At 41.2% G+C, this 470,295-nt stretch overlaps 10 protein-coding genes, 2 long non-coding RNA genes, 8 other non-coding genes and 1 pseudogene across 26 annotated transcripts; 10 read left to right on the top strand and 11 right to left on the bottom strand.

Annotated features, from left to right (window-relative positions):
* Positions 1-1,368: 1,368 nt before the first annotated feature.
* plcb3 (phospholipase C, beta 3 (phosphatidylinositol-specific)) lies at positions 1,369-58,416 on the bottom strand. 3 transcript variants are annotated; one of them, XM_040012217.1, is made up of 34 exons: positions 57,711-58,416; positions 40,639-40,725; positions 24,104-24,172; positions 22,878-23,015; positions 22,476-22,555; positions 22,332-22,385; positions 22,042-22,114; positions 20,660-20,760; positions 20,395-20,561; positions 19,823-19,969; positions 19,574-19,731; positions 19,285-19,367; positions 18,930-19,014; positions 16,251-16,398; positions 15,999-16,097; positions 15,843-15,916; positions 15,661-15,757; positions 15,369-15,453; positions 14,687-14,811; positions 12,278-12,432; positions 12,031-12,192; positions 11,842-11,941; positions 11,596-11,700; positions 10,639-10,733; positions 10,397-10,532; positions 9,916-9,957; positions 9,659-9,768; positions 9,453-9,553; positions 9,128-9,284; positions 8,326-8,402; positions 7,649-7,738; positions 7,492-7,549; positions 7,227-7,313; positions 1,369-6,775 (listed from the first exon to the last, which is right to left on the bottom strand). In XM_040012217.1, the coding sequence occupies exons 1-34, from the start codon at positions 57,807-57,809 to the stop codon at positions 6,464-6,466; spliced, it is 3,756 nt and encodes a 1,251-aa protein (XP_039868151.1). In that variant the 5' UTR covers positions 57,810-58,416; the 3' UTR covers positions 1,369-6,463. The 3 variants fall into 3 exon arrangements, with proteins under 3 accessions (XP_039868151.1, XP_039868150.1, XP_039868152.1); XM_040012216.1 differs by having other exon boundaries at positions 10,630-10,733; positions 57,711-58,415; XM_040012218.1 differs by lacking the exon at positions 57,711-58,416 and adding an exon at positions 43,481-43,793 and having other exon boundaries at positions 10,630-10,733.
* An 8,067-nt stretch (positions 58,417-66,483) lies between these two features.
* ppp1r14bb (protein phosphatase 1, regulatory (inhibitor) subunit 14Bb) lies at positions 66,484-89,344 on the top strand. The gene is made up of 4 exons (XM_040012301.1): positions 66,484-67,164; positions 86,095-86,178; positions 86,267-86,299; positions 86,429-89,344. Exons 1-4 carry the CDS (start codon positions 66,964-66,966, stop codon positions 86,495-86,497), a joined length of 387 nt encoding a protein of 128 aa, XP_039868235.1. The 5' UTR covers positions 66,484-66,963; the 3' UTR covers positions 86,498-89,344.
* Positions 89,345-90,546: 1,202 nt separating this feature from the next.
* On the top strand, positions 90,547-96,631 carry brms1 (BRMS1 transcriptional repressor and anoikis regulator). Its single transcript, XM_040012303.1, has 11 exons — positions 90,547-90,681; positions 91,425-91,513; positions 93,132-93,366; positions 93,490-93,580; positions 93,688-93,815; positions 94,803-94,882; positions 94,992-95,088; positions 95,219-95,308; positions 96,050-96,114; positions 96,244-96,283; positions 96,365-96,631. The coding sequence occupies exons 3-11, from the start codon at positions 93,144-93,146 to the stop codon at positions 96,370-96,372; spliced, it is 822 nt and encodes a 273-aa protein (XP_039868237.1). The 5' UTR covers positions 90,547-90,681; positions 91,425-91,513; positions 93,132-93,143; the 3' UTR covers positions 96,373-96,631.
* A 4,679-nt stretch (positions 96,632-101,310) lies between these two features.
* Positions 101,311-105,628, bottom strand: tmem179ba (transmembrane protein 179Ba). The gene is made up of 6 exons (XM_040012304.1): positions 105,353-105,628; positions 104,874-105,009; positions 103,933-104,129; positions 103,177-103,314; positions 102,494-102,572; positions 101,311-102,264 (listed from the first exon to the last, which is right to left on the bottom strand). The coding sequence occupies exons 2-6, from the start codon at positions 104,970-104,972 to the stop codon at positions 102,082-102,084; spliced, it is 696 nt and encodes a 231-aa protein (XP_039868238.1). The 5' UTR covers positions 104,973-105,009; positions 105,353-105,628; the 3' UTR covers positions 101,311-102,081.
* Positions 101,808-101,889, top strand: trnas-gcu. Its single transcript has one exon. It is a non-coding gene; the product is annotated as a tRNA-Ser (tRNA).
* Positions 105,629-106,609: 981 nt separating the features above from the next.
* prox3 (prospero homeobox 3) lies at positions 106,610-119,750 on the bottom strand. Its single transcript, XM_040012302.1, has 6 exons — positions 119,393-119,750; positions 113,632-115,508; positions 113,391-113,498; positions 111,073-111,185; positions 110,392-110,497; positions 106,610-108,826 (listed from the first exon to the last, which is right to left on the bottom strand). Exons 1-6 carry the CDS (start codon positions 119,508-119,510, stop codon positions 108,653-108,655), a joined length of 2,496 nt encoding a protein of 831 aa, XP_039868236.1. The 5' UTR covers positions 119,511-119,750; the 3' UTR covers positions 106,610-108,652.
* trnai-aau lies at positions 111,636-111,709 on the top strand. The gene has a single exon. It is a non-coding gene; the product is annotated as a tRNA-Ile (tRNA).
* Positions 111,927-112,000, top strand: trnai-aau. The gene has a single exon. It is a non-coding gene; the product is annotated as a tRNA-Ile (tRNA).
* Positions 119,751-125,799: 6,049 nt separating the features above from the next.
* snx15 (sorting nexin 15) lies at positions 125,800-132,169 on the bottom strand. The gene is made up of 7 exons (XM_040012493.1): positions 132,043-132,169; positions 131,326-131,482; positions 129,613-129,728; positions 129,163-129,442; positions 128,906-129,064; positions 128,371-128,568; positions 125,800-126,674 (listed from the first exon to the last, which is right to left on the bottom strand). The coding sequence occupies exons 1-7, from the start codon at positions 132,139-132,141 to the stop codon at positions 126,541-126,543; spliced, it is 1,143 nt and encodes a 380-aa protein (XP_039868427.1). The 5' UTR covers positions 132,142-132,169; the 3' UTR covers positions 125,800-126,540.
* Positions 127,189-127,270, bottom strand: trnal-aag. The gene has a single exon. It is a non-coding gene; the product is annotated as a tRNA-Leu (tRNA).
* trnal-aag lies at positions 127,533-127,614 on the bottom strand. Its single transcript has one exon. It is a non-coding gene; the product is annotated as a tRNA-Leu (tRNA).
* Positions 130,270-130,351, bottom strand: trnal-aag. Its single transcript has one exon. It is a non-coding gene; the product is annotated as a tRNA-Leu (tRNA).
* Positions 130,982-131,063, bottom strand: trnal-aag. Its single transcript has one exon. It is a non-coding gene; the product is annotated as a tRNA-Leu (tRNA).
* A 2,566-nt stretch (positions 132,170-134,735) lies between the features above and the next one.
* On the bottom strand, positions 134,736-134,807 carry trnam-cau. Its single transcript has one exon. It is a non-coding gene; the product is annotated as a tRNA-Met (tRNA).
* Positions 134,808-139,300: 4,493 nt separating this feature from the next.
* slc3a2a (solute carrier family 3 member 2a) lies at positions 139,301-144,338 on the top strand. Its single transcript, XM_040012492.1, has 10 exons — positions 139,301-139,429; positions 140,528-140,731; positions 140,814-140,998; positions 141,784-141,957; positions 142,115-142,209; positions 142,410-142,546; positions 142,850-142,959; positions 143,085-143,368; positions 143,456-143,675; positions 143,773-144,338. The coding sequence occupies exons 2-10, from the start codon at positions 140,535-140,537 to the stop codon at positions 143,910-143,912; spliced, it is 1,542 nt and encodes a 513-aa protein (XP_039868426.1). The 5' UTR covers positions 139,301-139,429; positions 140,528-140,534; the 3' UTR covers positions 143,913-144,338.
* Positions 144,339-159,190: 14,852 nt separating this feature from the next.
* Positions 159,191-169,026, top strand: LOC120721736 (transcriptional-regulating factor 1-like). Its single transcript, XM_040012243.1, has 12 exons — positions 159,191-159,420; positions 160,741-161,103; positions 161,533-162,191; positions 163,522-163,769; positions 164,768-164,976; positions 165,207-165,367; positions 165,577-165,680; positions 165,801-165,861; positions 166,865-166,953; positions 167,562-167,687; positions 167,974-168,074; positions 168,215-169,026. Exons 1-12 carry the CDS (start codon positions 159,191-159,193, stop codon positions 168,741-168,743), a joined length of 2,880 nt encoding a protein of 959 aa, XP_039868177.1. The 3' UTR covers positions 168,744-169,026.
* Positions 163,568-457,922, top strand: pcxb (pyruvate carboxylase b). 5 transcript variants are annotated; one of them, XM_040012478.1, is made up of 28 exons: positions 163,568-163,578; positions 175,178-175,580; positions 187,941-188,077; positions 190,038-190,131; positions 190,751-190,841; positions 192,717-192,882; positions 193,856-194,001; positions 197,684-197,801; positions 200,398-200,465; positions 202,833-202,916; positions 237,197-237,315; positions 270,691-270,853; positions 319,091-319,273; positions 403,016-403,160; positions 403,714-403,803; positions 408,889-409,110; positions 414,143-414,299; positions 417,507-417,747; positions 418,796-418,963; positions 420,588-420,669; positions 429,132-429,289; positions 429,903-429,989; positions 437,073-437,252; positions 441,398-441,572; positions 443,281-443,354; positions 453,773-453,913; positions 454,397-454,498; positions 454,969-457,922. In XM_040012478.1, coding segments are annotated over exons 2-28 (3,543 nt in total). In that variant the 5' UTR covers positions 163,568-163,578; positions 175,178-175,578; the 3' UTR covers positions 455,119-457,922. The 5 variants fall into 5 exon arrangements, with proteins under 5 accessions (XP_039868412.1, XP_039868413.1, XP_039868411.1 ...); XM_040012479.1 differs by lacking the exons at positions 163,568-163,578; positions 175,178-175,580 and adding an exon at positions 173,203-173,262; XM_040012477.1 differs by lacking the exon at positions 163,568-163,578 and having other exon boundaries at positions 175,125-175,580.
* Positions 293,666-293,784, top strand: LOC120721850 (annotated as a pseudogene).
* Positions 325,426-343,675, top strand: LOC120721840. Its single transcript, XR_005693269.1, has 2 exons — positions 325,426-342,402; positions 342,466-343,675. It is a non-coding gene; the product is annotated as an uncharacterized LOC120721840 (long non-coding RNA).
* On the bottom strand, positions 345,865-364,054 carry LOC120721823 (leucine-rich repeat and fibronectin type-III domain-containing protein 4; the record flags this gene model as incomplete). Its single annotated transcript, XM_040012455.1, has 7 exons — positions 345,865-348,658; positions 358,368-358,510; positions 358,607-359,099; positions 359,728-359,889; positions 361,531-361,701; positions 363,504-363,666; positions 363,754-364,054. Coding segments are annotated over 7 exons (2,751 nt in total), but the record flags the coding sequence as incomplete, so codon positions are not given.
* LOC120721841 lies at positions 364,092-381,973 on the bottom strand. Its single transcript, XR_005693270.1, has 3 exons — positions 381,846-381,973; positions 380,085-380,893; positions 364,092-364,362 (listed from the first exon to the last, which is right to left on the bottom strand). It is a non-coding gene; the product is annotated as an uncharacterized LOC120721841 (long non-coding RNA).
* Positions 457,923-470,295: the final 12,373 nt, after the last annotated feature.

Below are 470,295 nucleotides of genomic sequence, written 5' to 3'. Positions count from 1 at the left end.
ATGACTGACATTTTTGTTACTTCAAGACCACAAGGTTAGTCGCATTAATCTTGAGCCATTTCTAAGGCAAGACAGGCCACCTCCCCCACATGAGATGTGTTTTTACTTTTCATTCAAGCACTCGGTGACTTTAGGATAGACTCTTGCTCCTGTCTGCTCTGATCATGTCTTTATGATGTTAATATTGTTATTGATGTCCTTGGGCAGATTGTTTCCTAAAGAGAGGTCAGAGGTGAGGCACTGCTGTGGAACGGCACCGATTATGATGAAGATTAAGGAAATGACGTTGTCCGTTTCAATCATTCTTTTCCTGTTTAGATTCACCTAATTAGATGATACCATTCTTGGGTATTTCCAATTTACAGTATCCTATACTTTGACTTTTCTACTATTCAGAGGCAAATACAGTAAATTCACCAAGTTTAGTGTTCTTTCACTTCGTGTAGTGTCTTATGGATTTACTCAAACCCAAGTACAGACTGAACAACAGCTGTTCCTCTGTTGTCTGTTCTTATCAGATCATTGCCATCGTTGCTTTGACATTTCCTACCCTAATAAACACTGCTGTAGACTAAGTACCAACTTGGGGAGGCAACAGCACTCCTCAGCAGCAGCAATCTCTCTCAGCAGGTCAATGCACCCTGCCAGAGTTCAAAACTGATCAGAAAAGACTTGAGAAAGTGGCTCGAATATCAGCAACAAAGCCCATGTACAGCGGCCCACCTTACAACCCACTGGATCCAAAAGACACCAAAGGATACCCACAGATTTACAAAGTGTACCTGCACTATAGCAGTTAGACTGGCAGAATATTTTAATCCACAATGAACAAAAACATATTAGTGTATTAGTAAAGTGAAAACTGTTGGACCCGTGATGGAGTGTCATCCTTTCCAGGTTACGTTGCCTTACTTTCTAATGTTAGCAAGGCTAAGTTCCAGCCACACTGTGATCCTGGTTGGATAGGTGGTTAAAAAGACTTGAATAGATGGATAGATTATATTAAAATCAAGCACAACAGTTTGTTTAGTACTACAGCACTTGAGGAAGTTTCTCTTGGCAATTCAGTATCTCTACTTGCTGTAAATAGTCTGAATTCAAGAGGGTGTGAAGGCAATGCTCTGCCTCAGTCATATTCAATTAACTCAAAACCCATTACACAAGTAAAGGTGTTAAATAATAGACACTTTTCATTACAAATGAATGGAAGGTACTGTATGTGCCTCAAAATCCTGGGGGAAAAAACTACATTAATGTCAAATTAACCAACAGCAGAAAGGAAGATGTTGCAGACTTGTTGGTGATGGTGAACAATTACCATCCATCGCAAAAACCAACTAAATGAATCAGGAAAGGTTACAGCCCATCAATGGAGGTTAGACATTTATTATTCAATGCTCAGTCTTATATCAGTTATGAACGAACAATATAGCATTACATCCAGATCATTGTATAGTATTCCCTTTATATCTCACAGTCATACACTACATACACAGTGTGAACAAGACTGGCTACACATCTTGTCTAATATATCACATGCTGTCTGTCACTAACTGATGTGTACAAACACAGCTGCAGTTTTTGATTAAACTGGTTCAAAAGTAAAAGATGGTCTCATTACTGGGTGAAACTGGAGGCAAGGAAATGGGGCACTGAGGCAAAAGGAATTGAAGAGGGAGGGAGGACAGAACAGCCAAAAGCTGTAGGGCCGGCCTGAGGGAGCAGAGTCACACCAACTGTCTGCTAAGAACAAAGTTGAGCAGTGTTTGTGCATGATGCTAAAGTGAACAGTGTCCAGCGTTATGCTAATGTGTTTGTGTCAGAACACAGTAGTGTGCAGGTCTGTTTGAACAAAAACAAAAGGTTACAGCTCAAAGCTGACATGAAAAGAAAAAAAAAAAACCAAAAAAAAAAAAACCCAGGGGCTCTATGCCTTTGGGAAGGAAACTAGCTAACGGCATTAGCACACAGACTGGCCTGACTGACTGTGTGCCAAAGCAGCATAATGATGCACTCGACTAAAACAGTGTCACAGTAAAGAATTAAAGATCCTGATTGAGGAAATAGTTATAATTTAAAAGACTTCTTTAGAGTTTTAACAACCGTGTAAAAAATCTGACCACCGTATTAACTCTAGTAGCCCGTTGACTAGCAAAGATGCTAATTCTTTAGCATTCAAATTTAGTATTAAACCAATATAATTTAAAGTCGGATCAAAATAAAATGTCAAATCTAGATGTCAGACTGTAATCAGCAGAGCAATACTTTGGACTAAATGCAAATATTAGCATGCTAACAGCGGATTTCATCATAGAAATTCTATATGATCGTCAACATTTGTGAACCTGCTATAAACACAAGGTTCAACTGGGCCATATACTGCGTCATATATTCCCATTTAGGCATCTACTCAAACTTGAAGAACTGGAAAAATGTTAGCTGTTGGACCTAGACACCGTTAAGAAAATTATAAAATTAACACAGATTTTTATAATTTCTTGATTGACTATTGTACGGATCTGATTTTTTATTTATTTTTTTAAATAGACTATGCAAATACATTTATTTTTCACTTGCTACCCTTTACATGCCAAACTATCAAAATATAATTATTTCACTGCCTTACTGGTGGTTGTTGCCAGGCCGGTGGTGTTTTTTCAAATTCTTCATTCCATCTTTAGGGGTGAATCAAATTTCACGAACGATACAAATTTTTCAAAGTTACATATGGGCGACATATGTTGACACCTAAACACACACATGGACAATTTAACATTGCACTTGCAGGGGATGAAAAATACGGAAATCAAAAGAATTGGGATTTATAATAAAATGTTAATAATCTCAGTGTGTGACGATGCTCGTGCAAAGACTGGCCCACTCATGAAGGAAGAGATACATCCTATAATCGTTATATTAAGAAGACTGGACTCCTCCTCTTTTCCCCCTAGCCTCAGAAGGTGATCCCACCCATATACTTAAAATAAATTAATATTAAGCTGACATCTGTAAACGGTTTTAAAATTTTTGTCTTAGCTCATCTATAAAGACACTGTACATCATCTGTAAAGCCATTGACAACATGAATTTCTACAGTAGAGTAAGAGTCCACATATCAAAAGCTTTGCACAAAAAGAAAAAACGAATTTGAAATACTGTAGCCTACTTATTCACTTGCATACACAGATACATTTCCTGCGAACAGCAGAGAAAAGAGTTGCATTATTAAATTGGAGTTCCACATGGAAATCTCAGATCTGCTTAGAAATGTCACTTCTGGCAAGCGGTGCATGACTTGTGTTTGATTTCTCACTAAAATTTTAAAATCTAAAAACTCATTTAGGATGCGATGACATTTTCCATCCAAAACCCAAAAGAACAGTACAAAATAAATCCAAGCTCAAAGTGCAGAGGAAAACCTTTCTTGTACACAAAATAAACAACAGCTGATACGTTACACAAAAAGTAAAATCCTTAGAAAGTAGTTGCATTGATGTCGGCGTCACAGGAACTAAAGGTTTTTATATACACGTAAAATAGAGTAAAAGTGCATTTAAACATAAAGAGATGAAAAATGGGATGTACGTTTCTCCTCAAAAACAGGAATGGAAAAACCTCGAGTACCCAATAGTCATGACTTTACGATGTTCAAGGACATTAGATAGTGTTAACTGGATATGGAATGTGTTTGACTTTTGTTTCTCAGTGCTTTTTTCCTCTTTGCTCCTCCCTCAGCCCCAATAAGCTGAGGCAGATGGCTAGCCTCAGTGGGCGTAGTCAAGCCAGAGGTCATTTCCTGTTAAAAGGGGGTTTTTCCTTGCCACTGTTGCCAAGTGCTTAACTTTGTTTTTTTTCCCCTTTAAAATATTATAGAGTTTCGATCTTACTATGTAAAGTGCCCTGAGATGACTTGTGCTGTGATTTGGCACTATAAAAAGTATTGAATTAAATCGCTTGGACTAAGCTGACCTTTAAAACAGACGACCTGCGAGGAGTATGTTGATATTTTTGGCAAGTAAAATTATTTGAGACTGGTGAGTTTCACCTCTGAGACCAACGTTGGAAATAAAGGCTCAAATCTATAACACACTACACAAATAAGCATGCACATGTAGGTCTACTCTGTGGAGCATGGCACAGAAAATCATCAGAGCCTGTCGCGGCTATCCTACTGTTGACCTATATGAAAAACCAACCAAACAAAACTGTTATTAGTTTCAGAGATTTCCTTTTTGAGAACAAAGAACAGCGCCATTAAATCGTCAGGTATATTAAAATGCCAAAAAAAAATAACACACATACTGAGTCTGTGATGGGGGACTTGATATGAAGGGTTTCATTTTTCAGCAGCCTGAATAGACACAGTCTTTCATCAATAAAGACTTGAATCACAATAAAAGACAAAAAGTTGTATAAAATTCAGTTTCAAAAGATGACAGTTTACATGATGTGTGTGAAGGGGGCAATCAGACAGACAATACAGGCAGCCAGTGCTCATCGAAGGATGGACGCAGGAGAGGACAAGACAGGACTCCCAAAACGTCATCCAATAGTTATTTTCTTTGAGAAAACATTTAAATGAAACCCACGTTTCTCTTCTCAGCCGTCTTTGACCTCTCTCACCTCCATCTTTCATCAGCACTTGTGGTCAGTAGTAAAATTCACATACAGCTAAATACCTACACAGTACACACAAACAAAGTACCATCGTTTCCCCCTTCGATGAGGACGAGAAAAGAAAACAAAGACCGCTGCTGTTAAACTGACAAAAAAGTAAAGAGGAAAAAAATCAAAAGCAAAAAACAAAATATATACAGCCAAACAGGGAGCTCTGCTAGAGACAGAAACTGATATTTAACTTAAATGTACCATTCAGTTTGTACATCACAATGCCACACACCATTTTTGGCTATCCAATACAGTGAACGAACTGTGTGGGAAGGGCATATTTAAGCTAACATAAAATTTACATGTACCTTATGTCCATTTAAAAAAAAAAAAAAATGGAAACATGCAAGTGGTATTTTTGAGGCTTTAGTGAAGTTCAAGCAGCATTAAATAATTAATACCACGCTAATAGAAAGCCTTAATTTAAAAAAAGAAGAAAAATGAGTGCATTTTTACATTAAGACGTCATAGTGCCGCTCTGTGTCATCATCAGACTGTCGTCTACAGTAGTGACACTACTTTAGCTTTTGATGTCTTTCTCCAGTCAAACTAACTGCACCAACAGAAGTGCATACACACCAACTCTCCCCATTTAGTAGGAAGTATTACTGTCCCCACAAGCAGATGCCTCATCAACAGATTAAGTTCTGGCCACACACACATACACACTCGAATTCCCTTGAGTGTCGTAATCTCTGATATTTGGAAAAAATTATTTTGATTTGTCCCTATTGTGCGTTAAATACGCATCTATGTGGAGCAGATTGGATGGGATGAGGATTTTAGAGACTTTGGGTTTCTGAACCAATAAACTGTGTATGTGTGTCGAGAGAAATGCCCACATGTTTTAGAAAGCGAGTGTTGCGTCACCAAAACCCCTCATAATTTGTAGCCAGATGGATGTGCGCTCATGCCCCCTTCCTCCTCTGCCCCTTCCTCATTGGCTGCAATTTCATGGAGGGTTAAAGGGCAGAGGCTTCATCCCCACCGATGACGCGGCAAATCCAGGTGTGCATGTGCAGGCGTGTGTGTTGGGGTACAGTCTAATAGGATTATCAGGCTGCATGCACAGACAGCTCAAATCACCAATTTAAAAAAAATAAAATGGATATGGCTGTAGCACCACCTGCTGGTCAGCTGCTGTCATTACAGCTAAAAGTTCAGCTGTAATGGAATTTTAAAATCACCCTTTTCCCGTTTTATGTGTCCTGATACTCACATGCTCACATCTGGGATGCATTTTTCTAACCTCATAACAACTGGGAAAAATAAAAATCTCCTTTGGCTGTTTCCTTTCCCTGTCTTTCTCAAGGAGATAAAGCTGTGACGAAATAAAGCTGATCAAATTTGTAGTGAGAAGTACCCCTTTACCATTACTCTCAGCAGCTGGGAGCTACTTATGTGGTTTATAATTATGCTCCCCCCTCTGCACAGGTTAAAGCTTTCCAGAAACGTCCACAAAAGAGGTTAAAGCCATTATAAGCCTGGAGAAAAGATGACTGACCACACAAAACAATAGGAATGACGGGGGGGCGACATTAAAAGCAAGACAAGAAAAGAACAATGAAACAAAACAGCTCTGGTTACGATTCTTATGAATTATTCCAACATAATCCACAATGAGTTTTCTGACAAAAACGGCCAAAATAAAAAATAATATAGCTCTGTAGACAAGACCAAAAAAGGTCGGGATTAAAAAGAAAGAATAAAATTAGTAAATATTCTACATCATTACTATCCCACATTACAATCACTATAGACCCCTGTTGTATATTCCTTTGAACGAGTAAAAGTTTTAATTGAACGACATTTCTGCGTCTGACAAGACGGGCGTGGTGGACGAGGAAGTGGAATCGGCCAGAGAGACGGTGCTATTGTCCCGGCTCCTGTGCAAAGTGCTCCGACTGGGCGTTGACGAGTTAGAGGGCGTGGAGCAGTTGGAGGGCGGGCCCGAGCCTGTACTGGGACTGCTATGATTGGACAAGGCGGAGAACAGCGCGTTCTTTTGGAGATTTTTGTTTTGCAGCTCGAGCTGTAGGTGCTGGCAGATCTCCTCGGGAAGGCGGTGATACTCCTCTTCCAGTTTCCGATCCAACTGAGACTTAAGCTGCAGACGACACAGAGGCAAAAATATTAACACATTTTCATTTCAGCTACAACAGGAAATGACTGGAATAAAGAAACTGACTGTATATAAAAGATAGCTGTAAACATCGTATCTATTTGAAATCAGACATTAAAAAAAAAGTATTCGCTGAAGGTGGAAGCAGCCTCATTATTCACATTGACTTCTAAACAGCTGATCTCCTATTTGCAACCAGTGGTGCCGCCCCCTACTGGTCATTAGAAACAATGCAGGCTTAAAGAGCTTCCGCACTGGTTTCATTTTTGTGATCCTAAAGTGAGAGTTTAAAAATAAACCCCTGGGCTTATCTTTGTCATTTTTTTTATTTCTATTTATAGAGATGCCAGCATTGTTGCTACATGTATTTCTAACTTTGGACAAGTTGGTGATTTTTGGCAGATCAAACTTTTTTAGTCTCGCTTCTTTTGCTCACCTGTGGAAGCTCCTCATCTATGCGTTGTAGGACGTCCCGATGCCTCTGCAGCAGCTTGTCGTCTCTCCTGGTCTGCGCTTCCTCCAGCTGGGATACAGAAAGGAAAAAGAAAAGGGGGAAAATGTTGAATTAAAAAACAAAACAAAAACAAAGACAGAGGAAGTGCTTTGAAGTTGATATCAATAATAGAAATATGAGCTATAAACAAGAAAAATGGACTGCTGGTGATAAAAGATGAAGTGTGTGTGCTAGGGCGAGTACTTACCCCACGGATTAAAGAGACAGAATCTTGAATGTGTTTCCTGTTGATCTCATTCAGTTCCCTAAAGAGAAAAATATAAGGATGAAAAGAAGAGTGAGGAATTCAATTCTTTAAGATAAGGCTGACTTTTTCTTTACTAATGCTTAAAAAAAATTATTACGATTCAGCCTTGTCTTTTTCACGGTTCTTGGCTTCACTGATGCTGTTTAGTCGTTTCCTGTCCAGGATCTTCTGGAGTTCTTTCTTCTCCCTGCAGACACAGTGACACACAGATAGTAGGTCCAGACAAGGACTATCAAATCAATCTTGCAGATAAAAATGAAATATACCATAGTAGCTAAAAGGAGATTGTCATCCCCCAAACATCTAATACAAATTCTTTCTGACTCAGCTTTTTCCATTTGATCATTCATGTTAAATTATAATAACATAATAAAAACAAAACAAAAACTAGAAATAAATCTAAAAAAGGAGTGTTCTCTTTTTTTGGTTTCAGTAAGATGTCTGGCTGCTGCATTTTACACTTTGTTGACTCAAACAAGTGTATTATAAAAAATTGGTGCAGAGGTTTTTACAATATTGGTGCTCAGCTGTGGTGTTTTCAGTTCGATAGACACATATGACCCATAAGTCATATTTAGCTGCTGTGGCATCCAGCATTTAATATCCATTTAATAGTCCTTTAATGTACTGATTTCAGGAACGTTGGTGGGATTTTAAAACATTTAAAAAGACATACATCTTCGTCTGTAAAGCAGTGAACATTCACACTATGCCTGCATGATTGACACGTGCAACATCCCCCCCCCCCCCAGTGGTAGAAATGGACTGACTTACTTCTCGCATAGTTCCTTGACCTTTTTCACCTGAGCTGCTTGGCATTCGCTGGCAATCTCCTTCAACTTCTGGTGGGCCTAGAAACACAGCCCAGAAAAGACGACCTGTTAGCAAATCACTGCACTTTTTACAACATTGCTTCAAATCACTGACATTTGTTTATGCACAGCTCTATTAAGGTAACACCACAACATTTCAACCAGGTTGAGGTCTGGACTTTGATTGGAGCATTGTGACACAACTACTCAGGCACTCTGTTGTAGGTTGTCTGCTGTGCTTGAGCTCAATGACCCTGTTTCGTGACCCAGTTTCAGCTAAGCTTTAGCTTTTGGACAGATGTCCTCACTTTTGTCTCTAGAATACTTTGGTGTACAAAGGAGTTCATGGTTAGCTCAGTGACTGCAAGGTACCCAGGTCCTATTGCTGCAAAGCAAACCCAAATCATCACACCTCCACCACCATGCTGGGTGTGAGTCATAAACTTTAACATTTAACACGCTAACTGAGGTCTGCAGAGCCTGAGATGAAGTTTTGGCAGTTTCTCTGAGCATTCCACGGTTTGAAGATCGTGGCATTGTGTTAACACACACGAGAATGCTCCAGCACAGAAAACTGACAAAACATTCGCTTTTCTGGAGGTTTTCACAATACCTGATGATAAATAATCAAGTGCGCTTGATTAGCAGCCTGGCATGTGCTTACCAATTACAATTACCCTTTTAAATCTTATGGAAGTACTAGTAGTTCACAGCACTGTACATGCAAGAGCTGTGTGTGTGTGCGTTTATGAGAGAGAGATTACCTCTTGCAGGTGTGTTTTTTGCTTCTCTCTTTCGATTGCAAAAAGCTCTTCACGTAGTTTTAGGAGTTGCTGCATGTGAATCTCTTTCAGCTGATTCTTCTGCTTCTCCAGATCATCCAAGGCAGCCAACTCGCTCTGCACCAGTTCCTGGGACTCACTGAGGTACAATTTCAGGTAAGCAATTTCAGTATCTCCTTAACACATTTCATTAGCATTCTTTTGAAAAACTATTCTCCATCACTGGTTCCTTTTTTCATATTTTAGGATTTTTCCCCCCCAACATCAGGGAAAAAACTGCCCAGTTACCCCCCATGTCCATCCTTACCTTTTCTTGAAACTGCGTTTGAGTTGTTTCTCAATCTGGCTGCGTTTCCTTTGGGTGTCAGACTGAAGCTGGGTTTTCTGGTCCTTACTTAGATTAGACACCTACACAAACCACAAAAACCAATTTATTTTTGCAGCACAAAGGCAACAAGCAACAAACTGATACTTCAATTACTAGTTTCGATAATTAAATCCGTCTGTGCGTACCTTCTTCAGATGTTTCTTGCGCAGCTCTTTGAGTTCTTTTCTTTGTTTTTTAAGGAGCTTTTCATAATGTTTATTCTGCTGCAGCTCCTCTACAGACTGAACCTTGACATCTGACAAACACACAAACCAGCGTAAATATTGCTGTAAACTTGTCATTTCCATCTTGGCCAGCCTGACCACAAAATAATTTTTGCACACTTAGCTGTGTGTGAGATTTCTGTGAAATGAGTGAAATGAATAAGCTGGGATGACCTTACCTGTTAGGACAGTACCTATGAGGTCCTCCTTCTGAGATTGTACTACGCACAAAGAGAAATAAACACAAGAGGAGACACACACACAGGGCGCATGAAATGGATGATGGACGAATGACTCAGAATGCAAATAAACAGAACTTGATGCCACTGCTAGAAAAAAAGGACTGTAAAAGTCTTATTTTGAAAAGCCCGACGCTTTAACTTGTGAAAAACTGACATAGCGGACGTGGATGAATTACACACACAGTGAAAGTAGGTCATTTCACAGCTTTATCAAAGACACATATGTGAACATATTTCGTTAGGTAATTTCAACATATAATAGAGTCTTGGACCAAGACTGCACAGTGCTAATACACAGCAATACAGTTTCAAGATATCACAATTTCTATTACGCTATAGATGCAACTATAACAAGCAAACACATGTGCAGGCCTGTAGAATCTATACACTTAATCATTTAGACAAGGTTTGTGGCTACCTGGTGCAGGTAACTTGATGACATCAGGGGGATCTTCCTTTGGGGGGGGATGGGGTGTTGGGGAAGGGGAGGGGATTCCAAATCCTGGACTGACTTCTCTCTTGTTCTCTCCTTCTTTGGGCTGGTTGGTGAGAGGCTGGGTGAAAATGACATGTAATGAATTAAAACCTACAATAAAAGTGTACAGGCGAAAGCAAAAGTAGAGTGTGGGGGAACTAATGTGATCAACATACCTGTCTCACCTCACTGTTGTCTTCTAAGAGACTAGCTAGCTGTGTCTCTCTCTTGTGCTTCTCACTGATATGCTTAATAGGGTTGGTGAGAGCTTCTGCATACTCTGAAGACACACACAGATATCCATGAAACAATATACAGGTTAGTGTAACTTATAGTGCTGTAAACATGGCTGACAAAATAATAATATGAGAATAGTTTTCATTTTTAGGGTAGATTCATTTTTTAAAGTCTGTTTGTGGGAGTCATGCTAGCCTTTGCCCTCCATTTTGCCATGCTAAGCTAGGCTAGCTGGTTGCTAACTTTGATACCGCTCATGTCTGTAGAGTAAACAGTTTAATTTCAGGAAAACAGTAAATAAGTGAATTTCAAAACTAACCTTAAACCATTAAAATTGTTCCTTTAAAACATGTTGCTATGTATATCATATCATAACAACTAGCCAACAAACAGAGAAGACAAACATGTTAGCTAAAAGTTAGCTAAAGGTAACAATTTCAATTTCTACTTTGTTTTTTTTAGCTAAAAAGGTATGAGACTTAGATAAGTAAGTATTTCCACAAAAAGTTATTGCTCAACAGATACAATACATATAAAGAAAATGAAAGTAATTAAAAAATAATAATTTAAAAAATCCAGATCTAAACACTGAAGCATGGCTTGACCAAATAATAAAACACCTTCATATGCAAGTGGGCTAGAGACAAAACTATACACAAACATGTGCTGGCTAGTGTCATCTTCAGGGTGGTCAGGTGACCACACAGCTAAATCTGCTACTAATTATTGTTTAAAAGTTGCTTCTTTAAAAGTGTTATCTATAAGCTAGGTCGAGGATATATTGGGCAAACGTTGCTGAATGCAAGAAGAAAAGAGAAATGCCTCAAAGGTTTGTGGATGTAGTTTATTTTTAGCCTGTTTGTGTGACATATTAATCCAGAGTGATGCTTGCATGGTGTCATTACCCTGGTGTTCATTAGGGATGTAGTCCTGAGCTTCAGTATAAACCAGAAGTGACGGCAGCATAAGCGGCTGGTTTAGCTCATTCTTCAGGTTGATGTAATGGTAGCCTAGAAGGAGGAAGAAATAAATAACTGACGTTAGTACAGATGGTAAAAGACCATGTACGATGTTCCCACTGAGTGCAAATAAAGTATCAGTGATGGCCTCTGATAGTGACTGTTTGATGCCAAGAGTGTTTATTTCCTTACCCGGCCTAATAGCCGAAACAGGGAGAATCCGGTGTCCAATGAACTTGCCGTTTTCCTCAAACACAGCTATTCTCAGAGAGGCCAGTGTAGGGAGGACCACCTGGAGAGTGTTGACACCACGAGAGAAGTTTAGAGAGCAAGAGATAAAGGTTTAAAAGATATGCGAACCCTGCTCTGTTCGTCTGTTACCTTGTTAAAGACAAACATTTCATCATCCCACACAGGGTCCAGCGAGTTCCCATTAGATGTTTTGGTTCTGTACTTCCTTTTTGTGTCAGCTGGAAGTCCAAAAATGTCCACTTCCACATACACACCAACCTTCTTATCTGTCAGGAACTGGCCTGAGATCACCTGGTAGATGTTGGGTTACAAATTTGTCATTTTTTCACTCACGGGAGCAACGAAATTGCAAATACTGAACTCAGATATGTCTTACTTTAATTTTGACCGTGTTAGCGACTATGCCGTCTACTATGTTTTCTGTGAAAGGGTCAAAGTGTTTGTCTGTCCTTCTCATGAACTCTGGCTTCAACAGGTAACCGCTCAGGCCATTATACTCAAACACACCCATGTTCAGCTGCATAGGAAGGTCTAAGAGTAAGGAAGAACAAAACAGAGCAGATATTGGTATCAACCAGCATCAGAATTCCAACCTTTAATTGACTAAAGACTTTGAAAGACAACCAAATTAAAACAACTTTACAAATACATAAACCACAGTAATGATAAATGCATATTATTCATAGCTATTAATAATTGTTAGAGCGTTTAGATGGTGCCACCAGGTGTTTGCAGAGTTTATTTAGCATCTTTTCACTCAAAGCTTAATTTTAGGCCGGTTGAATTTGTCACCATTAAGGCCAGCAAAAAATAGGTTGCCCATACTCAGGTGCCAGTTCAATCCAAGCAAACACTACGATGGAGTGGCTTCAGCCTGTGCTGGGGGACAATGTTTGTATGGCATGAAGATTTGTTGTCCACTCTGAGTCCCATTGCATGTAAAGCATGTACAGGGTGGACCATTTATATGGATACACCGTAATAACATGGGAATGGTTGGTGATGTTAAAGTCCTGTTTGTGGCACATTAGTATATGTGAGGGGGCAAACTCCTCAAGATGGTTGGTGACCATGGTGGCCATCTTGGATACAACTTTTGTTTTTTCAATAGGAAGAGGGCCATGTGACACATCAAACTTATTGGTCACAAGAAAAACAATGGTGTTCTTGGTTTCAACGTAACTTTATTCTTTCATGAGTTATTTACAAGTTTCTCTTAGTTCACAGCCATTGACATGTTGAAGAGGTTAACATGTGAGGAGCGGATCAAAATTGTGCCGATATCTGGTGAACGCAGTAACCGGGTCATTGCAGCAGATTTCAATGCAAGACACCCTACGACACCACCCATCTCCCACGCTACAGTCAGCAAACTGCTTGCTAAGTTTCGTGAAACTGGTTCAGTGTTGGATTTGCCAAAATGTGGACGCAAGAAAACTGTCACTAATGAAGAAACATCAGTGGCTGTCCTACCTTCATTCAGCAAGAGCCCACTGGAGAGTAGCATTAGTCGAACATCCCTTCGGCAGATATTAGCTACTCACAAATGGCACCCTTACAAACTCCAGCTACTGCAGCATCTCAACGAGGATGACCCAGATCGGTGCACAGAATTTGCAGAATGGGCAAAACAAAGATTGGAACAGGACCCTCAGTTCACGCAGAAGATTTTGTTCAGTGATGAGGCAAACTTTTATGTGAATGGTGAAGTTAACAAACAAAACCACCGCTATTGGTCTGACACTAACTCACATTGGATGGACCCCTCCAAGACTGTTGGAACAACAAAAGTGATGGTTTGGTGTGGTATATGGGGTACAACGATAGTGGGTCCATTCTTCATCAATGGAAACCTCAAGGCCACTGGATATTTGAAATTGCTACATGATGATGTGTTTCCCTCTTTATGCACTGAAGCTGGCACGTTCCCTGAGTTTTTCCAGCAAGATGGTGCACTACCACATTATGGGTGCCAGGTCCGAGCATTCCTAGATGAACAGTTTCCTGGAAAGTGGATTGGTCGTCATGGGCCAGTTGAACGGCCCCCAAGGTCTCCCGATCTGACCCCCTTAGACTTTTATCTTTGGGGTCATCTGAAGGCAATTGTCTATGGTGTGAAGATACGAGATGTGCAGCACCTGAAACTACGGATACTGGATGCCTGTGCTGGCATTTCTCCTGCAGTGTTGCTATCAGTGTGTGAAGAGTGGGAGAAGAGGGTTGCATTGACAATCCAACACAATGGGCAGCACATTGAACACATTTTATAAGTGGTCAGAAACTTGTAAATAACTCATGAAAGAATAAAGTTACGTTGAAACCAAGCACACCATTGTTTTTCTTGTGACATTACCAATAAGTGTGATGTGTCACATGGCCCTCTTCCTATTGAAAAAAAACAAAAGTTGTATCCAAGATGGCCGACTTCTAAATGGCCACCATGGTCACCAACCATCTTGAGGAGTTTGCCCCCTCACATATACTAATGTGCCACAAACAGGACTTTAATATCACCAACCATTCCCATTTTATTACGGTGTATCCATATAAATGGCCCACCCTGTATAAAAGTAGCTCCATGTAGAATGAGGATAGTTTGAAGTTATAGGACATCATCAATATTTTTTGGGTTAGGGTTTGAATACTTGAGTCTTTTTGGTGTTCCAAGTTAGTCCCAATTTGTTCCATGATGTGAATGCAAAGGGTTTGCCGTCTTACAGTTTAGGCTTAACTTTTAAACACATTCAGTTTCTTTATATCCAAGACTAAAAGTAGCACAACTTACCAAGTGTCTGGAAGTTTAGCGCCACCATCTGGCATCCGACGTTCCAGAAAAGCTGAGGCATGTAGTTGGAGCTGTCTACTCTCGTTCCTTTAGGATAGATTCGGCTCAGCTGGTTCTTATTGTACCTGGAGGAGTCCTGCTAAGGATTAACACTGTATACAGAGGTAGAGTGTTGCACATGTGCAGAAACTATTTATTTATTACACACTGTAAACTGCACCAGAAAAAAAGAGTCACTGGTGTTTGGTCTAAGGTCGAGATCAAAACCAGATGAGACATTTTCCTCCATCAATAATGTCAAAAACTGTTGAGAAGGACTGACAGCACAGCTGATATTTAGAGAAACACAGTTGTTTGGTTGATTTTCTACAGTCAGATGAGAAAACTGATACTACTTTCAATGTCCGCTAAAACTGAGGCTACAGTCTGATGGGCGGTTAACTTGAAGCACGAAGATTAGAAATGAGGGAGAAAAGTTAGCCCGCCTAACTACACAGACAGGAAAGTATGCCTACCAGTGGTTTTTGTGCGTTTAATCTTTATTCCTAAGATTTGAGAAAGTCAGTACACCCAGTAAATAATAATTCAGCAAGTAAATTCTCATGAAACCATAAATTGTACTTTTTAAACCTTGCCCAAATACTCCTTTTTACCACTTTTAAACTTAAGCTTGCAAGGATACTCAACAAACTCTATAGGGAAGCTCTTCAGGGCATCCATGCCTTTGGTTTCAACAAACGATGACATCTCAAAGAACCTCTTCCTCTCTGTTGAAAGAAATGAGAAGCAAAGGGGGAAAAAAAACAAGTCAGAATAACCTGTGACAAGATGATGCTACCTGTGAGTGAGTCTGTTTGGCTAATGAGCTACACCATAAACACGGCTGCTCCTCTCACTCGCAGTTTTTGCCTGATAAAGTGAATGCATCCTTCCTTTTCCGTTAAGCACGCACACGCACTCACACACACACTTACTAGCTGCCCATTCGAAGGTCTTAAATTTGACGGGTTCAATGTAGTTGACGAGATTTGACATCTCCTCCGTGGCGTTCGCCTCGCTGCTGGCGGTACCCTGCGGGAGGCAGATACCACTAATCCATAAAGCAGCCTAATACCAGCCAGTCAAACAATCCATCAGTCCTCTTGCTGGCACCTACCTCGTCGGAGTTTGGCTTTTTCAGCTCTGCCACCGACTCGTCCTCCTCCTCCTCCTCGCTTTCTCCTTCACCTCCTGGTAGGGTGTGATTAGAAAAAGTAACTTTACATAAGACAACTTCTACAATGTGCTGGGATCCTTTGTTTCTTCAACCCACCAATGGACTTCCGAGGCTCGGAGTCTTTCACCATCCTTTCAGCCAGCTTTTCCTCTCCATTGGACAGGAGTTGGCTTCCCTCTTCTGTCAGAGGGCAGTCTACACACGCAACAGCAAACTATCAGCTTAACAGGAATTCTTTTGATCGTCTACATCAACTTCGTTTTCAGTTACAATCATTTACCACATTACAAAGGCTAAGTTGATGTTATTATCCCAGCAGGGGAGAACGGGTGGTTGCCTGCACTTTACCGTTGTGAGGCGAAGACTGCTCCCCTGGCTCTTTGCGCCTTATGCTGCCACTCTCAGAGGGTCGGTGATGGTGATGTTTCTTCTTGTTTTTGATAAGAATCTTCCCCATCAATTCCTGCGGCGAAGGCAGCAGCTGACCTTCGCTCAGCTAAAATCACAAGGATAACACCATGCTGTCAGAGGGAGGAGAATAATGTAGTCGCATTGACGACCTTCTTGATATTTAAATATAACGAGAAGAGGTATTTTAGAACTACACATATTTGACCAGAAAATACGATTTTTGTGCTCCTTTTCTGCAAGTTTTGCCCTTTTTCTTTATCTTATTATATCGTTTTGGTTTTTGCTTTTCTTGCAAGCTATTCTACTTTACTTCGAGCTGTTCTACGGTTAACGTTATAGGTGATGTAACACAGTAATTTTCTAGCTTTGGGGATAAATAAAGCATCTTTTCTTATCTTTACTTAACTGAATGAGCTGAGCAATAAAAAGAAGCACATGTGCCTTTATCTGAGATGAATAATGAGTCTGCGCTAAAAGAAGCAAAGCAAACAAGGTCACAGTTTTCAACAGTTTGGTAATGTTAAACTGGCCTCTATGACTCTTGAAACTAGAAATGCAGAAGCTAAAATAAGTGTTGAAACTCCTCCAATTTTCTAAGTAAATATATCTCTAAAGGTGCTATTGACGTGAAATTCTCACCAGATGTCAGCAAGTGATCCAAGTGTTGAACGCGCTTACTGAAATGTATTTAATACTGAGCAAAAGCCTCCTGTATGGAGAAACTAGTCGCATGCTTTGCTAAGGTGTGATTTTGGCCCATTCATCCACACAAACACTCTTCAAATCCTGATTTTTTAAATTTGATCCGGGTCAGGTGATTGGCCGGGCCGTTCTAGCAGCTTTATTTTCTTTCTCTGAAACAAATTAAGTTTCTTTGGTTGTGTGTTTGGGATCATTGTCTTGCCGCAACATCAATCCTCATTTCATCATCATCATCATCATCCTAGCAGATGGCAGCAGATTCTTAATCAAGAATGTCTTGGTACATTTTCCATTCACCCATCCTTCCTTGTTAGCTTCCTTTTATCTGAAGCTTGCCAGTGCTGCTTGCTAGAACAGCCACACCACACCGTGATGTTCACATCTCCAAACTTCACTCTTAGTGTGGTGTTTACGGGGTGAAATGCAGTCCCTTTGACCTCCAGACATGGTGTGACTTATTGCATCCAAACGGTTCAATTTTGGTCTCATCTGACAAGACTATAGACTCCCAGTATTTCACAGGCTTGTCTAAATGTTGTTCAGCAAACTTTAAACATGCTTCTTCAGCCTTGTATGATGAGCGTGCATACAGGGCATGGCGGTTGACTGCATTATTTATGGTTTTCTTTGAAACAATGGTGCCTGCTGACTGCAGGTCTTTCTGTAGATCTTGTGGGGACCACCTGGTCGTTGCTGGTTTATGGTGAAATGATGTCATTTCCACTTCTGGATTATGGCCTCAACAGTGCTCGCTTGAACCTTCAATAGTTCAATAGTTCAACTTCAAATTGTTCTGTAACCAGAGCCATTAGTATGTTTTGCAACAATAAGGGTTGTGAGAGAGCTCATTGGCTTTACCCATGATGAGATGTTTCTACCTTGGCAATTACATTTTTTTATAGGCCGTCGGTTGGGACTGAACCAGCTGATACTTCTTGTTCGTTTGTTTGTGCGTTGTGAAACCAAAAGCCAAGCATGACGGGTCAGGTCACAAGCTGATCGGCATAAGGAGTGCAATCGTGTTTGATGGTTTGTAAGTTGAGTAACACCGTGACAGACGAGTAAAAAGATATTAGTGTCTTAATAACTTGCCTTGAGGAACAGCAAATGTAATCATTAAAACTAAAAAAAAAACAAAACTTCAAAGTTGTTATATAAATAAAAAGGGACAAATTGTATATTTTTAGAGAAACAGAGAAACTCAGAAAGAGAGAGGAAGAGTGATCATCCAAAACTAGACTGAAAAAACCAAACACATGACCTAAACCCCCCACGCATTCACACTACTGAATGTGGAACTACATGAGGGTGCTGCTAATTATCATTTAAAAACTCATTGTAGCTGTGGAAAAACATCAAAAGCCAACTTCTAGCCTATAGCACCATCAAGTGCAGTATATACCAAGATGATGCTCTATCCTTTTTGCTGATTTGCTTTTATCTGAACCCCCTCGCTGAGCTGATTATAAAACAAGTACATGGCTAAAGATTCAAATCTAGGCTGATCATTGGCTACCTGGTATAAATGGAGGTCTTCAAGTCATACACTAGAGCTATGTTCAGGTTCGTGGGATGTTACCTTTCATTATAAACCCCATTAAAAAGGCTGAGTACACATGAAACAGCTAGAAGCCTGTTATCTGTCTTTGCTAATACACTGTTCACTGAGTGCAGGGTTTAGAAACTTTGGGTTCTATCTGGGTGAACGGGGGGGGAAAAAGCTTCAAGTTTTTCAGCCCAGCAGTGACCCGATCTGTTCAGACATCTGGAGTCATTTGGACTTTTACACTTTTAAGATAAGATAAAACTTTATTAATCCCTCGGGTGGGTTCCTCTGGGAAATTCGGTACTTTTACAAGTGTGGCAGCAGCAAATTGAGGGAAAAGCTCAGCATCCACATCAGAGATGACTTACTGGATATTTCTCCAATGGCTCGATGAGCAGCGCATCTCCAAAGATTGTCCTGCAGTACTCTGCCATCTTAGCCTGCTGCTTTGCTCTGAAAGGACAGAGGAAATGGTTGGTTGGTTGGTTTAGTGTCCTAAAAATCATTAACCCAATAAACCCTTCATTGGTTTAGGAATGTTTTGCACTCTGAACACTGCACATGTTACAGAGCGAGCATTTCCTTCAAAGGATTGGATTTGCATCTGGTCTGGTATTAAATAACCTGAACTCAAGCGTGCTGTGCTTATCCCTAATGCAAAGAGTCTGCAGAAGACCAAATCATCTGAATACTCCTGACAAAACACACAGACGTGCAACTTACGAATCTACGTGGTTTTCAAAGGACAGGATGACGGGGTATGGCGAGGTCTTGAAAGCACTCTCTGCTATGGCTTCAATCACTTCCTGCAGTCAAGACAAGAATGATAAAAACTCAAAACTGGACACAATCCCTCAGCACAGGTTTTGTTTGTTGAAAATTACTCCACATTAAATTTTTTACAAGAGTAAAAAATGACACAAAACTGCAACTGATCAAGCTGATCAAGAGGAAAACAAAAACTTCAAAGAGAGCAGAATTGTGCCTGTGACATTTCTGCAGCAGCTCCCACCTTAAAGGGGATCTCAGTGGTCATGGTGAACCCGTGGGTGATGTAGGGTTCTTCATCTTGTGGTCGGCCCTTCCAGCAGTCCAGCTCAATACAGCGACAACCGGTGAGCAGCACCTGCCTATACATCTCCACCGAAGAATTCCCGGTCAGCTGGCCCACTAAGATACGAGAAGAGCTATGGGTTCAGAACCAAAAAGCGCCCAGCAAATGAACAATCATGCTTGCATGCATGCCGTTTACATGTCACACCTGTGAGGTACGTGTTGTGTGACGAGTTGATAAAGTAGTGAGAGAGCGGTTGGTTCATGTCGTCGATGATGTCCAGCCTCTCTGGAGGTACGATGGTGTTTTCCTCTCCCCCCAGATACCGACTGAATGCCTGCAAACTGATTTGGTCTGCAAGAAAGAACGCGATGACAGTGTTTCAAAACAGCCGGAAACATCCCAACAGATCAAAGACTGCTGTTCTTAGGAGAGGCATCAACAGGCGCAGAGGGCAGCCAGATGTGATCGCTGCAGCAGGACAGCCAATCATCTCGCAGATCGCGGACTAACATAGTTATGGCTGTGCCGCTAATTTGTTCACAGGTTTATTAATATAATAACACAGATAAAGAACAGCCTTAGTACTTGAACAAAGTTTTTTGGCCTGCTATTGCTTCATCAGGGTCATCAAGAACTATAGTGCATACAGCACTTTAAATAACATGCGTGTTTGAGGAGAAAGACATGAAATTGTAATAGGTCAGTTTTAAAAACAACCAATCACATCCACCGATTCAGCTCTGAATGAAAGCCTGATGCCACAGAGAGTTACAGACCTCTCTCCAGCTGACTGGTGTTGGTCTCGTATTTCTCCATGATCTGTCGGACTTGGTCTCTTTTCAGTGGGGGGTAGAGCACCTCGTTTAGTCTGGAGTCTCTCTGCCTGCGGTTGATGAAGTCCATTAGCTGGTCCAAAGAGATGAACGGCTTCCTCTTGGAGCCACTGGAGCAGAGACAAAATAAGAGTCCGAGTGTATAACATGTACGCAAGAGTTTTACTAGAAATCCTAAGACTATAGCTAGAGCATCCTTAAAGCGCACCTTTCCTCAAAGATGCTCTGGATCTCAGGTCGAAGACATAAGTTGTCGAGAAGCTTCTGGAAGGCGTCCCAGGTGATATCATCTGGCTTTATTCCCTCTGACTGAAGCAAAAAGACAGATTTGATTTTATAAACAGGCTCTGCCTGAAGCACACACATTGATAAGTTAATAAACAACAGACAGCATCACATTACACTGCTATGTGCTGTTGTCTAGAGAGAATATTAACAGGCTTTTATAAGCTGCATTGCTCTGAGTACCCAGCAGGAGGCTCCAGAGTACAGCAATCTACAGAGAAATGCTGACAGCACATTTTGCACAATCTGGTATCTCTTCAAGAAAAAAAAAAAGTCTTGTGACTTCAAACTGATTTTAGGAAACATTGCACTGACTCATCAAAAAAAATTTTTAAAAAATAAATAAATAAAAAACTAATTTTACCTCAAACCCACAGGGCTGAGGTACTGTACACAGCAGATACAAGCAAAGATTAGCAGAAAGTTGTTTTAGAAAGAGTCTTAGTAGAAAGCATGTTACCATGATTAACATTTTAACCGCAGGCACACTGTCGAGAAAACAAGATTCATGGCAATCTTTAGTTTGCTGTGTAAATTGGTTTATTTCCATTGTTGCTAAAATGAACTTCAAGAGGTTTTTATTGGGTGTGAAAGAAAGTACTGTAAGAGAAAGAGTTGCACTTTGTGTAATAATTAAAAAGTTTAGCAAAACACTACGAGCAAGTTGCAGTAATCAAAGCTAGTCAGTTAGCTAGCTATACCATGTTTAGCTAGCTATATGTAGTAGCTGAAGCAGCCAGTTTACCTGTTCATTTATTAGTTCACCTGTATTTTCAGTGCTTTCACCACATTATTAAACCGTTTCATCAATTTGTATTTTAGTATGCAGTTATTTTATGTACAACAAAGGATTTACATTTGTATGTTAGCTTGCTAGGTGGTTTTTAAACTCAGGGTAACATGTGGCTACAGATAAAAGCTAGAAATGTTAGAAGCTGTGTTTAAAAACTGTGAGGCCAATATTATTTGAATACAAACATGCCTCTAAGAGCAGCATGTTAACTGTTGTGTAAGAGTACAGGCAGCAGCTAGCCTCTCTCTGTAACAAAATCCACAAACAAGCATTTCACGTGTTATGTCTTGTCCTGCAACCCACTGAAATCTTACTATTTTCTGTTATTGCTACTCTTCCACGGGCCTGCCAACTTTTGTTGCCTTCCTTGCACTGCAAAGACACACCAAGAACACAACTATATGCAACGCCTCCGCAGTTCAGTTCATTTCAGCCATTCTCGATGCATACACCAGTTCACCAAACCCATATGTCGACTATCCATGTGATCAGTGATTTTATTGAGTGATTACCTTGTTATTAATGAGGCCACACTGCTCCAGAGCTGTCTCCACTCTCTTTTTATCAGAAAACATCTTGATGACACTAAAAGACAAAGTACAAAATCACATTCAGATCAAATGTTTACAGTGACGCGTACAAGCAAAAAAGAGTTAGAAACCTAAGAAGTGATTGTAAACATAAAAAAAAATCAGAGTCACTATAAAAGAGCCGAGAGAGAAAGTGGAAGAGAGACAAAGAAGAGGAAAAGAAAGAAGAAGTGAGGAGCAGTTTAAAAGTGGTTGGCGAGGGTGGTACTCACTTCTTCACTGGAATCTTCCCTTCCTGGTTCACTTGAAGCTTTAACTTCGTGTACCTGACAAAGACAAAGAACAGTCAAGTATGAGTATTTTTTAATCATCGAAAATTCGCAGCATTGTAGGACGACACGCACACAAACTCTTACGCTTTGTAAAGAAAGGTGTTCCGCGATACATTCTGGGAAAGTATGTTTGTGGACAAAGCGAACAGCTCATCTGTCCAAATCTGGAAACACACACACAGACATGAAAGGATAAAAGACGGTTGTTTGACTGTTCACCTCATGTTAAACCTTGGTGAAACAGTTACTATATACAGTGTAGCAGACACACACAGGAATTAATCTCTGTTTTTAGCTATTTAACATACGCACACCTTTATGTCAAAGTAAAGTAAGCAATAAGCTCAAGGCTTGAGGGAATAAAGTCAGCTGCACAGGTAGGAGTGCAGTGGGGGACATGAGGATGGAGAAGAGGAAAAGAAAAGGAGGAAATACATTAAACTATAAATTATTTGGACAGTTAAGCTAGTTAAGAATCGTGGTTACCTTCGCTACATCCTCTTGCATGGCCTGGAAGTTGAGGAAAGAAACGTTGACCAGGTCATTGCCATAGACGACGGTTAACAGCTTCCCTTCTCCGTTCACCTCCTTAGTAAGGCCCAGCACTTCTTTCACCTTTGCGTCCTGGCACACAAAGATATTTATGCTTTTTCAGGATGTTTCATTACACGGACACGATCTAGCAAATTCAACAACGATCTGAACACTGAGCAGACAGATAAAACTCGTCCGTGTCTCCATCTCCTGAGGATATTAAATGTGATGCATGCGGTGTAGCGCCCTGATCTAATTAACCAAACGACTCTTTCCTCCTTTTTAGCCCACCCCTGTGTTCCCTCCACCAACTCTCTCTAACACTCAATGGCTTTCTGTCAATTATAGATCACTCTTGTGACATCATGTCTCTCTTTCATTCAGTTAAATACATTAGCCAGGAGCACTCTTTATAGACTGTTTATAGGGAATATAGTGCTAAAGAAACACGCAAAATGCTCAAAGACGGCGTCCATACTACCAATGTTCACATATCAACATGTGAAAATACAGAATCTGTAGGTAAGGGGCACAAATTCGAGCAGGATTTGGTTGGAAGCAGGTAAATACTTCACATGGAGACCAAATCAGGAAGTCTCACCCCAGATTGTAAATCTCAAAGGTGTCGTACAGTCGCTGACGGTTTCCTAGATTCACAGATGCTAACATGAGAGAGGAAGTGCAACCATGAATTATGAGAAGGCTCTTTAATAACAGAGATATCATCCACTGATTATAGCAGGTTTAGTCAATATTTTTAATGCACTTTTCATACTATAACCACGGTATGACATAAAAAATAAGACTTTATCTTACCATTTCAAGAACTATTTGTAATAAACACTTTAACGTGCAGAATGAACTCGCCACACATCTGTGTTTGAATTGTTTACCACTAATACGCGCCCATATTTCACACTCTGCCTTGGTCAGATCTAGGCTCTTACACAGTGACTTCCTCACTAACAGTCGCTGGTTATATCACTTCCTGTCTGATAGTCCATCTGTCATCAGCCTCATTAGCACTCCGTCACCTTTGCACCATCAGCTGAGAGAGGAAACGCACATGAATCGTTTGGCGACAGTCACATTTGAGCATCACGTTTGTAGTCAGGGGACAAAGTAACAGCTTCTCCCCCCTCTTTTCTCCCACACAGGCATAAACAAATATTACCAACCTTTGGCTGTTTGGCATACTTTCCCGTTCTGGTGTCCCTGATGTAACTGATGTCCAAAATCTCGACATCCTACAGGAGAGAGGAATATCAAAAGATTTGTGTTATCACACACACTCAGTGAAAGCGTGTGAGAGCAGGACAACTAATCTTTATCGGTCAGCCTATTAAACGGGTGGGGAAAGAGGAAATTGTGAGATGTAAGTTCATCTGTTTCTACACAGTGTCATGCACACATATCATATTGTTTCCCTGACTCTGAGGGCTTCTGATGTGATACATGATTATAAATCAGGAAATACTTGATGGACTCATAGAAATAAATAGAGGAAAAACAGATCTAATACACAGGATCCATGCAGCAGAAATAAAAGCCCTTACACTCTCTGTGCAGAGAGCTGGACTGATTAAAATAAAGTGCATCCATTTATCAAAGAGAAATTTGGGTGAAATGATCACATGTGTTTCTGGTGGTTCTGAATCTATTTTTATTAGTTATTAGGAGGTTTTGGGTTTTTTTGGATTATCAAAATCTCGATTGGAAAACGTGCTTTAACCAATAACGGTGGCCGAGCCTCCTTACGCACCACCGCTCTCGTGTCACATACGGGTTTTAAACATATTATTTACTGCTGTTAGCAGTTTATGTAAGACGCACAGCGAACAGAAATGCTGATAGAGCAAAAGTCTGCTGCTCTTGCATGGAGCAGTGTGGGAGAAAGAGAAAAAACTTGAATAAAAGCCTGTGCAAGAAATTAATTCCTCAGGCAAAAAGCTCATGCGCCGTCTACCTCGTTCCATTAAAACCTCTTTTATTTATCTTTCATCAGACTCCACCGCTTCTCTAGACACAAGCAGTGACATATGAATTGTGCGGGTGACGGAAGACAGAAAATGGCAAGGGACTCTGCACACACACAGGGAGGACAGATCTTTGGAGAACATTTGCATGTTTGATGCTGCGGCACAAATATATACACACATGAACGCATGCACGCACATGCAAACGAGTGAAAAACAGAGACAGAAACGAGTGAAAAAGAGGTACTCTGTAATAGCGACTGGCAACAATTACACCCTTAACTTAGCCTCGAGGTGATGAGGGGAGACAAAAATGGAAGGGTCTGACAGGAGGAGGGGAGCGTGGTCGTAAATCCAGCCATAAACACACGTGAGGATGCATGCATCGCCTTGTGTAAATATTTGTTTAGTCCAACACTCGTTCCCCAAAGCTGTTTTTACTTCATCCATGTCACCAAGTCTCTTCTTTTTATCCTCGCTTGCCCTTCTGGGTCTGAGCGGCTTTGCTTTAAAAACCTTATGACTCTGCTTTATGATTTCATCAGTGAAAAATATAAAGCATTTGTGTTTTTTTGCACGAGTCTGCACTCGTTTATGTTGTCAAACATGTCATTTTCATTCCTTTTCCGTGTTCTGCTCACACTGTATGCTCTGTCCAACATAACAGCAAAAACATTTCACAGTATTTAAACTCGTCCCTTCCTGATTCCTATGTCATTATTACACTCGGGTTGTGATTTTACCGCCCTGCAGACTGTCTCCTCCCCCGGGATTGGTTGCGAGTATTAAAGGTCAGAAGTGTTGGACCAATTGGATTAAACTCTGTCTCAAACCTTGTCCTCTGATTGGCCTGTGGAGAATAACTTGCTTCCTGGGGGAATAAACCACTTCTGGGTCTGTAGGACACACATTTATGTGCGCACGCACATGTCTTCTCTCCCACAGGCCATGGTTTCATTCTGCCTTTGCCATGGTGACTCCTTGGAGACCACAGAAATGAGTCTACAAGTTGGTCTGCGGACTGTGTGTGCGCTCGTGTCCTTAACAGTTAACATTTTTGCACTCTAACACACACACACACACACACACACACACACACACACTCAACACCAGTGATAATGCACGCAGACATATCCTTGATGTGCAGGTCGCAACTTGTGAAACATCCTGACCTGTTGAGCAAGACGGGGTGTGTATGTGTGAGTGTGCAAGCGCATGTGTGTCTGTGTGTGGAAGAGCCTTGCAAGTCAGTGCACATTGGATACACAGAACGCGAGAAAACCTTCACGCAGGATGAGTACGAATGTGTCAGCATGTGATCGGCAGAATGTGCCAAATGAAATCTGTGTTTTGCCACTAGGTCGTGTTTCCAAGTGCATGACGTGGTGTGTGAGTCTGTGTGAAGGTCGATCTTCTCTGAAAGCACATTCCTGACATATTCCATCCTTCTGCCCATTTGGCGCGTGTGTGCATCCGTGTGTAATATTTAAGCTAGTAACGGCAGCTGTAGCGCTCCATTCATCTTTTCTGTGCAAAGACCAAACACAGCCACTCTATTTATCACTTCAGACTCAGCTGCGGGCTCATTACTGCTCTGAATGACTCGGGTTATGAGTTTTCCAGGAGCCATGTTGTGATAAAGTGCTATAAATTACTTTAATTTACTGTTTTTGCTGGACCCAAGAAATTTTCCTCAGCCTGCCGTGTGCACTTCTGCTTCAGTTAGCGATTTCCTACATTTCCCAGAATGCACACCCGCTCCTTTTACAGCGATTACTGTGAACTTGTTGCACTCTGCTGTGGATTACACAGGCAGGTGGCTGACAGAGCGTTCCCACCAAAGAAAAGCCGAGGCGCACCCTTCAGAACAATTCATGTTTTATGTATGTTTCCGCGCTGACGCCAAGGAAGTGATACTAAACTGTCTCTTTCGATAAGTGAATTATTTTAATAAACCACAAAAGCACTAATGTAACATACTGCTGCGTAATAGTGGGCTAATATCCGCATTTGTTGCGAGCCATTATGTAAACTAGTGTAAAGACTGCACTAAACATGCAGTACCTTAATGTGACACCGCTTCCTCCGCTGTGTGGGTTTGTTTTTGTTTTGTTTTTACAAGCTCAACAATGAACTGTGAAGTTCAAATTTCAGGCCAACATCAACAACACATCATAAACTTAAAGAAATGACAGCTTAGAAATCTACAGGCACCTGCAAATAAGAATCAAGCGATATGATCCAGATCTCAATGTTAAATATTAAACGGACCATTATTACGCCAGTTGTTGTTTAAATAATAAACTTTTAGATAATGTTCAGTGCGCCAGGGAAGCAAGAAGAAGGCTTACCCGGCATCTTAAATCTCACACTCCAGCCTAGGGCTGGCTAGAGTCCCGCTCACAGCCACACAACTGATGTTTGAAATGATTCATTACATCACAGGAATACAGTCTGATTTTCGCATCTGGGCCCTCCAGAGCTGCGGAGCTGACATGCCAGAGGGTGAGATGGGAAGCTCTGCAGCTTAAATAGATCAACAAAACTGGGAGGCTGTGTTTGGTGTATGACATGATGACAGCGAGGCATGTTAAAAGTGTATAAAGTAGCGTCGCCGAAAGGATTAAATACAAAACTGTGCAAAGCGACCACCCTCCTGATGCAACGCTCCCCATTTATCCGGACAGTTGGAGTACACCGACTTGTGACAGCTTCCCCCCTCTCCCCAGCACATTTCTTTCCCCTCATAATCCAAACCATAGTGCCACTCCAGTTCAACAATAAAAGACTTATTATATGGCAACAAGAACAACAATATACTACAAACAAAAAGTGGGCAAGAAAGAAGAATCACACAAGCTGAACTCAGTCCATCCAGTGTCTGGGATCTTGCAGGTAGAGTCAGGCCTGTTTTTGGAAGAACAGCTCTTCCCATTCTTACCTACAGTAAGAGGATATGAGTAGTTGTCTGTTTTGTCCACGCAATACAATACAAGCAACGCCCAGGAGCCAATCTGACTGGCACAAACACGGGGAGCAACATAACCTGTCTCGTTTAATCAACAGAAAACATGTAAATCTAAAAGCTGATGTTTCTTTCTTTACTAAAAATTAACCAAAAACTCTTAGGCTTCTCACTTTTTTATGTGGATATCGGTATGCGAAATATAACTTTAAAAGGTGGACGTCGGTTGACTTTCCACACAGAGCTGGGTTAATCATCATTCATAGCTATGGGGGGTGGGGGTTGTAGCTCAGGCTATGTCTTAATGTTTTATTGTTTGCGTGCAGAGGTGAGTTTGATCCAGCAATAACTAGTAGGTCAGTTTATATTTAGTCACTGAAGTGAGTACAGTAAAACGCTGCCACGTTGCGATTAGGGCCTTGTTCACTTTCACTCCTTTCCTTCATTTCTTTGATTGACTTCCCGCTTCCCCTCGTCTCTCCTGCCTCGCCGCCGTCCCCCATTCATTTTCTCAAGATTAGAATAATATGAAAGGGCAACTAAACAATCAGGGGAGCGCCACTCCTTTCCTGTGACGCGCCCAAGTGTGTTTTTGAAAGATCACCGCTGCTAAATACGTCTCAAATGACCAATCACAGCTCCTATCAAATGGCACACAATGACGGCATAAAAGGAAACTGATATCTCCTGAGCGCTCATACATGCACACTAGCAGGGACAGTTAGGCCAGGACGGCGTGCGTATCCACCCTAGACTTTTCTGGCTGGGACCCAACGGGCCAATCAGTGCACAGCAGTGGAGAGGTAACGGACAGAAGAGGACTTTAAAGGACACAGAAACAGCAGAGACGTAAAACAAAGAGAGCTTTAAACTATTTTATGGCTCTGATGGGAGACTTGGCAAGGTGTTTATAGAAGGAGGAGGGGGGAACACTTAATACCCCTGTGAAGCATGGGACAGCTCTATAACTCTGTCATTTTGTTATATTTTTTCTGTCTATACCAGTTTGATCCCACTCTTCCACTCTGCCCGTAATCCTCTATTAACTTGCTTTCTTCCTCACTCAGCTGTTTCATATTTCTGTCGTCTTCAGAGTGAAAATGAAAAGCCGGCAAACATTAGAGCGAGAACGCGAACGTTCACATTTCAGCCACTTAGCAGGAGATCTGATCCAGAGTGATTTATAATGCGTGTTACTGTAAAATCACCAGAGACGGAGAAAAGATGCTGAATAAATGGAAAAATTAAGACTGAGACAAACAATAAAACATGAAAGAGAGCCGAGGTCCGTCCAAATGGAAAACATCATCGTTTATGGAGACGAAAAACAAGACTGAGAGGGGACTTGAACAAAATGAGCACCGCACAGTGTCTCAAAGTGCAAATAAAAACAGGGTGAACTGGGCTGAACACGCACACGAAAACTCGTAAAACACAAGAACAGTTGGACTAATCATGATTGGTCATGAAACACAAACACGCATGGATCAGTGCCGGGTTGAACAAGGCCCTCGTGTGCAGCCACCCGCAGCCCACGACACACACAAACACACACAAACTTAAAACTGAGTTTGATACTGAAACTGACATTACAGTCACACTCGTATCCTCAGCTAAACCTGAAACTGTAATCAGCATAAATCATTTTCCTGGGTTTGTCTACTTCACAAAATTTATTGTTTGCGTTGTTTCACAATGAAACCAGAACATCAGTGACATAGAAGTGCGTGCAGTTCACGACCCATCACACTTCACAGGCCTGTAAAACAAGAAATTTGAACTGGACGTTTAGCTCAGTTTGGGTGAAGTGACCATCGTGTGCAACTTTGCAACTAAATTCTCAATGCTGTAAAATCTCAAATAAAAATCTCAAGTAGCCTATAAGCGAGACGGCCGGGTTTAACACTGTTAAGCATTGTTCAGGTGTGTGCTGTGACCAATGTCTGAGATATTTTATATTGCAATTTGAAAGTTCTGTATATTAGCTGCCAGGCATGACTACTGAACAAGAAATTGAGGAAGAGGAACTGCTTTCACTTTGGTCCCTTTCATCATTATAATCCTAGCCAAACCGGTTGTTGGCATGCCATCACATTCAGGCAGATACCTTGGTTTCTAAGTAACTGGTTGGGGAGAAATAGGTCTGAGTAGGGGCAATGACAGACTACGATAGAAACGAAGTCAGGCAAGAACTTTGTCGGGCTAAAGTAGCTTAGCTTAGCCTAACTTAAAGCAGCAACTGTTGAATATATATTTAATGTGTTGATTAATAACCTTGCAGGTATATTCAGACAACAAGATTAAGTATAAACATGCAGGCAAGTAGACACAAACACCTGTATGTCTTCTACCAACTTCGAGCCGGTGGTCTGTATGTCGACAAAAGAAGCAAGTCTTTACAGATACTATGCTAATCAAAATGCATATTTGAGTGGTGTCTCTAAAGAAAAAGAAAATTAAGTACATCTTACAGGCTGTAAATGAGCCAGCAGTTTAACCACATTACCAAATCTGTACCTGCAAGTAAAACAGTGACAGATATACCCTGAGTACCCACAACTACAATTAACAAAGAATTGTTTGGGTTGTGAGTCGTGTTTCTATTTGCATGTGTTTAATGTGACATAAATGATTTTTTTGTGCCATTTTGGCACATATTTTTCCTCAAAATTGACATTTTCTTAGTTTTTATTGTTATTAGAACAGTTTTAATAAAAGTTTGAGCTTGTTTTAAAAAAAAAAAAAAGAAATTGTACTTGGACAGAGTTAAAGGGTAGGTAGTGGTAGGCTGCTGGGGAAAAAAATAGCAGACGTATATATAGAAGACGGGTTGTTTCAGCTTTCATGAAGCAATGGGTGTTAATTTGGCCTTGAAGGTTTATGCAATAAAATTCTGCAGGTGTGCAAACATTTGATTACTTACAAATCCCATTTCTGTACAAAGGCTGTGTTGAAGCAATCTGGGTTACTATACCCTCTAAATCTTTACTGGGAAAATGCTGTAGTGCAGAAAAAAAGTGCTGTGTTTCACTATCAAATGGTGAGAAAGGAGGAGAGATTGGTCGGTTGGCGGTTCATTTTACAGCAAGATAATGATCCAAAACTTCAGAATAAAAGAACCCGACAGTCGGCATCAAATGACCTCGAAACCCCACTAAAGAGTTTTAGGAGGAACTGGACAGAAGAGTGAAAGCTAAGTACAAGTGAAACACATTTATACAAATGTGTTTGCTCAGCTGTTGAGCGACTCAAAAGTTTATTTTCTATTTAATATTCAGAGATCTATTTTTTTAAAAGGGCCTTTTCATTTTCACTTCAGAGTCTGAAACATTACGCTGCACAATTCAGGAAACTGCAAAAGACTTGAGCAGTAAAGCCACACATACTGATAGACGCAAACACACAGAGACAGGGTGGCAGTCTCATTAGCTACGCCGAGAGAACGACACGTCTGTCAAACAGAAACGCACACATGCACAAGCATCTGCTCACACAATGGATTCGATACCGTGCAGCGTCTCAGTTCTTCTCGCAGAGAAGAACTGAATTTTGACACTGTGCGTGATTTTTGTTTGTGCGTGCGTGTCTGTGTGTGTGCGTTAGTGTCACTATGTTTCCGTCTATACAGGAGTTAATGGGAAGACTCGGTCTGCCATGTGCTCGAGCAGATAATGTCAACAGAAAATAAAACATGGGGAGGAAGCTGTCAAAGTATCGGCCGACACGCTCAACTTCCCCTGTGAACCACTGTGTGTGCACATATGTGTGTGTAAAGATGATCAAGAGTGTGTTATGCAAGCCCCCCGCTCCAAGTTAATTCCTCTGGGGATGTCCGACTTGAGCAAGGGAGATAATCTCTATTAGATCTCTACTTATACCTGCCAACAGTCATTTTACTGACAATTCAGTTGGTTCATTTACAGACACACACAGAGCTGTGTAGCTGCAAGAGGCTGTTACTATACTTCCTAGCCTGGCATATCCACACGCATGCATGCACTCACTATTACCCGTTCAGTATACGGTTCTGGTTCATTAACGGCAACGTTATTACCAAATGACCTCTTTAAAGAGATACGCACTTATTTAAAATCCCATCTCAGCCTCATCCACTGCCTAATGCCTTTTGTCATGTTGGATTTGCATGGTTCGTATCACTTTCACGCCTCCTGGGTGTTTTTTAAAAGTCACACCACACACACACACACACACACACAATACCTGACATGTCGGTGCAGGTTTTTGTTTGTGGTTTGTGTCCTACACGTCAGTCTGGTGAAGGTGTGCAAAATCACCGACCAAACCGGAAGTCTGAGACACAGGTTACATCCCTCAGGGGGCAAATGTTTATAAGCCCAGGTGGTATCGATATGACACCTTAAAGGAAAGAAGGAAGAAATGACAAGTGGAAGGAGGAAGGACAGAACAAGGGGAATTCAAGAAGTGTAGAAGAAGGGAGGAGGGATGAGGGAAGAGGGGGCAAAAAAAATTCCCCAGAACCCCCATGCCGCGTCTGAGCTACTTCCTGCCCACTTTCCCACGCCAAGAGAGAGAGAGAGTGAGAGATTAGAAGTGCTGTTCCCCCCAAAAAACAAAACAAAAGACCAAAAACTGGTGAGAAAATGTATTCATTGATTAAAATCTAGAGGAAGAACAAGGACAGAAAACCTAGACAGCGAGGTGGAATGCTAAAAGAAATGGAGATCAGAGAGGGAGGAAATGTCATCCTTCAGTTTATATTAGAGGAACATCTTTTGCCTTATCCCTCTGATAGCTACCAGCTGCCCCAAGAGGGAGAGCAACATGGGGAAGGGAAACGGCAGGGAGAGAAGGACAAATTGAAGAAGGATTAGAAGTGTAGACAGAGCTGAAGCCAAACGTGTGAAAGAAAGGACAGGCAGTGTAAAACCGAGCAAACGGGAAGATTAGTCATTGGGCGAGGTGCATTTCACCTCAAGCCAGGTGACAGCTGAGGCTGCTCTCCACCAGGATCGAAAGTACAGAACTGAATTGAGGTCAGTTTTATTCATTGGAAATGATCATCCGTGCTAGCACTGTCAGGACTGTTACCAAACGAAAAACACTAAAGATGTGCGTTGCTGGCGTTGGTCTTTAAAACCATATGACTCATCACATCCCGCCACATTCGTTTCCCGTTTCTATTCTGTTTAACCCAGACATTTACTCTGCAGTGAAACAAATGGTAGATGGAAGTTGGATTGACAAGAAGAAATGGGAAAAATCTCAGCCACGCTCAGTGAAAATATCACAGCTAGCCAAGTTCAAACAACTGGAAGGTAAACCAAAGACTGGAAGTGAAATATCTCAAATTGGGTGAACTTTATTTGCTTTGGAGTACTGAAGGGCTTCAAAACAAGTGCTGATTTATTAGCAGGCTAATCCATCACAGCATTTAAATAACCACTGGACATGCAAGGTGCACAGGGTCACAAGCAACATATCAGCGGTATCGGTACATCAGCGCTGGCATCTATAGCAGCCTTTATCAGCTGGGCGCTCGTCCCGAGTTAAACTTTTCTCAGCTTTGCAGAAAGAGATGAATGCAAATACCAGCCAAGGACACCGCTGATAGAATATGGAAGGATGGTAAATACATTACAGTGACTGGAACCTTGAATGTCCACTAGTGACTAGCCAGTGGTCACAAAGCGATGTGCAGTGGTTGAATATACTGGCAGATTTACACAGATTTTGGCTGTCAGTTTAGTATAAAAATAGCAATAGAGGGTGACTATAAGAAAAAGGCGAAAACAGGAGTTTAAGAGGAAACTGGCACCCAGCTTCAATAGGCCTCAGTAGGACTGCAATATAAGATCGCAGGTTCAATGTTTTTTTGTCAGCCGTGTGAGTCGGGCTATAAATGTCCCTTGCTCCCTCTCATAGGATGGTTTCTTACAGCAAAAAATAAAAAATGCATAGAAACTAAAATGGCAAACAAACTTTTGACATTTTTATGTACTTATGGCTGTAGTTTAACATCCATCCAAATATGCTCCATTCGCCTCAACCTTACTGTTCTTTTAACCCCAGTAGCATCTGCATGATACCTAATTTAACCTCCTAAGACCCGAACTCTTTCATGGCATGCATTTTCAATTTCTCTTTGCTATTTGGGCTGATTGGGACCTGATGAATGTAAAAACAAAGAATTACCCGATTTTCTTTTCTTTTTTTTTACTGATTTTTGCTTCTGAGAAAAATGAGATCCACATATGAGGACATTCGTTTTAAATTTCGATAGAACAGCGGCAGCATAATGTCCTCGTAAGTGGATATCAGGCCCTTTTAGAGCAAAATTTTGTATTTTGGTCTTGACACCTCAAAATGTGATGTCCGCACATGTGGACGACAGGTCCTAGGAGGTTAAGACACAAATATAAAGAGGAGGAAAGTTTGGCCAGAGGACAGCAGAAGGACACGCTGCAGAATTAGCAGGAAGTTGCAAGCATATGTTGTAACAGATGTGTGGGTATGGGATGTGCATGTGGATCTTGTGTAACCCGCGACCACTGGCATGCACTCTGCGTTCAGCATTTAGCCACAGCTATTTACTCAAGTGGGGTCTTTGGGAGTTAAGAATTATGGCAAGTCACAAGCCTTTACTGTTACAGATCTGAAGACGAAACGATGACCGAAAGGGTTTTTTTTTTTTTTTTTCCTCGACAGTGCCAAAGTGCTAAGTTTTTGCTTAAGGGTTGGAGGGCTGCAATTCCTCCTAGAAAGCGCCTCCATACTGGGTTCCTATTGGACCATAGCGGTCTGCTACAACATGCCTTAGGTTAGTTAAGTAAGGTCAAAGAAAACTTGTATTTAGGACAGTTACATTTGCAGTGTGTGCTGAGGCATCTCATCCAACAACATGTTACTCATCATAATGTCATGGGAAAACATTTAATGCCTCCATAAATCCCCAGAAATGACAGGCTGATTACCAAAAAAAAAAGAGCTTATTTGAACCCAAGCCAGGTTTTTTTTAAATAACCATAAAAAAATAAACAAATTTAAAGTTTAAATTAGAAACTTTGCTGAGCTGTTATTTGCTCAAAGCAAATCAAGTAATTTGTTTTGAGGCCAAAATAACAAATGAACATGCAAATGATGTATAAATGCAATACCAAAAGAGTGTAAATAGCGGTTGAAGTGAAGTTGTTCTTTGACTAGACAGAGAAAACTCTTGTTACTGGTCATGTTCCTTTATCTCAGAGGCAAAGAAAGGAGCACAGTGAAGTGAAAGACAGGGGGAAAAACAGTGCAGACCAGTGCACGGTGGGGTGTGTCTGCCCACAACCACTGTGTACAGCGCGTGTGTGTTTGTGTTTCTGTCAGTAACAGTTGGTCGTTATCGGCACTAGCAGAGTTGAGAATGGATAAACCCGCACACCAAACACCTCTCGCAGAAGGATTTATTTAATGTGTGACGTTTCCCAGGACAAAGCTCTTCCACAGAACAACGGAAGACTTATGGGACGTTCTGGGCTCTGAGTATACACTCATACGTCAGAGGTCTCATAAGCCGAACCTCTGGACGTTACACAAAGATGGAGAGAGGGCGATAACAAAGAGAAGGAAGGGGGAGGTGCAGAGGAAGAGATGTGAAAGATTGCTGTAGAAGGATGGAGAAAGAAATTATCAGCAGGAAGAAAATCGCCGTGAAGAAAAAGTGTCAGCAAAGAGATGGAGATAAATGAGACCCTGGAAAAAAAGAAGAGAAAAGTAGAGATATATTTAAAGGGAAATGTTAAACAAAGCGAAGATTGAGACAAAGGTGACACAACGCAGATGGAGATAAGACAGGATGAGGAGAGAATTACCTGGGGAAAAAGGTGAAAAGGCTCAAAGCGACTGAGATAAACCAGATTTCATGAGGAAAAGTTATGTGAAAAGGTGAGAAAAAGGAGGCAGGTAATCCAAATAAAGTCAGCGCGGAATAAAAGGAGGGTAATAGAAGGGTGATGGATGAAGGAAGAGGAAAAGGGATGGAAACATGCTTCCCCTGGGCTGCACGTAGGCCAATATTTAAGTGGTTTGTCAGGGATGCTCTTCTCAACACAAGTTTACTTCTTTTTTTTTCTCTCTTTTTTCAAATCAATGGCCCCACTGCATCCTGGGTGGTCAGCTCCTCTTCGAGTTATTCACAACAACATCTTTTCATCCACAGAGTAAATTTATTTCATGTTATGACATTACTGTTGAGCTGCAGCGATTAGAAGAACTATATGCTGGGCGGGAAACGGAAGAGAAACTCCGCTCAAAATGAAATCCACAGGAGGGGTCGAGCTTTCATGCTTGCGTGCCTGTCCTAAATAAAATGCAATGTCACCTTTGTGGTACAACACATCCTCTTAAGTTGTTAGAAAAGTGCTTTTGACATTTTTGGGTTGCGGACTTTTTCGATGTCCTTCCAGGCCTTTGCTGAGATTCTAAAAATGACTCTAGTGAGTGATCCAGTTCCACTCAGTGACCACGGGCACCCTGAATTAAATGAATCAGGTTGATGCAATAGATCTTGATCAAGTCAACTGGGAAGAATCCTCAAATTAAATCCTCATAGATGACTTTGGTGTAAATCTCTGCTCTTTATCATTTAAATGTCAGAGTGGCAAAAATATAAAATGCACTGGAGAGCCAATATTTTGGGTGGCTCTATTCAGAGAAATGGGTTTCTTCCAGAATACCCTTGTCATCTGTGTAAAAGCGTATTAACTGTTCTCATTAATGATCGCTGGATATCTGTGTTGCAGTGTCCTCTTTCTTTTCAGCTCTGCTTGGAAATCTCCTGGGGAGTCGCAACGCTGAATTGAAGCTTCACTCTGGTATCGTTGAAATGACTACAGCCACTTTAAATTAGGACTTCTGTAAAGCCCGAGTGCATTTTTATACATTCAGGTGCGCCTATTTTCAACAACACGAGCAACAGGACGTTTGCAAGGAAGATTTCCCCGAGCCCGATTCTCATTTGCTGTTCATTCTGAGAAAAGCTGAAGAAACAAATATAACAGCACTGGCCAGTCATTTTCAACATAACATCCAACATAATGAGCAAACACTATTAGTCACTGCCAGTCTGACCCTATCCATGTCAAGGACACCAGCGTTTCCCTGTAATTAGCCTTGGTGGCCTGAAGGTTTTTAAGGATTTTTCGTGGCCATGGTCATCAGAGAGCTGGATTCCCGCTACTGAAGTAAGAATGGGGACCACAATCGGCCTTAGTCATGCCAACACTAACAAAGACGAAAGGCAGCAATGAAAGAAAAGTCAAACACTGTGGCACACGAGGCAAATGAGGCGGCACTACCAGCGCTTGCTGCTTGCATTTCCAGTAAGGCAGAGGGGAATCTTCCTCGACTTAGGCATTGGTGTAGTGGAAAGATAAAATCTGATATTATGAAAATCCATCGTTTGCATAACTGGGTTCACGCAAGCAAATGGACTGGAGTCGGCTTGACAGACAGTCCACCTAGATTTCTTTCATCACACTCACAGGGATTAAATCTAATCTGGCATTTAGTGCAACTTTATTTCAAAGGAGGCATTAAACTAATGTTCTTCTTATTTCAAAAAATAAATAAATAAAGAAACACCACAACGCAAATGATGTAACAACTAATCAGCCTTTTTCCACACATGGCTGGAGTTTCTCTGCTGTAGATCCTCACGATTAGAAACACCCTGTTGGGTTTGGGTGAGGGCGCTGCCTTGATAGAGCAAGCAGGAGGGAGGGCACATCTACCCAATTACTGCCCGCTCTATTCTTAAATGGGTATAAAACAAGCACAACACCAGCTTGGCACTAGAGAATTGGCCAGTAAAAGACTGGAACTGTCCCACCCACTAAACAATCTCACGTGCAGCTGCATGGTGGTGAAGTCTAGAAAAGTTTCAGGACTACGGAGCATGTGTAGAAGTGTTTAGAGTCAAGCAAATAAGGAATCAGCATGTGTGTAACAGACGGCTGTTTATCATGGAAATGTTGTTTAACTCTGTAAAGCCTGGACCACAAAATAACTGCTGGAAAATCTAATTTTCCAGCAGTTTTTTCAGTTTTTTGTTTAAAAAAACAAAACAAAAAACTGAAGTGTTTTTATTGAACCTTTTGGCAACTTAGGAAGAACAAAAAGAAATGAAATATAAATTAGCCTATATGAGTTTTTATTTGTACATTTCTGGTACTTCTGGCATTTTTATGCAACTTAATGTTTAAAAATTTACTCAACTTATTCAGGTTTTAAATCACACTGATGATGTAAAGGTCTCAAAAACTCTTCTAAATGAAGCTCAAGCTCGCATTAATTCAATTGATTAGTAATGTGAAACCGGTCTATTTCACTTTGTGACAGAACAACATGGACTCAATACAATCCGGTCTTCAAGCGATGACGTATGAACCTTGCTTCCAGGTCCAAACTACTCTGCAATTATTAAGGCTGTTTTTTTAATGGTTTTAATGCTTTGTATCTTGTTATTTAATCTAAACAAACCCCTAAAAAAGTCAGTGGATGGATTATATCAGTGGTTCTGACTGAAGTTTGGTCCGTTTACAGGATCCTGCCATACAATTGCATTTCTCCAAAACCATCGGGGAACCCTCACGTTAACTTTTATTGAGTGTAAAAAGGTTAACGTTCATCCTCCAGCGTCACTGTGCTAATGTGTTTATGTCATGCTAACCATAGCTGTGTAGCTAGCCACCACGTTGCATCATATGCCAGCTAGCCAAACGTCAGTAACCCTACAAACGTGACTGCTGTTTAGTTTTCTGTCTGTCAGTTATATATTAAGTTATAGCAGAGCTGTGCATTTTATTTTTTTCAGAAATCTCTCATCAGAACATGGTATATTATGTTTAGGTTGAAACTAGCGAGCTAACTTCCTGCTAACTTCTAACTCCGTTAAATTTCATAAATCCTGTTTTCACAGACGCCTGTATTTTAAACTTAATTGTTACACCTGGCAGAGCAGCCAAACTGATCATTTTATTAAAGATCGAACAATTTAGACAGTTTAACTCTCAGTGATGCCGCAGTGTTCGTTTGACTTTGGGACCTGAAGCGGAGTTTGGACCCAGAAACGGCCAATGGCGTCAGACTTAAAGACTGGATGACGTTCTTTCAAAGCGCAACATGTGATAAATCTGTGGGTAGGGAAAGAGTGTCCGGTCCACCTCTCACCTCTGCTTCAGTCTACACGGATCTCTGTCCAAACTACTGGTACAATTGTGTTGTGGGTAATTTAGGCATCAAGCTTGCAAAAAGAAAGTGCATAGAGTGTATCTATTTTGATTTTTTTTCTCTAATGACTCCGAGAAAACTAAAGATGTACACTGTTTAATCAGTGACATTGGAAACAATGTGTTGTCCCTTTTCTCTCTTTCCTCAAATGCTGTCTCAAGTCATCTTTTTGTGAAACTATCTTCAGTCACAGTGAGCAGCTTTACCACCTTGTTGAAAACATTCAATGACTGACAATCTGACTCTTTGCTAAACAGTGTCACAGTTGCACCTCAGGCGACAAATGGCCTATTATCCTAATACCACACACACACACACACATATATATATAAGTAAGACGTCAGGATAGAATGAGTATTTAAAGCTTGTGTCTGTTATGTGAATGCACAAACACATGCTGACACATGTGCAGGCCGACAGCGTGACGTGTGCTCTGGCCCAGTTATGCGCACACATGCAGTGCGTACACATACTGCAAAACACGCAGACAGAACCCAGTGATAATATTGCCTATCAACAGGTCATTCCTTACATGCCTTTTGGATAAACAGACAGCCAGAAATAAAGAGGGAGAAGGTTTGTGCATGCAGAAGAAAGGGAAGGAGAAAAACAAAGTCACTGGGAAAGACTTTTGTTTGTGTGTAAGCGCGTGTGGGAGGGAGTTAATTGAGCTGCCCCTGTAATGTCATTTGATCCAGAAAGCCTTATAAAATGGACAGACCAGACCACCATAACCGAGATATACCGGTTATGTGAAGAGATGAGTAAAAGGATAACAGTGAGATATTGCCTATATCTCACTATATAACAGAAGGGCAGCTTTGTTCACAGGATTTGTTTATGGAAATGTTTATCCATGACAGCAGATTACCATATCCATACTCCAATATCAAAGGAATAACTCATTATGATCCCATACATCTACATACATAACCACAGTCAGAATCACCATCATGCTGCCAATTCCCAGTTTATTGCTGAATGCCTAAAATGCAAAATCCAATATTACTAAACTAATGGCTTAAACGTAACCTCTTAAGTCAAGGAGAGGAAGGACGGATGTTGGAAAGCAATAACACATGAATGGGGGGGGAAAGAGATGGAGGATTGCTGATAACCACAAAGACTACAGGGATCAGAGTGAACAGGAGAAAACAGGAGACAAACAAGGCCAGGACAAATTGATGAAACCCATTTTGGTTGAACTAATGGGCCGGTAAAACCACAATAAGTGACACAAAGAGCTGAGGAAGAAACAGCAATTTAGAAAGACAGATGAAATATGTAGGAGAAGTGGGACCGTAGCTATGTAGTGGTGTTAAAGTAGACAAATAACAAGTGTAATATCCATATTAGCACTCATGATGGTACATTAAAAACCCATTATGGTTAGAGTGGCTCATTTGTATTTGATCGTGTCCGAGTACTTCGGAGATGTGCGACAGTCTATTTGGCCGACTTTGAAGGTAATCAGTTTGTATGTGTGTAACTCTGTGTGTGTAAGACATCGAGTACGTCTCACCTGGCCAGCACCTATGGTCCAGTAGAGGAAGAATCCTTCCGGATCAACTTTCAGGTTTATCAGTATCGGCTGTGTACTGTTAGGCTCCTAGACGACAACAGAAATGCAGATGTTAAAAAATTGCAAACACAAAATAAAGGTCCAAGAAGAGAAAAAACACAATGTGCAACTCAAAACAGGAGCCAGTGTTTATTACAATGTGGGTCTTACTTTTTATAGATTTGGCCTTGAATTTGATGGGGTATTATGTTGGAACATTATCACAACACACAGTGAATTAAGGTCTCAAACACTCGCTCTCCGTCATTGTTTGCTAGTAAAAAAGTTTAAATCCTTCAAAAAGCTGAACTATCCACAGGGTAAAGACCTCTAAAGTACATTTCTGAAATGAAAAAGTGAGCCACGCCAGCGATGAAAGAGGATACTGGTATTACATCATGAGGCGTCAGCAGGAAGACTGGGAAACAACTATATTCTGTAATCTAAGATAAGCATGTAGCTTGTACTATAGCAGAATATAGATAATTTCAAAAGCTATGATTAATATTAATACGCTTGCAAGTACCTTGCTAACTAACTAGACATAAGCTGATAAAATAAATAACTCAACAGCATTGTGAAATTTGGTATTTTTGGCCAACTACAGCCAGTTTGTTGGAGTTTCAGCCAGCTGTTCCATAACATAAGGCAATCAGGCCCCACCGATATAGGATTTTAATATTGATACCAATACTGATATTTGGCGATTTCTTAATCTGATACATAAGCTGAATTATTTTTGTCTATGATAGAAAAAAAAAAAAAACTGATTTGACTAACATTTGTTAAGTCTAGTTATTTATGTTAAACCTTAAACCATCGCAGCCAAATGACTATTTTTAAATGACTTTACTTAAAAATATAAATGTAAGTGAGTGTAAAATCTGTACTTGCATAGCAGAGTGTAGTATTTAGGTCAGTCTCAAATTGCTCTGTAGTATTTTTCATTAGTTTGTTTTTGAATTTTAATTTTACTTTAGCTTTTATTAGCCTCCGTGCTATTTATAGTTGTTGTTTTTGTCATAATATGGGTGCCGTTTGTCAGTGGCACATTAAAGACGTTCTAAACGGGGATTGGAATGCGAACGCTTGAGTCAAACAGAGTCCCAGTATCAAACATGTCCACTGATGCATCCTCAGATTGACTAATCAGACTATATTGAAAAGACTGTAGTCTAAACTTAAAGGCATGTTATATATATTTAATTTTAGTTTGTTTTTTTTGTTTAACAGTTTTAATATAGTTGTAGTTAATTATAAAAAAAAAAAACAAAAAAAAAAACACGTAATGTGTGAAAATAGTGAGAGGTATTTATCATTGATAATTTAAAAAAAAAAAAAAAAAAAAAAACAGTGATTAGGTAAAACACCTGAACTTGGGACTGCTTTCACACTTTAATCATTTACATATTTATTTACGAGGAAAATGCTGTAGAAAAGAAAGTCATCGCACATTTCATGGACTACATAACTCATTTGCTTATTGTTGAACCGGGACAGATACACTTTGCTAACACTTTTCAAGGAAAATCACGACCCATCTGTATAGTAGCAGAAGAAGCACGGACTCAACAGATGGGAAAATCCTAAATGCTCGCTACTGACTGAAAGTTTGTTGTTACCATCAAAATTATGGCCAACCTACAAAAATAATAAGACCCAGTTAGTATAAAACTCTACTTTGTTTAACTTTATGACATTGTAGATGGACAGAAAGACAAAGGAAAGGACACCGTGTGTTTATGTCACATGTTGCTCAACAGCTGTTTTCAAGCTGGAAACCACAAGCTTTAACCAGCATGAAGATCTCATTCATGTGCAGCATAATGATGGCACAGAAGCCTGAATCAACATATCATTTGCATCATCATTATTGAGTCGTACGCAAGATACGATGACCACATGCACAAACACAGGCACACAAATACACACACAGAGCTTCTGGCTGCGTAATTACAGTCACACTCTGGTCCAACAGACAAACACATTGCCAAGACCGCCCGGGAAACAGGGATGTTGATTCAAATTGCTATTAAAGTGACAGACTCACAACACCAAAGCATCAACTTAACAATATACTTCTCATAATTGGATTATAAAGAGAGAGAAGGACCTCCTGGTAACCACATAAAACTTTCTCACTATCAACTTAACAAAGGAAAGAAGCTTTATAATTTCATTAATGTGTGGTGAAAAACATATGCAGCTATCATGTGAGTTCAACAAAGCTGAAATATTAATGACTGCAATTTTAACTCAAACACAAAAATGAAGCGAACAGGAAAAAAGCACTAGAAGGCTTCCACACAAAAACAGAGTGGGTTGATAAAATAAGTGATGGAGGCAACTGGCAAAGACAGGAAAACTTTATGGGACTCCATAAAGGACTGTAGTCCTTAAGTATACTCTTGTATACTTAAAGTACACAATTTTTCTTTACATCTATAAAACAGCTATAAAACGGCTAACAATGCTAACAGTTTTCATTTATACTTTATATCCAAAAAAGGGAATAAATATGCACCATATTAGTTTAGTGTTTTCATTTAAACCCATGAGCTATCCAAACAACACATATCTTGTGATATATTGTTATCTTTCACCATCTGTTACCTTTGGACAGAGCCTGGCTAGTCGTATTTCCTGTTTTAGCTTTTATGCTAAGCAACAAATTTAGCGTCTAATGCTGGGCTTCTTGTGTTACCAACCCTAAGCAAAAATATTCCCAGTGTTTCCCAAACTCTTAAAATGTTCCCTTACAGACTCCTTGCAAAACATACATTACATTTTAAGCTGAACCTACCTTCATTTTAGGCTCCAAGGTTGGCTAACAGAGAGCGCAGGTTAGCAAGAGAGGTAAATAAAGGAGAAAGACAAAGGTTTAAGAACAGGATAGAAGTAGGTGGATGGGAGCAAGAAAAAAATGTTATAATAGAAAATAAAACAAAATGTCAGGAGAGGTAGCTGAAGTTAAATCTAATGCTGTATCTTAAATCAGCCTCATTTTTCTAACTTGACCATGCATAATGTCAGCCATTTTATTGTTGCTATAGTGACTAGCAATGACTGAGTAGACAAGGGGGCGATTTTAGACCCATCATCAGGCCTTAATAAGCAGCAATATGTTCTTTTAAAAGTGAGCTGCGTTAGCTTAGTTAGCAAGAAGCAGCTATAACACAAAAACACAGTCTGAAGCTCCAGCCAGCTCTAGAGATACCAGGAGTTACTGCTTTGCTCTGAACAGAAACTCACTGACAGAATAATTTGAATGCAACTTCAATCGTGAAGTCAAACGTGCGCTTAATCACTGAACTCGTGACCTCTGCTTACTCACTGGTGCAAATGGAATGCTATACATCCCCAATTTCACGCTGTGATTACCATCTTAAGGCTGTGACCTGATGTCATGGCCTCTTATCAGCCGGTGATTGGTCAGAGCAAATGTCTTGCAGTGAAGCTTGCAAATCTCCAGCCTAGCTTTTGTTTGTGTATCTTATGTCTGCAAGACAACAGAACTGAAAACACAAACTAAAACTTCCATTTGGAAAGTCAGATGTTCCTAGTGCTAAATGACAAACAAATATAACAAAAACCCAAAAACATTCAAACAAAAAAGCCAGTTTTAAAAGATTATACCAATTGTTGCCTTTAAATTAAAGATTTTGCTAAACTAAGGATCTATTCAACCTCACCAGCTAAAAATGATGACGGCAATAAGTGGAACAATATGACAGACCTGACAATGTTACCTCAGCTTCATGCTCTACTGTCCCTGCAAAGCAAGACTGGATATACAGCTAATCATTGCTAGCCTATGTTGTAATAAAACTGCACACATATTGTTAGTTGAAGACAATCCGGTCGTTAAGTCTGACGTCACTAGCCGTGTCTGGGCCTAAACTCCGCTGCAGGTCCATGTATCAAACGATCACTATGGCATTACTGAGAGTTGAAAAACTGTCTAAAGTCTTTTATCTTTAATAAAATGATCAGCGGTCTGCTCTACCAGGTGTAACAATTGAGTTTAACATCCAGGCATCCATGAAAACGGAATTTATGTAATTTAACGGAGTTAGAAGTTAACAGGAAGTTAGCTCGCTAGCTTCTATCTAAATACAATATAGCATGTCCTGACTGCGGGGTTTTGGAAACAAATTAAAACGTACAGCTCTGTTATCACTTCCAACATAAATGAAGACAGAAAACTAAACAGCAGTGACGTTTGTAGGGTTACTGAAGTTTGGCTAGCTGCTATATAATGATGTGCTACGTGACCGCTAGCGACACAGCTATGTTAGCATAATATAAACAAGCTAACTTTTTTTCCACTCGATAAAAGTTAACGTGAGTGTTCTCGGTGGTCAGGAACAAATGTAATCGCATGGCAGGATGCTGTAAAAGGACCAAACTTCAGCCAGGAGAACAACGGAGATAATCCATCCACAATACGAGGTTAGTCATTCATATACTGCTGCATGGGCTGGGCTGTAGTTACATCCTAAGGTTTTAAAAACTGAGCTTAAATAAATGATTAGCGGTAATAAAAGCCGAGGGAGGTCAACAGTGATCACTGACTGTTTTAGGAGCTTTGAGATTAAATAGAAGAAAATACAAAACATTAAACATGTTAACAACACAAAAGCCATATTAAACGCAGACTACTTTAGGCCCGGAAGTAGGATTCGTCACATCATCACTTAACGACCGGATAGAAAGGTTACTACTTAGTACACTGAAGTGACCCTGTTCTCAATGTATACAACTTAGTATTAACAAACTCTATAGCATGACTACTGTGCACCATGAATATAATGAGCTGAGAAAACACATAACCAATATTAAATAACAGGCAATAATCCATGAATATGGTCAGGTCAGGTCATGTTTAGCAGAGACAAACAGAGACAGAATAATCAGGTTCACACATACACTGCATCTCAACTGCAAGCACACATTTTGTCATTGTGACTACAGTCATTATCAAGTCCGTATGTTTGAGATTGATGAGTCATCTTCGAAGTCAGCAAAAGCTGCAATGTTATTATTCCTCTAATTGTTAAAAACAGTAATAAAGTAGTAATATAATAGTAGTAAAGTAGCAGTAATAAAGATATTTTTAAGCCATGTAGGGGCTTATGTGGTTTAGTTCACTGCCTGCTATCTGCAAACTATTCTATGCATTATATTATAAATGTCATATGTTAGTACCTTCTGTGCAACATTCAGGAACAACTTGAGAATTTTTTCTGGAATTGAATGAAAGACCTGCAGCTGAAAAATAAGCAGCAGCCTGAAAATTAATGCACAATCGTTTCTAGGAAAACTTGATGCTGTATGCAATTCTGACAGGATTTTCTGATTAGGCAGACCCACCCCTTTTGCACCGAGATCCAGAGAGGGTGGGGAATATTTTAAACCATGCTGGAGACACCAGTACAACAGGATGATGGAAAGCGGATTTCTTTGTTCACACAAAGAAAAGTACAGGTGCTGCTAATTTACATGCATAAGTGAGAGATGTATAAAGAGACCATCTTTGGTTTAAGCTTGGTTCAGACTGTACTGAAATGGGACTAAATATGAGATTAACTCTAAATCTTACTCGGGTTTTCTTGTTGACACTTGCCTATCTACTGACTAATATATGCGCGGTATCTGTGTAATCTAGTGGGGGCAGACACGCAAGCACATACACATGATCTTTAGATTCAGATGACCAGAATTATAACAACATCACTATCAAGCCTACATGCAATACTACAAGTACTGGCTGGAGGATGAACCCAAACACACCCACACACACACACACACCAGTATTGGTCAAATATATTTGCATTTTAACGCCTGCTGGATTTTACATACCTGTTAGTTGCCTTTACAACTTGAAATACACACAGTTTCTTGTTTCTTTCACGGTTCATCCACTCTGACTCCACGTGAAGTCTGAAATACTTTCACTTAATTCTTTTGTTTAGTTGTTTTTTTCCTCCCTATCACTTAAATCAAGCCTGCGTGCCAAACATTCTTTGGCCATAGCTTCAAAAATGTTCGGATTTGACGCTTGGCTTGATATTTTTTAATCAGCGTACACTGAACGTCTTTGCTTTTGGGATTGTTGGATAGATAAAGTCAGTTATTTGCAGGCTGCAGTTAGGAATTTGTAGACCAAAAGATTAATGGTAGTGACAACAATTTGTCATTTATGCCTTTATTCTTTATCTGAAGGTGTTTTTTTATTTTTACAACACAAAGGCAAAGGTATTTTCCACCTGACATTAAGTGTAAAGGTTACAAAACTAACCAGGAAATCATTAGCCGGACACACGGGCGTGAATACACAGACACCATGTTTACTGTAAACACCCTATGATGTGTTGGTGTAAGAGGGGGATGGTGGGTCTATAATTGGACCTCACCCACTCCCTAATTAACCGCCATATGTAGGATCCCTCTGAAGTCTTATTTCCCTCTTTGCATTTTCATCGTCTCCGTGTCAATCGCTGCCTCGCTTTACTCGCTAAGCAACGTTTAAAAACATCTCTTCCTCCTTAATTGATTAAAGACCGTGTCTCCTTCTCCAGACTGCCTCCATATGCCCTGACCCAGTGACAAACACAGTCATTACCTGACCATATAATGTCAAACACACACAGAGTGGAGGGACCACCCCTGGAGCCGATGTCTTACACGGACAAACTAATGAACACCTCTTGAAAAATCACAATGTGTAACAGCTCAGATGTAGAAAGCCAAACACACGTTATACTGCCTTCACCACAAATTATTGTGTGTGTGTGTAATGCCAGTCAGGAGAAAGCCATTAGTTGGAAACTGATAAAAGTGGCTTCTCCGGCTGCACCTTTGGTCACTGCAACTCTGTGTGTGTGTGTGTGTGTGTGTGTGTGTGTGTGTGTGTGTGTGTGTGTGTGTGTGTGTGTGTGTGTGTGTGTGTGTGTGTGTGTGTGTGTGTGTGTTTTGTAATAGCTTACGGGAGTGGTGTGTGAAAGAGGGCCAGCGTGCACTTAGTGCGAGTGTGTTTCAGCAGCTGCTTTGGCAACATGGTAGAAGTTGATGACAGTAGGTAACCTTTGGACTCAAGACATAGGAGAGCGAGGAGGGAGAAGTGAAGCCAGAGATGTGAAAGTATGCCATAGGATTAAATATGGAAGGAATGAAATAAGCGGGTCTGTGAAGATTTATTTAGTGTAGGTGTAGATGGCATCTGATGGGCATACACACATACTAGATCTAAACACTAGATCTTCTCTTGAAGTCTTTTTAATATTTTGGTTAGTGCTACCTTCTTGCACATGCTCAGTACTTTTACGAGCACCGTTTTTCCTGTTTGCAGGTGCTGCACCATTTCATTTCCACGGGGTTCATTTAACTCATCTGATTGGGCTGTATAGGCAGCAAATGAACCACTAACCCTTCCGACGACAGAGGCACATTCTGCATACTGAACAATACCCAAGTGTGCACAGGTTTCACTCAGCTAAATAAAGTGCCAAGATCCATTTTTGTGATTTCCCCCCTTACTGGCACACACACACAGGACTGGCACTCTGTAGCAGATTAATGTTCACTAAAAGAGAAAATTGTTGTTTGAAAGGCACTTGTCTGATCAAAGTGCCCTTTGAGAGTAAAGACAAAAGTGTTTGTCGTCGTCAGGAACGACTACAGTCCAGTCTGTGGCACAAAAAAAATTCTTGTTTCTCCTGCAAATGCTCTCCGCTCGACTCGACGGACCTACCGAGCTGAACTGTTTCTCTGCAGAGAACTTGCTTTTAACGCAAGCGCAAAGAATTAAGAGCAACACAAGAAAGCCAACTCCTGCGCTGAACAGATGACAGGCGTCTACATTCAGGGAGCTGATCGGACATGTGCCACAAATACAAAAGCGGCTGAATAATCTGAATGTGGAACAATCACCAGATTTGCACGTCACACTATTCAGATTAATGTGCATCAGAGCATAAACAGTTACACCCTCGGCAGTCTTCAATCAGCCAATGTCCATCTCTTTGAATCATCCCTATAACCTGATCCAATTTCAACAGTCTGCTTGTCACAGTGATTTCTAACAGCGCTACGCGGGCCAAGTGTATTTCTATTCCTCGATGAAAACAGCCAAGAAACCTTGCTGCGCAGTAAAACGGTATCACATAGTGATGCTCAACTTTCCTGAAGACTAACATTGATTGGTCAGTTCATCTACAGGAAAGATCCATAGTGGTGATACAAAGTTTTCACATTACAGTGGTTCTAGTACTTTATGTGCTTTATGAGATAAAGGCCATCTAGGACCAAAAACGAATGGTGGACGATTGGATACGGCATGACATCTGACCAGACTCAAAACTCACAAGACACAAGACAGAAAGAGGGAAATACAAGAGGAGGGCAAAGGGGAGACTCGTCTGAAAATTAAGGAAGAGCTTAAGCAAAAGACAGGAAGGAGATAGATGAATAGGAGGAGGAAGAAAGATGGCAATGACAAATGGCCAAGAGATTACATACAAGATAAGAGACGGCAGAAAATGAAGGTAAAATTCGTAACAGAGTCAAAGAGGAGAAGGAGACAAGATGCAGAGTTCAGATGGCGGTCCCAACACTTCACATGTGGCTGTGGTTGACCTTCCACCTTTCTCTCTCCCTCTCCATCCGGCCCTTGTTTCTCACCACTCTGTCAGGATGTCAGCAGCGTTTGTCGACACGGTGTCGGGCCCTTCCCGCGATTCTGCGCATCCGTTCCTCCACTTCTACTCCTTCGCTCCTGCCTTCACTCTAATCTCCCAAACATCTGTCTCATAACGGCAATTTGTGGCGCGCCGCTTCCGCGCATCAATCGAGAGCCAAACCAAGATATCCACTTTGTGAAAATACTGGCACACAGGAGCAATTGGCACAATAGTGAAGCTCATTGTGCTCTCCTATAAAAGGACAGGACGACTCTGCTCGTGAGAGAGATCGGTTTCTCTGGTCTGAAATGTGTTCATTTTAAACACGGCCTTTCACAAACATGCCATTGTGAAACCCTGGTTTGCATCTCCAGCATCGTTAGAATTCAGCGTTGAGACATGAACAGCAAAGGGTCTATTTGAAAACGGAAAGGAAGCGTGGCTCGACAATATCTGATCTTGTTTTCAGAAAGCAAAGATCACCCTAGAATGCTGTGGCTATATTTCCTATCAGAGCTGCAGCGTGCGACTGGATACGGTCAGGCTGAAAAGCAAACCTTTACAAGAAGGTTCAGCTGATAACAGTTTTACTTTCATTTAACATGCTAATAGATTTCTTGCTTAATAGATTATGAGTAATGAGCAATTCGGGATACATTAAAAACTAAACTATAAAAACTTCTCTTATCCAATGCAATGGATGCACACTGATTGGGACATTGCACAAGTACAATTATTTAGGAAAATGATGGTTGTGTGTTGAAAAAGGTTGACTTTCATTGGCTATAAGGTGAAATTCAAATAAGCCAAAGTGCAGACTATGTGCATTTCTCTTCATTTTTTAAGCTGAAAATACAACTCAGTACTACAAATAGACATCCCATCCCCCCAGTAAGCAACTGAATATCGTCTTGGAGGCAATACCCCCCCCTCAGTCACTTCCAATATTGTCTCCATTTGGCACGATCAGCCGTACTGGCATTAGCATATAAGAACTTCGCAAAAAAACTCAAACTGTTAGAGCAATTTTTCAGACATTTTTGAAAACGCTTTCATTCCTGATGTTTTGATACAACAGGTTCCAAGTGTTTAAAAACTACTCATGTGACATTTCTCACAATATTGTTTTACATGGGAGTTCCGCAAGGAAACGTTTTCAGTCAACTGCCTTTTTTTTTTTCTTTCTAAAGTTTTTGAGTACTTAAAACCTGAGTAAGTAATTGTTTTATATGTTTTTGATGCAGTGACTTTTTTCTTCTAAAACACACCCTGTTCTTTAGACCTTTAGCAACACAAGTGTTAGAACTCTAATCCCTTGAAAATTATGAACAAAATTTTAAAAAAGGAACTCAAAAAACATCTATAACAACATGTCACAACATCTCACCCAGCCTCTGTTAGTTATATAGATGCAACAAATTCCTACTGCCTCCCATTTTGGTGTCTGACCTCAAAGGAACTCACTAAACCACTACAGGAGTGTGATTACACCGAGCTCACCTTCCTTCCTCCTCTCTGCCTTTGCTGACTTCCTGTAACATGTCTTGGCATGCTACCACCACCTGCACTACAGCGAAATAGTTTGATGTAATAACCAAAATATGAATCAATCATGCCTGAATCAGTTTTCAGGCATGAACTCCAGGGGAGGGGTGAGACTCAGGTTTGGATGGTGTCCATAGCTGCCCATTTTTCACATGTAGAGCACAACAGAAGACATTCTCACTCCTGGAAATGATATGTAGGGTAGGGCATGCCGGGGGGCAGGACACATGATACTGTCTTGGTTGCTGTGAAATCTCTGGATGATTAGCTGCTCTATCCTCACACGTGCAACTGGACATCATCCAGACTATAGGTAGCTGGCAGCTTGAAGATCAGTCCTTCAGAATGCATCAAAAGTGTTTATTTAGACATGCAATCTCTGTTGGGCAAGCTCTAAAAAAAAAAAAAAAAAAAAAACCTCAGGAGGGCCACAGTGCATGGATGATTGCAGCTATATAAAAACAGCTCGATAGAGTTAATGGAGGCCAAAAACTTTAAAGTGGTTCTGTTATATATATATATATATATATTTTTTTTGTCATGTATAGACTAATGTGTAATTAAAAAAAGACTAATGACTATGTCTTTTTTTTAATCCATTTCTTTGTACATAATTTTAATCTCTTGGAAAATCCAGTTGATTGATTGGTTGGTTGATTGGTCTTAGTCAGTGGTAAGATTCATGATTTGATTATCAAATAAAAATGCACTCGACTGCACTCTCAAGCCAGTGGTGTCAGAGCACAAAAAACAGTGCGAGTGCAACATTGGCATGAGTGCCACCGTGCGTCATCCTGGATGCTGCCGCGCATGTTTGAGCTGTTGATGTTGTCTTGGACATCCATGAGCGCATCATGTCTGGTCTGATAGGCTTCTGTGAATATCTGACTGGACAGAGGCAATGAGGTGATGAGGTGCTCCAGCATGTACACCCCACACTATGCCCGTTTCACCAGCACAATGGCCAACGATCAGGAGTTTATCCAGATGATTGCTTGGCCAGCATTTAGTCTCAGTAGGTTTTCTGTTGAACACGCCAGAACATGCTGGGTCATAACCAAGTTTTAGGCTGCACTTATCCAGGAATGGAGAGCAATGCTTCAACAACAGATCCAGACAGTTTTGCAGTCCACGTGCTATCGTCACATGCATAAGAGCCCATGCCTCACATTAAACTTATAGTGTTGGTCTATAAAATCTATTTAAAACACAAACTACAGTTTTCTTTTGTCTAGCACATACTGTTGCCATGGTGGGTGCTTATATTAAGCACTTATAGGGGGAGGAAGCTACAATGGCTTGTTTCAGACAAAGGACGAGGGGGCTGCACCAAGGTTGCATAGTTTTGCACTTTTTGCACGAGTAGAAAAACTTTTATTTCGTCAACAAATAAAAATGAGATGAAAACATTCCAGAGAGACGAGATCCAATCTCTCACCAGTAAACCTTTACACTTTATATTTTAGTCAGATGAATCGACTTTAGATCAAGTCTACTATAATTTTATGATATTTAGTTGAGTAAAAATGTAAAATTTAAACAGTTAGATTATGACTTAAACACAATAACATTATAGTCGGAATTAACACAGATAAGCATTATTTTAAACAACGAATCATGCAAAGCTACTCTGAGAGGTTATTATAATCAGACCAACGCCATTTTTCAGTTGATTTTCTAAACTAAGCACTAAACAGCCTGCAGATATGATGGAGGTATTGAGCTCTTGGCAAGTAAGCAAATAAGAATATTTCCAGAATTCAAACTATTGCTTTAACAACCTGAACGGGAATGGGGTATTATAACTGAGCAGACCACGGAGTCATTAAAATTAAACAGACTCACAATCATCCAAATATCATATTTGGCTTTTGATATGATGTTTAACTTTCATGACTTTATCCAAAGCACACAGAAGTGTACTTCAAACTAGATTAGAGTAATGGCAACCGCAGAAAGAAACGCCTAGATGGAATTTCTGAATTGTGAACAAGTGCTGGCTGTCAGTTTGGTTTGCCAGCACGGTCCTGATAAACACAGAGGACAACAGCAGCTTTAAGTTTCTTCAGCTGTCACCAAGATTATAGTTCTGCGACCCTATAAGTGAACTGCTGTGCAGTATTTCAAGTCTGACAAAATAATCCCAACCAGATTGTGGGAAATGAGCCCAAAAAGCAAGCATTTTATGGTCCAGCGTGCTTCACTCAACTTACAGGGTTTTGAAATGGAGCCAAAACCTGTAATCCCAAAATGATGCCAGGTTCCCAAACCTCTGTACAATTAATGAGCAACTTGTGATTCCATGGGACTTTGTTTACAAGCCCAAGTCTGCTTGTAATTATGCAACGTGAATATAAACAAGTCCACAAATTTCGGAAAAAGTCTACTTGGCCTATTCATTTTGGTAATGACCAAAGCGAACATGGAAGCGTGTGCTCTAAAAACAAGACAGAAAAAAAAGAAAAAAATCGATTGAATGAAACGTGCAAACACTCTGCATAAGAGGCAAATGTTAATGCTGTTAAAGTTTTTTCTTTTTTTAAATCGACTCTTAAGATTCATATCAGCACACTGACAGCGATCCAAGCAACTCTGTGGACAAACTGTCTGTCTCTGTTTGTTTAATTGGCTGTTTAGGAGGAATTTTAACCAAATTCCAGTTGGAATTTGTCTAAATTGAATTGTGGCCAAGCTGCAGAGGGCAGAGCAGCTGCAATGGTACAGTCAACAGACGGACCAAGGGAGAGTGAAGGAAAATGGTTTGGCTCTGGAGCCTTTACAACAAGCTCAAACAGGAAGTCATTCAACACAAAACGCACACCCATGACAAAACAACCACGCGTGCACACAGAGCACGTGCGCTTGTGTGTGTGCGGACGAGCCCGATCACAGACGAAAGAGGGTCAGTTTGGAACACATTCCTTCCTCCCCCGAGCATGAGTCAGTATTTGTGTGTGTGTGTGTGTGTGTGTGTGTGTGTGTGTGTGTGTGTGTGTGTGTGTGTGTGTCTCTCATTTGATGTGCCTACAGCAGACTTCCTAAAGGCCATTCAGAAACAGAGCTAAAGAAATCTAAAAACAATAAAAGTGGAAGAGAATACAGCAGCTGAATGAGTGACGTGTGTGAAACACAAGAGAGATGAATTAACGGAGGAAAGAAAGAGAGAGAGGCTGAAGCTTGAAGGGATGGTGAGGGAAGAACAGGATAAAAATCAGAGACATGTTGGGGAGGGACAAAGTAATGAGGAAGAGAGGAAAAGAGGGGGGTCGAATGAGGGTTTTTCATATAAACAAACTGTACCGCCCTCAGGCACTTTCTGTATATGTGTGTGTTTCCTAATGCTTATCTCAGTTTGCTAAGTACTTAAAGGAATACACCAAGTCTGTGACACAGCTGGCTTAAAACTTTGGCGAACATCACTCTGAGAAGAGAAAAATCACATTCAATATTCTTAAATATCGCAGTTAATAAATGACAAGCAACCACCAATAGTTACAAAACTACTGGCTCGCTATTATTTTGGATTCACGCTCAATTTAAAGCAGATGACGTCCAGTTTAAACACACCTCTGAGGCTTTAAATCTGGAAAGCTGCATCGTTCTGTTTCTGTGTCGGAAAAGCAAAAAAAACAACAAACTTTTAAATCGAACACAATCAAATCAAAGCCGCACGCCTACATTTTCTTGTTTCCATTCCTAAACTTTGAAATATATTAATTATCTGACTGAAATGATTTTTATATTAGTACAATCAGGATGACTCTGTGTGTTGGGTGGGTCATTTTTGCCTGATTAAATGTTCAAAGACGCTGTGACAAAAGACTTTAAAGCCTTTTTGTTATTTCCCCAGTAAAGATGAGGGCGGCTCTTTGTGCGAAAACAAAACATAACAAAAGAAAAAAAGAAGGGAAAATAATTCAACAAAAATACTGATATTTCAAACATTAATTGAAATATCAGTGTTGACTCATAACCGGTGCATTTCTTCATTTTTTAAAAAAAAAAGTGTAACCACAGGAAAACTTTGGGGCAACTGCGCCCCGAAGACCTTACTAATCGGAAGGTCGGTGGTTCATTTCCCGGCTCCTCCGGCGTCTGCATGTTGAAGTGTCCCAGGGCAAGTTAATGAACCTCAAATTGCCCCATTGAATCCTTCACAGTGTGTGTGTTAGGAAGTACTTAAAGGCATAGAGTACAGCGCAGTGGGAATGGGCTTTGAGCGGTCGGTCAGTGCAGGATTCTGCAGACCTCAGCTGGGCTGCCATGTTCTTTTTAGAGAGAATAAGCTTTCTCCTGGCAACCCTTCCAAACAAAACACACTTCTTCAGTCTTTTTCTAATTGTACTGTAGTGAGCTTTGAACATTTGTAATGCTAACTGAGGCCTGTAGACTCTGAGATGTAACAGAGTTTCTGCATTGCACTGCACAGTCTGACCTTGGGGTGAATTTGCTGGGATGTAGTTTCCTGTGAAGACTGTGTTACCCTTAACGCACACCTAAATGCTCCAGATCACTAAACTGCCAAAGCATCTGCTTTTATTCAAATGAAAATACCACTCCACTAACCATTTTGTCATTTACTAGTCCAAATATGCAAAATGTGCTTCTTCTTGAAGAGTTTCTTGCGATGGATAAATAAAACTCATCTTATCTTACGTCTGAGACAAGGCATCAATTTGGAGACAACTGAAAGAAAATGAATGCTGACTAACGGCTTTAAAACTGGTAACCTTCGTTTTTCCAGCTGTTTATTCTCTAAAACATTAGCGAACGGGCGTGTGTGTTATCTGTCCACTCAAGATGCCCATTTTGGCCCACTCGTACGGCAACGATGCCCAATGTACAATAACAGGCAGCTTCAAATCCTGCCATCGTAAAGCTGACACCAGATAATGTTTATATGTTGATTTTGGTGAAATAACTTGCTATAAAACGGCTGTTTGCTTTAGCCCTATATTAAAACGAGAGGAAGGTGCAGCAGCGCAAAACACACACTAACTCTTCGTGTTTTGTTAGAGAACGAACGGAAATCAAAGGGAGTAAGTTCAACAGCAGTTTGTCAGCCTTGAAGTTATTGCTGAAAGAATGCGGAGCTGAAAATATGCACAAAAAATACCAAACTTTTACTTGCTTTAACGCAGCATTTATCGTGCTGTGTGGAAAGGGAGGAAACTGAGATGCTCGTTGACTCTCTGCTGGCTAATTAGAAGCATCTTTTTCACTCACAGTCTGACTGTGTGAAAGAAGCCGACCCGTGCTCCTGAATAAAAGCACCGAGTCTCTCGCTTTCTTTAAATATTAATTCAGTCTGTTTCATGTCTAAGAACCTTTCTGGACACCGACTAGCCGGAGGCTTTAATCTCCAAACTCTCAACCACAGTCTCACTTCGCGATGCCGATTTTAATCCTCAGAGCAAACGTGCAGAGCGTTCCTCTGCACGTTTTAGTAGCAACAGGCCCTCTTGCGTCGCCGTAACTCACTTGTTGACAGCGGAGGGGGGAAAAAACAGCAAACAGAGAGGAGCGAGAGACAGACAAGGGCACGCACATATTTTTAAGTGTTCACACACTTAATAAGCGGCATAACCATTTCCTGGGAATTCCCTTTGAGAGACAGAGAAACAGAAAGCTAGTGTGTGAGAGAAGGGAAGGAAATCAAAGGGAGTTCAATGTGTTGCGTGACGAGACACTTTCCATGAAGGCCTGAAACATACACACACCATTTTATTGTGATGACATGTCGGGCTGTGTTGCTTATAAGTTGTCTTACTTTCAAACACTCTTGTGGTTCTTTTTCTTTTTTTTTCGCCCTGTTAAATTGCACTTGGCTGAAAGTTTCTCTGCGTCTTGTGTGTCAACACAACTGCACCATGTCTGCAAAGTGCTGCTATGATAACGGCTTTATTGGAGCTACACACCTGCCCGGCAGCGAGATTGTTGATGACCTGCACCGCACATGGATAAACACACTGTGGTGTACACAGTGCGAGCAGCTGTAATATAAATCCAACACACAGGGCCTGCAGACTGAGCCCTTCAGTCAGCCACTCCGTTAATCATTGATGGACGCCCAGACACATGGACACCCCCCCCACACACACACACACACACACACACACACACAGGTCAGTGACACAGGCTGGTGTGTGTTTAGGTTTCCCCGTACACACTTCAGAAACAAGCAGAAACCAGAGGGGAGAATTAATCACAGAAAGAAAGAAACAAAAACAACATTGATTCCAAATAGATGTAAGTCCTGCAGAGACAGGTGCCTTCTTCCTTAATCCCCTGGGAAAAGGAGGGAAGGTGGTGCAGAGGTGGGAAGGAAGAAGAGGGAGGGGAGTGTGTGTGTGTGTGAGAGAGAGAGAAAAGTCTGAGCTGAACCGGAGCCCAGGGGGAAACCGGCTTGACAAGAATTCAGCACAACACTCACATTCAAGCACAGATGCCTGCTGGCGACTACATGGGGAACTTTTTTTTGGCTGGAGTATCTGATTAACGCACACATTTGCAAATAAAGTGCGCTGCTGTGTTGAGCACAGACTGTGCACACACACCTGTAAATACATTATTACATCTGTGTCTACATCTCAGCCACACACGCGCGCACGCACAGGCACGCGCGACAGTGGGCCTACTGTCAAAACTGTCATGTTGTCCCTTGTCGTGTCTTTTTAGTCAAAGCGTGCCGCATCAGGACGGCCGATCGCACTCGTGTCGCTTCGAGGTCTTTTGCGACACGCAAACATAAATGGCACACTATTATGCGTTTGCTCTGAAGGAAACTTTCAGACATTTCATTCTCACCTCGTCCCACTTGACGAATTTGCCGCCGTTCTTCAGCGCTTCGTGGACGGCCACGGGTTTCAGCTGCAGCGCGTGGACTCCCGGCTTGGCCCCGGCCATGACAAGGGACTCCCAGCCCGGGTGCCAACGCCTAAACCCCGGCTACGGCGACTTGGAACTCCTCGGAAGGAACAGAAGGCTCTTCCTTCCTGCACTTCCAGCCCCAGAGCTTCTTTTACTGTTCTTCTTCTTCTTCTTCTTTTTCCGGGGAGAGGGTTAATTGAAACACCGAGCGAGGAAGGGAGGGAGGGAGGTTCTTAAAAGTCAGGCACTGTCCTTAAAAGTTAGCGAGCCTCCCCGAGAGTTTGAAGAACATGAGTAAAATCCAGACTAAAGACAGGACTCGGGTTGTTTCAGTGCGCACCGCCGCCGCTGTGTCTTGTCCGAGTCCACGCAAAGCGGTGACGCGCCTATAATTCCACTTTTTTAAAATTATAAGCTTTGATTCATATATTTGTTTATTTGTGCAGAATCCTTTAATCACGCACTTGAGCCCTTGGAGAGATCCTTTCCTTCCTTCCTTCCTTCCATCTGGTCGACCCCTCTCTCCTCTCCCTCTCGTTCCACTACCAACTTTCTCTGCTTCCTCTCTCTCTCCCTTGTCGCCTCCGACGCGTTTTTTTTTCTTCTTCTCTCCTCCTCCTCTCCTCCCTGCATGTTTTCTGTAGGGAAAAAAAGAGAGGATTTTTGAGAGGAGAGAGGGACGGCGTCAGATAGCGCTGAGTGAATGAGAATGAGAATGGGGTGGAGGGAGGGGGGGTGTAGTAAAATGGGTGTGTTTTAATTCAGTTCCTCTGCCTGCTTCTCTGTCTCCTCTGTACAGCATGCATGCAACAAAAGCTCAGAGAACACGGTCCAGCATATCACATATATGCACGATTGTTCCTGTTCCATGATTCGGCATCTCCAAATCTCCCCAACTCCATTCAGACAGCTCCGATCAATCCTAACTCTGCTTCCATTACACTGGGAGACCTGGAAGTGTCATATTTAAAAGATAATGACCCTTTTTTAGACAGTTTGGTCCCTTATTTGAAGTCAATCTACAAACTTCCCATTGTGCAAATTCAGACTGTCTTCCATTAACGTTATGCTTTCCCCTACATTTACCTCTAAGTTCATATAAAACATGGCCAAGGTCACGGTAAGGTCATCTCAGGCTCTTCTTGCTTTGAGCAAAGAAGCTCCGCCCAGCTAATGTTCCAAGTTTCTTTTTGCTAGGCTAGGGTAAACCAATCAGAACCCCCAAACCAACCACAGGCAGATGGCCGCCCCTCCCTGAGTCTGGTTTTGCCAGAGGTTTCTCCTTGTTAAAAGGAAGTTTTTCCTTCCCACTGTTGCCAAGTACTTGTTCATAGGGGGTCATTTGGGAGTTTCTCTGTATTACTGTAGGGAACGTCTGTTTAGCACTTTGGCTGGCACCCTATGTCTTTTAAATGTGCTATACAATTAAAGTTGACTTGATTTGACACTGTATTGTTAGTGTTTAATGCCGAGCGGAAGACCACACCTATGGCCAATTTAGAATCACCAATTAAAATAGCATGCATGCCTTCAGAGTGTGAGACCGGAGTGATTCGGAAACTTCCCACACAGAAACACGCTAGCCAACCAGCAGCCCAGAATCTTCACCATACGTCACGCCATTCTGCTAATCTTTAAATCCTCCAAATAAAACAACATAAAGGGAAAAGAAATCCCTCTTCTTTTCTCCGTGCGTACAGAGAGGACACAAACATTTTCTCTTTTGAGCAAAGACAGAAGAGTGACACAAACTATTGCTCTGAGGCACGAGGCAAGGAAAGCTGGGTACTGACGTAAGAGGAATAAAATATTGTGTAAGGCCGTTTTTCATTAAATATCACAGGCGCACGTAGGTCCCCCATGAAAATATTAGAGACATTTCCTGTAGTTCACTGCAGGGTGCAAAAGCAATCACCAAGTTCTTTTCATTCTGAATTACTCTCGCCTTCGAGTGCTTTAAGTCTGCTTCTTTGTTGACACTGATAGATTGCCTGCACAGTCAGCAGTGTTATTAAAAGACAGTATCACTGTTATTGGAAATGCATAGTAATCAGCTTAAGAGGTGATTTTGGAGCAATGAGTGGTTCTGTAACTCAGGAAGTTGGAATGCGCCATTAAGGACGGGCTCAAGATAACAAATCTGCGTTACAGAAACAGGAAATAAATCCGAGGACTGGCAGGTGAGGTAACTGAAGATCTTTTCCCCCCTCCCCTCCTCCAGATCAGTGGCAGCGTATCATGTTTAAAGAAGCATGAGAGCAACGGAGGTGGCACAGTTAGAGCACGGGCCTGTCCAAATCCTGCTGCCAAGCAACGTTTCAAGTTGGACTCCTCATAAAAAAGTGCTCCAAAGCAACTGATATTTTTTTAAATTGTTTCTTTTTTTTGGCAACTATTGACATTTTCAACTCCTCTAACTACGCTGGGCAAGAATGTGAGATATGCTGCAGCTTGCTGACTGACAGCAATTGAGTCTTGTGTGTGCGTTTCCTTGAAATCAAAAATCCTGACCCTGAATGAGGCAAACTTTCTGTACAGCATCTTGCATGACACCACACAAACACAGGGAGGATTGATGCATGTGCATTCTTTCTGCAGTGCAGCACGCATGCATGAGCACGGGGCCGTGTCTCTGTGCTGTATGGCAAGAATGTATGCACATCTTCTGTGGGTTCACGCAAACAATGTTGGGTTGAGTCCTGCATTTGAAGCGTGGGCACCTGTGCTGTCAATAGGCCTCTCTCCACCTCCCACTCTCTGTTTCACCCAGTTCTCTTCCTCTGGCTGCCCTATCTTCTCCCTGCTAAACAAACTCCCTCTCTCCTCCTCACTATCTCATCTCTCATTCCAACAGGTGTCGCGCTCCCATTGGCTGCTGAGGCTTATCTGCAAAGAAAAAAAAATTAGGTAATGGGATTAGGTAACAAAACATGATAAAAGAGTGAATGCAGACGATTACTTACATGCTTACATTGCATGTTTTCAAACTGTACCTGGAGTAAGATCAAGATCCTGGAGGGTGCTTCAGCCCTCAGGTCTCTGAAACAAAATCTCTCATGACCTAAAAACCACAAATAATGTGTGTATTGTGTATGAAGTGTGTGTGCGTGTGTCTAAGGTGAGACTAAACCTTAAACCTTTTCCTGTTAAAAGGGTGTTTTTCCTTCCCACTGTCACCATCTGCTTGCACATAGGGGTCACTGTTGGTCTTTATCTTGAGGCAACTGCCGTTGTGATTTGGCGTTATATAAATAAAACTGAAATTAAATTAAATTGCCCATCAACTACTTTAGTGGAAGAATAAAGGAAATTATGCAAAGGAGGACAGGCAAAGCACAAGGAAGTATCATTTGCTAAGAAGCGTGAAAAGGAAGGCGCAGAAATAGTGCGCATTGACTGGAAACGTAACTGCAGTGAGTCCGAGATCTAATCACGCTCAGGCATTTAGTTTTCATGCAACAAGGAAGTCGAAATCTTTATTCTTCCTTACTGTTTGGTTTACCCTCAGTTAAACAAAAGAAAGCAAAGCAAGTTGGATATTTAGAGAGAAGGAGAATAAAGAAAGTGAAAGATGATCAAAATAGCTTCCTGATAAAGAGGGTTAAGAAAAGAGACCCAAAAAAAAGGCAACAAAGGATAAAAATGGAACAAAATAAGGGACGCATAGAAGAGATGTGGAGAACGGGAAGACCCCACCACCACCACCCAGATCTTTTTCCCTCTCAGTCTAGTAACAGCCAGATCTTTCTCTCCAACGCAAAGCAAAGAACTCACAAAGACACATTGTGCAAAGACACACAGGCATATTCACTGTCTCTCCGCACACTGGCCTCGCTCTGCGCACAGAAGCATATACAGTGCACAGACTAGCTTTAATGGGAAAGGCCTGACTCAGTCAACGGTAGCAGAGAAAACTTGATCAGATTACTGTTAACAGTGTTGCAGGGATTTTGGCCTGAAGATGCTGACGGTTCACTGGAGGCCGGACCCATCTGTCTCCACCACACCGCGGGGTTATTGTCAATGTGTTCTCGAGAAAAGCTATCATGTGGGCGTGTAGGCGATGTGCTGATTACAGTCCCGCCCCCCAACACCCCAAGAGGCATTCAGACACAATGCAGATTCACATTACAAGAACTTTGATTTACTTGTGGTGCAGCTCCATTCATTTGAGTCTACTCTTTCCAAATGAGATGAGAGCTCCCCAATGCCCCCAAGAGCTCCCTATGGGGGAATCCACTCATTTATTATAGATTACTGATCGCGAAGCCCATTTACAACTGCGATCTGATCTTATGATGCCATCTAGTGGCTGCACAGCAACACTACTGTCTCTTTTTGTTCATTGCAAGATTGATTGTGCAATAATTAGGAATGTGGACGTACTAGATCCAGCTATGCCTCACTTGTTAAGAGGATACAGGGCTGATACCTACCTGTGCACACCTCAATCACAGTAGCCTGTGTTAAGCACAGGTGTATTTGTGCACAGGTGAGTCAACACTGTGTACACAGCATACAGTACAGGTTGCAAGGTTCTGCTTTGATTTATTACTTTGGCGGAGAGAGAAAAGGGAAAAGAGAGCAAGACTGCTCCACAAAATTGCGGCAGTTATTGAAATAAATAGAAAAGCACCTTTTTTGTCGAATATTTATTTATTCAGGCAGTTAGTAAACCCAAAGGAGCTGGTCTGGGACATGTGCATTAAAACAAATAAGTCTTCTTAACCAGAGAGTTTCTCCCATGTGTCTGTCTCTGTGTTGCATCACAAAGCTGACCACACAGGAAAGAGCACGTCAACAGCTCCCCCACGTGGATGTCCTCTTTCAGAATCAGAATCAGAATCAGAAAGGGTTTTATTGCCAAATGTTGAGCAGGTTTACAACATTAGGAAATTGCTGCGGTGCTTAGTGCAAACATACTGTCATAAATAACGCTTAAATAGACATGAGAAAAAAAATAAGAATAAGAATTAAAAGTGCTAAGTAGATAGATATATACATGAGTGCAGGTGGTGATCAGTGCCAAACATGGAATGATGCAGTGAACACAGCGTAGGGTCATGTGTTAGTGGTGGGAACAGTCACCCCCGTTATTGTTCATGAGTCCAACAGCAGAGGGGAAGAAACTGTTCTTATGGCGAGAGGTTCTGGTGCGAATGGACCGGAGCCTCCTGCCTGAGGGGAGCAGGTCAAACAGGCTGTGTCCAGGGTGAGAAGGGTCAGCTGAGATCCGAGCTGCACGCCGCAATGTCCTGGAGGTGTACAGGTCCTGCAGAGATGGGAGTCTGCAGCCAATCACCTTCTCAGCAGAGCGCACAACACGCTGCAGTCTCTGTTTGTCCCTGGTGGTGGCTCCAGCGTACCACACGGTGATGGAGGAGGTGAGGATGGACTCGATGATTGCAGTGTAGAATTGCATCATCGTCCGTGTTGGCAGGTTGAATTTCTTCAGCTGCCTCAGGAAGTACATCCTCTGCTGGGCTTTCTTAATGACGGAGGTGATGGTGGTACCCAGGAAGCGGAATGAGTCCACAGAGGTGATGAGGGTGTCAGTCAGGATGATGGGGGGGAGTGGAGCTGTGTGCTTCCTGAAGTCCACAATAATCTCCACTGTCTTCTGGGCATTCAGCACCAGGTTGTTGTGGCTGCACCAGGACACCAGACGTCCAACCTCCCTCCTGTAGGCAGACTCATCCCCGTCCGAGATGAGTCCAATAACGGTGGTGTCATCTGCAAACTTGATTAGCTTGACAGACTGGTGGGTGGAGGTGCAGCAGTTGGTGTACAGGGAGAAGAGCAGAGGAGAAAGAACACAGCCCTGAGGGGAGCCGGTGCTGATGGTCCGGGAGTCCGAGACATTCTTTCCCAGCCTCACATGCTGCTTCCTGTCCGTCAGGAAGTCAGTGATCCACCGGCAGATGGGATCAGGCACATTCATCTGGGAAAGCTTGCCATGGAGATGGTCTGGAAGGATGGTGTTGAAGGCAGAGCTGAAGTCCACAAACAGGATCCTGGCGTAGGTTCCTGGGGAGTCCAGATGCTGCAGGATGAAGTGTAGAGCCATGTTGATGGCGTCATCTACAGACCTGTTGGCTCTGTATGCAAACTGCAGGGGGTTCAGGAGGGGGGCCGTGAGCGTCTTGAGGTAGGAGAGAACCAGGCGCTCAAATGACTTCATGACAACAGATATCAGAGCCACAGGTTAGTCCAGTGATACTAGGTTTCTTGGGGACAGGGATTATGGTAGAGGACTTGAAGCAGGCAGGCACATGACATGCCTGCAGTGAGGAGTTGAAAATGCCAGAAAACACTGGGGCCAGCTCGTTTGCACAGTGTCTGAGGGTGGCAGGAGACACACCGTCTGGGCCGGGAGCTTTTCGAGCATTCAGATTCTTAAACTGCTTCCTCACATCTGCTTCATGAATATGAAGAGTTGTGGTGGGAGGAGGTGGTGTGAAATCCTCCTTTGTGTGGGGTGAGGAGTGGAGTGTTGTAGGTGAAGTGTTTGATGGTGGTGATGGCTCTATGGAGGGGGGAGAGGTGGGGGAATGAGTGTCCAAAGTGTGTTGGGGCCGTTGGAGGTGTGAAGGCTGCCTGATGGCTCGTCAAAACATCAATAAACAAAGAAACAAAGAAACAAAGCAGATGGCACTGCCTTTCTGGGTGAATTTCTGACTAAATAAGTATAGTTTCAGCTAAAACGTTGCAGCATGTCATTAATTTGTAGTCCTGCATGGAAACATACAGTGGATTTATCTATGTACTTATTTTTTATCACCAGAGTATATGCATATATTCTCTGAGTTGTATCAGATATTGACCTTATGAGACTTTTAATACAGAGCATCAGTATCGGGAACTGTGAAGGTAGGAAAATGTAAAGACATCAGCCTTTAATCTTTCAGCTGCAAACTAATGAACAACCAGGTCAAATTCAGGATGCAAACCAAGTTTAAACCCACCAGTTTGGTTTGTATGCTTGTTATTAGTTCCTGTCATGTTTTTGATGTAAAACAGAAAAGTAACTAAAGGAGACAAAACTGCAATAAAGTGAAAAATTACATTTCATTTACTGAATTATAATAGAATTAGTATAAAGTTAAGGAAAAACTAAAATACTCAAGTAGCACGTGTACTTCAGGTTTGGAGGTTGTGGAGCCATGGACTGGACATGACAAAATAATAATAAATAGTGTTGGACAACAAATCTGGGATCCACTGTGAAACACACACACATCCACAGGCCATCATTTTCCACACTTTCGTCTCATTTCAGAAGCTCCTGATCTTTGCAAGTTTGAGATTTGTAGGCCGAATATATAAGGTTTTAACATATTTGTCACACTTTTCACTCTCACCAGTACAGGCAGAGCTGTAACATTACATACTACCGTCATGCTGACCTCCCTCTCCACTGGTCTGTTTAACTGGAAGTCATAAAAAGCCATATTTCCCAGCCAGCTTCTACAACTCCAGTTAGCTGGTGTACTGGCGCTCACGCACACAGATAGTTTGGAAATGGATTTTGCTCTTTGACCTGTTGTAGCTCTATTGTTTCCTTCTATAAAAGTGACTGGTGTTTTTCACATGTAAGCGCACATGGATGTTTATGTTAGTGTGTGTACCGTACATGAGCGTGTACGGGCCTGCCTGTGCTTACTCAACTGTAAGTTTCAGACATGCTCGCTGAATAATTCAGGTTTTTCTACGTCTCGTTGCCATGGCTGTCTGTAAAATAGCTGCACACACACGCACGCATGCACGCACATAAACACACTGATGTGAACATGTTGACAGATGTGAACACCCCCATAGTCACACCAACAGAGCAAGCCGGAGACATTATGAATTCGCTCTCCCTCTCCTTACCTCCCCCTTTCACTTCGCGCTCCTGTTATTATTAAAACTCTTGTTATTAAGCAGCCTAGCCAGGGTGTAGGGTTCCCTGCTGTTACGGCACAATGGGCACACTGTGAAGAAATCTGACTGCACTGCGTTCCTATTCGTGGATCACATTCACCAAGTCGATCAGAGATGAAGTTAAATTGCAAAAGCAAACAAGAAGATCCAGCTGCGTTTTGCCCGTGGCACTGATTGCACTCTTGCAAGGGGGAGAAAGTGCATTTTGCAAACATGGGATACAATTATAATTCGCGTGTTGTGAAATGAAAGCTTCTTATTTTCACAAAGAGTGAGGTGTAGGCGTGAAAATGTACCCATATAGCCTAGATTTCACAGATTCTAGAGGAGATATTCTAACAGTTGTGAAGAAACTGAAAAAGGAAGTGTTTGAAGGGGAAAAAAATACATTTGTGTGAATGTTTTTTGTATTGGTTCAACACAATGCATGTGTCCCTACCCTACTGAGAATGCACACAACGATGGAGAACAGGCGATTTAAAAAAGGGCAAACAGGTTGTCAAAAGTTGGGCTGTGGGAGAAATCTTAACAGATCACGTGGGTAAATAACATAAGTCTTTGAAGTTGTGAGGAGCACTTATGCGGGCATTTTGAAGCGATTTAATAAAAGGAATGTGGACTCCGGGGGATGGGTGGTCACGTGGTAAAGTTGGGAAATACGTTTTAAAAGGAAAAGAAATAAAGTTTAAAAAGTTGGCTGCTTTTGAAAGCGGATGGTAATTAACGTCTCTTTTCTTTATCCGCTTTTTTTTTTTGTTTTTTTCCCCTGGTACGTCGGATGCGCTCGAGTCCGGTCAGAGAGCGCGCACGCACTCCTCGTGGGGACAGAGAGAAAGAGAGATAGAGGGGGAGAGAGAGAGAGACGTGTGATTTCTCTTTGTACTGAATGAAGAGTTGAGGCCGGCTCTGCTTCTTCTGCCGTCTCTTTTTATATAAGCGGAGTTTGCATGCTGTAAATAGCCCAGTAAGCCGGTTAGCCTTTACGTTTCTCCGTGGCCGTCGGTCCCCTTTGTGTGGTGGAAGCGAGCAGCCGCTGCGAATGTCCCTTTGAGCGATTTTTGACAACAAAAGCATCAGGTCCATCGTCCGTCCTTCTTCTTCTTCGGGGGATTTTTTTCCAAGTCACAAATTCACCAGCCGGGATTTTTCGTTGCGGAAAAGCGACGAGCCGCACGTCCACAGACCGTTTTCTGCCTTCTTTCTGTCGCTCACTTCACACTTCTGTAGCTCCGGGGGCATTTTTTTCTCTTTCCCAAACCAAGCGACAATGGCAGCTGTAACAAGCCCGGAGACGAGCCCTCAACCCCGGGTATATTTCCAGACGCCGGCCGGTACCACGGAGGAGCCGGAGACACCAGTTCGGAAGCAGGGACGCGTTACCGTCAAATATGACCGCAAAGAGCTGAGGAAGAGACTGAACCTGGAGGAGTGGATTATCGACCAGCTAACGGACCTCTACGACTGTGAGGTAAAGACCCCAAACAATAACCGGCCTCCAAACCGATCGAAGGTATCGATTAGGCGGCTCTGTTAAGTAATAGGGCTCCGCGGTGTAGCGTAACGGGGGAAAGTCTGTGTGTCTGTCTAATCCAAAGGCAAACTGTTGATAAAGAAACATTAACGGGCCCTTTGTCGGTGCTTTTGGCCTAGCTCCGCTTGTTCTATAGCCCAGAGTATCACGGACACATGTGGATCAGTATGTAAAATAAGGAAGAGCCTCACAGATTAATGTCATACATTTATTAAATCATCCACGCGAGCAGCCATGTGGGCAAACTTCATGTTCTCACCCACATGTAGGGCTATAAGTAGCACATGCACTTTTATAGCCTCGTCGCGAAATCGACGGTCGCTGCTCTTTGTTCTGATTGGCTGGAGCGGATTTAAAGCACACCTGTGAATTAATTTAATCCGCTATTAATGTCCGACCGGAAGTAGCGCCAATTCTCCTATTTCATGCCTTTGGTGTGAAATAAACCGTGTAGCTGCTTTTTGGGGACAGTTTTACTTTGAATAAATAAAAGCCACCAGTTTATAAGAATAAAACAGAGGGAAAACTTATTTTTGACCAGCAGTCTCTGGTTTTTATCCACCCAATTTTATTGTCATTCAGACAATAAAGTTTATTTTGTCCTACAACTTTTTAAGTGAGGCAAAACGAGTTTGATCAGGCACAAATAGTGATGGTAAACCAGAGACAGATGAGATGAAAATGTCTGGTTGGTCAAATATCCCATCGTGGAAGACCATTTTAATGATTTCCCTGGCCTTAGCGATGCTTGAGTGTAACCATGTATATATCAAGCCTGCGGTCATGGTGTCACATGGAGAGTTATAATGTAACTTGGCGGCAGCTGTGGTGTAGCTCTTGGCGGCAGTAGTTGGTAAGCTCATGTCAACTCACTGAGCTGGCATTGACCCACATTCTATTCCTGGCGTGAGGAATACAGGGACTTAACAGGTTTGCAGAATTCCTAGTAGTAGCTAGCAAGAGGATGGGTAAGAGGTGTAGTAGGCGGATTCAGAAGTTCCCTTCCAGACTTTTTTAAACCAGGAAAACTGGTTCTTTTTATAGTTTGTATTACTGAAGCTTCTCCACCATTGCATAATGTCGCTGTAATGGTTGTTTAGCCATTAAGACTCAAGTGAGTGAAAGGCGTCTGGCTGTTTACAACTGGAAGCCAAAAATCCATTCTTCTGGGAATTCATGACTCTAAATAGATATTATACTAAGCCCCAGTTAACCATGAAGATAAATGCACTCAGGGAAAGCCATAAATAGACGAGTCTGTTATTCATTTGATGTCAGAAAACCAGATAGTCCAGCACACCTTTGTTTCCACTACATTATCTCATCCTGTTAACAGAGGATCTCTCATGATGCACACTGTGGCCGGGATATCCTGACACTACAAAGTTACCAAAGCCCGCTGAGGTGATTAACGGACCTAGACGGGATTTTAAAATCAATTTGCTTTGATTGTCTGCCAATAACGGATTAATATGTTATGTGTAGTCATCGCAGAGTCCAAAAAGTCTGAACAAATGAGCTCAGGGGTAAAGCTTTTCAGCACTTTGGTCTAGTGTTACTTTTAAAATTAAAACAAAGTGGTTTTTGTGGCTTAGAATCGCCTTAATTTTTAATCCATTATTTGGCCACTATTACATGGATCACTGCGACCGATACCCAGACAGTCTGTTCAAAGTTAGTAACACCTATTTGTCTTTCTGTGATTCACTCCTTCATTCGCTTATCCCAGTCCATCTTTCATCCCCTAATCCGCTCAGTCATGCATGTTTTAATGCCCTGATGATTCACAGTTAGTCTGCTTTTCAGCTGTAAATGGGGTCCAAAAAAATACACAAATGGATGCACACTGACTTTATCTGTTGTTGTTCATAGTAAAAACCTGAGGCCGGTGGAGATTGATTACGCTCAGGTCACAGGGCAGATCGTGTTACAGTCACGTAAATGGGACATAAATGATTTAGTTCACATTTCTGGACGCACATCCATCGTTCGTCTCTAATGACGATGCTTATTTTTGGCTTTCGTCCACTGAATTCCTCTCTTTTCATTGTCCTAATCGAGTCCCTGTCTAGGCTGTTAGACAACAAAGAGATTAATTTACAGTTGGTTCACTGATGGAAACACATTGGGCTCATTTAGATGGGGAGATGTGAAGCACGTGCTGCTAAGCAGTGTAACTGGAGAGGCAGCTTTAGCCGGTCAGGGAGCAGAGCGGACACGGGGAGAACCCTCTTCACTGACAAAGGCAGAGAGCATGCTTGGGATTTTCTCCTTTTACCCTAACCTCGCTGTGCCTCCTATTTCCTATAATCCGCATTTTGCCTTTCACCCATCATTATGTCCTATCAATCAACCTCCCCTCTCCTCCTCCTCCTTTTTATTTATGCCCATTTTGACTTTTAATAAAACAGCGTGGAGTTTGTTCAGCAGGGAATTCATTATGAGCTATTTTCCCATTAACATAATCCCTTTAAACATGCTACAAGCAATCAGCCAGTCATTGCTGCCAGCCAGTCTGTCAGATATTCATCCAGCCGCTTAGTCAGCCTATCAGTTAAAGTTGCTATGGGTAATAGAGAGGAGCTGAGCCTTAGTATGATTCCATGGCAACAAGCCTTGTTAAATGTTTATGTTGGTTAACCACACTGTGGAAAAAGGGGCGCCCGTTTAGTCAAATTAAATCCTGTATGAAGAAAAGTCTGTGTTTTTCATTCTTGCATGATATTCACAGGGCTTTGGTGAATACCTGCAGCCGATGTTAATGTGGCATTTGCTTTGCCCAAGAAGCACTCCCTGGTTTTGTTACCCAATAGCGCAGTCCCTCCCAAACATGGCTACTAATACACATTTTTGCATTTGCAAGCGGCTACAGGAAAAGACTGTGACGTCATCTGTTTTACTCAGACTGAAGCTATAAGGACAGCAGTCACACATCTTTACTTTCTTTAATTGAAAATGAAATAATGAAACAAGTGACTATTTCCCCCCCAGTGGGGTTATAAATTAACCACATGATTCTGTGTTTGGGGATTTTTGCTTGACAAAACTTTGACTGTTTGCTGCTGATTACTAGACTAGGAAGAGACGCCAGTATGTGGCCAACGTCTCTGGGAGGTGTGGCATATGCTAATGTTACGCTGCTCAGCTGCTGCTTTAAGACGCTTGTATTTTATAGGCACGCGCAGCCTTCCAAAGGCAGGACCATCTATTTGATACTAGTTTGATTTGCAGCTGTTTTTGACGTTGATCTTTTATTACGCATGTTCTGGATGTTGTGTTCGCTTAGTTGTAATGAGCCCCAGTTGAATTTTGTGTGCTTATCTTCAATTATCTCCTGCCTTCTTCTCCAGGTCGCTTTTAGAAAAGACATTTTTAATCTCAAGGAGATTCCCAAGATAAATAAATGATGATATAGAAAAATAGTTACATTATCAGCTTTTACATGTGCTACTTTGACAGCAGTCACCTGTTTTTACTGTAACTGCCGAGCTATAAATATGTGTTGCTAAGAAATTTGCTCAGTAATATTTAAACCTTCATACATGCTTACCAATGGAGCAGTTAACATTTGCTAATATTGCCTGGTCACCTAGAAAAGCAGATTAATAAAATGTCGAAGGGGTTAGGGTTACTTTGTAAACATTTCAGCTTTATTGTTACTTTTTCTGTAACAATAAACTGGGAAAAAATGGAGCTAATTGGTCCGCCAATGATTGATAGCACACGCCGGTGGTGATGCTATGGTCTGCCAGTAAAAGACACCAATTGCAGCTTCTTTAATGATGATGATAATAATAAATAAAATTCACATCTGGTTTATTTGTAGTCGATTTAAATTTAACCAGCTAGTTTCATGGTTGATTAGCAGATGTTTGAAGAGGAAACACGGCTGTCTTTTCCACTTGTGCTTTACTGCAAAATTTTCATCTAATTCCTAATAAAATAAAAATATTATGGACGAACGTGTGCACGTCCTTAACACTTATTAGAGAGCAGTGGACTATATTAATGTCAGTGACAGTGGTTGATCGTTGTAGCATCAATATATGCCTCAACCCACCTAAAACAACTATGGAGTAATGTGTGTTGGTGCGTGGAGTACTGAAAAAAGCTACCTAGGCCCAAAACAAGACAGAACTTGAAATAATTCAGTGTTTTGTAATCAGACAAACGTAGAACAGAGCACTGAAAGTGCATTAAAGTTAGAAGAGAAATATAAACAGCTGGGTAAGACTAATGGTTAAAGAAGTTTGGCTAACATTAACTGAAACACAACAATTTAAAGCATCATGCAGGTTAAAGTCAGTTAAACTTCTCTGGATAATATCAGATTCAGTTGATAAAGTGGACCTAGAGGCCATGTGGTAAGGGCTATGATGGTATGTCCAAAGCGGGGGAAAGGGTGGGAACAGCTGCAACAGTGCCTCCAAATCCCATAACACCCCCGTCACACAGTTTATATTTTAAACTGTGGCAGTCTGAAAGTACAAACCCTTCACTGGGAGTAAAAGTTAGGGTGTTACGGGGCACACGATACAGTCGAGGAGTGTTTCTTCAAACGTTGGTGGTTTTAAACATGGTCTACACTTTCTCAGTTGTTACCGAGTCTTCACTCTATTAATGGCTTTGTGTATATAGTGCTAAGTGAGTTTGAGCGTATTCCGGGGAAAAGAAAAGAGTGGGAACACCAAGAAGGTCCACAGCCCCGCTTTTAGTAAAATAATCAAATTTCACTCCAGCTTTGCTATCATTTCCATGGTAACTGGCCTGTTAACATTTTATTTGTCAATAAAGACTCATTTTCTCTCCTTTTGCGGCGTTATCCCTTTAAATCACAGCGTGGCTGACCAGTCGTTACATGGTTAACACTGGAGCGAGTGGGCGGACCAACCCCCAAACTGCAGGGTCCTACGTGGCTGGCCACACAGATACAAACACACACTCACACACACACAAATACAGATGGGAATACTAGCGGGAACAGAGGCAGGATTGGTGAGCAGGAATGCAATAAACGGGGGAAGAGAAGGGGAAAAAAAGTAGAGGGGATGGCAAACGGAGAAGGAAAATGTAGTAGGAGTGGGCAGGGAATCTGGAGAATGAGAAAGTGCTTTTGGAACATGTATCCACTGCTACTGCATGATGTATACACTGACAAAAAGCAATGGTTTGTAGTCTCACTGCAGTTTAGATGGGTTTGTCAGGCACTAAAACAGCAGTGCCTGCAGTCACTCCAAATTAAAAGTGCTGGGAAGCAGGAAATGAGTTTATGTAAGTCCTAAGGTAATGCTTATGAATCAGAGAGGAGGGTTCTGAGTTTTTATATTCTGCTTTTATGTTTATTATTGCTTATACTGCACAGCCCAGGGCCACATTTATCACTTCTATCAAGTGATGCGAGTGAGTGGAGCATACACACCCTTTAAAAGCATCTGGTTTTAGTTTGTCGCTTGTAAGCCTATTAGCTGACTACCAGTCAACCTGCTCAGTCCTTAAATCTGACTATATCAGATGAAAATAATTTTGAAGTCATGCTCGAGCATGCAGTTTTTCTAGCTCAGTCTGATGAAATGTAACATTAGGCAATTTTAGGCAGATTTGCCTCTGCTTGCAAACAACATGTAGATTATGTGTTGTGGTGCTAGCTAGAAAAAGAGCGCATCCCTTTAATTAAAAGGGATGCATGCAAAAAATATTAAAGTGTTCCAGTTCCATGCGTTCAAGGTAATGACTCTGTGTAAACTGTAAAGCGAAAATACTCGGAAATAAACAAGTCACATGTGACTCTCTTCACATAAAAGTGAACAACAAAAGAGGAAATGCTACCAGCTGACACTTAACTCACCACAATAGTTTCAGTTCTTCCTGTTTCCCTTTTTCTTTAAATAGGCAAAGTCAAAGTTGAAATGCATTTACATGAAAAGAAATCACACTTTCTGAAATACAGGAAACACTGGTGTTTGTGTGCCCTTCAAAATAAAAGTACCTCTAAAATTTTAATATAGATGTACAGACATTTAAATAACCTCGTGCTTTATTGAGAACAGAAATTGTATATATTGTAACACAAATACATATTATTAGCTATATTTTCTTTGTTTATTATTTCCTTATTTTGTTAGCTAATTTTCACTTTGAGCGTGTTGTGGTCTCGAAAGTGGAAAAAAAAGTGAGAAGTGAAGGTTGGAGTTAGTTCCAGAAATACACAAAAAAGTGTGTGCATGCCCGTGCGTGCGCCTGTGTGTGTGTGTCTGCAGGAGAACACTTGTCAGGGAAAGCCAACCTCTTTTATAGCTTTTCCAGTCACGGATTAATTCGGCCTCTTTGACTGACTTCCGACTGTAAAAGGAAACGCACACGTGCACACAAACACACCCAAAGAGTAGCATCAAACATTTTCTTACACTGTTAACTTGTAAGGTTTGAATACCAATCAGCATTACCCTGTTTCACTCTGTGCAAGAGAGTGACTACAAAGAGTGGTTGTTACACAGCATGAATGAAAGACTCCACTGTGTCTTTGTGCCCACTCTCCCACACCAGTGCTCACGTGCACACACATCTGCACAGAGACGGACATACACACATCTACTTACACGTCACACCTGGTTCTACATGTTGAGGAGACTCTGCTTTTCCTAGCGGATATGAGGTGAGTCAGCGTGTGCCGTAGCCTGACCCACTGACTGACTGTGTGGATGTTTTTAAAACGGCAAAGGAACAAATCAGCAGAGTTGGAGAGGTGGAAGAATGCAAAGAATATTGTGAGTGAGGGAGATTAAACGTGTGTTTTGGTTAGTGGGTGAGTAAGGTCGGAAGGAAGTTGAGAAAACCGAACGAGGCGTGGATGAAGGAGGAGAGGAATGGAGGGAAAAGAACAAGGGATGTGAGTCATTTAGAGGAATGTTTATATGTTGTCACAGGAAGTGTGAGACAAACAGTGTGTGGAAAAATTAACCAGATTACTTACCACTTTCCCTTTAAAGAAAAAAAAAAACCCTGTTTATCTCAGTTTCTCAACAAATTGGGTCTTATAAGAATTGTGTGTGTGTGTGTGTGTGTGTGTGTGTGTGTGTGTGTGTGTAATACTCTGACTGTATTTGTGTAACAGATGTAAAGTATAGTTTTTGTTATCAAGAATGTCCTTTGAATGTTATCTGCTTGTCTTCTCAGTGTCTCTGAGGTTCAGGTGAGAGTTGAGTTATCACAGTTAACTCAGACAGGACTGTAACAACAGTGTGACTAAGAAATCTAAATACTGTTGAAGTTACAGCGACTTTAGTGCCCACGCTTCTAAGCGACATCTTTTTTTCTTCAGCGCTCACTTAGCCATCGTTGTTCCCCCAACTAAGAGAACTATTATGTGTGTTTCCAGTTCGGTATTTTTGTTCTTGTGGGATTTTACAGTTCAAAATCATCTTGAATTATCTCATACTGAGCCTTGATGCAGTTCCTGCGTTCAGCCACTGTGTGAAACGAGCTGTTTCGGCTCCCTTCCCCCTCCCTCTGAACTTTCTTATGATTTGTGACACTTGCCAACAGAAGGTTTGAACAGCATGTAGGTGGAGCACTTGGGATGACCATATTAGATATGTATGCTCTTACTGACATCATCCAGAGAAACGAGGAGAAAAAACTGTCTAAAATGCAGTGATTAGAGTAGCCTAAACTTTTGGATCGCAGGGATTATTTGCACATGCCTCATTTCTTAAAACTTTGGCCATGTTTAAACTGTATTAGGGTAAATACGAAGGACGACGGGGAAGCACAGTAGCTCCCTTTTAGATACAAACTTCAAAGAATATCTTTACCATGTAATTTAATCAGTATGCCAAAGATTTCTAAGCATCTTGTTAGCACGTGTCAGCTAGAGTAGCCTCTGCATACTGACTAACACCTCTTCAACATTTAAACCCTTAAGCATAGGTAATATAGGTTGGATTTTACCAACCAGTTGCTTGTTTATTGTCGTGAAACAACATAAAAAGATGTAAGATCGTTTTCCATGAACGTCTTTGTGCTATACAAGTGATTGTGTTTCAGATTGTATTTAATAGGCATATCTAAATAGGCTACTCAAGCAGTTAACGTCTTAATAATGAAGCACACGTTGACTTTCCTGCACTTTATTTTAAATGATCTCCAGTGTGCAGTATCAGACACTTTGCTCCTATTGGTCCTTACTAAACTGCTGCTTGCACTTATAGCCTCTTAAGTCTGTAGCTGTTTTGTGAAAGCTCTTGCACCCTTGAGGAGGCTTTTTTTTTTTTAAAGTGAGCATAATGGTGATGGTGCACAGACCTCTGTTATTGCTGTATGTGGCTCCAGAGTGTTGTTTTTACAATAGTGCCTTTTTATTTTTTTGCGGGGGTGATGTGCGTTTATTGGCCTCCGCGCTGAAACTGTATTAAAACAATGGCACAACCAAGACACTGCTCTAACATTTAACAGCAGGGGCTGGGCCTGGCATTGGATGATTTGTTTGGAGCCAGAATCCTCATGAGGTTTCTCCGTGCACAGGTTGAGTGAGGTAACGCAGATCCACTCAGGAGGGTTTTTTAATCCCGGGAGGTGCGTTAGAGCAGACGCCTTTTGAGCTGTTGTTCGGCAGCGCAGAAGAAGCTTTATTATTCACCGTCGCTGACTGTGTATGTGCATAATGTGCATGCACGTGCCTGTTTCATGCCAGCATCCGACTGTGCAGGAGCGCTTCATGTGTGAGGCTTGGGCTTGTGGTTGCACCGTGTCGACATTACCTGACACCTCCTGACCTGTTGTCAGTCTCAGGCAGGCGGCTAGTGATTTCTGCCAAGGTCAGACCGCAGGTGTCGTCCTGACTTCCTCTGTGATGTCACCGCTGTGAAACTCGAACACTTGCGATAATCTGGAGGACAGGTCTGTGATGAGATGGGCTCTGGTTCGGATGTCTTTGGGAACGAATGAAGGAAAGATGTGCGCTCGGATGGACAGACAGGGAAAACAGAGAGATGGTGTTATCAGTCATTTCTGTTACATTATTATTACATAATGGCAAAATTCAGATGCACATATTGGTGTTTCTATAGTATATTACCTTAGTGTGTGCTTTTTGTTGGAGTTTGCTTCAGCAGGAAGGAATAACAGACCATATTTGGTCAGTGTGTTTACAAGTTGCTTATTAACCAGGAAGGGAGACGGCCATATTTGGTTGGATTCCTTTGATGCTCATAGATCATTATTCAGTGCTCACCTGTTTAGGTTACTCATTCTAACACCTGACATGCAACAACAGTTAAAAGTAGTAGAAGAACAAATACACGTAGTGACTTATAGTCGCGGTTATGGGCACCTGTCTGTGACATTATTAAACCCAGAATAGAAACAAACCCCTTTTGAGGCGACAGAGTAAAAGTTTGCTTGGTTGACGTTGCTTTCTGTACATTCTGAAACTGATATGGTCAGAGTAACACAATCTTGACATGACAATCTGGAGACAAACATTGTGTGTTTCACTCGGTAAGCAAAAGCGTCTTTCAAGCTGCTGACTAAAGGGCATCAGGCTGTGCAGCGGACAGTCAGAGCGACAGCTTTGGCGTCTGCCTCTTACTCATTCTTTCCTCTAATGTTTCATCTTAGTGCGTCTCTGGTTATTACAGTCACTCAGGATGCAGCGAGAGGTCACAGAGTTGTACAGTAAGACGTCCTTGTTAAGTAAGACAAAAGTGGAGATACAGCGATACAGCTCCTAGTTTTTGCAGTTTCAGTCTGTTTGTTTTTGGTTCTGCTGCGATAATCTGTTGGAATCGCCTGCGTTGTGAGTTTTTCTCCTGTATCTGATTGAATATGGAAATGAACCAAAGCATTAGCTGATTAGATTACCCACTCTGTTGGCAGCGTTTGAGAGGTCAGAGACTCTGATGACTGATCTGCATAAAAGAATAATAATGTTCCGCAGCTCACTTTGATATCCATATGGATTATATCTCAATATTGGGGCAATGAATCGAGAGGCTTTGCAGATAAACACAGCAGCTCGTGAGCAAAAGTGAATTAAAACTGCAGAAGAGGGGCGGGTATTTAAACTGGACCTCCGTGACTTTGAAGTGTACTCATTGTGTTACAAACTAAAACAAAAAAAAAGAACAAGTTACTCAGTGAATGACATGGAAAATGAGCAAGTAAATTCAAAGCCCTTTAGTTTTGTTAGTAGTACTTGCCAACAGTGACATAATGATAATCTGCTGTAATCCTTGTTTGTATGCATTCTTATTTTAATCTGCGCATAATCTCCTCTTTTAGTCCCGTCGTTGTGGTAGTGACTCTTTCGCCTGGTTGAAGAGTTGTGTGTATTTTTGTTTGACGCTTGTACGCACACACAGAGCAGGGACTCTCCTAGTATCCATGGGTTTATAGGGGACCGTGCTCGGTGCAGCAGAGAGGTGGGCACTTGAGAGTTTTCGGTTCCCTTACTTCTGATGAGGATTTAGTAATTAGTCAAAGCTGAAGAGGAGAGATGGATGATCTTTGTGTGTTGTGACAGAGAGAAGCTGCGTGAAAATTGCATTTGAAAGTTGAAAGGTTATTTATGAACTTCCTGTCATTCCCAAACTGTCAGCTTTCTCATATTTTCTTTTTTTTTTACTTCTACCTAGCTGACAGATGAAGCTTAAATTTGCATAATTTTTTAACACCGCAAGTAACACTTCCCTCTTGATAGTAATGCTGATTTGACAGTTGGTCAATCAGCCTCTTTTGCATGCTATCGTTAACATTATACTGCCTAACCAGAGTCCGTGCACTGCACTTACTGTGATGTTTTCTATTTTTAGGCAACGTTAATGTTTCTGTAGCTTTAGATATAACGACGGTAACACAAAGCAATCACGGGCAACCTACTGTGACAGCATTGAGTCATGTGTTACTCTGCGATTCCTACTCCTATATCGAAAAGGCACTTAAACACTTGATGTATTAGTGTGAGCAGATTCATGAATCCACAGGTTAAATCACTCCTGATGCACTGCGTTAAGCAGATGAGCATTGATGTAATTATTTGGGTGGTTTTTTTTATGTTATTATAAAAGAGGTTTGATTTGTAAGGCAGTAGATCTAAACAGCAGTGACAAACTGTGCCCTCGTGTAGTCGTTAGAAAGGGTTACACGGCAGCATAGCTACCAATACAAGTCTACCCGGGGCTGGTTGTGACCCCGAGGGTCCAGCAGACTGTCTCCCTGGAAAAACCGCAACACAGACGTGTTCAGTCAACACACAGAAACCACTGAACCGTTTCAGTCAGGCCAAACAAGCTGACGGGGGAAATCATTCAACCGAACAGCGATCAGACATGACTATGGGCAGCTTTTGGGGGGTCAGGTTTGGATGACCTTCTGCACATTCACTGTACAAATAGATTTTTTTTGTGTGTGTGTGCGTGGGTGTTTAGTCTAAAATGAGAGCTTTACAGTTGAACCAAAGGTTGGCTGGGTGTTAGTTTTGACACGCTATCACATCCGCTAGTCAAATTATGATACTGGACAAAAATACAGATTAGTTTGCAGGCATGTTACAAGCGACGATATACAGGAAAATATTCCTTATGTGAAAGCTAAATGGTACGATCCACGTTTTATAGCCATTCCCTTCCCGCTCTTTATTCCATACTACAGTATCTGTCTGTCTTTCTGTTAATGCGACCTCTGTTACCTAATTGCAGTTACAGTGAATACTGCTGTGCCGAAGTCCTAATTATAGCGATGAACGTTTCTTGGCTTCATGTGAAGATTTGTTCTGTGCACTCGGAGCCCGTTTGGTTTGGCTTCCTCCTGCAAAAAAAATCTGAAACAACCCACACAGCACCGGGACTCACATTAGCATGCCCACATCTCTACCACCAGACTCTGGAGGCTCTGCTTCTTTTTACTTTGCATGACAGATCCGTTTGCATTTTATCTGTAGTGAGATAGGAGGAAAAGGCTGACAGGGCTGCAGAGTTAAAGCAGATGGAGGCGCTGGTAGTGCGTGCTAAATGAGGGCTGCGTGTTGTTTTTAGAGTTTTTATAGAACAGTATCATTAAGAAGCTACATGTGTCCTTGCTTCCTAGAGATGCATGCAGCGAAGCGTTAAAGTTTTGTTTTTTTGTTTTTTTTACATTTATTCTCTTTGTGATACTGTCCTTTATCGGGAGGAGGAAACTGCACTTCCCTGTTTGCAAACTTCTACACGGGGCGAGGAAGAGCAAAGCAAACCCGACTGATGAAATAATATAATCTAGTCTGTGTCCTGGCAGGCTGGGTTATAAACAGGCTTCAGTTGATCTGTGCTGCCTGCAGCTCTTTCTTTCTGCTTTTCATATGATTCAAAACAGGACATCATTTTCTTCCTGGGAGGAAGTACATCCAACTGATTAGACCCGCAATAGAGATGAAAATCAGGCACGCACGGGGAAGTGCACAATAACACACACTTTCGAGATCTTAGGCTGGGTTAAGTATTTTGCATCGATTAGGGACTGCTGTGGTTTATAGTTCAGCAGTCATGTGTGAGGCCACACATTCATTACAACAGCCACTCAGTACTTAAATTGAGTGGACAGACACAAACAGACTTGTGTTTGTGAGTTTGCCCTCTTTAAAGTCTAAGGGATACCCAGCATAGAAACTTCCAACAGATATCTCTACGCCTTCCCTTCCCCCAATATCTCCCAAGGTCACATGCTCAAACAGGAAGTGGTTGGACTGCCTTTGTGGTAAAGAAGAGACCCTCAGATGGAAAGCTTTGTGTGTGTTTTTTTTTTTGGTTTTTTTGGTTTTTTTGGTGCAAGAGCGGCGATCCTAAAAAGGAAGTTGACTATAGTACTGTTCTTGTTATTGTTAGACCTGGAGATTCCTGATAAGCAACCATAAGGGTGACACAGACTCAGATAGTAGGGAGATGGAAAGCAGCAGGCGATGACTGACACAATGCATCCCTAACCACCCCACCCACCCCTCAGTACACCCTCGCTGACCTCTTGTTGACTCCCTCCTCTCTCTTTCTCTCATAAGTGGTTTTAATGCCCACAGCAAGATGGCCCGAATGCTACGAACTGGCCAATTACAAACGCGCCATGGGTGACTCTCTCTGTGTGAGAGCAGGGCAGAGCGGTGATACCAACTCGAGGGGAAGGGCATCAAAGGAGACGTAAAGATAAACGGACGGCGGGAGAGAGTAAGGCAGGAAGCAGGTTGAAGCCCTGTGTTTTTCCGCTCTTCAGATCCTGGCCTCATCCTGTCTGCGTGCGTCTGTTTGTAGTAATCAGATGACCCTAGACAAAATTACCAGATCGGTCACAAGGGTGTCATGAATTACCACCTCAAGACAGCTTCCAGGCAACTTTTTAGCTTGCTTGTTTTCTCTTCTTTTGTAAGTAAGGCTGTACTAACGCCGGTTGCGGCCTTGTTTCTGAATAGGCCAGTTAGTCATGTTGCAATGGCCAGATAGACACACTGGAATTGTCCGCATTTACTTCCCCATTATCTGCCAGGATAACCTTAAATTCTCCACTTGACGATTTGTCATTTCCCAGGAAACTAATGTTATGCTCTGGGAGCAAAGAGTGTTTTTATCCCTAGTTTCTGTGTTATACTTTCTGTGTTTGATATTCGTTAGACCCCAGTTCTATTGCATATCCTTCCTTGCTTAATCCTGCAGTGTTTGTTTTACACACACGCCCGCACATGCATACAATATGAGAGTTTGAAGTTGTACTCACCGGTGCATGTGTGGTGCTCTGTGAGCTGTGGTTGCCTGGCAAACCCCCTTCCGTAGATCCACAGTTAAATATAATTTAGTAATTAAGCTTCAGTCATTATCCATAACAATGATGGTGTCGAACAATACCGGGTTTCAGCCATTTTACTCCTAGCGCTTCACAATAGACTAAAAGACAAAAGATGACATCACCCATTGTTTTGTGAACTTGCATTTTAAGGCCTGAAGTTTAGCATTGTGGCTGCCACCATTTATTTTTATTGAAGCTAAAAGTGGATCAGCTAATGCTTAAAAGAGTGGCTAGAAAAGGGCATCCATATAATCGACAGTCTTCTATTAACATATAGATACAGTAACCAGAACTAGACCTTCAACTACCTGCCATTTAAAGCGACCGCACCCCCAATAATGCAGAACTCGAAGCCTTAATGTGTAATAAACTGGTGAATCATAAAAGCATTCACCTCCTGTGGTTTTATTGTTAGAGGTGGGAAGCATCAGACACCACATGATACAATATTATCACAAAACTTCAATCACAATCCAATATTATTGTGACTTTTAGTATTTTGCATATGCTGAGTATTACAAAAACTTATTACAATTTAGCACAGTTGGTATCTGTTTTCTCCAATGAGATAAAGTTATCTCACTTTTTTTAGTGCATAATGAGATTGTCAAACATACCAACAAACCTGCCACGAATTTTCCCGTAAGACAGTCACGCTATCAGAGAGCAGCTGAATGGGATCAAGTTGACAATTAAACACAGTCTGTTTCTGATAATAGAGCAATTACTGTGATAAATATTTTTATATTTAACAGAAATTCAGGTTTAGCCATTACTTGTATGCTCAGCAATCTTCCTGTTCTGTAGGAATATAACAGTAATAATGCTCCTGGCTGTAAAACATTTGCACGTCGGATTCAGTAAAAGCACCTTGCACATCATATCCCACCTATATTTTGCATTTTTTGGCTTTTCAAGCCCAGAGTTTCTGCTTCATCTTGCCCAGTTGATCCTTATTAACTAAAGCTGCTCCGTTAGCAGTGCAGATCTGAGGGTATGGATACCATCTCCTCTCATCTGTGACAACCAAAACACACAGTAGCAGTGAAAGCATTTCAGCGGCCGTGCTCTCATCGCCAACACGAGTGCCTGGAACTCATCGCTGTCAGCATTCACACACACGTTTTATACCTGTGTCACCATGCCAAGTCAGGGTAATAGTTTTAATGGAGTGCCACTCTCTTAATGCAAATATACAGTGCGATTTAGTCTGATTTATTACCTTGTGATGGATGCATAAAGTGTGCGTTTGCCAGACAAGTCGCAAAGAAACTGCAGCGGGTGTCATTGTTTACTGCCACGCGGCCTACTTTTCCTACTTCCTCCATCCCAGCCTCTGTTTTCAACTTCCTTTTTCCGCCTGTCTCTCTTTCCCGTATCATACGCGGCCAAAAACATTGTTTGTGTGTTTTGTAGCAGAATGGGCTGTTGGCCATCCCCGGTTATTTTTATCCTGGTTTGTTACTGAGGCACTAGAAGAGCAAAAGTGGCTGTCTGTTCTGCCTACGTCTTTACATTTTCAGTGATACATAATCACTCTGTCTTCTTTGTTGTTGTTTCTTTCCGCTCTCAGTTTGCCCACATCCTATCAAAGGAATCAGTTACTTTATGCATGAAGTTGTCAAACAAGCCCGTGATAAACATCTACACCGACGTGAAGCTTTCCACGTCGATAAGACATTGACTAGCATCTGCCTTTGCTGCCGTGTCATTATTTCACCAGCTGTATTTCCAGTAGCAATGACGGGCCTTTTTGTTGTTATAATACAAGGACACTGACCCACTTGTAGGTCGTGTTTATGCGAGTGTGCGTGGTACGTTTTTTTTCCAGTGAGGTAGCCTCATACTGTCACATCTCATTGCGTTGTGAAGGAAGCCTCCAGACGATCTGCGTCTCTCTCGTTTCACCGCGCGCGACTCATATTCGCGAGCTTGTCAGGAAGAGTGTAATTAAGTTTCAAGAACCACGTGCTTGCGGTGTTTTCCCCAGTGATGCTGGTGATATGGGTGGCAAGTAGGGGTGTGGCTAAAGGGAGGTCTAGGGTAGCACAGCCCTACTACAGTATATGATGTTAAAGGATATAAATTGAAAGCTATTTTTACGTTTTGAAAACTGGACCCCCCTCATTTGCCTCAAAGTGGTCCAAGCCTGCCGTTTCCTAACTCCATTACCTCCAGTTGCCCACTATAGTGTTATGGGGCAGTACCTGTCTATGTTTAGGCAGGAGGTCTGACCAAAATGAAATCATGGTAACTTAATTTATCAGGTGGATTTTTATTCTGAAATATTTTTTGACTTCCTCTTTAAAAATATCCTGGAAACATCGCTTGTTGAGTTATGTTGCTGTTGCGTGTTAGTTGTCATCGTATCAGAGTGCATGAACCTGTAGGAGACTTTGGAACAACATGTTAGAGCTGCAGGTACCCACGAGTATTGATGCTCTTCTGAAGGCTCGTCAGAATAAAGCAGGCCCTCCTTCCTTTACCTGCACTCTTCTCTGCTCTGCTTTGTTTATAAACCTTCAGTGCTTGTCAATATCTTGTAATCAGCTTTTATTCCACTCCGCATCTTCTGCAGCCAGCAGTAAAAAAAAAAAAAAAAAAACCTCCAGACTAGTTCAGCAAGTCAGTCTGGAGGATTGTTTTGGAAATCCTCCCTCGTGATTCCCCGCTTTCTTTGTGTCTCCTCTCAGAAGCCTGTCTTCCGGCGTTTTTCAACATCTCCCTCACTCCTTCTCTCTCCCTCCTCGGCTTCTCTCTTTCAGTCTGCTCCACTCAGCTGCTCCCTCGTCTCGATGTGCTCCTTAACCTCTTACCTTCCTTCCTCTCGGCGTTCCCTCCCCCCCTCCCCTCTCAGATTTAACAGCGTCTGTTAAATCTTTTTCCATTAAGCCGTATGAAACATTTATGCTTTTCTCCACCTCGTCCTTTACGCTCACCTCACGAGTGTCTCACACAGATACAGAGTTAACAAAAAGGGAGGAAAAGAAAAGACTCATTTAGAAGCACATGGGGCGCCACATGTTGTGCAGATCAGTCTTTGTGTCAGACCTTTGTGTGTGTGTGTGTGTCTGTCTGCACTGGTGCTTACAGGATATCTGCATGCTGGTCTGTGTGTCAGTGTGTGTGCGGTTGTGTTGCTCTGCTGACAGTAAGTCTAGCTGTCACCTACAGTCTCTATCTCACACACACAGACTGCCCCAAATTAAATCCTTATACAGCCCCTTTTTACACACACACACACACACACACACACACACACACACGCACACACACACGCACGCACTTCAGCTCAGACTTATTAATGCCCTTCCTATAATTCTTTAATCCGTGTGTGCAAGGTGTGTGTGCGGGACGTTGAGCCATTTTCACTGCCAAAAGAAAACCTACCGCTTTGTTAATGTGCCCACACAGCATGTTTTGCCTGTCCATGTGTGGTTGTGAGTCTGACTGACTTGTGTGTGTGTTTTGTGTGACGGGATAAGGGGCAGTCAGGCAGGTGCAGAGACAGCTGGTGTGGGCAACTCTAACCGAGGGGGAGGACGAGAGCGAGGGAGAGATTCCTAGAGAACGACATGAATATAGGGGCAGCAATTGAGCTGCAAAAGAGCTCGGGGGGGCACAGAGTGTTTGTACGAGTGTGCGTGCCTGTGTTCTTGTCGCCAGCGGTGAAGAGCTTGGCTGGAGCACACTGAGCCAGTGTGTGCGAGCGAGGCAGATGGAGAGACGGGGACTAATAAAGCTTTTTAATAGTGCGACAGATTAATCGGAAGAAAGAATTGATTGGATAAGGAGAAACTGAGACGAAGATGAACTCGCCGCGAACTGCTTTCTTTATCCTGAAGACTAATTCGACGTTAGGTGTGAGCCTGATGAAGCTGGGCGATGACTGATTGGCTTATATCAGGTGTATAAATGTGTATTTTAATTTATGTGTTACTTTACTTTAAAGTACAAGTGTTCTAAATGTGAATGCAGCTGTAAAAATTCCCGATTCAAAGGAGCAGATTTCTCACTTTCAACTGGTTTTTACATGAATACAACATGGGTGGCCATCAGCAGTTAGCACCCTAGCTTTCAGTAATGAGCTGTCTGTAAATAGTAATTATTCTAAAATAAATGTTTCCAGTTTTGCACAACAGATTTGAAGGAGGACTCTTTAAAGACCTGTTAGAAACAGGAACTCGTCTGGATCCTAACTGTGTCTGTAGATGTCTTTCTTCTCAGGTGTTAGCTTTAGGACATGCACCTGTTCTTACTCGATCTCAAACATCCAAGCTATAGATGGATGGATGGCTTTGTTTTGCACACGTAAACCTGAGAAATGATGGGAGATGAGCTAGCTCGGCCCTCTCCACAGACAATAAAACACTGCAGCGCCTCGCCTTTGTGAATCTTGACACAGTGGGCACATGAGATGCCACCTCCTCCTCGCTGTGTTTTTGCTAAACTGAGCTAAATAGCTGGCAGACGAGCACCCCTGTCTCCTCGTGTAACTCGTGGGATGAAAGCCAACTACAAACGTCAGTCCATTCATTTTAATAATTTTGTGTGGCAAAAAGTAAAATGCCTTCGCACTGGTGTTTCTAGCCCCCAAACAGTATCATTGCTCTCTGTGTAACAGCAAATAAGCACAGCTTTTAACCAGATTAATAATTCTTTTAATTTTTTAGTTTTCCAACCTTGAAAATAAACTATTTTTTCATTCAAGAAGATTTTTTTTTAAGAATGAAACCTGTCTGTGCTGTTTTTCTTCTCTCTTTGTCTCCTCATGTCTCTCTGCCATGTGCTTTGGGCTGATGGAAGCACGCCGCCCTCTAGTGTCCACAGCCGGACACTCATCAATAACTGTACCACGTCATACAGAGAGAGAAATGCTTACGCTTGCTGGTCTATTTGCAGACAACCACATAATATAAACACAGGCACTAAGAATAGACAGGATGAGGACTTCTTTCCATGTGTTCGTGGAAAGAGGTTCTCTAGCATTTTTATAAGGAAGCCTGGTGGATGTTTGGTCTCTGATGGTGCTCTGCTTCTCTCCTTCTTTTGTTACATGTGCTATAGGAAGAGGCCATCCCTGAGCTGGAGATAGATGTGGATGAACTGCTCGACATGCCCAGTGATGTTGAACGGGCAGCCAGGGTCAAGGTAGGACACACGTGCGCACCTGTTTCAGAGCATGAAAGATGGCTGCAAACAGCAGAGTTATTTCATCCTGTTTTTCCCTGTTTTGTAGGATTTGCTGGTTGACTGTTTTAAACCTACTGAGGTAAAACACAGTTCTTCTTCACTCCCCTGCTCATAAACTCCCTCTGCCTCTTCAAGTGAACATTTCTGATGTGCATATTTGTCATTCTGAGTCCCCGCATGTGTTTCTGTCCTTGCCCTCTCCCCGTAGGACTTCGTCTCAGAGCTGCTCGACAAGATCCGAGGGATGCAGAAGCTCTCCACGCCTCAGAAGAAATGATGGCATCCTTCCTCCCTCCATCCTACATATTCCCCTCCACCTCAGCCCTCACCTCTCGTCTTCCTACCACAGCTCACGCTATTTTTTTTTAAAATCTTTTTTGTCTGTTTTCTTCCATTAAAGTTCATGAAATGTTGCAACTTGTTTCTGCTTCTAGTTAGACCCTCTCTTGTTGTTGCCTGGATCCAGCCCCATATGTCGCTTTTCTCTTTTGTTGTCATGTTGTTGGACTTTCTTCATAAAAACCATCAGCCAAGACGGGGAGAAAAAAGACAAATTAAAGAGTGAATTAATTCAAAAGCGACTCATTGGTCTTAATCCAGGCATTCTCCTTCCTCCTCTTTTCCTACTCCTACCCCTCTCTCCACCTTTTTTTTTTTTTTTTTTTTTGGCTCTGCTACCCGTTCCCATCCAGCTCTACTTCCTCCCCACCCACCCCTACACCATCTTCCATCTGTCTGAGGAGGAAGAGGAGACGAGTCCCCTAATTACTGCGAGCAGAGTGACCGAGATCGAGAAGAAGAACGAGAGAGCGCAGATGCCAAAAAAGACAGCGGAAGGGTGAACGAGGAGGAGGGTTAGAGGAAGGAAGAAGCCAATCAACTCGCTTCTGTCTCACCGATCTTTACGTTGCTGTTTTTGAGGGTTTTAAAGTTGACCCAGCCGCCCATTATAATTCTTTCCATAATTCCCGGTTCAATTTGAGGGCTTCACTTTAGTTTTTTTAATTAACTCTTTCGGGGATCAGTACAGTCTTTTGCTAGTTATCCCCCTCAATCAGAGGCATTGCTGCAGTGGTGCATTTAGAGACTGTCTTTTTTTTTGTGCGTGTGTGCGCATGTGTGTTTGTGTGTTTGAGAAGTCTGCACTATGTCATTTTGAGGGGAAGAAAAATCGGAACCACAAAGAATAATTTATAGTGTATCTTTAGCACGGCAAAGAGGGGAAATTTTGAAGCCTGGAAAGGGTCACCGGCTTGTTTTTGGTGGTCACGGGCTTAAAAACACTGATCTCCTTTGGAAGCAAGTTCTCTTTAGGCTGGATGTCAAAGTAGAAAGTTTCTTTTTCCTCAAATGCGTAGAACAGTCACGAGAGGCTCCTCAGAAGCCGCTGCACATACAAACGTATGTCTGTGTCGCTAAATGCTACGTGTGTGTTGCTACATAATGTACAGCAACATTTGTCATAGGAGTGTTTTTGGGCCTGTATATTCTGCTGTTCTGTATGACAGATTAGATTTTTAGCATAGGACTGGTTCCTGTTTCGTTTGGGGGTGGGGGGGTTCTGTTTTTGTTTCCTGGATGCATTTTTTGTCACACGGACACACACTGACAGTCCAACAAGGGGTCCCAAAACAAAGCTGCCTTTTTTTAAATCACTGCCCCTAACCCTTCCATCTCATTCTCACAATTTCTTCCTTTTTTCTAAAACATTATTAGACTAAACCATTATACTTTTTTGAGGGGGGGCGTTCAGAGCAGCCACATCTCTGACATTTGTCCTCTGCCTGACATGCCAGTGGAATCACCGCTAACATTGCTCAAATCAAAGCATGCATTTTTCTTTCTCTGTCACACACACGCACACAGCTTCTCGGGGCGGAGGAAGCGGAAACGCATCGGCAAACACAGCTGCCTCTAGCACAGATGTGCGCACACACAAACACCAGGCACAGTCAGAGAGAGAGGGAGACGAGGCCATAGTCCACCGCTGCCCCCCCTCCATCCTCCCGGTGCAGCTACCAATCCTCTCAGAGAATAAGCCATCTGTTTCTGATCCTGGGCCAATCAGATCAGAGACCGAAGCCCATTGGTTAACAAGAGAAGCAGCGAGATTTCGCTGTGGTTCCTGTGACCGATTGCTAACACCTGCAGTGACAGCAGACCTTCGCTGTCTGCCTCTTTCTCTGGTAGAGCCAAAAGGCACATGTGTACACACACACACACATCCCCCACTTTTCTCTTTTGCCTTCCCTCATCCCATCATCCCACAGTCACCCTTCTCTCCTCCCTCCCTTTTTCCTTTCTTTTTCATTTTTTGTTTTTTTATAAAGAGATGTTGCCTTAGGTATTATTTATGTTACACAAACCAAATAAACAGGAGACATTTTTCTTTTAAAGGGTAATGCAAGCTGCTGCCATGTGTGAGCAGACCTGCAGCGTGTGGGGAAAAATCTTGAATCTTCTGTTGGTCCTTATATACTCTTTCTTCTTTTTCTGGAAAACAAACTGAGATTCTGTTTTTTGATTTGTTGTTTTTTTTTAAAGAAGTGAGTGTTTAATACTTAGGCCTTGATACAGTGATTTTTGTTTAGGTAAAAGATGTTCTTTGCATTTACCATTTGAATACTGCTCTGTTTCTATCGTGATCATGACACTTCTTGACACCCGGCCTTGGATTAACACGTAGTTGAACAAAAAGAAAAAATCCACTCAGATGCATTTTGGTGCGATTGCTTTTGCCTTCCCTGCTGGGACATTTTTGATCGGTCAGATTTTACCAGGCAAGTCCAATCAGTAGCTGAAATTTGAGTGGATTTTCATTGCTAAATCCAGGTTTGGATTATTATACCTTCGTAGACTGTTATTGACAAGTCTGTTTTGTTTTTTTTTACTGTTGGGGAAAATTGCAAAAAAACAGTATATATACTGATTATTTTCATTGAGGCTAAATACAAGAGCTAAACCATGCCATTTGGAGGAGTGGTGTTCTTTAGATTTTTTTTTTTTTTAAGACTGATTAGACCAACAAACCAACCAACAAATGTAGCAATATCAACAACAGGTCTTGTTTTTGCCCAATTTTGTTACACTTTTATGCAACTTTAATAAAAACATGTAAAATGGACATTTTTCTCTGTGTGGTGTTTTATTATAGTACTTGGTACTGTTTGTTAATCCTTCTTCTGGAGCCCTTCTGCCTCACTTTGATGCCATCTTGTGGTTACTTGGTATAACAGCTACATCGTCCACCTGCTGAGAAGGTGAGAATGTCTGGGGATTCCCTGCAGGAATACCATCATACTTGGAGGATGGTTAATATAAGTTAAGTGAACGAGTGCATCATGCCATTCATAACTTTTCACCAAAGGTTCAGGGAACAACGAGAGCAATGAACAGAACAGGATAAAAATTTGATGTTTTAAACATTGCAAGGACGTTATACGTTTAGTTCACGGCTCCAACATTACCCCACCAGCAAAAAAAGGAGAACTTTGGGGGAGAAATTGGGATCCTTCTCCTATGTATGGGGTTTAATTACACCATCACACCCCTGAATTACAGCGTCTTACAAATGCAAACCCAGCCTATTTGACCACACTACCATAATTAAGTATAGGGGTGCCAGAGCAGCTGCACAGTGCTGGCAGTGGAAGAGCAATTGAAAAAGAATAACAAATGGATCGTACAGTACTGCGCCCTGTACACACTATGCTAAGCTACATGTCTATAAGTATTTTATAATTAAATATTTGTCTTAGATCTCGGACTTTAAATTGTATTCTCAGATTTGCGCCTCGTGAATGAAAATAAGTTCAATTATAAACCGCATTTTTAGAATCATATATGTAAAATTTTGATTATTTTTTATTTTGTTTTATATTTTAAAAAGCAATTTCCTCCAGTTATAGCATTAGGTTTTTATATTATATTATATTATATTATATATATTAAAGCAAAGTCTTAGGTCAAACAGCTCCAAATCCTTGTTGCAAACAACAGGTATACTGAATTCTATAGTATTTATGAAGAAATATGTTTGTCTTCCTTAAGTGTCCTCTTTAAATAATTACATCTATCTTCATGAAGTTGTACCAAAACACCTTATATCACCGAGACAATGTGTTTCTCACTATTATACGCACTCGCAGTGGGTTATAAGCCATCTTTCTCGCCCAAAGATAAACATTTCTTCATTTTGTGAATAATAAGGAAGACAAACTGGATTATAATTGGCTTACTGGATTCTGGTTGCGTATTTCTGATTGGACAAGAGACCTTCGGGTTGATCGCTGCTATTGGACAGTTTAGTGCTCGGTCTCCGCGCTCATTGGCTGAACTTCCGGGCTTCAGAGTCCGGCAAAGTGTGGAACTAAAGAAGACTGGGACGAAGAGGAAGTACTTTTTAAAATGGAAATACAGTAAATCATACTTGAACTTTTCGCAGCGGAACAACAGGACGCGGTGAGCGAGCTTTTCTCTTGACTGTCACATTTATGGAAAGAAGGGTTATTTGTTTACAAACAGCATCGCCTGCATCTGTGGACGGATAACGTTATTTGTTAATCCGTACGCTGTAGGAAGGTAGGGTCAGTATGGAAGCCCCTCCGGCGATGCTTCACTGAGTTTGATGGTTGTTTTTCTTCTACGAACCGGCACACACTCTAAGAGAAAACACTTGGCCATTAAATAAGATGAGTATTCGGACAATGTGATGAACAGGCAGTCATTCCGTCGCTGCGGGGTTTCAATTGTTAGCTAGTGTTGCACTTGACTTGTCCGTGGTGTAGTTCCCGCTAATTTTAAAAGAAAATGCAACAAAGGCGTCTCTGTTATTTTGAGGGGAATTACAATTAATTTCGCGTTCAATACAATAGGTTTCAGGCTAATTTGGGCATTTTATTTTACTCTATGCACCGCCGTATCTGTTATAACGTACACGGTTTTACTTTGACATCCCGGAAGCTAAAAGATAAAGTTAGACCGATTGAGATGGGACTTCCGGTAAGGTAACAAATAAGACCCCCATTAATTGTTGAAGCCAAATTGTGGAGCAACTTTAAAGTGATATTTCAGTTATAGTTTTCAGTTTTCTGAAGGTGTGTTTTATGGGGGATAAGCAAGACTGCGTTATTTTAGCTTGTTGTTGCCTGTATGTCTGTGAGGCCGGTCATGTCATTTCCGGTGTTGTGTTGTGTTTTTTGCAGTTCACTTGCAGGTTATGGAGGCCATACAGTAGCTCGGGGGTCCCACGTCCTCAGTCTGCTGTTAAACCTTATTCCACTCCGTCTACTGAGTAAGCAAAATTTCACTGTCATTAATCCACGGGCAGGTCTTAGTTTTAACAGCATAATGTTTTATGTGTTTTATTTTTTACAGACTGTAAAATATAAAATTTGACCCCTGACAATTTATGTTATTTTCAGATGTATTCGTTGTTGTAAACATCCCAGTCAGTGTTTTATATTTTTGAGTTTAATGTTGTTGGGACATTAATTGTGTGCTTATGCAGCTTTTTACATATAATTTATAATATAATTGAATTGTCCAACATATTTTCTGGACAAAAATATGTTTTTGAAGTGTGATTCTTTATAAAGTCTATATTTAGGATGTGCCCTTTGGAGTTGTGTGTAGCGTAAGTCAAGAATAATTCAAACACTGATGTCAGTGAAATAAAGTTTAACAGACACTTTGGTAATATATCATTATTACTATTTTCATTATTATTATTTACTTATTTATACAACTTTTTTAGAAAAATTATATATGCACCCAACAAGTAAGACTTAGCTTACATGAAGCATAATTTTCTGGGTTAAATTGCAGTACTTGTAAACGAGCTGGTATTTATAGTGGCTTTCAGCTCAATTAATTTTCTACTGCAAGTCTCATTCATCCAATCACACACACACATTCATACAGTACTTTTCTCTAGCGACTTTCCAATTGGTAGACAACCCGCTCTGCCACCTGAGCCACAGCTGCCCCCATCTACCTGAATGTTTGTTTGTTATGCCGCTTAACACTGACCTATGAATTATTCAAGAAAATTAACCTAACTCAGTTGATGAACCAGTGGTGTGTCTACACATAACAGGAAGCAGGCAAATTTGAATTTTGTTTTGGTTCAAACTGCCTTTATGTTCGAGAGGATGTCAGGAGAGAGGTACAACACCGAGTATGCAGCTGTCTATAAAGCACAGTGGAAATGCAAACACAAAAAGTAGCTTCAGATTTTCAACATTATACCAATTTTAAAAAATGTAGCTAAAAGACCTCCAACAAAGCACAATATGCAAGAAAACTGTTCCAGCTAAATGTAGAAATAACAGACTTGTTTCATCACTTGAGGCAAAAACACATCATCGAGTACACCCAGGCTACAAAGGAGGAGATACTAGCAGCTGGTGACCCAAATGTAAGCAAATGACTCCACCGAGCGCAGCTGGAGCACTCACTGGTCGCACTCCACATGACAGGAAGAGCAAACTGTGGATGGAAATTACAGATGCAGCTACATGTGGCAGAGAAGGGTTTTAAGCAACAGGTTAAAAACTTTGGCCCAACGTACAACATCGCAGGCTGAAAGTATTCTTTCATTTTATTATGTGACAATACTGTGCTATATTTTTTTAGGCCATATTGCCCACCTCTTCTGCTAATGCAGTACAAACATATCTGGATAGAATTGGCTGTGTTGAGGAATAAATGTGGTCACACCAAATATTTACTTTCAAACTTGTTAGAATTGTATAAACTCGATTTTTGCACATTTTTTTTAAATAAATCGTTGCATCTATGGGCTCTGGGCTCAAGTTAAACTGCTCTGATGCCAAACTGCATTGCACCTGAATGCTTTAACGCAAACAGTCTTTAGTTTTATGTGATATTTTTATTAATGCCGAACATAGTTTCCAGCTTCCATGCCCGCCCAACCCCCTGTGAAGGAGCCGGAGGAGGAGATGGAGGCAGAGGGTGAGTCGCAGCTCCCCGAGGCCAACGGAGAGGTGGAAGAACCCAGAGAGAATGAAGGAACAAGAGGGGGAGGAGCCGAGGAGACCATGGAGGAAAGTACGGAGGAGAGGGAGACCGACTTGGAAGATAGTGACGAGGAGGAAGAGGAGGAAGAGGAAGAAGAGAGCTCAGGTAAAAAAAATAAAATAAACTCAAAATGCTCCACTAACGTTTATACTGCTTATATAAAAAGAGAGACGCAATGTAATCGACGCCACCTTAAACTGTTTTCTTTTTTCTCTTTGTCCTATGAAGAGATGGATGATGAAGACTGCGAGAGGAGAAGAGGAGAATGTCTGGATGAGATGATGGATCTGGAGAAACAATTCCAGGAGCTGAAAGAGAAGTAATTTTTGAAGCAGGGGGGAAAAAGGGATTCAACACTTTATCCTTCTCTTTTTTTCGATGTCTGAGCCGCCTGTTGTTGAGGCTGATTTCACCGTGTGATTGCAGGTTGTTTCGGGAACGGCTAAACCAGGTGAAAGTCAAGCTGGACGAGGTGCTGACGGGAAAGGCCGGCGAATACAGAGAACCGCTGGCTGCACTACAGAACAGCATGCAGATACGGACACAAGTGGCTGGTACAGAAAAATAAATAAATAAAATCCTAATCAAGTCCAATAGCCTAGCTGCCACTGTAGTGCAAACAACCTTGGCTGCCATTTGTCTGTAGTGAGTGTAGGCTGTCAGGATGCTGTTTACCTAACAACATAACTGACGATATAATTGTGGAAATTGGCCGACATATCCTCAGCATAACCATGTATACTATCCACAAAACTTAAAAAGAGGTTAAAACACACACACACACACAATACGGTAATATTATGTTGAAGCACAGTACGTATCACTCCGCGAGGCTAGCAGTAGTGATACGGCCCAGCCCTAAGTAGAGCTAACATTTGTGGACTCGGACACTTGGCGAATAAACTTTCATACAGTGTGATTTTTATAGCAGACTCGAGCCTAACCTTAGATGGCATGATGTTAGTGTCTAATGTCTAATCTGCTGATAATAAGGAATTGCGCCAACATCGGGAATAATCAAGAGTGTTTATGCTAGTTTTCATGTGTTTGTGAGTCCTGACTTCCTTTGTGTTCTCGCTTTTTTGGTGAAGGCGACACCTGCTCAGATGAAAAAACAGACATTATTCTTGAGTCTGAAGCCATGAATGACACAAAGCTCGTTCCTGTGGATTTTTAGTGGATTTTCATTTTTTTAAGTTTTGGATCAGTTCCAGCATCAATGTGTTGGAAGACTTAATTTCACACAAATCAGTGTATATTTATGAGTAATTATTTTTCCTATTAAACAACCTAAAAAAACAATAACTGACTGTACCTTTAAATCAATAAGGAAAAAGTGTGATGCCTCAAGGTAGTTGTTTACCCAGAATGCATTTCTGGTTCAGGGTCCTATTAAATATTTAGATTGTTTTGGACCCTCCAAATGCAGCACTTACTTATAGAGCATTGCTAATGTGTGTTTAACCAAACAGTAATGGAGTAGCAGTGCACATAATGCCAGTATGACCTCCTCAGACACCTTTGGCTGTCTCTTTGTGCAGGAGTGTACAGGGAGCTGTGTCTGCAGGTCATCAAACACAAGCATGAATGTGAAGTGCAAGGAGCGAGGCAGCACCTGGAGGTAGCGCGCACGTGCACTCTCAACCGCATTCTGCTTTCCTACTGGAGACTTAATATTCTCAACTAAAAGAGAACTAACGCGCTTGTTTGTATCTACGCGTGTTTTACAGAGTGAGCGAACGCTGCTGTTTGACGCCATGAAGGGCGAGCTACTGGAAAAGATAAGGAGGCTGGAGGAGGACAGGCAGAATATAGACCTCACCTCAGGTACGTGTCAATCGCAAAGCTGTTACGTACACATAAAGTACGCAAAGGTTATAAAGCTGAAGTACTGAGTGAAAGTGTTCAAAACAATTCATTTTAGTGGAGTTGTATAAGGTGGATTCTGTCTGTCCAGAGTGGAGCGATGAGCTGAGGGGCAAGAAGTGCAAAAGAAAGAACCTGCTGGGTCGATCTGAGAAGAAAAAGAAAGTAGCTTTGGTTTCAGGTAAGCACCACGTGTGAGGAGCCTCACCCGGGCTGATGTGTACATATACAGATGAGGAGATGAGCTCCCGTCTTATTGTTTAAGTGCTGCTAAACAGAGCGATTTTTTTTTTTTTTTAACAGTTTTCCATAGCTAGTTTTTACCCAGATTTACTTTTCACATAGAAATTTCACGAGAACTATTATTACTTTATTATTATCTGTTTGTTGTTGTGCTGGAAGCCAAAGCAAAGACTCAGTTTTGCTGCGGACTGCTTGAGGTTTTGCTTTCTTCGTGATTCCTTCCACTTTGATGAGATTCCCAGTTCCAGACACAGAAGCATCCCCACAGCATGATACTTCCACCACCATGCTTCACTGTGGGGACGGGGTTCTTTGGGTTGTACTTCCTGTTTCCGCCAAAGTGCAGACATTTTTATATGGTGTGTAAATTGGAAGTTAACCCTTTATTATACAATTAAAACATATCGTCGCAGAGCAGTGGTCTGTGCTATAGCTTGATGAAAAGGTCATTTACTTGCAAGCCATTTTTGTCAGATATTTCCATTGGAAATCCTACAGAAGGCAAGAACACAACAACTACGATCAAAAGGCAGAATCATAGTTGTTATTATTGGTTGTATATCATTTTATATATTGTTTTTAAATTAAGCTTAGATTCAATTAGTTTCCAGAGTGTGTTTTCTTGTTTCTGTGTAGTTTTCAGTCTCAGTCTCTCAATATGACTGCCTCTGTCTCACAGGGCCTTTCATCGTCTACATGCTGAGAGACATCGACATCCTTGAAGACTGGACTGCTATCAAGAAGGTCAGAAATCACTTGTAAAAGTTCCCTTTGACTTCCCAGATTCTTCAGCTGTCAGTCGATAAAGATGCAGCTTCAGGGTGTGTACACCAGCCTGCGTCCGATCGTGTAAACAGCGTCTCTGTTTTTCAGGCGAAAGCAGCTCTGTCGCCACTAAAAAAGAAAGTTGAAAGTAAGTCTGCTCCAATCGTCTTTTATTAACGCAGCAAACTGAAAAGGTTTGGTCTCTAAACGATCCTGTTTTGTCTTTCAGAGCGGTGATGAAAGGCGGATCTCTGCAACAGCGACACCAAACTTAACACACACTCACGTTCCCAGCTATTTCCAGTTCAGGTTTTGTCTCGTTGAAGCCCAGCAGACTGTTGAGTTGTTTTTCTGCGCTTTTGATCCCACCTGCCTACCACCCTACTGCTTGTTTGTTATCTATTGCTATTTAAAAGAAGTTCTTAACGATATGACAACCATGTATTTATAGAATGATTTATAATGCTGATTGAAAATCTAATCTTTTAGCACACAACCTTTTTGTCTGTCTTTTTTTTTTTGTGTCTGTCTGTGTGAGTCAGAATCACTGAGACATACTCGGCTGTCTTGGATTTGTTTGATCATATTGTGTTGTTGCAGCTGTGCGTTGTCTTGCACAAAAGTTTCTGACTGCCTGGAAGCTGGTGGGAGAGGAAGGAAAAGAAGCTTCTGATAAGCAATGTTCACATAGGACACCCAGCGACTGTGCAGAAAACACGCGTATCTGATCAAATGACATGAAACTCACTATCATCACGTGTTAATTACACCAATTAACAAATTCTAAGAGTTCATGAGCAGGACCGAATACACAGGCTGAACCATGTTTTCAGCCATCCTGACCACCGCCACATCTTTACACCACGGAAAAGATGGCTAAGCAAACTTAAAAACGTCCAGCAGGTGGCAGAATTTATCTTTATTTTTAAAAATCTGATCAGGATCGTGACTGATTGTGAAATAAATAAATAAACTGGTTTTTATGCAGGTGGAAAATCAACATGTTTGAATGTTTCTGCTGAGCATCACCACAGGTGAGCAATTTATGTGAATGAATGCTGGGCAGCCCAGTGTGCATGAGGTTGGATTAATGCAGCTTTAAAATGTCCTCAGTTTGTTTTTGGGGGGGTTTGGAGGAGAAGCAGCAGGAACAGTGGAGAGTCAGCTACAGGTCACTGAAATGGCAGCTCCTGTGGAGGGAGACAGAAGGTTAACTAGCCACAAAACGCACTCAAAGACCAACAGCCTCCTCTCAGACCGCTACTTGCTCCTGCGTGTTCTGGGTTCAGTCTCTCTGGAAATAAAGGATCTTTTGATCTGTAATTACAAGAAGTGCAACTAAAAATAATGTTCAGATTAGTTTCAGCGGATCTTTAGGGCACCAGAGGAAATAAAAGGTGGTGACAGTGAGAAAGCTCATGATGGTGTGGTTGGGGGCAGCAGCCTACGCAAAAAAAGCCCAGAGCTCCCTCTCTGCCTCCAGGTCAGCTGAGACATCTCTCTGGGGTGTCCTGGGTCTATGACCCGACCTGAAGCACCTCAACTCAACTAGTGAATTTTAAAGCGAATACACAAGAAAATCATAAGTTACTAATCATAAATAGCTGGCACATGTAAATGTGCATCGCTTTGAGAAGTCAGTAAGGTGATAGTGATCTAAAGCATGAGAGAGGTGGCAGGAACCCCCGGCTGACCAGGTAAATATGTCCACATTTGAAACAAATACCCAAAACCCTGTTATAAAACGAAACATCTACCAACAAAGAAGAATCAGAGGAGTCAAATATTCACATCCTGGTCTGTGTACAGATCTTTAAAACTAAGTCAAAAACATTTCACCTATAAAGAAAATTTATCTTTCCTCGGTTTTCTGTCGATTCAATACAGACAAAATAATGTTACATAAACTTTCTGAGAAATCGAACTAACATACTCGTCCATACGTTGTTCCTACTCGTGTCCCTTTGCCTGATCGCAGTCTCTAGATCGAGGGTGTCACAGTGTACTGATGTGAAGTACAACTGGTGCCGGGCTTCATATTCACCTCTGCCCACTGAAATAGGACCATTTCAAGTGATCTTTGCTGAAGGTGTGCCGTTCTTTGTCTTCACTCTCAGTCTAATTAACCTAACCTGCACATTTATATGCAGGTTAGTAGATCAAAGAGTTTGCATGAAGCTGAAAAAACGCTCTAAAGGAGACATGTGGAGACCAGTGTGTGTGGGAATCATTTATTTGATGTGAGAGGAGTGAAGTTCAATTATGTGTTTACAAGGTAAAGACAGAGCTGTAGATAATGACAAAGTGCTTTCCCCCTCTTTCACTAAACTCCAGGTTAAAATCTTTCTTTGTCCTCTGGATTACATTTTTCAGGGTAGCTGTCATAAACATGGGTCTGCTTGAAGTTATACTCTCGGGTTTGTGGGAGATGGATTCAAGTTCCATCTCATTCCTTCATTTTTCCCTTCATTGTCTTGCTGATCCTTTTATCTCTCTCCTTCCTTCTTTCTTTTTTCAGACCTTCCTCCCTTTATCTAAGCTGCTGATCGGTTACTTTAAATGGGATGTTGCATCACAGTTCATGACTTCAGCATCTTCCACCTTCCCTCGTTTTTCTCACAGCTGCTTGCTGAGTTTACGCGCCTGCCTCTCCCTGGCTTCAAAGGCAGCCTTGGTGTCTTTCAGCTCTTCCAGCTGCCGGCGGATTAGAGCCATGTCGAGCTGGGTGGCCTCGCACTGCTCCCTCAGGGCGGCCGACTCCGTCCTCAGCTGCGCGGCGGCGACGGAGAGCTGCTCGCTGCGTTCACGGCACTGCAACTGCATCCTCTTGGCGTCAGTGAGGAGGGACTCCACGCTCACCGCCACCGAATCGCACTGGTCGCGAGACATGTCCTGAGCGGGGATAGAGGGATGGATGGAGGTCAGGGGTCAAACCTGAATGGATGTGAGTGACGGTAAAGCTGGCGGTTGAAGGGCTCGCTCCTATTTAAATCTGAGATTTAAGGACTCAGCTCTGTTTTACAGATTTTGTGCCGTCTGATTTGGCAGGGGGCTGGAGCTTTCCTGCCAAAAACACAGATAAAGTGAATCAATAGCTGGCTGTTAAAAGTCCAGCACAGATCAACAGGTTTAAAACAGAACATTTGATCTGTGGAAAGTGAAGTAGCTTAAAGAGGCTTATCATGGCTTAGCCTGCAGTGTCCACTGCTCCTCTCTATGTTTCTCTTTTATCCTTATCCATCTCCAAAACTCGTGCCACTTTTTTGCTCTTTACAAAAACACTGATTTCTAAAATCACAGGTTGTTTTTTCTAATTAGCAGCCAAAGAGTAACAGCAAAGCAACATGTGACGATGTCTTACCACAGACTCCAAAATCAGCTTTATCTCGACCCTTGTGGTTTTCTTCCTGAGACTCAGTTTGCAGGCAGGGCTCGCCGTCCTCCAGGGTGCTCTATCCTTCGCTCTTTTTTTGCTGTCAATTACAGATACTTTAAAGAAACCTCCAGCAGACCCTGCTATAGGTGCGGATGGTGCGAAGTGGCTGTAGAAGCTCGTTTAACAGGACCACTGGTGATTCTTTTTCCCCTTTGAAATGCCAGTACGCTCTTCACGTCCTTCAGTTTCTGACCTGTGTCCGTCTCTCCAGTGTCTTCCTCCTCTCTTCAGTGAGGATTAGCTGTTACCTCAGGCTCAAGTAAGGTCAGGCAATCCAGAGATTAGATAGTTCAGGGTGACGTGTTGTAAGAGCAGCTCATTGGGTCTATTTTGATCAGGGAAGGGGAAAGTAGCTCATTTAGACGCTCAGCCTGGAATATCAGTTCAAGTTATGCTTTAGTCGGCTGTTGCAAGTCACCAGGAATGATTAGTTTGAGCAGTATTGATAGAATAATGCACTTTTTTAAGGTTTGTATAAAACTAGCTTTTTCAGACAATAAATATCCCCCACAGTGGTCTTAAATGTATGTTTCAGGTCTCTTCTGGATGACTGCCCTGTTTTGTTTTGACACTGATCGAACACAGCCGAGACTTTTCACTGGACCGCTGCTTTACAGAGCCGCTAGCTAGAAATCTTGGAAATGGTTTTGTAGACTTTTAAAATCTGACAGCCGGCTTATGAATCTGCGGGTAGCAACAACCAGGCTGTAGGTTGTACACAGAAACACAAAAACACTATAAACATATCCCTGATAGTGAGAACAGGCGAGAAGATCATTCCCTCCATCACAGACACCGATCACACCGGCTGCATCTGGAAAGCCACCAGCGTCGTAGAGGACCCCACACACCCCTCACACACACTCTTCACCCTGCTGCCAAGAGATACTGGAGCATCCGGGCCCGACTGTGAAAGTTTGTTTCCCCCAAGCCGTCAAACTCCTGAACACTCAGTTCCTGGACTGACACACACACACACACGTCACTACCAAGCACTTATCTGCACAATCTCAAACACACACTTTCATCCATTAAGCTACTTTTTGCACAATGCTCAGTCTTTTGCACTGCCATTGTTGCACTTTTCTATTGCACTGTTGCGTCTGCATCGCTATGTCTGGTGTTGCACTTTGTTTTTTTTGCAGTTTTTGCGCACTTGCACTTTACGTAGTCTTGTGTTGATTTTCTGTGACATGTAGCACCATGATCTTGGAGGAGCGCTGTCTCGCTTCACTGTGTACTGTACCACTGCACACGGTTGACAATAAAGCCACATGACTTGGTGCAAGCGAATCTTTATTTATTATTAGCCACTAGAGGGAGACATTATTCAACGTTTCCATATGCCTGTTCCCCATGACAAACATGAGCATGTCCAGAAATGTCACAAATAAAGCGCAGCATGGCAAACACACAGTCAGATGTAAGAAGCACACCTGACTGAACGTCAGGCCCGAGCTTAGAAAAGGTTAGAATTTCAATTTTTTAACGTCTAAACGTTATTTCCAGTGTTCAGCTGCAGCGTGTTTCATCAGACGGTGGCACTGTAAGCTAACTACCTGTGGTCATCAACAAATGTTTCAAGTCAAATCAAAATAATTCATCAAAAAGAAGCATACTGAATCAGTGTGGATGAACCCAGCAGCAGATTTCAGCAGAACAGCCTCAGACGCTTCTTTGGTTAAAGGTTGTAAAAGTCAGAGTCAAACAATAATCGAAAAACAAACAAACAGTGAAACTTCTTCCTGTTTTTCTTTTTATTTAGTTTCTAATGACATAATCACCACACAGATCAATACTAAGCGATCTTTAAAGCCACGTGTCGACACCTTAAACTTGAAGACAATGCAGTGTTTTAGGATTTTACAGTCAACAAAAATAAAATGTGTTAAAGTCTATGGCAGATTCCGGTTTTGTGAAATCAGTAAAAAGAAAAGTGTTTTATGTAGAAAATTCTTAGTCTTACTCGTCAAAAGTACATCTGAGCACAGTTAAATTATAAAATCAAACCTTGTGATAAACAACCTCCCGTTCGTCGGCTGTGTAAACAAACCCAACACAAGCTCGCTCTGAATAAAAAACAGAGAAGTTTCTGTGGAGTCCACAGACGTAGATATGACGCGGCGGGCGAGATGTGGGAAATGGGTAAATTCAGTACCAGCGCCTGACAGCGCTTCAGTGTTTCCAGTGTGTCCTGACACAGACAGACAGGCTCTGCATGCTTGTGCATTCAGGTGACGAGGTGGCCGAGTGGTTAAGGCGATGGACTGCTAATCCATTGTGCTCTGCACGCATGGGTTCAAATCCCATCCTCGTCGAGCGGAGTTTTGGTTTTGTGGTGCTTTATACATACTGTTAAACCCAAAATCTAATATCTGTAAAACCTTCCACGTGCATTCTCAAAATGTTGTTCACTGAAATCCTTAAAACACTTCATTTAACCTTTTTCCACACCCGCTCCCACTATTTGGTCTTATGTGCTTTTATAACCCCCTCGCTCACACCCGTTCTCACTGGGGCCTTCCGGGACGGTTGAAAAACGGCTCAGTCTCTTCGGGCGTCACACCCGTCTCCCCGAAAAGGCTTCCAGTTGGTGCGGCTCCAATCAGCTTGGACGCTGAGCCCCGACGCCTCTGGATGATCACCAAAACCCCGATGATGAGCCAGAAGAAGAAGTTGATCCACACTGCCGTCTGAGAAGAAAACAACATGACACGCAAGATGTACTGGAGGCCCTTTTACCTAAATCTGAACACATATGATATGCTAACTTTGACTACATCTCTTTATTCGTGGGTTTTTGTAGTGTTGCAGGACTCCAGTTCATACCAATGCTTCTTTATGTTAAGCATTACAGTAGCTAGTATGTGTGGACCATGTGACTCCAGCCAAAAGCATAAAATAAGTGAATGAAGTACCGACCTCAGCTTTATGTAGACTGCTGTAGAACCTCTCTCCATCAAGTGGGCTGGCCCATTTTTCAGACTGGGCTTTTTCACAACTTTGCACACAGAAAAACATTGAGCATTAGACAGTTTAAAAGAAATCCGGGGTTATGATTTAATTCATTTTGGATTTGTCTTATATGAATTTAGTCTTGATTATTGGTCACTGATTCTATGAACAAATAGAAAAACTGCAGGCAGTTTTGTCAGAGGAAGCAGTGGAAAGCTGCAGTTACATAACATGAAAGTAAGTGGAGCTCAAAACAAGCAATTAAAAACTAACAACACCATGCACGTCTTTGCTTCTCTTTTAAGTGCTCGCCCTTTCAGAGGATTACAGTGTAGCCAAGGATGAAAAACTGTGTGCTGATGACATTTTTAAAAGGAAAAAGGGCATCCTGAAAGACAGACAAAGGCCAAGAGTAAAACAACTAGATGGTTATAACTAAATCTACCTTCATATGGCTTCATATAGAGCTCTAAGAGAACGTGGGCGGGTGGTAAAGTGAAGCTTTGGAAAGGAGAAAAAGGGGAAAAAACAGAAAGCACGCAAACACAAAGTGACGCTCCCTAGCTTTCAAATGTTATTTTCATTTTCATATGAGAGTGTTGACGAAAGCGTTTGGTCCTGTGCCAGGTGTGGATGAGTGCAGGTGTCACCTGGTAGTGTTGGGGACGTTTTTCGTGACAGACGAGCAGAGCGTGTCGCGCCCGATCTTCAACATGCAGCCCGTGACGAGCAGGAAGAACAGGAAAACGCCGGAGACGGCAATAAGCACGTTCATCCACACATTCTCCCTGTGAAGGAGGAGAAAAAACAAACAGATAAGAGCGGGAGAACAGCACTGTGCTCTTTAAAGTGAGGCAAAACAGAAGAAGGATGTCAAACTACAAAATGCAAGCTAATGTGTGATTGTGTCGCCATGCCGTGGTATGACACATGCGTTTCTGCTTCTCTGTATCAGCTCTGCAGCTTATTCTGTGCTACATCGCTGTGGCGACACACGATTTCACTTTAAGTTCAGCTTCAGGAGCTACTTAAATGATGCCAGTTTTAAACCTCTGACAAAAATTCAACTTTTTCTAAATGTATTTGTAGCTTCTTTTGCTTATGTTGGCTACAGAGAACAATGTTTACATGCACACTTATTTTCCTGGGTAATCAATCAGTTTAAACTAAAGAAATCAGCCTAAAAGTGCACGCAGACATCTGTTAAATTCTGTCTACAAGATGCTTAAAATATCCTTTCTTGCGGCTGGCAAATCAAGCTCAAAAGAACGACACAATGACAGAGCAGGCCAGCATTTATGCAATATTTGAAGGAAAACACTGACGATTAAAATTGTTTTTAAACCCACACAAACACTGCAACTCTGTACTTTGTCATGAAAAACACACACACAGCATGTGGTCACCTTTTGAGTTCCCCTTCGCTGCAGAAAGTGTACACCCAGTACACAGACAGAGAGAAACACACCACTGCCACCATGATTGATATGGCCGACACAAAGTAACACAAAGAGGAGGATGTGGACGACTGGACTCCGATGAGCTTGGACGTGGCATTATAGCTGACCGCTCCGTACAGCATACAGTGACCCCCGAAATTACCCTGAGTAAAAAAGAGAGACAGAGGTTTGGGGGTGTCACTAAAAGGCTTGAGTTCCGCTTCACCGTTTCAAGCGCTTTGCTGGATGCTACAATAAGCGCATCAACGGTTGCATCTGACGTCTATAAATGAGCAGCAGGGAGCCAAATTGGGCACGAGAGGCGTCTAGGGTCACATGATGAGCAAAGCATCCGAACTAGAGGTACAGTTAAAAACCTGCGCGCGCACACGCACGTTCACAATTTCACGTGCATATCACGTCTGTTAAGCTAACACAACGAACAGTTGTTGACACACAACAATGCTCGTGTGACACTTCGCTAAAAGTTTGTGGTACATTTTTCGAGAAGTAACTTCTCCGATGTCTACAGTCCAAAAACATTAAAAATATGGAGAAATTAGAGTTGAAATGCCGAAGGTAATGACAGAGTGGGCAGAACTGGACTGAAAGTGGAAGCGCGTGTCAGTTTTTTAATCCCTCGCGCTGCTTTTAATTACCGTGTAACACCCAGAAAACTGCGCAGCTGTACGAAAACAATTATAGTAGCTTGAAAATATAAATCTGTAACACACTGTACGCTGAATTATGGTTAAAGGACTTTTCTTCAAAAAATAAAATAAGAAGTTTGTTTCTTTTTTGCTAAACTTTCTGGGATAGACAAACGCACTACAAAGTAAGTCCACCCGGAAGAGGACGCGTACAACATGTAATATATGGAGCAGGTTAGTAAAACTTAGAAAAGTCACCTGGACGATGGTGACAGACGCTGCGGTAACAATCCCGCAGACAAAACAGCTGATGTAGAGACCCCACTCCAGCACCAGTAGCACCGCTAACGCCATCATCCAGCAGCAGCTAAGTCCGCGTCTGCAGAGAAAAGAGCTGCCGTGAAGGTAGCAATAAAAAGGCAAACAACTTCCGGTTAGTTCCTTCACAATAAAATACCAAGCCTCCAGCAACCACGATTCGCAAATATTAAGAAGACAGTGAGTTGATTAAAAACATGGCAAGGCAAAGTAGTAAACGTGTCCGGGTTAATCAATAAAAAATACATGAAAATGTATCAGTTGTTTGTTTAAATAGACTGTACTCTTATTTAACCGCAGACTGCCAGAACATTGTGTGAATGAATCAAGAAATAAAGAAAGGTCTCATATATTTGTCACGACCTTGCCACACGTCTCAAAAACATGATTTAAAATGTTTTAAGCCTGACTTAACTTACCCGTGTGTTCTTCAGCTGGATTATATTCTGGAGGTCAAACAGTTTGATTTCCGGTGATATTGTATCTTTTTTATTACCTTCACCCGCAGTCAAACAGTCCAAAGTGAAAATCGTACGTCCAAACTCTCTTCTCGATATTAGTTCGAGCAGCAATAGAAGCTTCCTCGGAGTTTCACCGCAGCGCGTGAATGCGTAAAAAACAGCTTACTTGTCACACGTGGACACTGCTTGTCATACAGGCCCTAGATCGTTTCTCTTCGCTCAATCAGTTGGTTTCATCTGATGACCCAGAAAGATAAACTGAAAGTCTGCAGCTAGATATGTGTTAATTCACTCATGTTAACGCCTATATTTACGCAATAATTATTTTTATTATGCGGAAGCAAATACTGCATGTTTGCATTGTCTCAAATATGTAGATGGTTCAAGTTAGTCAAAGTCTGAGCTTCTCGAGGGTTATGAGGTATGAAATGCTAGAGTTAGACACAGTGTGTGTGTGTGTGTGTGTTGCTTCCTTCCCAGAATGCTTAATGAAACCTTGTGACTTTGTGTCCTGTGACCATGTCATTTTTATAGGGTATATGTCAAACATTTTAAGCCTGTCAGATTCACCTCTGCACTAATAATAAGCTTACTAATTCCTGACACATAGCCAGTGTTACATCATTCAAGGCTGACTAGAAATAACTAACTGTTTTCTGTAATAACATGCCACACAATTTCTAATGATATGTCATTAGAAAGGAGCTTCAAAATTATGAATCAGCGCTGTTAGCTTTCATAGGAATTGCTTATGTGATTTACACCACTGGGTTACAAAAGTAAGTAGAAAAACAAATGGTATGTTGCAGAAGGTAATACAAGACAGAAGGTAATAAACTGATGAATGGATTGATAAATAGAAAGAAGCGAGGATTTTTCACAAATAATTCTTAAATGTGGACAAAGAAAGTGTTGCAAAAATACCAAAATAATACTACTATGTTGAGAATGTAACTTCACTTAACTAGGTGACTGGACTCATTGTTGGGGGAAAAAAAGTAGACATGCCAGTGTGAGTTTGTGTGTGTGTGCTGCTGTCTCAGGAGGCGAGACTAAGTGGTGGGCAGAGCCATCATAAAGTATTAGTGTCAGTGAGCATGTGAAGGTGTTTTTAGATTGAAGCCTTAATGCATGCTGGCACAAATGTTGGACCCCAAGACCCAAACACTAGAAAGCTTCCGTTTGTCTATGTGTGTATCCACAAATCATCACACAAGCCTTGTATCTCTTTAATTCATGATAAGTTTAAACATCAAAATTCACCAAAGTCTGAACGAGGCACAGATCTACAGTAAAGAATACACTATGTACAATATAAAATAGAGGGACATAAAAGATTACAACGCAAAACGGAAATGTAGGAAACATGCACTTGATAACACGTCACGGATAGGTCGAGGCTGTCGGTTGACATTTTCTTGAAGAGAAACCCATCTTTCCTCGAGATAAAAGTCATGATATAGAGCGGAGAGAGTGAAAGTTTCCCCCTTTTGGAAAACAAATGTTGATATATACTGTATATAATTATATATACTTATTGTGCAAGTGAACTATTTAGATTAGCAACACTTTAAAAAGAATTCAAAAACATACGTAAATATATCAGCAATAAGAGCACATCAAGGAAAGAACAAAACATTAATTATACTGTTTTAAATTCAATATAATGTCCCTCTTGAAAGAACAGCTGTTTTGATTTGACTGCATGTACAAAAGCTTGATAATAATTTAATACTGAACAGAGAGATGAGAGGCATACACAAGCAGCAAAAACAAAAAAAACAAAACAAAACCCACCGACCAGATTGTGCCGTGAAACAAGATCAACTTCATTTTGAAAATCTTAATCTTTTGAACTTCGGATGAAACGTGACGGTACGATGTTGTTGGAGAGAAAATAAAAATAAAAGATAAAATCCTGATGGAGAAGCCCACACACAAGGCAGCGTTAAAAGGTCATTTCATGATGAACGCCCCCTGAGGGAGGGCAGCCCTGAAATGTTTGAGTGTGATTGTTAAGTACTGTTTGTGCGAGATTGTTAATCATCGCACAGCAAAATCACTGCTTTATATTTAAAATGTTTAGCAGCGATTTTCCGAGTAGGAACACCGCTCATTAGTGATGAAGCCAGAGGAGCCGGTTACCTAATCGTCAAAGGTGATGCGCGTTCGGACTGTGTGTCAGAGCGAATCTGAAGCTTTGACTTTTCTGGTTTCCAGCTGTAAGAACAGCATTCTTGCTCAAATTTGGATGTAAAGGTTGTCATTTTTTTTAATGAGACTTTAAAACGTTGTTTTAAACGTAAATATTATTTATGGCAGCATCCTAGAAAGTGGTTCTGGCCCTTAAACCAAACCAACCGGAGATAATTTATCTGAGCGTAACCGCACCTCCAGTTCTCTGTCTATATGTGACCCCCCCCCCATTGCAACTACAAGCTGTTTGTTCTTGTTTTCTTCACTTCTCATTAGTACAGCGGGATTTGCCCGGCCCACGGGTCACCGTCAGTCCCCTCTGAGGCCTTCTCCAAACCACAGCCTCAATTCATCCTCAAGCCATGTTCCATTATCTACCAGAAATGGTGTCAAACCTAAAATGAGGATGTGGTCCAAGCTAATGAAACAGCAACTGAAAGATGAGCGGGGAAAGCAGTGCTGAATTTGAACCCTAACCCTCTTCAGTGAAACTGAAGCTTACGCCACCGACAGACCTGAAGCGTCTTATCATGTACGTTGGTGCTCCTGGAAACTGGAAGCTTTGCTATGTGACTGACTTTTGCGTCAATGTCCACACTAAAAAAAAAAAGAGTCAATTTGTTTCCATGAACGTGAAGTTCAAAAATTGTATTTTGTGTCTATTTCACAAAACTACTGTGAGAGTGTGCTTTTAATAATAGCTTTAGATTTCATGCAAGCAGCTGGCTGCTGAAGAATGTTTGGAGAAGGAATTCCTGCTTTGTCCATTTTAATTCAATGGTATGGTCACGTTCCTTGATAAGTGCGGTCACAAGACTGCAGTACTGAGGGTTTGCTGTTGAGCCTGTATACCAAACCTGCCTGTCAGTATGAGAAAGTGTATGTATTCCTCTGCAAGTCAGTCGAAATTCTGTAATAGTTCTAAATGATCTTTTGGATGGTTACATATCAGTTTGCGATGTCTGAAATGTACCAGTTTCTGAATGATTTATGCCTTGTTTTAGTCAAATTATGTCTGAGCATGCATTTGTGCACACGGACCAGATAAAAGCTGTGCAATCATTAGCCAACTGGACAACCTGGCAGCCTGAATGCATCTGGTAGAGGACTGTCAAGTTTACAGATAATTTTGTATATTCCTTTCTTCCAGCAGGGGTCGCTGTCTCTCCCCGTCCAAATGGCTGAGTAAAACTCTCTCAGAGCCACTTCAGACACCTCGATGAACCTCTCTGGAACCTGCACACAAAAATATGATGTCAAGGAGGAAATGTTTATTAGGAAGTCTTCTGGAAGAGAAAAATCCATTTTCACTTTAGTTTAGTATCTGAATCTGTCAGTCACATATCCATCTACCTTATCTAAAGGGATTTAAAACTGAGAAACTTGTGTTTTTCAGAGAATGTGAGGTTTTGATTGTCTCTGTACTTTCTAAAAATCTCATAAGCGTTGTTGAGCAGTGAATAGTTTCACAGGAAGAACATTAGAATACCTGTTATTATAATGTGCATTCAGTGCACCCTCACAGGTGTTTTCACCCACTTTGGTAAAATACAGACTGTGACTTTGATTGTCTCTGTTTGTCTGAACGCGTCTGTCAAAGCAGACAGCTTTATCACAGCACGTAGAGACTTCTCATTGATTATTGTTAATAAGTGGACCTATTCTTTCGCCGCTATGACGGAAAACACGTTAGAAGCGAACACGATCTATTCACAGCTGAACCGCACAAAGCTTTAAGCTTTGTGTAGGCGAGAGTGACTTTTCAAACTCGAGCAACCTTGTGACTTTGTTTTTACGATCACAGAGGCGATTCGGTTTTTCAGCGCTGCCTGAACGTTTCCCGGGATACATTGTAGCCATAGTAGTTTTTGCGTTCTCAATACCTTTTTAAATCCAATGACGTCTGACAAATAACAGATCACCTTGGGTGATAAAATTAATCATCATCTGTAGAATTGGAAACTAATGTGCGATGATTGTTTTATGATAGTGTGTGTCCTTCAGCAGGTCAGTGAGATATAACAGTGCTTCATTTTCTGTTTCCTTTTCATGCACAAACTCATACAAGTAAAATAATTTCTCTGCTCACTAAAGGTAATAGCACATTACACGAAATAATAACCCCAAGCTCCAGTGCTTTTCATTTCAACGGTGTAGTATCTTTTTATTGTATATCTTCATCTTTATGCTATACATGATTTATTGAGGTTTATTTCCTCCTTAGACTTATCCTCTGCTCTGAGTTTACCAATTAATATCAGATCAGGACCTCATTCAGAGTCCAAGCAGCAGCCATATCTGGCACTTTATTGACCTCTGAAGGACAAAACAGCTTGAGTCTTGCCATCCTCACCTGGTTTGCACAAAGTGGGACTTTTATTTGATTTTCAATAAGAATGGCTCAGTACACACATTAAATGTTTTTAAGAACTGTTTGCTCAAGAAGGTCAAACAGCTCAGATCAAATGATCTTAACTCAAAGGACCGCTGAGCTTAAGAAAATCAGCAACGGCTTGCGTTAGGCATGTATGTGAACCTTGAAAAGCATTCCAGAAGACAATCTATAAAAGACATCAAAAACAGAGTGCAAGTTATCCTTCAATACATGACCCAAGACCGTGACACTGTAGACAGCACTTTAACTTGATTGGTATTTTCTTTTAAACACAGGAGCACTGCATAAAGATCCATAATCCATTAGCGCTGTACTTAGGGTTGAGGAGTATTCACATCCCCAGGCAAGGACTGAGTCCAGTCGTACAACCGGTAGGCTGAAAGCTGCAACTAGAGCGTCTCCTCACCTGGTAGATGTTGCTTTTATTGTAGTGCATGTTCAGTATGCGGTAAAGCTCCGTATCACGTCCCACTCGCAGCTGACTCTCTCGGCTAATACGAGGCGCACCATCCCTGTGTTACAGAGACAAACAAACTCATTTAAATACACTCACAATAAAAAACCAGATAAGAGAACCATGTATAATTTACATAAATGATATTCAGCTTCAGTTTGTTTCTGACTTTTTGCAGTCATGTTTTATGCCCATTGCTATTTGTTTTACTCGCTACCATCATGAGTTCACATCAACATGGCCACAGTGTCTAAACACCTGAGCACTCACAGACAATAGCTGGTTATAAAAAAAATCTATATTTTTATCAATAAGCCTTTCCGACCTCTTAAATCAAGCGATATAAAAAATGCAGACATCTATTTCTCAGCTGCAATGGTTCGTTTGATTATAGCAGAAGTGAATATCTGTCATGGAGGAAACCATGATGCTTCATGCGGTTCCAAAGTCAATCATGCGATGTGTGATTCTCTATTTCTAAAAAAGTTATATATGATGTCTGATGTATAAATCAGACTTTACTTCAGCTCGTCTAACAGGGGCAACATGTTCACACTCATAAGGCTCACTGAAACAATGAAAGTATTGCAAATAAAATGAGTTTAACATGAACCAGTGCCAACCCAAACCGACCGGGTGAGAGCCTCGCGGACAGCCTGGCGTGCAAAGCGCTCCATCTGGATGTAGAAGAACTCTCTGAAGTTACTGAACCATTTAATCATCTGGGAGGTCACACAGCGATTAAACTAGACCATGGATGACAGGAGAGGAAGTGAGCAGGTGAGGACAGCAAGAGAACAGTGCTTTTTTTAAACACTTACAATGATATGCTAAATTAACCTGACTTGAGCTAACTTAATTGCACTTTGTTTGTTATGTCAAATTACATTCAAAAGACATTGTATGCCCCCCCCCCCTTTTTTTCCCCCCTTAGTGGTCATTAAAGTAAATGACCTAATCTAAGGTTTTCTGTTGACACAGACTCCAAGAGGAGAAATAATCTCTGCAACTCCACACTGTTTATGCTTCTAAATCACTGTAAGCTTGCAGATTGTATCAGATAATACCACCTTATTAAGAGATACCCTGTAATAATAATTTATCGCAGCATATGCATTTATAAGTGCAATGAAATATGGAAACAAAAACGTCTGGGATGCAGTCTCCAATATGTGACAGTTTTGGTGTTTGCGCATGGCCGGTTAGCTCAGTTGGTTAGAGCGTGGTGCTAATAACGCCAAGGTCGCGGGTTCGATCCCCGTACGGGCCATATATGTTTTCAAGCAGTTGAGCACCTTTAAACAAATGCTTTTCGCTTTATTTGCAGAAGAAAATCTTATTTAAAATGAAATGGAAAAACACCTCGAGCTTTGAGACCCGACATGTCCAAATGTGACATCAGCTTTTTAACTTATCCACAAAATTTCCTAAAATAACTCGTGAGCTGTGCAGCTCTGGCCGTGCTCCACTAACACCCACTGCGACATGGCCGGTTAGCTCAGTTGGTTAGAGCGTGGTGCTAATAACGCCAAGGTCGCGGGTTCGATCCCCGTACGGGGCAGTTCCGGATTTTGTGAAGCACCAACCACTACATACATATAACACACATGTTAGCGCTAGGGCATTTTTTCAGAGTAAATATTATATGGGCTCCTCTGTATCTATACTGATATAATACATCAAATCAAACCACAGTAATATGGGTACATTGGCTACAAGATTCAAGCACTTTTATATACATGTTACATCATCAGTAGTGAGCAGTTTTTTTAACTTTGTGTCTCTGTATTATCACTGAAGATTTTATTATATCTGAATACTTGGAGTGCACAAATGTCCTGGTTTCCCCCAGTATATCACTGGTTAATTAGGTGATTTAAGTGATGGCCTTACAATAATTGCAGTCTTACAGTCAATTTAAAATTTTTTAGAAGATTGTTCAAACTGTATTTGTTTAGGCTACAGTATGTCTCAAAAGTCATTCAAGGACTACTCGTTTCCTTGAAACTCCTAAAAGACCTCCCAACTATAACACAACTGAACTTATGTAGTAATGAAAGATTTGAATAAATTCAAGATTCTTAAAAGCAGCAGCATTTGCATACTTTTGGGGGATTCGTGTTATCTGAAGCAGCGCTGCATCATTTCAAATCAAGACCTTAAAGATGTGCCTCATTGTCTTGTTAAAAGAAAACAATGTAGCTACGAAGTGCAAAACAAACACTCGTTAAGTGCTGTCTTCAATTATGAATGAATTGCTAACAGCGTAATCTGAAAACCCCACGTGGTAGCAACCCCACGCACACATCATCTATTCATCTTAGACAAAGGAATTGAGGTTGGAACCCACCACTATCAAATTTGGACTCACCAGACCACAGCCCAGATATCCACTAGTCTAATGCTCATCCTTTGTTATGCTTACTTAATACTAAATTGTAAAAAAAAATTAAGAAGTACAAAATTCTTTCAGCAATTTGAACCCAAACGCCTGATAATTTCCTCAAAACAGCTAATCTTAAGATTCTAGGAAGCAGTGTGGTGGGCACTAATTTTAGGGCTGTTAACTGGAGATTTCAGAAGCTTTTAAGTCTCTGCAGCAGTAATAACTTCTGGTCCTTCTTCCCTCACTTGTAAACACCACGCCTGTTTGAAGAAACCTTTAAAGTCTTTGTAATATATGGACTCACATTCATGTCTTAAAGAAATGCTGGACAGTCAATTCTCCTTCCTTAGTCATAATATCCAATACTACAGCAGCCAAACTGGCCTAACTGGCATTTCATAGCTGCGACGTCGTCCGTATTGTTTTAACAATGTAGAAAAACCTTCAGTGAGCAGGCGTGTAAAACGCAGTGGCTGATATACTGCCGTGTGACTTTGAGGCGTGTTAAAAAATAATCACTTTAAAGTGAAATTGTCATTCCAGCACTGAGCTGGTGTACACACACCTTGACATCAGGGAAATACGTCTTGAGCGTGTTGGAGCTGGGATAGCGAGTGTAGAAGAACATGAGCTTGGCTTTCTTCAGATGGCAGGGTGACAAGCCCTCCTGGGTGTACATATGAGGTGAGTTAAGGAGATACATGTTTAAACACACACACACACACACACACACACACACACACACACACACACACACCAACACAGCTCTCATCCTCATTCTTTCAAGCACACTGACAAAAGGATATCCCCCCAGCAGTCAGGTAGAGCTCTCCTCCATCCATCCCTCCTCCTCGCATGCCCCCATCTCCCCTCATCACTCGCTCCCTCTCTCTCCCCCCGTGCGCGTGGCGTGCAAGCGACGGGTCCAGGTGGCCGAGCAAGGGGAGCGGGGGGAAGGAGGGGTGAGACGATGGGTGGGAAGAGAACTCCAAGAAAGGGTCAGAGTTCAGGTAGTCTTTGCGGGATGACGGGAGGTGGGGGAGCTGAGGGTGGTGGAGTGAGCGGGAGAAAAGCTGCTGCATTGAGTAGTGGAGCAAGGGGAGAGGGAGAGGAGGGGGCGGAGGCGGGGGAGGAGGGGGAGGCGCAGGGAAAGAAGAGGAGGAAGAAGAGGAGGAGGTTGAAGACGGGTGGAAAGAGGAGGAGGAGGAGGGATCCTTGGGCTGAGAGGCTGGAGGCAAGAGGGGAGGGTGAGAAAGGGGAGGAGGACGAGGCAAAGAAGGGTGGTGCAGGGAGAGGTTTGGGTGAGAGGGATTGAGGTGAGTGGGGAGAGGTGGGCCAAGGAGTGGGTAGGCCTTTCGCGTGTCAGGTGACCTTTGAAGAGTCAGTGGCATCGCTAAATCGGACGGTTCAGTCCGACGGGGTGGTCGCGGGGGCAGGGCGCTCCCGTTGCTCATCTTGTGGAGCTGCTTCTCTCTTTCTCCGTCCTGCCCTCTTGTTTTGTCCTCCTTATCGCTCATTGTTTCTTCTCTTCTTCCTCTCGTTAACAGCCCCATCCACACTGCCTTCTCCTTCCCTCCGTCGCTTCCCGGATCAGATGGGAGAAAAGAGATGGCAGCGGGAGGAGAGGAAGGAGCGAAATCGGTCATCTCGGTGTAAAGGCGGAGAACTCGGTCGATGACCCGGGCCACAGCGCTGCCCAACTCCAGCTTCAGCGCCGCGGCAAACTTCTGCCCTCCCTCCTCACTCTCGTCATCTATCCCGACATCCCAGTCTCCTCTGACCAAACCTCCGCAGTCCAGCCACAACCCCGATCCCTCCATCACACCCTCCAAGTGCAACCCTCCTCCTCCTCTTCCTCTCTCCATCCTTCTTTCTCGGTCTTTTTGCAGCTCCTCTTTCCGTTTGTGGAAGCTGTCGAAAGGGGACTCGGAAAGCAGGGAAAATGATTCCTTTTCCATCTCTCCGCCATCAGTGTCTTCCTCATCGTACATCCCTTCTGTCATGTCCTCCTCCTCTATTAGCCCTACATCCTCTTCTCTCCCATCAACTCCACCGCTGCTTCCGTTTCTGCGCTTCCTTTTCTTCTCATCCTCGGCCATGTGCTTTTCCCCAAAAGCTCTCCACACTTTCTCCTGCAAAGCCTGCAGTCTCTCCCTTGCCTCCTCCAGCTGTTCTTTCAGCTCTTCCCTTTCCCTTCTCCTCTCTTCCCTCCCTCCTTGTTTGCCTCCCTCATCGGCCTCTCCATCCCTCTGTCGGTTCTCCAGCTTCATCCTCTTCACTTTCAGGATGTCTTGATTCCATTCGACTGCGAGAGCCGCGTCATTGTGCCTCTTCTTAACCCCGAGCAAGTCGTCCTTTCCCTCTATCGCCCCCTCATCTCCCCCTTCCATTCTTTGCTCCACGTGTCCATCCCTCTCTCCTTCATCTTCCTCCACATTTCTGTCCTCCAGGTGTCTGTGTGTGCTCAGGCTTGTGTTCAGCAGCCCTCCGATCCTCCTGGGGCCTCCACCCGGCTGGAGGAGATGGTGGATCAGTGGAAAGCCGGGGGGTCTAAAGGCAGGAGTAAGACGGCCAGCATTAGCCTGAGGATGGATTCCAGTAAGATCTGTGGAGTTGAGAGTTGGAGCAAATGTGTGTATCTGGGGAGCAGAATCATCAAAAAGATCTGTGGGTGAATCCATGGCTGTAGAGAGGCAGAAGGGACACAAAGAGACACAATAAGGATTATAATTGCTGCATTTGTGATATTTTGAGTAGTAGCAAGTGTTTTGCAGCCAAATGAAGTTACATACATGAGGTTAAATTTCATTAAAATATATCAATGATTAAGATGACCATAGTTTTGTGTGTAGTGCTCAAAGTGCTAAATGATTTAGTATTTAATTTAATATTTAAAGCTCAAAACAGAAAAGAAACTGTTTTTAATCAGAGTATAGCATTAAACCTTGTTGGATAATGATATTGATTATAGTGGAAATAATAAGATAACCACCAAAACAGAAATGGTTTTACAGGTAGAAGTCACTGACATGTTTCCCTTCTCATCTTTTCTGATTGTTTTTTCCACTATTTTTGCATTTGGCTAGTGTCAGTGTGACTGCTGGTTGCACGGGCAGTCCAACTCCTCCAGAATGGCGTATCAATACCTCCCATTGCCAGGAGATTTGCTGTGTCTCCCAGCACCATATCAAGAGTATTTAGGAAATTCCAGGAGACAGGTAGTTACTCTAGAAGAGGTGGAAAGTGCCCTAGAAGGTCTTTAACCCATCTGCAGGACCGGTATCTGGTCCTTTTGTGCAAGGAGGAAAAAGATGAGGACTATGAGTACTGCAAGAACTACAAAATGACCTCCAGCAGGCCACTGGTGTGAATCTCTCTGACCACACAATCAGAAACAGACATCACGAGGGTGACCTGAGGGCCTGACATCCTGTAGTGGGCCCTGTGCTCGCTGCCTGGCAGCTTGGAGCTCAATCGTCATTTCCTATAGAATACCAGAATTAGCAGGGCACCCTGTGGTTTTCACAGATGAGAGCAGATTCACCCTGAGTGTAGGTGATAGATGTGAAAGGGTCTGAAAAGCCGTGGGGAACATTATGCTGCCTGTAACATCATTCAGCATGACGAGTTTGGTGGTGGGTCAGCGATGATCTGGGGAGGCATATCAATGGAGGGATGCAAAGACCTCTGCAGGCTAGGCAACAGCACCCTGACTGCCATTGGGCATGGGGATAAATCCCACAAGCACATGGGGGCCATACAAATGAATTCAGTACTCCGTAGGTTGATCATTTTCACTTACGTCAAACATGGCATCATTCATTTCTAACACATTACCCAGTCGATAACAGTATAGGTATACAGCATGATTGTTTTTGAGCAGTGTACAATTGTGCTGGCGGGGTGTGGTTTCTGGGCTCAGTCACAAGAGGGAGAGTTGAAGCAGTGTGTTTGGGGGAGTAGTGTCTGATGAAGAGAGCAGCAAACCTGTTGGGCATGTCTAATTAACCTCTCCTCTGACAGTAATTGTGGGGCCGGAGACGAGAAAACACAAAACTGTTAGCAGTGAGCCCGAGAGGCACACAGAGAGCCAAAGATCAAGTATAAAAAGTGTGTGAATAAAACCGGGTATAAAACACACCTTTCTCGCCCGTCCTTACTGGGGACCCTGTCACCAAAATTTTTACTGTATAAAGAAGAAACAGGTCTTACTAAAAAGGTTTGTAGGGCTTTTTTATGTGGATTATCTGCTCTGGTTGCTTTTCATTTTTTTCCAATGTCATTTTTAGTTCCATTCAATTGTAGCGCACTGCAGTAAGGGCAAAAATCTCAGAGGCTGTTTTGGTTGCATAAATATCTGCTAGATAGCAAATGTTTCTGTTTATCTGTGACTGCACTTGGTTGACAGTGAATGAGTGCCCATCGCAACGATATGGCTGGAACGTTACCTGGACAGCAAAACAGGTCACTGGTCTATTGCAGGACACAATCACTTTCACTTTAATAGCAAAAAGAAACAACTCCAATGTATTTGTATAGAGCTAAACGTTCATTGTGGCAGTGTTAAAGAGAGTACATTTAGCTAGAAAGCACAGAAAAGATCAGTTTCATCAGTGAGGGAAGCGACATCCTGTGGCACCAACTAAGACCTAATGGAAGGGTTAACATCTGGCTCATGATCTTTGTCACATATCGCCCTCCTCTCTTCAGGCTGTCCTTCCTGTTGTGCTTGAACGTGTGTTGTCTTAGACAGTGCAAGTATCAAAGAAAAATATATGTGAGAAAACTGAGGAAGATAAATGCACATAGATGTGGATCACGCACAATAACAGAAGTTTGGAAAAAAAATACAAAACACTGCATGGTGGAAAATTTAGGTGCTTATTACACTCCCAGGCTAATGCTATATGGCTTGCCTACAATTCCTGGAAAAGGTTGTAAAGCAGAGACCAGTGAATGCCAGGCTTATAAACGACAGTACATCTCACTGTTTAATCAAGATCAAAAACACACATCCCAGTTCCTATTTTATATCACTGTGTAACCTCATTTCTGCCCCGATACCCCTTTTCCTTCCTCTCCATTCCTCTCTCATCCTCTCTTCCTCCTCTCTCTGTTATCAGTTCAGGCAGCTTGTTAAGCACTGTTTGATCAGAGTGTTTACCGTCAAACACACACATGAACACACAGACACACACACACACACACTTTTGCACAAAAGCAAAAGAGGCTTGAGAGAGGGCTAACAATGGTCAATGGTCCTTGTGGAGTGAAATAGAGTGAGAGCAGCATGTACGTAGTGTGTGTGCATATGCAAGTGTGTGTGTGTGTGTGCATGTGTGTGTCTGTGTGCCTACGTGTGCATGAGCAGTAGTCCTACTTAGCTTTGATAACACCGCTAATCCACTTCAGATGGATACACTACAGCTCACTGAACAGATGTAAGGACAGGACAGATGTAAGGACTGACAGAGGTACAGGAAAATACAGAAAATATGAACACACACACAAGGATGCACAAACACAAACACACACATCACAAAAAACAATAGCTAGACAAAACAGATAGATAGATAGATAGATAGATAGATAGATAGATAGATAGATAGATAGATAGATAGATAGATAGATAGATAGATAGATAGATAGATAGATGGTGAAACATGAAGAGAATAATCCTCCTATAAATAGCTAAATATCAATTATTCAAATGCCCTCTCCTCTCTACTATAATACAGCCCAGATGGCAAGCCAACCAATGGGCTTATAACAGGGACAGATTAGCTTTTCAAAGCCAGTGCAAGCTGCACAAAACATGAGCAATGACTATGAAAGCCATTAACCACTAGATTAGGCTTAAGAATGGTGCTCTTGGACTGCCGGAGCTGTCACTGGGTAGACTGACAAGAGCGAAAACACGCATGAAACAAAGCACAGATAACGCACTGGTATTATATGATCCACTTAAGTATGTTATATTGGAAAATTACATTCAAAAAGTTCATTTTCTAACATTGGAAAATAATAACACATTGGTTACTAAAATGTTCCTAATACTGGGTTGCAACCATACTTGTCGAATGAAATTTCTTTTAATTGGCGTATTTTTAAGCAGAGCTGGATAAATGTAACTCATAACTATGGATTTATAACATACACAATCAAAAATATTAGCTAAGGACTTTTTTTATGTTATAAATTATTTGGGTCAGTCATTTTTCGGGGCCATTTCTTTCCCCCCCTTCACATAGGTTATATTCTATCTATCTATTTGCGGCGTAATTATATCACTTTGAATAATTAATAGAGTGTTTAAAGCCTCCGCGTGGCAACATCTGCTTTGGCGATTCTGACGCACGAGCGGTCAGTTTGTGCGGGTGCGCGCGCGCGCGTTGTGCGTCCTGTGACTAATTGGCAGCGGCGGACTAATGTCGCAGTATGAAAGAAAATATAAACAGAGCGAGATAGAGGCGAGCAGCTCGAGCAGACGCTGACCTTCGTAGCTCTTTAAACGCCGTAAAATGTCAAATATGTAAGGCAGAGGTTTGAAGTTTAAAATGAACTTACTCTCAGTCACAGAGAAGAGCTCCAGCGGTTCCCCGAAGCCTTCCAACCCCAACGGCCGTTTCTGTGCGCTCTGTCTCGGTTGGTTGTCTCCTGCTCTCACCGGACGGGCCTTGGACATCGGTGCGGGCAGACAGGAACCAGTCAGCAGGAGGATTCCTGCTTTTTCCCGCTTCCCTCTTCTCTGGATTTGTTCCGTAACTCTCTCAGTTTTCCCTCACTCGTCAAACGCCTCCTCTTTACTCTAGTTGTGTCACTGTGCAGGTTTTTCCTCCCTCGCCAATCCATCTATCTCTGGCTGGCATCAACCTCACGCGCTGCACCCGGTGTGGAGTGGCGCGCGGTGGGCGGGCGAGCGGGCTCGAGAGCTGTCCACTTGACAGTCCGGTCCCTCCCATGTTGGCAAGACCCCCAGTATGCACACACATACACACACACATACACGCACTCTGCTGTATTAAATCGTCGCTTCATTTGAAATTAATTGGCTTTTATATAATTCACGTAGCAGTTTGTGACAGAAGGCTACTTACCCACAGACGAGCCCATAAACATGTTAAGGGGAAATTACTCTGACCAAAAACCGAGAAGCATTTTTTCAGTTTGTGTTACAGTAGTGATGCCACAGACCTTCAGCAGCACATTCTCTGCACTGCGAAGGTTTTATTTACCGCCGACTGTCACCCGGTCAGTCATTAACAGTTTTATCTGACCACAGGAATCTGTCTGTGAGATCCAGCACCCCTGAGCATAAAGACAAACACAGCAGAGTATCTAAAGACTCTCTGTCTAAATGCATTCATTTTTAACATGTGGCAGCTTTAATCCGATTTTACACAAATTATGTGAATTTAACAGTGTAAATGTGGATTTATAGGATGCCTTTAAAATGCATAGGTATAATATTTGGAAGCAGCAGTGCAAAGGTACCCATGTTCAGTGGACCATAATGGTCTTTTTTTTTTTTTTACAGATGTCCTTGCTCTACTTCAGCTTGCCTGCTTTAATTACACAGACACCCTGATAGCAGGGAAACATTTTGCTTTAACTTCAGCAGCACTTAGTAACCTGTTGCTGGGAATGTCACCCACCCAAACCCACCACTAAACTGTTCGCAGGCTCTCCCAATGAGACCAGGGGCCGCTTTCAGACTGCAATTTTTTTGTGTTAATTTTGTATTTTTTCTTTTCACGTATCACCTAAATCACGCCCCCCCCCCCTTCCCCCAACACCTCTGCCTCATCCCATCTCTTCCTTTCTCTACTTCTGATTAAAACTGGTTATGCACTGAGTGAAAGGTCGCAGTTGTTATGGAAACAAGGCTTGTAACAAAAGCTGGACACATGGGTGCAGAGGGAGAGAAAGAGGGGAGAAAGATGGAGAGAAAAAGAGGGAGACGTATCTGAATAAACATAAACGCGCGGAGAGGAGGAGAGGGCAGGAAAGAGAGGTAGGGAGAGGTCTGAATAAATAAAAACATATGCAGAGGGAGGAGGAACGAGAGATGGCGAGGTCATGAAATAATGGCTCCATCTGCAATAATAAATAACAAAAGATAATGCTGGGTTTTTGTCATTCTAGGAAGGCGTTTGAGGAACAAAGGTGTGTGTGTGTGTGTGTGCTGTGAATGTGCGACCGTGTGTGTTTGGACAGAGTGGGAGAATGCAATTGATAGATAATACATGGATCTGGTGCACAAGCTGGAGAATACTAAAAAGCACAAATTGTTCACAGAAAAGCGTACCAAAAAGCCTAAAATTGTGTGTCTGTCTGTGTGTGAGTGCCTGAACGTCATCTCTCTGAGGGCTCATATTATGTTAACCACTTAGACTAACATCAAACACTCTCTCTCACTCTCTCTTACACACACACACACACACACACACACACACTGGTAGGAGCGTGAAGGTGCCAGCCATATAAATAGGATATCCCAGAGCGAGAGATAAAAAGGAGAAGAGATTGACAGAGAGAGAGGGATAGAGATTATATATTCAAAGGGGAGAAAGAAAGTGGTGAAAAAAAGGATGGTGGGGGGGAAAGAGTGAGAGAAACGGAGAGGGCAAGAGCAGGAGGGGGTGAGGATAGATAGATACGAAAAGATCAATAAATGGCATAAAGTGTATGTTCATTGATTTAGTCGGAGTGAAAGAGTGATGGCGGGGAGAGACGAAATTAGAGGACAGAAAATGCTGGGAGCAGAGAGGAGGGCAGCGAGTGGGTGGTGAAGGGAGAAATAGATATAAAAATCTAATTAAAGTTGCATTAATCGATACTTTCATGTCAACAGTGGGTCAGATGAGTATTTTCAGCGCAAGAGAAAACCAATCACAGTGACAAAGTAGCAGAAAATGATCACCCAACGCTGCGGCTGCCCTCAGCTCTGCTCTAAAAGCGTTATGATAAATCACCTGCTCATCATCTCCCCAACTTAGCAACTATAGGTTGAGAACACCCTGGAGGATTATGCAGGCACAAGTCAAAATATTTTTTGAACTAGTCCAAAAAGAGAAAAAGCAGCTTACTTAAATCAGATAGCCAAAGTCAAAAAGGCCAAATTAGTGCGAGAAAAAAATCAGTGAATGCAGGGTTGCATTACTGCATTGTACAGTACCAATCAAAAGTTTGAACACATCCATTCATTCAAGGGTTTCTATTTACTGTCTTTTTTCTGCTTTTTGGATCAAAATGTCATCAGAACAATGAAACAACACACAGGAAACTATGATGACCCCCCAAAAACTGTGTAAAGCAAAGCAACATATGTTTGACATTTTTGATTTTTCAAAAAGTGTTCACCCTTTGCTTTGATATAAACTTTTCAAAGTCTTCGCTTCCTCTAAATCTGCTTCATAGGATGTCACTTGGAAGCCTTTTAAAAGAGTCCCCACATATGTTATCTATCTATCTATCTATCTATCTATCTATCTATCTATCTATCTATCTATCTATCTATCTATCTATCTTGGCAACAGTAGGAAAGAAAAACTCCCTTTTAACAGGTGGGTCAGCAGATATTGCAGAACTCAATATCGCTCCTTCTTCACCTTTAAAAAGCCTCAAGGTGCAAATTGGATCATTCTCCTGTTAATAACATCAGACAATGTTCCAGCTAACTGGCTGGTAACTCCACTGAATGCACTGACAGCAAAGGTAACACTGGGACTTTGTTTCCTGCAGGGCTGTCCTCATGAGAGACGTTTCATTGTAGCGTTTGATGGTTTTCGGTGCTGCGGTGTGTGTGCGACATGCTTTAAAGTCTGATCGTTTCACTGGGTTGCTTGGTTTTCATAGATTACACCTATTTCTGAAGTAAGCACACATACTAGACTGAATCCTACATTTCCCATAATGCAACTCAATGACATATTTCAATTAAACCCTTCCTGGACGTCCATGCCTTCTTTGCAGTCTGAAGGCAGGCTTTTGGCTCCACTGATGACCATGTCAGTGAAAAGTGATCAAGTACGTTCATTTTTAGACATTGTTTTCCTTCTTGGAAACAGAAACAGTTATCACCGGGTGTTATGAGATTCATCAGGATGAAGAAAACTGAATTTTCTGTCTAAAATTGGTGGAGTTTTGCTCAAATGTTGAAACTCTTCCTGCATGCTTTTAGTGATACGCTTTGTCTGACGTTCAGGCTCTGGGTCAAATTGAAAGAGACACAGAGAGGCTGTTAACATATGTCAAGACAGGCAGAAACAGAGAGACAGGCAGGCTGGAAAGGGTGAGAGTGAAGCAGACAGACAGAAAGAGAACAAATGGTTGTGCGTGCATGTGTGTGTGTGAGAGAGAGGGAGACAGAGAGAGGAGAGGGAGAACGAGAGGCAGAAGTGTACTCAAATAGCTTAGGGCAAGGTGACAGAGAGAAACGAATGGACAGAGGAATAACAAGCTCACAGAGGGGGGTTAGTGTGTATGTGTGCGTTAGGGAACAAGAGAGAAAAAGGAAGACACACAGGGCGGAAGGGAAGCGCAATAGAGGAAGTTGAGAGAGCAAAATTAAAAACAGTCAGAGAAAGTGTGTGTGTGTCGTGTGTGTGTGTGTATAGACACCCAAAGGTGTCACAGTGTGCAGTTTGGCTTGATGATGACCCACTGGGCATGTAGGTCATAACGGTTTGTCTCTCAGAGGCATGACTGTATGCCTGCATGCATCCATTAGTGTGAGCCAGTGCGAGAGAGTGTGTGTAAATAGAAACTCGGCAGACGCGCACACACATGCAAAGTGGGTCTCTTAGAGTGCGCTTAAGAGTGTGTTTGGTCAGGGGTTGGAGAAGCAGTTTTTCTAGTCGCCAGGACTCAAAAAGATACTTAAACATACACACTCATGTCACCCACACATGCTGCAAATCCAGAATGGGTACACACACGCATAGCTGCCCTTTATGTCATACATGCACACGTAATGTACCATGCATGGCACTAAATTATGCACAAATACACACAGGCGCACACCGACACACACATCTCTTTCTTTTGATCTCTCGTGATAACGCACACACACGCACAGGGGGAAGCTATTATGCTCTCAGGCTGGAGTGTTTTGATGGTATAATTGCAGTGACCAGTGAGGAGAAAGAGACGGAGTGAGGGATGGGGATGGAGGGAGAGAGAGAGAGAAAAAAGAGGAGAGTGCTGACACTCTCAGCATGCTAATGTTGTGAGGCTCTACCCCCCCTGTGATTTCAAACCTCCCACCCTCCCTCCATCTCTTTGTCTCTCCATCTTCCTATCTCACATCCTCTACATTTCACAGGTGGAGCACTAGAACGAGGGGGAGATGGAGAGAAAGGTAGAGAGGTGGAGAGATGAGAGGAAAAGAGGGATGTATAACAGGATGGAGCAATGTTATCTCTTGCTTTCTCTCGCCATCCCTCCATCCACTTCAAGCTCACTACAATGGTCAAAACAAAGCATGCAAAAAGAAAAAAGAGGAGGTATGGTGGAGGGGAGGAAAATAGAGGAAGAGGGAGGGTCCTTTTTTCCCATCCCTTTAACAATGGAGGGATGATCTCTGCTTATCCTCTAATCTCATCCCGTCTTTTTCCCCCTCTCCTCCGTCCTTTCTGTCATGTCTCACACTCTGCAACCCCTCGATGTGGTGGGAGAAAGGGTAGCCTTTTCCTCTCGTTGGCCTCCCTTTTTTTTGTCACCTCTCCATCTGTTTGTCCTTCCAGCGCTCACTCAATCCCTCTCTCCTCTCCAGAGAAGGGATTCTGGTGCTGGCTGTGATCTTTTTTTCTCTTTTCCATCTTTTTTTTTTTGGCATTTCATCTCTTTTCTCTTAGTCAAACATCCAAAATATCCCCTAACAAAAAGGTAGTCGGTGCGTATCGTGGTTTAGCTTCATTTACATACTTGGTCACAAAAATGCATGAAAAATTGATTTGACTGATGAAGTATATGCAGATATAGTCACCGTCACTAAACGTTATTTTTTGGACCATCTTGCCGTTTTTTTAACATCCAACTCGGCATGCAAAAAAGCAAAACCTGTAGCATCAATTTTTCATTAAGTAGTATAGCTGAAGGCAGAAGAGTTCGGCTACAAGTAGGTTTCAGTTTCCTCCCCAGTTCACTGCTTTGTGCTCAAAATTGTTCATCTGGGAAAAACAAATATGACATTTACCTTGATTTTAACATGAACAGGGAGCATGAGTTTCTGCACTACAGCGTTTGTTAGTGGTTATAATCCAATAAGTCAACAGTGCCTCTCAGAGGTAATGCCTTGCTACTGCAGACCCACATGCAACGCGATTGTGAGGGGCACTGGGAATAGTCTCATTCCTCCAAATAGAAACAGGATGAAGTGAATGCCCTCATAGTCCAAATGCTCAGTATGACCCACCCCCTATGCAGTGCGACAGATAAAACCTTCAGTATCTATGCCTGCAACAGGGAGACACCTGTTTTACAGGTATGATCAGTACTTTTTGTCACACTGGTCTTAATCATCCAAGCTTACTTAGTTTGAATCAGTGTTTTCAAGGTGGCATAGTTAGCATGACTCCTGGTCAGGCTCCTGCTCCAGCTAGCACATGACGTTACACAGCAGTGGTTGGAACAGTTCCTGAGCCAAACAGTGAAATCAAAGCAGACCACGCAAAACTATTATTCAGCATTTGTAGTTCAAAATGGGCACACTTTTATCTATCTGCTGCTTATATTGAACTGAAAAGGCAAATATAAGACCACGAAAGGCCTAAAGACAACATAATCCCCTTAATAATTTATTTGTATGCCCTTATTAGATTAGATAATAAAAGACAGTTGGATCTGTTAAGGGGCAAAATGATTATTTGCATCTTTACTGAGGAAAACAACCATTCTTTAGTGACATTTAATGTACTTTTTATATGTTGCCATCGTTTTCAAAATCAGATTTATTCATGTGACTACTGCAATTATGTCACGTGTACTCATTTCAAACAGGTAATTAGAAGATAGATCTCAGTTTAATTTATTAAAAAATGAGTGATTTATTCCAAATAGCACGAAGGTGTTGACACTGTTTGCACTTTTACTACTTACCTGTAGTAAAACCACATTTATTTTGAATTGATTGACTGATTGTGGACAGCTGTAGTTACAGACTTGGTAACACTTTTGGCTGAAGCAGTGAAGCCAGTGTTTCAAAATGTAGCGAAGAAGCGAAGGAATCTTACTCACTTAAATTAAAATCATATTTATTAACAAAAGATTGTGCAAAAATGTGAATCACTGATACACTTATACATTATTGTGCTCAAGAAGAGGACAATGTAAAGGAAAGACAAAAAGAAGAAGAGATGCATTAATCCAATAAGTTAACAGCTACGTTCAGTTTCTGTATATGTAGGTTTTGTGAGTCACAAGTTTTTCAAAACAAAGGCAACTAAAGATCCAGTTTGTACTGTAGTGTGTACCTCAGACGTGTGGGTCTGTATGTTTGTGCCATGTTGTTTCATTTCCACGTGGATGCGGTTGTATTTGGGAATGCCACGGTCCAAATGTCCGTGTGTGCACGTATCCGTGAAACTGTTTATCTCTACTTTTCGTCAGTATGCCTTTGCGTGACATGCCCGTGTATGCCACGACCCTGAGCTCCATTGTGTTCCAGCTTCTCTCATATATTGTACATTGTGCGTCAATACACGAACGTGCATCTAGTGGTCCTCTGCATGTGCAGGTGTGTGAGTGTGAGAGGGTGAGGAGTGCCTTTCGACCAACATCTCAGCGTGCTTCAGGTACTGCGCCGTCCTTCGCATCACAGACTCCCTGCGTACTGGATCAGTGTCTCCTGCATAGACACAGTGATAAAAATGATTAGTGTATAATATTGTACATGTGGAGGGTTTATCTGAAAAGTGTAACAGAACAGAGGAGACTGACAAAGACAACAAAAGGGACACGTTATGCTCATTCTTAACTTCGCATTCTTGGACTCAACTAGAATATATGAAAATAATCCTTATTTATTTGTTTGAGACAAGCTATTACAGCTTCCCAACCTCTCCTTACAGCTTTCTTCTGATTGGCTCCCCCCTCGTAAACAAAAGGCAGAACTCTGTGTCTGAGGTGTCCATAACAGGCACATCCAACCTGATGGACATCATACAGAGCTAAGTGTCGGAAACATAGTGTTTGCAGCAGTCTGAGTCCATGAGTCTAAACATGCACTGACCTCATTATCATTTAATATGACCATCTACCATTATATTGCTGTTTGTATGAGAGATAGCATAAAAAAGCATAATACAAATCATTATCAGTGCTTTACAATATACAGATGATTAGGAAAAGGAAAACAAGCCTGGCAGCAGTGGGATTCGAACCCACACCCCCGAAGAGACTGGAGCCTTAATCCAGCGCCTTAGACCACTCGGCCACGCTACCTTGCAAAAAAAAACACTAGCCCACTGTCAGAAGGTTAATGGGTTAGCAGAGTTTACCCTCCTGACCACTCGACCACACTGCCACAAACCTCCCTTTCAGACATGAAAAAAATACAGTACAGCATCTTTGCATTTAAAGAGGTAAGAGCCACAATGGGCACAAATCAGTTCTCACACACTAACCAAAGCTTTGCAAAAAAGAGCAACTCAGTTCTTCTTATGAAGCTACTGAACTGTACTTTCCACACCTGAAAAGGTTAAAGTGGCAGTGGTGGGATTTGAACCCACGCCTCCGAAGAGACTGGAGCCTTAATCCAGCGCCTTAGACCGCTCGGCCACACTACCTGTACATCAGGACACATGGTGCGTGTCGACATGCTGAAAGTTGATTCTGGTCCTCTAGACATTGGGGAGCGTCCCCCAGGAGGGTCATAGACCCCCTAATGATCCTCTACACAAGGTGTGAAAATGGGTGTAGGTCACAATCCAAGCTCCTTAGACGAAGAGTAGAACTGTTGCAACATTTCCCTTTGGCCATAAAGAAACGCACAATTCACCATAGACAACTGATGTCAGAACTTACTTGTCAGTAACACAACAGCTTATAGCAAAATAACAGCTAACGCAGGAGAGCAAAGTTGTTAACGGCGCATTTATCGGCGTGGTAGCAGCACATCGGACAAAGTGCTTGAATATGGTCGGTGAGGCGTCACAGCTGTAAAGCTAACCGCACAATTTATTTTTCATTTGGACACGGTGCACCGTCTGGCATTCTGCAGGTTCTGCAGTTGACAAACTGATTTCATGGTCTATTGCCATAGCAACAAAGCTGCTTTAATAATTGACGCAGAAATAGACATGACAGAGAGCATTCGAGTAAAATGCTCCATGTGAAAAAAACATAAAAGGTTTTTGTTGAACTCAGAATGCTCACAGCAGATTAGTCATTCTAATTTTCCACCACTGCGACAACCACCTAGTAGTAGTAGTAAGTAGTAGTAACCACCTCCTCAGCTCCTTCATCAGTATTTTTACCTCTTACAGGAGTATCTCTCTCTTTCTCCACCCACCCACTGATACTTTTGTACACTGAGGGCTCACCTTGTACTCCAGTGATCAGAATATCCACTGCCATCCTGTATCCACAAATGGCAGAACTAATTTCTCCCTCCTTCTCCCTCTCCATGGCAGCTGTCAGCTCCTTGGCAGCTTGGTTTAAGTAACCCCCGTCCTCTCCGTCCACACTGTTTGATGGTAGTGAGAATAACTCTGAGTGGTCGGCGGAAGAATTGGATCTATCTGTAAATCAAAGAAAAAGAGATATTGTAGTAGTAGTGATATTGTCTTTAGTAAACTATGTTTTATTTGTTAGGTTTTAAAAAGTCACTATCTAAACTTAATCACTGATTGTGATGCTTTTAACCAGAAACAGCAGTTAAGTCCTAATAGAGCTCCAGCATAAATGTATAAAGACATTTACACTAGTATATGTTATCAGGAAGCCTCAAAAAACACTGATCACAGACATCTTCTTATCCACTGACACAGTAAGTAAAAGCGTTAATGGATAAGACACATATTCGGGAAGACTAAAATCAGCTTTATATGATTACATTCACATTTATTTTGGCATCACCTTGTTTATAGCAGGGATCAAAAACAGCCAAGTCATTATCAGATAGTGGAGGAGGAACTTCTTCCTTTGGGGATGGGAGTCCTTCAGCCACAGAGTCAAACAGTGAGTCGAATTCTTCCTGGGTCTCTTTTGATTCGGGGTCCGTGAATGGAGATGGGACTGGAGGGAAAACACGGATCAAAAAAGTGAGAACAACGGTAAGAATATAAGAATTAAATGAGGACATAACAGACCATCACACATTGTGAGATTTCTACCTCGGTCATCCAGCTCTGTGTCGCTAAGCTCCTCTTGCTCTTCTTCTGTTGGAGATCCTCCGATCTCACTGTAGGCTTCAGCTGCCACTTCTGGTTCTCCCACTTCTAAGCTCAGGTTATTGCCCAGATCCTGGGGCAAGGTGGGAGCCTCCCTGCCCTCCTCTTCCTCAGCAGGCTCACAGTCTGATGCCCTACGGTTGGGGAGGGGGATGAGAGGAGGAGGCAGAGGCCCCGCAGAGGAGAGAGGTGTGGCATCCAGAGGCCTTGTTACCTCACCACCCTGAGTAAGGGAAGGGATAGAGTGGCAGCATTAGAGAAAAGAGGTCTGGTAATATAACGAATGTTAACCTGGCACACGTTTCGTTTTTCTGTTCCGTCTTTTAATGTTTGTTGAAATTTGAGTAATGGTTGATTTTGATTGTAAGAGTGCCTCTCTTGAGTGTGTCTTACTCTGAAGAACTCCTTCAGCTGTGGGCTGTTATACAGAGCAGGAATGCTGGTAGTAAACTGAAGCATGGCCTCTGCTGCTTTTCTCCTTTCCTCTATCACAGCCCCATCAAACCTTCCTAAAGTTACAAGAGACAAAAGGGAAGTGTTACAATTTCTTTTTCACTTCTGAAGCTGCCGTTAGCGTTAGTGTTAAGTAATCGCCATTTGTCGAGGTTAAAACTGCTGCCATCATATTAAGCAGGGCATGAAAAGTTGAATGAACTCATGAATCATCACTGTTTATAGGTATGGCTCAACTGATTTGCTGCGTTTGCAGTTTGATTTTAGTAACCACTGAAAAATGAAGCCAGTTCAGCTCTTTGTGTACTATAACTTTGCTCTTCTCTTCAGCTGGCTGACGGACCAACATGAGAATGAGGAACAGCGGACCACAGACTGAGTTACCTGACACTGTCTCCATCGACAACAAAACTCTCTGCAGGGAGTCGCACCATTCCCGGAATATGCTGCTCCTGCTGAACCATATTTACACTTGAGTTTTTACACACAATGTTTCGCAAGGAGGCCAACCCTAAACATGATGCTTCTAATGAAGACAAATAGAGGTGTGTCTTAAACTTACTTTTTTCTCTCCACTGCCAAATGAAAATGTTTACATGGCAGTGGTGGGATTCGAACCCACGCCCCCGAAGAGACTGGAGCCTTAATCCAGCGCCTTAGACCGCTCGGCCACACTACCTGCTGAAAAGCTGCGACTCACTATCCTACCTCATTTTACGTTTCTCAGAATACATTTGAAGGGAGGACTGTACTCCACAGTTCTGACATGCTAACTGTGAAATTAACTTTGATTGGTCGATGTTGCTGTACACATCACAACAAAGTCCAAAGAGAGTTCAGGTTTGCATAACTGCCACACTACCACAAAACTGCCCACCTCCCATTCAGACTTTTCTCATCAGCATGATCTGATAAAAAATACAGCACAGCTGCTTTTCATTTTCAACACTCATGCAAATAGACTGCAGGAGGAAGGCAAAGCATCTCTAGAGAACACATACACATGCTCCCCTGGAATGCTTTCAGGAAGGGTCACATTAAAACAAATGGAGCTACCTGCTATAAATAATGAAATTTTAAAAGAGCATATCCAATGCATCTCATTATAACAAATTTAGCACATATAGCACATTTTTGGAAAGGTCTGATCCAACATTTTGAACAGTTCTCAGATAATTAGTTTCATGAGTCACTTCAAGATATTTAAATAGAGACACAAATCCCTCTGGGGTTCTGTCAGGAAGAGTCAGATTAAAACAAATGGCGCTACCTGCTGTAAATAATGAAATTTTAAAAGAGCACCTCATGCTGGCAGTGGTGGGATTTGAACCCACGCCTCCGAAGAGACTGGAGCCTTAATCCAGCGCCTTAGACCGCTCGGCCACACTACCACAAGACACCCCTCAGTTCATCAGCAAAAACAAACAACACAGCTGTTTTTCCTTTACTTTAAACAACAGTCAAAACTCACAAACCAAAGCAAAAAGACCGACCCTAAACATGTCACTTCTCATAAAGACAAGGAAATCTGACAGGAAATGTCACAAGAATTGTGACGAAAGTCTCAAAACAGGAATGAAAGACATTAAGCACAACAATTGCATGAAAGGCTCCGCGGGAATCTAAAGCATAACACAATCTTTACTCATGTACCAAAAAGTTGTGCTCGGGGAAAAGGTGGAAACTCCTCCTCTCTTCTGAAAAGGTTCCTGTGTGTGTAGGCCAACTCCCCATGGAGCTTCTTCAGCTCTGAGAACCTCCTCCACACAACCACCTCCTTCACATCTTCTGGGTGACGCTTGGACACAAACTGCAGATGACAGAATATAAAGTAAAGGTCGCTTAACTGGCTGCATGTTTAACAATGAGACACAGCAGATTTGCTTTTTGGCAACACTGCAGAGGCCACGATTTAAATGATAAATTTAAGGGAGAGCCATGAGTGGTTGATCCTCTTTGACTTTATACGCATGCCTCTGTAGTCATGCGGGTGCTCATGAACTGGATCACAAGTTCTCTCTGTTTCATTGGGCTGCTCATTGTGCACCACTGCCTCAAATAAAAGGCCCGTTGTATAGTTATTTGTTTATTTATATGAGAAAGCTGCGGGGCGCCTGTCACTCTACTTCGTTATAAATGAACACTACTTATAATAATACCAAGTCACTTACTTTTAACTGATGTAAAAGACCAAAGAGAACAGCGCTAAGCTAACACCTTTGTGCTACGCATTTCAAGTTAAAATACGTTTTGTCAAGTAATAAGCAAAACAGCTAACCACGTAGTCATTAAGCATGATTACACCCGACTCTACGATAGGTTTCAATTAATGACGCTGTAGCTAAGGAGAGATAAACAGTGTAAACTCACCCTCGCCGTCACTTTGTACTCGGTGTGGCCCTTCTCGTGTGTGCGTGGGTCGGCAACGGAGAAGAACCGATAATAGTCTTCTTTGAGTTTTCGTGACATATTTGCTCTCGTCAATAAAAGAAAAACGGCGCTGTGGTTTTAGCGGCACAAAACGCGAACGGTCAAAGGCTCTGTTGTGATTCTTTCGCCCCTCCTCTCCGTGGATGTACTCATTTCCTGGTTGGTGACGTGTACGAATGCGTGATTACGTAGGAGAGACGAGACGTCAAACTATTCAGTTTAATGTTAAACAATTTATTTCCTCCAGTAGGTACATGAAAATAAAATTAAACATTAAAAAATACTTTTTAAAAATGAGTCCATGGTTTTTACGTACTTTTTTCTTTATTTCTTTGTTATATAAATTAAATCTAAGAAGCTATAATGGATCCAGTCCCAGGGATAACACATACAGACAACCATTCACACTCGCATTCACACCTATAGGCAATTTAGAGTTACCAACTAACTTAACCCCACTAACTGCATGTCTTTGGACTGTGGGAGGAAGCCGGAGCACCCAGAGAGACCCCACGCAAACACGGGGCGAACATGCAAACTACACAAAGAAAGGCTCTGGCCATTCAATGTGTGGTAGTTTTTTCAAATGTTGTTAAAACTGGAATAGTAAGATGAAATAATATATTAAAAGTATATATAGATATATAAATTTATGTAGCAATAATTTTATGAATATATGAAGATAACAGTCAGGACTGGGCCAACCGTATCCATATCCACTGTAACCACAATGTTACTCACTTTACCTTTCTCTGATTTTAATATTGTTGTTGATCAGTCACCGTTGATTAGTCACATTGTCACAGTCATAAAAATGCCCTCCAACTTGTATTAAACATGTAATTATCAGGGAAATACTCCAGGGGGTGCTCTAATGTTTCGTAGTTTTCAACACAGCATAGACACTTAATTTAAACATTTTAAATTAAGATATTCATTTTTATTTGTATGACTTGTTGTGTTTTTCCTCATATAAACCCCCCAAAACTGTGTTTGTGATGCTAAAAGGAAACATATTCTCCATCAAAGATGACGCTAAAAGAAAAAAAAGGCACATAAAAGTGTTGGACATACCCTTTTTGAGACAATAGAACAAAGTGAACAACAACAGACGGTACTGAGGAAGCTCCAGCTGTGCATATTGTCTAACATCCCCTACCACTGTATTCCTAAGCTTTTATCTGTTTCCCATAGGATATAAATGTAATGATCAGAGGCATGTTTAGTTGCTATATCTGATTCACCTATTTACAGCAACACAAAGGCTTTGAAATTGTCAAAATATCCTGAAGATCCTCATATTCAATGGTCCAAAGCCTTCCTCTCAAAGCTTTGAACAATATTCTGAGTTTAGGCTGACGCTCACAGGTCCGTTGTCATCTTTATTGGTTCTGCTTGTCTCTCTGGCAAATTACCAGCTAAACTATAAGAAAAATGTTTAGCATACCAAATGACAGACTAAGAAACTCAGCTCAGCAGGCTGTAGTCATGCTGCAATGTCATATTCAGGTCCATATAGATCACCTGCATGTCCATTCCGGACGATCTGATATCCTCGTGTTGGCGTTGTTCCCACATCATCATAATTAATGTTTTTCCAGGGTCCACATTACAAGTGACCAATCACCTTCTTGTGACGTCATACTTTTGCGACTTCGAAAAATACCCGCCTTCAAAAACAAATGTTGTTCGAGAAACCGCCTTTTGTCCGCCGATCCAGCAATTTGAATTCCACCCAAGATACTTTTCTTTAATAAACAGTAAGCATTATACACATATTTCCCTTGAAATGGCTGAAATGGATAGCTGTTTGTTTGCTAGCGATAGGCTACTTGCGAACCAGTGTTCTCCAGAGAATTGCGTGTCAATGTATTATAATATATAATAAATGTACAGGTGAATATAGATGTCATAAAAATGTTGTCAGGCAAAATTGCAGTAGCTTCCCTGATCATTTTACAAACATAAGTGAATAGAATTTGAACTAAAAGGCCTGGACTAATGGTTCTGTGGATCAAAATATCACCTGGAAACATAATTAACTGGTCCATAACTGTGAAACTGGACATGAGTTCTTGATTCCATGGAGATTAACAGTAATCCAGAAATTTACAAATTTGTCCTGGGCCATCGTGTTAATGTTTTAATTACACAGTCTCCCAGGGACAACAATTACACGGTGTCCCTGCAATTTTGCCTGACCCAACCCCCGGGCCACGAAACACCAAAAAAGTTGGGGAACGCTGGTCTAGAGAACACTGGTTAGCTAATGCTGTCGTCAAGTAGCCTATCACTAGCAAACAAACAGCAAGCCAAGTGAGGAACATATGTATAATGCTTACCGTTTAAAACGTATCCTAAAAGGACTACAAATGCGGCGGTTTCTCGCAAGTGAAGCAGAGCGCTGGATTGACAGACAGAGGCGGGCACAAGTGAAGAAAATTTGTTTTAAGGTGGGTATTTCGAAGTCGCAGAAGTATGACGTCACAAGAAGGTGATTGGTCACTTGCAATGTTGAACTTGGAACAACATTTATTATGATGATGTGGGAACAACGCCAACACGAGGATATCAGATCGTCCGTGCGGGGAGTGCAGGATGTCTAATCTCTGTTTGGGTGGAACGAGTAAAAATAGCAGAGGATGGTTTCGATCCATCGACCTCTGGGTTATGGGCCCAGCACGCTTCCGCTGCGCCACTCTGCTCACACAGCACAAGCTGTCGCAAAGCTCTTCACATGGCTCAGCTGTTTTGCATTCTTATCACAGAAAGGGGGCCTTCTTACATAATTTGCAACCACTGTTTCCTGCTGACAAGAGGAGGTGGTTAGTTATATAGAGAGGGGCTCAACAGAGGGGAGAAGGTTTAGAGAACCGGGCAGGAAAATGCTGTAATGGTAGAGAAGGTGATGGGAATACAAAGGAAGGAATTCTTTTAAATATGTCAAGTATATTTTTCACAGAGCTTAAAAGCAGAAGTCGTGTGTATGTTACAGTATTGTGTGCTCTGTGATTTCAGCAGTGTGTCCCGCATCTGTGTGAGGTGTATTATATTCGATCGTTTATATTTTTTTTTTTTCTTAATGGTGCATTTTTAAGGAGAACTGACTAATTAGCTCCATTCATGCAAAATTAAAGAGAGGGAGGCTTTCCAAACCGAACAGGCTCCTCTTTGTCTGTGAGAGGAAACTAGGTCATTCGTTCTCATTGTCAGAGGAAGAAGCAGGAGGCGCTGCTTAATGGGCAGAAAAACAATCAGAAGAAGAGAGAGCGTACAAGCAGAAAAGTTACGAAATGTACAGTCGGCAAGACAACGGCACACGTGTGGGATCAGATATCCCCGCTGAGGGACAATATATTAGTTGCATAACTGAGAGCGCTAACGTTAAACAATATGGCTCAAAGTCCACGTGCAGTCTGATTAATTGTATGTTTCGCTCTGTAAGTCATTCTCTGTATCACCAGTGCAGCACAGTCATTGGTGGATTCTTCCTTTCCCCTCTATCCAGGACACAAAATGTAGCCGCGCATGTTCTGTTGGCTGTAGATCCAAAAGACAAACATGCTCATGTTTGTTGAAGAGGTGAACAAATCAATCTGTGAATACACCTTTGCACTTTTTAGATGAGATTAAAGCAGCATTTCCCCGAACTTCATTCGTTCGGTGTGAACTTTGAATGCGAGAGCTCATTGCAGGGAACTTGAAACAATGAGATGAAAGCGCGGCCAGACTGGTCTGAACTGGTCTGAACTGCTGATTATTTTCCTTTTTTTCCCTCTCCTACCAAGCACATGCTGTCTTACTAAATAAACTCTCTCATGGGGATCAGACGATTCTTGGTGTAGCCATATATATGTGTGTGCATGAATGACTGCATTCAGTGAGATGGTCACTCGAGCCCTGACTGACTGACACTAATCTAAACTTTAAAAATCTAAGCAAGAAGTTTTCACATAGTGCTTCTAATCAGCTCCTAATTTGCCCTACTTTGATCTTGTTACACAATCAGTTACTATGGTAATGTGAACTGTAACCTTGAACCACAGGTACTGTACAGTAATCCCTGTGTTCTTCCCCCCTCCACTGAAAAAACAAACTATGCAGCAACTTTGGCCCTCTTTCCTCTCTGTTATTATGCTGTGGGGGTCTGTGTGCTGGCTTATAGACTCCAGCAGAACATCCCCTCCTCCTCTGCCAAAGGCATAAACAAAGAAGACAAGTCTAGGAGTGAATTAGTCCCTCCGCGTCCTCTGTGAACTTGTTGTGATGATGGCTAATGTTCTTTCGTTCTTGTTTTATTGCCAAGTTGGGATTGATTCGGTTTTCCGAGGATTCAGATGCTGCTTAGGTTTTGACCAATTTATCCTGTAAACTCTGTTTAAGCAGAACTGAAAACCTCACAGGGCTGAGACAACATGTGTGAAAAGGACACTAACGGTCTCTCCGTCGCTCTAGGCTTTGCTTCCATTAATACCCCGAGCTGTGCTCCGCTCCAAATTTTTGTTCCAATATATTCCTCACCCTCAGCTCAAAAACATGTTTACACATCCCTCCCCTCTCTCTGCTTGTCTGCTCTTTCCCCTCATTCCTAGTTCTCCTCCCTCCTCCAGTCTCCTGTTTCCTGATCTACTCACTCCTCCTCCCAGTTTTCCCCACATGTTCTGCTGATTTTACAGAAAAACAGAGCATATTCCGCAACTTTTCCTTATTTCCTCAATACTTCCCAGCTGGAAAGCACAGTGTGTCCACATCAGCCAATGCTCAGCAGCTCTGTTACAACCTGACTCTGCCACTTACGCACACATGATCAACAGGCAGAGATAAAAACAGAAACAGCTGGCGTGTGTTTGACTTAGATGAAATAGGAGAAGTGAGCATGAGTGCATCATGTAGATATGCAGCTGCCAAACACTGGTTATAAAGTTAGATTTTATTCTTGGGCATATTTAAATAGTCAGCAGAAGACATTTAGAAAGGTTTTAAAATTAGCGACATCAGGTAGCAAAAGCCTGGCACAATGACTAAGCTGAATAACAGCAGAGTATAAATAGATTTAATGTCACACATCCTAAATTAGACACCCCTCCCTACCACTGGTTAAGGTTTGACCGAGACATAGCCACATGGAGAAGAACATGTACCAGTGGTGAAGTCTGAAAATGAAATAAACAGGCACCACACTGTTTCTGGAAGACATAAAATAGTCCCTGAAGACAAATATGGCATATAAGAAGATCATGGCCTGATCTATAACACAAAAATCTTCTGTGGGACTTTGGTGAAGTATATCTTTCTTTATGTTTGCACTCATATTCGATCTACTTTTTAATGCCGATCATAAAGGCTTTCCGCTTGCCAACAGATAGTCACCACTCTAGTTTATCTTTTGTCTGACTGTACATATTCCAAAGTGGCCTCTTGAACAGGATACAGAGTTCACTGAACTCAAATGATCTCCACAGTCACCAAATCTAAATCCAACAGAGCTCCTTTTGGATGTGGTGGAAAGAGAAACGTATCATGCACGTGCAGCTGACAAATCTGCAGCAACTGAGTGATGCTATCATGTCAATATTGAGCAAAATCTCTGAGGAAAGTTTGTAGCGCCTTGCTGAATCTATGTTGCATAGAATTAATGCAGCTCTGAACCCAAAAGGGGGTCCCAACCCAAAACTAGCCAGGTGTACATAAATACTAGTAAGGGTTGCAGTAACGTCACAGGACTCTGAAAGCCCGAGCTGTTGGAGTCAGTGGACTATACTGGACGTATCACTACAAAATAAACTGATTAAGTAGTCAGATAAAAAAAAGTTTGAAATTAAGTGCCGTAACATGTCACATCTGTGAAGGCAACAAGCACGGAACAAGCATACACATCCAGGGGTTCAGTTACATGAAAATGTTACATAACTGTTTCTGCAGTTACCTGTCACTGCAAGTTGTTTACTTGAACCTGCTTAGCAGAGACAGAAAGAAACAGCACCAGGGTCGTGTAAAGGGCAAAAACACTGTGCAGACATGGAGGAGTAGAGAGCAACAAGCAGCCTGAGAAGACACAGATAACACATCTATCTCACAGACAGCCAGCAAGGTTCTTTGTTATAGTTACACTGTAAGAGCAGAGGGAGAATTGCAAAGTGTAAAATCAAAGTTTGCACCATTGCACTACATGAAACACACACGAGTATGATTCATTTATGCAAACATTTACGGCAACTATAAATCCAAGCATTCTGCCTTCATTCTGTCTAACTTGTATGTCATAATAAATCACATCAGTGTACAGCAAACTGGACAATTAGGGTGAAAAACATGCCCCCACACACATACTCTCTTCCTAGAAGTCTACTGTTACTTCTAGGCAGTAAATTCTGTAGGGTTTGTTTGTAACTTCTCTTACTGTAACTCGATGAAGGTCAACAACAGCTGGAGAAAGATTTAGAGCTCCATCTGGGACAGGAGGATGTTAGTTTTTAGATTGGCTGCGCCCAAATATTGTCTCCAACAGAGATATACATTGTTAGACCTGGCATGAAATAATCTGTCATCGGCATGAGTGTGATCAGCTTTAACCCGGAATCGACACAGAAAATAAAGTCACGGCAGCACGAACCTGACATTTTCAACCAGGCTCCAACAACATATTTTATACCTTTACAGAGAAAAGATGCTCAGTTTTAATCTGTTGCTCAGCTCCCAGGAGAAGCATTGCAAGTACAATTCAACTCAAATGGGATTTTGCTGATTTTGTTGTTTTGGTACTGTAGAGTCAGCGTGATCACAGGAGACTAAGTGGTCAGCTGTTTACACTTAAACACTGCAAACAAGGTCTATATGGTAAAACAAAAACAAGAAGGCGACAGAAAGGCCCTCAGGCGTGAAATTAGATCAGTGAAACACAGAGTGGCAATCTCCACTGATCAGAAGAAGACAGCTGGATAATCACATTACCAATCATCTTGCCTGTGAAGCAAACTGGATTATCTTCAGTTTGTATAATAACTGATAAGTGAACTTGTGAACAGCATTTTGTAGAGCGTTTCATTTACACCATTATGAAGGAACAGAACAAAGTTTTCTTAGTTTGGAGCATGGAGTTCAGTTTGTTTATTAGTTTGTTTCTCAGGTTTTCTCTTGGAAGAAAGAGAGACAGCAAGCGAAGGAGGGGGAGGGAGAGAGAGGGAGGGATTACCGGCTCCCCCAGTAGGCGGAGAAACCGGGCGGGTACAAATACGCGCTCTGATCCTCTCTACGCGCTTAGTAGAGAACAAGGGATAACCGGCTGTAAACTAAAAGCCAAACCGGGACTATACATTGTATTTGACAGGTAATTTTGATTTACTTCATCAACTTTTCTGCCACTCCGTAACTTCAGACCTGCCGTGTTATCGGCGGGAGTAGTGTTCAGCTCACAGCCGGAGAGACTGCCTCGTGTAGGAGCACATGACGCTAGGGATGGGTTTGATTTCATCATCTTAAAGGAAGATGGAATTATACGATATCACACAGCTTTTGGAGTTGTTATTGCTACCGGGTCGATTTTAGCTTGTGTTCGGTGAAAGTTTCAGACATTTACGGTGTACTTGTTTGAAGAGGTTTTATTTAATGACTGTTGAAGCGAACTGGAACAAACCGGTCAACTACTAAATTTCCGCTTTACACCCCTTTAATCTTAAAGCCATGTGTGTATTATGTTATATTAGACTGTCAGAGAGCTACTTGTTGGGGTTTTTGTTTTTGTTTGTTTTTTAACTAACAAATTTTCACTGTCGTTTACTCGTGACATTTGTTTAAATCGTTTTCTTAATAAGTCTATGCTTGCTATTGTTATGCTCTTATTATGAAGGGTAGCTGCAGTATTTCCGTAACTCGAGGCTGACCGCTTAACGTAAGAAGTAGTAATTGTTTCGTCAGACACCGGTGGAACATATGAGCATCTCAGGAATGGGTCTTCCGTTTATTTGAAAGTTGTTGGGGTTTTTTTTTTTTTTAATTTACAGCTGATATTTTTGTTGCTAGCGTTTTGAGCGGGTTTTGAAGTGTGACTGACATGAACTAGTTTGTTTGTTTGTTTGTTTTTAGTTTTTAATGAGCGCTTTGTAAGGAAAAACAAACAAGAGCTTGTGTCTATTTAAGTAGGGAACCGCACCGCCACTCCTGTTTAATTCCTACATAAAAACTGGGTTACCTTAATGAATCTAGTCGTTGCCTGTATGTCCTGTGTAGGGGGGGATGTGTTACATAATGGTGGACAAAAGGCGAGGGGATGAGACTTGGCCGGTGCTGCCTTAAAAAAAAAAAACTCTACTCCTTTTGGTGGTCTTGTTTTTATTTAGCTCTTGGGTGTTAGCCAATGAGAGTGCTTTTGCAGATACAGTTATTAATTCATAATTTTCCTTTGTGCTCCACCTCCAGAGAAATCCAGTTAAACCATGAATAAAGACACAGAGATCGACATGAAAGAAGTGGAGCTCAACGAGCTCGACCCAGAGAAGCAGCCCATGACGGGGGACGGTCAGGCTCCAGGCGGGGAGAAAAACGGCAGCGTCAAGCTGAAAGTTCCCGATGATGAGGTTACCTTCACCGGGCTGTCCAAAGAGGAGCTGATGAAGGTTGCTGGCACTCCAGGGTAAGAGCTGCAGCTAAGAGCTGTTTTCCTCTGTGGGCGTTAAAATAAGTGGACATTTTTACATTATTATTTTCTTCCACAGATGGGTGAGGACCCGCTGGGTTCTTCTTGTCCTCTTTTGGTTGGGCTGGATTGGTATGCTTGCTGGAGCCATTGTAATCATAGTCCAGGCTCCTCGCTGCAAGGCTACTCCTGAGATGAACTGGTGGAATGAAGGGCCTCTCTACCAGATCACTGACCTTGAAGCGTTCTCTAGAGGATTGAAAGGTAGACTATTTGTGGAGAGCTTATGAAGCTGATCAAGTGGTTTTATTCTTGCAAGTTTAAAAAAACTGCCATGTTTATTCCCAAAATGAGAGTTGGAGGTTGCACTTAAAGTGCCCCAGTCTTGAGTTGGGTAACATGCTCTGACTTGCATGGATAACATCTTGTGACAGTCTCTTGGCTTTCATTAGTTCTCTGTGGCCTGTGTCAGCTGTCTAGATATCAAATTGCTGACTAGACTGCCAAAGTCTGACTAAAGGTCTTAAGACAATTTAAAAGAAGAAGAAAAAAATGAACACGTCATCTGTTTCATATCTCTATTCAGATATGGCCAAGTTGAGCAACTCTGGAATATATCAAGATGTCGTGATCTGTACATACCAAAAAAAATGTTTACTGCAGGCTTTTAAAATCGGGAAGGAAGAACAGTGCTTACTACTGTTCATAAAGTGAACTGGTGGGGAGCACTTGGGTTTTAACAGGCTTTGGGTGGAATTCCAAAAACTCCATGTGACTCAGTTTTGTTCTCTTTATCAAAGCCACCCTTGTGCTCAGGCTTCACATGGGCAGCAGAGGGAGTGGCTGGGATCCTTCACATAGTCTTGCAAGCACTGCGGTGCTACAGTCTGAACTATCAACATGTGTCTAAAGCTGTCTGTCCTTTGTCCCTAACCTGCTCACACCCTGCTGCTTCTCACACCCTCGTTTTTCTGCCTTATGTGAAATTTACACTGACCCAGCATTTTATTTACTACCTTTGTTTTTTTCTTCTTATTTTTTTCTTTCAGGTGTTGAAGAAAAGTTGGATGACATTAACCAGCTAAAGGTGAAAAGCCTGGTAATCGGACCTCTTCATACTGTCCAGGCCAACCAGATGACTGGTCTGAACCTTCAAGAAATTAGTGCAGAGCTTGGAAAAGCTGAAGATCTCGACAGCTTGTTGAAGGCGGCCCACAAAAAGGGTACGTAATTGTCTGATTTCAGATCAGTTACTTGCTAAATCGTTCACACTAAAAGAGTAACTGGTGCTCTGTTCTTTCATTAAGAGTGGTTTCTATTTATTGCTGGATTCTGTACTCTTGAGGGCCAGATGTGAGCAAACATTGCTGTTTCTTTCAGGCATTTCTGTGGTGCTTGACCTGACTCCAAACTACAAAGGAAATCCTGTGTGGTTTGATAAAACAGACCTTACAGAAATAATGGAAAAAGTCAAGGTAAGCACACAGATTTAATATTTAATTATTTGCAGTAAGAAGGCATATTAAGCAACATCACTATCTTTACATGTGATAAACAAATGGCACATTTTTGACTTTTTGCCCCATGGACAGATGATTAAATTGGACATTATATACTGTGGTGTAGATTCGGGTCTTGCTGTCACTGTAGTTAATTTGAATCTGTTCTCTTCCAGACTGCAGCCAAGTTCTGGCTGGATAAGGGTGTTGATGGCATCAAGATATCTGACCTTGGCATTGCCTCCGCCAGTCCTGAATGGGCCAAACTGCGGATGGCGGTCCAGGGAAATGGCACTGATGACACCAAGAAGAGGTTTGTGTGGCTGCTATGTTCTGACCTTTGATTCAGCACAAGTAAACAATGTTGACCACTAAACGGGCTATTTTATTTTAGATTCTTAACTTTAGCTATTATCCACACACATAACAAAGTTGTAGGGCTTATCTGTCCTGGAAAAGTCATTTTAAAAGCATCAGTAAAATATCAGGTACAGGATACTTTGTTCTGAGAGAACATGGACATGAAAAATAGTCCCATCAACATTCAAGGAAGTGTTTCAAGATGTATAACAAGTACAAGTTCTAGACTGACCTGATCCTGTTCTCTTTTCTTTAGGGCTCTGATGGGTGTGGTCGACAATATTTCAGCTAATGAGGTGTCTCAGCTAGTCAATGTCTCTGGTGTCGATCTAATCTTGTCTGACCTGCTCAGTAGAAACACGGAAGGTAGGCTGCTACTGTTTGCATAGTAGTGATTATGATTATTATTATTATTATTATTAGTGACAATAATCCTAAGTAAATGTCAAAAAGGTGCATTGTAGATGATTATGGTACCTGAATATCCACAGGTAAAGAGCGCATTGAGGTCCTGAAGACCCTCCACTCTGAGCAGAGAAAAATAGGCTGGGGTCTCGGTGCTGCTCAGAAGGACCATCTGTCTAAACAGGCAACGACTTGGGGCCTAATTCGTCTCTACCAGCTTCTGCTCTTCACCTTGCCTGGAACCCCTGTGTTTACCTACGGAGATGAAATTGGCCTTCAGGCAAATCAGATGAGCAACAAAGCAAACCAGACCAAAGAAGCTCCGAATATGGTTTGGAATGTAGAGAAGGAAGAAACTGACGGTGCTAAGGTAAGTGTGGGTGTGTTCAGTCTGTCACTGATAAAGCGTTCGTTTGCTTTAAGTGCAGTAAACCATTTTCTTGAATTTCATTTACAGTCTAACCATACTGAATACGCTGAAATAAGGAAGTGGTTCAGATCCCTCAGTGACCTGCGAGGCAAAGAGCGCTCCCTCCTGCACGGCGACTACTATAGTCTCTACAGCTCTGCCACGTCTCTCTCTTTCCTTCGTGTGTGGGATCAGAGCGAGAGATACATAACAGCTGTAAACTGGGGAGATGGTCTCGAGGAGCTGAAATTAAATCTGGAACCCACAGGCAAGTTACAGTTCAATGGACATGTCTACTGACGATATCTAGCAATATCTATTAACTCTGCTATTTATTTTAAACTTGACGACCTTTGTTTGTGCAGAGGGGGTAGAGCTACCAGAAACGGCCAAGGTGAAGCTGTCAACTGACCAAGACTTTGAGGTGGACTCGACTGTAAACCTGAAAGACCTCAAGCTCAAAGGCGGACAAGCACTGCTTCTGCAGTTCCCCTACACGGGCTAAAGATGGCGCCAAAGGATAGGAAAGCTGCATACTAATTAGTGTTGCTCTTATTAAAATCTACCAAATGCAGTTTCTGAATACATTCTTATGGATTAAAACTGCATTAAGTAGATTTCAGTCTGACAGAACATAAATTTAGTGGGTTAAATGAAACATGCAGTTTAAAAATGTTTAAAACATTAGCTAGTGCAATAACACTACATTGTTCAAATGTGTGAAAGACATTCCATTCCTGGTTCTTTGAGCATTTTTTCTTAAGTTGTGCTGTTTATGGTTTTTAGAAATCTTACATTTTTCCTTTTTAGTAACTTTATGAATTTTTGGGGAGAGTTTTCGTAACTCGCACAGGAAAAAGAAGTAAAGTTTGGATGCATGATGTTCGAGTCTGTCAAGTGAAAAGAATAAACGGCGTTCTGCTCAACCGCATATTCGTGTTTTTGTGTTTGTGTGCAAGGCGCCTTTAAGAGTTGTGTTTACGCTGATAATATCACATAAAATGTTGACTGTGTTTATGCAGGAGATAATATCAAATGAGACGTTCATTGTTTTCACTGCATTACAGGTGTGTATGTGTGAAAGTGTGTCACAGATGTGAGCGGAGGAAGTGTTTATTTTATCAACGCCTTGAGATGGGTTTTTATAGACGCAGCAGACACACCTATGAGTCTCACTAAAGGGGTCACACACCTGTCCATGGCTCTCTTAAAGTAACTCTATGGACAAAATCCTCTACATTACAGTACACACAGCTTCACATGTGGCAGGCAGATGAAATAACTGGCAGAAATTCAGCAACAAAGAGTTCCTAGTACAGCATGTTTCACGATGGGCTTTGAAATTAATCTTCTAAATAAAGTGGCTTTATGAGCCATTATCTTCCTGATAAATGAATCAGCGATGATAAAATCAGCTAGACAAATGAGTAGTTGGTTACAAATGTCTACTGTCTGTACGTGCCCCACAGTTGTAAACTTATGAAGTCTCATGTAAGTTTAGAGGGGAAAAAAGTTATAAGTGACTTTTTTTTTTAAAGGAACATTTAAGTTATTTCGCTAGAGACTGTAATTCCAAATTCACGAGGCTCATGTTTAGACGGCTATAATGGGATGAACTTTTTCTTTCTTTCTTTTTTTTGCCCGACCAAATATCAAGTTTAAGCATTGACCTGTCTGATTAGGAAGAATATGTAATATTTATATATTTGTTACCCATTTAAGTTATTGATCTTCAACAACAGTCTGTGGTTTCGCCATTTACACTGACATTCATTGTTTGCCTTTTTTTAAAAACCACGTTTTCTTGTTACTTGTATATAAAAATATATAACAGTTATAATTAATCCCTTAACTCTGCAGTGTACGATCTGATGTCAGTCCTGAAACCTCCCAAATAGAAAATGTAGGTTTTTTAAAAATTGAAATACAAGAATTAATTATAAAGAGGATTTCATCAGCCAACACAATAGCACATAAAAACAGCTACTATTACTACTAAGCGCTGTACTCATGTACACTTATATATATGCACATCTGTGAATATGTTGCTGATAAATGGCAGCGATGCAGCTCAGAGCTTTTATACCAATGATACCAATTTATACCCTGACATGTAGTTAATGTATGAGTACAATGATGTTCTACAATTTCATACATTATATTACTATCTTATTAATACAAACATCTTTTTGTTTGAATATATATTTTACTCTAGTTAACATTTAATTGAATTAATACTATACAATACATATTCATGTCTGTTTCATTTTGTTGCATTAACATATTTTGTTGAATAACCAGTAACTGTGACTGTATGATATGTGAGGTGGGTAAAGACTGCAACATTTGTCTCCACAATGGAGTAAATTAAAACTTTAAATTAGTACAAATGAATCAAAATGACCTTAAAGTGGTGGCGCTTTTAGTCCGGCACTTAAATGAATGCATAGCTCTATATTGCCGATTATACCTCCGTGCTATAGCTTGAGCAGCAAACTTGAGCCTTTGACATTTGCTTCTACTCGAATATTTCTCCATAAGGGGGTTTTGCTCGTAACTAATTTTACACCAAAACAATGTTGATTCTGTAATGATCCATCTGAAAAACAACAATCACTTTCATATTCTTAAAATCGTCCTATAAATATCACTTTTATCTTAGTTAGAATCATCATAATCCATTGTATGTACGTAATTTTGATCCTTCAGATAGTTACTGAAGCTATTTTAAGATTCAGAGGGGAAAAAAAAGTCTAGTTTTTGATGTTCAATCATGTTTTGCATTTATCTTTGGGACTGTCAAAATGCTGTGCTTGGTACAAAATCCACATTTGAAAAGCTCAAAAAGATGCAGGCTAACTGCACACACTGGCAGTCTGGCTTTCTTTTATATACTGAAAAGCATGAAAAGTGTGCTTTATGAATGGAGAAGCCTTGCTTTGTAATACAATGCCATAAAACGTGTCAATTTCTCATTTAAAAACACTGCTTTAAGCCCACTCTTTTGATAAAAATGTCAAACAATTCCTCTGACACGTGAAACTAAACTCAGTAGAGTTTCGGGGTCTTGATACAATACAGGGCCGCCGTGCTGTGGTATCACAGGGGAGGTTTGAAGATGATGATACCGGGAATCAGAGCCCGTGTCGCACCTATGCTTGCACCCCACGCCGCTGCGAAACCAAACCACCGCCATGCACACTCATGACTGACTCTCAGTCTGAGTCTGACAGATACAGATGCACCTTTTACATCACAGTGTCATGAAGATACATGACCTTTCTTCAGCTTTCATGGAACACTGCAGCTAGTGAAATACAGTACTGTAATTTAGTTAGAGTGGAAAGCCAGAAAGCAAAGTGAGTACAAGATATTCTCGTTTCACACAGCAATTACAAAGCCAGTCGCTAATTTATACTAATGAACAATTTAATACACCTCTTGTTTTGGTAATATTCATTCGTATATACAAGAGGATTTATTGCCTAGATATACACACGTTTTAAACTTGTTCCCAGTAAAGACTTTGTGTAAAACAAAGGTGTAAAACTCCTTTTAGTTCATGGGAAACATACAGCCCCATTTCACCTGTAAAATCAAGAAAGGTGTAAAGACGTAGATTCTTTAACTCCGACCTGTCCATCCCAAAGATTTTAAAAAGGTATTAAATAATTTTTCTCATTTAATGACCATTTATTAAATGATCCACTGCCTCTCATTTAATGATCACTGAAGATATCTTCAGGGTTTTAAACTGATTTTCAACACACTGATTCTACCATCAACACATACGCATCACAGGTCACAGTGGAAAGATGCAGAACCGTCACACCTATAGATTTTGTAGATAAAGAATACTGGTATTTCACACCTTTATGATTCATCTTATTCTGACCTAAAAATAGTTGTAATTTTCCAAAGGTTTTAACTGGTATTAATGAGCCTGGACAGCATTTTTTTAAAGCCATCCAGTGAGCTGAATATGATCTTTTGGCAGGTAGTTCTGGCCCTCTGGCCACAAGTTTCACACTGCTGTTGTAATCACTTTCACTCCATACTTACAGTGAGCCAGGTCACCATATCACCATATATTAGTATAGGAGCAAGAATTTTATTAGAATACAGTAAACTTGTTACATAGTTTAATGCATTTGTTAACACTTTCTAAATATTTGGTACTATTCACCCTGGAGAAGTGAAGTCTTAATTTATTTATGGTAGCTATAGATACAGTGTGTGAAAAATAACGCTTAGTAAAGTACAAAAACATCCACTCACCAGCCATTTGATTAGTTAGTAGAGTTCGGTAGGAGGGGTTGGACGCCTATTTACCTTCAGACTTGTTTTAATTCTTCATGTCACAGATTAAAAAGGGTGCTGCAAAATTCCCTCTGAGATTTGGGGCGATAATAACACACAGTTGCTGCAGATTTGTCTGTTGTACATCCATGATACTCAACTCCCGTTCCACCAAAAGATGCTCTACTGGATCCAGTTGCAGGAGTGTCACGTGGTGTGGTCTTCCGCTGCTGTAGCCCGTTTGCTTTATGCGCTGCTTGACCAGAGATGCCCTTCTGTAAGGATTGTTGCCTTCATGTCACCTCAAAGCAATTTGGCTATTCTCCTCTGACCTCTGACATCAACCAGATAGTCTCACCCAGAGAACTGCCGCTCATTGATATTTTCTCTTTTTTTTTAGCGCATCCTCTGTAAACCCTAGAGATTGTTGTGTGGGAAAATCCCAGTACATCAGCAGTTTCTGAAATACTCAGATCAACCTGTCTTGCACCAATAACTACATCACGTTTAAAGTCATTAAATCACTTTTCTCAGCTTGAACGTGTCTTGAACGTGTCTGCGGGCATAACTGCACTTGGTGTGAGTGGCTGATAAGATTTATTTTTTTAAGGAGGAATTGTACATAACGAAGTGGCCGGTGAGTGTGTTGTGCATTGTCTTTATTTAGATAAACAGATAAAAATACTGACACCAAACCTATTTCTAAAGCAAAGCCAGAAGCTAAATAACTTCAAGTTAACTTAAGTTTAAAACAAAAGTTAAAAATCTCTGTTAAGCTAACAAAGCTCACACAGAACATTTTTTCTTTTTGCCATTAATAAATACTCTGAGTTTCTCTCCTATTCACTGTTTTCTATCCTTTCCCTTTCTTGTCTTTTTTCTTCTCTGAGTCAGATTTTATGCCAGCCCTACCTCTCCTGCTAACACCGTTCCCCACTGTGCGGCCTTGAAGCCCGAACAAGGTACGTTCAAGTCAAAAAATATCTAAATATACATTTCTCTTGGAATTGGTAAAAACTTCTTAAAGAAATGTGTGTTCACCCTTTTTTGTTGTGAGACAGATAACTTTAATAAAAACAACAAATAGGTCCGAAAAAATAAATAAATAAAATGCTAGCTTGACTTAATGCCGAGGTAACAAACTAGCTTGCAGCACCTTAGCTAATTAAAATGCTGCATCATCACGGTCTAATTTATCTTATGGCGATATGAACATATTTAGGAGGGTTTTGAATGTCAATCCAAGCTTTATTAGTTTTTTTTAGCTGATATTTTATCCTATAAATGACAGAAAGATGATTCGCCTTTTTCAAAATGCTTGTAATAAGGCAAAATTACATAATAAGTTCATAATTAAATTGCCATTTATGAGCAACATTACTGATTCCAGGCTTCAATTGTTTCAAATCAGTTTCACAGAAGTAAAGTTTATTAGCCAGGCTATAATTACACTACTAGGTTCACCTGCAAATCAATTTTGTGTATTTATTAAAGCACTTTTATTTACGTTGTTAGCTTTAGAGGCGCCAATAAGTAGAATTTAGTTCCCTAAGATCTAGCTGCTGCTCCGTGTTCCCGTACTCACTCACTGCTGGCTGCAGACGGCCCATTCATCATAAATGTATGAGAGTTGTTGTGATCTTCTCAGTTAACTGATGGCAAGAGAACAAACAAGCATGTTTCCTCTAATGTATTTAACTTTCCCTTTCGCTTAAACTGAACCCTACACCAACATTGATTTTACCTTCCTTGTCTGAGAAAACAAGAGAAACACTATATATTCTGTTGTAATGGCAAATACTTTGACCATACACAGATCGGACCTGGACTCTCTACCAGACTGCAGTATTTAAAAGCTGATTATTCAGTGCATTTGGGTTTCTCTGGGGTCCTGCTTGTGTATTAGGGTGTGTGTGTTTGGGTGTGTGGCCCTTTAAAAACAAACAGACCAAAAGAAGACCATAAGAAAAAATGAGGGATGAGAGAGGAGAAAAAACACCCACTCAAACTGAAAGTGTGCATATGTATGCATGTATATGTATGTGTGTGTGTGTGAGGTTAAAGCCACACGCCGGGGTGTTTTTTCTTCTCTTTCCAGCATCACTATGACACAGCTCGTAATACACACACACACAGAAATGCATGCACACATACACACACACACATACACGCACAGTGGCGTTATGACAAGGTTGATCAAAGACTGAAAGAGCGACAGGCCGATCATCTTTGGTGAAACTACGTCTCTCTCGCTCACCGTGTCACTCTCCACCCCTTTTCTCACACACATGTCTACCTACCAGCAGACCATACACACATGCATTTCACTGCCACTGGGACAGCTCTCCTCGTGATGACAACTTAACAGGTAAAAAGACGGTTTTTGTTGTAATTTCAGTGTTTTTGTTTCTTTAAACAAAGCACTGTGGGGCAGGACTGTTTTTCAGAATACATTTAGAGAAGATTTAACGGTAAAACCCTGGGTCCCAGCATTAGCACAGTTAGCATACTCACACAGAAATGAAACACACCTGTCCTGTCCAGTCTTAGCTATCATCATTTACCAGTTAATTTAAATTCAGCAAAATTTAAATTCAAGGTGGACTTTTTTTTCTTTTTTTTTTAAACGATTAGATATTTGTAGATTATGTCTAATCTAGTTCAGTCTAAATTCAAACATACAACATTTATCCATGAAGAATAGGATATATATTCGCAGGAATATGCATTTTATACATTATAAAAGCTGCAAGTCAGTATTAGAAGTGATTCATAATGTGTTTGTACAGCTCTTAAACTTTGAGTAATGACCTAAATATGCAGGCGCGTCTCCTCCTTTCGCATTACTTGGACTGTTTTAATAAAAGCATCACTTTTTTGCTTCCACTTAACCTCCTGAAAGTCTGACTGGTAGGGTTCTGCGTGCATTAAATGTTTTGAGCAGCTGAAAAAGTAACTAGAAAATTATTTTCTTCTTTTCTTTTTTTTCTTTTTATATTTTTCAAGTGACAAACTGCACACTGCTAAGTCTCAACATTACTTGTAGCATTTCAGTGTTGTTAGCCACAACATGTTGGTGTTTACACCAAACATGCTCTTATAGAGAGAGGCTTAAAACCACAAGCTCGACTTTGTTCATTGTGAACATTGTTAAGATGAAATCTGGGCCTCTGCTTACCGCTGACCAGTTACATATAAAGTTGTTGTAGTGTAGGTATTAGCCAGACAAACAGCTGCGTGTATTATGAAGTATTTATTGAATGTGGCATTGTGGGGTAACGGTGTGAAACGGCTCTTAGTCAGCTTTTAATGTTTCGACGATATTTGTTGAAGCCGTTAACATCGAGGTGTTGGAAGTTTTGGATTCTGTACTTTTCTGTTTTAAGAATATTTCGGCGATGTTAATCGTTTCCCAGTTGATTTAAATGAGGTGGACCAAACTTTAGATGAAGAGTTTTCCTTGTTGTTGCTATTTTTGTCTTCCTCCGCTTTTGTGACCTTCTTTGACATCTGCAGACAGAACGGGGGCAACAACTGCCTCTTGTGTTGTTTTTTTTAAAGTTAGGAAGTAAGGCTTCAGCGCCTGTGGCAATGATTAAAAAACATATATACAGAACTTTTTTAAATGCTCGGCTTTAAAACCCGTAGTTGAGAAACCACAATTAAGTAAAGTTATTATCTTTAGATGACTTAATTAACATTACTCTGGCCTTTTACACTCTTTCTAGAAGAGGAGGTGAAATAAGGAAGCCAAAGAAGCTGCAGTACATGCTACTTTCACCCACAGACATAAGGTGTAAAAGGCAAGGACGATTTCCAGAATAATTCTATCATTTGTTCATATAAGTTCAGGCCACGGTAGGTATTCAAAGCTACCAAGTGAAGTAAAAGACAAGACGAAATTATTGCGCAAGAATACACCGCCGCCGCGTTTAAATGCAGTAAAGTCGCAGACTTTAAAGTCTTATCGTACTCTGTCAACTTTAAGCATTTCGATGCATTCTTACCCCAGTCGGCTTTGCAAAAAGAGCTCATGTCGGGCCTGTGAGTGAACACTGACATTCAATCTTGCAGCACATTTTAGATATGCTCAGTCTTGGCCTCTGCCCTCCACTTACTCTTGACACTGACTTTTTAAATCAGGGAGCGTAGGGTTTTTTTGCTTTGTCGATTTCCCCTTCAAGTATCAAACGCTTTCCAATACTTGCTGCAGAGTCACCTTCCTGAAGCACCACGCTGCTGCTGCACAACTCCGGGTAGGAGCGTGTTGCGTGTTTTTAGTGCGTCTGCCGTAGATTTTAGTCGAACAACCAAAAAGCCCAAATTTGGTTCAGTGACTGAATTTTCTTTCACTTTATTTCCCACACGTGTTCTTACCTGCCATGTGATGTTTTTTTCGACAGCGGTTTTCACTTTGCCATAAAGCTGTGGCAGGTGAAGCATCCGGAAGGCAGTTTTTGTAAGTACAGTGTCTCCCTTCTCAACCATGGAAACCTGTATCTCCCTCTCAGTTGTTGCGGTGGCCTCTCTTACAGTCTGCCTCGCAGGATAACTTGGCCTACGGAAGATTTACACTTCGCCCTAAGAGTTGATTTTACGGAGTCTGATAATCATCACCCATTTTCACATTTCCATATCCTGATTGGTCCTTTGTTCAAAGTAACGTATTTGTAAATTGCTGTGACTCAGGGTGGGCTTGGATCATCTGCTGATCAGAAGCTTTGTGGGTCAATCGCTGACTTCTCCAGTTCAAACCCTGAAATTTGCAAGATATAGAACCCTAAACTGCGATTGCGAGTGCTCATAGTTAAAAAGCGCTTAAAGGCACAGATTAATGTGATATGTGAATTTATATGGGTGAAAACACGATACGTTTGTATCAGTCCAGCTACCAGATTCATTCTTCTTTAGCTGCAAACCTGCTGCAGGAATTACGATAAAGGTGGCGAATACTACAATTCATTATTTTGTTGTATACTAGAAAATAATGTGAATGTGGCCCATTTGGAGAGACTTGTTTTCACCTTGAGTATTTTCTTACAATTTGTCGCGAAAAATTCTAAATTTTTTGCATTAATTTCGTAAAAAAACAAAAGAATAAGACGTGAAAGATTCTGGGCGCCCAAATATTTCTCTCTCATTTAGAGCTGTGTTTTTTGCTCTGCTGCTGTTTCTTGGGTGTTATTGTATTCATACAGACATCAAAGTCACTGTGTAGCGTAAAACAGGTGTTATGAATGCTAAAGAGGTGCACAATGAGGATAACAAGCAAATAAATTCATCATTTAAGAACAAAGAAACACATCAATACAATTAGCAGCAGAGAGAACATAGGTAGATGCAAGCACAAGGTGCTTTTACTCTCTCATAGTTGATGCTATCTAATATGAATGCACCAGTTACTGCCTAACCACTCCTTGTGACCAGTTTCCAGTGGCCTAGCTGATAATCATCTACAGTTCTTCTCATCGGAGGTACTGTGTGGTTGCACTCATATCCTTTAGTACATAAGGGCACCTTTTTAAGTAGTGGATGACATGATACTCTTAACACCTTTTAAAAATCCTTATGAGCTGTAATTTGTTTCCTCTTAACTGTGTCACAGAAAAGTTTTAAAATTCTTTGTCCACTAGGTTATAGTGTAAAATATTATATAGAAAACTGATGATAATGTCAGTGTAATTTGTTTTATTGTGATTGTTTAAAAAAAAAAATCTTTTAATATTGTTACATAGTACCACTTTCTTTAATGAAAGCTTAGTTATACTAGGTTATCTTAATGATAATAGTATATTTAGCACGGGTAAATTAAGGACATTTTATTAAGCATTTCTAGAACTGCAAATCAAAGCCCATTATGAGTTTGATATCTTCAGAGCTCTGTGACAGCTTTCCGCCCTATCCTGAAGGGTAGGTTATAGGAACTGGGCTATACTGGATATTAAAATGCAACCTACACCCATTTCTCCGAGGTATATATTTCAGTCGCATCAGATTTGGTAAAGTTGCAATTTTGTTTGTGGGGGTTCAGTAAGATTAATGTTGAGTCACTGGTAATGTACGAGTTCGGTTAGCCGATGTAAAAGTGTCAGTTTTGTCTTTCTTTTTGGTGTAGTGTTTCAGCTCTCGCTATTACCTGCGATTAGGAAACTGAAGCCGTTTTCACACACAAACTTTTCTAGAGAATTGCAAAATGTTCCGCCTGCGTTGAACGATCGGACATTCAGCTGCAAAACCCGTGCGGTATCTAATGGCTCCGATTTGAGAATAGCTCTGGTGAATTTACAGCTGTTGATGGGTGGTCCCGTGTCCTGCAGTCCGCACGGTCAACAGCAATGTTCGGCTGGGGGCTACATTTGAGAAGAAAGAAGAAAAAAATAATAATAATTTGGACAGCGTCCCTACTTGACCTTCACATTTTCAGCGGTTGTTGTGCGACTTCAGCGTTACTGGTTTTCCAGATTTTCCCGAGAATCGACTATCCACAGATTCCAGCTTTTATAAAATTGACAGTACATTTGTAAAGCTGTACATATAAAAATAAAAAAATTAAATAAAAAAAACACATTTTTTTAAATGTGCATATGTGAAGACTATGGCTTCCGGTCTAGATCTGGCCTATTGCAAATTTTGATTTGGTCCACATTTGAATTTATGCTTTTTGGCCTGCCTACCTATAGCTGTAACAAATCGGTCTCTACTGCACCTGAAAGCTTACAAACCGGCTGACAAGTTCATGTTAAAGGGCGACAACATTAAGAGAGGTTAGAAATTGAATACTTACCTACGGAGCATCCATTGGCAGATGACGCGTCGATCTCTCTGACCCAAATCTTGATGGAGCTGTAGAGGCTTCATCGATCAAAGATCTTTGACTTTTAATGAAATTTCCCACACAGCTGTGGAGTTGTCACGGTTAGGCTTGTGAAACCAGCAGTGTGAGACTCGAATATCCAAGAACAAAACTAAAGATTCCTTATTTCACTTTAAGTATTTGATTTTAAATGCCATGTACTTAGCAGGAATAACAAGGCTTGTGAAACAGGTCGCTTCCTTGCACAACTGTATTCAGACTTTATTATTTTGATTGACTATGATAGGTAAGCAGGTTATTTGATGATGTAAGATGGCCATGATGAGACATGCAATCCACAGTTAATCCAAGCCTGTCAAGAAACACTGTCTGCGACTGTGAAACCGTTTGCTTTCACTACTTAAGTTAGAAGTTAAGGGGATAAATTCTTGTATGTTCTGCATTACGTCGATTCTTCTGCTACAGCATCAGTTGACCCCTGTGACCTTCATGCAAATGGATGTAATTTAAAACGGAGAGCTTTGCAGCTGTGTGCTAAATAGGTTTGAGTCATGATTGTTACTAGCTATGATAGTGTAGCTGGTCTCATTTTTTTACCCGGTGACTCGTGTGTGTGTGTGTCATGTAGTCCCGGAGACATCGTCTGTAACAGGAACTACCACAAAGCCGCTTGTGAGTACTTTCGCAGGTGTCTGTGCATCTTGATATTGATATTTTGTCAACGATATAGTGTCACAGCAGTGCAAAATGAAGTTACTAAACTTTACAGGTATGCAGCTGAGCTCCTTGCTGAAGCTGGATGTAGTTCAACTCGAGAATACTGAGGACTTGTGTAGCAAAAGTAGTAAATACCACTGATTACTGGCCCAGAAAGCCAAGGTGTTAACAGAAGTTGCAGCTTGTGTTACTAAATGGCTTCTTATTGGAGATTTTATCCAATATCCATGCGTGGGGATAAGACTTTAAATGATTATATTATTTGGATCATATTAAAGCTCCACATTTAAATATCTATTCACCAGCTCGGCCTTCAGCGAGCGTGACCGTAACGTTGTCGTCTGCCTGCACCTATGTACATAAAACATCATGCAGCAGAAAACTCAACGTTTTGAAAAATCTTTCATCATATTCAAACAGGTTTCATGACTTCTGCAGCTTCTGAAAGGCCGAAACAAAATAATGGGAGATTTCTCAACAGTTTTAGGCAGTGTTAGTTTATTATAGCTCTCCATTTATAAAAAATATTTTCATTTAAACGTTTTTAAATGAAAATAACTTGTCACTTTTATACCAGGCTAAAACCTTTTGCGCTTTCTTTTAAGTCGTTAACTTGTGAAGAAGACGAAGAATCACAAATTTTACATGAAAGAGGTCTGTAGCACCTCGAGTACATTTGCACGCAGCGGGGTCTCTGAACATTTTCTCTTCTGCCCTGTGATCTTGTTTTTAAGTAATAAGCTTCTTTTTTTCCCCTAGTTTGGGGAATGACTAACACACGAAGAGGAAAATATGCCATATTTCCAGCCTTAGAGGTTTTTGCATGAAATACATCAGTTTTCAGTGTAGTGGTTTTAGAACTTTCCTTCCACTCGCTTTACATTTCAACCAAAGCTGTAGACGTCTGGTGTTTCTGCATTCGTATTGTGAGAATAAACATAGTTGCACATATAAATCAATGGTTAGGACCCCAAAGCTAGAGCGTCACTGCGCTGGTTCTTAAGTGTGCAACTAATACTTTAAAAATAACAACTTTGTGTCAACACGTCAGCTTTTTGTTATAAGAGTCTAATGTAGGTTTGACATTGTTGTAGATGCGGTGTGTTTCTAAATTGTTAATGAAAGGGAAGCTCTCGACTTACACTTTCTGTAGAGAAAATATCTTCTGGTTATTCCGAGACGCTCTCTGCGCATCTTATTATATACTTTAATAAAGGAACGCGTTCCTGTTTTGAAAAACAATCTGTCTCACCTGCTAGTTGTATGCTGAGCAGTTTGGTAGCAGTTTCATTATATACACTGTATGACTTTTTAGGCGATGTTAGATTTTGTCGTAGTAGCACAGAAGATCGACAAGGTTAGTGAGAGGCGCTGTTCAAACGGCATTTTTTTTTTAGTGAAATTGTCTGCTTCGTGTTTGTTTCAAGTTCTCTAATCCATTACGTTCCTCTCTTCCCGCTAGTCATCGCTCTTTTTTTTTTTTTATAAGTGACGGAAGACAGACAGAGATACGACTCGGAGAGAAAACACGAGAAAAAAAAAAGTCCAGAAGTGCTCGACTCTTTCCCCCTCCTCTGCTCCCGCAGGTTTTCAGGGTGAATTCAAGAGAAAACTAGAGAAACGTCTCCCCCGTACATCCTCCCCCGCACATCCTCCTCCGCACTCCCCTTTTATCCTTTCACATTCTTTCATTCACACTTTTTTTTTAAAATCCGGCTGTTTTCTCAAGGTGAATTTATTTATGCAAACACTCGTTTGCATCAGATTCAGACACAACATAAGAAATCTCTGTAATTAAAGGGTCTTTAGAGCAGTTGAGGTTTCTAAGCCCTGAACGTAATACGTTAGTGAGGTGAAGAACAATTTTAAATTGTAATAATAACAGTAATAATAAAGCTTTTAGTTTACTGCCCTTTTTAATATTGAAATACATGATTCCATACAACTATAATTTTATGTTGGCATGATCATCAAAGTAGTAATGTTAGGTTAGAGATAAAGAGCCTGAGAAACCCACTGTGGTGATTCAAGTTCATCTTTACAAGTAAACTCTGGAGGAGAAGACGCTCCGTGCCACTTACCAGTTCACTGTACTGCATTTGGTCTTTTGGTATTTGAAAGGCGTCAAAGACAAACATTAAAAAAGATAAAAGATTAAAAAAAAAATAGGGACAGCAATCTCTCAGCACTGTTAGAGAACAGACAGCGTGTGTCGTATTTAAAATCGAGTGTTTAAAATCTGATGAAATGTTTCACTCTGGCCACCACGAAGCCTTGAAAGAACACCTTGTAATTTATAGAAATAAAATATGGGTATTTAACATATATGCTAATGTTGAGGTTGATCTGTCAGACAGTTGAGTAGTTACTGCATTATCTATTATGCATGTTAATACTGAGGTTTCCAGTGTGTAATCTCACTGTACAAGTGACCTCAGCATTAACATGACCACCTACACACTCAGATACTGATTATGATTGTTGCTGGATTATTGGATCATGCAGTACTTATAACAATTCTTCATTTATTACAAAGTCACCCACCTCTCTAAGGACTGGACTTGAAATATTTCCAAATGTGAGCAGTTGGACAGTAAATGTCCCCGGCTAGTGTGGCTATTAATCAAACAGGCATCCCAATTTAACTGTCTAGGATACTTTGATAATGCTCAGTTTGTTCAACTTCGTTTTTGTTGATTTAATATGTAGAAAGAAACTCATGCACCTGAAAAATATGCATGAGTTTAATGTTTATGTTTATGTCTTTGATTTTAAAAAAAGTCTTCAAGTAAAATAATAGGACAAATACCGATTTTTACACCCTCATGCTGTGCAGCTTCCAGCTGTTGACCTCCGTTACTGGATATTTAAAGTAAGAGAGCACATTGGCACAGGTTATATGTGTACAGCTGGTTCCAGTTTTATGAGCTGTATATAATTGTATATACATGTGACTGCTGACTGTATACACTGTACAGATCTTATATACTTATACTACATGTGTAAATATATATTAGTTCACTACTTTTTTGTCTTGTTGTTTTTAACTGCTCATACTTCCAACCCTTATGTTTTTATACCAACCACAAAGTATTTTATACCTTAGCACTGCCAGTCAGTTAACCACATAGTATATTTAGATCCTTGGCGGTGACGCAGAAGGCTCATTTTAAATTAACTGTAATATATTTAAGGACTCGAGTCCCTCATGGTCTCGTGTGTTAATATGACCCTGTGTGTGTGCGTCTTTGTGGCAAACGTTGCAGCTCACAGAATTGTGGACCTGTCGGTGGTTGTGTCTGAGGTCGTGAGTTGGTGTTTTAAGGTGACTACATGACATAACAAAGGCAGAAAATGACAGATTAGCAGTTAAAGGTGCATACTATGTGTGTGTGTGTGTGTGTGTGTGTGGCTGGTGAGTGGGTGGGTAAGTGGGTGGGGCTGCAGTGTTTAGAGGGTTCCCTGAACCTCATCGTTTGTCGCCGTCTTCCTTCCTGTTTCATTCTTTCTCACTTCCTGTCAGCTGACTCAGCCGGAGAATCTTGATCTGGTAAACATGTATGCTACCGCCTCTGCACACGCACTCCTTCTATATCACACGCACACACACACACACATAAAGTGTGCTGTAGCTAGACAATGCATGTACATCCATATATACTGAACCACACCATGTGTACCGGAAAGAAACACACAAGTACTTTTAGCACTTGTTACATGGTCAGAGTTGGTTACTGAGCCGTAGAAATGCAGCCCATGTAGCAAACCTATAGCTATATGTATATAACATTAAAAACTGTTATTACTCCAGAGTCTGTGATGAACTGCTTTTGAACACACCTCCCCCCTCAAAAAACCCCCAGCATAAACTAAAAAGCTGACAACAAATGAAGGGATAGAAAGAAAAGAAGAGGCAGAGATTTAAAAAAAGGTGGCGAAAGAAGAAAGACGGCATGAGAGACAACAAAGTTGGGCGCTCAGTGAGAAAAGAGAAACAAAGAGATAAGGCCAGGCGAAGAGGCGGAAAGAGACACAGAGAGATGGAGGAGGGGGGCAGAGAGATAAAGATAGCTGAAAGGAGGGAGATCCGTCAGCGTTTGTTTCCTCAGGATGTGGTTACCACGACGACGAAAAGGCAGCGAGGCAACATCACTACCCCGCTGGTCCTCTTTGACACCTGCAAGTGTGTGTGAGTGTGAAAGGCAGAGTGTGTGCGCGAGTGCGTGTGTGTACATCTGTTTTCAGTGAGTAAGTAAGTCGGTAAATGAGTGTATCGCTGTGAAAAAGACAGACTATAAGAGCTGTCCATTTTGCTTCAAGTGTGACAGACAGTGTGTGCGTGCGTGCGTTAATGTATGTGTGTACTGTCAAAGGATGCACAGTAAGGGGAGAGAGAGAGAGAGGTAGTAGGAAGGACTGTGTGAGAGGTCGAAAATCTGAAAGGGGAAATAATTAGACGAGCAGTCGAGACGGTGGAGAGGCAGGACGAATGATGACAGCAGTAAGAAGAACAATAAGAATCCGAAAAAATGAACAACAGAAGACAAACTTCTGTGAAAAGGAAATTAAGCGCCAAAGACTGGTAAAAAAAAAAAGAAAAGAAAAAAAACCTCAATACGTATACAGTGTATTTGTCGCTTCATCTCATCTTACTTGGTTCTTTCTCTGTCTGACTCACTCAGTGTCCTATTTAGAGCAGAGTGTGGTTTCAAGAAAGAAAGAAGAAAAACCAATGAAGACTTAAAGATTTAATGCAATGTAAATATCTGTACTTGAACAGTATAATGTCAATCACAGTATCAGAAAGAAAAGTGACTGTCATGAAACTGAAGGAGCGTATTAATTTTTCTTTTCAACAGAGCACCGACTGGTAGGAAAATGCCTTTCTCTTCAGTCACTTCTCTGGTTTTCGTGCAGCGTTCGCGCATTTTTCTTTAGACTATGTTGCGGACATTTACTATCTCATTGATGATCTGATTAAAAAAGGTGCAAAACTGTGTAGGTGTAAATGCTCAACAGGAACGTGAATGATTAGAAAAATGAAAATGGACATTTAAAAGACGTCTCTAATAGTTAAGAACTGCAGCAGTTTGTGTCACGGCGTGAGACTACCGTTGGCTGATTCATGATGCTTTGTTTTAGAAACAGTAGAGTAAGAAATCATCAGGCCATTTAAAAATAAAGTTAAATAACATGTTGCTAGCTTGATGCTGTGGTTACTAAGTTGATGCATGTGTGAGTCTGTAGGCCTGTTTGAATGACCCTGCTATGTTAGTGCTGCTTGCTTGGTTGTTTTGATTGTAACAAGAACACATGTGGTTTTTAGCTAGCTCAGATTTTGATGTCGGCAAAGATAGAAAGCATAACAATACATGGCACAACTGATCTTTCCTATAGGTTAGTTATCACCACACAAGTCATCTACTTTGCACAGACGGCTAATTGGATACTTGTTTATCAAATTTATGTTTTCATACTTAAGCTCTGTTTTTGTTACCTTCAGGCACTCTAGCAAAATCCAGAGGCCCATTATGGAGGATCGTTCATCGTCCACCCAGTCTTTCTCCAACCTCAACCACCACCGCCATCGTCCATCGTTTTCTCTCACCTTTGCCAACTGCCAAGGCTCTGAAGCGGGATATCTGTCATCTCAGCCTGGCCAGGATCCTCTGGAGCAGTACGAGTGTAGAGGGGAAGAATCCACTGCTTCGTTCCTGACATCAAACGCCTCCTCTGTGACGAGGAAGACGAGTACTGGGGGGGACAGAGTGTTCCTAAGCACGAGTGCCAGCAGTTTGGATGGAGATGCTAGTTTTGGCCACCTTGATGGAGACGGTGCCTTAGGCAGCCATTTTGACGACTCTTGGTATGGCAAAAAGGAAGCTTGGGAGGATAAGGATAGTTGTGAAAGCACCACAGATGGGAAAGGTGATTGTTACAGTAACACAAATGATGTTTTTTACACGATAAACTGTCCGAGTGAGGAAGGGGCGAGGCGTAGAGTCAGAGCACCCTATAATAATTATGCTCACGTAAAGAGTGAGCCTAAAAGTGACACTGTGGTTTACAACAGGGAGGGTAACGTTAGCCACTTTCCTAAACAAACTCCGTCTTGCAACAGAACTGGTACAGTCAGCTTTAATGACAGCAGCGTAGATTATTGTATGATGGACGCAAGAACAAGTGATAATTATTTAGGGAGAGACGACAATTATGGGCCCAATTGTGGCTCAGGTGAGGTTCAGTTTCAGCCAGCAGAGGCTGAGGGACATTGGCTTAATGTCTCTCCCTCAAGTCAGGGAGAGGCGAGGTGGAGAGCATCAGCGGTCAACCACGCGCTGGCCTCAGGGGCCCTCCCGCAGAGATCGCTTATCGGCATCAACAGCAGGACATACACTCAGAAACTGGATTCCTTCTCTGAGGCCTTTCTCTCCCAGCGAAAGAGAAGATTTCCTGTGATACCCGGTGGAGATCCCTCTGGACAAATCTGGGAATTTGGAGTAGGGAGAGGCGAAACCCCAGGACTGGTCAAGTCAAGGCAAAGCTGTGCTTTTGACTCAGACTCCTATCTGCCTCCCTCTTCCTCTTCTTCTTCTTCCCCTGCTCACCCCTCCTCTCTTCCATCTTTCCCCTCTCCTCCCACATCCTCTCACTTCATGCCTTCTGTTCTTAGCCCTCCTCCCACACCTTTACCTCCTCCACCCCACTCGCCCTCCAAAATGGACTCGCCCAGTGGATACGGGGGCACCGGACATTCAGTCTCTCAGGGAGAATCACTTGGTATGCTCCAGTTTTTTGCCTCCCGCATCTCATCCGCACCTTCTGTCCACTCTTCTGGGATGATATGGAAGCTTCCACTGCTGTCGCACAGCTTTCCACAGTCATCTGGTGACCCCGGCAACATTGAATGCAACGTAAGAGCCTCCCATGGTGACGACTATGGCAACATGACAGGTATCGTATAGCTTTTTTTTTTTTTTTTTTTAATGAAATAATGAAGTAAGAATCCAGAAGAATATATTTCAAGCTTGAAGGATAAAGACCGCCCGCAGGGTAAGAGGGGGATTTTTATTATAGTTTATTTGACTGTTTGAGAAAAAAGAATCAGGTTTTTTCCCCTGTAGAGGTCAATTTTTAAGATTTTGTTTTATTTCACTTCTTTAACTTTCAGACTAAAATAAAATATCAAATACACATTTAGTTATTCATTTTTTAACATTTGTGCTTTTGGATATTTATGCAAATTAATGCATATTAAATAAGATAGTGTCTAATTTGCATATATAAACATACAGTTTTAGGAAAAAAACTACTCTTAGCTTTGACTTTAAATACTAGTTTTAAACTAATATGAAATTTTACAGCACATATATTTAAAAGAAGCTTTTTTAAATTACATTTTTCAGTAGAACTGACTGAATTTTTAGGAGAATTTACTTTAAATTAATTTTCCACTTGTATTCAAGTCTGTAAGGTTTCTATTTAAAATAAACTGTACACATTCACAGCCTGTTTTATAAAGCATCCTTTTCCCAAGAACTGGCAGGCTGCTGACAGTATTACTGTAGTACTGATTTACTAATCGATAAATGATAAACAAAATCCCCTTAGTCAATACGTTTGAGTCTAATATGACAATGAAATGAACAAACAAAGACCAACTTTTAATCTGGCTTCATATTATGTTCAGACTTGTGTTGTGGAAGGTGGTGTATTTTTAGAAACACAAAGAAAAATTGCCTGAGTCTAAGTAAACAGCGATTTTGTTTTTTTTTTACCTTCTTCCCATGTTGTGTCCCCTTTAATTACCTTTATTTTCCCCACTTATCAAAAACCACAGGTTAATGCCCACATGTAAATTTACGGGACATGTGGGTTTTTGTAGGTGTGCGTGTTAAGTTTCCCATTTCCCTTATGCAAATCAGGGTTTCACTTTTCACATTTTCACAACCAGAACCATTCGTAATAGATGCATTTCATACATACATTTGAAAACATGCTCGTCAAAAATGAGCAGAGCGAAAATGCGGGTTTTTCTTGAAACTCGATCGTTGTTTTTCTGCGTAACAGAGAGACTTTAGTGTGACTTTCTCGCTTTTTTCTCGCTTTTGTTGGTGCACAGATATTAATGACTTTTTGATGATTTTGTTTGTGTGTCTGCTTGCCTTGGAATTACACAGTCAGACAAATCAGTAAATAATAAAGCCCTGGCAGCCTCATTATTTGCGTGCACACTCACTGCACTCCCTTTACTAATTTCTTCCTCCCGATTATGTTTTTCTAGCCGCACGCGACATTCTTCAGTCTCCTGAATCAACCCTGCTTACGCCCTCTTCCCATCGTTTATCCCTTCACCAATCCAGAGCCCTATGCTCCTCCAGTGGTCCATCCCCCAATTCCCCTTTCCATCTTCCCTCTCATCCCCATCATCCGTCTGGGGAACATCACGAGACATCAGAAAAGACGTCTCCTCATGTTCTCACCCAGAAAGTAAGGAATGGACCCGCCAGTCTAAACCAGTCAAATCTGCAGGTATAGCACACTTACCAGTACGTGAAATAATTAGAGACGTTTTAAACTTATGCATTGATACTCAGGGAAATTGTTTCGTTCAGTTTGCTGGGTTTCAGACAACAAAAGCAATATCAGCTTTGTCTTCACATATCCAGGACTGTGAGGTCCAGCGTTGGTCTGCATTAAGACTAATCAGGTTCTCAGGTTGTATGATTGCATAAAAGATAAAACCTCAGATGATGGATAACCTACATTAGAATATATAATTTTATATATGTTGCTAAATTATACTTGAGAACATCTTTGCATGCAAGATTTTACAAGATCAATTTTGAGCCTTGTTATTGTTCTCTATGTTAGAGAGGCACAAAATTACCTATCCACTACAGAAGTAGTGCAGACGCAAACTTCATGTCTCATTGAAGATGTGAAACTAAAAGAAAACATATGTAATAAAAATATAAGCCGTGGCATGCTGCTCTGTTTTAATTGACACATTTTCTCACCGTTACTCTTCCATGGCCCAAACTCAGGAGATCAGTTAGCGAGGAGGCAGGCGAGACTCGCTACAGCTGGAGAGGCGTCGCAGTCAAAGTGGGCGGATGCCTAAATGCTTCTTTGTCAAGAAATTACGTTAGCTCCAACTGCATTACTGCTTCTAAAACCACAGCTTTTTATTTTTAGACATGTTGAGTAGATAAACTGTGTAAATGAGACAGACATGGAAATGGTGATAGGCCTGTTGTTCGCTTTAAGTTAGAGTAGGCTGTTGCTCGGGCACCCTTCATATTTGTCTCGGCGTACATGAGAACACACGTGATCATTCAGCATGCATGTTATAAATTTGATGTTGGCCTTTTCTCTGTATTTGTAGCACAGAAGTATCTCTGATCCCGTCAGCTCTTACACTTAGACCACTGTGCAGATGTTTCTAAAGTCTCGCCCCAAAATGTTAGATTATCGTGCCTTAGATCATCAAGGATATCAGTCTCATTTTTTTCCTTTTGTTCTCAAAGCAACAAGACAAGCCAGTCTACACTGGAAAGCCTTTCCCCAGCCTGCTTCGCTCCTGCAGAGGACTGAAGAGGATTTGTTACACTCCTTATCCGCTCCTCAATCCTGCCCGCAGAGGAACTGGGCTCTTCTCCTCCATTTCAGGTCTCCATCACAGAGAGGAAGGAACAGCGTGTGAAGAAGAGGGCGAAGAGGAGTGCAGCGTGTTTCGGTAAGTGCTAAATATCAGAAGACTAGTGGCAGCAATACAACAGTTGTTACTGTACTGCTGGCTAGGATAATAGTTATAGAGAATCAGAGCTACAGATGTTTTGTTAATGAGAAAGCATTAACACATCAACGGATATATATTTAGGTACTTTAAAGTTTATATTGTTGTCTTTTATGTCTGTTTTCATATTTGCGCTCCGTTTGTTTCTCTGTTTGTTCCCCTGCTTCCAGATTTGTCAATGTGGGTCCAGATTTCCAGGCTAATCTTCCTCCATGCTTAGCCGATGGCAAACAGTCAGCGCTGCGGTCACCAGACGAAGAGTCCCTTAAGGAACAGTTACTCTGGAAACCATTGGACAAGAAAGAAGAAACTGGTGACTTACCAGGTCAAGGTAAGCAGCACACAAAAATACAGTCCAGCTCAGGACAGTGACTGCACTTTTAAATTTTGTGGAATTCAAGGACTTTCAACATTTTAGGGAAGCTAAAATGTCAGGGCTGAACTCAAAACAAGTTGATATAAGTGAGCAAAATAATAAAGTGTCTCTAAAATGAACTGGTACTGAACTGATTAAAATTTACTGGGTTTATCTGTGCTCAGTAGAGAAGCTGCTGTCCATGTGCAGTTCCAGCTGCCTACCAGGGGGAGGCAGTAACTCCGAGCTGGCTCTGCACTGTCTGCACTCTTGCCAGGGAGACACAATGGTAGGAAGTCTTTCTTCTTTTTCTTTATCCTTTTCTTTTTTCTTTCTTTCTTTCTTTCTTGGCAATGTTGCATCCCTCATTTTCTGTTCTCTCCATCTTCCGCTACTCCCTCCTATGCAGGCAACACTGGAGATGCTGTTGTTCTCACAGCCGTCACCAGCAGGAGACTACCACTACTCTGGTAACCTTTGACCTCAGTTTAACTCACCTGCTTAGATGACTCTTTGGATTGACAGTGTCTAGTTACCCAGAAAACAGTCATACCTACTTGTAACATTAAAAACAATAGTTTTTTGTTTTATGAAAATGATATGTTAGTATCATGTTGGCATAAAACTATGGACATTTTAATTGGATCTCCATAAAGTCATGTTGCATGACTTTTTATTCTGTCCACCACTACTCCAACCCAACTTTTTACTTGGTGATGATGACGATGATTATTACTATTATTATTATTAATATTATTGTTTTGCTGTTATGCATATAAAAAAGGTTCTTGTTGGTGAATGCTTGCCTCTGAGGAAAACAAAAATTGTCTTTGCAACAGCAAAGTCCAATAGTGGTATTACTTGTAGGGGTTTGATTGGAGGGGTTAATGTGTCTATAGCCATCTATATCAGAAGATTAAAAGAAGTCACATGATCTGGACATGGGTCTGTGTTCAGATGGGATACAGTTTTTCTAACTAACTATCTAAATAACAAGGTAACAGCAAAAAGCGGTGAAGCAAAATTAGCTAAAACATGTTGTGATCGTAGGCATTTACCTCTTGTGTTTCTCTGAAACACTAAGCAATGTGAGACAGCAAAGGCGGAACAATTCTCACTGTGCGTACAATGAAGGCATTGTAGCAGCTTAGACTTCTCTCTACCTCAATCACATACCACAGCCCCTCCCCCTTGCCTGGTGCTTTTAAATCCACTAAGAACCATGTAAAGTACAGAATGGACATTGTTTTGCATGGTAGTACCCATGTGTTCCTGTAAAAAAAGCTTTAATACTCTAAATGCAGGCAGTACTGTTCACAGAGACAGACTGCAGATTTATTGTTCATCTATTTGTCTTTCACTGTCAAGTTACTACATGTGGTAGCATTGCTTAATATGTTACTGTGACCCTGTAGTGTTTCCTTTGATTTCTCATGCACCTTTTGTCCCTTCTCACTCTCTTGTTGTGTGTAGGCTGTGATCTTTGGACAGATACTGAAAAGACTCTCTTCAGTGACGCTCTCGGAACTTATGGAAAAGACTTTTCACTCATACAGAAAATGGTAAAACACAACAAATGGTTGTTGTTTGTGCAACACGATGACACACGGCACCAATATCACGGTCACATAATCAGCCAGCAGTTTACTGAGATAAAAATAACTATTTGTGGGTCAAATCAGCGCATAGAATGAAAAACAGAACATCAGCACCACAAGTATTCTGCTGGTTACTTCAGGGTGAAACAGTATGTTCCTCAGATGCAATTTTCTTCTTCTTCTTGCCTAAACCTGTTCAGTTTTTGGTGTCTCACCATGCATATTACTGGACTGCATCGTCTTCCCCAAAGGGCCTTTTGGCACTTCAAGGATCAAATTACTAACCTTGCTGTTCATACACAAAAGGCAGTGGCTTCACCGCCCGAGCCATCAGCGAGCCAAGTACATGTTGCAACTCGATTCACAAGAGCAGCAGTTTGCACACGAAAAGTCTGGACGAAATATCTGAATGTGTCAGGTGATTTTTTGCTTCCTGACACATGTCAGTTCATAGGGCCTTTTTAGCCATATTTACAGCAGAAGCATAGACTGATTTTATATTCCTGTGTCACGGTGTAAGACATATGTTATGTGGCAATAAATCGAGATTGGTATGTGTGTGTGTGTTTCAGGTGAGGACTAAGACAGTGTGTCAATGTGTCGAGTTTTACTACCTGAGCAAAAAGCTGCAGGACAAGCAGAAGAAACAAAAGGAGGAGGACGAGCGACGAGATGTAGAGCTGGATCAGCAGAAAAGTGTAAGAAACATTAAAAGAAGCCACGAGGAACTTAAAATTGCATTTTTTCCCCCTTTTGTCAACATGTTCTGTTTACTTCTTTTGCATTTGAATGCCCCATGTCCAGCTTTCTTTCTCCCTGTTGTTAGTTCCTGTGGTGGTTTGTCTGTTCTCATGATATTATAGATTAGAAGCTAATAGGATACAGGGTATTTGGACTATTCGTGTCGTCTAACATTAAATGCGTCACATGAATGGAGCTCACAAGTCAGAGAATGCTAACTCTTAAGTGCTCCTGTTACTTTAGGTGACGCCCATGTGTCAGCCAGTGGACAAACAGTTTGCTCTGGAGGGGGCTGTTCCTGTGACCCCATTGGCTAGCTTCTTCCCCTGCAAGTTGTGTGGCAAGTAAGTAGCACCAGTCATAAGAAAGGAAGCTTGCAACAAACTTTTTTCTGCGTTTGGCATCAGGGCAAACAAACAGATGGTTTTCATTGTCAAGCATTCTTTTAAATTCCGTCGTTCCCTCCCCTCCTTGTTTGCTCCAGAATGTTCTACAAAATCAAGTCCCGTAACGCTCACATGAAGATCCATCGCCAGCCTCAGGAGGACTGGACCGACAGGCGGCTGCAGCACCAGCTCCTCACCCAGCGTCTGGCCCTCAGTCGTCCCACCAACCTCATGCCCACCCCAGCTAGTAATCTGCTCCCAGCCCAAGCTCCGGCTCCAGCATTTACCTCCTCTGATTTTGCCGGAACGAGCAGCAACAGTATTGTAGACAGCGTCCACAATTCTGTGACCAATAACAACCCCGGCGTTCCCAGCAACGCCAACGTCCTAGATCCCAGCACGGTTGTATCTTATAGCAGCATTGCTCCTCCAGACTCTCATGGGATCGCCAGTATTGATGGCAGAGACTCAAATCAAAGCGAGCCCACCACTGTCTTACCCTTCCATCAGTCATGGGGCTCCTTCGGACATCCTCCAGACCAAAGTGCCTTCTACTGCAACACAGGGGGTAAGGAGGATGTTGGAGCTGAGACAGTGGGGGGGAAACAGACAACTAACTGGCAGTAGTGGTCAACTATCCCACAAGCATTACCACCACTAAAGTCTGAAACGTATTCAAACTTTGTGTTTAAGTTCAAACTCGTGTTTTATTCAAACTTAAGTACTTTTATGAAACATTATCAAAAGATACATTTTTGCTGTAAATCCTGTACTTAAAGGTGTTACATATTTAATTGTTTGATAAGCATTTGATGTTTGAATAAATGTTTAAATTGAGGATTGTTTTTTAATCATTCTGTATTTGTTTAAATGGAATAAATGAAACCTTTTTTTTAGGTGTAAATTTTTATTCTTTTATTCTACAACGGTTTGTCTTATATTGATGCAATCAGTTGTTAAGCTCCTTTGCGCCTCTCTCGAGACCACCTTTCTTCTGATTGACTGCTCCACATAAAAGGCAGGCAGCAGGTGTGTGAGGCTGTGTGCATGAGATGACCACATTAGTGTTATTTTTCTTTCTGACATTATCCAAAACCGAGACCAGAAAATAATTTATTTAGAGTATTGTCAGGTAATTCATCACGTGTCCTTGAGCCACAGTGACTCTCCCCTTATTTCAAAAATACCTTAGATTTGAAGGTTTAAAATTCAAGCAGGGACTGCAAAGGTAGACGTTAGTGAACACAACCACAGACACACAAACACACACACAGAGCACGTTGAAAGGGTTTGATATAACACCATAATGGGCTAATATTGACCTTGAGAGACCATCTTCTCTCTTACAGCCGTCTGAGTGCACACAATTGTCCCGTTGATGGTTAACTACAGTGACTCTGTGTGCATAAGTGTGTGTTTGTGAGGGAGAGAGTGCATGTTGTTTTTCATAGAAACTTACAGGAAAAGAGAAACTGTGCGAGGGTTAAGGATGATATTAAAACTCCTCCATCCAAGGCTGTCTTTTTGAAAACTGCACAAAAAGACAACTCGGAAAAAGCAGATTTTCATATTTCTTTTCTCTGGCCTCGTGTTTATTTCTCAAGCGACTGGGTCAGCTTTGGTCCACCAGGTGGTTTAGGCTCTATCAGGGTGCTGAGTTTTCTTTGGTCCGCTATCTTAGTGACAACTATTACCATCAACAGAGCGATTAGTGTGTTTACAAAGGGTCCCTGTTTGTTTGTTCGTGGATATATCATTCTGTCCTTCTAGGTGCACTTGTTTAAAACACTTGGGAGCAGGTACTCAGTTATACTGAATATCTTTGTTTTGTTTTTCATGTATTCGTATTGGAGCATTCCATGCTTGACCCTGTTTTTGCCCCTGATAATAGTTAACAAAGGCCTTTGAAGTGAAACGCTCCCTCCTCCTGACAAAAGTCCAACATCTCTGGCACGTTTTTGTCTGCCCTTCTTTTGGCATAACGACGTCTAACTACTTTTAGAGTGTGAGCTGCTTCTGCAAGCAGGGTTCTCCTTTCTGTATCTTTTGCACATATCCTCCTGCAGAGACAAAGCATTATCATCGTATTTCTAACATGAAACAGGTTCATATTAAGCTGGGGAGACAAAATGAGCCTTTCGTTCACTCTTATGTCGAGGAGAAGGGGAAGCAGGAGCAACAGTGTTGGCCTTTTTCAATGAGTAAGAGAAAGTGAGAGTGCACAGGCTTGCAGATAATGGGGAGAGGGGGAGCAGACCAATGAGGAGAGAGAAGTGGGACTGAGGAGAGAATAAACAAGTTTCTGAGCAGTATCCATTCACCTATTCATAGCGAGCAGCCCCCACCACGTCGCAACCGTTCCAGCTTTCTCTCATGTGGCGTGCTTCTATTTTTCCCAGGCCACAATGGAAACGGTAAATAAAAAACAGCTTGTTCAGTCACTTTGCTGTTGTGACAGGCATAGAAATGCCTCGGCACTAAAACTGCACGACGTTTCTCATCATACGCAGTCTCGTTGACAATCAAGGTGCCAACAATACCAACAGTATTGGGCAAGTTACTTTGAAAAAGTAATTAATTATAGTTACTAGTTACTTCTTCAAAAAGTAACTGAGTTGGTAACTGAGTTACAAGATTCTAAAAGTAATTAATTACTTGAAAAGTAACTATTACGTTACTTTAAAAAAAAAAAAAAAGTTTAAACCCTCTGGGGTCCAGGGTGTAATTGGCCATTTTTAACTACTTTTGATGTTTCCTCCACATTTCACCTTTAAAAACTTTATTTGCCTTGTTTGGTATCATTCTTTTCAGCACAACCTCACGTGTCTGAATTTACAGTTATGTTTTCATTTTGACATACTGTATTAACACAGTTGATCTAAAATCAAACAAAAAAACATAAAATCTGAGTAGAAAAGGTTATATTTTTTACTGTAATAACCGCAAACATGTTTAATGAATCATATTTCATAACTTTAAATGCAAATATAAATTGTCAATTTTAAAATCCTATGCACAAGTTTTGTAAACAACAAAGTTATTTGCATCCATTTACCTTTTACCCTTTTTTAACTAACCATTCAAACTATTTAGGGAACAATCAGCTGTTCTGCATTCAGTAAGATGCCTCACAAATTATTTGTGCCACTCCAAAGAAATAATTTCTGTCCACTATAAAGGAGAACATCACAGCCTGATACCTGCAGGTCTGACAGCAGCAGGTGTATCACTCCTGTTTCTGCCTGGAGACAGCAGTCGCCTCATTGTTCTGACACACAACAAGCAAACTATCCACAACACTACACACTAACTACACAAGACAACACATTAACTACACACTCCAAGCACGCTAAACGTCACAAATCTCTCACATCTCAAAACTCGCTCTCCCTCTTTCTGCTGTCTTTATCTCTCTCGCCGTCACTTCTAAAACTTCCCCCTCTTCCTAAACAATCAGATATCATGTTGCCATATCATTTTTTGATTGGTCGATGGTGCATTTTTCCACCAAAATGAACAGGCTGTTGTTTTTTTTTTTTTTTTTTAAATATTTTGGTCATAAGCAGAGAGTGCTTGCTAGCGCTGTCCTTAGACAGTAAACATGACGAAACTATTGAGGAAAAAACATATTGTTTATCATGACTCTGGTTTTACCTGGCCTATCAATACAATTTAAAAACTGGCATATATCACCACTTTGGACTCGTGAGTGCATTTGAGAAGAAAGATTTAAATAATAAAGTTTTATCACAAGATACAACATGGATGTGCACTCTGTCACTGACACAGTTGGAAAGGGGACTCTATTATGTATTAGCTGGCACAAGCATCACTTTGTAATTAGAAAACCTTCTATTTTACTGTATCAGCTTCTGGCACCACAGGCCTGTCTGTCCTGCAGTGAAACAGTAAGCTGCACCCTCAGCTAACATTTAACATGTTTTACTTTAATCTTTACTTTCTTTATCTGTGGTTGTTTTAATCACTCTGAATAGTTAGCAGCACAAAGTGTAGTAGCTGTCCACCCGGGCTAAAATATCACTTGGATAGTAAGTACTGACACCCTTCATCTGTTCTCTGGCATTTAGGGAAGCTCACAAGTCCACAACATGGCAATAAAATTCATCAAGACCCTTTTATCCCAGAAAAGGACCCCATAAACATTCCTTTGGCTTGGCCCAGTGTGGCCTAGCTACAGCGGCGCTGGTGCTGTTACACTTTGGCTTGCTGTGGTTGCCCAACTTGGAATATCTAAGAGGTGGAGCTCTGCTTGTAAAGGAGATATGATATTAATCACAAACATTAAGAGACTGGCAGAGAGGGGAGATAGAGAGCCCAACAAAACCTGGAATAAATGAAGGATAATCTGTGAGCAGGAATTCTTCAGTATTTACTTCTCTACAGTCCTTTAATGAAATCATTGCTTTGCCCCGCCATAACTCTGGTGGAGTTGTGTGCGTCCTGTCAGGAATGTCATTGACACAGACTCTGTTATCTGAGGCCGATAACAGAGCAAACAAATGTTGAGAAACAAACACGTATGTAATTGCGTCTGTTGTGTGTGTGTGTGTGTCTCAACTCCCGTCCTCACATTGATACATGCAAATGCAGACAGGCACAAAAAATCCAACAAATTACAAACTTGTCCTTGAAAAACACATGAAATTGCTATTTTATTCTCATTTTTAGCTAAAGCAAGCATTGATATGTCAAGATATCAAAATATCTGTCTTTTAAATTAAGATCAAGGTTTAGATATACTCGGGGTCATAAGTACTGGTACCATTACTTTTGAGACACTGAAAAGGCGATTATGCATAATAACGGCTGTAAATCCTAAACAGCTGATGCAATACTTTTGATGAACACCTTGAATTAAAGCTGAAAGTCTGCATTTTAATCACATCTTGATTATTTGATTTACAATCCACTGTGGTGCTGTACAGATGCCCTAAAACCACGTTTCATTGCCTAAATATTGCACAAGTCCTGTCTGTGCGTAGTGCATGATGATTGGGATAAAAGCATAGAGGTCTATTGTTCAGTTTATAAAGCAGGAGTACAAAGAACCATTTCGAGAAGCTGTAATCAAATCCGGTCCTTTTCAGCTCTTTCCTCATTCACAAGTTCCCTCCTTACAGGCCAGGTAAGCTCGATCTTTAGAGACGAACAAAATGTGTAAGAAAAGAACAAACTGGAAATGTCTCAATATAAATTTAGCACAGAAACTGGAAAGTAAACTTTGTTTGGTTGATTGTTTCTTTCTTGTAACAATGCTTCTTGGAAATAATCTTATAACACTGGAAAACCTTTTTATTTCCCCTTAAATGCTGCCACATTTGTAAAATAACAAATAAAAAAAAACCACCTTTGTGGGTAGAGCAGCAGAGTTGAGTATGCATGTTGCACCCATGACTCTCTGCCTTGCCAAACAGGTTATTCTGGTTCTGAACTCGAACTGGAGTAGATGTTTGAAGTCATTTTTCCAGTGAGGGCGAAGTCGCTGCACACCCTCACACTACCTCCACCAAAACCTGTTTCCTTATCAGTGCAGCAGTCTGCATAGTATTCTATGCATCTCCTACACACTTTAACCCTCAGATCCATTTGCTGTAGACAGAATCTGGACACATCAGGCACCTTATTGTCAGCTCCTGGGGAACCAGAAACTCAGATTAGCAGAATAAGCTGTTTGTCATTGGCAGAAAAAAGCTGGTATTCCAGGGGCACAACCCACATACTGGTCTCTGCTGCTTAACCCATAAATGATTTTCCTTACAGATTATATTTTTGTCATTTTCTAATTTCTAGTTGACTGAGGAGGATGGAGGACAGAGAGATTGTACAAGAACAAGAAGGACGAATAGTGAAGTCAGCTAGAAAAGCAAAAGTTATCATTCACAAAGTAGTTTTCATGTATTTCATGGAGGTAGCACACTTAAAAAAAACACCAGTGGACATTCTAAAAAGAGCATATTGGTATGAATGGCAGCATTTTACAGGATTCATACCACTCTGAACACGGCTGAACAGGATGACTGACACTACATTCATGTGACGACTACAAATCTGTTCTCCACTCGTGAAATTGTGGTACATGATGCTCTGCGTCTAATAAAGGGAGGGTAATAATGAGTTCAAAAACTTTAATATAAAAAACACCTCTATTACTAGTTTGCTTTCTGTACAGGTCTTTGAGGTGGGTGATTTTCCAGTGTCTGTACTGAATAATGCTACTTCAAGTGCTTGATGATTTGGTGGCTTGCCACTATGTGTTTAAGAGACTGAAATAATGTTGTGCATGTTTCTTATCTTATCTGCTTTACCTCAGATAATTCTTTAACTTTAACTTTAACTTTTTTTCTTTAATAACCGAGCCTTTGCCTGGGGTTTGATAACTAAAGGTTCCACCCTAAAACGGGTGGATTAGATTGAAATCTCTGATTATTCACTCTGAATTACTCTCTACTGCAATAGGTCATCCAATTAATTAGGTTGCTTTAGAGTGTAACATTGTAATGTGTATCTAACTGAATTTAGGTTTGCAAACAGCATATCCCATTAATATTAATTGCTCTGCACTGCTGACATGATCAGGAGCTGAGCCCCCCTAAGAGTCTGAACCTAGAATCGCCCCTGCAGCAAAGAAATAATCGACCAAACAAAAAAAGTCATTACTTTTTGTGCTAAGTTTATATCCTTTGCCCATTATTTATACTCTCCCTACTCTCCATTTGCCCAAACTTGAAACTTGTGGCTGCATTCTCCTTTCCTAACACATGAGCTATTCCTGCGTTGATGAGCTGTAAGGGTGCAACGCTGACAGCCCCTTCGTAATTACGTAATCTTACGTAGGGGTCTCCCGGTCTGAGCTCTTTAAACCCTGCCGCTCACTGCGTGCTGTCATATTCCCCTCTGTGATTGGCTGAGAGCAGAGGGGGGCGCGCCTGGTTGCGTCATGTGAAAGAGAGGGATGAACGCTTATGGAAGAGAGAGAGAGGAGAGAGAGGGAGATTAACGGCAGAAGGCAGGCGCAGTAGCAGACTCCATATATCCGCTAGTCGGAGACGGACGGTGTCAGCTGCTAGCTAAGTTAGCTTCAGTAAGCAGTTAGCAACTAGCTTCAGAGTCCTAGCTTCTTCACTACACATAAGAGCCAGTGTGTGTGTGAGAGAGAGTGTGTATCTCAACGCTTTGAGCGCCAGCTCAGCTGTCCCAAAGTGACTCTGTGTTTGCGTGTGCGGTGCCAGTCTGTGTGTACACACAGGTCAGCCTCTCTGCTCACTCTCTTCCTCTTTCGAGTAGCAGCAGCAGTGTGTCTGTAACTGTGTGAGAGAGGTTAGCACGCAAAGAAGCAGACGCACAACCATAAACACTCTCTGATAGTCGACTGTTTACAGTTGGTGTCCGGTTACTCAGCTGCGGATTCACATCATTTCACTGACACCGTCTGAACGCCAGCATGTGAGTACTGATGGGTTAAAGCGTGTGTGTGAGAGAGAGTATGAATGAGTCTTGTTTGTTCGGCTGTCATTGATTGATTGCATTTGACTTGAGATTGATCGAGAGTGACTGAATGGCCTAATTTGTAAAGTAACTTAAGCGTGGCACGTGTTGCAAGTGTGGTTTAAACCACGGTCTTAGCTGCACAGTTGTGACACAGGTACATGCGCAAGGTGTGCGTGTTTACCTGAAACAGAACATGAAGTACCAACTGCGTTTACGTTTTAATCAGGAGCTTGCTGTTAGTTACACACAGTCACACACTCATAGCTGACTTATAAGCGACTCAAATGTGCACACAGAAACTTCAGGCTTGAGATTTCGTTTCACTGGACAGTTGCAGTAGGCGTAGAAAAGTCATCACTGCTAGCATTGCATAGACAGTATAATATAAAACTGCAGGAGTCCTTTAGCAGATGGAGTTCTGTGTAAAGAACAGAGTAGACATCTGTGTACATGCTGAAACTTGCAGCTTGCACAATGTGTTTGTTTTCGTGTAAGCCACACATAAATGGGAGCTCTGACTTTTTTTCCCCTCACAGATTCTGTAATGCAGAAATTTGTTCCCTGTCATATTTGACCTTTGATCCCGTGGATGTTGGACTGTTTGTTCATCCTCAAAACAACCTTTACTCTGCGTCACACTGTGGTACATGCCAACAGCTGTCCCATCCCAGAGCTCAGGGAGACCCAGCAGGAAGTCGGCTAGTTTGATTAGTCATAAGCAGGAAATGCTGTACATCCTTCAGAAGGAACAAATTTCACCTTGATGGTAGTTTTTGGAGCAGTAAAGACAGAGCAACGGGAGGAAAGTGATCCAGAATTTTAAAGTAGCGCATATCCAAATCTTTAAGAACTCTGTTTATAGTTCTTATCTTCCTCCAATAACTGACACCTCCAGCTTCTTAAAAAGACAATTTTGCAGTAAATTGTAGCAACACAGAACCTTTAGAGCTGTTGTGAGTGCAATAAACTGAAAAGGCATGCTACAAAGTCATCTTAGCCCCTTTTGATGAAGACATGCACTTTAGACAACTGTGCCAGCTGACACTCCTGCTTTAACTGTGCTGCGGTGACGGATTTAGGTGATATTTGGAGGTCTCGGATGATCACAGGAGATTATATTTCCAGACGTAAGTCTTTACTGATATGTCGTAGGTATAAGGAGCCTTTTTAAGTACTCTTTTCTGAAATGCTTTCTAATAAATTAAATGGTTCACGAGGAAAAGTGCAGCGAAGACTCAAGCACTTTGCAAAGTGGCATCAACATTCTTCTGTCTCACACTTCTGTCTCACACTACTTCCAGGTTACACAACTGCATGTTTAGTTAAAAGGCAATTCTAAAGACTTACACTTGCACATAGGTGTGAATTTTGGTGTGAATAGTTGTTGCGAGCTGTGGCGAGCTGTCCAAATCGTATTCAACTTTCACCCTATTACAGCTTTGATAGGCTCCAGCCCTAAACTGTAAGTGGAAGAGAATGGATGGATGGGTAAATATATAAATTGTCAACGTAAATTTTGATGCATTTATAAATTCAAGTGACAAAAGATGGATGGATATTTTTAATGTATGCTGGAAACTTGGACACACTTGTGTATTTCAGTATGCATGTGTGCTGACCTGCCTTATCCTCCCCACAAGTTTTTCAAGCAGCTAATTGGAGTGCTGACCTGTTGTTGGGGTTTCCATGTAATTGCGAATGGATAACTTGTATTATTCATATAAAAATACTGGACTTTCTCCTTTAATTGCCGCCAAGGCATCATCCAGTCATTTGCACTTAGCTGAGTCAACAAGCGGTGACATTAAACTGGCAATCAAAAACTGCCACTCTACAATTTACCCTCTTAGGGATGTGATATAAAGATGATTTTGTGTGCTTGTTAAAGTTTTCAGTTGTGTATTCCTAGATGTGCACACACCTGTTGTCTCTCTATGTGTGAGAAAGAACAACTTCAGACAGTGTCTCAACCTGATCCTCTTGACATTGTCTGGACTTTATGCATGAACATGGCCATGGAGAGCTTTCATCCAACATTTCTTATTTTGGTTGGTGAGTGTGAAACAGGACTTTGCATAAAAGGGACTTTTTAAAATGGATAGTATGCAGCCTATAGGTTACATCACACTTGACTAGTGTAATATAACCTATAGGCTGTTTTTTACACACTGCCTCTCTACAATTCGAGAGCTTTCTCCTTTGCAGTGTTCATCATTGCTCCCACTGCATCACAGATACCTTTCTTGAGAATAAAATCGACATATAAATGAGAAGTCAGTCCTGAAAAAGCTGAAAATAAATGGCAGGTTCTCAAAAGAGCGTCTAAATTGATCAGTGAAAGTAACGTGAAAATTTAGGATTTATGTGAGAGATCATGTTTCACCAGTACATCGTAGGTCTTCACGGGGCAGCGTGTAGCAGCGGGGGGTCGGACCATCCTGGTGACTCAGCTGGTAAAGTGTCTGAAAGTCAAAGTAAAATGCAGCAGGTTCACATAGCTCACAAGTCTTTTCAGTGCACCACATGTTATACCATCCATTCTCTTCCACTTATACTTGTCAGGGTCGCAGGGGGATAACCCAGGGCACACCCTGGACAGGTCGCCACTCTGTCGCAGGGCTAACACATACCCTCGCATTAACACCTATGGGCAATTTAGAGTTACCAATTAACCTAACCCCACTAACCGCATGTATTTGGACTGTGGGAGGAAGCCAGAGTACCCACACAAACACAGGGAAAACATACAAAAACCTTCTTGCTGTGAAGCAACAGTGCTTCATTCAAGTTCGTGTCCATGATTACACTTTAGCTAAATGTCTGCTTAGTAGTTAATTTAAAGAAGCTTTATGCAGCATTAAAACAAGTTCCAGGTCCACTTAAATGATCACAGGTGTTTCTTGTATCCCAAACTACTTGTGAATTCAAACCCATGATTTACTTTTCCACAAGTTCAATAATCTAACTTTTATGGTATGAGCCCCACAGAGTCAAACCTTAAGCTTGTTCCTGCTGCGTGACGCTCACGTTACTGACAATAACTTTGAAGCCTGGTTTACGAGGGCTTGCTGCTCTGATACAGCTGATCTTTATTCTGTGTTATTCTGTCTTGTAAACATTCTTGTTTAAAGAGCCCGGATATGGTTGGCCCCAGTTTACACAAACAGAGTAATCACTTCTGCCTATCAGGTCAGAGGCAGGTGGGGCAGAGATGGAGACTGCCGGGGTGGAAGAAGGAAGAGAGGAGGGAAGGGAGTGCGGTTGAATGCACATCCATTTTCCATTCGGTGTGCATTCTGCCTTTCTCCATCGCGGCTAATGAAAAATTACTTTTTCAGGAATCGTTGGATCGAAGTGAATCTGCTTTATGTCTTCGGGGAAAGATGTGTGTGTGTGTGTGTGTGTGTGTGTGTGTGTGTGTGTGTGTGTGTGTGTGTGTGTGTGTGTGTGTGTGTGTGTGTGTGTGTGTGTGTGTGTGTGTGTGTGTGTGTGTGTGTGTGTAAATGTTCTGTTAAAACTTGTTTAGTTCAGTTGTAGCTCACACGATGAGGACATTGATTGCAGACTGTAAAATACGTGTTTTTCAGGTGCATTTCAACACAACAGCCTGCAGCTGATTTATTTGTATTAAGCTGGATTCCCGCATATGTTCACACAGCACATCGTGCTTTGTATAAAATATTAAATTCCTGTAAGTAAACAGAATAATTAACTATTGCCTTTTCTTTACATCAGTAAGCTTACTGAGCTGGATTCACATCAGATCAGACATCTAAACACATTCTGACATTAAGTTGTGTTTGGAGGCACACATGCAATAACATGAGGCGCCTGGTAAAGAAAGTCTAAATGTATAAAAGCACATCACGACTTGTTATACAAAGTTACAACTATACACACATAGTAGGCTGATAAAGGCATGTATACAGTGCAAAAGTCTTTGATAGCAGAGTAAACAAAAAAGGAGAGACTTTTTCTCAAGGTGGAGAAGTGGATTAACAAACTCACCACACACTGGGACAGTTTGGGTCGTCGACTGTGAGTGCAGAATACTCCAACTTTATTTTCAGTTTTGGAGTGCTTGGTTTAAGAAGGAGCAGAATAAACTGAAGATTGACCTCCTTTTAGCTCCAAAGAGACATATGGGGGGGGCTTCCCAAAGTCTGACATGCACATGCCCCAGAATCAGTGTCCTCCTCAGTCACGCTGCTGCTATTGGATTTAACTTGGTGGTTACTGGAGTAACTTATTGGCGTGTTTCACTTTTTCATGACCGAATTGGTGGATTTAATATTTATAACATTTGTAGAAGTATTTATAGCTGATAGCTGAGGGGGACACATTGACCCCATTAAATTTACCTCAGAAGTTTGATGCTGGAGCTCAATTTCATAATTGAGTGTGTTTTAGTAGTAAGGTTGGAAAAAGCAAGAATAATTTTTCTGCTTAGGAAGGTATGCATCACTATCAGTGCAGCACAATGCAATTTTTTTTGTTTCTTTATTTTTTATCAAGTTATAAATGCACCGCAGTGATGCTACTGATTACAAGTTTTGCAGTTTTGCGTAACACTGCCGCCATCTTGGATTTTGCAGTCTGTGTCGGTGGGCTTTACAATGACTTGGAAGTGGCGTTCCAGCTCAGAGTTCTGACTTGCAGTTCTGAAATTCCGACTTTCGTGGAACGCAACAGTAGAAATGAAACTGGTCAGAGCAGTTTGAAACCTGAGCTTTTGTCTCAGAGATTATTTGTACGTGCAGTGACCGAAATATTTTAAATTTAGCCATATTTTGACAGAAAAGAAAAGAAAAAAGTCTCTTTTGGTAATTACTTTGAATATATCTGGTGACTAAATGCTTATTTTTATGCCTTTCTAACTAGTTTTCATTAGTAGAACTATTAAACTGTCTCCTTGCTGATAGTTTGTAAGTTTCACTGCTAATCAGTTAGCCGCAGTCAATCTTCTGTTCTGCCTGCTGGTTCACTCGTTGCACTGCTTGTTATCAATGCTTCCCGGGGAGTTTCTCACCTCAGAGTTGGATGAACTCCAATTCAACCATCTCAGGCTGCAACTGGTTCTTTATCTGCTCTGGAGATCCACTACGATAGCGACTCAAACCTTGCAGGAGGTGGAAAATGGGTTTGCGCGCCACTATGCCGAGCACACTGAGGCTACCTGCTCTGGATTTGAGGAAGGCTCACCGAAAAAGCAGCTGATGCTTTTGCTCAGTTATGTTTATCACAAAGTGCTAAAAAAAGAAAAGAAAACGCAGCTATTTAATATTTATTTAACCTTCTCAAGGCAGGCGTTGCAGATTTGCAACAGTTAAAAGCTAACAACCTGATTACCCCACATACATATTTTATGAGTTTTTTTGCTCAGAAGTACCACTGCAGGTATTCTTTTGTGCATTAGCAACAAAAACTTAATTGGAGCCTGAGAGGGTTAAGCGCTGTGAAAGAAGACGCATGTCCATGCATGCCACTTCAGCAGCTGCACATGTACGCACTTGCATTGAGCTTTTTTGATAGTCCTGTTTTTTTTTTTTTGATGAGCCCACAACAGCCAGTGAACATCAACAGAAGTCCATCACGTACAGCACATCCTTTTCTTCTAACGATAACCCTGAATGCTGTAAGCGCCAAAAGGTAGACTGTTTGTTATTGCCCAATTTCTGTTGGATAGCTAGCTCTATGTATTTGCCCCTCGATTACCCAAGCAGGGCAAAGTCGAAACTAGTTATGTGTGTCTGTGTGCCACAACATCACAGGCAAGACAGAGCTGAACTTTGATCTCCAAGAAGTTAATGTACGAACCAGAAGTCGCGGCGGTGCTTTTAAGCTGCCTAGCACCCAAAGGTTTCACTCAGTAGCCATATAACCTTTCTCTGAGGACAGGATGATGCATGCATGTGGCAACACATTTTTCTTGAACTGATTTTTCTGGGTTTTCCAATATAAAAATTGAAGACCACGTTAGCTATTGATGATGTTTGTGCTTGTGCCTTTTTTTGCTGCTGTAACTACTGAGAGGAAGAGACACAGAGAGAGTTGGAGACTTACAATAGAGAGAAAGAGGTCATGGAGTACATTTGGCATGAAGCTATTATTCCACTTCGGCTTTCCAGCTGGGATTTCTTTTTTTCAGTACTTGTATACGGTCGGGGTTGAGTTAGGGAAAACGTTGATGCTAGAGTTGTTTCAGATGATGCCATACTGCTGTAATGCATCGTGTTTCATCGTGAGGTGTGCTGAATGAAATCAGGAAAAGACAGGAAGCACGTGATACACCTGGAAGAAACCAGCACCATTAAACGCGCTCGACCCGCCAAGATGAAGTGTCTCGTAATGAATGTAGTTCCTCTAACTTGACACAATAAATCTTTTGATGGTTTTTCGCTGCTTTATTTGCAACTTTTCACTGACTGTGTTTTTAGTTTTTGTACTACAGACATTCATACCATAGCAGTCTGCAGGAGTGAGAGGCCTGCAGCTGGTTTGGAGCCTCCACAATGAAACAGCATGCAGATTTTTTGCTTTAAAAATTCTTTGAACCTTGCTCATATCTGAAACTAAAACAATCCCGTGCATTTTTTTAGACTTAGTGAAAGGCGAAGGTCACATTCCTTTGTCTGTACGCCTGTTAGAGGGCCAGTGGAAAGGGCTCTGTTTTTCTTTCTCAGGTATGCTATGGATATTATATTGAAATTACATTTAGAATAATTGAAAATGTAATTTTTTTTGTATGATTTAAAAAAAAAAAATGCATTTCTTAATGATATCTAGTACTTGATAAACTGCAAAACAAGATGTATCTGATGTGTCAGTGTTTTGTTAATGTAAGCAGGTTTATTCCCTGGATAACATGAGTGGTTCTGAACTCTGACTTGGTCGCTATTTACTACAAAAAGGGATCTTGAAAAAAGTTAGTTTTGTATATAAATAAATAGGAAAAAGGGGAAGATACCAGAATGTATGGGTTTTTTTTTTGGATCTTCTGTTTTTTGCCCTTCCAGTAGAGTGGAAATTGTAGCTTCTTCAAAACACTTATATGCCGTTTAATCCTGTAAAAGCTCCTGTTGATAAAGCGGATTTTGCCTGGATTCCCTCAGTTCAAGTCATGCGTCAAAGTGCTCTTAATTTGTCCACCTGTTGTGCGTGTATGCACGTCTTGAAGTAGGCGCCATGTTTTGGTCGTTATCATACACAAATCCATAACAGTCTTTCAGAATATTACATTTCTGAGAGTTAGCTCAACTCCTTCACCTCCTTGAGGCTTTGTCCCTTTCAGGCTTTAGAAGATTGAGCCCACGACAGCAGACAGTCACGTGCCTCTTTAAACCTGATCAGGTGTTTCGCATAAAGAGTGAAAAAGTCCATGGGGGAAATAAGATGGGGTGGTGTTCTGTGTTAAGTAGGAGAGTTTCAACCTGGGTGAGCTTGGTTAAAATAAACACCCGTGTTTGTGTTGTAGAACGTGACAGAATTTTAAGGCTGATACCAATACTGATATTTGGGGATTGAAAAATCGAATAATCTGATATTAGAGCTGAGAGCTCTAATATTTGTGCAGTTACTTATCCGCTCAGATCAGAATAGAGAGAGGAGAGCTGCAGGAAGACGGCTGTTTATTTTCATACTCTGTAGACGGAGAGGAGCAGCAGAAGTATGCAGAACAACTATACTGATGGTCCTGATAATAAACACTCTATTGCACAGTACTATCATGACACTTAATTCACGATACAATGTTATTACAGATAATAATTATGTATTCAATAATAACTGCACATAGACTTATGTCATAAGTTAGCATAACCCTTTCTCTGGTACTCAAACGTCCCTCAACTTGTGCCTCAGCAGAGCCTGGGTACGGCCCTGTCTATGGGGAACCATACCTGGGTTTCACTGCCTCCAATCTGTGACAGACCCTCATTACCCACAGGATTTAATGGGGGTCTTTGGAAGCTTTGTCAAGCTAAGTGTGTCTAATCTTCAGTACTTTTTTGGTTGAGCGAGAAACTAACAAGCCCGAGTGAGTCATTGCTTTGCCATCATCGGATGGTGGCGTGTGACACTGGCGCTCATGTTCGTAGTATTCCACGACGGTCCTTACAAATCCCGTGAGTCACATCTGTCCCCCGTCGACCTTGTTAAGAAATCCAAAATCCAAAAAGTCTTTGTTTGTCTGTGTTTGACTAGGAAAGAAAACTCATTAGAAGAACCTCGCAGACCATGCTAGAAAAAAGGAGCGCCATCCGGTGGATTGAAGGAGAATTCGATTTTATTCTTCTCGTACTAAAAAGTTCATCATTTTTACAGTTGAAATAATAGGATACGTATTTGGTGTAGCAGTGTTGTTACAAAATATTGGGTAATATTGCGATACACTGTGTTGAACTGGCTATTCCTTCGTTCTGTCCAGCACAAATTCAGGGGTTTTGTCTTTTATCAGTTTTTGTCTTTTCCAGCTTTAAGTTGTCATGTTTGAGTATAAGGTGGGGTTTGGGTTTCTCAGCACTTCATGATAAAGCAATGCCTGATTGCTGTATTTCAGACAGTAAGGTGGACCGTGATCACACCTCATAATGTTACATCATCTGCTCTTTATATTAGTGCTGACGGATCAAGGAAACGTAGCTAGAGTTGTCTCATAGAGCGCTCGTGCAGCTGTATTTACCCTCATTGTATTCCTTTCTGCAAACACTGCTGCCGAGTGTGTAGCCGGTGAGAACATGCAATGTCTGCGCTGCAAAGACAGCATTTATGAAAAGCTTTCCAAGTTTCAGGAAAAGTACACGTCTGTGCTTTTCCTTTCAGTTTGTTGTTGTGTTTAACTTTGATCGGGCCTCAGAGTGAACCAAGATTTCCAGCTGTGAGTTCCCACATCCCGGGAACACGAAGCCCCCGGTTTTATTTACCTGCTCATCTTACATTTTTTAATATGAACCCAAAGCACCCTTCATAGCACTTGAAGGAGCTCCTCATACCGGACAACTGTATCTGAGTCAGTCTCTGAGCCAAAAATAGCAATATAATTCACGCTCTCCAAAACCAAAATTGCACTCAGATTTAGTGCGACAGCCGGACTGTCCCAGTATCTCCTCGTCATACCACAGCGCACTTTCTGGGACACATTTGCCATTGTTGGCTGCGTGATCTATTAGTGGAGTGAGATGGGAAGACGGAGAAGTGCAAAGCAGTTTAATAATGCTCTCAGATAACGACAGAAGAGGACACATGTGGAGAGGAAATGATGACTTTTGATTTCCTTTTTCTCACAATTGTTGTAGATGATTGTTAGCTAAGTGTTTGTCTCAAGGCCTGATTTGTACTGTCACAAAAAAAATAAAAAAAAAGGTGTGTGTCATATGAGCTCCTTACAGTGGAGCCGTTGAGGTGAAGTGAAGAGGTCTGCTGCTGTCTTCTTGGATGATTTGTGATTCGGGTGGATTTTTAGTCATTAAATCCGTTTATACCATCACATGCTGTGTTTTGGGTTCAGTCTTCTTTCCTCTGCCCTCTGCTGGGATTGCTCAAAAGATTTCCAGATTTCTAAAGATGAAAGAGAATTTTAGACGACAGACAACGCTTTAAACTAACTGCGATTAGGCTGCCGGCTGAAAATGTGTTATTGTATTTTTCAGTATCTTTTTTTATGTTCCTGAACGGTGCTTTTAATTGCTACGAAATCTTTAGGGGAGACAAAACAATATTGTATATTGTTTTTATTGTATATATTTTATAAATAATAAGATACTAAATATACACAATATGCAGATTTGCAGAACCTCCTTGCAGCTTTGCAAGTTTGCAGGTTTTATTTCTAAAAGGTTTCGTGGCCTTCATCATGACATGACTTCCACAGCTTCCCTTATCTGACAGCTTTTTTTTTAATAACACGACAGTGGAAAGTTCACGTAATATGACGTCTTTATATATGTTCCCCTGACTTGTAGCTTCATTTTCACAGTCACAGCCTGTTTTCATTGGCTGCTTCCGGTTCATGGTGATGGTTGTCATTAAGGCTTATTTATGGCGTTTAAAGAATTAAAATCTAAAGTTCAAGACTACCTAGAGGTACTATTACAAGGTTCAAGGAAAGGATCCAGTTTTTTCAGTCTGTTGTTGTTAGGCCCGATCAGTATTCAGGGCTTGGGAAACTGAATCTGTTTCTTCAGGTGTGCCTGTTGTTTTTGTGTAGATGCAGTATTTGGTTTCAGGCTGAGTTTCCACTGCATGGTGTCTACAGACGGCTTCAAGGCATTAACTTATTGAACGATTCTTGTCTCATTTATTCCTTTTCTAATTCGGCTAAATGCTAATTATTTATAGTGTGTGATAAAAGTATTTCCAAAACAGTAGAATGTGAGTAGAAAACGACTTTTTAAATCTTTATCCAGATCTGTATCTTGGTGCTCTAGTGTCTCAGCACTTTGTCTACATAAGTAGTGCAGTGTGAGAAATGGCATCATATATCTCAGCAGAAACAAACAATTGTCCACAGTAAAGCAGGAAATAACTGTGTAGTGGCATGTGGCTCTGATATGCTTATTGTCAATGCAAAGTTGAATTTTAAGAAATTTTTTATTGAAGATATTTGGATTCACATACAAATAATATTATGGCTTAGGACAAATATGAGACTTGAAGGATGCATTTAAGTCATTACATAATCAGTGCATTTAATAATCAAATGCATTGATTATTCCCTTTAGTTTGGTTTATTGTTTCATTGGCAAATTGATACTTGTTCTTTCAAGGGGACCTAATTGACTGTAGTTCCGACGTTTGACCACAGTGTGGCAGCAAAGGACTTTTAGTGAAGTGCAGGCTGAGGTCTGGCCTAAAGAAGAAGCCTGGCTGCCTCATAAGCGTTGAACTTCTTCTGCCTGTCTCCTCACATGAATGAGAAGCTCTTCATCAAGCTCAGGTAGCTGTGACACGGTTTGCACATTCATGCACGTGCGTATGGGCGCCTGTGCCATGTGGCGCTCACGCGGCTGTTGTGCTGCTAAACGTTCGTAACAGTCAGTAGCTTAATGCCCATTTAGTTGTGACGACTAGTGGGTTTGTCAGGTTGTGTGTTTGTTACCGGTTGTTAGCTCAGAGGGAACAAAGCTACAAAGCTATAAGTATCTTTGTAAGAAATCTTTTGACTTTTTTATATTTTTTTGAAAAAATGGGCAGAAAAAAGGGAGATCTGTGTGTCTGGTACAAAACATAGTTTATATGGTTGTACTTTTCTAGGTAATTAGTTTTCATTTTTATTGCTGTAATTTGGTAGAGAAACTGCACAAACGCACCAGAAACTCATTGTCGTTAATTGGACACTAGCAGTTGATTGGCTGCTGGCAAGCAGAGCAGCAGCTGATTGGCTTTCCCGCCTCCTCAATTCCCTTTTTTAATGACAGTCTGGCTTCCTGGACGAAGTTATGCTGTAACTAATCAATTAGAGCTTATCCTTTGAGACTTGTGTTTTTTTTTTTTTTTTTTTTTAAATTGTTATTAGTATCTATCGATTTTCTTCCGTTTATCCAATTCAGGGTCGCAGGCGAGAAGCACGGTGCAGCCTGGAGTCACGAGGCTAAGGCAGAGCGCCAGGCATCATCAATTTTTAAATCGCCAGTTAGCTGAACCCCACTAACTGCATGTTTTTTGGACTGTGGGAGGCAGCCAGAGTACCCAAAGCGAGCTTGCACAGTTACAGGGAGCAGAAAGGTCCCAGACTGGAGTTGAACCTCACCCATAGAGGCCATAACCTAACCATGGGCACCACTGTGTCATCCATTATTAGTACTAAAATGGTTACTGTGTCATTGTACAATTCCAAAATATGTTTTAAACATAAAAAAAAATGGTCTAGCTTCCATTAAAAATACTGGTCTATCCATTATGTTCTCAGCCACCTTTCCCCAGCAACAGCCATCACATTCACAGGCCTCAACCATTTGCTCATTGTACAGCCTTTCTTTTCCTTCCCCCCCTTCCTGAATCCTTCAATAATCCAGGACTCTTTGTAAATATTAGTTCAAGGACAATTAAACACTTCTGAATAAAATGCCATGTTGTGGAGGCTCAGCAGTAGCTTAAGAGGGAGCTTCTGATTTAATTTCTCCAAATGTGGTTCACACATCCTTTGGTGAGAACCACAGATCTCCGAAATACTGTTTTTTTTTACATTAAAAAAAAAAAAAGAGCCTTGTTTCGTTGTGCATGTGTTAGATTTATCTTAATATTTTACTCCTGTCTTCTTACTTTGCATTTGTTTTGTTTGTGTAGTTGAACAGTTGTTTTTTTTTTTTTTCCTCTCAGGATGTTTAGGTACACTTTAGCCCGGAGTGGCTTTGGTGTGTTGGCTCTCCGGAGGGCTTATGTTCTCACCCGATTTGCTCACTCTGCCCCGAAGAATGAGTATCGACCAATCAAGAAAGTGATGGTGGCCAATAGAGGTAAGACTGCTTTTCTTTTCTTTCTTTTTTTTCATACCAGTTATAATTTCCCACTGAAGAAGACAAGCAATTGAAAGCACTGTTAAATTAACTACAGTTTAATGCAGTTTCATTTATAATGTAAGAAAAAAGTTATGACATTTACAGTCTCCCTGAGGCGAGAACAGACTCTTGGATCTGTTAATTTTTAATGCCCAGCATTTAGTTTGCCTTGGCGTATGCTAATATTTAAGCACACATTGTATGTGGGTGGCTGTTGAAGCTAGCTTTGTTTGCTTTAACCTAAAAAAATATTGGATATGAATGTGGAGCTGCTGCCACAGCCGTCATTACTCGGAAGTTGTGCTGTGTACTGGGTCTATGTATTAAAGTGTTTTTGAATTTTCTGCTCTACATACTGTCACTGCCGTTCAAAGCTCAACTAAAATAGACATGAAAATAAAAAAAAAAATTATTTATCCCGCTCTGGTATCTGAGGTCTGAATAGAAATGTAATTATAGGGAAAACCCGAGTTTCCTGAACACAAAGCAGTCCACAGTACGGTTGTTACAGGCGGGATAAACATCATTGATGTGCTTTGAGAGGCGGCCAGCGTGCAATTAGTTGCTCTGTCAGGTGATGAAGAGTGTTTGAGTGATTAAATAAATAGATTCATGCTTTTTATTCAAATTGCTTTTATTATATTCATTCCTCCAGTCACATTTAAAATACTTGATTTGCTTCATTGTTTCATTATTCCAGTTTTATTGGTGCATGGGTTTTCAGTACTGTTGGAGGTCTTGAAAGCACGTGTCGCTCTATAGGCCCCCTGTTGCATGCATACATCTCACAAAGGCTCTGTTTAGCTGCTGGAATACATCAATGTGATTCAAATGAGTTGTGGTCTGTCCTTCATGCTCGAACACAGCGGGGCTTTCCGTCCATCCCCCCCCTGCTTCACATCAGCCTGACGCGATAGCAACACCACATAAGATCACATTCTTCACACTGGAGCGCATCGGGCCGTTCTTGGCTGCAGTGTGCGCGCGCCTATGTGGCGATAAGGGCACACCATCATATCATATCAGCCCAGAGTCCACTTCACCAAACATATCTCGTCTCTGCCATAGCCTCTCTGCTCTTTTAGCAACTCCTCTCCTTTCTTTTCATTTCTGCTCCCCACTTCCTGTCACAGCGTTTCGTCCTCAAGACAAGCTCGAGTGCCTTTTTTCTTTTTTTGCATTGTTCTTTTAAAGTTAACTACATTTTGATCTGTCAGTTTTCCATACATCTCGTCCTCTTCTCTCTTATCCCTCACGCTTTCATCCCTTTCATGTTCATGCTGTTGCTCTTCTCCAGAAGTTTCTCCTTTCATGCTCGTCTACTCTCCTCATATTTTTTTTTTATTTTCTTTTTTTAAAGCCGTACAAATGTTTGAACGCTGTCCTCGCCTTCAAGCAAGAACAACACAGCTTACTTGTTTTCAGCGACTTAACTTTCTCCCTCTAAATGCGAGTTGCTTGAAAAACAAGTATTTGGCTCTTGTGACAGCAAGATAAAAGTCAGGCAGCGTTTTGCTTGTCTGAAGCTGAGATTTTACGCTGTTCTCTCAAACTTGAGTTAAAAACTGTTGACTTGTTGCAGTGTCTGACGTTTTTTTTTTTGCATGGGTCTTGTTTTCATGCAATACATTACAAAGTTTGGGCTTTTCTCAGCTGAGGCATTAGATGCAAAACGCTACAGGATGTTGATAAAATGCTATAAAGTCTGTGCTTATAAAACCTAGATGATGAAAGAACTACAGCCTCCCTCTACACACAGTCTCCTAAAAAATAAAGAAACATTTGCATAATAAAGGGAATATATTAAAAGAAAACAGAGAGGAAGGGAACAGATGGAGCTGGGAGAATGAGATGTGGCAAAGCTAAACCAAACCGCCTTCTGCATTGAGTCATCACATGTGTTCCTTTCGTCTTTCAGGTGAGATCGCCATCCGTGTGTTCAGAGCCTGCACCGAGCTGGGGATTCGAACCGTGGCCGTGTATTCAGAGCAGGACACTGGACAAATGCACAGGTATTAGTGTGTGCTACATTAGAGTGAACCGTAGTGTTTTAAATAAAGATGGCTTCACGGGCATATGTTGCTAAATGTCTCTCCTGCCACTGCTGGATATTGATTACAGAATGCTAACAGCTGATTAGAGGTAATAGCAATTGAAAAGGAGTCTTGGGAGCATTTTTCTCCGCTCCAGCGCTTTGGGTGGGTTCTTTGTTTTGCAGTTGATGTTAAGTGGGGACATAAGTATAATTGTATTGACATTACAAACATTCAGGTAATCTCACAGCTTAGTTTACATGCGCACAAACTAATCTGGCTCTTTGTGAGCTTCAAATATAACACAGATACTTTTCTACCTGTTCCTGTTTTTCCTTCCTAATGCGTTTGCTTTTATTCGGCTCCACTTTTATTCCATCATTTTCTATTTCACTCTTTATATGCAGCATTGTACCCAATAAACGCTGATCGTGGTAATGTTTTAAGTGTTTATAGTTTGACTGAAGTACTCCTGTCCAGTATTTATTGAAAGCTGGTGCATATTTGTACATGCAGCCTGATTTTTATACACTTATATCTTGAGCTGGCCACCTTCCGTCTCACTAATGCACGTCTTTGCGTGTTCTCGTCTTCACAGGCAGAAGGCGGATGAGGCTTACCTGATTGGGAAAGGCCTGCCACCTGTTGCAGCATACCTGCACATTCCAGACATCATCAAAGTCGCCAAGGTAACGAGTTTTCACCTTCACAAAAGTAACTCTTCACCTAAAACTTCACCTGTATGGTGGTTCACATGTCTCAAGAGAAACTTGGAAGAGCTAACAAAGACATAATAAAGCCACTGGGAAGTACAGCTATGTGGTAATCAGATTTTTTTTTTTTCACTTATTATTTTGGCTCTCGGTGGAGTTAAATAAACAAAATGAGGCAATTCAGATAAAACGGTTTATTTTCAGATTGATGTTCTGACCAAAATGAAAGCAGTTCAATCGTTTGCCCCTGATTTAAGACCAGCATACTCCATTTCCTTACAGCGCTGTCATGTACAGTGCCCATACGCATCTTAACGGTCCCCTAAATGAAGAATTTGATAAAGTGCTGCTGGCGAGTTATTAATTTTTGTATTGACTGTAATTGAATTTTTGCCTTTGACTGAAATGAAAATCCATGCTATGCAAGTCTCATCTTTTGCTGTCAGTAGTGGAGCAAAAAAAAGCTTCTAGCTGGAGACCGGACATGGACTGGAATATGATTCTTTTCTGTTCACTGTGTTACTTGCACAAGAAAAGGGAATATTGTATTTCTATGCTCTACTCGCACACCCCTGCCCTGTTGTTTTCCTTCGTGGTCAGTATCCGTGTCTAGTGTCCACAGTTTCTTGTTTCTTCCTTTTCCCCATCTTGTTTCTCCTCTCCTTACTTCCTTTTCACTTTTCATTTCCCATCTCCCTTCCTCTCCTCTTCCCTGTGCCACTTATCTCTGTGTAGATCATATCGGCTCTTTGTTGCATCTTTCCCATCCTCCCTCCACCCCTCCAGGATATGCTGTCAGTTTATTATCATTTTTCTGATCAATCTCTCATGTTTTATACTTTTCTGCGTGGGCATGTGGTGAGCCAGCCAAGTTGGGGAGCCTTTGGCATCAAACTCATTTCTCTAAAAATCCGTCTGGCTATCTGAGAGCTCAGCCCATGCCAGCATTGTGTGTTCCTGTTTTCACCCTTTCAAATTTAGTTTGTTTACCTCTTGTTCACAATGTATCTTCACTTAGCCGCTAACAAGATGATGATTTTCTTTCTTAAAATTGTCCAACATGACAATTAAAACAGTTGTGTTGGACGTGAATGCGTGAGCCCACACGTGCACCCTACTGTATCGTATTAACCTCTGTTAATCTTCATCTGCTGTCCATGTCTTGCTAAATTTGTGGGTTTTTTCTTTCTTTCTGTCTTTTACCTGCTTGTGTGCATGCATGGCACTTGCTATGTTTCTGTGTGGCTCAGTGCCTCTTTTGGCCTGCCAGTAACAGCTCCCTTAACAACGGGACAGCCCATAATTATAGTCCGCCTTGTATCCGAGAGCAGATGGCACATACTGATCCAGAGATGGCTCTATCTGTCAGCCTCGGCAGCTACTGTATCTGTCTGCTACCCTTTGGTGTGTGTGTGTGTGTGTGTGTGTGTGTGTGTGTGTGTGTGTGTGTGTGTGTGTGTGTGTGTGTGTGTGCGCGCGCGCGCGCACTTACTCGATACCTTCCCGCTGACCCTCAAATTATCTACGCCTGTCTGTTCACTCAGTCTCCTACTGGTGTCCATTATGATGATGATTAAGGTAATGGTAACTAAGATAAAATGAGAATAAAATGAACTCAGAACCATTTTTTAAGTAACACAAATTCTTTGCACTACCATGAGATTGCATGTGTTAAAGCATTTAGGTTAGTGTGTGACACCTCTTTGTTTCTCTCACTAATAGACAGCCAAGTGCTAACTGAGGCCCGCAGTGGCTCTCTGTTTAACACTACTCATGCAGCTTAGCTGAGCTATATTTACTTTCTCTGGGATGGGTGAATTTAAAAAAGTCTATCCATCTGTGCCTACTTAGGACAACGGTGTGGATGCTATCCATCCTGGCTATGGTTTCCTGTCTGAGCGGGCAGAATTTGCTCAGGCCTGTTCGGATGCCGGGGTGATGTTTGTCGGACCATCTCCAGAAACTGTGCGCAAGATGGGTGACAAGGTGGAGGCTCGTTCCTTGGCTATCAATGCAGGTATGATACGACCACCCCAAAATGATGCTCAGTTGCATGTACTTTGAGGCTTGCTCATTATAGTGGACCTGTTGTGCTTTTTCTAGATATAGGTGTCTGAAATAATGAAGTCAGTACAGGAAATTTCTATGAGCCAATATCTCAGGCTTCAGACTCCTCCAAATGCCCCTTTCCTGACAGCATTTTTAAAATATTCCTGGCTCTTAAAAATGGCAAATGTGCTTAATTTGGTCATCTCAGGTGAGCAGAGCAGCCTCACAACCCTGCTATTCAAGCCTTCATTCTGCAAGGGCCAGCAAATCAGAAGAAAGTTGGCTCGAAGGGAGAATTGAAACGGCTTGTATCAGAGGATGAACTGAAGCACCAAGGCCCTGCAAAATATGAAGATTGTTTTGAACCTTGAGTCATACAAGGCTGTTGGAGTAAAGAGAAAATATGGAATTGGAAACGTGTATAATAGATTCGTATTATGTGATGGTAGTAGTTGTATACTTACTATGATAAAATGGAAGCGTAGCTGACTGGTAGTGTGCATGTAAAGCTTGTGACGCTATTAGTAAGAGTGTGGTTTAAATTTAAATCACTCTGCAAGATGACTCACACCTCCATCTACCTTTCACTCTGCCTTTGCATTTGCTGTCGCTTTAATGCGTGTATTAAATTTGTATTCACTGAGGTGATGAATATTTTAAGAGCATGCTCTTTTTCTTTTACGCAACTGTAGGAAATCTAACAAGCTCTATTTCTATTAATGGGATGCTTTTGTCATTTTGAGCCACTAAATAATTTAGTATTTCAAGACCAAGTGAATCTTAGATTGCGCTGCTGTCTTTAATGGCTGCCCATCTTCTTTGATTATATCAGTAACTGTCATAATTATGGTCCTAGAGGTTTTTATTTTCCTTTTTCCCTCCTCTGTAACATTTGACATCCTTTTTAAAGTAATGTTTGTCACAAACCCAACCCTGTGTAGGAGTACCTGTGGTCCCAGGAACAGATGCTCCCATCTCAAGTCTGCAGGAGGCGCAGGCGTTTGCCCAGACATACGGCTTCCCCATTATCTTCAAAGCAGCCTATGGTGGAGGTGGTCGCGGCATGAGGGTGGTCAGAGAATATGAGGTGAGCGCTTGTATGGTGTCAGAGGAAGCCGTTTAAACTGCGTCTTGACTGACCAACCTAATGACACTTTTCTTTTTCTAGTTTTTATTCATTCGGTTTGCTTTGAATCGAGTTGAAATTGCTTGAAAATCTCAAACTGGGCACCAATCACTCTGGATGTATTGGAATCTGTGCCCTGAAAGTGGCTCGGTCACTTAGTGAAGGAGTCTGAGTGATTTCTGTTTGGCTCTTTCTCTTTTCTTTTAAGTGAGTATAATTGGAGGCTGTCCAGCAGGCACAGTTAAAGTGTTCTCACGGTTTAAAAAGTGGACAGTTAACTGATTTCATGCATCTTACCTTTTTGACTCTTTTAAATGATTTTTTTTTTTTGGTCCATAAGAGTAAAATGTCTCAACATGTCCTTGATACTAATAACTGAAATATAAACAGAGTATATAAATAGCAGAAGATTGTCAAAATAGGCAGCATAATCTTATTGTGGGCCCATATTACAAGAGTTGGAATTTTAGATTCATCTCTTGGCTCAAAAGTGTTATCTGGATATAAAATGTGAGATTGGTGCAAAAAGAATGGCCGACAGATCGTGTTTTTTTTCAGCAAGACTGTATGTAAAACAATGACGCAATAAGGAACAACTGGACTTCGCAATATTTCTGTTTATTATCCCAACTTTAGTGCCTGCAAGTATGTTTCAAAACTCTTGCCACATCCAGAAAAACCCTTTGGCTATGCAGGTGGAAACCTCCGCTCAGTGCAGCCACACGTGCCTGTGCGACCTAGCCAGTTAGCTCAGCAAAATGTGCTCATTTAGTGATGCTGGCGGCTTTTCCCTCCTCAAGCCTGTGGCGATAATGCTGTGTGGTTTCTCATAGGCCTGGTGGAATTTGTATTTGTTTTTTTTTTTATTTATTACCCGGGGCATTTTTGCCTTCATGTGACTGGACAGTGTAGACTTTCTAGAGGGGACAGTTTCTAGACAAATCCCAGGCTGCTATATCAAGCATTGGGGCTTAATTGTCACCAAGCTGGTGGGATTTCAGTATTAATCTATTTGCATCACTACTTAAAACACAGCAATTCAAAAAATGTAAAATTGATAGAAAATAAAGAGATGCATAAACCTGTTAAGTATGTCCCCTTTTACTCATCGCTCTGGCTTGTTTTGCTCTCTCAGTTGTGCAAAAGTGTTGTCATAAACACCCAGATTTAAACTCTAAATATCAAACGTGTCGTCTTTTGTTTAGCGATGTAAAACTCTCACATAACCAAGACTCTGAATCAGAGTCATTGTCGTCACTGACCGAGGTCTGGGATCAGATTTCTCTTTGAATATCCGAATTATCCCAAGCTCCAGCAGTCTGAGCCCGACATGACACAAAGTGGTCATTAATAATTCAAGAAGTGCAGTGATGGCCTGCGTAAGCGGTGCTTCTGCTGTTTTATTTCATCTATATTGAGTATGGTGAGCATCTTTTTTTATAACGGTGCTGGTTACAGACCGTTAACCTCGCAAGAGTCCCTTAAAATACATTCATTAAGCTTTTCAGCGTCGATGCTTGGCTGATGTTTGGTGTTTTGGGAAATGCTTGTGGGAAAAAAAAAAAATCAGGATAGCTGTACTTTAACCTCATAACCTCAGTTGATTGCTATTGGCGACTTGGCCAAGCAGAGACGGTACAGTTTATCTCGACACTGTTCAATATGAGGGGAATTGTGTTAAGTCATTATTTCTGTTTTATTACATAATATTAGAAATTATAGAGGGTTAAAAAGAAGCCAGAGATGTGATTTTTATTTTACCCTTTATAATTATATATATTTTTTTTCTCAAAATGTGTCCCTCAAAGGGGCTTTTATGTCTTTAAACACCAGGAAGTGTCAAGTTATCACCCCTGTTTTAGTGCATGCCTCGAGGTTGCTTTGTTTCTAGCGTTAGCAATATCAGGACAGCGGAGGGAGCGTCATTGCTGCCCCTTGATTATAATAATATTCCCTGATGACCCTTTGAGCACTGTAATATTATCCTTTAAACTGCATTTCTCAAGAATGAGTACCATAAATGGTTTAACGTGTTTACTTGGCCCTCAGATTAACCAGATCGCTCTCTCCTATTTGTATCGTATCATGTCGTTGGGCGGATGTGCTGCCCGAAACATTTACTAAAGCCTGGATCGAGAAAGACGAGTTACACTGACAAGTGTCAGTTTAAATGTAAGCCCGGCTTTATTCACTGTTACTGATCTACATGAGTAGTGGCAGCGTTGCGTCCTACTGTAGTCATTGAGCCTTGCAAGTCGGCAACATATTGGAAAGTGTGACCTTTTCTGAGTTGTACCCCCCGTCTAATTAATTAGTTGTTGACATTTCTAGTTATTCAGTTGAGTCACAAGGGCCTCAGCAGCTCCAGCAGATACGATGTGAGGAAATTGTAAAGAGGTTTCTCTGTACTGTTGGGACCGCCAGGCAACAATGCGTAGGTTGACTTTTTATTCCATTAAGGCCGGCTCGTAGGTCATTTGTATGCTGAATTAACAGACAGAAGCTAATATTCTCAACATATTGTAGGATGAGATGTGTATGTTTACTGATAAGCAAGGCTAAGATAAGCTAGTCTGCTAGATTTTAGTATTTCCACCCCTCTAGGATGTGATACGCTTTCCAAAAGAAGTGAAAGAGGACGAGGGAATGGCAAGCATCAAAGCTCCAGTGGCCAGAGCTGACGGTGCACTGAGAAGATGTGGAAGGAGTACAAATGCGATCTTCATAAGTTTCCCAGTCTTTCAAAAGTCCTCTTGCACCTACAGGCTCGTGAATGACAATGTAATTGAGCAACTTTGAAGCATTTTTTCCCCCCAAAGTGTTGCATTCAGTCAGACTTGGGAGTCCCTGACAGTAACTAGCAGGTTTTTCTGGTTTCTCAGTTGTGTTAAGTTTGCAGGAATGATGACTGGATGAGATGTAGACGTACTAGCAAAGCAGCTGTTCTTCCTGTGCTCGTAGCACTAGCTTCAGTCCATGATCACCTGATTAAGTGGTCACAAAGCCAGTTGGTGAATGCTTGGTTCCAAATCATTTGATTGTCCCCTTATTGATAACCTGTGAGTCTGATCAGATATTTAAAGGCTTATTTAGGTATTAGAGTTGTATAATTTCCTGTTCTTTGAAAGTTGTGGCTTCCTTTTGTGCCATCTCTGCCCTTTTCTTTGACACACTGCTTTTAGCAGCGCTGATGACGTCTGCAGTTCCCTTGAATGTTGTAGTTGTGCCTCCAAATGCATTTTTTTTTTTTTCTCAAGGCTATGAGATGACAGCTGAGGATGGACTCGAGTTTCCTTTCCTGAGGCTCAGGGGAAGGGCGCGTGGTTGTGATTTGTGTCTTTCCTCCATAGAGGAGACTGAATTGACTGGCAGAGTTTTGCAGACTGACAAACACAGATGGAGTCGTGACCTTGAACATGGTGGACTGTGATCTTCCAGAGATATTGTGTCCCGTCTTACTCTCTAGGGGAATGTAAACATTTCTGTCGGGACAAATAAAATATTATGTGCAAAAGGGGAACAGCAGTTGTCTAAATAACACGAATAATACCACTCCATACATTTGAAAAGCATTCGTTTGCTGGGACTGTCTCTTGAACGGTTGAACTAACTCGGACATGTATGGATTTCTCTTGTTTGTCAGGAACTTGAGGAGAATTACCAGCGGGCCTACTCTGAAGCCCTGACGGCTTTTGGGAACGGAGCCTTGTTTGTCGAGAAATTTATTGAAAAGCCGAGGCACATCGAAGTACAGATCCTTGGTAAGTGCACTCTGACTTCATTTACGTTTGCCTTTTAACTATTTATCTGGTTTATGTTTATCGGAGTTTCATTAAGAAGGCAAACTGCATTGTGGCCCTTGAAATCTAAGAGTGCTAAGGGAGGAGGTGAAGCAGATGAACAAGGAGAGGGAAGATGATTTATTCTCCAGCCATTACATCTTCTCATTTTAGTGCATGTAACTCTGCAAGCACTCTATTACAGTACTGAAATCCGACACCAACACTTGCCGGAAGTGCCTGTACTGCACAGAGGTGTCTGCATGTTTCCATGGCCACACATACACAAGGTGGCATTCAGAATTTGCCATAGCTAATCACGTGTGCGTGCGTGTGCATGTTCACTGTGATTAATTGCTCTCTTTAGGGCTTGCAAAGGATTTTGTGAATTTTCTGAATTACCTGCTAAAAGCCATGTCTTTGCCAGCCCTCTGAATTCTGGCAGTCCTTCAGTCTCCACTTTCCTCTCTGGGTCTCCCTTTAATATTCTCTCCTTTTTTTTCTTGTCTCCTCCCTTTGCCATCCAGTTTCATTTCTTCCTGTATTTATTTTGCGTTTTCTGCCCAGCTTCCATCAATCCTCGCTTCTGTTAGATTGTAAGAACTATTTCAGAGGTATATAACATTAACTAGTGCGGTTAAACTGTGATAGTTTGTAGTTATTGGACTGTTTTAACTCAACAAATGGCGGTTCAAACATGTTTGCTCGTATTCTATTCTGCAAGGTGATTGTGATGACTAACAGTTTAAACGATTATTTGGAAAAGTTGATCTGAAAGGGTTTTGATGGTCCATTAACTGCAGTAATTTTCAGTAAAATTGTTACAGATGAAGAGCTGTAACAACAAAATGGTTCACAACCGTGAGCCACTGAATAGCTTTGGATTTTGAATCATTTGAACAAAAGGAGAAATTTGAAGAAGTCAAATTAAAAAATGTCACTGTTATCGAAGAGAAAAGGACCAATCTAGAAAGTGTTTGGGGAATAAATAAGTGAAGCAAAAAGGCTCTACTGTCTTGACTGCATTTGTCTTTTAATGAACTCTTGCACATCAAACCATTTAAGTAGGGCTGTTCGATATAACGATATATATCGGATGACGATATAAAAACGCCTATCGTTTCATTTTACGCTATCGTTTGTTTCGTGGTGTCGCAAAATAAACTGTTTGCGGTAATTTTTCATCGTTTTGATGGTCACTGTAGTGGCTATATTTCTTAAAGTTCTCTTTCTCTTATATTTAATATAACCACACTATGGACAGACAAGGGCCTGTTTTTATGTGCTGTGGTTAGCAACAACGACGGTAACAGCATCGCGTGTCCGCTTGTTTATGTTCCACATAAACCTTTCACAATAAAGCTCAAGATCCTGTTGAGACTTTTCAAAATAAACTGAATCACGTGAAAGAGCAGATTATTTACGGATGAGAAGTAAAAAAAGAGCCGCCAGGTGCTAAAAAAATAGACCTTAGACTCAAACGTCAGAACAGGCTTTTCCCCGCAGCACGCCGTGTAATAAATACTCACAAAGAAAACGGCCGCCGTTACAACTTATGACTAAAAATGTATCGTTTCATGCATCGGTTAAAACACTCGACTCCAGCTACATGACGCGCAGCTGGAAACACTTCACGCAAGTCGAGCTGCCCGAGATTCACAGAATTTACAGAAAATGTTACATTTTTGTGATTTATATCGTTATCGGGACGACAGAATTCTTATATCGGGATATGAGAGTTTGTTCATATCGCACAGCCCTACATTTAAGTAAAATCTGTGGAATTTCATTTAGTTTGCTTCTCAACTATCAGTCTTATGTTTTAGTCCTGTTAAGTAATGATGCCACTAAAAGAAGCCTTGAGTTGTCACATTGACATAAAATGTCTTACTCATCATTTCATGTCATATTCAGTTGTTTAAAAGCTCTGATCTGCAGTAGCAATCGATCAAATCTGATGCTGTAATTGCAGCAAAAAGCTGTTTGTGGTCACTCTAAAGCAGCGGTCCCCAACATTTTTTGCGGCACGGTCCAGTTTAATGTCCGACAATATTTTCACAGACAGTCCTTTAAGGTGTCGTGGATAAATACAACAAAATAGCGGTATTGTGTAAATATAATGATAAATGCGAATTCACTGTAATTAGCTTTATTATCCTCTTGAAATGCACCAACAACATTGAGAGTAACATCCTCCTCTCTGCCCCTTAATGCTCTCTGGTCGCTATGGTAATGTGCAAATATTTTTTTTTTTCTCCCCAAAATAAGACGCACTACTACAACACAGGAAAAAGACCCAGGGAAACAGAGTTAACGATAAAAACCCTGAAAACCATAAATTTTACTCTGGTGGGCCGGTACCAAACGACTCGGTGGGTTGGGGACCGTCTCTCATGCTCCAAAATTGGGTTTGCCTCACGTAGCATCAAGAAAATGTCCTGTCCTTGAACACAGCCACACTCTTTACACTGCTCTTTGTCCTCATACTGCTGCTTATCTACTTTAAAAAAAAAAAAAAAAAAAAAAAAAAAAATGCTTCCTCTGTTATTTCCTCACTTACATCTTTGTCTTTCCTCAGGCGATAAATATGGTAATGTCATCCACCTCTACGAGAGAGACTGCTCCATTCAGCGGAGACACCAGAAGGTGATGCCCTCTTTTTCGTCTTTGTTTTCATTTAAGATTTTATTTGCGGCGTTGCTTCATTAAGTAGATTAATATGAAGTGCCTGATAATGGTGGGTGGGCCTGAAATAAGTCATAAGCATGGATTGGATGTGCATGCATTGCTGAGAAAATTTACAATAGACTGTAGTGTTTAGTTGTCCTTTTATTTGAGGAAATGGGCTAATTTAGTGGCGTACTCTGTGTGACATTAATAATCCTTTATAATGGTTAATAGAGCACAGGTGGCCCTGAGTGTCATAGAAAGCTCCAAGCTGCAGGGGGTAAGAGGATCTTACTCCAATAAAAATTATCCACTGTTAATCCTGCGTGAATGGGAGTCTTGGCAGTAACTGCATAATCCTCCGACAAATCAACTTGGATCAACAAAAGCAGTTTCTTTGAGAACGTTTAAATTCATTCATATTAATCAGGCGGGCATTCATCGGACAGTTACTGGAGAGAAATGAGGTATTACGGCATCACCTGATTATTAAATTAACAAAAATGACTGAATATCAGATGAAAGGGGGAATAGAAATAGAAATTGCCATCTAATCATTCAATGTAACAGTGCTTTCATCAGAGGAAGCTGATTAACATGTGTAATATTTCATTACATATTGTCACCTCAGAGCAGTTTTAATCATGTGTTTTCATCACTTTCTTCCTTTCCCCTTTAATCAAATTACAGATGATAATCATATTAGTGGCTCTGTTCATGCTAGAGCTGCTGGTCTTTGATTCTGGCAGCCTTAATCTGCCTTTGCCCTTAATCTAAGATCTCTTTCAATCTCAGAAACAAGAATAGTCGCTTGTTGAAGTAGATTTGGGATGGCAGAGCGCAGCTGGGATATTTTTAGTTTTCTTTATGTCGCAGAAGTGCTACTCTTACTTGGAGAGAGGCTTCTTTATGGCATTAAGATTTGATAGATTTTGAGTTCTAGGGGTTTCACTTATTTTAAAATTTGTGACGGGTCACGTTGCCTTGAACTGAGCTGCCCTGATGGGTCGACTTGTTTGACGCAGTGAAAAGAAATGGATCAGGCTCCAGCGTAGTGATCCCAGCCACCCAGCAGCCACACTAAACACAAGGCTGTGCATAACCAAGATAATCTGCTCACTCTGTTTCACTAACACTTAAATGACAAACTCTATCAAGCGGGGAAAATAAAAAGACAAATTATAGTATTGACTAAATGGGTGAAGTAGGTTTATTAGTTTGTCTTATAGTGAAATACAGTGAAATCTGGGGCTTTGGGAGCACTTTTGTAAGCACTATAGAAAAAGCACCATTCCTTATAAACAATAGATTACATTTCTGTGTTACGGGTAAACAGCCACTTGTAGTAATGAACCAATAGACAATTATCTGCCAACTCTGCAGTACCCAGCAGCTCTCTGGAGCATTTAAGCATCTTTAAGCTCATTGTTCTGATTCATCACCCACAGCTTTACACTCATCAACGCTGTTTACCATGAAAATAAGCCTGCTACACGCTGCCTATCCACCCAAAAAAGGCTTACAGAGCAGGTCAACATACTGGATGATGATGTGCAGTTATCGTGTTTCATATTTCTAATTTTTAATTATTATTTTTTTAAATGTGGTTACTAGTTGTAGATGCCCCTAAAATAGTGTAAAGTCATCACCATGGCTAATTACTCAGTCATACAACCTTGGTAGGGTTTTAAATTGCACGTGTCTTTCAGCGCTTCGTTAATAAAGCCATTTGCTTTCGGGCTTATCGAATGCACCACTAATGTCTAAGAGAATTAAGAGGCAAATTTTTATCCTCTGTGTTGGGCTAAATGAATCAGAACTGAGTGTTGTGATTTAGTTGAATCCAGATTCCTCCAGAAGTGTCAGAATGAATTATTAGCATCCGTGTCTCTCAGTGCCTCAAGGGCTGCTAATCTACTAATAATCGAGGTCTACTACAGGCAGTGGATACATCCAGACCCCGCCTCCAGCCCTGTTGTCTTTGTCTGGTGACTGCTCACCTGAGGGTTTAACCCCTGCTTTACATTGGGTTTCTGTCACGCTCCCTTGGTAACAGGGCTGCCTTTTGTCAATCGGGTTTTCTGCAGTTTCTCCGGATGATTCATTGTCCTACATTTCTGTGGGGAAAGTTATTAATAGATGCTGGGAAAACAAAAGTGCTATCCTCTGTGTGTTTTGAGCCTTCATTTATCCCAGGAGGTTTCAGATTGTGTCATGAAAGCTAGGCTTACAGGGGTCCAATCTAAAGATGCACACTATAGCCAGTACACACTGCAGTCATCATTTACTTTAGATGTTCATTTTCCTCCTGATGTCGGTAATATTGATGGTCCTATTGATTTGAAGGTTGTGGAGATTGCACCGGCGTTCCAGCTGGACCCTCATCTCAGAGATCGTCTTCACGCGGATGCTGTCAACCTTGCCAGACAGGTAAGGCTGCTTTACCCATACAGCCCCCCTCCCCCCTGTTGCAGTTGTGTCCTGATGTGAAGACAGCTTCTACATTTGGACGCGGCGTTTGCTCCGCAGACTGTGAAAACAGGTTGCAGTGTGTCGAATATGCAGCGTTAAGTTTAGAACACTTGTTATGAAAAGTTGGCAGCCTGGGGAAGAAATGGCTCACTGAAACTGAAAAGGCTTTCCTGGCGAGTACTGCCAACCATCGGGTTGTTTTTAAGAAGCCTGAGCAAATTCCCCATACAATTCACTTTCCTGTGTATAATTGGTCTGCAAGACCACGGGATACTGCCCAAGAATTTTAATGTGCCGACTACCTGTGATTATTTTTATTTATTTATTTTTTATTTTTTTTAGAAGGGGATGTTGGCGCTTTACCTAACTGTGAAAATGAAATTGTTATTTGAAAATGGGTGGAAATGGATGTCAGCAGTGTAGACTGAGGATGCAATTGTGAATATGAGTGTTTGAACAGTTGGAGAGCATCTCACCTTGTCTTTAGCCTTTTTTTAAAATCATTGAAAAGTTGGCTCAACTATGACAGCGCCACTTAAGTCGAGCCTCATCTCTCAGGAGAGATTTCAAGAAATGGCCTTTTCGGGTAATGGTCCAGTTGAGGAATGGATAGGAGCGATGAGGGAGGAGGTTGGAGACAGGGATGGTGATTTGCTGAAGGATGATCTTTGTTACTGATCGTTATGTAAGACAGACTTAGACTGGTGATGTGACCTTGCTCTAGCAGTGAGGTTTTTTTTTTTTTTTCTCCTTCTCCAGTAATCGTATCAACATCACCCAGCTCGTCTGCCTAAAGTGACAAACCATGTCTCCTTGTGTGTTTAAGAGCAGCAGCGGCGAGCTCTTGACTGCATATTACAGCTTGAAATGAGAGTGATGTCGCTCTGGTGTGAGGATGACGGGTGCCAACAAGAGTACAGCATGCATGCATGCTCATGCACATACCCGTTTTTTATTTTTTTGTTCCCAGCTGACTTAAATATGACGAAATATAGTGTCTTCACTCGTCAGTGCAGAAATAGAAATAACTGTAAAATACAAATGGTAAAAAAAGTGTGACAACATCAATAAAATATATTATATTACTTTCTCTTTCAATATGTTAGTGATACACTGGCGCCAAATATATTTTTAGTCAAACATGCAGGTGCTCCTGCCAGTTTACCTCTCCAGAGTCAATACTTTGTCTCCCCACGGTGGCACTTAGAAAGTGATTAGGAGACTGGCGACTGATTGGACGTCAGGGCAGGAAAAAAGTCAGTAATCTAATTATTTGCTACGTCGTTACAGTTGAAGAATATAATCTATACCAGTGGTCCCTAACCTTTTTTGCCCCACAGACCGGTGTATGTCCGACAATATTTTCAAGGACTGGCCTTTAAGGGGTCGTGGATAAATACAACAAAATAAAACCAGTACCGGTACCAAAAAAGATTTATTCATAACACATGGGAAAAGACCCAGGGAAACAGAGTTAACGATAAAAACGATTAAAAAAAACAAACAAACAAAAAAAACCCGCTAAAACCCCTCAAAACCATAAATTTCACAGCCGAGCCTCAACTCTTGCAGTCCGGTGCCAAATGACTCAGTCCGTGGTTGGGGACCGCTGATCTACAGTTTAAGACCTCAGTTACAGGTAATGGTCTTGGTCATAGATGACTTATCTGCAGTGTATCCAGAATTGCTGTATTATGATAGCTTTGGTTGGTGCCTGTCATTGTTGCTGATCTCCTTAAGCTTGTAATAAAGGGATGAGGCATATTGCTGATGCTGATTTTTAAAAAATGTAACTGGTTAACTTGACAAGATGAACATGTTGTGCTTTTTGTGGGACAGCGGTTGGCACTGATGTCTCACAGCAGGAAGCCTTGAATCTGCTGGCCAGCTGTGGCCTTTACGGTGGATATTGCATGTTCTTCCTGTGCTGGCATGACTTCTCTGTTCTCTACTCAAACTTGCAACCACAGTCCAAATATGACTGCTAGGTTAATTGGTAACTTGAAATTGGCCTTTAGTGTGACTGGTCTGTGTCCCCCTCCCCTTCTTCCTCTCTGGGTTCAGGCCAGCTAAGAGGCAACAGGCTCTTTTTAAAAAGATTATTTTACGTTCTTTACTAGTTAAAGTTGTAACAGTAGTCGCATAAATGTTTGGATTTTACCTCTTCTGTTTATTGCATACAGAGCTTGAGTTCTCATCCAGCTTAGTTTTTTGCAAAGTAGAACAAAGGTGAATAGAAAGTCTCACAGACCTGCAGCCTTTGCAGATTATCACCAGGGGTCTCACTTTCTCTCTGCATCACCTTTCATTTTCTTCCTTCCACACTTGCTCCCCCCTCCCCCACCACTGTTCTTGCATTTTTCTGCTATGTGTTGTGACTGCATTTCACTTTAAGTCAGTCTCCACAGTGAAGCTTCCACTTCAGAGCTGAGCCCTGCTCTCACCTCGGGTATTGAAACATCCCCTTAGCAATGCTGAGGATGCACTCTGGTGCTTACTTCAGAATTATTAATGGGTATGTGCATGTGTCACAGCCTGTGCATGCATGTGTGTGAAAGTAAGGTGATGCAAGCTCTTATAACCCACACTGGAATACTCATATTATTTCTACATACCCATGCTTGATTATACTTTCTTTCAGTTCTGTCCTGGAAAGGTAGACATCTTGGTTTCAGTTTTCATTTTGATTGATGTCTTTTCATTTTAATGAACTCACTGAATTTAACAGCATTTTGTATGAGACATTGTTGTTATTATGTCTGTCCTCCTTATTCCTCCTCCTCCCAATATCTGGCCAAAAATGCCAAACACACTGTTGTAAACCGTAGTTGGTAGTATAAAGATGTGCTCAGTAAAACCAATTCATCCTCTTGCCGACTCAAACAAGCTCACACATGCAAATCTGATTCTGTGAAAAAGTATAACAGTTTGATTTGTTTACTTTTTGTTTGTGTCAAATCTTCAAACAACTTTTTTATTTTTTTTTTAATGTGCACATCTGATCAAATGTGAAAATGGAGCCACACATCAAATAACTTCTGGATAGTTTTATTTGTTGTGACATTTCAGAACTTCAAAAAAGGCATAGAGAGCAAGCACAAAGTTTGTAAAATTGAAACACAAGAGTGTAATTTTTGGCTTGGACAAAATTACAAAGGGCATATTCTTAAAATATGTAAGAAAAGGAGGATTATCAAGCTCTTTGTATGTCTCTAGGGGCACATGTCTATGATTAAAGACGATAATAAACCTTCCTGGATGTGATTGACTGTTTGAAATTCTCCAATAGTAAGATGTTAAAGTCGGGCGCCTCTTACTCAAGTCCTGAAATCTGAGGTTTGAAATATCTGAGTGACACTTGGGAAAAATTCAGTCGATGTAAGAACTGTGAGGTGAAGAACACTGTTAACCCAGGAGGCTGCTGTCACGAAACATTTTGATGATGCTCAAACCTTTCAGCAGAGTGTTCTTTCAGCTGAGTGGAATGTTAAATTGTCTTGAAATTCCACAAACTCTGACATTATACCAAAGTTAAGTGCACATGTGGCAGCGTTGCTGGGATACTTTGGCTGCTTCAGGGGAAGGTGAAGTGCCACACCTGAGGGGTAACCTGAATTCTGCTCTACTAGAAAATTCAGAATGAGAATGAAGTTGAGTTGAAGCTGAAGTTAACGGTTGTGAGCGAGAGTTAAAAGTAGAATTTGTCAGTGGCCTGCTCAAGATGTGGGTTCAAGAAAGGAACTCTGCAGTGAAGAGTGGGCTGAAATTCCACCGCGGCATAGTCGGGCAGGCTGATCTGCTATAACCGAAGAGCTTGACTCTAGTTACAGCAACAACTAGAGTCAAACTAGCAATGAAGTGTAGGGGGATTATTAGCAGTTAGACTTGCTGTAACTTCAGTAGACTTTACGCTTCCTGAGGGGAAATTTGTGCAAAGTGCCACAATCTGTTTCTGTGTATAAGAATGAGATCATAAAAGCTGCAATCATAAAACCATACATAAAAGAAGAACATTAAAAAGTATTGTCCTCTAACTACACTGTGTGTGTCTATAAAACTACATTCACCAGCCACTTCATTGCTTACACCCTTCTAGCTCTGGGTTGGACCCTGTTTTGCCCTTTAGAGCTGCTTTAATTCTTTGTGCCACAGATTAAACTAGGTGGTTATGGTCCACACTGACATGATGGTATCACATAGATTTGTCACACACATCCATGATGCAAATCTCCCGTTTAACCACATACCAAAGGTGTGCTCTAAAGTGGCATTTGTGTACAGTGAACTCATTTTCATGTTCAAGAAATCGGTTAGAGGATACGGAGATGGATGCATGCTTTCATGTTGCGCACACCAATTTCTGACCCTGGGATGGTGCTGTAACTCGAGAATGAGGCGACGTGGGATTTTATAAATTGATACAATAATTTTGAGATGTATTTGAGATTTGTAGCCTCTGTCCTGTTCTTAGCTGTTTTGAAGTGACGTCCAGTGTTGCGTTTATGCTACTGTAGCACATCTGCTTCAGTATTCAAGGTGTGCCGTGTGCTCAGAAATGCTTTTCTGCATGACTTGGTTATGACAACTAGGTATGTGTTACTGTTCCCTTATAACTTCAAAGCAGTCTGGCTGTTCTCCTCTGACCTGCGGCTTCAACAAGTAATTTTTGCCCAGAGAGCTGCTGCTCACTGGATGTTTTCTTTTTTTCCCTGGACATGGTTGTGCAGGAAAATCCTAGCAGATAAGCGGTTTCTCAAATTCTCTGATCAGCCTGTGTCGCACCAACAAACATGGCACGCTCAGAGCCACTTAAATCACCTTTCTTCCCCATTCTTATGCTCTGTTTGAACTTCACATAGTCTTGACCATGTCTACATGCTGAAATTAATCAAATTGCTTCAGTCTGATTTGCTGACTGGATAATTGCATTTAGAGTAGCTGAATAGGCGTACTTAATGAAGTATCTGAGTGTATATCCATACATTAATAAAAACACTAGGGCTAGAGACACAAAAGCTAAAGTCAGTTCAGTCTTTAGTGAGTTCTTGGTTTAATGGAGGCTTGAACAAATGAGGTGATGGTACATATTCAAAGGAGAAGCGATGTTCAGCCATCATTTTGATTGCATGTTTAACTACCTGCTTGAACAGTCCTTTAGTCTCTGTACGTACTAGATGCCTGCTTTCTTAGATTTCTTAGACTCTGGATATTTGATGTAACATTGTAGTGGATATGTGACAGCTTAATATCAGATTCCACAATATAAACTCTGGGGATTTGAATCCTACTTCATAGCATTGTATAAATATTTATCTTTTTTCCCCATTCTCATCCACACACCTGCTGTTTCTCTCTTATCTGGTTTTAATGGCGGCTCCATAGTGTTGCTTTTATATATATTTTTATTTTTATTTTCCTCCTCCCATCATTTTTCCATCTGTACATATCACACATCTTCCATTATCAGCAGCCTCCATCGGAGTCTTTCAGAGAAACGGCGCAGTCTTTGAACTCGATACAGGTCACATTTCCTGATAGAATGTCCTGGAGAACAAAGTTGCCTGGCAACACTGAGCTCAAACCCTTGTGCTGAGAGCTGGAGTAACTTCCTGCAGCCATTAGAGTCAGATCTCACAAGAAAATCAGATGTTGTCAAACCATGCCTCTGTGCTCTTATGTGTTATCTGCTGTTCAAACAGCTGATTTTTGTATACACGCCTAGAAAAGGATTTGGGGGGGGTTCTGGCTTCTGATGTTTTGTCTGTGTTTCAGTGAAAGGTCTACAGCTGACATTTCTTTTTACCCGCCCATGTATGTCCCAGCCAGTCCTGATTAGATCTGAGTGATGTCTCACTATAGCAGTGTGAGATTTTAATAATCAGTGATGGGCCCACTGATTGGGTGCATCATTGCTCGCTCATTCATCCATGTACTGCTTGGCTTATTATTTTTTTTTTAATACCTCTTGATATGTGATGTGCAGCAGTAGTGTCCTATATCGTTTACTTCTGCAATGAGTTACTAAAGAAAAAGCTGCAGTGAAGCCCATCTGTCTTTGCTTGGTGGACACGAGTTTTATGATGGAAATAAAGTTGAATATCTGCATTTGAGTACAAAATTCCCGGTTTGACCATGAAGTTTTTCGGTGCTTGCAAGCGTGGAACATCTGTGCACTGATGGGCTGTGGTTTATTGCACATATGCTCGACAGTCCTGTGATAAGTAGACAGACATAAAGTAACATGTCTCAGACACTGCACATTACATGTGACAAATTCTGTTACACTCTAGCATTTCCGGAGCTGCAGCGACTGCCCGAAGAAATCTGACTTGTTGAGTATAGACTAAGTGGTTGTTGCTGACTGGCTGTGCATAAATCTGTTAGGTTTGCTGTTTGACAACAGATTAATTCTGATCCGTTTTTGCTGCATCAATGAACAGTACTGAATATCCTCTCCTTCAAACGTTCAGAAGAGACGCAGTGTCACGTAAAACAAGAGTGTGGTTCTGTGTAGTTTACGGCAGCGCTGCTTGATTGGGGGGAAAAACATAGTTCTCATTATTTATCAATTATTTATCAATTATTGATATCAATGTGACTTTATTATTATATCTTTTTTTTTTTTTTTTTTTTTTTTTTTTTGGAAGAGGAATTTCCCTTAACTTTTTTTTTCGTAAATAAAATGTGAAAAACATGAGGGGGTGTTTGAGATGAAACCTGTCTTAGAAGGGCCACGGCTGGTCTCTGCCAGATGTTTGAAGGTGCAGATGTGGACATGAAGAGGTGAAATGCATCACATCAGTGCAGGGAGTGTCTGTGTCAAACACACATGCACATAGGGTTGTTTCAACAGGTTCTCCTGCAGAAACGCACACGTTTACATTTTTTCTGACTGGCTTTGTTTTAAAAAAAATAAATAAAATAAAGGCTCTTCCTGACATCATGGCTCAAGCTGAACAAAACTAAAAGTGAGTCTGAGCCTATGGGAAAACTCAGAGGTGCTCTGAATATGAAGGATAGGGTTGTTTGACCACAAAATGAGTGCCTAAAATAAATGCTAAATGTTAACGGTTTCATTGCAGTTCTTAGACAAATAAGACTAGCTTGAATTTCTGAACTTAAAATCACAACACCAGATATACTGAAAAGAACAAACCTATTTAAGCTTTGTGAACTGTCTGACTGATAACATACTTACACTTTCCTCATTTTCTACCTCATTTTCTACACTGGTACCATCATGGTGGTACTCTCCCCGGTCTGACATCCTGCCATCAAGCTGTTTACAGGCTTTCAGCTTCATGAGATATTGACTGAAAATGAATAACTCCACTCTGGGAGCAGCTATATGATAGTTTTTAGGTGAGACTTGGCTGGGATGTTGCCACCAGACTCTTGGTATTATAAATTATTTTTGATGTCTGGTTTGTATGCATTTTTTTTTTTAACCGGTTTTCTTTGGCAGCTATAATTCACCAAGTACTCTTTATTGTAATGATCCTTTTTATGCTTGTATGTTAAATGAGCTCATTATATGTGTGTGTGTGTATGTTGAGGTTTATTGATGTCTGTGTTCTCTTATGGGAAAGTTTGTTTTTCTCTCTTACTGTCCAGATATCTCGATATAACTACATCTGATACACGCTTAGTGTTTTCTCTGTATGGTGCTCAGTTGGTTCACCCACACTTTGGGCCTCTTCCAGTGAACTCTTTGAACTGTCTTTGTTACAGTTTGGCAGCAATATCCAACTTTCTTTTCAAACCTCTATATCATGATTGGAATTTGGCAGAGGTAGCTGTTATGAAGGAGCGTAAGCAGTGAGAACACAAGCCTATGATCTGCAATGATATTGCATTTTAAGCTGCTGTAATGAATTTGGTTCACTTGATTCCACAGTTTGCCTCGAGACACTGGTGCATTTAGCAGTCAAACTCAGAGTGTGAAGGACAAAACACGTCTTGTATGTTTCAGAATGAGCTGCAGCTAACTGTATAATATGCACACCTGATGTTACTATGCACAGGAGCTCACCATGGGTATCTGTGAGCGACAGAAGTAGCCGCCTAATTAGCTTAACTGTTGTGGTGGTGAGGAAAAGCAAACAGGTGTGCCTTTGTAGGTAACTTTAATGCCAGCAAAACCTCAGTGCCTGACATTTTTGTTTCATGGTATATTTATCAGTTTAATCTGAAGGCAGAAGGCAAAGTTGCTGTCATACGCTGCATTTTGTGCAGCTGTTTTGGGGAATTCAATTCTGGTACTCGTGTGGTGTGATGATGATGATTGAGGCTGTTGCATTTTAAACTCTGATTCAATCTGTTTTGTTTGGTTTAGTGGCAGGTGGGGTCCCCCCCCCCCCCCTTCTGCAGAAATGAAACGGTATTGATTTTTATTTGTACACGAGTGGAAGACGGCAGAAAATTAAAATTTGTTGCAGTGTTTTTTTAAGTGTGATGGAGAGAGGAGAACAGGAGCTTGAAATCTGTGTGCATGATGACATGAGAAAAATAATTTAAGTGTAGTGGAGAGAAGGAGAAATAATTTATTTCTATTTAGTATTGTGCCTGTTTGCCTACTCGTCTTTCTGTCTCTTGAGAGAACTGCTGCTCACAATCATGTCCACAGCTCATCAGCGCCAATCGGGGTAGCCAGCAGGGCTGTATCATACCACTGTAAGTTTATATGTGATTAAAAATGTAATACTGTGATATAGTGATGCGCTGTTTACATACCCTAGTGTCGCAACAAACTAACTTGTTCAACACTTGAAGCACAAACACGCAGCCGAGTGCTACCAGACTATGAAGGCGGAGGAAATGCTAGAGCCGGTGATGTGCGACTGAAATGTAAACAAATGACTCGAGCGAGTATCGCTGGAGAGCTCGCTAATTGCGCTCCATGTGACAGGAAGAGCAAACGGTGGGTGGAAATTACAGATGCAGGTACACGGTAAAAAAAGTGTGGCTTTAAGCTAATGGATAAAAAGCTCGACCCGAGGTACAACATACCAGCTACAAGACGTATTCCAACTTGAGTTTTAATATGTGGCTGTTGTTTAGTTGCTAAAGAGTTAGAAGGTTAAGGTGCTTTAGTTATTGTTAAACTCAGGTGTTGTATTTCAAGTTTCTTGGAAAAACACTGCAGGAGCTACTTTTGTGCTAACATTTGATGTTTGCTCTTCCTGCCATGTGGGGTTCAATTAGCGAGTTCTGCAGCAATGCTCTGTCGAGTCATTTTACTTTTGGGTTGCACATCACCAGCTGCTAGGATCTTTTTATAGGCTGGTTAGATTGAACTTAATTTTCTTTCCCTTCTAGTAGTGAAAAGGTTTTCCACATTTAGTTGGATGTTTTCCAAAGTATTGAGTTGTTGGAGGTCTACCCTGTGCTGAAACCCCTTTCATGCTGCTGGAGTGGCTTCCTTTGTCACCGGAGGCTGACATGCTACGCTCGCTGTCAGACATTTGGGCTTTATGATTTTGTTTTGTGAGCTAAAGAACATAAATGCACAGCCCATCTATATCCCTGATGTCTCAATATGACACTTGGACTTCGCTGGTAGCCTATCAGGAGTGGGAGTAGCTCATTGGGAGAGGAGGAAAAATGTCCCTAATTTTGTTTGCACTAATAAATGCTGCTGTCTGTAAGCACCATTTCTTTTCTATATCATCATCACAAATTTCTTTGAGTTATTGATATTTTGAAGCTATATCACCCATGACTAATGGCCTCTACGGTTTGTATTATGAAATGTGGAAATAAAGACATCAAAACACTACTATTTTCCCCTCCTTCTTCTTTCCCCAGTGCTTTTTGTCTCCTTTACTCCCCAAGAGCATTCTTTATATCGGTGGTCAGATAAATATGCAAGTGGCTTACACATTTGTGTAGCACAGTTTCACATAACAGCTGAGCGCACTGGTGCTTGTCAAATATTATTCAAATTGGTTAATTGTGGATTTGTTTGCTTTTCAGGGAAAAATTATTGCGCTTACGAGACTGTTTTTAGGTCATTTCACTTTGTTGTGATATGGTACAATAAACTGTTCTCCTGTTACTGAAGTTGAAAACATGATAGTTACAAAGATATTACTGAAGCTCCAAATCAGAACTGTCATGTCGAGGCGCTCTGTAGTGTAGGATGAAAACCTACGTAACAGGATGTATGCAGAATACATGTTCACTGTAATAAAGGAACACGGAGAACAGAAATACTGAAGAGCAGGTGTGCTTGAAACATCACTGGATGCAATGATTAAAGAATCTGGAGCTCTGCAGTGTGCAAACCATTATTTCTAATAAAGGAACACAGAGCAGGATAAACCAGGGTGACTGTGGCACATAGTCTTAGTTTATATGCACAGAAAATGCTTGTTAGTGGTAGTGCTGTAGCTGAACGTTACCCATTTGGATATTTGTTTTGTTGTGTAGATATTCAGTTGTCATTTGTGATTTGGATAACTGTTTTGAGCTAAATACATTTACTAGCTCACAATGGATGCATGATATCTCCTTCAGTCTACGGTCTTTTAGGCTCATTGTTCCTAATTAGTAACTTCATACATATTTATTTGGATTTTATTGAAAGAAAATTTAAGTTTTATATTTCATCCTAAAACCAAGTACGTAGTAAAAGAATTGTAGATGCATATCTTTCACTGTACAGTTTAGTGTTAGGTGGGCAGCAAAAGTCTGATACAATGTGCACGATTGAGGTTTATTGTGTTGCTTGTAACTTGTTGCGCTATTGTGGCACAGCTGTTAAACAACTATCGAATTTCAGAAGTTAAAAAAAAGTGTTTAATGGTGTAAAGAAGTGATTTACAATAACTTATCCTTGTGCTGACACAAACAGGATGAATGGAAAAACTGCACAATGAAGCTTTTTTTTTTCCTTTGCATCTGTGTAACTGTATTCATGGATGTAATAAACAACCAGAACCACTAGTTTGTAGTTGGATATCATTCTAGTCCATGATTTTGTTTCCTATCAGTCAGAAGAACTAAAGAAAAGAACTGATGTCCTAAAAATAAGAGCAGGTGTTTGTCTGTTGGATGCCAGTTCATTTAAGGAGAAGAAAGGATTCCCATTTCTCCCTCTTTGGTCTTTGTCTTGGATTTTTGGACTCTCAGTGATACTAGTATGCCGCCATTCTTAAATGGCAGCACCTGCTGTGTGTTTTTTTTTTTTCCAAGGATTTAAGGCGGTCTTTTTAGTGACCGATGTTTCGAGTGTCTCTGCCATCTCCTGTGGTTTTTCAGGCCCTTTCCCCTGCCTGTCCTTCTGTAAAGCTGTTTGTGTGTACACACGTCTGTCAATCCAGGGTGTTAAATGCAGAATTAGTTCTGCTGTCAATCACCATGGCGACGGTGAGCGAAGAGACGATGCGCTCTAGCCGAGACGATTCATGTTCCCCGTCGACACGTACGGGAGGGGGCTCGCAAATTCAGACTGACACTTTGTCTCTGGCGCTGGTCAGTGGATTGTAAACATTTTCTCTACCCGCAGACCCACCAACAGTCTGTCAGCATGCTTCTGTGTGTTTACACCCATTTGTGGCTTCAAAACCTTTTTGTCCTCGAAAGCCTGAAAGCATTCTGAAATAATCAACTAGAAAACCCCACCGTGTTTTTCCTTTGTTTTGGTGCTCTTCCGCTCTCTAACCAAAGTTTTTACACCCGATAACCTGCGAGTTCTGCTAGATTATGATCCGGATGAGCTACAGTGTCAGTTCTTTAGCAGTACACGCATTAATGCTGTTAACTTCTTAAAATGGTATAACTAGGCCAACACAATGTTTTGTGTGTGAACCAAATCAAACTATCAGCAACCAAACAAATGGAATAAAAAAATACTTTTATATTTATCCCATATTGTCTCAAGTAATCAAATTAACAATTATAAGTAAATAAACTTGTTCTGCTCATTTCTCTCATTTCCCAGTCATTCAATCTCTGATGAAAGATGCTGTAAATGCAGTGTTTAGAAACACTACTCATTGTTTTTTTTTTTTTTTTTTTTAAAAATGATAGTAAAACTAAATTTCAGAGACTCCCTCCAATAAAATGTTGAAGTAGCACCCGCTCTTTGATTAAGAAGTCTGAATGAAGCGCTCTGCAGAAACACAACAGCATTGATGAAACAAAAGGAAGATAATTGGATGTCTAAGAAGGTGGCTGTAACGACAAGCTAATCTCACGTTTATTGTAAGCACCAATAAGCGGTAAATAATTGCTTTGTCTTCTTTCATCCTTTACCACCTCCGTTCGTTCTTTCTTTTTTCCTTCTCTCTTTCAGTTTGGTCAATAGTTTGTGTGCACAGTGTGCAGAAAGCACAGATGGATTCTGCTGCGGTCTGTGAAATGTAGGATGCATAAAGTGGTGCAGGAGTCTTCCATGTCAGGGTGACATTGGCACTTGTGATTGGATGGGTGCTATTTTGAGTATCGGTGGCTGGCATGTATGTGCAGCAGACTGTGCGTGTCTGTGTGGACTGCATGAATTTGTACATTTAAGCTCTGTGTGAGACGGGCAGGGTTGTTTTTGTTGCTGATTATGAATGGAAGTGTTTTTGTGTTAAGACGAGCATAAAAAGCTTTTTGGAAGTAGAGTCCCACAGAGTTGGCGATCTGAGACATTCTGGGGAGGATAGAAAAATTTGGGAGGGAAGAAGACTTTGGGGCGGGGAGGTGGGGGGGGGGGCTTAAGTGAGGTGTTGGGACTGAGACTAGAGGAAGAGAGGTGCTATTGATTGTTTCTGCCAGCTGGGGGGGGGGATGTTGGGGGGACTCTTGCCAACTGCTTTCTGAAATTACAGCCAAGGGAAAGTTGGATGAATGTCATGGAGGGCGCACTAGAAAATGGTGGGTGAGGGGAGACAATTAGTCATAATGTTCAGTAACGGTGGTTTAAACAAGGCAAACAATAAATGGCCGTGTGTGGGGGGGGGGGGGGGGGTACAGAGGCAGAATAACTATTCTGAAACTGCTAAATGAAGCAGCTCTTTAATTTTGCCTTCAGTTGTCAAACCTCTCACCTTGGACCATCTAAACAACAACAAAATGCATCAGATGCTGAACAAAGACATGATTGCAGGTGTTGCAGCAGTGCGTTTGCTCTGTGGTTGGCTCTGACGCCTAAAGCCTGGAACGGGGAATTCAGAGTTTGGATTTGTGCTTGTATCATAGGCCAGGATCCTCTTTTGTGACGAGAGGCTCTAAATTTGAAGTGTTCCAGTTACTTGTGGGTTTTTTTTTTTTTTTTTTTTTCTTGTTTAGAAAACAAACAAACAAAAAAAATTTAGTAATAATGATCTAAAGCAGTCTTTCTCAAAGTGTGGGCTCTCTCTGGTGGTACTGCAAGCCTTATTAAATGCAAAGTAGTTTTACCCGGAAGCAGGTTTCATCAGGTAATCTTAAAGATTGGATATCCCACCTGTTAATGTTTTAATGCAGTATAGTTGTTATTATCACTTTACACATCCTGTTTATGACAGTTAAGTTAAATAACATTCATATAAATTCATTTCATTCATTTTATTTATATTTTTTAAACTATGTTTTCGGTAGCAATAAAATAATGTGGTTTTATTTTTGGCAGAGTGTGCGTGTCACCATTTTGTCTGGAAACATGATAGTTTGAGAAGTTTTGGATGTTTTCTCATAAAACTTTGTAGGGGTGTAGCGGGGTCACGTTCAACAATCCATTAAAATTTGGCTCAACTCCAACTAGGTCTTCAAGGTCAACTTAATGATTTATTGGTGGAAAATTGACAGTTTATAATTTAGAAAATGTTTCTTACAATAGAAAGTATTGTATAAAGATTTAAAGTCACATTTAACCTTTGACCTCTTAGAGATCAATAGATTGTGGTGAAGGTCAAAGTGATAATAAGTCTACAGAGCTTTTTAAAACAATTTGTTGCAAATACAAACAATAACATATAGACATAGATGGATAGCTATATGACAGGGGTAGGTAACTCCAGGTCCTGCAGGTTTTAGATATCATGCTGGGTCAACACACCTGAATCAAATAGTGAGTTCATTACCAGGCCTCTGGAGAGCTTCAAGACACGTTGAGGTAATTTAGCCATTTAAACCAGCTGTGTTGGATCAAGGACACATCTAAAACCTGCAGGACATCGGCCCTCGAGGCCTGGAGTTGCCTACCCTTGATATGAGTCAAAATATCACTTTACTTTATCACTTTGTACATCACAGGAATAACTTTAAACATAAGTGCATTTCCTTGTCATGTAGAAGCGCTGGTTGATACTCATATTAAACATGACATTTGAAGAGAAGTTTCAAATGTCATCATATGTACAAGTAAACCCTTGGAACCAAAACTCAGACGAAAAAAATCAAATATGCTCAATGTAGCATGTAGTAGTTTTTCCACGTAGGGTTGTTAAAATGGCTTTAATGTAACTGGGCTGCCACGATTAGACGACTAGTCGTGACTATCAATATTGTCGACGACTAAATTAATAATTACATCGTTTGAAGCTTTGTAAGATCCTGAGAGATGCAGGAATAAGTAGTAGGATTTAAGAGTGTTAAATTAACCAGCTGTGATACCTGTGACTGTTCTTGGTCAGTTTTTAGTAGCTAAGTAGACTTTTGTTTCTTTAATTTGAGGTCATCACATTTTTATGTTATAAGCAAAAATGGGCCTTTTGTTTTGAAAAACCTCTGTGTGCAACTTATGATTTTAAAAAAAAAAAAAAAAAAAAAAAAAAAAGGTTAAAAATAAACATTTCATTCATGGTTGATTTTAATGAGTATACCAGTGCAGGTTTTAGGCACTATATGGTTAAAAATAACATTTGTTTTTGGAGGTTATTTAAACACGCAGCCAAAACATATTGCAACATTAGATTTTCCTCATACCGCTCAACCCTACGCCAACACCTGGTATAAAATCCCCTTTAATCCAGCTGTGTGTGATGTACTGTTTGACATTAAACTGCGTAGTCGGCAAAGTTTGACTATTTTCTCTTTGAACTAATGAGGGACACCTTCCTCCAGAAACACATTAATCCCTCATTTTTGGGCAGAAGCTCCTAAATTACACTTGAGCTTCTAATGAAATCATCAGTCACATTTTGGTGTTTCCTGTTGGGTCTCATTTGGCAGCCCTGATGAGTTTACATTAAATTATTTCTTTGCATCCTAGTAATGCACAGTGTGTCTAAAATGTCTACTGCAGTGCAAAACCACCAGCTTTAATTCCCGTCAGCTCTTATGAGGACTTGAGGAAGAAATGTGAACAATGCACGCAGTCATAATGTGGTGCCACATGCAGTAAAAGCTAAAATCTCTCTCAGAGGTGGAGGAAAAGTAATTTACCTTTGGGAAAATTTAATTTGAAAGATGAGTAGACGTTTCAGTTATTTGAATGAAGAGACGACTATCATTTCACCCCTGCTCTCTTCTTAAGAAAGGCACAGGGCCTTTGGTGCAAACTGGCTGAAGAATGAATGTGGAAATTGTAACCCCTTATAATGGACTGGACTATATAATGAAATATGCATGGTTATTGCTCTGCTTCACCCTTATTCCTTTTAACTTCTGTTAGTAAGCAAGAACTCGTAATAAAATGAGATTAGACACATGCTCGTTCATACTAGCAGCATCAGCAGTTCAGTGTTTCTTGGGTATGCGTGTTGGATTATGTATTTAAGTCTTGAGTGACCTTGCGTGACCTTCCTGTCTTTAAGTCTTTTTTTAAAATCCTTTACTTGAGTTATAATTTTTTTCCCATCCCCACTATACCATGTCATTGCTCCCCCTGGGGTCTGACTTTTTCTTATTTACATTCTGGGTTTCCTTGCTTTCTTCACCTTATCATTTTTTTAACAGCTTTCTCTGCTGTTTAAACTGTTGTTTTCAGCAGCATTGTAAAGACCCATAAAGTATGCATCCATTTACTAACACCCTCGAGTCTATCCCAGCAGATAACGAGCCAGAGGATTTTCTAGTCAATTAAACTGCTTATTTAAATTAAACTAGTGCAGAGACGATATAGGAAATGTCAAAATTTTGCTTTGTGGAAAAATATATTTAAATTGTTGCCAGCAGAGGTGCCGGTTTAACTAGTGTTGCATCACATCTTTTAACAGTCTCAAGTGTTTGGCTTCTTTCTTTAGACTCTGGTGTCCATGACCTCCAAAAAAGATTTGATTTGTCAGACCTTAGGTCAGTTTGTCCATTTCTCCTGGGTCCCCTTAAATGAGTCAGGGTTCAGAGAAGGCTCCAGTTTCTCATTTTGTTTTCTTGCAAACTATTCAGTTTTCTGAAATGTTCGTCAAAGCACTGAAATTCCACTAGAAAATGTTTGATTGACGGCATGAAGATCTGGATCACTCAGTATGTTTTGTGGAGATGTGTACTGTAGATAAAATCCCCACAACGGTATGTGTGCAACGGAAAGACACAGCTGGGATGCACTGTTGGCATGTGTAACTGCAGAGGTTTAGTTTACACAGGTTTAGGGTTCACTTATAGGGCAGATTACTGCCAGCAATGGCACTGACTGTTATTGAGACGAAGGATGAGAGGTGAGTTGGTTTAGACCCAGTCATTAGTAATCGTGGTGTCTGTGAATGCCAGTTTAGATGGGTGTATAATGAAAGTTTGCATTTAAGTCAATGCCGGGTAGTTCTACTACGTTATTTATACAAAGCCGAATCACAATAACAAATGCCTCAAGGCCCTTACAATCATACCCCGAAACCACAACAAACACATGACCCTGTATGAGCTAGCACTAGAATAGAATGGCCTTTTATTGTCATTGTGTACATGTACTGTAAGGTTGCTTCACACCAGCTGTGCAAGAATATAATATAAATGGTAGACGGTAGGAATAAATAATAAACAGGAGAAATGTGTACAGTCAAGGATGTACACAAAAAAGACAGGCACACATTAGAGAGCAGTTGCAAAGTGCTTGAAAGTGGTGCAAAGGAAAAAAAGACTTGGCCTGAGTCAGAGTGTGAGGGCCTGAGTGATGAGGGTTACTCAGACCGTGGTTACTCAGATTGGTGAGGTGAGTGGGCAGGGGTGGGGGGAATAGTCTGAATGGCCCTGGTAAAGAAGCCTTTTGTGTTTGGTGTGGGACCTGATTAACTAGAGAGCAGCTTGTCAAACAGGTGGGGGGGTGCAAGGGGTCACCTGTGATGGCCCTTGTTCTCCTGAGACAAGAGGATCTAACGATGGTCTCCAGGGGTGGCAGAGGGCAGCCAGTGATTTTTATTTTTTTTTAATTTTATTACATTTTTTTTTGGGTTGGTCTTAATTACCCTCTGTGCAGCCTTCCTGTTCTCAGTTGTAACCACTGTGCACCAAATACCCAGGAAGTAGGTGAGTACGCTCTCTACTGAGGAACGGTAAAAGGCCAACAGCAGCTTCAAGTGGGAAGGAAAAATCCCTTTTAAGAGGAAGGAAGTCCCAGTAGAACTGAGGGAGGGCAAATGTGGGTGATTTTAGCGATTCCTCTGCTCTTCAGAGAATTAGGTCATCTATCACTCATTCTCATTAGACATTGTTAATCATGAGACTATTCTACAAATTTGTCTCTGTTGGCTGCAGCAGTAATGGTGACCAAGAATCATTGATTAATACTTTAACTCTCTTGCAGTGCTAGGTGAAGATTCAGCATTCAGAATGGCTCCACTGGGAAGCTGTTATTTGCTTTATATCCTTTATCTATATGCTGTAAAGTTTATAGATGGAGACATTGATACTGTGACCATACACTAATCACTCATAACTACACAACTGACAATATGGGAAGAAGGCAAGTGGGTGGAGGCAGTGCGATGCTTTGGGCAATGTTCTGCTGGGAAACTTTGGTTCCTGCCATCCATGTGGATGTTACTTTGACACGTAACACCTACCTAAGCATTGCTGCACACCGTGTACCTGCACTCATGGAAACAGTATTCCCTGATCTCTGTGGCCTCTTTCAGGAGGATAATGTGCCCTGTGTCATGGTCACTGAACCGCTTTGTCTATGTGCGTAAAACATTAATTTTGCATCAGTCTAGGCTCAATTGGAGAACTGTGCCACACACACGAGGTGCAAGATATGTGTGGTATTACCTGGACAGCTCTGGGCTCACTAGGCAAATGACCGTGCCTCCACTCGCTTAGTCTTTACTTAGGGGGATTTGGGCTAGCTCACGCAGTCTGGTCTTGAGTTGCGGTTTCTCACCCCGTGCTGTGGACAGGTCGGTATTTCATTGACATAAAAATGATAATTTCCAAATAAACAAAAAAAGGAAAACAAAACACTCAGAGACGCTTAAGTGCCTGCTTACTCAAAACACTTGCATCTCACACCTGCCCAAGTCATTATATTGAGGGCAATTTAGTACACTCTGCCTTTTTACCCACATCCCTCACATCCCAGTGGCCAAATCCTTGAGTGGATGGTACTGTGACACCTGCCACAAAGCAAAAATGAGCCAGGAATAGTTTGAGCACAACAACAAGTATCGACTTGGGCTCCAAATTCCCCAAATCTAAATCCAATCCTGCATTTAAGGGATGTTCTGGACAAATGGGTCCAATGCATGGAGGCCCCACGTCGCAACTTACAGGACTTAAAGCATCTGTTGCTAACATCTTGGTGCCAGATACCACAGCACACCTTCAGAGGTGTAGTGCATGCCTCAGTGGGTCAGGACTGTTTTGGCATCAAGAGTGAACAACACACTATTTGTCAAGTGCTCATAATTCTGTACCGATCAGTGCACATCCTACATTTTGCTGACACTAATTGTGATGCATAAAATGTATCAGATTGACACGACACACACGTAGAGCTGGCAGCAAACGATAACAAACCCCCTTCGCTCCTATTTTTCTTGCCGCTGCAGTTTCCTTTTTTGTTTCCTGTTTCTTTCCAGTTCACCTCCCTTCAGCTGTGTCAGATGCTGTAGTGTGGGTGTTGTCATCCAGACTACAGCCAAATCTTAGGCTCGCACACAAATGCAGCTGCACTCAGGAGTGTGCACAGAACTGCATTTTTAGGGAGTTGAAAACCCATTTCTGTGTGAGACTGAGGGAGTGGAGGGGAGGAAGGAGTGGGGAAGCAAGTGGATATTAGGGGGAACAATAGTGTTTTAGCCTGAGTTTTAGGTAGCTAAGTCGCTAAACATGCATTTCTGCTGAAAATGGATTGTTTCTGTCTGATTCGGGCCGCACGCCAGTCTACATTAGTAAACATTACTCTGTTTGCAGCAGTGTGTTCACTCCGCTTGTATTAGTGTATAGCCATGTGTGTTTGTGCCCTCCTTTGGTCCGGCCTTGTTCTGTTCTGTACCCTTTGATCATTAGACTGCTGCATTCATTCCCACTTCTCATCATTTTATAGACAACAAGCTCATTATGCTTCCATTAACTGCTGACAGAGCGAAGGGTGATTGAGGGCAGAGTGAGAGACAAAGGGGAGTGACTGAGAAATAAAGGCAAAGTGGAAGAGAGGGAGGAGGTGCTAGCTGACCTAACAAAAATGAGAAATGATGCACAACATTAAGATGTGAGGAGAGGCTGACTCAAGAAAGAGGGGAGGTTCGGTGAGGTGAAGTGAATGGGGAGCAGTGAAGAGAAATGCAAAGTCTTCAACTTTAGCAGGGTGCAAAATATGAGAAGTGGGATTTGAGGAAAATGTTGTGCGTTCAGTTGAAGGGGTAACAGGGAGACTTTGAGAATAAGACTGAACATCTTTGTCCTGCAGTGTGTACCACCATTTGAATTCAGCACACACTCTCACATGCTCTTTTTTGCTATATAACGCTTAATCTTTTCAAGGTCTGAGGGGATTTCTTCATCCCAGCAAAATCAACATTTAGCAAGCATGATTGGAAAGAATTACTGTCAAAATGTGTTTTTACCTTCTGATTGTGTGACTTGATGTCGGTACTTTCTACTTCCCCACTTTAAAAATTTAATTCCAGGTTGAAATGGAGGATATTCTTACCCTGAGGTTTGAAGCAATCTGCTTTTCACTGCAAACATTTGATCATATTGCAGCTGTAATTAATAACGAACCAAAGCTGCGCGCTATTGAGCTTTGACAGGTCCTTGGCTCTTTCTCTGTGCATGCTGCTCGACTTGCTGCTCGACTTGCTGCCCGTATATCAGAGATTCTTGCAATGTGACTGACCGGTGATGTAAAACGGTTACACGTATACTATGAAAATAATAACTTATTGAAGGCTTAAATGTTTGTATTTGGAACATTTTTATTAGATTGCTCTTAGACCTTCATCATATATTAAACATTAATAATAAAACGATTAAATGCAAACCAAGTAATGGAAGTCGAGATCAAAAACTGCTGATTGTATAAGTCAGTGTCTGCAGTGTAATGTAGCATTTTTCTCCATAAGTTTGTCCTACTGACTGCAAGGATGACTGATTTTGGCTTGACTGCTTACAATTACAGTGAAGTGATTTGAATGTATACCTGGAACACACATTGATTCTGGTATCTACATACCAGGGGTATGAGTTGCAATCTGAAAAGCAGTCTTCAATTTGCATTCAGCTTTAAACAGTCCCCTCACAAACGGACACAAATGTTAAGAAAAAGGCACTGTGTGCGGGACTAACGGCTCAGCTTTTCCGGGGTGATGTTTTCATTAGCGTCTTGTATCGTAATGGCATTACAATACACTTAAAACATCACATTTGCCATTCAACTTCTCCTATCTTTTCGAGTGTCTATTCTTTCACACGTCTAGCTGACCTATGCTGGTCTCATCATCATAAGACATCAAGGCTGTGAAAAATAGAAACGTGACCTCTTTTAGGTTTCCTGGTATAAGAGATTTAAAGCACTGCCTTTTAGAAATGTCATGTTTGGTACAGGGCGCCAAATGGAAGAAAGCTGCATGTCGAATAAAGGTCTCCTATCTTCCTCACGCTGTTGCTGGACCATATTTTGAAACCAGTAGTGCTCTGAAATATGCACTTCCCCACTTGAGAGATGAGAGGAGGGTATACCAGATTTATACCAGATATCAGTGCAGTTTCTGAGAGCGTTTTTCTATTCAGCTTTTTTTACTTTTATTTATATTCTTCTAAGCTTAAAAAAAAAAAAAAAAAAAAAAAAGTTGATGTGAGGTTTAGTGCTGGTGCTTTCTCATATTCACCTAAGCCAGACCTTCCCAAAGTCTGGGGCCCGCCCCCTAGGGGGGGCGCAGAGCCATTGCAGGGGGGGCGCGGTATGAAAAGTTAAAAAACCCCCAAAACAAAACGCTTGGACACTGCTAGCAGGGGGCTCCCACACAAACGCAAAGCAGGAGATGAAGCATAGCTGAACATGTTTCCAAACCAACTTTATTCTAAGCCAAAGACTAGAAAATATGGTGAAGCATATCTGCCCTTTGGTTTCACCTGCACAAGTACCGAGGTAGGTCTCCCCTGCAGAATTGGTTTTCCCTTCGTCGGGAGCAGCGCTGGGCTCTTCAAATCACGGACAAACAACATCCCACATTCTTGATTTGTAGTTTACAAACACTTGTTGTAATGACTAACTACTCCTGACATTTTGGAGATGTTGGCTCTTTATACAGTAAAGTTACAGCGGGATACAAATAATATCAGGCTGATCCTGCCACGATTTGTTCCCCCGTTCAAATCACGGACAAACAGGATCCCACAGCTGTTTGTTTTTAAACCCATTTTGCACAGAGGCATTTTTTGACAAATGTATTGACAGCAATGTTGAATATTATTACACAAGGAAAAAACAACTACATGTAAAATAATCACACCGTGAGGCCTCTGCCTTTGTAAATAGTGGGACAGTAACTGCATGTGTATGTAAGCCTGTAAAACCTGAAGATAGAGACAAAATACTGTTAATCTGCCATTCTGCAGTTCATCTCATGTAAACAATGTGGCGCACAGGGTGACGTGAAAAAAGGCACATACCTTTAACGTTGCGTGACGAACTCTGTATTCTTCGTCCACACGTAAACGCGAAAAAGTTTTAAAAAATCTCAGTTTTCGGTGATTGGAAACGCCGTTTACGTGTGAACGAAACAGCTGTGTTTTGAAAAATACCTGTGTAGGTGTGGACGTAGCGTAAAAGAGTAAGTAGTTTATTTTCTTACTACCTGTAATTTATTGCAGATTGCTTGTATTTGCTTAATTGTTTACTAAATGTTTGAGGTGTGAAATAAACCGCAGTGGTTGTGTGTGGTTGGAGGATGTGTTTGTGCGTGCGTGAACATTTTTCTTGTAAAACAAAGCGGGCCTAGCAAAAAAGTTTGGGAACCACTGACCTAAGCTGTGGGCATCTGTCGAAGTAAAGAAGTGCAGAATGCAACTGAGCAGAGCAGTGACGCCATTTCATGTCTGGGAATTGGAGTCCTCACCTTTCGTAGAGTAGAAATGGCATTCAGTCTAAGTTTTATCTTCATGCATGTATGTTTGGCTTTTCAGAAAGTTGGAATCCATCTTTGAAGGTGAGCTTTTGCTGTCGGATTTTTGGAGTAAGTCTGAAAAGCACTTTTTTTAAAAATTTATTTATTTATTTATTTTTAATAACTGTGTTCGTGTACACTCGATTGCTTGGTTTCTTTTCTGTTTAGATTTTGTGCATTAGTTTTTTCTAAGATTGTTGCCAAGAAAGTGCCAGCAGATGTCTTTTAGCGTCTTGTTCATCATAAGTGAGCATTGAGTTTTTCGTCAAATTACCTGCATCAGAGCTTAGACTGTGGACCAGCTATGGTGATGTCTTTTTGAGAAACACTGGCTGTGTACATTGATATGAGCATGAGAGCAGCACTCGTCTAAAAACTGGCAGAATAAGCAGTGGAAAGAGGAGTAGATTGAGGCAGCGGGGAGGAGACGGATTGAGAGGAGGCCTTTAGAAATAGGGCAGAGGATCAGAAAGACCTGTATAAAATGTTATGGCCTCATATATATTGCAGGCTTCAGAGAGATGGGGGAGAATGCAAGGAAGAAAATTGAATGGAGAGGGAGCTGGTAGATGTCTTGAGATTAAGGTTCTTTGTTGTTTAAAATAAATATTTTAATATCTATAAATGGGTCTTTGGGTATTATATGGCACCTTACTGATAATTCCAAGCTGTAGGTTCATCCAATTTTTAGTTATGTTGTATGTTTTCAATAAGATGTATAAAAGTTGGCTGCCTAACATTTTCTAAGGGCCAAAGTTGACGCCATTAGATTTCTACAGGAAAAAATGATCCCCTAGCACATACACATGGTCTAAGATGTATAAAATAGCCCCTCTCTTTCTGTATAGCGGTTTATTTTTTGGTGTCATAAAATGTGACAGTTTGTGTTGCCTTGCTGTCAGCGAATCAGCCTGTAGAATCCTTCTCTGAACCATGCAGTGTTATTTTAGGATGAGTCTGTATTTCTGTGTCTCTGCAGTACAAGTAAAGTTATGGTTATAGTTGGCCTTTTTCTTTTTTAAATTAATTGATAGTAAACATCAGGTTTTATGAGCCCACAATGCTGTGTGTCCACCACATGTGGACTGTAAATTCCGGTTAGGTATTGTCTGTAGCTATACTGATTTAAAATCTGTGTGCATTTCTCTCCCTCTTTATATCCCTTCTTTCTGTGTGCACTTTTTATGAGTCCATTGCTTCCAGTCTCTGTACACCTCCTATTACACTGTTGGCTGATGGTCTTGCAGCTTCTGCTCTGTTCACACGATCTCGCAGTAATGTGAGGGAATATCAAAGGATCAATTTTTATATATTTTTCGTCAACATCATTGATGTGCCATGACTGTGAAATCTGAAAGTTTTTCTGCAGCTACAGAATGACTTTTGTTTATGCAATAGCTACTTGAAAGCACAGAAATAATGCAGGTTGAACAATCTTTCCACATCTTTTAATAAGTGCATCTAAATTCAGTTGTCGTCATATTCACCTCAGCTTTGATTTGGCTCATATCATCATAGGATTTCTTATATTGTCACAACATCCAGCTGTGTGTCATACAGCATCTTTTCTTTTTCTTTTTCCATTCTACTCTTGGGGAGCTGCAGGCTATTACAAATTGGGCATAAGAATAAAAAATAGGTCAAAAAATACGGTAAAGGAAGCATGTGACACGTCCTTTATGCTGTTTATTGAGGCTTCATTGGAGCAGTGCTTTAATCTGCTACTGCTGTAGAAAGCTTTTATAGACAGTCTTACCTAGTCTATGTCCATAAGCAGTGTTTGTTTAAACTGTCAGCTTTGCACAGTAGTAGCATGTATGTACTCGCAACTTCCAGCCTTTTTGCTTTGCTCATCCCCACAGCCTTTCCTTTCATCAGGCTTATACCACACATTTCAATCGTTATTCATCCCCAAGCCTCTCATTAACACCCTGCCAGGGTCTCTTCCAGCAGATCTACAGGTGTTTAGGCAAAGACGTTGTGAGCAAAATCTGTCTTTAGCTGCATCATTTTTCTCTTACTGTCTGTTCATTGTCCAGCCATCTGCTCCATTCAACATCTACCTTCCCTCGTCGCTTCAATACTTTGTTTTTGTGTCCTGTTCATGGTTCTTCTGCCATCTGTCTCCTCCCATAATCACTGACACTTGCTCCTTTTTTCCCCTCTTTCTTATAAAGTAAAGTTTTGTTTCATTTTTGGCATCGTGAAGACTTAATTTCTGAAAGCTTGATAAGCATAAAGGGAAAGGAAAGAGATGAAAGTGGACCACATAGGGGGAGATGATGGTGGGGCAAGTAATGTTTTTTGACTTGTTGCTAAGTAAAGGAAAAGAAAGATGAAGGGAGAAAAGCAAAGGCAGTGATCAGAGGGCAGTGGACAGTGGGGGGGCTGCCAGTGCAAGAGAGTTTACACTTAAGAGAAAAGGAGTTTTATGTACCTGACTTAACTGCCTCTTTTTCCTTTTTTTCTCCATCCATCCCTAATATTTCTGCTTTTAATTATACATGGTCTGTTTGCCAGCCATCTTCTGATGGCCTGAAGAGTATAAAAAAAATTAGAATACATCCATGTTTTCAACAGATGTTTCCATTATTTGTTTAATGTATTATCTCTGAGCCTGCCATTTGTGCAACATTTAATGGCAGTTAATCAAATCTTTGAGGCATTTCATGTCTAAACACCTTTAAAAATCCAGCAGTTTGGTGATTACTGCTAATTGGTAAATGTTGGGATGCGACTGTGACTGATTGTGGCAAAACAATTGGGTCTACTGAACATGATCACAGGAGAGGAGTTTGTCACATAAGACCACAGTAGCAAACAACTCCAAAATAACTGCTACTTCAGTTACAGAGAAATCCCCAGCAAACCCTCTAAACAGAGCAATTGCTATGAGTTTTACTCTTTCATCCCTGCTTTACATATCTGTGACAGTGTTTATACCCACGATACTCTTCCTGAAGTCTGTTTGGTTTTCTGTTGAAGACCAAACAAGTTGTTCGCTTCATGTCTTGCAAATGCCTTGGCATAAAAATGAAGCTGCAAGTGGTTGAAAATGGCTATTGAGAAGATGCGAGAATGACCTGAATCTTAATTACACAAGCGAAGAGTAGAAGTGAGAGTATAGACGGGCATCACTGAGAGAGAAAGAAATAACGAGCAGCTGGAATGAAGGGATGAATTCATGATTTGTAAATGGATGGAGGGCTTCTGGTCAAGCTCCTTTCATTACAGCTGGGATGAATATAAATGTGTGTGCATACAGGGATGTGTTCATTATGTTTTTGGCTTTTTTTGTGTGTATTGCTATGTGTCGGCGCCTATGTGTGCTTTTAGGCTGTGCATTGTTTTGGGAGGGTGAGCTGCACTGCTTTGGTAGCTGTCTGCAGCAAAGGGATTAGAGAGGTGGCACCACTGAAATGTAGCTGATCTATTTGAGCGCGTGTGCATGTTGGTTTTTCTGTGGTTGTATCAGCTGTGAATTGTGTGTGTGTTGCAAGTCTGAAAGGGAATTGGATCAGATTACAAAAAGTCTTGGCACCAGATTAACTCCAATCCTCACAAGAGAAGAGGGGGGAAAATGAGAGCTGTAGTTGAAGCGAACGGCATAGCGATGTTTAGATGAGGTGTAGAGTGTGATGTATTGTACGATTTATGTAATATTTGCTCCGTGAATCAACTGTGCATTGAAGGTTTGCGTGTCAGCTTATTTTCACATTTTGATTCCCTCATATTATACAAAATGCTGAAAGTGTAGCCTGTATGAGCTTTCATGACGTCGACTGTTTCACTGCTTTCAAAATGAGCCCGATGGCAGGACTCTGCTGCCTTCATGTAGGGTTAGGTTTTCACTTGGGGTTTACTGAAAATTAGGTGTCATTTAGGAAACAAACCAGTGATTTACGCCTTTTGCCGTTTAGCAAGTGCTGGACGCTTTGCCTTAGCATATATTTCTGAGAAGAGAACACTTGAGTGCTCCTCCGTAGCTTTGCAAGTTTGAAATTTCCAGACCTACCAAATATTTAAACGCAGTAGATTATGCTCATTATGTTGGACGTTTTTACATCAGAGTTGACTTCTGAATAATCGAACTACAGTGCATTTTCTCAAATCTTTTCTTTTGCATCTTTTAGCAAACCTATGTGTATTTATAGTTTATTTACTTTTATTTTATTAACTGTGCTGTATTTTATGATTTTAATCTGCGGAATGAACAATGGACGTGAGTGTATTTGTATGCTACTGAAACATAAGCTCTGATTCAGTTTCACTGCACAATGTTAAGTACACCGACAATAAAGGAATCAATCTTTTCTATTCAGGAAAATTCAGTTCTGTTCAGGACGTCGACTAAACGTAACACTAGTAAAAAAAAATGTGTTAAGAAATGGGCGTCTTATCTCTTTCAAGTCATTTTTAGACATTTTCTTGATTAGTAGCTAAATATTCTACATCCTGTAAATAATTTTGTGACATACTTTCAAAATAAACTTTTTATTTTATTTTTTTATTATTTAGAATTTCTTAATTCAGATGGCGATACCAACTGCTACACTTGGTTTTCTCTTGGGACTGATGTTTGTTTCCATACATATGAAGCCCGGTTTATAACACCGGTACCATGGATTGTGTTCAAAGCATTTAATCCCACTACTTTGTTTTGTTTTTTTTATCCTTTATTTGATGGAACAGTGGGGAAAAAAGGAAAGCTCAGACTGGGGAAAGATACTCTGCGTTAGCTTTATGGCATATGGTCATATGGCTCCCATTCGCAACCCTTTGAACTAAACTGCAGCCCCTGAATTAATCCCACTACTTGTCAGTAAATTTACGAGCAATACACAACAATGTCACCAGACTTACCCATTTAAAGAATCAGTACCATCGATTGTGCGATTGATTTGTTTTGCTAGCTTTGCAATGTGCTGCACATCACACATGCAGCTTAGGAGCTTTGTAGCACATTACTATGACTGTCCCTGGGCATTTCATGACCCAGCATGTGTCGATGTCAGTCTGGTGGATATGGAACATTGGGAGATGGCAGGGGATTGGGAGGATTTGTGTGCAGTGAATTATCAATATTGCTGTTCCTCTGAGGATTTGCATGTTGTGACAGCAATCTGGCAGTGACAACCTTGAGACAATCATTTCTTGTTTTTTAGTCTGAGTGAGTCTGCAGACCTGGTGACAGTGGAGAGTGTTTGTGTGTATATGTTGTGGTGGAATTTAGGATTTTTTTTTTTTTTTTTTATTTATTTTTCCTCTTTTCAGGCTGGGTTTGAGGGCTTAATGTAATTGAAAATCTAAGAAATAAATCTTGAAAGCTCTCTTTCTCTATCCCTTCTCTCCATGACTAATCCTAAGCCAGGTTCCTGATTTTTAGTTCAAAGATGAACAGTATTGTTATGCCTTGCACCAGCCTTCATCTGCCAGCATCTTTGTGTGTATGTGCCTGCGCGTTCGTGCGCGTGCATGTCCTTGCAGAAATCAAACGGCAGTAGGCTTCAAAATAAAGTGGGGGCACCGCACATAATAGACATTTCTTTCTTTTTTTTTTCTTTTTTTTTTTTTTTTGATGAGACCAGCTGAACCCAATATTTCCTGGATATGTCAAAAAAAAAACCTTCCTGAAAATTGGCAGTGTGCAGTAGATTCGCAGGCTTTGGTGCTAGAAACCGTCTCTTTGCAAGTGCCTATTTTGTTCAACAACTACATTAGTATTTTGACACAAATCTTTGTTTTAATTAGGAATTTGGATATTAACAGTCCCATACACACTGACGATAGCCCCCCCTTTTTTTTTTCTGCTGTTGGGATACTGGGAGCCTAGTGAGCCTTTCTGATAAGTGACAGACCATCTATGCTGTTGTCGTAAGCAAATATAAAAATAAACCTAACAAAGTACTTTAGATGTGTAAACCTAGCGAAATGCACACAGAAGCAGACACAGTCTGTGAGAAAAGCAAAGTACCTGGACGGGTCTTGACGTCGTCATAGTGGAATCATTTGTACTGCCTCCCAGTTCATGTTTAACTGTTGGTATCGTCCATTCAGGAGTGAATCGGGTGATAACTGTCTAGTAGCATGCAGAGGTGGTGGCAGTGTTCAGAGTACCGATATAAAGAAAAACACAACTGATCGACCGTTTAGTCGGCTGATGAAGTCCTTCGATCGGGTTTGTTTATTCTACACAACAAAGTGAGCGCTGAACTCAGCCACCCTGTGTGGACTAGAAAAGTTAATAACAAATTGCTCAAAGATAAATTGGTTTCAAAAACAAGAGATCAGTGACATTGCCTCTAAATAAAGCTTAGAGGCAGAAGGTAAAAGAGATGAGTCGGCGTGCAGGGCCATCAGAAAACACGTGACTGTGGAAAAAGTACTGTACCAACCAAACCTAACAGCTGATCTGAAAGCTGTTGACTTTTTGGGGTTACAGAAGATGATCATTAAAAACTGTGTTGTGCAAAAGTCTTAATCCAGCTCTCCTCTTTCTGTTTCTAAGGAGACAGACTTTCTTGTAATATTTCTGGCTTTCTGAAGGTTTTTTTTTTTTCCTTGAACTTTGGCTGCTGCTTCTCTCATTTTCAGTCCAGTCCTCGCATCTGACCATTTATAGAGGAAGTTTTTTTCTTTCCTTTTTTTAAAGCCACTTAACACTGACCTGTGAATCATTCAGACATAAAACGGCATTTAACTCTGGCTAAACCAGTGCTGTCTCTACACACAACAAATTTTAAATGATATCTTTAGATACTTTGTTACGTGCATTTTGTCACAAAAACAGTTCATTAAGTGTTGGCCCCATTAAATTAATCTTAAACTTAAGAACGTACGTGTGTCCGTGTGTATTGTCGTTTAATAAAAAAAGACTGTTCAAGTGGAGGACAAATGTGTCACGACTTAAAAACAACTCTTTACAACAGATGAGCAGTTTCTGGAAGTCATGTCCTTAAGAAAAAGGAAAAAGTCAAACTGCCAGGTAATATAGTTTATCGTCTACTGTTGACAGTCTACCTCGTTTCATCGGAAGTGCTCTTAATAGGATGACTGCCAAGAAGCCTTTATTAAGAGAAACGAGGAGAGGATGAGATATGCCAAATTACACAAGCACTGCAATGAAAAGCTAGCTGTCATCATTGGAGGAAGATATGTTGAGTTTTTGTCACAATCATTATTGTAAGACATGGAAAAAGTGAGATTCAACTAGAAAAACATGGATAAAGATAAAGCGATGCGAATGATTGTGACCACTGTTTATTTTCTAGAGTTTGTTGGGCTTATAGATCACCAGCAGACTGTGTCCTATAATATATTCCATGGAAATATTTGCCGTATTTTACTGTCAAGTGGTTTTATTAAGATAAGGTGGCTTTAGCAATTAGTCATTGTATTGTATAGACGAGCGGTTCCCAATCCCGGGCCATGGATGGTACTGGTCCGTGAGTCGTTTGGTGTCGGGCCGCGAGATTTGAGGCTCGGGTGTAAAATTTATGGTTTTTGGGTTGTTTTTTTTTTATCCTTTTATCCTTTTCCTGGGTCTCTTCCCGTGTTGTAGCAGTCTTATTTTGAAAGAAATATTTACGCGTTACCATAGCGACCATAGAGGAATAAGGGGCAGAGAGGAGGCTCTTGGCGCATTTCAGGAGGACTCTGCTAATAAAGTTACACAATTACACTAAATTCATGTTTATTGTATTTACAAAATACCACAGTTTGTCTAGGCCGTCATGGTTTGGTGTCGAGCTGCTTCTTTCACGATATTGGTTTCATTTTTTACTTTTTTGCCCCCCTTGGATATGATCAAGGTATTTGGGGTTTCAGTGGGTACTGTGCATCTGCCAAAGATGACAAGTTCCTGCTGAGTTTTAATTTTGACTTCTTGTTACCAAGTTGTAAATGATTTCAAGGTAAAGTATGTGTAGAGAGGGTAACCAGGGAGACGGGCCTCCATCATTTAAGTTTTCTGCTATTTTACCTCTGAATACTTCCTCTAATCTACTTTCACTCTGTCCTGTTTCCACCGTCTCTGAACACTTCCCCCGTCTGTCTTTGTCCTCGTTTGATCATCCATCAGTTTTAACTCCAACTCCCCTCCCTCCTTCATCCATTGACACTCAGCACCACGAATCGTTCTTAATGCATTTTGTTTCACACGCTGACTCCGTCTACCTCGTACAATACCTGCTATCCATCTCTGTCACTTTTTATTCAAAGCTATACACCAGTGTCCATTCATCAGTGCTGGGATCATTTAAGCAGAATCAAACACTTGCAGCAGGGAGCTAAATGTGTAAATGCTCCTTATGCTTTTTACAGATGCTTAAAGAAATGTGTGCGTATGTTGTGCGCATGCTTTCATGTGCATGCTGGTGACCTCTCCTTGTGCTAGTACAGTTCATTGACTTGGCTGCCAGACCTTATAAAACGGTGACCGCTCAATCTGTTACATTGGCTGCTACTTCACTGACTCACTGTGTGAGCGCAGGGGGGGAAAAAAACACCAGTGTAATATGGAGTCACACACACTGGTACAGTACATGTGGGAATCTGTGTGCACATTTAAGTCGATGGAGGTGTGTGTTTACATGTCTGTTTGAAGGCTGCAGTGTGTTTTCTCATCTCTTTCCATGAGAATTCATCTATGAAGTCTTGGATCAAATAACTGGCTTCATGCAGGAGGTTGAAGCAAAGGTGAATAAGGCTGAAAACTGGCATTCTGGGAATGTGTGTACACAAAGTAGCCCAGCAGTTGTGCCATCACCAGAGATCAGGACATATAGCTAGTATGCACACATGTTTGCATGTGTTTAACGTAAGTTTTCTCTGTGCTTGTGAATGCTTTGAGTCTGTTTTTGGTAGAATTTGCAAGGTGTTTTCATAAATAGGTCTTTTTTTTGTTTTTTTTTCCCCCTTTTGAGGAGAAATCACTACTTTCTGAATTTTGTATTTTTATTTTATTTTTTTCAGTCAGTATTTGATGCATGAATTTGCATGTGAGTCTGCATATTATACACCTGATCTGTTTACTTGTGAGATGAGTTTTCTGGGGGCTGATGCAACTCTACAAGTTTTGGGATTAATAAGACATTTTAAGCAGGTGTTATTTTACTCAAATGGACAGTTTGATTACAGACCCATGTTCTAGCCTGGTTTTATTTTTCACTCTAACTGCGTTTCCACAACAGCGATGCTCTGTTCAAGTCTTATTTAGTTGCCAGAGTCTAATTGCTGCAATTTAGCTTAGGGCCATCTTTGTCTCTGCAATCAATCTCCGTCTTTTCCTCTGCCCGTTTGAATGTCTTAACATTTATGATCGCCAAATGGAAATCAAAGCAATCCTGAAGGCATTAAGCTGGCTTAACAATTAAGAACTAAACAAGCATGTTTGTTTAAATACAGGAGAGAAGCAATTTAGGTCCTTAATTTCTCTTGGTGAATTCATCCTAGTCTGATTTAAATAAAAAGCTCAACACTACAAAACAAGATTTGCTTTTCTCTGGTTTGTTTGTACATTTGATTACTTGTGGCCTTTACATTTTATTCTAACATTTGCGTTTTGCTTTTTCCGTTTCTCAAATGCGGTAGATTTCAAATAATGACAAAGCTTTGATTATAGGAATAATCACTGAGATGTTATCTGGGGAACTTGGGCTGGTCTGATTGTTGGTGTACCAACCAATCACATTGCTTTGCTCACATCAGGATTGTAATTTGTGTAAATCTGCCCAGTCTTGAAATTATGGTCACGATAATAAAGGTTATTTATGTAGCATTTATATTCCACTTACACTCTGTATGCAGCTCCCACTGGGTGAAATTAAACTGGTGCTGAGACAATCCAAAGTGGGAGTTTGAAAGATGAATGAATGGAAAGCGCTCGTATTGGCCTGCTAACATGCTAATTTCCATCAGAGGTGTGTTACTCTGAGAGCAGCGATGTACAGCTTTGAGCAGGAAAGCATTTGGAGTCGTGCAATTTCAAAGAATACCAGTTACACAAGGTGATTATATAGTTCGATTTTGTTTGGGACAGTTACGATCGGGTGCCAGACTAGTTTCTTTTAGACAGTCATTCCAAAAACTCTGTAAGGAAGAAACGTGAACTATAAACAACTAGTTCAAAAAACTGCAAATCCTGCTTGACATTAAAATCAAAGTGAAAATTGAAAAGAACCAGTTGATGGTTCTCCTTTGTTTGTAGCCTTTTTGTTTTCTGGAAAATAAGGTTAAAATGCAATTTTCCATAAAACAAAGCAGTTTTCATAGTTCTGATTAATAGAACATCATAACTGTGCCAAAAAGAGAATATTTGTTGGCTGACTATGTGGAAGTCGTGAGATGTAGTTTGCACTTTCTTTTTCTTCTTTTTTTGAAGGCTGTTGTTAGAAAGTGAGTCACATTAAGACGAAATATCAAAACCTATTCATCTTTAATGACCTATGTGCCTCCAAGGTGCAGTATAAAATCAACATGTTTGTGATCTGCTGAACTGGTAGCTCCATTGTTATGCTTTTGCTTCCATGCACTGCACAGGGTTGACTCCACCTGATGTGCACTGTTGTGTGTTCGTTGGTGACGCTACTTCGATGTAGCAGGGGTCTAGCCCTTCAGAACATTGAGACCCAACACGCACCACAACGACTAATCAGAAATGGCTTTGCAACACAACAAAAACCAACAAAAACCCAGGGTGTTAAATCATCCTTAGGACTTCTCAGTTTCCAATCTGTTCAGCTGTCAGTGGGTATATGCCAGAAGAAGCCCAGCTCGGGGCGGCACTATGGTGCCCACAGGACCCAAAGGTGTCCCTCCAGGTGCTAAACACAACAGGACAATTACTAGATTGCTTGACCATAGCCTGTAGGGTCAGACTTGTGTGAGTGTGAGAGATTTTAGATGCGTAGCTGTATTAGATCCTGGTCTTTTACACTTCTTATTTAACCATCATCCCTTATTTTCTTCATATAAACTTCTCAGACATCTTAATTGAAGATCCCCTTTCCAGTAGAAAGTAGTGATGGGAAAGCAAACTTAATACATTGGCAGTGAGCAGTTATCTGACCCAATGCACAACCAATATTTGTGGAGCTTTTGATGCTATGTGTCTCTCTCTATGGATCCCATCTATCATTTTGGGTGTGGAGGTGTTAATATGTAATAAGCCCAGGGTGGAGTCTGTAATTAGCTCACAGTTTGTCATTTGCCCGTTCACATGCAAAGGTTGGATCGGCTATAAAAGGAGACGCGAGTTTCCCTGCTATGCCCAAGGGCGCTTGGAATAGAGTATGTGGGCAGTACCTGAGCCACAGCTACCCCTTTGTCCACCCCTATTATGCTCTGTTTATGTTTTCCTTGTGGCACTTCTACACTGTGCACATCATTTAAAGGACATTTCAAGATCTCATCCCCAACAACATCGACACATTGGCGGTATAAAGTACACGACAAGGGTTGTGATTATAATTACAGTGTAGTAGATGAAAGGTGGTAGAGAAAATGGTGTTTGAGATCGAAATAAATCCCTCTTGATTAATGACCTGATTTTGCATTAAAGAAAGATGAAAACTGCCCTTTACACTCTAAACAAGTAATGAGGCTGATTCTTTGTGCTTTTATGTAGTCATGTTTGCCTGAAGAGTAAGAAGGCCTTTTGTTTTTCTCCTTCGTGGCTCAACAGGATGAGTGGGTTTACCTGCTCGATTGTTTACACAACTAATGCTACCAGTACAACTTGGATAATTAAGAGCTATAAAATTGCTCTCTTGTGATCTTGTCTTGCTGCAGGTTGGATACGAGAACGCAGGAACTGTGGAGTTCTTGGTGGATAAACACGGCAAACACTACTTCATAGAGGTGAACTCCAGACTGCAGGTTGAACATACGGTCACCGAAGAAATCACAGAGTGAGTAGAAGTTCACCTTTTGTAGATGCTGGAGTCGTTGCATTTTGCATGTGTTTCTTTGGGGTGATTGGTCCATAGACGGGGATTCTCTAGGACCTGCCGATATGCTAAAAAAATCAGGTTGTTGGTTGTGTTTTCTTAATTGTTGAAAAATAAATAAATCAGTGGCTGTCTTGCAAGCTGCACAGAATGCAAAGCTGGGTCACTACTTCAGTCTAGACATACATCTGTTTAGATAAAGAGAGAAAGTCTTGGTGCTTAATAAATATACAGTCATGAGAAAATAATTCTGTCCTGTAAGAAGCTAAATACACCCTTACTGCTTCTGTAGTTATTAAGAGGGTGAGCAGCAGCGAGGTTCTACTAATTAACTGCTCTTGATTAACGGATCAGCAGCAGGTGTGAGCGCACCCATAAAAGCAGGTTTTGGCAGTTTGCTGGGGTGTAAACTCGATGTCAATATCTTCTCACGGGTAAATGTCCCAGCACCCTAAGATCAGACCATTCAGTGCTTAAAAATTAAAATAAATTAATCAATTCTTAATGGCATGTTTGGTAAAAAACAAACACCTCAAACTGTCAAGCACGGTTGTGGAAGGGTGGTACTTTTGGCTTGTTTGCAGCTATAGGACCTGGGCAGCTTGCAGTCACTGAGCCAGCTTCTCTGTGTATCAAAGTATTCAAGAGTCACATATGAGGCCATCTAATAGCTAAAGCTCTACTGTAATTGGGTATTTCAATAGAACAGTGAGCATAGCAGCAAATAAGAATGGCTGTACAGTCAAGGCGTTGCTGTCGTCCAGACTGCGAGCTGCTTAAAATGCTGTGGTAAGAAAAAAAACATATGTTGTGCATATGTTATATAAGTAAGTAATAATAATAATAATAATACATCATGTGAGCATGCAAATATTTAAAGAATGTTTAATCTTCGTCAGGTTTTTTGTAGGAATAATCAAGCTTCACTTTTGGCAGCATCAATGTAAAAAGCTTCCTGCTCTGAAAATTGTCTCAGGTAAAGGCAGTGAATGTTAGAGGTACATGGAAGAGGAGTGGAGTTTTAAGTACATGAGGAGGCAAAAATGGTCAAAAAGCAAGAAAGAGGGTGAAATGGACAAGACGAGAAAGAGGAGATTGACAGAAAGCCGACAAGTACAAAGAGATGGCTGCAGGACAGAGGTGATTAAGAAAGAAGAGGACCTGAGCAGGTGGAATCAGTGAAGAGAGAAGCTGCAAGATGAGGTCAGAGGAGGGTCGAGAGACAACAAGTTTAAATGGGACAGGAGAGAACGAGAGGATAATGAAAGCTATAAATAGCATTCTGCTCTACTGATGACCTGTGAGATTTGCTCAGCTGAAACAACACAGATGAGACACAACATAAGACACAAATGCCAGATAGGTACAGATCCATTGGCACTGGAGTTGCACAAAGACTGACAAATCTTGGTTTTAGCACTAATGTGTGTACACACAGAAAACCACAATTAGACTAATTAATGTAGGATTTTCTGCCTAATTTGCTGCATTAATAAACGGAGCTGACACACTAACCAGTGCTACTATAACACTAAGTTATTGGCAGATGGTGGAAACAAAACATCTGCTGCACATGGCAAACACATGACTGACAACTTGATTTCTTTCTTCTTAACCAGTTTCCACACTCTTGTCTTGCATTATCTTTTCTTTCTGTTGGTCTTGTTTTTTCTTAAAGGATTGAGGGATTTGCATTGCAGCACAGTTAATAAGCTCTGAGTGGAGGAAAAACATCAATAAATATTTGCTATGGTGATAATTTAGTCAAAGAACTACTTGCAGTGGAAAGGTCTTCTGAAACCATTCATTACTCTGCGTTTAAGTGTGTGCCCTTAAATTGTAGGTAATTGCACTAATTATTCAAAAGACAACATTTAAGGTTCGGCATTTCTTATCAGTCCAGATTTTGGTTGTTTAAAGAGAAGTTTGCCTTCAGGGTTGTCTGACTAGGTGAGAGCTTGCTTTATTCAAACCAGAAATGTATCAAGAACTCTTGTGCCTAAAACTTGGAGCCAGAAAGACTTGAAAGCCATTTTATTAGGTACAACTTGATAGTTGTACCTAAAAGACGGTCCACTGTCAGTGGTGCTTTATCTTGCTGGAAATCAAGATGTGTACACTGTATTAAAGGGATCGATGTGATCAGCAACACGTGTGCAGTTTTTGGTGAGCCTGTATTATATCCTTAGTTTCTTGTTCGAGCAAACAGGAGTGGCACCTGGTGTGGGCTTCTGCTGCTGAAGGCCATCAGCTTTAAGGTTTAACGTTTGTTCGGAGATGGCCTACGGGCTTCCAATCAGCTTGAAGCAGTCTGGCTATTCTCCTCTGATTTCTGGCATCAAAAAGGCATTTCTACAGAACTGCTGCTCTCTAGATATTCCCTCGTTTTCTGACCATTCTCTGTAAATCATAGAGCTATTTGTTTAGAAAAATCCCAGTAAAGTCGGTCAGCAGCTGCTGCTCAGTGAAATTCAGAAGGCCATCACGACTGTGTCAACATGCCTAAATGCATTGAGTTGCTGCCATGTGATTGGCTGATTAGATATTTGCTTTAACGAGGAGTTGAACAGGTGTGCCTGGAAAAAGTGGCTGAGTGTATTGCCTTGCCAGTGGCCCTAAGAGGTACAGTTTATTGATTTAAGCCCCTGGATATCCCGTGCCCACACATGCCAACATGTTTAGATATCTTCCATGGACTTGAAGTGGGCCATGTAGTTTTCAAACCCTGTGTGTGTGCAGATTGTTCATCATTAAGTCCTATCAAAAATGTCAAATAGTTTATTCTCAAAAGCGCTTTGCTTTTTTCTTCCCCCCCCTTCCCTGCCTTGGCTAAGCTTAATAGTTTATAGTGTTGTAAATAACTGTAATTGTGCGAAACAAAGGCAGTAACCTTCAGAGGTAAAAAATGAAGCCGCTGTGGATTAGCCATGTCCTTAAATATTCTCTTGAGAACTGCTCCAAAAGTGAGTCATTTCCCAGGCTCTCACATTAAAAATGCCAAGCGTAACAGCAGAATTAAATGTTCCACGTATAGCGTTTAAAAGAGGTTTTGGTCTCTACAGCTAGCTTCTCTCTGCATTCACAGCTTTATGGTGGGTCATTTTATGACTCTGGAGTTTTTAAATGGTTTGTGCTTGTTATTGCCATTATATTTGCATTATTAGGGGTGCACATGCTTTGGCTTTGCACAAGTTGGTAATTTGAGTTACTGAACTGGGCATGTTGGCGGTGTTGGTGTCTTTTGGACTTGAAGTGCAGAGATGTGGTTAGTGTGTCAATAATTGAAACGATTCGTTTGCAGCATGTACATACCAGAAAGAAAAGATGGCAAACATGGGTCTGCTCATAAGAACACTGAAACAAAAACTGCTCAACATAAGACTGATGCACTAATATTAGAAACATTCCTACTGTGCAAAAGGCACCAAAAACCTTTGAGTTTACATAAACATATCTTTAATGTGTTATCTTTTTAAACAAACCAATTCTTAGATCCTGATCTGCTTTTTTCTTCTTTAGTCATGTCGCCGTATGAATGATAAAAACTAAGCAGAGCTATACTGGGATAGTCTTTAGGAAGCAATATTGTTAGAATAAGATGGCATGTATATAATAAGTCGTGCATTTCATATTTGAGGAGCAGATATTGCCGTGATGTAAACACGTACTGCTGTACTGCTATTGAGTGCCGTGCCAAGTCCAATATATTTGAAAATGGAAAGGGACGCCAAAGAACTGTGGCAATATCATACTAACATTTCATCTGCCTTCAACTCAACAAGGACGTCTGTATTATTGCATCATTCTGCATTATTTGTGAACACCAGATAATATGAGCAATACTTCTACATTGTATATCCATATTTTTTATCCCGTTATTTCACTGCAACCTCATCCACCTGTCCCCTGCTTGTATCAGCAAGACAATAAACTGACAGTCATTCTCATGTATTACGGATCCCCTCTTATCCGTCCTTGCAGCAGTTTGTCATATTTTGTTCATCCTGCAGAGAAAACCCCATATAGCTGAGGAAATTTGACATTTTGGGGAATTGGGGTCATTTGAATTGGCAGGAGTGCAGTAATTACTTGAATCTGGGCAGCTCTCCCTGTGAAACGTGTTTGAAAGTTTCAGCTGTCACACGCACAGCTTTCATTTCAGGTTTAGCTCAAAGCGGTTAGGGTTACTCCCGATGACGGCTGGAAAGAGAACAGTGCCTGAAAAGGAGAAGTTCAGTGTATATTCGTCTTAATTGTAGAGGAAATGTACTTTTGAGACTAACATTGCATTTGCGTGCAAACGACAAGTGAAAACTGTATTAGGGCTTTACTGCGTCCATTCATCTTTGAGCTCTGTTTCACTTGACTGCACTTCCAATCTGAGGTGTGAGCACATTAGTTCTTGTTTTCATGCGAAATGCACTCTTATTAACAGACTTGTCAGGGAAGTATTTTACCAAGTTCTGAAACTCTCTGCTGAACTCACCGTTCATTCCCCCACGCTCTTCCAGCATTGTTTTTCACCACTTTAATATCTTCAGTTTAATTCATTCTGTATTCTCTGTTCAATTTAGCTTTCTCCAACCTGGCTGCAGCGGAGTCCTAGTTTAATTTTATACCTTAATCCTCCCTCTGCACGCTCATTCAAAACATTTATGTACGTCCGATGGTCACCATGCCAGTAAGCCTACAATCATTGTAATTGGATTATCTCCCTTAAATTAGTCAGTCATTCTTACTCCACATCTTTATTCCTTATCTCTTCTTTCTATGTTTGATGTCTGTCACTTTTTGGGTTTTCTAGTTTTCCTCTTTCTGTCGTGTATGTGTGGATTACTGGATGTCCATTATCACCTGTAATCCTTGGCAGGCTTTGCGGGAGTTGATGCTTCATGTAATGGTGCTCATATCATTTCCACTTAAAAACGGCAACATAAGTCCACAGGTGTGGGTTTCTCTTCGTGTATATAGCTGGATAATGTGGAGAGTTGACAGGAGAGCAGGGTCCAAGAAGTGGCCTGGGGCTGGCTAAAACACAAGCTGCTGCAGTGTCCTTTTGGACTATGCGTCACCCTCAACCAGTTGAACTCTTGTCATCCAGTGTAGTTGAAATTTGGCACCAAAAGTACAAGTAGAGGCAGTGGCTTCAAACAAAACAATAACTCTCCCGTGAATCTCTAGAGGTCTCCAAATGTTGGCTTTATCTCGCATGAACTATCTAGCAGTAAAAATGTTTGTTGACATGAGGTTTGGAGCAGATTTTTCCTCTGTTGCCAGCAGCTATTTAAGAATTTTGGTTCTCAACATTGGGCTGATGTGGAGCTGGGTATTTGTATTTTGATTTTTAAATGTATGAAAACAGTCCCACAAGGCATACTGTGCCCAAATAACAGAGGGAGGTGGGGCTCACAAAAATCCACCTGAACACGGTGCTCCTCAAAGCCCACTCACTCCTCTTTAAAGGAAAAATAAGTACAACCTGCACATGTACATTTCTTATCTTCACCTTCCATCCACACGGGGATACTGGGATAAGTAGAGTTCTACTACTTCACCTGACTGCAAACAGGAGTGATCAAATGTTATGCAGATCCCTTATTTCTATACATGTTAGTGTCTCCAGTGAGAAGCTAAGCTGGTAGTAATAGGATGCTATCTGCAGCGAGGGTTAATATAATACGTATACTTTCATGTATCAAAGTTGCCTCCATCTCTCTCTTTAATCGCCTCTTCCTCCATACCATTCTGTCTCTTCTGTCGCTCCTCCCTCACGCTGTTCCCTTCATCTGTCTTTCCTCAACCAACTTGGCGCATTTATTTCTTGACCTCTGCCCATTTCTCCAGCCCTCCCTTCTCTTTGTCACACCATTGCCTCCTGTTCGCTCTTCCCGTCTCCCTACACCATCCTTTCAGCCCTGTCAGTTCCTCCCTCCGTATCTACCGCTCTCTGTCACAGCCGTGACTCCTTCTCTACCCCTCTCCTTGCTCTCCTCCCCCATATCCATCTCTTCTGTCATCCTCTCCTCTCATTCGTATTCACCCCAACATCCATTTTCATTCATCTCTCACCATCTCTGTCCTTAAGTTCACCTTTGCCTCATCCATTCTTTGTCCCTTTATGAACTTCTCCTTTTTTTTTGTCCTCAGTCTCTTAGTCTGCTCTCTTATCCTGCTGGCTCATCACTCTGTACCTGCCTGTCTTTCTGGCTCCATTCATTCATGTACCTAGTGCAGGCAGCAGACAACATGAAAGATGGTTAAAGAATAGCTTTGAAGCAATGAAGTGACATTACAAAGGCAGCTTCACACATGATATACTAAGATGCAGCAGTTAACCTGGTATAAATGGCTGAAATCAGGCCTACACAGATGTCTTAAGCATCTTTTAAGTGTCCACAGATCTCAAGTCCAATGGGTAAAAAAAACTTCCTGACCTCGAAAGCCAAAATCTCCAGAGTCTCATTGTGACTTTAACCTGGACAGACGTGCCACCAGGAAGCACTGATGAGCTGACCTCAGACATTGTAGTTATGTGTGAATTTAGAAGTTTGCCAATAAAGGAAGGTGCCTGACATGAAGAGCTGTGGAAGTTGTAATCAGAATCTTCAATTTGACACTGAACTTTATGAGGTGCTGCTGTGGAGAGGACATAATTGCTCTCACATGTGACCTTTTGTAAGAATGTTTAAAAGTCACTGGTTAAAATTTGGGCACGCTCTTGCTCCCATATTCTTCTTTAAAGCAGGTCAAGTATTGGGTGATTATCTATACTGTTTCCTGGGTCAGTGGCTTAGTTAATGCTACATAACTCCATGACAAATATTATGTAGTTAGTCAAGAAACTGAAGAAGTAGGGTTATATCTGCGGACACTACAGATGAATTGTTCTTCTACTCGGGCAGGAGTTTGCTAGCAGGGAAGAATCACTTGAGACCCATTAGCACATAGACCTCACATTGCAGGATGCCTTAACCAATCCAGTGAGACCAGCCCGAGTTCTTTCTCAGTACAAATGAGTGTAAAGACGTTTGCATTAAATAAGCAGTTGTGTACTGTGAGTTTCTTTTCCTGCATTGTCCACTTCTGATAAATCTGTGCAGGTGCAAACAGTCAGTCTCCGTAAAGACAAATAGCAATTACACATCTGCTGATATCGCCACAAACCTTAGATTTTTCTTCTTAAACATTCTTCCTGTGTTTCCATATGTCCTCCCGCTTGCTCTCCCATAACAGATGCTCTTTTCACTTCTCCTCCACCTTCTCTCCATATTGCTCTGATAGTAGTTGTCTTTTTTGGTTTTCCACAGCTCTGGCATCTTGACAGGGTGGTGTCTTTTTGACTGAGAAGGCATCCTCTAACTTTTCGCTGCTGCTTTTGCTTTGCTCTTTCTCTCAGCAGTGGTAATGGGCACGTACACAAGTGTCAGTGAGGAGGCGGAATACCACAATCTGTAATCGTAATGAACACACTCACTCACTCGCACCTCGCTCTCATTCATAGATGCACACACAAATACGCCCCCCTAATGAAAGATTTTCAAGTCCAAAGGCATCAACGAAGACGTGCGCACACTCAGAAATACACAGGGAACATTGTGCAAATACCTATTCATCTGTGTTCCTGCTTTCCCGAATTCTTCAACAATGGAGGCAGTTCTGTCTGGGGTGTCTGCGTATGCGACAGACAAAATGTGAGATAAATGTAAGATATATTTTGCCTGGGAGGTATACCCTGTGTGTGAGAGACGCTCGTCTGTCTGAAAGGCACAAGTGTGTTTGTGAAAGACGGCGAGACCGCCTCTGCATTCAGCTCCAGCTCTGTCTTTGAACTTCTCCTCTCTCAAGGTTCAATTTGTCTGTAATTTAGCTGTAAATGATCTTTCCTTTGTACGTTCAGTGTGTGTTTCTGAGTGACTGTGTGCACCAAGTCAGGGTGTGTGTGTGTGAGTGTCCACATGCTGTCAAGGGACCCTGCACATTCGGTTGATTGGTGGACAGGAGTCCTTTAGATCCTAAAGTGATATAATTATACCCCCAGGCTCATGCTGGGCTCTGTGTATTCTAAAGAGACAGTGAGCGATTGTGTGGCTGTTGTGGAAAAGGGGTTTTTAAATTAAATTTTAAATCTTCATACGTCTTCATATAGGCCTCGCAAAGAGTGCACACGAGTTCCTGAACTAGTACATATGTAGTAGGGGTGCAACGATACACAAAATTCACGGTTCGGTTCGATACTTTGGTGTCACGGTTCGATATTTTTTCGATACAAAAAAATGTTCATGCATTTTTAATTTGTCATTTATTAAAATTATAAATATATATTTTAACTCAAAAGTACAGTTTTTAAATTTAACCCTAACCCTTGTGCGTGTTTTTTATTTTGACAGCGAATGCGCACCTGCGGACCACTTATGTGCAGCCCTGGTTATTTAGCTCGTCATATTGCAGCCACAGAAATTCTTTTGTCCATGAAACCATAAAGCTGCACTTTCTTTTTGCCTTATAGTCTCATTTGTCATAACTTCTCCGTTTTGTGGTAAGCTTTTCTTTGGCTGTCACTTCTTCACCCTGACCTGTCTTATTTGGCTCAGCAGAACTGAAATGCTTTTACACAAGCACTCACATAAGCTCAGCGATTCTCTGCGCGATCAACCTCTCACATGTTTAAGCTTGCTGCGGGAGATTTCACTTGTCATGTTTGCATAGTAAGCTAACGATTAATAAGACGATGTCAGAGGAATTGGTGCACAAATTATCATCACTCACAGATCAGTGCTGTCGCTCTCTATACACAGTTCGCACGATTGCAAAGTGAAAGCAAAAAAACAAGCGCAAATTCAAACGCGACTTCAATATGTCACATATTGACAGTGGCTCACCGATGCCAATGACATAATTACCCAGCTACATTTCTGAAAGAATGCAAAAGCATTGACATATATTTTTCCTACAATAGCCCGACGGGCAGGGAAGAGATAGATTTTGGTAGCCCGACTGAAAAAATCGCTAGCTCCGGGACGTCGGGCTAGCGATATTGCAAGCCCTGTATCTGATTGAGGAATCACTCATCTTTGGAAAAGAGAGTTTATTACAGAGAAATGTCTCTTTCCAAAATAAAAGCTATACTATCCGCTTCTTCTGGGCTATATTCTCAGCAGCATAAGGAGAATCATGTGCTAACAGCTGTCTAAATGACTCGGCTAAAGTTAGTAGCATGCTTGCTTTTTTTTGTCTGCTTCCACTTGTCTTTGCACTAGGATGATGTCGGCGTAAATGTGCAGTCATATTCGTTGTGTTCCCACTAGTGCTTTCAGGTTAATCTTGTTGAAATGACCTTAACGCCACAACACGGCAAATCTCCGTTAACGAGCTACCGCCGATCGCTCCGTGCATGGGGCTAGACGGCAAACACGTTAACGAGCTAACTGCGCTAACACACTAGTTCACACCAATGTAATTGAGCATTGCATGGCACATCCAACATACTGTTTTACTTTAGTCCATGACTCGCTTACCTTCAGGGTCATACCTCACATGAAAACCAAAATAATTCCAAACGCCAGATCTGAATGAGGTTCAATTTGCCTGTTGCAAGTAGAGCTTAACTTCTGTCTCGCTAGCTTGCCCTGCGCTCTTCCTTCTGACTATGCTGTCTGTGTTGAGCGCTCAGTGGATCTGCGCTCGACAGTGCAGCCTAGGCGGAGTAGTCGAACGCAGATTCACTGAGCGCTCAACACAGACAGCATCGTCAGAAGGAAAATTGATAAAATAAATTACAAATGTTGTATTGTTCGCTACATATGCGTACCGAACCGAAAGCACTGTATCGAACGGTTCAATATCGATACGAATATCGTTGCACCCCTAATATGTAGTGATGGAAATCGAGAACCAGTTGTGGAAAAGCGGTTCTCAGTCAAATTTCTTGGACTTGTTAGTCTGCCCATCGATCCCGCTTATCGGTTCTTGGACTCTCGCTACAATCAGCTTTCAGTTTGCATGTCAGGGGAAAACAGCGACATCGTCTACAGCGTGGATATGGACGTTTGTTTTTATTGCACAAAAGGCTGGATGTTTGCAAATGCAAGTCTGCCACTGCTCCTCTTTGTTGTGGAGTACCGCAGGGTTCTGTGTTGGGCCCCATTACGGTTTGCCTTGTACATGTTACCCCTGGGTTGCATCTTTGACAAGTATAGAATGTCCTGTCACTTTTATGCTGATGACATTCAAATCTATTTCAAATTGTCTGATGACATGCCAGCTCCTTTGAATCACCTGTCTGCTTGAAAGAGGTCAGAGTGGCTGTCAGACAACTCTCTCATTTTAAATGAGAAGAAAACTGAGATCATGTTATTTGATAGTCATACTCCATATGATCAGCTAGCTGCTGGATTTGGTCCTTTTGCTAGCTTTATTACCGACAGTGTAAGTAATCTAGGCGTACTCCTGGATAGTTCATTTAAGCTGGAAAAACAGGTTTCCTCTGTGGTTGGTTCTGGCTTTTTTTCAATTGCGCCAAATTTCTAAGGTCAAACGGTTAATACTGCGCAAAGACCTTGAAAAAATTATCCATGCCTTCGTGACCTTTATTATTGTAACTTTCTCTACTCTGGACTCCAACTCATTCACCTCCAACAATTACAACTTGTCCAGAATGCTGCAGCTCTCCTCCTAACTGCAACTAGTAAATTCGCCTCATTAACCCTGTGCTTTCTGATTTACATTGGCTGCCTATTAAATTTCGTATCGATTTCGAAGTACTGTTGCTTACGTTCAAATGCCTATACAGCCTCGTACCAGACTATCTTACTGACCTACTCAATCTTTATACTAACGGGCGACAGTTACTCCTGGCTCAACCCAGGCAAAGTCTAAAGACTAGTGGGGACCGTCACGTTGCCTCTCTAGCACCTTACCTCTGGAATAGTCTCCCTGTTACCATTCGTGCCTCTGACTCCATTCAATCCTTTAAAGCACGCTGGAAAAATTACCTATTTAACCTTTTACCCCTTGTTAATTCTGATTCTTAATCGCTGCATCTTTCCCTAGATTATTATGTATTCTCCCTATCTCTACTCACTAATGATTTTGTTTTTCGTTTTACTGTTTTTAATTTTTTATTGCTCAGTGTAATCATTTGTCATTTGCTTTGTGAAACACTTTGTGTAACCTGGTTTTAAACGTGCTATATAAATACATTTGTATTGTACTGTATGCTAAGCTAGCTGTTAACCCAGAGTGAAAGCAGCCAGATCCTGAACTTCAACAGGTAACAAGCAGATAAGCAGTTAGTCTGCAGCCTCCCCTTTTGTGCTTGTTTTTATCTTTGCTTTGTGCGGTCAGCTTTGTATTCTAAGTGAAAGAGCTTAGATGTGCATCCTCATTAGCGGTTTCTGTTGGCGTTTGGGGTTGTAGCCTCAGGTTTATGTTAAATGGGGATTATGAGACTGTTTCAGCTATTTTTACAGAGTAACAGAAAAGTAATGTAACGAGTAGTATAACAAATTACTTTCTCCTGGGAATAATTAAGAAACGTACTACATTACTTTAACGAAAAGTGTTCGGTGTAATATATGTAGTAATGACTTTTGAGTGGAGACTCCAAAACTTACCACAACAAAGACGGGAAATGCTTCAACAGACATTTGAATCGATCATGAATTAAATTATCAATTTCCATTCCTACACACGTGTCAAGTCGATATTCAGTTCAGAATAAGAAAGAAATAGGGAAATCGCAATAAGAAATTCTAACAGTTCATGTACAGTTAGGACAATTTCCACACTGGAAATATTCTGCTAACAAATGAAGCTGCTCCACCTTCCAACCATAAATGTTTCTCAGTCAGTGCCTACATCCTCTGTTTGAGTCACCCCATCAAGCTCCATCAATTCAAATCCCTGAAAACAATCATAGGTACACCTCATGTGAACCATATCTCACCTTCAACACTAAAGACTAACAGTCTGATACATGGTACAGAAAGCTCTGGCTTCAACGTCATATCTGGAAAAACTGCTTTTAGTTATTGTTGCTAGCTTATAAATGACAAATGCAAAAGGACTCAGCACTTATTGCTTTGGTAATACCATTAATTATTTTTAATTAACAAACCCCACAAACATGTGAGGGTGGTGGTGCTTGGTGTTTGAATGCTAATTTGTTGTAGCACAGGATAAAAGTTGTGGTCAGTAAGGCAAAGTTGCAACAGTTGACTATATGCAGTAATTGTTTAAAGTACAGTTTGAGACTCTATCCTGTCAAAATTCACATACAAAACAAGTATAAATGTCATATGAAGGAAAGTATCTGCTTCATGACAGCCTCTGCAGCTGCTGCGTTTTTTAGATTCTATAAATAGAATGCAAAAAAAATCTAATATGTGCTCATGTGTATTAAATTTCAAATGAGTGACATGGCCAGATGTACAAACATGCAGTCCATGCAATAGCCGCAGTAGACTTGGACTAAAGATATTTTTTTTTCTTGAGTAATAACAGAACTTTGGGAGGAAGCCATTATATTTTGTGCAGCATCTTCATTTCATCGTTGTCTTGCCAGTTGTTTTCCATTCTTGGCAGGAAAAATGAAGCTTTCCAGGCAGCTTTTAACCCACAAGAAAAGACAGTTAAACCTGTTCTATTGCAAGATGGAAATAAACAATCTGTTGCCACCAACAGTCGGTGTTATGTTGAAAATAAATTTTGCATGGTTACTTAACAAAATCCATCAAATTCATCACTGACATAGCCAATCGATGATTTTTAAACAGTAGCTTGCATGTGAGCTGTACTGACTGTGCGATGTGCTTTTGTGTCACAGTGAAACTGATAAACACGTTCTTGCATTGCTGTGCTCGATGTTAAGTCTAACATTTCAATTGTTTGGAGTTCTTGCACTGATTAATCTGACTGTGCGGTGATAGAATAGGGTAGGGGTGGGGAATCGTCCAAATGGCCCAGGGGAAGAAGCTGTTAAGTCTGGAGGTGTGGGACCTGAATGACCTGAGTGCTCTGACCAGAGGGTAGCGGATCAAACCAGGTGGTGGTCGGGGTACAAGGGGTCACCTGTGATGGCCCTTGTTTTACTGAGAAGGGAGGATGTGGTGATGGCCTTCAGGAGTGGCAGAGGGCAGCCAATTAGTTTATTGTTACTCTCTGCACAGCCTTCCTGTTCTCTGTTCTGGCCCCTGCATACCAAACACCCAGGAAGTGGGAGAGCACGCTCTCCACTGAGGAGTGGTAGAAGGCCAGAAGCAGCATCTGGTCCAGGTTGTTCTTCCTTATGACACGCAAATGCAGCTGCTGCTGAGCCTTCTTTACCAAGGTGATGGTGCTGTGGGTCCAGGTGAGACCAGCTGAGATATGAGTGGCCAGAAAAGGTGGAGACAGGTTTCATCCATTCTCCCTTTATAGGGGAGTGGCCCTGTCTGTGTCTCCTGAAGTCCATTATTAGATTTAAGTATGTTCAGCTTCAGCAACGGTGGGAGCCCAACCACGTTTGTGTCATGGGGTTGGTGTGCATACATGTGTATAGGACATATAGTAGGGGGCTGAGAACACAGCCCTGTGGGGATCTGGTGCTGAGTGACAGTAGGGGGGAGAGGTGAGGCTAGTTGGTGAGGGTAATCTCTTAAAGCTGGTGGTGGTATTTTTTTATTTATTTTTAAATCCATAATCGTGAGGATTGGCCGTACTAAATGAGTCTTGTATAGTTACATGTGTTGTGATGTGGAGTAACCAGGATCTGCTGTACGATGTTAAGTGTTAATGAGGGAATCAGAACCTGATGTTATCTAATACTTCATGTTTGAGGACTACGGTTTATGACAGTTGAGAAAAAACGAGTACGACTACATAAATGGCCCGCTGTGCCGTTCTGCTCTTTGAAATGGTGAGAGAGACAATAAGAGGCAGTGTTTGAGAGAAATGCCTTCATTACATTTAGCTCTTAATGCAGCAACAGGATGAGCAGATGAAGAGGGTGCCATGGAATATGGCCTTTTTAGAAGTGCTGCAACAAGATTATGATTGTCTATCGAGCAAAAACAAAAGTGTTCTCATGCTTTTATTGCTTCTATTTTGTCAAATTTCCAGACAAAGTTGCAGGAAATTGGATCCTGTGTGTCAGACAAACTGAGTTAACATTATTTTGGGCTTTATTGCTTTTGGTTATGTGTGTGTTCATGTGTACTTGAGAGAAAGTACAGCACCCTTCTTCTAGCCTCTAAATATGTGGATATGCGTGCATGCATTAATATAGCGGCGCTTGAGAGAAAATGTGTGTGCTGCACCTGGTTATTTGTCTGTCTAGGCTTGCTAATTAGTCTGAAATGACCACTCTCAATCATCATCAGGCTGAGAAAGTGTTAGTAGGGATTAAGAAAGACAGAAAGTAACAAAGCCTCACATCATTTGACAAGAGTCTGACAAACGAGGGGTGGAACTGGAAAAGGGAAAAGGACGCGAGGTGAATTAAAAGACGAATAGAGTGACCCAGAGCCTCTGTAAGAATAAAGCGCAGCAGCCTGCTGGACCAGAGTTCAAAGTCTGCGTCGGTTAGATATGTCTGAGTCTAGAGAATTCCTGCATGAATATGTTTTACTGTAACGCTCTTCGCCATGATGCATAATAACGCCTTTTATCTACCCTTCATTTTCTCGTCAAGCCTTTTTCCCCCCTCTTTTTGCTTGTCTTTCATTCTCTTTTTTTTTTTTTTTTAATCGTCTATCTTCCTTTTGTTCTGTCCTTCTTTTTAATTTCCTCCTCATTGAATATTCAGTTCAGCAGCCAGCATCTCCAGCTCTCTGCTCTTGGCTTTGATTTCCTTTCTCAACGTGGGAGTTGAAGAAGTTGCTGCCACATCAGCAATTATCCCCCTCCCTCTTCAGTTCTCTCAACTCTTTGCCTTTCTCGTGTTTCTTGGCACATTAACTATATTAAGATATTAGTGAAAAGGTCAATTCAAAGTCACTGTGCATTTATTTTTAATTAAGATCTCATAAACTACATACAGCCATGCAGTTGACCGCACTGAATTCATTTCCCTCGCTCAATCTGCTGATCAAATTACCTTGATTAAAAAAATATATAAAATATATTTTTTAATTGTTCCAGTCATTGCTTCCTCTTGCACTTCCTAACTGAACCACTTTCTTTTGCTTTCTGCTCCCTTCCTCTTTGTTTACGCTTGCCTGTCTCTGTGGTCCTCGGCACCACAAACACACGCCGCAGTAAACAGTCTACCTCTTCTCCTCTGGCCACGCAGGGTTTGTTGCGTGCGTGTCCATAAAATAACCACTGGCAGGCAAATACTACTAAGCAGTGCAGAGGACATGCTTTCCCTTCTTGTAATATGGCAGATAATGATTGTAGTAATTGTCAGGGTGTGCATGTGTTCTGATAAAACGTGTGTATGTTTATAGTACAGTATGCTTTGATGTTGGTGTAAAGAATGTGTCTAAGCGACACATTTTCCAACTGAATCTAGCTATTTTGTGCTGTGTGTGTGTGTGTGTGTGCGATGAAGTGTACTCGTGAGTGTATGTGTGTGTGTGTGTGTGTGTGTGTGTGTGTGTGTGTGTGTGTGTGTGTGTGTGTGTGTGTGCATGCACTCTGAGGAGTTTGGTTTGGTTTTGTGAGCACGTCATAAAATAATTTTAAGGTGATTATAATTGTGCAGCGAAGCATACAGTGAGTGATTGAGAAGTAAGCATATGAATAAGAATGAGGGATGTAGCTGTGTGTGCGAACGCCAGGGGAGAATCTCATTCATGTGAGTGGGAGAGTGAGTGGAGGCTATTTATGATAACAGGAAGTAAGCTTATCATGATAATCATGACAGCTGCCATTTTTATTTCAGTTTTTACGTACACTAAGGACTGAGGTCTCTGAATAATTTTCTATATTTAGTCAAGTCATCCTGTCTAATAAAAATATATGGATGAGAACATAAAAGCGTTTGGTTATTAATTATGAATGGAGCTGTTGGTAGTAGCCATTAGCATCGAGGCTGTAAGGAGGTGCAAGACAAAAAGGCTTGAGCTTAAAATGTGCCTTACAGGCAGAGTCGCTTCATCACTTACTCAGGCATGTTTGTTTTCATCCCTGTTGTGTTCTTCATATTTTTGTTGTTCATCCGATGTTTACGAATCTGGTAGATCCACTACATTACTGTGCCATTAAACGAATTTATGTCAAAATACTTAACAGATGTGCCAAATGTGGTGGGGGTTGTTTTTTTGTTTTTTCTGCTACACATCAATTTGCATATGTACTTTGTGCGCTGATGCTTTTATGCTGTGTCACACGTTGCAGTTGTTTTTGTTGCTACAGGGTTTAGAAGAGAGGTCAGATTGGGGAACACATCCTATTACAGATGCATTTTCTAAGACTGCATCAGCAGTGAAAAGTTCAGTCATTTTTGTGTAAGATTAACTGTTATAGCACGACGTGTAGGAGTGAAGGGGCACAGCATCTCCACGCTTTTATGACCCATTGTTCCAGTGGACTGGATGCCACATGTGTGATAAGAATGTGTAGCCGGGTTTAGTGTGAAATCACTTAAAATGTGTTTGTATTTGATATGTTCTTCACAGAAAATGAGCGAGAGGCAAAGGATTTTGCTCATCAACTTACCTTTATGCGTTTGCTTCCATCCTCCCCACAACTCAGACACATAAGAGTCACAGCAGATTGTGGGCATATTTCATATTTAGTTGGATCCTAAAAAGAATCTGCTGCTTATATTCTCACTATTAAACTTTACCCGCATATAGTAAATGGATATGGATGTAGACTACAATATTAGCAGTTATATGCTATCGGTTTGTATCTTAAAGTAATGCCTGCTTTTGTGTCCTTGTGGTGTTTGTCATGTTTTTGTCTTTAGATTTTCTTGTTCACATTTGAGAGACAAATTAGAAGTTGCGCTACACTTCCTGCACTATATCACTGTCCTCTACATGTATGAGGACTGCACAGCCATATGAGCGCCACCATTTAAACCCAAGGCTGGAATTATTAGAACTGTATTTGCATGAATTACCATAGCTTAAATGATAAATTAAACTGTAATTTCCATACATTTTGTCCAGTAATCCCCTTTGGATTCATCCAAAGCCTTTCCCCGGGGCTCAGGGCTTCTGAACAAAGTCTTTTAAAACACGTGATGAAGACCAGAGGAGTGCGCATCAGAGGGAGGCATTTAGTGGTTAAGGCCTTGGGACAGACATGCGTCTGGGGGATGGGAGCGGGTGGGGACCTGGGGGCCATACGTCAGTCTTCCCCCTAAGCTGGAGATGCAAGTGACTGCTTTTTCTTTTTCCTTGGCTTTAAATGTTGTCTGCCACCAAAGAGGAGCAGCAAAAGCGGCTTGGCTCTCGCTGAAGACTTACTAATGAAGATGTCAGTTTCATTTCTGACTTCACTGCGCAGTCATGAACCACAAGGGATTTGTCAAGCACTGATTCACTTTGTGTGACATACTGTACATTCGACCCGCTGATGCTTGTGTGAAAAGGTGCTGGAGCGTTGTCTGTTTGAACCAGCCAATCGCAGGTCATGTTTGTCAATATTGTTAGGTTGTCACACCCACACACCGACTAGCAAAATAGATGCCAAGCTCTGCTGCTTGCATTCAAATGATTCACCAGCTTGTTAGGCAGAGATCTGTGAGTGGAATATAATGGGCTGAAATGACAGATGAAATCCCTTCCAGCTACACGTAAAGGAAGCTTTGCTGCCTCGCTGTGCTGTCTGGCATACAGCAGGCCTAGCTATTGAGGAGATCATATATTTAATCAGCTTCCACATAAATTGTCTCAAATGCCTCTGCTTGTGTCAAGAAAGATATTTCTTACACGCGAACACAAGAAACATAAATATCCATACATTAAAAGGAAATTGAGTGTGCTCTGAGCAGTGGGTTTAATTAGGAAATATTTCCCTTTTCGCTTCGGTATAGAGAGGAATCCCCTGAGACTTTGTGCGACTGGATTTCTTCCTTGATTTGTCTAAAGAAAATTCCACCAGTAAGGTTACCGAATTTCACAAAAATGTCACAGGGTCCCTGAATGCATAGATGTATGCTTACCTGTGACATCATTGTTTGCTATAGACATCAATTTGTCAACAAGTAAAATCGCATCAGAGAGGAAAATGTTGCGCTGACGTGCTCCTTTGTTATGTGTGGACAGTGTAGCTTCGAGTAGCTTCGAGTAGCTGCTGTATACAGCGGCCTGCTTCAATAAACGCTCAGTAGGTAATCAAATGCACATTAATCTGCAGCTCAATAATAAGAAAGTCTCACGTCTTCATGAGTAAACTCTGGGTTGAGCTTGACTTTACTTAGTTTGTAGTTAAACAGACCTTCGTTTCTTGTGCTTTCTAAAATTCTCCTTCCAGTCACCATCCTTTTCTTTCCTCATCCTTTTTTGTGACCCTATTGCCTCGGTTTCCTTCTCAGAATGTGCTGCTCAACATTAACTCATCTGCACATAATTCATTTTGTTCTTTCTCTGCCCCGCTCTCCTCATTCTTCTCTTTCACGCTGTATTTATTGCATATCGTTTTTCTAGCCTTTGTACTCTCTCCTTATTGTTGTTGCCTCCATTTTATTCTGCCAAAGCTCATATTTTATACTTATCACGTTATCTGGCTGGTCTGACTCATGGCCCCGTGTCTCGGTGTATATCTATCTCTTTGTCTGTTTGTAGGGTTTCATAACTCTGTTTACATGCGCCGTTTGCTCGCTTCCTCTTGGATATCTTTGAGTGTGACACACATGATGGATTTTTAACTACATGTGTATTTAGTATGTTGACTTGCATACCTGTGGCTGTGACTGCGTGGGTGTTTGAGGGAGGTGGGTTATTTATCTGCATCTTTCCTCCCTGTCTCTATTTGTGACTTCCACTGTGCAATTTTCCGAGTGAGAGAACTTGGATTGCCTTTTATCAGCCCTGTATGGACTTCTGCATTTTTGTGTTTTTTGTGTGTCTGCTGGTGTGGTTGTGTTGTTTTCCATGTACATCCTTGGAGACTTGAAGAGAAATTTAATTTAAATTTAAGTTCAACCCCTTGAAATGCACTATTCCAGTTTCTTTCTTTTTTTTCTTCCTAGGCAGGTAGATATATAATTATATTTTCACCATAATTCTGCAGGGTAGCAGGATACAATTAGGTTGCTGAGCAACTCAAAAGGTGTTAATTGTATAATTTTCATCTATCTAGAAGAAGCTGATTATAGGTGATCCAATATCAAAATATGTTTCTAAATTCCATTAATTAAAACCCCCCAAAAGTGCTTGAAAGTCAGGTTTCATCCACGTCATATTGACTGACTAATTGTACTTGGAAAAATAGGTGTAGAAGACTAGGCTTAACTTTCAAAGGTCATGTTGCATGATTGCCTTTTGCTTTGAGACGAGGGTACCTGGAATACAGATAAGAGTGAAGCACACGGGATAAACATGTTCGAGTGTTGCGTAGGTGTATGAGGGATTTTTCAGGGTTCATGGGGGCTTGTGGGACTTTAGAGGGTTTTTTGCTGTTTTACCTTCAGGCTCAGTTTTGGGCCCAGTTCAAAGGGAATTTTCCTACTGGCAGAAGCCTACTTGATGATTTCATTGCAGCTTGTGCACTCATTGTAGACCTTGTTGATGGTGATATTTAATTAATATCACCTTATTTAATGTTTAAGGGTTATTTTAGGATGCAGATTTGCAAATTGAGAGCTTAAAATAAAATCTAGGTCTGCGGGTAGGTTTCATTTCAAACCAGCACAGAGTTGAGTTAATATTAAGCTGTGGACACAGACATCAGGTCAATATCCAAGTCTAATCACCTCCACAGTGTCTCAGAGCACATCAATTTTACAAATGAGTCTAGATCTTATGCTCTGAGCTCTTACTCCTGTTAGATCCCATGAAAGCCTTGAAATGTAGCGCAGTGCAAATATAAAGTTGAGATACAAGTCAAGTGTAAATGAGGACTTGCATGAGTCCATGAGTCTGCTGCTTCCATGCTGTCTCAGAGTTTTAATGATCGGTGATTTCAGATAAGTCTTTGGATAGCTCATGGGTCAATCAGTAAGATCATGTTGAGTTCATGTTAAGTTAATAAAGCATGTTGTAAGGACAAAGCTGTCATCCCAGCCGTGTTTGTTAGAGATGTTGGATTTCTTGTAGTTAAAAGGGAAACGAAGCAATGTCTGTTTGCCTTCAAGGCAAAACATCTGCTTGGGCCTGCATAACATTTCATGCATACAATTCAGCAATATAAGCTGTAGTTGGGGGTTGACCTGACTGTTCAGTTTCTCAACTGCAGATACATTAACAACGATTCATTTCATAAATTGTTAGCTCGTTTCAAAACCTCTGCCAGAAGGTGCTGTTTTTAAACTATTTGAATCCACTTTTATTGCTTGCTTTTCCTTTTCATAAAAATGATCCATTTTTCTTTTTCATAGCCGTTTACATAACTCCCTCTTTGACTGAATTACTTCTTGCTTTGTGTAATTAAAAAATAAATAAATAAATAAATGTCCTGCGGCTTGCCTGGTACAATAATCATATGGACTTTATAAAAACGACACAAAGCTTGATGACTAAAAGTGAAAATCTAAATCTTGCCTATAACCAGCCACGACATTACGCTGTGTGTCCAACTGTGTGACTGTCGGGGTTGTCGACTAATAAATCAGATATGGGTGACATTGTTTTCTCAGAGGAATGGGGGGAAATAAAAAAACTAAAACAAATTGCTAACAGTATTTGTGATTTATACTTGGGGAGCCTGTTCAAATGTAGTCTGTGTGGAAATACTCGTGACAAACTTGACACTCCATTATCGAGACTGACAGTAATCATTACACTCACAGTATATCTAACATTGCCAGTTTCCTATTTGCATTATGATACATGTTTATTTTGTTCTACCTGCACAGGATGGACAGTCTGTTTGCATGACTGATGATGAGTTTTGGTGAAAGTAGTCGATGTCTTATTGTTACACCTGTGATGACGCTATTGTGCTGCTCTGGTGATTGAATGGAAGAAGCTAGTGTCATAGGTAGATGGTTTTGCCAGACCGTATTGTAGACTGTGTCTGAAAAATGCTTTTTAAAAATGTTTTGTTGGCATTTTTGTGTATTTGTTTCTCCCTGTGCCTGTCCTGTGTTTGCAGTTTCTCCCTTTGTCCCTTCTGTTTCTCCCTCCCCCCCCTCCTCTCTCTCCTTTTGGCTTTTCTCCTCTTGCTCCTCGCTGCCTTCTGGACACTAGTTAGTTTGCATTCCCCTCCTCACACTTCCATCTGCTTCATAACAAGGAAAGCAGGAATTAATTAATAGGCTCATAGTGAGACTTGAGAAAATGGGAGGAGGGGGGGTGGTGGTGGTGGTGTATCCAATCAGTCTGGGTGTATTTTATGTGCGGGTGTATGCCATAGTAGCATGTTTGTCCATATTTTGACTCCTTGCCTTATCCTGCTCCACAAACTACATCTTTCTTTTTTCAGCCTCTCCCCTCCTCATTTTTCCTCTTCCTGCATTATTGTGCAATATTTCCTCCCTCTTCCGTGTCCAGCCATGTTGATTGCATTTGAACTGGTCATTTTCTTTCAAAAAAACTGCGAGTCAAATTAATGCCAAAACAGCATCCTCCCACCCACAGGATTCAAATTCCTCATTTCTTGATCCCCCTCATCTCCTCATTGCTCCTGTCTGTCCATTTCTCACCTCCTGTACTCGAGCTCCGTGTTCTTTTCTTGTTTGCAGTCTAAAAATGTCTAATGAAAATCATACAAACCAAGATGGGAGGCTTGGTGGCTTCATTTCCCTCCTTTTCTGTCTCTTGCTTCATCTTTGTTTGCTTTTCTTTGATATTCTCTCTCGCTCCATTTACCTCATCTTTATTGTCCCTTCCATCCGTCCTTCATACTTTTCTCTCTTTGTCTTTAGCTTTCTCTCTGTGGATCTCCTTTTCTTTCACGTCCTATTCATCTTTTCCCCTCCTGATTTCTCTTGTTTCCTTTGTTTGTGTTTATCCCTCTGTCTATTCCCCTGCCATCCATTGCTAACACTTTATCTGTTACACTGTTTTTCAACATTTTTATTCCTGCAGGCCCCACTTGGAAGAATTTTAGATATTTTTTCCCCAGTCATTTAGACATGAGTTGAGGTGTGTGTGTTGACAATGTATGCACATTTAGTAGTCAAGAGTCTGTATTAGTTTTCCTGAAATGAGAAATATATTTCTTGATTTGCGTGTTTTTTAACCGCTTGCCCTGAAGCCATCTTGAAAAATGAATTTACCAGAGACGTGGTTTGTGTGAACATGAACAGATATGCCTAGGAAACATGTGAGTACACCCTGAAATGGTGTGGACAAAAGCTCAGTTTGGCTATGTTTGCTTCAAAAGGGGCAAATGTTTTGCATGTGGCCACATGTGGGAAGGGAAGGGGCAAAAGACAAGAGGATAAAAGAACAGGACAGAAGATGGAAGCAGAAAATTACATCTAAAATATGTTCTATAAAAATGGCAGGATGGTGACGCAGTGGTTGGCACTGCTAAAACACAGCAAGAAGACAATGTGGTCAAATCCACCATCGTTCTGTGGAGTGTTTGTGGATTGTCTCCGGGTACTCCGGCTTCCTCCAACAGGTCAAAGACAGATTTAGTGGGGTTAAGTCAATTGGTGATTTTTGAATTGGCACCAGGCATAAATATGAGTATGAATGGTTGTGTGTCTGTATAGCCCTGTGACAGATTGGTGACCTGTCCAAGTTGTGTACCCCACCCCACCTTCTTGGTATGTAGTATAGGCAGTGCAGTTACCTTTAACAACAATACAAGAACAGAAGGGAAATATGGGCCAGATCACAGGTTCTAGATTGTAGGCGCCAACGTTGTCTGACGACAGAGGGCTCGCACGCAATAGGTGTGAACAACAAAAAAGCCTTTATTAACAGTTATCAAAGTTTAGTAGATTGTGCACAGTTAACCAAAAGTGGAGCGCGTTCTTGTAAATAAAATAAACCCACAAATAGTTGAGCCAAGGATTAGGGATGGGTATTGATAAGATTTTCACGATGTCGATTCTGTTTAACGATTCGATTCTTTATCGATTCTTTTTAAAAAAGGAGAACACTAAAGTCGATTAGCTTGGGACTTTGTTTTATATCTTCTCTTTGAACAAGATAGAAATTTAGGAGTAACATGGCCTTACAAAACCCAGCAGTGAGATCTTAAGAGATCCACAGCCTACGGCTCTTCAATGGGGTGTCACGGGGTCCCCGGGGAAAAAAATTGTAAATGTAAAATAGTAAAAGAAATATTCTTCTGTAGCAATAACCAAGTATAACATAAATTATTCTGTAGCAATTACACAAGAATATCCAGTAATGTCCCTGCCTACAATCGAACACATTCACTTACCGAAAATCAGGGGCATCTGCTGTGGCAAATGGGTGCAAGCCTTTGACCACAAACTTAGACGAATGTCACCGAGCAGTGACTATCCTGGCCTGAAAGGAGACGCTACCGGTAGACTGCAGCGAGAACTGCCAGCATCTGAGCCAGACTCTGTCTCTCTCATCATGGTCACCTAAATGCACAGTAATGGCAGGTTTTGTAATAAGGCAGATCGCGCTAACATAATATGCACTGTTAGTTGATTATTTACCTGCCGCATTAACGGGAGAGGACGTGCAAACGTTACCGCTGCTGCTGGGTTGAGATTCACGAGTCCGGAGCGGAATTAAAAACACGACATTCATTTAAGGTCATCGCGTGTTTTGTGAGCAAATGCTTTTGCATAGTCGTAGTGTTTCCTCCCTTAAATGAAATATCCACTTTGCAAGTATTGCAAGTTGCCCTGTTGTAAATGGTAAATGGCCTGTATTTGTATAGTGCTTTACTAGTCCCTAAGGACCCCAAAGCGCTTTACACAACCATTCACACACACATTCACACACTGTTGTCATCCGTTCTCGTAAAGTATAACCAAACTTTTGAGCGTTTGAGCCGCCATGTTTCCTGCCAGGTAAATGACGCTCCGGGCGACTGGAATCGATAAAGGAATCGTTTGCAAAAATGGCAAACAACTCCAAGGAACTGAAACAGTGGGAACCAGTTCTCAACAAGAACCGGGTTTCGATACCCATCCCTACCAAGGATATATTGTCTTTTGTGTCCTTTAAAAGTCAATTTCAGTCTGTCAGTGTTCAATAGTCACTCTGTGTGTTTGTAACCAGTCGGGTTATAAATCTACCAGTTCATCCGGCTCTTTGCGCTGGGCTCGCCATCCAGTACTGGAAAACGGATCCTCGATTCTTCTCAGGTCCTCAAAACCAATCCAATCCAAATAAGCGAAGGGAAAAAACCTGACCACGTGAAGCAACAAATGCTACACGGGGCTTCACAGTGCTCACGTTGGCTCACGGCCTTCGGAATACACTATCATTATTTCACTGAAAAAGGACTTTTACTATCCAGTTAGCTGCTTCACCGCACGGGTAACGGATCTTTCACCGTCTCTGTCTATGCGTATCTGACTGCTACGCGAAGGCGCACACAAGTGTCTGAGCAGCGCACACAGATTCAGACCAGCCAATGATTGGTTGCTCAGTGGATCTAACGAAAACACTCCGCACCTTTTTTTTTATCCACATATTAGTTAATCTTATGTTTACATGCTTTTTATCAGTATTTATTATATTGAAATGCTTTTATCAATATTTATTCCCATTATGAAATGAGTATTTTAATCAAGAGTTTTAATATTTATGCTTTTAATCCCGTTTTTAACACTGGGTTGCAGTAGATAATAGGACTCATTTCCTTTCTTACTGTGAATAGATTGCTGCCATTTATCTGTTAAGTGTGTAACTGTAGCTCAGAGACGAGCATAAAGAAACAGCTAGCTTGGTTGATCCCAAATCTGCCAAAGAGCTCCCCAAAGCTAATTTAAATGCTATGTTTGTTTAGTTGGTGTAAGGCAAGGCAAGGCAAATTTATTTGTATAGCACAATTCAACAACAAGGTGATTCAAAGTGCTTTACAGAGACATTAGAAACAAAAACAAATAAAAAGCATGATTTAAAATTGATTAAAGCAAACAAACAAACAAACAAACAAACTAATTAACAAACAAACAAACAAAACAGTATATAAAATCAAAACAGATAAAATAAGAACAGTAGATAAAATCAGTAGTTAAATGTAAGTTTTGAAATTTAAGCTTAAAAGTGTGGATTTGGTGCTTTATTCAAATGCAGCTGAGAACAGGTGAGTCCAACCTGGATTTAAATAAACTGAGTGTTTCAGCTGATCTGAGGCTTTCTGGGAGTTTGTTCCAGATATAAGGAGCATAAAAGCTGAATGCAGCTTCTCCGTGTCTGGTTCTGACTCTGGGAACTGATAAAAGACCGGATCCAGATGACCTGAGGGATCTGGAAGGTTCATACTGGGTCAGGAGGTCACTGATGTATTTTGGTCCTAAACCATTCAGAGCTTTATAGACCAGCACCAGAACTTTAAAGTCTATCCTCTGACGGACAGGCAGCCAGTGTAAAGACCTCAGAGCTGGACTGATGTGGTCCACTTTTTTGGTCTTAGTGAGGACTCGAGCAGCAGAGTTCTGAATGAGCTGTAGTTGTCTGACTGATTTTTTAGGTAGACCTGCAAAGATGCTGTTACAGTAATCAAGCCTACTAAAGATGAATGCATGGACTAGTTTTTCCAGGTCCTGTTGAGACATCAGATCTTTTATCCTTGAAATATTCTTGAGGTGATAGTAAGCTGACTTTGTTATTGTCTTAATGTGTTTTTCTAAGTTTAGGTCTGCATCCATCACTACACCCAAATTTCTCGCCTGGTTTGTGGTTTTTAGATGTATAGATTGAAGTTCTCTGGTGACTTGTAATCGTTTTTCTTTGGCACCAAAGACTATTACCTCAGTTTTGTTTTTGTTTAGCTGGAGAAAATTGTGGCACAACCAGTCATTAATTTCCTCAATGCATTTACCAAGAGCCTGTACAGGGCCTCGGTCTCCTGGTGACATTGTGATATATATTTGTGTGTCATCTGCATAGCTATGATAGTTTATTTTGTTGTTCTTTATAATCTGTGCCAGTGGGAGCATGTAAGTTTCATATGACCAGATGAGCCGTTTCTCCTTGTTGCTAGGTATGTACGTTGGATGTAAGGGCTGCTGAGCAAACAGACATGACGATGATATAAATCCTTTCCTCTTACACTCGGCTGGAAAACTAATGTATATTTACCTGAAAGTCAGATAATTTAAGCTCGTTTCTTATTTTTCTGCCATACTTTGATTTTGCAACAAATTCTTTATTAAAGCTTTCCCGCCTTATGCACTGCCGCCTCCTCTTTTCCTCCCTGTCTTATCTCTTTCCCTGTTTTACCATTATCTATCCCTCACCCTGAGTCATTCCATTTTACTCACTCCCTCGCTCCCTTCTCAATTCGACATGGACATCCTCCTTCTTATCCCACTCGTTCCACACTCTAATTTATCCATCTTATCCCTCTATCCTTCCTTCCCTCTCCAGTCCCAACTGCCCTCCCCCCGTACTCTGCCACCTTCACGTCCTTCCACCTCCTCTTTGCCTTCATTCCTTTTCTTTTGAGCAAGGCCAAATCCAATCTTTTCCACACTCCCACTTTTCCCACTCGTTCTTTCAGTCTTAGTATCCAGCTTTTTATCCTTTACCATACTCCCACTCTTTCTCCTTCCACTCGCTTCATTTCTCACCCTCCTGCCTCAAACATTAGAAGTATAGCTGTCATCTTGTCTGGTTTTTAATTTCCTCCATCTGTATGGTTCTTCAGAGTCAAGTTGCGCATTTTCTTTGTCTTTTACTTCCTTGTATTGCTCCTTCCCCGTTTTCTGGTCTCCTATGGCCACAACAAACTGCTTCATCCTCTCGCTATACTATATTCTTTGTATCTTCCACTTTTATTTCCGGGCGCACAGCCACCCCCTTCTCCCCTGCTAACGAGCTCTGAGTGAAGCGACTGAAAATGATATGCAATTAGTACTCAGCCTTCATGGCCTCTGTGTGCGCGCGTGCACATGTGACAGATTGAGACAAAGTTCTCCGCGCTTGCAGCTCGATGCCGTGCTCTCAGGTACAAGAATGAGGCTAATGTACTTTCCACGTGCAATGTGATGATGTAGGAATGTGTTTGGTAAAGGTAAGTAATATGAGTGTGTCCATAATAACAAAAGGGAAAGGCAGAAAAATAATAATATGCTGGCAATGTCCATATAGATTATGAACATATTTAAGAATTTAATGGGGAGAAGTGGGTTTGTCTGTCACAGGTCAGTACATTATACATCCTCTATGATCTCGCTGCACCTTGGCACTGTAACAGAGCGTAACTCAGAGCAGACATGATGATTCATTTTAATAGAATTACATTTTAATGAAACCTTCATTGTACTCTTGACTCTGGAGATGACCTGCAGTAATTTTAGGATGATATTTGGGATGAGTTTCACGGGAACAAATGTAACAAACCAAATGGCAAAGCAGCCAGATGCATGTAGTTGTGGTGTAACACTAGTAGTGGCATGTAGGACCAGTTAGCGCTACTTTGTGCCTTATTTGGCACAAAGGGATGCATGCATAAAAACTGGTCCTTCGTTACGGTCTTTCTCTTCCTGTTTCTACCACCTTAAACTTGAAATTGAAGATAGGAAATGAGTCCTATGTCTACTTTCTTACTGTGAAAAGATTGCTGCCATTTATCTCTGTATAATTACCTTTAACTACAGTAGGAGGCCAGAAGGAAAATATGGGATCAGATGGGTTCTAGATTCGTAGGAGCCAACGGTGTCTGACAACAGAGGACTTGTACACAATAGGAATGGAAAATTCCACAGTATATCAGGTATATATTAGCCTACAGCTATGGCTTGTTAAAGGCTCTAGATCCAAAGTACCAGGCAAATTAATTTAGCCATGTGTCATGAAAACAGGTTAAACTAAATAATCGGGATTTGTTAGTACATAATCTAAAAGTTTCGTGAACCCTTTAAGATGTACATGGCCATAGTGCACTGATCCAGCATTTCCAGTGCAGGATATCTTGAGGAAAGGAACTGTCTCATTGTCTTTGATGGGAATATTTTACTCAATCAAACATGACGTTTAGATAAAAAGACGTTAAAGTTGACTCGGTTAACGGTGATGTCTTGTTAGGCTGCAGCTAAATCCTCTGTCAGGTTGAGTGTGTTGGACTGATAAGACGTGAGCTAGCTTGGATAAAACATTTGCACTGGTGGATAAACAATATGCGCACAGGCTTGACCTCGACTTCAGATGAAAGGGTTTACCTCATCTTTGAAGTTTCTCGGAGGGAGACATGGTAAGTTCAATTGGAGTTTAGACTTTTTGCGAAGACTGCAAGAGCCGATTTGTCTTGGTGTCTTTAATGTAGAGCTTTAACGCCGGAGTGTAGAATGCGGATTTGGCTATCAGGACTTTTCCTTCCAAACATAAGGCCAGTGACTCTTTAAAAGTCAATGCTTAGATTCCACAAGAAAATGTGCGTTTAGCCATCAAAGCTGAAATATAACACGGTATGAAGACAGACCTCCATACTTCAGATATTTCTTGGGTGTCTTTGTCCTGGTGAAACACGGTTTATGCTGCTGGTCCCCAAAAAAGCTTTTGTTATACTGAAATCTGACTTGCACTTTGATAGTAGCAGTCATTAATGAATCCAGCTAATGCTGGAAATGCCCAATGATTGAACCTTTATGTAGTTCCATAGTTGATAAAGTGTATGTCTTATTTATATCTCTAGTAAACTGGTGTTTCAGAGTTGGTCTAAGTATTTACAGGCAACTTAAGTAGCCTTAAGTGAGGTTGTTGCACAGATCGTAGAAGTAAAGGCCAAGTAATGTATTTGGCATTTGGGTTCTGACAGCATTTAAAATAACAAAAGGCAATTCTGGCAGGGATGATAAATAAACTTGTCAGCTGAAACGGAGCAGAACAGATCCAGTATTGGACTGGGTATGTTGAAGGATTTATACATTCTTGGTATTTTCAGGACAAAAAAATATTGGATGTATTGAAGGTATGGCCTTACAGTCAGAATAAGCCGTACTCTAAAATTATTGAAAGAGTTGAGTACAAATAACCATTTAGTAAAAATCTGTGAAAATATTCATATTTTTAGATGCAAAAATGTACCACGTACACAGATATAGTTTGTTGTCATTAATAAAGGTGGAAAGGACTTGCATTTCTACAGCTACAAAGTTTGCTGAAGGTAGAGTTCGTTCCCTCTCGTTGGCTTAGTGTATAAAAGAAAAGAGCAGGCAGCTTTGTATTGCATTGCATTTGTTGTAATCATTTGCTAAACTGGGGAATATGCTCCACTAAACCTAAAAAAAACAATTGACAAGTGCCTTAAGGCAGGTGGTGAATGTCTGAATGCAGTCTAAAGTTGTTGTACTGTGGTGGGTTAGAGTCTGAACCTTGTCATCATTTTCAGTTTGTTGTGCTTGCGTGCGTCATACTTGAAACGAAATAATTTAATCAAATTTCCACCATCTAATTGACAAAGAACAAACCGCAGGGTAGTGCTGCAACTCAGGAGTACCTAGTTTGGTGGGCTCTAGGCGAAATATAATTAAACTGCTATTTGTAGCCTGCCTGTTGTGCTCGGTGCATGAAGGGTACTTGCATTGGAGAGTGCACACACAATATGCAGAAAAGAGGGCGTAGAGGTCAACTACTTGTTTTTTTTTTTTCTTTTTTTCTTTCTTTCTTTTTCTTTTTTTTTCTTTTTTAAATTAGCCGACTTTTATAAAATTACATGTTGGCCATGGGTAAATGGATCTGGTCACTTTTTGGCAAAGTTTGCAGTCTTACTAAGCTGGATGTAGTAAAAATGAGTAGATGTGTGAAAAGGCAGTGGCAGTTATCCTTGGCACAGCTGCATTAGTGCAACACATATAATACACATGTCACATTAAAGAGAAACGGTCTGAATTTTGCGCTGTCAAAGTATCAGACTTTAGTTTGACAGATAAATTTGTAGAACTTCAAAATATTTATTTTACATGATACATTGTCAATTAGTTTAAAAAAAAGGGTAGCATCGTAGTGAAGTCGCGCTCCGAGGACGAACAGCAGCATCTCCTGGGCTTCGCTCAAATACCTCAACTGTACTAGTGTGAGTAACTTTTAAAGTGTGTATGTGAGAGAGAGAGGAGGGGGGGAGAGAGAGAAGTAGCTGCAGTGTCAGAAAAGTAAATGCTTTTAGTGGCTGTTACCTTACTTTAGCCATGAAGTGTGTCGGTGTAATCTGAGGCTACGCTAAAGTATCAGGTGTAGAAGCAGAGAGCTGCGATGGGCTGCAGAGTGTGTAACCGGGCTGCTTAAGTAGCAGGTCAGTTTTTAAACTTTCTAATTTTGTTGATGCTGCAATTTCTGGGCTCCACATACTTTTAGTTGTGTGTATATAGGAACATAACATTACTGTACAGAGAACTTCCAGATCTGGCATATTTCTCGCATTGAACCATAAAGCACAAACGGTGAGATTGAAGAATATTAATAATCCATTTATTAATTATGCATACCCATAACCCATATTTTTTTCCAGTTACAAAGTATATATTCAACCTGATTTTATGTCCTAGGCTTGCAAATGAGTCCTGCATTATATATGTAGCATGTATATTATAGTAAAGATGGTTATGAGATTCTTAAACAAGAGAGAAGAGAGAAAGGACACAAAACATCAAATAGTGACGTTTAGACAAACAGCATTTCCGTTTGGATATTTCTTGATCTTTCACTCCCTGCTTTAGTCTTATTACCGCAGGTCATTCTCAGACCGTGAGATTATTTGAAAGTGTGGAAATGTGGGTCTGTAATCTATTTGAGTCGGAGCTTTCAGGACATATTATACAGCTAGCTGCATTATTCCTAACCTGAAGTTCTTAGCTATCAAACTCTCGTCCCTGCTTATAGTATCCAACTTTGTTTTCATACAGATGTTTCAGGTCAGTCCTAATAAGTGTGGTTAATCCTGTGTTCTCTACTTTGCCAGAAGTTACAACATGTAGCATTTACTGTCCTCACATTTTTATTGTAGCCGAGCAACAGCTCTTAGGCTGTAGCGCGGCATTTACTTCACTGAAGGCAAATCACCTTCATCCCCTTCTTGCATAGTTGGGCCACATTGTGTAACTTGCTAATGATCCAAATGACTTTTATTCTGTAAATGACTGCACTGAGGGACAGATGTTGCTGCAGGCGCTTTAATTTGTCGGAGTCAAATTAGTATACAATGAATTTCATAAACCTTCAAGGCGCTTCACTCAATCAGAATAGCCTTATGTTTTCCAGATAAATTATGTACAGAAGGAAATCTAGGTCAGACTTGATCTGTGCAATAAAAAAAAGCCAAGCGTTTGACTCTCAACTGAGAAAATGTATTGTCATCTCGTTTGTCATTGAAATATTTATTTGCATAACACTAAAGAAGTTCAGTAGGAACACAATTTCCATTTTCCATCTCATAAGCCGTATATTAGAATTTCAATAGTTGTCCTTTTGGGTTTGTTTGTTCTTTTTTTCCTTTCTTTTTCTTCTGCATTACTTTTAATGAATATCTGAATGCTCTGCAGATGTCAGTGTGTTTATGTTAAGGGAGCAAGTTGAACTGCTGACAGAAGGCGTTACTGTCAAAATAAATTTGTCTTCACCAATTATTATATGTATTATAGTTTTATCTCAATTATTAGCCTCAATAAAATTGTACACAACACAAGAGAGAGAATAAAAATCCCTGTTCCTGTGTACTGTCGGGCAAAGCTCTATAGCCCTCAGAGGCTAACAGTGTTGATACATAGTGACCAGTTTTTGTTTTCTCAGTCTGGTTTCGAATCTGTATCCTAATTAAAAATAAAATAAAATGCAGAGAAACCCAGAAATTTCCATAACTGCTGTTGGGGGCATATCCCAGTGTGTCTCATTTCATCTTGTTCTTTTGTTATTGGAAGATTTGAGTGGAGCTGTCTAACTTCAAAGTTCCAACTTATTCATGAAAGTGGAACAAAGACATGATGTTGGCGCCTGTCCAACTTATCAAGAGAGAGTTGGTGTCTTCCACCAACACATTTCACAGCAGGCTGATGCATAATCGTCCTTCTGTTTAGCCAGGATGTGGATGCAACAGAAATGAGACATAAAGGAGATGAAAGCCAAAACAGTGACCATGATCTAAGCTTGTGTGCCAAGATGTTTCTCATTCATCCTTCAAGCTGGAGAGGTTGTGTAGTTGTTTGTCTTGGGCTGTGGGTGGGCTGTGTGAGGAATTACATCTCCCCTCACCCACACATTGTGTCTGTCCACAGCTGCATTTAAAATGTGCCCCCATTAAAATAAACAGGAAGAAGTATTTTTATACATTTGGTTGTGTGTTTGACTGCACAAGGTCATGAAGCTTAACCTAGAACACTTCATTGGAGCTTTACATTTAAATAAATGCATTCAGATGAGCCAAAATTGATGTTAAGGGTTACAGCTCATGGAAATGGGAGAAACTCTGTCCCTCTTGCATTTAAATTCCTTCTTATATTGAATAATCACTGAATACAGATTTACATAATGTACTGCTGTTTGTGTGCATGCACTTGCCCCTGAGTGATGATGCATTTCTAGAGTTGTGAATAAAGTGTTTTGCATATGTAAAACAATTTGTATACTTTACGTTTCTGATGTTGTTTGGCATGTAACATAATACACAGAGCTGAATGAAACACATGCTGTGAGCATCTACATCTGTGAGTGACACATTCAAATTTAATAAATCAAAATAGTAGTGATCTATTCATCTTTGTAGCACCTTAGTATGCCTAAATAATCTCTAATGAACACAAGTTATGTTACCTGTTTATCACTTGGTTAGATTATGTTAAATTGGATTTACTGTGCCCAGCTTGTTTACCCCTCTCTCACTGTCCTGGAGTTATTGTTTCAGCAGCATTAAATTAGTAGTAGGATATCAAATGCATTGTTTGCTTGTCAAACACTCCAGATTCATTTCCTCAAGTGAGAAATTAAACCCATTTTATCTCCAGACCCTCTCTGCCCCGATTTTATGCCAAGAACAGCTAAAAAAATCTTACATTAAGGGGAAAGTGGTCTTTCTGCTCCCATAAGTCTTGTAAGTGTGGGGAAAAAATGTTCTCCACAGTGACATCAAGGGAAATTAAGGGCTATTCAAACCATACTCAGGTTGTCCATAATTCACCTCATCGCCTCTCTCTCTCTGCAACAGCGTGGACCTGGTGCATGCTCAGCTCCATGTGTGCGAGGGCCGCAGCCTGCCAGAACTCGGCCTCAAACAAGACAAGATCAGGGTGAATGGCTGCGCAATCCAGTGTAGAGTGACCACCGAGGACCCATCCAGAGGCTTCCAGCCAGACACGGGAAGGATTGAGGTAGGCTTTATCTACAAGTGCCCTCATTGTGTTCATTTGCTGGTGTAGTGAAGCTATTTGTCTACTAAGTAACCTAATGAAGGTGGCAAAGGCCAAAAGAAGCCAGCTGATTTTACAAAATCAAAAAGCTTTTTTGTGGCGGTTCAGATGGTGTGAACAAGACTGCAGGAGTTAAAAGGTTCTTTCTTTTTGGCCAAAAATGCAGGAATAATATTATTATTTAAAATTTCACGTGTACATTTTCCACCAGTATCCTGCGATCTCTAAATTCACCAAATCTGCCAGAGGAGTTGAGTGCACTCTATCAAAAGCCAGTGTTTGCGGCATATCAAATTATTTTAACCTTGTTAGTTTATACTCAAACAATAAGAGCCTTGGAGCCGACCATGCGTGCACCTGCATTGTGATCTTGATTTCTGAAAATAGAGCCAGTGATTCCAAACGAGAACTATTCCCATAGTGATATGATATAATTTTCCTGTTTTAATGAGAGAGGAGTATTCACATCCAGCACGGCCTGGGTGAGGCTGCTGCTACTGACAGGAACTAGAAATGTGAAAGCTTTCACTGATGGGTGCATTTAAACTGTTAGACTGAGTGGGTTCATCATTGTCTGGAGGTGGGGGTGTTGAAAACATTTCTTTTGGTTTACAAGTACTCTGTTCCACATTTTGATTAAAAAGAAATGGATTACCAATGACTTTCTGGTCTTACCAATTAATTCTGTTAAAAAGGGGTGAACTAGAAGTTGTTTTGCATATAGATTTAAATTTAATTTGTCATTTCATTTGGCTCAAAGGGGTTTTAGTTTATTAGCGGGATACGTGGCTCAATGATCAGACTTAATTTAACCTGGAAATATCAGCGCATTAAAGGAGCCATCTCAGAATTTTCTTAATTTTAAGTTGTATTATAGTAAGCAGCACATATTCCAGGATCACCTTTAAATTGGCCTTGCAGGACCAAACATCGAATCTGTTTTTAAATACCATCCTCATTAGATGGCATTCTCACGTTCATTACTATTCACCGTGAAAATTATGTGAGAAGAGTGGCCATGAAGAGGCTTGTGACCTTTCCATTTCAAGGACTTTCCACCTTGTTTCTACTCCATATTTTTCCTCTTCAGCTTCCCCCTGCAATTCTCAGAAACCGTCCTCCAACCTACCACTCAGCTCAACAATAATGTACATATTTCACACACCCAGATTCCTTCTTCATAGAGCGCTCACTCTTCTTTTCAGCTATTTTATTAATTTCCTTCTCCATCGGGTTTATTTTGGTCTCTTTACCCGTCATCCTGCACCATTTACCTGTGATTTTGAATGAGGGAACATGATGGACAATAGAGGGAGGCCTCACCACCACCATGCAATGTGAATGAAATAAACACAAAGATGGAGGAATGGGACACCAGGCACTTAATAAATTATTGCTGGACAGCCGTGACTGGTCGGAGGCGGAGCAACACAGTAAAAGGTGAAGGGCACGAGGATGAAAGTTATAGGTTGTAATTCACTTGATGTGTCCGAGGAAAGTCGAGTAATTGGCTTTGAGAAATAACGACACTGAAACTTCTGCGCGGGGTCGGATCAGATACAGATAACCCTTCAAACACGATGCTCCAAATATTTGAAACCCACGTGGTTGTAGCACAGAAGGTGATGGATTTTCAGCAGTGCTGTGTTTCAGGAGGAAAGGACTGGAGCCCTACACTTCTTCCATAAAGCACCAAAATAAACTGTCCTTTACTTGATTAGAAAAAACAACTTCACGTTAGAACAGCATAAAAATCTGCAAAAATAAAGGTGCGATATTTAACGTTGGAGGTAAAAAGGGAACAGCACCACATCAGAGGCTATTTTTATATCTCATCTGTATGTGAAGAGCAAAGTGATGCTCCTTAGTTCCTTAGTTTTCTGGGGCTGTTCACTGTGCGCGTGTGCGCTAAAGCAAACAAAACGGGGAGGAAAAATTGAACTTTGATAATAATAGATAGCAAGATTTGAACCTGAACTTCAAAATCAATAGGCAATGTTTTATTTATTATAGGAATGAAGTCATTACTGAGTTTTTCTGGGGCTTCTAGTTACTTTTCTCACCAGTATGGTGCCATACTTGCACCAACACATTCACCCCCAGGCAAGTTTCTGCCCTGAATAGATTTAATAGATGTGTTGCCGGGGAATAATGGATATGTTATATAATGTTAAAACAAATCACACCAGAACTACCACAGCTGCATTTTCATTGCAAAAAGTTAAAAATTTTATTGGTACATTTTTTAATAACAGTTCAGTAATTTATGCCTTTTTAGACTTTTTTAAAACAACAAAGAAGTTAAATTTGCTTAAAAACAACTGAATTTCAGTAAATCTTTACAATATTAACCAGCTTCATGCAACACAGCAAGGTTAGTGTTTAATTTGCGCAGCGTGGATTTACCACAGAGGTCTGCATACACTGAGTGATATTAAAATCTCACAAGTTTGACTTGTATATTTCATGTCTGCTCTTAAATAGGAATTTCCTTGAGGTGTTGACTACCTGCAATATATACAGTTTCCCTAAACTACTGTTTTCTCTTCTTCTCTCGGTTCATATTTTCCGTAAGATGCTTTGCTTATGCACCATTAAAACATTGGAGGAAGCAGAATGAAAAATATGCTAATGCCTTAGCTTTAGGGGAGCGTAGCCTTGAGCAAGTAAAATGGTGTTTAGGCATAGGAGGCACAGAGAAGAGGTTCATAGAGGGAGAAATAAAGTAAGGTGTGAGCGAGGGATGAGGAGTGATGGATGCCGTAGTGCAAGCACGGCAGCAGCCCCGTCGACAGAATGACTGGGAGGAATGGACTGCCTGCTTTGGAAGGCGAAGGGCGGAGAGTATTAAAGCAGCACCTTGACATTTTGTATTTTAATCAATTTTTCTTCAGACGCTCTTCACATTCGGTGTGTTTGCGAGTCTTTTGGCACGTAAACGCTGTGATCAGTTTAGCTTTGTGAGATATGAAGGTGATTCTAAGAAGCACAAGTGGAAAAACCTTTACTCCCATAGTGTGATAAGTGGATGATGAAAGACTATTTACTGAACCCTGAAATCACGTTACGGCAGTAAAATAAAGATGGTGGAAATATGGTTTTGTTGTTCACAGCGGGGGAAACAGTGGGGGTGAGTTTGAGCTTGCTTCATAGTATGCTGAGGTATTGAAGCGAATGATTAACATGTGATCTAAGGGAGCAGCGATCACCCTTTTTTCCATCTCGTTTATCTGCTGATCCATCTTCAGAGTTGCTCCATCGTGCTCGTGTCTTCCTTTCCTCTTAACTCTGTCCTCCTCTCTCCTTGTCAACGGTGCCCTTTTCTCCCAGTTTCCCATTGTTTCCACATTTGCTCTCAATCCATTACGTCCAACTATCAATCTTCCCTCATCCTTTCACCTTTAACATCCCTTAACCTTTAACATTACCAACAATCTCTTCCAATCCTTTTCTCGCATTTGTCTTTCCCAGCTTCGTCTCTGCAAGGCCAAGTCCTGCTGTTCTCCTCTCCTCCCAGTGTTCATTTTATTCAACCTCCTGTTACTCAGAAACTCATTTTACATCTTCCTTTTCCTCTCACTCACTCTGCCTCCACTCTGTCCTTCCTTCCTCCCTTCCTGCTGTCATGTCCTGCTCGGCGTACTAAACCAGGGGAACAGAAAACCCTTACTGGAGCAATACCAGACTACTTCATCTTCTCCTCCTTCATTCATTGTCCCATTAGTCATAATGTGACGATCAGATGAGGATTTAACTGTCCTCCCATACATCACTTGTCTTTTCTCTTCGACGTGTCAACCAGCATTACTCACATCTGTGTCTCCACTTCCACCCCCCCAACAGCATCCTTCTCTTGTTTGTTTCTTTTAATGGAACACATTTGCATGCGTCACTCAGCGTATTTGATGTGTTTGAAAATGCTTGTGCACGGGTCTGCAGGCCTGTGTGTGCCGGTATGTGTGCCTCGTTCATCCGAGGAGCAGTCTCGAGTTTGAAAACAGGTGGAGTCCTAATTGGAGGAAGTGTATTTGTCTTGCCTATCATCATAAAAACACCTTCAGCTGCACACCATAAACAGACCGGCTCGATCTTATTGGCAGTTTCATCACTGGTATCTTTCATTTTCTTCCCTGCCATTAACAGAGCCGCCAGTCAGCGGTGTAATCAACTGGTGACTGAACTTGTTATAAGTTTGAACTCCTGCTTAAAAGTTTTGACTGTTGATCGATTTCCTATGTGCTGTTTTTGTTTATTTTTGTGATTTGGGGTTTTAAAAAAAGTGGTTAACATAAGAGGCATTTTGACAGTATGTTTTCAAAACTGTGGTCCTGCATTACACTGTGAAAGAGGCTCAGAGTTGGCTCTTTAAAAATGCAGGTATCTCATTGGGTCATCTCATGATGCCTGCTACCATTACCTGCAGTACTGTGAAAGTCTTGGGCAAATGGATGCAGTGAGTTTAGTTGAGCATGTAGAAACATAAACGAATATAAGGCAAAAACGGTGTGGGTGTAATTCAAAGTCAACATTTGGTACGACCACCTGTATTCTTCAGGAATGGCTCTACATGCTTGTTGGACATTCAGAGCTCCCCTTTCGATGCTGGGTGCCTTTTTGTTCTGTTCTGTCAGATAATCCCACACTCATTCAATAAAGCTGACATTTTAAAATTTCAGCACCTCATCAGACCTGTTGCCACTGATTTTCAGTCCAGTTCTTGTGTAATTTGGCCCCCTCAGCCTTTTCTCCCTGTTTCTCTGCCTCAAGAATGGCTTCCCGACAGCCACACGTCCACTGAGACGGTTTCTGATGAGGCTTTAGTGAACAGTGGCTGGATCAACTGAAGGGCCAAATGCCTCTCCAGGTCCTGTGTCAAGTCTTTATTGGATTTTTTCCCCCTTGTTTCTTATGAAAATGACTTTAAGATGCTGTAGATGGCTGGGGTTGCCACTCGCAGGGAACACTGTACCGCTTGCCAGGTTTTTAGTTAATAGATGAATACTTTTATTTTAAGCTTTTGTCTCTAAATTCAGCTAAAGAAATGGAAACAAATGTCATTGTGACAGGCTTTTAGTAACAAAGTGCCTTAAGGTGCAACACTAGTTAATCTCTTGAGTTGGATGCCTTTCATGCTTGAATGAGTCATTGGTCAGTAGCTTATCAAACGAGTAAAAACAAACACTGAAAATGGTCAGCTACAAGGACTGGACTGCACATGTGTGAAGAAGTCAATGTCCAAAGGAACCCTTTGCACAGACTTCTGCACAATACTGTATTCAGACCAACCAGTAGATGTGCATTCAGGAAAACCCAGATGAGTTTTTCGAGAAGAAGCTGCCGTTGAAGAGAACAAGCAAGGGAAATGTGGCTGTTTGTCATAGCTATTTATTAATACTGTGCAGTTAATGTTATTATCGCGCAGTCTATATATGCGAACACCTGATTTTTGCATCCTTGTTTATTGGATCCAGTGTAGCTTGTTTTAAACTTCTGAGACTTCATAATCTTTAGATGCCTTAAGGATGCTATAATGTAATTTCAGCTAGTTTGAAAGTTATTAGTCCAAGTCTGGTGTAGGGCTTTGCAGTCTACTTGTGGCGTGAAAGAAAAATGGACCAATCACAAGGCTGTGTGAGTAAATTAGATTAAATTGCTAAACTAAAACCCACAGTGACACGTAAGGATGTAACCTTGGCGGTCTGTGCGCTCATAACTCAAGGACTAGCAGTATTTTCCATAATGGTAGTAAAAAGTGTCAAGGTCAGCATTTGTCTATAAAAAGCGGTTTGTCACCATTACTGGTAATGATAATGGTAACCTTATTATTTTATACGCAGATTAAAGTCATCCCCTCGCAGAGAGACTAACACATTCGGTGCAGTAAACCGTGTCATGCACTTATTAGTCAGCAGGATGTGATTTTCCCACACATACAGTTTGTAGATGTGATGATGCAAGATCACATCTACTGTCCAGTGCCTTCACGAGAGGAAACATCTCTTTTGGTTTCCGATAGCACTATACAAGGATTACACATAAAGCAAGAAAACAGAGTGAGGGGCACGTTCACATTGCCCCTTGTTAACACCCCCGACCCCTGACCAGAACACCAGACCTGCAGGAGGGCAAACCAGCAGCTCTGTGGCTACAGACACACATGCAGTCCTACAAGATGTGATTTCCCAAGAAAAAGGGTTTGACCTTGAAGGTCGTGGGTGGGGTGATTCCTCCCGTGTGAGCAGTGTCTACGCAGGCGGAGTTTGTTGAATCGCTGTGTGAGGAATATGTTTTTATCATATTTATGCATTTTTTTTTACCCTGTTTTTGTATCATGCATTGAATGCAGCATTTTCCCATCTTTGCTTCTCATCACCATGGTAATTATAGGCCCATACCAGCCTGTATTTTTACAGAGTGACATTTCTCCCGTTCCTTTATTAGTTTACCCTCGACTGAATTGTCTGCTCATCCATTTGGTGTGCCTCACTCTGCGTTCCCACCTCTTTCTCATCTCTCCTCTTTCCTTTTGTATTTTTAACTGCTAATTTTTGTTCATCAAAGCCAAATATTTGCTTATAATGTGCACGGAAATGATCGCGTTTGCAAATCCTTTTAATGATTTGATTAAAAACAACTATGGAACATGTTGAGAGACTGTCGGTGTTTGTATTGAGTCAAAGTCTCGGTGTGCAAAGTTTCTTACTTGGTTGCTGTAGCTCATTCAGGAGAAATCTATTTTCATTCAAAGACCAAAGCTTATTGAAATTGGGGAAATATGCATGAGTGAACATCGTGAAATGCTTTGTCTCCCAATTTTCACTTCAACTGCTCCAGATTCCAGGTGTCAAAGAAAATCCCGACTGTTATGGATAGTCGATGGCATAGATTTTTATTTATTTATTTATTTTTTGGAAATCGTTGCCGTTCTTCGGTAGTCTTCATTCCCAGCGACACAGCTCCTCCCAGCAATAAGAGCATTTGTGATTATCTGGTTCTTTTTTTTAAAAAAAATGTTACAATGAGACAAATTGAATAATTCTTGTTAGCAAATTGGTCTGCCGACGAAGTGAGGAGTAAGTGGATACATCTCGGAGGAATAAAAGAAGCAACAAAACAAATGAGTTTTCAGGCATAAATCCCACCACTCACACATCATTAGGAGTGATGAGAAAACAAAGCACGAATTAAATGCTCAACAAAAGGTGTAGTTTATCAGCAGAGGAATGCACATCTACAAGCTGTTGCCCCTGCTATGCACACAGTGTATTCTAAAAAATATTCGGACTTGAGACATGTTGTAGATTTAATTATTGAAACATAAAATTACAATCTTTGCGTCAGTCTTCACTCTGGAGGAGCCCAGGAAGACGAGCTGCTGCCTTTTTATTGTAGCTGTTGGGGATAATGAAGAATTGATGACTGTGAAAACATGTTTGTTTGTTTTTTTTTGTTTTTGTTTTTTTTTTAAAGAAAGTTAGTTTTATACGAAGACTCACCAGACACTTCATTAGGTACGCCTTGCTTGTGCTGGACTGGACACTGTTTTGCCTCATCCCACAGGTGTTTATAGGAGTGAGATCTGTGGAGACTGTATAGAAGCCGTGTTGAGTACCGTGAAATCATTTTCATGGTCAAGAAACCAGTTTGAGATGATTTAGTGTGACTGTAAAGGGATGAACACAGTCAGCAAGAGTACTGAAAGGTTGTGGCATCTCAGCAATGCTCACCTGGTACTAAGATTTAAGTTTTAGCCCATCTTCACATTATGAAGGCATAACACATCAAATCTGCTCCAAGGTTTGTGTTCAGAGATGCTCTTCTACATACCCTGATTGTAATAAGTGGTTACTTGAGTAGGGGTCAACGCTTCCATCAGCTTGAAGCAGTCTAGCTATTTTCCTTTGACCTCTGACATTAACAAGACATTTTCTTCCTGCCGCTTACTGAATATTTTCCTTTTCCCCCTGATCATTCTCTGTAACCACAGAGTTGCTCATGTGGGAAAATCCCAGTAGATCAGCAGTTTCTCGAATATTCAGACCAACGCGTTTGGCACCAACAATCATGCCACGTTCAAAGTTAAATCACCTTTCCTGCCGATTCTGATGCTCTGTTTTAACAGGTTGTATTAGCCATGTCTACGTGTCTACATGCATTGACTTGCTGCTATGTGATTTCCCTAATTAGACATTTGCATTAATGAGCAGTTGAGCAGGTGTACCTAACAAAATGTCAGGTGAGTGTGTATCCTAACAGAAACCCCAGCTACATTTCTCTCCATATTTTCGACCAGTGTGGTAGTTGCCATCCTTTTCTCCTTTATACTGCATCTTTCTCTGCTCCCACTGTATCTTTTCCCTTCTATTATCCCTTTCACCCTCTCCTGGATCCATTTCCATCTGCCTTCCTCACTTCCTGCTGTCACTATCAGTTTCCTCCTGTTTTCTGCCTCTGTTTATGTATGTGATCTAGACTGTACATGCAGGTGTGTGGGAGTGTTGGTGTGCAGCACGTTCAGACGTAGATGTGCTGCATGCACACAGGTGTGTTGTGTCTATAATTGAAATTCCCTGCTGTTGACAAGCCTTCTTGCCGTCTCATATTCCTGTCGTTTATGTTGTTTTTCCAGCTGATCCTCCCTCTCTCCTAACTCTCATTTATCATTCCTCCTGTTTTCTATCTACTCTCGCTATCACCCTCCCATCTCCTCTCTTCAGTTTCATATTTATATTTCTTTCTAGTTATTATTCACTCGTTCTCTGTCATTTCTCATTTTCCCCCCTGTGCACCTGCTTCGTGTCTTTTGCTCTTCTGTTAGTTGATTTTTGCAGTTTCATATTTCTTTCAATGTTTTCTTTCACCTTCTTGTCACATTGGTCCCCATCTATTTTTGCCTCTTCCTCTCTCTCATACCTGATTTCCACCTCCTATTCTTTCTTTTGCACCTCACTGTCATGTCACTCGTTAGTTTTTGCAGATTTCCCCCAGTTTCTCTCCTTTCATCTAATTTTTAAACGCTCGTTCTGTTGATTTTCTTATCCCCCTCTTTTCATTTATTTCTACATCTTTTGAATTAAACACTTCTCCTTTCTCTATCCTTCCACTCATTCTCCCTCCTTTCATCCCCTCTATGGAAATCTTTTCCTTATTTGTCACTTAGTCCCCCGCGCCTCCATCTTGCTTCCTCCTCCCTTACTCGTTTGTCTAAATCGGATTCCTCCCTTTTCTCCCTCCTGCTTTTGTGCACACCTGGTCTCCCATTCACTCTATTCACAGTATACTTCATCTCTTTGCTCCTTAACGCTGCACTATTTGTCATTTTGTTTTTCTTCTCATACCTGGCTGTCATTTTCTCTCTCCTCCTTTTGTTTTCAATGTCTTACTTTGTCTCTGCACCCTGTGTATTCACAGCTCTTATCTGTGTTCTTTCTCAGTCTTACATTTTCTATGGAGGATGCTTGCATGTGTTCACACATCTAGTATTAATATAATACAATACTGCATGGTTACATCGAGTGCCATGTCTGTACTGCATTATTGAATCAATACTTCAGGGAATACTTACAGGAAATCAGTACATTAGGAAAGGCTTACCTTTATATTTTTCCTACACAGTGTGCATATTGAAAGTGTTTAATTTGGCAACAAAAATTCGTTTCTCTTTAGTACTTTCCCCTTTTGCGTCGGCTGCGAGAGGATTGGAGTAACTGAAGTACTCTAGAAGTAGTTTTTTGAGATTATTGTTCAGGCACTTTCTCCTGTAGAACTTCGTAATGTTCGAGCTTTCTGATGCTTAACTTCATCTTGTTATTTATTCATTAAAAAAAAACAGTTCCCACAATTTGATGTAATTTGTTCTTTAATCTTCCTGCTGTTACCGTGTAATTGAAAGGCAGATCTGTTTGTTGATTTCAGACAAGCTCATTTGTTTGCGCAGATGAAACATTACTGAAGGATGCTCGACTTCATTGGGACTAAATTTGAGGAAGTTTCCATTTTTACCGAAAAAGTTGCGACTGACCCTGTAAAAGATGTTTGTTTAAAGACAGATGGAGACAGTTGAGTTTTTAATGTCTAAAATGGCATCAAATGAGAAATTACGCCTACACTCTGTGTTTTTCAGTGATTATCCACTTCAAATGAGCGTTTCTAGCACCTCAGAAGAAAAGAGGGGCATTAATGTTTCTTTAAGACAGCAATGACCTGAAACTTGAGCTTTTCATTACAGGATTTTGAAGCTGTGTAATGATAAAATACCCAGTCTCCTTCTGAAACATGACTGTTTCTGTCAGTTTTAAATGACAATAAAATCAAGATTGTTCATTTCTTGAGTGCGTAAGAGGTAAAGACAGCTATCAGCTTCAAGTGTGGTGAAGCACAGTTATTCATGTTTTGACTGGGGATGCACGGAACAAGTAAAGCAGGTGTCTTCACTAGTCATTTATCAAAATGCCTATTTTCAGTTTTCACAGTGGGTCTACATTTATGGGCTCAAAATGTGGTCATAAATATTTTGTACTTGTAAAAAAGATTTGTATGTGTAAAAAAGATTTGTGTGTGGACTTAGGGGAAAAAAAACCTGCAAGTTACAAGTACGGATTTTGACCCTATTTTTCTTCCCTTCATCTGATTGGTCAATGTCATGTCAATCACAAATGTAACAATCCAATCAGAGAACAGATGGGTTTGGCTGTCGAGGGGCGCTTTTTTTTTTAACTGCAGGTCTTTGAAGGGAATAAATGCCCTTTTACATGCCAACCCAGCGTTTTCCTTCATCACCACGAAGGAAAACAGTCTGTGGTCGTCCAAGTTTGGTGATTTTTGTGTCACAGGTCTACGTGTTTAATACAGGGACTTCCACAGCCTTTTCAACAGCACTGCGGACGCAGGGGGGGGGGCAGTGTTTTGGAAATGACAGTCTTCATTACAAAGCTTTCTTCGTTATGAATTAGCATACATGTTTTTATTGAACATTTGAAGAACCAGCAAAAAAAACAAACTCTTGTAGAGGACATAAAGTCAGAGATAGAAAAGACAAGGAGCAGGTGCATCTAGTACAGGTAGAGCTGCTGCAAAAACCCACAGAGCCCAGCAGCCAGCGCAACAAATTCTGGATCCTTTGCTTTTAGTTAGCAGTTAGCATTAGCAGCACATCCTGCGTCCGACGTGAAAGGACTTTTATGCTGCGCACTGTGACTCACAGCAATGGTCCTGGGTCAGCCCTGACTTTGTGTTAAACTAATCCTAAAGTAATAATGGTATTTCTAACCACTGATATAGCACAACTTTTTCCTTTCAACAGCTACTGAAAGTTAGGGGACCTAGCTGCTATCGGATATTTATATAGCGATCCTCCAGCTTCAAACTGTATCACCCTTCAAGGACCTGCAGTTCAAAAAAGCGCCCCTCCGACAGCCAAACCCATCTGTTCTCTGATTGGATTGTTACATTTGTGATTGACATGACATTGACCAATCAGATGAAAGGAAGAAAAATAGGGTCAAAATCCGTACTTGTAACTTGCAGGGTTTTTTTTTTTTCCTAAGTCCACACACAAATCTTTTTTTACGCACACACAAATCTTTTTTACAAGTACAAAATATTTATGACCACATTTTGAGCCCATACACATTCACTAAGGCTACGTTCACACTGCAGGTCTTAATGCTCAATTCCGATTTTTTTGATCAAATCCGATTTTTTTATTTTTTTTTTTGTCTGCTTGTTCACACTACAAATAAAATGCGACAGCAAACGTGCTCTAGTGTGAACGCTCAAAGCGGCCCGCATGCGCAAAAGAAGATGTCACACATAACACTGTTTAGACCCAGAGCAAACAGTATTGTTTGACTGGTGGCTCTTAATATACTGACTTTGGACTTTACGTTTCCCAATTTTTGCTTTAAGTTATTTTGTTATTTACATAATAATGTAGATAACCTAATAATTATCCTTATTGCTGTTTTAGAGAGGAGCGGTGTTTCAAAGGATAGTTGCAGATTTCTGTCAGAATCTGCAGATTATGCAGTACAAATAAAATGTTCACGTTTCTCCAACGTTGTCTTCCCAACAGTTTCACTAACATCGACACTGGATGGCCAGGAAGCGTTCGCGATGTCTTCTCCGGCGCTGATAATTGGCGTCTGTCTTGTGTCAGTGACGTAAAAAACGGATTTAATGCGACATGACCGTTCAAACAACAGTCGCTTTCTAAAACATCAGATATGTATCGGATTCAGTACCACATACGAAAGTGACCCAGGTCAGATTTGAAAATATCGGATTTGTGCCGTTCACACTGTCACACCATGATCGGATATGGGTCGCATAGGGTCAAAAAATCGGATTTGATGCACTTTCGCCTGCAGTGTGAACGTAGCCTAATATGTGGATGAAAAAGTTCTTTATGCAAAAAGAAGTGCATGCAAAAAATGACCATAAGTCGTGAAACGTATGTCGGTGAATACCAATCATTAAAAATCAACAGACTTATATGTGCGCACCATTTCTCTATGTAAGGAAATAAGCTAACCGCACAACGCAAATATTGTAAGAGAATCCCAAAAAACAAAAACATGAGAAAGTCCAGCTGAGGAAACGGAAATGGAGGTTTCTGAAGAGGAATGAGAGAGGAGACACGAGACGGGCTGAAATAACAGACGTTGAACGTTGTTTAACCTTCGATGCTCAAGTAAAAATAGAAAAACTTTGTACATCAAAGCTGATATAATGAAAAGGGATAAGAAGAAACAGGTGGAGGAACAGAACCACCTGATCTGTCAGCCCAAGATAAGAAACTCGAAGCATTATTGGAAAACAACCATATCCTTCAGCATCAGTGGGATTGGAAATGAAAAGCTAGACTTTGTGTGATTATAATAAAGAACAATGGGCATATTTATAAATAAGATAATGCCTGCTAGTATGTGTTGAAGCCTACATTATGCTTTTGAGGCTGATTTAAAAAAGATTTTTCTGAAACTGATGAGCAACCAAAAAGAAATCAGAGTATGAACAAATTCTGATAAGATGATATTGATGGACCTCAGGTTTGTACATAACTCACTGTTTGTGAATGAGGCCCAATATTAATCTGACCTCATTTTCTTGGGCAAAGTCACAACTTTTAATTGGTATTGTTGACAGCAGCCGCATGCTTCCTCTGAGAGCGTGGCTACTGAGTTGGACTGGCAGACAAGTGATTCTTTGCATGCTAATTGCAAAGCAGAACAACTGAAGAAGGCTCTCAGGATTATTTTCTCTGGTAGCCATCCTGAAAGTCCCCTGTGTCCTCCAGTGGCCCTGCATTAGCATGACAGGAGTCTGAGCACGCCTTTGTTTCTCAAACATTGAAATGAGCTGGCATATTATAATGCAGAGCCGGTGTCTGTCAGTGCACTGGCTTGCACATCATTCAGTTGCCTTTTCTTTTTTGGGGGGCTGAAAAGGAGAATTGCACTGAAATAACGGCGTGTATGTGAGTAGTTGAAGCATGAAACTTCCTCCAGTTAGCTGGAACTGAAATATACCACCGATTTCCCAGAACACATGACATGATTATCACATATCGCTCAGCTTGATTATGAAGATGCTATCTATTAATAATGAATAGATGAGTGCACTGAGTATACAGGGAGTGCAGAATTATTAGGCAAGTTGTATTTTTGAGGGATAATTTTATTATTGAACAACAACCATGTTCTCAATGAACCCAAAAAACTCATTAATATCAAAGCTGAATGTTTTTGGAAGTAGTTTTTAGTTTGTTTTTAGTTTTAGCTATTTTAGGGGGATATCTGTGTGTGCAGGTGACTATTACTGTGCATAATTATTAGGCAACTTAACAAAAAACAAATATATACCCATTTCAATTATTTATTTTTACCAGTGAAACCAATATAACATCTTCACATTCACAAATATACATTTCTGACATTCAAAAACAAAACAAAAACAAATCAGCGACCAATATAGCCACCTTTCTTTGCAAGGACACTCAAAAGCCTGCCATCCATGGATTCTGTCAGTGTTTTGATCTGTTCACCATCAACATTGCGTGCAGCAGCAACCACAGCCTCCCAGACACTGTTCAGAGAGGTGTACTGTTGTATTGCACACCTTGTGCTTTTGGGCACTCCAGTGATGTTGCAGCTCTGAAATATGGCCAAACTGGTGGCAAGTGGCATGTTGGCAGCTGCACGCTTGACTTTTCTCAGTTCATGGGCAGTTATTTTGCGCCTTGGTTTTTCCACACGCTTCTTGCGACCCTGTTGACTATTTTGAATGAAACGCTTGATTGTTCGATGATCACGCTTCAGAAGCTTTGCAATTCTGAGACTGCTGCATCCCTCTGCAAGATATCTCACTATTTTTGACTTTTCTGAGCCTGTCAAGTCCTTCTTTTGACCCATTTTGCCAAAGGAAAGGACGTTGCCTAATAATTATGCACACCTGATATAGGGTGTTGATGTCATTAGACCACACCCCTTCTCATTACAGAGATGCACATCACCTAATATGCTTAATTGGTAGTAGGCTTTCGAGCCTATACAGCTTGGAGTAAGACAACATGCATGAAGAGGATGATGTGGACAAAATACTCATTTGCCTAATAATTCTGCACTCCCTGTAGATGTGCATATGTTACTAATGAGCGTAGTTGAATTTTCAGTTCCTCGGACACCAAAACGCTTGAGCTGATCCAGCCATGTGAATCTGGTACAGCAGCTTTTCTTCAGTGTTGTTTATCCCAGATATCAGATTTGGATGTGCCGACCATCCCGTCAACACCCCCCCTTTCTCTTTACATAATCTGCCCTGCAGGCTGTTCATATCTACTCCTTATATTCATCCCACCTCTCCCACTTGCTGCATTTTTGTCCCCCACTCTTGTTCAGCTTTGCTCTCTTCACACATCCCCATCCTTAGTTACTCAAATTCTAGTCCGGACCGTCTTTACTCCACAGCTCTCACCCTGTAGATTTTGAACTTAAAGCATTTACTTTCAGGTCTTTGATTTCTCTGGTCTTATTTTATTCCTCTCCCTCTTGACATGCAGAATATGCGCTAGACTTTTCAGCGCACGTGTCCTACATAACTGCTGCCTTGCTGTTGTCGGTTTGTACACGTCGTCTTGTCGGATGTTGTTTGCTTTTTCCCATTCCTCTGTGTTCAGTGGAGTGCCAGTGTGTGTGCACTCGCAGGTTTAGTGATGCATCAACATCCCTGTATGAGTTTCTCCTTGTTTCTGCATCGGTATGTCTGTGTGTGTTTGCGTGTGTGTGCGGGTGGTTTTATCAGCTCTTGCAGATGGCCCCAGTCTCTCATCCATCGTTCCACTGAAATGAAGAGCCCTCTGAAGAGTAAAGGCGGAGAAGAAAGGAATGGACAGACAGACATGGAAAGAGTGAGGGGGCGATGACGCATGGAGTTAGCGGGCGGAATGGTGGAGTGGGGGTGGGGGGAAACATGTTGAAACAGCAAGAGGTGGAAATGAGAAGAGGATGATCAAAAGATGGACAGATTTGGAGGAGTAATGCAGAGAGTTGGATCACCAGAAGTGGCCATCTACACACCCTACAGTGTTTTGTGTACAGTGAACATCTAAGAGCGTGTGATGGTGTGTGTGAGAGCTTATAACATGACTGCATGGATGTGAGTTGTACCCAACTTATTTGATACTGCACCAACAGACTCGTTTGCTTCAAGCTGCATGCGTCTTGGTTTTTTTCCTTCGTGTGGGCCTTTGGAAGTGAATTTTTACTGTCGCTAATGTACAGCTCGCTGTAAAGGCTTGGTCACATAGCTAGAGGTGTGCGTGCACATTTCTGTGTGACAGTTGGCTTGCATTAAAAAGAGGCTCTTGAAATCGCCACTGGGTAAGCAGTGTTTATGATGCGCTACCCGCAGGAGAGAAAATAAACAGAAAAGAGACGGAAAGCCAAGAATAAATAGAATAAACACGCGAGGAGAGATGAGGTGAAGGAAGTGAGTTTGTGCTGCACCGAGAAGCGTGCGGCAAGCATTTGGAAAAGGTGAGCGAGGGACAAAGTCTAAGTCTGGAAACAGACTTTAAAGAGCTTGAAAGAAAAGCAGACTCCAGGGTGGTGAGAGGGAAAGAAGCCACAGAAGTGAGGGGAAGGATTGTTGACAGGTCGAGCAAAGAGGTAGTCAAAGGAAGGAATTGTGACCTAAAAGCACAAGGATTATTTTACCTTTATTTTTATTTTTTGTAAATCGCTTAAGGAACTAACAAGCAAAAGGGGAAAAGAGTAGGAGGTCTGTGTTAGTATGTTGTCCTTTTTGATTGTTTCTCCCTGTTGGGCTGTGAAATGTCATTCCCGGCAGACCTCCATTTTTATTGGAGAAAAAGACGGCAGTAGCATGCAGAGATGGAGGAAAAGAATATAACAGAATAGAAACAGCCATGAAATACAGCAACAAAACTGAGTATTTTGAAACCCTAGGGTTCTTTCTGAAAGGCATACAAATATGTCTTGTTTTTGGTGTTTTGTTCAAGGTCTTTATCAATTAATATGGCTAGTTTGAGGATTACCAGGAGTAAAGAAAATACCTTCACAAATAAAGCTCCCCTTTGGGTTGGGCTGTTCTTACTTAATGAAATATGAAATACAGACATCTAAGAGGAGATTTATTTTTAAAAGTAGCGTTAGGACAACAATAAAAGCTTCGAACGGTATTAAAATTGGAATAAACGATTTACAGTAATTTAAGTTAAAGATGTTTGTTGGTGAATATTGAAACTGACGGGGGGAAACATTAAAGACAGAAATCGAATTTAAAAAGATGAAAACATACGGGAACATTAGTGTTGTAACACATGAAGAACGTCTGACACTATTAAAGGGATGTGGTGCTGATTGAAATTCAACATAGTGAGTTTTTAGAAGAGCAGAGATCAGGTCCTGTACTATGAACAAGTTCAGTATACCCAAAGCAGTTTTTGGGCGTAGCAGCCACATGAAGCTGGTTATCAACTCTAAGTTATTCCACGGTTTCCTCCTGTGCATTCATATGAGGGATGGTGCTGGCAGCATCTGACCAACCACAAAGATGGACTGGTGTACTTGCAGCAGAGTAGGTGAGTTTTATAAAGGCTGATGAAACTGTAATATTAGAAAAATAAATATTGCATTAATGTGTGCACTTTAGGTGCTGTTGTCACTACACTGGACTAGATCTATCTCTTTTTTTAGCCACAGGAGTATCTGATGGATTATCTGGTACGGTGGTGTGGAAAAATCTTTGACCCCTTCCTGATGTCAAATGTGTCATCACTCATCAAATGCAGTTTCTAAATTAAGGTGTTTGTTCTTAAAGGGAAAAAATCCAAACCTGCGCCGCCTTCTGTGGAAAAAATGATTGCTGCAGATATTTGTCCTTTAATAAAAACTGCTGTCCATGCACAGAGGGATCTTCCAGAAATAGTGATGCCATTTGCTAGAGAATCGATTGGTCAGTAGGAGATGATTTCATACCTGTTGATCTCTTCTCTCAAACATAACCTGCTCTGGAGGAGCATTAGATGCTGTTGCGATTTACCCCAGTAAAAAACCATCCATAAAACAGTTACCCTGATGTTACATGGGCATCACTGCTTCATAGTGCAGGGCTCTGTCCAGCAGTGGCATGTGCTGACTTGTACAGAAAGGCAAGCAGAGCAGTGAGTGTACTGACTGCATACCTGTGCAGAGCATGCTGCAAAGAAATTGAATATAACTTCTTGCTGCTTTTCCAGTGTTACTTTTAAGCCTTATTGAACTCATAGAAGACTGTGGCCAGTGTGTTTTGACACAAACTTTATACCTTTTCCCTCTATATACAGAAAATGATACCCCTGACTGAAACTGGATTTGCCGTGCCTTAACATAAAAAGCTAAAATATTTCTGCGCTGCTAGCGGATTATATGGTGTAAAATGCTAAATTCACAAGGACTTTGGGAGCTCCTGTAATCCAGGCCAGTTATACCAGTATAAGTAGTATATTGCAGAAGGCAACCAGTCGTTGTGTATGACAGAAAAGGGGGGAATTAATGGGGAAAATGGAAGACGCTGTAAGAAAAGAGGAATAAAAATAATCTGTGAAATGACATCTAATCTAACTCATTTTCCATCCCTGTTTGGCTGATCCACAGACGGTGGCTGGGCTCTATTAGTTGGACGTAATGAGCGAAAATGTACAGCACTGGCGGGAATGTAATAATTTGTTTCACGGCTGTGGATTAGGACTGTTCATGCTGGTTAAACAGATTTTTCTTTGAATATCGCTGGGATAAAGGCAATTAAATTAAAATTTGACCGAACATTAGCAATTGGGCAAGAATTGGATTGTGACTAAAGCTCTTATCTAGTCCATATGCTATACGTGAAACCATCCGTGTTAATGTGACGTGTAATATGAGAGACTGGGCTAAAGCCAGGGATCCTCATTTAATTCACTGCCACGTACAATGTGCATAAATATACACTCGGCGATCTCGCGTCGTTCCTGTTTTGAGAGCTGCCGTCTGTTCTTGTTTATATGCTGCATTTGTGGTTAAATCCCTCTAACTCATTTTGAATTATGGGCTGTTGCTCCAGGCTCCAGCAAAACCATTGATCAGGCACTTTAAATGTCAGCAATAATGAACTTTACCTGTTGACGCCAGATTAATTCTTCTGTCAGTTAGCCGACATAGGAAATGAGGTTCCTTTTTAAATTGGGAGATACACACACTCCTACACTCACTGTTCATCTTTTAGTCTTTGTTTTTGTTATTTAGTTAAATAACGTTTAATAAGCCTCTTTGGTTTGAGCTATGTATTCTGTCAGGTAGTTTCGAGTTCACCAAACCCTCTGTGAACCAGACAAGAACTCGATAACAAAATAAAATCGTGTCCACGTTGAATAGATAGCTGCAGGATTTGGCTCCAGCCCTACAGCTCGACCATTTGTCTTCTATTTCCATATTGTCCCCATTAGCTCCCATTCACATTCTTGTCTCTACCTGTCTCTGCCAGGTTTGCCTGGATAATGTACTTGCTTCAGGCTCACAGGTTGCAAAGTGTCCATTCCTCATCCCACAGATGTTTTCACTACTTTTCTGGTGTGCCTGTGAAGTAGCGAACTCCCGCTCTCGTTTCGGTGTTTTCTCAGCCTGTGTTTGTGTGATACTTCCCTAGGTCATGTATGAAACGAATGAAACACTTCCACACCTTCTGCAAATGCTTTTCTCGGAAGCCGACAGGGTGGTATTTGTAAGCGATAAACCAAATGGAGCCTGATGTTAGGTCATGCTGAAAGCAGCCGATAGCTGTGCAGCAGAGGTTTATGGGTAATGCACACAGTAATGGCTGAACGCTGACACGTTACTGCCATGTCGCTGCTTTCATCCAGGAATGAAGTCGGTAAACTGAAAATGTTCCAGCGTTAAATGCACGACGGATTATGGCCGAGACGAGAAATGCCGCATTTATCAGGGTGTTGTTTAATTTCCTTGTTTGCACATTAAAAACAACCAGAATGCTGGAGGTGATGATGTCACATGGGCATTTCTTATTGACATATTTAGGTTGCGTAATTTAGCCAATATTAACAGATATAGCTATAAGTTGATATCATGTGAACCTAACTTTTGTTTGGTTTATAATTAGAAACATTTCCTGCCATAACATAATTTCAGTTTGAGTCCAGCCAGGTTATTTTGCCAAAATCCTAAAAATCGACGAGGTGTACTTAGTCAAAACATGTATTTGGTCTCTTCGTTTCAGTGACATCATTCCCTTTCCTCGCTACTCTTTGCTCTATAGTCTTTTTTTGTTTTGTTTAAGAAACTCAGCAGGGAGAGAGGACCTCAGCAGAGACATTATTCTTCAATAAAAATTTCTCTGACCTTTCATTTTTACAATAAAGTAAAACCTCAAGACACCTGAGTTTGCTCAGTGCCCTGTAAGCCCAAAGCCAAAGTGAAGTCGGCTCGATGTCTCTGGTGTGCTGTGACAGTGTGTGGTGCTGAGCGGAATGATGGTGATACACAGGACTCAGGATAAAAAAAATATATCTTTAACTTTTTGAAAAGCCGAGACTCAATCTGAGGTTTCACAATTGTGTTGTTTTAACCAAAGGAAGCTGCGTTCCTCCTCATAGGAATACTGTTACTTTTTAAAACCTGCTTTGCGTTTCCATATTTTGTCTAAAAATAATTGCAGGTGAGGGTGACTCAGCAGTAGGCCAGTGCATTTTCTCTTTGGTACGACCACATCATTACCCTTCTCTGATTATTTACTCCTGCTTCATAATTGTGGATAGAGCAGCAGGGTTGTGAGTTTAATGGAGAGAGCGGAATTAAATGCAATGCTCTTGTGTTTGCAGATTTATAAGTTTGATTTGAGCATGTTGCTGATGTGTGGGCTGACATGCTTTGATCTGATTAGAGAGCAAGATTACCTGTGTGCATGGGTTTGTTTGAGCGTTTCATGAAAGAGAATAAATGGAGCTAATGTCATTAATGCCGGTCATGTCGACCCCTCGTGAAGACGGCATGTCTCTGAAAGCCACTCATAAATCTCGCATGCTGCAGAGAGGGAGAGGAGTTGGGGTCAGCGGAGACCAGTGGGGACAGAGGGCAATAAAAGAGTAGAGAGAGAGAAGAGAGAAAATGCGAGATGGATGCTGAGCAGACAGAGGACAGCTTTCCTCTTCTCCCTTTTTCTCCCCAGTGTGGCCATCTGTACAGAGTGTGATTAATCATCCCGTATCCCCAGACATGGCAAGCCGATGCTGTGACACTCAAAGTCTGTGCGTGTGTGTCAGTATTGCACTTGTGTGTCTGTGTGCTTTGTTGTTGTTGTGCGTTTTAATTCTCTCGCCAAGAATTTGCCTGTATGCACATGCCTGTTATATGTTAACAACCATGTTTGTGGTCTGCTCGAGTGCGTTTGCTTGCCAGTGTGTTGGTGCGTGCGAGGGGGGGAAGCCACAGACAACTGGTGTCTGTGTGTGTCTGCGTGTGACATTTATGACACATTCTATTTGTTTATTGTTGTGCTGCCACCAGTTACGACCAGTCCCCGTGGCAACAAAGCATCCTTGGTGTTAATTAGCGACATGTCCCAAATGGTCTGCTTGAGTGGAAAGGGAGGGAGACTAATGGAAGTGGTGTAGGTGTGAGAATTTAGGATAGAAGAAAGCATAAAAACAAATGATTTAAAGGAAATGTAATCGTGTCCCCACTACATTTTGTTTTTGAATAAAGATGATAAACAAAAATATTACAAACATCCCATCTGTGTGCAGCTTTTCTTCTGTACACAATCTGCTCCTGGCACACACAGTAATTGTTTTTGCATTTAGGCAAAGAACACTTGGATACAGTTATCAATTATCAATAGCAACTTGCATGCAATCATTATGTGAACTGCTGATAAATATGTAATTGAAGCCACAATGTCTGAAGCTTAATCTAAGCCTGGTAGTGGGTTAATCCAAAATGGGACTTATGGTGCTCCCACAAAACACAAAGCAAAGTTTTGGCATTATACATTTATTTAGACATGTCTCTGTGACGAAGTTATTTGACACCACATTGTACTTGATGTGCAACTTAAATTTTGCGCACGTTCAACATGGGAGAAAAAATTGATTCATGCAGTTTTTGCAAAATCCCATCATCAGGGGGTCCTGCAGGAAATTTGTGTCATGACTTACAACATTTCCAGAATCCTCTTTTAACCCTACGCCATAACCTTCCACACCAGGTGGCCACTTTGGGTGGCTGTAGCTCAGGAGGTAGAGCAGGTCATCTATTGATCGGACAATTGGTGGTTCAACCCTAGTCTGCATGCCAAGTATCCTTGGGCAAGATATTCACCTATTCACACGAGCACTTTCTATGATTTTAAGTGCTAACTAACATTCACACATTAATTGGAGAGCAATGTAGGGTTAATATGACATGTTGTATTAAGTGCTTAGTAGTATAAGAATCCATTCAGTTACTGTGGGCTGCATCAACCTGATGTGTAGTTTGAACTTTTGAGGGTAGCTGTAACTTTAAGACAGGAAACACAGAGCACTTGGAACAAAGTGAGAGATACTTAAAGTTGGGAGAATGTTTCTGCGTCTTGCTTCCATGTTTCCTGTGGATTGTATTCAAGTCTAATAACACGAGACAAAGCTTCACTTAAATTCAGCATGGACCACAGTGGCTACATATGCTGTGATATGGGGCAGGACCTCCACTAATTTTAGCTCCACTCTACATGTGCATGCTTCCTGGTCTGGGAGAAAAGATTATTTGATGTGAATATTGGTGAGCAGTGGGTAGACTTGGAGAGGAGGCAGGTTAGTCATAATTAACTATGAGGAATGGTATGATGAAATGGAAAAGGGATAGGGCAGAGGAGAAGAGGGTAATGGAATGGGGAAGTAGTGAAGGATGATGGACAACGAGGAGTAGGCGCCATGGTGAAATGGGCAGAGCAAACATGCTTTGGATGGATAGCGAGTCAAACACATTCAAAGACATAATGTACTTAATTTTGTCTGACCAAAAGAATAAAACCAAATATGTAAACATTACAATGCTACAAATAAAGGCCGCAAATTAAAAAAAGGGAAAGAGCATATGGAGAAAACCAAAACATCTAAAGATAAAGATTGGACATAGCGTGCACAGGTTTAGGTTTTGAAGCTAGATCAAAAAGAAATGTATTTTTTTTTTTTTAAATAGCTATGCTGCCATGTAAAGGCAAAGACTAAAACCTTGGACAGCAGGTTACGACGATACCACCCTGATTATGACCGATCTTATCTGAACTTGGAAGCTAAGCAGGGTAGGGCCTGGTGACTACTTGGATGGGAGACCACCTGGGAATACCAGGTGCTGTAAGCCTTTCCTTTCCCTGGCTGTAGCTTGGGAGGTCATCTACTAATCGGAAGGTTGCTGCTCCAGTCGGCAAGATGCTAACCTCAAATTGCTCCCTGCGCACTCTGTGTGAATGTTGGATAGAAAGTACTTAAGTGTAGAACAGTGCTGGTATAAATGGGTGTGAATGGGTGAATGACACATGTAGTATAAAGCGCTTCGAGTGCTCAGAGTAGAAAAATGCTATATAAGAACCAGTCCATTCACCATTTATAAATATTATTCAGGCACTACTAACCCTTTGAGGTCAGAATATGGCAGAGCAGTTACTTTTAGCTGTAACCTGTAGGACAAATGATTCTCTTAACCCTTTAAGACCTACTATAGAACCAACTCCGCCAGAGCTTACTTTTACTTATTTTTACATGCTGTAGTGCCATTTTTGGGAGCATTTCAAGTTGATATACATCAATACAACCATTATAGGCCAAATTTTAATAATATGTATGCATTAAGTGTATAGTAATTACATACATTGCAAAAAAATGCAATAAACTACAAAAAAATTGAAAATCATTTTTGTTTTTTAACATATATTTCTAGTTAGAGAAATTTAAGAGGCTTATCCCTCAAAACTGTAAATACAAAAAAGTTGCACAAACTAGTTTCCCACCACAGGAAATTTATTTTTAGTGTCTTCATAGTTTTATTTTTGGAATACACCAATTTTTATGTACTGCAGCAAAAACAAAAATATTCTAATGCAAATTTGCAAAAAACAGCATGTGCATCAAAATAAACATAATATGCACTGTTGATTATTTACCTGCCGCATTAACGCGAGAGGACGTGCTGCTGGGTTGAGATTCACGAGTCCGGAGCGGAATTAAAAACACGACATTCATTTAAAGTTATCGGGTGTTTTTTGCATATTCGTAGTGTTTCCTCCCTTAAATGAAATATCTACTTTACAAGTATTGCAAGTTGCCCCGTTGTCATCTGTTCTCGTAAAGTATAACCAAACTTTTGAGCCGTTTAGCCGCCATGTTTCCTGCCAGGTAAATGACGTTCCGCAACGTGGTGACGTCACTCGGGGCGACTGGAATCGATAAGGGAGTCGTTTGCAAAAATGGCAAACAATTCCAAGGAATTGAAACAGTGGGAACCGGTTCTCAACAAGAACCGGGTTTCGATACCCATCCCTACTCATAAGGCCCTGATGGTAAAAAAACTACATTTCCGCAAAATGACATCACTTCCGGTGATCGGATCAAACAGCTGATCGGATCGGCAAAGCGTGTTTCTGGAATATTATGTTTTTGTTGCTGCAAGTGCTTTTTATGCAATTTTTGCAAAGCTATATGTGGAAGGAAACCGTGACCTAGGACAAGCTGATGGCATAAGATGTAAGTACAACTGCTCCGGTTTTATATGCAAAATAATTATTGCGCTAGCTTACATGGTTGCAGTGATACCGGCATTTAAAAGTAGTTACGCAAAACGGAGCGTGCCCGCTCCGACCGGCTTTAAAGGGTTAATCTCCCAGAGAAAATGTCACCGTGTCACTTTTACATCTACTGAAATGGAAAAATAGGAAAAACAAGGATATCTTGGAGAGATGGAGACAGTGAAAATGAGCAATGATTGAAATTCATGGAGGAAATGAGATGGTGAAGAAACCAAGTATTATGATGATTACAATGCAAAAAAGAATCAAGCAGGCATTTAAGAACCAGGGTTGAACAAACGGAGCCACAAAAAATTTTAAAATAAAAATAAAAAATATTTTTATAACAGTATAAAGCAGTTGTGACTGTGCGGGCGAGCTGGTGAGGAAGGGGAAAGGCAGAGGAGCCGCAGGAGGCTAAAGAGATATTTTAGGGGTGAATAGAGAAAAGAATCACAAAGGTTTGTCCAATGTCACAAAGATGGCACGGAAAAAAGGACAAGAGGGTGCAACAACAAGAGAGGGAGAAGTGGCAGCTAGGGCGGGATCCGCAGAAACTCACGAGTATCACAATGTTTTTCAACAGCAAAATAGCTCAGGCTGTTATAGCATTAACAAAAGGAAGGAAAGAGCACTTGCAAGGACAGAAGTACTTCCATCAACAGATGGATTTCAAATGGGGGGAAAAAGAATGAGCAGAAACTCTTGGGGATAGATGGAGGTGAAAAGAGGCTGGAGTATTTGAGGAAAGAAGAAAACGAGGCCAACGGAGTGATCCTGGAGAGGATGGTGAAGTGGTACCCAGACTAAAAGTGCATGATAGAGGAGGCCTGTGAACTGGAGCTTTCTGGCAAAACTCAAAAGTTGAAGATGAGCTTTACGTTAGATTATAGTTATCTCAAGTAAACTTGAGGGCAAGAATAACTCTTGATATAATGTCTCGTCTTGCCTCGAACGTATTAACAAGGCAGAGGAAGGGGCAGCGATTGAGATGGGATGACAGCAACGGATGATGGAAGAAATTGCTTGGATGGTGGAATGATGCTGTGCAGACTGTGAGGGAGATGGTCTGATGAGAGCTCACACTGTTAAATCAGACGCGTGGCAGTTGTGACACTATCTTCAGCCGCTGGCTGAGAGAGACGAGCACGATGAGGAGAGGATGGTAATGAGGATTTGGAGCATTTGGGAGGAACTAGGAGCCAGAGTGAATGTTTGTCATAATGTCAAGCATTCAAACAGCCATCCTCCTCATGTTGGCACAGAGGAATACAGGTTGGGCTAAGGAGGTGGAGAAGGGAACTGTGGGCAGACATCTTACAGGGATCCGTGGCCTGTTTATGTTTGTGCCCCACATATTAGTACTAATATATTTTAATCAGTCTGAGCCCTGGGGTGTCAGAATACATTTGCTCAGTTTGAGTCCGGGTACAAGACGAATACTAATATATTTTAACGATCCTAAGCCTCGGGGTATTAAGACTGAATTTACTCAATTTGGGGGCTAACTTAACACCCATATATTCCAAGGGACACCTGACATAACAGTTTATTAAACAGAAGCCATGCACTAATACAATTTGTGGCATTGCTATCTACGCTGCAAACATCGGAGCATCCCGGATTGTCCTCAGTTCAGTTTTTAGGTGTTGATTTGTTTTGAATATCAGGGCACCATAAGCATTTTGTGCTAGTTTAACAACAAAGGTGCACGTTGTGTAGTTGTAGAGTAGTGCAAAGATCCTGCAGCGCACAAGTTGGATGTTATATCAGTATTAAAGCAATAAAAAAAAGAAAAATCTGGTGTTTTCTGCCACTGTGGTTCCAGAGTCATGTTCACATTGTTCTCTTTAAGGACTTCAGCTTAAACATAGTCATGCTCTTATAATGTCCTTGTTTTGTGCACAGGTGTAACTTGGAAGTATTATGATTTAACACTGTAACACACCAATGTTTACCAGTTTTACCTTTTTTTTGTAAATTTTTAATCTTATGAGGAAATGAAATGTTTTCATAAAACTTGAAAGTGACATTTTGATCTAGGTATTAAAAATGCCGACAGCATCCCCTAAAATATGTCTGCAGCTTAAACACTAATCAGCTAATTAACCTGAATGGGGTAATTGTACTATATTGAGAGGCCATTTGGACCATCTGGACTCTTAGACTTTGTTGCCATCCTAAGTCGGTCTAGCACAAAAGTTCAGCATGCTCGTGTGACCCGTGCCACAAGCTGTCACAGACTAAAATGAGTCATAGCGTGGCAGCAGTGCTAGAGTATAATTTTGAGTTTAAATCCCAGTGTGTCCAGATCTGTGCTTACTTTAGATCCCCCACGGTGAGAGCCTCCGTAAGAGCTGTCAACGGTCAGTGAGGCCAGCATTCATTGGATGAGAGCAGTAGCATGTTTTCAAAAAGCTGGCTCCCAGGCTGTCAGAGAGACTGTGTGGCTTAGGTCTCCATGTAACATAAGTATTGTTTTTAATGAATCTGGCCTCCAGAGAGCAACACAATTAACTGCATTTCCAGTCAGCTCATACAGAAATATGCATTTGAACTGAAAGTGCTGTCTGAGACTTAGTAATACCAATGGCAGCAACAACTACAAGCATTGCAGAAGATGGAGAGGGAGAGGACAAGATAAGTACTGGATAACACACAGGACAGCAGATGTAATCTATGGGATTGTAATCCACTAATGATTTTACAGATGAGTACTCTTTGTAGTTTCAATTTGATTGGTTAACGAAAACAAATGAAGGGACAAATTTTGTGTGGTACCCTTTATCTCTAGATGTTGAAAATGTGTATAAAGTAGCCAATCCAGTCCCTGCAGCTGACATTTTCAGAGGAATGTTTTCTTTTGTTTTTTGGTTCGAGTGTGCTAAACCACTTAACACTGACCTTTAAATCATTCAAGAATAAAAAAGGCACCTCAATCACGGGATCAGCCAGTGTTTTATAATCATTTAATTACAACTTTCAAAACAATTTTAAGTTGTACTGTAGGCGCTTTATTGCAAAGATCCTGCCGCAAAAACACGGTTTGCTCAGATTTCTTTAACTGAATGTACAAAAAAGTGTCAGGTCAGAAGCAGAGGTACATCTACAGGCCATCTGTAAAACATGGTGGAGGATCTGTGATGTTTTGAGGCTGCAGGTCAGATCTTGTTAAAATTGATAGATTTATGAACCAGAAATTTATAGTCAGATTTTGGTCCAACGTAAGGGGCAGAATTACAGTTACAAACCTCACAGCTGCATGTGGATTTGTTTTGTTGCTTCATATATGATTATAAATATTGCTGACAAGTCTCATGCAATATACAATACATTGGACTGACTTGGTCAGAAGTAGTGGAGTCTGAGTCTGTTCAGCAGAACAATGTTCTTTCACATACTTGTGAATGGATCCGTTTGCAGTTTTGATTATAGAAAGAAATGCTGCAGAGACTGAGGAAGTCAAAGATAAGGGTGTGTGTGATGCATCATGCATTACTGCAGGGGTAGATCAAGGCTTGGGCATAATAATCAAAGTGCTTTTGTCCTTGTTAGACAAAAAAGACATGCCCACACAGTAAAGACATGCGCACAGACTCGTGCAGAATGACTGGTTTATACTGGTGCTTTTACATTGCAGCACGAATAGCCACTCTTTTCACACACACAAACACACTTTGATTATATTATGCATATCCAGTTTCCTGTTAATCTGTCAGAGTAATTCATCAGTTTCAATGATAAAAATGTAGCTCATTAATTCATTGGTCTTTGTAAAAAGATGGCATGTGAGGGAGAGAGAGATGAGGCAGACAGAGGGGTCATAAACAAAATAAGACAGAATGAAAATTAATTTGGATTGCACGTATGCATGCATATAAAGATGGGACGCTTAATAGTTTTCAATTTCAAGTGAGTATTTTGCTGCGTTTGTGTCCTTTTAAAGGAGGGCAGATGGAAACAGGTCTGCGATGGAGCGTTAGCAGATATTAAAATCCTAATTTTACAGTTGAGCACAAAGCGTGGGTAAGGATATTTAAATAGTATACACCACATACACCTATCAGCTGTGGCGTGTATTTAAAAGGAGGTAAAAACTATATTTACAGTAAGAAACAAAGTTGGTTTGAGGCAGAGTCCAAGCTGAAAAAGATGTTGGAGGAATAGACTGAAAGGGCAAGTTGGAAGTGTAATTGAGGCAAAAGTTCAAAGAAATGGCAAGACCTCACCAGAAGGTTTTGGATGAGAAAGATAGTGAGTAAAGGAGTTTAGATGAGGGTGGATTAGGAGGGATAAAGCTGTACCTGAGGAGATGGACACAATGGAAAGGGAAATGCCGGATAAAGATGGAACGTGGATGTGAATTTGAGACGTGGAAAGATTAAAATGTATTTGAACAGTTAGATTTTCCTCTGTTTTCCTCACTTATCTCCATCCTCTTTTCATAAAAACAATTATTTATGCAAGTATTTGCAATATTTTTGTGATGATTTTTGTATTTTAATATCGTTGAAATATGTTGAATAAGGAAGCTTTGTAGAAACGGCTGTTTGATATGTAGCTTCACCTATTAGGTAGGTTGTTCGCCTGTTAAATCTTCTCAGAACGATCCTTAATGATGCCATTCCTTTAATTCAATTTTATTTATACAGCACCAAATCACAACATCAGTCGCCTCAGGGTCTACCTGTATGGCAGGGTAGACCCTACAATAATACATGCAGAGTAAAACCCAACTACAACCCTATGAGCAAGCACTTGCTTGTGACAGTGGGAAGAAAAAACTCCCTTTTAAGCAGAACCAGGCTCAGGGGAGGGGCAGGGGCCATCTGCCGTGACTGGCTGGGATGAGCGAAGGAAGACAGGATAAAAAGACATGCTGTGGAAGAGAGACAGAGATTAATAACAAGTATGATTCAATGCAGAGAGGTCTATTAACACATAGTGAGTGAGAAAGGTGACTGAAGAAGAAACACCCAGTGCATCATGGGAATCCCCCAGCAGCCTACACCTATTGCAGCATAACTAAGGGAGGATTCAGGGTCACCTGATCCAGCCCTAACTGTACGCTTTATCAAAAAGTTAAGTTTTAAGCCAAATCTTAGGAGACAGACACTATCTCTACTTTTGAGTCCAAACTGGAAGCTGGTTCCATAGAAGAGGGGCCTCCCATTCAACTTTTAAGTACTCCAGGAGCAACAACTAAGCCTGCAGTGCGAAAGCAAAGTAGTGGAGGCAATGTGATGCATAGCATCCAGTTGCACGGTCTCACTGGTTCTCATTGACGACAAAAGACAGGAGCAGTTGGATGAATGGTGAAGCGTGCAGGGACATACTGCCCGCTCTAATTTAGTCAAATGCAGCAAGTTCATTGTGACTTTGAAGAATACTTTCACTTTTACATTCAGTCTCTCACTTCATCTTAACCTCCCTATTCTTGAGTTCACCACTGCATATAACACTAAAGGCTAAAAGATCCACCATCTTTTTGATTGGCAGCTGCAAACATGACAAAGGAGGAAATCTATTCTTTGTCCGTGCTTTCCAACCTTAGTTGTCATGGTCTGACGGGACTTGACGGAAAATCATGCATTTTATTTAAGATTATTTGAAAGACTGGAACGGGTATGCAGTTTGTTGTAAATCCACATTGTTGGGTTAATGCTATATTTTTCTTCAAACCCCTTAAATTAATGCTTGGTGTCTGCACTTCATTTGGATGTTGACTGTTTAATTTCAGATCTGATGTTGTGTCATACAGAGAGAAGATACAGAAAATTTGTGACTGTCCAAATATTTGTCAAACTCTATATGTGCTTAGAGATTCAAATGTCTGTGTATATATCTGAATAGTTTTAGGCAACCAAGATAATTTGTTTCCTCAAATTGATGATTTAATTTAATGTTTGTTTTGTTTTTTTTAAGTGCAATTTTACTTTAACTGATTTCTACTTTCTTTTGTTGAGCTCTGTGCTGCTGATGCGTTCCTTTACTGTCACTTGCTTTTGTGCCTGGTGTTAGGGAGCTGCAGTGTTTTGTTTCTCTCAGGTTAACGCTTGTAGGCTGAAAGTAGTAATTTTTTATTTTATTTATTTATTTTTTGAGCATCTATCTGCATCCCCCTGCTGAACACAGATGTTCTTCTTCACTTTCTGTGACACAGTATGTACAATGCAGGTTTAAAAGTGGTGTTAAAAATAAATCTAGGAGATGGTCTTTTGGCTCAAAGCCCCTGAAGGTTCTTTGGTGAGTCAGGATTGGAAAAAGTTCTCTGCTTCTGAACTTTGCTCTTGATCTATATTTTTCACCAGCTGCTGCTACACCGATTGAACGAAGGACCTGGCAGCCCACCCAAATGTTTTCCCATAAAACTGGCTAACTAATAATCCCTCTTTCCCTCCCTTTTTTTAATATCTAGCATTATAACTTCACTTCCCTTAACCTTGGCTTGTCATACCTTAGTTCTTAAGCGGCATCCACACAGGGAGGGCTGTGATTACAGTGACCAGAGACGATGTAATGTCCATGAAATTTAGCGGATTGAAGCAACGACTGGTTGAGTAACAGTCGGCTCCATGAAGTGACCTGAATTAAACTCAACTATGAGCAGCAGTTGAAGCCACTAACATTGAAAGTAAAGTGCTGATTAAAATATGATGTCATGGTAAAGACATGAGGTTACCTCATGTCCACCAGTGATCAACCGTGGGCTGCAGAGTGATGCACAGCGAGCACTTTAAGTCGATGAAGCTTCACTTTCACGTTTGCTTTTTTTCTTTTATCATTTAATTGAAATTTGCGTAGCAGCTTTACCTTAATCTCTGGTATTTTCCTCAGCACTCCTGATACTCCCTCTTGCTCTCACCCCACTTCACTCCCACTTTTGCTTCCTAAGCTCCCACTGTTTGCGTTTGACTCGGCTACATCGCACTCTGGCTTTGTCTTCTTTGTCAATTCCCCTTACAGCTCTCCTCCCTCAACTTTACTCTTTTTCTCTGTCTATCTGTCATGTATTTTTAATGCCTTTGAGACCTTCAAGTCTTTGCTAGTTCAGCTTGACTTCAAAATAAAACAGTTGAGTTCTGTATGTGTTGGATGGGAGGGGATGAGGAGGAGGAGAAACGCTGAGAAGGGATGGTCTGCAATGCATGAGGTGACAGGTACAGGACCAGGCCTTTATTTTAGACGTGTGGGATGTTTTTGAGAGAGTGAGGTGGGGAAAAAAGACACGGAGCAGACGATTCATATGAACATTCAGCAGATCATCAAGTACATGAACCAGTTAATGACACAGATATCAGCCTGTACACAAACCTACAGTTTTCTGGTAAACGGAGACCAGTGTATAACACAGTCGATCACATTCGAAGCATTTCATGAAAAAAAAAGGGATGGATAGTCTGTGTATTGCTTTATCTATCTGATCATTTCTTTCTGACAGATGAATTGATGCGTTTTAATTTGTTGACTCATTCTAAATATTATAAAACCAGCTGCTTTTTGTTTACCAGATTCCTTATCTTAGAAAGGGCTAATATTCTTTCCTCTTGTTTGGACTAGCTAGCAGTCTACGGTGATGCTCTTGTCTTGTATTTGCTGTAGCATTTAGTGCAACCAGTGCTAATCTCTTATTTGTATGCTTTGAATGCACAAGTAGGTCCACTTCATGAATATGGTGTTATTGTTGCATATATAAAATATAAAAGTGACAGAATAATAGCTGAATTCATCTTAAGAATTGGCTGAAAGTTGAATGACTGTAGGAACAAAGTTGGAGCTGGTGGAGAAATGGAGTGAAAATCAGGATGGTGCAATGTAGGGAGGGGAGAAGTAGTTTGAAGTGACCTGCTTAGCAAGAATCAGATGCTTTTTGTTATACTGTATAGAGAGCGTGAGGATAAGAGAGAAGTGATTGCCAGTGAATTTTGGATTGTGTTGTTGCTTTGTTGCTATGGTGTTGCATTTCCTAATGCAGACATGAGAATGAAAATGGAGACAGAAACCACACAAAGTAGACTGTGATCAAATTTTTCTCTTCCATTGAATTTTATCTTATCTTTGTCCCTCAGCCGTAGAAGGCTGTTGGGGTATTGTCGTCGCCCTGCTGGGCGGGCGCAGTCGGGCAGGCAACGTAGACACGAACGAAGCGACCTAAGAGTTTGAAATTGATACCCTAATCGTATCTACTAAAAATCACAGATGGATTTGAATCTGTGATGTTGACTTCTGAAAGTGTTGTGAACATGATAACTTGAAGGAAGTGACCTAGGATTTTGAAATTCATACCATAGGTTGTATCTACTAGCAGGCTGAGGGTTGCCACTGACTGGCGCCAGGATTTTTCTCCCATCAAAGTGCCTTTTCCCCCCTCCTCTCTCTCTCTCTACATTGTTCCTCAGTTGCCATATTTTCCACCCCCCTCTGTTTTTGTCACATGATTAAAAAGATAAATGTGCAAAAGGTTTCGTAATGTATTATTGGCACACAGCAGCTTCCTTTTAATCTGTCATCTGTATGTGTTTACTGATGGTGCTGATTGCATCTGTGACCAGGAACATCATCTTGTGATTTCTGGGTGTTGCTACAGGAATAAAATTTGGATCATAATGTGGGGTTTTTTTTTGTTTATTTTCTTCTTCCCCCCCCCCTTTTTTTTTTTTTTTTTTTTTTTCTGTCTTGGGTTGCTGCAAAAAGTTTTAGAATTTATCTTTACGCTGCATGGCGGGGTGGCACTGTGTAATTTTAGAAAAGAACAAATTGAGATTGATTGTACTGAAGCACACAGAACAGATAAAGGCTGACAAACTGCTCGTGTCTGCAGCTGTTGGTGTTTAATATATAAATAAAATCCACTGTGAATAACATTTCTAAAGCAATAAGTGCACAGATACTATTTTAAAAGTTAAATGCAATTTAGCAATGGAAACTGCATTTTGCAGTTTTTTCTTTGTTTGGTGAAATGTGAAATGTTTGCGTGTTATTAAAAGTAGCATTTCATGTCGAATTTGACGTTGAACCACGTAGCAATCTGAGTTTAAAAAAATAAAAGCACCTTTAACTGTTGTACTGGTTGTTAATGAACTCTTTATTTGCTGCATAAAAAATACTGCTTTCTGTAACTTTGACAGTTCTATAACAAAATCTCAATGAAGGCCTTTAATTTATTGGACATATTTGCATACACAGAGGAAGTTTATATGAAACGCAGGGGTGGCCGATTAATGTGCTGAATTAATATTTTTAATTCAGCACATTCATGTGTCCCTCGGTTTCTCACAACTACTGAACATGGACGATTCCTTTTCTTCCTTTTTTTTTTTTTTTTTTTACTGTAAAAGAGTACAGAAAAACATATCGGTGTATGTGATAGATTTTAAAAAAAAAAAAAAAAAAAAAAAAAAATGTAGCTGACTTCATGAACCTAAACAGCATGATCCTGGAGGCGCAAGAAATACGTAGCATCGAAGCAACAAGTACATCAAAGATCTGTTGAAGTTGGAATTGACGAGGAAGCACTTGGATATTAGGATGGTATAGGCATAGCCTTAAGATGTGTTCGGCGCCGTCACAGTGAGGAAGATGGGCAGCGCAGATGAAAGCTGATAGATAGTTTGAACTTTTGGGTGAGCCAGAAGAAGATGAGAGAAGTCTCGACAAGCCTGAGCAGTGGCTAAGGCTTCTGCCGCAGGCGAAGAAGTGCCACATGCACACGGAGGAAAAAAAATCCTTTAATATTGCACTAGCAATCAAAAGTAAAGCACACTGGTAGAAAATCCAAATACCTTGACTGGGGATGATGGCGTTTCACATAAAGGTCCCCAACTGTGTTGAGCAGAGCAAGATTTTTAAATCCTGATAAGTTGTGTGTCCAACTAAAACAGCCACACTAGCAGTAGTCTTTCATTTGACTTTTACTCAATGTTGCAAAAGACACATTCAGTGGGAACAAGTCGTCATGGATCTTATAGGAGTCAATTATCACCTCAAGGTCAGACCATGCAGTGCTCAAAAAACTTCAAAATAATCAAAGACCTACCTCTTACTCAGAAGCTAAATGAAGCCTACAAAGTTCATGATGGTACAATCAGAAAAAGCCTGAACAAGTGTGGCTTCTTTGGAAGGGCCAGTAGAAAGCCTCTACTCTTTGAAAGAACATGGCAGCACAGCTTAGATTCAAGAGCTTTATTGTCAATACAACAGTATGCACGGTATACAGTGTACCCAAATTCTGTTTCACCCCAAGCCCCCCATGGTGCATTATAAGTATATAAAACATATATCTCCAAGAGATATCAAACTAGAAATTACAAATAAATAACGTGCTAAACTTCAGTAAAATTAAGGGATAAAAGGTACTAATTACTAACTATACAATACTATAATGATAACTATACAATACCATCTGTATGATAAACAAAGACATGACAGACGATACGAAGTGGATTGTGCAGTGGTATTGAATACCAGGTTCAAGTTAGGGTCATGATATTATAGACGAGACATGTGCAAGATGCAAAATGTGCAAATGTAGTGTAGTTTAGCTTTACAAAGTTGGAACTTTTTACTGAAAATAGAATTCAGCATATCAGCACAAACACTACATACAAACTGTGAAACACTGTGGTGGAGGGGTGGGCTTGTTTTACAGTCACTGTGCTTAGGCATCTGCCAGTCACTAAGACAACCACAGTCCTCTGTATATTAAGGTCTCGTAGAGTCAAATGTGAGGTCATGTGACAGTGACCCAGTGGAAGTCCAGACCTCAGTCTGATTGAAATGTAATGGGGCCGTGTGCAAAACGTGTTGTAAAGAAGAGTGGGTCAGAACTCCTACACATCAGGCTGAAAGTCCTACAGATAACAATTCAAGTTATTCCTACCAAACTAGGTTCAACAAGCTATAAAATCATGGGCTGTGCTTTGTTACATGACTGCAGAGTCTCTGGTGTTTTTCACATAAGTGTTTAATAAATTTCACAGCAATCCATCCACATTTTTATTGCGAATCAAAACATGGACAGACCCTATTTAAATCCATAAAGTCATGCTGTTATTTTGACTAATAACAATTCAGTAATAAACCATTAAACCAGCGCAAACAGTGCAGCTTAGCCAAGAATGAGAACAAGCATGTAGCTTCTATGAGCATAAACTGCAATAAAATTTAGGTTGAAAGTAAGGGCAACCTTAATGCTCAGGTTGTAATTGACCTTTAGATTTGCTTAAATGTAAAAAGCAGAGAGACACTAGAAAACATTAAGGTGGAATCACACAGGACAGATGTGAACTTTGAAGGTGTTTTCTGAGGACACTCAACTAGATTTCCATATTTAAACATTAGGACCTAAAATCCAACAGCTTCCCTGAGGTGATGAAACTTTGATGGGTCTTGTCTAGGCTGCTGAATTACTATGTTTGAATTTATTCTCCTCAGACACTTTGTTTTTATTTTTTGAGTATAAACTTAGACATCACTAGCTCTCTTCAGAATCTCATAGGCATTGACAGGTGGAAACTGTATGTGCAAGATCTGAGGATTTATTTCAATGCAGTACATACGCGTGTAAACATGCATCTTCATAGCAGAGGTCTGCATCTCCTCCTGAACCAACTTATATCTACTGTGGCTGCATGCCTGTGTAAGTGTGGACTGCTAGTAATTCAAATAAGTGTGTTTGTGTCCATTGAACCTCCGTCCAAACCCCCAAACAGCTTGTAGTGCTGTCACAGACATCTGGTTGCCACTGACTCTAATGGTCACACGGATGTTAAATACTACATGAGGTGTGTGTGTGTGTGTGTGTGGGTGTGTGTGGGGCATCAAGCATCTCTGCCCCAGTATTTCTTCCTGAGGTTATGCTGGGAGTCACTTTGTTTGGATTTTTGCTTGGTGTTGGACAAAATGTGGACATTTATGGGTACATTTTTAAGGAGCTGTGTGTGCGTGATTTTTATTTTTCATATTTTCTCCTCATGATGGTAGTGAGGAATCATAGAACAGTTACTACTGTATGTAATTAGGTGATTAATGGCAATTTTTAATAGAGGAATATATGAAGGAGGGAGGGATGAAATTGTGAAGAGATTAAGGAGAGGGTTCAAGCAAGGAAGATGGCAGTTGAAGTGAAGTGCTGGGCCACGGGTGTGTGGGGTGGAGCGAAGATAGGAATTACACAGGAGTAGAAAGGAAATAAGAGGAAAGGGGTGAAAATGAGAGGGAGGATGATGAGAATATGAAGAGAGGGGAAAATTAATGTGTTCTGAGGAGTAGAAGCAAGGCAGAATGGATGATAATTGACAGAAAATTCAGAGCTAAAAAGGGAGAAAATGAAAAGGAGGGAAAAACTGTGAAGCAGTAGTCTTCTATTGCTTATTAGGGTCATTATACCTCCGTCTGCAACGCACACACTGAGAGGATTGAAAGGAGAAAGCAGTTCAGTATGAGTATCAAAAAATGGGCTTTTGATAAATGGCAACAAGAAGCTGAAAGCAGGGCATGTGTGCTCTGCAGTGTGCACGCACATTTACTGTCAAATTAGTTAGTACTTGGCTATAAATATGTTTTTATTATGAAGGACACAAACACATCTTTGGACTTGGCCTAAAAATGTATCGATGCTGCTGTGAAGTGGTAAATAGAGGGAAACGGAAGGCAGGAGGAAAAATAAACACTGAAAGTCAGAGCAGGGAAGAAAGGAAGAAAAGATTTTAAATGAAGTAAAAGAGGATAAATAAAGCCAGTGATACCCCAGGGAGACATACAGGGAGGAAAGTGAGGTAGGTAATGGTTTTGTGAGATGGTATAAAATAGAACCTGTACTGTACAGGACAGGAAATGAAGGTGAAATTGAAAGTTTAGGAGTAAAAGTGAAATAGAGTATCAGAGTAGATGTACTTTAAATTCATGCACTTGTACAGCAGCTGTGGATTACAGCCACAGATAATGACAAATATGCACAAAAAGATTTTCCTTTGACAATGTCACTGGATTATTTGCAGTAGAAGGATCCCCGTGCATGTAAGAGATGACCAGTGCAGGTTGGTTTTTCTTTTCCAAAATTCAAAAATAATTTCAGTGAAAGAAAATGGGTTTACAAAAGGCTCCTTTCATGCATCACTGAAAGTCTCCAGTTAACTTTCTGTTAATGAAATGAGAATGTTCATGTCTCCCTGGTTTCATACTTTGCTAATAACTTGTGAAAGATTGTAGAAAATGCAGAGTAACTTTTAATTGAAGCAAGGAGAAATTGCTTTGCTGTCATTAGAGTAGTCATGATTCAGCTGAGTCGGATTTATGTAACCAGTGCAGCCATTAATTCTGTGAAAAGGTCTCTGTTTAAAATAAATAAACCTCTAGTGTTTGTCCCTTTGTGTTATAGTGAAGTGTGAGAGGTCCCGCTTATTATCAACATAGGCATTTAAGTTCTCCAGTCAGTGTTGGCGGCGTTCGGTATTAAAGCAGACCAGCGTAAAGCACCTGTAGCTAAAGGCCAGTAGCATCACATGGATGTACTACATACACATAGAACACCATTAATTTAATTTGTAGCAATTTTTTTGCCAAATTTGTTACCCGTCTGATACCTCTGAGATAACATTAACATAATGGCATTATGTTTGGGTTATTAGTTTGTCAGGTAGGTTGTGTGTGTGTGATATTGATTTCAATTGGACATGAACGGTCTGTTTTGGTCTGCAGAAAATACTTTTCTGGCAATGATTTAACACAGTCTGAGGAACAGAAAGAGATTGTGAGCATACTTTGCATGTGGTTGGGCTTAAATTCTGCCAAAGTCTTAACAGCATGTATCACATGTCTTGATTGTATGTGATTGGTGACTGAATCTTTTTGAGTCTCTGTAAATAATATATAGACGGCAGGATTTTTAGACTACACTTGGGTGCATAGTTGCTTTAGTATTTTCATTTATTTGAGAACAAAAGTCTGGATGGAGCAAATAAGGATCTGGCTGTGTGTGCTGCCTTACGTGTTCCACGTCTTAGATGTATTCCAGTATTGAAGGCAAACGCCAAGGTTTTCTTTTCACATACGTTCATAAATAATCGAGGTAGTAATGCATTGCTTTCAGAGCTTGTGCATGTTCTCAGTGAATGTGTGACCATAAATGCGCAGGAGATGGATGACGTCCATCTGAGGCAACAGTCTGTTACTCATTTCCATGACTGGCCCTGATTTATCTGCTTTCTGTGCCACATACAAAGATGTCACCTTGTTATGCTCAACTGGAACAGCATATATGCTGTGTGATTTCCTTTTTCACACTTTGATTCAAGGTTCTTCTGTCATTAGCTCTTCGGAATATTAAATACTATAACCATTATGGTGTCAGTGGAGACTGAGCTTATGGCATCTGCCCACTTTCAAAAGTTAACATTTCCCTTGGAATTTCTTTAATTTAGGCTAAAGTGAAATAAAAGGTCAATATTTTAATTGAAAACTGTGGTAAACATACTGGCTCGGGGGGGGGGCTTGTGACAGCATACCAAGTGCACATTTTAATTTGGCACGTTGCAGTTACATGATGCAGAAGCTGTGACAGCGAGACACCCAGTTATGAAGGACATCAGTAATTAAATTCAGGAGATGGCCAGATTTTTCCATGGCTGCACATAAACTGTCACCAAATTCCTTGGGAGTCAACCCACTTACACATTTAGCAAAAAGAAGAGAAAAGTAGGAAGATGCTTTAGAGACATCGAGTCTTTAAAACTGGTGACAAAGTTGTGAAGTTTGTTTCTGTGTCAAGTGATTGAAAGCTGGATTTATTTCCCCCCTTTTAAGTTGGTGTTCATTTCTGACCTCCCCACAAACTTTGTATAGAGAATTAATTAAAAAGGGTCTTTTTAGGGGTCGTGAAGGACCCTCCGGCCTCATCTGGTAATGCTTGGACACACGATGCAATTCTTAAAACATGTTTGTCTTTTGTTTTGTTTCTTTGAAGTATTGAAATAGGTGTTGGCGAATGACCTTGTTTTTACTTCACTTCCCCCTGTCTCACTTCTTTCCGTCTTCATTCATCCATGCAGCTTGACTTCAAACATTAACATGGGACATACGTTTTCATCTCTCCCCAACTCCATGTGTTATTCTGTCTCGTTCCCTTCATTGCTCTCTTTACCTCTCTGTGTTTCTGCCTCTCCATCTGCTCCTCTCCAACTCTAATTGGTACGATATCAGTTGGAGCTCAGATATTGCCTTCACTTTTGGTCTGTTTCTGGCAGGCAGTGTTGTCTCAATGTTTCCTCTCCATAGATCAGATTCAGGTGCGTTCGTGCTGTCTTATAAGTCTATATGTAAGCCTAGACTGCCAAAATGCAAAAGAGTTTAACCAGGTAGCAGCAGGACTGAATTTGACGAAGGTGGTGAAAGGTTTGAGGTGAAGGGGCTGTGAGTGAGCCTCGGTTGAGGAGTCTGTAAAGTGGGAATTGAGAGTAGAGTGGATAAAAGGAAAAACGGACTTGATGGTAAATGGTTTGGAGAGTGTTTTGAAGAGGTTTCATTGTTATTACAAAAGCAAGCTAACTGTGAAATCTGGAATAGGGTCCACTTACGGAGGCTGAGAAATTGAACCATTTCTGTGTTAAAATCCCTAAATGAGGTGAAGGTAACAAGGATCTTGTTCAGTTGTTTGTTTGAAACGAAGGCCCATAATCAAAGTCATTTCACGTCTGTTTCTGCACTTTACACTCCCCTGCTGCAATGTACCACGTCTTTAAAAACACAGTATTGTCAACAGCGGGAAGCTGACCAACCGATATTAGTTTATATTACTTTAAATTTTAAAGGAACAGTCTGCCGATTTTGTAGTTTTACTAGAAAGTTAGAAGTTGCACTTTTAATTAGTGTGTAAGTATGTCTTCCAACAATCGATGCATTGTCATAAACTCAAAATTAAGCAATTAAAAATGCACAGGTGCGAACGCAGATTTTTTTGGAAGCCGCCATTTACCCCACCGTCTTTACTTCAGGGGCAGAGGTTCGGCCAGTTGTGTTTATATATGTGGCCACATCCACAGCACTCCTGCTGCGGAGGCAAATGTGAGCTTGGGAGCTACGATTGATCAAACCTGTGACTTTGTTTCCTTTACCAAAGAAGTGAAAACACATTAAATCATGTTTCTGCTTTGGCCCTTTTTATAATTAAAATTTTTATTGCTGAAATAAAAGAGAGCTGTGCAACAAAAATGTTTGATGAATTTGCTCTTTTTGTATAGTAAAGTGTCTTTTTGTTGTTATTGCTTGAGAGGGATTTCTCCAGTCTCTGAGTTCAGTGGTGTAAAGCTTGTCCACATGATAGATTGCAAAGCTCTCACACTGAAACTCTGTGATCTCCCAACAGTTGGATAAAACCATTTCAGTAAAACCACTGATGTGTTGTTATGTGTGTAGACGTCTTAAATCAATGTTCAAATGGGCTCTCTGGACTCATTTTTTTCGTGCTCTTCACTTATTACTGTTTTAAGGTGGCATATCGACTTGGTCAAGTGAAACTTTTCAGCTCATTTGTTTGTGCCAACCGCACTGTAGTTTTATGACTCAGTTCTCTACAATCTTTACATAAGCTATTGTTGCAATTGAAGAGAAATATACCATTGATCTATGCTTCAGAGTGAGTGGAGGATAATCTGAGAGAGGCACTTTGAGCATTTAGAAAAGAAGGTAGAGATCACATTAAAGGAGACTTTCTTTCAGAGTTTGCAGTAACGACTGAACAAATTGCGAGGGTAAAAGGAGGGAAGATGGTGAAAAGTGGCATTGTTTGATTGTGGAAATATTATAAGGAAGATAGTATTAAGCAGAAAGCCTTCATTTTAGCTTGTGTGCACATGTGCATTTACTGATTAACAGGAATCCCAAGGAAAACAGGAGGATAAAGCTGGATTATTGCATAAGGAACAAGATGACAGCCCACACAAGTGTACAAGACAACAGAGAACCAAATCAGAGTGAGTGTGTGTGTGTGTGTGTGTGTGTGTGTCAGTGAAACCATTTAAGCACTTAAATTATTTGTATGTCTTGTGTGCATGAAAGAAAACGAGTTAAGATGGAGATAAAATGACGTGGTGAAAGAGTGAGAGAATTTTTCCTGTTGTACAGCGCCCTGAGCTGAAAGAAGCTGCCACCTTCGCTTTAATTATTTATGTGGTACTTGGCCTTCCATTTAAATCTGCCTGTATAGTCTCTCATACTTTTCTTTTTCTGGCTGCAAAATCTTTAGAGATGCTGTTTTTGTTCGAGTCCATGCTGAGCGAGTGGATGGTCTCTGTGGCATTTTGCTTTGGCACCATTCTGCTGATATCTAAATGCTTGAAACCACCGTCAATGCAGTGATCACTTCATATATTGACAAAGGCACAGCGTGAGAGTTCACAAGCCCTCGTTAACAGATAGCAGACAAAAGTAAATACAGAAATGCCACTACACTGGTTTAATTTGGGAAGGGGGTGGGGGGCGCAGAGTGGAAATGTTTTGTTTCTGAAAGTGTCCTGGAATTTATATTTCCTTTTCTTTTTTCCCCTCTCCCATTTGTATTTTCCCATTTAAACTACTTGTCTGACTGGTTCCAATATCCACTGAGTCGTTTGGCTTCCAGTCCAACTACATATCCCATGTATATATATTTGTTCAGTAAAGTGTAACGGTAAGCATCTGTCTTCCTGCCCATTTGATTAGTCTCCTGACACAGGCAGCGCAGAGTTGTTTACAGTTAAAAAAAAAAAAAAACTATTTCAAAACAATATTGGTATCAGATTTCTCTGCATGAGTGTGTGTTTTTATAGCCGCATTTCTTATTGCTGTCCAGCATATATTAAAGCCTGTAGCAAAGATTTATGTATTCAAACATAAATCTTTTATTAAATACATCAGTGTTTCTTTGTGTGGGTCCAGTTAAGTGAGACTGTGCAGGCAGTCTTCAGTGTTGCAGGAGGCTGCAGCTGTATGGCAAGATTGTTATGACAAATATGTCATACGTGTCTGAACTAGAGAAAATAAACACAGGCAAAGTGTGTAGGTTTGCATGTGAGGCAAAACTGTTTTTAATCTAACTTCCACTTTGATATCCAATCTGGATTTGATGACAATCTGTTGGGGATTTGACCTACTTTGGTACAAATTAAATTGACAGTATCCGAAAAGGGAATTTTGTTGCAGGTGCTGACCAGACCGTTGCCCTCCTTTTCCCTCCTGGTGGCGTTTCGTCCAGGATGGCACATCCGTATGTGGTGTTGCAAGGAGTTTTGATGTGTCTCAAGAGTGTGGAAGAGATGCTGTGAGATGGGCTCTTACATTATGAGAGAGAGCGAGACGACTCAGCAGGATGGCCAGTATCTGCTCCTCTTTGTGAGGAGGAACAGAGGGTCCCAGCATGTTTCTGACCACACTATGAGAACTGGACTCCATGAGGTGGCGTGAGGGCCCGGCATCCTGTTGTGGGATCTTAGTTCTGAATTTGCCAGAAAACGCCAAAACTGGCAGGCTCACTACAGGTGCCCCGTTCTCTTCGGAGATCAGAGCAGATTCACACTGAGCATGTATGATAGATGTGAAGGAGTCTGAAGAAGCAGAGTGTGGCTAAAGTCGTGTTATCATCCAGCATGACTGGTTTTGACAGAGGGTTAGAGAGAGCCTGGGGAAGCATATACTTGGAGGATCAAGGACGGTAGCCTGAGTGCTGTTAGGTACCAGGATGAAATCGGAGCTTATGCCGGTTCAAAGGCTTTGGCTTGTGGTGCGCAGAAATATGGTCAGCGTGTATAGGCAGCTCCTGGATGATTACATTGATGTCACTGACTGGCTCTCATGTACCTCTAAGGGGAACCCAAGAATTAGCCTATACAACGTATTGTATCAGTGCACCTGATATTAAAAATCACTGCAGACTGTTAGAGCTCTCTGATGCTCTGATCCAGGTCTGGGAGGAGAGATCCCAGGACACACTCTCACCAGGAGCGTGCTCAGACGTTGAGTGCATACATACTACTGAGCCATATTATGACACAACCTATTTCAGTGTGTGTGTTAATTTTTAAGTTTTTTTTGAAGTCTTCTTAGACTCATGTCTTCCCTTTTTCTGTTCCAGGAATGTTTAAAAATGGGTTTTAACTTCTGTTTGGACTGGTGCTCTTTGTTGGTACTCGGTAGCTACAGATGTAAATCTTTTCTTGTGCCAGATTTCTTATGTATTGTCACTTCATGTCACGAGTCTCACTTTGCAGAAAATTACTCCTTCTACTCTTGATCATATTGATACACTGTAGCAGCAAAAACATTGTAACATGCATATGGAGTATTTGCAGTCCTAGTTATCAGAGCTGCATCACCTCTGTGTTTGAGTCATAGCTGTAGTTTGAAAATACATTTTTTTATTTTTTTTTTTTATTCCATGTGCACAAGATTTCAGCTACTTAACAGTTCAGTGGTTTTGGTCCTTAATTCATCAAAATGTTTATGTGGGTGAGCAGTCTGCAGCACTCTTGCATTGCAGCCATGGTATTGTAATATGTGTTGAATGTGTTTTGGGATTGTCTTGCTGAATAAGCAACAGTCTCCTTGAAGAAAACTCCATGTGCTCCGTATCTTGCACAGTGCACCAGGCACTGTTACGGGCTGCTCCTACATATAGCTGTCAAATCATCAGATCCTGCTTTTAGATTTAATCCAGTGCGATTCCAGTGGTGGTGCCCTCCTGTGCCTCCTCCTAGGAGATGTCCGTGGTCATCCTGAGATCAGGTCCATCAGCACATGTTGATCCAAATGTGAGACTGTATTGCTGTTCGGTGGCCCTAATAGTTTCAGAAACTTTGAGGTTTTTGCATGCCAACAACAAAGCCAGGATGTCAGGGACAGAATTGGCTTCGAGCTAATTACTGATCCGTCTCCCTCCTTTTCATCTTTTCAACCTCTGTATAAAAGAGTTCGCCAAGTACCGTTCTCATTATGCAGTGGGGTGTTGCTGAAACAGGCCCAGATGCCCAGCGAACCTCTGTGAAGACTATAGCCTGAATAAATCAAAAAGCAGCATCAGTTTGAGCATAAGCAATGCTAAGCACTTTACTTGCCTCTGGGAGATCTAGCTTTTTGATATTAAATAACAGCGTGCAAGAAAAACCTGGACAGTTATCAGACAGCCAGTCACTTGAACATAGCACTCAGTGCAAACAACTGCATTTGTCTTGTGTGTGTGTGTGTGTATGCTTGGCCTGCAGCTTTATAGGATGACAGAACAATTTTAAAATATAGCCAGTCCACAATAAGGAAAGATTTAATGAGTAGTGGAAAAGTAAACAGATTGTAGATTTTCCCAGGGGTATTTGCACAGATGAGAGCTGGCAACGGCCTCAAGATGACTGTGGAAACAAACTGCCCTAGAGCCCCATTGGCAATACCGATAAGCCACAGTTGGCAGAGTACAGCCCATCAACAGAACTGTGGGATGGTTTTCTTTTTTCTCTTTGTGAGCAGCAGAAAAAGAAACCTAAGATATATTTGGGTTCGCTTTATTTCTGACTTTCTTTGTCATTTCAATTTGCAGAAAACATCACTGTTCCTGCTTTTTGTGCTTCAGTAAAATATTTCATTTACCACTCAGTTTTGTTTTTTTGTCTTGTTTTTTTTTGGGGGGGGGGTTAAACAATGCAAACAACACTGTAGAGATTGGGCAATTTCAAGTAGATATTCCACGTTTTAATTTATCAGGCACTATTGAGAAGATTTGATCAACTTTTTACACAAGCATGGCTGAAACTTGGTCTAATATGTGCAGAGTAGCTTGTAAATTGTAAAATAAAAGTCTAAACATTTGAGTTCTACTTGAGCAACACTTGAAGTGCTGATGACCAGCCCCATATCAAAGGGGAGATCCTTGAAACAGGATATTGCTCTCTGCAGGCAGTCTCTCTCCACTTGGTCTCCAGTTGAGTTGAAACAAATCAAAACTCCTCCTTGGTGGAGGACATCTCAATGAATAAGTCATTCTTTGAAATATTAAATTCAAATTGAAAAATGCATCAATACTCATGGTATTTATTTAGTATTCAGCTTGATGATCAGATGTATTGATGTCTAAATTGCAGTTTCACATCTTTTACTTCCCTGCTGCGGCACTTAACTTGGCTTAAATGTTGCATCTACATGTGCTCATTTGGGCTGATTGGGCTTTTTTTCAGTTTTGACACAGATACTGTGGGTTCTTGTCTCTTTCTAAGACGCCGTCCAGTTTATAGTGAACCTGCCTACAACCACAATTTCCATCATCGCCAACTTGTCCTTTTTTCCTTTTCTTTTTTTTTAACTGTTAAATCCATCAAGTGCAAAATACTTGCACCAAAATGTGCAGTCCTAGTTATTCTAGCTGCATCACCTCTTGTGCTAACTCTCATAACGCTTTGTTAGCACTCCTCTTAGCAAATTCTGCAGCGATTAAATGGTTAACTTTGTTCTACCACAAGTCACTGGTAAAGAAATGGTGTACAGATGTGTTGAGACACCCCTCATTACTTTATATTTTGCTTCCAAGAAGCTTTAGATTTTTATTTTTATTTTTTTGTAAGTGATCCTGACCAACAGTGCTCAAATTTTCCAAAGGCCTTTCAAAGTTTTTCTTTGAATTTTTAGTTTTCTGTTTATCCACGTAACACTGGCACCTTGTTCATGGGATGAACAGGTCTTGTGTTTATGCATACTACAATTTAATAAAGAGCCAATGTGAAATTCTGTCCTTGGATACACATGATTTGTTCCCATTTCTTTAGTCAAATCTGTAAAAATTGCTATAGACAATAGTTTTTTTAATGCATAAAATAGTATTTTTGCACCAACAGGGTGATTCCCAAAGAACCATTTGCCTAAAAAATGGCACATTTGAACAGACAAACCAGACAAATAGAAGACAAAGTAAGACGTGCCAGGCCTAAAACAAACTATCTACAGCAGATGAAGAGTATCTAAAAGTCACATCCTTGAGAAATGGACACGCCACAGACCTGACACAGGATCTGAGAGCTGCATCAGGCCCGTTAGTTTATCCTTCTGCTGTTCAGTGAAGCCTCAGAAATTGTCTCGGTGGAAGTGTGGCTGTGGAGAAGACTAAAAATTAGTGGCAACACGTCTTATGGAGCGAGGAATCCAAATTTGAAAGATTTGGTTGAAATCATCATCGGCATGTATGGAGTAGGTCAGGAGGGAGGCACATCAGTGAGGCTCTACAGCCATCTTTAAGACATAGTGGGGGTCAGATGTTCCACCATGCAATATAGTCTAGAAAGGTTAAATGCAGAGAGGATTTTCCCCACAGCGATCAGTAAAGTATACATATTACATTATTATTTAAATGCCATCAGTCATGGGTCGACCACCGCAGAGCCCGGACCTCAACATTAGTCTCTGGACAGAGAACAGAAGAAAAGGGAGCCACAGCCTACGAAGACTTCTGAACGTCCTTTAAGAAGCCTCGAGAACTTTGACTGAAAGCTGCCTAAGAGTTCAGGCCATGTTGAATAAAGATGGTCATACTAAATACTGACTTTCAAGCTTTTCATTATGTTCTCTATTTATGTGTTTGCACATTAAATTGCTGCTCTGATTTTCCACTTCCCATGAAAAACAGAGATGAGGCTTGGCTTGATTTTATTTTTTTTTAAACATTACTATCACAAATTTTTTATTTAGTTTTTTTTAATGTGGCAGCGAGTTGTTTCACAGGAGAGGGGTCATACTAGATGAAATGTCGAGTTGTGGCGCAAATGATTAATGAAAAAATATTATTATGAATGTTGACAGCTCTGCACTTCATCTGTTAATATTAGCAGCAGATCACCAGTGTGGCAAAACATTGTTATAATTATAATTTCGACTCCTCTTTCTCCTCCAGCCCTCGAGGGGCTCCATATGCTGTAGTGTTGGACACTCCTCATTCTCCTCTTCACTTCTCCTTCCTCTCTGCTCTCTTGCCAAGTGGTTTGGAACAGTTCAGCCTTTCTCACTCATCTCATGCTCGTTTTCTTCACTCTCATCTCGTTATTTTCCTCTTCTTGTATATCTGGCCTCCATTATTTTCAGTGTATGTTATGCTGAGGTTTTAGGCACCTGGTAGATGTGATGCTTCAATGTCTGTTTAAATGACAGCCCTGTCAGAAGGAGCAGAATATTTTAGCTTTTGGTCTTTTAAAGTTAACTTTTATATTTTAAATGAGGGAGTGATGAGAGACATGTGACTAAGCTTGAAAGGCTTCATTTGAATCTAACACACTGTTACATTTCAGTGCACTGAGACACCAGGATACTTTTTCTGCCTGGCTCCTTAATATGCTTTTTTTCAGGGTCTGAATAGATGTGCCTGCACTGGTCATTGATCCCAGCTCAAACAGTGATTGCAGGGACATACCAGTATTGTCCGTTTCCAAAGTAGTGAAAATACAACCAGTTAATAGCAGTTTCAATAGCAGAAATAACACAAATGTTAGTGCTTCCTGTAAAATATATCGAAGAGGAATAGCTGGGGGGGGAAATGCATTCAGTAGCATTTCTAGACCTTGCAGGGTAATACAATAATATCCCTAATGAGAACACTAAATCTTGTATTGGCAAATTATCAAAGTGTATTATCTTGCCAACTGCAGAACAATCCAATGTAATGAAATCCACAAAAATACTGTGCATATATTGTTTTGCACATTTGCTTATTGTTAATGAACAAATCAGAAATTGCAGAAATTGAGAATTTGTCCTGAGTGTACAGAAAATGTATTATATATATAGATAACAGACTATCAATAATGACCTTTTTTCTATATTAAATGTCTCTCTTGTGCAATGACAGACATTTTCCTTCAAAAATATTAACCTGTGCCGTGTTCTTCCTGCCAGGTCTTCCGAAGCGGCGAGGGCATGGGCATCCGTCTGGACAGCGCCTCAGCCTTCCAGGGTGCCGTCATTTCTCCACACTATGACTCATTACTAGTGAAAGTCATCGCCAGCGGAAAGGACCTGAACACAGCAGCCTCCAAGATGAGCCGAGCTCTGGCTGAGTTCAGAGTGAGAGGGGTTAAGGTAGGACATTCGGCCAAGTGCGCTCCAAAGTGTTCCAACTTTGTGCATGTTTTTCCTGGTTTAATTTGCTTTTCAAGCTGTTGTTTGGCTAGTTGAGCTGATGAGGAAACTCGGGAACTAATGAACATTTTGGCATGAGGATTGATTCTTTCACAGCTCGGATATAAATTGAATTCTATTCTGTGTATTGGTGGCTGGCATGGTAAGAGCCCGTCTAAAACTACTCAGGGTAGTTTAGATTAATGGTGTGATGCATTTAAAGCTGAAAGAGAGCGAGTGTGTACTCAGTTGCTGCAGAGTGCCACAGCTAAGAAGTGGTGCGCTTAGTCTTGGACACTTAGCCTGTGTGACCTTTCTGGCTGATTACATGGTTTATGTTGCTCTTTATTTCTTGGCTTTCCGACTGAAAACACACTCTGCCTGTGTCAGAAGGTGCCAGTTGTTGTTGGCTTATAGCAGTTTTGTCACAACAACTTGCACTTGTTAAGGTAGTGCTATCCACCTTTCATAACACTGCAGCCCATACACAGAAACACAAGTGCATTACTGCTGCTGGTGAGGGAATAACACGCCTGGGAGTTTATTTCCCACTTGCAGCATAAAGAGAAAGATGTAAACGATGTGGGGCGATCATGGCTCAAGAGTTGGCAGTTCGTCTTGTAATCGGAAGGTTGCTGGTTCGAGCCCCGGCTTGGACAGTCTCGGTCATTGTGTCCTTGGGCAAGACACTTCACCTGTTGCCTACTGGTGGTGGTCAGAGGGCCCGGTGGCGCCAGTGTCCGGCAGCCTCGCCTCTGTCAGTGCGCCCCAGGGTGGCTGTGGCTACAATGTAGCTGCCATCACGTGTGTGTGAATGGGTGGATGACTGGATGTGTAAAGCGCTTTGGGGTCCTTAGGGACTAGTAAAGCAGTATACGGGCTCTTATAGCGCTGTGTGTTTGCGTGTGCACCTCACACATCTGTTTTTATTAAACCACGGTGAAACGGATGAAATGTATTTTTAATCTAATTATGACAACTTGCATTTTATTCATTAATAAGAAAACAAGTTAAAACCCCCTCAATCCATGTGACTGTGATCACTAACTGCTGAGACGACCATCAAAACATTCCTGTTAAACTTTGTACAATGTTACATTGATAAATGGAAACCTCTATATTTTTTGTATTTATGTGCCAGCATAATAACATTTAGCATTTTATAAACACTAAAAATGCTAACATGTTATAAAACCAATTAATCGTTGAATTAGACAAGCACAAGATTTTTATTTTTTTTTTGTCATTTGGATTTCCTGTTGCTGTCATCATTCACACATTTCACAGCACATTTAAATGTGCAATTTTCTCTCCTCAATTAAAAATTAACAAGATGAGTCTAATCCAACATATACATGCAGCTCAAAACATGTGCCTTTTTCTCCACTGAGAGGTAAATGGTGTTTTTAATCTTTAATCTGGCAACAATGTATAACAGTGTATCAGAGAGCCAAGTCTCTGATGTTTTTGTTGTAAGATTAGGTCGGGCAATAGATGCAAACATTCACTGAAGTGAAAAACTTGATTTGAAATCTTTATGGTTTTGGTAAGTAGACAAAGTCGGCTTCATGAATAGTTCAGTATCAAAATATCTGATCTTAAGCTGTGGGTAAGAGAAAAGATGCTTTCCAGTTTATTTAAGTTAACATAAACAGAAAATGTCATTAATGATTTCAAAGCAAAAAAGGTTGCAAAGTTTCATTACATCCATAAATCCTCTCTGTGGTCTTTTTCCACTGTACAATGAACATGGCTAAATGCAACAAAAGGTTGAAAATAGGTGACAGTTATTTTAGGATAAAGTCTACAAGTTTACATTTTATGAAATTTAAATTGGTTCAAGCAAAAAAAAAAAACAACAACAAACAATCAATTGTAGTTTCTAATTAACCTGGTTGGAAGACAAAGTGCAGCCTTGCTTTTGTGTAACAGTTAGAAAAGTTGCATCAGCTGTGGAAGATGTAGATGAAGCTGTTGGAGCAGCTGGGTAATGGAAAGATTGCAGAAGTTGTTTGGATATACAGAGATGGGGTGGAGAGAAATTTATTTTTGTCATCTTATCCTTGAGCAGTCTCTGTTTCCAAGGTTGAATTCATGCGATGGCTGAAATGCAGAATGTTTCGGAGAGGGTTTCAGACATGCATGTGGCCAATCGGCGGATTTGCTCATGCTGAGGTCTTCGGTATTTCATATTTTGAATCATACTTGAAAAAAATCACTTTTTTCGTGTGTCTGTAAAAGGGTTTAATGGAGGGAAATGTGCAATGCTTAGGAATAGTGTATCTGAGCATGTATATCACACATACTTTGAGGTTTGTCCATTTTGGGTTGTTATACTGAGTATAAGACTGAAGTGCTGGTGTGTGTGTGTGTGTGTGTGTGTGTGTGTGTGTGTGTGTGTGTGTTGCAAAAAAGGTGATCTGAATGTACAGGCTGGACCTAGAGCAGGGCGATATGACCACAACTATTTATCACGATATACATTTGAAAATTTGTGATAACGATATAACTGGCAATATAATTGACACTAGAAAAAAACACTTTACAACTCCACAACTTTATTAGTGCAAAAGAAACAAAAACAATGTGTTTTCACTTAAACAAGCAGCTGTTTTTTTTATGTGCATTAAAGTTGCTGACAGTTTAACCAAAAGGCATTTTCAGTGGAAACTGGCCGACATATCCTCAGCATAACCATGTATAATATCCACAAAACTTAAAAAGAGGTTATACACACAACACGGTAATATTATGTTGAAGCACCGTACGTATCACTCCGCGAGGCTCCTGCCTACGATAGCCGTAATGCTCCGACAATCCATCAAGCGGTGCGGGTTTGTAGCTTAGCAAAGTCGTACTAAAACATTTGATAGATTGTTCGAGCGCCGTGTACGACATAAAATTGTTTCGAGGTCGGTAAACACAACCAGAATTCATACATAAGGCACACGGAATTATAAGGGGCACTGTCGATTTTCAGAAAAATCAAAGGATTGATTTTAAGTGTGCCGCATTTTCCAAAAAACGCGGTAATAACGACGGCCCGCTAGCATGCTCTACCAAAAATAGTGCTTTGGTGTGTATCTGACGGACGAAAGCTAAACCAGTTCCACACCACTGAAGTTGCAGCATTTTTACAAACCAATTCTGGTTCATCCGTTTCATTCAACGATCTGTTTTCACCCTTTTCATTCTCCGTCACCGCCATACTTTTTCCGCCACGTGCGTATGAAAACAAAGGCACCGCGCCTACGCGCTTTACCCATATTCTATTGCGATATTTTGTTTTCTTATCCAACATTATACCGGTATTACCGTGAACGGTATGATATGGCCCAGCCCTAGTTGGACCCCTGGCACAGCGGTGCAGCCAAGTGTGTGAAGTCTTTGGATTGAAACGCTGAATCTGTTGTTAATGCTGGACTGTTTTTGTTACTCCATCTTTCAAGTGGTCCAGTGAAGCCAGAGCTGTGTGGAAATGCAGTTTGTTTCTTATGCAGGAATGCCACACATTGATAATAACTTTTATTTATTTATTTAATTTAAGTAATTGTTTGAAAACTGTGCCCAAAACATGCACATAAAAATAAATTATTATGAACAAAAGCTTGGAGTAAATGAAAGTAACACTGAAGCTTGAAGCTTTAGCTTGTTATACTGAGTGTTTAACCTACTTTCAATGGCGATACTTTTTTATAACCAACTTTGATGTAAAACAGAAACAAGGTTATCAGTGTGCAAAGGCTTTTTCTTATGCTGTTAAGAGCTGATGAGGATGGTGTGCGCCACACGTCAGCTACCCAGTGTGACCTTGCTCAGTGCCTTTTACATCTGAGGAGGAATAGCCTTCTTTCTGTTCTGTATCAGCATACTCCTGTAAAGGCTCTGAGCCTCATGGACACCGGCAGAGAATGGGACATTGAACGTCACGTAACAAGGCCTGAAATTAAAATTGTTCGTGTAAAGAATGCTGGTGGCGGGCAGGAAACCATGACGACAGTTTTCGTAGAGGTTTTTTGAGGAGAACTGGCAGCTTACTTTTGCTACCATTCAGTTTTAGGTTGGCTTACATGGGTGTTTATGTCCCAGGGTTGAAGAATTCAAGGACTCGTTCCTTTAATTATTTCACAAACAAAAACATTCTTCACCAAAGTGTGAACAAAGACTTGCTTTTTCTTCCATACATTGCTTTTACCTGCGTTTAAGACACTGGTTGTCATTTCTCTGATCTGTGTTTTAGCTGCTGCAGGCTCAAATTGTTCTGCTGTGCCATGTTATCAAGGACTCTTCAAATCTTGCTCTTTGCTGATTTCTAAATCACCTTCTGTTCTATTTATCCTTCATCCTCTTTTCTAGTTTCATACTGGTGGGTGAAATCACCTTGAATTTTTTTTCTCTTAACATGAAACACACTCACACATGCACAGCCCACATGCTGCAGCAGCACCCACCTGATACCACAAGTACTAATCTGTCTTCATATAGACTTTTACAGTAAAAAAACAGCAACGCTTCAATTCCTGTGAATCTGGGTACTCCACTGTTGTGGTTACAGTAGGTCTCAGCGTAACCGCAGCTATGGCAGTCATAGTAGAGTCTCAGCATGTTAAGAGCACTTTTACCTTGGAAATAAAAGTTAAAACTAGAGAGTGCACTCAACAACAAAGTTTGAGCTGCTCAGTTGAAGCGGCTGCCTGCTGTGCTCCGTTGTGTAGAATTGTGTTTGACATTTCAGATGTGTTTACCTTCTGTTTCTCTATACAGTATGCATCCACATGTGCGCATGTCTATCAGCATCTCTGTGTATGTGCAATGATTGCGAGCACGCAGCTCCCCAAAGAAGAATACGTGTGTTAGGCAGGGAAATGTCACGCATTCAGCGTCAAAAAGGCAAGAGACGGGAAGAAAGATGGATGAAAGCAACAGGACATGAGGCAGGAGGTTGAGGGTGGATGGATAGGAGGAGCGTGGGGAGAAAACATTAAAAGGCCAATCAAGATGGAAAGAGTGCAACATACATTTGGTAAGCTGGGGTCTGTGGACACCCGTGTACTCTGCTAGTCAGTGTCGAGAAGATTTATGGAAAAGTTGAAACCTGTTGCTTTAACCTAACTGTTTGACAACACATTTAATTAAAATTCATTAGGTTTGCGGATTAGTCTATTTATTTTTTAAAGAAAACTTTGAAGGATGCTAACTACAAAAATCTTATCAGTGAAATTAATTTACCAGTGCTGAAACAGTGCACAGGATTGCAGGAAAGCAGCACATCTTACTGTAATGCACCAAATCTGTCAGTAAACCTCAGCCTTTGAGCAGCAGGAGAGCTTGGGTCTAAAGATGTAAAATGACCCATTTTTAGCATTTATACACTTAAATCACTTGCACTTAATCAGTGCATATGAAGTTGGATAGAAATTGGATGTTAGCATTGTGAAATTATCTCCACTATAGTTGAAAATTATAACGTTTGGATATTAGTCATACCAATTTCTCACTCTAAACCAGTGCTTCCCAGCCTTTTGGAGCCACAGCACATATTGCACATTAGAGAAATCACCCAGCACACCACCAAACAAAAATGTCACCAAAACAATGTTGATCATTTTTCCCTGCGCACCAGGTATAGCAGAATTGACTCTGTTCGTCCCCAGTATACCTTTGTTGCTTTTTTCTGACCACTACTCAAGCTAGGGCCTTCATCTGGATCGTAATTTTCTCCAGGACTCGGGTCAGGGTGGCTACTTTTTCTTTTCAAGTATTTATCCATTGCTATTATGTGCTGCGTTGTCTAACTCACAGCATGATTATTATGTAATTTCTTCTTTGTCTTCTTCTGTTTTACTGGCAGTTAGCAACCTATTTCATTAGAGCAGGTAGTAGTACTGCCCTCTAGTGGAAGAGAATGTAATTGTTCAGCCAGTACTCACGGCGGTCGCTTAAAGCAGCGGTCCCCAACCTTTTTTGCACCACGGACCGGTTTATGCCCGACAATATTTTCATGGACCGGCCTTTAAGGTGTCGCGGATAAATACAACAAAATAAAACTAGTACCGGTACCGAAAAAAAGGTTTATTCATAACACACGTGAAAAGACCCAGGAAAACAGAGTAAACGATAAAGACGATAACAAAATAACGCTGAAAACCGATAAACCCTGAAAACCATACATTTCACACCTGAGCCTCAACTCTCGCGGAACCAGATAATCTTGCACGGCACACCTGATCGTTTCTCACGGCACACCTATGTGCCGCAACACAGTGGTTGGTATTGATCACATATTTCAACAGTATCACTTTATTAATAGTAAAATCAATTTGTCACTAGTTGTATGCATGTAGGATTTTATCACACCTTCACAGTGGGGCCTTTGTATGTGGGTTAGAGACATCCAAGCGCCGTGTGTAAGGGAGGTGATGGTTGATCGTAATTCTCCTTTGGGGGGGGATGAGCTGATCTGGGAGGTATAGAGCTACGTGATGTGCTGTGCAATTTTCTTTGAGTTTGGTCAGGTTGCATAAAAGAGATCAGGGCGGCGGCCATCGTCAGAGACCACTTTGGCGTTTCTCCATGTTGCAACATGTTATTAAACCCACCTTAAAAGATGTTCACTGGCGTTTGCAGTTTAAAATTTCCACAGCAACACTTAATGATGACATCAGTGATTTCAGGAGCAAATACACTTTTTTAATGGTTTCTGCGCATGTTCTTGCTAATTCCTGTGTTTTCTGTGACAAAAATTATTACCTAAAGAAGGAGAAAAATAATAGTTAGGGTCAAGTCTGATCTCCAACAATCCAATCAGTCAAGTTTTGTAACTGTGGTGATTTGAATATTGTAAAATTTTCCACTTCTGTTCTTTGGAGGTGACTTTTTTTTTTGCCTTTCACAGGTGGTTTTATATCAGTTGATGTTTAACCATGCTCTGTAAGGGTGAGATGACCTCAGTTTCTTGCATCGTTTGTGAGAGACGGATGGAAACTGTTGGGGCAGAACAGTGGGGTTTCTATTCAGAGAGGCTCTTTGAAGAATTTAGTAATGTTTCGCTTCATTATAGTCTGAGAGATCACAGGCTTCATCTCAAGATTGCCTCTGACTTTTCCCTCTGTTCCTTATTTGAATGAAATCTTTAGTTTTGACTTTGTTTTGCATAGATTAGATGGAGTTACTGCAGAATTTTTCACATAAAAACATGATATACAATATAAAAAACCTTTAACTGGAGTGTTCAAGTGAATTATGGCTACTGTGAATATCAATGCTCACAGTATGCAGTTATCAGTGGAGCAGTTGGCGTGGAGAAATGATAGAAATGAACCAAAACTGTCGTCGTACCTTTCATGTTGACACTGTTTTTCCCCTTTTTTGTGGAGGTTGCTGATAGTGTTGTAGTGACACAGCTTAATTTTAGATATCAGAACACCAGTAATCCATCCTGAAACTGTTTTGTTTCCACACTGGTTTCATTTTCGCTAGTCTGATCTGTGTGTCGGGGTTTACACAGCATTTCCCAGGGCTTATTCTTTCATATCTTCCTGTTTTATCATACACTTACTTCTCAGCTTGTAAACAGCCCCTTCACACTTTATTTTATTCTCTTCTGTGATGCTCTCCCCCCTTCTACAACCGTTTGACCTCAGCCTGCTTTCAAGAGCAAACTTATCTTTTTTAGTTTCAGAGTGCTGAGCCTCATAACGGTTCACCGAGTCGGTCACATGAGTTGTTCTTTTTTTCCCCCCCGCATGAGCTTTTTTCCTCATATCTCCATTTATTTCTTATACCTTTAGTCTGTCCTCCAAAACCCAAACATTAGCCTTTTTTTGTTAGTTATACCGATGAATTGTGACAGATAAAACCCAAATATAGAACTGCAACGTTTGAGCTCATATAAATCAGTAGTCTGGGCTTTTTATGTATAGCATGATGATCCTTTCTTCCATCTGTTGTGGCCCGAAGTTCCTCCAACAACTACACTTCTTTATTTTTTATTTTTTTGATCCGGGATAATTTAAATAGCATCTACGAAGAGCAGAGAGACAGGAAATCCATCTCATCTGACTTTTCAGTAGGAGGAATAAGTGGTTTAGATTCACTGTGAAACACAAACACACACGCTTGCTTTTTGTCACACACAGTCCTGCACTCTAAATCTCATATGAAATAACACAGTGTCTCCAGGGGCTGGGTTATCTGTCTATCTCCTCTTCATTTCACACCTCTAAACAACCACTTGCACGGTACTTAATCACATGAATAGCTTTGTAATTGTGTGTGTGTGTGTGTCTTAAACAGCGTGCCTTTCATGTTTTTGTGAATCTTGAACACACTTTTGTTTTATAATTAAGCGCTCGTCCTGAAAAGCCTAATTTGAGGAAATTCAACAAAAGGTCAAGAACATTGAAATCCAATTACTGCATGGGAATAAAGTTGTGGTGAATGTGGGAATGCAGGATGACTTTAAAGATACTGAGAAAAATATTAAATATATTAAAAAAAATATAAAAGGCCGTGATGGAAAAGAAAAGTGGACACGTAAAACATTTTTAGTGGTTTGACAAAGTGAAAAAGTCTCCAAACAACTTTAAATCCAACTTTCTCTCATTTTACCTGTTTAATACTATCTATATATATTTAAAATCTTCTAAAGGTCGGACGCACAAATCACTTTGAGCATGCTGGACATGGACATATTAAAGACTCTACAGGCAAAGTTGCTAAAGCTGGCCAGAGTTTGGAGCCAGCTACAAATCGGCAGTGTTGATTTGAGCAAAGGATCACAGCAGTTAGGATGGAGATGAGTGAACGAGAGGTTCGATGTCCTCTTATCTGAATATATAAACAAGTACCTGACATTTGTTATTATTTATAACTCTTTCCAGTAGCAGAGCGCCTCATTTTAACTTGTTTCAATGAGAGAAGATCCTGTAACTTACTGCAGTTTGGGGGAAATTGGAGGTTGAATAATTTCTCTTATTATGAAAGAAGCAAAGTTGATTTTTGTTTGTATTTGTTTGGTCAGTTATAGCTCTTAAAGGATGAGAATCGTCGAAATTTGTATCAACAGGTCACACTCGGTGCATCTCTACTAGCATGTAAACATTGCAGTCCTTTAATAAATCACACCACTACTGTGTGTAGTTCTTCGGTGGTCATTCAGAAACAAGATAAATGCACCTTCAGTGTAGTAAGTGAAAGCTCTAAGCTGCCTTCTCTCGATTTACAAAGCATAACTACATATTGAGATTATATGCTCGCTAAAACAGCGTTTCAGTTCCAACAGCTAATTAAACAACAGACATGAAACAGATGTGTTTGTAGCCAGAATCAGCATCTTGCTGCCACACGCCAATATACATCACAGTAAGTTTGAACTGGGTGCTGTCAGCTGGGACTTTGAAGGCGTAACCAGGATTAAACTGGCTGGAAATTGGCTGTGACAAAAGGATAGAAGCATGGTAGGGCTGGAAAGGGAGGCGAATGAAGAGGAATAACATGGTGCTTTTGCTTCCTTTGATTTTCTCCGCCATTTGTTTTAAAGATGGTAGATGATGGTAGAGTGGTTAACAGAGGTTGTGGGTTTAAACCTACTGTGTGTGGAGACGTTTTCTAGTTTACTGCCACAATAATTGATGATTCTAAATTAGTCAAAGGTGGTCAGATCAATTTGTGCTGGTGCTGCGATGGACTCGCCCGCTTGTCCGGGATTTACTGCACTTCTTGCCTGGCTATTGCATCCTGCGACCCTAGCTGGATGTTGTTAGCAGTAAGAAAACGGATGGATGTTGCTCCATCGCCATTCCCCTGTCGCTTTTTCTTTTTTCCTTTTCCCTGTTTGCCTTCCACCGCCTGCTCTTCCTTAACATCACAGCACACGTTTATCAGCATTCATTTAAAAGAACAAAAACACTTCCTTGATCTTGCTCCCCTGCGGTGGTCTGGTCGACTGAATGTTAATTTGTGATAAGAGCGACCGATGAACACTCAAAGAGAAAAGGCAGGAATGACCTTACTGAAGGTGACACTTGATTACACGGGTTAGTAATGTACTCAGGCAGGACACGGGCCGTCTGTCACGGCGTCCGTGGTTTGAGGCAACTTGTTGCAGTATATGTAATTATGTGTTCAGTTCACTAGCACAGAACAAAGGTAAATACTCACAAACTTCGTCTAGCTGTAAATCACTGTGTGTAGGCAGACGGTGAACTGTTCTGGCAGCTGCTGTTCAGCTGTTTTCCAGCGTAACACCTTGAATGGCAAAGAAAGTAGTCATGAATGAGGAGCAATGAATTATAAAGTGTCAATGTGGGCAGTGAGTACAAATGAAAACCAAAGAGCAATTAAAGGCTTGGATTGAGAGTGGGCAGCCGAGCTTCTAAATAGCCGTGCAGACGATGAATATGTGGACAGAACATGTTATTTTCACTATGTTTCAAAAGCCTCTGTTGATTGAGCATTGTTTCTAAACTGTTTTTGGTCCCATTAACCTTAGACACATTCAAAATGTTCATGTTTTTGAGACAAATAAAAGAAAGTGTGTTAGCGGTGTGTCTTTAAAGGTTAGATTTGTGCTGTCAGTGTTTTGCTGACTGAAACCTTTAGGGACGTATTCAGGAGTTTAAATCACACAAGTGTATTTGTGTGCGTTCCCATGCATAGTCATGAATAGTGAGACTTGGTAGAGGTGACGTGAATATAAATGCGCACACGAGTGGGGTCTAAGTAGTTTTAATTAAGGGTCGGTACACACACTGATGTTTTTACTCTCACACACTTAGAGGAAGCTTTTAGGGTTTAATGATCTATTACTCATACACAAACTCCAGAATCTACTCAACACTCAAGCATAAGTTCCCATTGTATGTAAATCCAACTGATTTATGCATTGCAATAAAGGGTCATATATATCCTTTAAGACTTTGGCATCTTCATTCTTGTGGCACAGGTGCCTCTGATAGCATTAATTGGAAGTAAACATACGGAGTTATCAATCCTCACTGATGTAATCATTGTCCAAGCGCTGCGTTCTAGGTGTTTTTCCCTTCGGCTTTTAATTACAAGTTTCCGGAACACAGGGAAGACGTCAGGAGCTCCAGGTTCATTTGTCATCGAATCGGACTCGACGTCATTGGTTTCCTCACATGCTTTCACTGGCACGCAGCCTCGATTTCACAAAAATCGTTGTCATACAATTTTAGCCGCAGTGGCCATGCATCTGTCTCTCTGTCCTTTTCCCAGGGGCTTCACTTCTTTCCTCAGAAATTTCCAGCTCTAATTGAAAAGGCATAATGGAACACAGAACTCGATTACTCTCGACCGGCTGGGCGCCTGATTATTCCAGCCACACTGACGAAGAGAATGAAATGCTTTCGTTTCATCTTGAGGGCAGCATTAAACGCAGCAGTAGTTTATTTGCAGGGAAATGTGACAACTGCACCTGCGAATGCACGTCTTTATTTCTTAAATATGTTTGAGAACCTGAAGAACAAACCCCAGCCTTCATAAATGTCAGTTTTGCTAATTCTACGCAGAACTGCTTTAAAAAAAAAAGAAACAAAACCCCAGAATCTAGAAATCTGCTTTTACATTAAGTGTTGGCATATCTCTTTTGGTTTTCTGAGTTATTTAACAGCTGGGTTTGCTTGTTTCCGTTGCAACATCTGGCAGCCCAGTGGCTCTGAGTGTTTTTTTTAAAGAGTGAGCCTGCAGTGTACCTGCTCTCTGTTCTCTCCCTAATATAAAATTCTGTTACAAGGCTGCACTCGCTCAGCGTTGGTTTGAAAGTATCTGTTGTTCCCGTAAAGCTGAATGGTTTGTCTTGCTAACCGTTCAGCACAGTTCATCAATACGTTCTATAAAATTTACCTCTGACCACATCTTCCTTTGTATTTTTGGTCTTTGTGTTTTTGTGCTAAGTGCCGAGTTGAGCTCCACATTACAATTACCCTTTTTCAAAATTGCACTGTGTCCATACAATAGTGTGTATGCACACTCATTGGTCAAATTATAGCGTTGCTCAGGCCTTACCCTTCAATTCCACTTAGACATGGGGAAAAAAAGGACTGCGGACTTCAGGTGCACTTGATTGCAAGATTTGAGACAAAGTAGCGTGTAATGTTCTTGTTGGCTGTAAAACTAGCCTTTCCCTTAACAGTCGTCCAGTTGAGACATTTACAAAAGGCCTTGTTGAGGCCATACAGAGCCAGAAGGCTGGCAGAGGTGACATGTTTACAGCTGTCTTGGACAAAAACCTTTCACAGTGGCATTTCATCACAAAGTCGACACTTCTAGGGGGATCGATACGGAAGGAGAGGGGGAAGAAAGAGCGGGGGGGGGAAAGCCCAAAGCTTTGGTTGCTGTCCTGTGAGACTGCATTATTCATTAAGCTTGGATTTTTAGTGTGGGGAAGAAGAAACAAAATATTGATTAAAAGTTAGCATTTTAAAGCAAGTTGAAGCTGAATATGTGCCTTTTATATTTATTTATATATATCCTATAAATAATAAATATATATAGATATAGATATATAGATAGATAGATAATAGAGAGAGAGTCTCGGTTTTTTAATTACTAGTGAACACAACTAGAGAATTTAGTTATGCTGGTGCTACAGAAAATGTAAAAAGGAGGTCATCAAAAACATGAGGACTGCTATTCTAGTAGGTGTGAAAAGTCACAGTAATCTATTCTGTAGTATACCATAAATTTGCTGTGCTTTCATTTTTGCCTGCTGTGCAAATGGGCTGTTCTGAGCAGAGGAAATGAGTACCAGTCTGCATTTCACACAGCAGCCCCTTGATCAAAGAACATATTTGCTGAAAGTTGGCGTATTCCTCGGAGGCTTGGGGAAGCTATGTTATGGTAAAGTAAATGTGACACTCCAGCACAGAGTTTGGCATGGGATTATTTACAATTAGGAATTTCAGGGGGTTTTACACACAGGAAGCCCGTGGGCCACAAAGAATCAGCGCAAAAAGTGGAATAACTTTGCAACCGGTCAGAAAGGTACGGTCCTTCCCCGTCCCCGGTAATAAGCTGAAAACCCATTTCTTCCCACATCACCTTCTGTGCACTGAATCATATTCCCTCTGCACATCTGCTGCCTCTAATTTGGTCTTAAGTTAAAAAAAATTCTCTTATACCTCCATTTCGAAAAACCTTTATCCCCATAATGTTGGTGATCTAAGAACTGAGATTTATTCTACCATTGCCTTCACTCCTAAGTGGCTCTGGGTAAGAGCATCAAATAAATGCCTAAAACATGAAATGGAAAATGTTCCCCAAAATGGTCTGAGGTATCTTTTTCCTTTCTTTTTTTCCCCCGGTCCAAAGAACCTGCCAGATAGCTGTCAAATAACTAAAATCATCCTTATGTACATAATTGGATAAGTTTCTTGCTCTCCTGAAAGAAAATGGTTTAATGGCCTGATTTGATCTCATTAAGTCTGGTAGCAACGGTGCATTTCAGTTATCAGACCCTTCTTTGGGCTTTTATCCTAAGTAACAGTAGTTTAGGATGTGTCAAATAAATACACAATACTGAAAAAACTGAGAGATTTTCATCAAGAAACAGTTTTGCATGAATAGAGGAGGATTTGTTTGCCACACACACAAGAAAGAAAAATGGCCATCTGTCGGTTGGGTTTGCCAGTGGCCGTCGAGTGTTTGAACCATAAAACAAGGCTCCTCACCCTCAGAAGAACAAATGGAAAAACACTGAAATCTTGCACTTCTAAACTCATCAGATACACAATGTGTTTCTGTACCGCAGAGCGTTGGTTGCTTGTTGAACTATTTCAGAAGTGAAAAGCCCAACATTAGAAAGAAATGGAGTCCAAAAATCCCGAAAGGTTACAAACTGATTTGCTTGTCTGGAAAAGATGTTGGACTTGAACTCTGTGGAAGAAATTTCCAAAAGCCCATCTGTCCAGTAATTGGAAAAACGGAAATAGAATAAAGTAGAAAGTTGAGGGATCGGAAAAGTGTTAAACCTTGAGGAATACGAGGCGGGGAGGAGAAGCGTTATTAAGAAGCTTGGTAAAAGATTTGAAGTGCTACAGGAGAGGGAGGGGTGGAGAAAGAGAAATTACTTTGGGAAAGCGCCTGGTGTTTTGGCTGCTTTAATGACTGATTGAGAACAAAAGTCTTTTCTAATTCTAATGAGTTTAATTATGGCTTGCCCTTAGCCAGGTGTTTGGATCAGCTAATGTCTGGATTCATTAATTGTCAATTAAAACAGAATCAGGCGCTTGCGCCCAATCTCAGCCACCTCTCACAACAAACATTAAAAAGTAGAATAACTGTTTGCTGTGTTCAGCCATCTGATGACTGTCCAAAATCAGATAAGCCTGGTTGGTAAAGTTCTGGTAGGAAATGAAGATATTTAGGATATGCCACTCCTCCCCCTTGAAGGAAAATGGCATTTTCTTATCGGTGTTTCCTCTGATGATTTTGGATTGGCACTTTGGATTTCATTCTGTAATACAGAATGAGGGAGGGGCTGAGGAAGGATAAAAGGAAGGATGCATGAATAGGCTTTCAGATCGATAGAGGAGCCAGGAGGGAGTGTTAAGAATACAGGCTTTTCCTTCTCGAAGGTTTAAGTAATAAGGTGTGTGTGTTTCCGTGTCTTTGTTTTCACATGTGTGCAGGGCTCGGTGTGCTCTTGTGAGAGAATGCGGAGATTTGTTTCATTTTGAGTAGACAATGCGTTTAAGCTTAATGCTCGGGGCTGCTGCTGAGAAAACAAATGCTTTCAATTCAGGATAGCAATAAGGTATGGTTGGTAGGGGGTTGCAATAAGTAGGCTTAGAGATGAGTGTTAAGTGCAGGCTGCACTTTTTGTTTTTCAGTCATGATCATTTTTTTCTCACCTGCCTTTTCGTGTCTTCACTTCCTCTGCCACGTCTTAGATTTCTGTCTGGACTGTGCGAAAGCTGAGCATTAAAACGTTCACCAATGTTGGATTTACTGCAGGCCAGCTGCATTACTTTAACTGTGTTCACTCACTCTGACAGCTGAGGGTAATTTGTAATGTGAACATGCCACCCAAACTAGAATTAACTGAGTCTAGAGCGCACCAAGACGCTTAAATGATCACTGCTCTGCATTGTTAAAGGATTTTCACCTGACAGCATTCAAAATGCATCTCAAGTTATGAAATCACCGATTTACTGACACTTTGTAGCAGTTGTTTGTTTATTGCATCTGCAGTAATATTTTCTTACGTTGGATTAAGAAGAGAGGTTAAAGAGCATGTTAAACTTGCTTTTAGGGTGGTGATGGAGAAGTTTGGTGCAACTTCTGAGCTTTTCTGTCTTTGTGGATCTAGATTAGGGGTCTCAAATTCGTGGCCACTGGCTGCCCACGCCGTATATTGATGTGAAGAAATATAATGTAATTTGACACTTGAAGTTACTTTTTTGTTAGGCAGGATTTGTTTGAGTGCAATTTTAAAATAAGTTGTTCAAAAAGCAAAAATAAATAAATTTCAGTTTTATTTGATAGCCACAGAGAAGAAAGGAAAGGGAAGCGAGGACGGAGAGAAGGGGGAAGACATGTGGCAAAGGGTCTCGCGTCAGGCTCGAACCCAAACCCGGGCCCTGAGCTAAACCGGCGCCTGTGGATGAGGATGCTTTAAGACTACATTGTGATTTGTAGTGAGAGCAGGTGGAAGAGAGCCTGCAGAGATGGAGGTATGATGTGGAGAGGAGAGGAATGAAAGTCAGTAAAAGCAAAAGAGAATGCGTGTGTGAATGAGAGGGAGACGGGTGTGACAGCGGAGATGCAAGGAGGAGACGTAGTGAAGGTGGACGAGTTCCCATCCTGGGGTCAACCTTTCAAAGCAATAGAAAGTGCACAAAAGAGGTGAAGAAGTGAGTACAGGCAGGGTGGAGATGAGTGTCAGGGGTGATGTGTCACTGATGGTAGTGACCTGTGTGGTTTGGAGATGGTGGCTCTGACAAAAAGACAGCAGGCAAAGGTGGAGATGTTAAGTTTCACTGGGAGTGAGGAGGATGGAGAAGATTGGAGTTGATCAGAGGGACTGCTCAGGTTTGGCAGTGTGGAGGCAAGGCTGAGATGGTTTGGACATTTGCAGAGGAAGCATAGTGGATGTATTGGACGAAAGATGCTGAGGATTGAGCTGCCAGGCAGGAGGTAAAGAGGATGATGAGGAAAGGAGAAGTAGTAGCTAAAGTTATGAGCCGCCACACCAAACAAGTGTGAGGCGGCACTGTAATGTGTTAGGGAGCTGGGATGCTGTAAGTACGGGTAAAATTTCCTTCTGTTTTTCTGCTGTGTATATATGAGGCTTTTAAAGTGACTATTTTGTTCCAGCAGGGCTTTCAAGTGTCCCAGAATAGTGGTGGACTGTGTAAAGAAATGTCAAGCAGTGATACTTGTTTCAAAGGCCAGTGTTAGTTTAGTTTGAGTCTTTTTCTTTTCTTTAAAAGCTTTGTAACCCTGCTGTTATTCTCATGCTTTAAGATTTTCTTTCCCCTTTTATTTACCTTGGCATATCTGTTTTTCACTTCCTTGTTTCTTTTTCCTTTGTTATTAAAGGTACTGTGTTTTTTCCCACTAAGATTTGCTTGTTACTATGTTTTTGTTTTGTTAATATGCAGGTTTGCAAGTGGGTGTGCAGGGTAGTGGTGTTGAGCTTGGTTGACTTGCATGTGTGGCTGAGGTCATGTTGTTTGCATGTTGCACATTTTTATTTGTTTACAATTATGTAAATATCATAGCTTAATTTTGCGTATTCATGTACAGTTCCCTGACAGTGTGTACGCTCTTGCAGAGTATGAAAGCAACAGAGTTGTAAGTGTGGCCGTAAGAGTCCATTATGTTAAGTAAGACTTGCTGCCAGAATTCAAAACCAGCAGAAAGGACGGGGTCATCGGCTTTGCAGGCGTATAACAGTGCTTTCAAGGCTTTGAAACTGAAGCACAAGTGTGGAACTTGTTATTGCCTTGTAAAGAAATAAGCTCCCTGAAGATGTTTGTTGCCCAGCAGTCTCAATTTCTGCATTGTGCAGTAATCATGGCATCACTAGGAGAAGTCATCAGGCCATGGGCGTGCTAGGGTTAAATCTTATTCTGTTTCTTTCTGAGAAATGATCAATGGAGGCAAAGCAGAGGGTGGCAACGGATTCATCTGGAAGCTTTGTGTTTGAGCGCAAACATGGCTATCGTAACGTTCTTGTTCCCTTATGGTTCTGTGCAGGTTCTCAGTTATCCAGGTCATTACTGGTGACTCTAGTGACCCGAATCTTTTTCATATGTTGACTTGTAGCAACTCTCACTTAATAGTGAGCTAACAGTGCTCAGGAACATCTGCTGGGGAAATCCCCCCCCTCTAAAGGTTAAATACTAGGTACTAGAGTTCCCCTATGGGCTACACATTTAAGGAAATATAAACTGAACGAATCCTTAATTCTTTAGGATAATTTAGGTAAACATCCACTGTTTTGTATTAAAGTTAAAAATGTGATCAATAAGAAAATGACGCATCTTTCACTGCGTCTGGATAGAGTCGTTACCTGTTCCACGCAGTGGAGGAAGCTCTAACATCTGTTTTCAGTCACTGCATAAATATTTAATTATTCACATCTTGTCTGAACAATTGCCCACAATAGAACGCTGATTAAAGCCCACCCTTTGCTGAACTTTGCATTGGTTTTACAGAATAATCAGTTGGTGTTCATGTAGGTGACTGACCTGAACCTTTTTATGCTTTAAATTGTGCTGCTGTCTTTATGACATTCAATCCAGCCTGTGCATAATAACTAAGAACGCATGAGACCGCTGCAGAATGACTTCATGATTCATTATTTCTTTGCCCACAGACACGAGCTGAGTCATCATTGACAAATTATAGCTGGAGGCTGGTGCCATTTTCTCTCAAATAAAACCATGATCGGAGAAAGTTTTTTAATATCTCAGAGTCCGCTCAAATGGTGATCAATGCCGCCTTAATCTTTTTTAAATAGGTAGCTCTTTTACTGGAGCAAATAAATGTGTTTGATGATCAAATGCTCCAGTGCATATTTTCAAGTGGAGGAAGGGCTGCACATTTGTTTTCTCTCTCTGTGGTATTAGTGCTTTGTTCTTTCTTTTTGAAATAGATTTTGTGATTCTGTGTTTTTCAAATGCTTCATCCAATATTTGGCAAAGGTGTTTGTATAACGATGGGAGACTTTATTTTTCTTTCTCGTCGTCTGAAACACACTTCATGTCCCAAGACTTCCTCACATTTTCTTATTTCCCCGTCTCAGAAAGTGCTATGAGCGCAGCAGAGCAACGTGTCTATGTCTGACATCTCTGTATGCAGTTAAACTGCATTTTCCATGGCAATAATACACTTTCTGCAGTGTCCTCTGCACTGTTGCTCGCAAGCATTTGGGGATATTGTTAAAGCTTCGCTGTTTTCTGTTTATTTCCTTCCAGATGGAACAAAGATTTCAGTAGACGGCGCACCAAGCTCTGTAAAACACTTTCAGTATCTTAAAATAATCATGTCCTGCAGCATTGGGCCTTTAGGCATGGGTAGATAAGGGGCAAGGTTAAATGACTTACTGGTTGCTGAGATGCAAAGTCAAAGGACACTTTGAGCCCACTTTCAGCAGTTTAGGTGCTAAAGTTACAAGTCAGTGTTTGAGGGTATAAGACAAACGATGTTCTTCAATCAGGTCGGTCAGTTTATTATAGTTTATTCTGTGAGTGACTGATTTGGTTACAAGCTGAACGTGGCAGCCGAGAACAGTGCAAGTAAAAGTTGTTGCCTCTGAGAGAAACTCGGCCTGTCACATGTATCTTTTTATCTACCAGCCCCACCTATTCCACTACTTTCTGTAAAATTTCAAACTATGCACTGTTAAAAAAATACAAAAACGATTTTTTGCGGATGCATTTGCATTGGTGCGAACATGCACATATTTCCATTCCGACTCTTGTTGAATGCTTACAAGCAAATGTTTGGTTTTCATTAGCATCAGTGCAGCATTTATTCTAGGAGTGTTGCCACAGATAGAAATGTTGCATTACCATCAGGCCCTGTGACCATTTCCCAGATGACTTGATTTTTCTTTCTTTCCTAGTCCTTTTTATTGGTTTAACAAAGTTTCTTGGTTTCTAGATGAGGGCTAAAGAAACCTAAAACTTTCCACAGAATCTGTCTTATATTGGCTCTCAGACACAAAGAAATCCTACTGTCAACATCACAGAAAAGAAACTACAGAAGGTCCCAAGATGAGTTTTTACTGCATCTTTCTGATCATGAGTATGAAGGAAACCTGATGTGTCAGAAGAGTAGGTGGTGGCATCGCCATATGGAGGACAAAAGAGAATGAACAGTGGGAAAAATGATGAAGAGAGGGCAGGAAGCTCCCCTTTCATCCTTTGTTCTGGGGAAAAGTGGTGAAGAGATGGGCAGTGGGTGGCATGTTGAGAGATAATGATGAGCTGAGTTCCTGTGGTGAAGCAAGGAAACGGAGGAATGTCTCATCAGGGGCAACGTATGAGAAGATTGTTCAGAAATAAAAGCATACTGAAAGGAAACGCAGAGAAGTTGAGAAACATCAGTGAAGAGGCGTAGTGGTAAACAGAGAAGACGTTGTGGAGACGTAGAGAATAAAACCTACTCCTGTTTTTAAGGTACCAGTGAAATGGCGGCATCCTCTAGTTGCAGCAGCGGTCAATCAAACAGGAAGGTGCGGAGTTGAAATAAGGATGGAAGTGAGAGGAAAGGGCTGCAACAGCAAGCACTGCTCTGATGAACGTGGGGGGAAAAATGGGACAAACTGAGTAAATGGCAAGTTTGAGACTGACTGAAGGTAGTGACCAAGAAAGGGGGTGAGAGGGGAAAGAGGGGGAGGCTGGCAAGATGCAACGAGTAAAATTTAAGGAAAAGAAAGAATCTTACTTGGTTTAGATAAGAAATCAATTACCAAAAATGAAAACTTAGTAGGTGTCCCAGTTTTCTCATTTTAATCTTTATCAAGTATTCAAATCACTGTTTCCTATTACACTGATTTACAGCCAAAATAAACTTTAAAATTTGGTGAAATTACTAAGTTGTAATATCTGAAATTCAATGTATTGTGTGAAATTGTTATCTGATATGCTATTTGGGCATTTCTAAGAGTTAGTGTCTTCACTGAAACCAGGAATGACCTGAATACTCTTGAACCGTGAAGTTTAAACTGGGTTGGATGCTTATTTTAAATACGACCGCTCTTCCTAAACTATTCATCCAGTTGTATGCTCGTATGCAACACAACTGTCAAATTTTAAATTTGACGATCCCAGTAGCAGGAAATGCTGCAAAAGTTGTTTGAACTTGTTAAAAACATTTAATCTGGGTTTTTCTTTGTGTAAAACTTTTTTAATGTATTGAGGGGAAAAGTGATCCAACAGCTGTTTAAACTGTTATATTGTTGTTGCATGTTACAACTTCAAAAATATTGTCAACTAGTGTTGTACACAGATGGTGTTGAGCGGCTCTGCAGTCTTTAGAGCTTTGTGCAAATTACAAGTTAAAATTCATGGCGACCGTGGCAAACTGAACAGCGACAAAATTTGCAAGGGCGAAGCAGCTAAATGAGAGCGTGTGTAACATTTGACTAAGCTGCTAAAGTACCACGCTGATTTCTGGGTTAATTTTCTTTTCTGCTTTTTAGAGTTTCTGAAACTCCGATTGTGCCGTAATTCAGGGAAAATTCCACATTCAGGGTTTAGTTCTTAATTTAACCTTGAAACATCCTCAGATCTTTATACCCAGTTACCTTTTGCTGTATGTTGCCATACTAAAGTAACCTATTACTACTTTGTTTTTTCTTTTTTAAAGAATGAATAAAGGGGATATTGAGAAATGCAGGCAAATGTGGGAAATGATGCAGAAAATGAACCATAAAGGGAAAACTGAGAGACAAGGACAGAGGGGCAAACATGAAATGCCACAATGTATTTAGGTGAGATAAAAACTGAATGGAGCCGACTATTGTTTTAGCAGTGCAGTACTGCTATAACAATGAAAACTGAGGACCAATAAAAGACTCAAACACTCAGTAGTAGGGCTGAGAATGAGGCAGAGAATATTGTCTTACAGTGAGGAGAACATATTAAAATGAGTGAAAGATTGCTAAAGTGAACTGGCAAAACAATAGAAGAGCCAAGCGATGGCGTAGAAGAGAGCAGGGAGGTCAGAGAGAAGTGGAGATTACGAGTGAATGCAGTGAACAAAGGATTGAATGAGAAGTCAGTGAAGGTGAAGGAGAGCAAATTAGATAGAAGGCTAAATTAAAGATTGTGGAGAGTGTGAGAGGAAGGTAGTGAGAGAAAGAAGAGGGGAAATGATGCATGAAGGTAACGCCGTGCAGGTGGCTCTGTCTTATATCATTTTAGCACCTCTCTACTTCCAGCATTGGCTCCACTCCTCTTTCCTACTGTTGCCTTCTTTCTCCACGCCTGCTCTTTAAAGTTATGCTGTGTAGCATAAACTTGATGGAATTAAACACGCCATATGTTTGCCTCATTATCGATGTTTTGCACATTGCCTATCAGCTCTTACATTTGGGTAACATTTTTATTCTATTCGGATGCTCAGCTATCTGTAAGTGTCTAAATAAGGGACTAAGAATGAAATCTGGTTCGCTGTGTCACGCAAGGTCAATTAATCTTTCTCCTCCCGATTTGCTACAATACAGGAGGTCTCCTCTACGCTCTCTCCCTTGATCTGTATCTTTCTTTTCTGCAACAACGTCTTCGAGGCTTGCTAATGATATTGTGATTGCAGTAAATGCAAGGGTAAGACTGTTAATACTTTAAATCGGTGCATAAATATTGTCAAGGTTCCTTTAGATATGACTGTAAGGTAATATTTACATGCGCGTTCATCAACCTTTGTCATTAGATGTCCCGACAACCTGTATTTATCATTCAGACTGCATTTCCCCTTAGCCTTGTTAACCGTGATTGGAAAATGATTCAATGCTAGACAGAAACGGTGATTAGTGTCTGGCTGGTTTCTATATGTTGAAGGCTCAGGATAGCGTTTTAATTTGAAGAATCAATGAATAGTGCAGCTTAAAATGGTAAAATTACATCTTTTCACACAGATGAAGATTTTAGGTTTACTGGAAAGGTGTTTTTAAGCCATGTTTTTACAAATTTCAGCTTGACTGAACAGCATGATTAAAGTCTACTCACAATAATATGACATGCAGGTGTGGTGAACGAACCATCATCAGTCTGTAGAGCAAAAATTTAGTTAAATCAACTTTGCTTAAATATTTTGAGTGGGGGAAATCATTTGATCCCCTGCTGGATTTGTACATTTGCTCACTTACAAAGTGATGAACAGTTTCTAATTTATGTAGTAGTTTCATCTTAATGGGGAGAGACAAAATATCAACTGTAGATCCTGGAAACCCAGTGAGTTTTATAAAAGATTTAAAAGATGACTTGAAAGAGATGCATGTCGTTGATTGAAATATCTATCCTCGAGCAAAAAATAACTCTGTACAGAAAGCATGTTTGCAAGCCCAGCCGTGTAGTTGGTCACCAGGTTTCCGTACATCTCAGGTGGGATTTAGGCTCTCTGCTCTTTAGCCCTTCAGCTCCCTTCGCAGCTTTTCTACAGGACTGAGGTCACTCCATGACGTTAATGGGCTTCTTCATCAGCCTCACTGTCATGCTGAAAGGCTCATCCACAACCCTTGCGGCACACAGTCCCGTTCATCGGCTGCTCAAGTCCCCAAGTCATGTTGACGCCAGGGAGTTTGATATTGGTTTCGTCCGATCCACACTTTTCTCCCAAGCCTCCTCTGAATCGTTCAGATGATCATCCTCACTCCATGAGGCGAGATCTGGCGTGGAGCTCAGACTGAGGGCAATTGATGAATTTTATATTTCTTCAAATTTCCGACTAATCATGCAGTTGTCACCTTCTCGTCAAAGCTTATCGCTGATGGTCTTTTAGCCCAGACGATGCAATGTTGTCCCTGATATCCTTTCACAGTTCTTTGGTCTTGCCCATGGTGGTGCACTGATTCTGTGGACAGGTGTTTTATACACAAATCAGATGGCTTAAAGGTGATCAAATACTAGCTCATTCTGTGACATGCAAATCAGTTTATAACTTTTACGTTTTTCTAGATTTCTTTCTTAGATATTTTCTCTCCATTTAAAGGAAAAGATCATGAAAATTAGAGGCTGTTCATTTCTTTGTGAGCAAACTTACAATGATTATTCTACCAAGTGAGCTTAAGAGAAACAATGTTTTTCTTGTGGACGTTACTTATCGCTGTAAATTAAACTCTCAATCTCACACTTATAGCCACTGTATCCTGTTGACACTTGACGTAAAAGTGACTAATTAGGTGAGAAGCCCCGTGTGATTTCTGCTGCTGCTCCGTACTGCATTCACTGAACGGTGATTTAAAAATGTATTATACTCGCAGGTAAAGCGCAGTATCTGAGAGGTGTTTCCTATGTGCATTTTCTTCTTCATATTTGTGATCTCCAGCTTTACTTAGAACCTCATTTTCAATAGCTTTGTGTAGTCATTTGTCATAATTTCAGGCTGGTGAGACAGCTGCGTAGCGCTCATGGAGTGTTGGGGTTTGTAATAACGTTTTCTCAGATGTTCATGGGATGTTTGTCCATTAGACAGATGTCTTGTCTGCTCCTTTTTTTGTCAAGGTGTACACTTCAGTATGTTCTATAACTGGTCCAACTGGTATCTAGCACGTTAGCTGCTGACTCTTAAAGCATCCCGAGTAAGCAGTTAGTCAGCACACTGCAGGGAAATGCATCATACCTTTATCATAACTGCAAATGTCAGAGGAAGTTTGGCTGCTGGCAGACACGACCTTTCGGGATGCACCAATAAGACGTGCACACAGAAACATGCAAACGCTGCCAGAAGGTTATCTCGCAGTGCACAGACACACGTTTGTTTGCTGAAAGGTAATTTTGTCTGTGGCTGTGAATGTTTGAATGTAACTCAGCCTTTTTAATTGTGTGAAATTGGGACAGGTTTTTGCCATCGGCAAAAAAAGCCAGGGGGAGAGTTGTGCTGCATTGTTGATCTTACCTGTCACACTTAAGTGCACCCATGTACATGCAGGCAGACATGCAGTTTTTAAAGGTGACTGTAGCAAAGACTCTGGCCACATTAAAAGGAAGACTCTTATGAGTTTTAAATCAAATTGCCCTCCAGCCTCATGTGCAGAGACACGCAGGTGCGCGCACACTTTCCAGCACACCCTGTTTTACTCTCCTTGTCACTGTTGATGGTCTCAAATTCGAACACAGTCTGCCACTCTAGCATTGCCTGGTGTCTGATGCTCAAAGCACAAGAGGGGAAAAAGACCCTTTTTACCCCATCCCTGACAATTTGCATTACAAAAATAACACACACAGACTTATCACACTGTTTGATTTCGATCTCTTCCTTAAACAGATTTAAAAAAGTGTCTTACTTATGGGCATACTGTGGACACTGAGAGGCACGCAGTGAAAACCAAACTTCTATCTCTATTTCCTTCACTTTTCCTTATCGTAGTCTGTCTCCAGGTTTTCCAGTAGTCTCTCAGCCACACCCCTCCCTCCATATCTACATTTCGGCAGCATCTGCATAGGACTCAACAGAAAGTGGAGACAGGAATTAAAAAAAAAAAATATTCATGAAATATAAGACTTTATTCTCAGGTGGGCTGAAAGACTAATTGGAGTAAATATTAAACCGAAGTAAAATAAACAGTTGTGCAGCCCTGTGCAGGAATCAGTTCATTTCAGCTAGGGATGCAATGAATCACAATCTCACTAATGGTTCATGTTGGTTTTTCCTTTCCCCATTTTTATTTTTTGTCTTTATTTTTTTTGCCAGGGACACACAGAAATCTTCAAGTCTTAATGCCCTTCATCACAACAACATTTAGCTACAACATTATTGCTGCGATACAACATTGCCACTGTTGATCTTATTGTCGATGTCTAGTGATGCACCAAATTCAGCCCACTGTTGAAGTGTTTTCTCAGCAACAAAGTGAAATAAGTACGAGAAACTCCGATTATGCTGGTGGGATAGTTTTTCCCCATCTAACCTCAGAAAACCTCAGAAAAGGGCAGAGACGACTAGATCCGTTCTACCTCCGCTTCAGCTTTTTCCGCTATGACCTGAAAGATGTAAATAATTAACAGAAATGATGTTTTGGTTTGATAGTTCATGTTTGACACTTTTCTTCTTCTCGTATGTTTAAAAGTTTAATTAGTTCTGCTCGGATGCAGATTTCTGCCAGCTCGCTTCGTTTCCAAGTGAGTGTTGATCTCAGCTGCAGATAGCATTGAAAGGAGCTTGTAATGTCTTATATTGAAATACAGAGCCTGTCTGAAACCAGCTAATATTGTTGATAATAACAGAGCATCGGTTTCAGGATCCATTAGCCTGACGGCTTTTAGTTCCCGTTCTGTCTGTCTGTTGTCACATCAGCGCTCTTTCCCATTCTGTGTCATATCCAATCTGTCCTTTGAAATCTTGTTTACACCTTTTTTCCTTCTAAACCCTTTTCTGTCTGTTCCTGAGCTCATTGATCTCCCTTCTCCTACCAGTTTGCTTCTTTTTATGTTCTCTTTTCCTCATGTTTTTTTCTTTACTGTAAGAAATGTTTTTAATTACCATAAGAAATGTTACTTCACCCTTACCTCCTAATCAGCTCCACTGACTGACAAGTAAACAGCTTCATTTTCGCCCCACAGATGTGCGTGTGCGCTGCAGCTTCTTTGACTCACAAGTTTGCCTGGAGCTCAAAACATTTTCATGAGGACTGAGTCATCTTCACAATTCTGTCCAAGTGCAAACTAAACCAAAGCAGCATTGGCACTTTTTTTTTATTAAACTATATCCAATCTAATTTTGCAATAGATTTGAATATAACACTGAAATCTGCTGTTGTAGATGCACCAAAATACACACGATTAATATTCACATGCAGTGCTTCTTTCTTTTTTTTCTCCACGCATACACAATGTACTTAAGTAGTCAAGCGCACAAACATGACACATGGCCACGCGTTAATGACTCAGTCTCAGTTCCATACATGTAAATTTTATTATTTATATCAAGTCAAGAGAACAATATTGACTTTGGCAAAATGAAATGAGAACAGAAAGGAAACAACACTGATTGTTATTATTGGAATTGGCTTTGTTTAATAGGCATCTGTGTGTGTGTCTGCTTTGGAGTGTGTGCTTGCCAGTTTGTGTTTTGTGCTGTGCGCTTATTCTTGTTGTTGTTGTTGTTGTTGTGGTAGTTAATTTAACTGCCTAGTCATAATCATGTTCTTTCCTACTCACGAAGATTTCTTGTCTAAAACAAAAAAATCACACTTTTCATAGTTTGCGTTCGATCCTAGAATCACTCCCCAGAAAACTTTGAAAAACAAACACATGGTGCGACAAGTAACATTATTTTATTTATATACTATATATGTATGTGTTTGTGTGTCTCTCTCTCATAGAGGTTTTTAAGAGTCTTCCAACAGATTTTATAGCGTTTAGTGGCTTCTGCAGCAGTTTGATTCATTTACTGTTTTTTTTTTTTTTTTAACTGCTTCCTCTCTGAGAACATTCGATTTGGATTTACCATGAACCCATGTGGCACAAAGGAGTTTGAAGTCACACAAATGAATTTGAAATTTTAATTCCCATTTAACAGTTTCTGCTTTCTCACCATGCTACACTGCTGAAAATAAGTTGTACTGGTTGTGGCGTAATTAAACATTTCGCTCTGCTTTCACTCTCGGTGGAGCTCAAGGACGCCTCTCACCTTAATTTTTAGGGGTTTTTTTTTTTTCCTTTCTTTTTTACAGCATATCCAGAAAGCACTAAACATTTTTGAAACATGGAGTCTAGTTCACCGGCTCGCCCCCCACCCCGCCCCACGAACATTCATATACACACAGGCACACAAATGCATCCTGTCCCTGATCCATAGATGCATGCACACTTGCGCATCCATTAGCATTATTCATCTGTTTGGTCCATTATCATCTGACATCCAATACTATCTCGTCTTTTACAAATGCACACGCTTACACGTTCCATTGTGCACTCCCGTCTCCATTTTGTAATCCATATCAACTCCATTGTAATTCCAGTGTCTTTCTTTTAATAATGTCTGGGCTCCCCTCGCTGTTTCCAGCCTGTATCGATTGATCATGTCCAATGCACCCAGCTCTGTATTTATACTCCCATAATCCGCAGGCGCAGCGAGCCAAAATCATTGTCCAGACACAGAGGACACATAAAAGTCACATTCAGAAAAGAGCTTCAAAATGGCCGGCTGCGTGAAAGCCAAAACAACAGAGTGGGGCTGTGTCATCCAGACCTTTTCACTGATGCATTTCTGTCACAAGTATTTCTCCAGTATTAACAGTGGTGGTGTTCTTGATCCGGTGTAAAGCCTCATGGTGGTGTGGGAGGTGAGACTCTGGAGAATTGAATGGTTGTGTTAGTGTGATCCACACAGGTCACAACATCTCCTCCTCCTCTGCTGTAACCCTTGTTCTGTTTCCTTACTGCTGTTTTCCCTCATTATTTCCTTAATTTACATCCCCCCATGTCCCTCTCACATATTTTTTTTTTTCCTTTCTTTGTCACTGTCATGATTGTACTTTCTCTTTCCCCGTCGCCTTGAATTTTTAAAGATTTTTTTTATTATTAATTTATTTTTTTGGTCACATTTCTCTGCCATCACTTTCAAGGTTCCTCGGAGAGCCTCTTACAAATCCTGACCTCACTCCTTGGTATACTCCCTCCTCTCAGCTCACAGGGCAAATCAAGAAGCTGCATTAGTGACACTTGAGTCACCTGCTCTCCTCCCTTCCTCTGAACTGGAAGTTTTTCATCTAAAACGGTTTTGCTTTTGTAATCCCTCCTCACCTCTTTGGCCTTCTTAAATCAGCATCTCATTCAAACTGTCCTCGTACAGAACCCTTTATCCCCCTCCACTTTTTGTAATCCGTGCCCCTATACGACGCTTTCCTCCAGTTCTTCCGCGCTCTTTCCATCCTTTCCTTTTTCCCTACTCCTGTCTTTTCCATTATTTGCTTTCCCGGGAGTAATCCCAGTGTTAGAGTTGGAGTTGGTGGCGTTATAAGCATGAATATATCCCCTTTGGAAATCACAGTGACCCCCGAACCCGCCGCTGCTTTCGCACTCGTCGCTCGTGGTCGACGACGCTGTGCTTGCTGTCGAAGCGCACTGCACCAGCATTCCATGCAGCGACTGGCTCCGCCTTGTCCAGATGACGCTTAGCCGCTTGGCATAACTGACAGCGCCGTAGCGCCTGGCGACACTCGCTGCGGCATCAGTCGCTAGCGCGACCGAGGAGCCCATATCGAGCGAGTGCCTCCGTTTGCTAACTGTTCCACAGGCGGGGCTCAGAGGGGAAACGGGGCTCTGATAAGCCTGTGAGGAGTTCCATTTGTCCCTGCCTCTGGGTGCGACTCTCCAGTCCAACAGCTCCGAGTCTCTCAGGGGCGCCGCGAGAGAAAAACTAGCACGATTGGTCAGCTCTCGCTCCAGTCGGGGCCTTGGGCGCTCCCTCTGACGCGACTGACGGGGAAGGGTTGAGGGGGGAGAAGGGGAGTAGTAGAGGGGCGTTCTGTCACTTTCTGAGGTGTACGGTGGCGCCTTGTCCAACTTTCGCTGTCTCACCACCAGTGCCATCTCACTTCCTGCCCCTGTCGTTGTGGAAACCACGCCTCCAGCTGAAAGAAACTGCTCCAGGTTGACTTTAGGTTTCGGCCTGGGCTTAGGAGGCAGTTTTGGAGGCACAGAAGAGGCTGAATCGGCCTCTTTTTCCTTTTCATTGTCCTTCTCTCCTCCTCTCTTAGAAGGCAGACCATTGGGCAGGACCACCATCATCATGTCTCCAGAACCATTGGATTGGTAGCATCCGCTACTGTTTCCTCCTTTGTCCCCACCTCCTACACTCCCCTGACAGCAGGCCCCGCCTCCTGCCTCGGTATTGCTGCTGTGACACATTATATGGTCCCCGTGATTGCAAACGCGGTGGCGAACCATGAGTGCCACAGTAAACACAAGTAAAGTGACAACAACAACGCCGCCAACCAGTATGGTGAGTGTCCCGCCCAGAAAGTGGGCTTGCAGAGAGCGACAGGCAGGGTAAACATCCTTGGTGGAGAAGGTTGTGCAGCCCAGAACCTTTGTCGCAGCTAAAGATGTGATTGTGTCATCAAAAATGGCCAACACGCACAGATTATAGTCCACACCGGAAACCAGGTTCTTCAGCAGGAATCGATCACTGGTTGACGGTAAGATTCTAAAGAGGGAATAAAGGGAAAAGAACATGGGTCAGTTACATAAACATGGACGATGCACAGAAATGCATAGGGTCTGCTGTAATTTGAAACCTGACCTCGATATTCTGACTAATCTGACCGAATTTAAGGAATAAACAGTTGAAGATTGGGAATACAAGCGGAGGAAATGGGCGTAAAGGGAGGGCTAGAAACGGCACCCGAGTAAATACTGCAGTAGGGGAGTGAGGGGAAAATGAGGCTATTGATGGGGAGCGCGCCTAGGGAACATGAAAAGAGAACTCTGTCTGCTCATTTGGAGAGCAGGAGCGTGTCTACGTATGTGGGGATGTATTCGCATCTTTGCGGGAAGCAAACATCACAGCAAAACTCTACACATTTGGTCGTTTTAGGTTTAATTTCTGAATTAAAGTTAAAGTATAGTTGATGTTTGCTTTTCAGCAGAACTTATGAAATTAAGACGTGTATATAATCTGGCTTTGGTCTTTTAGAGTGCAGATGTTTTCCTGTGTGTCTGTAATGAGTGAGAGCTTGCGTGGGATAATAAAGAGAGAAGTGCTTTGAATGTGTCCTCATTTTAAGTGTTCGAGCAGCCGTTATAATATATATATATAACAAATGGGCGAGAGGTGAACAATAGAGGGATGCTGGGGGGGTAAAGACGGTGAATCGAGGGAGCAGACGTTACACAAGTTGCATGTGATTTTTATTTTTTTTCTGTTTGCACCTGGATCTATGTTTGTATTTATGGGATGAGGGAATAAACGTGTGTTTTGATGCCAGTGGGTTTGTGTATGTGACATGCCAGGGTAAAGTGTGTGTGGGAGACTGAAGCGCACCTCAAGTGTCGCTGATGGGTATGACTCTGCCCTCTGCATTTCCAAACCTCTTGTGTGGGCAAGTATGTATTGTAGTTTTGTTTTGCTAACCAGAGTATTTTGTCAGTAGTTCCTTTGTTTTTCCTCTGCATCACGCTGTCCAAGTCCTTTTTTTTTTTCCCTCAATTCGCTTTCACGCTACATCAAAGGGCTTATTTGTATCCTACGTTACTAACCATTTCAGCTCCCCTCAGACCTGAGCTACATCCTATAAATGCCATCTAGGATGACTCAGACATCCAGGGAGCTGCTGCAGAAGTCCCCTAACCTTATTCAGTATGTAATGCCTCCAAAATGGAGACCCAGAGACGGCAGCGGTTTGGTCTTGTTTTTCTTCAGTTTTAAATTGGGGATAATTGGCGCCTGTTATATAATGAAGTTTTTCAAATAAAACCAATCTGATAATTCTCACAGCCGTATTTGTATCGATGTTGGTGTAAAGATGGGATTAGTCGTCTTGAATAATGCAGTGCTAGCTGGGAAATGAGAGGGGCCTTCTTGAGGCAAGCTACAGTCCAGAGCAGTGGATCTGGGTTATGGCAAGTAGGAATATTGATCATTTTCACCATCTCCTCAAGGCTTTAAAAGTTAACAAAACCAAACGTTTTCTACAGATGTCCAGAATATCAACTTTTGCACTCGTATAATTTAAAAGAAAATATTTTTTTCTTCCTCTCTCTCTTTGCGAATAACAATGTTTCAAACAGTTGCACCGTTTTAGCAAATTGCCTGGGGTGATTTGAATAGCAAGGAAATGCTTCCAAACTTCTAATTTTCAGCAGAAGCTCGGTATGAATTTAACAAGAAATTACAACGTACTGTGTGACGCTCCAGGTTCTCAGATAATCTGAGTAGACACATGGGGCATCGTCATTAAAGTCGTCCTCATCCGGCGGTCATTAGGTCGCTATAAAGTCCCTTCTAACACAGTTACAAATCTGCCCGTTAACTCGTGCTGTGCGGTGGAGCAGCTTGGGTTCCAGGTGTATGTTTCCATGGCAAAGGCTCATTATTTGACTCAGCAGTGTAGTAATTATACTAAGAGTACCTCGTCTTCTGATATCCACTCACTAAGCACTCGGGACCAATCAACTTTCCTAGCTTCATTTCCCAGGATATTAGTCATGTCTTATTTTCCGAGAATTGACATAAAATTGCCAACTTTTTCCATAGCAACATCATAAGCACAGCATAAGCTTGAGAGATGCCAATTACAAAAATAAAGCTGTACTTTGATACGCTAAGAAATGTGTATGCTGAAGCTAATTTAATCTTTCTCACAGAACTGTAAAGAAGTGTCAGAGATCTCTGAACTCATGGATATAAACTACAGTGGACAACCTAAACATCAGCAGTAACCAGCACTGACATAAAAAGATGAGAGGTTTTGATTAAGGACTTTTCATATTCCTACAGCAAAAAGACATCCAGAGAGTGAAAGTGAAACAGAGGATTATGACCAAATATCTCAGGGATGGAAGCTCAAAATAAAACCTCTTGTGCAATCAGTCAAGTCAGAGAATTGTGAATAGCTCCTGTGAAGTCCAGTAGTAAAGACAGGGGGTGCTCAATCAGATTTCCAACATGAAATATACAAGAGGCATCGCTCGCTATGCTTCTGTTTCTGAATAAAAAGCCTTGGTCATAGTATAGGCTTATCAAAGCCCCCGAGATTTATCGCAATGGTGTCAGTTCATCCACAGCCTTTATGCGCCTATATATAATTGATAGATCCCACAAGACAGAGCGACTTGACCATCATTGGAGTGATTCATGTACTCCAGTGAGTTGCTGCTTCTGTCTATCACAGGCTAATACCCAAATCTCTTTTCTTACTTTGATTCATATTAGTGCATACTGGTTCAGAGTTAGTGTGTTGCTGGATACTGAATAAGAATGCCTAAATCTTATAAGATGATATTCTAGACCAGCATATTTGCATCTGTCTGGATTAGCCTAACACAACTAAGCTTTCTGGATGAGTCTTTGATTTGGTCCTCCATTGTGACCATGCCTCACACAGTCATGCACACCTTTAGTCGTTTTTCTAATCCTACCTTTCAGACTCCTCCCTTTTTATTCACTCTGTCCTCCATTCTTCCCTCTATATACTCCTGTAAAGCTCTTTATCAGTCCTCCACCGTCAATGCGGCCAACTTATTTTATTATTTTCCTCCATCAGTCTTACATGACCAGATTTCCTCCGTTTGGGTGATCGGGCTCTCTTATCTCCTCATATCCTATGAGCTTTTCATTGCGGTGCAATCACCCATCCCTCTTTTTCCTTAGCCTAAATCTGCAGTGATGCAGTCATCTTTGGTTCAACCTCTTTTACAACTTCACTCTCCTCCTCTGGTCTAATCCTGTGTATCTTCTACCTCATCTGCTTGCCTCAAATCCTTTGGTATTTTCCACCAGGCTCTACCTGATCTCCCAGCCTCTCTTCCTTTTCAGTCACTCCACTACATCTCTATTAGCCACACCAATAACCATGTACCATGATTGAGCATCCAAGGTCACTCTTCCTCCCCTCTCATCTACCCCTATCTCCTCTGCCATCTCCTTTTTAGGTACCACTGCTCCTCCCTCATCCTCTTACTACCTCTTTTCCTTTTCACTACCCACCTCACCATTTGTATCCTATATTTCTTTTCCTCTTCCTCTTGCCCACCACCCCTCTCAGTCGTCTTTCCCACCCCGCCACTGCTTCCTCCCTTATGAGATTGTGAATCACCTCTCTAGTTGTTTTTGCTACACTGGGAGCGACAGAAATAGGCAAGCAAATTCACTAAAATATACATGGAAGACCCAGACACATTCACAAACGCATGCATCTTTGATATGCTGATTCGCTAGCACTCGCTGCATTATTCATTTTTTTACCCGTATTTAGCTATGTGGTGTGAGTACACATGAAATAATATCCGGCTAAAACCTCTGCTTGAGACATTATGTTCATGAATACAAAGTGCATCTCGTGTAACTCGGACTGATCGTCGTGGACTACGAAAATTGATTGATTAAACGGCCGTGGTGTTGTCTGTATTTGCGCCGACTCGATCTTTGTGGGCCGGCTTCTAACATACCAAGAGAGTTTGCTCCATCCCTGTGCTTCTAATTATGGTTAAAGCCTGCAAAGGCGTGCACATCCACAGATGCAGGAAGAAAGTAATCGAGACAAGGGAGTGCTTTGTTCAAGCCGGTGACACAGAAACGAGTAATTATTAGTACCCGTGAGAGTAAGGCGGAGAGGAAAAGAGAGTGATGGAGGGAATAAAGGAGTGGTGGAGCCCAATTTTTTTTTTTTTTCTTTCTTCTCATCCTACTTCCTGTCTTTTCTTGTCATTCTCGCCGCCTCACGTCTTGCTCCTCTCTGTCAGAGTTACCAAGTCTGGTGGTCTGACACCAGACAAGATTGGGCACAGAGAGCAAGAGCCGGAGGAGTGAGTGAGAGAAAGAAAGATGAAGAGGAACAACAAAGCAATTATCTCCTTCTGGCTGACATCTATCCAGCTCTCCTCACCCCCCCCACCCCATGTCACGCCTTTTGTTCGTTCACTCTTTCCTACATACATTTTTAGCCTTGATTCGTCAGACTGTTTATTGCCTTGTTATCTGTCTGTCTCAATTTTGTCTGCTTTCTTCTGTTTTCCGTGATCACCCCACCCTCCCCTGTTCTGCTTTCCTTTACCTGGCTTTTCACTTAACTCTTCCTTATTCGGCCTGATTTTATTTTTCCCCCCTCGATGCCTGATTCGGTTGCTTTCTTTCATTTTGCGACCTTCTCCTTGTCGTCCTCAGTGTTGCTCCCCCTTTCTTCACTTTAACCACCTAGATATTTATAGGAAATTCCCTGTCCATCCTTTGCTACCTGCTTACCCCGTCCTTTTCCTTCATGTGACTCTACAGAATAATATAACGTGACATATGTATTGAGTGCTGACCCTGTTCTCTTCCCCTTCCTTTTGAAGCCTCTGATATGAGCTGACGCATGTATTGACACAGTAGTTTAACACTTAATTAGCTCTTCCCGTGGGGTAAAACTCTTCACTTCATTTTACCTCATCTCCTTTTCGCTTCCCTCCCTGCCCTCTAACCGCTCAGCTGTCCTGGTCCTTGTTTGTTCATTTTGCTTTCCTCTTTTTCCATCTTTGAAGCCGCATGCCTCGGCATGCCCTGCTCCCTGCCACATCTCTTATTACATCCTTATCAATCCCAGCCTCAGCATTTGCACATATCTTCTTGCTTTTATGATTTTTTTTTTTTTTGTGTGTTGTAATATGACAAAGTGAAACCATGTGAAGATTTTGATGGATTTCTGATTGGACCAGTGGGGAAAATCATTTGCACGGCTCAGTGTGTTGTTTGTTTTCTCCTGTTTTTGTTGGCTGAACACACTGTAGTTTAGATTCTTGTCACTTTTGCTAAGCACATTTAGTTTACATGTAATGAAATGTGCTGTATAAATAAAACTGACACATAGTTTAGTGTAGCTATAGTCAGTGCCCTGGGTGAGCATTTATAAATACATCCATAGCACAATTCAGTGTTTTCAAATATTAGTCAGATATGGTGGGTAATTTGCAACAGGAAAAATCTTTAATGCCAACACCTAATTTTCAGGATTTTTTTATTAAAGCCCTCTCCTTTTGTGACTCATTAGCCGTGTTCTCAGCTCGGTTTCTCAGCACGCTCCTTTCCTGCGGCTTTCAACCTCTCGCTCTGTACTTTTTAACAGTGCGGCCTTTTCTTAGACACAACTTTCATTATTCTCATTATTTCTCAAACTCTGCGTGATTTTTCTCTCCAATGTACTCCCATTGCTCTCCCTGTGATCGTTACTGTTCCCATTAAGTCTTGCGCCGAACTTGGCACTTTGAGTGCCCGGCAGAAAGGTCGATCATGTGGTGACTGGGGTGCAATTGTGAAAATTGTCAAAGCCACTCTGCGCTTTCCTGCGCACTTTAAAGACTGTTGTTAAACCTAATGAGAAACTTTTGGCTCAGACATATACAAGTGTCATACAGATGCTCTCTCTGACATACCGTATATAGCAGTGATTCATAACTAATTCCCAACTGCTTGCCAGAGGCTAAAAATAGATGGATTTACACGTAAAAAAATCATGAAGCACAGTGAAACGGCAGATATCTTGTATAATTCTTAGTGAATAATGGATTATACAGAGGTTGGGCTCAGTGAGACTTGTGCTGAACATGGAATCTGTTTCCTGTAAAATGTCTATTTACTACATGTCAGGTAGAGAGGTCATCGTTTGCAATCTCAGCTAATTAAATGCTTCTTTCTGCTTTGTGTTCCTGCATACAGTACATGGAATATGTCAATGTGTTAATTCAGTATCACAGCTGCCATTAAAGTTGACGTGCTTCTGATTAAGACACGACTGAAAAAGCTCCACAAAGCTGTAGTGCCGGCCGATGAGGGGTGACGGCCTTAAACTGTCTATGACTGCATGTTCTTTGTGACTTGCAAGTGCTGACGAAAACGCGCTTTTGAACAGATGGTGCTCCATCGGTTGCTTTAAAGTGCTGGCTCATTAACATGGACTCGTGCTTTCCTGTCCTGCTCTTTGTCCTTCAGGTAGGCCAGTCCCATGTGTGGGCAAAGAAGTCATGGTAATTGCTCACATTTACCGGCAACAAGGAAATCTTTGGCAGTTCTTTCGCTGTGCTTTTCAGAATCTGAGCTTCATGTCACATTGAAGGATCAGTGACCGTGTGGTGCTGTTAAAGTGTAGCAGAGCTCCGGGAAGGAAGCTGGCTTAATGTTGTGAGGGAGCACAGCTCGAAGGAAGCCACATTCATGACATTGTACTTGGTGCTCTCACAAATGCCAGCAGAATTACAAAGCATGCTAAAATGGAGGTCGGTGTTGTCTAACATACGACTGACCTTTTAAAGGATACAGTGCAGTCTGCTGTTCTCTTGTCTGTATACCACCATCTTACGATGCATTTATTTCTTGTCATTTCTCAAAGATTCCTCTTTTCCTGTGTTTCTGTCTTCATTTCTGAATGCCCCTCGTCTCCCCCTCTTCCCATCTTTTGCCCAATTCAGCGAGTGGCTGGTGTTTCCTCCTCCCAAATTCAGCAATAGAATACGAACACAAATCCCAGATAAAAAACCTGAAATCTCACTGACCTGGTCTCACCTTTTGAGTTTCTAAGCCAGACTCTCTTTGGTTGATTCCTTTTTTTCCCCTGACCTGCTAGCTTGTGTGAAACTTTAGTTGGCACTAGCTCATTGATAGCATGATGGGAAGCCATACTGGAAATCCTCGACAGCGTTGTAGTATGCTGCTTTCCTCCTTCTGTCCTGAGAGACTGAGGGTTGTGCCTCCAGACTTTTCTCCTATTTCAACCTGTTTTCCACACTGACCTGTTAAAATGGCCACTACCCTACTCTGAACAAATCACACCACCAGGAAAACAGAGGGGTGTATGTGTCACAATCTGGCAAAACCTCAGATCGCTTACTCTCCTGTGATCCCAGCTGGTCTGTGACTCATTCTTTCATGCTTATCTCTTCTGTTTTCTTTTGTTTCTCTCACAGCTGAGTGTTTAAGAAAAGCATTTTACTGGTGTCAACCTTTTGCCTTAAAGAGCTACGTTTAGGTGCCCAAAGAAGAAGTCTGTATTTTTATAAAACCACCCTTGAGAAAATACACTTAAATTTTGAGTCAAATTTAATCGAGAAACTAATTAACCTGGTATTGTGTTGTTTGATATCTCATAGTTTGTGGAGAGTATCTTCTCTTAACCTTTGTTACTAGAGATAACCAGCTTGCTCCCCTGATCTCAGATTATTATCCACTGAGAAATTAACACTAGTGATCAACAAGGAACTCGAGATGTCAGTGAGCTCATTTTAGGTATTACGAGCGTGTCGTGGGAGTCTAAAGAATCTGCATGTTATTTGTTTTGATGTTGCATTCCTGTTGGACATCTCTTTATCTCCATCCTTTCAACTGCACAACCTCCTTTTCAGCAGAGGAGCACTTTGCTTTCACAAAATTGCCTCGTCTCTATTTCTAAACGTTCCTGCTCCCTTGTCACATTATTCCTGTTTGCTTGTTTTTTTTTTTTTTCTCGCTGTCTTACGTTTCCGTGGGCTCCATTTTCTCCTTTCTCCCTTATTGCATCAGTTCCCCCATCCTCCCCCTTTCTTTCATACCCAGGTGTATATCTGTGTACACGGTCTTTCTATTTCAGTTATGGATTTAAATACCTTCCCTCCCTCTCTCCACCCTCGGTTCCTTTTTTTTGTTTTTGTCTTCCTTTTCCCACGTGGGCCTTCTACGCTCTTGTCCTCCTTACTGTCAGTCTGCTTTCACACAAATCCTGCTTTTATCTCAATCTCACCTCAAGGTGATTTGGGTAGAACCCATCTTCTCAGTCTCTACAGGTCTCAGTCCACATGTCTAAATTCATCCGCTTTCCCCTTCTAACTCTATCCTTCACTCATAGTATTGCTTTTTACCTCCCCATCCACCCTTTTGCAAACAGCCCAGGTTCCTACTATTTTTACTTTGCTCTCAAACTTTCAGATTATAGCTTTTTTTTTCTTCACAATCATATTTCCATCTCTGTTCTCTACAGTCTTTGTCATACGAGTTGCTCTACCCCTTACGATACACTTACAGCTTAATGCCTTCTTTATAATACCTGAGGGAAGCCACATTGAACCCCAGCATTACTGCCAGCTAAAATAAAAACCCCACACAAATAATAGCACAGTGGCAGCCCTTGCTCAGCCAGCCCAGTGTCTTATCCCATCTTCCTCACTGTTTCAGCCACTGTAGCAATAACCCCATGCATAATGTCTCATCAGTCTACGCTCATAAATTCAGAAACAGTAAACTTTGACTGTGTACGGCTGTACATGTAAGCACACCAAGTAGCTAAAAAAAAAGCCACACTGTTTTATATTGAAAGACATTAGTCTCGTCCTTTAGCTTTGTTTAGACTGTTTTCTCTCATGGATTCTTATGCAAGTCCAATATTTTAGAAATGCAAATAAAAAAGATGCGATTTTTCAGGATATTGTTTTTGGTCTTCCTTATGTAGAACTTATCTTGTATAGCCACAGCTACATTAGAGCTGTGGGGGGGAAAAGCGGAATTTTCAAATACTTGCAGATGTTTGTTTTTTAGTTTTACCTCCATGTTTTTCACATCTGTACCCTGTACTTGTATGCCATGGTGTAAATAAGAGCTTTGAATCCTTTAACTACAAATCAACTTTCTAAGTGGTTATTTATCTGCCTCTTAGACTATGATGAGTCATACACTGACATAACTTATGAAAATTAGTGTATTTAGATTACATGTTGCATCACTCTGTTATCGTGCATTTTTAGATGGACACCGTGGCCTCTCGATGTTTATGTTACGCAGCTCGGTTCAGAAACATCCCCCTCCTTCAAATCCTTTTCCACGTTATCCACATATCCTCCCATTCTGCACTCACCCATATGCACTGGCTACTGCCTATTGAGATTAAGTGTCATAGTGATGGAGATAAATTATTAACGGTCTCTCGTCCACTATCCCTTTATTCCGCTCCCCGTTCACTTTTCCCTTAAGCTATCCGCACATCAATATGCAAGATGAACAGTTCGACTACTGAAGTGTCATATTGTAATGGATAAATATTTAAAATGATTAGCATGAAAGAAAAGGGTGGGCATGACCCTGCAAAAATACCTTGTGGAGGAGAAGCTGAGAAAGCAATCATATGGCAAGTGTCTAAGTTTGCCATTAGATAAGCGACAAAAGCTTCTATTATTTGCATTGTGAGTAAAGTTGAACTGACCTGTAAACGAGCGTCTCATCGGCGGTGCAGTTGTACTGTATCTGATACATCCAGACAACGTAAGCTCCAGACAAACGCCCCAAATCCCATCGGACCTGAGCCGATGTCGATGTTACTCCCTGTACTCCAATCATCCTTCCTTCCTCTTCGTCCCCTTCTTCTTCCTCCATGCTTCCTCCATCAGTCCTCTCTCCTTCAGATGCCCTACCGCCGTCACCCTCTTCGTCATCCCCTCCAACTCTTTTCCCATCCTCTGGCTCTCCTCCGCGTCCACCGCCATTGTTAATCCCTCCATTTTTGGCCGTGCTAATATCCGACGAGCCCGGATCGGTCCGTAAAATTCCATTGGTCACGTTCCTGTTCTTGGTGTTAACACTGTTGCTCCCAGCGTTCCCACCTACTCCACCCCGGTGAGGCAGGGGGATTATTTTGAGATCCACAGTGGCAGTTGCTTCACCTGCTGCGTTTATTGCGATACATGTATATGCCCCATCATCACGGGCTACTGTTACCAAGATATCCAAGGTCCCGTTGCTAAAGGAGCTGGTCCGGGATGAGTTTGCGATGATGCGATCATCTGGTGAAACCCAGTGGACTACTGGCTCGGGGTCACCAATGGCACGGCACTTTAGCGTGGCTCGCTGGCCCTCCAGCACCCACAGCTTGTGCGTGTGGCGAGTGATGAGAGGTGGTTCACATGTGAACTCCTCCTCAGGAATTGACCAGAAATATCTGCAAGCACAGAAAAGAGACGGTGAGAGAGGTGGAGGGAGATGGGTGGAGCAGATTAACTTTGCTATTCTCCACAAATCCCAAATGATCAATTAACCAGATAGCATCTTGCAATGAGTCACGCAAGAATCATATGTGGGACAGGAGCTTAAAATGCGAAGACCAACAGCTTCCTTCTATCAAAGCCTATCATGTTAACATCTGCCCGCATACATATTCAAAGTAAGAGACACCAGGATCCTATGATGACAAACTCAAAAATGCTGAAAATGTGAATAATAGCAGACTGATGAGGACAGCAACTCCTTTTCCTCATAAATGCTTCATTTTCAGTGTGGTTTTGACTGCAGAGTTAGACTAGAAATTTAGAAAAGAAGGATGTAGGAAGTAGAGGTAGCTCAGAGTATCTAATTAGGGGCAAAATATCACGCCAGTGTTCTTAAAACTGGCTGCATGGACTACCTGTCCTCATGAGTTTGAGCTTGATCTCATTAAGGTAAGAATTAGGTCATTTTAATTCAAAACATTGTTCAGCCTGTAACTTATTACATTGCTGCCCTATGATAGAGGAAACCTTTACTAGTTACAAGAATCAGAATAATCCGTTGACCAGCTGACGATGATTTACCTTCCAGCAAGGTGAGCAGGAGTGGCACACGTCTCCATGTCATCTCCACGGATGAGGCGCCTTAACCATAGCAGTTCACAATTGCAGTGCAGTGGGTTCCCTCCAAAATTTAGGCTTATGACAGCATTGTATGGGGTAGGACTTATTGCACCTGTCTGAGACCTGAATATAATAAAAGAAAAGCAGTCAGTCCATTCACTTAATGATGCCTTGCTGGACTTGGAGGTTATTTAAATGCAATAGTCATAATTGTCTTTTCTCTCATTTTGAAACGAGTACCTGTAGTGAATACAAAAGGGCCTTAAAACTCATGGAGAATCTGCATTTGGTGCAAAACAAATGTGAACATGGTATCTTCACATTTGAACATACCATGTTCAACCTCTCTGCTATTTGCTCCTGACAGAAATCTGAGCTTTGCATGCATCACAGAGTAAAACTTGTCAGTTATACAGTGTGAACGGCTGGTAGATGAGGCTGTCTTTGCTCACCACAAATTTTTAGCTTTGATTCTCATTCTGACAAATGGTTTGGAGACCACTACTTGTTTTCTGAGACCTCTAATGGGCACCGTTGCACAAGTGTTGCAATTTTCGTTTAACAAATTCTTTTGAAGTTAATTGGACAAAGCTTGATAGACGAGGCTCAGCTGTCTGATTGTGTCACTCTATTTTTTCTGCTTTAATGTACTTTATACTGATCTGCTCCCACAAAGCATTTTACAGTTCACAGCTGTTTTTAGAAAAGGGTTAACTGTGACTGTACGTTGATTTACGTGAACATCAAATCCACCTTTGCGTTATCTGAACACATGGATCAGTGGAAGGGAAGCAATTCGTGGAGTTCATTTATTGTGCAAATGTCTGCAATTGTAAAAAAATTTGTTGTGCCATAACTTATTTTCAAATGTTTCTAAAACCTTAAACTTGATAATTGTTCCCAAGTTTCCATTTTAATACCAAGCTGTTATAAGTAATTTTATATAGCATTTAATGACTGGTGTGATCTGTAGAGGGTATGGGAACATGTGAAACTGCAGAATAAACTGGCTGTGTATAGCATGGCTATGTGAGAAGCTCTATTTAGTACAATCAGACTGAACTTTATGTTAAAATATAAAAGATTTAAGCACTGGATTGCATAAACTATAGAAGAATACAACTTGTTGTGCAAGCATTCAGGTTTCCCTTTTAAATCTGGATGCAGTTACAGGGGAAGTTATGATTAAAGAGATCATTTTAACTTGTTTTTAAAAGGTGGCCTGAGCTGAAATGTCTCTATTACTAATCAAAGCACTGGTCAGTTGTTATGATCTTGCACACTATGGTCTGTCATAGCATGCAACGTAGTCCTTAGACAGGCGAGTTAGAAATCGTGTCAGTGCAACACCTCATACGGTTGATTTGACAAAAATGTCAGTCCCACTGAGTTCCAGTTGACCAAAGCTGTGTCACAGCTGGACTTTGATTTCCACATTAGTTGGAGCACAGCTGACAGCTTTACAATGAGTGCGTACTTCTATTTATAACCGTCATATAACTCGCCATCACTATTTCAAAACTTGAAATATGTTTGAGTCAGCGAAGTGGTGAGAATTTGCGGTGGCACATAAATAGCATAAAAGTAAATGTTGACTAAAGAATTTACCGAATGCCAGCACACCAGCATTGTCTTTCTTCTTTTTCTGTGCCAGAAAGCACCCTGCTAAAAACACACACACCGGTAGCTCTGTGGCGTCTGCAACAGGATATTTCTACTAAGCTACTTCTGAGGGAAACATAAAAGTTGAAGCTTAAGAGCTACCTTGCAAAGAGAGGATCAGGAGGCAGGGTTCGGAGCCTGTTGGAGGTCATATCCAGCCTTGCAAGCTTATACAGCTCTCCAAAGACTCCTTCTGCTATGTGATCTATCAGGTTATGGTCCAGGTTTAGTGTGTGCAGACTGGCCATGTTCTGAATGGACTCCCATGGTACCCTGCAGATATAAAAAAGAACAACAGCTAATGTGAGATTTATTGAATTGGTAAACTTTGTAGTGAGATTGATCATGCAGTGTGAAGATGGAGTAACAGCAGCTCTAAAGACAGATCCACCTCTTGAGACCTCTTTATTAAAGGATGTGATTGTAGCACCGATAGATCCACAGTTCATTTGTTGTTCTCTGGGTAATTTCTTCTTACTCGTCAGAGAACAAATATGCAACGATGAATTAATAGTGACAACAATGGCAGACAACAACAACAACAGATGCTTGTTTTCCTTCTGAATCTTTTGCTCTATCTGGGTTTCCCCAAGTCCCATCTGTGACCCATTGCTGTAGTCATTTAGTATTCCATTAGTGCTGTCATTCCCTGTTTTGGACCAATTAGTGAATCCAAATGAAATGTCTGGAACTAGCAAAATAGGAAAAATACGAAGCATTTATTTTTTGGCGTCAGTCACACCAGCCCTGCTGATTGTAACCTTTTTTTGTGTCCAGGTTCACCGAACTGAACTTTACAATCACCTTGCTGTTGAGTAATAAAGTTCATTGGGTGCAAAGCATGCTTTTCTTTTTGTAGTTGACTAAATAAACGTATTCAGTGATTTTAATCAGTTACGAAAACAATTTGATAAACATTGATGGTTACAGCAGGTGGCCTCCATTTATCTGTACAATAGTTTGATTAGACAACAGGCCTGAAAGAGGAAAGAAGTGCCAGGCATAGTTAATTAGACCATGTTTATGGTTTAGATTATGGTTTTAGAGGTTGGAGAAAGGCCAAAGAGCTGCTTTAGAGGAGACAAATGAAACATCTTAATCAGAACTGACAGCCCAATGCTGCTGAATTTATCAGCACAGAGGGACACTAGGAAGAGAATAGAGGTCTAAAAGAGAATATCATCATTGTTCTGACTTATCATTTAGACCAGAGGAATGGAAAGTAACGCTGAATCCCTATTGTCCTAAATAGACACGAGAAGAATACTGCACCCTGCACTCAGCTGTATAGAGCAGCTATAACAGTGTACACGGTGGCAGTGGAGTCAGCTCAGACCAAGTGAAAGAAAATTAGAACCTCATCAAAATTGACTTTCACTTTTCTTTCCCTTTCTTCTCCTCGTTGCCTCATATGCCAAGTGTTTTCATTGTGCATTTGTGTGTAAATTTTGTGTGCAGGATACACTGACAGAGACGGGCGTGTCAGTGTATGCTGGCTCATGAATTAAATTGAGTTTGACACAAAGGATGTCAAACTCAATTTAGTTCATGGGCCACGTTCAGTCCACTGTATGCAGCCTAAGAAAAACAACAGTATATGGTTCTTTTCCCCTTTAAGTAGTGTAGCACAAGGTGTTTTCCTAAAACTTAAACTTGTAACCATAAACCCATGTGAGATATGTCTTCAAAATGTGCAAAATAAAGTATTCTTGTTAAATACTATCTATTTAAGAATGACCTATTTACAAGGAGGATGAACATCCTGAAATATTGCAAGAAAAATAAGTGCATTTTTAACGCTGTCTCATAGTTTATTTTTCTTAATTCATTGAGTTTACCGTCATATGAACAATTGAGAGATCAGTGGAAAGGCACACAACTTTCACACATACAAGTTTTTGGAGTTTTGGAGTAATTTATTGAGAAACTCTATCAATAACGGACTTCACTGCCGTTTTTAAACGTTGCAAGTCTGGCTCCAGGCCCCATTTTTGATGATTTCTGCTTAAAGAACAATGTCTGTGGCTTGGATGTGCTGTGCACGTGGGTGATACCCAACAAAAGCAAAAACTCACCTCCTGAGGTTATTGTAAGATAAGTCGAGGTCTTCCAGTGTGAGCAAGAAGTCATCGAAAGCCTGCACGGAGACCTTGATCAGCTGGTTGTTGTTGACAATCAGGTGCTGCAGATTGACCAAACCTGCAAGGTCTCTAGGTCCGAGTATTGTCAAGCGATTACCTGGATAAAACAATAAACGGGTAAAAACACGTTTAAGTAGTGTATTTGATTCAAGTCTTGAACACTGAGAATAAAATAACTGCTCACCATCCAGATGCAGAGAGCGTAGACTCTCCAGGTCAGCAAAGGCCATTGGTCTAATAAGGTGGATGGTGTTCCTTGACAGTGTGAGATCAACCAATCCGGTCATGTTGACAAAATCATTTCCGCCCACTTCTGTTATAAAGTTATCGGCCAGTCGCAGCTCAACTGTCCGCCGGTCAACATGCGGTGGGACGAACAGGAGGCCTTTGTCGGCACAGAGCGTGCTCAGTGACTCCGAAAGGTTTCGACACACGCAGTGGAAAGGACAGGCCGAGACCACACCCCACGTCTCCCCTGCTCCAATTAGAGAAGGAAGCAGGCAGCATGTGACCAAAGTCAGCCAGTGAAAGACTGGGAAAGGGACAGAGTCCGGGAGGGTTCTCTTTGCAGTCCTGGGACAGGCGCAGTGGATGAGATGGGAGGAAGTTGACAGAGATGAAACAAAAAGAGGGGACAGAAGAGAGACGGACAGACTGGGCAGAGGGAAGAGGGAGGGGAAGTCGGAGCCCTCTGCTCTGTCTTCGGGGTGGTGTGTGTGGGGTAGGTGTTTTTGTCTGCGGGGATTGAAGGGTGGGGGGACAGGCATGGTAGAACGCCTGGCTGTTCACAGACCTGGAGAGAAAAAGAGGACAGATGGGGGGGAAAAGATTAGACATAGTTTTTAAACTCATACAGTTGGTCATATTTCTATGTGTGTGTCTGGTTTTTTTGTCTTCCACCTACTCTGACTAGACAGAAGTGAAGCAAGGGCTTGCTTTACACACATCCATACCTGTGTGGGTCAAGGCCTCTTTCTAAACAAGTACCACTTCACACTAGTGCCTACATGGTGCTTTGTAGCATTAAAAAAAATCTGTATTGAAAAATGGTTGCCTCCCTTGCTGTGTGCTTTTTTTTTTTTAATTGGCTTACATGTATATTCTGTCCTGTCTACCTCTTTGCCACTGTAGCTTATTGCCTAGCAACATCATCCCAAAAGACTGAACACAGCCAGTCCCCATAGTAACAGTTACCTAGAAACATGTGAGAGTGGATTACTGTTATATCATAGGACCCTTTCTTAACACTGTGGGTCAGGGAATCAAATTGGGTCAGCAGCCCATCAGCCTGGATTCCACAGCAAAGCTCAAATAAAGCACAATGCAGGTGTTGGTAAGCCTGGCATAGTACTAAACACACCAGGGGTCCCATTGTAAGTCTCACACATACAGTATGTATGGCAGTACAGTCGTACTAGAAGCAAGTCGTTCTACTCTGCAGCCTTGTTTTTTTTAAATGTATGGAGAGGATCCATAATTCAGTCACTATTTTAAAGCTAAAAACCCCATCAAGCTCTGATTTTCTTCTCATCAGGTTACACTTGGGCACACACTGTTACAAATACTTGTAAACATGATAAGCATCTCTGGAAAACCCTATCAGAACATATAAACAAATGTCATGCTAATTCTGGTCATTTGTGAATAAAGGCACTCAAACGTATACACTGTGTCTCTGACATCTGTCAGTGTAACATTATTGGCTCAAATGACTCCCCGTTGGGCTGTTAATTGGCTTTTTGGTTGTAGGGGCGGGTCAGCTGTTTTGTTCGGTGTTAAAAATCTCACTTCTGTTTGTGTTGTGGCTTTGAAATGGCATCCCTCTGCCTTTATCTTGCCAGTAAATGCACACATTGTGGCTTAGTGATAAGGTACAGGAGTGAGTCACAGCCGCTGATTGCCATGCCTAATAGTTGTTATAGCAACTGTAGCCTAGATGCAGAAAGAGTGACAGAGATGGTTGATAACAGTCAGAGATGCGATGAGGGGAGATGAGATGGTGAGTCACGGACGGACACAAAAACATCACTGAAGAACGATGGGGATATTTTCATATGAAGCAATCTGTAAACTGACAGTGCAGAAACTAGTGTGATGATTACACGGTGATATACAGTATATGCAACCCAATACTTTGAGTAATGACCGGGCATAACTATGCATCACGATGGCTTTACAGGTTGACGCAAATTGCGGCTCAATATTTTCCATTAGATTCTGGCTTTACTCTTTCTGCCTGAAACTAGAGGAGCGTTTGCAATCTAGCTCGAATAGCAAGACTGCTACATGGTTTGTTTTGGTCTGCTTCCAAACTGTGAGCTCTATATTAGACCAGGATACACTGTCTCGTTTTTGAATCATAACTTTGTATTGAGTAGATGAGTAGATGAGAACTCTAGTGCCTGAAATGAATATACTTTTTTTTTTTTTTTTTAATCTTGGGATCTCAAATGTTCTCGGTAAAAGCTGAGGGGAAGGAATGGAAAAGGTGGTATAGATCACGCAAGAACTACTTTTTTGCTTTATTGAATGGTTCCATTGCTGCTTTAATATCCTGCGTTTCCTGTTGAAGCATGATGCTTGGGCAGCACATTAAACCAATGAGATATTAGTTATCAAGAGCAATGCAGTTTGGGCACGAGCCCGGTTTTCTGCCCATCCCATCAAGCCGTTCAGTTGTACGTCAATAGACTGCAGAGTTAGAAAACATTGCTTTTTGCTACTTGAGTGCCTCTTGGTTGTTCTGGGAAGCTGCAATGACTACCAGGAACTCTGTACCGTTTTCAACCCAGCCTAAAAATAAAACTCCAAGATGCTCTCCAGCTTAGCAATGATATCAGGGATTGTTATTTCCTTATGTCTAGTGTCATCATTTTCAAAAAAAAGAAACGGAAGGATGAAAATGCTTGCAGCAGGAGAGAGTGGGATGGTGGGAGTGTGGGGAGGAGGACAAAGGCACGGAAGCCTGCAGTGACAGCCAGTCCCTGGGGCAGGTTGATGCTGGAAGTCGACTGCTCCTGCACTCCTGTGGAGCCATGCATACTAAAATGTGACAATACTCTGGCAAAGTGTAATACTGCATAAAAATGTGTCTTCTCCGCCATGTTCCCTGAAAAGCCCTAATGTCAGGTGGTGTCTTCATACGATCGGCGCTAAACCAGCTTTACCCCACGCTTTGCTAACACTTGGTTTGCCTGCGGCGTGCTGAATGTCAGTAATGCTCGTGCAGTCCTCTGTTGTGCGTCCTGCATCTGTCTCCACACCGTCATTTGACCTTTGTCTGTCTCATTCATTTTTTCCCTCCTCTACTCTCGTTGCTTAGCTCTTCTCAGTCATCTAATAACTCTCCTGGCCTTACTCTCACTCTGTTTTTAATTTCCACCTTCTGTCTCCACTTCTCCTTGTGAAAGCCTTCTCCTCGTGTCCTCCCTGCCCACACCGTCCACTCCCACACCTCTCTCTTACTGTACCGCTCCTCTTCTTTCTCTATTTCCAGGGATCGGGCTTTGTTTCCTCATCTTCTATCCTCTCCCTGCAGTTGTCTTCCTTGTTATCTTCACCTATCCTGTTTCTGCATCCTTGCTCACCTTCCATCTTTTTGCCTCTGGCTGTTCTGTAAATTACCACATTTTCTTTCTTTATGTCTCATTCCCTCTTTTTCTTTCTCTCCGTCTTGTCTGCCCTTGAGGCAACCCAAGTACGACAATGTTATCAGTCACAGCACTACCTCACCACCTTCTCCGGCAGCACTTCCTCTGTCATTTTGTCTCGTCTCCCTATCGCTTGCTGATTCTGCTGCCCTCCATGTCTCCTTGCCAGTGCTGCTCTAACTTTCAGTCACAAACTATCCACACATGCAAACACACACCCTCTGATCCTGCAAACCACACATGATTATATGCTGCACCCTGCCTGTCTCAGAGGCTCCCTCCCTCCCCCCTCGCTATTTCTCTCCTCCCTCCCTTCATTTATCTAACTTTCTCACTCATCTCTTCTCTCCGTCTGCTTTCTCTTGATTTTTTTTCTTCCCCTCCCAAACTGTCATTTCTCTTTCTTCTTACTCACTCAGCGTCTCACTCTCTCCTTCATTTGGTGCTCTTCCTCTGTTATGGAGGAGATCTCATTTACAACCAGAGCAGTGCAGTATTGAAGCTTTCTGGCACACAAGTTGGATGTAACTGATCTGCTCAGCTGCTGATCGATCAGAGCCAAAGAGATAGATAGCACCCTGTCCCATTCATTTACTCTCACTCTTTTTCTTTCACTCTTTTCTTCTTCCATGCTCTCATTTCATATTTTTTCCCTCTTTAACAGTGATAAAGATGCAAGTAGTAAACATGTTAATCCAATAAGTAAATACTTTAAGTTTTTTAAATTGTGAGGAGTTTTCTTTAAATTTCATATTTATGCAAAAAATAAGAGTGATACAGCAGTATGCCTGATGCACTATGGCATTTAATAGCTGCTTCCAGCCTAGGATGAGTGTTTCTTCTGACTCATGTGTTCCCTTTAGTGACAGTCGGTGTAGGACATACAGTTGACTGTATTTGAGAAAGTCTCCTTTGGACCTTAGCCAGTACACCTCTGGTGCAAAAATTTGTAATTCCAAAATCTGCACACAAAAAGGTACCCAGATTACATCTTCAGATGTGAAACTCAACAAATCCTCTTGTTTGAAATGATACAACTCAGATGTTTGCCACAGCTTATAAATCCCTCAAATCAACTTCCTACATTTCTAATCTTACTTGGTTCTATCGGGTAACTGTCACTTGCGTATAATGTAACCTACAGCATTGCCTTAACCATAACTTTTTCAGTTTTTAACCACTAGTTGAAAATAGCTTTTGCCTGATATTTATCTCTGTTCATCTGTTATACAAATATATAGCTTTTTTTGATTCCACTTCTTCCCCCCTCTTATCTTTCCTTGTCTCTTTGGTCTGTGTGTGTGACACTCTTGTAACACTGGATTTTCCCCTCTGGGAATCAATAAATTCTTATCTAACGCTTTGTACCGATGCCTCAGAAAGCTATAGTACGGCATGTGTGCGCGTGCAGTAACTGAAATAAGCTAGGTAAGTATCTGCACTCGCTATATACGGTTGTAGACATGAACTCCCACCATGCTTGTCTAGTGCGTGTTCCTGTTTGTGAATTAATGTGACACTTGTCTGCACTTAGGAAGTCTTCTTGTGCTCTTAAGAGTTTGCTGCTGAATTTGCAATAAGCCGGGGACACACTTATGTGTGTCAACACAAACACACCCACACTTTTTTGCACTCTCGCTCAGGCACATGTGCACAGAGAACAAGACATCGCAGTATATAGCAATAAGGACAAAAGCCCACTGGGACAAAGCCTACTTGACACTTTTTGGGACAAAAAAAAAGTCAAGGAGGTCAGTCGATAAAAGATTAATGATTAAGAAATAAATCACAGAGAAGAGCACAAAAATGCACCGGAAACTAGACAAAGAGGAGTATGAACAACAGACTATTAATATGAAGGTACATGAGTATTTGCTAGCTCATCCAAGCTCTTAGGCTTGTGTACCATATCTGTTGTTTGCAGGTGTTTTTGTTTTTTACTCTATTTTGGGAAATCTCTTCTTGCACGACCCTGCGTGAACCCATAGCTGTCCAGAGAGCAGGAAACAGACTGTTGACGAGAGCAAAAAAGGCTGCATAAAGTGAGAGTGAGAACATGAGCTAAAAGCATCTATGGAAGGATCTACTCTGTACCCTCTGCTCTGGAGCACAACTCGGTGCCAAGAGACTGAACCTGACCTCACCCCAACTCCAGCAAGCTTCAGTTTTAACGCCCACCACAAGCCCTGGAGGGTGCCGCTTCTCTTAGTGAGGACAAACGCTGCTGAATGCGTTGCCACTAATGGCTTTAAAATGATGAATTTTCATTAAGTGTTTTTTCTGTGATATTGTTGAACCCGAACCCATGCAATTAAAATAAGCTTAAGGCATGACTTGTGGTAAAAGCTCTAATGCGTCTGTTTGAAGTTTGTTTTTCACATGTCGGACCTAATGCACTTGGTCCATTGTTGTCCTTGGTTTCTGTGGATCATTATTAATGTCGGGGCCTTTTAAATGCCAGCCACTATTAATAATGTTAATAAAAATCCATGTGTGTCTGTGTGTTTGCACATGTAGGTTTGTGATTATATTTCCAAATCTGCAGATTGGCGTGTGTGCGCGAATCCACTTTGGCACTCGCAAATGCCATTAGCCCATAATCGACTTAGGGAATGTTGCAATGTTTATAAACAAGGGGATTTGTATTTGCTCTCAGAAGCCACTTATCACAAGCACGGTAATCCACAGATCTTATTGGGCTGTGAATAGGTGTCCCACCAGGCTTCAGTCAGAAATCACTGACAGCCAGACATCGCGTTGCCACTAAGCGGTTAATGCTGGACTGCAAGGCGTTTAGTTTGGAGGTAGAAATGAATGGAAAGTTTTAAAGCAGCATCATTTGACTGTCTATTCATATGGCTGGCATGCACTTGAGCTCTGCTGCATTGTTTGATGTTACAGTACGCAAAAGCTCCGCTAGCATAAATGCAGAGATCAAATATGGAGGCAGCCTTTCATTCGCTCACATTCAAATTCTTTTTCGGTTACACTAAGGCTTTCTAGCATGCACTCTTACTCATAATCCAGGCCCTTCATATTAGGTGAGCACTTGCATACAGAAACAACTGCGAGCATACCAAAACAGTCTTCCCACACAATCATAATTATAGGGAGGCCGACACATAGACACACACTCTCTCTAGGCAAGGAACAAAAGAACACCCACGTAGCCTCTTCTTGCAGCAGTCGTGTGTACTGTAAGCCCACTCATCCTTTTGATACTATCGCTCCTCTGTCGTACTTGGTCCTCTTTAGTATGTATAGAAAGCACAGGGACGGGGTAACGGTATTGGATATGGAAAAAAACAACAAATGCAGAGGTAAGGAGAGACTAAAGCGTGAAATACAGTGAAAGTGGGAAGCAAAAAAAAAAAGATGGAGTACATAAGATGGAGGAGGGAAGGGTGCAAGATGGGATAAAATGAAGCCAGTTGTGTGACGAGCGGAGGAAAAGTGGGATGGAAGAGGAGAGTTTGAGGAAAATGGAGAGAAAGGGGGATGAAGTCATTGTGTGTGAATGCGTGTCGTTAAGCGGATGGGCAGAGAAATATGTAAAGGCGATAAACGGGTGAAGGCCGCCATCCATCACTGTCAGAGAGAGGGATGAGGGAGGGAAGACGGGATTTGATCAGAGGAAGGGAGAGCTGCTAAAAACGACTCTGTATGTCATCGCCGTCACGATAGTGGTGGGAGAAGTGGGAGTGACGAGGTTAGTGGTCAAGAAAATTACAGATAAGTTGGGATGGGACATTTAAAGCACCACATCTTGAGGTCAGAAAATTAAAAGTAAAGGCCAAGTATGTGAAAGTGGTCTTTTTGTTTCCTCTCTAAATGCTGTTTTGTTGTTGTAGAAGTAGAATTTAGTAACCCAACTAAGCAAACTACAGGGCTGCTGTCCCAAAAGAAAATGAGATGATTACAAACGCTCCAACTTCAGATTTGTTTCAGGTCTTTGGCTGACTGAGAAGTGTGAAGATCATTATCTTTCAAACAGGAGTTACAGTGTAATCCTAATCTTTGTGTCAAGCATGGGCCTCTCAAGAAAGAACAAAAACATGCTCGTTTGTGTGGAGTCCTTTTTCGGTCTTTTCATCTTTTTGCCATACAGATGGGGGTACTGATGGGGAGGAAAGAAAGCTCACAGAACCCCTGAGGTAAATAGTAGGAGTGAAAGAAGTGAAGTGTGTTCTCTTTAAAATAAAAAGACTGCAGTCTCTTCACAGTGGCACTCCAAAATAATACACTTCTTATGAAATACTCGACTCAACTAATTCCTCCCAAGCCTCTGTTGTATTTGAAAGAGGAAGAAATGAATGTGTGTGTACGTACTCGTACATTCATCTGTATGCAATACCCACTCTCACTAATTCCTGTTGGAATCCTTCCTGTTTGGAAGATTTCAATAATTGTTTCTATTCCTGGAACGTCTCATAGCCAGATATTTAACGTGTTTTCATTTGGGTTTTTGGTTCAATTATTTGTTTTTTCATTCCTGTGAAATTTCCCACCTATGTATCAGTTTGTGTACTAAGTGGCTCATATATTATCCTTGTTTTTGTCTCACTGAGGCACATTTCACAGTTCTTGCATGAAGATCATAAAAACTCTGGTGGTTTTGGCGATTTTCTTAAGCAGTCTGAAGAGCTTTTACTCTTATTTGTACAAAATTTGAAGACACGGGTGTTTGATCTGAGAGATTCTAGCGTTGTAGGGTGCTTTTGGCTACTGTACCTTATGAAAAGCCAGGAGCTCTTGAAACTATCTAATCTTTAAACATGGCAACACTTAAGAGAAAGCAACCCACTCTGCTTGTTCTCCGCTCACTGTGTTTGGAGTAGGAAAAAAATGGCAATATTGATGGAGTCTTTGAAGTTTGGCTTTATAAAAGCTGCCACTTCGCATCAGCTTTGCATAGATAAGCAACCCAGTCTTTAATGAACTTGGAGTGGCTTGTTAAAAACTGCTTAAAAAGTCATAAAAGTTGAACCACCTCGGTTACCTGTGATTCTTTTTGAAGTGTGGCTGTCACAGTGGCCAGACCTCCCTTCGTGCAATATTTGGAAGCGCTCGGCTGCAGGATGTGCCAGACATCCCAAAAACCAGGTGTTAACCCTGCTGTTCTGATTTAGCGCTGGCTGTGAATTGGTGAACCACGGAGAGGCTGAGCAGGAAAACCTGACGTGGTGAACCACAGCAACGAGTAGGCCTCTACTTGGTGTCACGGCTCACATATGTGCACCTCCATCTGGCTATTTTGTTCCTCTTCCATCAATCAAATGAACATATAGCTTTGGAGGCTTTCTTTCCAGTTCTCTAACAGTGTCATTACCATTAAGGTTGTTATAACTGTGGCAGCCAATAACCCATTATTTGCTGAGGGTTTGTAATTTAGTTTCCTCCCCTTGGAAAGCCCACACAACTGCACAGCTTGGGGATTATATTTTCTGGGAGGTAAATTGAATTGGCAAACAACAGAGGTGACAGTGATTTTCTTTGGCACTTCATTGGCACAGAGGGACGGGGAGTGGTGCCGTTATGATTTGTTATGTAACTCTCGTATACACCGCCTGAACTTTCTTACTACTGGTATTTGTGGCCATTATAGAAGTGTACCAGCACAGCTTGTGTTGTGTGTGCATTTCTTTTCGCCGGGAAGCTTTTCTTAATCGTTGTAATGCTTCATTGTCACTCAGAATGCAAAGCAGGACTTCAACATTATGTTTTGAACATCCTTTTGTAAATGCTAGCAGTCTCTTTCTATACATCTTACAGATGGATTCAGCAGCTGGATCACGGGGACAGCTGAGCAAATAAGGGACATAAAGCACTGAAAATAACTTGGTTACATTGCTGTGCCAGAGTGTCTTTTCTACTTGGAGAGTAATAATTTTTCATTGTGGAGGATAGCTGTCATACTGCTGATAGGGGGAAGCAGCTCAATGCTTTTCTCTTTTGATGACTTCTTACTCCAGATGGCAATAGCATAGTAGGATCTAATTAAATTCCACAATGACAATAAGTAAGCCAATAAAATCATGTAATTAATAGCTGACGCTCTCTGTGTTTCCACATGCTCATTGATGCTATTCCATATTGCGCTGATTGTGAAGGAAATTGTGTTTGCATCAGTTGGCATCCACGAGCCATTCTTTAAGACTTCTCGGTGATTGAATCACACGGACTGTGGGGCAGGGTTCTTGTAGCAGAGTGGGTTGGCCACTAATTGCACAGTTGGTTGTTTGAGACATGGCCACATACGCTTTGACAAATGTGACCTTGGGCAAGGCACTGAACTTCAAGATGCATGGAGGTGGGTGAAAGAGAAACGCACTGCAAAGCACTTTGTGCGAGCGTGCCGAGGTTACAACGAGTGCAGGCTGCTGATGTCACATGACATCAGTGGGGTCGTTAGGGGAAAGGATGGATTAAATGGCTACATGATGTCAAGAGCCTCGAGCTCAACACATGTGAAACTTGAAAATTAAAGCAGGAGGTTGTGAAATCTTTGCTTTGTTCTGCGGCGACCAAGTCGTGTCACTTTTAAAGTTCAGAAAGGTGTTTTTAAGGTCTGAAAAACAACATACTGTTCACGTATGTTCACGTGTTGTTACCGGCCATCATGCATGTTCCTCATTCAACACCTTATTGTAGATGAAAGCAAGTTAAAGATTCTTCACATTTATTGTGCTCATCTGGCTATCTGCTTCGAAAAAAATGAACATTGCTCACATATTCTAATTGTGATGTGCTGTTAAATATTAGTGACTTCACCTGTGGTGTGACAGCTATTACCCTTAAGTCTGGTATCAGTAGACATTCTCTTTCTTTATTTGTAAGATTTTAGTGACGGTTGATTGTGTGTATTTGAGTTTGCAGACAGAGGGGTCACCCAGGAGAAACTCTTGCTTCAGTTTCTAATCCTAGTTTATTTTTCTTCACAGTCACATTCTTGAACTTCTAAACTTGCACCCACTTAAATATGGTTATGCTTACATCCACAAATTTGCCTGCAGACACACAGTAATGTAAGTGGTGTAAAATAGCTGACCTGCCACTCACCTGTGAACATAATGTGCTTGCATTTTCCTGTCCTGTTTTTATTTTTTTCATTCCTTCTGATGCTCTTTCTTCATCTTCGTCTCTCTAACTTTCAAGCTCAGCTTCATTGTCCCTTAATGACCTGTTTTGGCGCCTATTTCTCTATAAGCAGATGACTGCTCGTTATCTGATTGCCTTTCCATCCGAACTCCAACCTAATGTCAGCCTTTCAGCACCGTATTATCAATGGATGCTTTTGTGCGTGTGCACCTGTGCGTGTTTACGTCGATAAGGCTAATCAACCACAAATTCAGTACAAATACAAGTCTACAAATGATGTGCCAACACACCACTGCTGATCTGTCAACATCCCCACCAGTCAGACACCCTGCAGCGCCAATTATATGGACCCTGATTGGCTGACGCCACGGGATGCAGCTTGGCGGAAAAGCGTGCGCGTGTGTGTATGCATGTGCATGTGGCAGTTTGGTGATTCAGCAGGCTTTTCAGCTCAGTGAGGGGAAATCCTGAGTAAGAGAACAGTTACCCAATCAGCGTTCTGCATCCAGCACAGTAGGTCAGTGACATGCCAGCCAGGCCTCTGCATCACAGTGATGGATGTATTGATTAATGCTGCACAGACGCGCACACACACTTCCACACAGGCGCACACTTCTATAAAAAATAAACTGTCTTCACTAATGTGTTTGTTCCTTTTTCTACCCTTTTTCTATTTTATCTCATTCGATTTTCTATATTGCTCTAGTGGTCACCCATCTTTCTCACGGCCCTCTCTGAACCAAGGGAACTTAAATGAGGAAAGACAAAAGGCCAGTGATAAGAGATGGGTAGCACAAGTAGAATCAGGAGGAGGCATAAATGTAGCATGTAGCATATAAGCGATTCCTTGCTCGAGTCTTGTTAGCATCAGGCGCGTTTGATCTGAAGCCACTTTTAGCTGTTATGAATCACAACTTGCAATGTAACTCACCACAAAGACCTTTTTTTCCCCCCAGTGTGTGATACTAATGCAGACAAAACAAGCCTGCACTGCAATGAGCCTGCAGGGGAAACTGGTTTCCCTTGAGTTTGTTGATTACTGCGTCTCATATTCTAATGCTTAGCAGTGCTGATACATGCAGAAATGCTGCGTGCTTTGCTGTGAGACTTAAGTGTTTCCAACTAAGTACAAGCCGGTTTCTTCTGACAGTCATCACCCACGCTGCATTCTGCACCATGATTCACTTGAACATCTACAACCCACTGCATCTGTTGGTGATATTTGTAATGCAGACAAACACATGTGAACTGAAGACGTAGTGCTGGTTTGGCAGGAAGCTGTTCCCAGCGTGTTTGGCAGAATTGTGGGACATACTTCCAAACTGATGGTCTTGATGTTTGCCTTTGTCGGGCTTGGATTTAAACTCGATGTGAAGAATGTACATCTCAGCAGTCTAAAAGAGGCTGATGGTGCTTTAAAAGCCCAGACTTTCTTTTTCAGTTCTTGGTTTTAAACTCATGAAAAGCCTAAAATCAATCATCGAAGAGTAAATGCACCCAGAATATCAGTCGGTGGACCTGACGGATTGAAGGGCACCTTTGATTTGTCTTGGTATGGTATAGTGCTGGGACAATCAACAGTCATTTATCCAGCAAGAATGCCAAACCGCTTAGGCTTTGGAAGTATGACCCCATATTTCCTACTCTTTTTCTGCCTTTTTACAGACTGAACATGCGATAAAAGGTTTAAATGGGGTCATAACATCTTGCATTTTAGGCTCGTTGGAGAAAAGTTTTGATGGGATTGAACACATCAAAGTTTTGTGCTGTTCCTGTAAATCCATCTGCTCTCTTCCTCCATCTCTAGAGGGGGTTTTCACAAAGCAGGATTAGCAAGTTAGCCCGATAAGTTTAAAAGTACTCTGTGAAATTTTGTTAGCAATTCTCAGTCTGCATAGCTGAATCACATTACATAAACCTCATTTTCTCATTTAGTTTCATAGATTTGGATCAGTATTAGCTAGAGTGGACTAATCTTTCACAGATACGCGGGTTAATTCCTAATCTTAATTTGCGAAATTCTGCTGGGACTCATTGGATCTGAGTTCTAGGTGTTTATAAAACGCTGCAGAAACCATTAATTTTATTATTGTTTTCTAATTCTTGTTTCTGCTTTGTGTGTGTCCTTTATGTGATTTTTGAGCTGACCCTTCTCTTTGTTGCTCACTGTTTTGGTCAGGCCTGATGGAGCTTGTTGGAGCACACTGACCTGACCATCTTATATTTGCAGTGTGTTTTGCCACTACAAAGGACATCAAGTTCAGCGTCGCTGCTTTTTGATAATGGAGGTGTGCTCATCATGTTCTCTAATCTCTAGAAGGATATAAGAGATCGTTCTGTGGCAGAATAAAACACAGAACTGGATGAGGAGAGCACAGATAACAGTGTTCGTCTCTAGCTGTAGTTTCTACTTCTCTTTAAATACGATTGCTGCGTGAAGTCTTAATTTCCACCACATCTCCGACCCCACACTTAACCCCTCCCCCAAGTTTCCTCACGTTCACACTCGACTTTCCCCCATTTCTCCCATCTCCTGGATATCTCCAGGAAACCCACCCCTCCATCTGTCTCCAGTGGTTGCCGTGGTTACGGTTTGTTCTGCTCATCAGGCGCCTGCTGTGCCTAAACAGACTGTCAACAGTTTAATTACTCATAATTTCATCCCCGTGTCTTTCCTTACTTTCTGTACAGCACGTTTGCTCGCTCCTTCCACCTCTTTACGGGTAACCTCTTGGTAACTTTCTTTTGCTCCTTCAATCATTCTCTACTTTTATCTTCACACTTCCTTCCATCATTTGACATCTTTAGACTTTCATCCTTTTTTTTTTGTCATCCTTTCGTTGCTCTTACATCCTACAAATCTACGTTCGACTACCAACTGTCTAATTACTCAATCTGTTATCATTCAGTCCCATCGGATTGATTCCATTCGTTCACACACCCCCTCCTCCTTGTGTCTGTTTTATTAGTGCAGTTTTTCTTCTCAGACATTGTTATTCCTCTATTCCCTTATCCCCACGCTCTCTTATCATCCACCTCTCAAGTGTCATCGCTCGCCTTTTCATTCTTCATTACTCAGTCTCTCTACATCCTCAGAGTGTTCCTCCCTATCTTAAACAGTGTTGTAATTACGCCTCTTCATCACACTATCGTTCTGTACCTCTCTGTCCATCATCTGCCGCTCTGATCCCTGATCCCGACAGCGGCCTGATGCCTCATCCTTTGATCCTCCCGCTATTCCTTAACAGCTCAGCTTTTCACGTCTCTCCCTTCACCGTTTGTCATCCCCTCTTTCGTCCATTTATCCATCAAGTGCCATCCTCCTGACAGTAACCGCGTTTCCCTTGTTTCAGGGTTTCAAACTTTCCACTTCTCACCTTGATGGAAAGTTGGTTAAATCAAGCAGGTGTGGGACATCCTACATCCATCATAGGTTATGATCTTTGATGTTTAATCGTGCCTGTTTTTTGTTTCATGTAATTATCATTAATGTTCATGACTTTTCCACTTATTTGGGTCCCTCATCCTCCTTTTGGCTCTTTGTTCATTAATCAGCTGTTCAGTGAGGCCTCGCCCCGCAACCAGCTACTGTCCCAGTCACCATAACCAAGTTTGACTTTTTGCTATATTGAAGTGGTGTGCATAAGTATTTAATAATGGGCTCTAATCTACGTTTAGCTGGCTTTTCTGGGGTATTTTTACCATTTCTAAAGATTAAAAAATGCATGAGAGCAAGTTTAATGTAATTATTAGCATATCAGACTTGTAGTATGCTAGTATAATTATAATTACCCAGCCTAGTCTTAATTCACAGGCCAGATGCAGTTCATACTGCAAAAATGTCTGGATTTGCATGTTGTTTGAGCTAGATCACACTAACTAGCACACAACCAACACTGCCCGGTAACCCATCAGTTAATAAATATATATAATATAATATATACACACATTTGGTTTGTTTATCTTGGCAAGTCTTGTATTTTGAACAGCAAGTGCCCCATCTGTTCACCTGCCTTACTGTTGCCTGGGAATGACGGGCAGGCACCCTCGGCAACAAGACGCCACGTGGAGCATTAACAACATAATTGAGAAATTGTTCTTTTATTCTGCTTTTATTTCACTGTTTGAGTCAAATGACACTTACCTGCTCTGTATTCTTATGAAACTCAGTAGCAGGAGAGCAGAGCCAATTATAGATTGATGATTTGCTTAATAGAAACCAAACAGCCTCTTTGTTGCACTTCAAAAGGAGTTAGTTGTCATTTCTTCTGCATTAGCTGTGCCCCCGTTCAAAGCGGGAGTCAAAACTGTAAACTATCAACGGAGCAAATAATGAGCCCTGTCTTGGTTATTCAGAAAGCTTATTGTTCACATGTGCCGTATTGTTTTAAGCTGAATCTCGTTTGTTTCCGGGATAATTAATGTTCCTCTAAGGTAGATTTTTCACTTTTCCTATAAGCCGGGCTCGATAATTGGCTCGTCTTTTTACATGGAAAAGCCCTATGGTACGTTGTATTCCCCTCCTAGTTATATCTCCAAGTAGTTCATTACTGGTGTTAGTGATCTTTAACAGAGTTTTTGGGGCCATGCAAGGCTAATTGTAGCCAATGGTAACAGTAGAAAGCAACATAATGATGACCATCTGTCACTGTTAATTATTTCTTCTCATCTGTTTTTCTATTTTTAATTCCTACCCAGTCAATCCTCATTCATGTATTCTAGCCTGGATGTGTCTCTTTCTAACTTTATTATCTAGTCACCCATCTCAGGTCTTTTTTTTTCCCCCACTGCCTTCATTTTAATGTAGTTTCTTGCTTCTGAAATCTCGATTATACAACACTGTGCTCACCTTGATCCTTCCATTTCTTTGCTTTTTCACTGTTACCATAAGACCTTCATCACGTCGCTGTGTATCCTTTCCTACTTCTTCCACTCATTGTTTTTTCCTTGTCACATGACAGTCTGTCACTGATTATAACTCACCCTCTGCCATCCTTCCATCTGACCTCTCTTAGCCTTCAATACCCACCACCACTATCACGTGCCACCCCTCCCTTTCCTTTTTCCATCTCCGCACATCACTATTTACCCTCTCTCCCTTCTCCGTTTCTTTCTCATCGCCCTCTTATCCTTGTCTGTCCAGTCTGTCTGATCTCCCGTGTCAGTGTGCCAAATCTGCGCGTTTGTGTGCGCACGCAGGCAAAGCTTACGTAAAAAGCCCCAAACGAAGGGAGGTTAGTACGGATCTGTGCTGCTTAGGCCGCTGCTGCTGACACCACAGACACACAGTCAACCCCACAGACACACACAGCACGCCAGGTGAGATTACATAAAGGCAAGGTGATGAAAGCCAAGCTGAGACACACCTAGTAGGTAATGTGATGCAAGACGGCTGGCTGACACTCAGACACACACAGATTGTGAAAAAGGATGTGAAAAGAATACAAGGATGTTAAGAAAAGGTTAAAATTGGTGCAAAGTGGTAGATTTGACACTACGTCTAACTTCTGAATGCACTTTTGTTCATTTTGTAGTCGTGTGTGTGTGTGTGTGTGTGTGTGTGTGTGTGTGTGGGAGAGAGAGGGAGAGGGGCACAGAGCTCTGAGTTCCCAGTTCAGTGAGTGCTGGTGTGCACTGCATTGATTTACTCAATGATTCAGCACAAGAGAGCTAGCCATGCAGATATAGATTTGCCTTTTCTGGTGTTGGGGTGTGTGTGTGTGTGTGTGTGTGTGTGTGTGTGTGTTTGGAATTGCATGGACATTACCTTTTCCGTCTGTGCGGCTCTATAATCCGAATCAGCTCCACATGTTATCCTGGTTTGAGGGTGTGTGTGTTTGTGTGTGTATGTTGCACAGATCTTGCCCCAGGTGTTTCTACTTATTCTGAGCCAGCACAGGGGGGTGGGAGGTTATTGTGTGCTTGCACTGAAACCTGTCCTACTCCGCTCCACACTCACACATCCCCACACACATCAAAAGGAGACGGATATAGGTCAGTGTCAGACAACCAGAGAGTTGGAGAAATTCCAATCCCACGATATCCTCTTAGGCTTCTATAGATGAAGAAAACCTGGGAAATCCTGAATTACTCGCTCAATCCTGGCGCGGTATTCCGAAAAAGAGACTCGGGTTTGAAAAAAAATCCAGGAATCCACTTTGCTTAAAATCCTATTTATGGCATCTTGATACGATTTCCTCATGGCTGGGTTCAACTTTTCTGTCTCAAGCAGTTCAGTCAAGTAAGAATCCAAGCAGTAGTCTTCACCTCCCCTTCTCACCACCTCTCTCCTCCATCACCCTCCCTTTGCTCCTTTTTTTGCCTCCACTCTCAGCTCCCCTTTTCTTTTATTCATTCATCTGGTCCTTTCTTCGTTCTTGTACACGCTCGGTTTTGATTCTTTTCACGCCTTCCTCTCGTCCCTCACTTCCAGGAGCGGTCTCCGGTGTGTCTCGGGGCTCTTCTACACTCGCTGCTGCATTTGTTCTCCCACGCTGAATTAGCCGTTTGTTGATGACCTTGGAGGCAAGTGCAGAAAAGGTGGTTCGGGAGTAACCTGGGAGATGGCTGGAAAACCTAAAACGAGAGAGACGTAGTGTAAATGCAGTGTGTACTGTGCATGTGCTCCATTTTGAAAACTCCTTTTGTGTGCATCATAAATTATAAATCAGCCTTTCGCTGCTCCACCCTGCTGACCTCCCTTTTCCCTCTGATGCCTCCACACCTCCCTGTTTCCACAACTTCTGTCACTCACGCCTCTCTTACGGCCCCCTCCTCAACTTGCCACCCCTCATTTCTTTCTCCCTCGGTTTCCCACACTCCCTCTCTATCTCTCACCTGTCAGTCAGAGGGAATCAATAGCTCCGAGACCCTCTTAGCACTTCTCCGTAGGCTGCAATGGATGATTTTTGCGCTCACAAATGCACTCGGCACGCACACAGTCGTGCAACACATTTACACATGCTGGCGCACGCATCCAAGTAGCCATGCAGCGATACTCTCTGCAAGCACGCACAGCCTCTGCATCTCTCCGTTCACTTGCTCTGTCTTTGAATCTCACGCACAGACACACACTGAGCCTAATAAAACAACTGGTCTATTGATCAGTGGCACGAATGTCAGACGGTTCAAAAGTCCACCCGCCTCCACTCTCTGGCCTTGTCAATCAAACCGGCACCTTTTAAGAAAGCAATCTCATTATCGTGCTTTAAATCTTTGCACTCTGTCAGTGTCTCTCGGCGAGTGTGTTCCTTTCAGTGTGCATCTATATGTTAGTGCCGCAGCTACATGTATGTTACAAGCCCACTGGATTTTTTTTTTTTTTTTTACATTTAATTTTTATTATCTGCAATTCATTTCTTTTCGTTCCAGTTTCTCCCTCTTCTCCTCCTGTGTGCACTTTGCTACTTCAAAAGCACAGTAGAGCTATTTTTCTGTTTTTCGAGTCGTCTCATTGTTCTTTCATCTTCATCTAGCATCTTTCACCCCTCTTTTGCCCTCTGTGAGATAAAAAGATGTATTTACTAACCTCGTTTTCCGGATCATTCCACCACCATGACTCCTGAAGCCGTCACATTTCTCCGTCTCCGCGGCTTTCGCTCTCTCAGCTCCGTGGAAAAACACCCATCTCTCTCTCTCTCTCTCTCTCTCTCTCGTCGGTATCTCTCTCTTCGTCTGCCTCTCTCTCTCTCCCCCGTTGGTCGTCCCCTCACTCGGTCGACAGCTGCAGCGCTCTGTCTGCCTCCTCTGTCGCTCTTCCGTCAGGGCTGTAGGCTGATTGAATTTTAAGTCATGTTAATCCCACAGAACAGGTACTGAATGAAGGAGGGGACAAAGAAGGGAGAGAGAAAATAACAGAATGCAGAGAGTAAGCTGGCTTGTATTTTTAGAAATCTCCTCTCTCCTCAGGAAGGGATCTTTCTTTTACTTGTCCTGCTTCCACAGAGTCACTTGACTCTTGATTTTGTTTTTTCCCATTTGTCTGCATCTCATCTTCTTTTCTTTTGTCCTTATCTGGGGAAGAAGTGTGCGATTCTCATCGAGCAGCAAAGGAAAGCGCTGTGATCGGTCTCCGGCAGCGTCAAGCATCAGACTGAGAGAGTGTGTGCACAAGAGAGAGGCATGTAGATGAGGAGCAGGACAAATACAGGGCTGAGGTGTAGAGGGGTGGGGGGAGAGGAAGGAGGAAAAGAGACGGAAGATGTGCTATAGGAGGAGGAAGAGCCAAGATGAGGAGTTGGGGATGGAGAATGTGGGAGACTAACAATGAGGAAGAAGAGTGATGACAACGACCTACACCGGCTCAATGTAGTTAATTTAAAATAAGTAAAAAGATGCACTTTCAGAAAAATGTGTGCTCAGATGTAGATGTGGCACAGTGTTGTTTTTAGTCCATTGGTGGGATTTGTTATTCTATATATAGGAAATGCACAGAATAAGGATTTGGCACACATTGCCCCCTCCCACCAGTTAGGTGTCTGTACTGGACCCCGTCTTTGTTATAAAGCCAAAGGTCAAAGAGCACTAATGAGGCGGTTTAGTACTAATATGATTAAAATTGAGATACTTTAATATTAGTCTTCTGTTTCATTACATTTCACAGAGTTAGAGTTTACTGGCCCCATTTTTCCTTTATAGCTGCCCAATTCTTCACAGCTTAGATTTTTTAAAAAGTGCTGGAAACGTCCCTCAGAGATTTCACGTCTATATTGACATGATGACATCACACAGTAGCTGCAGATTTGTCAGCTGCACATCCATGTTGGGAATCTCCAGCTCCAGTTTGTGACAGTGTCTTTTCCTACTGGGAGCGGCGTCAGAAGATGGGTGCACTGATCATAAGGGATGGACATGATCAGGAAAGATACTCAGGTGGGCTGTAGTGTTTAAACAATGCTCAGTTACAGCAGCAGCCTGAACCGCTGGTACAAAGCAGGATGGATCCATGCTTTTCTTTCTGTTTATGTCAAAGTGTGACCCGACCATCCAAATGTCACAGCTGATTGAGGCTCATGAACATTTTTACACTCTTTTGTTGTCCAGTTTTGCTGAGTCCATGTAAATAATAGCCTCAATTTCCTGTTCTCACCTTAAGAGTGTCGCCCATCGTCGTTTTTTTGCTGCTGCTTTAGCCGATCTGCTTCAACCTTCCACATGTTGTGTTCAGAGACGCTCTTCTGCATTTGTTATGCTTGTTTACAGCCTTGGTTATAATGAGCTGATACTTAAGTTACTGTTGCCTTCTCATCAGCTAAGATAGTCTAGCCATTCTCCTCTGACCTCTGGAATCAACAAGGCATTTTTGCCCAGAGAACTGCTGCTCACTGGATATTTTCTCCTTTTCCGACCATCCTCTGTAAATCCTAGAGATGGTTGTGTGGGGAAAATCCCAGTAGTTCAGCAGTTTCTGAAATCCTCAGACCAACCTGTCTGGCACCAGCACTATGGCACACTGATAGCCACTTAAATCACATTTCTTCCTCATTCTGACGCTCGGGTTGAACTTTATCAGCTCTTCATGTTCACATTTTCTAAATGCATTCAGCTGCTATCATGGGATTAGATATTTCACATACCTTTAGATATTTGCATTAGCGAGTGAATGTACACAGACAGACGGAGATGTATCGAGATATTTCTCTCTCGCTCTCTCTCGATATATCTGTCATAGATATCCATAGAGCTCTATTTATCTATAGATATCTCGATATATATCTATATACAGAGAGATGGATATCGAGATATTGATACAGAGAGATGGATATCGAGATATTGCTATATCTAATGCACGTTATCTACTCTCACATTTACATTTCTACATGCAAGCCTAGAAAACCTTTTTCTCTATATCTCACTTCAGCATGCTGGAAAGAATAAGGAGAAGTTCTCCCAGGTTTCTCTTTTCCACAGTGCGCACAGTTATTCATTTTGGCCTTCCAGGTATGAAGCTCTTACTGAGTTCTGGGATTTTTTTTTTTTTTTTAATATATTTTTTTTTTTTACTTTGCAAAATTTAGGAAAAAAAAGGAGCCTAGGGGTTAAACTAACTACATGCAGGTGTGTTTGCAAAGTGTTTCTTGCTGAGAAAGGAAATACAAGGAGTGAATTGCACAAATGGGGGCAATAATGCACATTTTCAGATGGTCTCCATGCAAATGCAAGCATAATTAGCACTTAATTGTATACATAAAAGTGACATAAGTAGTTGTGTGACAAAATAAGAGACCTTAGGAGAGAAGCTAAGGTTCTGCATGCTGCGTCTCTTTGGTTTGGTGTAGATTGAAGCATACAATGAGGCCCGATCACCTTCTGTTAAAAAACAGGCCTGAAAGATTGTGGTGCAGTCATATATAGAGAAGTACTGATAAAACATATTTCGGATATAATATCTCCAAACTGCATTTGCAGGATTTCGTAGTTGTAGGGGTATTTTTACACAAAATCTGATGGAGGGTTGGGTGGACAGAAGGAAGGAGAGATGGAGGAGGGGGAGGGAAAAAAGACGGCTGGTGTGACAAGCTTTTACCGCCTCGAGCAATTCTCAGTCGGACCAGAATGAGAGCGGGAGCAGACGATGATGATTAAGAGAGAGAGGACGGGGACGTAGGGAAGGGGGCAAAGATCTCTGAGGGCATAAGGGAGATAAGTGAGGAAGAGAGGGGTTACTGAGAGATAGAAGAGAGGGCTGGATGGAGTGATAGGAAGGCGATAGGAACGAGTGCAGCTGATACTACTTCAAACGGTGGTCGAGGGCTTGATTTCCCTGCCGCACTGATAGCTGCTGGGAACGGCTGTGAAATGGAAACCATCTTCGGGCGCGTGTATGTGTGTCTGTGTGTGTCCCATTACTAAGGCAGGACCTAAAACATCAGAGCTATTGGATGTTGGAATTAAGTCACTCCCAAATTTCACATAAGCGCAGTTCTGTTTTGCAACAAAATCACACACTGGAGATGAAACTTCAGAGAGAGATGGTAGGAAAGAGATGAGGGATGGAGATGTGGTTCTGTTATGGGTGAATTGGTTTTTCGTGTATCTAAATTTCAACCCAAGACTCAATTTTTTGTTCATCTTTCACAATTTATGGCCCCCTTCCTGTTTATCTCCTTTCTTCATTTCCATTTCAAGCATTTGACTCCCCATCATTCATTTTTTTTCTTTCTTATATCTGTCGCTCCTTGATCTCTCCCTCTTGACTTTTTATTTATTTTTTTTCCTGCTGCTGTGGGCCAACATATTTTTAACTTTGTAAGCCAAACCTCCCTCAAAGGAAGGTCCAGCAAGGGGATGTTTGATATATTATTTCATCCAGTCATTTAGAGCAGCCAGTTGATGGCCCGTTGATTCACAATTAATCAAACCTCTAGTGTTGTAGCACCCAGTTCTCTTCCCGGAGCGAGCGACCTTGCTGAACGAAATAAATGACATGACCTAATGCTTGCTAACGGATCAAGTGAGTCACGAGAAACTCTCATTACTGACACAGAAGTTAGTTTATATAAATCCCACAATCAGTGCACTTATGAATAAAATACAATGCTTTTTCACATAAAGTAGGGCAAAGGTGCATCCTAAGCAGATCATCTGCTTCTACAGCTCAATCTGGTTAAAGTAAAGCACACAAGGGGAAAGTCTTTTTTTTCCTTCGGACTGAGAACTAAGCAGAAAGATTGGCAGGATGTGAAGTTCACTCTGAGTAGCACTGCACTTAATCAGAAAGAGGCCAGACCTGTTCTGGTTTGGTCAGGCCAAATTAGCCCTCAAAGTGAAAACGGTTGCAGGGGAGTCGGCCTACTGACCCGGCGCTGAACACATCCATCGATGTCTTTCTTTTGGTTCAGTGGTCAACTCACTAGTGGTGTGTGCCATCAGTTGCATATTTGTTTCTGACGGGAAATTAAAGCAGCATGTTGGATTTAGCAAAGGAGTTTGTATTTGAACATCCACACCTCTCCAAAATTGACAGAAAGCAATGAGCTGTGAAGAAGACAAACAAAATCTAATGTAGATGCGAGCACCATAAAGCTAAATAAGACTTTCCTGTTTTTACTTTCTGCTCTTTTCCTGTGTTCAAAGATTTGGTCAGTACTTCTCACAGTGCAATAAAAAAAAAAAAACCAGAGCAGTGTCCCTGCCTAGAGGTTGTGCATATTCGTGCTTGCTACCATCTCTTTATAGAGATGAGCAAGTAGCTGCCACTGCTGACTCAGAGCAGCCCACAGTCTTTGCTGTTTTCAGAGATGCGACTGCCATCTGACCACAATGATTTCTCCCTTGTAAAGGTTGCTCAGGTCCCCATCTGCTAATTCATCCTGCATCCAAACACACAGTGTGTTAGAACAGACTTAAAAGGATTTTGCTGAATGGCTCTTCTTAAACAATTGAGTAGATGTGGGCTACCATCAAACAGAAAAGGTGAAGTTTGGTCAGCACTGTGCAGCTTGAATCAAATATGGAACCTTGACAGCAGCTGCAGAACACGTCCTTGCCGGCAGCAAGTATATAGGTGTGTTTTTGAATGAGATGGGGGAATAACTGAAAGCCATTTTCACCCTTGATGATTTAGATTTTGTAGTATTTCACACTATGGTGCAAAGGTTTTAGACATTTCACATGTTTAGGTTCTTTTTCTCAATGCAGCCTTAAGTCTTAAATGCATTCTTCTGTAGACTGAGTCATACTGCCGGCATTCTTAAGCACTTTAAAATAAGCTGGATCTAAGCGATCTGTTCCTCTACAGGACACAGCAGCAGGAAATCGCTCATCATTTTGCCTGGACAGCAAGGAGTGGCAGCACTGTAGTGCAAAGAGCCTGTCAGAGGCGCACACAGTGGCTGAGATGAGGCAAAGCGAGAGGAACTAGGAAGTTCATTTTGCTCTTTCAGGTTATTCCACTAAGAGAGTACTGAAACATGCTTGACTTGACTCGTATGCAGCAGTGACAGATCCCTTACTACAATCTGTAATTATTGGACACAAGTGGACAGATCAGGTAAACGGGTACATGTTAATAAATTGTAATATCTCAAAAAAATCAGTGTTTCTTAGGCCAGCTTGAAATACCTGCGGTGACTGCCTTATGAGTGCACCCACCGCCAATCCAGTCAATTCAAGATGCTTGTCTTTTCTTCCAGGTCAACAAATATGCCACCACATATATTGTGGATTTCACATACTTGTACTTAATCCTCTTATTAAATAAGTTCAGGAATTTTTCTTTAAATCAGCTCCTGCTTTCTGCTTGTGATACACACTGAAATTTGTGAGACACAGTGACTAAATATACGCAGCACTGAAACCCACAAACGAGTGCGCTCATTGAGCACCACTGTGCACAAACGTGTCGCGCATAATCACCAGTGTGGTAAATGCTTCTGTTCACACACACACAAGCGTTGCACCTACATCCAGAGAACATCCGTGACTGAATGCACACCTTCACACACAGATCGAAATGACCGCGCGATACCACAACACACAAACGGACTCTGTGGCAAACACAGCATTGGTGTTAGACACACACACCTCTCACAAGGCTAAATGAAACATGCACACAGAAACCTGCATGGCACACTTGCTCAGCTGTGATGTGAGGGTAAATGGTGTAGAGGTTTAGATCGAAGGGCAAGATCCCCTCTATTTGTCTCAATCTGGGGATAATGAGAGAGAAGGACAGACCCATACACACACACACACACACACACACACACACACAGTCGCACAACATCATCTTCTAATTTTGCTCTGGAGCCGTTTGCATGTCATTTTTCTTTTATTTATTTCACCTGCATTAGTAATAGTGTCTCCAAATGATTTCCAAGTTGCTCCTGGTCGACAGTTTACCGGCAATGAGCCGCAGTAAATGCAGTGTGAGGGAGGAAAAACATGCTGGTCCTCATTTGTCTATATTGCTTCATGCATACAACCCTGACAAATGCACTCAGACGTACAGGCACAGGACAGAAATGACTTCAGGGACGAATTGGTGAGAGAAAAGAATCGCACATTCGAGCTGAATATTTCCAAGAGTGTGTTGCTTTAATGAAGTGTGCTGCTGCAGTTTACAAGTGGAAATTACAAACTGTGGTTAAGAGGCAACTATTAACTTCGTGTGTGTGGGGGAACTACACAAATGGGTCTGTACAGAAATGCAGCGAGCTGTTAGAAAAGGCTGTAAAATGTCAAAATACAAAGCTGGGAGGTGCAAATGAAAATAATGCAAATGAGATTTTGTTTGTTGATTGTTTCCCCTGAAATAAGCTGCAGTTTCTTGGCATTAGTTCTGTGTTAGAAACGTAGGCGCGTGTGTGTGTCTGAGTGTATTGGGGATACATTTGTGAACCCCTTGGACTCATTAAATGCTGCGTGATTGTCTCCTATGTCACAGTTATAGGCAAACGCCATCTAAAATAGGAACACAACAGTAGACTTTTCATGTCTTTACTGAACACACGCCGTAATTACCCAGCGCTGGCTGGATAAGGTCATCTCTTCAATTAAATGACTCGCAGCACTTCCTTCATCAGCATCAGCCACAACATAAGATGTCTCCTGTAGATGTTTGCACTGAATCTTGGAAGAGTTTTAGATGATTTCTCCCTACAAAACAAGTTGGAGTTCATCAGTATTTCTGGGACGTCTTGAACAGTCTGCCTCAGGTCATGCCACAGCATCTGAATTCGTTTGGGGTCACAACTCTTACTTAGCCATTCCAAAACATGAACTTTATTTTTTTTTTTTTTAATATATCAACTATTCTGTTCAGCTGAGCCGCTGCTCGACACTCTCCTGTAGTAGCTGTTGTGATTTGGAATCCATTGTTCTCTCAATGGTGGCAAGACATCCAGGCCCCAAGCTGTGGTACTCCCTGTACCTCTGTTAGTGTGCAGCACAGCCTTTTCCCCCCAAAGAAATTGTGTATTTGTGTCTAAAAGTCGTCTCCACAGTGTGGTGGTTTACACATTTTTCCTAACGAGCAAAAGATCCCCGGGTTGATCCATGTAGGTGGGTTTGTGTCAGGGAGTGCATCTGGTGTATGTATAAATAAATAGAAATAAAATAAAAAAATCTGCTAAATCATATGTGGAGCTACCCACTGTGGCGGGCCTTTGTGAAAAAGAGAGCAGCCCAAAGTATTTTTGTCAGAAAGCTGGACTTTGGTAAGTATTGTAACTTAAGAGTGCTCGAGTGTGTTACTTGGAGAAATGGGTTCATCATCTACCTTTTTCCACGTTTTACAAGGTCTGTCGCTGTTACCATTTAGTTCTTTTAACCTGTTTGAGGATTGCACATTGTTCTCTTTGTGTAGTCTTTGGAGGATGCCCCCTCTTAGGGAGAATACCAATAGCAGCCTAATTTCCTTCATTTGTAGACAATTTGTCTAAATGTGGATTGATGGACATTCAAGTCTTTAGAAATGCTTTGTAGCTTTTTCCCAGAGCTTCTATGTCTTCCATTTTTCTTTTTTCCTGTTTATTCAGATCATAGTCATGGCGTAGATAAATCATAAGTAGTGAGGTAGAAGTAATGATAAGTCATTACTTCTATTGGATTTATATAACCACATGGTAACCACAGAGTACAGTAACAATCTTCCATTTATAGTTATCACCTTGTGGCACAAAATCACTAAAGTATTAAGAAAAATCCTGGTAAATTGTTTAACCCTTTCGCGCATAGTGGTCACTACAGTGGGCAGCTATTCAAAGGCGGTTTTCTTGTGTTTGTGTCAGTGTTGATGGTTTACTTGCAGATAAACAACAACATTGGATACTGATGCGTCACTCGATACCAAATTCATAAGTCAAAAAAACTCTTTGAAAAGTACATGTTTTTAAAAAAATTAAGTTCAAAAATCTTTTTTCGTGCCTAAAGATGAATAAAAAATACGTAAGAAAAAAAAAATCCTGATTGAGGTTGTCATAATTCATGCATGAAAGGGTTACTGCTCTTATTTGTGTGCTACTTGGGTTAACGCTGTGATTACACCTGTGGCTGGTAAATGTACTGCACCAGTCTTAGTGTTTACAGGGCGTGGCTACATTATTATTACAGTCTTAGTTTGTGAGATGATGACATTTTGGCTTTTGTTATTACCATGTTTTAGTGGTAAAGCTCTCCTTTTTTAGATGTGCTCACCAAAGAATGAAGCACTGAGGGTTTCTTTGTGACTCGGTGAATGCCTCAAGATAATAAACTGAAGGAAAAATGCAGTTAAGCCTCCAGTACAGAGTCAAAGTTTGATTAAGATATTTACATTTTTTAAACTCATTTTTTAAATATTGAAGCTAAAACTGCACATAACTTCTGATTATGAGAATATATCAGCGTTTAGGAAAAGCAGAGCGTTGTTGTTTACATGGGCTCTACCTCAGCCGCATTACAGGATTAATCACATTATGATTGGTTTATTGGCTGTGCAAGTAAACATTACTAATAGACTTTTCTCACAGTAGGACATTTTGATTTGTTAAATGCTTGTGTAACTAATAACGTTAATAAATGTCTGCACAGAGTTTAGCGCTGCCACTGCCAGAGCCCTGTTGTTGTTCCTGCTGGCTCACTAGCACAGCTAAATAAAACAGATCCATGTTTCACCTGTGCCTCCCCTGCTGTTCAGGCTAATAAAAGTCTGTAACTTTGCGAGTTACTGCTGCCAGAAAGCCATTTCAGAACCACGGTCAGTGCACATGAGCTGTACACACACTCTGATAACAACACACACACCTGTGTGTGTAGTCACAGGAACTAAAGGAAGAGGAAGGAGCTCTGATTTAAAAAAACTGAAGACCCAAATGTCAAAACCTATAAATACTAACTAGAAAATCCAGCAACCATGATAAGGCTATAAAAATATTCAAATAAATAATGTGTGATGTTCTGTGCTGAGGAAAATCTAGACGGTTATAGTACATTCTGTAAATAAGAGGCGGCTGTTAGTCATTTGGTGTTCTGGGCTCCCCTAGTCCCTCAAAATAGAGACTGTGAATGTTGTAGCATTAAAGGCAGCATGCTGAGCAGTAGATGAAGAGGAAGGACTAAATATGGGCTTGACTGTTGAGTCAAGAATTTCCATTTTGGTTTGTTTTTTATTTTAAAATAAAAGTCCTGCTCTGACAGCTTAATATTTATTAGTGCAGAAACTCGATGACTCACTATCACTACTGACAGGAGTCATCAATACAGGTCCACATGAAATGAGAGGCATTACTCCCAGCAGTACAATACTGAGGCTTCTTTGGGATCGGGGAGACGCATATTGCTTTACTTTGATCTCTAGAAAGCGACGTGCGACTCACTGAATCCTGTTTTCCGTGCTCTTGCTGTCTTAGTCTGTCGCTGTAATTATAACACATCGTCTGCTGTTATGAAAGTTGATGAAGTGGTGGGATAGTAATGACATCAAACACATGACTGCTGAATTGGGGTTCCACGAAGTGCACAATAAATTGTGGGCCTAACTAGTTATTTCTCATTCAATTATATGTATGTGCTTTCATGGCATACTTGGAACTGCTTTCTAAGAATGTACTCTGATTTCTATGATTAATTCTTATCAGTTACCTTGGAGACACTCATGAGTCACTTGATGGATACTTTGTAGTCTGGACATCTTGAACCTGACGTGGAAATGGGTTTGAAGCGATACAATGTATCACCTGAGTGTTCAGTCATTACTCACTAATTAGACTGTTGAAGGTGGCTCAGTGTTCAGCTACAGTATTTCTTTAGGATTTGAAATTGAAGGTCACAACTTAATAACTTCAATACTGTTGCAAACAAGTATCCAATCAGATATGAGGGAAGTATAATCTGTGTACATATCATTTTTCAGGAAATTCCTAGCACTAATTTAATGTTTTATACATGTAAACCTAAAAGTTGTGTAAAAAAAAAAAAAGATAATTGTATTTTGTGGATCTAAGTGTTCATTGTAGCATTTTTCTGTAAATGAGTGGTCACTGCTGCTTTTAATATTGACTGAGTGGAATTCAAATGGGCAATTATTTCAAATGAAATGATGGTTAAGTGAAGTAAAACCATTTTGTTTCAGGTTTTCCTTAACACAAGACACATTTGGGTGTTATGCAGCCCTGGGACTGCACACGCCGAAGTCTCACAGCAAGACTTCAAATTTAATGTTTCAGTCTGACATTTGGGAAGAATTACAAAAACTTTAATCTGTCCAAGCGTGCTGTGAACTTGTTCATTATAAACACGTTAACATTCGGGGCACAGCGTCGAAGCCTTCTGAGCTGGTACTAGAGAAGATGTTAAATTACACATCAACCTTAAAAGAAAGACTACATCTCGCTTCTGACAGGTCAACAAGATTCACTGACATGTGCAGAAGTCTACCAACAGAGCTACCATCAGAAGGTGCTTTCATCAAAACCCCAGTGCCTGAAACTGCTGGCTGTAATCTAAAATAGTGGACAAAAACGATTCAGCATGTATATCCAAATTAAATTCATCACACTGCCAGTAGTTTAGAGGCTGAAAGTGCTTCTCACCCTGTTAAGATAATCTGCTCTTTGGTTCAGCTTTCATGCCTGCAGGGGCCAAGAGCTCGGAGTCTAAACTTCAATACAGCTGCGAACCCAATGATAGAATCCTAAAGTCATTAAAGGCAATTCTTTTAACACAATCACTCTTAGCGTTACTGTGTTAAAAGGTCCTGACGTAGTTATGCTGGCTACTGTAGATGCTCTGCTGGCTCTAATTTAAAACAACTGTCATATAAAATTAGTAGGCACCATTATTGTGTATGGAACTGAGGTTGCCAAATAAACACAAGTATAGCAGTTACTGAGTCTTTGCAGTACAATATCTATTTACACTTTACCTTTAGCCATATAGGCTCCAATTCTGCTACTCCTGGCTCCCTATGTGAGACGGTTTGTAATGAGTTTTATTGAGCTAGGATCCCAGGGTGAAACTATGAATTTCTGATGTTTTCTACAGGCACTAAAAGATCCCTGCTGCTTTATGTTATATCAAAACTCTCGGAAGGGGCCGCGGTTCAGTGGACATGAGTGTTTGAGGGGGAGTTGTTAATTTTTATAAACATTAAATTGACATAAGAGGTGTATGTGTACATTTTTTGTCATTTTAGTTAGGACCACCTTTTTTTTTCCCTTCTCTGTTTAAAGGGATCATGAGATAATCATTCCCACGTTCAAGTATAATTAACAGAAAAGGCCAGACACCTGCTGGCAGAGTCTGAGACAACATGCCCTGTGGGTTTGAAGTACATCATGAGTCTTTCGGTGCGTCACAGACTGCTTAAGGATTCCCAAAATACCACTAAGCGGCAATCTGTTTTAATAAACTTGCGTCTCAGAGTGTCTGAAAGAGTTTAAGAAGTCATTCTTTTAGCCAGTTCAGCACTTCATTTTTTTTATACCGGATGAGCCACGCCGCTTAAGGAAAACTCCCAGATATTATTTATAATTCTTGGCGAATATGGTTTTCCCTGGTGGTCGTGAATTGGTCATCCTGCATGATTACTTTAGGAATGTTTCAAAACTCATTATGTGTAGGAAATTTGTGATGTCCAGATGCATTCACTGGGTTGTTTTGTGTCCGTTATTAGCTTTTGCTGTATCAGCCTTCACCATCTCATCTGTTTTAGCCTGTAATTTCCTGCATTTGCCAGAATCACTATTACTGTCCCTCAAAAAAGAAAAAGGGAAACAAACAGCTGTAAATTTGCTGTGATTGATGTGCAAGTTTGTAAATATCGAGCGAACTGATAAGCTCGTGTTTTGATAGTAATTCATCCTCTGTGTGGGCTTGAACACTGTCACAGAACACAACTGAGGCAGCGTATTGTCGTCTGCAGAAGTTATCACTTGGATTTTAAACTTGTTGTTTATGCCACTGTAGGGAGATCCTAAGAACAAAAGTGCAATAGCTCTTACCCAATTTTGTCCGGGATGCCTGTGATTTCAGCACCACGGATAGCTGCAATTTCAGCACTATGGACAAGACCGTCTCAGAGAGGCAGCCAACACACTGTATTAGGAATAAGTTGAAAATAAACCGGCATGTGTCAGATCCATCTGTAAGCTTTAGATTACTTTTCCTCCTCCTTTTACGTAGGTCTATGAAGTGTTCAGCCGCTTCATAAAGCCTCAGGTACACAAATGATCACAGATGCCCACGGAAATCTTTAATCCTAGAAATATCCATTCTCTATCTGTTTATTTATTCATATTTTGGTAGATTATTTTCCCCCCCCATACCCCATGGGCTGATTTACAATGGAGATATTTCTGTCGTCATCTCCTCCTGAGTAAAAATTGCTCTGCCGTGAAGTGGTGATAGGGTTTATTACTGGAAAGATCGCCAATCAGACTTTTTATTTCACTGAGGAAAGAGCCTCATAGCAAATGTCAAATGCAGATTCTAGATTTAATTTGTAGATATGGCTATGAAAATGGTCATGAACAAATTTGTTAGCTTGACAGGGGTGAGGAGTGTGTGTGTGTGTGACTGCAGACTGCTCCTTTTTTCTTTAATATTTTTAGAGGATATTTCAGGGCTGTAAAGGATGCTGGATTTGGATAAGGATGCTTGGCCTGATGAACATTTACTGATTACTTTTAGCACGAAGACAAGATGTGAGAAATAGGATGGATGTAAAGAGGGAATGGAGGGCAGAGCATTAAGGCATCGCTATTGAGTTAAAGAAGTAGAGGGGGGGAGGGCATGGACACAGAAGGTGCCCATCAGTGTGGACTTAATGACAAGAATAAGAGCTAACACATGCATCTGATCTTTTACACACCAGTCAGAATATGTCATCAGCAGCACCGGGGAGTTTCTGGTAGCACTTTTCTCCCCTTTCATCCACCTGCATGTCACTGTAACTGTAAATATTTGCTTAATGTCGTGGGTCCTTGTTGGATTCTTTAAAAGCCAGAGCTCTGTGTGTATGTGTGTTTTGTTTGTCTTGACTGCTTGAGTAAATCTGTAGCGCGCGTGTGTGTGGGGTCCTCTTCGTGTCTGTGTAAGCGTGCACGTCGACTCCTCGAGGGTGTGTGTGTTGATCTTGTTTATGTGTCCAGGCCAGTGGTTAAGGCATGACGGATGGGGATAGGGGAGACAGAGGAGGAGAGGAGAGGAAAGACGAATGACCTGACAGCTCCCCTATTCAACTCCTAATCACTGCATGAGCATGGAGGCTGTCTATGACAGGGGGAGCCGGTGTACGCGTTGGGAGAAGACAGAGATGAGGTGTCTGTTGTGTGCATTTGGTTGAAATGCAGAGCGCAGTTTTAAATTTTTAAAAGTCTGCACCAGTAGTGTCTTTGATACTTTGTCGTTGCAGTTTTTGCATAAATTTCCTCAGTTTGTCACAAAACATGAACCGATTTACTCTGAAGGTCTTACTGCTGTCTACTTTATGTAACAGACAAAATATTTGTCAAGTTTTCCAAAGTAGGAAACATTATATGGTGTGAAATATTTAAATATTTAAAGCGTAATGGTGTCGGCTCAGTTGCGTTTTTAAAAAGCAGGTTTGTAATCTGTATTTAGAGATGCCCATAGTCTGATGTTCACAAGAAGGTCTTTTTTTGCTTGTGTCCCTGCCTCAAAACTGAATTTCACAGAGCTAAATCTTGACTTTATAGCTGAACACTGGAATTTGAAAACAAATGCATGCTGATTAAGGGACTCAGTGGAGCAAGTGACATTTCAAATTTGTGGCTTCAATTAGACAAGTGTGCCATATTTATCGCATCTCTGTGGATGCTTCGGCTTGTAGTTGTGGTGATCTGTGACTAATGCAAAGAGGAGTGCCTCAAAACAAGAAGCTAACTAGCGAATGAGCTTTGTAGTTTGCATTTAACTGGCATTTTTGTTTGTTTGGATACAGCGCTGCACTGTTTAGTTGTTTAAACTTGTATTGATTAAGTGAGTTAACACAGGACGTTTGCCACCCGGAGGCTCTTTTAAGTTCATCTGTCTGAAGAACTAATGAGCTCATCCACACTTCATAAGAGTCGCCACTCCTTCTAGATGAGTTGGTCATTTAATACAACTTAGACACAATGATCACCAAATGAGTCTTAACCCAAAGTGGGCTGAAGGTCAGAATTATCATTTTACTGGAATTAACTTGTGAATTTGGATCCTGAGCTGGATGAGCAGCTATGTCACTGGTTTCATGTTGCAGGTAAATGCCTCGGAGGCAGAGTAACCTTTCTGCTTTGTCTTAGTTCTTCAAGCGAATGTCAAGCCAGTTTTATTTATGTAGCACATTTAAAACAACAGAAGTTGACCCATTGTGGTTTCCAGGCAAACTCATTTACATTCCCAGGTCTCCAACAAAACCAATTTTCAAAACACAAACCTCACATGGTCAAACAACACTGTTAAAAATGAAAATAGAGCAAAAACTACAAGAATGGTAGAAATATGATAAATAAAATAGTATTTAAAAACTATAAAAAGGAGTCAAAAATCAGGTAATTTTTAAATGAGATTTTACATCAGAAACACCAGCTAAAATTCACAGTGGACCAAACCTTGTGGCACCTCAGATTTGATGAAAACAAACAGAAAATAGGTTGTTGGGTTTTTTTTTTTTGTTTGTTTGTTTTTTTCTGTTGGATGGCAGATTATTCCACAACCTGCAAAATAATAGGGGTGGGGGAAAAAATCGATACTGTGTAGTATCGTGATATTTTGTTTGCTAATAATGTATCGATACAGGGACAGCAGAAATCGATATTTTGTTACAAAAAAAGTTTTTGTGGACTGAAACTCTGACTTCAGAGCATGTTGATCCTTTTTCTGAGCAAGAATCCTGACACTGTCCAAATGTGTTTAACTTTTTTTTTTTGGCAGCAATAAACATGACAGTTTACTTATTTTAATTTAAGACATGTTTAAAACTTTTTTATTTAATGTAAAATTATATTTTGTTTTAATTTACTGTCAAATTCTTCAGTTGCTGAATGGGCTGCATAGTTATCATAAATTGCATAGTTCAGAATAGCTATAATTGTACCAGATGGTTGCATTCAGTTAAGTTGGACTAGACTGTAATACAAACCGTTCAGTTTGTCAACAATAAAACTGACTGAGAAAGACTGAGTGTGAGACTTTGATATTAGATAAAATGAATATTGATAAAGTTTAACTTTATGTACAGAATCTGAATATAACAAAATATTTTAAAAAATTGCAATAATATCGTATCGTGCGTTAAGTATCGTGATAATATCGTATCGTGGGATATATGGTGATTCCCACCTCTACCAAATAAGGGATTAAAATATCTGATACCAATGATGTGTAGCCAACGTAGGGATTTTAAAAAAAAAAAAACATACGGTACTTAAATTTGACATTTCACAGGTTTTATCTAAAACCGGAGTGGGTCGTTGTGCCAGCTAGAAGTCAAGCAGCTGCATTTTGAATCTTCGGTGTTATAATGTTCAACCAAGATGTGATAAAAGCATGGATGAATGTTTAAGTCCTTTAGAGACCAAATTAGCTTTCATTTAGCAATAGATTGTAGTTGGTAAAGCTGCCGTTTATAACACTGATTTAATTGTTAAAAATCAATGAGCTATCCATTAAAAACACCAAGATTTTAAATGGAATTTGAACATAAGTGGATAAAGTGCCTCAGTGAGGATATTTGTGGAGCTTAAGGGGGACCAAATAAAATATTTTTCAGTTCTAGTTGAAGTTTTTTCCCCATCCAGGTTTTTGGATGATTCACTGTCTCTTTGTAGGAGTCCTTAGCAAGTAGATAAAACTAAGTGTCATCCACATAGCAGTGATATGAGTTTCTGAATGATGGTGATGCGGTGGGTCATTGTATAATTACATTTGCTGACATTTTAAAAACATCTGGAGCACAAAGCTGTTTTGCAGAGTCAAGTTTCACACTGGTTTTCCTGCATCTGAAAGACAACCTTTACTGGCCAAGAAAAGGAAACCATTCTTCATCTCTAGGTCTAATAAATGTGGCATCCCTCAAGGACCCAGTTTAGGTCCTGTTCAGTGTCAAATAGCTGCACTGAGATCCAGCAAGACCAGAAGGGTGACGGGAACCAGAATCAACAGATAAAATGATATCACTTTACACATTTAACAGAGCAGGTTTTATACTTTGCAGGTGTCTGTTTCAGTTGGTATTTTAGCAAACGTAGGACCGCATAATACAGCAGACGTCTCTTGCAACCTGTTGGATTTTTTTGTTTCACCCAGAAATTGATGTCAGCATAACTAATTCTCAGTTTGCTAATATGATTAAAATATTTTAAAAATCATATTAAAAAAAACATCTAGGGAATCGGTGAGGAAATGGGAAAGAGCTGGCTCTATCTCGGGTGTTCGTTGCAGGAGTATAAGGCAACAGGACAGCTTTGTCTAAGTAGATTACTGTCCGTTTACTTTAGGCTTGAATATAACACAAGGCAATAACACAAGTAAGACATGTGACTCCCAAAAATATGATTTTTACCATGATGGTGAAAAAATGTCAGCTGCAAATTGCACTCCGAATATGATCTGATCTGTGAAAACACCTTTGCCTTATTGTCACTGATTCTTTCTCCATCTATGTGTAAACACCATCCCTTCTGTGTGACCCCCTGCTATTTTACAGTTATAAATTATTTATAGGATATAAATAAGGAGCAGTCTGGACTTGTAACACTGTAACACCTGCATTTTTTTTCCCCCCTCACTCCACCTACTCACCTGCTAGTGAAAAATGACATCCAATCTTGGTGCAGACAGATTGCAGACAACGAGAATGCATAAACTAGCAGGTGATACGATTTATTTTCCTCCCTGAGATATCCAGACTGCATTTTACCGTCACGTCTAAATTATATCTGGATTAACATATGGCTCCTCCTCATTCATTATGAGGCAAATAATTGCAAGAAAGGTACATTGCCATATTTTCTCCAAAAATATGGCAAAGTTAAATTGGTAATAACTGAACGTTATGTTTAGCCTACGGAAAAGTGTTGCAAAGTAGTGATGGAGCTGACTTGTGTGCAGTTGTGCCAACAGGCTGGGACGTCAATACTTAGCTCACAACGCTGCTTTGACAATCACCGGTAAAGCTGATTGCAACAAGAGTAATAACGACGGGCTGTGAGCAGAGTAGCAATAAAACAGACACTCTTGTGGTGATAAACAAAGCGCTCCAAGGGTAAAAGTTGGGCGATGACACAGCCAGATGTCATCTTTTGCCGGGGGGAAAAGTGCCTGTTATTTAGTATGTAGCCAAAAAAAGGCAGGGATTTCTTTTTTGGTTTTTCCTCAGGAGGCATGTATGTGAGAGTTTAAGTATTCCATGTTGGAGGGAGCCTGAATTCAACACGAATTCAGCTCTACAGTACATGTGTTCACTAAAAACTAATACTGTTCTCAAAGGTGTGTGTGTGTGTGTGTGTGTGTGTGTGTGTGTCTCTGTGTGTGTGTCTATGTGCTAAAGAATATGCAAAGCATTTGGGAACTCAAGCCGCTATCATCACTTGCAGGAAAGTGTGCGAGCACTCGTGTTTTGCATGCTGTGCACATAGCTCTGAAAGCTGGAGCTCAGCGGTTGTGTCGGGGCATCCAAATCAGGAAGGGGCCTTTTGAGTGTTTGTGTGAGACATTACTGAGATGAAGATGTGTTGAAAAGGAGACAAAGTGGTAGGTAGGGAGAGCCCAAGTGTTTGTGTGTTTTGTCCTTTTTCTTTTTTTCTTTTTTTTTTTGAGTGTGCATTAAAAATCATTAGAGGAAATGGAGTGAAGGGACTGCTTGTGCATCTGTGTGTGTGTGTGTGTGTGAGTGTGATGGCCACAGGCATACTGAGCAGCCTCATAATGAACACATTGATCTAGTACAGCAGAGGAAAAGGACGACCCTCCATGCATTAATAGTGACGTTAATCTTCTCCTCCATTATTTCCGAGTCTTTCATTAGATACGACCGTTGGTGTTATTTCTCTCGTGTCTCTGCCCCGTCACATTTCTTTTTTTTATTTCAACTTTTTGATTGCACCCCCCATCTATTACGTTTGTTTACACGTATAAATAATAGATGTGGATGTCGAGAAAATATTCTAAACTTGTCCAGGTGAAACAAAAATATCCCAAGGCCCTTTATTTAAAAAAATAAAAGACGACTCCTGTGTACTAATAAAATACTGCTTGTCATAAACTGAGTTTAGATTCTAAACTTAAGATGATATTTTTAGTTTTAGAGTAAAAGTAATAATTGGGAAAACAGTTTATTTTGCTTTTTTGGCCAAAATTGGATGACATGTTTGTAACAGAAAATGAAGATTCAAATAGATGGCCAGTGAGACTGACTGGAAATTGAGGGAAATGTTTTTCTGCCCTTTTAAAGTAAATCAAGATTAGACAAACCTCGCAGGTGTGGAGTTGGTTTTAGGTCAGGGGTGGGCAACTCCAGGCCTCGAGGGCCGGTGTCCTGCAGGTTTTAGATGTGTCTTTGAACCAACACAGCTGATTTAAATGGCTAAATTAGCTCCTCAACATGTCCTGAAGTTCTCCAGAGGCCTGGTAACGAACTAATCATGTGATTCAGGTGTGTTGACCCAGGGTGAGATCTAAAACCTGCTGGAATTGCCCACCCCTGCTTTAGGTAGATTTGTGTCACAGTTACAAGTGTTACTAAACCGCCTAGATGTGAATTTCTCCTGTTTTACCTTTCTGCTAAGCTGCTACTGATGGTAGCATCGTAACGTACCGTCTGCACTTTCCCAAAGTGAACCCTTTAATGGCGTGAAACACATCGCTTCTTTAGCTAATATGTTTTGTTTTTAATCAAACGCACTGGGTTTGCCAGTCTTCATTTGGCTGGCCTGTAGCTTTTGATTTTGATCCAATAAAAATGTATTACATAACCATATCCAGCTTTCACAAAGCTGCTTGGAGACTGGTATGTGAGGCAGCAGCATATGATCTAGTTTAATGCAGTTATTGTTGGCAGATTCTGTAAATGGAAGAGGAAAAAAAAGGTCCACAGGTTTTTGAAGTCTTACTGCAGTGATAGCATTGGGCGAAAATCCCTTTTTGTTTTGGTCCACAGCTTGTAGCCCAAGGCTTGGCAGTGCAGCACAGCCATGTGAATCCTACAGCTCCTGTCGCTTTTGCTCTCCAGCTCCTCTCCCAGTAGTAGACGGCTAAGACTGCAGTGTCATCTTGTGTTTGTGCCCGTATCCCTCGGAAAACAAACCCTCTTTTCCCTCACTAGGGATGTGATCAATGGGCAAACGAGGAGTTTTCCCACATTTTCACTTCGTATTTTGAAAGAACTAATGGTCTCATTCATATAATTATTAAAAAAAAAAACTAGTTTTTGCTTTTTCTCTTGCATTCAACTCCATCTTGTTTTTGCCTTTTTATTAGTATGACTAGCATGAGCTTTATATGCCCAGGCACATTGATCTCTCCCCTACATCCCTCCTCTCTCTCAGCACTGCATGTGGGGCATGCATCTGTGTGTGTTTATTCCCCAACTGCCTTCTCCCAATTACATGATTTCTGAGTAATTGTGCTGTTGCAATCATTTGAAGTCAATCTGGTTTTGACCGTCATCCAAATGCCCAAATTATGGTTGGTTGTTAGGTCAATTGGGTCCATATGTGGGTTACGTTTAATGGGGGCATATGCTCAAAGGTAGTTTGCCTACGTGTGTGTGAGACGGAGACATTCATCTATAAACTGCAGAGATAACTGACTGGATCGGACATTTATGGGCTCAAGTTTCGTCACACAGAATACTGAGGTGGTCCTCTGGGGTTCAGTTTGCGTGTGTTGGTTCTGTGTGGATGAGGTTTTCTTTTTAAATGTCACTTAAGAGTCCACATCGGGCCGCATGCAAAGACACTTTTGACAGACTTGGAGAAATAATCTTTCACACAGTTTATACCCCACCGCCCTTCCTTTGGGACATTAAACAGTGATGAACACATTTAAAGCTGCTTCAAGAATATATTAACGCATACTTTCACTCAGTCCCTCCAACTCTCTGCTCTTTTGTGCTTTTCCTTCTACTAATCGCTCTCCTATTCCTCCCCCCCATCACTTTCTGTGGCTCTTACAGCGATTCAAAGCAGTCTAGTCACATTAAGTCAGGCTTGCAACAGTGGAGGGAAAAACAGGCAACAAATCAAGTAATGAAATCAACTCCAACAATTAAATATTTCTCCTGTATGTTCTCCCTTGTTCACGCTCCCTCTCTTGGCTAATTTAGAGAGCTTAATTGGCGCTGTAATACGTTGGAGGCAGGCAAACACCAGCAACATAGAAATAAAATGTAATTAGTTTTACAGTTGACTGTTCTCCCTGTTCCTCACACACGTGTGCTTATCTATTGAAGCTGGGACTGTTTGAAGTACTGCGTTATTAAAATTTTGAGTTTTTTGTGACATTACAACTTGTTTACTGATGTGACGGTAGCGCGTATGCTTTGTATCCTTAACTGTTTAACACTGAGCTCTTACTCGAGACGCTTTCTTCAAAAAAGCTGGAGCTTTTGTTTTTTTTCTTCAAGTGATTAAATTGCAGAACAGAGCGGCAGCATGATTGTGGTCTTGACTCGCTTGCTTTCATAGGCCATGTGTGTGAGTTTGTGAAAACGAAGCCTTTGTTAAATCAGCGTTTTTACTGACACACGTTCTCCTTTTTTCTCTCCATCTCTAGACCAACATCCCGTTCCTCCAGAACGTTCTGTCCAACCACCAGTTCCTGCACTCCACAGTGGACACCCAGTTCATTGACGAGAACCAGGAGCTCTTCAACCTCAAACCCACTCAGAACAGAGCCCAGAAACTACTGCACTACCTTGGTCAGTGCAGAAACGATACATTGTAACACTTAAAGGTGGAAAACAAATCAATTTACATGATCCACACTGACTGAGCACTGTCACCATTGATTGTTGGGCTTAGGTTTATTGTAGCACTTTTCCACAAAGCTAAGCTTATCTAAGACGAGGCTATTAAGAAAGATTAATAGCTTGGCAACCAACTATATCGAGCAGAGCTGCTTGTTTCTGTAGCTACTAAGAGTTGGGAAAATGATAACATTTCAGGTGCTAAAGACCTTTAGATTAGGTGCTACTCTATGAAGGAGGTCCAACTTACTGATAAGACCAGTAAAGTTAAATATTCTTATCTCAGGCTTTCACCAAACCTTGGGTTTAAAAAGACAAATCTCAATTCTGTGCAAAAGGGAGATAACCTGGATGTCTAATGTGCAGAAAACCTCTCGCACACAAATGTAGGAGGACACATGTGACACACAAGTCCTATAATCCATACCCTCTTGTTTTTCAGGTTTGCTGGATGTCTTCTAGGCTCCATCTGATTTGTATTCTCTATTTTTATGCTCGTATCCAGGTCATGTGATGGTGAATGGACCAACAACACCCATCCCAGTCAAAGCTAAGCCCTCCTCCACGGACCCCGTCGTTCCTCCCGTCACCATGGGTACGTCAGTCAAAAGGCAGTTTCACCAGTCATTGCACACAGTTTTCCCTCACAAATTATTCAGTAAACTCCGATGGCAGCTCGCCCTCCCAGTCAAAAATCAATAACGCATTGTCCCAAACCGTAAAAGCATTTGGCTTAACGAAGGTTGGGCCTGAGCTTCAGTCAACAAAATGTTATATGGGAAAAAAAAAAAGTTAAAATAAAAGACAGGTTGTGACCCACAAGACGAGTGTCCAGGACTGTTATCATAAAAATATCAAAATGCATCATCCCACATTGAATTTATTACATTTGGACTCATTTAGCAAGGTACTGCCACAGCAAGTGTCACAGGTTCCTCTTTCTCCTGGGGCAGCGTTGCTAAAAATGTAAACACTTGTGTATCCATAGGGCACTTTGGATAAAAGCACCCGCCGAATGACGAATGGTCTGTCGAACGCTCTGATAGCTGTAGGCGGAAAGGCCTTCCTAAATGGCTCCGTTTAGCACTTGGGGAGGTAAAGGGTTTTAGCCCAGAGTGCTCTGCTGAGCTGTGAGTACAGTCGGGGAGAGGTGCAGCTCATTGTTTCTGAAAGCAGAAGTTCTCCACTTCTCACCCCGCTGTGTGCACGACTCCCTTGTTAGTCTTAAAGGAAAGGCCAAGGGCCAAGCTGGGCTCTTTGATGAGCTGCTTTGGGTCTCTGGAGTGAAGCCACCCCCTTCCCCCCTCAAGGCTAACTACAGTGTTAAAGTACATTTTGTGAAGAACAACAAGGCTGTTTAAATATGTATTTTTAAAGTTACGTGTTCTTAGTTTTACTCCTAAATATGTCTTAAAGTTATTGAAACAAAGGACTTATGCGAATTAATCTCGTCTGCGGGGTCATTTTGCAGTGGTTTGCTTTTTCTCCTTTCTCACTTCTCTGTCAGGTGTAAATGTATTCCATGCACAAACCGCATGAATTTATGCAGCTGTTCCCTTTTGACAGCAACGAAATAGTCAGCCGTAATAATCTGACATGTTTATCAGCACCCCGTTCTGCCTCAGCACATACCACAGCATGCCTAGTAAACATGAATTTATAGCAAAATAATGTGAATATTACGAATCATAATGAGGCATAACTAATCAAATCTGACATCTAAAACCCGTGCACAGTGGAACGGAATGGAGCAGAATAGGAGCGAATGATCTGCGGCGTTTGTGCACGTCTGAGTGTGCATTTCCCCATGCATGCCCTCCACTGTTTTCATTTAGGCAAATTTTCTGTTGAAGGCCATCATTGCCTGTCTCTTGTTGCAGGAGAGCAAACACACATGCACATGTGCATTAAATCACACAAACCTGACATATGCTGCACCAAATGCTGCAGACAGAGTCCCTTTGTGTACACACACTGCACATACCTACTGTAAGCAGCTGATGAGATAGGTGCATGCAGCACAGGGACGCGCAGAGGCATACCTAAAGCCTAGTAATGAGATTTGTAATGTGCTTATATCCTTTCTTTCATTCAACAGAGGGATTGAGAGAAGAGAGGGATTAGGCCTGTATTATCACACTCTGTGGAGAGAGGGATGGAGGGAGGGACAGGGCTATGGAAGGAGAAAGGGGTTATGAAAGGAGGACAGAAGGCTCGGGCAGCATATAATCCCTGTATATGGAGAAAATGGTCAAACGGGTGTGGTGACAGGTGAGACGCAGATAAATTGATCAAGATATTGGCGAGACGGGACAATGGGGAAGATATTTAAAGGATTATTGCTATGTAACACTCTCTGATAAGAGAAAAGCAAAGGTCAGTCACATTGGGATATCTCAATTTCACTTTTAAAGATAAGCAGTAAGCAATTTGGGTCCCACCACACTGAGGAAAGATGGGATGAAAAGTATTCCTGAAAGACATGGCGAGGGTGTTCTGACAGAGCCTGTTAAGTACTCGGAGGCCATTATTTTCTAATTAGGATTTGTATTCTGAAACGTTCCTTCTGAAGGCTGATTGCTGGTGGTTCATCCATGTTGCAGAAGTACACCTTGTTCCAATTATTATCTGGATTTATTTAATGGAGGACATCTAGAGGTTAATGACCAGATGCCTGTGAGCCCGCTCTAGGAAGGATGACTAATAAAAATGACAGACTATTTTCAAACTCCCCATCATGTACTGTATTTCTATTTTTGGAATAAAGTGTAGAAGTAGTTTGTTGTGTTATAGTATACAGGAAAAAAACAAACATGGACTTAAATCCTTAAAATCCCCTTTTTGTTTTCCTCTGCTTGTTTTTTAACCCGTTTTTATTACCAATCTTCAAACAAAAATGGCTTTCGCTGCTTTCGCTTCTGTTTTAGAGCATTATAATTGGTCTTTGTGAAATTTGAAGATACCTTAGGTGTTGTGTATATAGCAAAGTAACTTTATTCACTGGCCATGCAGCTGGTTTTAGGGGGAAAAATGCTTTTCCTGAACTTCCAGTCAAGTTTTTAACCAGGCTGTGTGTTTATGAATTATTTATAGACAATAATTTGACAGTTACAGCATACCTGACTTTAGTAAAGCACTAATTAGTAGTCCCACCGGATCTGTCAATTAAAATGTTCCGAAACACAAACAAACACACACAACAGATTTTTTTTGTAGAGAGATGTCAACTTGGAACAAAGGTATGGCATACTGGTTTTATTTTAATTAGGTAATAGTGATGCTCGGGGCACTGTAGCTCAGTCTTATCAGGTCATATTAGCTGCTGTTGTAGAGCAGGAGAAGAATATAAAGGGTACGAGGTATGAAATAACATCAGCCTGAGCAACGGAGAAGGCAAGAAAGCCAGGAACCAGGAGTGAGGTGTTTTCAGTGCAGATGACTGGGTATGTTTGTGTGCAGATTGGTCAAAATCAAGCACAGCAACCTGGGAATTGTATCTCTCTAATAGTTTTTGCACTTCTGTGTGTGTGTGTGTGTGTGTGTGTGTGTGTGTGTGTGTGTGTGTGTAAAATCTACTCCAGAGCCAAATGTTTTCTAGGAAACTGTGGCATGCATAGGCTCTGCAGTCCCAGAGCACACGCCCTCATTTTCTCACTGTTCTTTAGATGCGAGGACGTCACAGGTGGTTAAAAACAAAGTTTCTAAGATTTCATTTTTTGTGACAAATGCAACTTTGACAATGAATCATCCAGGCTCCCTTATTCATAGATCTTGATCAGTTCAAACGTCTGTTTTCTGCTTCAGCAGCATGACTTCACAGAGCTCGTCTGCTCTGCCAGTGTGAGCTCATTTTGTGTTTCTACGTTAATGTGTTGCTGTGCGTGTGAACAAATGTATTTGTGCTGCTGTGTGCGCATGTGTGTGTTGCTCATTTTACTTGTGCGGGCCTTAGAGACAATTATAGCACAGATCATTTGTTTTCGGGGATGAGGTACAACAATAAAAGGTCAAGAGCAAGGATTCAACTACAGAGAGAGTGAGAGAAGCAAGGTTGGAGGACATCTAAGCTGGCAGAAAGTGCCTCATTAACTAGTGTTTTTGATTGATGATTGTACACAGCACAGCAAAAATGGGTCCAAATTGTGCTTCCAGTATTTTAATACCTTGGGTTGCGCCTGTGTTTAATTGCAAAGCAAAGAGGAAAGAGAAAAAGATTAGGGTAGAAGGTTGGTTATAGCGGCATAGAGCCAGGGCTATGTGATGTTTGTTTTGAGGACCACTAAGCTGCAATAAACTGGAAATGCCAGCATTTGTCTGGGGGATTCCACATCAATTTTTATCTCTCCTTGTGGATGATTTTAGCAGTTGTGTTATGTTTCAATGCTGTATGTGACATTAAAGTCTTGTGAGCTAACCAGAAACACTTAAACACTGCCAGCATGTCCAGCAGTCTTCATCTCCGGTCCCTCTGGGATTAGACCGTGCAAGATTTAAAAAGCACTCTTAATGGATGTGATGCTGTTTTCCTGTTAAGAGTTCATCTGTTAGCTGGAATTTCTGTGTCCCGAAAGACTGAAATATCTCAGTTAATAGATGAGTCGCCATCAAAGTCATTGGTGGTACCAAGAGAAGTATACAAACCAAAATTAACCTCAAAAACTCATTTATGAACACATACTAATTACAAACTGTTAGATGCTCACAAACAAGCCTCAGGCACTAAACATGGTACACGATATACTTGTTAAACATTTATAGCTATTTAGCAAGTATATTGTGGCAGGGAGCCACGGTACAGCCTGTACAGGCTGCAAGTCAGGGCTAAATATTGACTGCATTGTCAAATTTGCAAAAGCAGAATTTCCTTTTTTGAGCCGAGACCTAAAATCAGGGGCACGTTCCAGAAAACGAAGGACTGAGAAGGAGGAGACGTGACGGGCAAACTAGGAACCATCCTAGAAGTTAACTCTAAGCTGGCAACATGTTGTATGAAGCTCTGTCACTTCTGTTTTACTTAAGGTAGCATCTTAGTTTCTATATAAAACCATAGCCGTAGGAATCACTGTCAGCAAGAGCAAACCATTTTCACAAATTGGTGGGTGGTGTGTCTAATAAGCCAGCTGCTGAGCTTATATTCGTGAATTCTTTTATAGCTGATCTCCTGAGCTGTGGGTGATAGGCGCAGCATTAAGAGATGGCATTACCTCATTAGTAGACGTTATGACAACTGCCAGACCTGCTAATGGCACAACTTAAGAGAAAACTCCATGTTCATAGAGTACATGTGCAAACTGTTTACTTATTAAACGGGTGTAAATCGGTTAACTTGCCACATACTGTCTGTTTTTTTTTTTTAAAGTCGATACACAAAGACTAAAAAGGGGTGCTTACACATTGTGTCTTTACCCTGTTTGAATCAAATGAAACCCTCTTTGCTCTGCACTGCTATAAGTGCAACCCTGTGATGTGTAAATAATTATTTTACATTTTTCATTACATCAATCCATTTTCAGTTCATAGACGTATTTGCACGACCTTGTGTGGTGGAATAAAAAAAATCTTCAAACATCTGATTAATATTCATCACATAGAGCTATATTACCATTAAAGCTTTTCCTTTTGCTTTCTCTTCAGTGTTGCTCTCCTCATTAACGTGCTCTTTCCCTTTCCCCACTATCAGGTGACCCTCCTGTAGGTTTCCGTGACGTGCTGTTGCGTGATGGTCCTGAAGGATTTGCCAAGGCTGTCCGTGCCCACAAAGGCCTCCTGCTGATGGACACCACATTCAGGGACGCTCACCAGTCTCTCCTGGCTACCAGGGTTCGGACCCATGACCTGAAGAAGATCTCGCCATTTGTCAGCCACAACTTTAGCAACCTTTTTAGCTTGGAGAACTGGGGAGGTAAGCTTCCTGGTCGTCACGTTACGATAAACTCGTCCACTTTTGTTGCCCTTTTCGCCCCTAAAAATGTCCTTTGTATGACGCTGAATGAAGTTAAAAATAACTGAGCTGTAATGTTTGATCTCCCATAGGCAGTAGTGGTTAGCTGGCTATCTAGTTAATCAAATCCTTTCGACCTGCTATTTCATTGCATCTCGTCATCAGTGCCTCTCCTTTCTATTCTCCCCGCACTCCTGCTGTGATCGTCATTCATTGCATTTCGTACTTTTTCTGGTTTGACCTGTGAAACTTGTGTCACTGAAAACAATCTAATTCTTCCACCTGTTCTTCCAAAACCGAGTCCCCAGCAAGTTCCCTCAATAGACAGTGATTGTACCTTTTGCCTACTCTTCAATGAATAGAGAAAATCACACGTTATTGAAACTTCTTGAAGCGTGCGCAGTCCAATAGTGTCCCTGTATAATATGCAATTACTCTGAAATTGAAGCAAAAATGCGAGCAGCATGTTTGAACAGCTGGCTACATGACCAATTATCAGCACTTCTTGATAATGGTCCTGTGTGAAGTGCAATTGTTACGAACTGGTTTCAAAGAGTACATTCATCCCCCCGCGCCCCGTTAGAACACTTAGGGCACACACATTCACAGGAAGGATATGCCCAGAGAAGCTCTCGAGGTTGAAACATTCAATTTAATGCTAAATTATATAGAAAATGACCGTGATTGAGGAGATCAGAAGAACAAAGAAGTAAACAACAAATGCCTTTCGCTATTTCAGGTCCTGTTTTAGTGGCCGGTTGGCTAAATGTTGGTTGAACAGAATGAGGTGGAAAAAAAAGACATGAAAGAGTCTCTGGTGAAAACTCTTTGTAGTTATAAACCCTTTCTGAGATTAAATTCCTCTTGGAAACTGATCATGGTGCACCAGTTAAGGGAAAAGCAATATATTTCATTACTGTGGGAGAGCACTTTGAGCTGATCTCACATTAAGCAACTGTCTACTTACTTCATGTTTGGACAGATAAAAAGGCTATAGCAAAAGTCAATTACTGAGTAGATATTTCAATAAAAAGGGCTTAAATGCTTCCTGGCTTCCATCACCCGGAATATTGTGGTGTTATTATGAGACTGACCGAAGAAAGAGGATATAAATTCAGTTTGGCTGTGTTTGAGCGGCGCGTTAAAGCAAATCTTTAAACAGACTCTGGAAGCTTGTAGCAAACTTGGTTTTTCACTGTGAAGCAAATTGTTGGATAGGTGCCAGAGAAGCCTCCTGTCTGCATGTGTCTCATTACACGGTGAAGCTGCTCTTGTTAAGGCACGTAACAACCTTTTTTTTTTTTTTTCTTTATTTAATGTCATTTTTCTGTATTTGGCAACTCAAAGTACATCCACGTTTCCAGCAGAGGCCGTACAAAAATGCTTTTGAGCATCATTTGCAAACATAGCTTTGCTTCTGATGATCCCAACACTATAATGCAGTCGGTTTCTCACTGTGGTTGTGCACAGCCTCGTGGGGCAGTTGTCAAGCCTTTCAGAAGCTCTGGTAAATCCTTTTTTTTTTAGAAATGGCTTGGACACGTCTGCACAGAACGTTTCGTGTTCCAGAAATGAGGACGATGTCAAACAGTCGAAAATAGAAAAGACACAGCATGCTTTGAGGCCATTTTTATGGTCAAACATCGAAGAGAACATCCTTTTCTGAGCAGACAGTTATTGTGGGCTTTAAAAGTCTAAAACATTGACCCATTGGACTGTTTCAAAGCAAGCTGAAGAGCGGAAAGTCTTTGTATAGGTTGAATAGTGTGATGTACATTTAAAAAAGGCCTGGCTACAGCAGTGGCAATTCAAACAATATAGTAAGATCATATAAAGATGGCATTTCCATTTTACACATTGGTTTATTTAGAATGTAGTGATTCTTAAAGGTAGAGTGTGTAATTATGTCTTCCATAAATTAATGCATTTGCATAAATTTAGAATAAATCAGTTAAAAATGCACACAGCAGCAAATCACATCAACAGTTGGCTCTATTATAAGGTAAAGCCCCTACAAAACGGAGAAAACCCCAACAATCAGACGACCCCCTTTGAGGAAGTGCTTTGGCGACAGGGGGAAGGAAAAACTCCCTTTTAACAGGAAGAAACCTCAAACAGAACCACGCTCAGGGAGCGGTAACCATCTAATTTACATCAATTTACATCATTTTGGCAATCACGTGAATTGGAAGAGAAAGGTAATCTGCTAGTGGGTCCTCTTGAGGCCTCAGTGCTTCCTGCGTGATATGGTTATGAGTCAGAGAAAACTGCACGGTACTTTCTCATAATTATTTAAACACTTAAAGCCAGATTTCATCCTAAAAAGAGACACTCCCCTGAAAGCTTCCTGTAACTTCACCGAGTGTCATCTTCTCCATATTAATAATTTAATGTTGATTAAGCCAGTTTTGCAGTAACGACACAGCGTTTAGAGCGCAATGAAGAATCCGCCACCAAATATTTTGACACAAGATGTTCAGTTTGGTGCTTTTGCTCGAGAGGGGTCAGTGTTGGTTTCAAACCCAACATCAGGATCTTTATTTTTTATTTATTTATTTATTTATTTGCCCACAGCTTTTCGTTTGAATGCCTCTAAAAATGTGAAACCTCAAAACAAACCTTAAACTGCAGTGATATTTTACTGAGAATTAAGCGACGACTTTACAACCACCTTCGACCACAGCGCTCCTTTTTTGTAGTCAGTCTCATCTTTTGCCATTGAAGCCTTTTTCTGATTTGGGGCGGCGATGCCATCCTTTATATGTGCGAGAGGAAAGCAGCGGTAAGACGGCAGCTAGGTGAAAGCTTTCAGGATAGTATACTCTACCCACTCGTTCATGAAAGGGCGGAGACTTCCCAGGACACAGCAGTACAACAAAATACAAATGACTACAGATGGCAATAACAATCCTGTTTTAGCTAAAGTGGTCCTGACTGAAAAGATCTCTGAGGTCACATAAGACTTTATAGAAGCAAGTCACTCACAGGCCAAGTAGTGCGTGCCAAGATGAGTGAATTTCTCTTCAGATAAAATATACTGCACCTTTTTCATCCTCACTGTTTTTAAAATCCAAAGTTCCCAGACTGACTAGTTGCCAGCCTTGTTTCCTCACCTCATATCGATTTAGGGTGGAAAACAAATTGGACTACGTGCAGTTAAAAGGTTGGCTCTAGCACCCACTGTCCCACAGCGGCCGCTTGTAAAAGTACCTCTAAACAGCTCCTCGTAAATCACTTAATAACCACTGGAGAAATGACGACCAGGCCTGCCTTAAGAAGGCGTCCCTGTACAGTGCACTTTTGTTACTGAGAGATCAGAGGTGGAAAATGTTACTCATCTATGCTAAAGCGAGACGATCGTGTGAATATTGAATTCTCTTACCCTTACTTAATGTCCCTATGTAGGAATGTTTTTGTTTTTTTTAACACAGTGGTCTTAGATGGGGAATATTGCTTTCACATGTTTCAGCTGCTTAGAGGCAGAATGAATCATTGAAGAGATTAAGCCTGTGAAAGCCCTTTGAGGATTAAGTCCTTTCCTGATATAGCGTTCCTCCCCACACCAGCAAAAGATGCAGTAAAATGAACTGGGTCACATAATGCGTCTATATGGTTTCCTCAACTATTTTACACTTGGGAAATTTATCAGATGGGGACACAAAAAAAGTAGATTCTTAATTGCTCTATGCCATCACGCTGCTATTTGGATCTTGTTCATTACACAAGCAGTTGTGTAATCAGGCGTCTCGCAGGTTTTTCGGGCATGCAAGCAGTTTGTCGGTACGAGCGGGAGAGACTTGACTGCACAAAGGTGGCTCGAGCAAACTACAGTAACAAAGTGGAATCTCAGAGGACGTAAAAACGGAATCAATGTTACATCAAGGCCGTATTGCGCGCGCAGGCAAAAACGATAAATGCTGACATTGGTTTATGTAACTCAGTAATTCACATAGATATTAATCATCCTTATGTATAGTTGGATCTATTGGTATTTGAACAATGGTACTTTTTTTCCTCTGTATGCCACCACAGTGGATTTTAAATCAGACAATGAAGAAGTGATTGAAGTGCAGACTTTCAGCTTTAATTCAGGGTACTGTAGTACTACAAGAATTTTGATAGAGGGCTTTTTTCTATCTTTTTTTTTTTGTTTTGTTTTTGTTTGTTTTTTTTGGGCACACATTCAACTCTGAGTGAAAGCCTTTCTTTCCAAAATACAACACAAAACAGGCAGGCTGCAACATTTTCCTGCCTAACGTCCTGCGTGTGAGACCAGCTGCCAGTCTTCATTTGCGTTATCAAATTATCAGAGTACATTCTGTCGTCCCAGATGAATTGCTCACCCAGCATCATGTTTTGCTATCTCACGTGCAATGAAACATTCATACTAGTATGTTTAACATCACAGGATTGCTTGAAGTCATTTCCGCTCCAAGCTATTGGTTTAAGAGATGCTGACATTGGTTAAAATCCCCCCCATCCCAAATCTCTTTAAAAATTATGAAGAGGCGGGTTTTTCCTTGGCAATCCTTACATCTTAGAGTAAGGAACAAGCACTTATACTTGGTATTCTCTCCGTGTCTAAACATATGAGTGTTCAGAAAATGAAATTTAATGATGACAGTGTTGGATCAGCAGAATATCACTGGAGGCTTCAATATTTCTGGCTGATATGATAAACGGGTATGAGATTCGCTAATCTACTCCCCCAGAAAGGGAAATGAGCGGATTGCTATCTCTCCTTTTTGCGTCTACCACTGCAACATTTCATAGATTTTTAAAGTGACTTAAAAAAAAAAAAATGAATACGTTTGAATGAACAGTATGTGAAGCTATCATCGGATATTTCATCTGAGCAGCCATTACTGTTTTAAATCTGCATGTGTTTGTGGGTAATGGGAGAAGTTTGAAATATTATTTTTTTTGATTTTGAGATCAAAGTCGGGGTGAAAGATGAGAGCTGACGTAAAGTGTAACCTGTGCGTGTCTGTAGGTGCTACCTTTGACGTGGCCATGCGATTCCTATCGGAGTGTCCCTGGAAGAGGCTGCAGGAGCTGAGGGCTTTGATCCCAAATGTCCCGTTTCAGATGCTGCTGAGAGGAGCCAACGCCGTGGGCTACACCAACTACCCTGACAACGCGGTCTTTAAGTGAGTGACACGCGCACATTTTCAGATTATTCAGGTTTACTATGAACATGTGTATTCTGAATCCAAATATGTCCATTAATCCAGTGATGAATGCCCCGACATGCGCGCATGTCCAGCTTAAGTTGCATTGTCAAAGAGATCTAATGACTATTACAAACCACTGGTGTAGTTTTCAGTATTCAGTCAGTATCCGGTCATCCAGCTTTGGACAGCTCAGCTGACACTTCGTAACACTGGAGCGGCTTTATCGTTTTCCCCATCTGGCTTTTTTTGTTTCTTTCAGCTGTGTTGGAAACTGTTTTTATTGATTTGTTGAAAAACATGAATTTAATCAGATTTTCTTAAAGCCACCTGCTGCTCCTTCTGCTTTGTCTGTCATTGTGACATTATTTCAGAAATTTTCTCTGTCGTTTCTATGGGAACAACGTCGCTAACTGTCAGGTTCATGCATGCGCTTTTTGTTAAATTATTGAAAATGAAATGTATTGTTGTTCTTGAATAATATCACGCAGAGGTGTTTATTTCTAAGCAAAAAGTACAGCAGAAAGCATTTCTACTCCAGACTTCAAATTTGGATTAAACCCTCCGTCAGACCTGTTCTCACTGATTGTTCAGTGGCATACGTCAGCCTTTTCTCACAGTTTCCCTTCCTTAAGAATGGCTTCTTCACAGCTGCCCTTCCTTTAAGACCATTTCTGTTGAGGCTTCATCAAAAAGTCATTTGACAAACTGATGCGTGTCTTAGGTCCTGTCAGGTCTTTGCTGGATTCTTTCCCCCAGTTCTTCAGGACATGACTCTCACATGTTCAGTTGCTGTAGACGATCTTTTAGGCGACTTATTCTTATGCTGTCTGCTTATCCAGTTTCATTAAAATTTTTAAGGCAAGGTGTGCAGACACAACACCGGTTCCTCCCTAAAGTTCCTGTGAAATGGTACGGTCCGAAGACTGAACTGAAAATAAGTAAAAAATCAAAACGATGTCCAACGACGAACTTTCAAAGACCTTCAAAAAGGCTGGAGAACTATTATTAAAGAACATTTTAGAAAGGTGTCTGCTTCTTTGGAGGAAGACATTTTAATCATATTCACATATTTTTCATTCTTTTCTGCTCAAGATGTAGTTTGGAATTGAGAAATGATTTCAAAATAACAAAATGTGTTTTCTGTAAACCTTTTACGAGTTTTGGTTACATCATTTTGTTACAGAATCATCTTTGTACATTTTGTTTTGTACACTTGCACAACCTTTTGAAAGTGAAGGAAACAGAATCTTTCCACCTCTTTTCCACCTCTGAAAAGTGAATATACTCCCCAAAGCTCATATAAAATTTGCACAGCACTCTTACACCACATTGGCTTTTTAAATTTTTAAGAACTGTTGCCTAAGTGTCATATATAATTTAGATTTCCCATATCGATAAAAATTAATCAACATGCGATGACGCTGTTTCTGACAGCTTTATGAGACGAGCTTCATATTTCATGCTGTTTTCCAACCTTTTCAGCAGTTAGCTTCTTGAAGCTCAAGTTAATGACATTAGGGATGTTTTATAGCTACTTGTGTTTGTAATAATTATGTTATAGCATCTACCCAGCAGTAGTGCGCCTACAAAATAAAAGCTGGACATGTCCAACCTAGCCTTCCAGCACAGTTGCTTCTCCTCTCGATATATCTAATTAGATGCACCGTACGGTGGCTAGCCACAAACCACACAATTTACTCACATTTATCAGGTCAGTTGGTTGATGTGTTCCTGTTGTCTCTCGGCATGCTTACCGAGGTACACATCATTGATACAGCTGTATATTAGTAATGCACTTAGGGCCATGAATATTGCACTACCTCCACACATGCACCGACACGCCTGCAGTTCTTTTCCAGATGGATTGACAAGCTTACTTTGTTGATGTGCATGAGTAATATATAAACAAGCTTACACACCTGCAGTGCATACACAAATATTAGAGCCTGGATCACACAACTACCCTATCCTTACACGTCTACTCTAACCCTCCTTTCCATACACCAATCATTTATCCCCACTCATAATTCCCATTTTTATGCTTCCATTCGTCTCCCTGCATAATACACTTCTTACCCTCCTTTTAACTCCCCCTTTCTTTCTGTTCCTCCTGGTCCTCGTCTCCCTCTTCAGTCTGCACTCTCCCATAGGGAGAGTGCCATCGAAAATTTGCACATCATTGTGATTAATGACTTTGATCTGTTTGCCCGGCTCCCTTTCCATCCCGCTTACACGCTCACTCCCTCACCCACAATGTTTTCAGTGCAGCGGCTAACAGCCAAGTGACCTAAGCGTCTTCATTAACTAAATCAAATCAAAGAGTAATTCCGTTCTATTTAATTGATTTAAATTCTTTTACAGGGTCACAGTACACTTTGGAGGGAGAGGGATGTGAAATGTTTGCGGCCTAAAGAAATGAAGGGGTCATATGATTGCTAACTAGATTAGGACTTTATGAACTTCTTAACAACAAAACTTATCCTCCTGCATTGCATGAATGGTGATCACTTCAGCTCTGAGTTGGATATCTAGGGCAATGCAGTGTTATTCCATTTGGCGCCAGATAGCATAGACTAGACAGCGCTTGTATACATTGTACTGTATTTCTAAATAAAGACTGGACACAGACGTTTGACAGCTAATCCTCTTGTGGCACAAATGAACACACAATGCGTATCTGTTTATTTGCCAAAATAAAAGCTCTGTCTGTGTAAATACTGCATTCACAGTAGCACAGCTACAGTACGTACTCACCCCGTTTATGAAAAACCTGATTAAGATACCGAGGCCAAGGCAATAATAGGAGGGATTTACCACTAGCAGCTCGGATAATGAGGCGGCTATACATTTCTCTCCAGTCATTGTGAGCTCCTGTGGGCTGTGTAAGCGTACTTTTCATGAAAATAGTGGGAATATTGTATTTACTCAGGTACAGCAATATTTATGAGTGCCGATATGGAGACGGATATAAACAGCTTATCCCTACCCGGATGTGCACCATTATCTGGAGTACACTGTGCATGAAGACGAACTCATTATGTATGTGTGAGTGAGACTGTGTGATAATCTCACCGTGTACAGGAAGTCCTGACAGCATCCATGACCTGATTACATTAACATTTAAAAACACTACAGTTTGTGTGGGTCGACTAACACGATCGCCTCTCCCGCTCCCACCCTAAGGTTCTGCGAGGTGGCCAAGGAGAACGGCATGGACATCTTCCGTGTCTTCGATTCTCTGAACTACCTGCCTAACATGGTGCTGGGTATGGAGGCTGCTGGAGCAGCAGGTGGCGTAGTTGAAGCTGCCATCTCCTACACAGGTGACGTGTCTGACCCAATGAGGCAGAAGTACTCTCTGGAATACTATGTCAAACTGGCAGATGAGCTTGTCAAGGCTGGAACTCACATCCTATCTATCAAGGTAAGTAAATAAAAAAAGGACCTGGGAGCGGTTTAGTGCTACTCAACTTTGGCAGCTGCACAGGCCATCTTTTCCTTCCCTCTGAAAATCTAAAGTTTTTGACACTTGCTTTGCTCCTGTGTGGAAATCCTTGCCAGTTTGCTTCCAGACATAAATAACATAAATAGTATCAGGTGAAGAGCTTTCATCTTCAGATGCACACACGCTCTCTTCTTACACCAGCAGTTGTATGTGTAAGTTATGTACATCATGATTGGAGCTTAAACTACAAACTAAACCTTGTCTAGCTGTATAACATGGGTGGTGTACAGTTCAACTAGCACTTGAATGCAAATATCTTTTGTGTTGATGGTAAAGCTCCTTTGGCTTGACTAATTCGAGAACTTGAAAACTGACCAATATTTCATCATGTGAGCAAATCTGTAATATTCTGCATCTACAGTACTGATCTTTTTCTGATGCTGTTACATTTGGTGCCATTAGTATGGAAATGAATGTTTAATATCCAGCCATCAATAACCAGTGTCCACGGCGTACGCACCTCGCACATGGATTTAAAGTGACACTTTGAGTTACTCTCACAAGTGAACTGTTGAACGCAGCTGAAGGTTTTCAGCTTGCTTCAATTAAATTAACTTGTATATTTGAGCTTCTTATCTAAATGAATAGACTGATAATGCTCACAATGAATTAATTTCTTCATTCAGGCATGACCGAATATTTTGAAACGTGAAATGATAAACTCGCACTCTGCCACAGTGTGCACCATCACACGCAGCTGTGACAATCTCATAAAAGGCTGGCAGAGCTAATGAGGTTAACTTTTAAAGGAGGAAACGGGCATGTATAATAATTTCTTGAAGTGCAATGATCATCAAAGGGAGCACAACTAAACATCTAAGCTCTGCCTGCGATTTGTATTAATATCAGTTATAATTTACACTTCATAATGAGTGTAGAAAATGTGACTCTTCGTTCTGTTGTGCTAATGAGTGCGTTGCATGTATTCCTCAGACCTATAACCTTTCTCCCCTCCATCTCCCACCAGGATATGGCCGGCCTGCTGAAGCCAGAAGCCAGTAAGCTTCTGATCAGCGCTCTGAGGGACCGCTTCCCAGACGTACCCATCCATGTGCACACGCACGACACAGCTGGAGCTGGTGTTGCTGCCATGCTGGCCTGCGCTGAAGCTGGTGCTGATGTAGTTGATGTGGCGGTACGTATTTAACATGTTTCTTCTATGAGACTTAATAAAGTGGGACTTCTCCATAACTTTGATTTAAAATTGATATCAGGGTCATTATAGGATGCTTGCCATATGGCGAGTGCTAACTGCTATTCGGCAAATAATGAGAAAATAATTATTTCAGTCTACACGCCAGTTATCCTCACAACATGAACAAACATTAATTTTCTACCAGTTCCTGCAGTTTGCATTGTGAAATGTCACTGAAATTAAGATGGAACTGTTGCTGAAGCCAGGATCATTTTCCTTACTGCGATCACTGACGCATGCTGCCAGCATGGGCAGATTCATTATAACAATTGGCTACTATTTGCTGTTTGTGCTGTTCAGTTCTTTGTAACACCGTATGCAACAACCGATTGCCCACCATGGATCGGTTAAACGCCCACTCAGCATTTGTATTCATTGGTTTATCTGTCAATTGCAATAAAGTGTGCTAAAATTACTTTTTCTTTGTGCTTTCATCAGGCATAACGTTTTGACCACTGATAGGGGAAGTGAATAAATCTGATTATCTCTTCATTACGGCCACTGTAGGTGGATGGAATATATTACAGAACAAGTGAACATTTTTTCCTCTAAGTTGATGTTAGAAGCATAAAAAATGGACAAGCATAAGGAGTTGATTGAGTTTGACAAGGACTGAAGTGTGATGGCTAGACTGGGTGTTGACTCGGTCAGAGCATCTCCAAAACTGCAGCTCTTGTGGGATGGTCCCGGTCTGCAGTTGTTAGTATCTATCAGAAAGGAAGCAACTGTGGTGACGGGCGGTCAGGGCTTAGTGATGCACGTGGGGATTGGCCCATGTGGTTCGATCCAACAGATGAGCTCAAAGTGCTGAAGAAGTTAATGCTGGTTCTGATAGAAATGTAGAATACAACATGAGCAGAGGAGCATCAGTACTGTACCATGGAGCAATGAAACGGTTTGGTTTAATGACTCGCGTTTTCTTTTACATCACATGGATGGACCCGGTGCTTGTGTCACTTACCTGGGGAACACCTGACACCAGGATACACTATGGGAAGAAGGCAAGCTGGCAGTGTGATGCTTCAGGCAATATTCACATGGAAAACTTTTGGTCCTGCCATTCATTATGGATCTTACTTTGATACATGCAACCTAGCTAAGCGTTGCTGTAGGCATGTACACCCTGATGGCTGTGGCCTCCTTCAGGAGGATAATGTGCACTGCTGCAAAGCAAAAAATGGTTCGGCAACAGTTTGAGGAGCACAACAAAGAGTTTGAGGTGTTGACTTGGCCTCCAAATTCTCAAGATCTCAGTCCAGTCGGGCATCTGTGGGATGTGCTGGACAAACTAGTCCAATCCATAGAGGCTTCACCTGACAGCTTACACGACCACAGCACACCTTCAGAGGTCCAGTGGAGTCTGTGCCTCAACAGCTCAGGGCTGTTTTGGCAGCAAAACTGGGGTCAATGCAATATTGGTCAGGTGGCCATAACGCTGCCTGGTCAGTGTAATTAGCTGAAGACTTTGGGAAGGACTACATGTACATGTAGTCCTTCCCAATCTACAAAGGTCATGAATTATGTTTTCGGTCAAACAGTATTCTTATTGATTGTTTCTCTCTAGGTTGACTCCATGGCTGGGATGACCTCCCAGCCCAGCATGGGAGCCATGGTTGCCTGCACCAAGGGGACCAAGCTTGACACCGGTATGTCACACACTCATTAGCCTCTCAGGTCAGTTGTTTAAAAAAAAAAAAAAAAAGTCATATAAAGAATTACAATTATTTTTGGCCAAAGGAGCACTAGTAAGTATTGCGATGAGTAACTAAATGTTTAAAACTACACCTGCAGCTTGGAATTGTTAATGAGATCAAGCTCAGAATACATTTTTGAGTGTCCTGCTTCAGAGGAGGAAAGGCATTGATCAACAAATCAATGCATGAGTCAAAGTCAGGCAGACCTGTGTGTTCTGCTCAGTGATAATGTACACAGTCGATGGTTAGAGGGCGATGTAAAGAAAAGGAGACAGCAAATAGAAGGAAACCACTGTGGTCAATAAAAAAAACTCCTCCTCTGATCCATAAGATAAATGGTTCACTTACTTGTACGGGCAGATTTGTTTTTGATGTCCACAGCCCTGCATGGTTTCATAAACAATATCAGCAGTAGCCATTATTAAGGTGGTCGTATTTCATAAGTTTGCTAAAAGTTGAAACCTGATGTGCAGCACAAGCACATCAGGAGCATCCTTGGAGCGTTTCAAGGTTTTAAGGTTCTCTGAAAAGGCCTCAATGTCACAGTTAGTGACTGATTTGCTTTCCCAAACAGCATCGTACCAGCCTCTGTCAGCTATCTTGTTGTTGGCCTTTGTATTGTGCATTATGTTATATTCTCCCACACCTCTGATCAGCGACTGGGCTCGGTGACCTCCCACAGCGAGGGCAGCAGAAAAGATGTGTTAACGCACTCAGTCGTAAAACTTCTGTTTAAATATCGAAGGGAAACGAATCGGGTTAAAGGAATTAAAAGTGATGTGGAGTTTGCTGCTCAGTTATGTGGAGTAATGCTGTTGGGAATACTGACTCAGCTCTGCTAACCAGATGTGATAGCTCATTTCCATTACTCAGACCCTTAAAATGCCCAGCTAATTTTGTTTACATGATATTCATACTGCACACTGTCAGCTCCTGCAGCGCACTATGTCCTTAACATAAGAAGTTTGGCACTGTAGGGTAAATTATTGCCCATTATGTTTTAAATAGACTGGCGTAGTCGCCCTGATATTCTGTGACACACTATTTTCTATCGCCTGTTTTTTGCCGTGTGGTGATTGTCCTTAGTTTTATCATTGATCGCTTGGCATAGACTCTTATGTAGCCCCATTGCAGTTATCCTCGAGCACAGTCTGTGGTGATACACACATGTGCATCCCTGCTTTGCATATTTATTGGTGTATTCTCAGACGTGGTGTGAAGAGGGTTCTGCAGTTCCTGTCGTGAATAAAATCACTGTTTGTTAAACTGATGCAGAATCTAGCAAGCCTCAGTTTGTTTTACATGGTTACATCAGTGCTTAACATTTAAAATAATTAACCCATACATGAGGAAAAATCCCACCTTAAACTGTTAGTTTAGAAAATGTATTAGACCATATCATAAAACCATGAAAGCACAAATATAGAAAAATAGTTTAAAACTTAAACATATTATTTATTAGGCCAATAACAGGCTTGGTTCACATTTTTACACCCAAACTCGAGTCGGCACGCTGGACCTTAATCAAGCATAACATTTACTAAAACACATTTTTCTTATTTTTCTATTGAGAAATGCAAGTAAATGACTGTCATTTGGCATCTTAATCAGAAGTAGTAATGTGCTTTTTCCATTTTTTCCTTTTTAGAAATTTGTAACACATTTTGAAAACTGATGGAAAACAATAATTATAATAATTTCAGCCATAAAAATATAATTTCAGTTAACGAACTTGCACATTCTGGTGGATTAACCATTAGAGAAACATCAAAAACTAAATTTGTATATCGTGGTGATATCACATCACAGTACTTCTGTAGTGCTGGGCACATTAGGCTGGGTTAAAGCACAAGTAATTTCCACTTTTGAGAGACTAAAAAAAACGTCTTAAGCGTAATTACAGTGCAGCTACAGTGGTTTCAGAAAATGATGGTAAACCACGGGTGTTGGTGGTGTTTGTACCTGAACGAGTCCTTCAAAGTGAATGAGCTGCTTTGCTTGGCTTATTGTTTCTGCAGCAAAATGTAATGATCGCTCACATTTAAAACCCTTTCATAGAAGAGGAAGTGATTTTTGTTCATAAAGCAACGTAGTAGCAGAGCCATTTGGACGTGCTGTGTTCGCAGCATAATGTGTGGCTTGAGCCATGAAGGAAAATCTGTTTGCATCGTTGCTGCTCACTCAGTACTCATTTAACCCACAGCTGGATGCAACAGGTTCTTGGACTCGAGTAGGAAACATTGTAGAGCATGACATAAATGTTTCAGTGAAAGAAATTTTGGCGCAGTCCGGTTTAATGACACAATATCAATTTGTGAGCATACAGTACCAAAAAAAATGGGAACAGAAAGACAAGGTCATTACTCAAAAGCCAGAATTTTTCAAGTCTCTCAGGTTATTCATGGAATTTCAATTTGCAGACCGTCTCACACACATTTGTGCACACTCGTGCTCTATCCTGTATCCTGGGGTGACCCTGGTAAATGCATTATGCATACAGCTCCCTCTCACATCCAGCTTCTTTTATACCTGTCATCTTGGCCTCGTGTCTTTTCATCACCGCATGATTTTTGTGCCTCTCTCCCTTTCCCTCTCTGTTTGCCCATCTTACTACATTTGTAATCAAGAAAAGCACTGTCTGACACTTCCATACCTCACTGACCCTAGTCTGTTTACTGCTTCTCTCCCAGCTTTCTTCCATCTCTCTTTCAAAGCAATAATCAGTGCAGTGTAGTGTGCGCTGCCTATTCGATCTCCCACCCTCTCTCTGCTCTTATGCCTTTTCCTATTACTCCCCCTGCTTTTACATTGTCTTCCCTCGTCATCCTCCTCTTCCTTCTTTCTCAATCTGCGACAAACCAATTAACTGCACTTTCCATGCCTCCAACTCCCCCTCTGCTTGTCCTTTCCCTTCGTCTCCCTCAAAATCTCTCTTGGTATCTCTTTCTCCCAGAGAAATGGCAAAGCATTGGCTCTGTGGTTAATTTGTTTGTCTTCATGCTGTCTCTTTGTTTATGCAGTAAGCCGCGACGTGCGTACATACCCGTGCGTTTTAAAAGTCATACATATTCACACATAGTTATGCAGCTGAATGATGACACATATTAAAATGGTCCTCATGTTTATTTGACACTGCATTTACTGCCTTCTCTTGTGCATCATGCTTGGATTTAATTGATAAAATATTTAGTAACAAATGGCAGACGCTCTGCTCAGAGGTTATATGTTAACTGTGTAGACGGTCAAACCCTACACACTCACAGCTGGACCCAGACAAACGTTTGAGCAGAGGCATTAAATGTATCCAACCTGTTACATCTACCCTTGTATTTGGGTTTTTTCTCCCACAATGTTATTGTGTCTTCGTCTCATCAGCCTCTGGTGTGTGTGTGTGTGTGTGTGTGTGTGTTACAACTGTATATGTGTGTCAGTCTACAAAGTGTGTGTATAGATTAATGAAAGCAGAAGTATGCGTCTGTCTGTTTGTATCCTCTGTTAGTGATTTTGTGCTGCTAATGAGCTGAATATTGATGGCAGTTCGTCACTACCAAGCAGCCATCTGTGTGAGTGATCTATGGACATGTGTGTTCCCATGGGTGCCTAAAAGGGGGGAACAAGTGAAGCAAACGAATCCACACTATTCAATTATGGAAAAAGCTTGTCCTATCATCCTTTGTGTTCTAATTATAGATTTATCGTCATACGGTTGCGTGTGTGTCGGATTTATTTACAAGGATCTGTGTACAAAAGGAGCAAGGGGTGAGCAGATGAAGATTTGTGTCTGATTCTCAGTTTACTATTGAATAAAATTAATTGCAAAGTTAATCTTCTAAGATTGAATGTTTATTATTTCAGACTAATTCAAAGTCATTCAGACTTTCAGACCATTTTTTTCCTTAATTGTCTTTAGAGTACCAGGGGCATTAGTTTGATCATACGGCAGCTGAAGCTGGTTGTTTGCTTGCTATTGAAGTCGCAGGCTGGCTTGAGTTAGAGCACCTCTCTCCAGGTTGGGCAGTCATCATTGGGACTTTTACTGGGAATGAAGCACATCTGCAGATTTCAATTTGTAGGGGTCTTTTAGACAGTCTGGCTGGAGGCGACTGAGCAGGTTCTGCAGGACCGAGCCAGATGATGTTGGCACACAGCAGGAAGCAGCTGCTGCTGCTGTTGATTTAGACTCCGAATTGTTTTATTTGAACTACACCAGGCTTCAGAAATGTAACTTATTCCAAAATACACAAAAGATTTAGGTGCCACATTAAACAAAAATTAAACTAGATGAAGAAATCTTGATTAACTTAAACCTGGTAAGTCCAAATAAAGTAAGTTGTGTGAATAAAATGCTTTAAAGTAGTTGAAGAAAATGGTATTACTATGGGAAGAAGGCAAGCTGGCTAAAGTATTAACAGTAAAAGCGAGAGAGTGCGAAGTAGGAGCTAAGATCACAAAAGAATAATATGATATAAGAGAGGGAGCAAGTCGGTCGTGATCAATTGTTTTATCACACCGGTCTGGTTGAAGTGTTTCAGGGGTTTTGCACTGTTGTTGGACTTGACACCCTGAATCCTTTCAGAAATATCTTTTTTCTATTATTAGTTTAATTCTGTTTAGAATAAACCACAGTGTTGACCAAAGAAACTGAAGGGCCATTGACATAGTGTAATTCAGTCATTGTGTTACTTACTGACTGAATAATGTGTCATGCAATGTGTCATGTGTTCAGCTGTGGCTCGCCAGTCGGCCTTGTTAGACCATTTAATAATTTGTGAGCTCCTGTTCCTTACAAATAAATATCGAGGGACAACAGAAGAGCAATCAAATCATCATAGTTTTGTCAATGTGGAAATGAGTTTCCTCAGATATGGCAGACCGTTGTCCTTTTTTTGCACACAGCTTCGGTTTCTTATTCCAAGATTATAAGACTGAACACCTTCCGCAGTCTTTCACTTAATGGACATGACCTCTTGTGCATGAGTAAATTTTTTAAAGTTGCTGATGATATGTTTTGTTTTGGATATGTTTAATTAAAGACGGGACTCATCACACCATTTATTAAAACCATCAAGGACTGGGCCATGGGTGGTCTCGTTATCCTGAAGCTGTCTAACAATAACAGTCATGTGCATACTTTTAAAAGGGTCCCGTTTTCATACCTTTTAGGCAAGCAAACGGTTACAGATGCCAAATTAACCGCTTTTATAGGAAAATTAGCGTTTTCTTCAGTAAAGTAAATGCAGGTTTATGGCAGCGGGGTGAGAGAGAGGGGTGAGAGTGAGACAAAGACGTGTGGAACATCTTCAAAACATCTCCAGAGTCGTTGAAGATGTTTTCAAGAACTGTAGAAATGACACACAAGATTCTCTTATATTGAATGGTTCATTCTTATTGAATATGACGCCACTAAGATGTTCTTAGTTCTTTAAATGTCTTGCAACAAACGGTGTCCTTGTTCAACTCTTATTGCAGATTATCTTCATCCCCCCCAAATTCCACTGAGACTCAGATTCGGGGTGTGTAAACCTGTCCACTTGCTGACACTTTAAATGAAATGTTAGCTTGTAAGATGATGTTTTGACCTTTCATTATCTCCTTATTTCAGCTTATAACTCAGTCACATATAATTTGTTTATTTTTAAACAATATCAAGTGTCACACTGTGTTTGGGAATTAATTCAAACCAGTTTAAAAAATCGTTTTGAATCACTATTTGAGTTGATTAGGTCAAAGCCTTAGTAGTCAAACATCATTCTTTGGCGGTCACAGTCTGTTAATCCCCTGCAGTGTGACAGAAGTGAGAAATGTGCCATTTAGCATAATTGCAATTAAGACTTGGAAAAAGAGCAGATAGGCTAACACATGCATTAACTGTGGCCTACCAGACTTTAGGGTAGCTGAGATTACAATTCTACTGTTGGTTAAATACTAAACCAGTCAAATCAGTGTTAGCCGAGTTTGCCCGCCCACCTGATGTTACCTTCATGGAGGAAAAAGAAGCAACCCTCCTGCTCTAAGTAGACATCAGCCTGATGAGTTTAAGATCTCTAGTTTGCTCACTGAGTCTTATTTAATAAAACATGATGTTAATTATGTGCATTGTGGTTACATTCATGTCAGAAGTTATGATAAAGGAGGTTATGTTTTGGGGTCATAGCCCTTACCCATGACCTCCGGTTCCAAAACGCTAAGAGCTCAGGGACCCCCTCTCTTCTCACACCCAGATCTCACACTGACAGGAAGTGATTGAATTACCATGGTTACAGGGCATTCCTCTTTGTTGTAGCCACCGTTTTAAATCGGTGGACTTAAAATTAGGTGGTTTAAAGTTGCAAATGTCTCTTTGTCCCCACACGTATAAAGTTGAGTGTGGCGGCTCAGCTGCAGCTGATTTTAGGGAGGAGCTAAAGATTCGCCCACGGTGACCTTTGAATCACACTCAGCTGCCGAACATGTCCCCACACTGTATTAATCCAAACTATAATTTCACAACGGAAGCATAAATGAAAGATTAAAAATAAGTGTTCACAAACAGAGAAGAAAATGGACCCAATTACTGCCTGACTTGGCAGACGGTTGAATTTGAGGAGCAACAACATGCACATTAATATCACATTAATTTCACAGTAGCTCCATTTACCCGCCAAGATCAGTGGAGGCACGCAAACACTTTGGAGTATGTACTCCTTCAATCTAAAAAGTACGAGCTTGTCTCTCAGTTACTGAAGTAATAAGTTTGGCTCGTTAATATGGCTGATTTTTGTCATCATTAGCCAAAAGCTCAGTGTACTGCCATTTCTGTCATGGTATTAAAGCAGTTGTAAGGTAAGCTGCTTTAACACACCTTAAGTGGCAGCAACAAATGCTGTTTTTTTTGTTGTTGTTTTTTAAAGATCTCAAAATATCCGAGGGATTTAACAAGCAGCTTTGATGTAGCATAGACTAGATTAAAATACAGAGTGACTTTTCCAGCATGCTTACAGGCTCCGAGTACAATTTACACAATAGGTAAACTAGATATTATCCTGTAATACACCTTCCAGAAGACATGAGCATGAGCTGCTGCTGCTGCTGCTGCTGCAGACTAGTTTGTTGAAAGTACATTATAAAAACTACAGGCTGATACTGTGTTATTGATAGAGGAGGGAAAGAGACTACATAGAAACCTACCAAGCAGGCATCAGCATCATAAGCCCACAATTGACTAGTTGGCACAGTGCGCATGTTGTCAATATGACTAATTCAGATAAATGGCAGGCTCCCATGGCTTCACTAACGGTTCATCTGTATTTATAGACCGTATCACAATGTAAGCTAAATCTGGTGATTGCTACTTTACATGAAGACAACAGTATTGTCGTTTAATGCTGAATGCATTTAATCCCATCAGCCAATTCATATGCTGTGCTATTACTGGGTTGGACGTGATCACACAGATTTGTCAGCGATATATATTCATGATGGGAATCTCCTGTTCCAGCACATCTTAAAGGTGCTCTGAGATCTATGACTCTGGAGGCTATTTGAGAGTATTGTGACAATCCTCCTGCTAAAAGGAGTCATCAGGAGATTGTCACACTGTGGCTATAAAAGAATAGACATGGTAAGTAGCAATGCTCGGGTAGGCTGTGGCATTTAAAAAGATCATCCATTGCTTTTCATATCTTCTGTTTGGTGACTCTGCTGAGAATTGCAGCCTCTGTTTCCTATACTGAGCTGATACAAGTTTCTGTTGCCGTAGCCCATCTGGTTTGAGGTTCAACATGTTGTGCACTCGGAGATGCCCTTCTACATACCTCGGTTATAACAAGTGGTTATTTGAGTTTGTTTCCTTCCTATCAGCTCAAAGCAGTCTGGCCCTTCTCCTGACCTCTGCCATCAACCAAACATTTTCACCTAGAGAACTGCTGCTCGCCGGATATTTGCTTTTTTCCAGACAGTTCTGTGTAAACCCTAGAAAAAGGTGATAGTTTGAGAAAATTTCAGTAGAAATCCAGTTTGTGAAATGCTCACATCAGTCTGACACCAACAGCCATAGCACATTCAAAGTCTCTGAATTCACCTTGTTGCCATTCTGATGCTCCGTTTGAACTTTGACACTTTGGTCTGAGTGCATTTAAGTGCTGCCCTTGTGATCTGCTGATTAGATATTTGCATTAACATATAGTTTAACAGGTTTAGACGGGCCAGGCGAGTGTAAGTAACCCCTAAGATTACAAACTCAAATTTCTCCTCAGGGTCTCTATCTCTAGTGACATGCTTTAGTTTTCTATATTAAAAGACCTCAAACATCAAAATATCTTTGCTTTTGTTTTTGCCCCATGTGACATTTAAGTGTAAAGTAATTTTCAGTTCAAGTCGCATAACTGTGTGCACTGAGCACAGATTTGATGTCAGTTTACTGTCCTGTTTTGCAGGCATCGCTCTGGAGAAGGTGTTTGACTACAGTGAATACTGGGAAGTAGCCAGAGGCTTGTATGCTCCGTTTGATTGCACTGCCACCATGAAATCTGGCAATGCCGACGTGTATGAGAATGAGATACCCGGGGGACAGTACACCAACCTTCACTTCCAGGTACAGTTAAATGCTGCTGTTTTGTTTTTGCCTGTCAGTGGATTATTTCGAAGCTAAAAACATTAGGTTACTGCATTGTACGAATCCAATTCCAAAATTTGCGACTGGTACGATGAACTGCGTTCACGCTGTGCCTGTTTTCTAATGCGCTGACACCTGAGGTCCCAAAGATCACGCGTATCCAGTACTGATTTGCATTCTGTTGTCATTTACATTTTACACAGCGTCCCAGTGTTTTGTAACTGGGTTTGTATCTGGTTAACTTAAAATGGAGAAACAGGTTCTCTGTGTCTATTAGCTCAATATAACATATCATCTGTTTCAGTCACTGTTGTTAACATGGTTGTGCTTAAAGTTCAAAGCTCAATGCTTATTCCAGTGTTTGTGAATGCTGTGCCAAAATACAAGCAAGACTCTGCAGCGTTTGTGCTGTTAGAGTCACACTGAAAAATTTAAGAGATCATTTCAAAGTGATTTAAACCGCAGGACCGTCGCTGTAGAATTCTTCCCAAGTGTTCAGCTGCAGGACTGGCTTGTCCAGCATTCCTTGATTTTTCTCTTAAATTGGTTGTAATGAAAAGAAAAGCTTACTCGGTTCATTGGTCTATTGCAGGCTCACAGTATGGGACTGGGCAACAAGTTCAAGGAGGTGAAGAAGGCCTACGCAGAGGCCAACAAACTACTTGGAGACCTTATTAAGGTGAGACATGGACACAGAGCATCCCAGCTTGCTCTTTATTTTCATGAGCAAGCTTTAATTTAGTTTACCAGCACAACAAAGATGCATTTGGAGTCAGTGATGATAGTGGCCTCAACACCCAGCTGCAGTAACTGATGCCAGAAAGTCCTAATTTAACTTGGCAGATAAGAGTATATTAGAAAGTCCTTGATTTAGGAGCATCAGCTGTGTTGGTTTATATTATCTTCTTAAACAGAGCCGTATAAATGGGTTTGGGGAAATGAGTAGAATGCACAAGGTCGGGCACATTTGCAGCGTTAATGATGTTTTACTTTGTAATATTATGTCTGACTTGGGTCACGTGAATTTCCTGCTGAAAGCACAATTAGAAATGAGTTTTCGATATTCTTTCATCGGCCTGGCTCACACTGACTCAGTCTGCCAAGCCGCCCCTCTTTCCTGGCTTGGCTGAGCAAAACAATCCCAGATTAAGTTAGGTGCGTTCACTGTTCTGTGCAGTCTGAATTCACTTTCAGTGCAGCAGTATATTTGGCTTTCCTCAGCTTCCTTTTCTTCCGAGTAATTTTGTTGTGTGCCTAACTTTTTATAGCTTTGTCATTTCCCTTGCTAGACTTGTTTATCTTTTCCCGGCTAGTCTACATTAGGCTCATTTATCCTCTCATTTACCAGGTGGATTTAACGTAACTTCAGCCATCACTAATTGTAGTCACGGACAGGGAGCTCTGCTGGAACGCTGTCATTCTGTGCCTAGGCTGACCTCCTGCCTGCTTCTTGTTTATCTTTCATTAATTACTATGTTTTTCACATTTCTTTTTCTCTCCCTGTAATTATTTTGTTCTTTCTTTTGCATTTTCTTTCATTATCGAGCCACCCTCTCACGTTCCTTCTGTTCTCCATTCCACATGCTGCTTTCTGCATTTATTCTCAGCCATCTCTTTATTTTGCTTTTTCTTACCTTAGACATGCTCCCATGGATTCCCCATTATTTTATCACCTTCTTCTCTCTTTCTTTAGGTCTCTCAATTTTCCCTCTCTGGTCCCTTCTCCCTAATTTTCTCTCCCCCTTTATGTTTTCCTCATCAATCCCCTACCCCTCTGCCCATGCCTCTCTATCAATTCAATTAAGACTCTGTGGGCTTCACTGCACAAGCCAATGTTGGCTTAATGTGCCTACGGGCCCTGCTATGCTCTCCGTTGTATCCTGTTAGCTCGACAATGGCTGTGTCTCTCACACTGCTGGTTTGTCGATAAGGGAGAAGGAGTGCGCTTGTCAGATATAGACATGGAGTACACACACCACATACTACACTGGCAGTAAGCAGTGCACCTAAAGTATATGCCCACACGCACCACGGCGAAGCCCATATCTTTGAAGTTTAGTGCCGTCAGTGAAGGAGAAATGGGGATACTTTCCTCATTTTAATCAAGAACACAGCTCTAATTATTTCAGATTAAAAAACAAAGTTAAATGTCTAATCGTCTTCAAAGCATTTACATAAAAGTGATTTGCATTAAAGGGATTGTTTACTTCACAGAGTCTATTAATTCATGTTTTCTTGCAGTGGGTGTCATGTTCTGAATTAAGAAATCAAGATATTTGTACTGGATGTCTCAACTTACAAAACTGCATCATTACTTAAGCTCATGGGCCTCTCACTCAGTACCAGACAACATCAAACTCGACACGGGAATCTGGGAGATTTTCATAAAATGCTTATAAGCCTGACAGTTTCATAGCTTAATATTAATTCCAGATGTGCAGCTGAGTATAATCATTACGTTGCTTGCTGAGTATCCTGTACCAGTTCTGTAAATCTGCCTTAATCCACAGACTTGATTTACAATTATAAACAGGTATAAAACTACCTCATTAGTTTTCCTTCGCATTAGTGACCATGAAGTTCAGAAAGATCAGATTGAATCTCTTAATGATCGTGGACCAGCCGTTCGTTTGCATGCAGAGCATTTGAACTATGACTATTTAATGACCCAAGCTACAATGACTCGACTAAATATGACACCTGCAGTAGGATTAGGATTGTGCTCTGTTTTCATGTATGTATCACATACAGTTTGTTTAGGTTTAATCTCAATTTTAAATGCATGCATGTGGTAAAATGTAGTGCTGGGAATGCTAAGCTGAAAAGACCTTGAAACTGGTGAGCAGCTATAGAATAGAAACGCAAGATTTGTTTCCGTTTTCCACCTTGTGTAACACATCATGTACGCTGCGTGTTTTGGTTGATGTCAGTCTCCTTTGCCCTCCTGTCAGCCTACTGGTCACATAGTGCATAGTATATGTACAGTACAACTACTGAGCCGACAAACCTTGTCTGGAAGATAAGAAGGGTTCTTGTCTCGTTCTAAATCTACTCGTTACTGATTGGAAGACTCGAGTGAGAAACCCCCACACACGAACAGATGGCTCCGGTGTTTGTGTCAGTGATTTGAACTGAAAATGCACATAAAGCAATGAGCATTTCTAAAGTTAATTTTTATCTACGCAAATGTCAGCGCAACATGCATTGCAGCAAAAGCTGCTGGGTTAATTGGCAATGACTTGCATATTGCTTGAGCATAAGTTGTCAAACTCACCAGGGCCTCCCTTCCTCGATTTCCCTGCTTTTAACTTGTTTTGCTATCAACTTCCAGTCTCCTCCTCTCTCTCTCAGCTACATCTGTCTCAGCGTGAGCTTGTCGGTATAAAGAGGACAGCTTGTATATGCATTTGTGAGTGTGCTCTGTCTTCTTCCCTTACCCTGTCACTTTCCTCTTGCAATTACAAGCACGTATCCACTCACCTCCCCATCTCAAAACACACTCGGTCTCATACTTCGAGGTGGACCACCTCCTTGTATTGCCCGTGGGGCTGCAGATGTCTACTGCTCTTCTCTGTTTGCTTCTGTCTCTCCTCCCCTCGGTTAATCTGTCCATCCCTTTATTTCTCCCTCTTAGTCTTCCTGCCTCACTCCTCATCACCCCGTTTGCAGTCTCTCCCCACTCTCACTCTCCAGTTTCATTTGGTCTCATCTCCTCCTCCATCACCGCCTCCCACCTTCCCTCATTTCGATTACTTCCTTCATGTATCTCTAATCTTTCTATCGTTTCTCCCCTCCCCCTCTTCTCTAAGCCTCTCGTTATCGCTCCTCTCTCGTCTCCTCCCCTCCTGACAGGTACCATTCTTCACTCTGCTCCTAGCTTGGCTGGCTGGGCAGGGCGTGTATGTGTTTTCGTTACATTTGCCTTCTCCCTGAAACAGTCGCGCACACACTGATCTGGATGATATAATCCTACGCTCTTTAGGGCAGTTCAGGTTTGGATAGTTGCATTTCGAGCAAAGTACACAGATGCACACACAAAATCCACCGGCATGCCGCACACTCAAACGTGCCATTGTGCCACATTTCTGCTGCCAGGGGTGCGAAGTCACACAGGACCACTTAGTGAGGACTGCACATTAGTTGAAGTGAGAAAGATGGACAGAGGGTGGAAGAGCAGTGTGAGAGAAAAGGAAGACGGAGGTGGTGGGAACGGAAAGAGCCGCTGGAGGTGGGTGAGGGTGGAACAGGGCTTGTCTCAGATGTGATAATGAGAGCTTTAATTTGGATTAATCGGCATTAATTCCTGATAAAAAGCATTTATGGGCGAGAGGCAGAAATGACAGGAGCTAATTTAATCTCCCTATTCAGTCTCCAAAGTAGCTTTGGGTAACAGAATGTAAAATATGTCCAGTGTAAATTATTTAGCACTGTATCTATACAACACTAACGGTAAACATGTGCGTAGATGTTTATTTTTATCTTCAGCCTTGCCAAAGTGTGACTCGATGAATGGCAATGTCAGTAAGTGGGTCAGTTTCTCTGCCGTCTCAGCTACTGAAAGGATCAACATGAACATTTACAGAGAAACTTCTGCTCCCCAGGACAAAGACGGTTAGTCTTTTCCTTTTTCTGTTTTAGTGACGCTCTGAAATTGAACGCAGGACCTTAAATTGATCAGATTTCTCTCTGCGCGTCTCAACATCTCAGAGCAGATTGTTACAAATTTTATATCCAATCTGGTCCCAGTATGTCTTTCCCAGAGGGAATCCAGCGACTCTCCTCAAGGTTTCTGGCTGAATAAGATGTAGATGTAACACGGTGCAGTGTTTAGCACTGTCAACCTTTTAGCGGGGCTTAACACCCGGTTTCTTGGTCTTGTCAGGGGAAAAAGATAACAGCAGGCGTTTTCTACTGCAGTGCATTTTGTTCAGAGGCTCAAGAAGCTGATTACTTATGTCAGTCCAGTCAAAAGCTAAACTTCCCTCTAAAGTAGTGGCATAAAGACACCATCTTATCAGTAAGACGGAGAGCGATCAGCAGCCAAGAGTCTGAGCTCGGCTTCGCGCAGGAACAGAGGAAATCAGATTTTTCTAACCCGACCACAATGTGATTTTCCTCACTCCTCGTCTAAAAATATAGGAAAGCTCACACATCATATATATAGCTCATACACCGCTGAAAATATGATTTCTCTTTTTCCCCGTGTGTGAGGCATCCGGAGAGAGTTGGAGGTGGGTGATTCATCAACAGAGATTGATAATGAGAGTAACACTCGTGATGTTACTGTGGATCAAGCAAAGAGAAATATTTGGCAGACGGACTAGAGAGAAGAGGGATGGGAACGGGACCAAGTTGATTCATGAAGGAAGAGTAAAAATCCAACATGTTGGCTTTTAGTGTAAAGACAAAGGTCAAGATAGTGAGTGAGGGATGAAGTAAGAAGGCTGTTCTGTGAAGATGGGTAATAAAGATGAAAAGATGTAACACCTGTGCAGTGAAAGGAGGAGAAACATGAACTCCAGACGCAGAGAAAACTAAGCAACATTGAGCTTTGCTGTGTTTTGATTGATTTTAAGTAACTCAGCAGTATGCTTTTGTTTGACATCTCCACAGTTTGTATTAACAACCGGCTCAAGGTTTTCTGCAGTCGTTCATTGTGTAAAAGCAGGGTGTCATTATAGCCTCTACTCACAAACCCCGTCAACCTGAACTACAGGTGTTGTAGCCGACAATGCTGAAGGGAGGTGCATTTCTTCTATCTTGTTTCTTGTCTCGCTGCGTAATCACTTGCACTTGTCCTTTGAAAATAGTCCAAATGGTTTTGGGCTTTAGCAGGCATCCTGGGGCTGTTCTTGACACTTTGCTTCTGATTGCACAGAAACAAGTTTCAAAAGAACTGATCTGATCGTGTTGATGTTTGTTAAAATGCAGTTGCACAGTGGGAGGAACCGTTTGAGACACTTTCATTATTTTGTCACTTAAGTATTGTTTTTTTTGACCAAAGATGTTATAATGCTGTATCAGGATTTGCTCTGTTGATCTGATAGTGTAGCTTAAATCGTTTATACTGTTTGCTTCCACTGATGGCATTTTCTATTTTTACAGCAGCTTGACATGAAAAAAAAAGTCAGTATTGCTATGTCTAAACACAAAAAGCGCTTACACACACACATTCTCGTTTTGCAATCTTAGTGAGGACATCTAGTTCACATAATGCTGCTTGCCCCAAACCCCTACCATCAAAATATGCCTAACCATAATGTAATTGGTTACCCTGGCATAAAGACACATTTGAACCTGAAAACGCCTTCAAACTCATGAGGACTGGTGTGCATGTCCTCTCTTGGTCCCCATAAGTATAGTAGAATGCCAGTTTCTGGTCCTCACAAAGATGCCTAAACAGGAACACACACACACACACACACACAGGGCTGTAGTTGTTGAAAGACTGAAGTGATCCCACGAGCTCAGATAGCCTAACAAGCACCCAAATCCCAGGAGGTTGTAGTAATCCCAGAGTGTGCTTTATTTCTTCCTCACAATAATTTGGTGTCGCTTCTTTGAGAAATAGGTGTCAAGGTCTTTGTTTGGGGATTCCTCAGGGAATGTCAGCTTAATCTATATTTGTTCATCCATTTTCTCTCCTTGCTCTCTCTCCTTTTGAGTGCTCTAATTGCCTTGGAAATAGACTTTGTGTAAAACGTGGACCCGCTTCCTGCATGCGCTGCTCCTTCAGCTGTCAGTTCTTACATTTACAGACGATGCATCGGGGTTGAAAACAACCCCAAAAACCAAAATGTGAAAATGGTTTTTAAATTTAGAAGAGGTTAAATCTGGAAGGTGAAACTAACAGTATCTTTTCTGTTTTATTCCCCCTTGGCTCTCTCTTTCTAACAGATGATAAAATGTTAAGGACTGAGTACAAACCGTAGTGTTTGTTTATGAGATTGGAAGTTGGTGGGTCATATTAATTGACCCCTTTCTCACTTTAATGGTCCAAGCACCAGATGGAAGTCAACAGGAAAGCCTTAAATTTGCGTCTCCAATCATTACAATAAGAGTAATGTGTGCAACTGATATTTGCACCAGTGTCCTGTTCAGTCTGAAGTGACTCTACCTATCACCATTATGCTAATAGGGATCGCTATTACCATAATGATATGCCATTATAAATAATGAAAGAGTGAATACGTGTGATTTTAATGAATGTTTTCTGCACCCTTTTTTCTTCCCTCCTCGTTTTCAGGTTCATTCTGTTTTCACGGAGCAGACCAAATCAGATGATTAAAGAGGCTGTGTCGATGTAAACATCTTTTCATTTCCCTTCCTCCGGGTCTCTCTGTGCTTAATCTTTGTAGACAGCATCTTCATTAAAACAAACACTCTGTGACCACTTCTCTTTTGCTGAAATCACCGCGGATGTGCAGAAATACCTGTGCTCTGCAAACGGGAGGACTTGCCGTGGAAGAATGCTGTAGCCTGACAAACTGCAGCAACTTCTATTCTAACATTACCCAACTAAAAAGATGCTCGATTTTCTCTTAATACTTTATTTTTTTCTCTATAAATATGTGGATATATATATATTTTTTTTCTGTCAGCTTAAAAGGCACAGTGAATAACAGCGGCTCTCCTTGTCCTAAGCAAACTGTGATAAATAGAAGTATCTAACTGAAGGGTACATCAGGCTAACAGTAACTTTCTTTATCCAGAAATGGGTTTAACACTCCCAAAGTGCTCAGACTTTTTTCCTCTTTGCTAGGTGACTCCTTCCTCAAAGATCGTGGGTGACCTGGCCCAGTTCATGGTGCAGAACAACCTGACCAGAGCAGAGGTGGAGGAGAGAGCGGACGAGTTGTCCTTCCCCCTCTCTGTCGTCGAGTTCCTTCAGGGATACGTTGGGATACCACACGGAGGATTCCCTGAGCCGTTCAGATCTAAGGTACTCATATTGGAGTCTTTGTATATAATTACAATAAGGATTTGTACAAAAGCATTCATTTATTTATTTAAAAACCATTTAACTTCCAATCTGCTGGAATAAATGGACACGGCTATTTAGATCACAAAATACTCGCTCAACATTTGTCCTTCACGTCCTTCACCTGTGCCTTTTTGTAACAAACACGGGCCAGAGAGCTTCATTAAAGGTGTGCATGCAATTACACACATGCAAACACTCAAGTTGTGTTTCATGCTTTATCTCATCTGGCACAAGCTGAAAACAGTTTCTTTGCCTCTGCTCTTCTTTTCTCGTCTCCTCACGAGTGCATACAGCGAGGGCGACCGCTATGCGCATCAGGGGGCCACCAGCATGACGTCTCCTTGGGAGTTACAAGAACACACAGAGGATTTAAAAAATGTCACAATTTCCCCAATTTTTCTAACATAGTGGCTAGTTGACATTTCTGAAAAGTTTTTTTTTCAGTATTTCCTTTTCCATCTAATATATTGACCAGTGTAAGTGTGTAGATGTACGGTTAAAGGGAATTTTTAATACTTTAATGTATTCCCCCACTGGTCAAGTCATTTTTAAAGCCTCAGTTCATAGCTTAGTTTTATCTTAAACGATCTGTCGGTTTGTTTTTGTCGTCTCCCGTCCTTCCCTTTCTTTGTTTGTTTGAAACATCGCTTGTCCCCCTGCCACTTTTCTTCTTCCTCAAACATAATCAGATGTTTTTTATTTAGTTGTGATGGTATATTGGTGTGTCTTATGTTTTTAAATACTTTGTCTGGTGAGTCATTACCATTTTAAAAAGCACAGATAGCTGCTGTGTTCATTCCGGTCATCAGGTTTGGTTTGTGGTTTTCTGTTCAGTCAGCATTCACGCTGCAAGATGCTAAAGTGTCACTGTTTTCTTTTTTCATGTAACTTGTTACCTAAGTGGATATTTGCATTCCAAATAATGCAAAAAAGTCACCAGACTTTTTTTAAAAACAACTATCAGAGCTGCAGGTTGCATCGTAGTGTGTACTCCGAGTAAATACTCCATACGAAATCCTGTCATCTCAGCCAGAACATCTGACTAAATCTCTCGATATTCAGACACCGACAGCCCGTCAGCACCGAGGGGCAGTTGAGCGCACAGCATAACTTCAGTCGTTCATTCAGTTAAATGATGACTACCACAGTTTACTTTTGCTTTGATTTCATTGTGTTTTAATTTGTGTGCTATTGTGTTTGCCTATGTCGACACGGAAGCCGCGCAGCTGAGACCTAAATCTTGATATTCACTCACACACACACACACCATGTATCAGCATGACTGATTTACATAACCTCGGCTCAGACGTGAAAAGACACGAGAGGAATTTTGTTTAGAGGAAAGAAAGTAAAACATTTATCACATTATCTTTAGAAAGCACAGCTAGCTTGTGACTACTTTGCCTTCAGTCATTGACCTTTAGTTGCTGCTGTGTCGCTCATCTTTATTAATGCATATAAGCACACACATAACCCCAGCTGTACGCTGTAGCTTAAGGTTATATTCGTACGCCATCAGCAAAGAAGCAGCAGTGTTTCCTTAATGGTGCTTCGGTGGTGTTAATTAGCTGGTGAACAGGCGTTCCATAATTATATCACATTCATTCATTTCTCAAAGGCTGTCGCAAAGTTACTTTCATTCCTTTGAATCATAAAGTGTTAACTGAGTTGTTTCCTCGTCTGGTGCGGGTGGAAAAAACACAATGGACAAGGGAAAAAGATGGGGGACAAGGAAGGGTGACAAGGTGGGAATGTGGATTGTGAGACTGAGGAAAGAGAAGTGTATTAGACCATCAGAAATGAAACGAGCTAATGAAATGAGTGTCATTAAAAATGCAGCATATCCCTCAGAGGAGCATACTTGAAAAGAAAGGAAAGGGGAAAACTGAGTGCGTGTGATGTTTTTAGGATTTCCCACAGAAATGCGGAGAGTCACCAAATAACCTTGGAGGAAGTTTCCTTTATTTGTTAATGGAAACAGACACACACACGGAGTCACTGTCTGTGTCTCACACTTAAACAATCAAGCATTTGGGTGTAAGGCCATCCTCAGAGGAGACTGTGCTAATGAGCAGGGACTCCAGTGAACCTGCTATCTTTGAAGTGCCTTTCTCGCACACGCACAAATGAGTAAGCTATCTTTGAACGGTTAGCTCTGTGACTAATAGAATTGCACTGGGCCCTTTGTCTAGAGATTTCTGCAGGGTGCACACACACGCTTGATGATGTTATGAAGATGCAAAGCGGCACACAAACTAGTAAACATAACAAATGTATACAGTTGTGGTAGAAAGTACGCCCTTTTTCAGTTCCAAGGTTTTACTTTTATCAGGATGCAATAAAAATCATCTGGTCCTCAGCAGGTCTTAAGTTAGGTCAGTATAACCTCAGATAAACTGTAAAACATAACTGATTTCACTGTTATTAACAAAATAAGCTGATAAACAAATACAATCAATGAACTGATCATCAGCAAGTGTGTGTGTGCACCTCTGCATGTATTATCACAATGCCAAGGAGGAAAGACCAAAGCAACGACTTGGAGAAGCAACCGTTGCTGTCCATCACTTTGAGAAGGGTTGAAAGTTTCTAAACAACTTGATGTCCATCATTCTACAGTGAGAAAGATTATTCACGAGTGGAAAATATTCAAGACAGCTGCCAATCTTCCCAGGAGTGAACATCCCAGCAAATTCTCCCCCGAGGTCAGATTGTGCAACGCTCTGACCAGAAACTGCAAAAAATACAAATATAACATCTCTGACTTTACTGGCGTCAGTTGGCGTGTTAAGACTGAACAAGTATCACTTGTGTGGGAGGGTGGCTAGCCGGGAAGCCTCTTATCTAAAAAGAACATGGGTCTGCAAAGTTGCATCTCAACTAAAGCCACAATACTTCTGGAACAACGTCCTTTGGAGAGACGAGACCAAAGTGGAGGAAACGAAACAGCAGAGCAGCACAAACACCTCATAGCAACTATCAAGCAAGGTGGAGGAGGGGTCACCTCACCATGACCCCCTCTGTATATTGCAATATTGTGTGACGATCTTCTGACAACTAAAGCTTGTCTAAAACTGGACCAGGACAGTGAAATCTGTAACAGAATGGCCCAATCAAAGAACAGATCTCAAACTGATTGAAACCTTAACAAATGCACACAAACAACAATGACCTGAAGCAGCATTTGTAAGAAAAATGGGCCAGAATTCCTCCGCAGCATGTGAGAAACTGATGAATTGCTTTGTGTACGTCTTTTTAAGTTGTTGAAGGTGCTTCTATGACCTACTGAGTCATGGGATGTGCTTAGTTTTTCACACTATAACATAGACCACAAAGGTCAGCACCAAAGACACGAGTGAAAACGCCAAGTCTTCCAGTAGCTTCCTCCTTTTGTATGTTTCAGGAGACAAAACAAGGGTTCCTACTCTTTACAGCAGCCTTTAGATGAATTGACACTTCTCAACATGATCTCCTCAGCGCACATTATTATTAGCCCCAGATCAATTGTCTCTTTCAGACACCAGCAACTGTGTGGGCAGATAAAATGTCATATCATTGGTCTTAAAGCAGTGTCTGTATATTGCTTCTGAACAGTTTCTTTGAATTGTCATTTATTTTTTTGTCACGTGTAACGCTGCAGTCATGTTTGATGGGCTGATAGTAGCTTACTGGCTGAAATGAGGGAGATGGAGAGAACTAAAGTGGAAACCACCGCAGAGCTTGACATGACAGTGCTGCTGTTTTTATGTAAATGTAAAAAAATAACTTAAGTTTCCATTCTCAGTTTCTACTGCTTCTCTCCTCCTTTGTACCTCAAAGCATTCAGTGCATCTGTCTTCCTCTCACTCTGTGTCAATTTAGTGTTTTTGACAGGTTCAAGTTTTTATGTAAAGCTGTGAAGTACAATGTGAAGGTTTTGCCATCACTTTAGATTTTTCACATGCTTCCACCTCCCATGGGGACGTTATGAAGAAAATCCAGAAAGACTGTATGACTTTTATAAAGTTTTAGTAAATAGTTTGTTCGCGACCCTCTTTTGCTTATTTTTTCCCCTCTCATTTCATCTTCATTTCCTCCTTTTCCGTTTCAACATCCTATTTCAGGTGCTGAAGTCTCTTCCCCGCATTGACGGTCGACCTGGTGCCTCTCTGCCACCTATGGACTTCAAGTCTCTGGAAGAGGGCCTGCGAGCCACACACGGGGATGACATCACCCCTGAGGATGTGATGTCAGCAGCCATGTACCCCAAGGTGTTCCAGGAGTTTAAGGAGTTTACTGGTGAGTGGACCGACTGGAAATAAACTGTAGGGTTTATGAGACTTATTTTTTTTCTGTTTCAATTTTTGTAATTTAACTGCTGTGTGAAATGTGTGTTTAATCACACTGCATTCGTGTGATTAAACAAGTCTTAGTTTGTGGTATGTTGTTCTCATTTGTGTTACTACTGGGGCTTGAAATTGGTACCAGCCAAACTTGGGTCAGGAACGCAGAGTATAAAGTTGACCCATTTGGTGCAAATATTTTTGTGTTTGGAGAGAGAAATCATTGTAATTCCAACTTGGTCTAAAGGCACAAGCTTGGAGCAAGAAATGACTAATGTAGCAAATTCAACAATAAAGGTTACATATGAATCAGATTTGACTGGAAGCAGTTTGAAGCCGCTGCCTGGATTGACCTGAGTTTAATTATTCTTTGTGGAGTTAGGACGTTGTTAGCTGTTAGTCTGGCGTTGGCTCTATGTGAAGGTTTTTAATTAATGTGCAGTTGTTCCTTCAATAGCGGGCTAGGCTCTATACAACCCTTAATCTAATGTGAACACTCATTCTTTGATGAGTGTTTCATATTTACAATATTTACCAAAACAAGCCATTTTTTAAAGCTGGATATTCTGCAGTTTCTCCTGTGTGGTGTGATGAAAATGAGCTATTATGCATCAGCATATGGGAAGTTTGGTGGGAGTTTAATAAAAGGCACATATCCGGGGCCTGTTCTCCATATCTAAATGTATATTTTAGTCTAATCAAGCTGATAGGAGTTTGGCTTGATCCCAGATCATCCAGTGGATGTAAAGTCAATCCTACACGGCAGCGAGTTTAATTACGCAAACAAGATTAAATGATTAAACTGAAGCTGTGGGATTCTTCCCGGACAGCATTTCAGGGGGATCGATTGGACAAATATCAAAATCCTTTTTCCTTTCTGATTCTTTAACTTGAGAGATTAATTTAAGTTGGAGGGACCTGGTTGTGGCTAATTTGCCAACATCTGGGGGAAAATGTGGGATTTCCTCCGTCTGCCCATCAACAGTTGTGGATGAGTTGCAGTAATTACAGCGAGGGACCTGTGATGTGACGGAACATCTGATGAACTTAAAATCAAGTCACTGCTGCTGCACCATGTCAGGGGCTCAGAGGTGGAGATCCTGCCTTCATCGTGCTCTAAACAAATCAGGATAGAAGATCTTTGTTCTGTTGACCTGTAAAAATATAGCATATGGATTTAAAAAAATAGTTCTTGAAAGTACAAAGGTGTTTGCGTTTTTACTTTGTGACTGACTTTTATGACGCGTAAGCATAAAGACATGATGTAATACAGTTATTTCTATTTCTTTTTCACATTTTAGATCAGACGTTTTTTGATTATTATTTTTTTTTAAACACTCTTTTCTTATCTCTGTTGATGTTTTCACTGTCAGTGTGAATTATCTCAGTAAGTTCCTGATAGAATCATAGATTTGCTGGTCGTGGTTTCCAGTGTCGATATGTTTCCCATTTGAATGACCACAAGAGTACACCATCAGTTCGGATGATTGAATTCGGCCTGGATAATCTAATTCTCTTGTGGCTCTGAAGAACCATACAAGCGTTATCAAGATTACTGATCCTGGATCAGAGAGCTGATCTCTCAACTTTTTTAACTGATGTGCAGAGAACTGGCGTCGACACTGTTTCTAACAAAAACGGCATTTCCTGTTTTCTTTTTTCAGCCAACTTTGGCCCAGTGGATTGTCTCAGCACCAGGCTGTTCTTGGATGGACCCAAGATTGCAGAAGAGTTTGAGGTAAGTAACCACTTACACCATTCTCACTGTTTTTACATCACTAATCTAATTGTTTTTCCTGCCACGGCTTTGTTAGCTTGTTACGCTCACAATATCATCTCTAACATGCATGAACACGGACACGTAAACGAGGTTAAAAACTTCCCCCTATTAAAGCAGGATTTTAACTGAGTAAATGTTCTTGGATTCAGTTAGCTGATGAGAAATGACTTGAGTTAAGTAGAGTTCATTCAATGAGTTGTTTTCAGCCTAATTCTTGTGCATTCAAAGCCAACCTTCATAGGATATTAAAGGATATTAAATAAATAAATGCTAACAATGCACAAAAACCCCTGCTGTCTGTGGACACCTCTTTTATCATTTGCTTTTTTTTGGAGGGAAGTGGGGTGAAGAAAAGTGCACGTTATTGTTAAGTAACTGTCACTAATTGTATCATAATACATTTAATCTTAATTCCTCTAATGGCCCAATTTTATCTTTAATTAACTCTGATGTTTTAACAGTTTAATAAAGAAAAGACGTTATCTGCAGGAAATGATCTTTCCGTCAGTGCGGATGACTGAGGTTTGATTCGGTTTGGTGCAGTCGCAGTGAAGTGCTGATAACAGTGGGAGGATGGAGATATTAACAATTTACCAGGGGAACAACAAACAGGATTTCTGATCCCTGTGGCCAGCAGATTGGCCTTCCTGCACTGAAATAGCAGATTAATTTAGTTGTATGATGTTTGAGATGAGGCTTGTGAAAACTACTGGGACCAACATGTCATGCCAAAAATTTTAACTGGTGCTGACTTATAAAGATTATAGTGTTCGCTTAATCTGCAGCAGAGAGGCAGCTGAACAGTGCAGTCAGAAGAAGCAAAATACATGAGTTGAATCATTTTGCATGTAAGTACAGGTAATAACTGGCTGTCACCTAGTTTCTGCCACTTTCATAATGTTACACGAGTAGAAGCAGCAGGATGGAGAAGAGTTTAAACTTTAACAAATATGCAGTCAGCAGAAATAATGTCAGGTATTTGCCGTGCTTATTAAACAGTTCTCTATGAAAAGGAGACGGCACGTTTAAGGACACTAGTTTGTTTTTTATAATTTTTTTCCCATTACTCATTAACACTTTGAGTAAAACTTAGCCTAAAATGATTGTTAAAGTTCAGATTGAAGAGCAGATTAGAGTGTGATGTAGCTGCTGACAGAAACTTTCGCTACAAATGTCACAGTCGCGTCTGATCACAGAGAAACGTTTTTAGATGGATTTGGTCTGTTAACGTAATAAAACTGTATTAATAACCTTTTGTTTTCCTTCAAAATCTATCCTGTAATTTTACATGAGGTTAGACATGATTTTGGTCTGTTTAATGCCAGATCATGTAGGAAGATGAGCGACTCGGTATTGAGGAATACAAATGGTACTCTATTAGATTTCTCTGTCCCTAAAGAGTAAACTCACTCAGATACAAACAAAACTATTATTAGTTGTAGTTTAGTAATGGACTAGAATAGTAAGAGACTTCAGTTTGGGTGAAGAGGTGTGGTTGTACCTCTGACCAGATGGCATCAGTACAAAACAAGTGAGCAGGAGGTGAGGCAGGGCAGAGATGTCTGTGACATTTTTTTCTTTTTTAACTTCACAAGGTCTGAAGTGACCTTGTGAAGTATTTTTGTTGCTGCTTTTTTATGACTTCTATAAAAGGATGATTAAGATTTGCAGCCCTTCCTGTGTTTTTGTTCTTTAACTTAACTAAACCTACACGCGTGACAATTACATGTTAACCTTGTGAAGTGTAAAATGAAGCTGATTATAACAACACCATGAAACTGAACTGATTCCTGTCACCTTGATAAATTGAGGAAACCTGAAAACCTGCTGACTTTGGTGTCACTGTACACTGTAACTAAAATGTTACAGTGTAACTAAAATGTTACACTGTAACATTTTAGTTACAGTGTTACTGTAAACTAAAATGTTACAGTAACACTAACTAAAATGTTACAGTAACACTAACTAAAATGTTACAGTGTAACTAAAATGTTACACTGTCATTTTCGCTTACACTGCTCTAACTAAAATGTTACAGTGTAACTAAAATGTTACAGTGTAACTAAAATGTTACAGTAACACTAACTAAAATGTTACAGTGTAACTAAAATGTTAGTGTTACTGTAACTAAAATGTTACAGTGTAACTAAAATGTTAGTGTTACTGTAACTAAAATGTTACAGTAACACTAACTAAAATGTTACAGTAACACTAACTAAAATGTTACAGTAACACTAACTAAAATGTTACAGTGTAACTAAAATGTTACAGTAACACTGTAACTCCACCCTAATCTCAGCCATTAGTTCGACTACTATTCTGAAGCCTTGAGTTTGGTATTTATAGCTGTCACCTTGTTGGTTTTTTGGATTCATGTAGAAACCAGGGACCATTCATGGAATTATGGTGGTGACTTATCTCTCACAAGAAAGGTACATTATGGCTTATTGAGTTCTTTGTCTGCTTTGCTAGGGGCCATAATTCCCCAAAAGAACACTAGAATGTATTAAAGAATTAAAACAAACAAGAATATACTGATTAGGAAATGTTTACTGAGGTCTGAAATAATAAAAATACAAGTGTGCCGTATGCATTTTCTCATAATGGACTGGTACTAAGGATCGCTCACCTAATCACACACCTTCATACAAGCTCTTTTTTTCTGCGCTACCCTCCTGCTATATTATATAACAATCACACATACTCATCAGTTCGACCCGCTCTACCACCTGAGCCACAGCTACATCATAAACTTCTATACAATTAAATTTGCCGTTGCAGCTGGAGGAGTTGCCATCTGCTGTCTGTGCAAGCATTTGGCGTACAGGATCTATACTAAAAGATTTTTTTTGATCCCCTAAATGTGCCTCAATTTGAATATTTCAAATTAAATATAACTATGAAATCTTAAACTACATGGACAAAATATAGCCAGCTAACTAAATTAGCAGTCAGTTCGTCGGTACTTGCAGTCGCCCTGCAAAATGAGTCACTGAAAACCTTTAAATCCATAAACACATTATTTTAACTCATTTTACATATTTTTTTTCTCTCTAAATATGAAAAAAACCTCCAGTTCTCTTGTAGAGATTGTGTGTGTACAGCCTCCTGTTGCTGTTTTGGTTGAATGTAGTTGGAAGCTTTTCAGAAGTATTCATGCTCATAAATATGGGTGTGTTGTAGAGAAACCCCACAGATTTATTTTCCATGGTGTCTTAAAATCTACATTTTAAGTCTCGTGCATTGAGAGTGTGTGATATTCTGCTGCAAGCTCAGTGAGTAATCGGCCTACTCTCCCCTCAGCCTTCATACATCGTCCTTATTTTGTTTTCATATGTTAAACTAATTGTCTATATAGTACATATTTCTTTCATAAGGGTTCTTTTCTGTACTCTACGTCAAACTCTCTAATCTTTTGACGAGTATTAAAATTCCAGTATATTCCTAACAGCCTTCATACATTATAAATCATCTGATCCTCCTGCATCTTTTTCTTCCTTTCAGAGATTGCCCTCCTTTACCTCAGTATGACTGCCGCACACAGATCCGACTGACAGTGATTCAGAGCAGTGAAAGGCAACCATGTTTAATTACGCCTTCATTTCAGTGCAGCAAAATGTTTCCAGGCTGGTGTTAATTGATTTTTATATTACCGGAGACATAGGAAGCACTACTACCCTCCTGCTGTATTATTAGGAAAAATCCACTGTGCTCATTTAGTATTGACCCTAAAGACTCGCAGCTCCACCTCATCCACCCAAATCATTTGATGCCTCGAGTTAGAATTCTGTAAGGGGACTCATACCCAGACCCCTAACCACAGATCAGAATAAAACCTTCAAACATTTGATTAAGCCTAAGCAGTTTTAGCATGTAATTATTTGCTTTGAATTTGCAGTTTGGGATACATTGTTCAGCTCCTTTCACACTCTGCAACATACTAAATAGTCAGTGTGAATAGCAAGAAAAAAAATCTGCAATTTTAGAGGAAGAAAAGCAAAAAGTATCAATAATCAGTCTTGCCTATTGCTGTATCGACTTTCCTTCCATTTAAAATGATTTCCTAACTGTCTTTCCTTTAAACTGAAGACCTCATATACACAGCCCGTCTTACCTTTCAATGATTCTGTTTGCATTTTCCCTGCCTAAGTGTCTGTCATTCACACTTACAGAGTGCACTGATGTTTCTTTCCAACCTCAGCTGTCACATCGTCTTGCTGCTGTTTATCTAATCTCCTCTCCGTCAGAGCTATTGTCGGGTTTTTTTTTGTTTGTTTTTTTTAACTTTCACTCAGTTTTGTGCTCAACATCAGTCTTTGCCACAGAAACGAGCCTGCCCCTGTTGTCATGACGATGGGCACTTTCATCAGATCGGATCCGATTAGCGGTGCCGAGCAAACCGTGGAATGAAAACATGTCAAAGAGTGACCTGTCGTAAGGAGAGTGAGTCACCTCACGGAGGCTAAAAGACTAGAACGACTGATTTCAGTTGTCTCATTGCTGTTTCACTGAATTTAAGCGTGAATTGTTACTATTGTAACTGGAGTTCTCTGGAGTTGGCATGGTTTTATATTGCGCGTATCGACAGTGAGACATTGTGCTATCGGCTAAATTCGCTTTTTTCTTCCTATATTCTTCAGGACATACCGTCTGATAAATAATGCATTAGTTTCCTTAGGTGCCGCGTGCCTTTATGTTTGAAAGCCAGAGTTATCACCAGTGAAATATTAATAACCTGGCAGTCGAGCACCTATCAAAGCACCACTGACAACGTTAACAGACAGGCAGCCGTCACTGGGGGGAGTTTTGAGTTGCATGAGTTCCGGGCGAATTGACTTTTTGGCCATGTGAGATGTTGCATTTGATGAGACTCTGACAGCTTGAGTGTGAAGTTGGAGATGGACTGCGTGGTGGCCAAATGAGTGACGGCAACAAAAAAAAGTCCAGTGCGCAGAAGAGTAGGTAGCATCGTGTCAGTTTGTGACAGTTATCAATTGGTGTTTGTAGCTTTGGCCGTACTGACTAGTTTGTAGAATTACAGTAAGTTTTGTGAAAGCAGAGAAAAGCCCAGAAAAACAGGAAATGGTTAGTTTCTAGCTGGAGCTTCGTAGGTGCTTCTGGCAAATCCGAGGTGATAGCTGTCAATACACGTGACTTTTGCAGTGCAGATGCATTATTAACTGTGTTCTTGTAACTGACAGTGTTTATGAGCTTTTGGCAGATAGTCTGTAAAAGACACAAAGTCTTGATCAAAAATGATTTAGCCAGCACATCTTTTAGAGCTCAGCGCTAGACCCAAAGCCTGCAGCAGCTGATGTTGTGGGAATCGGATATAAAGGCTTTCACTGTAATCATATATTGTTCCGCACTTCCCATCAAGGTTGTTGGAAATCTAGCGAATAGGCCAAGAAAGGAAAGCGAGCCTCAAACATTTGTTCTGAATATTGTAGAGAACTATGATCGGATTTGTATTTATTTTTCAGTCTGCTGCTGAGTCCTGCTGAGTCCTGCTGAGCTGGCCATTTACACATGTCCCTCTTATAAGAGAAGTTACCACTTTGGAGAAAAACAAACATCTGATGCCTTTTTTTAATGTGCACACATACATAAATATACACCTACTCACGGGTTACTGGTCCGTCCATAGCAGTCATGCACCCACACATGCATACAGCACTAAAAAGAGGCGGAGGGCGACATCGCCTTACGTGTATCTGGCATGTGCTGATGATTCAGTGTGCTATTAATCATGTTTGACAGAAATATAAACACAGATTTTCACAAACACGGAGTCATTTATTTACCGACCATCGCCGCTAATGTGCGCAGACACCGACACATAATCTCATTACTGTCACGGGCGACACAAGTCATTAATAAAGTCGCATCAAAGACATCGTGTTAAGCAGAAAGGGAAACTTGTTTAACGCGGGGATATGATAAACAAAAATGGCTAAGCAGGTGAGTCTGACAGGAGGCTGGTGCGTGAAGGCGAGAAGAGCACTAATGTGTCGCTGGGTTAGAAGAGATTCATGATGTGTGTATGTGAGACACAAAAAACAGTATAGTGGTAAGAAACCAAAGCAGGAAGCAGCTGAGTGTTTGGTCTAAAAGTATTTTATTGGCTTTGAAACCATCAATGTAGTTTATCTGATGTCGTTAAGTGCAGAAGAATTTGTTATACATACTAATTCTAAGAAGGTCCTAAGTCTGAGGTGTGCAGTTGTTTTAGTAGGTATACTGACTTTAAAAAACTTCTCTTGCTTATCTGTGGGGCTCAGAACCTGAAGACTGTAGGTGGTTAACTGTGAAACAATAGAAGAGGTGTAATGTAGAGAAGCTTATGCAACAAAGGTGGCGGCTGCAGACAGCACACAGAAGTGTTGGATTTTATAGTTGCTTATACATTCACATCTCTAACAAAATAATCAAAAGATTCATAAATGGTTAGAAACTCTTCTTATATGCAGTTAGTGTTTTATATAGGAACGCCTGAGAGGAGATGTAGTGTAGAAGACACACAGATGGAAAAAGGTAGGCAGCTGTGTTTTTTGCAAAGCGCTGTCAAGGGCCTAACAAAACAGCATCAGCTGCAGAGAAGTTTAGTGTAAAGGAATGTGAAGAAGAGAGAGAGAAGGCAAAAGCTTGCAAAGAAAGAGTCGGAGCACCCAGAGAAAGAGAATAAAATTAAGATCAATACATATCTGCAGCATCGTGTATTTTTGTCTTTGCGCTGAGGTTTAGTTTGGAATATCAATGGATACTCAGCAGCTCAGATGGCAGTGTGGGGTACGAAGGGAAGCATAAACAAAGTAGGAGAGGCGGAGAGCTACACAACAGATAAGAGAAGCCGAAAGAGGCAGATGATGGAAATTAATAATGGCATGAGAGTCTCAGTGGCCCCAGAAATAGGTAACAAAATAACAATACAAAATAGAAAGCCGTGACACATGGGAGGACTGACAAAGAGCGAGATTGAAAGCCAGAGAGAAAAAGTTGGACAAATAGAAAGATGGGGAAAAATGAGTTTCCACCCAGTGAGATGAGAGATTTGAGAAGGGCTGTGAGATAAATGAAGAAGTAGAGCGGCTGGTGTCGAGGGGAAGACCGGCAAGCCAGAAAGCACGACTGACCAGAATTGATATGAGAAGGTGGTCGACCTGCTTGTGCTTCAGAGATGAGGCGCGTCTGTCTTAAGACACACTCACAGGTAGCAAACAACAGAGTGAACAGCTGTGCAAAAGACAGGAAGCATTTTTCGCCTCCTCTGGCCCGCTGTCATGTCTCTGTCATTCCCCCTGCCTGCCTCTTTATTTCTCTAATTGTCATTCTGTCTATACCACGTCTCCTCTATTTGATGTCTGAATTGACATGTCTGGTAAAAGTAAAAACAGATTCAGTTTCTAGCCTCAGAGGACATGTGCAGAATGAATATGGCTGTATGTACATGTATATACAGCAGATGGAAACCCACATTTAAATATATAAATGAATGAATAAATAAATTATATATAAATAAATTGGGATATTTTTCTGCATCACTCCCAAAACATGAATTTGGGGCCAAAATGGAAACTTTTGGTGAACAGAATGAATTCTACCACACACACACACAGACGACACAGTGGTGTGATCTCAGTCAGTAGCAGCGCAGCATTTCCTCCTCCTGCTCTTATAGCACTAGAAGCAGATTGACAACCACCCAGGAGCCTGCTGGAGAAAAGGGGCCAGAGTACAATAATAGGTTTTTGTTTTAAAAAGAAAAACAAAAAAACCCTCACAGCTAATCATCTGAGAGGTTGTCAGTTAACCTTATGAATCTGATTTTCAGTGAAAGAAAAATGACTCCTTAAATGATTCGAAAACACACAGGCGTGTGTGACATGTTTTTAATGTGCAGACAGATTTGACCGAGTTGAAATACGAGCTATTCAAGTCACAAAAGAGCACAGAAGCGTGGCTCTATATGCAAGTTGACTCAGCGGGGGAGGGTGTCGCATGAGAAAAGTTTATCTGCAGGAGAAAAAATATTGGACGAGTATACAGAACACCAGAGTGCATTATATAACTGCCACCTGGCGCCTGGGATTTGAGTTTTCTTTGACATAAATAGGCACAAACTGGTGTATGAATATTCAAAAGACTGGAGAAAATGAACTTGAATCAAACGGCTTACAGACTGTAGGCCAAACACGGACTCTCCTCATAGTTGTCAGCTGTGTTTTATTTGCAGGTCAGTGGGCAAAGAACAGGAGTCATCAAATTGGGGTTCCCTGGGTCAGATTTGGAGCTAGATTATAGAAATGCACCGCTTCTCTTGATTGAACCAACAGTTGCTTTCTATTAAGTACTCTGTGGTTCTGTCACATTTGACAGACAGAGGCAAAATTGCAGCACTGCTTACAGACCACAGACTTTAAGAGGTGTAAAAAAGAAATACTTACAGGACTTAAATTATTTACAGCCGTTCTTTTTCAAGGTCAGATGAGCCCTGCTCCATTTTTATTCTATGATAGAGAAGGCAGGTAGAAGATTCAGAGTTGATCTCAAGTGTTGCACTTGCACATGGTAGGTGTTCACTGGAACTCTCAATGTAAGGTGCAGAAAGATGTTGATGCAAGTAAAGGTGGTCATCATCAAGCAAAAAACAAACAAAACAAAAGTATCACAGAGGAAAAAAGGAGCCAAATCAGCTATGTAGTGCATTCTTAGAAAATTAGGAATGCACTGGCCAGCTCAGATTGAGCCAAATGCTGCACAACCGATTGGACAACGTTTCACAGTGCCGAGTTTTTGGGGCGAAGAAATGTGATATTCTTCAACGGTCATGTCAGTCACCTGATCACGAACCAGCAGAGGATGCTCTTTAGTGCATGAAGACAAAACTGAGCAGTAACTCGATGCAGGTGCAGTGAAGGCCTGGCCGAGCATCTCAAGGGGAGAAAAACACCATGTGGTGATGTCCACAAGTTCTTGGCTGCAAAGGATTTTTTGAAAACCAGGGCAGTGCAGCGGTGTGGCGGTTAGCACTGTCACCTCACAGTGAGAGCGTCCTGGGTTTGAATGCAGCCGGTGTGCCTGTTTTGTTATGTCTGCATGGGTTCTCTCTGGGTGTTCTGGTTTCCTCCCACAGTCCAGGGACTGGGTTAATTGTCGAGTGCAAGCGGAAGAAAATGGATGGATAGACGGCATTTAAAATGATCCTTTGTGTATTTTCACAATAGTGTTTATGTCTGAAATGTCTAAAATGACTGAGCTTTCAAAGCTTCCAGTTCTGACCAACACGTACAGCATGAAAGAGCCTGCATTTGTCCCGCAGTTAGGAAACTCACATTATTACAAAAGCAAAGTGAATTAAAAACACTGTAATTATATGTGCATACAGTACATTAGTCCTCCTCACAAACCATTGCATCATTGCTTAGTTGTGTTTTCTTCTTTATAGACGTAATTATTGATGTTTCCCATTGTTATAGCTAACAAGTTTAAAAAAATATTGGAGAGACTTTGAACTAAATGGGAACATTTTTATGCTTACGGCCTATTTGTGTGGTTTAAAGTGCTTGCACACTTGGTTCAGTTCATTTGAAGGGACACTGCCTGCAGTGTGAACTAAAAACACAGATTGAATCTATCAAAAAATTTACATTTGATGATTCTCTGATAGCAGAAAGCGATTTTAGCAGCAATTTAAACTCCAAACTGCCGTTCAAGGAAGTGTCACACAAAGCATGTTTTAGGCTGTGATTAAGAAATTTGCATAAGCCTGTTTTTTTTAGTTTTTTTTTAACCCCACTACACTATTATGTTAAGAGCAGTATTAACCCACAGCCCCTAGTCTAAATGGTTGGCACTTATAGTGGTTTGAGCTCAGCGCTTCCCAAACACATACACCACATTAGCAACAGAGCTAACATGTGAGTTGCTTCCTGTAAACGGGGGCAATTCTTTGTTCGCCGTCTTACACAAACACACTTCAGCACACGCAGGTTAAGTAAAAAGCACCGAGGTAAAATAGATGCAGGAAATTAACTGTGGTGACATTAAAAACCACTTAAAACAAACAAACAAAAAAAAAACGCTCTTATTGAGTGTCAAATAAAAATTCTCACAGACATAGGATGTCTTATTGCTTTCAGCCCACTCTAAAAGCAATAAGAACTCAGGAAGAGGAGAAAATTTTGTCTGCCTAAGTTAACTTTCTCTCCTCCAACAGGCTCTGCAGTCTTTTATTGCTGCAGCTGGACTTGTGAACTGAGTATCCATGTGTTAATTTCAGTCTTCTAATGCAATATAATCGCCATCGCTTCCTCCTGCACACCGTCCCCTCTTTAATTTTTCTTGCTGCGCTTCTCATCTTCTCTGTTGTGTTTCAGGTGGAGCTGGAGAGAGGGAAGATCCTCCACATCAAGGCCTTGGCACTGGGTGACCTGAACAAGGCCGGGCAGAGAGAGGTCTTTTTTGAGCTCAACGGACAGCTGAGATCTGTGCTTGTTAAAGACACAGTCGCCATGAAGGTACGCAGGAAATGTTTGGGGAGAGACGTGAGATACAGCTGGGAAAGTGGACGGGTTGATGACGTTGCAGAGAAATTAATACTTTTAATCAAAGGACAAACTTGCGAGTTGGTAAATGATGAATAACCGTTAGACTGGATCGTTTGAGTGAAAGATGGATATCCTTGAATTATAATTGTATAAAGCATGCAAGGGAAGATTCTTGAAAAGTGTTTGGCACGTTGAAGTCGGATTTGAAAAGAAAAACAGATTTCGTGACAGACAGTCTATCCCTAGTGATTTTTATTCATAGAAACAGATGGTTGTGAAGTGTAGAAGGGGACTCAGCAGGGAGGAACATTTCAATGGGCAGTTATGACTATATGGATAGATCACTGCCTGGATGAGTGGATAAATGGCGACAGGCGTGTGTGGGGGGTACTTGGAAGAGTGACTGACCAGACAGATGGATGCGTTATTTTTTTGTCTTGTCTCTTCACCCAGGAAATGAAGTTCCATCCCAAAGCTCAGAAGTCCATCCGGGGTCAGGTGGGAGCACCGATGCCTGGAAAGGTCCTAGAGGTCAAAGTAAAAGTTGGATCCAAGGTCAGTCGATTTAGGGTTTTTAAAGTTTTTCCCTCCTCATCATGTGATCTCTCATTTCAATTAAAATACTTCTGCTTTTTGTAATTGCTCTCAATGTTCTAACATTTGGATACTTGATCTGATCCCGTTGAGTCAATGCAAGGCCTTTTTTCAAATATTGTCTCTTTGGCCTCAGCAGCGAAATTCTTTTCTGTAAATAAATAGCAAGACAGCGGGAATAAATAACAAACAGGACAAATGTGTTCAAAACGTTGGAGAACAAAGTGCTTGGAAGTAGTGCACGCTGAACCTGAGACATCATCAGAAGAGTCTTGTGCGCACTAAAGAGAAAAACCTCAGACATTGCTGTAGTAGAATCTAAATTTCAGAGTTTCATGAGACATAAACATCCAAATTTAAACCAGCTAGTTTTGTTCATCGATCTGTACATTTGACGTGTTTTTATTGAGCTGTGCTTGCACTTATTACAGGTGGAGAAAGGTCAACCGCTGTGTGTCCTCTCTGCCATGAAGATGGAGACTGTGGTCAACTCCCCAATGGCTGGGACCATTAAGGCTATTCATGTCACACCCGATGCTTCCCTGGAGGGAGATGACCTGATACTGGAAATTGAAGAATAGAGCGCAGGGGGGGGAGTGGTAGGAGGCAGGAGGCAGGCGTTCAGACGATATGATCCCGGAAATGGTGGCAGCTGGAGAAACGGGGAGAGAAATGAGGAGGAAGAGGAAGACGGGCGTTTGTGGCCCTAGATATGTACATATTCCTTTGGGTGCACTGGGGGATGCACAGTGAGGCCGTATTCATGTCCAGATACCTGATGGGAGCAAAAATGTACGACAGTCCAAAACGGTGTATTGATTAGAAGAAATTTACTGAGTCCCCTGTTAAAGTAATTCCATAGTTGTGGTATTTAACTCAAATAATTGCATCTTTGCGCACATCCGTCAACTTATAGCATTAAATATTTTAGAGTAAGATCATATATTTGAAATGTGATACATTCCACTGCTGAAGTCTTAATCTAGTCTTAATGTGAGCTAAACATATCTAACGCTAACAGGGTTTTAACTACTTGCATTGCTGTTGCCTCACACATTCAACGTGAGTAGATTGAACTTTTTGTCTCTGACTGCTCGGTGATTTCATACTTTGCTGGTTTCAAAAGAGAAGAATAGACTTGTGGATGTATTACACAGTCGCTGTTGTTCGTATGGGAACAATCTTCATTGTTTTTCTTTGTTCACGGTGCATTCTGGGAATGTGTAATCACTGTAGCATTTAGGCACAACCCCCCCTCCCCAACATTTCCTTAGAAATGACAGCACAGTACACTGAGGGGCTGAAGAATGAAATCACATTTGGTCCATCTGGTTTTTAGACCATATTTTTGTATGGGGTTTTATTGCAAGAAGAGAAGCACAATAAAGATGGTTTGTTGACAAGGGCGCACCAGAAACATCTCATGTCGAAGGCCAGTGAAAGTAAGTGGTTTCCTTTTTTAAAAGATCTCTGCAGGTGTTTTCTTACTCATGTCTGATTTTAACCCCCACCCACCCTCAAAATGTGGATATATGCAAATCGGATTAGCGCTGGTTTGAACATGGCTCTTAATTCAAAGCGTATCTGTATGAATATTTAGAGGTATGTCGACACAGACGAGGCGTTTGAGGTCTTTTTAGAGTGTCTGGTTTGTGTGATGTTGGAAAAGTTGTCAGAGAAGCAGTTTGACGGTCTCTTCAGAACCAGAGATTATGGCGGATGGTCTGTCTGCATGGGGATTTTCAATGCTAGGTGTAAATGGGATTACATGGTGCTGTAATGGAGCCATGTGATGTTATTTTCTGAGGCTCTGCTGATTAATTTATGGATTAATTCTCTGTCAAATGATGTTAAATTAGCCGGACTAATAAGGGACTCTGGAGACTCCCAGCAGCAGCAGCACTCTGCTTTATACATCTATGTGGGTGTGTTTGTACCAATGAGTCAATGTGCACGCATGTGAGAGCAAATTCAGCCCCTCCCCCATAACACACCAGCTGATATTTAAATGTATTCACATGCACACCATACTCTGATGCAAAATATCCAAACTAGCCCCTAAGTGCTGTCTGGATCACAGCAAATAAATCTAATCTAGTGCAGAGGACTGTGGTTTTAGCTCTATAATGACTGTCCAGCACATTTAAAGTGAGAATAAACAAAAATTAGACTCAGTTTTGCCCCAGTCTTTCCTGCAGGCCTTTCACCCTAAAAAGCAATGACTGAATGTTGAATTACTCTGACCGGTGACAGAACAATCACACATCATCTGCAGAAAGTGTCAATGTTTCCTCATAAGGCAGTGAAGCATGCAGTGTTTGGGACAGCGAGCCAGGAGAGAGATCACAGCAGATTCCTTTCCCCAGATCATCTGTGCTCCTTCACAGAATACACTGATTGGGGGACAAAATTAAAATATCACTTTGTACTGCATTGGATTATTTCCAGCAGTTTTGCTCCATTACCTCTGAGAATGAATCCGCTTTCGAACCGTGCATCAATACTGAGCAGCGACGCCGTAGTTAATTGGGACTCTGTCTCCTCGCTCTCCCAGGCCACTGCAGTGCCTCGCTGTATCTCCTGGTTTATCATGTTTGACTCTTTTCAAAGAGACAAACTTGTATTGGTGGGATTTTTTTTTTTTTTTGTGAATAAGTGTTTCTGACAAGCTGTTGCGCAGTAATGTTAAAGTTCCTGCCTCCTCTTCTGGTTAGCGATCCTCGCTTACCTGCTTTCTCTGCCTCATCTACCCAACCACCTTTTCATTTATCCCTCCATCCCCCTGTCGCTTCCCTCTGTGTATATTTGCACATGTTAGATGATAACAGCAGTTCATGCAATAAAGTTTCAATGCTTCTCTTTGTCTTAGCCAGCAATCATTCTAACAGACATGCTTATGACAATGTACTACTGCTCAGTGTCTCGGGGAAAGAAGAATAAATTGGAGAAAAAGTACACACAGCTGGAAAATGTTATTTGTTTCAGACAAGGGGATATAATGTCAGCCTATTCTGGAGCTCATGCTATCTACAGCTGAGCTGTCAGAATATGAAAATAGGGTCTGTGACATTTCCACTTTCCTTGTATCACGTCTTTTTTTTAATGAAACAAAGCTGTTTATTTAGCAGAAATACTGCCTGCTGATTTCTTTCTCCATTACACCAAATGTTCACATTTATCAAGGGTTCGTTTGTCTTCTAAATCTACATTTCTTTCTAGTTTACTGTTGTAGTTTACATTTACCTGTTCTCAGTATGTTTGGGTCCTTTGAGAGACTCTGAGCTGGATTGCCAAAGAAGGAAAACGGATTGCATCTCAAAAATAAAAATATAGTGATATATGTTCTCTGTACTTACAAATAAAGTTAGCTCTAACTAAATCTGAATCGTGTTGGTGTGCATTGTATATTCTACACGATACATGTTATTATACCACAACACTGAAACTATTGACGGGTGCGTAACATCAGTGATCTTGTTACGATGTGATGTCCTGCCGGCAAATCCTGGGTCCTTGATTCATTTCTTTGACACGTCGGAAACGCCATGTTGCAGACCAAGCACCCACCCTGACAGCAGCAGCAGCAGCAGGGAGATGGTCTCCACACACAGTTTAAGGAACACAGCAAAGAGCCCAAGTCTCCAAACTCCTGAGTCGAGCATCCACAGGTTGCCCTCTAACAAGATTGAGTCCTGTGGGTCATCAAGGGTCTCCGTGGATCAAAAGCTCTGCTGCTACCTGCTAGACACCTGCAGACGTCCCACGTCCCTGCCTGGGTCAGAGCAGTTTTCTCAGTGCACCTTCCCATTATTAGGCGATTATTTTGTGGCTAATTTTAGTAAAACCATAAGCACCGAAAGAAAAGCACAAAAGGCTTGAGTGGAGGGCAGCTTTGGTCTTTAAGAACTAATAATCTCAGAGTCCTTCGGTCAAAGTTTCCCTACAAACGTCCCGCTGATCTTCTCAGCTGGAGCAAAATGTGTATTTTATCTGAAAGCTGGAGTCGTGCATTTCATATGAAGCTGTCAAATCACAGCCCTTTCAGAACAATGTGTCCCACCAGTAATTAGATTTCACCAAGTGGGGAAAAAAAAACTTGGCATACACTGAAATCCTGCTGATCAATGCAAGAAAATTATACTCTCCGGTTTTCTCACCTTTGTTGCTGGAATGTGACAGGATCTGTTGGTGTGCTGGAGGCAGGCTGTTTGGGTTATTTTACATAAGTAGGTTCATGTTGTTTTCTCAGCCCACCCCTGCCTCTTATTAGCATTCAATCCGAGTGTGGTTGCGTTGAAGGATTGTTTTTTTTCTTGATACTTTTCCAAATAACTTGATTCCTGTGTGGCAGGTTATGCATCTCCTCTGACACCCTGCTGTCTTTAAAGGGGTTCAATAGATCTGATTATCTACTTATTAACCGCACAGAATCACTCAGGTTTGTAGTTCAACTGGCATTATTGATCATGCTTCACTTACTCTGTGCATGCTTGCTGGGTGGATGCTGGCAGCTGACGCTGGTTGACATTCTCAAACTCCTCCATGGATCTAGTGACTCGGAGCGTCGCTAAGCCATGCGCGGTTGGCTTGCATCCACTCGGTAAAGTAGGTTAACTGAAGGTGGTGAGGGAGGAAATGGTGCCAGGATGGAAGAATAGCTTGGTGCTTAATTGTCGTCAGATTAAATCGCAGAGGTAATTTTGTGATAAGATGGATGTTGTGACCCACTTTTCAGCTGATTTGAGTGACGGCCTTGATTAATAATAACTTAATCAAATTTGCATATGTGGAAAAACAGAGATGGATGATAACAGTCGGCTATGACCTTGATTGGTTTCCTGATGTCGCGTGAAACAAACACGGTAAACGGTTTGAGGCGGTCCTACAGCAGCTGCCTAAAATTAACCAATGTCAGCTGAAGGGAAGTTCAGTGTGGGTAAACTCTTTACCTGAAGGACTCCAACTCAACACGAACCTTTCTAAATGTTACTGTATTACCCAGATGGGGGGAGGGGGGGCTCTCATTTTCAAACTTCCAGCACATTTATGAATAGCTTCCTGTAGCTTTCATGTGCTCAGGATGCCAGCTATTGATGACTGGTAAGTATAAAACATTTAAACGCATTTACAACAACAACAAGTTTATTCTTAATTAGGTCTCTGCTGACTTTCTTGCGGTCAGAGCAATCATTTGTGTGTCAGCTGAATATTTATGGGGTGCTGATGATCACATTTATGAAAGGCCTAGTAATCTGCAATAACATTAATGGGTTCCCGTGGCAACAGAAATGTAATGCACGTTGTGTTACTGTGAATATTTCATTTTTCACGTGCGGAGCAAAACTTCAATTTGCTCTTAAAAATGAGGCTAAACAGACTAAAGCTCTTACTCCCTGTTAGGGCCACACCAAAGGCATGAGCTGTTGCCTTGTATATAATCAACTATTCGCTAGCTAAATAAAGCAGTGGAGTTTACTTGGGTGGCTGTAACCAAAAGCCAAGCCTACACCCGTCTTTCAGAGTGATGTTGTTTTCAGCAGAAACGGCTCGAGACAAGCACAGACTAAGGTTTTGATGTGGAATTAAAGACCACTGATTTAATTTGAACTGAGATTTGCCAAGTGGTTAGTGACACAACTGAGTGATCACGTTGTGTCCTTACTGTTGTGTATATACACCAATCAGGCATAACATAACCAACACAGACAGGTGCTCATTAACCTTCTGCTGCCACAACAGCCCTGACCCGTCAAGTCGTGGACACCATTAGATCCCCAAAAGTGTGCTGTGGTATCTGGCACCAGGATGTTAGCAACAGACCCTTTAAGTTGTGAAGTGGGGCCTCTATGGATCGGGCTAGTTTGTCCTGCACATCCCATATTTGCTTGATTGGATTTAGATCTGAGGAATTTGGAAGCACTACTCAACACATCACAACTCCTCAAACCATTCCGGAACCACTTTATCCGCACATTACCCTGCTGAGAGAGGCCACAGTCATCAGGGAATACTGTCCAAAAAGGTGTACATGGTCTGCAGCAATGCTTAGGTAGATGGTAAGTATCAAAGTAACATTCACATCGATGGCAGGACTCGAGGCTTCCCAGCAGAACATTGTCCAGAGCATCAAACTGCCTCTGCCAGTTTGTTTTTCCCCGTAGTGCATCCTGCTGTCAGGTGTTCCACAGATAGGCGATGCACATGCACCTGGCCATCCATGTGATTTATCAGATCACGTCACCACCTGGTTCTCCATTGTTGGTGCTTTCAGTGGTGAACAGGGGTCAGCATGGGCGCCCTGACTGGTCTGTGGCTTTGCACACACATACAGAATAAAACTTTGATGCTGTGTATTCTGACACCTTTCCATTAGAGCCAGCATTAACCATTTTGACAATTTGAGCTATAATTGGATCCCCATTATCCTGTCGTTCGTTCACCACTGTTGCTTCCTATTTTGATAGATACTGACCATTGCAGACTGGGAACATCCCACAGGAGCTGCAGTTTTGGAGATGTTCTGTCTTTCCATCACAGTTTAGTCCTTGTCAAATTCGCTCAAATCCTTACAGTTGTCTATGTTACAGTTATCTTACAGTTGTCCATTTTTCCTGCTTCTAACATTGAGGATGTTTTGTCTAATCAGCGTATATGTAGAAAGACTTTTACTAACAAGCTTCCCAGAGATTTTCCCCATAATAATAGAAGGGGATGATTTTTGCTACCACTCCTTTAACTCATTTTTCTAGAAAGTTTTAACACATTTCATTCAGACAAAGTTGGCGAGATTTCTTTGTAAAAGAAAAAAATCCTTTACTTATACCTCGGCTTCATCTCCAGCAGTCGCTTTCATAAATTTAACATTATTCATGACCACCTACAGGATGGAAAAAAGCGCACGTCCTAATCCCCCATCTTTAATGTGCATTTCAGCAGGATGTCTCAAAATGGTCAAATCATATCTAACTCACCTAGCACAGTAAAAGTAATTTTTAAAAACGCAGTTGGACACCGTGCGTTTAACTTCTGCACCGTTTGCTGTTGAAATGATATTGAACATTGTTTCCAAATATGTTTTTTTTTAGTAATTGTACATTTTCATCTTCCCATTCTACCAAAATGTTCCCTAGAGAGCTAGACACCACGATCTCTACCTCACAGGGTGTCCTGTAGACCTTTTGTATGGAAAGACTTTCAAATATCAGAAGGGGACTGATGATGCCCGTGTCTCCGTAAACCGTGATGAACCAGCATGCACAAAAGCAGGACCCCCACCCGAGTGGAATGTGGCCATCATTAAGACGCCTGCGCTTTCCAAACCTCTTTAAAAGGATCCATCTGAGGGCGGTCTGGTGATTAGGGTAAATGGGCTAGCTCTTACAGTACGCAGCACTTCTCTGCTCCAGCTTTCTATACTACAAACCTCACTCCTCCGTTCATACAGTGAACACATCAGGAGCAACTCAGGCTTCAGTATCTTGCCCAAGGATACCGTGCAGCAACAAGGGATTGAACCACCAACCTTTCAAAAAGTGGACAGACACCCCAAGGCTGTGACGTATTATTCATGTTACATGCCCGGCAGCTGGAAATGCAATAAACAGTTGTGTGGATACCCGGTCACCCTTGCTTCTGCGCAAACTATTACAGTGCTGTGCAAAAGTCTTGAGCCCCTCATTTCTTTATTTTGCTTCGAGGGAGACACTTTCTTGCTTTTTCTTTGTTTTTTAAGTGGTCTTGAGCAACAGTTCTCAGAGTTTTTCAAAGATGGTCTTTGGACATTGGCTGCTTTTTCACTTCGGGTTTTTTATGTTAAAACACTTGACCTATTCAAGCACCTAACTAAAGGGATGAACCAACATTGTGTTTACACATAACGGCAAAGACTGATTTGAAATGAGCTCTTTGGTACTTTGTTACTAGCAGGCTGTTGGAAAAACACATCATTTGTTCCCAATTGTTTATCTGAATGCATAAAACATTAGATAACAGTTTGATGGGCTTAAAATAGTATTTCTGACCCAACAAGATGTTTCCAAAGAGCCACCAGACCCAAAACATGCCAGCCGACTGACTAATGCTTTCAGCTTTGCTTAATGTAAGCAGACAAAAGCAGCTGCAGCAACATGTCACTACTGAGAAGCCAAAGCATGTTGTTCCTGTGCTGCTTAATAACTAAACTTACCACAGTGAGTTTCTGCTGGTTTTACAAAAGGCCGATACATTAGCAGGACTGAACATTCAGAGAGCTTTTCTTGTTAAAGCCTGTGTTGTTTACACCAACTTGAGGGCTTATTCTTCTTTTACTCGAGCACTGCTGCCTTCTATAGCACTTCACCTTGCCTTTAATTATCTCGCTTGGCCACTCATAAATGGCAGGAATGGCGCTACTATATTAAGCATTTCTCTAAAGTGCGAGTGAAATACCCTCAACTCTGAATTTTTAAGTGGAACACTCAATCGAACCCATAGAGCAACAATGGTTCGTCTCGTCACATCACAGCTAAATCTGCTGTAAGACGTTCAGATTTTACTGAAATACAGGAAAAGGTAGGTTTTGCCCACAGTGGGCAGCTTTTCCTTCTGTGGGTCAAAGCCCTGCTTTGATGAGGTCTGAGCATCACAAGGAAGGCAGATGATTTCATTTCGTTTGGTCTTGAGGTCGCACGTGAAATTTCTCATTTGGATCCCCAGCTGAAACTATGACCGAGCGCTAGAGTTCAAGTCCCTTTGATGTATCCCTTTTGTGTCTTTTCACCGTCCAAACAGCCAGCTAATGCTTACAGGGTAGAGCTGTGAAGTCTTGGCAACTCTGTGTGTCAAACACCTTCTGAAGAATATCTCTAGTTTTGGCAGACGGTGTGGCAGCAGCTGTCCGTGGAGCCAGCTTTCTAACCCGTGCGTGAGTCTTTTACATGGGCCACGGGGGTCCGCTGCTCTGTTGAGGTGCAACTTTCCCTTCTAATCCCTTTGCTGCTGTTCGATAATCCCTTCACTGCTTGCTTTGCTGCTTTCTTTGCTGTAATCCCTCTGCTTGAATAAAAAGAGAATAGACAAGGAGGATGGGGTACACAGTGTCTCAGACAGATGGGATTGATGGCTCTGTCACTCACTGAGCCTCCTGTCAATCAGCACAGCTGGGATTTGATCCATCCAGCCACTGATGCTGCCCAGTTGCTGCCGTTTCTGAGCGCTCCAAGAGCCAGCTCAGATAACAAAGTGAATGATTCTAATCAGTGAAAATAAGCCCGAGATATGAAATGCATGCTAAAAAGCTCACGTATATACAGCTGATGAAAGCTCGGTCGGTGAAACAGCAGCAGTGGCCACACCATCATACGTGGGCTACTTTCAAATGAGGGATTTCATCAAGCGCTCCCCCGGCAGGTGTGGTCCACTGCCATCTCCATTTCGTTTCCATTACTCCCTCTTCAAAGATTGCTTGTGGGGACAATTTTACACCTGTCTGAGAACCGTCAGCCAGGGTGCACGCGGGGCAGTAAAAACATCCCACCCTCCATGTTCCCAGAGAAATGTCCCAGTCGGCGTGATGGTGACATCCAATTTGCCCACAAACGATGGGATCATCGTTTGCAAGGTGCAAGCCACCGAACACTTGGGATGCAGACTGGAACCCAGTCTGCATCCCAAACTATCTGCCCAGAAGTCTCCTGCTCCAGCTTCAGTTGCTTCATTACACATTAACAACACAGCAGTGCATCACAAAGCCACGGGCGACCCTCACGAGTGACGACTTAACAATGCACACATCAATTAAGCAGGCGGATCGATGCGGCTTGATGACCACACTGACAAGTTCAATTTCTGGTGAACGCCATCAAATGATGGCCAGTAGCCGGCCACGACAGGGATCGCTTCCGATCACCTCCTGAGTCACTCTGTGTCAAGCACTTGTGATGCGACAGCTTAGTGACACCCTGCGCTGATGGTGCGGGTAAAGATGTGTGTCAGTGTGTGACAGAGAGAAGAGTGGGAAATGGAGTGTTTATGCAGCATGTGTGTATGTGATGAGACATCTCATTAAGTGCTAACACCGCTCCACAGAACCCGCTTAGCCTCAGGTGTCACAGATAGCACACAGACACACACAACTGCTCCTCGCTGCAACACATCACTGTTTTTAAAGTGTGTGTTCCAGTGTGAGTCGGTGCATGTGCAAAAGTGTGTGAAAGTGTGACCTCTCTTTGCCACTGTGGCTTTAAAACGCTCCGGCTTGAATCAAAGCACTGCAGCAAACACAAGAGAGGAGCTGAAGAGCAGAAACAGAGGCGCGCGCACACACACACACACACACGCAGCCAGACGGGGAGGATTCAATGCGACAGAGCAAGAGAGCAGGCAGAGAAAGGGAGGAGAGCGGCTCAGACTGCGACACGGAGCCGAGACGGGACTTAAGGAATGAAAAAAGCAACGAGAGCGAAGCAGATCAAACGAGGAGAGCCAAATCGCTCCTCATTTCTTTTTATTCACGTGCGTCAGAGACACTGTGCCGATCATTAGATGTCTTTTTGCGCCGCTACATCATCCTCCACCTTGGTGTCAGAAATATTACTGTTACCGTGGCAACTGGTGTGTTCAGGGCGTAAGACTGCCACGCTGTAAAAGAACAAACAGTCCAAGCGGGCTCTTTATCACTCCCATCTTCTCTTGAGCACATACACGTCCGTGCACCTTCTGTCCGGCGTGTTACCGAGGAGAACAGGAGCAGATCACGGCAAGCTCGCGCACTCTAACGTAGACCAAACACAGACAGCTCGTCTGTTGTTCGAGCGAGTGATGCACGGTAGCTTTGACTTAGAGCTGGTGTGAGGAGGCTCGACGTGTGAGGAGGCTCAGCTGAGCTGGCAGCCTGAGAGCTCCACCTGTGGCAAATGTCACTTCCTACAAGATCAGACTCCAGGCCAGAGGCTCCACCTGAAAACACTGCTCCACTGTTGTCACCAAGCTGGCAGCTTTTCCTCACAGAGAGGGTGTTGTGTGAAGGCAGGGCTGATTTATAGTCAGCCTTTCGATGCACTAAATCATACATTTGAGTGACTGCTCGGCCTTGTTTTGTGCAAGCTGTGTCATCGCAGTACATCTTACTTTGTAATTTCATGTTAATTAACTGCTGTCTAGCAAGGTCAGTCTGTATAAAGTAGGGATTTCCCAGCAGTTAAATATTAGAAAAAGACTCATAAAAAATATTAATATTGTCCATACAGATATTGCGAATGTTATTAAGAGCTATTTGAAACTGTTAATCATGACCGATAATTATGTGATGCTTTGCAGGATGTGTAATATCTCTCTCACTCACACACACACACACACACACACACACACACACACAGTGTCAGAGTTTGCTTGTGCAGGTCTCATCTGTTTACTTTTCACTTTGCATGTTTACAACTTCCAATCACAGAGAGAGAGAGGGGCCGCCATCTGTCTGGGCTTCCTCTGCAGCTACTGGATTCATAACATGTTTGGACCAGCAGTTAACCAGCAATGCATGTTAATAAAATATGAATAGTTAGTTTAACCAGCTAGTATTTGTGGTACTGATTAGTGGCAGGGGCAGCGGTGTTTAAATGTCCTGTGGACACATTCCCAGGAAAAATCCTAGTTAGTTTTCTTTTTTCCCCCCCCAAGAGTATCAACTGAGAAGAACACCATGACCGGATTGAAATCCATAAAAGTCTTTAAATAAATATTGCACACTGTTAAACAGCAAGCAGTACTAATTATTGAGCATCCACTCGTGCTCATGTAGCCAGAGTGGCTCCTGTCAAGCTGTTGAACCATAAAGGCCTGATGGAGTGCTCTCATCTCTGCAGAGGACTTTTTAAACTCGGAGTAAGAGTTGGATCCTTAATCACCTTACTTGCTTTATTTGGCAGGACAGTATGGAGAGATCTGTTAGTTTTAAACTTCTTTCATTTCATAATGACGTGCAGGAGGTGATATGCACAGCTGAGTCTAAACTACGTTTGCAGATGGATCCTCCCACAGTTTGGAGTGCTAGGGCAACAGTCTCTTTAGTAAATGAGAGGATTCAGTTTTTGATTTTGACCAATCGGGAGCGTTTCTGAGAGCGCCTGAGTGTTGCGGGATACAGGGTGTATGTTTGTGGAGGAAAATGTCAGTTTAAAGTTACAGCTACATCACTACACGGTGTACAAAAAGTAAAGAGGACTGAATGCTTCCCAGCAGACGACGTCATTCTGTACCGTCAATAGTAAGTGGCGAGTTCAACAGCAGCATTTTTCATCAGTAATGTACACAGCCAGAGCAGTGTAGATGCTGTTGATGGTTTTCCCATTTTCATAATTAAATTCAATACCGTTTTTCTGCTTAATTGAATTTTAGGTATTGCGCCAAATCACAACAGCAGTTGCCTCAAGGTGCTTTATATTGTAAGCACACACTTGGTGACAGTGAGAAGGAAAAACTCCCTTTTGACAGGAAGAAACCTTCGGCAGAACCAGACTCAGAGAAGTGGTCGGTGGTGAGGGGAGGAAGGCAGGACAATAAACACAAACACTGAAGAAATGTGAGTGAAGAAGAAACAGCCCCAGCAGCCCGGGGCGAATGCAGCGCAACGAAAAGGAGGATTCGTGGATTTCCCAATAAGCTAAGTGTCTCTCACACAGGGCTGGATTTCATACACATGTTCATGTGTTCTTATCGTGCAGTCAGTAAGAGCTCGATCTTGGATAAGCAGGAGGTGACAGCAGGTTTAACCTGACGGGAATGAGGACAGTGTGTTAGTACAAATGGGCATTAAAGTGTTAAATTGGAGCTATTTCTCTTTTATTTAGAAACTAAATGACAGTTTGATTCTTTATTATTCTCAGCCAGACAAATATTATTAGAATCGGCTGTAATAAGAAAGTGAAAGCCTATACATATACCAGGGGAACTATTAAACACACACACGCCTGAGCACTCAACCTCTTAACTGCTTCCAGTTCACTTTAGGTGGTACAGCTGTCTTGTTCCCCGGCATGGGGCACGTGTAATCCCTTAGTCATCGCTCTTAGAGAGCAATAAAATACCTCTTAGTCAGGTATTCAACTACAAATGTACCTCACAATCAGACTTTTTGTGTACTCCTCTGCGTGTACTTACATTTAACAATCAGCAGCTCCAGTACCATAGAAAGTAAAGCAGGCTAAAGGCAGGCTGTGCTGTGAGTGCTGCTCTATTTTGGAGGGGGGTGTCTCAAGCTATCACTGTGCTATTCATCCACAGCTGGGTAGAAGAAGTAACTGCTCCCTGAGAGCTGTCAGAAGTCATCCTGGGAAATCAGCAGCTTAAGTAGAAGCAGGTGAAGCATAAGTGGATACGAATAAATAAATAAAATAGAAATCACTGTAAATTACAACACTTCATCGCAAAATAACTCCAAGAAGGCGTCATCACAGACAGATGATGTGCAGCTCTTCAGTGAAGGAGCCCTCCACGAAGACAGACGTGCCGACGGAAAAAGTGAGATTAGTTTGGTTATTATAGCTAAATTATGGCTGCCACATCTAAACGGAGCACGGACCTCGTTTGAATGACTCGAGTCGATTCTGGTAAGTACGGCAAGCGTGATCTAAAATTCACGTCCTGCTGGCCTTTCACATTTACTCGTTACTTACTCTTAAATTAAACTCGGAGTAATTTTTAGATTCCGGTCTGTAATTTAATTAATTGGGTTCACAGCCGGTCTTACAGTTTCATGGCATTTTCACCTAAATGAACAAGCTGAATCCACACACACAGAAAAAAATGCACACAAGTTTCAGATTATTATGCGCTCAAGCTGCCAGACTGGCCAAGCGTGTGCAACACTTGATAACCCGTGTTACTGCAGCATGATTTAACTACGCCAAAGAGCTTCTTGTGAAGCTTTGAAGGGTCAAGATCTAGATTTGAATCCTGTTTCACTCTCAGCAGTGTGCTGCGAAATGCACTGTACCGACTGTTGATGTAGTGCAGCGATAATAAAGGTGACGAATAACATCACAGATCGCACACAGACATATGCACCGGCCCTATCCATCTTTCTTATCTGCCTCATCCCTACGCACACAAACACACAAACTATGGCACAGAAGTTAATTTTCTCTCTGATCTCCTGGTGTCACTAGTGTTGAATACTTGTATAAATTAGGATAATACTGAGGCGATGCTCAGAACGAAATGAGTGAGTTTAAGGTTTTTTGTTACGATAATTGAGGGGCTTTGATGTCTGACGGGAAAAAGTTTCTACTAAAAAACTGGAACACGAAATTAGAAAGTAGAAGTGTCTAATTTTCTCCAACGCTGGTTCTTATTAGCAACTACGACATAGTAATGCCCACGGTGGAGACACAGGAACAGACACTGCAGCAGATGTGTGTTTGTGCGTGTTCACATTCATTAATGACATTTCTTCTCAGTCTGTAGCCTTAACATTAATTGGTAATTTTATTGTTTGTTCGTTTTTTAAAATGGAGCATATATGGAGTACAAACTTTGTTCAGACTCTTTAAAAAAAAAAAGAAGTGTGCCATAAGAACAGAGCAAATATCTGAGTCTCGGCTCAGATGCTTGTAGAGGTTGTTCCACGAGCAGCACACTGCCTCAGCTGGTTCTCCTTCGGCCTTAAATTCAGACTTTGTGCAGAGCCGTCCTGTGTAATTCAAAGACTTAAGAGAGCACACTGGCCGGGATGGAGTTAGGTTAGTAATGTAGCGAGGGGCTAAACCATGAAATACTTGAAAATAATCTAAAAAATCAGATAAAACACCAAAAACCAGAGTTGGGAGTACAAACTAACATCAGCAGCACACTAAACACAGAGAAAGACTGAAGCATACAAATTGGCCTCTTCAAACACCAAAACTGCAGACAGATATAATAACAAAGAAGAATAAACTAAGGCGTTTGTCAGTCAGTGTGACTGTCACTCTTTTTCCACTTTCCCCACATCTACCTCCTAAGTTTAAACAAGTCTTCTGTTTATAGATCCTTCAGAACCGTCGTAGCGATCTAAAATGTTATGTTATCATTTACAGACTTATATGTAGGGATGGGTACCGGTATCCGGTGCCATTATGGCACCGGTTCTGACATAAACGGTAGTAACCAGACCGAAAAGCAGCGCACATTTCGGTGCTTTATTTCGGTGCTTTTTTTTCCTGAGCTGTGACACACTTCTAGCCAATCATTTTACGTTTCCGAGGATAGTAGGCGGGGCCAGGTACGTACGTTCTTTTAGAGCAGAGCTACAGATTAAAAATGCCCAAGGCGAAGCGGTCAAAAGTCTGGCTGTACTTCACAGCAAAATATGCAAACTCAGCAGCCTGCAACAAGTGCTTTAAGCTGATACTGTGATACTGTCAAACGAGGTAACACCTCAAATCTGATGAAACACCTGGCGATGCATAGCGGGTTTTTTTTTAAAAGCCGAAAAATGCGCCGTATTTGGTAGCTTGCTGCGAGACCTCACACCGTGCACATCTACTGCGGGTGTGGTGCCTGTTATCGGGCCCGGAGTTAGCAATATCCCCCAAAAACCCGAAGAATAGAGTCCTGGCCCCTAGCCCTGCCAGTGTAGCAGAAATGATGATGGATGATGATGGCAGCAGCAGCCGATCTTCTCTGCGTGAGTAGCTTAATGTTGTTCGTGTGTAATTTACGTTGAGTAGGCTAACCACGTTATTACATTAATGCATGTAAGGTGAACTAGCAAACATCATCATAGCTACATGCGGCTGTCTTCTTGT

This window comes from Simochromis diagramma, unplaced genomic scaffold (assembly GCF_900408965.1).
Source record: "Simochromis diagramma unplaced genomic scaffold, fSimDia1.1 OVJJ01000604.1, whole genome shotgun sequence".
In the NCBI taxonomy this organism is placed as follows: Eukaryota; Metazoa; Chordata; class Actinopteri; order Cichliformes; family Cichlidae; genus Simochromis; species Simochromis diagramma.
The sequence above is the reverse complement of the archived record's forward strand: the minus strand, read 5'-3'. Positions and strand labels throughout refer to the sequence as shown.

Coding starts and splice junctions, on each gene's coding strand:
- plcb3 (XM_040012216.1), bottom strand. CDS start 57,809: ATGGCCGGGGCCAAGCCGGGAGTCCACGCGCTGCAGCTGAAACCCGTG. Junction 20,761..22,041: donor GTGGCCTCATTAATAACAAG/GTAATCACTCAA, acceptor TTTTTGCTTCAG/TCAGAGGGAATAAAGCCAGA. Junction 6,776..7,226: donor TAGATGAGGAGCTTCCACAG/GTGAGCAAAAGA, acceptor TGTCGTCTGCAG/CTTAAGTCTCAGTTGGATCG.
- ppp1r14bb (XM_040012301.1), top strand. CDS start 66,964: ATGGCAGCTGTAACAAGCCCGGAGACGAGCCCTCAACCCCGGGTATAT. Junction 67,165..86,094: donor CGGACCTCTACGACTGTGAG/GTAAAGACCCCA, acceptor CATGTGCTATAG/GAAGAGGCCATCCCTGAGCT. Junction 86,300..86,428: donor ACTGTTTTAAACCTACTGAG/GTAAAACACAGT, acceptor CTCTCCCCGTAG/GACTTCGTCTCAGAGCTGCT.
- brms1 (XM_040012303.1), top strand. CDS start 93,144: ATGCCCGCCCAACCCCCTGTGAAGGAGCCGGAGGAGGAGATGGAGGCA. Junction 93,367..93,489: donor AGAGGAAGAAGAGAGCTCAG/GTAAAAAAAATA, acceptor TGTCCTATGAAG/AGATGGATGATGAAGACTGC. Junction 94,883..94,991: donor GAGCGAGGCAGCACCTGGAG/GTAGCGCGCACG, acceptor CGTGTTTTACAG/AGTGAGCGAACGCTGCTGTT.
- tmem179ba (XM_040012304.1), bottom strand. CDS start 104,972: ATGATGGCGTTAGCGGTGCTACTGGTGCTGGAGTGGGGTCTCTACATC. Junction 104,130..104,873: donor CGTCTGTCACCATCGTCCAG/GTGACTTTTCTA, acceptor TTTTTTACTCAG/GGTAATTTCGGGGGTCACTG. Junction 102,573..103,176: donor AACGTCCCCAACACTACCAG/GTGACACCTGCA, acceptor CTGTGTGCAAAG/TTGTGAAAAAGCCCAGTCTG.
- prox3 (XM_040012302.1), bottom strand. CDS start 119,510: ATGTCCAAGGCCCGTCCGGTGAGAGCAGGAGACAACCAACCGAGACAG. Junction 115,509..119,392: donor GCTCTTCTCTGTGACTGAGA/GTAAGTTCATTT, acceptor GCCTCTCTACAG/CCATGGATTCACCCACAGAT. Junction 111,186..113,390: donor CGTATTTCCCTGATGTCAAG/GTGTGTGTACAC, acceptor TCCATGGTCTAG/TTTAATCGCTGTGTGACCTC.
- snx15 (XM_040012493.1), bottom strand. CDS start 132,141: ATGTCACGAAAACTCAAAGAAGACTATTATCGGTTCTTCTCCGTTGCC. Junction 129,729..131,325: donor TCCCCGAGCACAACTTTTTG/GTACATGAGTAA, acceptor TTGTAACTTTAG/GAAGGTTTGATGGGGCTGTG. Junction 126,675..128,370: donor TCTGATCACTGGAGTACAAG/GTGAGCCCTCAG, acceptor GTGTCTATGCAG/GAGACACTGATCCAGTACGC.
- slc3a2a (XM_040012492.1), top strand. CDS start 140,535: ATGAATAAAGACACAGAGATCGACATGAAAGAAGTGGAGCTCAACGAG. Junction 140,999..141,783: donor GTTCTCTAGAGGATTGAAAG/GTAGACTATTTG, acceptor TTTTTCTTTCAG/GTGTTGAAGAAAAGTTGGAT. Junction 142,210..142,409: donor AAATAATGGAAAAAGTCAAG/GTAAGCACACAG, acceptor GTTCTCTTCCAG/ACTGCAGCCAAGTTCTGGCT.
- LOC120721736 (XM_040012243.1), top strand. CDS start 159,191: ATGAGAGACAACAAAGTTGGGCGCTCAGTGAGAAAAGAGAAACAAAGA. Junction 159,421..160,740: donor GTCCTCTTTGACACCTGCAA/GTGTGTGTGAGT, acceptor TGTTACCTTCAG/GCACTCTAGCAAAATCCAGA. Junction 168,075..168,214: donor CCCTGCAAGTTGTGTGGCAA/GTAAGTAGCACC, acceptor TGTTTGCTCCAG/AATGTTCTACAAAATCAAGT.
- pcxb (XM_040012476.1), top strand. CDS start 186,530: ATGAATGAGAAGCTCTTCATCAAGCTCAG. Junction 200,466..202,832: donor TTCAGCGGAGACACCAGAAG/GTGATGCCCTCT, acceptor ATTGATTTGAAG/GTTGTGGAGATTGCACCGGC. Junction 429,990..437,072: donor TACTTGGAGACCTTATTAAG/GTGAGACATGGA, acceptor CCTCTTTGCTAG/GTGACTCCTTCCTCAAAGAT.